Here is a 576,716-nt window from a genome sequence, read left to right on the forward strand (position 1 = left end):
AGAGTATTTAAGCATCTGTTCTGGATTAAAACAAAAAATTAAAAGTTTGCTCGAAGTTGTTTTTCAACCAATCAGTACATAATACAAGTACACTGTTTTTTTCTGCTTCAGATTAACTTATGCATAAACTTCCTATGATTATTTAATAATAATTAACATGGATATGTTTGTTAGGTCTGTATGGAAAGTGAACATCATTTTTTACTTCGATTTTTTTCTTTTTTTAATTTTTAATTCTATATTTTTAAACACAATTTTAAACATTTACATAATTATGCAAACTTTGACTTTTTAGGTTCTGAAGTTTTCAAATTAATTTTTTTTTTTGTCTTCAGTCATTTGACTGGTTTGATTCAGCTTGGACAGCTCTCCAAGATTCCCTATCTAGTGCTAGTCGTTTCATTTCAGTATACCCTCTACATCCTACAACCCTAACAATTTGTTTTACATATTCCAAACGTGGCCTGCCTACACATTTTTTCCCTTCTACCTGTCCTTCCAATATTAAAGTGACTATTCCAGGATGCCTTAGTATGTGGCCTATAAGTCTGTCTCTTCTTTTAACTATATTTTTCCAAATGCTTCTTTCTTCATCTATTTGCCGCAATACCTCTTCATTTGTCACTTTATCCACCCATCTGATTTTTAACATTCTCCTATAGCACCACATTTCAATAGCTTCTAATCTTTTCTTCTCAGATACTCCGATTGTCCAAGTTTCACTTCCATATAAAGCGACACTCCAAACATACACTTTCAAAAATCTTTTTCCTGACATTTAAATTAATTTTTGATGTAAACAAATTATATTTCTTACTGAAGGCTCGTTTAGCTTTGTGCTATTCGGCATTTTATATCGCTCCTGCTTCGTCCATCTTTAGTAATTCTACCTCCCAAATAACAAAATTCTTCTACCTCCATAATCTTTTCTCCTCCTATTTTCACATTCAGTGGTTCATCTTTGTTATTTCTACTACATTTCATTACTTTTGTTTTGTTCTTCTTTATTTTCATGCGATAGTTCTTGCGTAGGACTTCATTCATTGTTTCTTCTAAATCCTTTTTACTCTCGGCTAGAATTACTATATCAGCAAATCGTAGCATCTTTATCTTTTCACCTTGTACTGTTACTCCGAATCTAAATTGTTCTTTAACATCATTAACTGCTAGTTCCATGTAAAGATTAAAGAGTAACAGAGATAGTATCCTTGTCAGACTCCCTTTCTTATGTTCTTCAATTGTTACTGTTGCTGTTTGGTTCCTGTACATGTTAGCAATTGTTCTTCTATCTCTGTATTTGAGCCCTAATTTTTTTAAAATGCTGAACATTTTATTCCAGTCTACGTTATCGAATGCCTTTTCTAGGTCTATAAATGCCAAGTATGTTGGTTTGTTTTTCTTTAATCTTCCTTCTACTATTAATCTGAGGCCTAAAATTGCTTCCCATGTCCTTATACTTTTCCTGAAACCAAATTGGTTTTCTCCTAACACTTCCTCCACTCTCCTCTCAATTCTTCTGTATAGAATTCTAGTTAAGATTTTTGATGCATGACTAGTTAAACTAATTGTTCTGTATTCTTCACATTTATCTGCCCCTGCTTTCTTTGGTATCATTACTATAACACTTTTTTTGAAGTCTGACAGAAATTCCCCTTTTTCATAAATATTACACACCAGTTTGTGTAATCTATCAATCGCTTCCTTACCTGCACTGCGCAGTAATTCTACAGGTATTCCGTCTACTCCAGGAGCCTTTCTGCCATTTAAATCTTTTAATGCTCTCTTAAATTCAGATCTCAGTATTGTTTCTCCCATTTCATCCCCCTCAACTTCCTCTTCTTCCTCTATAACACCATTTTCTAATTCATTTCCTCCATATAACTCTTCAATATATTCCACCCATCTATCGACTTTACCTTTTGTATTATATATTGGTGTACCATCTTTGTTTAACATATTATTAGATTTTAATTTATGTACCCCAAAATTTTCCTTAACTTTCCTGTATGCTCCGTCTATTTTACCAATGTTCATTTCTCTTTCCACTTCTGAACACTTTTCTTTAATCCACTCTTCTTTCGCCAGTTTGCACTTCCTGTTTATAGCATTTCTTAATTGCCGATAGTTCCTTTTACTTTCTTTATCACTAGCATTCTTATATTTTCTAAGTTCATCCATCAGCTTTTTCCAAGTGTATATTCTTCTATTATGATTTTTAAATTGGGTGTTGGCAATTACTAAATTATACTTTGTGCAAAACTCTGTAAGTCGATCCCCTCTTTCATTCCTTTTGCCCAGCCCGTATTCACCCACTATATTTTCTTCCTTGCCTTTTCCAATGCTTGCATTCCAATCTCCAACTATTATTAAATTTTCATCTCCTTTTACGTGTTTAATTGCTTCATCAATCTCTTCGTACATCTCTTTCTACTCACTCTACCTCATCATCATCATGGGCGCTTGTAGGTATATAGACGTTAACAATCGTTGTCGGTTTAGGTTTTGATTTTATCCTTATTACAATGATTCTATCGCTATGCGTCTTGAAATACTCCACTCTCCTCCCTATCTTCTTGTTCATTGCCTGCCCATTATTTGACGCTGAGTTAATTACTCTAAAATTACCCGACCAAAAGTCGCCTTCCTCTTCCCACCGAACCTCACTAATTCCTACTATATCCACCTTCATCCTACCCATTTCCCTTTTTAAATTTTCTAGTCTACCAACCTTTTTCAAGCTTCTAACATTCCACGCTCCGACTCGTAGAATGTTATTTTTTAGTTTTCTGGTGACCCCTTCCTTAGTAGTCCCCACCCGGAGATCCGAACGGGGGACTATTTTACCTCCGGGATATTTTACCAAGGAAGGCGTCTTCATTATTGTTGTGTGAAAATGCAGAGAGCCACATTTTCTTGGAAAAAAAACAGCTGTAGTTTTCCATTGCTTTCAGCTGCGCAGTACTCAGAGGACTGAGTGATGTTGATATGGCCGTTTAAGTCATTGTGACTCACGCCCCTAACAACTACTGAAAGAGCTCCTGCCCTCTTTCAGGAATCATTCCTTAGTCTGGCTCTCAACAGATACCTCTCCGATATGGTTGCACCTTCGGTCCAGCTACTCTGTATCCCTGAGCACTCAAGCCCCCTCACCAACGGCAAGGTCTCATGATTCATAGAGGGGGTTTCAAATTAAAGGATGTATAAAATGTAGGTTACACAATGTTGTAAGACCTCTCACACATTTTAACAATCAACAAGGCATATAAAAATATTTTTTATTAAACACTAATCTATTGAATAAATTGCACATTAAACTTTTTAATAAATAAATTATACCATATGATTACATAAACAAGTTTTTTTCAGGAGTTTGATAGAACACTTTACAATTCAAATGGATACTTCCCTATGTAACACATTTCCTGAAATTGGTGAAATTATTCCATTAGAGACTCTCCACCTGTTCTTAGGTGGTTTTAATTTCTGAAGGAAAACTAGTCTTTGCATTAAACCACTGGATGTCCCATAAATGGGTAAATATATTATTGCGTGTTCATGGCTCAATCAGGATATTAAGAGACTGACAATAGAAAATGTTTATATAATTACAATTTATTAGTTAAAGAACATAAGTAAAACAAGACAAATCAATAATAATGACAATAGTAATAATAATAATAAGCGACAATAATAAATAAATAATGATTATAGTAATCACAACCACAACAATAATAATAGTAATAATAAATGTCAATAATAATAGACAGTGATTACATACAAAACAGAATTTAAGATAATCGTCAGGATTTATTCACAGGTATATAATAATGAACACCAGAATTCAGTTCCATTGACAAAAGACGTTCCATTGGCACGACTGCTAGTCTTAACACTTTTAACCACCAGTCTTGTATTAACAACAGAACAATAGATAAGACAAGTATAAAGTGTTTTCATTGCAAATGCCTTTGCTGTTCACAAATAAAATTACCCCAAGCAGTTTATGAATGAAATTTAGTACATTTTCTCTATCACTTATAGTCTTTCAGTAACTCGCTGAACCATTTTTTATTTTTGTGTACTGGAATTACTTGTAACGTCATTTTAATCACGTTAAATTCACATGATAACTCCTCTATCATAGCACTCTCATCTCGCAGACTGACATCATAATGTCTCACAGAACTCGCATCATGACGTCTCACTTAGACTCATTTGAAAAACTGATTTCAACTGCTCTTCCCTGGAGTATTTATACTCCTATCCTCTTTACATGCTGTATTGGACCAACCTCGAAGTGTGAGGGTGATCAACCGCCTTCACATTTTCTTATGAAATTCCAAACCTTGGTTCAGTAACTCTTCTCCCAGAAGAACATTTATTTAGGTGTGTCAGCGAGCAGTATTACATAAGATGACAGTTATACGGACCTGTTAACTATACCAAAAGGGTTTCTTTTAGCCCCTTTCTGGATTCTCCCATTATTATATTTTCTACTACTTTCTTCTTAATTGGTGGGAATCTGTTACTCAGGTCCATTATACCAGTCTTATTACAATACTGTGATTTACTGGAATACTGTGAATACTGGAAAAGAACTGTGGATATTTGTGGTTCTTTACGGATATCACATTCTCCATTCCATCTTAACCTCCCCTTTTCTATCTTCTTGATTTCTTCTTTATATCGGTTCTTAAAAATGAATTTCAGATCCTGGAAGGTCCATGTTACGGATCTGGCAGGGGACTGCAACTAAATTCAGTGACTATTTAATTATTATTGGACTCTGTTTTTTGTCCAGTAATATGCAAGTAAGCCTAAAGGCTTAAGTCCTATTGGGGAAGTTGAGCCTACCTGGTTTCATATTTAATATATTTGTATATAAAATATATGTACTTAAAACAAAAAGTACTAGAAATACAAGAAAGAAACACACAAACAAACAAAATAATAGAATGATTGTGAATAATAATCAAGTAAGTTAAACAGAATTTTTTAATATATATTCTTATGTTATTTGAAATTTTAATTTATCTTGAGCACTATTATGTAAGTTATTTCATATTACCCACATAACTGAAGTTCAAACAATTAATCTGGGCTAACGGGGTACACATATGCAATTAAATGAGTTCACTTAAGCATAAAACAGAAAATATTTTATAACCAAGTTAACTCAATTTGTGTATTGTAAATAAAATGCTTTTGATAAGTACCTCCATCATCAGTTTCCTTATTAAAAAAAAATAATTTTTATAAACTTTGTATGTATCAAGAAAACAAAAAAATAAAATTGATAATTAACAAAGCTTTATCAAAATTGTAAATTTTGTAAAAAGTTTTCAATCTAACTGAATGTATTATTATCAGAATTTTGTAATATAAAACAATATATAAGTTTCATCCCCACCTTCCTTAATTTGTATAAAATCTCCTCACTTAGTCTACCTGTGATTTAATTTCTATCCATTTTTAATTTTTCTAATTGCTATATTTCATTAATACAAAAAGGAAATTCTTGAAGAAAAAAAGATAAAATTGAACAGCACCAACATCATAATTAACTCTTAAAGGTTATCTGGAAGAACAACTTTCACATCATCAGAATGTTAGTCAATAATTTTATTTTTAAATATTATTAAACTGTCTCATCTTGTTCAATATTATTTAAATCTTTTTTTTAATATTTCATTTTTTACAATTTTCATTAACTTGGGGACTTGTAAATGTATTGAAAATATTAAATATCACTTTGTTTTACTATATATATGGAAAATTTCTAATAATTTTATTAAGTGTTACTTCAGGTCACTTGTTACATTCATTTTTAATATTTAATTATTCCGTTTTTTTATTATTATAGATATTATTTACTTTATTTTAAAAACTGTATCTGTAGTTTAAATATTGAATTAAATTATTGATAATGTTTATTTTTATATTGCAATTTCAGTTCTGATGTGAGACAGTTGTACCTGTTAGTACTCAGCTCATACAAAAGCCAAAGTCACTTTGATTTGCATTATTAGATTTTCAGAAACTGTGATATCAGACTTTATTACTAATATAAGAGATATTGTTTAATAAGTACAATCCTGTTCATTTAGATTAGATGAGACCAGTTAGATCTGGATGATGTCCAGACAATCCAGAATGTCATATGGCCTACTGAGATCACAGTAAATGTTAAGTGCAAAACACAGAAATTTACTTGATATCATTATTAGTGAACATATTTACAATAACTTTAAACTTTACTTACAATATCATTTTTGACACACTACAAAACTTGATTCTCAATAATAATTTAACACAGTCACAATAATGTCAAAAACAACAAAGTTTATTAACAATGTTTATAATCAACATATAACAATAACTTTATGACAATAATGAGTAAATAGTATTCATATTAATTTTGAAGCATACACTTAATGTTGCCAACTTAATTTTTCAAAGGACAAAATTTATTGCACTAAAAACAGTTGTTTTAATTTTTACAAATTCGTAACATATTTTTTATTACTACATTAACTTTAATATGAAAAACAAAACTTATCAGTTTTCTTTTTAATAATACAGTTGATTTTTTTGTTTTTCATAGACTTTATTACATTAATTTTTTTAGAATTAAATTTTCTACAAGTCTTGGTAACAAAATTACACATTTATCCATCATTTAACAAAGTTATTGTACTTCAAACCTAAAAAAATGTGTTTTACATCACTAAATTTTTCTATTTTACATAGCATATCATAAAAATTGCACAAGATACGGTTCTGGGATCTACTTTATTTGATTTTTCAGGTCACAAAACATAAGAAATCAAGTTGACCTCATTTCGACAAGAGAACTAAAATCTGGGTGAAAGTTTTCTTTATCCATAACTCAATAACAAAGCTTTTTTGGACATATGTTTGTATGAACTTTTTCCTTATTTCAAGCTCTAGAATCAGTTCCCAAATTGTTTCCCTTTCCTCCTGAATCACTTTGTGTATAAACAGAGATATATAAACATTGTTAGATGTGTGTCTAACTGTAAATTTAATTTAGATTATAGACTTCAATTTACTGATGAGTAAGCATAAAAAGTCAGAACTTTCTACTTAGAATAGTATTAATATTGCATTCAGTCCAAGTGTATTTCATAATACTTGAAATTTATATTTACCAAAGTTATAAAAAAAAAATGGGGTTCTGAGATCCTGTAAAAAATAACTGTATGCTTTTTAAAAAAACTGTTCAGAGAATCAGTCCAAACAATCTGATGAACAGGACCTTCATGAATTAAACTTAATTCATGAATTAAACTTGATTCATGTCACTAAATGAATTAACCTTAAATAATACAAAATTTTGTATTTTTCTGTATAAAATGGTTGAACAGGTGCTTTACTGAAACAAGAAAACTTATGTAGACAAGGATTTTATAATAATGTTATATCAAGACCAGTTGAATGTTCTCCTGATCTGTAATGATTATAACAAAAAGAATATGTCAGACAGAGGAATAGATAGGAATACCTTTTGATCATTACCTACTTCCAAAAGTATTAATTCTATCTTTACATAACAAATGCACTTTCATCATTTTATTTTGATTTCAAAATGCTACAGCCAATTTCATGTAGTTCGAATAATTTCAGATCCATGAATAAAAAACCAATTAAATTCTAAATGAATTCCTTTACAGAAAAAACATAGGTATTGAAAAGTCATTCATTATTTGGTAGTTAAAAAAAATTTTTAAGAAAGATTAGATAATGTATATTCTGTTTTATATTTTCACAACAATCAGGAGACTTTAAGTACTAGTGTTCACTGTTTAAGATCTTCAACAAAGAACTGAAGAAAGCTTTTGACATATCAGAGTTACTCCAGTGATTTTTCAAAGAGCAAGAGACAGTGGTTAAATCATTAATTACTACACTGTACTGCCACCAATAAAAGTCACTTCAAAATTTGCTCTAGGGAAATTGAAGGGCAAACTGGTATGTAATTTATGTCTATTTACTGTTTACATAACTGCATTGAATTTATTAAATCTTATTATTGTTTTCCTATGAGGTCTGTAAATAAAGTGATGAGCATATTTTTTTTTGGCAGCCAAAGTGGCAACACTATAAAGGTACTAGCAAACATGATTATATATGAACAGCTGATTTATATTAGGTATTAATATTTTTAGTCTAGTGTTGCCACGTGAGACGTAAACAAATTTTTCATGAAACAAGTTTTTGTTGTGCATTACAAATATGAGTGACACTAATTATACTGATTAACATAATTTTTGTTTCCTAACATGCAAAACATAATTTTAATCTGTTTTTTGATGCTGAAAATAAATATGAACTTAGAATCTTTCTATCGCCCACTATTTTTGAAAAATTTTTAAATTTTAATTAAAGGATTTTTTAATTTTTCAATGTATAGTTAGCAATTTAAGCTCCTATATTGTACATTGTTAGCTCACTTTTTATTATTTAATTTTGTTAACATGATTTATAAGTTATAAATAAACAATACTAGACAAAGAATTACATCATATCACAGTCCCATATTATGATATCATATCTAATACTGAAGAATGACCCTTCATGGACAAGATTAAACATGTCTGTGCAGGTCAAAACATGTAGCTGAAAACACAGCCGTGTTCTTTGTATTAAGCACTGGATTTAGGAATGAATTAATTTTGTTTAGTTATTGTTTTCTTAAATTTATTAACAATGCAGTGTCATAATGCCTCGAAACTGTGTAAATTATATGGATGCCATTTGTTATGTATGTGGTGAGTTACCGTAAAATATAAAATAAAATACACTACACCTTTAATTAAAAAAGCACATTATTTGTACTTTCAGTGTAAAAGTAGTGATCAGGCTAAGAGGTGGGTTTCTCGTATAGTATACACCAATTGTTCTGTATATTTAAGAGGATGGCTGAAAGGTACACGGAAGGCTTTGCCATTTGGTGTACCTATGGTTTGGCAAGAATCAAAGGGTCGTGTAACCGATTGTTACTTTTGTCTGGAATTTCTAAAAAATCTAAACATACTGTAAAATATACTTCATTGCAATCTGTAATCAGGCCTGTACCTCACAGTGAAATTATTCCAGTTCCTAAGCCATCTGTGAATGTATGTTTCGAAAGCAGCGATGAAGAATCAGCCTTTTCAGATTTGTCCAAGTATAATTTAAAGTGGTTCTACTACACAATGGTAACAAATATCCTTCGACACCAATTGCTTATGGTATTAATTTGAAAGAGACATACGATGTGATGAAAGACTTTCTTGAAAAAATAAATTATAAAAAACATAGCTGGAACATATGTGGTGATTTGAAAGTTTTAGCTATTTTGTTAGGCATGCAATTAGGCTATAGTAAGTACATGTGTTTTCTTTGCGAATGGGACAACCGAGCTAGGGATAAACATTATGTTACCAAAGAGTGGAAGAAACGAGACAAGTTAACTCCAAATGGGAAAAATATTATTCATGAGCCCTTAGTTGAACCCAAAAATATATTTTTATCCCTTCTCCATATCAACCTACGACTAATGAAAAATTTTGTAAAACCAATGAAGGATAGTCCCAGATTTTTGTACATCAGGCATCAATTTCCAAATGCAAGTGAAGGAAAAATTAAAGAAGGAATTTATCTTATTTGTTGGTCCTCAAATAAGAGAGCTGGTCAAAGATGATGTATTTAACTCGATGTTAAATAATGTAAAAAGTGCAGCTTGGGCTTCATTTAAAGATATTTACAAACATTTTTCGGCAAACAAAAATTCAATAATTACCACAATATTGTTAATCAACTTCTTACTTCATACAGAGCTATGGGATGTAATATGTCTTTGAATACATTTCCTCTGGATTTTTTCCTGGACAACCCTGGAGATAAAGTGACGAACACAGTGAACGTTTTCACCAAGATATTTTGGTAATGGAAAGCTGCTATAAAGGGAAATGGAATACTAACATGCTAGCTGATTATTGTTGGACATTAATTCGGAATGTGCCTGAGGCTATTTATAAAAAAAGCATCAGCGAAATCATTCGAACACAGGTATGGCCATGTAAATTTATAAATTTTACAGATAACTATATTTACCCTTAATCTTTTTTGAAGTGTAATTTATCTAAAACTAAGGGTGATAGAAAAATTGTATTTACAGATCTGCACTGTACATAAAAAAGTAATCTACGAAATGGTATCACACCTAGAGAAACATAAAAAAATTTTTTTTGTCTATCAGTCTTATGAGCAACCTTATGCAACCAAGTTTTGTGTTAAACTCGGTGAGAATGCTACTGAAAGTTTTTCAAAATTGAAAAGGGTGTATAGAGATGACACTCTGTCATGAGCCGAAATTTTAGGAGGTTTAAAACATTTTCAGATGGCTGGGAATCAGTTGCGGATGATCCACGCTATGGAAGGCCATTAATGTCAAAAAGTGACGACAATTTTGGCGAATCAGAGACTTGATATGGTACGACCGATGATTAACTGTCAGAATGACTGCAGAACAATTGAATTTGAACCTTACCACAGTCCATCAAATTTTGACAAATGAATTGGAGATGAAAAAAGATTGTGCGAAATTGATCCCAAAAAAGTTGTTGAACATAAAAACAACAGGGTGGAAGTGTGCCACAATATTCTAGGGAAAATTGAAACTGATCCTGATTTTTAAAAAAATGTTATTACTGGTGATGAATCTTGGATATTTGAGTATGACCTAGAAACAAAACGCTGGAGCAAGAAGTGGCACACTTCAAACTCACCACATCCCAAAAAAGCAAAAATGAGCAAATCAAAAATCAAAATTACGCTAATTTGTTTCTTTGATAGAAATTGCAGTATCTATAAGGAATTTTTGCCTACAGGACAGACTGTAAATAAATATGCTTACCGAGAAATTCTTCAAAGACTGATGAAAATAGTTGCGCGTGTGAAACCAGCCATCAAAGACAACTGGTGCTGCATCATGACAATCCACCTTGTCACACTGCACTCTCAATTAATGAGTTTTTGGAAAAGAAAAACATTCCTGTAGTTCTCAACCACCTTATTCAACAGACTTGAGTCCCTGCAACTTTTTCCTGTTCCCGACTAAAAAAAACACCTCAAAGGATACCATTTTGGAATAATAGAAAAAAAAGAAAGTGTAACCGACCATCTGAAGGATATTCCGGTTTCTGAGTTCCAACACTGCTATGAAGAGTGGGAAAACGGTTTGAAGTGCTGCATGGCTTCCCAAGGAAACTATTTCAAAGGTGATAGAGTCTATGTATAACTGGATTGTAAATAAAAGGTTTTTCTGAACCAGTCTCATTACTTTATTTACAGACCTCGTATAATGATACATAATTTTGAATCTCATTCTTAAGAGAAGATCATGTGAAATAGTAAAAAACAGAGCAATTAATCTTTTAATTTACTTAATTATTTTTAAATGTTTAAACAGGCCATCATTTGGCAATGTAAAGAATGTTTCACAAGTTAATTTACTTACACTAAGTTTAATTAGCCTTTACCTTTATTTAGCAACTGTATGAAAAAAATTCAACATTATATAAATTAATTCATTTAACCGAGGTTGAGACGAAATCTGGCTGAAAATTATATCATCAATTTTTTGCACTGTCAACTGTATATCAACGAGTTTTCAAAAAATGTATATATAATTTTGGTTACGTTGAAAGGCTACAAATTTATCCATTAGCTTATTTTACAGAACTAACAATTACAGATCCACTGGGTCGGTGTAGTGGTAATCTCGTCGTAAATCAGCTGATTTTGAAATCAAAGTTCTCAGGTTCAAATCCTAATAAAGGTAGTTACTTTTATTCTGATTTAAATACTAGATCGTGGATACTGGTGTTCTTTGGTGGTTGGGTTTCAATTAACCACATGTCTCAGGAGTAGTGAACTTGAGTTTGTTTCAAGACTACAAATTTACCGATATAGTTACATTACATTGACAAGTCGCCAATGACTTTAATTGTTGATGCAACTAAAAAAAAAAAAAGAATTACAGATATATAAAAGTCTAATTTTGGGTGGCTGCCATTTTGAAATTTATAAAATTAAAACAACATTTTTTACTTAAAAGTTGGTGCAAACATGTGTAAAAAAAAATATTGTTATGATTTTTCAATCTAATTTTGAGAGATTTTCCAGAGACAAATGGTGCACAGAAAGAAAACAAAGAGAAATCACCATTTTTTTTAAAGAATATTTTTTGTTCATTATAATAGGCAGAATGAGAAAATGAACAGCCAGGTTAACTTTTTTTTTTTTGTAATTCTTTATAGTTGAATGCTACCTAGATGATAATTAGGATCATTCCTGGGAAATAAAGAATAAACATCAGCTTTTCTTAGCTTTCAAATAAGGATTTTCTATGCAGCCATAATTTAAGTTCAGGTTTAAGGAAGAGAATTATTAAATAGGACGTCTTCACTGTGTTACTGTTTGGGTTGGATCATGGACTTTTTCAAAAGCATCGTTGAAATGGATGAGACTTTTGAGGTATGGGTCTTATTGATGATTATTAAAGACTGGTTGGAGAGATAATTCACAATAAAAGTGTATTTAAAAGGCTGCGTAATAGTATAGGAGGAGAAAAGATTATTAAGTACAATACTTTGCATATGCAGCGGAATATGAGAAACATACCATCTTCTATTCCTCATACTTCAAGGAAAAAATCATGGAAAACAAAGTCCTGGTCGGCAGAGAATTTTGTGGTTGAAGAATTTTTTGGTCAAACTGTTCATTTCAGTCAACTGTAGATATGTTATAATTGCCTAAATGGTGTCAAATTTTCAAGAAACGTGATATATAAAGAAGAACAATCTTTTATAAATTCAAGACATGTCTCATGATTTTTCAAGGTAAAAAATCTACTTTAATATACTTTACTACATATTTAATACATCATTTTAAGAAAGACATTAACGTTAAAAATATCAGTAAAAAAGAGCACAAAAACAGCGTTTCTCTCCACTTGGCTAAAAATCTTTTTCTACTGGTTTTCAAGGACCTTCTATTGATTATGCAAAGTGACGTACTGTTTTAAGTGAACCTTTAAGCATTTTGTTGGTTTATAATTCAATTACGGCTAAACAAGTTTCTCAATTTTTCTTACATCTTGAAGTAAAGTTACTTATTGAAAGAGCTGGAATCATTTTTTGTAAACTTATCTGTATCAAAATGGCAGCCAGTACACCTGATAAAGAACACTGCTGATTTTGGTCATCACTCATTTAGTCATAACATGGGAAGTGCTCATTGTACTGTCCATACTACTTTAAAAATGTTTAACAGTTGAATATTTATTACACATTCTACAAAAAACTGCCAAAAATTTAGACTGTTTTTTTATTTCACAACTTTTTCTAATTTTCACTTGATTTGACATTTCATTGTAGGCTCAATACATAAATTTAAAAAAAAGCAAGTAAACAAAGAACTGCTAGTATAGAACTGATAATGAGTCCAATCAGTTTAAGCAAGGAAGACTTTTACTCAAATGTGGACTTGCATCTAGTATACCTGACATACTTGTAAGAACACTTGACATGCTTGTAATTATAGGGGACTATAGTGCAAAGAAAAGCATAGAATAATTTCTGAAAGGCATAGTGAGTAGACACACACTCCATAACATTAGTAACAACAACTTTCTACCTAGTCAATTTGCAATGTTGAATGATATGGTAATAATGAGCATAAAATCTAACCACAAAAGAATCCACCTAGACCCTTGGAGAATCAAATTGACTGTGTTATAGTAAAATCACAATTCTTCCTCTTTTATGGATGTTAGAAACTGTAGAGATGCAGACTGTGACTCAGACCACTATCTGATATGAAGGTGTAATAAAAAAAAACACATATCAAAGGTTTCCAATATGATGAAAAGTATTAGGGATAAAAATTGAATATTGAAAAAACAAAGACTACAGTCACAAGAGCAAACTATAAGAAAGAACTATGAGTTAAATCTCAGCATCTGGAAGCAACTCGATTAAAGATTGTTGCATAGTACTCTTAAAGCCATGAAAGAATCCGTTGTAGCACTGTAAACAGAAGAATATGCAAGAACTAGAATGGTCTGATGAGCAGTGCAGATTGACTGCAAAAGAAAAATGCAGTTAGCAGTGCAGATTGACTGCAAAAGAAAAATGCAGTTAGGCAAAAGTTTATGCAGAGAGAAAGTAGATATGATAATTATAGGAGAACAAAAGCAAACAAAATGCAAAATGTATAGGAGAAAGAAAAGAGAAATGTTGAAGAGCAGAATGAGAAAGGAGGAGGATCCTTTTGATTAGGGGAAGGTTTAACATTTTCTTGAGTTTACACCTAAAATCGATACTTGTAAGGATAAAAACTGAAAGTTTTGACATACCAAGTAGAAGAACTCAACAAATGCACTGACATCTGTAGGAAGTTGAAAGTGAAGTTGGCACCGGCCAAGTGCCGGCCTCCATGACGTGAGTGATAGCGTCTTGGCCTTTCATCTGGAGGTCCCGAGTTCAAATTCCAGTCAGGCATGGCATTTTCACACATGCTATAAATCATTTCATCTCATCCTCTGAAGCAATGCCTAACTGGTGGACCCAGGGGTTAAACACAAAAAAAAATGCTGGATTATGAGGAGGATGGATGTCCATCAGTGAGTGAAGTGGAAAGAGTTATTAAAGGATTGAGGATTAGGATGACATCTGGTGAAGATGATATAGGAAGAGAACTGATTAATGTAGGGGGGTCCAGAAATTTTAGATGAAATCTATCGGTTATTCTATAAGAAATGATGAAGAAGAAAAGATGCTAGATTGGTGGATTGTACATTTCATATGTCCAATCTTAAGGGCCACAAAATGAGCTGTGAAAATTACAGAGGTCTATCTCACTGGATTTTAAGTAAGGTAACAATTTTATCTTGAGAATATAATGGGAAAGTAGCAGTTTACTTTCAGCCAACAGACATAATTTTATTTTAAGATAAATAACAGAAAAATTTTATATGTAAAATATTGATCTTCTTTCTGCATTTGTTGATTTTAAACAGATATTCGACAGCATTAATAGAAAGAAACGTGGAATGATCAGAGTTGGCAAGCAATATTTAAAAAACTGATGAGGTTGAATATCAAAAATAAATATAGAATTAGGAGGAAATGTAGGTAGATCTTTTAATATGACAATCTGTGTTAAAACAGGGTGAGAGCTTATTAACAATATTTATATGGTACTACATAATGTAAAAAAAAAATGGGATTACATGGTATTTGGTAAAAAATGAGTCAATTCATTATTCTTGCAAGGTACATATTGATAGAGGCGTTTAAGAGCTGAGAAACAAGCTAAAAGAATGAGGGTGCTGGCAAATGTAATTAAGACCAAGTACATGGAAACATTGGCTGCTGAATTAAGAAGGGTTTCCAGGACCAAAAGATTGATTCAAAGTGTTTTAACAGTACTAAAAATTTCAGCTACCTAAGTGTGAGATCAACTGTGAAAATGGGATGTCAGACATTATAAGAAAAGGATATAAGCTTGGAAATGTGCCTTTTTTTGCAATATTAAACTTCTTGAGTACAGTTTGAGGAAAATTATTATAAAGGTCTTATATGACCAGTAGTTACATGTGGATTGTAACTGAAGGCAATAACCAAAACAAATGAATGATTTCAAAGATCTTTGAAAAAGATTTATTAAGAAAGGTATTTGGACAGATTAAGACAGAGGTAAATGAAGAATAATTCAAAATGATGAGTTCAAAAATCTAATCTAGCTTTTCATAGTTATTATAACAATACTTCTTTCTTATATGTGACTTTTTATTTTACTGAAATTAATCTTTTTAAATTCACATTATTCCTTTGTACTGTTAAACTATATTTAAATTCTATTAAATACACCTAGTACAGAAAATTGAGATAAGAAATATCTTACGTTAATTTTTTATGAAAGCACTTTTGTGGAATCCCACATCCTGTCAAGATTGAAATAATTCTGGTTATTGCACAATTAAAACTTAAAAAATAAAAATAATTAAGATTGCATATTATTTTACACAAGTTCTGTTACCTGCGGCAGTTTTTATAAGACCATCTACCTCAAACACTGCCTGATAATTTATCAAATTAATTAATGACCCAACTAACAAATTTCTAAAAGTAACAAAAAGTTTAATAAAAAGATTCAGCTCAATTTTTAATTAAAATAATAACTTAAAATACCATTCTAGATTATATCCTTTGAACTGAATGCCCCTAAATTAAATGGATTGCAAAGATTCATAAAATAAACTTCCCAATACGACATTTAATCAGTTTTAGATTTGTTCCTGTTATATTATATCCAAAATAATAGATAGAATTCTTAGGAATAAAATTAATTTACCTAGTACATTTAATATAAAAAATGGTTACAAATTAGAAAATAAATTAAATAGCTTAAACATAGACACTAGAATGGTTAGTTATCTAACACGTACCCTAGAATATCAATAGAACATACCAAAAAAATAAATTAAAAAGTAACCAAGAAGATCCAAAATTTATTAAAGGTATCATCACTATTTTAAGAGATATATGTCAACAACAAAACTATTTTGAATTTAATAACAAATATTATTACAAAAAAATACCTTACCTATGGGATTTCCACTATCAGCAATTATATCATAAATATATTTACAGGATTTTTGAGACTAAATTAGTTTATGGTATCACTCATACGTATAAAGTTTTAATATGTACACAGTATGTTGATGATATTCTCATTATATATAACCCAAAAATAGATAATGATCATCTAATAATATTAAACAAATAAAACTCATAATGAAAATTTTAAATTTGCATTTGAAAAGATAAGAATAAAATGTTAAATTATTTATATGTCAATACTGAAAGAAACAAGGACAACCAAATTGAAACATCGGTGTATAGAAAACCTACATCTAATAATATAACAAAATTAAATAATAATATAAAAAATCAAATCACTCTTGGTCTCATAAAATTAACACTTATACAATATGATTAATTAAAAGAGCGAATAAAGACACATACTTATAAGGAAAAGTTAAATAATGAAATAAACATCATAAAACACATAATGGTTGAAAGTGAATATGATACCACTTTAATAATATTTATAAAAAAAGAACTATCAAAACACAATAACAAAACAACTACATTATTACCAATACTTATAAGACACAAAAAATGGAAACCTATACATAAAGTATTTATACACAAATAATATCACTAAAAACATTACTAAAACTTACAATAAAAAGATATTTAAACAAGTATACAAACCTAATAACCACACAATAAAACATTTAAAAAACAAAATAGTAAAATTAACAAAAAATCTGTGTGGAATTTATAAAATTAATGATTGTGATAGTATTTATATAGGAAAAACAAATACATCCTTAAAACTAGATTTCTTGAATGTTGTAGAAAAATAATAAGTTAGGTTTATATAATATGACAGGCCATCTAACAAATAACAAAAATGCTATTTCTGGTATTAACACAAGTTTAGAAATATTAGAAATTAATTAAGATAACATAAAATTAAATATATTAAAAAATATTGCATACATAAATACAAACAAAATTTAAATTTGATGAGCTATCAGACAGTGTTTACCATCAGTGAGGGAGACGTTCTTATAAAAACTGCAACAGATAGCAGTACTTGTGTAAATTAATACACATTTTAATTATTTTAGTATTTATTTAAAAATCTTTATTATGCAATAATGGAATTACTTCAATCATGACTGAGGATCCAAGGTCCCGCTACGGCGCTTTCATTTAAAATTAAGCTAGGTCTTTTACTCAATATTCTGCACTGGATGGTTTATTTAATAGAATTTAAATATAATGTGACTTTTTATCTATCTATGTGTGACTTTTATTTAATAAACTTATTTCGCTTAATTAGAAAACTTTTTTTGGACAATATATGCTTAAATTTAAAATAAATTGTTAAATTAACAATATATAGTTTTAATACACACAGTTTTTTTACACTTTTGTGTACTGTATTAACGTTAGTACTTCCTGTTCAATTACGAATGGATGGCCAAATTTCCTGCATGAGTCTACAGTATAAAAAAGGCATTGGTGCCATTAAACTTTAGATTTAACTGCACTTTAGATTTAATTATGATGCTGCATTTATAAAAAAGGAAGTAATAATTAAAATTGTAGTTATTAAGTAAAGAATTTTTTTTTAAATGTTAACTTTTTTTATTAATTAACTTCTGCTTGTGGACTTACATTCTGTGTAATATTTCATTTATATCTTTTTAATAAATATTCATTGGAACTTTTTATATTACTTTAAAAAAGTAAAAATCATTCAATCAATTATACACTCTCAGAATGGTTTATAACAGCTTAAACTACACTGGATTTTTTTGATTAGCATTAGTCTATTTTAATGTATAAATGATGAGGAATCTACAACTAACAGTATTTAAATTATAATAACGTATTAACTATTAGCTAATATGGAAAATGGATCTCTGCTTCTTTGCAGATCAGAAATATGAAAAGAAAAGACTAAAAAAAAGATATGAAGAATGATTTAAAGGTTTAATGAAAGAAAATATGATATTCATATACTTTATTAAAATTCAACAAAATTAGAACAAAAATACATCACCATACCAAAAATTTATTTTTGTAGTACAAGTGTATCTCTTTTTTCAATAGTCCTCAACTGTTTCTTTTTCATTCTTTTTATCTTTTGTGGATTCTTGATCTAAAAATAAAAATAAACAGATTAAAATAATGCATCAGTAATGATTAATAACAATTTTTTAATATAACAACAGTCCAGTTTGCATTTTTACGATCTTATTTAATGAATGAAAATTGTGAAGAATTGGAAATTAGAAGTAATAAAATATTCAAACTGTGTAATGTGGAAAGACATTAGTATATTTTTATTGAAATATTTAAGAGAAAACTAGAATTCAATAGAAATGCCAAAAATGAACATACATTTTGTGAAACTAACTATTACTGGTAACTACATCTCAGAGTTGCCAGATGGTTATTCTTTGGTACAGAATGGGCAGTTGAAAAAATAATTCTGCAACGAAAATATGGCTCAATTTTGTAGGACTTCATTGCTTTGACTCTTCAAGGACTTGATCAAGGTTACTGAAGGAATTCACAATATCTTAATGTTTTGTAATAATAAAAATAAAACTAAAACCCCATCTGATATTTTATATATTTGGTTTCCATGTATCTAAAGTAAGTTATTAAAGTCTAACTAATTTGATTCAGCTTAGTTAAGTAAAAAAATTTTTAGTTTGATTTTTGTTTTTTTGGTGTTAAATGTCTAGAGATGAAATGTGTTCATTCACATGTGTATTTTTCTGACCATATTCTTCAGCACCAATAAGATGTCACTTAAGCTATTTCCTTCAAATTATTTTACTCTGTGTGATGGATCCATGGACACTCAGGGGTTTAGGGTATGAAAGGACTTAATCTCTGGTCAAAAGCCCATTTATTTGTCCTGAACCAGTCTGACGAATTAATATGACACTAGCGGCAGTCAAAAAATGGGCTTTAAAGAAGAATAAAAAAAAAATAAACATTGAAGAAAATTATTTTTACAAAACTTACCAGATTTCTCATTGAAAAAGTCAGAAGAAATTATGCTAAATTTCAGCATTACCAATTTACTATCTAATTTACTTCTTACTATGAATGTAAAGAAACATAACTGATTAGTTTCCTAATTGAAGATCATATGTTCTGAAGTCATTTAAAAGTATGGGCTGTTTTTGAGAAGACCCAAAATAAATATTATGTCAACAATCCAATAATTTTGGATGTAGTAATCAAAGGGACTAAATAACGAAATTATAATTTTAAATATTGCATTTTATTTTGTTATTTTTAAGTATCTGAAATGTACTGCATATCAGTAAGCAAGTTTACTCTATATGTTAATATTGCTGTAAATATTTGTTAATTTAGTTTTTTCTAACAAATTTAAATTTCAAATCAACATAATATAAAGCCACTTGTTTCACTGACTCACTCACTCACTTACACAAATTCTAACCTTTAAGGTCTTGGAATGAAAAAATGATAAGGATCTTTCCTGTTCCCTATTACCGAAAACTAACAGGAAAATTAAATTTAGGGTTTAACTTCCTCAGGGGCCATAATCTCCACAGACTTACATTGCCAAGAAAAATGAAACCTAGAACCAAAAATTGTTATGCACCCTTTTATCAGACTTTTCCCCTCATGTTTAGAACATTTTAATAATCAGGCTGCACCCTACCCTTAGAAGCTTAGCCCCAAAAACCTTTTATCTATCAACAAATTATACAACTCAAGAATGTACCTAAAAAATAAAATTGTGCTGGCAGGTGAAAACAATTTCATGATCGAGAGAAAAATAATGATAAAATAAAGACAATGGTCACACTAATGGAGGAAGTTCACCTTTTTCATAATGTTTAGGTAATCAGGACTCAGTTTGCAAAGCTGAAGAGAATTTTTTTGTTATATATGTAGGAAAATAAAAAATTAAAAACACTCAGGATTTATTTCCTTTATATGTTACAGTTCCAAAAACCAGTATTTTATTGTGATGGGATATTATAGAAACAAATATTGTAATGTGTAATAGGACTTGCTGGATAATTCACCTCAGAGATGCAGGACCATTATTTTAAATCACAAGACTAACTCACAAAATTAAACATGGTGCTAACTCTTACAAAGAGAAATTCACATACATATTAACTATTTTAAAAAGTATAAAAATCTGAAATAAAATGCAGTGATGATATTGCCCCGAAGAAGGTTAAGCAAGACAAAGCAAGGTAGGACAATTCATTGTGAAGAAAAAGAGAATGACATCATTTGTAATCAAAATAAAACAATTAATAATTATTACAGAGAAATAACTACACAATTTATTAAAGGGGAAATAAAGCTATTAACAAATAAAATAAATGCTACAGTTGTACCGAATCAAAATTAAAACTCATTTCACAGAGAATATGCCCAAACTATATCGATAGAGTTCAACATACAATATTTTTATAATTAAGAAATCTGTTTTGTGCAAAACAGATGAGTTTATAATATTATAAATTATAAATACATCATAACTAATTAATTGAATAAGTTATAAGAATTACAGAAAGTAAGTAATCATTTAAGCATTAAATCTTAAATCACTGATCATCTTTGGTTTTGATTTAAATTCTTTTTTTATACATGCAAATTGTTTATTTACTCTTAACTACAGGCCAATTACTAAATTACAATTGCTTCTTTTATGATAAAGAAGACAAATAAATCTTATTAACATATGAAAAATTCCTAAGCCTGACTGGGATTCAAATCCAGAAACTTCTAGACAAAAGACAAAGACATCACCACAACTCCTACTTGGTGATTAGCAAGTACTAATAATATAAATATAACAATGTAAATATAATAATAATATAAGTAACAATAATATTGCAAAATTAAAAAAAAATTATAAAATATATATAATTATTATTATTATTATTGCAGTGGAATTCCAGGATAAGCTAAGCTTTTGGGAAGATGAGGCAGCCTTCGTTAAAAATTTGAGAGGGTTACGTGGCGATGGATCATTGTCCTTGGTGTGATGCTCACTTTCATGATTTTAAAATTATTGTTGTTTTTTTTTAAGGATTATTGCTTATAACTTGTTTTATTTGGAATGTATTAGTAATGTTGTCTTTTTGTTTTTGGATGTTTTCATCTATGTGTTTTATTAACACTCCGTAGCTACCGTTTTTAAAGTTCTAATTATTTTTTGTATTTGACTGCATAATTGTTATTATTATTATTATTGTGTTTTGAATATTATATTTTTAATTTATATGTGGGTGTTCTTTTGTGACTTTATGTGATATTGTGTGGCATACAAAGGTTTTGTAACTGTTCTGTTGCACAATAAAAAAAAAAAAAAAAAAAAAAAAAAAATTATATATATATATAAAACAGTACAGTACTGTATGTGTGGCTGGCTAGTCATATAATAAAAATTTTTTAATTTTTCAACTTTATACCTTTAATATTTTGACTACATACTTTTATATGTTCTAATTTTAATATTTGAATTTAATGTGTGATTTGAGAAAAAAAAGTTTAACTAATGATGAGGGAAAACCTTCAAAACGCTATTAAAAAATAAAAAGCATAAGGTAAGAAGCATTATTAAATTCTGTACTCTTAATGGTAAACAGTTTTTAAGATATTACTAGAGAGGGGAATATGGACAAATACAATAACAAAACAATTGTTTTTCTAAGTTAATTTTACACACGTGAATGCACACACACACACACACACACACACACACACACACACACACACACACACACACACACACACACACACACACACACACACACACACACACACACACACACACACACACACACACACACACACACACACACACACACACACACACACACACACACACACACACACACACACACACACACACACACACACACACACACACACACACACACACACACACACACACACACACACACACACACACACACACACACACACACACACACACACACACACACACACACACACACACACACACACACACACACACACACACACACACACAATATTAGAATAATTAAAATATATATACACAATAAAACTATAAATGTTTAAATTTAAATTCAAACTTCAGTTTTTGCGGAATTAGTGAAATTACAAACTGTTATGTAGCCCACTTTTATTTTACTTCCTCACACCTAGATTAGAAAACAAAAAAATTTCACAATGCCAAGTTGTGATCAGATGCAAAACATGTTTTACTTAATTTATTTTTTAGATTAACTATTTATTACATTGAAAATAATAGCAAAAAAAATCAACTAGAACTTTTTTAAATATTTTAATGTGTTAAAATTAAGGCCCAAACTGAAGTTTGTGTAGGCGAAAAAGTTGGCAAACATATAGATTTATGTTGTTACTACATTTACAAGGTTCATTTGTAAATTCTGATATTGATAATAAAAGAAGTGAGTATTATGTATGAATTTTTTTTGGATGATTGATTTCATTACATAATCTTGAAAAAGCTTGTGGATGTGGGAATATTATGTGATATGGATATTTGTACCATAAGAAAAATGTCAAATCTACTAATATTCTGACTTGGGACCTTCTGAACAAAATTCCATTCAGCAGGATTAAAAAATCCATATTTGTAGGTAGCAAATTAATCATATCTTGAGTGTTAATTTTAAAAATTCTCTAACAAATTTTTTATAAACATTACTTTAAAAATTAATAACAGCTACAAATGAAGTTTATAATAAAATCATCTAAAAAATATAGAACACCATTTAAATATGTAATTCTACATTTAAATAATAAAAATATGCCTGATGAAGTATAAAATAATTTCCCTGTTCATCCACTAAAATCTTTATTCCATACAATAATATAAACTATATTTTTCAGTTGCATGGAAGCAAGCAGAAGCCTATTCAAACCAAACATTTATAGATTAGAGCAAATAGAAATTATAAACTGGTTTAGTATTACTAGAGTTATATGGGAAATATTATCAATAGCAAAAACAAACAATATAATGCAAATTGACAGAAATAAAGTAATCAAATTATGGCAGACAATTGAGTGAAAATAATAATTTAGATACTAATTTAAACAAATGAAAATTATAATTTTTTATAAATGTTTTGATTATTCTACAACTGACTTTTTATCTAAATAGTAAAACACTGTTATACTTAGAATAATGCACATATAATATGAAAATTAGATATAAATCTAATCTAAAATCTAATCTAATTTAAATGGATCTGTATGTACTTGTTTAATATCTACTTAATTCTACTATGTTTAATATCTACTTAATTCTACTATGTTTAATATCTACTAAAATTCAAAAAAACTAACATTATTTACTTACTACTTGCACAACTTCAGATTTCTTTTGATTTTCTTCTCTCCTCTTAAGATTTTCTATTCTTCTCAGCCTGCGATTTTCTTTTTCCTTGTTTTTATTTTCTATAATCTGGCGAGAAAGTGACTTAATATATGATAAATCTTTTTTTAATTTAAGTTTTTTCTCTACAGAAAATTTAAGGCCTCGTGTTTTCACTATAGATCTAGCCCTGAAATCAAAGAAATATTAATTTTATTTATTAAATCAGTTGCTAAACTAAAATACTCAACTAATACATTAAACCTTATTATATTTACTGAAAAAAGCTTAAAATTAAAATAAATCTGTTATTAACAGAATGAAATGTGACGACTTTTTAATATATTTAAACTATTTAAATTGTTGTTAAGAGAATAATTACTATTATCTTTTCTGCGAGATCACTATAGTTTCTATGTTTACTACTGCCTACCTTTCTTAGCTTTGTTTTTTAATCACTTGTTGACACATTTCGGAACCACTCCATTGTCAAAACTTATTATATTACTTATTACTAGTATAGTGCTTATTACCACTAGTAAAGTACTATAGTACTTATTGCCAATACTCTTATAATACAATAAGTTTTGACAATAGAGTGGTTCTGAGATGTGTCAACAGGTGATAAAAAAATGAAACTAGGTAGGCAGTACTAAACTATTATGTTGAAATTTCTTAAATTAAATAATTATTTATCAATTTAATTCCATAGTTATATTAAATAAAATATATACTGAACTTGACAAAATTACTGCTTGGATTTAACAACTTTATAATTAGTCAGGTTTCTCTATTCAGTTAAATGGAGTATAAAACAAACTGAATAATTTTTAGTGGAAGACTGAGAAAAACTAATTAAATGCAGAGAGGAAATCTTAATATTTTCAATTTTTGACAAATTTTCCCATAATTTAGCATTGTAAAACTGAATTATTCTACATTTAAATAGGTTTTTGAATTTTAGCTCTAGTTAAATTAACAACTTTAACAAAGTTTCAAAATTATTTAGCTCCATTTGAAAATACGTATTTTAAAAACATTCTTATATAATTACTGTTACTTAATTTTCTAATCAAATATTTTACTGATGGCACAAAATTTGGACTACTTAAGGATGTACGAAATAAGATTTGGTAATCAATGTTTAAATCATATCTGTTAATTATTATGTAAATTATAAACACATTTTAGACGATTTCATACAATACAATTGATAAAAACAAAATAAAAGAATTAATACATAATTTATAAAAATAAGCATTTACATGACAACTCAATCTCTTATTATCCATTATGCTAGTAATTGTAGTACCCTGTTTTAAACTACAAGAATAATCAGCTATAACATTACAGTAGATCTAACTGTAACCTGAAATTTGGTGTTATGGTACATACAGAAACAAAGAAATATATTTCAAAGAAAATAAACTAAAAAAAATAATCTATTTGATATATATAAAAAAATAATAAAATATTGATAATATTCATTACTTTTATAAACGGATATTCACATTCAAGTCACAAAAAAATTTCCTCTGCAATAATTTAGTTGTTAATTCTTGAAGTACAGTTTAATTAGAACATTTATTTCTGAAAGAAAAATGAGGGAGACATTTCACATTTAGTAAACTGGTAACTGGATAATGCTACCATTTAGCAGCTATAGTGTATGTAAAATCTAAAGATGGGTCCACCCTCCAAACTGCCTGTACTTGTCTCATCTACCCCACTCCTATAACCCAGCATACGGAACACTTGCCACTGGTTGCTATATGTAATGCTTACATGATATTTAAAAATAATTTTCATAAATAACTAACCCATGTGAAAGAAAATCGTTAACATTTTAGCCTATAATAAATAAACAATTCTTTCATATACTTTTGTATTGCATCATTATAATGTTGTATTACGTCTGATTTATAATGTTCCTATTTATTTATAGCAAAACCTTAGTTTAATGTATTTGAAAAAACAAACATAAGCTTTCAAAAAATAAATAAATAAATAACTTCACATACAACTTAAACAAAATATTAGACATAAATAATTTTATTTGTTAATAAATGACCAGAACATATTTCTTTACTATAATAGTAACATCATAATTGGATACAGTACAAGTCACTTCAAATTAATGGATATGATTTTTGGAATATACTACTTCAGCTGCTGGAATGAGGAGAAGTCGCTGGGTGATGTAAATAGCAGCAGAGGGGATGCCACAGTGCACTACTGACCCGCCTTCAGATATTACACACACTAGAATGGCCATAACAGTAGATGCTACTTGAATGGAAGGAAATGTAACCATAAAAAAATTTGCTTCTTCATAAACAAAATTTTTTGAATACATAAACTACATTAAGATAATTATTATTACTAAAAATAAATAGTAATTGTGAAAATACATTTTATTGGTTCTAAAACACACCGTTTTTGTCAATGGTAGTGTCTCGTGAAAATACCTTTTATTGGTTCTAAAATCTAGAGTATCAGTACCGTTTTTGTCTATGGTACTGGGTTAATCTTCCCCTTTAACCCACTTTCCAAGTTACCATACTCTTCCTAGTTTTAATCTCTCATATGAATATAACGATCACATACCAGCAACAGAAGAAAAATTACAAAGTAGAAAACTTACAATACAGAAAGGATTTATTATTTTTTTTGGGCAAACCCAAGTTGAAATCTAATAGAGATTTTTATGTTTTATGATCTTCAAGTACAGAATATATTTATAGAAAAATAGAATACTCCTATAAATTAATCTGAATATATGTTAATTATGTTATTACATCCACTTCACACTTCTTGCCTTCATATTATCTTGAATCATTTTCTGTACAAAAAAGATTCTGTTTACAATTTAAACAAATTTAGTTATTCACTTTACTATTTCACTTTGTGAATACGCTTTAATAAATTTTAAGTGATATCAGCTGCTACAACCTTTTTACATAACCATCTGCTAAACTCTCTCTTTCTGCTAAACCTTTCTATATAAACTGTCTGACTTTAAAATCTGTAATAAATTCAATATTAATGTCATGGTATGTGGCTAGTTTAATGTTAATTTTCTAAATAAATCTGATATTGTTAATTATTGAAGTTAACTCAATTTGTTGTTCACTATTTATTATAATATGTATTTTATAGAGCATAAGGAATTTAAATTTGTTACTATTGATTTTTAATATTTACAAGTATTCTATATTTAAAAGTGTGTGTTTATTTTGCCAAGTGAGATAAGTGTATTATATTTGTATTTTTTTTTTTAATTTCTATATGTCATTCCTACATAGAAATTTTTACAATTTTTCTTTGTTTATCCTATTTTAAACTACTACTTATTACACAAAATAGAATTAAATTTATTGATTACTTTATATAATTTTTTATTCATACATTTTAAAGATATTTTTAAAATCGGATAATCTTTTTGAAAAATTTATAATTGTTAGTAATATAATTTACAGTGATATAAAAATTATTTTTTGTCTTTTTTAATGTGTTTTATATTACAATAATTTTTAGTAGCTAATACTTTATTAAATTGAATTCTTCATTTAACTCAACACTATTTTCCCTGTAGTTTAGGACTATTAATCGCACCACAGTATGTCATTGATTTTTGTTGTTATTGATTTATTATTAAATGTTGTTACTGGAAACACCCAATCTTTAATTTATTTTTATGCTAATGCCTAAAACGTGAAATGAATTATTTATTTCTAAGTTGTTTAATATTTTAATGAAAACCGAAATTTTAATTAAACCATTAGGTTTTTAAAGATGTACTTAAGAAATACTGTAGACACTTCTAACTAAGAAGAAAGCTGTCTATACAGAGCGTTCTGTATTATACAAGTATTTAAATTATCTTGTAACAATATTTTTGTTATATTTTTAGTATCGCAAGAAATAAAAATGTTATTGTTATTTATTTTTATTTGTACTAATCTTTTGACTAATTCAATACTAATTTCTAATATTAAATGTATTTTTACGCATTAAATTATCTTTTTAAAAGATTATATAGAAATTGTATTATACAAGCTGTATTCATAATTCAGAGAAGTTGAGAGGTTAAGTTGCTTCATGAATTTTTTATTAAAAGTCCTGAGAATAGTGGAAGCTGATATATATGTTTTATACATAGTATTACATCTTATTAGTGTTTTACAGTAATACTCCAGTAAGTAGTTCAACGCTCCAGTCAAGCATGGCATTTCTCATACTCTATAAAATTCCATTTCCATATTCCCATGTACAAGTTTCACAGCATCAGTAGTGAATTAATTCATCGAGCATAAAAAACACACATTAGTATGATCAGTTTATAATTTTTTATAAATTTCATTACTTAAAAAATTATTTTTTTATTTAATTACTTTTTTGTATAATAACTATAAAATTTACTTCATTTATTTTTACTGAGTGAAAAAATTAATTTTATTAATAATTATAAAGATCAACAAAAAAAAATTGTAACCGAGATAAAAGTGAGTGAATATATTTTTTATGCTGAATCTTAAAATGGAATCAGTTTTTCTTCAAAATCCTTCATTTTAGTGGTACTTACGTATTAAGGCCACCGCAGCTACAGCTTTTTTTGAAAACAATGTAGTCAATCGGATTTCGGTGGATTAACATTAATTGGATTTCGGTGCTATAACATTAAGGTTATATTATTAATAAGTTGTATATATTATCCATATTTAATGTTAATTATAAGAGGTTAGCGAGCGAAGCAAGCATATGTTATATTTAGTTAGGTTATTTTGATAAACGTACGATTTGTCAGTACACAAGTCAACACAACTTAAAGCTGTAGCTGCAGTGGCGTTAATACGTAAGTACCATTTTAGTTATGATCCTTTAAAATATTGAGAAACTTCTTAAATAATAGAATACAAAAATAATAATTACAATTAAAATTCCTACCTTTATTTTGCAGACACTTATATTTATTTTAATTTATTTTTTCTTATTTTCCTTTTGTGTTCAGTGAAGTCTTCACTTTTTATCATCCAGCAGTAGTCATTCATCATAGATTCATCCCATCTGCCTTGAAAAGGTTGTTCCATCTGCAATTTAGCTTGGTGGAACCTTTTTCCTTCCTTCGCTGATGTCACCCGAGTTTAAAGGGAAAAAGTCCAAATGAAAATGTAAAAAATGAATTTTCAATAACATTCTTCAGGCTAAATTTTTGTAGTTCACTAACAGTTCATTTATAATCTGATTATAGTTTTCAGCTTTTTTGTTTCCAGGAAAACCAGTGACAACATCTTTAAATGACTTATATGCTGCTAGTTCTTTAGGATTTAGTTTGCTGTCAAATATATATTCTTATTTTTGGGCCAATGAATATTCCCTCTTTTAATTTGGCTTCACTTAAATGTGAAGAAACCTCAGCTAAATATTTATAGCTGTCTCCATCTTATCTAAAGCTTTTACAAAATTCAGGCTTACTTTTATATGTAGAGGTGGTAAAATAATACGATCTGCTTCAATAAGAGAAATATTGACAACGTTGTGCTTTCCTGAGGTAAACTGATTTCTTTTTGGCCAGTCTTTAATTGTTAATGTTAAGCTGTAGCTCGACTATTCCACAAATACAAGAAACAATTATATTTTGTAAAGCCACTCTGGAGACCGAGAAGAAGCCCTATCATTTTCAGGTGAGCAATAATTTTCCATGAGTATTCATCATAATTGTAGCTTTAAAAATGTTTGATGTACGTTCATATATTTCTTTCATTCCTACAGCATGTGCTACCAGTATAGAAGAAAAGTTATTTGAGCTATGCAACAACACTGCCTTTAAATTTCTTTTTGATGAGTCTACAAATAAACACCAATCATGAATAATATATTCAATGTCCAATTCAGACATTAGCCCCCCTAACATCATGCCAGGAACAAATTAAACATCTCTCCTAAAGTATTTCAATAAATTTTCATTACAATTTCTATATACTGAAATTTCAGTATCCTTGTTCAATAAATTCCATTCTTTAAAATGTGAACCTAGGAGTTATGCGTGTTGTTTCGACAAATACAAGTCACGAATTACGGTCACGTAGTCCTACTTATGTGATGAGGTGAGGTTTAGTATTTGATTATTCTGGAATGTAATTAATATCTACTGAAGTTGAGGATTGATCGGTTGAGCCATCTGGAGAATCAGAAATTTCTTTCCACGATGTTGGTAAATCAACACCATGAAGTACTGCTTTCATAGCTGAATGAATATTTGGCTACACAATACTGCTTTTATTGAAATGAAACCAGTAACATTAGTTAAGCAAAGATAGCAGTCATCATAATTGTTAGTCGGCTCTCGCCAAATCATAGGTATGCCAGAGGCAAATGATCTTTTTTCCTTTTAACCACTGGGTTAGTTTAACATAGCACTTGGTGCATGCTACATTTGGAGCCCAGAATTTATCTTGGTCTCCCAAGGGACAGTCAGAATAATGTTTTTATGCAGTTTTCAGCAGATTATATACTGGTTTTTGTTGACTTTTCGTAATGAATTCTCCATAAACGTAACAAACAATATTTGGAGAAATTTTACAAGCCTGATTTTTATTCATTGTAGAATTCAAAATGTTTTAATAAATGAAAGTAAACTTAAATATTACAAAAATATTTACTTAATTATAAAAATAATTAAGTTTTAATTTGTAAATAGTTAATTACTTAAATTACTTCATAAAATTGTTTCATGGAGTGTAATAAAACAGTGCAAAACACACAAATACACATTAACAAATCTTTGGAATACATATTCAGATTCAACACCTACTCCCTTTCCAGTTCCAAATTTTATGTTGACCAGTGTCATGTTCTGCTGCTAGGATATAATTTACTAAACTACTTTTAAAACTTTAATTGCTATTTTCCTCATTAAGAAAAATTTTGCCCTACATTTGTGAAACTGTAAACCAGTTTTCTTGTTATCAATATTTTATTAAGTACTTGAGAAAATGGTAAATAGACTTGTAAAATTTCTTGAAAATCATGCTGAGAAATGTTTAGCACACCATATGGTATGGCATTTTTCATACACTACAGAATTCAAAATTTCCATAATTCCATATACAAGCTTTCAAAGCTTCTGTGGTAAATTAATTCATCATGCAAAAAAAAAAAATATATTTAAAAATGTAATATATATATATATATATATATATATATAATTAATATAATACATATATTTACATAAGTATGCATTAATATTTTTTCTTCAAGTAAATAGAATACACAGAAGAAGTTTTTCAATATTTGTATCCTAACCTTTACGTTATCACATAAATTAATCACATTACTGGTCTCACGAAAGTTTATTCCAATTATAGTAATAGGAATTGTCAAAAAGTAATTAAATTGTCACAACCATTTAAATTGGAAAAAGAAAATCAAGATAGATAACAGCTGAAAAGATTCACTAATCAACAAGGTACAAAGTAATTCAATTTTTGAAGAAAAATGAAACGATCAATCAGTATTTAAATGCATGGATATATGCTTACAAAAGGTGTTTTCTTCTACAACTATGATGCTACTTTGTCGGCTGTGGTAGCTGAAGTTTATCCAAGTAGTTTTTACAAAACTCCTTTAATTGATAATTAAATTATGTAATTGGTGTATTTTGTGTATGTGCAGCTCCCCTAATAAAGTTTATTAACTACTTAAAATTTATCTACTTCCAACATACTGACTACAAAATACTGCCTAACAACTCTCAAAACGTGAAGTTATTTTGTTTTACATTGTAAAACAACATAAAACTTCTAGGTGTTTCTTGTTTTTTTCCAATGAAATACATAGTTTTTAAACAACCATAAAATATCTAAACTTACCTTGACTTTTCAGTCTTCCAAAATCGTCCAGATTTTGGTGCACCTTTAGGAATCTTGGTAGCAGAATCTTCCGAACAGTCTTCGCTTAAATCGCTTGATGATAGCCTTTCTTCATCATTCATTGAAAAGTCAATTCTTTCACTATTTTTTGATTCCGTCATTTTTCTTCCAATCCAGCACTAAAGTCTTGACTGACGATAAAACTTTCTAAACACGTTGCTCTATTGTACCACAGCCACAGAAAGTGAAGATCTTCAAAACAGACAGACGTTTATATAACCAACAAATTCACGTGCCGAATTTCCCATGCTCTTGCCTCTGTCATCTAATCGAGCTATCGATGTAAATCCGTTAGAGTAACTTGTAAATCTATCGGGTAGCATGATAAAATAATTAACATCGATGTATGATAAATGTCATAACTCATGTGAGCGGCAAACAGCTGTGAACCAAAAAACAACTTTTACGAGATAAGAGATTTCGATATTATGAGTCTTGAAAAACAAATCTAATTAAAAAGATTAACCAACTCCGTAGCCAGCTTATAAGTTTTAATAGAGTTAATGATAAGTTTAAAAATAAATAAACCCCATCGATTACTAAAGGAATTTCTAAATCTAGCTCTACGATAAACTTCGTGAATTGTTTAAATATAATTTGACTAACAATTTTTTAAATTATTTGAAAACTTTTCAACGAATTGATAGTTGTAAAGGATTGTATTATAATTCAGTATCTAATTCGAATAATAAATCCAAAACTATATGAGTACTTATAAAAAGTAAAGCGAATCTAGAAATTAAACAGGTCAGATAAATTCAACAAAAATATAAAAGGATAAAACTTCCGTTTTCTCACTCTCAAAAGTAGCACAAAATGTAATAAATCTTTTCCAGTATTTCAAGTAACAATAATATTGAACTATTCTTTCAGTTTCAATGACTTTATTTATGATCAGTGATTTTGTTTATGAATAATTTGTTTGTTTCTCATTGATACCCAGTAAGTTAAAACAGTACGTTAAATATAGAGTACACACATTCAGCAGGTATTGATGGAAATCCTTCCATATCTCCGGGACCACCGTTAGGTAATGCTTCAGAGGATTAGATAAATGGCAAGTAGCATGTGAAAATGCTATGCCTGACCTGGGGATTATGCCGAACCCAGGACCTCCGGATGAAAGGCAGAGACGCTAACACTCGCGCCACGGAGGCTGGTTGATGGAACAAATATTTTTAAAAAATCTAATGTGGACACTACACGACTTCCTTTTACGCCTATTAAATTACTTATACACATTTTTAAAAGTATATAAAATTTTATTTCACTAATAACTTGATTTTTTTCAATTTGTTTTTTATTGAATTATTATTTATGTAAAAAATTTTTTTACAATCACAGGTTAATAATTATTAATAAATCAATATATTTAAATTAAAAATAAAGTTGAAAAAAAGGAAAATGATGTAGAATTTGAATCGATGTGCCTTTCCCTTGTAAGATCCAAATATTTCATTAATTAACATTTTATTTGGCTATAACTCAGGAAAAAATGAAAATAAGTACCACTTATAATGTATCATTGAAAAACTCTCAGTGAGGGCTTATTACTGCAGTTAAGAAAAAGTTTAAAATACAAATTTTTGTTGATTTTGGGCTTTTTTTGGATATTTTTGGTCAAGTCGATTGCAGTCAAAAGGGGAGGTCACAACTAGATGTTACAACAGTCCTAAATCCAAAATTTCAACATCCTACGGCTAATCGTTTTTGGGTTATGCGAGATACATACATATGTACAGACATCACACCAAAACTAGTCAAAATGGATTCAGGGATGGTTAAATTGGATATTTCTGTTGAAATCTGAAATTTTTCATGATCACAACAATACTTCCTTTACTTTGTACAAGGAAGTAAAAATATCAGATTCTATTATTGTCCTTCTTACAGGTTTAACTGACAAATCTTTCAACAGAATATTTTCTAAATGCTTTAAACTTTTGTTTTCATTTATCTCCTTAAGAAAGGTTAGAAACTTAGTTTATAAGATCATAGGCCAATTTCATTATTTTTATTGTATTTCCTAAAGTATATGAAAAAAATTGACTTTTAACATTTCTTGAAAAGTATATATTGACTAACTTTCAGTAGGGATTTAGGAAACAATTGTCTACCAACACAGCCATTACCCGATTTTGAAAAAAAATATTTTAAATTGCAAAGATATTCAATTCAATTCTATGCGATCTCAGTAAAGCACATTTTTTTATTGATGTAAAAATTTATTAGCTAAAACATTAAAGGAGCTGCTTGCGATTGGTTAAAGTAATATGTTACCTACTATAAATAGGCAATTGAAATTTCATCTTTTGAAAAGAATAACATGTAAATCATAAATTCTCACTTCAGATTGAAGAACATTGAGCATCATTAGGAAATGTCCTCATCTCTTGCTCTTCTTAGTTTACTAATGACTCAAAATCTTGAGCCATTCATTATTACTCTAATCGCAAATGGCAACTGTTTCTATATATGAAGATAATTATTTAAAAGTGCTATGAATGGAATTTCCATTAATGATGAAGATAGTACTTCTGTTGCCCATAAAGTAAAATTTCTGGTTTTCTTATTAGATGACAAATTCTAGTGATGATCAAATTGATTTCATTTACAACAAAAGCAAATCAGAATGTTATGCTTTGAAGCACCTAGTAAAGTGCTGACCTTGTCAACAACATTAAAAATGAATTATGCTTACATATATTCCGATCTGGAGTACAATATCACTTCTTGGGGCTCTCTCAAAAAGTCAACACAAGTTTTTAAGTTACAAAAAGGGGTGTCAGATATGTTGTTTGCTGCCCATAGGTATGAATCGTGTAGACTGATATTTAGAAAATTAAAAAATTTCATTAATTCATGTGTTTATATTTAAGAATTTTCCATCTTTGTTAAAAAGAATAGTCACTTATTCTTAAAAAGAAATAACAATATTCACCTCTTTTAAATCGCACAACAAAACTGTTTTCACTTAACTCAACTCAATACTTCACTTATGTGAAGAGGTGCCTTCTTAATAGATTAATCCTTTCTTAATGCTTTCTTAATAGATTATAAAACCATTTAAAAATTTTTCCTACAAATTTATTTAAAATACAATTAAAGGATCTTTTAATAATATTAGTCTGTCAATTAATTTTGAAGTAATACTAATTAATATATAAAAACAAATCCTGAATTTTCTGCATCTCCATTTAACATGTACATAAAATGATTAATAATTTTCATTAACACCTTATAAATTGTAATTTATTTTATAGTTATTTTTTATGTTCTTATATTTACCTTAATATTATTTTATATTTTTAATAATTAATGTGGACTTTAATCATATCTGTTTTTTTATTTTATAATCTTACTCTAAGGATTTACCAGGTGTTCCATTGATCCATTAAGGCAAATATTGAAGCAGTTACTTTTTTGTATATATGGAGTATCATATCCATCCAGTTCTGATATAATTTATTAATGTATTATTATTTTACGTAACAGAATAAAAGATTTATTTACATATTTATAAGAAGGTAAGAGACTGCAATACTAAACTTACGTCAGTAAAAGAAATTATCATTTTTTGCTCGATGAGTTAACTTGATCATTTTTTAACTAATACTTCTAAGCAAATTACTCAGTCCCTTTTTATCCATTACTTTTTACTTAAGAAAGCAGTCCCAACTTATAAATCATAGAAAGATATAAAAATCAATTTTTTTCCTTTTAAATTTACCCTTTTAATTTTTTTCTAAATTTTACGATACAAGGAATTATTTATAAAAATGATGTACATGAATAATGTGCAGAAAGTATTTGGAATAAAACTAATTGTTCTCTGTAATAGACATTTATGGAAAAAAAAAACTATTACTATCATTATTCCATCATAAAGTATTACGGTATTTATTCGAGTACCCCCACCCCCGCACTTTTTTTCGTGGAATTGGAGAGAAAAAATAAGGGTGCGGGGCTTACTTGAAACATAGTCTTTAAGCAGGATAATTTATGTAAAGTAAACGTTTTCTTATAAGTACCTTAATTCAATCACATGAATATAGGCTTTCGTTTATCAATACCGGATGCCGCTTATACAGAATACATCCTTAATTATTAACATCCTGTTCATATTATCGATAGGAACAAGTTACGGTATTTTTATAAAACTGATTCATTCTGTATAGGCTGCATTCGGTTCTAATGACATTAACAGTTACAGTATCAATTACCCATCGTCGTCTTGTCTATTCGCCATAGTCATTGTACTGTTTGTATATGTGGACCGTTACGTGCATTTTATCTGTTTAGTTTATCTTGTAAACTTTAATACGGTGATTTATTTTAATTACGGCATTAAAATGAGTACAAAAGGACAGCGTCTACAATCTTTTCAGTAAATGAAAAATTGCGCGTTATAGAAGAGGCTGAACAAATTGGAAATCGGGCGGCAGGAAGAAAATCTGACGTAGACGAAAGCTGCGTTCGAGACTGGCGTAAGAAGAAACAACTTCTGGTGAAAGGCACTGGTAATAAAAGAGCTTTTCATGGCTTAAAACCAAAATACACAGACAGAAAAAAAATTGTATGACTTTGTTATTGAAAAAAGGAAATGCGGTTATGCTGTCACGACAGAAATGTGTCAATCATATGCTCGTGAAATCGCTAAATCATTGAATAAAGTTGATTTTAAAGCAAGCCGTGGGTGGATAACACGATTTTTTGCACGAAATGATTTTTCAATAAGACGAAAGACGACCATTTCTCAACGACTTCCAGACGCTTATTAACAAAAAATATTACATTTTCACAAATACATAATAAATCTTAGAAAAGATAAAGGCTATTACCCTTCTCAAATAGGAAATGCTGATCAAACCCCCGTATATTTTGAAATGCCATTTGACAAAATCGTAAACAAAAAAGGTGAAAAAAGTGTTACGATTCGCACTGGTGGTAATGAAAAACAAAGGCGTAGTGTTATGCTTTGCATTATTTCTGATGGATCAAAATTACCTCCGTACATTGTTTTTAAAAGAAAAACTCTTCCTACCGTACAGGTAAATAGAGTTATTAACAGAGCACAGGAATCAGGTAGGATGGACGAAACCTTAATTTTAGATCGGATCAGGTGTGTATGGCATACGCGATCAGAAGATTTACTTAATAAAATAAATACCGGTATGCTAGTAATGGATAGTTATCGGGGGCATAAGACTGATAAAGTGAAAGACTTTTTAAAAAAATGGTATGACAGACCAAGTAATACTTCCAGGCGGATTGACACCTCTATTGCAACCACTAGATGTCTGCATTAATAAACCGTTCAAATCTGCATTAAAACAACTGTACAGTAAATGGATGGCTGATGAAAATTTCTTTCTCACGCCTACAGGAAGAATCAAACGCCCAGATCTGTGTTTGGATAAAAGATGCTTTCCACGGAATTAGTAAGGAAAAGTTTTAAAAAATGTGGAATATCTAATGAACTTGATGGTAGTGAATACAATCACCTTTGGCAGAGCGACGTGGAGACTACCGGTAATTCTTCTACAGACATTGACAGTGACAATGATTAATTAAAAATAAAATCCCATATTAAAAAGTGTATTGAAGTGATGCAAAATGCAAATGCCTCAGCAGACATTTTCATCTGTCTATTTACACAACCAACTATAACCTTTCTATGGCCTCTTCCAACCACGACTACCTACCATAACTTACAACCCTCAACCCGGTTAATTGATAGAACATGTACTATCAAATTAACTGATTTGCTGAAGCACAACCCTGGCGCCTCCCTCTAACACCAAAGGTTTCCATAAAAACTCTTCCTATATATAACTTCAATTAAACTATGCATTCAGATCATTACTGGATTGAGTCTTTAAACACCAAAAATACTATTCTCATACCAACAAAACAAGAGTTATACAACAACAAAACAACAATGATAATTATGTCCTAAATTCAGTTTGCTCAAAGTTCTCTTGATTTACTTTAAAAATCAGGAAACAGATTCACAAATTAAATAAGTCTCTAATGAAAATATGCCCTATCTCTCTCTCTCTCTGGTCCACTTTTGGGAGCAAGGTCAATGCCTACATCATAGCTTCATCACAGAGTTATCTACACATCCATTCTCATCTTAACAGCAAATATCTCAGCTAACTGGGGCTTGATCCCAAAACACCTACCTTGGTGAAGTAAGCATCCAGGTGGACCCCTAGCCACCCAGGTTGCGATCTATCTATCTGGTTTTGCAGATAAAAACCAGAATTGATTCTCGTGAGCTCTCTAGATACTTTGGTATGTTCAGCTTCATACCTGGGGCAGACATGTAAGACATAGTGCACATCATCACACAAGAGGAACTAAGGAACTACATAATAGAAGCTGCAGAAACTATTAAGAATAAGAAACCATAAGAAACAACTAAATTTGCCCTTTAATTTACCTTCCCAGAACACTTTCAGGAAGTCTTTATTTCCCCAGGGAACCAAAATCCTGGTGAAACCTTTCACTAGGCGTAACTTGCTAACAAAGCATTTTCAAATCTATATTTATATGAACTTCTATATATTTCCTATAGATCGCTCCAAGAGATTGCATATAGTTTTAAATCACTCTGTACCCATACACACTCAAAACAGTGAGAATCCCTTTTCCAGTCTATTTAATGACAAAAATATTAGTTAAGCAAAACATACTCTAATCTAAACTATAATTCTTGAACAAAATAATCTGCTAATTATAAATGTGACAAACTAATCCAAATGGGATAATCATGAATTGTTGTAACATGAAAATGAGGAAAAGACTTGTGAGTGAGCATTCCGTTGTTACTAAGGATTCCATGTAGGCAATCCTCTCAAAATTAATGACAAATCTCATTTTTTTCCTGACTTTTACTTAAATTTTTGTTAAAAGATTTTTTTAGTAATACTAAATCTTTTGGTAGAATAGTGACATCAACTGCAAAAGTGCTTATTTAAATTGATTTATGAAGTATACTATCTTTCAGGTCAACATTTTTTTATTAAATAATACAGTTGAAAATATTGTCATTTTTTTCAATATTAAAATAGAATATTCTGCTAGTTTTATAGCCAGTCACTACTCCATTTGTATTGCATCTTCAGTCTGTATTGTCAGCCTTCCAGATATTTTAAACCTTTTTAATAATTGATAGACATACTTTTACTAATATTGTCAGATGCTTTCCGTAAGTCATTAAATAAAATAAGAAAGTTGATATAAAGTCCATAATACTTTTCTTCAATTTTTCTTACAATAAATTTTTTATGGTTTGTGCCTTTACCCTTTACTTCCTTGAAATCTATATTGGTAATATTCAAATAACCTTCCTATAAAAACATTTAGTTGTGTAAATAATACTTGAAAAATCATAAAACAAACGGTTAATAAAATAATACCTCTGTAGCTGTCATACATTGGCTTGTTTCCAGTCTTAAAAATTGTTCATATTTCTATGTTATTCCATGAATTTGACATCTTTTCATTCCATATGTTATTAATTCTATTTATTCCATAACCTGTATTCTATTAACTAATTCTTTATCAAATCTTTCAACCTTTCTGCCAGTGTTTAACCCCAACCAGGTGATTTATAGCTTTTTAATCTTTGAATCACTAATATGAACTGAAAAATAGTATATACTAGTGTTCAACTTGTACATACTTTTATTAAACTTGTCTTGCAATTAATAATTATTAACAGAAATCACATATGACTACATAAGCAGTCTTAGTATAAACTTACCAATTTGAGTTGATCATGACAGCAATTAATTTTTATATGTAATGATTATAATGAATAATTTGATACAGTGACTTGAAATGCTTTCTAAATAAACTGGTAAGCTTGTTAGTTTTTAGTGTGTTCTATATATATATATATATATATATAGGTATCCTTGACATTACATTTGTTTTACAGATGAAACATGGTTTCATCTGGTAGGTTATATTAATTCACAAAATACACAACTGTGGTCGATGGCTAACCCCCTTGAATTACATGAACAATCTTTACATGGAGTGAAAATTGGAGTCTGGATCAGTGTAAGTAGAACTCACATTGTGGATCCAATCTTTTTTAAAAATATAGTTAATAGTGATTGTTATTGTACTGTTTTAACAAACTTCATTAGTCAGTTAACAGAAGTGGAAATCAATCACAGTTGGTTCCAACAAGATGGCGCCACAATGCACACAGCTAACAGGTCAATGACATTTTTATGAAATGTCTTTGATGAATGAATCATTTCGAGGGATTTGTGGCCTGCACAATTGCCCAACCTGACTCCTCCAGATTACTTTTTATAGCAGGGAACATGAAACAAGCTGTGTATTGCAACAGACCAAGCATGACTGACGAACTGAAAACAGCAATAACGACATACATACAAGATATTCCAGTGCATCAGCTGGTTAAAGTGTTTGAAAACAAATTGATACATGTGCAGTGTTGTGTTGATATTGGAGGAAGTCATTTTCAATACCTTTTTTAGTCATTCTAATAACTGTTCTTATAAAATAATGAAATAAAAATGCAAAGTAATAATTAAGAAAGTTTTAGCTACACTTCCATAATTTCAGTGCTACTTACGTATGTATATATATATATATATATATATATATATATATATATATATACACACACACACAGAGCATTCACACATTATTGCTTTGTAAGGGAAAAGTTTTAGTTCTTTTCTTACAGCTTTATGCGTGGAAGCAAGCTCGATATCTTGCTGCTATGCTAACTATGCATTGACTTTGATGAAGTTTCAGCCATAGCATCCAAAATATCAAGAAGTTTCTGTTCATTTAGTTTGGCTGGTCTTCTACTTTGATCAGCATCTTCAACAGAGCCTGTTGTCTGAAATTTTTAGATAAGTTTGAACTGCATTGCGGTGAGTAACAGGCATATTTGGAAACTTTTCATATAACTTGTGCTTCATGAAATCAGTATACTTGTCACCTTCAAAAAAAACTTATTCAACGAGAAAAATATGTTCCTCTACTGAAAAAACCATTGCATTTCTCAACTATTGATTCCGATAAACGAAACGAAGCAATCACAACTCAACAACTGATGTCTTGGTTAACACTGAGTAATGTCCAACGAATCCATAGGGAACCAACCTAATGGTTGAAGAACAGAATTCACCACATAATTCAAAAGCATACTGCACAGTTACTTTCCGATTGCTCTGTATATATACAAAGTGTATCAAGACATTCTCCTGGAATTTTCATAACCTATTCTACTTAGGAACATAATGGAAAAAGTCTTTATAAACATGACCTAAAATGCTTCGTTCGCGAGTTATGGCTAGTGAAAAAAATTTCACTCGGATTTCAGATATCCCGGTGAAATGAGGTTGTACAGAAATTTTTAGGATGTTAATTTAGGAGCAGAATTAGTAATTTATTATGGTTTTTAATCTGAAAAATCAAATAAAATAGGTCCCAGTACTGTATATGCAGTAGTTATTGAGAAATCAGGGGCAAAAACCAATAAAGAGGTTAAAAATCCAGTTTTTTATGTTTGACATACAATAACTTTGTTAAATGACTAATAATAAACATATAAGACCTTTAAACAAAACTTGAAGAGAATTTAATTCTGAACCAGATGGTGAAAGATAAGTTTAATAAAACAAAGAATAGTTAGAGAAAAATTCAAATTTTATTTAGAAACAGTACACTAGATCAAATTGCATATGTAGCAGTTTATAACAGATGTTCAAAAATGAATCCTTCATTTTCAGTACATTTCTTGGAACACTTCTGTACAACTTTTGTTGTTCTTTTTAGTTCTTCAGGGCTGTCTTCATGTTGCTCAGCCACATCCATAATGCGGACAATTAATTCCTCACAATAATGTATTTTGGTTTTGTTTACAATATTTTTCATCCATCCCCAGACGCAAAAATCTAAACCTGTTAGATCTGACGGGTGGCCAGAAATGTGGACCTCCATGACCAGTCCATTTCTCTGGGAAATGATGATTTACATGAGTGGAAACGGCACAAGACGTGGGGAGTCGCACTATTGTGCTGAAAGTATACTTTGCGTCTCAGCTCTAGAGGAACATCTTTAAGCAGCTGCGGCAATTCTTCTTGAAGAAAGTGCAAATAAACCTCCACATTTAAGCGGCCAGGTAATATGAACGGTCCAAACAGCTGATTGTGAAGAAGGCTGCATCAAATCTTGACGCTAAATCGGTGTTCAAAGTAGCCTTCCACCGTTTCATGAGGATTTACTTCTGTCCATGTGTGCTCATTGCATAAGTTGTTGATGCCATCTTGAGTGAAATTGTCCTAGTCAGTAAACAAAACATACCTGCAAAGTTGTATTCCACCAGTTGCAGAATTCCAAGAGAAGTGGACCATCTCCTGTGTGTAGATGTTGAACTGATGGTTTATAAGGATAAAACTTGTTTTATTTAAGTGTCCTCCAAACCATTGAGTATGAAACTCCGATCTGCTTAGAAAGACATCGTGTACTGACACATTGACACAGCTGAACTACAAAGATAATAATTTCATCAATTTCAGCATCGTGTTGGACAGATCATTTATAGCTGGTATGAATCCTAGGTAGTGAATCTATTTCCTGAAGATTGCGAAAAGTCACGCTAATTGTTTTGGGACCTGGAATCATGTGATTCAGTTAACGTTTTTCATATTCTACTGCTGCAGCTGTAGCATTACCATTACATACACCCATAATGAATACCATACCAGTGTATTCCTCTGTAGTAAATAAGTATGCATTATTTCAATGGCAGACCGATCACATTCAAACTAAAATTCACAGAAAACCTTCGCACAGTACCTGATATAGATCTTTGGTGGTTGTTTCAATCAACCACACTTCATGGGAATGGTCGACCTGAGACTATATAAGACTACACTTCATTTATATATACTATCCTCATTCATCCCTGAGCTAATACGTTACTGTGGTTTCAGAGACTAAAAAGAAAAAGAGAGACTACCTGATATACATGTTACAGAATGATTAATTTAAACACTAATTCAGTATTTTGCATTGTTGATCAGCTGTTGTTATTTTATTACTAGTTTGAAATAATAATTTTTCAAATAATTTATTGTATTTCTGTCATTAATAAAAAATTGTTATCCAAGTAATATTTAATATATTTATTTTTGTATTACAATTTTTGTGTCATTTTCGTTTGTTTTTATTTTTTAACAGTAAATTTTGTTTTTGTTTACATTAAATAAACAAAAAATCAATTAAAGCCATAAATCATTTCTGATGAATGTAGTAATGTACAGTGTCTAAATAAAATTCTTATTTTCCTAAATTTTCTTTGTTTTATCAACTTATTTTACACCATTTTGTTCAGAATTAAATTCTCTACAAATTTTAAATTTTATAAAAGTAACTGCATTTACTAGTTGTTGGACTTTATAACTCTCGACTTCAAAATCAGCTGATTTGCAATGAGTTCACCACTAGACCAACCTGGTGGGTTAAATTGGCTACCTAAACCACGAAACCTTACTCCCTTGGATTACTGTTTATGGGGATTGATGAAATGTGCCATATATAGGCAAAAGGAAGACACATGTGATGAACTGATTGCTTGCATACACAATACTGCTGCCCTCATCAAAGAACATGAAGATATCGTTAGGTTGATGACAGAATAAGTAAAGAAACGAGTTGAAAAGTGCATTGATGTCAGTGATGGAATTTTTAAACATTTATTGTAAGTGATTTGTTATTTATAGCTGTTTTAATATAATAAATTTAGTTCTTTGGAAAAATTAAAATATTTTACTTTACTTTAAAAAAATACTCACTGTGGTCTATACTGTATTAATTTGCAGTGGTCAATAAAGCAATGGTTAATAATTATATCATTAATTTAATTATTAATTGTGTCATTAGCTAGATCATCATTAAATCACTTCGAGATTTAATGTTCAGAAGAGAAAAAAACATTAAAAACACACAATTTTAATAAATAGAAAATTTATAGTTAGTATTCATCAAAAGAAACAATGACTTCATATTTCATAAGAAAATAAATATTTTAGAAAGACAATGTAATATATTTTAAACAAAGGTTTTATAAAAGATTGAATAAATAAAAGAGTGTTCAACAAAATAAATAATAAATATTAATATTAAAACAGTTGCAATATATACCCTATCTTGTAAAGATATTCTTATCTTATAAAGATATTGCGGGGTTATCCTCAAAATTCAAATGCATTATACTGTATTAATTTTAATGTTATAAATATGCTGAAGCTTTTTTATGTATAGTTTTTATTGTTTACTTAATACAAAGTTTATATAAAAACATGTAAAACTAATTTTTTTCCCTTTCATGTTTGTAGTTTTATTTTAACTCAATACACATTTGGTCTATTTATCATATCAACAGCATCTATTAATCAATATCAGTGAACAGACAAAAAAAAAATAGTGGACAAAAATACCTTTAAATCATCTGACAAAATAAAATATACCGTAAAATAAGCTACCTTTTTTTCAAGCTTTAAATTATTACTAAGCAGTCTGCTCTTTTAACACTTGTCAACAGTAATTATTTTTACATATCCTCAGAATTATGGGGCAATCTCCAGTTGTAACTGCCACACTTTTTTTTGGATGAGAGATATGTCATACAAAGCAAAAAAGATACGCGTTCAGAAAGATATGAAAAACTAAAATATTATATTTAGTAAGTTTTAGCTTCAGGAACAGGCAGAAGTCACATGGGGCCAGATCTGGTGAATACAATGGTTGATCGATGGTATTTATTGTGTTTTTGGTCTTAAATTCGGTCACAATTATCGCTCTATGCAATGGCACATTATCGTCTTGCAAAATACACAAATTTTTCTTTCATAAATCTGGTTGTTTCTGAAGGATTTTCTCATGCAAACGCTTCAATACGATCAAATAGTATTCTTTATTGTCCGTCTGTCCCCCTGGATTGAATTCGTAATGCACCAAACCACGAAATCGAAGAAAACAATGAGCATCACCTTGATATTTGAACGATTTTGACGTGGTTTTTTTCAGTTTCGGCTCATCTTTTGTTCACCATTCTGCTGACTGTTTACTTGTTTAAATATCAAACTCGTAGACCCATGTCTTGTCACCAGTTACGATGCGTTCCATAAATGTGGAATCAGAATTGGCGCGATCCAGCATGTCTAAAGAAACCTGCTCAAGGTACTGTTTTTGAAGAAAAGTGAGCTCTTTTGGAACAAGTTGTCCGGTGACGTGTCTCATGCCCAAAATCGAACCAACAGACTCGTGAGAGATGTTAAGGTCATGAGCTTTCTCTCTCTTAAGCTGGAATGGTGATTATTAAGCACAATTTCCTTCACTTTTTCAAAGTTTTCATTGGTTGAAGAGGTCAAAGGTCGTCCAGAACGAGGCATGTCTTCGATGCTCTCTCAGCTCTCCTTGAACACTTTGTACCACTTGTAAACATGTTTTTGATAAAACTAATTTACCACAAGCCCTTTTTAGTGAGTTGGCACATAAAATTCTGTTCGTAACATAAAATTTAAGGCAAACTTTTTGTTCATTGTAAAAATTGTGATGCACTACAGGAGTGGACTGATTCAATCTTGTAAACAAACTGGCTCGTGATTGTTTTGGGCATAGTAATCAAGTACAATGCTACAATCTTATGGAAAAAGATTTAAAAAAATCATTAGCGCGGCCCTTTTAAAATACAAATTCCGGTACTTTTTTGACAGAATATATATAATTTAAATTCTATTAATATAACCCATCTAGTACAGGATTTTGAGATAATACATATCTTGCCTTAACTTTATCATGAAAGTACTTTAGTGGAATTCTGTATCTTCAGTCATGATGAATTATTTAATTAAATTGCATATTAAAAAAACATAAAATAAATCATGCACGTGGTAAAATATTTGTTACATTATAGAGAAATAAAATGACTCTTAAAAAAGATTAAGTTCAATAATGTATTATATATACATATATATATATATATAAAATTCCATAACTAGCAAGCCTTATTTAGGCTAGCCAATTATGCAGTTCCAAACCAACGTGGAAGTATTGACAGAATATGATGGGGTATTCTGTTCATATATAATTTTTTTCTTTTGAAAAGGGTAACATGTTGTGATTTTATAATGTGATATTTTGTTCACTGTCAATACTATTTTAATATTTTCTAAACAAAATTTAAAAAGAGAAGTTTTTGGCTAAAGAGAAAGCCATTGGATACAAAGTATAAGGAAATAACAAAACTTGTAAGTACAGTATTTTACAAATCTACAATTAAGGACTATCCTCATCATTTATTTACGAACCTAAAATCAATTATTGGTAGACACAATTAAAAAAAATGTTGTCTCTTAGTTGTGATACAAGTTGTGGAAGAATATGGATGGAAATCCATAAAACTGCATTATGTAAATGTAAACAGTCTTACATGGAGCCAAAGTTTACATTTAAATTATCATATGACATTAATTTTTTTTTAAAATTATATAAAGGGTAAAGCAGTTTCTTTTATGAAATATTTTTATTTCCTTGACGAATTCCTATCACTACATAATAGTAAATAATGTAGGTAATTGTAGTTTTATTTTTACATTTAAGTAAAACTACTGGTATTCACTCAATACTGAATCACTGGAGAATGGTATTAGAAAATTATTCATTCATAGATTTAGTTAATGATGGAAAGTGGTAAAATGTAAAAATCCATAGGGGATACAAAACTTATTCAAATTTTACATGAACTAAATAATTTAAGTTAAGACAGAAAATATAGTGAAATTAAAATTTTATAAAAATCAACTACAATAGCGGCATTTTTTTATTTTAATGAAGATTGTAAAAACGTTACTTTTGTTGTTAAGACATATGTTTATGTGAAAGCTAGCTCAGACGAAGGTAAAGCTTTTATAAGTTCACTTTTAAATAAACTGTACTGCAGTTGATTTTTATAAACTATAATCTTTTTAAATATGTTCTATCACGTATATCACCAGTCTACTACTAAAATGCTGGCTTAGGTTAGCAAGGAATAGAAGAGAATCAAAACAATTACGCGGTTTGGGATAAAATATTATTATTCTAATGATAAAATATATAACTTTTTCAAAAATAACTGTTCATAATCTGCACAAATTTCGTTTCCTATCTAACTTTTAACCTCCGGGACCACTGTTAGGTATTGCTTCAGAGGATGAAATGAACGACAATTTTTGTAGCGTGAGAAAATACCATGCCTAAACGAGATTCGAACCCGGGATCTCCGGGTAAAATGCCGATACGCTACCACTCGCGCCACGGAACTAGCAAATTTTAATATTTTCTTAACTTATTTGATTCATTGCGTCACTTTCCCCTCCACGAATTTTTGTGTTGTACCTATTCGACCAAGTTTATACGATATATTTCTATGTATATCGAAGAAATGTAACTGAAGACATCGATTATCGTTTGCAGTGTAAAACTATGGCGGTGGATGGTGATTTGTTTTCTCAATCTGACTGGAGAAAAAGCATAATTCTTCAGTTACAGAAGAGGAATAGAGAACAAAGTGATTGTTTCCATGATTTAATTACTTCTCGTAAGTACACATTTAATCTTTTTAAGCTTGTCGATGTGCTTAAACAATAGTACCATTAAAAATCTTCAAGGACAGGCGTTGCAGCTAACATAACCTATCTTATTTGTCAACATTATCTCAAATGATGAAATACATTCTTTCTCTCGTGGGCCTTTAGTTTGAATTCTCGACCTTTATTCATAAGATATCGATTACTTATATATTGTTTAAGCGTATAATTAAATAAAATATATATATTATATTTTTGTTTAATGCTCTGGGTGTAAATTGATTGTACTATTAAAATTAAATTTTATTTAAGCTCTTACAACTTTATTTACCTTCTCTTCTGTTACATCCTGTTAATATTATGTTGAACAATAAGTTCAACATCATACTCATTTAGTGCATTCAAAGACATTAACTGCAAAATAATCCCTTGGAAGTTAGTTGCTGGTCTTAATATTTTATTTTTATTTGTAGTTTTTCTGTGCCAAAAGATGTAGTTTTAAAATGTTTTAATATACCACTGATTTTATTATTGTTATTTTTTCTTGGACATGGTTTACTTGGTATATTTCATCGAGGACAATGAGATTGAAGAAGTTATAAACGAGCAAGAAGGTAACTTTCCAAGTCATTTCAAAGTTCAGTGAATGTTGTGATACCATTTTTAAGAGTTATTACAAAGGTGCAATGTCATATTTTCTGTTAAAATTTAATGTGAAGAAATATGAATGTTTTGATACCAGTAGGAGATTGCTGTCTAGATTCCATTGAAATTACATGTGGCCGGCATTAGTATTTACTTTTTATATTATACTACAGTCCAAGCAAGTATTTTTTATTGCACTATTTTAATACAGATTTAATTAAACAGAGTTGTTTATATTTTGATGATTATTCAGTCATGTAGTTTTCCCATCATGGCATGAATCCCTAAATACAGTTAATGATCCACCAATTTCTCTTGTTCTTTTTAAAAGATTTACCTCAAATTTTTTTTTTCAATTTAACCTTTTATACAATTTTATTTGGTAAGTCTTAACAATGACCTGATTTAATTAAATCTTTTCATACTTCAATATATCATAGTAGATATGCTTAGGATCAGAAAAATACAAGATCTAAATGTTGGACAGCAGGTGACCCATGCAAGAACCAAGTGCGCACAATGTTATCAGTACTGTAGTTAAATTAGCAATCAGTTTTGTGAGTGATGGCAACTTCGTTACTGCACAAATGTGTTAATGTGATAAAATTTGGTTTAAAATTTTACAAAAAAAAAAAAAGTTAAATTACTTACTTTCTAAATAATGTACATTAAAATATGCTTTAAGAAAAATAATTAAAAAATGTAGTTCCTTTGTATCTTTGCAATACAATTAATTGTAACTGATTACTCTACAATATGTACATGTTTAAACAAGTGATTCCAAATTGATCAGCAATCTCTGGGAGATGATTCTATAGCCAAAAATAAGAAAAAAAGTTTATATAAACATAGGTCAGTAAATGGTTTGTTAGCGAGTTTCAGTTTATAAAACATGTAGCCCTGCTTTATGCTCCCTTTGTAAGATGAAACCTTACTAAAATTTGTGGGATACAAATTAAGGAGTAAATTTGGTGCTTCCATATAGTTTTTATCTAAGAAATTGAATAAAGTGGTCCCAGAACTCTATTTCACTTAGGTTTTAAGAAAAATGGGTTAAAACAAAAAAAAAATGTTGTCGGAAAAAACACTTTTTAGGTTTGAAATAAAATAACTTAGTTAATCTGCTAATAAACAAATAAATATTTCTAGTAATTTTTGTAGAGAATTTAATTCTGAAAAAATTGATGTAAATAATGTCTGTTAAAGTTAAACCCAAATTTAAAAACTTCAACTTAGAAGTTGAATAATTCAATATGAGAAATTGAACTGTTCAACATCTGAGAAGTTCATCATTAGAAACAAAACACACAAACTGGATCTGAAAATTGATACGATTTTAAACAGAACAATTTTCATCAATGTTTGATCATAATGCAATTGAAAACAAGTAGAACACTTATCAATAACAAAAAAATTGAATTAAAAGTAGATTTAAAAAATTGAAATTATCTACTTTTAGTTTTTAGCCAAATGTGTTTTTGATGAAATTTTGTAATAAGGTGCCTTGCTATTAAGAAGAATGATGCATGTGTAAATATTTTTTGTATAATTTTCTGTTTCAAAACGGCTGCTATTTTCCTTTGAATGAAGGTGATGGAAAGTTGTGTGGAGGGGAATTTAACTACCAACTAAATATGTGGTCTCTTCTCTACTCCTAATGTAACCTTCTCCTAATGTCACTCATACTTTTTAGTATCTCTTAGCTGTTACTTATTATATACTTCACTTTTTGTGTTTTACTTCATTTTTAAGTCCAGTTTTTGTTTCAGAGACCATTCTATTGACTGATAGACAATAGAATTTCTCAGAACTTTATTTATCCCAAAAAGAAAATTAAAACTAAATGTGTTTTTGATTTTCATAAAAGTAATTTAAAAAATAATAGCTATTATGTTCTCTCTGAAAATGCATCATCTGACATCGGAATATTTAACAATCTGTGACTATAACTATTAGAAACCACTATCTTATGTTCAAATGAGTTCAAGTAATCATTTTAGGAGTATAGCAGATGCACCTCCTTTTCAGTCATCAGTCATTGATATTTGTTGTCGCAGGAAACATTGAGCATATGGTATGACTAATAACCCAGTCAAGCTAGACAAATCAAATGAAATAAATTCCAGAATTTTTCCTTGGTACCTACGTTTGAAGAAAATAAAAAGTCCTGGTGGCTGGGTGTTGAGCTGGAAGGAGGGGCCTTTAAAGGTGAATTTTTTCGTTTATATCTCAGAAACTACCACTTGTAGCGAAATATTGTATACATAAAAATTGAAGCTTCAAATATGGTCCCATGCATTTTTTATGTGGGACCAATAGTTTCGGAGTTATAGTGCCAAGAAAGTAACAATATTTCCAAAAAATCTTGATTTATTCACATTTCTTTGTTATGTTAATAACATGTTAATATTCATGCTTAATGAATATTTAATATTAACTTTAGTAGTGAAAATTATGCATTATTAAGAAACGATCATGCTGCCAGGTTCGTATTAATGAATCATTTCGTCAGGGTCGTCGATCTCTTCTTCGTCCAGGCATTCGTCGTGCATTGGAGGGCTACTGGTGCACGCTCCCTCGCAGTTCCCACACACTGTTGTGCAGTGGATTTCTGCCTTGTGACACTCACAACGCGTCCCACAGCCTGATGTAAAATTACAAAAAATTGCCCTGAGGACGGATGGAGGAACAACAGCAGATTCTATGGTCGTAAGGGGTCGAAGATTTCCATCGACACCCTTCGGCCCAATCCGTAATTGGTAGCTGGTTGCCAACCCAGTTTTGCACTTGCAGATACTCTCTGTGAGAGTGCTGCACTAGCCAGAGCCTTTTGTGGGTGGCTGTGCCCAGTGATTGACTTGAGGAAAGCCAAGTATCGGTGACTGTTGAGATCGTGTTCGCGGGCATGGTACAACGCGAGGAACATGCGCTCACCGGCTTTAGTGACCTTGTGGTGTTGAAGCGGACTCGTAGAACAACTTGGATATGGATTTGAGGCTGCTGTCCCTGCTGAACAAATTAACGATCACTGACTTGCCTCTCCTGAAGATGGATGAGGTAGTGTCACACCCACTAAACCCATGAATGAATAGGACGGTTTCGGCGAAGTCAAGTTTTTCCACCTCCAAGGAGGAATGCGTTCTGCTTTCCAGTTTCGCTCTTCCTGGTTTGACGGACAGAATTTTGGTTTCGGGTGGAACCAATGCTGTCAGCCAGACCAGCAAATGTACGTCTTCGTTTATGACAACTACATTTTCGTTGGATGCTGATTTTTCTACTCCACACCGCACAATCATTGTATCAGTATCAGCCTGTCTCACTTCAGTTCCCTCGGTGATCATTTTCTGAGACGGCATACTGTTTCCTTGTTCTTCTCATTATCAAGGATGTGATCTTGCTGAACCGTCACTGCCATTCCTTCGGTGAAATCAATGTCAACTGACGTCTTTGTGGTGCTTTGACGTTGTTCAGCAAGTTTTGTGTTATTGAAGGTGTCTGTGTAGCCATCAGACACATCAGTGCAGCGTTCACCGTAGTGTCTCATTATGTAAGTCACATGCAGGTTGAAGACAACGGAGAAAATTGAGCCTGTACTCCACTCAACGCGATGTAACAGAAAGTCGCCATCGATCACATTTACGTCGAGCTTGAGATCTGAAGTGTTCTCGTGACTGGGAAAACTTCATGTAAAGCCCACTTCTTTGTCTTTCTCATTCCACTGTCATCAAAAAGAGCTAAGGGGATAGACGCCAACTCGTAACGCAGAAGGTCCTGTAGATCGTTGTCACTCCTCTTGGAAATTGAAACTCTTTTAAATATGAGAAGTGTATCCACAACCTCCATTGGGAGAACGCCTGGCTAACAACCCCCTCCCCTGGCAGTCGTTCATCTCCATCGCTGTGAAACTGCTAATTTTGATGCTATGGACTATAATTTCATTTTATATGCGTATTATGTACAAATGCATGTGTTTAAAACCATTTACAACGAAGGAAAATGCAATAAACCTTAGTCCTGAGTAAATATGAAAACTTCTGAAGCTCATAACTCCGAAAACATTGGTCTTACGTAAAAAATGCTTACAATCATTTTTGCAGGAAATTTTATTAGCTTCAAGATTTATGTATAGAATTTTTCGCTACGAGAGATAGTTTCGGAGATATGAGCGAAAAACTAAAAAAAGGTCACTTTTAAAGGCACCCTCTCGAGCTTATTTATTTTCTTCAAACTTAGGTAACAAGGAACAACTATGCCAATTTTTAAAACACCAGGATTTATTTTTCTCGATTGGTTTGTTTGTGTCTAATTTGACTGGGATATAAGACAGTAAGATTTTTTGCACTGACAAAACCTTCTATAATCAACAATTGTCCTTATACTTCATTATAATTTTTTTCATTAATTCAGTTTTTTTGTGTGGAATTTTGTTTTTTTAGTATTTATGATTTTTATGGCTTTGTTTTGTTGTGATGCATTCAGTTCCAGAACGTACGTTATTTTTGATTAAAGAGGATTGCTATTTATTATTGTTATTATAGTGATCTGGGAAATATTCTATGTAATAGTTTCATTATTTTGGTAAATAAGTGTAAAATTGATGAAATAATCTTGTTTTATTTTAATTTATAAAATTGAAACAAATTATTGGTGATGAAAAGTAACTTGTCAATTTCATTAAATTATACCATACCGTTCAATTTCATTTTACTATAGAATTAGTAATTCCTCTAAGTTATTTTTATTTTCAGATAATATAAAAGAACAGTGTTATTAGTGAATAACAATTTTATTTTTTTCCATGGATTTTTACTCTACTCTTTAATTTGTCTTTCGTGAATTTAATTTAAACTTTTACACACAAGTTGAAAAACGAGTTATACTACATTTTTGTCTCGCTCCTTAGATGAATTGAGCTTTCCTGTTGTCTTGTGTCAAAGCTGTTAAGACTGCCTAGTGATCGCTGTACTCAGTCGGCCTTTAATTTATTACTTTTACTCTAAGATCCTTCTTATCTCTTTTTTGTACGGCTTAGTCACAAGCTTTTTTACCATTTAGAAACAAGAGTCATAATTTTTCTTAACATGTGAAAACTATTAATTAATTTTAGCCTTCCTTTGTTCAGTCACATGGAATGACTAATGAGTTACTGAGCAGTAAATTCTAACCGTGTCTGGTAATTTTCTATGTAATTCATCATTATGTTACGGTGCAGCGTTCAGATTTTAGTGTCGTTTTCGTATTTAATATTTGCAAGTTTATATTTTTTCAGTTTCAAATATATTTTTATTTAGCATTTTCTACTTTTTAATTTTTTTTTACGTAATTTATTACGAGTTTTATTACTATACTCACAGTTTTTTATGGTTATTGTAATATATATAACAAATATATTAATAATTTACGCGCGTATTATATATATATATGTTTGTGTATTTTAATAAAATATATGAGACTGTAAATAATGCTAAAATTTACTTATATATTAACTGTTTTATTACTATATTTGTAAGATTATGTGCTTATTACGCATTCATTCATTGTTTTAAGTTTTGTCTATTAATTTTTAAAACATAATTTTTATCATTGTTTTTTTTTTAAATTACCAAAAATGTAGTAAAAATTGTAAACAAAAAACTACTAAGCGTTACTGTACTGATAATGTTACCTGTGCCTTTGTTACCTAGTGAGTAGAGAATTCATAGAGAATTCACCGGGCAGTAATGGCGCAGGTTAGTGCGGGTAGATTTAAGTTATGTTTAATAATATTAATCGTAAATCAGTTTATTCATTTTATAAGATATCAAATCGTTGATCGCGATCATTATACAATTGATATCACATAACGTCAGTCATAGATCAACGTCAGTCATAGATCTCTTTGCTTTTCTTTAAACTGTGTTCAAAATTAATATTTTGTTTAAACTGCTTCTCGTGTACTGATTTTTTTCCGAAACAACCGATCTTCGATTAACCTCTCATATCTTCCATTTGTCATTAGTTGCATTTGTGTGCTTAGATTTCTTTTTTCATACGATAATATTTTTGTTGAATTATTAGGTTTCAGTCTTATTTTTCCTTTTTGCTAATTTATGTAGCCTGTACAGTTCGCTGCTTTACCCAAACAGAACAATAACTCATCAGTATATCATCAGTAGTTGTGAACTTATTTTTGTAAATCTTCCGAATAAAATTCCGATTTAAATAATTTAAATTTTGAACAGTTACCGATTTCATTTTCCTTCGATTATTTTTTATTCGTCTGTAAAGGCCTAACATGTTTTCTTTCTAATTTTGCTTTTCCTTTCCTTTCAAAAAAAATCTTGCCTCTACACATGTTTGAAGCAATATAATTTGACTTAATTTATCCAAAATCACTTACTATATTTTTGTCTATTAAAGGTAAACATTGTTAACCAATCGAGTACTGTCTGAATATTCATTATATTTTTGCTAACCGTTTCGTTTAAACAAACTAGAAGTTTTAATTTAATCTTCAGTATTAATTATTCCAGCTTATTCATCTTTATTATCTTGAAGCTCCAAAGATGTTGAAATACTTTCTCAGAATTTGCGTGGGTCCTAAAAATTCAACGGATTCGCAGTTGATAATGTTAAAAATTATTATTCCTCTTATAATTTTAGAAGAATTTTTTTAATATGTTGAAATAATTTTTTTATGATCGTCTTAGGTGATATATCATCGTCATCATCGTTTTGTGTTACAGCATAACGATATATAGATTGATGCCATTCTGACATTCAAAATATTTTCCGCAAACGTTCAAAAAATTAGATAGAAGGATTAAAATAAATAAGTGATAATTTGAATTTTAGAAGGGACTTTCATATACTAAACTTTTTTTTATAGGAATAAAAGGGGCTTAAAAAACTACACTAAAAATTTAAAAAATCAATTCTTTAAATTCGTATTTTTTTTAGTCGGCGCCAAATTACGAGTTAGAAGTTTTTTGGTAGTTTTTAATTTATCGTCTACTTCTAAAAAAGCAATCTTTTGTGTGGATTTTTTGAAGATATTAATGTAAAAAAATGAGGAAAAAAAGGTTTATCTTATTCATTCATTTACTTATTCTCTTATCGGAATTAAATATCCTATGAGTTGTTAAACCAGTAAAAATTCCAATAAAAATAAACGTTAATTCAATCCTGAGATAAAGTATTTTATCGGGAAGTATAATAGGTAAAAATCGTTAATTGTTAAATAATAAATGAACATTCATATTTGAACAAAATATTAATAATTGTTCTCCACTTCTGTGAAAAAGTTAACGTTTATATTTTCTTACTGATAACGCTTTGTTAACGCAATTTAATATTGCGCTTTATAAGCGATTACGTATTTTCAAGTCGATGAAGCAGTAAGAAGTTATAATAAATTACAAGAATAAAATATTTACAGGCGAGATTTGCTTTTATGGGAAAAAAGCTTACGGTTAAAAAAATAAATCTGTGATATTTCCGATTATATATAAAATTTCTTTCTTAATAAAGTACCATAACTGTCGGGTAAAATATTCACTAAGTTCAACCCCCTTTTAAATGTACCCCATCATTCAATATTTTAAATAATTTCATAGACTGAAATATAATACGTATTCACCAACATTTTGTGATTGTAACTTGACCTGCTCCTGATATATTTGTGTATAGTGAAAGAATAAGTAAATTATATTACGGTTTTCGTTGTCGTGGTCATTCAACTCATTGGTCATTCTTTGTCAACTACAAAGTTCAGTCTTGCCTTGGTTTAGGCGATGATGGCTTATCCGTTGTGGAAATGTGTCTGTACACCTGTCTGCGTACGATTTCAGAAACGAGCTTAACCTACTCTACGTTTACTGTGATAGATTTGGATAGGGAGATCCTATTAAATTTAAAAAATCGGGAAATAAATTGATTTTTTTTCAAGAGGGAGATATATTTCGAAAGAATTTCATGAAATTTTATTCACGAGTTTTATCTTGTCAAAATAGTCATGGGAAATAATAATTGCATTATAAATAATTCTGATGATCTGATTTAATCTTAATTTCGTAAAAATATAAATTATACGAGTATCAATTACTTTCGTTTTCAGTCTTATATGCTTAAATCTTTTATGACTTTTTTTAAAAAATCAGTATTTCTCAACCACGGTCCGTAGTTTCCAATGCCGATCTGCGAGATGATCCTAACGTCCCTGAACAAATTGGCCCACAAAAAAAAATTAAACTTTAAAAATGTGATAAACGAATGAACATAATAAAAAATTCATATAACGGTAATAAAATTTATGTATTATAATTATTTAATAATATTCTGTACATACACGTTGGCGAATAGCGGTACATATTTAATTTATTTAATACATTGTATTCTTTGCACAATCGGCAACAATAAATTATCCTGCGACGCATGAAGTGTATTAGCGGAAGATATCAAAACGCCACACTAAAAAGTGCGGCTTTGGCGGTATCTTTGTGTTACGACTTAGCCACGCGCATGTTCAATTTATTGAAAACAATACATTTACAATTACATTCTTTACTTTACGCGTCGATTACTAGTATTATGGTGAAGTTGTTTTGCATTTAATTATAGCAAAATCACACATTTTTATTCCTCTTAAAATGAGTAAAGAAAGACAAGGAAATTAAATAATTTTTCCGCACTGAAAGGAAAATTTCCTATTCCAGGAAATGCAATTAAAAATAATCGAATTAAACAGAAAATGAATGCCCACCAAACAAGAAAAATAAATCTGCTTTCTCAAGACGCTACAAAAATGAGTACTTGAAATACGGTTTTATACTTTGGCCGTATTCAACGGAAGACGATATACGTACAATGTGCATAATATGTTAGGAAGTTAAGAATAAAGATACCGTGAAACCATCCAAAATGTTCTGACATTTAAAATCAAGACATCCCGAACTAGAACAGAAACCATTGGAATATTTTAAACGACAAAAACAAGAATTTAATTTTTCAAAGAAAAAATTTAAAAAACCTTTATTCAAAATAAATCGCTATTGAAATATTCATATTTAGTTGCACTACTTATAGCCAAAACAAAAGAATCGTTCACAACCGGAAAAAATTAAATTAAACCGGTGTTAATTGATGTTTACAACAAATTGTTTGAACCCTCAGCTACAGATCAGATTAATTCCTCTTTCAAATGATACGATTAGTCGTCGAATCAAAATTCTATCTGAAAGTATTGAATACCGGTTAATAAAAAGATTAAAGAATCACCACGTTTGCCATCTAGATCGACGAATCATGTGATATTTCTAAAAAAAGCTCTTTTGTTTCTTACGTGCTGTACAATAACTTTTTCCGAAGAAATTAAAGAAGAATTATTATTTTGCAAAAATTTAGATTCCCACATGACAATTTCTGAAATTTTTGATTCATTGAATTCGTATGTTAATAACCAATCCTTAACCTGGAAAAATTGTATCGGTGTATGTACCAACGGAGCAGCAAATCAGTATGACTGGGAAACATTGCGGAGTAACAGAAAGGATCCAATAAATCGCTTCTCCTGACATATTACTATTGCATTACATAATACATCGCCAGCACTTACCAACCAGAAATATGTCACCTGAAGTAAACGATGTTCTCCCGTAATTGACAAAAATTGTTAATGTAAAGAAAAGCGATCTTAACCTCGATTATTCGCCATGAGGTAGGAGCAGAACATCAACATCTGTTATTTCATACAGAAATAGACTTTTCATCGCGAGAAGTGCTTGGTAAGCACTTTTCCTTAATTCCTAAAGTCTAGTAGATTTTACGAATTAAGGACGGAAGTGGAGATATTTTTGGTAGAAAAACAATCTCCATTATCAAAATGTTTTTCCAATATGTATTGAATTGTGAACTGACATATTTTCTTACATAAACGACTTAAAATTAAGTATCCAGGGAAGTATAACGATTGTATTTTATTTAAAAAATTGATGCATTTAAAAAAAAAAATTAATTTTGGTTAAAAAAATCGATGAAAATAATCCTGATGTATGTAATTCTTATTACGATTTTATTACTACACAAATTGAATTAATAATTGATAATTTGAATGTACATTTTATCAACATTTACAGTCATTATATGACTGATTTGAAAAATATTTCCTGACAAACATAAACCTGCAGGAGATGGATTTATAGATAACTAATCATTTTACTGAGAGTAATTGCAATAATAAAAAATTTAAGTAACGAAGACCAAGAACGTCTTTTGGAACTGTGTTCAGACATAACAATAAAAAACAAATTTTGAACGATGAATTTAATTAAATTTTGAATCGCAATAAAAGATAAATATCCAAATTTACATAAAGACATGAAAATGCTTCTTCTCTTTGCAACCACATATTTGTGTGAAGCTGGATTCTTAGCCATAAAACAAAACAAGAAATCGTTTATCAGTAAATTCATCTCTTTGATTAGATTTAAGTAATTTACGACCTGATATTGAAACAATTATGCAAAATAAGTAACAACAAATTTTTCACAAACTTTCATCATTTATAATTTGTAATATGATTTATTTGTAGTTACTATTTTTAAATAAAACAACCTACTTTATTTTTTGTTGTTTATTTTCTGATTCTCATATATTGACTATTATTTATATTATATTTATTTATAATATTATATTATACTATTATATTATCATTATATATTATATTATTATATTTATTATGTATTATCTGATTTTTATATATTGTTTTGTTGTATAGATAGAAATTATATTAATTAAAATTATGTATATGTAAATTTAATTACTAATAAAATAAAAACATGGTAAGTAATTTTTTTTGCTTGTCAAACAATCTAAGCTGAGGGTCTGCCGGTCCCTGCACATTTTTCTATAATTTTACCGGTTCGCCATGAAGAAAAGGTTGAGAAACACCGTTCTAAATGATTCGTTAAAAAAGTTGTAACAGTTTTCAAAGATTATCTGAATGTTTGAATGTCTGAATTAATCTCCACCCCTTACGTAGTTATTTTTTATAACTTTTTACTGTCTCGATCTATGGACTTCGTCTTTTTTAATTATCATATTTTACTAAATTTGACACAACTTTTATCAAAAAGATTAATTTATTTTTAATTTCAAGAAGACGAATTTATTTGTTCATATATTCTGCTTTGTTGTCGTTTTTAACTTTGTTTTTTTAAGTTTTTTTAATTTCGTTTTATAATACTTTATCAGAAAGGTACCGTAGCAAAGGACTTTTTTATTGCTAATGTAACAGGTTACACGTGATCATTAAATATTTTCTCATTAATTTTTTATTTATGATAAGAAAATTATGAAAAAAGAAGAGACAAAGTATAACATTGATTCTCAAACTTTTTCGCCCACCGCTCACATTGAGAATCATAACATTTCTAGCGCTCCCCAAACTGTTTAAACTTACCATCTGTTAAAAATAATAATTGCAGTTGCTGTTTTTAAGATGCGCTCTTAAAAACAATTGCAATTATTGTTTTTAAACGTGACATATCCTATTTCTGAGTTGAAACTTGCACTTTAAATGAGAACGATTAGCAATTACAACGCATATTTAATCATATTTGAAAGTATTTTTATTAAAATTGCTTTCAAAAAATTGCAATTGAGTCTATATAGTTATTTAACAACAATAATGATAGCATATTCAGTATAACAAACAATACAATAATTAAAACAAAGCTTTCAATTGAAAAATTACACTTACATTAATGTGAAGGATGAATCTGATGTGCTTTAACGAGTTTGTTAAAATCAGGCTCGAATTTACTTACAGCCGTAAGTCGCCGTTTTCGGTGATATGCAGTCGATTTCCCTTTTTTGTTAGCAACGTTGCTATAACACTAAATCCACGTTCAGACAAATAAATATGGAAATTAAAAGGTCTTGATCTAGCTTTAATGACAAATTGTGAGTTCTTCAATGTAGCGTTGCAGTTTTCGGATTTTGTTCATTTTGTGCCGAGATATTGAAATCTTTAATTATTGAGACTGTAACAAGATCTTGGGTTAAGCTGAGAGCAGGTGAAAATTTAAGCTTATGTAAATCTTAGAAAAGTGAGCAATATTTTTGCCAGCTTTTTATACCTTTATTTTGATAATCTATATTGGTGGTTGGTGGTTACGTTGACATCTGAATCGGTTTTTGTGCATTTTCTCATAGTTAGAAATTGCATGGATTGGGCTACATTGTAAGCCTTAACCGTTCTTTTGATTTTATCATGTTATCATTACTTCCTAATTTTCAGTCTGCTTTATTTTCAAACACAGGCGAACATTTTTTATATTTTCTTTTAAATATGTTTTTAATTAATTTTGTTTGCTTTTTATTTTATATATATATATAGTGTGGCTGAAAGGTAGCTTGCATCCTCCTCTAACTTTTTTTATAATTCAGATAACTGGATGCGGTTTGCGACATTCCCCCTTCTACTGAGGGGCTACTTCAATGAACGTATATTTCACTCTTTTTTGATTTTTTTGGGGTCGGGGGCAACTCAAAAATTTTAAATAGGACCAAAAATAGGACGTTTGATATACCATTTTAAAGAGCTCCATGAGACGAGAAAAATGATACAATTAAAATTAAATTCTGATGGCTCGATCCAAAATGGCGGTCAAAAATGTGTTTGCAGAATTATTGTTGTCCTAAATTTTTTTGAAAATTTAGGACTCGTAGTTTTCATGATATCCAAGTAAGACAGAAAAAATGATTGACGAAAAACGCATCTTTTTATGTTTGAAATACAATAAATGTGTAAATTTTATTATAAAATCTCATAGAGAATGTAGTTGTGAAAAAAATTAATGTAATAACGTCTTTGAAAAACAAAAAAAAATCAACTTTATTATTAAAAACAAAACAGAACAAAACTTAACAGAAAAATGTTATAAATTTGTAAAAATTAAAAACAGCTGTTTTAGTACAATAAAGTTAGACTTTTGAATAATTAAAATCCTTCTAATTTAGTTCAAAAAAATATTCACTTCGGTTTATAATAAATAAGTTTACAATAAATGTTCGAACATTTTACCATTGACATCAATGGACTTTTCAACTCTTAATGATAACTGATGATAACTTTTCGTTCTTTGATGACTGCAGTAGCATTGAGAGTGCGAATATCAGTTCATCACATGTATCTCATTTTTGCTTCTACATCTCGCATTTCATCCATCCCCATAAACAGTAATCTGAGGGAGTAAGGTCCGGTGATCTAGTTGGTCAATTTATCTAGGTACAATTTACTTACCAGTAAATTTTTCATCTAACAATTGTCTACTGCATTCGTAAAATGTGTTGGTGCTCCATCAAGTTGATTGTGCATTAGGTAGCCTCCCCTGGCCCGTGGTAAACGAGGCGTTGAGAAAGAAGAACTTTAGTGATTACCTCAGAAATATCATAAACTCCTACTTGCATCATAGGAGAATGCATGTTATTACAGAAGAGGGAGATATTCCAGTGGAAATATTTGGGGGAGTTCCACAGGGGTCGGTCATTGGGCGCTCTTGTGGAACTTAGTATTTGACGTATCCTGAAGATAGAGTTCGAAGGTGACGGGGAACTCGTAGCTTATGCAGACGACTTAGCTCTATTAGTTGCTTGAAGGACAGAGCAAGAAGTGGAAGATCACGCCGCTGATGCGATAGTTAAAATACAGAGATGGCTCTCGGAGAAAGGACTAACATTGGCGCCAACGAAGTTCTCAGCTATCGCTCTTACTGATAAAAGGAGAATCAGAGACATAATGATCAGAATAGACGATACTGCCTTCCCGCGTCTAGATCTGTTAAATATTTAAGCGAGTGGTTGCAGACGAGCAGATTACATACTGAACACTTGAATAAAGTTACCGAACGAGCTGAAACAGTGATTAGCAAACTAGGTAGGCTAATGAATAACCGTCAGGGTCCACAATCGTCAATGAGGAGGTTAATATTAACGGTTGCGATGTCGATAATATATTACGCGATCCCGACTTGGGCCGAGGCTTTCGAAAAAAAGAGGAATCTTAAACGAGTAGCAGCACTGTAGCGGCGAGTGAACATACGTATTGTGTCCGAATAGTGTCTAAAAACGCTGTTGAAGTGATAGCGGGGGTGCCTCCTGTGAGCCTCCCTGTCCTCATGTTAAGGAGAGTACATGGCTGTGTATCAAGAAGTGAAGCCCTCAGACAGATGTTGGAAGAGTGGCAAACGCAGTTAGCCACGTCAAGAACAGGTAGCTGGACTAAAAGACTTATTTCCCAGGTCGGTATGTGGGTTAACAGGCGTCACGGGGAGGTAGGTTTCCATCTCTCGCAGCTGTTAACTGGTCGTGGAGAGTTTGGAGCCTACTTCCACCAGTTCGGCAGAAGAACAACATCTGAATGTCGCTATTGTAATGGCATTGATACTGCTGAACATTCTATATACTTGTGCTATAGATGGGATGAACTAAGGCAAGCTGTTGGAGTGTGCAGATTGACCCCGGAGAATATGATTGAGTTCATATTACAGGGGTAAACGTGAATGGGACACTGTTGATACCACGATCACGATTATAAAGACCAAAGAATGTGATGCCAGAGAATGGGGCGGGGTTTAGTTAACTCACAGGGGAGCCCTGCTCATGAGAGGGCGGTTCGCTGAGGTGGGCCGCCCTTGATGACTGACCAGGGACCCGCTGAGTTCGTGGGAAAATAAAAGACCGAGACCCGGCTGGATCCCTCCCCTGAGGAGGGGTTACAGTTAGAGGCAATGACAACGTAAAAGACCGAGTACTGGCTTACCGGGTGAGCGACTTTCGTAGGGTACGGAATAGCCGTAGTCCCGGAAGGTTAGAGGCGTTGCAACCACTGAGGATGCGTAATGCTGGTCCATCCTCACTGGCAAGGAGAAAAAAAAAGACCCCTTGATGGACCTCGGATTGAAGAATTGGGACAATTCGAAATTAACTGGTAAAACACCTTGTAAGAAGGACGCTTTAGAGGAATTGGACCGTATGAGAAATATAATGTGAATTATAAATTAAAATATAAATAAATCTATAAATTTAAATATAATTTTATTAAACTAAAATAATTTAGTTTAATCTATATATATAAAAATGTTAAGTTCGTTTGTGTACGGCTTCAAAAACTCAAAATGTTCTGCACCGATCGAGCTCAAATTTTAGCACGATATAACCCGCATCAAAGATTGTTTTCATCTATTTTTAATAAATCTATCTATCTATTTTTAATTTGTACATTTTTAATTTGGAAATGTAAACAAAGGAAAACCAATCAGATCAATGCAAGATGGCCGCTGTCAAACACAACGACCAAATTTCTTTGAATTATATTTAACAGCTAAAACATCTGTATTTTATTTTTAAAAAAAACACGATAAAAAAAAATTTAGCACGATATATAATCCGCATCAAAGATTGTTTTCATCTATTTTTAATAAATCTATATATTTTTAATTTGTACCGTTTTTTAATAAATAAGAGGCTAATAAATCAGATGGAAATGTAAACAAAGGAAAACCAATCGGATCAATGCAAGATGGCCACTGTCAAACACAACGACCAATCACAAAGAGCCCGTATGGCCGTTGCCAATGTAAACAAAATTACAACTGATTAAGTAACAAATTTTTTTGAATTATATTTAACAGCTAAAACATCTGTATTTTATTAAAAACAAAAACCAAAACAAAAAGAAAAGCCACCAAGAAGGATGACTTACAGTAAATAAATTAAAACACCCAACTTTCTTATAGCCCAGATAGACTTAAGACTATGCAAACAAAAAAAGTCGAAATAACCAAATACACAGAAAATAATATCCCTACATAATGACCAAAAAATCCTTTGTTAGGTTATTTTTTTACATATATTTGACCAAACAATCGTTTTTTGGTCATTTAGCGTTCTTTGCTATGTAAAAGCAAAGAAAAATTCACAAATAGTAACACTGAAACCACACAACTAAATATTCGTTTTTTTTTTGTTTTTTCTAACCTCTGAAACCACCGTTATACATTGCTTCAGATGATATGAATGATTTATAGCGTATGAAAATGTCATGCCTGACCGGGATTCCAACTCGGAACCACCGGATTAAAGTCCGAGACGTTACCACTCGCGCCACGGAGGCCGGCAAACATATTCGTTAGGAGCCGAATAAAAACACGACTTACCAATATGGCGTTGTGTGTCAAACCAATTTTATACGGACTATGATTACTTTTAATACGCAAAAACCTTTGAAATGATTGAACATTAACTTAAACCTCTTCAAAAATTATTCCTTTTGAACTAAGCCATATTTTGATATCATTGTTTTTCTATAACAGGGCTGGAATTCTTTTCGTTTAATGATAAGAAGCGTTGTCGAAGACAATAACCGAATTCTCTTCCAAAGGACATAATACACCGCTAAACTATTTTTAAATAATTCAAATTCGTGTAATTTTTTTACGAATCGCGTTTTTATCAAAATCTCACCTTTTTCTCAATTGACCTGCGGAGTTTTGATTTCTTTGGAGACCGTAATTCATTAGTAGATTCATACTCGAGAATCACATTGTACACTGAAGCAGTACAACTTCTACTTACGTTAGCAGTTTATTAACATCTGAAATCAATGCCGTTTGATTATTCTGTAATTTGTAAGCATTACTCTGCTTTTGTAAGCATTACTCTGCTTTTGTAAGCATTTAAAATGATGTGTTTTTCGCACGACTTAAGGGCTTGTTTCGCAGCCCACAAATCTTTATATATAAAAATGTTAAGTTCGTTTGTGTACGCTTCAAAAACTCAAAATGTTCTGCCGATTGAGCTCAAATTTTAGCAAGATATATAACCCGCATCAAAGATTGCTTTTATGTATTTTTTGCATCAGTCACATACCCGCGACCGCGAGAAAACAGTTTTTTTAACGGTCAACTGTGTACCAGTGACCGCGCCATCTGCCGGAAGCGAGGGGAACACTCGCCATACTAGCTAACGACAACCGCATCACATGTGAAACAATACATACCTGTTCCCAATTACATTGTTTATTAACAAAAAAAAAAAACGTATCCACTTGCATCTGATTCAGATTATTATACAATCTGAATTAAATATTCACTTTAATCGAGATAATTTTGTGTGATCGTGTCGTGATTGAGCTGCGCCTTTCACCAAGCTCTGAATTTATTAGAAAACGACCAACAGTGGGATATATGTATTAATGACGCGTGCAACACTGTACATCCAAACCAAATTCGCGCATTATTCGTAATTATATTGACCGTTTGCTTCCCTTCATCTCCCACAGAGTTATGGGAAAGATATCGATCGCATATGGCTGAGGATATTTTGCATAGAGTACGCCTAGAAAATGCCAATATGACCATGGAATTTACAGAAGGCATTTACAACGAAGCATTGATAAATATTGAAGATATTTATCAAGTGCTTAGCTATTGCAAATAAAGTTCTTAGTCAACTGGGAATGCCAGCACCCACCCGAGCTGCGATTGCTTCATTTGATGTGGATTTACGCCGTGAACAGAGTTACAACATTGGTGATCTTCAGTCATACGTCCAATCAAACATTCCCAAATTAACGCGTGAACAGAAAGGCATTTATGATCGCATAGTGCAAATGATAAATGACGGAGTTGGGGGGGGGGGGTCTTCTTGGATGCGCCAGGAGGAACTGGGAAAACATTCCTCATTAGATTGATTCTAGCAACGGTTCGATCGAAAAATGACAATTATCCTGTTGCGGAATATTAATCAGCCAAAACTCTACAACGGCACGCGACTTGCAGTTAAGAAATTGATGAATAACGTAGTGGAAGCAACGATTTTAACGGGGCCTTTCAAAGGTGAAGATGTCCTCATTCCTCGAATACCCATATTCCCGACCGATACACCATTTTAATTTAAAAGATTGCAATTCCCAATTCGATTGGCATTTGCAATCAGAATCAATAAAGCTCAAGGTCAATCTTTAGAATTGTGTGGTTTAGATTTAGATGCGGATTGCTTCTCACATGGACAACTGTATGTGCGTGTTCCCGAGTCGGCAAACGAGATAGCCTTTATGTCTACGCAGACAGTGGAAAAACAAAAAATATTGTTTATCTACAAGTATTGCAAAATTAAACTTCTATGAAACGTATGCTTTGTTTTGTTTCTCATTTCTCATCTATGCAACCACAATGTGCTATAGCGAAGCGTGGCGGGTAGAGCTAGTTAGTAAATAAAATGTGATTAATTAGTTGGTATTTAAGTATGTAATAGAGTTTGATTTTGCAAAATTTTATATTTGTTTGATTTTTATTTTAAAATCCTAAAAAAATGAAATTATACTAAAAACATTGTAATTATATAATACGTAAAATTTATATAAAATTTACCTTCCAGTGTTGTTTCATAAAAATTTAATTTACTGTGACTAAAAAATATATATAAAAAAAATTTAAAACATGCTTTTCTATAAAAACTGAAATCTAAAAAAAATAATATTTAAACGTCGTACTAAAAGTAAAAAAAAAAATAATATTTAAAAAGTAAAGGACTAATTGAAAAAATAAGATTAGTGTACGAAATAATTCAATGCAGTTCGAGGAAAAAATAATTCTAACAATGGATGACCCTGTAAACATAAATAAAAGATAATTCTGTTTTCAACAAAATATGTGTAAAGTTGTCTATTTTCGTAAGACCATAATAAAAAGGATGGGGTGCGCTTTCATATTCAATATCTTCATAAATTCTTGAACTATGACAAAGGTTGATGCAAAATGGAAATGATAGCTTCAATGTACAACACCTAATAAATCTCTTCGGATGAACTAAAGTTAAGGTGAAAATTAGAACTGAGGTCGCGCCCCATGGTTTTCATTGTGGTCTTGTGAATATATAGATCTTTATACAAATTGTTTTGTTGAAAACAAAATTATCTTTTATTTATGTTTACTGGGTCATCCATTGTTTGAATCATTTTTTTTACTCGAATTGTATTGAATTTTTTCGTATACTAAACTTAATTTTTCAGTAGTCCTTTACTTTTTAAATATTATTTTTTTTTACTTTTAGTACGTCGTTTAAATATTAATTTTTTTAGATTTCAGTTTTTATAGAAAAGCATGCTTTAAACTTTTTTTAAAAGTATTTTCGTTCACCACTAAATATTATTACGACCAGATAAAAATTCAGAAATTTAGAAACTAAACAGAAACAAAACATACCTTTGTACTGTACCACTGAGTAAACATTTTGTAGATTACATTTTTATTGTATCGATAAATTTATAGACTGCTTATCTTAGTACAGGACTTTAAAACAGTTGGCGGTTGAAGGTCACGCTCTATCCTCTCCATCCATTCTCATATTTATTATTATTACTCGTACTCCGAAATTTCTAGTTAATTCTGTTCTAAAACTGTCTTGTTATCTGATAAAAGTACTAAAATTCTCAAAAAATCCTCATCATTCCGCTTTATCACACTGCTTTTTACTACGTCTAAACTAAATATGTCGATTTTACTTTTTATATTGTCTAACCTGCCGCTCTGATATTCCGTGCTTCGAATCCAAGAATATCATGATTTGTTTTTTAGTGATGACTTCCTGTCGAATAGTCTCCACCCAGTGATCGACCCGGGGGACTATCTTCCCTGTAAGATGTTTTACCCGAGGGGATACGATCGTACTTTTTCGCGAAGTAAGAGGAATCATCCATTACAGTAGCATTTACGGTACGATTCTCTGCTTTTCGGAGATGCGCAGCTCCCTCGTCAGCGAAAAGGTCTCAAGATTAGTTGAGGGAGATACCTGGTACAGGAGTTGGCATATTCCTGAAAAATAATTTCCCATTCACCAGTAAAGTAAAATAATGAAAATATGCTATAGAAAATTTTTCTCTTGAAACTTAATTACTATTTATAAATAGATTCAGGTTTGAACTTCTTGATCCTTGTAATTATTTGTTTGAAAGTATCCGAGTGAACGACAAATCTTTTAGCCGGACTACCTCTGTTAGTGGAAGGTTTACACATCATTATCTATTATAGAGCTGTGAAACGACTATTAATACGATCGTGAGTTCTGACGGGGAAGTTATATTTATTACTGTTTAATTGTTCAGATGAAGAACATTTAATATATAATAATGAGAATTTATAAATTCGTCACAAAAGAAAAAAACTTAGTTACGCATAAGTTGTTTAATTGATTTGCGCATTTAGGTCACAGAAATTCTATATTAGAAAATAGAAATACAGTAGTGAACAAATTAATCCGAACACAGTATTTTTAACAGAAAATTTTATTTTTAAAAGAAAAGATGTTTAATAGTCAGACTTACTCAAATTTAATGGTTCATGTGTCTTCCTTTGCTTTTGATTATCTCATTAATCCTGTTTGGCATTGATTCCACTAAGGTAGAACAATGATTTTTGAGTTCTTCATTTCAAAACCATATCTGTATCGCCGAACTAATAAGGTCACTTTTTGTGGTACAATTCATTCTCTCAAGTCTTCTCTTTAGTATGGCCCGTACATTTTCAATGGGATTCAGGTCGGGAGAGTTCCCTGGCCACGATAGCATTTGAATTTTGGTTTTTGAAGAACTCTTTTCCTTATTTTGATGTGTGACATGGTGCAATGTCCTGTTGGTAAATGACTTCTGGGGTTTTCTGCATAAGGGACTATTTTTCTTTGACATATATTAATATATTTATCCGATTTCATCATTCCATCCACAGGCCCCCTAGCCCTTCATGTGTAACTCAAAACATCTTTTTGGCTGGGTGTTTGAAAGCTTGATGCAGGTGATCTGACGTAGTAGTCTTCTTACCTGCTGACTTACGAATGTAGACTACTCTCTTCCCTTGGACAAAGAAATGAGTCTCCTCTGAAAAAAAAACTTTTTCCCCATTTTAATAGTCCACTCTTTATGTTTCTTTGCCCATTGAAGTCTTTTTGTCTTCATAACTTGTGTCAGTAATTGCTTATTTTTAGGTCTCCGAGCAATCCTTCCCTCTGCCAACAAGTCCCTATGAAGGTCATCAGCTGACAATGGCGGATTAATATTGATTTTTCTTATTAGTAATCGTTTCTGTGTAGGCGTGGTTTTCTTTTTCCATCCACATTTTCCTTTTCTCTTTGGAGAAATGGAATCTGTTTCTCTAAACCTTTTCACGATTTCATTTACAGTACCTAACCCCACACTACACTCACTGGCAATGTGACTTTGAGTCATTTGTGTGTGTTGGGACACAGCAACAATATTTGACTGCTTTCGTGGGGTTATATCCATTGTATTAACTAGAAATGAATAATAAACTTATAACGGAAACCCACAAGGTCACCAAAAACTGATTGAGAATGAATTATAAAAGCACAAAACCACTAATTATGTTTGTATATGAACCAACAACATAATCTGAAACACCAGATAGCAAGCAGTCTGCCACAGAATGAAAATTCCCTACAACAGAACAAAAATTCCCTGTGTTCGCTTTTTTCAGATTTTTAAAAAATAATGTATTTTATTGACTTTCTTTAGCTACTGTTATTTTATGATTTTCAGGGTCGTAATTCAGATATCCATTTACTATTTTTGATGGGTTGTTAAATTTTATGTATTTTATTAGTTACACAAAAATGTGTATTTTACTTTGGCAATTGTAAGAAAAATGGCAAAAATGCCGCCAGATACAAATTAAGAATTATTTCCATCTGTTTTCTTTAAAGAATAAAAAAAGCTTAATTCCCGATTGATACTTGTGTAGTAATGGAAAATAATCATCATTAGCGGATTAAATTATTAAAAAAAGCGAAAATATGATTAAATATTAATGTCATAGTAACATTCGATTGCAGTGATTGTAATTATTTGGGTTATGTTTTTGTTACCATTCTTTCTTTTCACAGCTGTTATTAAAATTTTTTTTTTCCAAATACCATTTCATCCCAATCATAGTAGTGGTAATTTTTAACCACTGTACACACTTTATTTATGTTATAGAAACTTACACAACCTTTTTGTTTTTAACCTTTAACTACCTCTGACTGTAATTGTTATTTCTTGAAAAAGTATCGGTAATCGAAAGACTTAATCTAAAAAACCCAATTGAGAAAAATGTAGAAATATTAGGTTTAATATAAGATATTTTTTTATTCCTTGACTACGTTCTTCACAAGGGCTTGAGGTCAAGTTATGTTTAAATTAGTTAAAAAGGATAACGTGATTATCTAGAATAGAGGTTTCTTGAAAACAGATTTTAGCGTTGAAATGAAGTTGCGTAGTTGATAGAAAAGTTTGGGAATTAAAATAAGAATTTTTTATTCTCATTATGAAGGGAGTTATTAAGAATAGTATACTGAATAGTATAAACAAGATGGATTTTCTAGGTTTGTCACTGACTGGGGAGTAGTGAGCTGTAAAAACCTTACGACTCAAATTTAAAAATTCTGTGTTGTATTGATAATATAAAATTTCTTACAAGAGAATTGTCGAAGCCTCTCTCGCTTTAACTCCAGCATTGAATCTGCGAGAATTTCCCCTGTTAAGGCGAGTAACCTGTGGAGCATTGGGTAGTCTCAGAGAGATACTTGGTCGGTGAACAGATTTGTATTGGGGGCCGGGGAAATTTGGCCTCCGATTTGTTACCATCTTAATGGCCTCGGAAACATTTGGGCGTTTTAGGAAGTAATTGTTCAAAGAAAAGGAGTAGTGAACATTTTTTCAGGCGTAGTTGTACAATTCTACCCCCTGCCATCTTATATTAATGAAACCGATCGTGATTCAATATAAAGTGTGAATATGAAGGTGGGTCCTGATACAAGAAATTCGGCCTGAGGTAAACTTTTTTCCGTTCAGATCTGCGGAGGAATGAATGTAATTATAAATAGAGACATGGGGACAAATTATGATGGAGGCCAAAGCCTACTAAGGATTAAAGCGGCAAGAAAGAAAAAGAATCGTTAATTTGCTACAGTGTAAATATCATCAAAACTGTAGACACATAGTTTCGCAGTAGTTCTACGAAGGTTTTTGAAGTAGTTTAGCAGTACTAACAAAACGTGAAGGGTTATTGTACTGCTACTGGACGCTCTAATTAACAAGAAACCGGACTTTATTAAGAAATATTGCATACAATTTTCATATACGGTATAAAACATTGTTATCATTAAAGAAAGATGTTATTAACTTTTAAAAAACAGAACACGCAGATGTGAAAATAAATTGCGCACGAAACTTACGAAAACTTCTGAGGAGCTTAGGTTATAGAAAAACTAAAACCATGGAATTTTAGACTGAAATAATAGAAAAAGTTTGGTAGAAAAACACGATTATTAATAATTTACGGGGGTTTTTTCAAGGTCCGATCGGTCACGAAATTAAAACCACAGTGAAAATAAAAAAATTTTATTTGTAACAAGTACTTACATAGTTACGCTATTTCTCTACATAGTCGCCACTCCGATTTAGACATTTGTCGTAGCCTTGTACCAACTTTCCAATACCCTCGTCATAGAACGGAGCCGCCTGTGTTTTCAGCCATGTTTCTACGCTGGTCTGCAGCTCGATATCTGCGCCAAAATGTTGTTCTCCTAGCCAGCGTTTCATGTGAGCAAAGAGGTGAACATCGGATGGAGCCAAGTCCGGGCTGTATGGTGGGTGATCAAACACTTCCCAAAGAAAACGCTGCAGGAGCTTCCTTGTTACAGCTGCAGTGTGCGGCCAAGCATTGTCACGGAGAAATACAAGCCTGATGAAAACATTCTTCTCCGCTTATTCTGAATTGCCCTTCGTAGATGTTGAAGAGTCACGCAGTATGAGGCTGCAGTGGTGGTCGTGCCATGTTCGATGAATTCCACCAACAGAACTCCATTCCGGTTCAGAACACAGTAGTCATACACTTTCTGTTGGAGAAGGTTCGCTTGAACTTCTTTGGTCTACTGGGAGGATGAGAATGCATCCACTGTTTGGATTGTTCTTTTGTTTCTTCAGTTTCGAAATGGACCCATGTATCTATCATCCCCTGTGACAATTTTGTTCAAAAAATCTTCTCCTTCATTGTGGTAGCGCTGGAGAAACGTTAGGTAGGCGTCCATTCTCATTGTTTTGTGATGGTCGGACAGCATCTTGGGAACCCATCTCGCACACAGTTTGCGGTACTGAAGTCTCTCACTTACAATGGTGTAGAGAGCTGACCTTGAAATTTCAGGAAACGAATCACTCAATACAGAAATTGTGAACCGACGATTTTCTCGAATTGCCTCATCCACTCGCTCAACGAGATCATCAGTTGACACTCGCTTCCTCCCCTGACCGCTTGCATCATGAACATCTGTACGTCCTGCTTTAAAGTTCCTGCACCATTGTCGCACTTTGCTGTCACTCATTGAAGTTTCATCGTACACATTACTTATTCGTCGATGAATCTCAGCTGCATTACACCCCTCAGCCTGAAGAAATCGAATTACCGCACGCACTTCACACTTGGCGGGAGATGCTATTGTTGTAGACATGTTTACGTGCTAGCTGCGTGTTTAGAACTAAACGAAGTGACGCGGCGTGATTTTTTATTTCGTGACCGATCAGACCTTGAAAAAAAATAACCCTCGTATTTAAAACAGATGAAAATTTATAGACGAGTAGTGTACGTAATTATTTTTTCAGACGAGTCATACTCAACTCATTTAAAAGTTGTGGTTGCGGTTACAAAAAAACCCGTACCTAAAGTATCGAAACTGATATCGGTGCATGCCGGAAGTTCTGCAGGAGAATGCACTTTTGATTTTTAAATCGGACTAGATGCTAAGGAAACTACCGGAAGAACATGAATACTGAGAACAAGAAAAGTGGCAGGAAATAAAATTATACTAAAAGTTCAGTTTTATATCTGAAGGAGGTTTATACCTCTTTCAGTTTTGATAATAGACAGCTTTACTATCGTAACGTAAAATTATTTAAGGCGTATAGTTCAAATTGTCGAAAACAAAAACTGTTAGAATAACTACAAAGCAGAAATGTTCTATGTTTTGTAACATATTTGTTCTTAACAAATAAGTTGAAAACTGAATTGTTCAAATTAGTACGATTAAATAACACGCTGTGAAAAGTACTACTTCGGCAAAATACGGGAACATTTCGGTCACAACGTTTTAAGATCGGCATTGTACCATCCAGAACTAAACCCGATTGAGCTTATTTGAGCGAAAAATAAAGTAAGTTAGCTGAAGAAAATGTATCAAGTCGGTAAAATATAATAAAAGAGACGGCTGAGAAAAAAATTTAAACTGCCGGGTGATTTTGGAATCAGTGCCTTAAAAATTGAACAAAATTATGAGCCGGAGTTCCCAACATTCAAACCGATAAGGTTTACAATAGTGTCAATGTTAGCGAAACCAGAGACGATAATGGCGGTGAATCTGCCGTCAGACAGTGACGATGTAGATGCCATGGATGGGATGGAGCCGCCTATATAAAAACCTTGCCCATCTTTATTTAACCTTTCCTTGTAGTTAAAATAAAGAAATGAACGTATTACAACTTTCGAAAATGTAATAGATAAAATGAAGAAAAAAAATTGGTTATCAAATATAAGTACAAATAAAAATTTGTTTAAAGCGGATAATAAAGAGAAATAGTCACGTTAAGTCACGTATTTGTACCTTGCATGCGTGCGTAGTCATATTCATATTCTTTACTCCCCTCCACGGATCAGTAATCCATCCACCCTACGCGTCAACTGAACTTGGATTCAGTTGATGCATAGGGTGTATTTTATTAATAGTGCTTTCTACGTATATCAAGATTTCAGATCATGATTTACTAACTACTTACTGTAGAGTACAGTGATTAATACAGAAAATAATGAAACTGTTTACAAGTTTCGTATAAAGTAAATGTACTTATTAGCCAGTTAAATATATCATAGTGTGTATACATCGTATATGAGCGCGTGCTTACATACACATTTACGCATACGTTAATTGACAGCCTATAAGGAAAATATACTCAGGACTACACTATGCTATACTAGTTCTATTCTTGCTGATAAATTTGAATTAAATAATTCGTTACATTATATGGATAAGAAGTAGTCGGTAATTTTATTTTATTAATCAATAACTATTCTGCTGACTAACACAATTTAATTTAATTTCTGGAATTGATAAGAAAAATATTCTTTGAAACTATTTTTTAATTGTATTCTACATAACTCCCATATGAAATAAAAAAAAAAATTATATTAAACCCTATTATGGTCTGGCATACAAAATAAGACACCTGATTTATATATGTATACATAAGGTATTTTATCCAGCTGAAAAACTGACATTTTGACCTGTTTAATAAGTTCATTAAGAAAATGTGTAGTTATTAAACTTATAATTAATATGATAAGAGACAAATGACATTATTGAAAAAACTTTTTAACTAGCATTTAAAAAGAAGATTTTTTTGTTTTCTTAATGTCTTTGTACATAATTAACTAAAAAAAATGGCAAAAAAACAAATTAATTTCCCACTTTTAAAATCAAAAACAAATTTTTTTAATAAAAATAAACAGACATTTCCAAAAATCAGTAGGATTAATTTGCTATTAGTAGGCACTATGTTTTTTGGTTGTTTATTGGTAAAACAGTGTAGATTATTAAAACTATTGAAATTAAAGTATTTATTTCAAAACAAGAAGGTTTAAAATACTGACAAATATAATTTTTGTTTCCTAACACGCAATACATGATTTTAATCTGGTTTTTGATGCTGAAAACAAATATGAACTCAGAATCTTTCTATCAACCACCATTTTTGAAAATTTTTTTAATTTTAATTAAAGGATTTTTTTTTTTTAATTTTTCAGCATTTAGTTAGCACTTTAAGCTCCTATATTGTATTTTGTTAGCTCATTTTTTATTGTTTAACGTTGTTAACATAATTTGTAAGCTATAAATAAACAATACTAGATAAAGAATTAAATCATATCATAGTCACATGTGATATCATATCTAATACTGAAGAGTGAGCCTTCATGGACAAGATTAAACATGTCTGTGCTTGTCAAAACATGTAGCTGAAAACACAGCTGTGTTGTCTGTATTGATCACTGGATTTAGGTATAAATGAATTTATTCAGTCTTATTGTTGTCTTAAGTTTGTTAACAGTGCAGTGTCATAATGCAACGAAATTGTGTAAGTGATGTAGATGCCTTTTGTTGTGTATGTGGTGAGTTTACTGTAAAATCAGATAGAAAAAAATTACACCTTTAATTAAAAAAGCATATCATCTGTACTTTCAGTGTAAAATTGATCAGGATAAGATGTGGGCCCCTCATATATTATGCACTAATTGTTTTGTATATTTAAGAGGATGGCTGAAAGGTACATGGAAGGCATTGCCATTTGGTGTACCTATGGTTTGGTGTGAAATATAGGATCATGTAACCGATAATTACTTTTGTTTAACAAGTGTGTCTGGAATTTCTAAAAAAACTAAACATACTGCAAAATATCCTTCATTACAATTTATAATTAGGCCTGTACCTCACAGTGAAATTATTCCAGTTCTTGAGTCACCTGTGAATATATCTTTTGAAAATAGTGATGAAGAATCAGGCAGTACTGAAAAAGACAACAATGATTTTGATTTTGAATTATCTTCCAATAAGCCACATCTTATATCACAAGGTGAATTAGGTGTCTTGGTTAGGGATTTAAATTTATCAAAAAATCAAACTGAACTGTTAGGATCAAGACTGCAAGGTTGGAATTTACTTCAAAAAAGTACAAACATTTCAGGCTTTCGAAGCCGACAAAAAGAACTTTCTCAGTACTTTATTGTTGAAAATAATTTGGTTTATTGCACAAATATTGATGAGCTTATGTTGCACTTAAGACAAGTTCATAAACCTGAGGACTGGTGCCTTTTCTTAGATTCGTCCAAGTATAGTTTAAAAGTGGTTCTACTACACAACGCTAATAAATATCCTTCAATACCAATCGCTTATCGCATTAATTTGAAAGAGATATACGATATGATGAAAGACGTTCTTGAAAAAATAAATTATAAAAAACATAGCTGGAACATATGTGGTGATTTGAAAGTTATAGCTATTTTGTTAGGCATGCAGTTAGGCTGTAATAAGTACATGTGTTTTCTTTGCAAATGGGACAACCAAGCTAGGGATAAACATTATGTTACCAAAGAGTGGAAGAAACGAGAAAACTGAACACCAAGTGGGAAAAATATTATTCATGAGCCCTTAGTTGAACCCAAAAAAATAATCCCCTCTCCATATCATGCTAGGACTAATGAAAATTTTTGTAAAAGCAATGAAGAAGGATAGTCCTGGATTTTTGTACATCAGGCAGAAATTTCCGAATGTAAGTGAAGGAAAAATTAAAGAACGAATTTATATTATTTGTTGGTCCTCAATTAAGAGAGTTGTTCGAAGATGATGTATTTAATTTAATGTGAAATATTGTAGAAAGTGCAGCTTGGGCTTCATTTAAATACATTTGCAAAACGTTTCTTGGCAAACAAAAATATGACAATTACCATGATATTGTAATCAACTTTTTACTTCATACAGAGCTATGGGATATAATATGTCTTTGAAAATACATTTCCTCCACTCACATCTGAATTTTTTGCTGGACAATCTCGAGATTGGAGATGTAAGTGACAAATACTGTGAACGTTCCCACAAAGACATTTCAGTGATTGAAAGCCTTTATAAAGGGAACTGGAATACTAACATGTTAGCTGATTACTGTTGGACATTAATTCAAGATGTTCCTGAGGATGTTCCTATTTATAAAAGTAAAACATCAGTGAAATCACTCTAACACAGCTATGCAAAATTATAAATTTTACAGATTTTAACTGTATTTCCCCTTAGTTTTTTTGAAGTGTAATTTATTTAAAACTAAGGGTGATAGAAAAATTGTATTTGCAGTTCTGTAATGTGCACAAAAAAGCAATTCCAGAAATGCTATCACACTTAGATAAACATTAAAAAAATTTTTTTTGTCTATCAGCGTAATTATAAATGATTTTTTTGATAGTTATTAGGCCAAGATTGAACATAAATGTTTATCAGATTCGTGTTTCATGTAGCGTTAATTAACCACTGTCATTTTAATATTTTTTTTTATTTACCTCTTGCTATGAAAATAATTTGTAATGCTCCAGAGAGTTAGATAATTGCATTTATACATTTTAACTGACTTGTTCATTACCAGTTGGTCCCAGCTTAGTTTGTTAAAAGGTCTACTGAATATCTCATTATCCTGAATGCCTAATACTCTATTAGATGTGTTTTTGTTTCCTTAAACTTGTATTATCCATGACATCCGAGGGCATTTCATCATGCATTGTAAAAGGTGATTGGCCTGAATTGTTGCTTTTATGCCAAGGAATAATTTATATTGTCCTTGCATAGGATTTAGGATTTAAAATGAGACATTTGTAAATATATTTCACTTTCCTATCTGTGAATGTGAGCATTTAGTTTTTGGACATGAAAACAAATTTGGAGTTTGCTGTTACTTTATTTTGTAATCAGTTAGTAGTTTTTGAGATTTTCTTTGTTTTACAAGCACCTCTGCTAACCAATTTTTCACTTTCGATTTGTTATCAGAGTTATGATTCAAGTAAGCCCTACATTAATAACTTTTGTACCTGTTCTAGTAGAAAAATGCAAGATACATGAGAAAATAAAGGTTTTTTAAATTTGATTTTATGAAAAAATCATATAGAATGATATTCATTCTTATATTTTTTGTTTTTAGATAATAGATTGTTTGACAACTGGACAGCTTTACGTCATGAAAATCTCCAGCTTAGCATTCAAAATGAAAAGCTTAGGTTAGAAGGTGGTGGAAGTACAAGTAGTAACAGTGGTTTAGGAGTAAATGAGGCAAAGATTGCTGCTCTAGAACAAAAGCTTCTCAGCCAACAGGAGGAATTGACTGACTTACACAAGCGACGTGGTGAGAATGCACAACTTCTGATAGATCTCAATCACAGCTTGAAGGAGAAAGAAAACCAGATTAGTGTTTTAGAAGATAGGTAATTGTTTAAAAAAAAATAACTTATGCATGATTAGAAAATTATAACACTAGTCAACAAAACAAAAGTTTTTTCATGTATCTGGAATTGTACATGGTGATTTTAACTAATTTTGGGGTGCTGAATTCAAAACTTATCAGAATTTGTGTAATACATAATGTTTTTTGTTGATATATATATATATATATATATGATTTAGACACATAATTTATTTAATCACTGAGAAATTATATTTTAAAAAAATTACTGTTTACGTGTATTCATTTAAAATTTGTTTAAGTTGACTAAAGATTTATTTTTTCAGACACAGATAAATTGAAATACGTTAATAGAATTTTAAAATAATGGTTTTTAAAAGTGTAAATCATTGGAATTATCTTACCTTCAATTTTTTTAAATGTTGACAAACTTTTTCGCTTTTACAATGAATGTTTCTCTAAACAAAAACCAACAATAGTTACTCATCATTCCAAGATCCTATCTTCCGTGGTATCAATGCTCCAATGTCAGAATATCCTGATGGAAACACTCTCCTTGCTTATTGCTGACAAAACCCAAATTTTCAGGAAAAAGGTCTGGTTGGAAGTATAGGAAATGAATCTTTAAATGACATCCTACATCCTTAACATTTTTAGTTTTCAAACCGTTTATTAACAAAAAAAAACATAGTTTTCATTTTTTCTGTTGCCTAAAAAACCACCACCACCACCACCAACGTCTTTGAAGGACTTCCATGCTAGTTCACATTCGCTAAGTTTATTGTCAAAAGTTGAGTCCTTAAGCAGTTTCTTGATTTTAGGACAGATAAATGTCTCTCCTTCAGCTTACCATCAGTCAGTTTAGGAAAATTCATTTTTAAATGATTAAATCCTGGTCCATCTTTGTCTAGTGCCTTTACAACATTTTTCATGAGTTTTATGTGAAGTGGCGGCAGTATGATTTTACCATTCTTAATTAATGATAAGTGCTTTACGTTTTTTCATCAGCCACAAAGTTCTGCTGCTATGGCCAGTTCTTCACTTGGTAATAACATTTTGTATCACAACTATCCCAAAGACAAATAAAACAATACTTCATAAACCCACCTTGAAAACCAAGAAGTAACACAACAACTTTCAGATCACTGCAAACTTGCCATATATGCTCTTTGTATTTTATTGCTTCTGATATTGATGTCAGAATTTCAAATGTTTCTTTCATGTCAACTGCATGAGCTAATGGAATGGATGTCTGTTTGTTACTACTATGCAATAAAATTGCTTTCATGCAAACTTTGGAAGAGTCCGTAAAAAGATGCCATTCTTCAGGAATATGATGAATTCCAAGCTCTTTCATCAGGCTATCAACATCAGTGCAAATGCACAATGAATTTTTCATAGTAAAATAAGTTGAAAGAGTTTTATTCAGTGTTCTAAACGTAGTAATTTTTGTTTTTTATGCTTAAAGTTTCGATTGTTAGAGTCTAGACCCCAGAAGTTCAGCTTGCTGCTTTGAAAACTTTAAATCATGAACTAAATCATTAAGTTTATTGTTGAATTAAGTGGAGACTTCTCATCAGATACAGGAAGAAATCTTCAACATCCTGTACATCATCTGTTTCATTTATAGATTGTTCTTCCAGCAGTGTCGGATTAGATGGTGGTAAATGTAACTCACTCGTATCCATATGGTACCAGCCTTAGAGCTGAGGATACATCTGCATATTTTATTAACTTTCCATATTTGAATGAAAATCCAAATATATTTGTCATATTAAAGTAGCAGTCAGTGAAGTGCTCCTTAGATGCCAAACCATCGGTACAGCAAATGGTATGACTCGTTTCCCTTTTAACCATTCAATTAGAATTACTGAGTTTGATATGCAAATAACATGAGGTATCCACATTTTCATCTCTGAGTACACAATCAAAATAAAATTTATAAGCTGTTTTTATCAATTCAGAAATAATCTTTTTTTGAGATTTAGGTGTAAATTTTCCACAGACATAAGAAAAATTGTTTAGATGATTTGAACATCCACAAACTTTTCCAGAAGCCGTGTTGTAGCAAATAAAAATGGGGAAAATCACTTTTGTATTTTAATGAATTGATGGAAATATAGCAAAACACTACTAATAACTCTATGATACACAATTCATCGTTTAAACAAGTGAAGCTAGAATAAGAGTTTTAGCTCTGCAGTAGGCAACAACAGCTGTCTGTATGATGTCATCATGACATGCTTTATGTGTCTACTTCACATACAGTATATATATATATATATATATATATATATTTATTTATTTAGTTTGTTTATTAAATATGTATACATGTTGTTTAATAACACAGAAACTATTCTTAATTGTAACCAGTAGTTCATCAAAATGAGTTTATTATAAAAATTTTTTACAAATTTACGATTTGTGTAAAACCTTTACCACAATTTCAATAACGTATTTGAAATCAGCACCCAAATTACAGTTAGAAAAGTACATGTTAGGTACAAATTTTGTGTTGACTAGTGTGATTTTTAAAAATATCACTTCTACAGTGGACTCTGCCTTGCAATATATTTGATTATGCTAAAGTTCACTAGCTAATCTGTTCAAACCTTTACATCCAAATCAATTTTGTGTTTGCTATAAAAATACCACTGCTCATCAAATACTTTAAACTTCTAATACTTTTCTTCTGTGTGCATTCATTTCATAATTTTTTTCTTAATTTTGAAGTTTCCAAAATTAGTGGAATTTTGTGGCTAGAAATCCCATCATTAATGTGTTGTACTCAATATAATCTTTCAGTGGTAATTATCTCATACCAAAAGTCAAATTTTTGATAGTTATTTTTTGATATATCTCAACAGTAGTTCTAGTATGACTGTATGATTTTAAAAATAAGATTCCTGACTGCTTTTTCTGTATTTCTTCCCTTACAAAATTTTTACATTTGTCAGTTATCTTGATGTGTAAAAAAGCCCCTGAACCAAAGTCATCGATGAAGATTTTGCAAGTTGTAGAAAATTCAAAGTTGGGCATTGTGATATATATCACATGCAAATTCCTAGTTTCGATGTTGTGTTGGTGTTAATTGAATATATAATACTATGCAAAAATTGACTCTCTAAAGCTTTGAAGCCAGTTTTCATTGATATTTTTAAGGACTCCTTTGTCAAGGATTGATTTGGAACTTCTTTAAAAAAAATTCTATTTCATTGTTTACAATTTTTTAATTTGTTTACAAAGATAGTCGTAACATTGTGCAAAATTAATTTTACAATTCCTTAAATGTGGAATCATGTGTTGGAGATTACTGAAAATTAATTACGATTATTATAAATCAATATGATATTACAGAGTATAATTATTTACTTTCTTTGCTTCCTTTTACTGCCGTCTTGAGGGCGTAGTTGTTGAAATAATAAGAGGATCAAAACTTTACTCCTTAAGACCTCATTCTGGCAGTATTAATGAATTGGTGGTAGAAATGTCAAACATGTTATCTATCAGTGGTCCAAACTGTGTGGAATTGTTAATTCCACAAATCCATAAATTGTTAAAAAATAAGAAAAAGATAAAGAAAAATTTCTAAATGAGATTTAGGTTTTTGTCATCAGTCTCTTCACTGGTTTGTATCTTTTCAGTCCCTTTATATTTTATCCTGATGAAACATGAAGCTGTAGTGTAAAGTCCATGGTATGGTTAATTATTTTTTGAGTAAAAAACAGTGTCACTGATGTGCATGATGAGTGAGGCACTACGTGAAGTGCCAGCATGGTGCATAGTGAAACCAGGGCAATAATAGATGCAGTTTGAAAAACACACCTATTTGAGGTAAAAGGTATGAAGGTTGAAGAAAAGGGAAGGAACTGATTACTTCCTAGAGAGTATGCCTATGATCAGAGTGGTTTAACAGTCTTATCTAAAACCAAACTCATATCCTTAACAGTTGAATATTTTTCTCCATTTTTTCTTTGGTACTCTATTTAAGGTCAATTATTTCATCATTTTCTGTTAAAGAGGAACACATACAGTGTTGTGGTTGGTTTGTTAAAAAAATAATTCTCTTGTGGTGGTAGTATTAAATGACTGCTTTTAGTGCTTTCTGATCTTTTACTTATTATTATTCCAACACTTGTACACCCACTAACTGATAGCATATTGATTATTCTATAATATGCTTACTAAAAGTCTTGCGGACATTGTCATCTTATGTCACTAATTCTTACTACATTGAAACTTAACCTATGCATTTCCCTTTTTACATTGCCTAAGAGAGTATTTATAGTTTTTGAAATATTCGTAAAATCTATAAAATTTGTCAATTTAAATATATCTTGTAACTTCATTCTCATGTCATCTAATGACTTGTTTTGCCAATAAATTCCAACTTTCAGGTGTAAATGTATCGGGATTATTGCATTAGCATGTCAATGAATATAAAATCGCTAACAGATATTGCATATAATATATATAATTCTATGTGTAAATGGAGGCAGAGTTATTATGGTGCATACTGTTTCGTGATTGCATATTAATAGAATATTCAGTTTTATATGACAACTATATTTAGGTTGTTTTCACACATTTAGTTTATGTGCCTTCACCGATCAGTGGATATTATTATTTCTCTGCTGTGGTCAACTAGTGCAGATGTTTAATATATACTGTGTTTTTAGTGTTTAATGATTTTAAAATTTCTCTTGATATAATTAAATGTTTATTTCTGACATGTTGAAATATACAAAACATCTCTGAAGTGATTATATATGTGTGTCTACTTATTTAAATTGATTTCATATTTTGTTGTTTTAGATTATCACAAAGTGTAGCAGAATGTATCAGTTTGAGAGCAGAAATAGAATTGTACAAAAGCAATGCTCAGAATCTAGAAGAGTTGAACCTCCATTTGAAAGATGAACATCAAGCATTACATCTTGAATTTGTACATATAGAAGATAAGCTTAGAAAGACTCAGGTAAACAATAAAAATAATTATTACTCTTATAATAAAGACACGTTGAAAAAATGCAAAATTCATTTCGTGTGTAATGGGAGATCCATTATTATTCAGGTTGGGTGAATGCACCTCATTATTAATCTACTACTGTTTTCAGTGATGCTACTGGATCCAAGTTCAAAATTCATGTTTACTTTAATCTCTGTAGTATTTGGGGTTTAAATAATTCATTGATGCAATATTTATCAGACTGAAACTGATCACAAACAACTAATGTTAGTAAATAGATTTGTTTCAAATTAGTTTTTGGAAATTGTTACAATAATAAATGTTTTAAGGGTATTCAAAGTTGATAAAATCTTTTATTTATTTATTTTTGTAATAGTCAAAACATTACTATCCTGTTAAATGTGTGGGGGTAGTTCATGTACATTTTGGTTCTTGGGTAGTAAATAACTTGGTCTGAACTGAAGTTAAAATATCCACTTCCTTTCCTCTTTGATTGTCTTGCAAAAAGCAAGACTGTTATAAAAATTAGACTTTATACTATTGAAAGACATTAGTTAATCATTCATTAAACCATTTTATAAAGATAGTGTATAAATATTCCTGTTGTAAAATTGTAAGCTGTATTCTATATGATATACAAAAAAGAATATCGAGGTTTTAAAGCTATTTAATATCTGTTAACTCTTGACTTATAGTTATGAATCATGAATGAAATGAGTAAAAATGAATAAAATCATGTAAGAGTGACTCATAGTTTTCCCTACAAATGGTCAATGTAAGCACCTTTCATACAACTTATAGGACTGTCCTACACTTTAACCTGCTCATCTGTAATAATGGAAGCGACAGCTGCTTCAATCCTGTGCCTCAAATTAGGAGGTGGATGAGTAGATTGTTTATATATAACTCACATGAGTTATATATAATTATTTGCAATATACCAAATCACTCAAAAGTTATTTGGAAAGAATTTATTTGTAGAAGGGTTCAAGACACTGTTGTGGTTAAAAAGTAATAAATGTTTGTATAAAAACATCAGATTGCCAGAAAACTGGGACAACATGTTGGAAAATTTAAAACCCGTCGAATTTATGTCAATTCATAAACCGATAGTGATTAACCAGTAGATGAAATAAAAATCAGAATAATGATGAGGAAGATGATGTTTGTAAACAGGAAAGTGATGGGTAAAGAGAACAAAATGATATATTAAATTATAACATGTAGAATTAAAAAAAAGTGACAATGTCAAAGCTACCTTATTGAAACTTTCATGTTACATTTTCTATCCAATAAAATAGTATTGATGTCAATACTTTTGAAGTATTTTTATCTCCGTTCTTTTGCAGCAAACTATACTATTATTATAAAATAAATTACCACCAAGAGTATATGTATAAAAGAGATTCATTCACCAAAGCATCCTGGTGAAAATCAACTGATATTAATACTTTTTAATCATACTGGGATGAACAAAACCCCAATACAAAGACACAAGTCAAATGCTTTATTCTAAACGACAGAAGAAAAACGTTGTGACAACAAACGGTTACAAATTAATGGAGCCCATCTTTAAACTACAAAGGTATTAAAAAAAAATATTATTAAAAATATTATTGAAAAATAATCACATGGGAATTGAATTTTTTTTTACGGATACTCTTGCTAGTGATCTATTTTCTAACAATTGTATAGTTTTTAAGAAAGAAGTGAGATATCAGTGGTTTTTGTTGAATCAGATATTAAACCAAGGGAGATTATTATACTTTACATCTGACTTTTTTTGGGAGCTTTTGAGGGAATTAGTGTTAGTTTGAGATGAATCAGTATTTTTTATTGATTACAAATAAAATCATACTCAAAATATTATAAGAAAGCAGTACAATTCTGTTTCATATGACTGCATTGCTGATTAATCTTTTGGTAATTATTTTCAATTCCTTATCAAATTAATAAAAATTTGATTTAAATTATGTAACAAATTTTATTTCATATAAATAAAAAGAAAGTAGAACTATCTAACTTAGTATTTCTTTTATTAGATAAAACAGAGTTTAATCACTATGCTTAAATGATCTGTAACTCTTCAGGAGAAATTTATTTTTTGTGACTCATATATCGGATATGTAAAAAGAATGTGGCTACCTTAGGTTGTAAAATCTGTGTTATTTATTATCATTACAGGAAAAATATAGAAGATGTGAAGGGCTAATGAAAGAGAAGTCTATTTGTGTGTTTAGAACGAATTGAATGTGTAGAACAGATCTGTGTATCCATACATCTCTATTTTTTCAAGTTTATTTTTTACCTCTTTCTTCATCACATCTTCCTCATTAATATTTTTGCCGTTTTAGATATGACCCAGTTAGATTTTCTGAGCTAGCTGAGGATGCCAGGACCTTCCTGTCTGTCATGGGGAGCCAGGATGCCCTGGCTCTGTCATGAAGGATAATGTTTCCTCTGCATGTTTTATTCATAATTTTAAAACAGAAACAAGAGGGAGTAAGATTCAGGTAGATAGGAGATCACCAGGACTAGTATGTAGACAACCACCACACACAATGAGAAGTATACCTACAGTACCAGTTTGTTCTAGTCAGCTCCTTGTTCTATCCCATTAAATTGTGTACATAAGCAAAACAATGAAATGAAAATGTTTTATTTTCATGCTTTACTAAATTTAAATTTAGTTCATAGTTTAATTTAATACAGAAATAAAAGAAAATAAATATGTATTTGATTTTCATAAAATTATTTAAAAAATCCCAACAGCTGTTTTAGTATACACTACCTTCCTTAGGTGATACAAACATAATAATAAATCTAAAAGTAAGTAGAGTTGAACCTCTATATAACAAATCTCGATTTTACAAATTTGTTTACTGCACAGTATTGAAGAATAATATGAATCTTATAAACATTAATTTCAGTAATATGTGTATCTGAACAATGAAGAAGTAATATCTTTATTATGAACTGCTCTACAATGAATGTTAATTTGGTGTATTTGACTTTATGCAGATAAACTAAACCATGGGTATAAGCTACTTATAAAAATTAGAATGATTTTTTTTTTTTGTGAGCTTTCCTATCAGTGGTGGGGGCATTAAGACATTTTAGTGACTATTGTTTAACAAAATACATTTTGAGCATTAAACTTTTGAAATTGCAAAAAAAATCATTTTGGGGGCTTCCATACTCAAGGGGAAGTATTCGAGTAAAAGTAAAGTTAATTTTTAAGAAAATAATTCCTAAGTGGTGATAATAGGTTTAAAAAACTTTTTAAAGTTGTTTAAAAAATACAAACATTCAGTCAATTTGTTTATAATTATAAAAAAGTTTTTATTTTATAGAAAGGCTAATTTTATTTTTCAAGAAGTACTGAAGAGTAAGGCCTATCAAGAAATTGAGAATTTTACAAATTCAACTTTCAACTTCAACAAAAAACTTCAACTTTTGTAAGAAAAGTTTTTTACTGAAGTGCCCCAGTAAAGATTTGAAATTCTATTTTGGCCAAAACTTCTCCACTTCTTCCAATTATTGCAAAAATTTTATAAACTTTTTCTTCAAAAGTATTACCTTTCTGCCAAATTTGAAGAAAATTGGTCAATGGTGTCCAGAGTTAAAAGACCAAATACAAGCTCACTTCATACATTTCCAAAAATGTCTATCTGACAAAAATAAGTTTTGTAGGTTTGTAGCATTGGAATAATTTTTTTTTCAGATTATTTACAATTTTTTTTTGTAAATGTCTCTGTTTTGTAAATGGCACAAAACATAAAAAAAATACCAATTTTTTTAGATTATTTTTTAATGATTTATATTTCCTGTTATAGCTATAGTTGGAAAAGTCAAAGTAAAAAGTAAAATGATGCCTTACATACAAGTACCTTTACATACCTCTACAAAAAAAATTATAACTTATAATACCTAACATTAAGAAGCTGTCGTTTTTCTGTATTTAGTTGCAATTTGTTACCTAATGTGACATTGGACTTTTTTTAGTGGACACTATGTTATTGCGTCTTTTCCATTTTATTAGGATAAAGGCCAATATAAATTTACAAAAAACGTCTAAGAGTATAATTGTTGTTATACAAATTAAAATCAGTTCAAGAAATAATGATATGAAACTAATAATATTTTTTTGTGATCACAATCTGTGGTTTAGTTTTTAACGTGAAACAATTTTTCAGTCAGATGATGGCTATCCCTTCTTGGGAAGAAAATAAAATTTATGCACTGTTATGTGTAGTATTTAATATCAGTTTAGCAGAGTTAGCTTTGTAAAAAATTGCCATAAGTCTGTTTCCATGGCATAATGTATAATGGCTACTCATCAGGTGATTGTAAAGATTAATCAGCTGCCTTCATTTGCTTAAAAAAATGCTAGGTTTGTTAGAATTTTATATTTGTGAATATTCATATTATTTATCAACATTATTCAGTATTATTTTATGAATATTAAATTGAGCAAAGACTTGTTGCTTGGGAGCATGAATGTACAAATGTCAATGAAAACTATAAAAACATAAGATACAGATTCATGTAGCATTTTGGAAAGTAACCTCCATCAGTAGTAACACTGAAAATGGGGAAAAAGGTATTTTTCATTGGGTCATCCTCATTTCAAAATCTTCTGGATGTCCTTCCAGTTAATAAATAGCTCTGATGTTGTTAAGGAATCCTGTTTACAATTTCTTAAGTCAGCCAGAAAAACGTCTTCAGAGCTAAATATTACCTCTTCAACACTTCAGAAAATAATTTTAAAAAATGAAAAAGGGTACGTTTAAGCCTGTTCATGTTAATTAAATTTCTGACCGGAATATGGCTTTAAGAGAAACTTGTTGCAAAGCTCTTCTAAGGTGTTTTCCCAATGTTCAATCATGGAAACCAGTCTTTTTTCTCTGCTGTGCCATTTACCTGAGTAATAGATCTCTGAACTTGTTTTTTTGATGTAAAGAAAATCCCCACTTTTATGAGAAAATCACAGACCATCCCCCATATATAATGGTGTGTCAGTATCAGTATCTGTAATACATCTGTTAGGACTGTACTTTTTTCATTGAGGTGTTATATCATACCTTAATATGTTTAAAAATTATTTTGTTCTGTAGCTTTAATTTGTTGGTGTGGAATTATATACTATTTTCTAGCAAGATGAAGCTCTACCTTATTATAATTAGTCAATAAGGGTGTCTTTAAATGAACATTTTGAAGGACTGAATTGGTAAGTGCTCTGAAATTCAGTCGCCACCTAAAAGTTCAGACTTAAAACCTGTGAAACTCCAATTTTTGGTATAATCAAAGAAAATATCTCCTATTTATATCTAAAAATGTTGATGAGCTGTTTAGAGAAATGGAATTTGCTGTTTAGAGACTGTTTTTACAACTTTGATCCTTAAACATGGAAGAGAATTTCTATATGGAGCTTGGTGATAAAACTACATGCAGAATATGTAGAGCACAAGTATAATTTAAAGTAAATATTTGTTTAATATTTTTACGTGTAAAAATATTAAACAAAGTAATGACAAACAATTAATGTTTATTTCTTTATATGGGAAGGGATTTTGTGGCTACTCTGCTAAGAGCCTTTTTTTTGTTAATGTTATCAACTTTGTTGTTTTAGGATGAAAATTCTCGACTTCTGGAGAGACTTATGAAGTACAAGTCAAAAGATGCAGAAAAATTGAATGAAGAGAATGAAAATTTTCTCAGGTACAAATTTTTGCATTTTATTTAGAGAAATCAAGTTAAGACATTTTTTTTTTCATAAATTTAGTAATTTACTAAAGTATAAGTGGATTTAGTAAATTTACTTAATGTGTGTCTCTTATCATATCTTTCAGTAATACTTTCATTACTAATGTTAGTTGTGAATAATAGATAGTTGTGATAATAGACTTATTTACTTGTAACATTACTTGATGCACAGTAAAAGTGTTAGGAACTGGATTTTTGTCAGAATTTATATAATGTGTTATGTCATACTAAAACTATGAACTTGATATAATTGTATAATATATATGAATATATATATATATATATGAACTTAATTTATACAGAATATAAGTCAGCTTAAAATACAGTACTGGTAGTCAGTTCAGTTCAGTTTAATATTGTAATATTGAGTAAACTTTTTTTTATTAGTTTAAGTTTCAGTTATTACATGTTAAAAAAAAATTGAATTGACTTTAATTACATGATATTATAAATTTATCATTTTGTTATATTGACAATTGCTTTAACTACTTTGCTACAATTGTAGGCTACACTTTGCTTTACTAGGCTACAATTGTCTAATGCATTGGCAGCTCATAGCTAAAATTTGTAGAGGTGCTGCTCCAGAAAATCTTTTTCTGGGCCTTTTCAAGGCCATGGTTAAAGTTTTTGTAAAGTAAGAGAATCAAACAAAAAAAATGAATCAAATGTAATAGCTGGAAGCAGGATAATAATCTAATTCTACACTTTATTACATTCAAGAATATGGTACATGGTTTTTAAGTACATTGTGCTTAAAACCCAATTCAGTTTTACCAAATAAATAATAAAATGCCAATACAGATGATATTTTTTAGTGTTATTTGATAATAACCTAATAAAATGTCCGCTTAAAAACACTATAGTCCAATGGTGCTTAATTAAAATTTTTATGTACGTAGAAACAAATACATGATTAGGTTTTACTAATTACCTTCTCTTTCGCCCTTCCAGCATGTTTTTGGACAGATTCCATAATTTATTCCATGAATAGTGAAATAAAAATTTAAGAATGCGTATCAGCTTATATGTTAATGTTTATTAAAAAGCAAAATAGTGATTATTTAAATCATATTTCAAAATGTACAACTCTGGGTTCCAAGTTATGGATATTTTGAATAGCTTACTCTGTTAACTGAGATTATTAGGACAGTACATCAAGCAGATAATTTCTATTGCAGTTTTTAAAATAATGTATTTTTATTTACCTTGGACTACATATCCTCCTTGTGAGACAAAAATAAATGTATTGTCAGCCTTAACTATAGTTAAGCTCTTGAGCAAATTGAAGACTGGGAAATATATATTTGTGGTTATATATTTTGTAGTTTAATGCTACAGGATGAACTTCTAAATCGTAACATCAACTATCAACTAAATGACTATTTTTTTAAGCAAAAAAGTAAAAAAAAATGCGTGTCACCTGATGCCTTTTCCTGATTGTAAATAGCTATATGATGTCAGAGTTAACCCATTTGATACCAGCGGCACTTAATGGTGAAAGAGCCTGTAAACCATGAAATGATGCTAAGAGAGAAAGGATAATATCAGTCAACTTGAGATATAATCAACTCAAAAAATTATTTATTTAATAATCATTTTTAGTAACACCTATAAATCAGCATAGTAGATTCAGTGTCTCCATAACTGTGAGAGAATTAAATATAAAAAAACCATACAATATCTTGTATAACCATATTGATACATCTCCCTCTTTATTTTATAATCAGTATACACTTTCATCATTCCTTATTCATAGTCAATCTTCTGCTTCTTAACTGATCAACATGTTCCTCTCGATTGCTTCAGTTCATAAACTACTCTGCTGTCCAAGAATGTGTTCCACTTCCCAAAGTTTTACCTTGGTTATGATTTCAGAGGTGTAGGGATGGTCTTCAAAGCATAGAATTCTACAAAAAATTGTTAGAATGTTTTGAATTTCAATGATTTTTGCATAAACAGAATATTTTTCATTTATATATGTATATAATTATAATATTGAAATCATCAGATATATTCAATTAAAAGTAAGAAACACTTGCCTACTGTAATGCTTTTGAAGTATTTATTTCATCATCAGCAGTCTAAAATTACACATCTATTATATTATCTATTACATCTAGAAAAATCATGATTTGTCATTTAAAAGTAAAATCTCCTTTGTATACCTTGGTATGACAGAGACTTGTTTTAATTTTAAATGACAAAGCATGGCATTCTGACATAATAGATGTGTAATTTGTCATTTTAAACTGCTGATGATGAAGTGTATACTTCGAAAGTGTCTCTTACTTTTAATTGACTGAATCTATGGTTTCAGTATTATAATTAAATTTTATTATTCAATACAGTGGTTGATAAAATGTTTGAAAAAAAAAATATATACTTTATAAAAACCACCCTATACCACATTAAAACGTAAGATATTGCTGAAAACATTTTAAGACCATTCAAAAGAAGATAACATAAAAAAGGTGTGTAAAAAACAAGGTATGTTTTACTGTGACATTAATTAGGTTTCTCTTAACAGAAATTGTGTGCAGAAGACTTTTGGGTAAATCACCAACCCATATATAATAGATAAGATAAAAAACCAGCTGCACAGTGAAATGGAAACAAGATTGTGAAAAAAATAACACAATTACATATGACAATAAGAGGTTAAAAATAGGAAGTTTAAGAAAGAATAGAAATGAGAAAAGAGTAGCTGAGTGATTAAAAAAGGGAAAAGAAAAAAGTTGGGAAGCAGGATAGATTAATTCTAAGGAAAGTAGAATATTATTATGAAGTTGGTGGTGTTTCAAGAGAAAACATGCTTATCAATTAAAGCAACAGAAATAGGGCTGTGGATGAAGTGCTTTGCTTATGATCTACATTGTGTGGAGTATAAAAGAAAACAGGGAACTGTTGAATGTAGTCTATGTGTGTTTAGTTGGTTTAAATATTTATTAACATACGATAACATAATAACTATGATGTCTCCAGAACAATCACAAAACAGAAAAAATAAATGATTCGTTGTTATTATTTTGTTTTAAAGTCATATTTTATAGAGGGGATTTGAAAATTTATCAGTCTCCTAAATGAAATATTTTTCAGTATGTTATGTAAATTGTTATTTAAAAAATAACCTAGTTTTGTGAAAGTTTTTTTTAAATATTATATGCAATGTTTCCTGCTTCAGCAACTGTAGTTGAAATACTGATAAGTAGTAATTTTTCACAGATTTCATTACTTGTGTATTTCTTAACTTTTCAGGTTAATTTCTAAGCAATAATCTTTATAAGTATTTATGTAGCCATTACCAAAGCATTCTAAACAACGTGAGATGAGACACCAGTCATTCGGAAAGTTTCGTATCTATTATTACAAATAACTTGTATTCCTTGATAGAATCACAAGGGAAAAATGATTTTCAGTTGACTTTTTCCCTGAGCCAAATATATTGTTGCATATCAGCTTATCAAACCTGATGAAATTTCTACTAAGTATGAAATCAGATCCCTTATTATCTCTTGCTGCAAACAATCTGTGAATTCATGCTTCTTTTTAATTATTTTGTGGCATTGACTGTTTTTAGTGATACTGTAATAATTAACTTATATTATCCCAGATTAATGATTTACTATTAATCCATTTATTTGCTAATCTACTAATGTTACAGCACTTCATATCTTTCTTGTCTGTTTTTCTTTTACCCGTAATAAAGATAACTTGTAACATCTCTGATTTATTTCTCTTAAACAGACGAAAATAAGTGGAGTTTTTATAGATAGTTTTAATTATTCTGAACAAAAGTTATTGTATTACAAAATTAATTTTATAATTTAACCTATGTAAATGTCATTTGAATATTTCAGTGCGACTGTGTTTTATATTGCATAATTTTTATGAATAGTAAATGCATTATTTTTATTGTTGTTGTTATTGCATGTATTTTTTCAGTTATCTTTTAAATTAGTTAAAACTCTTACCAAAGTAAATCTTTTCCTTAATTCTTTTGTGTTTTAAAATCTATTCCCTTCCATTTTTATAAAAACAGCATTATTTAAATATTTCAATTTCTTTAGATTTTCAAGCACCTTTTCTTCTTCTTTTGCTGCATTAACATTTTATAACTTTGCTTAATGCATTTTTACTCCTAAATATCTTTTGTTCTACTGAAAGGTTATATAGTCTTCCCCTCTTGTTTCATCTAATAATTCTTTATGAATACATATCTTATTCTTAATTGTATTCTAATGTTAAGAATTTCTGTTATTTTATTTCTTAAATTAACATTTTTGCAGGCATAGAAATGCAAAAATGCAGAAGGAACTGGAAGATGCTGCAAAGGATACAAGAGGATTGTCTCCAGAGCAGCTTCAGTTTGATTATGTTGGCCCCTCTTTGGTGCCTGCTGTCCCTACTAAGGCTGCCATAAAATTTGTGAGTCTCACCAATTTTGTAAATTTTGTTTTTGTTCACTATTGAGGTTTATTATTGGGGCCACTTATTCTAATGATTTTGCATGCTGATACATCTGTAATAAAGTAGAGATTTATTTTTATTATATGTGGGCTTGATTGTGTTCTGTAAAAGTGTATTTTGATTTTCATTTATTTATATGAAAAATAATAGCTGTAAAGTGGTATTGTCAATAATTTAATTAAATAAATGAATAATTTCGTTTTGTTTGTTTAATCTAATTCTGTGTATTGTGCTAATGGTGATTTTTTAGAAAATTTTAGTTAGTATTCCTTGTAATTTTAATATTTTTTAAGTTATACCTTTAAACCATTCAGCTACACCAGCTTTATAAGGAAGTTATATGACTAGGTCCACTACTTTGTCATCTATTTCCTAAAAGTATATAATGTGTTATGATTTTTTATGAATGGGTTTATTTGGTATACCTTTCTTTAATAAATTACTTAATTAGACTGAATATCTTTTACAATTTTTGACGGTTGCTAGAAGTAAAATTAACCTTACAGTTCAAGTGTAATTTCCATTTATTTTAGAGATAAATCTATTATTTTTTTTCTTTTTAGTCAACTGTTGATAAAGGTTGGTGATATTCCTTGTAGTTTTCTCTAAATCTCAGTGATTTTCTTTAAAATCTCTATGTATTTATTATAGCTAAATATTTGTGTTCACAGTTTTTTATTTTCAATTAAGGTTTTTTCATACCTTACTGCCTATATACATATATATATATATATATATATATATATATATATAAATGCCAACTTACTTATATTATTGTTTATAATAAGTAAGTTCTTAGCTAAAATAAAAATTAACTCAAACCATTTATATTTATCATTACCATCTGGATTGAGTTGGTTTATTTATTAATGGTTGTATTCTAATAGTAATATTTGTATTGTGATAACCAATGAATGTCTCGATATTGTCAATGATGTGCAAGTGTTGATTTAAGTGAATTAACAGATTAACAGATAAATAATTTCTGTCTTCCAACATTTTGTGAAAGCTGTTAGAGAAAATAGGTAGCTGCTGTCTGATTCTCTTTGGAATAATTTTCTTATGTCCTAGACTAATAAATTTGAATATAATCTGTGACATGATTTGTAAATTTATTTTAAAATGGGAAATGAAATCAGTAAAATAATCCCAGGCTCTTTCTGGGAATTGAATCTAAGATTGAATATTTTGGAGGCCGGTTTTCTGATCACTATTCTAACTGAAGATTCTATTGAGGCATTTTATCTGTCATATAATCACTCTTATATCAGTTATATCGAATGAGTTAGTTTTGCACTGATAATTGTTGCAATTTGGAGTTGTATGTGTTTTATGGCTTGATGAATAGAGGTATTTGTATATTTTAAAGGAACAGGATGTTGAAGGTTGTATGCTGGATTCTATTGAGGGATTTATCAGTAATCAGGATTTATGTGGACACATAATTGACCATAGTATCCAGATAATTATGTTAAAAAATGGTGTACCAAAGGCAATTTTTTTAGCGTAACATTAATAGCTTTGGAAATAAATAATATTGTAAAATATTACTATTATTATTATTATATTCATCTCAAAGTACTGCTCTCTCAGTAGAAATTTGGACAAAAAATATTTGATTCAATTGAAATAACAAGATATAAGAATTTCATTATCTTAAATGCTCAAGTTTCATTTAATTAGCATTTAACATAAGTAATGGGAATAATGAAAAGTAATCATGATATATTTACTAAAGTGAATAGTGATGTACAGGATTTGAATACAGACACGATTGATTACTATATTTTTATTTTGGACTAAAGTATGTTTAACTATACATCACTTTCAGTTTTCAGTGTTCTGTGTGTGTTCTTCTTGATAAATATAATTTTTTCTTCTTGATAAATATAATTGTCTGATATGGTATACTAACCTTTTGTGTTAGTTTCTTCAATGGCAATTTCTGTCTTTGAATTTTCATCTGAAAATGACCTACTTCAAGAAAACAAGCACATTAATCACCTGGTATTTTAGTGCAGGTTTTCTTTTCAGGATGATTTATTATATGTTGATAATGATCTAATCAAGATTGAAATACAGTTTTGCATTTTTGATCAATAAGTTTAGTTACATATTGATTTGATTAAAAAAACTGGTTTATCCATTTCAAATTTTTCGCCATACTAATGCGCATCTTGTTATAAATAGTTAGTTACTGCCATATTCACATGTATTATGATTAATTTAGTGTACTACAAGCTCTGTCTGACATGTTTTCTACTCATCCAAAAGTTTTGGACACAACATATCTACCTCAGCTCTTGAATATAACAGTACTACATGTCAGTTTTGCTGGATTTAGGAATTCTATTTTTTTTATCTTTTTCTTTTCTGAGCACACAAAAGATAGATTCAGCTGCGTTGTGCTCAGCCAAATTTAAAAAAATACCAATTATGTGTTGGTTCCAATATGAGTTCTTTGGGAAATGTTGGTTTCCCAAAGAACTCATATCGGAACCATCTCTCACATCTCTCAGACAAAGCAGTATATCAAATAGATGGCCATTTTTAAAAAAAGAGCTACAAAAATTAAAGACAATTACTGCTGTGAAAATCATTGGTGAAAGGAAAGAGGTCATCCATTACCATTTGGTACTTCAATTAACTATATGAATCTTACATTTAATGCTTATAATATGATAAATCTTAGATGTAATGCTTATTATCATACATGCTAATGAATCTTACATGTAATGCTTATAATTGTCTTTTAGGTAGGTGACATGTAAAACAATTTTTCACATCCTAATTGCTATGCATTATGCAACAGTTTAGTGAAATTTAAACTGTTAAATGATACCGTTACACACAATTATTTAATGTGCATTATGCCTTGTGTGATTAGAAATAGATAAACATTTTTAGTTTTTAAAGTGTTAAGACTAAAATCTATAGTTGGTTATTATGGTACTAATTGTTAACCGTAATTCAGATGGGACCGTACACTAAAACATCTCTGTTTTATTTTGTATATTGTACATGTAAAATATATGTTTACATGCATATATATATATATATATATATATATATATTTTTTTTTTTTCTTTTCCTTTTTTTTGTTAATTTTAAACATAGTTCTATTCTGATTTTAATCATTGTTTAATAATAAGTTTATTTTGTCAATTTAATGTTTAATTTTTTTTAGATTGTGAAATACAGAATCTTATTCTATATTTTATTGTTAATTTTTTTTTCTAGCAGCTAAAATAAACAGTAATTTTTAATAAACTTACTAATGTTGGTGAGTATCATATTTTAAAGTTTTCTGTTCTTAGGAATTCACCAATTAGTTTTGTATTTTGTTTTGAAATTACAATTAGTACCATCTGCTAATAATATTGAGTGGTATTTCTCAATTTAAGTAAAGATTTATTTAGTTGACTGAAACTTTCAACAGAAAAAAGTCAAAACTAGATAAGTTGCTTGTTGATTTTTGACATGATTGTAAATTTGAAAGTAAACCAGTTTAAGATCTTTAAAAATAATATTATAATTAATCTAACTAAAAATGTGATTAAAACTAATGATTCAAAGTGACTGATTACCAATGCCAACTAGTAACATTATAATAATGTACATAACAGAATACCTGTCTGGTCCATAGGCTGAACCTCTCATTCATCCAGTCTGTCTATATTGCAGTTTTTAAACTGATAACTCATATTTGCCTTTTATAATCTTTGATATCTTTTTAAATAAATAAATAAATAAATGAATAAATATATATATATATATATATATATATATATATATATAAAATACTTAATAATAATACACTGTAACATTGCTCCAAAATGAGCATTTTCTGTAAATAAAAAATTTAATTAATTAATCTATAATTTTAATTGGTCACATATTTTAAAGATTTGTTTGTTGGATCTGAATATATGTGGTAATGTTGCTGATGTAACATTTTTAAATAAGTGATTTTAGCCTATAAATAATTCTTTGCCTGAAAGATAAAGTCAATCAAAGGAAGATGAAGAGAGAATTATGAAGAAATAAATAAAAAGGGATCTGTAAATACAAGAGGATATAAAACAAAAAATTCTCAAAGTAACATCATATGTGTAAGGTGTTTGAATATGGATTAAGAAAATTGAATTTTGAATTATTATGTATAAATTTAAAGAAAAATTGTGAGAAAATTACAAGAATTTTTTAGTTTTTATTTTCATATGTTTACTTCAGTTTATTAAACACATTTTTTTTAATGGTTGTTACAAAATACAATTGCCTTTGATTAGTTTAATTCACTTTAATAGTTGGTGTTTCAAATGATTTTGATAAGATTCTGAATGGGATTTTATTGTTTGAAATTAAGGTTTTTTTTCTAGAGTTTTTCTCCTTCATTTATTTCAATAGATGACCCTTTAGTCGTAGGGTCTTTGTGTTACTGCTTAAAATTTATAAAAAAGAGTAGACCAAGAAAATTAGTTAGTTGTCTATGGAATCAGATAAATGGAATAATGCCATATGTGAAATATGACATTTTCTTGCTCTGCCACATAAAATATAAAGAACCCTTCAAAGTGCAATAAAATCCATAATGATAATCCCAAAATGATAATCCCAAAGTTTGGGATTAAAATGATAATCCCAAAGTTGACCAATATCCGTGTATCTACCTTTATAAAAGTTTTTCACTCTTTGTGTTGCTCAGTGAGTGAAAAAATGCATATCTGAGTGACTGCCAAAAAAAATATTTATTTAATGTCCTGGACTATCTTCATTAATAAAGCTTACAATTTCTCTCATTGTTTGTTAATCCAATTTTTAAAAATGTGGAATCCTGTCAGTAAAGATTCATTTTCATTATTGACAATGTTTTTAATAGTTGTTAGTGTTGTGTTTTATAATGTAATTATTTGTTTGCTGTTTAATTTCATTGAATTCTTCTGTAAATTTTTTCTTATGAGCAATCTGTCACTGCATTAATACATCTTATATTCTATGTTATTGGTAAAAAATGTACTTGTGGTTAACAGTTTTTGAAATATTTTAATATCTTTTTGTCCAGACAGTCAATGAAACTTATTTAAAATTGTAAAATTTTGAAATAACAAACATCCAAATATTTAAGTTCAATGATTTTAGTAGTTTTTTCTTTTTTTTTTACTGATGAATTAATTCACAGAAATTTACAAAGAAGCTTGTGCAAGCAAATATGAAAATGGTTATTTGTAGGATATGAAAAATGTCATGCCTGACCGGGACCTCCTGATGAAAGGCCAAGACAAGCTACCACTATGTTACAGCGATTGGCAATTTGAAAAGTTTGTACGTATAAAATTTTGTTCTGTTTGTTTTTCAAAAATTTTATGGTTTTAAATAGTATACTGTATATTTTTTTAAGTATAATAAATCTTTAAATCTTTACATCATCAATCTTTACATGTATAGTTTTTATCATATTTTGACATACTATCCTGGTTTCTTAATTTTTGGAACTCATCTATTGCAGCAAATAAATTATAGAAAGTGGTGTGTGAAATTTAGGATTTTTTCAAAATATTTGAAGGTAATTTTCCTGTATAATAAATGTTTTGTTATAATTTCTGTTAAAATAAACTTTTCATGTGTTATTGATGAATTAATAAAAGCAAAAGTTTATTTCCATAAAAAATTATGACTTACCTATGATTATTTATTTAGTTCAAGAAATTTCACTTAATTCTTTCTTATTATTATTTTAAGTAAAAACCAACTTATTCAATAAAAGTAAATTAATGTATAAAGCTTTTTTATTATATGATTTATAAACAAAGGAGAAATTAAACATGAAATTAAAAAAAATAATTTATTTATTTTTAAAATTATTTCTGATAAAAACATAAAGCAAAATATTTAATGTGTTTACAACAAAAATTTCGTTGAAGGTTTTTTTAGTAGGGAAACAGAAACTACATTGGTATCTATAGGTACAGGTAAATTTTTTATCACTGAAAAACTATTCTCAGAAAATTGAAATAAAGGTATAAAGTTAGATTAAAATATTAATGATCAAAACTAAACTTAATTAAATGGTCCCAATAGATCAGTACAGTTAACATTATCAGGTGCAGTTTATAATATTTATAAATATATGAAAAGAAATATGATGTTGTTCAAATAAAAAATACACAATCATCAAATGTGGAATAAAACTTAAGTGCAATGCTTATAGTATGTCTTAGATTTTAGCTCTTTATTATTTTTCTCTATACTTCATTTACTTTTTTGTTTACTGATTTTGGCCAATTTTAAAGATTTATTGAAAAAGATAAACAAAATATGCTATTTTAAAACCACTCTAAAACTGATCTGTATGTGTGTAAGCTTGCAGATGTTCTTGCTCAGGAGATGTGAAACTTGTTTTATTTACTCAGATGCAGCATTCTCACTTTCAGATTCATAGTTCCTGATTGATCTAAACAATAAGTATATGTAGAATTATACTTATTTTTCTGTGGTCTAGAGGTGAAATACAGTACAGCCCCGCTATAACATGGCTTGATATACTGCGGATATGGATATAATGCAGATTATAACCTGTCCCCCAAAAAATATCTTAATATCCAAAAAAATAAACAAATAGGATGAAGAAATGATAATCACCCTATCACTGTATTTGATATCAGTGTAAAATCTATCATAAATCCTTTGAAATTGTCAACAATATGCTTCTAGTATAATAACTGTTTAGTCTAGTATAATATCTGTCAATTAGTCATGACCAATTTTAAAGCCTTGGAATTCCCAAAAACTTGATTCAATAAAACTAAACTATGATTCTAATACAGTAATAGAAGAAATTGTTATGATATACTGCACATGACTCATTTCCTGTAACAGTGACCATCAATGTGACCCAACCATCAATGTGCTGCTTGTATAATGCACAGTATATGGTTCGTATTGTCTGAATGTTATTACGTATTGTGATTTATTCAGGGCTGTTTTTACTGTGTTTGTCAATATCGTTAAGTTTTATTACATTGGATAATTTATTAGATTTTGTAGTGTTTGTTTACTTTTGTATTTGCCTAACATGTTTTTTAAATGAAAAACGTATTCTGTTAAGGAATAATTAGTTATTACTGAAAAGGTTAAGGCAATTCATTCAAAAGCCAGTTTATTCTGGGAATTCAGTGATCCTGAAGTTGCTATACGTGGTTGGGTGAAACAAGATAAATTGCATTCTTTTATTGATTCAGTAGATGAAACAGTCGGACTTGATCGCAAAAAGGTTAGACTCGGTGATGTTAATGTTGTAGATGAGTGTATGTACCTTTGGTTTTTGTAAAAACTGAGTGAAGGAAGTGCACATTATAATGTATTGGCTTTTTCTATTAAACCATTATTACTTGATTTTTTGCCTATTTTTTTAATTGATCCCCTTTGTAATTTAAAATTTACTTCTCGAAATAACACAGTTCGCCTATAATGCGGGTGTCACATAAGTCCCCTGATAACTGCATTATAGTGGGATTACACTGTAATTAGTTTACATTGCTCACAGCAGCCTCTTCTGAATGGTTTGTTTTGTAATTCTATTATCTTTGACAACTACTTTGTCCCTGCGTAAAAAAACTATGAAACTTTGGCAACTTTAATTTTATTAAGGAATTATGTTTTTCTATAAAGAAAATTTTTTGTCAATTTATGGCCTTGGAGATTTATTTGTTTAAATTGTAATTTGTTATAATAAACAGAGCAAACATTTTAGAAGAGCATTACAAGATAAATGAAAGCAAGAATGATTTGATTTGCAAAAGAGTGTATACTACTTTACCAGTATTTTAAGAAGACAGTATAAATAACCTTGGAAAGTTAATGAAATATTCTTTCTCTGGAAACGTCTTGATGACAACTTGCTTAATGGTGTGTTTGTGTGTGTGTGTGTGTGCATGCGAGTGCACATGCGTGTGTGTACATACGAGGGTGGGGTCAGAACTTCCTGGACTCATGTAGAGATGGCATTAGTACACTTAACTTCTTGACAGTATCGCATGATTTCATTCTTCATTATTTTACTATAAAATTTGCTGCATCACTTAATATTTAAATATTTAAATATTAGTATTTATAGTCCATCAAAGTGGAGAATTAGGGCTTTTTTTAGAAAATGGAAAAACTGGAAATTCATACAGTTATTAAATACTTATTTCTGAAGGGCTTAAGTACAAAGAAAATTAAAGTAGAACTTGTTATGACATTGGGAGACTCTTCTCCATCACATACAATGATTAAACACTGGGTTACTGAATTTAAATGGTTCAAACACGCACTAGCAGTGAACCAGAGGATGTCTTTCTGAAGTGACTGTTGCCAGAAATGGTAGGAAAAGTGCATAAAATTGTCTTGGCAGATCGACAAGTGGCGGTGAACGAGTTAGTCATCTGTCGGCATGTCATCAGAATGCATGCGCAGTATTTTTCACAAACCTTTTTGGGCATGAACAAGCTGTGTGCTAGATGGGTGCTGCATTTGCTCATGTCTGACAAAAAACAGTACTGAAAAAACATTTCAAGCAATTGTCTCGAACTCTTTCGGTGCAATCCAGTGGAATTTTACTTCAATTTGTGATGGTTGATAATTATTTGGTTCATTACTACACTCCTGAGAAAACAGCAGTCAAAACAATGGGTTGAAAAGAGTCAACCTGCTCCAAAAAAAGCAAAAATGACATAATTCTTTAACAAAGTTATAGCAATAGTTTTTGGATGCATTTAAGCAGCCAGGCATTATGCATGATCCATGCAGCTGATTGTGAAGAAGGTCGCACCATACGTTGATGTAAAATTGGTGTTGAAAATTCCCTTCCACTGTTACATGAGGATTTACTTCTTTCCATGTATGCTCATTGTGTAAGTTATTGACACCATCTCAAGTAAAATTTTCCTCGTAAACAAAACATACTTGTAGAGTTGTCAGTTTGTATTCCATTGGTGGAATACAAACTGACAACTCTACAAGTATGTTCGCTTGCAGAACTCCAAGCAAAGCACTCCGTCTCCTGCATGTAGATGATGAACTGGCTGTTTATGATAAGGGTAAAACATGTTTTGTTAAAGTGTCCTACAAACCATCAAATGAGAAATTCGATCCACTTAGAATGTGTACTGACATCTGGACTGCATCGATAATAATTTCAACAATAACAGCGTCATGTTGGACAGATGGTTTGTAGCTGGTACGAATGCCAGGTAGTGAATCTGTTTCCCAAAGGTTGTGAACTGTCTCATTATTTTTTTACATCTGGAATCCTGATGCAAAAACCTTAAGAAATCACTAATTCTGCCCCTTAATTAATGTCCAAAAAATTTCAGTATGACCTCATTTCACCGGGGTATCTGAAATCTGAGTGAAATTTTTCACTAGCAGTAACTCGCAAATGAAGCAGTCATATGGTTTTTTTTTATATAAACATATGTTTATATCAACTTTTCACGAGTAGAATGTGGGAGAACTTCATGATACACCTACACATATATATATATATATATATATATATATATATACATATTGTATGAGTATACACATGCACAAAACAAAAATATCATAACTTTGTTTATGGGGAAAATGGAATTATATAGCAAAAATTATTGCAAACCTTTGTTTTAGTAATGATAAATTAACCACATTCTGCTTACAAAAATTGAAGGCATTGGTAAAAGTATTTATATATTTGTGTTAATTCTGATTTCTGCTGATTCATTAGTACTATATATAACTCAAGTAAATATAGCATTGGAATGATATTAATAATACAAAAATGAGTATTTATAAAATGTATCAGTGATACCAGACATATACTTTTTGTAGCATAATAATTTTTACATAACCTTAATTATACAATCATTTTGTATGTAGGACATTAATGTGATATTTGGTTTAGTGTTTACATGAAAATAAGTTCTGTATTCAACCAAAGATTCTTATGTAAATGGACCATTTCATCTAGGCTTGTTGCACATTTTCTTTTAGGTGGAGTCTTTAATTGGAAGTTATAATATTTCTAAATATGTAAACAGAATTTCTGCATTTATTGATATATTGTGGTTATGAAACATTTTCTTTTCGTGGTCCACAGTGCATGCAGGTGAAAAAGGACCAACGTTTCTGATATATCCACAGTTATAGACATGGTAAAAATATTTGTTGGCATTAGTATGGATAATGTTGATAAAATGTTTTACCTGATATTGTTGATAATTACAAACTATATAATTATAAATTTGTAGAGATTAAAGATGTATGAGGCCATCTTGAACAGTAACATTCTTCACAAGAACTTGTATCATGTAGAATTAATGACTAGAAGAAACATTCATTGAGTGGTTGTATGATTATAAGAGTTTATGTACACACTTAACCTGTTATGTTGGTTATTCACTGTAGTAAACCTCTGATTTGATGAAGTTGATTGCATTAGAAAGTTATTAAACTTCTAGAATGTATCACCAGGATAACTTTATATGATGATTTTTTTTTTTTTGGAGAAGGCCTCACTTTCTGGCAACAGTATTGAAGATCACAGTTCTTGGGTGACCATGTTTCTTCCTGTTACTTTTGGTATACTGTAGAGGGCACGTCTATAAAGAATGTATAAGTTGATACAAAAAGAAAAAGATCAGTAGATAGTACAAGCTTATTATAATACCTGAAAAAGAATCAAATCTCAGAATTATTTGTATACAACTCTATGAGAGTAATAAAAGTTTTGGGAAAAATTTGAATAATTTAACAAGAATAAAGAAAAAATTTTAAGAGAACTTTTTTCTTAAATATATTAAGTTCATACAAAACCTGATAAATATTATAAATACAAATGCACAAAAGATTTTTAGCTAAACAGAAAAGTTTATCAAAAATTTGACTCTCTAGGCCTTTTGAGAAAAAGGCTGTAACTTTAAATTATAAGGGGATTATTAACACTTAGTTTATTTGGAAAACATTTGTTGGTAGTAGACAGTGTGTTGTCATATTCTTCTGATATATGAAGCTCTAAATTTATCCTTTAGATAAGTCAACATGTAGAAGTAGCTAATAAATCACAACATCCCTTTCAGAAGTGCTTAATATTTAACAATAACATTATAAATAATGTTTTATTGCATACTAAAAGTGGTACATTCATTACATCATTGACGAAATCCTAGCAGCGCAAAAGGATAGCATTCTCTGACTTCCTCCAAATCACCTGAAATAGAAAATTTGGTTTTACTTATTAACTTACCCCAAATTTCATGTAATTATGTGAGAAATTTGATGTGGGAATAACAATGAAATTATAACTGCCCAAAGTAGATCAGTGTCTTGTATGAATAGTACAAAACTTTATTGATGACTTAAAAATTTGGATTGATAATGATTCACGAAAGTTTTCTGATTCTACAGAAAGCTGTGATATGAAGATTATGATTAAGATACGAAGATCTGCACATTTGAAGAAATCGAAGAACATAATTAAATATAATAAAATTATTATTTACTTTGCCTATGAAATATTGTATGTAATATTTTAATGGTTATGAAAATTATTTTATATTTTCTTAATGTATTTATACATATGTATTAATGTATATTTTCTTAATATTTTCTTCCAAAAATGTAAAATCTACTATGGTAGATGAGTAATTCAGTGATGTAGAACTTGTAAATTACTAATAAATTTATTTAATAATGTACTTTTATAATAAGTCCATTAATTTCTCTATTTAAAAAAAAAAATTAATATATGTTTTGCATTAATTTACAAAGTTGTATAAACTGTAGGGATAATGGCAATAAAACTTAAAAAATATATAAATGTGCATATTCTTAGAGGAGGAAGCAAATCACATGTACATAGCCTATTTAGATTAAATAGTAAAGTAAGAGTTGGTTTTTAGAAATTGAATGAATTTACCTTTTCATTTGTGCGATTATAATTTGTATATCTACAAATAAAAATTGATTAATCTAAATTTAGAATTTCCATTGTTATACTTTTTGATGACATAGGAGTCATTCAAATATTACTAGTATATAAGCATGTAAGATTGTTAGCACTCTACTTATTTTTTCTGACAAAGAGCAGCTGCTATTCCAGTGCCTAGGTAAGATAGGAGAAACGTCCTGGATGAAATAAGGGTATCCTCATTAAATGTTATACTTATCTTCTAATAACGCATTGTAAATTAGAAAATAACATTACACTCAAAGACTGTTCTTAAAAATTTAATTTAATTTAATTCTAGTTCTGGTTTTTAAACAATCATCATCATATGACTGAAAAAAGTATATATAGAAAATATGTAATAAATAAATCAAGAAAGAAGAAATGTTTAATAATAAATGTTTGCTCATAGATAAACATTAATACTAAATAACAAATTACTTTTGGTAATACTAAACAACAAATATAGTTATTAGAATAAAAGAGAATAACTGATTGTAGACAGTCATTATAACATTAATACATAACATCTATAACTTATAATTTTAACCATTTAAAACTTCAATTCAAACTGTCTACTACAACTTAATGTGCATTTCTGTTTTAGGTTGGTTAGATAAAACTCAAGAAAGATAAAAGTAGCATAAAGAACCTTAAAACAGTCATATAGATAACTTGACTATGAACAAACATTTATAGGAAAGGTTAGCTGTATAAAGTTCTTATAATTGAAAACTCTCAAAAGGATTTCTAACAGATTAAAAATTCAAAATGACTATTGTATATTGGTCCCTTATTGTTGTTTAACAATGAAGTTTTTGCACCATTATTGATAAAGTTATATTCCCAAGATTTTCTGAAACTTAAATTTCTGTTTATTACATATATTTTTTTAAAACCATTATTTCTGATGAACTGATTTTGTCACTAGTTTCTAGGCAATGCTGGATTTTCAGCATCGTCCTCGTCTTTTATATTTATTACAATTCAAATACTCTTCTTTAGTTTCTATGTATCCTAATATGTAGGGAAAAGGTGGATATTTAGTAGTTCAATCTATCTCTATAACTGTTTATTATAGCTCTTTATTTGCATTTACAGATTGTTTTCTGTAACATTCCAGATATGTTTCACTGACATTTGTTTGGTAGATGTTCTAGGAAAGGTTTCAGATTGTTCATTATTAATAATCTTATTTTTAATGTTAAGCACATGAGTTTATAATAATAATGGATTAATAAAAAATATAATAAATAGTACTAAAGAAAATTTTTTAAATAATATTTAAAATCAGAGAATCTTATGTGTACAAGATTTTTAATGTAGATTAGCTTGTGTTACCTTATTAACCATACTGAAAAAAAAAGCATGTGTATATTTATATATATATATATATACAAGGTGTGTGAGAAAAGTAATGAGATTGGTAACACTGCGAGCGATATGGCAATGCTATGTCTACCGGTCTCTGCTAGACTGGTTTGTTCAACCCTTCCACATGCTCAGTACGAGTTTCAACTTCATTCAGCCAACACATTATTTTTGACAGCGTCATCGGTGAAGTTGTGTTTTTGTTGTGTGTTATGAAAATGGAGCATTGGAATTTAGAGCTATGTTGTGCAATCAAGTTATGTGTTAAACTTGGGGAATTCGCGAGTGTTACCTTTGAAAAGTTGAAACAGGCCTATGGGGAACATTGCTTATCAAGAGCACAAGTTTTCCACTGGCACAAATCATTTTTGGAAGGCTGAGAACATGTTGAAGGTCAACCTTGCTCAGGGAGACCTTCAATTTCGAAATTTGACAAAAACGTTGAGAGTGTGAGGGTTCTTGTGAGATCAGACCATCGTTTAGGAATAAGGATGATGAGTGAACAGTTAAATTTAAACACTTTCTCCGTACATCAAATTTTGACAGACGATTTGGAAATGTGAAAGGTTTGTGCGAAATTGGTGCTGAAAAACCTTAACAGAACAGAACAGAACAGACCAGAACAGAAGGACAATTGAAGAAACATGTGCGTTGATCTTCTTGAGAGGACTGACAGTGACCAAGAATTCTTCAATTGTGTGATCACAGGTGATGAATCTTGGATATTTGAGTACGAACCTGAAACAAAGTGGCAAAGCGAAGAGTGGCACACTCCACCATCTCCTCGACTGAAAAAATGTCGAATGAGCAAATCAGAGATCAAAACCATGCTGATTTGCTTTTTTGACATGAGGGATATTGTGCATAAAGAATTTTTTCCTCCAGGACAAACTGTCAATGAAGTGTTGTACAGAGGTGTCCTTGAAAGGCTTAGGAAAAGAGTGATTTGCGTGAGACCAGACACTGCAGACAAGTGGATGCTTCATCATGACAATGCCCTGTGTCACACGGCCATTTTCTTCAGGGAATTTTTGATCTCAAAACGCATTCCTACGGTTCCTCAACCACCCTATTCACTTGATTTGAGTCCTTGTGACTTTTTCCTTTTCCCAAAATGGAAACATGCCTTAAAAGGATGTCATTTTGGAACTCTGGAGAAGATTCAAAAGACTGTGACAGACTAGTTAAAAGCCCTACCAGTTGAAGCCTTCCAGTGCTGCCAGGAGTGGGAATGACTTCGCCGGTGTATAGCTGCCCAAGGGAACTACTTTGAAGGGGATAATATTATTGTTTGAAAAAAATAAAAACTTTGGTTAGTAAAAAGTCAGTCTCATTACTTTTCTCACACACCTCTTATGTATATATATTTATTTTATATATATATATATATATATATATATATATTTTTTTTTTTTTTTAAAGCAATTCTTTTAATAACCATACTCCTCTGAACCAATACAAATTAATTTATATTTAATAGATCAACCCTAATTACAGAACAATTGAAATAAGATGACACCTTATTTAATTACATAACAGAAGCACTTTCACAAATTTGATTTGCATCATCAGCTACATGCATTATATATATATATTTCTTTTTTCCTACATAATTATCTCCGAAGTTCAAGCATTTGGCACTAGTTTTTGTATGTTGTCAAAGAAATCTGTCCTCTAGTTAATTAACTAGTGACAGACATTTACTAAGCTGACTTAGTGTCGTTGTCACTTTCATAGCAGTTCCAGCCAAAAAACTCAATCAATTTTGTTAACAGGTGGAAATTGTGTGGAGCAAGCACTGAACAGCTCTTGTAACTGTTCAGTAATGAGAGTAGGCTATCCTACTATCCTACTATGAGTGTTGCTCATCATGAACAGATGTTCTCTCTGCCTTAAATAAACTACACCATATCCTTACATTTCCTTCATTCATTACATTGTTACCATGTATGCCAGTAATTTAACGATGAATTACCACTGGACAAACACCTTGCACATTCAAAAAATGTGTGACTGATTGTAACTCACAGTCGGCGGGATTTAAAATTTTTTGTTCATTATAAATACGATATATGCAAAATCATTCCAGATTTATGTGTAATCTGGAGAATCAGACTATCTATGATTCTCGTTATACAGCTATGAAATTTCATACAGTGCTAGCAGAACAATAACTGAGACCAGCTATCCTTGATCCTTTGTGAGTGAAGCTACGCACATGCGATGCACAGATGGTTCTTACTTTCTGGATGATTTGCATATTACAATCTATAAATAAAAGTTTTGATCTTTGTAACTTTTCATTTGTTAATATGTTTACCATTAATTCTGTTAATACTTTTGAATTTATTTTTGATTGACTAATAAACATTTTAAATTAAATATTATGGTTCAGTATGTGCTTATAGTGAAATATCCAATAATTAGTGTAAAAGTAGATTTTGTGATTTGGTGGTATGATTTAGTCGATTGGGTTGCTATATTAAAAAAATATCTTAATCTGTATTTTTAAGTGTGATTTAAGGAAGTGCTTATTGTTTAGTAAGAAGAGTCAAAATTGTTATAAAAATGATTAATAACGAAATTTACAGTTAATAGAATTATTTTATTCACATTAATTAAAGTGTAAGTTTCATTCTTTAAGTAACTGCTTTGTAGAAGAAAAGAATGTAATAATTATAACATATAGCAAACAGAGTTATGTTTGCTACCAGAAAAGTGATGTTCTCAGTCACTCAAATCTGTTTAGTGTAGTTTTGAGTGCTAAACCAAAGTGTGTATTGTTTTAACTAATAATAAGTTAACAGCATGAGTTGTGTAATTGACAAAATAGAAACTAAGAATTAAAACAGCATCAAACAAAAAATTTATGATTGCCAGTGAGCCGATTTGATGACAGTGAAAAGGTTAAATTGAGAAATTTTTAATAATTTTTGTGAAAATCTTGATTTATGGTTTCATTAAAATTTTGGGGTTGTGATAACTTTTATTTAATATTTGATTAATTTAAAATGAAATTAATGTTTAAAAAATTATATTTTCTAATATTAATTTAAAAATCACACCTTTAGATTGATTTTTTATTATAAAAGGTAATAAAATAAAGTAACCTGTCATTTTATTCTTATGATGATGAGAATAGCTTGTTTATCATATAATACTCATGTGGTATTAAGATACAGTAAATTTTTTATTTGTAAAACAAAACTTAACAAAATTGCCCTATTTAGAGGACCACAACAGGATCAGCTAGCTACTGTTTAACTAGCTGCCATTTTTGTCGGCATTACCATACTACACATGCGTTCTTTTAAATATGTCTTGAAGTTTATAGTTTATATTCAATTATATTACTATCTTCCAGTTGTCAAACAACATATAAAAATTATTTGAACTAAGGAAATTAAGTGATTTTTGCATTGTATTATTCAAAATTTTATGAAGTCCTATAATCAAATGTAAAATACAAGATAGATCTGTATATAGTTTAAGGAAATCCCAGTTCTTGAAGGAAAATATTGAAATTAAGATAAGCGGCATGATTATTAAAACCTAGTTCGGTGTTTAAATACTAAACTCCTGTTTCTTAAATTAAAGTTTCAGTGGCTAAATATATCAGCTTTAATTTAAAAAAGAGTTGCTTTGATGGAACAATATTTTTAAAACATGTTAAAGTTAAGTATAGTTGAGTTTGTATTAATTTATTTTTTTCAGTTTTTCTGGAATAATATTCTAAATACTATCTCGTGATATTATGATTCATAAATTAATTAAAGTTGGCATTTCGGGTTGGCAGATTATATGTATGAGAGTAGGTATTCAATTTATCTTTGGTTTGAATTAAGCAAATAGATGAGGATGAATTAATAAAAAATGTTTTACTTTGATTGAAAATTAGTTACTGTTTTTTATCATTAGTAGAAAATTGTTTAATGGAATTTTAATTTTTGTTCTTCAAATTTAATGTTTATAACCCACTCCTAATTAGGTTTTATTTTCAAGAAATGAAGTTTTATTTGATTTATAATTTGGAAAAAATTTTTAAAAAAAATAAGTAAAATTGTTTTTTGTAATTCCCTAAAAAAAAAAAGATAGTGTAAATTGTCTAAATATTGATAAATTCTTCGGTTTTGATATCTATCCCTTGTTTTGGATCTGAAAATTGTTTACTTATTATTTTTTTGTTTATTTATTGATTTACTTGTTTGTAAATTTTATTTACTGATAATATTCCATACATTTGTTAAGTTTTATCAATAATAAATTGGTTGATTTACATATGTTTGTATGAGAAAATTCTGTAATTTACTTTTGATATAGTTAAAAAATGAGTTCAGTGGTTAAAAAAAGATTTTTATTGTATAAACATTTTACTTCTTTATCTACATTACTTCTCCATATAGTCGCCATCTACTATTGGACATTTATACCCCGGTATCAGCTTTTGTAAATCGTTGCATAGGAACAGCAATGGGTAGGTTCGCCATCTGGTGATTAATCTCAACTAACAGCTTCTCATTAGTTTCAAAGTACTGGATATCCGCTAGAAATCTAGGTGAAGGATGTTTTTTACACTTGATGTCACATGCAGGCTGTCAGGGGTTGGTTGAAAATCTCTCCTCAACTTCTTAAGTAAAGCCTTAAATAACCTTTACAGTCTGTTGTGTAGTTATACAGAATAGCTCTAGAATTCATGAATATCCTCCCCTGTTTATTTTGGATTGACTTTTAAAACAGCTTCAGTGTTTAAAATGTTTCTGACATTAATTCATCCTAATCCCATGCATCCATATAAAATTCCAAATTCCTTGTGATTCCAAAACACTACAGCTACAGTTTCTTGGTCCAGTCAGACCTGTTTGAATTGTTTTGTATTCCCCCTCTGAATTTGAGGTACCAATCGCTCACATTACTGTCATTCAATAACAACATTTAGTAATTATTTATGATCATGTTGGCAGTGTACTTCCACTAATAAAACAAATTACACATTAAAGATCATAATCGGTGGGATCATCAATGACAGTTCATTGTTTTGTTGTTGCTTTATGGCTTATAAGGAGAATTGATGGCATGTATTGAGATTGATGAATATGATATGAAATTTTAGATATATATACACTTCTGTGTGTATAAATGTACATTTTAGTGGGCAAAGCCCAAATTTATTATTTTAATTCATGATTTGCCAAGACTAATTGGCTAGCCACACACTTTTAATAGGACAGTCAGTCACTTTTAGAGTTTCTCAAAAGACAATCTGCAGCTTGGACAATCCTAGGATGGCTCATGTACTTAATTTTTTTCATAACATGTTCACCTGTTATTATTTTTTTCTTTCAACCAGTCAAGTCTAGTCTGTGCACACATGTGATGTGCACATGCATCTGTCTGTATATTCTCATTTTAATGGTTGTGAAAATCTTTAGAGCAGCTAATAATAAACAATGTTAATCATTAAAATGGATTTCATGCAGTAAAGTAAAATACAAACTTTAAATTGTAGGGAAAATTATGAAAACAATTGGAATATCTTTGCCTTGGTGGAAGATGACAGAACTTACAGATACTCATTGTTATTCCCAAAATTTGCTGATATTTTCTTTCATGAACATTTGAATACTGTGTTAACTTCTTGATGTTTCTGAATAATGCTTTTATTGTTGTCATTCATTTGTTTTGGAAGCTGTGCTTTCTCTCATGTTGTAACCTTTTTCTGACTTGCTGTGCACTGTTTACTAACTTAAGTCTTAATCATGTTTTTTTGTTTACCTTTTGTCTATTTTTGCATTGTTTTTAATAGTTTTTATCTTGTAGACTGTTTTCAATTTATATTTTCCTTACTCTATGAATCCATAAACTTATTTTTTTTTGGTAAAATAATGTGTAATGCGTAAAAAATTTTTATTTCTTGGGATTTACATTCTATCATAGGCATAACCACAGTGGGTGCTTGCCCCCCCTGGCTCATTTAGTCAAATAAAAAATAATAGGTCAATATCAGTAGGTTATAGTAATATTGCATGGCAAGAAAGCAAGTTTGAATCATGGTGGGAGCGCTTCTGGTGAACGAGTGAGAAATGGCAGTTCAAGGTCTGGTTGGTCTGTGGTAAAACTCCAAGATTAAAGAATGTTCGAGGTTGGATTTAGTGGGAAAGTTCTAGTATCTTCTCTTCCCTATTTAAGCACTGCAATCTATGTGAGTGAGTGAGTTGACGGATTTGAGCTAGTTCAGACTACTATCCCATAACAGTAGCAATCTAAAATATATATTAGAAACTTTTTTAGCGTGAAAAGTATGTCTATATTTCCATTTGAGTCGATGAGTTGCTAAACCATCTAATTAAAGCAACCTAAAATGTTCAGGAAATGCAAAGGATGATTTATTATTTGTAATAATAGTGATTTTGATGTTGTCTTTGTTACTGAAATGTTAAGAAAAATCATACAATACTAAATAAGGAAGTAATAACAAGTACACCACACTCCAATAATTTTAAATAACAACTGAAAATTCTAATTAACTACTTTTGCAGCAGTTTTGCTTAAGATAGTTTTTAATTGTGAAATGGTTGAATCTGCAAGTAGCTGCTTCTGCTAGACAGAAGAGGAAGCAACCAGATAAAATTAGTAGTAAAAGTGGCAGAGAAGAGAAATCGAAGCAGAATTTTGGTGAAGAATCAAGTGGATCTTCACCACCATCTGGTTCTGGTGTATAGGATCAAATGTATTTTGATAATGATGTGGGTCACTGGCTTGGACGCTTAGTGAGACCTCATTTCAAAAAAGGAGTTTTAAAAACTGTTGGTCACCAACTCCAAGTTATGACTTTGCTAAGGATGCTGTGCAATTAAAAACAAAATTCAAATACAGCTGGTTGGCGGATTATGCTCCTTTTGGCTGGCATATTCCAAGAAATTAAAGGGCACATTGTGCATTTACTGTGTATTGTTTCCACCAACTAATGTGCATGGTGTTTTGGGTTCTTTCATTGTGAGGTCCTTTACTCACAATAAAGACATGTATAAATTTCCAAAATCTCAATATCATTTCTTTGGCACAAATCGTCGGTGGCCACAGTAGCAAAACATTTTGTTGAATAATATACAGCTGATTGAATGTACAGCTGATTTCTGTCCACCTACAAGGAATAGAAGCCTACAAGAAAATTTTTGGATCAATAATTTTTATTGTGATGTTTTGTGGTAAACATGACCTACCTTTGAGGGGCAAAGAAAATCATGAAGGTGTTTCTGAATTCTTGATCATACTCATAATTGATGCCAGTGAACACATTTTAAAAGAGCATTTTAAAATGAAATAATCAGCCTATGTGGTGACTCCATTAGAGATGACATCACTACTGGCGTAAAGAAGCATGTGCTTACAGTATCCTGGCAGACGAGAGTAGTGACACATCAGGGAAAAAGTAATTTTCCATTGGAGTTAGATTTTTTGACAAGAAAAGATGGTTTGTGAAGAATTTCTAGGTTTTGTAGAATTGATTGACATGAATGCAAAATCTGTAGCATCTGCAATTAACAACTTTGTAAAAAAGGTAGGCCTTGATCCAGAAAAGTGCATCGGACAAGGATATGATGGGTGTTCCAGTATGCAGGAAAGGATGGTGGTGACCAGAAAATTTTTGAGAAAATTGTACAAGTAAAAATGATAAAATTACACTTTCACTCTGCTAGTCACAAACTGAACTTAGTTGTAAAAAACTTAAACAAAATAGCAGTGATAAGAAATATGGTCTCCATAATAAAAGAAATAATAAGATTTTTCTGAGAATCGGCCCTTCGTTGAATATGCATACCTAAATACACCATTGCTCTGTGAAACATGTTCGTCTCAAAAATATAAAAGTATCGCCACATTCAAGAAACATGTGCAGATCGTTATGGCGCCTGAAAAACTATCAACAGACAGTAACAATGCAACAAGAAAAGCTGCTTTTCAAATGTGTTGCGCTGCTACAAAATCAGAATTCATTGTTAGTGTTTGTCTCATAGCAAAATATTCGGCACTCCTGCAACTGGTGGTAAATGCTCTTCAGTCAACGAGTGTAGACTTACTTCAGAGTGTAAATCACTTTAAAAAATCACAGACATCACGAAAAAACACCATGGAAATGCAGTTGTTGAAAGTGAAAATGTTATGGGAGAGGTTGAAACAATTGCTAAGCATCTTGGAATAGATTTCAATATGCCACAAGCCATAAATCAGTAGAAACATCGTGCGAATTCACCAGCGCAGACTCCTGATAAGTTTTGGAGACGATCACTTATTATTCTGTACATAGATTCATTAATAATGTCTCTGGAACAGTGTTTTTCTGAGGAGAACTTGGCCACATCTCATTGCTTACATTGCACCCTCACATAATGCTTAATATGACGTATGAGGATTTTTTAAAAAAGTAAAAGTTTTTGTAGTACTACAATTTGAATGATTTTCTTAGCGAAGCTGAACTTTGGCACAACCAATGGAAAGGAAAAAATGTGCCAAATGCTGAACTGAAGAAGATAGAACTAGCTATACTGGTTAAAGAAACCCAGTTGTTCTATTCATCTATCAAATGGGCGCTACTTATCTCACTTGCACAGCTCTGCACAACGTGCACTAATAAAACATCCTTCAGCACCTTATGCAGAGTAAAAACTTGGTTATGGTAAAAAATGACAGAAAATCGCTTTGTTGGTCTTTGTATGATGACTGTGCAAAAAAAGAGTGTTCTGGAAGCTAAAAATAAGTTTGAGAAAGAAATTCTGTCAAAATTTAGTCAGAACTCTTGTAGGCTAGTGCTGAAATAAGATTTAGATAGGTTCAAATATCATTGCAACTAATTATTCTTAGCATTTTCAAATGTTCAAATAAAAACATTTTTTTTTTAACAAAAAACATTAACTTATTTTTGCCCCCCTCCTGGAGAAAATTCTGGCTATGCCTATGCGTTTTATGTTTTGAAAACCATAAAATGTAAATATAAATACAATTTATTATAAAAATATTACACATTATTAAAATGATATAATTTGAGAAAGAAATTCTGTCAAAATTTAGTCAGAACTCTTGTAGGCTAGTGCTGAAATAAGATTTAGATAGGTTCAAATATCATTGCAACTAATTATTCTTAGCATTTTCAAATGTTCAAATAAAAACATTTTTTTTTTAACAAAAAACATTAACTTATTTTTGCCCCCCTCCTGGAGAAAATTCTGGCTATGCCTATGCGTTTTATGTTTTGAAAACCATAAAATGTAAATATAAATACAATTTATTATAAAAATATTACACATTATTAAAATGATATAATATAAAATAAATATGATGTAAACTTAATTTAATATAATGTAATTTTATTTTTTTTTGTTATTGAATTTTATGTTATACTGTATTTTTTACCTGTAATTTTACCTGTAATTCATCGTTTTTTATTCAATGAGTTACTTTTTTCTTTCTTTATAAAGCCTTGGTTGATTATTATTATTCTGCAGATTATATTTACTTGTGATTTTCTCCCCCAATTACCCAAACAATTATGAATTAGTATTTTTTGGTGGTGATAATTAACATTGGTTAACAAATGAAGATCTTCGTTGGGAAGGATCTATTTTACTGCCAAATAATAAAACAATGGTGGGGGTTGTAGCTGTTGTTAATTGTGATAATTTCAAATCTGTTATAGAGATTCTTTTTAACAATTAATTATTCTGGTGGTTGACTGGTGTAACACATATTTACAATTTTAGATGAATAAATAATCTTTGTCTATCCTTTTTGTGAACCTTTGTTTGCTTGTTATGTATGGAAATAAACTATGGCTGTAATTAATCCAGTTTGTTAGAAGTAATAGTGTATGTTTATTATTCTATTTGTTAAAAACCATTTGATATTATTTAAAAACCAACTTATAGAAATTAAACATTATAACATTATCAAATAGTTTTAATTGGTTGAAAGAAAAATTATTGGTGAATTAAATTTTTTTCAATTTAAAAAATATGATGTAAATAATTTAATATTAGATTAAATGTAAAAAGTAAGTTTTTTTTATTAAAATTCTGCACTGAATAAGTACTGCTTTCTCTGTGATGAAGATTTTTAAAATTTTTTATTGTAATTAATGTATCTTTTTAAGTACATTTAACTAAATTAAATATAGCAACTTAAGGTGGAATTAGATTATCTGTAAAAAGCAGTTTCTTTGTGAGGTTTTAATTTAAATTGTGTCTATTGAATTAATTTTTTTGAAATGACATACATACGTAAGAAAAATTTAAAAAAACTTCAGTAATGAATTAAAAGAAAGGAAGATAATTATGAGTTAAGAACTAAGGTAAGAGATCATGGTATATCAGAAATCAAAGAATTTAGTTATTTAGATGTTAAAAAACATTACAAGGTGGATGGTTAATGTTTGATGCATGAATTAAGAATTACAAAAAATTTTATAAAATTATGTGTTCAGAAGTGTATTGCTTTTTAGTAGCAAAATATTGACAATAGGAAATGCAGAAAGCCATACAGGTTAAAAAATGTTACAGAAGAATATTAAGAATTTTGTTGGTTGATAATGTTTGAAGTGAAGAGGTTCTGATATGAATTGTATAAAAGAATCCTGTTGCAAACTCTCAAGAACAGAACAATTGGTAGATAATACGTTAAACCATGACAGTTAATTCCATAATGAAAGAAAATGCTGGTTGGGGACAAAATTCAAATAAAAATAACATAGAGGAAATAAGATGTAGTGTGTAAAAGATATGATAAAATTAAAAAATTAACATGAATAAAAAATACAAAGTCAAAAAGAAAGTCATTTAATAAAACAAATCAGCTCTTTTAAAAGCTGATTTATCTGTTCATATCTATGATTTGTTTACAACACATTAAAAGCTCTTAAAGTATTTGCAGTTAGTAATTCTCTCCATCTTTAAAAATTAATTTATTCATGTTGTATGAATACAACTAATCTTTATTTTATTATTCATAAAATTGTTGAAAAATAGTTTAATATAAAGATTAAACTGTTTTTAGTACTGAAGTAATCAAGTAATTTAGCATTTTTTTATAGAAATTATAAAATATATGTTAAAAAAACCAACTGCTTTAATTTTTGAGCTATACAGAGATCTGGTTTTTTTTTCTTGTAATAAAAAAATATGTTATGAAAAGAGATTGTTTTGGTCATTTTCAAAAGTTGTTTGGTTTTTTCAGGCAGACTTTTTTTCTCCTTCCATTGTTAGTGGATTTATGGAAACCACTATAAGTAAACCAAGGAGCGAAGGCCTACAATTCAGATGTACATTTTATCCTGCACAACATGTAATTTTTGATACATTTCTTTAATACATGCTTTATTTGTAAATATTTTTCTCATTCTTAACTGGATTTACTCCAGAATTTGTTTTAGCTACTCAGAAGCAATCTAGAAATTATTAAGAATAACATAAACAATTTTTGACTTTAATTATATAATGATATTGTCACGTGTTCAAGCTTGATCAGGATATTGAGAGATTGACAATTTAGATTGCTTATATAATTACAGTTTATTGGTTTAAAATGTTCATAATTACAACAAGACAAATTAATATTTAATGACAGTGGGGATAATAAGTGACAATAATAAAACAATTAATGAAAAATAGTAAATAAACAAATATTAATCACAGTAATTACAACCACAATAATAATTAGGATAATAGTAATAATAATAGTAGTAAACACTAATAATATTACATGTCAGTAACTACCAAATCAAACAGATAATACATAACATAATACATTACATAAAAACATAATATAATCAAATCAGTCATCATACTATACATCAAACAGTTGTAAATGTCAATAGTAATAATAAACAGAAATTACACACAAGACAGAGTTTAAAATAATTGTCAGGATTTATTCCAGTTAGATGAATAGAAAACCAGAATTCCAACCCATTAACAAAAAAAACCACTAGTCTTAACTCTTTTAATTACTAGTCTTGTATTAACAAACAATAGTACAGTAGATAAGACAAGCATAAAGTTCACTACAAATACCTTTGCTGTCCACAAATAAAAGTAATCTATCAGTTTATGAATGAAGTTTAGTACATTGTTTCTTTCACTTACAGTCTTTCAGTAACTCGCTGAACCATTTTTTATTTTTTTGTACTGGAATTACTTGTGGTGTCACCTTAATCGTATTGAACTTAATTCACACTGGAAATTTGCTCCTTTACTGACCTCCCTGTAGTATGCTCTTGCTGACTGACATCTCGCACTCTCTTCTCGCAGACTTGCACTGCAGACTCTTCTTCCTGGACTGACATAACATCTTGTTAGACTGGTTCACAGAACTCTGCCAAACTCACACAACAACCATCTCACAGCCTCTACTTGTGGAGCTGATGTAACGTCTCGCTGGACTTCGCACAACTCTTTCCTTAGCTGGTCTTCCCAGGGGTATTTATATTTCTATCTCTTTACCCACCAGACCAGACCCAACCCGAAGCACGAGAATGATCAACCGAGGTTTTAGTTTCCATGAATTCCATAACCAGTTTCAGTAGCTTTTCTCATGGTACAAATATTTGTTCATTGTGTTTCAGTAGCAGTGTTACAAAAGACGATTGTTAAGCAGACCTGTTACCTTTACTAAAAAGGGTTCCTTTTAGTCCCTTCTGGATTCCTCCAGTTGTCTACTATCTTCATAATAATTTTTAGGAATCCGTTACTCATGCCTGCTACACCGGTCTTGTTACAATATTATAATCCAGAATAATTTTTGCCATTCTATAATTTGACACTTGGCCTATTCTGATTTATTTCAAAATTTTAACATTGTTTTAGATAAAACTTCATATTTTGGCATAGGAAATGTAAGAGTAGTTTTGATTAATAAAAAGGTGTTACTGATCCAACACCTTATTTTTTCTGTTTGTAAACCATTTAGTCAGAAACAGTGCAAGATAAAAATTCATTAGGAAGTCACCACATGTTGTATGTACTATTTTACAATTATTCTCCCTTCATTATTCCTCTGAATACTTATGGACTAAAGTGTAACTTTGTTAATCGGTATCTGATTTCTAAATATGTGATTAGGATTCATCAAATCTGCTCATATTTTAGTTAAGTAATTTCATTTTATTTCAGGTATGTAAGTTAATCATTTCAAATCGATTGGTCTTCATCCTTATTAAATGGTTAATTATGTTAAGGAAACCAAGCTTTTTTCTGTTTCATTTTAGAAAATTAATGAAAATAAGTACAGCAATGTACCATTGTGTGCATTGTTTATGATTTCTACATGATTAGTGAGGCTCAGATATTTTGACTTAATATCATTCTATGTTCTTGATGTACTTTGAATATATTTTTATAGGCTAACCAATTTTACCAAAAGATAATAATTTACTTAACATTTAACATAATAGAACATATATATTAATGGTGTGTAATATTGGTAATAGAGCTGTATGTAATTGTTGGAACTGAGCTTATTTTATAAAAAATGGATATAGTATTGTTTCTAAATATTTAGTTCTCACATGTTGTATAACATTTATTATTTTCTTTAGTCATTTATAATTTTATATTCTTCATCATCATAAAAACTGAACTAAGAGAATATATATTTCGTACCTGCACCAAAAAATTATATCCTATCTTTCAGTTCTCTGCAGAATATGATCCTAACTAATCCCAACTTCCAGTACTCAGAGTACCATTCATCCAATTTATTCAGTTTACTCAAAGGAATACTTTTAAGGTATGTGGTAATCTTATCGACACATGTAATAATTATATACTGAACAGACTTGCAAAATTTTGTACATGTTACATAGTCTAATACATGTAATGTCAGCTGATGACTTTAATAAGGAACAATAAAATAAAATCTCTAGCATTTGTTAATTGCTATTCACCCACACTTATAGACAACATTGCGCAAAACAAGGAAAAAATCAAGAACTTGCCTGGCCACAGAAGCTAGAAGTTCAGTTTGTCGTATCAATGTAGTATATTTACTGCAAAATTGTATTCGATTAGGATGGTCCTTGTTGTCAAATCGAACGTGGACTCCATCTTATTATGATGTGTTATTCATTAGGTCTTCTCCAAGAATTCTCAGACATATTCATTAACCAATAGTTGCTGACATTCATATTTCTCTTTCTTCTCCGTAACCACATTATATGTGCCATTTTTTGTTGGGTTCCTAGTTATGCAGGAATCACAGGCAATAATCAAGCTGCTGCACTCACTAAGGAACCTTGTCCTTAGCCAGTTACAAGAATACTGTTATTATTGTTATTATGTATGCCTTTGTCAATCATTGGCTGAAAGAATTGGACCACTTCAAGTATCTTGAGAATATTATAATTGAAGAAAGCACACTCTACAAAGAAGTTGCCAAGAGATTCCGAAGGAGCTCAATTTTACCAACATGTACAAAATTTCTTAAAGGAACTAGATATCATAAAAAACTACCCAAAGGTAATACAAAGTTACTTTGTCTGCAATAACTTATATCCCAGAAACATGCACCTTGTTGAGAAAGGGGTTGATGTAGAGAAAATTATATAATAGAATCAGGAGTGGTAGGATAATACGTAACAAGACAAAAAGAACCACTAAGTGAAAGAATTTTTATGTTCTTACTTAACAAATGTTGTGATCATGTAAAATGGTTAAACTTAACATAGGAGGAAGTATGTGGCTAAAGAAAGAACTGGAGGGACTAGATCCAGAAGATTGCTGAGAAAATTGATGTCTCAAGTGAGGGACAATGCCAAGGATGTAGAAACAGAATGGAAGCAAGTAGAAGAAGTGTGCAATAACTAATTACAATGTGTAGGCCTGTTAACCACACTCAATCATCTGGATGTGGTCACTGATAACAATGAGTAAAAATACAAAGCATTATTATAAAAAATAATTTTTAATACTTGCAAATTTTTTTGTGATAATCAGTTATCAACATACTGTGTCAACGTTCTATTCATATTGAAGTAACAAACTGCCTAACTTCACTATTTGTAGTTGTGCCAACAGAACCAATAGGTTCTGTGGGTATAGAACGTGTGGGGTAGATGGTGAGAAAGGACAATTAATTAATTCTTCTTTTGTTTACCATACTGCCCAGGACTACTGGGTTGTTTAAACATTGTGTTTTTATTTGTTCTTGGAGGGTAGTTTTAATGATTTTGTGTCATTCAGTATCTGCTTTGAGTGCCAGATATTTTAAAAATATTTGCTCATTTAGTTTCATGTAATAATAAATACATAGAATGTATGACAAACAGAACGTTCCCATACATTCTATGTATGGGAACATACCCAATAAATCTGAAAATGTTTTATTTGTGGTATATATTCTTTAATTAAAATTTTAGAACCTATATATTATGTAAACAGGTAAACTCTTTATTTTTATCATTATATACTGTCTGTTACATTAAGATTTGGAACAAGTCATGCTGTGAATCATTTTTCTTGTTAGGTCTGCAATATTTGAAATAGTACCCAGCAATCCTTTTACTGTACTAGATAATCCACTTTATAATTTTTAATATTAAAAAATATTTTTTTTTAAATTTTAATTAACTGCCTGCTTGCTGATGGCAAGTCAATAGTTATTTTACATTAACATAAAATAAATTTGTAAGCTAAGTTTAACTTAATAATTTATTTCAGTTTAAGATGTCTCCATATTAATCAATTCATGAAAGTGGTAATAGTAAAAACATTTTCAAATAAATTCATTCTGATTTAGTAAATTTATTACAGTAAAATTTAAACAATAAGGAAGCCAGAATGAAAAGGATTGAACTGTTTGAAGAAAGCTACTTTTATGCAGTTTTGAAAATTGCATGGAGATGCCAATAAATAAAATTATTAGATTCTAAAACCGAATTATGAGAGGAAATTGTGGGTAAATTTTATAATACAAAGAGCCTTATTTATTCTAAACTTTTTAACTTTGATTAATTAGTAACAAGAAGGTCATAAACATCCAAGAAAAGATAAAGGTTAAGGTATGTTACCGTTAAGATATTTTTTAAGATTTAAAAAGTCAATGAAAATATAAAAGAATGGATCTTCCTAAATTCATTCAAGTTGCTGCCAAAATTTTCTTTTCTTAACACAAGTTGCCAGCATGTTCAAACCTAAACATTAAGTTACTAGTGTAACTTTTCGACTATTAATAGGTTTTTGTTTATTTACTTTAGAGTACTACTGTAAATACTTATTTTTAATATTATATATATATATAAACAGGGTGTCCATGAGGAAACCAACATACTTGCAAGTGTACTCTCATCAAAATGATGAAAAACTTTCACATAAACATAAGTCTGGAAACACTTCGTTAACAAATTAGCCTAGTGAAAGATTTTGCTCGGAATTCAGCTCCCCTGGTGAAATGAGGTCATACTGAAATTTTTAGGACGTTAATTGAGGGACAAAATTAATGATTTCCTGTAGCTTTTTGACCTTAAAAATAGAATAAAATAGGTTGCAGAACTCTATTTCCAGTAATTCTCATGATATCTGAAGTAAAACTGAAAAATTTGTTGTATGAAAACCGTTTTTTAGGCTTCTGATATAATGCAAACAATAAATAAATTTATACAAAACTTGTAGAGAATTTAATTTTAAAAATGGTGATATAAATAAGACCAATATAAATTAAATAAACGTTGTAAAAAAACATACTTTAGTGAAGAAGAAACAACAAAAGATAGACAAAATGATTTATTCTGGAAATTTTTGCAATCCATTCATTTGTTTAAAAAAGAAGACGGTTAATAATAAACAAATACAGTCTAATATCTAATTAATTAAATACTTACAAAGCAGTTTTAAAATAATCTACAAAAACAAGATTTCAAGAATACTGTTTTAATGAAAGTTCTTTAAGTTATTGAAAACTGAAAGTTGACAACATTGTTCTTTTCAGAAACAAAATTTGAATCAAAGTTATTTTACAGCTGTTCAAAAATTAACTTATTATTAATCATAACTAATCTCTTATCTGCGATTTGTGTAGTATAAGTGCGCTTTTTATGATTTATATTGTCACGTATTGAGAGGTTGACAATTGAAAATGTTTATATAATTACGATATATTGATTTAAAAACATAAGTAAAATAACGCAAATCAATAGTAATGATGACAATAGTAATAATAATAATAATAATAATAATATTTCAGTTATTTATTTTCAAATAAATAATTGAAATATACAGATCTTGCTTTTAAAATTAAAGAAATGTTGAATCAAAAAGAACTCTATATAATCCCAATAATTATATCTGCGGAGGGAATAATTCCATCTACTTTGCACAACAGTCTTGAAAAACTGAAGATCCAGTTGAAGTTCCACGCGCTAATGCAAAGGAGCATGATAATTGACACCTGCCATGTTGCCTGGAAGGCGCTTAGTCAACAATAGCAAACCTAATCTTGTTGGTATGAATTACTCCAAGTTTAAGGAATGTCCGGCAAAAGTAAAAGCTGTGAAAGTGTGCGATAATAGTAATAATAATAATAAGCGACAATATTAAACAACTCACAATAATAAGTAGATTAATGGCAATAATAAATGATGGCAACAAATAATGATCATAGTAAACACAACCATAACAACAACAACAATAATAATAATAATAATAATAATAATAATAATAATAATAATAATAACAGTAATAGTGATTACATACAAAACAGAATTTAAAGTAATCATCAGGATTTATTCACAGGTAGATAAATAATGAAAACCAGAATTCAGCTCCATTGACAGAAGACGTTATCGTGACCGCTAGTCTTAACACTTTTAACCACCAGTCTTGTATTAACAACAATAGTACAGTAGTTAAGACAAGTATAAAGTTCTTTCACTGCAAATGCCTTTGCTGATCACAAATAAAACTACCTAACTGTTTATGAATGAAATTTAGTACATTATCTCTTTTTTCATTTATAGTATTGCAGTAACTCACCGAACCATTTTTTGTTTTCGACTACTGTCCACAGTGGAATTACTTGTGTCACTTTAATTGTGTCGAATTCACACAATAACTGCTCTATTGTAGCACTCTCACAGACATCATAATGTCTAGCTTAGATTGATTTCACAGAACTCATGTCAACTGGTCTTCCCTGGAGTATCTTTACCTGCCGGACCGGATCCAACTCGAACTGTGAGAATGATCGATCGAGCCCTTTTGTTCCCATGAAATTCCTACCCTGATCTGGTAACTCTTCTCACGAACAACATTTGTGTTTAGGTGTATCAGGGGCAGTATTGCAAAAGACGATTATTAAATGGACCTGTTACCTTTACCAAAAGGGTTCCTTTTTACCGCTTTCTGGATTCTTCAATTATTATATTTTCTACTACTTCTTAATTGGTAGGAATCCGTTACTCAGGTCCGCTCTACTGGTTTTGTTACAGTATGTATGTATAAAGTATTTGTGTTTTATTAAAAATATGAGGTGCCATTCAGATTTTCAAATTAGGAATATACAAATATTGTTTTCATTTATGTTTTATTAATGGAAATAGCTAGGCTGCAAAATGTGAATTTGATCAAAGATTTCCAAATAGAAGAATACCTATTAACGTAAAATTTTCCTTAGTTTTCAATAACTTATGAACTAATGGGTCTTTTCCAATAGTTGCTTGTTCCATTAAATATTCCTGTAGAACAACTGATATTTAAACAAGAAGACATCATTTAAATGATACAGTACTGTATCATTTAAACTCAGCACTCATCTAATTTCAAATCGAACAGGTATATCTCGTAGTACAGTGTCAAGAACACTAAAGAAAGAGCATTTTTATCCTTATAGTTTGCAAATCGTTCATAATTTTCAACCAGGTGATAGTGAAGTAAGATTAAATTTTTGTCAATAGGTACAAGAAAATTGAAATATTGCTCATTACATTTTATTCTGTGATGTATCTGTTTTTACAAGAAATGGAATACAAAATTTGAAGATTAGTTGCAGGTGGTCAACTGAAAAAAAGAATGCAATTAAAGAGTCAGATTTTCAAATCCGATTTTCGATAATGCATGGTGTGGTATAATTGGCTACCAGTTCATTGAACCATTTATTTTTCAAAATCGCATTTGGGCTATTGTGTACAAAGATTTTTTACAAAATCAGTTGCCAGTTCTGCTAGAAGATGTACCTCTTGAAAAAAGGCAGCAAATATTATTCCAACATGACAGTGCACCAACTCATTATTCACAATACATTAAACAGCATTTAAACTTAAGTTTTCTGGGCAGATGAATTGGTTGAGATGGGCAAATTAACTGGCCTCCCAGGTTCCCATGATTTAAATTCCTTCGACTATTTCTTTTGGGGTCATTTAAAGAAACTTGTTTACATAGAAGTCAATTCCAAAGAAGAATTATGAACCGATTTTAAATGCTTTTGAATATCTTAAGTATGATCATGATACTATTTGTAAAGCTTCCTTTGACGTTATCCATTGCACTAGATTTTGCATAAACTATCAAGGAGATCACCTGAACAGTATCTATAAGGTATGAAAATTAAATTAAAAAAATAAAACAAAATTAAATACAGTAATTTTTTTGTGTAAGTCATTTCATTTATTTTTTGTTCTTTTTCTTCTTCAGTAAAATATGATTTTTATTGGACTTATTTATAACCACTATTTTGAGAATTAAATTCTCTACAAGTTTTGTTAATAAATTTTATAAATTTATTAGCCATTTAACAAAGTTATTATATTCCAAACCTGAAAAAAGGTTTTCAGACAATAAATTTTTCAGTTTTACTTCAGATATCATGAAGACTGCTGGAGATACAGTTCTGGAACCTACTTTATTCAATTTTTCAGGTCAAAAACCATAGCGAACCCTTTTGCCCCTTAATTAACATCCTAAAAATTTCAGTATGATCTCATTTCACTGGGGGAGCTGAATCCTGGGCGAAATCTTTCGCTAACTGTAACTCGCTAATGAAGTGTTTTCAGACCTATGTTTAATGAAATCTTTTCATTATTTTGGTGAATGGAGTACACAGGAGTACAGGAATATACTTGTGAAGTATATCATTTAACTCATGTGACACTTTGTATGTGTATATGTGAAAGTGAAGAAAAAACTGAAACAGATTGCCACATGTGTCTGTTGTTTATTTTACGACTCTGTTGGTACTGAAATGAATTTGTTTTGTGTTGTGTGTATATTTATTTCCTCCTTCAATAAGCATGTATGTCTTCTTATGGTGAAGGCTATGAGAGTTGACAATCAAGTGTCATTGTCACTTGATTGACAAAATAATTTATGTTTTAAGATCATGGATGCAAATTTGTGAAGTTGACCCTAGAACTTCAGGAGATCAAAGGTGAGTGAGTTGATATTTACCCATTTTAGAATGTAAAGTTTATTGTTAAAATATTGTTACTATCACAACTGCCTTGAACATACTTGAGGTTAATCAGAGTGGAAGTTTAGGATGCAATGATGTTATATGCTTATTCACTGCTCTTGAAGGTCTGTAAACCTAGTGTACAATTAGTATGCCTTGACTAGAATAAGAGTAAAGATTTTTAATCTGTCTGTTAAAAAATAGTTGCATAATTATGGTTTACAATAGGATTATTATTATTATTATATTTTATATTTAATATATATTTATTGTAGTTATGTGGTTGTTATGTACATAATAACCGATTGGCTGTAATGTTTATCTGTATCGCTTAACTGACCTGTTGTAGAAGTAGTAATTATTATTATACAAGTTGTTCTGACCAATTTAAAGCATAGTTTTAAATAACTTTAATTATGAACAGTAGACGGAATCTGATTATTATTATTTTTTTTTTAATGAGTGTGAAAGCATGCGTTTTATTTAGTTCAGCTTTAATATTAATTTGCTAATAGTGCAGGGTGATTTTTAAATTGTTGACTGTTAGGAAATTAAGTCTGGCACTTTAATGCAGAAGAGACTAAATGAAAAACATTTCTTTAGATGTTTATAAATGTTTTTAACAGGCACACTTAGTAATTTTTGTGTTAACTTTTTTTATGACATATATATGTATATATATTTATATTCAAAGATGATTTGTACTATATTTTTTTTCTTTAACTTCTTTATCTTGGAATGATAGTGTATTTTGTATGTGCCTAATATTTTATCATTTGTGATAGTGCTGAGCATTGTTTCTGAGGATTAAATTAACTATGATTGGTGAGAGACACCTGCACTTGGAAACTGTAGCTCTGCATAGGAAAAGATACACAAAGTTTAGTAACAGCAAATATTTTTTACAGTCATATTTATTGGGTGATATAGATTAAAAATTCAAATGTGTTATGTTCTGGAATAAATTAGAGGTAGGCTAAATATATTGATTTATATCAATTTCAAATTAATGATTGTGTTAATGTATCATAAGTTATTTAATAAACAAAAAACAGGATCTCTGAAAGGATAAATTAAAAAATATTAAAAACAAGGAAAGAAATTGTTTTACATAATGATCTTTTGTTATAAAATGATGTGACAAAAGGTTGTTCTAATTTTGGTTATCTGCATGCATTTACATACACAGAAAAAGTGTGTTTTGAAGTAGTTCATTTGCACTGATTTTAAAAGCTATTGATAATTAATAATTAGTAAGTGATTTGTTCTGTAGTAAAAGAGAAATGCTGTATAAATTTATAGATCAGGAATATGCCAACTTTCATTTCATCTATGGTTTTTTGTAATGGCCATGCGACACAAGCTGTAGAAGATCATAGGAGATTTTCCAATTGAAATATTCCTAACTGGCAAGTATTTGCAGATACTCACTGGCACCTAAGGGAAATTGGAACATTTAATGTAAATCTGAATGGAAAACAAATGTGAATGAGCAGATTATTACATATGATTAAGTGAAGTCAAACTATTAGTACTTATAGATTACCTGCACATTTGATATGGCAGACATTACACAATGAAGGTTTCTGTCTTTATAATCCTCAATCAGTTTAATGTCTTGAAGAAGGTGATAACAATCTGCGGTTGAATTATTGTCAGTGGTTATTACAAAACAACGTGCTTCCATTGCTGATATATTATTTGCAGATGAAGCAACATTTACAAGAGATGGAATAAACAATACACGAAACAAACAATCCTTATGAAACCATTGAAACTAATTTCCAGCACTGTTTTTCATTAAATGTCTGGTGTGGGATAGTAGGTAATGTTCTTATTGGATCTCACATTTTTAATGGTAGACTCACAGATAATGGTTACCTGAACTTGCTTCAAAATGAGTTGTCAATATTTTTAGAGGATGTTCCACTTAGTACAAGAACTGATATGTATTTCCAACACAATGGTACACCAGCCCATTTTTGTGGTACTGTTATTCATTATCTGAAAGAAACATTTCCTTACTGCTGTATTGGTTGAAACGGACCTCAACTACGGCCAGCTAGATCACCTGATACCAATCTCTTGGATTTCTTTTTGTAGAGATATATGAAAGGTTTAGTGAATACACAAAAAAATCATAAAATGCAAATAAACCTTTTCAAAGATTCACCTGTGTCATTGAAGAAATCAAAAACAACCCAAGAATGCTAGAAAATGCTATCTTATCTGTAACTCGCCATGCTGAAATGTATGTTTTAGGTTGGTGGCAGAAATTTTGATCGCTGATGTAATATAAGAATAACTTATGGTATTTTATTTGGTTTTAGAAGTTAATTTGTTTTTACTATTTTTTCCAATAATAGAAGGCTGTTGGTTGTAATCTAAAATTGTAATTCAGGAGTTTTCATATTGGTACATATTGTTCTTCGTTAAAGAATACATTATTTTGTTGACTATGTTTATTTTTTATTGACTTTATTTACATCAATTTTCTCAGAATTGTATTCTCTAATTTAACCAATAAGTTGTATCTGTTTATTGGTAATTCAACAAAGTTATTTTATGTCAAAGCTAAAAAACTGGTTTTTAGCTCAATTTTTTGTTTATTACACCCTATTTCATAGAAAGTAATGGTGACATAGTTCTAGGACTCATATTTAAAACTTTTTCAGATTAAAAACCATAAGAAACAACTAAATTTGCCCTTTAATTTACCTTCCCAGAATTTCAGTAGGGCTTCATTCCAGTGGCGGAGCAAAAATCAGGAAGAAATATTGTAGTAATTGTAACTTGCTAACAAGGCGTTTTTGAACCCATGTTTGTAAGAACTTTTTTTATTATTTTAATAAAAGAAATACGCCTATGAAGTTTGCTGAATTCTCGCAGGACACCTGTATATACACCACATTGTATCACCACATTTAAAATGTATCTTTACATAACTGACTTGCTGAATTTCATATTACTGCTATGAAAGTAATTTTTTTTATAATGCTTTCATAGTGTGCACTATTTTTATTTTGTCAGAAGCAGTAGAAATGTGATCTTTATTTTATAAAATATTAAATATTATATGGTTAAAATACAGAAAAAGCAATAATGGCCCTTTCAGTCAGGTTCAACTGAACTTTTTATATTCTATAAAAGATTGTGAATTATCTTTGTTTCTGAAGAAGTAGTGCACACCATAAAAATGATTTTACAAGAAATGTTAAAAAACTCATCATTATAAAAATATTTTTTTAAATTTGTTTATCTGTTATATGTTATACAAAACAGAAAAAAATATTCATTGGCAACTATATATGATTATTAATTAATTTAATATTTTGCAGATTTAGTTTAATGAAGGTTATTAATAATGATAAAATTACGCAGTTTGTATCAGAAAATGCATATGTATAAAACCATTATTTTGTATTTATTATTTCCAATCCTGTATTCTAAAAGTTACTTTGAGATAAAACTGATGGTAATTAATTACACTAGTCAACAAAAAAAAATTTTTTGTGTACCTGGAATCGAACGTGGTGATTTTAACTAATCTTCAGGTGCTGAATTCAAAAGTGTTATCAGAATTTGTGTCTATTATTATTTATTTATCACAATTTAGACATACAACTTATTTTCCAGAAATGCATAATCATTGTGAAATTGATATTTAAAAATATATATATATATATATATATATATATATATATATATTAATTTATTATTTTTTATGTGTATTTATTTAAAATTTGTTTAAATCAAGTAAATTTTTATTTATTCAAACACAGATATTTTGAAATACATTAATACAATTTTAAAATAATAGTCTCTAAAATTTTAAATAATTGGAAATCTCTTCAAAATAACAGTTTTTAAAAACTGTTAAATATCTTTGGAATTGACTTACCTTTAATTTCTAAAATATGTTGCTAAGCTTTTTCCCTTGTATGGTGTTTGACCAGTTTCTCTAAACAAACACAAACAATAGTCACCTATCATTCCAGGATCTTATTTTCCTTGATACAGATGCTCATGGTCAGAATTATCTTATGGAAACTGTTTCCTTGCTCATCACTGACATAACCCAAATTTTCATAAGTCTAGTCTCTTATTAATGACATCCTACATCCTCCATTTGTAGTTCCTCCATCCATTTGTAGTTTTCTAACAGCTTATTAACCAAAATTCATAATCTTCATCTTTCCTGTTGCCTAAAAAAAAACCACCGTCTTTGAAGGACTTACGTGCAGCTAGTTCACATTCTGTAAGTTTATCGTCAAAAGTGGAGTCCTTAAGCTGATTATTGTTTTTCGAACTGATAAATATAACCTCCTTCAGCTTACCATCACTCAATTTAGGAAAACTTATTTTTAAATGGTTAAATAAATCCTGGTCCATCTTGACTAGTGCCTTTATAAAGTTTTTCAAGAGTCGGAGTTTATATGAAGTGGCCGCAGTATGATTTTATCGCTCACGATTAATGATAAATGGTTTAAATTTTTTTCACCAGCCATAAATTTCTGCTGCAATGGCCAGTTCTTGACTTGGTAATGATGTTTTGTAACACAACTACCCCAAAGACAAACAAAACAACAATATTTTGTAAACCCACCTTGTAAACCAACAAGTAACACAACTTTCAACTTTCACTGTATGAGCTAATGGAATTGATGTTTGTTACCATTATGGAATAAAACTGATTTTATACTAACTTCAGAAGAGTCAATAAAAAGATGGCATTCTTTAAAGCCGTTTCCAAGACGGCTTGGAATATGCTGAATTCCAAGCTCTTTCATCAGGCCATCAACATCAGTACATACATACAATGAATTTTTCATAGGAAATAAGTTGAAAGACTTTTATTTCATCTTCTAAACATAGTAACTTTTGTTTTTTCCACTAAAATATTTAACTGTTGTAGCCCAGACCCCCAGAAGTTCAGCTTGCTGCTTTGATAACTTTAAATTGGAACTAAATCATCAAGTTTATATTGTTGAATTAAAAGTAGAGATTTCTCATGAGATATAGGAAGAAATTCTTCATCATCATCTACAGTATCTGCTTCATTTCCAGATTGTTCTTCTAGCAATGTCGGATTAGATGGTGGTACAGGTACAGGTAACTTCTCTCTGTGTGGTACCGGCTTTAGAGATGAGTATATATCTGCATTTTTATGAACTTTCTATTTTTGAATGGAAATTCAGAGATATTTGCATACTAAAGTAGCAGTCAGTGAAGTCGTCCTTTGGTCATGCCAAACCATCGGTACAGCAAATGGCATGGCTAATCGTTTGCCCTTCAACCATTCAGTTAGGGTTACAAGTAAGGGTTGCAAATAATATGAGGCACCCAGATTGTATGTTGATCCTCGAGTGGCACAACCAAAATTAAATTTATAAGCTGTTTTTATCAATTCAGAAATAGTCTTTCTTTGAGATTTAGGTGTAAATTTACCAGACATAAGGAAAATTATCTTGGTGTTTTGGACATGCACAAACTTTTACAGAAGTCATGTTGTAGCAAATAAAAACAAAAAAAAAGTCACTTTTATATTATAATGAGTTGATGAAAATATAGCAAAACACTACTAATAATTCTGTGATACACAATGGTATCATGGTATAGACAAATGAAGCTAGATTGAATAAGATTTTAAGCTCTGCAGTAGGCAACAACATGTCTCTATGATGTCATCATTCAGACATGTTTTTACCTGTCTACTTCTCATAATATGATGTATATATTTCTTTTTTCTTTTTTAAGCATGTATGCATATTGTTTAAAAGTAAAAATACAGAAACTGCTTAATTGTAACCAGTAGTTGATCAAAATGAGTTTATTATAAAAAACTTTACAAATTTACAATTTACATCAAACGTTTACATTGTAGCACAATTTCAATAGCATATTTGAAATCAGCACCCGAATTACAGTGAGAAAAATTGTGTAACATGTTATATACAAATTTTGTGTTTACTTGTATTATAATATTTTATAAATGAAAAATTATAAAATTTTTTGTATACTGTGCAATTTTCTTTTTTTCTTTTCTCTGAACAATTGAAGGAAGAATTATTTTTCGTTTTAGGTAGATTTCATAAGAAAGCTACCTATTGTAATGGGTACCATGATTCGACTTCTGGAAAATTTTGGCATATCTTTGCGTTTCGCATCCCACAGACCCCAAAACCACCATCAGTTCAAAATTTTATATGTATAAATTATATATATATATATGTCGTATATATTTCACTTTCTTGTAAACACGATAACTGCTGTAATTTTGTGACTATCACTTTCAAATTGATACATAAAATATAATGACCCAAAATCTTGGTCAAGTTCGTTAATGGGCAAAATTGGACCATGGGGGTGAAAATGGGAGGGTCTTTTTCGAAAAAACAAAATATCACTATAACTTTCTTATTATGTAAAATATCAAATTCATTTAAAGTCCTTACTATTCTTTGGATAAGGGCCTAAAACTTATCTAAGTAAAGTTTTTTTATATCACCAACCATTGGCCCAGGGGGTGGAAAAAATGAGATTTTGAAGACAAAAAAAAATCATACCTCCCTTAATAGGCACATTATCAAATTGGTTTAAAGAGGTTGTTAGTCCTCTAAACATTACCTAAAACATTTGTTTGTAGCATATTTTAATATGACCATCCCTTACGGCAAGAAATGACCAAAATGTTGTTGGAATTGTAAGAAGATGGGGCATGTTGTATACTAAACACATGAAACTTTTTTCACATGCAACCATTGTCGTATTGAGTAAATTTGAAGTTTTTCTTAACTTTACAGTGGAAATCTTTTTTATCTGCTACTTAGCACCTGTGAAATCTACCTCCACCTTTCGATGTACCGAAAGGGATTTTTTTCGTATTAATTCTGAAAGTGTTGTGTTCATAATTAATGATTGAGTTACAGTAATAAAAAGCTTCAAATGTTAGAAACTTGAAAAAATGTTGTTTGCATATATAGTAGTAATCTTACTAGATGAATAATCAAATTTTCTCTGAGTTGCACCATTAGTAAAAACAATCAGTTATTGATATTTTCTATTACTAACTTTAGCTAATTTCACCTCCAGATAAAGGTAGATTGTAAGATTAATCAAATTATTATTAGAATTTGTGAAGAAATGTTTAAAACTCATGGAATGTTTTAATCTTAAACTGCAACTACCTGTTAAAAATAGCACCTGGAAATTTATTTTATTTTTAACAGGAATTTTTTATCCAAATATTTTCTTGTGAACCTTATATCTTAAATTATTATATATCTCATTTTTGTAGGATTTATATATTTTTTATTCAAGTCAGTGTTAAAGCTACTCAGAACTAAAAACAAGTATTTATGAGTGCACCCTAACTTTTTACAAACTTTGGCCTTGTGCCTAATTTATAGTCATTCTCAATTCAGGTTTTGAGAAAACGTTTCCTTTTAAAAATGTACAGTAAAATAGAATTAGAGGGAGTTAGGTTTTATTAATAGTTAATATCATTTACACTTATTCATAATTATCCATCTGTTTCAGGATGCTCATGATGGAGAAGTAAATGCAGTTAGGTGGAGTCCTATAGATAGAATTGTTGCAACAGGTGGTGCTGATCGTAAACTCAAGTTGTGGGATGTTTCTAAAGGTATGTATGCATGTTGTTTTGGGGAAAATAATTTTGTTTTCTTTGAGTGAAAGTTTGTTTATATGATAAATTTTTATAAAAATTTACTGGATCATAATTTTATTTTTTTCTTAAATGTTATTGTTTTTCTTAAAATAAAAATTGTATTTAATTACTTTTATGTTGCATTTTCTTTATTTTTCTTTGGCTTACATTTTTAATTTCTCAGCAAACAACCAAAGGAAAGTATCCATCAGTCAAAATATTAATTTTCTCCTGGATTATATTTTCTATACTTTTAAGTTATCTAAATTTGGATTTACTAAAATGTTGGTTACATCATTTTGTGTTTGCACGTATATTTTTTTTGGCATCTATTTGTCTGTGTTTCAAGTTTTAGGTTGAGTTTAATATACAGTAATTATATTTATTCGTATCTTGTGTTTTAGGGGATTAATTTCATTAAAAAAGAAGGTGAGGTGTATTTTATTGAGGTAGCCCATATTTTGAATTACATTTAATGAAAAGTGTAATCAAAGATGTTTATCATTAACTTTGCAAAAAACAATTAAAAATTATAAAATTGAAAAATGTTTGAAAATTTAAAAAAAAACAAGTTGAAACAAGCATGCTTCCTCTAAAAACCGAGAGCTTTTACTGTTTCAACCTAAGACTTGAAATTTGTTTTTCTGAAAATGAACCATTTTATATAAGGTGTTGCAGCAGCTCATCGACCCTACTTGGAGAATGTTTTGATGAAATAGCGTAAAAAAAATATTTTTTTTTTTAACAATCATTCTCTGCCCTAAAAACTGAGAGTTTTTACTGTTTCAACTTTAGATTTGAGATTTGTTTTTCTGTAAATGAACCATTTTATATAAGATGTTACAGCACCTCATCTGACCCTGTATGGAATATCTTGATCAAATTGCTTAAAAAATATTTTTTTAGGTTAAAATTTTATCAAATTTCACCATGAGTCAAATTCCACTTTTCCATTTTTTTTTTTTTTGTATATTGTAATGCTAAAAATAAAATTTAACTCATTTCAGAAGTGGGTTTACATTTTAGCAGTGTCAAATTTGGCAGTGTTGTTTTGTGACCTGTTTTCAAGCATATTGGATCTTATCTAGTATTAGACCTTTGCCTCAGATTTTTAAATATTCTTCTATCAAAAAAATAATTTAAAATATAATATATACAACTGAGAAATAATTATTTTTTACACATTCATCAGCATACTGTGTTAGATAAGTTTATAAAAGCCAAATCTTTTCTCAAACTGTAGTATTACACTTTGTATGTTTTCATGGTTTACTTTCAAAAACCTATGAAATCATGTGTTTATTTAAACACATGATTTCATAGGTTTTGATAATTTTTTGGCATAGCATTTGTGTCATGGTGACATTCTATTTATTACCACCAACAAGCTAATATGGCAAAAATACTGGTAATAAGCTTGATTCCTAGATGTATAAACACATAAGCTATTATTTGTGATCACAGCTTTATTTTGTAGGTATGAAAGAATAATGATTATCACTTTTGCTCTTTTATAACTAATGTTAACTGCTGCGAATAAAATTTTCTAGTCATTAAAAAACAGCAAAGGAAGACAAAAATTAGAATACATGAAACAAAAAATTTAGGTTGCCTAAACTTCTAGTATGAAACACTTTACATATCTCTTATGTTTAGAGATTGGCTCAAAATAGAAATGAGTCCAGAAATGTCCAAATGACTGAAGACCAATAGCAACTAAAATAGTCATTTTTCTATCTGAATGAAAGCATTGATACAAAGGCAGTGATTCATGACAGAAAGCCGAATATTATTCTGTTGCTTTGTGTGGTTGTTTGCAATCTTCTTATCACGGTGACAATCTTTCTTATGTTTTAGGAGTTTTGAATTTAAATTACAAGACGTAGTCACTACAGACCAAGAGGTAAAAAAGGTTTTAGACATAATAATGTAAAAAAGGCAGACTCTCTGCCTTTTCTCTGAGTGTAATCAAGTTCACTAATTATCAGTTTCAGAAGTGTGTAATGTAAATCTTTTGTGTAGATTTGGGATGATGATGTGCATTTGATACAATGATGATTCCTTAACAGTCAGTACAATTAAGAAAATAGTTGAAACTGCTTCACTTATCTATCTACCAAGAATACCTGTTACAGGATGCTTGTTGTTCTTGAAAATGGCTTTGTAATTTTCAGAAGTAGCTCATATCTAATGCCTGGTCGTTAATAACTGTTGCAGTAATGCCACGTAATAGATCAATTATTGTCAGAGAATACCTTTATTCACTGGTAGTTGTTGACATGTGTAAATTGAAGAGTCTGATTGTAATGGAAATATTTTTGCTTATGAAAATGAAATGTATGTAAATCAGGAAAAGTTAGATTATGATTTTTTTATTGACTTATAACACAGTACAGATTAATTTTTTCTAAGAATAATGTTTTCTCATTATACTACAGTGTACATTAATCTGTACCCAGCTGCTAGTATTCAGCTTTTACTAATCAGACTGCTTTACTTTCCTTTCTGTTAGTCATCTGTGTTATTAAACTTTCGTTTAATTTTTTTTATACAACTTTTTAAAGTATATTAGAAACAAATAATTATTTTTTTAAATTAAACTTTTAAAACTTAATTAACTGTTTTTAGATTTTATTAACTAGAAATTTTATTGTTAATAGAAATAATTAAAGTACCATTAAATTAAATTCATTCTAGAATAAATTTAAAAAGCTCAATTATATGTTAAATGTTGGGTTTTGAAATGTATTCAATCGGTTATTTGAATAATTACTCAGTCATTTTTATTGTAACACGCAATTTAAGTTTTAATATTAATTCATTACTTGTATTTATTTATTACTGAGTTTCTTGAGCCCAAAATTCATTTACAGAGCTGACATACAGTTCAGTGGAGTACAGATAATTATGTGTTGAGGATTGTCTGAAAAGTTTTGACTCAACATAAAGATGCCAGCATTCATCAACGAAAGTTAGGGAATATATTCCCGCATACGTTGAAAGTTATACTCACTAAAATTTCAGCCATTTTGGATGCTGAGTTGTTTGAAAATTGTTTGAGTAAGTTATTGTGAGTGTGTTTGTGAAAATGGAAAAAATTGAATATCGTGCTGTGATTAAGTACTTGCATTTAAAAGGCAATATGCCTATACAAATTAAAACAGAGTTGGATGCTGTTTACAGGGCCTCTGTCATATAATTTGCTACCATGAAAAGATGAACAGCTGAATTTAAACATGGTCATACCAGCTTGGTTGATGATGAGCGTTTGGGCCAAAAACTGCAACCACCACCATTATCATCGAAAAAGTTCACCAAATAATACTGGACAACTGACGAATTAAGATTAGAGGGATAGCAGAGGCTATGGGCATATCGAAAGAATGTGTTTGTCATACACTAACTGAAGAATTGGATATGCATAAGCTATCCGCACATTGGGTGCTGTGTGTGCTCACATTGGAATAAAAATGCATTTGAATGAACATTTCCAAGGCCCTGCTGGACCAGTTTAAGGAAAACGAGTCAGATTTTTTACGTCATTTCATAACCGTAGATGAAATGTGGGTCCACCACTACACTTCTGAGATGAAACAACAGTCAAAACAGTGAACAGCAAAGGGTGAGCCTACTCTGAAAAAGGTGAAGATGGTTCCATCGGCCGGGAAGGTAATGGCGACTGTTTTTTGGGATAATGGAATTTTTTTTATCGATTATCTTCATCGGACGAGGAGGTTATTGCATACGTAAACACCTATTTTGCGAAGAAAGACGTCGGCTAGTATTTGGAAGAGTTAAAGAGGTTAGAGTATCGCTGGAAAAAGTTTATCAACTTGAAAGGAGACTTTGTTGAAAATAAAATTATATTTCATAGAAAAAATATGTCTTTCTATGTTAGGCTCAAAACTTTTCAGACAACCCTCGTACAGTCACAGCCAGTTTCATAAAAAAAAAATAAAATAAATAAAAAATAAAACAGAAATCAACTATGTCATCAATCACATATCCTTTTTATAAATATGCTTCTTCTAAGATTTTTAACAACTTTTCAGATCTGATTTGAGAAAATATTTTTTCTGGTAATTTACTTTCGTCCTCAGTCTTGGAGGGTTATATGGTATTTATTTATTTATATTTATATTAATTTGCAATATAACTTGCACATATAATTTTTCCACAAGGAAAAATGTTTCAAACTATGTATATAAGAGTAGCCTGTATTTTTTTATTTATTTCACAGTATAATTGTTTTGATTGTACACATCATGTCACGATTGATCTGCTCTACAGACTAAAATTTATACATAATGCACCTTATATAATATCTTGTAACTGATAAAAGAATGTATGGATTTGTAAAACAATTTTATCAGTTGTTCAGGTTGTTTTGGTGCTGTTAAGGGTGATTTTTATCAATAATTACTAATTACCATGTGTTGTATGATATGTTAAATAAATAAAAAGTGTGTTTTTTTTTAATTCTGGGTTCTTCAGTTCCTGTTCTTGAGAACTCAAAAGTTTTGCTGGAAATATAAGAGATTGGAGATGAATGTGGTGCAAGGGACGATAATTTTCTGTTATTGTCCTTAGTTTATTTTTTATTAGCCTGTTCATTTGTTGGAAAATTGATTGTTTAATGATCTGTAGTATTGTTTGTGACATAATAGTACATGTTACTTAGGAAGATCTGGTTTAGTAAATTTAAATTAATGCTTTGATAGGTAAATGTCCTCATGCTGGTGATAGCAGAATTCTGTCAGCCATACTAGAGGAAATGTGGTATTTAGAAGAAGAAGCATGGGAACATTTTATAATCAACACAGGAGTTTTTAAAAGTTATTTAACTATATAACTTTTATATTAGAATTTTAATTGAAAATTATTAATTTGATGAAATATATCTTAAATTATTACTTTTATTGTTATTTTTAAATCATCAAAACATGTTGATCTCATACATCAAAGCTAAACCATTTCAAGGAGATTTGTTTGATTTTCATTATTACTGACAATGTCGGTATGAACCAGTAAGCAAAGTAGAAAGAAAGTGTGTACCTACTAATCATAAAACATGAAAAAAAACTACAGACATCAGCATCTCATACTATATCACCATTTAGAATAACGTCCATGTTTAAAATAAAATACATATTCATTATTAATAATTTTAACTTATTATGCAAGATGATTACTATAGATTTCTGGAAGTACATTCATCCAATCGCATTAGAGTCTATATTATAACAGGCTCGGTTTTATATTTATTTTTTATGTGTTAATAATAAACAGAAAATATAAAAATTATTTCCATCCATTTCTAGTTTATTTAAATTGAATTTATTAATACTGTTGAATCGTGATTTCTTATCTATTTTGGGGATAATTATGGTTAGATGTGTAATAACCATTATTTTCCTTGTAAAGACAGTTTTTAACTGTAAATAGTAGCTACTCATTTAATGAATTTTTAAAAATATCATACTGAGCCCTTTATGTGCTTTCAGTGGTTATAGTGTAGCCTACCTAATTATAACAAAACATACAGTAGTTATCAAAACTAAACAAGGTCCGTTTTTTTACAGATCCTGATGTTAATCCAGATCCTGAGTCATCTTCATCTTTTATCTCGGTAATTGATTCGGTTGTTCATGAACATTCAGACATGATCTACTCTGATGATGAAGTTATTATTACTGTTAATGACAGTGAGGAAAATATTCATTGGAAAGATATATCCAGAATATATTTAAAAATTTATAATTTTTCTTCTGATAGTATGAGAAAATATTCAGAAATTTTCAAAAAATGATTACTTTAAAGGACTATTTGATCTTTCTGAAATTTCTTTTACTGTTGAATTTAATAATGTAATTTATCAAACCAACTAACTGGTGTGCTATCTTCCAAAAAAAATGAAACTATTTATCTCAAGTCTTTTTAAATATACAAAATAAAACAAATGAAGACAAATATATTTTGTTTTTGATATATTGTTGTGTTAAGGATTCTGTAATTTTTTAAATTGCTGTTTGCTGATCAAAACATCCTTATTATTAAAATTATATTAGAAATAAATTGCATTATTAACATTATATTAGAAATCAGTTTGATTATTCTGTGAAAACATTATTATGTTTATAAACTAGACACCTCAGTAATGATGAAGACTTCAATATTAAAATATTGATAATAAACATAGTTTACAAAAGAAAATACCATTTTTGATCATTTTTATGGATACCTGTGTGCTATGGATTCTTGTAGATAATGTTTTTATCCTTGTAGAGAGTGATTCTTCTTTCAACTGTAAAGTAGGAAAAGCTGTAGGAATTAAAAATAAGATTTCATAAATATTGCTTGAAAAGAGATTATCTATACAACTTGACGTTCAATGTGCAAAACACTAACAGATTAAGATGTCTCGTCCCAACAAAAGTTTTTTTAAAAATTAATGTGAAATTGGTTAAATAAATGAAAAACTTTATCCAGATAATTTTTATAAGATTATAATCATGGGAAATACAGTGAGAAAAAAATCTTGTTGGTTCATTGAGATCAAACAATAGGAAGGAAGTAAGTAAAAATTTTGAAAAAGAGATTGTAAAAAAACGTGATTCAGAAAAAGTTTTAAGTACCTGCAAGAGAAAAGAAAAAGCAACTAATTTACCTGATCTTACACTACTACAAAATATAAGTACTTAAATGTTTCACTGCAGTCCTAAAAAGAATAGTGCAAAAATTGGGACAAAAGAAGCAGAATAAAAAACGCTGTTGCCCAACACTTAATTATGTTCAACATCGTTAAACGTGTAAATTTATTTTAAAATTATAACAGTTTTGTAAAATAATGAAATAGAGCCATAAAAATGACAATTTATAGTTTGAAAACTTAGATAATTTTAGCCCTATTTTTTTTTTAATCTGTGTAATTTTTCTGAATTTCTATTGGTTTATTTTATACTAAATTCGACATAATCATGTCGAATTTATGCATTTTGTCATATTTATCCCAATTTTTATGTTTTATATTGATATATATAAGTACTTTTTTCTACTTGTGAAAACAGATTTATTACAATTTTTGTTTATTTTTTGTTAATTTATATAAAAATGCTTTTATGAATGTACTTCCAGCTTAGTTTTTTGTAAAGATTTTTTTATTTGTTGAATTTATGGAATGTCTATTACGTGTTTTGAGATTTAGGTTCATTTTTCTATTTCATATTGACAAATTTATGTGTTTTCTTTTTCACTTATTACTTTTTTGTAGTGTGCATCTGTGTCAGTATTTACAGTTTTTCAATATTTTATTAAGATTTATTATCCCTACTAGAGTCAATTATGTTATGATTAATTTACGTAAGATTGATCTATTGCAACAATTTCAACTGATTTACATAACAATTACGTACCATTAAAAGAGAAAATGAATAAAGATATTAAATTATTTAAAAAATCATTAAGAACTACTGATGAAATAAAATTTTAAAGAAATCTTTATATTTTAGGTTGCTGGTCGATGTTCAGGTATATTTAAAATTTAATATCTAAAAATAACTGCAACATCAGGCAATTGCAAAACTGTTGATTGCCTGTTGTACACATCCCTGGACCACCCATACAAACTTCTACTCCAGTGCTGCCTAGTATAAAGTGTAGCAATGAATATCTTAAGTATGATTTTGTACTGTAGCAACTGTAAAAAAAATGTTAATGTTCGTTTATTTAATTATTTTTTTTAATCAATGTACTCACAGGTGTTTTGGAGAGCAAAGGAATGCTAGTAGGCAGCAATGCTGGAATTATGAGTGTTGACTTTGATTCAACAGGGACTCTTATATTAGGTGCATCTAATGACTTTGCTACTAGAGTGTGGACAGTTGTGGATCAGCGTTTAAGGGTGAGTTGGTTGCTGAACTTTATATTTTGTACTATATTTATTTTGCATTGCTTTTTCGCCTTCAGTTGTGTATAGTTCTTCCAGGTTACCTTTTGATTAGCCTCTTCTATTAGTCTTTCACTCTCATCTATATTTTTGCTGTTGATGCAAATTTATATTTAAACCCACTGATCTGTATTTCTTCCTTAATTTGGCCAATCCATCTAGTCCAGCTCTTCTCATTTACCCTCTTCTTACCATGCAAGTGTCTGTTGAATGTTAAATTATAACTTCATTATTCCCTTAACATTACCAAAACACTTCTAAAGGGTTTTTACTTACCACCTTAATTTCCAAGATACTCTGTCTCTCTTACAACCCCATTTTTTATGTGATCTTTCTTTGTTTTAACCATTATAATATAAATACTGCAACTTCACTACCTGCAATCCACTTGGATCCTTCTTTGTCAAAGTCCAGCACTCATTCCCATTTGTTAAAATTGGTTGGTACATAAGTTTTTAAAACTATCACTCTTGCCTTTTATCTTATTATTCTATTTTCTACTTTTACAGTGATGAAATTTATTTCATTTTTTTTTTTCAATTATTTCATCTCTAATTTTTTTTGTATGTGTTTATCAGTTTTATTGAACTGTTTAAATTATTATTGGTTGTTGGGTTAATTATGAAAGTTTATTCATAAAATAAATTAATTATTACTGTGTATTTTCCCACTATTTGTTGTTAATGCAGCAAATGCACGCTATACCTACTTTAATTTAAGAATGTCATTTTGATGAAAGTAAGATGTTAATATCAAAAAATTAACTGAAAGTATATAGTTAATATTAAATATTTTTTTGTTAAGCAAATTATTTTAATGGAATTCCATTATATAATAATTTATGTTATTACTTACTGGAGATGTAAGGATTAAGTTTTTCTTTTATTAAATATAGTTTTTAGATCAGATATTATAGTGTTGTGAATATAATTTACAACATCAATTTAATGTATTTAAATTATTGCTGTAATTATTATAAACAATTAAAAAACTGTATATAAAATTGGTGAAACATTAAGAAAAATCTAGCATGTTTGCTAAAAAGGAGAAAATCAGCTCTGTTACAGACTAAACACAGTTGTGACATGTAATATTTTATGAATGAAATAGAAAAATGAAAATGTAAATTCAATTAAATTCTTTGTTTACAGTAGCAAAAGTTTACATATTCACCATAGTTTTACAAAAGATGTTCCAATTTAGCCCTCTTGTGCAGCAATGCATTTTTGTGCTTGAGTGATCATATTAACTCATCTAATGCAAAATGTTGTTATCAATGTCGTCAATTTCTTGTTGAATGCTTGCCTTCAATTCATTGATATTGTGGGGATTTGATTCATCAATTCTATCCTTCAAATAGTCCTGAAGGAAAAAACCCTGACTAGTCAAATCTGGGGAATGCAGAGGCCACAATTCTCTGCTGACAGTTTGTTCTTCTGTAAAAACTGCATGAATGTGTGCTAGTGAATCATTGATGTGTGACACTTTGCTCCATTTTGTTGGAAGAAATCGTACTCTTTTTCATGATATGTTAACTGAGCATAAAATTCTTCTAAAATTGTAAGGTATACTTCTTATTTTTGAACCGTCCAGTTCTGGTGCACTCCAAAAATATTGGTCCGACTATACAGTTACCAGAAACAGTACACCATACACCAATTTTCTGGTGTGAAGTTAACACACACATCTGGTGATGATTTTCACTCTTCCAATACCTGGTGTTATGCTAATTTATATGCCCAGATAAATAATTCTGTGACATATCTGACATGAAATATAGCATAGTGTCTGTCTGTCCATTGAAAATATTTTTGAGAAACTGAAAATTAAGATGTTTGTCTGTTGTCTTAAGCTGTTGCACAATTGTGATTTGAAATTTAAATTATGAAGAATATTTTTGCAAGATATGTATTTTATACCACTTTATTGTGATAACTTAAGTATAATTTTTTTCAAACTAACTGATTCTTCTTTGAATATCGGCTGTAGCCGTTGGAGTCCTAAAGGACAGTCACCTATTTTGTTTTGCATTTGAACTGATGTTGTTGTACATTTTAAAAATAAATCGTGTATGATGCTATTTGATGGGATACTGGTATTTGGAAATTTTTCAGCAAATATTTGACATTTTTTTTAAAGAATCCAAAATGTACATAAGCTTCCACTTTAAAAGCCCTTTCTTCAATTGAATAAGGCATTTTAGAAAACCTCAACTGCAAAGAATAAAATTGTATTACACTGAATCATGAACAGTTTACAGCTGATAACAATAGATAAGAGCAGGAACATACACAACCAAAAGTGATGCTGCTAATAGCAGCATTAAAAGTAACATTCAAATAACTGCCGTTTGAGTCAATTTAATTCAGTTTTAAGTTGCTCCTCCGGTATTGATACTGATTTCCAAAAAAGAGAATTCTTTAATTAGGTGATAGAAGGATCATTTAATTTTGGGTTTCTGTGAATTGCTGTAAAACCATATATACATACTGGTGAATGGCATATTATAATTTATAAAAATGGAAGTGCATGTACCTACAAAAATTTTGTAGGTAGTAACAGGCAGCCATTGTAATTATAAATTAAGTTAATGTCATTAAGGAATATTGTTAAGGAGAATAAAACAGATTAAGAGCTAGAGAAAGTGTTGAGGTTACCTGGTTTTCTTGCCCTAAATGGAGAGTGGATAAGTGATACTAGCAGTATTTGATGGTAATTTATGAAGAGAATCGTGGTGTTAGAAAAGGATAGAATACCCTCAGGAATGGATGAGGGATGTGGAGAGTGGGTGTTAGAACATTTCATTAGACTACAGACCATATTAATTTTGCAGTTTCATAATTGTGTGAAAGAAGAAACACCCAAAATTCAGTCATTTTTCAAGTTTGATCAAATTGCTTTAAATGGATTTTTTTATGTAGTTTTTTATGATAATTAAAAGCTATTTTAGATTGAATTCACATTGAGTATTCACACTTGCATGAGTATTTGGTTGCACAAGCATGTGGAACTTTGCACAAAAAAATTTCAGGGAGTATATATAAGCAAGAGGTGATGTGCTGGAGGTTGCTCATACTCAGGTACAAGTCATATGTGTATACCTGCTGCTGTTTACAATATAAATTTTTCAGACACTCAGATTTGTTTTTATGTGTATGGTTATTATAAGTTATTTTTTATTTTACAAGTTATTTTTTATAATCTTTTTTAAAAGTATATTTATAAATTTTTAAACTTTTTTCTTTTTGTTTTTTCTTTTTATTGTTCAAGGCTCGCACAAGCAACCTAATACTTGTGCTAGCTTGTAACCAATGCAAATCCAGCCTTAGACAGACTTTTCATTAAAAGAGTAGGTGTATTATACCATAAGCAACATCTGACTTTATTTTTATAGATTAATTTTCTTTACGTGACAGAATCACAAGCATAAATGAAGTAAATAAACTGTTTTTGAAAATGCTGTTTCCCAGTCCATTAGAATGTTCTGGTGTTTTTGTCACAGGTCATTTTTTTACTGTTTGCCAAAACTAGAAGTGTTCTGAATGATCTTTATCCATACCTTTAGGGAAAAGTAACTACTCTGTTAAGGTGTAGTGAAAGTTAAAATTAAAATTGTAGGTATTGATAAGTTGCAGCTTTTATTCATATTTAGAATTAAATAATAGTAACAGTTATCATTCACTTTCCATTCCAGATTTCCCCTAATGATAGTAATCAAGCATATTTTAATACATATCACAATCTGGTACTTACATGTATTCTCTCACAGTGCCCGTTTTTCATTTGCTCCACCCCTCATCCTTTTTGTGTTTTTTAATCTACGTACAAGGTTGCATCTTGTGACTAAGTGTCTCCACCCTCATCAATGAACAGATCATTTCAACCTAGCTGTATTTTTATGCCTATCAGGAAATTGTATGTTGCTTGTTTAGGTTGTCTGTTTCATTTTATTTTGTAATGCTCTGATTAATTTCATGTTGTATCTAAAGAGGTTTTTTTATGAGACATTAACTGTCAAAAGTTCCTTTTTGAAAATCTGCTGTTTTTTAACGTCCCATACAGGAAGGAATACTGCAAACTATATTATTAAAAATAAAACTTAACTTTTAGACCTTGACTCTGGGTTTCTTTGAAAATAGGTTTAAGTTGTTTTATCAAAACTTAAATTTTATCATTTTTGTTAGACACAACATATTAAGCATATTATGATTTTTTTTTAATTTTAGGCAAGAAAATATTCAGTTTTCAGAGAGAGGTATTCCATGAGTGATTTAAATGAAAAATTTTCATCTTGTTGATAGTTTCTATTAACTCAAAATTTTACTATATCATTATTCATTGTCATATTGCAAAAATAAATAGGAGTAAATCATATTAGTTTGTAAATAATACAATTCATTAAAATATTAATTCAGTAAAACATTGCCTAAAGACGGATAGGATTAGCCTGGATTACTATTTTTTTTATATAAAAATAATAATAGTATAATAAAATAAGAGAATATACTTTTTTAAGGATTTAACATTATGAAAAGAAATTATACATTGTGTGTTTAGTCATTTAACCTTATGGTTGTACTTAATCTTATCTTGTCTGGAAAGTGAGAAGTGAACATGTCTCTTGTTACCTTTCTTTGAATTGAAATTTTATTGCTTATCGCTGTTCTATGTCCATCAAACTGCAGGTTATATTCAGTTCTATAATGGAATCATAAGGAGAGCCATGAGATCCTCTGTCCACCACAGGGACTGGCTGTAGATTAAACATCATTACTCTAAAAGAAAGTACGTCTGATCAGTGCATCCTAGCATCTTTGGTGCTTTATATGTTTCATAATCTAAATAAATACTTGGTCAGATAGTGAACAGTTATTACATAATTACATTAAATTGAATTATTGTCACTTTTTACAGTCTATAAATTTTAATACAGTGGTGCATTTGAATTTTATATGGATTTGATTTTAAAAACCGTTTAAATCACATCTATTTAGTGCGTGATACATTTTTGTTAAAGTCAGAGGTAGAAATAAATTACAATCAGCAACATGGTGGCAGTAACCCTCTCACTATTATCTCATAAATTTAAGTAAAACTAGCACAATTTGAAATAATGTATTTCACAGAAAACTCATTTATATTTTAACCTCACAGCTCTGTTATAAAATATTTTTCTTGCTGTGCATACCAAGTAGAATTTAAATTAATGTAGCCTGGATTAATATACATGATATTTATGTTGAATAGTTTTGTTTATTATTATTTTATTTTTATGACAAAAAGAATTTATAATCGATATCTATGATTATTAATAATATTGGTAATATAGCTTTGATTTGTTAGGTTGTGCATTCATAAGGTGCATATACTTTAAACATAATCACAGAAATAATAACAGTTTGTTTTCAGTATTTTCACTTATAAATTCTAGTTATTCTATAGAACAGAAATCTGTGCTCTAGGTAATTATTCAAGTTCATTCTTCTGTTTTAATAGAAAAAAAATTGGAGAAATATCTGCATATTAAATCAGTTGGTTGATTATACTATCTACCACTCAGTTTTAAAATGTATGATATTTTCAAATTCTTATTTCAATATATTGTGAATCTGTGATTGATAGTATTCAGATTTATTTTATATTGCAAGTATTGATCTGTTTCATGAATATTTGTTTTTCTAACATTAATAGTTGTGGAGGTCTATGTACTTTAAATATGAATAGATATATTGTAATGACTGTAATTTTATATGATCATAAATATGTAACATACTATGAGAAATATAATCATACAGTCCATCAATTTTTTACTATACAAACCATCAGTTAATCATGATAAATAAAAGATTGTTAAATTTCTTTTGTTCACAATAGTTAAGTGCAGCATTTCTCAGAAGTGTTTGCTCTGTAATTTTTTTTTAATATTCAATTTGTTTAAAAATGAAGAAATAATAGTTGTATGTCCATATACTTTAAAGTTTGCAGTGTTTTTCAGATTAATCATTGTTCTGAGTAAAGTTTTAATCTATGCATTTTATTGTTAATTTGCTATTGCTGATTAATTAGCAAAATTATTTATTTTACTTGTAATTTTGTCTTTCTTTTTTTTATAATTATGTGTGAGAAGTTCATTCTTATTTATTTTGTTATCAGAACATTATTGCTTAAGGAGCTTCTGCATTCCTTTCTATCTGTTTATCTATCTTTCTTTCATTTCATTCTTTTTCCTTTCTTTCTGCAGTTCTTTCTTTTTTTTTATCTTTGTTCTGTGTTCTTTATTTTGGACACTTTTTTATTAAACTGAGCCATAAAATTTTTTCTCATCCATTTTCTTTAAAACATGTTTATTTTTACTTCTTAAACCCATTTAACTTTAGATAATTCTCTGTAACATTCCATTTCAGAAGTCTTTGTTTTTTTCTTCTATTTCCCCACTGACCATTTTGACTGCCATTAAGCATTACACTTCAAAATAAATATTTTTTAATATTCTAATGGCAGAATCTGTGTATAATATTAGTAGATTCCATTTCTTTAGTAAACTATATTAGCTCATGATGATATACTTTTAGACAGTATTTTTTTAGTTTTTTTTTAGTATTTAAACAGTATTTTTTTAGTATTGGAATTAAAAAAAATTTTAACAAGAGTGCTTGACTCGCTTGAATAATATGGTTTTTTGTATGTATATTTATGTTGTTATTACAAAAGTTTTTTTTTTAGTTTTCTTGTTTACCTCTGAAGAGTCAGACATTTTTATAATTTTTTTTAATTTGATGTAATAAAAATTTTTGTCATATTTTTAAAGGAATTATACGTGTAGTCTTCAGTCATTTTTTAAATGTGTGAGAATATTTTGTTTCTAAGCCACAAGACTTAATGAAAAAAGTCATCTACGTTACATTTCTTTGTCATTTGAGAAAAACTGACATTCATTGAAAATAAAACAAAAGAAAACAGATTTTTTTTTTATTAATATTTTGAATACTTTAAATTAGCCGAGAAGTAAGTATGAGAGAGGTACTTTTGAACATATTCTAAAATCATGTTGTCTTGCATGTTAATATCTTTTCTCTTTGTGTATAATGTACCAGAAAATCGTTAGGAGTTAGTGTATTGTACCACACTTGCAGGTATTAGAATCTTGATTTTTAAGTGAGTTTGGAATGGAGTTTGAAATTATTCTCCTTGGTTGCTTGGTTTGGTATGAAGAAACCAAGCAAAAGACTGGTATATGGAAAAAATTATCAGTTTTGATGAGCTTCTAAATTCATCTCAGTTTAAGGCTGTCTTCTGTATTATTTAAGGTAAAATTGGTACAATTGGAGGTTGAAAATTATACTGAGCAAGCAACAGGACATTCCAAATAAACAAATGATTCTGACAAGGAGCAGCTGACAACACAATAAATAGCATAAGAAAGAAGTTAAGTTATTTCTTTAGACAAAAGTGTTCAATCATTAACCTTAATTCATATCTAAGGCATGACTGAAAAATTATATTTATGAAAATTATCAGATATGACTTTTCATAGTATGGTGTCACCAGAAAATGGAATTTCTTTTATGAAAATAGTTTTATAAATTAGTTTTATGAAAATAGTAGCCCTTTTTATAAAGGAAGAGTATTTTCAAGAGGAGATGCAACTATTTAATGAAATTAATTACAAAAGCAAGAAGCAAAAGTGATGCATACTTATTTATACATCTGTTATCAAGTAAAGGTTGGTCTAAGTGTTAAGAAAGCATGGGAGGACAAGACAGTATGATTGAATAAAAATTTAATTGAAAGCTACATATTTTTATCAATAATTTGCATAAAGAAATAAGTGGGATTAAAGGAATAATTTAAGTTGCGAGATGTTAATATTATTTTGATATTAGAATGTAATAGAATAATTCAGCAACTTATTTTTAAAAGGCTCTTCTAGTTTCCCGTATATTTTTACTACAATATTCGAATTTGATTGGTAAATCTTTAATTTCTTTGTGTTTTAATGGTTACCTAAGGCATAATATTATAGTAATTATTATTGAGTTTACAGCTAATATCCAAAAGATGAAAGTATCCTAAATAACTGCAGGAATTTTAATAATTGTTAGAAAATAAAAAGAATTTTCATTGCGTCAGATTCACCAATAATGATATAAAATTAAAATTTTTATGTTTAATAATGATTTGTATGACTTTGGTTTCATATAGACTAGGGAGTGCCCCAGCACCATGTTCCATTAAAGTTGACTAGGAAAAGTTACATATGTATGAATAAGATGACTCTTATAATCTAATATGTTATTATATCTAACATGATAATATGTTCTCTTATTATCTAATATGTCTTCTCTCAGTTAAAAAATACCTCATTTAAAAGTACAAATATGTTGTCAAGTAAGCATTACGTAAAGCTATGTAAAATTATTTTTGTATGCACATAATGCCAGTATGCATTAAGCTGATGTGGAGCTTCATGGAGTGAATATGAGGAAGCCTCAAAATCCCCTACTTGTGATATGCCACGCTGAAATAAAATGTTATTACCTCATTTTTTAAACTGTAATTTACTCTTTTCCAAAGGGAATACTTAGAGTTAATACTCACTAGGATTATTTAGGCGTACGGTAATATTTTTCCAGTGGCCCAAAAGGACATCCCATGATTGAAAAGATGGTATATACAAAATTTGTTTTGTTTGAAGACCAATGCCTGCTTAAAACAGCAAATGACTAAAAATCTTCAAACTTGCAAGTTGAGAATAATTTAATAGTTACTAATTACTGTAATGTGGACATAAAATTTCATTTATTTTTGAGATTGAAAATAAGTTGTTCACAACTAAAATATTTTGTGTAAAAACAAGAACTTGAAAAAAGCTTCCCTAAAAATTGAAAAAAGCTCGAAAAATGTTTTTATTTATTTGCATATTTTTTAGCAGAATTTTTTTTTCATGTCTTCCTAGGAATAGTAGTAGTGCAAGTGACCAAAAAAAGTATATTTTGGGGTATAATTGGAGGTGGGGGAACTGATGAAAGTTTAAAAATGTTGAGTTTTGAATTTTTTAAAGCTTCTTTTTTATTTACCTAAACTTTTAATATTATGTTAAAGTAATATTACTTTATTTCATCATAATTCACCCCAAATAAAAAAAAAATCTTTGGTAACTTTTTATTGATTATAAATTTTTCAGTAAAACTTTTTTTAGTTTTTTCCATTTAATGTAGTAAATCAGAAAAAAAAAAAATCAAAAACGTTTCTTGAAAGATGTTTTCGCTGATGCCTTCACTTTTAGTTCCATTATGTGCAGCCAGTCGGTCAGTTTGTTTTATTCGTTAATAAAGCTCATAGTCTATGCACAAATATAAAGAAATAATTTTACTTAGACATAAATTTATCAGACATACTCTTCAGAAATAGGTGGTAATTAACTGTTCACATTAGCATCAAAGATTTGTGGAATATTGGATTACTGCTGGTTAGAATACTGAATCATATTCTCATTTAGTTTACTGATTATGTGTTATAGTAGGGTATTATAAATTATTACTGGGCTACAACTTAAACTTATTATTAGGATTTAATTTCTAATGTAATTTAGCTTAATGTGATGATTTAATTTTCTTGGAAGAACACTGATTGTTACAACAATCAATAGCAAATTTTTTTTTTTAAATTCAGGTAAATTTTACCCCAATGTTTTTAATTAGGTTATTTAATCAGTCTTCAATTATTGCGCTTACATATATTGATTATAGTATATAGATGTGCTATTTATTATTTGTTTTTTCTTTCTTAATTTAATGGCTTATGGATTAATAAAAAAATTTGTCAGTTTTTCTAATGATTTTGCTAAACTTTATCCAAGGTACTTGTTTCTTATTGTTGATAAAAAGACCATTTTGTTATCTAATTTCTAACAAAATCTGGTAGACTTGTAAGTTAGATATCAGTTGAATATAATTATTTTCTATTTTAATTGTCTGTTTTACTCAACTAATAACTATTATTTGTTGATTTTACTACAGTAATTTTGTTATTGAATAGAGAAAGTTTCTTTTTTACGAATTTTCTCTAGGTTGTTTTCTTTTTCTAAACTGTTTAGAATATTATGATTTGGTGTTGTGATATTCATGCCCTTATAAATGTAGAAAAATGTCTAATTGTAATGAAATGACATATATTTTTACATGAAATCTGTTTTTAATATGAGCAAACAGAAATCTGTCAACGGAATCATTTAAAGATTTCTATCTTGAGATTTCCCTCAGAAATGTGGGTAGAAGGGTTGTGGCCGACTCCTAAAACTAATTACCCACTTTGGGACATCAACTACCTATATCTGGGAGTACTCATTTACTGTAAAAACCATTAAATTATTCAGTTTTAAATATAAATAGCCATTATTTTTCTTTATTTAACATATGATTATCAGGTATTATGGCTAGTAGCTTTTCTGCCTGCCTGTAAAATTTAGTTTGTATATATTAAAAATATTGTAGTAAAATTTGTTTTTATGTACAACAAATTTTTTTTAATTTGAAAGCAGTTTGCTATATTATTGTCGGTTCATCAAAATAATTTTTAAAATGTTATCATTTAAAACATTAACTTTTCATCTTTTCCTAGCTTGTTCACCAGAAGGAATTATATGCTATACAGCATTATAAAAATATTCCAGTTACTTAAATGTTTATTGTATGTGCAGTATTCTTGGTTATTTTTCATTTTGTTAAAACGTTGCTGTAATTTTTTTCTAACAACAAGCTTATGTTCTAAACTTTCTCGGTAAAGGTTGATATCTTATATTGCATTTTTAAGTACAAGGAAGAATTGTAATCACGAAAAATTTCGATTTTCAGATTTCAACAGAAATATCCATTTTTACCATCCGGGAACCCATTTTGATTAGATGTCTGTATGTACATACGTACAGACATCATGCATACGTACAGATATTCATCAAATGATATGTACAGATATCATATATATATATATATATATATATATGATATATATATATATATATATATATATATATATATATATGTGTATCTCGCATAACTCAAAAACTATTAGCCATAGGATGTTGAAATTTTAGATTTAGGACTGTTGTAACATCTAGTGGTGCACCTCCCCTTTTGATTGCAGTCGACCTAACCAAAAGAGTCCAAAAAAAGCCCAAAATCCAAACAATTTGGATTTTGGACTTTTTCTTAACTGTAGTAATAAGCCCTCATTAAAAGCATTTCAACAATATATGAAAACAAGTGGTACTTATTTTCATTGGTTCCAGAGCTGTAGCCCAATAAAATTTTAATTAATGAAATTTTTGGATCTTACAAGGGGAAGTCATGTCGGTAATGCCGACTTCATTCCCTTTTTTATTAACTTTTTTTTAAATTTAAATATATTGATTTAATTATTATTAACCTTTGATTGTAAAAAAAATTCACAATAAAATTTATTGTAAAAATATATATATTTTTTTTAATAATTATATTGATATTTAATAATAATTTAGTAATAAAAAAAAATATAAATATATAAAAGGTAATTTAATAGGCGTACAAGGTAGTCATGATTCACATCAGATTTTTTTATTTTGCATTGTATGAGTAAAGAATTTTTAAATTTGAAAACAAAAATAATCCTTTAAATTTTTGCATTTTCTAAAAAAAAAAATATGCACAATTTCAATGAAATCACATCAGATTTTACTGTTCAGATATAATAAGGAAAAGAAATAGAATAAAACTATATAATATCGTAGCTGCACTTATTAGCCTTTTGTACTTAACTTTTATCGATTCTGATTACACATATTTATTTCTGAAGACGAAAAAACAATCTTTTTCACCTCTTTTATATTTCGTCTGCAGAAAGAGGTTGTTCTGAAGAGTTTTGCGATCAAGAAGTGGGTGGAATAACGTATGGTTCGCTTGATTTTATTTGTAGATCCGCATAACATAAGTGTAAACTTATAGAATAACTGTGCCCTTTTGATTCGTTCAATAATTTCAAAAGTATATTTTGTGAAATAATATGGGTATATTAAAGAATCTGTCGACTTAGACGAAATTACATGGACAGATTGTAAGGATGGGTTTAGAAGATTAAAATCGAGATATACCTAACGACACAGATGGCTTTGTGCAGGAATAAGTGAAAATGAAAAAAGCTAAATTATTTTATCATAATTACCATAAAACGGTTAATAAAAGCCACTAGAGTCATATCAAGAAGAGTTGTTCGCAATTATAATTTGTACAGCTGTGAACAAACATCGATTTAAAAGATTTGTTTTTTAACGTCATTTTGAGGTTTCGTATTAAGATTTTCGTTTTTTGATTCAAAGATAGTTCAAAATTCTTATAATAATATTTTTACTCCTAAAAAATTGGATAATAAAAATAGGTTTTGTCGTCTATTTTTAAATGTATTTATTATAATATAAAGCATCATTAAGTTAAAAATTGTAGAAGAATGAGTGACGTTCAAACAAATGAACATTTGTGTAAAATCGTTTAGAATGATTACTATTTACTTTCGTCTGGACGTTCGTCGTTAAAGATTATTAACTCTTGTGTAGTTTGCGTGTTGGATAATTTACTTGGATTATCCTTATATAAAAAAGTGTTTGTATATACGAGTATATTGAATTCAACACATACGAAAACATAGAAGTATGCGATAAATTATAAGATTTAGAGTTAAAGAAAAGAAGTCTACATTTTAATAAAGATATCGCAAGGTACAGAATTATCCTCCTGACATTATTAAAATTAGATTATTAATTCAATTCTTCGGAGACTACTGGGAAACGAGTACTGATTGCCATCGCATGATTAACAATATTTATCGCACGTTACGTTAAAAAAACATAGAATGTTATTAAAATTCGTTATTAATTGTGTTTAATCTAAATTCGTTTACATTCTGCTTTAGCCATCTTAATGTGAATCTGATGAAACCATGTTGAATACTTCATTAATTGTGAAACGTTACGATCACGCTAACCTCATATTTTAATACCTACAGCACAAGTTCCTTCACCTGTTGTGAAGGACAGGGGAAGAATTAAATTAGAATATATCGATTAAGAATCGAATTGAAATGTTTTAATTAAACGTGTTAACCCCTAAAAAAAGCTGATAGATCCGTGTTTGCATAACTTCCGTCAGACCTGATGCGCAGTCAATGATTTTAATCCTTTTTTACAAAAGGTAAACTGTATTGCAGTTTACTATTACGCTGTGGATCACATACTTTATCGGATAAGATATCTGGATATTTCGCTTATGCGTGTTAGATTAAGATTAACAAAATAATTCGCATATAAAAACCAATTTATCAATATTTAACTTGTACAGAGTGTTGTGTTTTTATATTATTAATTAATTTATTATGTAAGATTGTGGTCTTAATATATTTTCCAGCATTTTTATTTAACATAATAGATATTTTTATCATCTGGGCCGTTATTAAAATCGAAAGGTCAGTTAGAGTCTATCCATTTTGTTTCCTCGAATAAAGACAAAAATCGTAGAGTTGTAGATATATAAATTGATAAAAAACGATGGCTGTCATTTTTTATAGGGAATTATTTTTGAAAAATTTATTAAATCCGACGAATGAAAAAAATTGACCACGGGGATAGGAGAATTGATGATGATTTTGTTACCCGATTCCCGATCGAGGTATATATTTATTGTGCATAGCGCAACTTTTATATTTAACTTCTATATTTTGTAATTTGTTCATCATAGGTTTTGTCGTTGAATAGAGTGGTGATTTTGCTGATGATGTATCTCGCAAAAAGATGAAAAATTAAGTCAGGTAAATTAGTTTTAAATCTTCTGGAGCTATTATTCTCTAATAGGACAAAACCTAAAAGAAAGAATATTGCCTCGTTTAATTTATGTCTCGACATTTTTCTCTTGCGAACTTTGAATCAGGAATCGATGAAGGAGAATCCGATATCGTTTGTTACTGAAAAAAATACCTTGAATTGTAAAAGTATACTTGTAACTATCTAATGTTAGAATTGTTTTGTTCGTTCTTTAATACGCTATTAATCGTTCGGTTTATTTTAGCTATTTTGAAGTTACTTGAACAGTTAAACCGATATTGTTCACTTTTCGACTACGTTTAGCTTGGAATCTGTGTTTCTTGAGCGCGTTACTTCCGGTTCTACTGTTTTGCTCTCTAATTTATTTTCTTAGGCTATCTTCAATCTTTTTTTCTCCAAAATTACCTTCTCATTTCTGACAGAAATCTTCACGTTCTTATAATACTTTTAATGCATTATTTCAAGTTAATATTTTGATTATTTGCTAATTGTATTTTATCTGTAATGAAAGCCTGTGCATTATAATAATTTAAATACTGTATTATTCTGATGCGCATGAATGGGATCAGTTTCATTTAATTTATATATATATATGTATAAGTTACTAATCTGAAGATATGTTTCACTCTTACGATTATCGTCTGTTTTATTTAGAAATCATCGGTAAGATCTTTTAGGGCAGCACGTCTAATTATTTTCTCCCTAATAAATACTTCTGCTAGATTATGAATCGTGGAGTAGCCGGTCAGCATAATCGAATCGTACAGCTTTCGTTTTTATTTTTTAATTACTCTAACACTAAACACTAATTGGATGTGCAAGCATTTGGTCATTTATTACGATAAAATTATATGTTGCACTTAATCCCCTTTCTTCTTTCAGTAAAGAAAATCTTGTGGCTCAATAACGGTATGTTAGAGCTTCTTATTGTTACTTATTTTTAAATTCGTTTCCAGACCGCTCGATGTAATGGGGAGAATTACAGATAGGTTTGAAATAAATAAATTGTAGATTCACTTTATTATTATGTTGGAGAGACTGTTGCATTAAATTGTTGTTGAAAAAGTAATATTTTATGACCGAAAAACATTTTCATGGTTATGAAATTATAGTGTTTTTAAATTTATTTTTGAATTGCGATTTTATTTATTTAAATCGAAATAATTTATAATCAGTATAAAGAAAGAACCTGTTTAAGGGGTATTTTCAAACGATCCAACTTATTTATAGCGGTTATTCTCTAACAAACAGTTGTAAACTCGATCGCAAGTTATCCAGTTTATAATGATATTGTATATTGATATTGAAACAATCTTCTAATCAGTAGAATAATGAAAAATTTTTAAACCACATTAGTTTGGGATCATCGACTCAAGGGCTGAGCAGTTAGAGTTAATTATTTTCAGCGAGCGTCTGTTTACAGACCGTTTACTTCGGAAAAGGTTGGAAACGGAACGATTTTTTAACACAGCTCTAACCCCACTATTTTCCTTTTTTATCCCCAAAACACAAATACAATTTTAGGTAAATCGTTCGTATCAAGAAGTATAAATCGCTCGAACATACGTTCGAACATACGATCGTTCGTGCGCTCCGCGCAGCCGCCCGGCACACCACCATTGGTCCGCTCTGCGCCATTAGCAGGTAAAATAAAAATTTGAGGACATACAACAAACAAATAAACCCACATACCATCCTTTTTTACGGGAAAGATTCACAAATTTTAACTAGAAAAAGAAGCCTCCTTACGAGAGAACACTTATAACAAAAGATGTTTACTAAAAATTTTAGACATCAGACGTATAAATCGGTAATTTTATCCCAAACCTTATGTGGATCTGAATGTTTACAAATCTTCTCTAGTAAAGAAATATTTAGATTAGAAAATAAAATTTCCTCAGGAAATCACAAAAAATGAAATAGAAAATAGAAACAAATTTAGAAAGTTAATTCATAAAATAAGCTTTACAGAAACGGAAAAACAATTTAAACCTAAAAGAAAATGGACCGAAGAATGGAAAGAACAACAAGGAATCAGAATAAGAATATTTTGGGAAAAGAAGATGTCCAAAATTATGCGAACATGGTCCTTAGATGGTTTGAACGTAAAAAAAAAAAATTGTTCATATTATTTGGCTGGATGCAGCGTTTGATTCTTCAATTGGAAAGTCTACTGTCTGAAGTTGATAATTAGATGGATGATACTTAACGTAAACATACGTAATCAATAGATTACGTATGTTTTTTAAAATTTATATTTAATAATAAAACCTACTAGTACTTATTACAGTTTTGCTACACGTACTGAAAATTCCCTTTCGCGTATCTCAACGTTTGTTGTAATTAATCTTTTCTTCGGTCGAGCTCTTTATAACTCTTACTGAAAAGGTAAGAAATGTATTTATGAATGCTTATTTTTAGTTTTTCGAGCGTACGAAAGATTTAATTCATAAAAGTAAAGCTGCTATTAATATTTCATACTATCAGATAAGCTGTTGAATATAAGCATTTTGCCGTTAGGTATTTGCTAATGGAAAATATTTTTCGATGACAGATCGAATATCAATAGATCAACAGATCATGATCAATTGATTAGTAGATCGAGACGCGTCATATTTGTCTGTGTGGAATGCAATGCATGTAGTCTATTACTTTAAACCTACCGGGTTGGTCTAGTGGTGAATGCGTCTTCCCAAATCAGCTGATTTGGAAGTCGAAAGTTCCAGCGTTCAAGTCCTGGTAAAGTTAGTTATTTTTATACTAGATCGTGGATACCGGTGTTCTTTGGTGGTTGGGTTTCAATTAGCCACACATCTCAGGAATGGTCGAACTGAGACTGTGCAAGACTACACTTCATTTACACTCATACATATCATCCTCTGAAGTATTATCTGAACGGTAGTTACCGGAGGCTAAACAGGAAAAAGAAAGAGTTTATTATTTTAACTAATTTCTGTATATTCGGTTGGCTTACACCGTAACGAACTTCATTCGTATCAGGTATGTTTTACGCTCAGTAGATTGCAGGTGCAATTAGCGATAATATGCCGGAAGGAAAGAAGAATGTTTAATAAGTGCCGATTACCGATCGAGTATATGAAAAAGAAGTTTAATAATTAGGAAGTATCGTGTATGTTCGTTAAGGTAGCAGTGTCCAATCAATTTTTTCGTTTGTTGTAGAGATAATTATTAAAATAAATTACATCATCAACGTCATAATCTTAAGTCTGACAGTTTTCTACCAGATATTTTAACTTACTATCTAATTTTTGTTGTTACCGCTCTTGTTCTTTTCTTCGCGAAAGTCTAAAATCCTCAGTCTAGTTAAAATATATAATTTTTAAAGAAGTCCATTTGGCTCTTTATGGACTTGAGTGTTGAGGTAACAAACGATAAACAACGAACCTTTCACTAAAGTGTTATCTTTGTTTACTTTTGATTCTAACCGATGCAGAAGTTTATATCAGTTTAGTAATAATTTGATTATTAATGAATTGGATTTGGTTATTCATAGTTTTAAATGTTTTACCTAAATTCAGCAAAATTTGAATCCTTGAATATTTATTCAGTATTAATTGATTTATAGACGATGATTGCGTCTGGCTTATTTTTGTCGCATAGTGAAATTCGACGTATTAAAAAAAATTTGTTTATTACTTTAAAACTTATGATGCGCTTTTCGTTTATTTAACTGTCAGTACAAATCTTTGAACGTCAACTTTACACCTAAAAACATTTTTATATGTTAATGTTTTAGTGGTGAGGGTGGATCGGGGGTTGTTTGATGTGGATGACTCTGTTGGTATGTCGAATGATCGAGCAGAGGTCACTGTAGTTACGGCATCGTCTCCTCTAATATGGACTGTTGTGGTGATATTTCCACGATACATCAGTTAGGAAAGCCGATTAATCTTAACTAACTTCTACAGCGACTCGTCCCATGACGCTTGTGTTGTTTGTTTCATCTTCTTTCTTGGGAACTTACTAGTTTTCAAAGAATACCATCGTTTACACATGATAGATACTACGTAGAGCGTGCGTATTATGCATTGCAAACTGTTGTCTAATGTATTTGCAGTGCAATTAGTGTGTATGTGTATATATATATATATATATATATATATATATATATATATATATATATATATATACAGGCGATTCCAAATTGCTCAGCAATTTCTCGGGAGATGATTCTATAGCCAAAAATAAGTAAAAAAGTTCATATAAACATAGGTTTGAAAAGCTTTCGTTAGCGAGTTTTGGGCTCACGAAACATCTAGTCCTGCTTTCTGCTCCCTCAGTGAAATTAAACCCTACTAAAATTCTTGGGGTATAAATCAAAGGGTAAATTTGGTGCTTCCTTATCGTTTTTGATCTAAGAAATTGAATAAACGTGGTCCCAGACTTCTATCTCATTTTGGTTTTAAGAAAAACTGGGTAAAACATAAAAAGGTTTTGTCAGAAAAGACACTTTTTTAGGTTTGGAATAAAATAACTTTGTTAATTTACTAATAAACAAATAAAAATTTCTAGTCAACTTTCTAGAGAATTTAATTCTGATAAAATTGATGTAAATAACGTCTATTAAAATTAGACACAAATTAGAGAAGTTCAACTTTAACAAAAAACGAAACATACAAACTGAATCGGAAAGGTGATACGATTTTAAATGGAACATCTTTTCGTTTGAACAACGTTCAACAAACAATGTTTGAACAACATAATGTAAATAAAAACAAATAGAAATAAATGGTACTATTTACCATTTATTTTATCTTGATTTTTTTTTAGAAAAATGCGGTATTTTAAACTGAAATTCGTAGTAAATACTAATATATGAAAAATATGGAAATAAATTAATTTTTTCATACGATTAATTAAAGCTATCGGGTTTTATTTCATTTTAAATTTCATAATTATACTCGTACAAATACTTCTGACTTTCAGTATTAAACAGACGTAATGACCTATTGCTAAGACTTCTCTGGAAATAACTGATTATAGCCGGTTTGAGGTGCACTACGTAACCATAAGTTGAATCGCGATGTGTAGAGTGTTCAAAATGTGACGCAACCTTATGGGAAAATGAGTAAGATGCAATAGTAGTTGAAAAAGGCCTCCATTATACGATTCACATAATTGAATACGACGTTGCATGCTCTTAAACTAAGTTGTAACGTTTGTTGAGGAATAGCAGTTACACGTCGTTCAATTTGCCTCTACAATTTTGTAATGGTGCGAGGATGAGTTTTGTAAGCAGCATCCTTAAGGTAACCCCACAAGAAAAAGTCAGGAGGGATAAATCAGGAGACCGAGGGGGTCACAACCCTTTCGAAATCGCTTGTTAATGGAAACATTGATCCAAGATAGTCATAGTGTTCTTGGTTGTATGAGCCGTAGCATTGTGTACTCTAGCCGGTCTGCAGGTGTAGTGTTTACAAATCGTTGCATCATCTGTATGTAGCGTTCAATATTCATGTGCCATGAAATAATCTCATGAATATTCGCCTACGTGACATTGCGCATCAAACACCTACTTTTTGTCTTTGCAGCTGATTTGGATTTCCGTACACCAAACGCGTCAATTGTGAGCATTCACGTATCCATCAAGGTGGAACCGTGCCTTTTTACACCGAAACTAGACATCGGGTTCTTCCTCATCTGGCGTTACAGATGACATGAACCACTGAAAGAAAGCTACAGGTTTTCCAGTTTTTGCAAGTAACTCGTAAACAACATGAATTTTGTACGGGTGTATCTTTAAATATCTGCTCGATGCCGTGTCGGCACTACCAACGGAGAAATCAGACTGGCTAGATAGAGGCAGATTTCTTGAAACTATGAGTATGCAGCTTGCTCGTCTATAAATTTTTCTGGTGTTAACACTTTCGGCTGCCATTTTTGGCTGCCTCTGCCACATTCCCTGTCTCTTGGAACTTGTCTTCAGCCGTTTGGTGCATTCACACCGTACTTTTCTGTGAAGGTATTCTGGGTCTGGGCATAACTGGCATATCTAATGTATTGATAAACAATGAATATTCTGTGTTACATTGTATTACCCATTTTTCCTCAATTAAGATTGTAACAAAAGAAGGAAAATCTTTCGTAAGGTTGCGTCACTTTTTGAACGCTGTTTAAAAAATCTGATGTGAACACAATATGACTTACTTGTACGCCTATTAAATTACACATACACATTTTTTTTTTTAAATGAAAAGAATAAAAAATTTTATTTCATTAATAACTTATATTTTTTTATTTTTTTTGTTATTGAATTAATATTTATCGTAATTTTTTTTATATTCAGAGGTTAAGAATTATTAATAAATCAATATATTTAAATTAAAAAAAAAAAGTTAAAAAAAGGAGATGAAGTCTGATTTGAACAAATGGCCCTTGTAAGTTCCAAATATTTATTAATTAAAATTTATTTGGCTATAATTCTGGAACCAATGAAAATAAGTACCACTTATGATATATCATTGAAAAGGTCTGAATGAGGGCTTATTACTGCAGTTAAGAAAAAGTCCAAAATTCATATTTGTTTGGATTTTGGGCTTTTTAGAACACTTTTGATTCAATCGATTGCAATGAAAAGGGAAGGTGCAAACTAGATTTTAGAACATTCCTAAATCCAAAATGTCAACATCCTACGGCTAATCGTTTTTTGAGGTATGCGAGATAGATACTTACGTACAGAAGTCACGCCGAAACTATTCAAAATGGATTCAGGGAAGGTCAAAATGGATATTTCCGTTGAAATCTGAGAACCGAAATTTTTCGCGATCACAATACTTCCTTTACTTCGTACAAGGAATTAAAAATGCTAATTAAAAGCGGTTATATTGTTGACATTCAAACTTGCTGTATCGTTGCTTAAAATCCATTATGTATATCATGAATTTCAGATTCAACTGACCTTAGTTTACCGGTCTTAGTTTCGTGTTGGTTATTTTGAAACAGATTTTCATAATACTCTATTTTTGTTATGAACAGAAAAACACGTTATCTTTTTAATATTTTTGAGGGAGTTATTACTCCCTTTCTACTTTTAAACGCTTCTCGTTTTCTGTACTCTTTGTCATCTGTACGGGTTTACGACTCATCGGTTATTTTTTTATGAAAACGAACGAATTATAAACAATTCTGAGATTTTAAAGATTTATTACTTGCTTTTAGCTTTAACCGATGTAATTAAAAAGAAGAAGTTATCTTAAGCTGTATTTTCTGAATGTTTTATTTAAAGGAGAAAGACGAAAATTTCTTTTGCGTTATGTAAACTACAACTAAGTCTTAATTTTTTATTTATTTTTTATTTACGGTAGCTATTACAAATTATTTATTAGGCAACAAAATTAGTTCTCATCGAAGATTTTTTTTTCATAGCCGTAAGTGACATGCGTAAGCTGTACCTAATTTCAGTCTTTATATAAATTTACGCTATTTTTATGTTATGTTTTATGCAACATAAAATAGCGCTATATCAAACTGTGAATTAAATTAGGTATGAGATGTATGTGCTGAGTTATAAAAATTGTACCGGTAAGATGTTTTGTTAATGCGTTTATTTTGTTTTGTTATGTATCGTCATTATACGAATAAAAATGATAAATAAGGTTTTAGAAGATAAAATAAACTTTTTCGTACAAGATACGTCAAGTGTATTTAAAACGTAATGAAATTTAAAATATTTTTTTTGATGAACATTATTGAGAAAACGTTTTCAATCAACTGCTGAAAGATGTTTAAATGAGTGTATATTAGTGTTTTGGAGTATGTTGGGTATTTTTAGCGAATGACGTAACGGTTTGTTTTCGAAATAATTATATATATACTTTTTTTAATAAATATATGTTGCTAGATTAGGTTGTAATTTTAATATGTTCTTTAATTGTTTTTAATTAAAAAAAATTATAATTTTATATTTTATTATTGTTTTTAATTTTTATGCTACTTATTATTTTAGCGAATGGTTTATGAACTTCTACTGCGTCGTGCAGTATACATCAGTGACATAATAGTAGGCTGTTTTGTACAGGTTGCAGTGGATACCGGCCCCGTGACCTATCTACACAACAGGGCGTTCACCCTGGTCACGACACCTGCCAATTCGTATGACTTAATTAAACCGTGACAATATTACTATCCAATCGCTGGTTAACGAACTAACCACCAATAACATACCACCGATTTGTAATTACTTCATAATCCTCGTACCGTAAACCTTTTTTTAGTTTTACCTGATATTTTCTTTAATTAATTACCTGCCTTTTCGTACACCTAATAATTTTTTGTCTGCTAAAATGTTTGTTTCTTTAACGTAACTATTTAATTAACTTATTAATATAACTGTAAATAAAGCTATGCTTTTAAAGTCTAGAGCCCGCTTTAGAACGTTGGGGCCTTAGTATTATTATACGTTAATTAAAAGCTTGATGCGATATTTTTTACGGTTTTCACTTTTAATTCTTACAGTATTTAGTTGTGAGAATTGTTTTATAATTCACAACGTAACGATTTTTTTTAAACAGTGATAGCACTGCTTAAAAAAAACGTTGTGACACTTGTTTTAATATATATTATATTCGGTTTCTTACACAAAACTTTTTATTAATAATTTGCTGAAGCGACTGTAGTAATTTTTTAATGTTCGTACATTACTTTTTTCTCGACTTTTTCAAAAACATTCTTAAACCAAGTTGATTTCTATGGATTTTGAACGAAGTAAAATGAAATTTCATTTTAATTAACTCTGAATCGTTTGAAACGTTATCGAAAACCGTATGATTACGCATTTCCATCGGTTAAAATAATTCGATCATATCCATGTCTGTATCCAAGTGCAGAATGTACGCGGCCAAGAGACGTGGATGTAATTTTCTTCAACGACAGAAATCTTCGTTACGGGATCGTTGAAAATGGGTTTTTTGTGTGTTGTGTACTCTACACGATATCGTGGTCGTGTCGCAGTTGTCCTTGTGACCAAAATAAAGGTTGTAACAATTACCCGTTGCAGGAGTAGGATCGCACGTTTGCGGTTAGCTGCACCTTCCGCAGTCGTCCTCTCTTAGATTTTGAATGGACGTATTCGTTTTGGGTGTGGAAGAAATATTACCTGCACCGAACGTTTCCCTCTTTCTTGTGTGTATTTATGAATATTATTTGGAATTCCCTTTTAAAATCTTGAATCATCAGTTTAGCGGTTAAATATTATTATTAATCTAATCTCATCATAAAAATAACTATACACCACTATATCGTGTTTAGTCCAAACGACTTGATTGTATTTTGCATTTTAATGAAGTAACTTTCATCAAAAGATGCTCCATAATAAACAGCTGTTTTCCAAGAAATGATTTTCTTACGAAATTCGTTATCTTGCCGCTTGTTTGTAAGTCTTGGTACTTGGTAATTAAAAACTTACCGATATAAAAATTAGAATATCTTGGGACTACACTCTTCATTAATTTCTGCTGAAACATTTTTTTTTGCCGGTTCATGAAAACGATTGATTTTATTAATCTTACCTTCTCCACGGCTTTTGCAGCCGTTGAAGAGGGATGCTTGTTACATTAGATCGATAGAATTTTTCCAGTTCTGTGTATATGTTGTGCGTCGGTTATATACGTGATTTTTAGGGGACAGACCAGCGTACGGTCTGTGGTAACTTACACAATCGTAGAAAAAAAACAATGATAGTTGCAGAGCAACAGTTTTCTATTCATGGAAGCCCGATAAATTCACTTATTATTAAAGTGAGTGTTTTCACTTTTTTTAACGCTTTTTTAACTTTTTTTGTACATCGCTTATATATTTTTAAAAAAAATTTGGTTTTACACGGTTGTTTCCATTTTTTTTTTTTTTTTTTTGTATTCTGTACTTATAAAAAGGTAGTTAATGGAATGTTTACAAAAGTTCGTTTTAAAATTTTAGTTTTTCGGATAATGGTAACTTGGCTGGTTGTTGGCCTTTAAAAAGCATTAATAATTCTGAGAGTTTCAGAAACTGAATTTGGATTGAGCCGAACGAAAAAGCGCGGTTTTTGAGTTGAATAATAAGTAAAAATAATTCTTGTCGGTGCTGTTAGCAATTAGAAACTGTAAAATATTGCCGAAGATCATAACTATTTGCATTGTAACAAGCTTATTTTTTCAGAAAAGATGAATTACCTGATTACATGATTCCCACAGGCAGGAAATATAAACTTAGGAAAAGTCAGGAATTCTTAGAAAAAGTCAGGAAAAATTGCAAAACATTTCAAAAAATTGCATTTTTAGAGGTGGCTTTTCCATTAACAGATTTCTTGTGGAGAATTTTCACGAAGAGACAATAATTTATCAACGAAAATTTTTTGATGCGATGGTATATGCTGGGAGCAAGGATAATGTTTTCATTACAAAAAATGCCTACTGCAATGAGATGGTTTAGAAGACGATATGAAGAATATCTTATAGAAAAAAAAATTCTCTCAAGAAGAACAGAATAAAGACCTGTAAGGAAAATGCAGACAGAAATTAAAAGAACTAGACGAAGAAAGGAAAAGGTGGAGTGCTACAACCTTGGCAGAAGAAGAACAGATAGCCGCCAAAATTAAACCTTCAGAAAAGGACAAACCATTAGGAACCTAAAGATATTGAAAAAAGGTTACCTAGTGTTTTATTCGTACATAAATAATAATACGTGTGTTATGAGATCTCATATTTTTATTTTATTTTATTTTTTGAATACGTTAGAATAATAATGATAAAATATTTTACAAGTAAATTTTAATAATTTGTTTTCAGTACAAAATAAGGTGTTCTGTTCTAGTCTTCTTATCATTATTACTTTTAGTCACAGTGATTTTAGTTTTCCTTTAAGTTTTGGTCATCCATATATTCTTTATTAAATTGAAATCTGTGTTTCTTAGCCTTTTTATGAAAACCAAGTTATTAAATAACGTTTTTTGTTTAATTTGAAAAATAATGTAGGCTACTTTTTGTGAAAAAACTTTTAAGCTGTCTTAGATGCTAGCCAATTATTTTTAAAAATTGCTTTAGTTAGTTATTTCTTATCTACGTTTCTTTTAGTTACCATGATGTTCATTTTTATGCAATCAAATTGCTGAATATTGTAGTTCTTAAACTGAATTAATTCATCACAAAAAATAGCCTAATTTTAAATGTTTACTGTAAAAATCTAAAAAAGAAACTAAAAATAAATTCAATAATGAATAATAAAAAAAAAGGCGTGAGTTCGGAAACTATGGAGATGGTAGAGGCTGCAAAAAATAAGATATGTATATATTTTTCAGACTAAACGGCAACAATATAACATTATGAGAGTCGAAAAATCTTTACTAGATTGGTCAGTAAAAGTCAGAAAAAACGAATCTTAAAATTCAGTTGGAACCCTGTAAATATGAAACATATTTGTATGTTTTTAATAGCCCTCAAATTTGAAGTTATTGCGTGGAAATGGGTGTAGTAGCGATCGGTAAGGGAATCGTACAGTACGGTTCGGAGTACTAAGTGAAGGATTTTACTGAAAAGATAACGCGCACGATAATCTTCATCTGGACTCGAGGAACCAGTTTCATTAAATGCAATTCCATAACTCGTATGTTATTGTTACGTTTAAATATATTCGGATTGCGCATTGTACTTTGTTCATCTCAGTTGTAGTTTAATGAGCGAATGGTATATTAATAAGTCGAGATTTCTTTGGTAGTTCCTTGCCCTCCTTACATTCTTTAACCGTACAGCCGTTCCTTTTAACGTCAGTGTCCGTAGCTTATTTCTCATTCACCTCACTTTGCTATTGTAATAAATAAACTTAAAATCATCTTGGAATTCGTCAGGGGATATTTATTCGTGCTTGTTTTTGCAATCGAACGACTTAACGAGCTATTTCACGCGTCCGGTAGTTTGGTGATTTCGAAGTTTACATATTGCTTTTAGGAAGCAATAAAACAAAGTCGTTTATTAAGAAATAATGTAAAAAGTGAAATCATAAAAAATATACGTCTTGATGTTCTTCTTTGCCCACAGATTAATGATCCCGTAACCGCAGCAAGCTAATTAAATCAAGGCTGGTTCTTTGTTAAAAGTTTTCGGCCGTAAAATTTAACATACGACGTTGTTAGTTTTGTTTTATTATCTTTAATAATGTTTATATCGTAGACAGTATCTGCCTAATTTTTAAATAGCTTTGTGTGCGCGTGTTTATACTGATAGACGGTTAAAACTTGATGATTCATACATTTTTTTTTTTTTGTTTATTAATGAGCTTCTTTATATAATTGTGGGAGTAGAATTAATTTACCTACCACCGATTGTTTAAAATCCTTTAATTCTACTTTGTTTAGGTAAAACCTTTTCTTTAAGTAACTGAGTTTAATTTTTGTCATTTCTTATATCTTTCAATTGTTTTTAATGTAAGTGTTGCTTATCTCATGTGGTTTCTACTAATAAAATATTGCGATTATTTAAGTCAGAGGTAGTCAGTTTTAATTAACTGTAAAAAAAAGGTTTACTTAAAAAACCTATTTTTAGGCCGATAAAAATTTAATCAAAAGGGAAAATTCCGTAATTTTTTTAACGATGTTCTGTTTTTTCTTTGCAGTTGTAATTTACTTTTGATCTTAAGTGTAATTATTATTGACTTTATGCTGTCGCTGCCGCTGTTATGATTATTTTATTAACTTGGCATTTGTGCATTGTTTTCATTCTCTTTTTTTATCAGTTATTTATATTGCTATTTTGAACGAGTTAAATATACAGAGGTGTATCATGAAGTTCTCCTGGGAATTCCATAAAAAATTCTACTCGTGAAAATAATGCAAAAAGTTTATATAAACATATGTCCTAAAATGCTTCGTTTGCTAGTTCGGCTAGTGAAAGATTTCGCTTGGATTTCAGCTACCCTGGTGAAATGAGGTTGTTATGAAATTTTCAGGGCGTGAATTAGTGATTTCTTTTGATTTTTGACTGGAAAAAATCGAATAAAATAGGCCCCAGAACCGTATCCGCAATAGTTATTGAGAAATCTGGGGTGAAAACCAATAAATTGTGGTAAAAAACCTTGTTGTTTATGTTTGACTTACTTAACTTTGTTAAAAAGGTAATAAACACATAAGAATTTTAAACCAGACTTGTAAAAAATTTAATTCTGAACAAAATGGTGTAAGGTAAGTTGAATAAAACGAAGAAGAATATTTAGAAAAATTTGAATTTTTTTTAGAAGCAATACACTAGACCGAAGTGCATTGTATGTAACAGTTTATAATAAATGTTTAAAAAAGAGCGTGTCATTTTTAACACATTTCTGGCTTGCTTTTATTGATCTTTTTAGTTCTTCTGTGTTGTCCTTCAGTTGTTCAGCCACATCCATAATGCGGACAATTAATTCCTCACGAGAATGTATTTTTGTTTTGTATACAATATTTTTCATCCACTCCAAGGCGCAAAAATCTGAAGGTGTTAGATCAGGCGATCTTGGTGGCCAGGAACGTGGACCTCCACGATCGATCCATTTCTCAGGGAAATGATGGTTTAATTGAGTGGAAACGGCACAAGAGAATTAAGGAGGCGCGCTATCGTGCTGGAAGTATACTTTGCGTCTCAACGCTAGAACATTTTCAAGCAGGCAGCAATTCTTGAAGAAAGTGCAAGTAGTCCTCAGCATTTAAGCGGCCAGGTAATATAGACGGTCCAAACAGCTGATTATGAAGAAGACCGCACGATACATTAACGCTAAATGAGTGTTGAAAATTGTCTTTCACCGTTTCATGAGGATTTAATTCTACCAATGTCAGTATTCTTCTGTTGTAAGTAAGTACGGGATTACTTCAATGGCAAACCGATCACGTAAAATTAATTAATTTATTAATTAATAAAAACCAAAGTAAAATTCATAGAAAACCTTCGTTAACTACAACACAGTTCACAGTACCCGATATACGTAGTGTACCTTATAAAATTATTTGTACAATACAGTATTGCCCGTTGTTGATCAGCTGTTATTTTATTGCTAACTTTGAAATAATAATTCTTCAAATAATTTACTGTCATTAATAAAAAAATTATCAAAGTAATTTTTATTTTACAATTGTTATGTAATTTCCAGTTTTTAAAATTTTTCACATCACCAAAAAAGAATTTGGGTTTTTACATTAAATAAGTATTTTTTTGATTAATGTAGTAATGTACTGTTTCTAAATAAAATTCGAATTTTTATAATTATTCTTCGTTTCATTCAACTTGGTACCATTTTTCTGAGAATTAAATTCTCTACAAGTTTTGTTGAAAGGTTTTATGTGTTAATTATCGATTTAACAAAGTTATGTACGTCAAACATACAAACAAAACAGGATTTTTTTACCCCAATTTATTGGTTTTCACCCCATATTTCTCAATAATTACTGCGGATACGGTTCTGGGGCCTATTTATTTCGATTTTTTCCGGTCAAAAATCAAAAGAAATCACTAATTCCGCCTCTTAATTATCTCCTAAAAATTTCACTACGACTTCATTTCTCCGAGGTAGCTAAAATCCGAGCGAAAGTTTTCACTTACCCGTAACTCATAAACGAAGCATTTTACGACACATGTTTATATGAACTGTTTTCATTATTTTCACGTGTAGAATAGGTTACGAAAGTCAATGGGGAACTTCGTATACATTCTGTATAACATTTTCTTGCGTTAAGTTTTAGAGAAGTGAGCTTCTCGCATGAATGTATGTTTCAATCTCCTTCGTACGAGACATCTTTCTTCATCCGGGCAGAAGCACATTAATTCCATGATTCCGTTGTGGTAATCTTGATTAGCTTGAAATACTTTATTTATTTGTTAGCCGTGCACAAATTAGCTTTTAGGTTAGTAAAATAATGTTGGTTTAATAACATTTTTCAGAAAATTCTGGTATGTTCTTTATTTAGCCTTTGATTCTTGGATTCTTGAGGACATTATGGACAGTCTTTTTACCGTTTAAATTGAATGAAAATGTGTTTAAGGATTATAAAAAAGACTTCTTTTATACGATGCGTTCAGTTGTCGGCATGAAGAATAAAAGCATGTTCTATATTCGGCATGTTGACGGCATGTTCTATATTCGGTGGCTTGTAATTCAGTGCGTGTGAACATGCACCTGACTGGAAAAAAATCTTGTTTTTATAGCTTTGATTGATTGCGTCTGGGTTGAATGATTCGTTACGTATTCAAGTGTAATAATCTTTGCCGTGAATTTTTGTTTAATTTACTCAAACCTGAAGGATGGTCGGTTTTGAGTATAAAACCGACCATCGTTCTGGTTTGAATAAAAAAACCACTCTATACTTTAACGATACTTTTTCAGACCTGAAAAATGACATAAATCCCGTAACCTGTCAAAAGTGTTAATAACTTCGTTTAACGATAAAATGCTTGTTTAGCTTTGAAAGAATCTAGTTTTTTCTACATTTTTACTGACAGATTAATCGTTTAAATTATTATTTCTTCCAATTGTGTATCAAATTTTTCAATCGATGTGCTTTAGAAATAAACTTTTTTTAACGTTCTGTGTTAAGAATATATTTGTTAATAAGAAAACCATTTGTTTCGTCTTAGATTTGACCGTCTTTTTCAAAACTGCTTCGAATTGATGTAAAATTGAGTGCATTTATAATTAGTTTTCTAAAAGCGAATAATATTACTTGAGATCAAAAAATTACATGAAACATTTTCTGTGGGAAAGGTGAGATTTGACGGCCTCGTAGAGATAGATACATAACATTACGCTTTGTTACGATAAGTTGTACCAGTCGATAGTGAATGTGTACTATCTTTTTGATTAATTATACTATTTTATTACTATTTTTATTACTCGGAGATCGCATGTAGAGACTTAATTATCTGTTTTTTATTTACATTAATATTAATTATATATGAACAGTAGCTTCACTTTAGAAAAGGGTACATTAACTTGATGCTTTACAACTATCTGCTCCAGTCTTTCTTATGACTGTGTCGCGTGTAAATAATCTTAGGTAAAAGAGGCACCATTCACATTTACTTTCTCTGAGAGTTATGATGTTCACTCTACAGTCAGTCAGTGTTGTGAACAGAATGAAGATGTCAGTAGTAGTGCGATTACCTGAAATTCGGTGTGCTTGCCGTACTAGTATACAGCCGAATATTTGGCTCGCTGAAATAGGCAACGGTAAAGCGCTTTACTCCTAACTTTCCCCAATAAGTGGCACAGGCTGTTATTTTTAAGGATGGGTATTTCGTTTTTGGTAGTGATTTGCGACTAGTTCCAGAACGTTACGGTTACTGCACTTAAAATACATCCATACCTAGAAGGTTAGTTTATAAGCTCTTTAGTGCAGATTTTCCTGCGTCAGTTCAGGTAGAACTTAATTAATTTATTATAACATTCAAAATTTTGCGCAAGTATTCTGCAGCGATCGTTATTTTATGAAAATAAGACGATGTAATAAACAAAAACTTAGTAATCTATTAAATGTAATCATTTAAATGCACTTATTGCAAAATTGAATAATCTTCTGTTGTTCTATATTTTCGCTGTTATAAGGAACTTATTTTGACAACGTTTTTAACCGTAATTTTATATCATGCGACAGGCTTTTCATGCGTGGTGCTTGTAACAGATTGTGTTTTGTGGACGATTTGTGGACAATGACGACAGGTCGAATAACGATTACTTTCATGGAAACATTTCATCGCTTTGCATAATTGTGACCAGAATTTAACAAAAGTTTTGAAATAAAATAGTTCTGAAATAAATCCATTGTTCTCGCCATCTATTTTCTGTTTATTTAATGGTCTATCCCGTAATGAGATTTATTAGCATTTTTATAAAGGTCGGTCTGTACTGCACGATCAAAGAGAACGAAGGCGATCTTGAATCGTTCTGATGCGGCTATTAATTGAAACATATACCGATAGAGACAACTGTTTGTTGTTGTCGGTTCATCTAATACGCTCTTAATATAAATGCGTATACGTATCCTACCGTACTTTCATTAACTGAATATTTAAAACCGTATAGTTAAAGTTACGGTGAATGTTTAGAATTACATTTTTTTCGTATTTATAAATATAATCGGTTTACATATTTTGTTGCTGGCGTTTACATGTTTCATTGATTCTTCAGCGGATAGTTTTCGTCTTTAGTCGTTGGAATAAACTTCGTTATATACTATTATAGTCTGTATATAAACACTTCCTGAGTTGAAGTTTTTTTATCGATTGATGAGGTTATTTTTTCCAAACGAACTTAATCGTTGTCTGTTGTTTGTATACGGAGTGTTCCGGGAGTATTCGCCTAACTTGAGTAACTGGTTCAGAACACCAAAATGAGCAAACAAGTTCATATCGATATAGGTTGTATTTTGCTTTGTTTTCCTTCTGGTAACTCGATTCTTGTGTCAACGGAGTTTTAAAAATTAGTTGTCATTTTGTTCAAAATAAAATGCTTAATAATGTTTGTAATACGTAAAAATTTGATCAAAAAATTAATTACAGAGATATTGAAGATTAAAAAATTAAGATGGCCGCCATTTTGAAATTTTTGAAGGTAACGTTTTCAAAATTGTTTATTTTGCAGAACAAGACACTAGTCTTACATTTGCCTAATCTAATTAAGGTAGGTGTACCCGTTCCTGAGAACTAATTTGTTTCTTGAAAATCACAAATTGGTGTCCAGAAGGAAAAACAAAATAGGACTTATGTCGATATGAACTTTTTTGCTCATTTTGGTCTCCTGAATCAATTACTGAAGTTCGGCAATTACGTCCGGGAACATTTTGAATCCTTCCCCAGACATAGGGACTGATGTTACACAATAAACATCACATCATTTTTAGATGTATTTATATATTTTCTTAATACTTCTACTTATTAATATAGATTTAGTGTATTAAAATTCAGTTTATATTATTATTTATAGAATCACCATTGTAATCTTTGTTGTGTGCGATTATTCTGATATTTTTTTATTCGTGTAGAATTATCTGGTCGTAGTTTTTGAGTTGTTTTAATTGAAAGAAAAAAATAATACACTGTGTATCCCTTTATAGGTTTAAATAATTTTTTTTTAACTTTTTTCTTTTTGAATTTCATTATCTAAAAGTTAGGCTTTTTCCCGTAATTTCGCCGGAAGTATTTTGAAATTATTAAGATGAAGTCTGTAATTGGATGTTGACGATGTCGTTCGAAGACGGTAGATCTGTATTTAATTAATGCTGCAAAATGGGATAAGTTAGATTAAGTTAATATCGTTGTCGGAAACGAACCTGGCACGGTTCCAATTACGTATTGCAGTGTTTAGCTGATTCTGTTTATAAGAGCGGGCGCTGGCAGCGAATGTCGCTGTTTAGTGGTCCGGCCTGTCCTGATCCCGACCGAGAGCCGGTACCTGTGACTACGATCGAGCGACTGAACATCTATCGTCAACTGGTTTTCATTCTTGCAGAGTTCACTGATCCGCGTTGACTAATACTAATTGCTGCACCGATCACACGTACCTTCGCCCGTCTTTCTTAGAGAGTTGCGATGAGAAGAGATTTACTACTCTTTTATTGTTAATATTTCATCCCAGTAATAAAACTTAGTAACTTGTTATGTTAGTATTCTAAATGCGTTGTTCGACTCGAATTAGTTACTGTTGCGAAATAAATCCTTAAACAAACTACGGAAAGTATCTTTCAATTTTGACACTTTATTTGCATAATTTATAAAATAATATGCTGTAAACAAAAATTGTATTTAAGGATTTTTTTTTAATCGTGATTATTCCATGACACAAGATGAGGAATCTTTCCTCGTCGTTTGCTGTTTAGCGAATTAACGAAATCACTGTTACGACATCGCTAATCTAAATAAAGTTTCCATTTTGCAATTTGGTAATGTTTTTACAAAGTTATTTACTTCACTTAAGGAAAACGACAAACATCATCCATATTTCATATATTTCTATATCGGGCCAGAAGATATATCTCGGTCGTTAACGTGATGAAAATTTCAAATAATATTACAATATGTAATATTAATATTACATATTAGTTTTATAAACTTCCTTTTTACTTTTTAATCATACTTTAATCAAATTATTGTCATATATTGCATGAGTTTAATTAGTAGGTTAATTTGGATTTCAAAAGATATTTTTCATATATTGAAAAATTTCTCATATATGTATAAAATATCAAAAAGATTTTCAATCAAACATTTACTATACGAAGTAATGAAAAAATAGTGAAGTTTTTGGATAGTGAAGTTTTTATTTCGTTTACTTGATTAACTATCACAATTTTCGACAAACGTTTTTGTGAGTTTTTATAAAAGATTTTTCATTCGATCCATTTCTGATAGTGCATCATTAGTGCAAGGTTTTTTCCTGTTAATTTAGAGTTGTCCAATTCTTCGATCCTAAGTCCATCGAGAGATCTAACTAAGTGATGACGAAATGTTGTCAAATTTGAAACCACAATAACTCCTGTATCAAGTTTTTGTCTTTTTTATGTCAAACGGTTATCGGATTTGTCATCTGCGACCTCAAAAACCCCGTATAGCCGTTTTGCAGATTTTCCAACTTTTACATTCGCACCCTTAATTCGTACGGAGGAATATTTGCAAAAGTAACGGTGGAATATTGTAATGTCACCTGTCCTTAGTAACTGCAAAATTTCATCAGTCGCCAACATCAGGAAGTATGTTAAATTAAGGATGCAAGATTTGAGGACAAACAGAAAAAAAAACATTGTGAGTTAAAGAAAAGCAAGTAAAAAGAATAAACGACGGTCAGTGGGAGTAACGTCATTAAAATGTCCTCGAATTTTAAACTACCGTTTAAAATGTCATCGGTTTTCCTGTACTTAACCTAATACATAACTTACTTAAGTTACCGATAATCTACTTGTAACTTAAGCGATTTAGTTTGATCGCTGTGTTTCGTTACTGTCGAATAGATTTAAAAGAAACCACTGCGTAATAAAATTAATTAAACTCCGTTATGAGTCCTGTTAACGTCGTGCTTTTAACTGGTTATATTGCAAATAAATTGGCGTAACCGATAACTCCGTACACTTGTATACATTTGTTTCATAGTAGCCATTACCCGTTACTTTTTATTGGTATTTGTTGTAAATATTGTACTTTGTAGTAGATTAATTGTACTGTAGTTATTTGAATTATAATGAACAGTGATATAAATAATCAATACTTGTAACTTATTTGAACGATTACCATTAGATTATTCGTGCATTTTTTATTATTTTTTTAATCTTTTATTTACTTGTTTTTTCAAAAAGTATTTTTTTGTTCGTAAATTTTCTTATGAAAGAACTGGGTATATATTTCAGGGACCAGATGAGAGTTTTCATCATTTTTAGAAGAGCATGCCGAGTTCTACTAAGTCGACTCGAAGTTGTCTCTTCCTCAACGCAAGATCATTTTTTCAGCGTGTGTTTTTTGATAGTTGTTGCAGTATTATCGTAGGTTTTATATATAGATAACAATATGCTTGATTATTATTGGAAATTTAATTAAATGGCTCTTTAATTTTTGTTATATAAATTGAAAATTCATTAATATAGTTTTAAAATTTTCTCTATCCTTTTGTTTTTCTCCTACATTTACATTTTATAATTGTGTTTATGATGATACGATTGTGCGTGTAGAATGAAAAAAAAATGTAAATATTTTGTCAGTCTTGCTTCTCGGTTTAAAATCATATTCCTTGTAAAGGAATAAACCCTTGCCGGGGTTTTCTGTTTCGACTGTACGGCGACCAAAATGTACTTTCTTTTTGAGTATAATCCATCTATCTAACCCTCTTTCTATACATCCGAACGACGCAGAGGTGCGCTTGGTTTCCAGCGATGGAGTCGACAGAGGCCAGGCAGAACCGGTTACTTTAAGCTTCTTAATACTTTCTCCCGGATTATTTTCTATTCACTAATAATCGTATCCTGATCCTAGTGTTCCACGGGTTTATCGCTGTACACGCGCTGTACCAACAACGGACACAGTCGTATACTTGCACCGATTCAACAAAGTTGCAAGGGATAACTTTTGAATATTCTACCGTATCGATCAAAGTACTCTTTCTACATTTCATATCTACCTTTACACTATTAAAACTTTGTATTACTTCAGCAGTTTTTAATTTCTAATTTGCATTTCTTACCGATAAATGACGTTTCTTGTGAATGGTGCTAATAGCTTTTATATTTATTTTAGACACTATTTTTTCGTAAAACTGACTCAAAAGAGTTGCTGAAAAACCTGATTTTAGGCGAGATCAGGATATTTACTCCTAAAACTCGGCAACTGAGGATAAATTTTTACGAGTAAAAAATCTTGTTTAAGTATTTCTTTTCATCATTTTATTTTTATGCGTAAAACTTAAGCTACGAGGTTTGTTCAGAAAATAACGGTACATTTTTAATTATGCGCCAACGGAGATATTTAATGACGTGCGTTGGTAGCATTGTGTTCTGCATAATCCATCTCTCTGTTATCGCATGTTCCCAGATTGTTGATACCTCATTTAGTTTTCGTGTTATTGTTATTTAAGTCCAACGTGTTTAAGTGTTTGTTGCGATTTTTGTTATGTGGGATTTTCGGTACCAACGATACAACGTAAAATTTTGTGTGAAACGGAATAACTTTCACAGAAACGTTTCAACTTTTAAATAGAGCTTACGGAGATGATACTCTGGGTCGTACTCAATGTTACGAATGGTTTTCACGATTTAAAAGTGGCCGTCAATCGATTGAAGATGACCTCCGACCAGGAAGGCCTTCGACTTCAACTGATGGCACCCGCGTTCAGAAAATCAACGATCTGGTGCGTGAAAATCACCGATAGATTATCAGAGAACTTGCAGAAGCGGTTAGTATCTCGATTGGATCGTGCCGTAACATTTTGACTGAAAAATTGAACATGTATCGAGTTGCAGCGACGTTTGTTCCTAGTTTGATGACCGAACAGCAGAAAGAATATCGATTGGACGTTTGTCGGCAACTTCTTGAACAAGTCGATGACGATGAACATGCCAAAGATCGTAACAGAAGACGAAACTGGGTTTACAACTACGACATTGTAACAAAATTTCAATCACAAAAAAATCGTACATTACAAAAATCGCTACTAACACTTAAACACATTGGACTCAAATAACAATAACACTATAACTAAATGAAATATCAACAATCCAAGAAAATGTGGTTACAGAGGAGGTTATGCGGAATACAATGCTGCCAACCGCACGTCACTAAATATATCCTTTGGTACGTAATTAAAAATGTTCGGTTGTTTTCTGAATAGACCTCGTATTTATACAAATACATCTAGTAAAGCGTAAAATACTGTTGTGTTCAGTAGTATTTTAACGGACTTAAAATTTCAATACGTAGTAAGTCATAGTCAACCTTAATCTAAAAATTAAGAATCCTTTTTAAAAATTAAATTACGCTATTAATAGTAGCGATGATGATAAGAAAACACAGACTATGGACCTTTTGTTCCTTTAGAGGCGTACATTTAAGGAATGTATGGATTTTTGCATTCGATTTAAACGAAAATTAATCGAGATCGATATACCGTTATTCGCTGTTTGTTCTATCTCTTCTTCTCTTTCTTTTTCTTGTTTAGCTTCCGGTAACTACCATTTAGATAATACTTCAGAGTATGAATGAGGATGATATGTATGAGTGTGAATGAAGTATGTAGTCTTGTACATTCTCAGTTCGACCATACCTGAGATGTGTGGTTAATTGAAACCCAACCACCAAAGAACACCGGTATCCACGATCTAGTATTCAAGTCCGTGTAAAAATAGCTGGCTTTACTAGGACTTGAACGCTGGAACTCTCGACTTCCTAATCAGCTGATTTGGGAAGACGCGTTCACCACTAGACCAACCCGGTAGGTTGTTTGTTCTATCTAAATTGGTAAAATATAACACCTATGAAAATTGACCCGCACCCGAGACGTTGCCGTTAATTGAAAGGCTACAACCAAAGTACACCGGCACCATCTAAATTCAGGTCAAATTTAAGTTTTGTAAAATTCTGTATATTAGTTAATAAGTTTTGTTCAAGAAAGAATACTGAATTAGCATGTCAAAAATAGAGTATAAAAGCTTTGTTTCTTGGCGTATTTAGCTTATTTAATCAAGATTTGCTGTAATATTGTAAAAACGTTATGAGCAGCGGCACTTTAAAAATTAAATCGATACTTTATTTTTATCTTTTGTTTGATAATGAAAATGATCCACAGGAAATCAGAGGAATTACCAGAAAATAAAATCATTTTTGAGCACGGCTTACGGACTACATTTTGTAAACCTTTACGTACTAATTAATAGGGTATTAATAGTTAAATAAGAAATATACAAACTGAAATATACCCCCAAGGAGCTTACATCTTCCCACGATGTTGTACTTTCTTTAACAATCTTTTATGAAGAAAAATATTTAAGTTTTATTTAACAGCTGATCGATATTTTTATTATTTTGATGGTTGTTGCGTGTCATTTTTTAAAGTACTTAATACAATTCCTCTTTCGGTTCTTAGCGCGCCGGCCTCCGTGGCGCGAGTGGTATCGTCTCGGCCTTTCATCCGGAGGTCTCGGTTTTGAATCCCGATCAGGCATGGCATTTTCACACGCTACATTTATCGTTCATCTCATCCTCTGAAGCAATACCTAACAGCGGTCCCGGAGGTTAAAAAAGAAAAACAAAAGAAAAATGTCGATTCTTAGAAAAAATAATAGTAATGGTGTCTGCTGATTTCGATTAAATTGGAAGATTCTATTTATCCTTAAAAAGTCAGAAAGAAAGTCTCAATAGTCTTTCTACCTACTGGTAATGTAAATTTGTATTAACACAGCGATGTTTTTATATTAACAAAGTTAAAAAGTGAACAACTTTTCAATTTAAATTTATGCTTTAAAATTCAAAATTTTTAAAGTTTTAATTCGTATAATTTTTTAATGATATATTTAGAAGGTTTTTTTTAGTTTATTTTGAACGAAAGCTTTATTTATTTATACAAAGTAGCTTCAAACCCTGCTCAAGTTGTTTATTACTCACTTATGTTGCTACGCCTTAAAAGTTGCATGCAATCATGTCCTCCCGGTCGGAGTGTACTCGTACGCGAGGGTTAACATTTCATATGTGAGAGGACATTTTAAGTTTTTCCCTTTTAATACCATCATTTTAATATTGTATTTTTTGGGGGCATCAAACCCAAAAGATTATACAGGTTGTCTTAGACGTAAAATGAATCATATTTTTCGTTAATTTCTTCACTTTTCAGGTACTTTTCTTATAGTTTTTTACTGTACACCATTCTTCCCTTTTTAAAGAATATAAAAAGGCTTAGAATTTTTTCTTTAGGTTATTTATGCATTTTATGATTAGATTACTTTGTCGAATCGTTTTAGTACAGTTATAATATTATTTTATATCGGTGTAAACTTTGAAGCAACAAACTTTCCAAGTAGTCCACCGAATTATAAACGATAATAAAAGAGCTTTTCTATCGCGATCGATGTTTGGTTATATTTTTTTGTAATAAAATTACGAAATCTTAACCAGAAATATCTAATAGCCGGTGTTAAAAAAAGTTTTGTATTAATTACGTTAAGAAAGGTATTTCCGAATTTCGTCTTTCATTAGGAAAGGTATTTCCTCTTTCTTTGTTTCGATTTTGAAATATTTTTCGTTATTCGTTTTTTTTTTTTTTTTTTAATTAAATTTGTGAATTCATTTATTAATTTAACGAAAGATTATTTAACAACTATATTTAATTTTTTATACTTTGAGTTATAGTACCAGGATAATGTAATGTGGAATTAACTTATCGATATTCGTACTTAACTGCAACTCTGCCTACCGTAATACTGAAACTTCTATCTATATAAATAAAATACTGATATAAATTATACGATCATTAAATTTTTATCTAATTAAAATTATTTACGTTATTTTTTCTTATTGTGTAATTTTGTAGTTTCAATTTTTTTCAAGTATGGTATTCCATCATTCTAGGCAATAAAGGTCGATCCGTAAACGTTTTATTGACCCTGGTTTTATCGCTTAACTTGGCTCTTCTTAACAACTGAAACAACCTACTTGGTTTTATTATGTTGGTATTGTACTAACACACACACTATTTGTGTACATCAACTGGTGTATTAGTATGTCCTGTTGTTATGCCCACAAGAACTGGTTTTTGTTTAATCCTAGATTCAGTCATACACGCAGTAAGGAAGTTAAACTGAGGAACAAATAAAGAAAGTTTATATTTAAATATGATTCTTTTTTTTTTAATGACCTTTACACAATATTAAGCACTTATTCTTTTATGTAAATATTGTAGTTCCGGAAAATAGATCGGTGAGATTGGTTTTTTAAAGGGAAAATCTTTATTGGTTTTGTTGCTGTTGCTAAACTGATGATGTTTAGGAGTTTCCGTGCAAAATTTCTTGTTTTCCACCTACTTAATAATACCCTTTAATCTGTTAGTTACTAATAATGCTCGTCCACGACTATAGCTGAGCAGACTGATGAAAAATCGAACGTCCTGGTAAACACCTCATAAAATGTTTATTTTTTGCTGAATAAAACTACTATAGTTGAATTAGTCTGTTTTTTTCTCTTGTAAATATTACATTTATTTGTTCGTGTACGGTTTGTTCTAAACATTAATTTTTTTTGCTTGTTGAAACAGTGTGAATCATATCAAGGGTTTATAAGTGTTTTGAAGCAACGTATTTATTGTTTTTTTTTCAAACTACATGTCCCTCAGTTTGACAGAAACTTTTGGCAAATATGCTTGTTAAGAGAGAAAATGTGGGAAAAACAGTTTAATATGCTAGTGTGTTAAATATTGGCTTTAAAGTGATCTACATTTAAATTAACCTTCATGATTTATTTTCTGTTTTAATTTATTATTTTTTTATACCGGTAATTCAAAGAGCGTGATCCAGGTGGTATCTTCGGACTAACGAGACTACTTTCTGGAAAGTGTAGGAGGAGTTGGTGTTATTAGATCCGTCTTCATATTTAGGGTGGTATGAACTTCATTTACAGTCTATATTTATTTTATAAATAATTAATCGCCGGTTGTATTTCTTATTTATCTAATTTCGGCTCATTAATAGATCTTTGTTCTCGTTCGTAACTGTTTTTTTTACGGTATTAGGTAATTGCCGGGTAGTCATAAAGTAGTTGTCCGGTGATGTGGCGTGGTTTTTATAACGGTTGGATTAAAGAGGTAAAGAAAAAAAGCCATAAATTTACTGGTACATTTAAAAAATTTATTAATCATCTTAGGAAGTATTATAGATGTGAAAAAATACATCGCCTTTTAATAATTTGTTATATTAAGTAATGAGCCTTATATTAAATAAATAAATTACTTAAATACAGTTAAAATAAATATTATATTGACCACATATGCGTACAAACTGAACGATCGAGTATTCACGATAGTTATGTCCACGACGAAAGGCAATAATATTTTGCGCCTATTATTATTATTATTATTTAACTGGTCGTAGACATTGCTATTTCTTGACAGGGACAAGTGTGGAACAGAAATTATATTAAAATCGTTAATTACAATTAAATTATTTTTTTAATATAGACTATTTTATAACTTACGCACACCACATTTACACACACATACATAATCGTATTTTCATTCGTTCAGATCATTTTGCATTTTATCAATGTTATTCACTGTCGTTCCACAATTATCCTTGCCCGAGACGTGAAAAATTATCTCCTACCAGTCTTCACACCAAAAAAAAAGCAAACTGCAGAGAAAAAGTAACTATTAATTACTGAGCGTTTGTTTTAAAAAAGTTATCTCTACACTAAATCTTGTTAAAATAAGCGAGCGATACTTTTTTTAATTTAAATTTTTATTCTCTTATTTTTGTAATATATTTGCTAAAATATAATTTTCTAATTTTTAAGTTTCATAATAAATTTAAGTATTTCTTTTGTACTATCTTATTATGATAATTTAGCCTTCATTCCGTAAAATCATATATATATATATATATATATATGACTTTCTTTGTGTAAGAAAAGGGTACATTAAAAAATGATTATTCAATTTTAAACATACCCGTTATCATTATTGTTACTTCTAATTCAGTATGAAAAGTGGCGGAGAATTTATAAAAAAACTATATCTTATTACACTTGTGGAAATTTTAACACACACTTAAAGCTAAATAAATTAAATATCTAAATTATTTACTATTTATTATATTTATATAGTGTATATACTAATATTTATATATAAGACATAACACGCTAAAAGTAGTCCATATTTTGACACTTATCCATTTATTGTGGGTGGCTAATTTTCTCTCTTACTGTCTTGTATGATAGATAAATCGAATTATTATTTATTAAACGATTCAGTCTTAGACGGTTTTTATTCATATCACTTTTTTAAAAGTCATGGAAGCTCTGATTAATTACTTCACTAAAAAAAAAATATATATAAAAATAATAACAACAATTGTTTTCATCGTAAGTGAATTATATTATTTTCTTTTCGTTTTGTCTGTTTTGGTATTACATGATTTATATTTATGGCTGGTTTTGATTTAATTCAACCATACAATGAGATTAATTACTCATATCGATACTTATTTACGTTTTTAAAAACTGAAAAATGTCCACCCTAATCGATATTCAGTCATTAATTCTTATTCTTTTTTTTTTAAATTACGTTAAAATTAAATAAATTAATATTTTAAATTATTTTTTCACTTATACTTACATACAAAAATTACATTACAAATTTTCTTCATGGCAGCTTATTACTTTTAATTTGGAATATAAAACTCGTCGTTTAAAAAGTTATTCGTTTAAACTGTCGTTTTGAATTACCCTAATTGTATTTTTAATAGTGAATGCGTTTATTTCTACATAATTTATTCGTAGGTATGAAATTATTTTCTGAAGCTAATTTTTTAAAATATTCTAAAGTATACATTACTAACGAGTAAGACATAACGTTAATTAATACATAACGTGTATGGTAATTTCATTATTACATATTCGTAATAACGAATATCATCAAAAATATCATTATTATTTTAATGCCTCGATTCCTATTAAAAGAGAAAAGTCTAAAGCATAGTATTATTTAGTGAAAAAATTTATGAAAAATAAAGGTGAAATGGATGTACGTTAATGTTAAGAAACGAATTCTTCATCGGAAAAGTGAAACATCTGGTCTTTAATATATAGGAATAGAGCTCAAAGAATACGTGAAGTAGTCTTCTCCCTTCACCGTATAAAATCTATTAGGATAAGTCCTTAATAATCTGTCCCAAATATTTCTTAATGCCGATGTAACAAACCGATTACCAGGTTTTATTTTTTATAGCGAGCGATAAATAATTTGTAGGTTGTCTTTAATGGAGTTAATAATTTTCCAAACATTTCAGTATGTCGGCATCGCAAAATAATTAAAGTTTACCGGACTATTTATTAAATTCTATTCACAAAAAAACATAAAAGAAAAAGTTTTCCTCATTTTTCGGAGTAAAAAAATGTTAAATACCTGCGCAGTATTATATTAAATTTTATTTATTCATTCCCAAAGTAAAACGAATGTACGGGTCTGTAGGCCGTTTTATCGTAAGAACATTATCTGGAACGTTTGCCTTAGATTATGCGTAATTAATCTTACTAAATACTTTACATTAATTTATGAAAACTGTGAATCCGACATCGACATTCACTCGGCTCGGTCAATCGTGTGCAACTAATTGTTTTTGTCCCGTAGTCTGTTATTCGACAACGTATTAACCTCTTTTTAATTTATTGCCTGTAGAGTGCTGGGATGGGATTGTTCGTTTAATTTTATTTAATTTACGACGCGGTTACTCGCGTTGACTTTCTGACTCGAACGTATTGATACCACCGGCTTTAAATATATGCATCGTTCGTACACATGTCATTTGATGATAGGTTAATAATAAATGTTATTCTTATTATTTAGTGAAGAGAGTTCAGACACTAGTTTGATATCTTACAGTATTCATTTCAGCTTCAGAGCACGTCTCAAAATAACCCGTGCGATTTGTAAATGTTATGTTTTCAAAAAAAAAGAAAAAAAAAGGGATTTTGAGTCGTGCTATAAAGCATTCATGAACACGCTTCGTATAGATTGAGCATTCACGATGGGATGGCAGAGTTAGAATCTCCTGGCGTAACCGGTGTCGTACAGTTTGCATAAGCTATCGGGTACGCTCATACTTAAGCCGTCGTGTAAATGCCTCTTCCTTTGCCAGACGAGGGTCCACGCGACCACTACTGCCAATTGAACGGCCAAAAATACTACTCCTGAAATCACCACTCCTGCCAAGTTGATACATAAACCGGAATCTGATACGTCTTGATGGTGCAGATAAACGGAAGACGATTCCTCTTCCGCTCTGCTCGATTTATTTCTGTTGAAACCGAATTTATCTGTAATTTGAATCGATTGAACTAACAGTAGGTCGTCTCTCGGTGAACTTGAAGTCGCTCGCCTCCTACGCCTACGGCCCAGGCTGTGCACAGATCTCAGTTCTCCTGATGCATCCTCTTGATCGCACTGTACCGGTTCACATGTCGGCATACACGGAGTCACAAGGGCTCTGAATTGAACGACTTCTGACGACGGAAACTTGAATGCGTCAAAATACGACAACAGCACCTGCAAATAAAAGCGTAAATAGTTACTTTTTATATTTTTATTTTCAGGATTGAAGTTTAGTTTTTAATTTTTTAAAAATTTATTTCTAGGATGTTGTTTGAACCATAACACAAGAAAGTTTTTTTTTCCGATCTCCATGGTGGTGAGTGGTAGCGTCTCGGCCTTTCACCCGAAGGTTCCGGGTTCGAATCCGGGTTAGGGATTGCATTTTTCATACGCTACAAATTTCCATTTGGGCTAATGACCAATGACGATAGAAATTGAGCCCATAATCTCATAAAAATAATTTTATATATATATATAAATATGGGTGTGTGTGTGTGTAACTGTATGTACAGTTTATTTTTGTTATACTCTGCATTAAGAATTATAATTAGAATTTTATAATTATAATTGAGTGTGATGGTTGCGGTTACTATTTTATTTTAGATACCGGTTCTAACATATATTTTACTGAGGAGTCTAATCTTACGCCATTTATAATTTTTTTTTATCGTTTTGCTTACTTGTCTTTTAAATATTCTTTTGGGTTAATATTATCAACTTTCTGCTAGCAGGACACAAATTAAAATGGAGTAATTACTTACCGCTTCACAACGGTTAATTTGCACAAACGTGATGCAGATGACCAGTTCGTGTGTTTTATCCGACTAAAATAATTTCATTCAAAACTTTACGTAGTTAAAATTCTCCATTAAACATTTCTATTCAACTCTTAACAAAAATGAAAATCTATATTATATTCTCACTTTTTAATAGTAAAAGGGTGAATAATTATAGTATATTCAAGCGGATTATTCGTGATTTATCGTGAATGGATGTTGACATACGATTCACTACATTATTAGTTTATACTTTATTCAGAGATTCAGTTTTATTTTACTTGGAATAATCCTGAAAAATGTAATGTTTGTTGCTAGTATAATGCACATAGCTTTGTAATAAAAAAAATTCGATTTATTATTAACTCATTCCTTTTAATCTGTTTTAAATATTAAAATGGATCTAAATTTGGATGTCATCCGTAAAGTTACGTAGCTTTTTATGAGAGGTAAGTTTACTGTTCTATGAAATATTTTGTACCGGCCTAATGATTACGAAATTGTGAACTTCTAGGCTAAAACTCACGAGAAACATTTGCGCAGGAGCGCGTAGACATTTTATTACGGGTTTTAAAATAACAAAGTGAAAATGCTAAGTGTTACCTTTCCGGAATCGGCTGATTTATATAGCGGTCCCATAATGAAGTGGTCTGTCGGACATCCGTCTGAATCTATTAAAACAATCTCGCTGGAATCGACGCCGTCCATCGCGACCAAATCCCGGACGAAAATTTCATAAGGGCTATTCTTGTCGAGTATCTCAAAACGTAGAGCGAGCGGATCTCCGACTTCAGCGGACGAAAGAACATCTTCTCCTAATCTGTCTGTGATCTTCATAGCCACATTCGGCGAATCGACGACGACTTCTTCTGTAATCGCCGGTTTAACGTCTCCGTGAACTCCAAGATCGACTTCGTTCGATACGCTCTTGTTCGTTAGATCGTACTGACATGTAACCGCTAATCCCAAATCAGAATCCGTAACTATGGTATCGTGATGTTGAATTACTACATCGTTAAGATATTTTCCCAGACCTTGATGTTTTACGTTGCACTCCACGTTGTCGTAAGCCATATGCAATTCAAACTCTAAGCTTCCTCGAACGTCCTGTACGCAGGAGTTAGGACTGCCCTTGGCGTAAACCTTTCCGCTGAAGAGTTTACTAGTCTTTATCCGAGCGACCATGTCTCCGGCTCTGCAGTCGATAGTAACGTTGTAACAAGCACTTAATTCTTGAGTCGATGCCTCGGGTACATCAAGATAAGCATCCTGTACAGAAATAAATAATGAATAGTTATGTATACTGTTAAAGTAAGCAAATAATATTTGTTTTGTTACATTACTAATAATAATAATAAATAATTAATATTTACTTTCCTATTGCCGCATCCGTAATATTTTTACTATGATTTTTTATTATAAATCATATTTAATTTATTACTGTATTGGCATGATAACGACTTTTTAATTCTCTCATTTAACTTCAACTGTCTAATTTAAATTATTTAAAAAACATAAGAACCAGGCAATTATTGAATTTTATTTTTCATTGTTCATTAAGAGTTAAAATCTGATACCACTGAATTAATCTTTACTTTTTGTAAAAAAAATACAATACGTGATGGAATCTTTTTTTTATCTATGTGTGTTATTCTTTAAAAATAAATAAATACGATGAAAAACACCTTCTGAACCAGTTAAGGCCGTATATAAGGTTTGTATTAAAAAGAAATCGTAAATAATTTACATTTTTTCATACATTTTATTTACGTATATGGCTCGAATCCCAGCCAGGCATGGCATTTTCATACGGTACAAAAATTCTGTTTCCATATTCCCGCTTACAAGCTTCTCTGGTAGATTTTTAAAATATTTATTTACTTAATTTACAACTGTAACTATAACTTTTATATATCAACAGACATCAGATTTGAAAAACTGTATACGATTCCGAACTTTTGGATCTGATTTAGAAACTTTAATTTAGATCTGAACTTTTAAACCCTGATTTAGTGATAAAGTCCCAGAAGCCAGCTTCGTCTAGTTATGGGACTTATCACTAAATCAGGGTTTTGAAATTTATATACAGATTGTGTTATTTTTTCTGTTTGCGAGAGTCGTGAATTATTTACCATTTGTAAACTAAACTTTGTCTACATCAGTGATTCTCAAACTGTGCGTCGCGGCCTCTTCACACGGGCGCCGCGAAGTATTGTAAAAGCTTCATAATTAATTGAACTAAGACATTTATAATTATTAATTTAATGTTAATAAAGTAAAAAACTAATGAAGGTACACGAGTTTTATTTATTTTTATCTCTTACTTACGAGAAATCATACTTTTACTTAGGGTAGGGCGCCATGGGAAATTATTAATTGAAAAAGGGCGCCGCGACTCGAAAAAGTTTGGGAACCACTGGTCTACATTGCAAAATGTTAACGGTTTGGAACCGAATGAAAGCTTAAAAACATTTACAATTTGGAAAATCCTCGTTTAAGGTCCCCACAAGAGATTTTGAAAAACATTTCGATAATGAAAATCACTACGTCCTAAAAAGAGTTTCGAGTTTCTGAAGTATTTTTAAATTTGTAAAACTTAAATATAGATTATAACATTACTTCTAAATAGTATATTTGTTTACGGGACGTCGAGTTTAGATGGTTTTAACCCTAAAAGTTATTAAACATTCGGTGTATTCCTGATTTAATATTTCTATAGATACCATTAAACGTCCAAAAAAGATAGGTATCAAGAAAGCGTCAGTAGCTAATTACAGGTTAAAAATGACTAACGTACGGATCGTCGGATATTAACCATCGGGTCTCCTTACTCTCGATACGGTACCGTTGACGTAATCGTAGTTGAAACTCATGATCGCAGCCGACTATGTAATGCGTATAAACATGTTTATAATTGATTGAAGAGTAAAAAGGTCATCGTATGACGCTTTCCATCTCGTTCACAACATGCAGAGGCTGTTGTCGCATCGCTAGTTGTGCCAAAAAAGAAACGTTTTGGGTGGAAAAAGAATACTTTTTTAGCATCGGTTAAGGCGTTCCTGTCCGAAAATCATTTTTCTTTCTGGACTCAAGCTAACGATAATTTACATTTGAATAGGGTGGTACTATGATTTTCTACCGTATTAGTCACAATTTAAGTGTTAAAATATAGGTATGTACTGTATAGTCAAGCTCGTCTATCGTGAAAATGATATATTTCGATGACAGGGTAAATATATACGCTTAATAATTCAGAAACTTTACCTGAATATCAGAAAGTGTAGCTCTGGAATGATGGCTTAACCGGCAAACAAGATCTCCTGTGTCTCCGTAGTCGTACGAGTGGCAACGGTAGGGTGAATTGAGGCAAAGTTCCCTACACTCTTCTGCAGAGTCCACTTCTTGGTATACAGAGTCTACGGTCTTGAGAATCCTTCCCGATAATTTTTTGAACTGACAGAGTTTAATCGGTTCTTCGACGCAATTATTTTCTAAGTAGTCGTAACCGGGTGCCGCTTCAAATCCTCCTGAACCCGCCACGGTTAATCGATCCATATCGGACAGTTCACATTCCCCGCTAGCGTTGTTGTAATTGGCAGACCTATGCAAAACAAAAATATTTATCGTTCAGATTTCATACCCTTTTAATGTTAAAATAACTAATATCTATCTATTTTTAAAAAATCTAAACACTTATAAAATAGTTACAGGAAACAATAAATAGACTTATATAATAGGTATTCTAGAGAATATAGAATGAAGTGTGTAGACACAAAATTTAGACTTAATATTTTTCTACAAACAAGTTTGTAGTTCAAAGATAAGTAACACGCGTACTCATCCGCGCGGGAAATCGTTTGAAATTTCTTTCCTTTTTTTAAATAACTTACATATCTCGGTTTTGTTCAGTTGTAGTTGTAATATATAACGGAATCTTATGATCGTTTTATTACTATAATTATCACGATAAATAGTAAGATAATTAGTTTTTTCTCCTGAACTTAGTAATAACATTGAGATAATATAAAATCCTTTGTATTTTAGTGCATGCTTTATTCTAAACGCCAAAATATTGCACTATTAGAAGATCAGACACGATTCATAATATATAAATAATTGATTGCATGAAGACGATATCGATGATTCTTTATCTGTTGTAGATGTACCTCCTTTAGTAGAATGGATGTTGTACTCTAGACCGACTTAACTGTTATTATAGGCCGTCTTAATTCTCTGCTGAACGATACCGAGAAGTATCGGATAGGAAATTTTTTGCCGGTTTTATTGTAAATGTACAGTTAAATTTCATCTGATGCACGTTTGTTTGTAAAGCATTGAAAGTGTAAATATTATTTCTTCGCAAATACTATTTAGTTTTGCTCGAGGAAGTAAATAAAAATCGTTACTGTGTAAGATATACTACTCGCTTAATTATATCCGCATATAATATCATGTTACCTTTTTTCTTTTCTCTCGGATTAAATATTTATTTAATCTTTTGTTTAAAAATTGGACGTTACGATACTTTCTAATTTCACAGTATGCGCAGTTTTAAAATTAATATAGATAGATAGTAATGTTTTAGCATTTTATTAAACGGAATTAATCGATCTTATATTACAAATGTACATTATAAGGCTATACGACTGTACATTTTGAAATGTTAAGTATTGTAACATAAAACTTGTAATTAATTTTAATTATATATATATATAGATAGATACACACACGGACTGATTTTTATATGTAATGAATACTTAGGGTTCAGGCAGTTGTAAAAAGTAAAAAGATACCTCTTTTTCTACGGTGCATCCTTAAAACTCTTGTATTTTATACTCTGTGGAGATAATAAACTATGGTTTTCTATTATCTGTTCTAAATAAATTTTCAAAAATTTTTTCATTATTTTCTACAAGTTTGTTTCTTTCGTTTTAAAATCATTAAACAGTATCCGATAGATATCGTCTGTCTGATACCCGGTTCACAAATCACTTTTGCTTTTCAAATAGATTAAAACGAAATCGAACAAAACTACATAAATATAGGTATTTGTACAATTTTTTATGATTTTTGTTTGAGACCTTACTGATTCACAGCAGGTAGACGTTGAACTATTATTAATCATTTTAGTCTTAGATCGATCTTTAACTTAACAGTTCCGTTAAAAGAAGCCTAACTATCACATTACATTCATGTATTCCGGCAATATTTAGGTCCGATTAATAATAATATAGTTTAATCCGGTTAGAAGTATCTGTAATGTTAGTTTACCTGATCTTTTTTTCGGGACTCTCCTTCATTTTAATAATTTATTTGTTGCAGCATTTCATTTTTATACGGTGTTATATCGTTAATTAGATTTATTGCAGGATAAAGGGGATTTGGAACTGTTAACTCATGTTTACGAAACTTTAATAACTGTATATGTTGTTAATTATTCAGATACTGGTGATAGAATATTAAAAATATAAAAAGTACTTAGGTGAACTTAAAGAATAAAATAGAAGTTAAATCATAAGTTTGATTTATTTATGAACGAACGTTTATTAAAGATTATATTTACGCCGAAATTGATGAAATAAAAAACACTAAACAAATTTTTAAATTAATTTTAATATTTTGCTAACTAACATCGGTTAAATTTGCTTTTGTTTTATGCAGGAGAAGTTAACTTTTATTGAATTCCTAATGAAAGATGACAGTTTTTTAAATCGGTATATGTGATTTATGACGTAGATAATTTCGGTTTGATTCGGTGCGATGATTAATAATCTTGCATATGAATTCTCGCTGATCTCGACCTCGTATCATTTTTAAAACATACTTTAGAATCTCGTTTAAAAACAGAGAAAGTCGGTACTTAAGATGCGTTTAATAAAAAAAAAGATTTTGATGGCCTTAAATAATCCGTTTGGTTACAGTTAAATCTAATTGTTTAACCGTAAACAATTTTGTACGAACAAACGTAAACAGTTTTGTTCAAAGGTTAAACGTATTTAAACGGGCTGTAATGTAGTCTTCATTGATATAAAACTATTAATATAGTAATAAAAAGACCCTTGTGTGTCTGCGCGGTACGCGTGTGCGCGCACATGTGTTTGTAGGAAACATTTGGCCTTTTATAGCCGTTTAATTTCTGAATTACAACTTCTTAAAAATAGAAGGTCGTAGCTGAGCAATAATGTTTTATTTCTTTCGCTTAAATTAAATATTTCACGATTTAATGACTGGACGTTTTATAGTTCTGAAATTCAGCAAAGAAAAATACACTTTCGACTCATTAACAGCGGCGTTTAATGAAGCTTACGTGTTCAGATTTACCGGTGATGGGCGAGCGGTTGGTCATAGGACAGATGCGGAGGGTGAAGGGGGTTAATGCAGTGGAATACATTAGGAGTAATCGATGTAAAGATGGCAACGGACGTCGGACGGGCGATGGACGATGAGTTAGCTGAGGTACGGGTCTACCGGTCCTCCTGTTGTGTATCTTATATCTACATTTACGACTTCCCACAGAAGAAATCCGCTCGTATTAAGAATTATACAGACGGCGTACAGTTTAAAAACAGGTAAAAAAAAAAAAAAATATTTATCTAGCGTATGGTATCTAGACGCAGTGTTATTTTAAAAGTCAATAGTTTTTACGAAACGTCTCGTATATAATAAAAGTAAAATACATTAACGAGAACCGAGGTGGTAAAGTTAGATATTGTTTTATTATTCTGTGACGGCTGTTAACGGTGTACACTGGTCAAAGTTATTTTTATTCGACGTGAAATGAAAACCTGTTTTGCAAATTGTATACCCGAAGGTAGATAGATATTTATACAACCTTATAAAAAAGAATCATGACGAATACTTATTCCTTGCTTTTAATTAATTTTCTACATTATTTGTAACCGAATGGTTGTTCTTATATGAATTAAATTCCCGTTGTTTTTTGCGTAGTTTCCAAACATAACGCTACTTTTTATACATGTTATTTGTAATTTATCTGTTTTCTGAATGAATACCTTGTTTTACTCGTGTTTTAATTTAATTCAATATTCATGATTTTTTATTTATTTCAACTTAAATAGTGATATAATGAGTTTTCTGCTTGATTTTTACGTAACTATCTTATTTATTATCAAAAGAAATATATGCGGCGGTAGAATACTATGTTATTTTCTTTCTGAAACTACGTGTATTTTAAATTATACTACGTTTTTATCACTTTTGGCGTTATTAACATTTATTTATACCCCTGTCGCAAACAACTTTTACACAGAAGAATTTCTTTGTCAATATAAGTCGTTTGTTAGACCTACCGTAATTTTTTTTATTTAAAGTTCTAAATTCTTTTATTTATAAATTCGCTTAAACCTTGTATCTTCTTGAAAATTATTGTGGTAGGTCGATCGATTACAGTATTTTACTCTCTTAATTTTAACTGTATTTTAAGAAAATATCTTGAGTCTACAGTTCTTTTGTTGGTCAGTTGGAAAATGCTCTTGTTTCACTTCCGTTCGTTATTTCGTCCTGTGGGAAAATCTCTGATTACTTTGCGGCTAACAGATGCATGAAAATGCATCTGTTAGCCGTACTGAGTTATTTTATTTGACCCAGAAACTTACCATTTCTTCTGTACATTACTATTCGGTCACATGCAGAATTGTTTCTAAATATTTTAATTTTTGTCCTATAATAAATAAATATAAAATTGTGATTCAAATATATAACATTTATTTATTACGGGTAATGTGAATAAAAACTAGAAGTTGCTAATACTAGGCTATTTTAAGGTAATTAGATTTTGTTTGAATGAAAAACTAGTTGCGACCAAGCTTAGTATTAGCTTCTTTTTTGCAAATTTCTAGTAACTACTTAAAAAACAAGTAAATAAAAACGGCTTACTTTATTTTAATTTAAGTAACAACTAGATTTTTTTAACTATCACAGAAAGCATGCTTGTTTTTTATTAGTAGCAGCCGTGACGATGTTTTTATTATACGTAACAGGAAAGCGTACGGGGAACGAAGAGAAGTAGATAAGGAGTTGTTACGTTTTGAAAATGAGATAGTCGATTTTTTAACAACTGAATTATTGCCAGAAAAAAATGAAACAAGTGGCGGTGATAGTTCACCCAGACAGCAAAAAGGGTTATTTCCACCGGGTGGCCCTTGGTTACAGTCGGCGTTCATCGTACCACTGTCAGCAAGACAGTAAACTTTTGTAATGGATTGAATTGTTGAAAAATGGGAAAAATAAATACATTTCCTTGTGCTGAAGAGAAATTAATGAGACAAAGCTTCTGTAGCGTTCACGATTTAAGCTATCAAGGGTATTACGGGCTGTACATTGCACTAACATAAAGACAATGACCCCGTTAATATTTGGGGATTTCATTAACAGGAGAGGTTATGCATCAAATAATGTACAAGCGAATTGTGATTCTGAAGAAACGTTTACCAATATAAGTGCTGGGATGGCCTGGTAGATATAAATAAAACAAAAAATTGTGTTCATGATAGAAGATATGGAAACGAGGCTCTGTTAGAGATTTACTTTCTCGGCTAGAAGAAGCAGCTTGTTTACTGGGAGATTTAGGGAACTGTATTTCTCCATGGTTAATAATACCATATATATTTCCTGCGGATAGAGCACAACGACATATTGATTTAACTCACCGTTAGGGGCAGGTCATCATAGAAAGAGATTTTTGACAGTAAAAAACCGTTTCCCGATTCTGAGTAATTTTGTAAGAGTTGCGTGCGAATGACAAAAGGAATCATATATTGCGCTGTTTTTCACATTACGAAGCACCTAAATGATAACCTTGAATTAGTAAACCAAGCTCAATTTGTTGATGAAACTCATCACAACAGTTTGAGAATACATTAACAATCGAAGATGAAAAGAAACGCAACAGCTTGATGGAGTTGCTCATTATGTTGTATAAATTAATGAAAACTCAATTTTTTGAGTTAGTACAGTAATTTTTGTATCGGTAATGATTTTCTTTTGTATTGCAACAAAATTATTAATAAAATGAAAATTACTCTTTCAAAAAATTAGTTTTACAATATACAATACTAGGGTACTTATATTGGAAATGTGTGTGCGTGCGCACATGCACACTGACGATCATGGTGTCACGCATACTGACATTGACGCAAGCATCATTCTTGATAATTTTTTATTTTTTTTATTTTATTGAATGGTTAGATAAAAGGTAGGATTACAGATATATTTATTTCAAATTGTGAAATTTTAAATAATTATTTAATTCGTCAATTTCGACATTGTTTGGTTTGCTTGATCACAAACCTTTTTTAAAAATTATTTTAATTTGCAGCTTTTATTTTTCGATTTTCAGTTTATTTAAATCAATTTGCTGCAAGATTAAATTCACTGGGATTTTGGCAAGGATAAATCTTTTCACTTTCTTCTTTTTTTTTGTAACCATAACTGTTTTAATATTAATTTTTTATTTTTTCTAATTGCCCAATTGACGTGCTTGGTTCTGAATCTGTTATTTCTGAGCTATCTTTCCTTCTACCATTTTCGGATTGAGCACTTTGCAGGGAGGAAGTCGTCTGCTATGTCCTGTATTCCGGTTGACAAAGTTCTCGGGACTTTATAGAATATCGGATTTTCATTTCCATTACTTATTAATTCCAGAAGTTAGTTTTCAACGGTTTCCATTTTTTTTTTATTTCCCGTTGCTTTAATGTCGGGTTTCTTCTGTACAGCAGATTTCATATTATTCCTATATAACATTTTTATTAACTGCACGGTTGTAACCGGTTTACTAAATGCATTCCAGTACAAATCCGTGATTCCGTGATTATTTCCTAGACTTGATTTTTCCCCGGCAACTTAGACTTTTAATTTGCAAATACTATTAATTTCGGATTATAGTTTTACAAACAAATCCCTATCCATCCTTCTGTCTATAACCTCTTCGTTTGAAGAAGACGTCATTTTCAAATTATAAAATATCAACTCACGACACTTCTTTACAGAAAGATGACCAGTGCAGATTTGATATGAAATAAAAATTATTTCTTGTCAAGTAGCAAACAAAGAACATATAGAATGTGTCAGTGTGATCATGTTTGTGTGATTCATCGAAAATGTAGTAACAATTAGGTATAAAGCAGACTTAGTAGTTACTAAGTATAATTAAGTTTTTTCGGGTGATTCTAAATTGAACTAGTTTTAATACGTAGTTTTAACATATTTTTATTCACCTCATTTTGACGACTTGCTAAAACTACTTAAGCTTTAGCAAGTCATAACAAACACTAGTTACTAACCTTTTATTCACTTTTTGAAAATCTTATGTTTGTCGATTTTATTTATTTATTTTTTATTTTCTAATTTTACTAAACGAAGTAAAATAGTTTTGTATTCATAGTCTCGTATTCTTAACCATAAAACTTAAAAAAAAATGTTTTCCTATTTACTTTTATGTTAGTGCTGTATTCATTGTAGCTTAAGCACAAGGTAAGGTTTATAGTCGAACGAAAAGTTTTTGTTAATAATATTGTTGTCTTAATTAAAATGTACGCTACTCGATTGTAAAAGTGACAGTGTGAAGGTCACAAATTTGTAGGATCCTTAATCATAATTTTTTTGTTTTTCAAAATATAAATGAAAGCATAAAAATACTTCTTAAAACATTAACATTATATACATGCTGAAAGGTTTCCGTTCGTGACGTCTATTTCGTCGGTGACTTTGGCCGTACTAACATTCACTCGCTTTTTACGTCTGTAATATTTAAACTGGTTTTTTTTTGTAGGTCTAGCAGTTGTATTTACAATTAGTGATATGTAAACTGTCTTTATTATATACAAACACTGTAAATCTGTAAATCGTATTACAAAAATAAGATAACTTATCGAAAAACTGTCGCAAAGTTGTACTGATGAATGAAGTAGAGTTTCTACGAGTGAGAATAAAACTACCGTGAAACATTAACGGAGGATATGTGGACATCTGTTAGCTATTTCTCGCCTAGCAGACACTTGCAAATATTAATTGCCGTTCGTTTCAGATTGTAATAAAATAAGGGTTCGACTAACATCATTAAGTATCTTACGCTTTATTATGTGAATTCAGAGATTCGTTCTAATTTATATGAGACTGTAATAGTTAATGTACAGAAATAAATCGAGTGAAGGAAGTTAGAAATCTCACATTACAGCTAGTAGTTGGTCTTTTGCTTATACCGCTAATTCATTGAGGTCCTGTTACGGGATGTTTTTTATACGTTACGCTTATTGCAGCTTAAATTTTATTTTTTTATTTTATTCAACGGTTAATATTTCCACCATAGAAGAAGATTGAACTTAAAGAAGTCATCGATCCGTTGCAGAATTGATTAAATATGTTAACGAGACAATTTTTTACAGTCGAAAAAATCTCTCGGCCAAGTTTAATAACCTAGTGGAGAAAGTTGTCGCTTTATTATATGTTTTTTCTTAAAAAGTTTTCACTTCTTTCAGTTGTCTGTGTACATAGGATTTAATATATTGTTGCGTGTTCGCGGCTCGATCAGGATATTAAGAATTGACAATTTAAAATGTTTATATAATATCTATGGTTCAAAAACATAAGTAAAACAAGACAAATCAATAATAATGACAATAGTAATAATAATTACTATTATTATTACTATAATAAAGTTGTTTATTATTGCCACTAAGTGACAATAATAAACAACTCTCAACAATAATTAGAATATGACAATAATAAATAAACAAATAATGATCGTAGTAATCACAACGACAGCAACAATAATAATAGTAATAATAATAAATGTCAATAATAATAATAAAAATAAACAGTGATTACGTAACAGAATTTAAAGTAATCGTCAGAATTCAAAGTAGATAAATAATGAAAACCAGGATTCAGTCCCATTGACAAAAGACATTAGAATGACCGCTAGTCTTAACACTTTAACCAGTAGTCTTGTATTAACAACAGTAGTACAATAGGTAAGACAAGTATAAAGTCCTTTCACTGCAAATATCTTTGCTGTTCACAAATTAACTATCCTAACAATTTATGAATGAAATTTAGCACATTATCTCTTTCACGTGGTCCAACAGTAACTCACCGAATCATTTCTCGTTTTCACGTACTATCCACACTGGAATTACTTGTTATGTCACCTTAATGACACCCTAGTGGACGTAATTCACTAAAACTTCGCTTCTTTACTGACCTCCTCGCAATCTGACATCTCGCAGACTGACATCATAAATTCTTGTTTGGACTGATTTCGCAGAACTCTCCCCGCGGATTCACATCTCGCAGACTGGTCTTCTTCGGAGTATTCATACTCCTATCTTCTTTACCTGCCGGACCAAACCCCAATTGAGCGTGAGAACGATCGACCGAGCCGTTTTGTTCCCATGCATTCCTAACCTGGGTCCGGTAACTCTTCTCACGGAAGAATGTCTGTTTAGGTGTGTCATTGAGTAGTATTACAAAAGACGATTGTTACCTTTGCCTTTACTAAAAGGGTTCCTTTTAGCCCCCTTTCTGGATTCTTCCCATTATTATATTTTCTACTAATTTCTTAAGTGGTAGGAATCCGTTACTCAGGTTCGCTATAACGATCTTGTTACAACATTTATGAATACGTGTGTATTTGTTGGCTTTTTGCACTCACTAGTTATTATAATCTGTAATTTAACACGAGATACAAGTCACACTCGGAAGTAAAATATCCGTGTTAAAAATCGGCAAATATCAAACCTAAGACTTAATAAGAAAAACGAGGAGTTAAGTAGTTCCTCTTGTCCTTTTCATCGAGCCGAATATACTGCTGCCCTATAGCATACCTAACTAAATGACATTATGATGAATAAATATTCTTTGCACAAGTATAGGTTTATTTTTATACTTTCATATAAAATTATTACGCAATAATAATGACAACTTTTTTTGCATAAACTTTTGATTTCACGTTATGAATGCGCAAAACCTTTACATTTTGGATATTAATTTTTTTGTGATTCTTATTTTGGCGGGTGTATGTGCGCGCTCTTTCTCTTGTGCTTGCCACTCTTGAAATAATGATAGTTAATTTTTATACATAAAAGTTACTTTTTCAGGAATGAGTCGCATCGATAGGAATCTTACAGTTAATTTTAGATATTTACTCGCTAACGGCATCATTAACTAAACACAAATTATTTATTTGTTGCAACCGTAATTTATTCTTTGTAATCGGTGTAATTTATATTTTTATCGATTAAAATTTATTTACAACGTTATGCATAAATGATACAGTAATTATTTGATTTTAATTTACATTACACGTAAATATGCAAGTATTATGAAGTGAAAAAGAAAGCAGTAATTAATTAAATGTTTTCCTGTTTCAAAAGTGATAAACGAAGCATGTAATTATTGTTGTTTTCCAACGCATAAGCGGAAAATTTTCTGTTGTTCTACTGTGTTATCAGATCCAGTAGACAATGATATTTTCATTATTATTTGACTAGACCGATTCGGATTATACAGAAGCATCTGTTAGTTCTTTCGTCTAAGTGTAACAATTTTTATGTAAATTAGTCAAAAATGACATTATGTCAGAATTATCTTTTTCTGGGTATAATCTCGCTGCGATTTCAAGAAGCTATTTAGCAACGGGTCACTTCTAACTGTGATCAGAAGTAGAATATTTTATATTTGTCTACCAGTAATCGCTAGCATAATATTTACCTCGAATACAAAAACAGCTAACGGCTGGCTGCTGATGAAGTGAGTTGTATTTTTTCAGTTGGATTTCTTGTTTAGTATGAGATGTAACAACGCATCTGTACTCAAAGTTTAAGGTATTAAGAACACGTTGTGAACGTAATTCCAAAGAAATTAGATTTAATATACTTCTTTCTGATAAGTTTGTGTGAAGTAAAGGCGGATGTGAACAATTTTTAATCAGCCGTTTTACTTTTTGAGTTCGAATCGTGTTTGCTGAACACACAGGTCATTTGATGAAACATATTCGAGTCGATAGAAATACACCTTTTTAAGTCTGTTTTATGAGCGTTAATCAAAATATTTATTAAAAATAGCGAGTGAAAATAAATGTCTTTCTTTAAATATATTATAGGTGTATGTAAAAATACTTTTACGATCGCACGTAGTCATTCTTCTTACTTAAAGAAAAATCGTCTGAAGTATACTCACTTTTATTACCGATGAAATATATTTATTTTTATTTTAAAAAAAGGCTAAGTATAATTCAGATATTATACTTCAGAAAGCATTTTTTTTTTTTTAGCTAATATACCGGGTATTAGCGTTAAATTCATTTGTATATTACTAGGTAGGTAGATATGCGAATGTTTCAGAATAAACCTGGAACTTTTTATCCGCTCAGTTATATATACATTTTATACATAGCATGCGCACTGCACAAATATGTATGTAAATTTTATGCTTTCAAAATGAACTGGATTTTTTTACTTATTTATTCAAATGATATGTTTTTTTAAGATGAGAAAAGATTTTTGCTTTTGTATCTTTAGCCTAATTTTTTAGAAAAAATCTTATTTTTTTTAAGTAGATGTGTAATTTTGAACGTTATAATGTGTCCTATGTGCTCCGCTGGTAATTTTAAATTTTAGTCGTGAACATACATGCTTTTATAAATCCGTTTATTTTCATTCTGAAAATAGGTTGACATTTTTTTATATCAAAATTAACGGATTTGTTATAAAACAAAAATAAAATACTGAATAGAGTTCAGCCAATTTTAGATTTACTTTTACAAATTTTTATAATTTGGTGAATTGATTTCAGTTAAATACAGTTCGATAACTTAATTCGTAATTAAACTTTTTATATAAAATTAAGCTTCGTTCCATCAATTAACTCAGTAATATTAACCTATTCGAAAATCACGTGATTGATTTTTTAAGGATTGCGGAAGTTTGTTTCCAAAGATGTTCCCGACATTAAAATATTTTATTTTCTCATTGGTTTGGAAAAATATGAGCGTACAACCTAGAAGAATTAGGCGAAAACAACATGTGTTAAAATAAATTAAGTTGGATGATTTCTTTTCTATCCGTAAAAGCTTGAAAATTAATATTATCACAAAATGATCCTCGAGGTACAAGTGATTTATAAAATTGTGTTTTAAAGTTGAGCAACAAATCATGCTGCGCTAAATTTGTTTATGATCCTTTTTCTCTAACACTCGAGTTTTATTTATGTATATCAGATTACAGAGTAACATCACAGTGACATGAAGTCAACAGTACTCAGCAGAGATGCCAAGGCATCTGTACGCAGTCTGGCGTCTAAATGTACTGGTAAATGTGTAGTCTTCAACAGGCTCAGGCCGACCACTCCTGAGATGTGTGGTTAATTGAAACCCAACCACCAAAGAACACCGGTATCCACGGTATAGGATTCAAATCCATATAAAAGCAACTGCCTTTACAAGGACTTGAACCTTAGAACTCTCGACTTCGAAAATCAGCTGATTTTACGATGACGAGTTTAACTTGATTTTTTTAGTACTCAGTTAGGGATGCGTTTTGTATATGAGGCGATCGTGTTTTTGCCTATTTTAATTCGGGATACTTAAGTCACTAGTACTTGGTTAAATTCGATTTTTGAGTACAAATAATTTTCTTTCCTGATATTTGAATACCAAGATATGTTGTTCACTTTATTTCGGTAATTTTTTGTAGTATCCCGTCTAATATTACTAATATGTTTTTGTTTTAAGCTTATCTTTGCGGGTTTGTATCGCGACGAACTGTGTACACATTATTTCTCTTTTCCGTCCGTAAAACACATCGGCTGCATTTCTTATTGACAATATACATCTTATCACTTTTTATCGATATAATTTTTGTGAAACAATTTACTATACACTTGTAGTATATATTTTACATTAAACGAAGTGTACATTTTATTGTTGAAACAAGTGTGTAGGTCGCGTCAGTTATAAAGTGACTATTCCCATTGTCTTGTCACTTATCTTATATTTTCTTAATGTTTCCGTTTCTAAAGTTTTTTTCTTATTTTAAAAGTAGCTGTTGTTGACCGATTTCCTTATTTCATCGATCTGAAAAATTATTATCTCGATGAAAAAAACTTTTTTTATTTGAGACTCGGTGTAATACATATATATATTTTTTTTATATAAGATAGGTATTTTATTTAAATATAATTTAATGCAGTTTATAATATAAATTTTAGGTTACTGCTGCCACTTAGGAAATGTAGACTAGATTTGTTTATTTTTTTTTTAGTTCATTTAACGATCAGATTCCTTAGAATTTTGACATAACTGCCATCACAGTCCTGTGATGGTAGTTATAGGGTGTTAACCCTATTATGATGTTTGGGAATCGATTAAATTTCGTAAAACGGTTTATTTCGACATATGGCAAATCAAATGTCGGAATAAACGTGTTTATTACGAAATTTGATTTATCATAAATTTATTTTACTACACAATTTATGGATGAATGTATTTTTTTTTTAATGAGCCAGTTTGGAATTTATTTACGACTTGAATTTTTATTATTATATTATTATTAAATAATTATGTATATTTCAGTTTTTTATTGGAATTTATTGTATTGTGTTATTTACCGAAATAATGTTGCTGTTTATTACAACGGCAGCTAAAGTATGCCGTATTTCTTTTAAGTAACATTATTTTAGTTAAATTTTGAAAGTAGAACCTCTTGTGTTCACGGTTAACTCCCGAAGGATAAATCAAATTTACAAGCTTTTGAGTCGCACTAGGTATAGTGTGCAGACTACGATTCAGATATAAATATATTAATTCAAAACTATAATTATTTATCATTTTGACAGCCCTAAAACTATGTTAATAATAATTTCGTAGCTTGTATTGTTTGTGTATTAACTGTAATCTTTTTAAAAATGAGTGATATAAGAACGATTCGCTGTGGATTTTAGTGAGGCTGAAAAATGATTTAATTTTACATCTGGGAATAAAAAATATTGAGTTTACAGCAGCGGACCTACTCGTATATATAATTTGAACTAAATGCAGTAAAAATTTAAATAAACTATGAAATAGAATATTTTAACTTTATTATACCTTCTGTTTATGAAAATAAACCGTAATAAAATTATGACTGATCGGTAGTTAGCGTGCTACCGTCTAAAACGAAAGTTCCTAATTTGATTCCCGTGGTAATTATCTGATTTTATCGTGTAATTTCATTACACACAAATCTTCGGTTTCTATTAGCATCATCTTTAAAAAAAAAATTAAAATAAATAAAGAAGGAATTTTTTGTGATGCAACGACCTATATCTTGTGTCCTGGTGAAAAATTAATGAAAATAGCTTATACTGTAATAATTATACGCGTACCTTTGTAATAACATTTTTCATGGTTTTTCGATATTATTTTTATCTTTATTAATATTATTTCGCCGCAGATAATATTATACTTATAAAATAATTTTTCCTTCCGCCGACTACTGCTCCATCTTCAACATTATAGTAGTTGCTTTTATTACTTTTCATGTTTGGTGATAACGACGTTCCTGTTTTTAAATAATTTTCGGAAAAGCTACCGATTAAAGTCGCACAAGCTTATAAAATATCGATAGTCGAAAAGCAGTTTGTCCAAAAACGTTAAAAACCGGCCGAGGTACATGAGATTGGAACGGCTTATTTGGTATTAATAGAAAATATTTTTACAAGTTTTTGGGCATGCACGCTGGCATAAAATAGAATTTATTTTATGTTGCTTGAAAAATCTGGTCGTATAAGACAAATATCTTTGATCTGAATTTTTAAGTTTTGACTAAAATAAAAATAGATAAATAAAAAAAAATTAATATTAATTATTTTAAATTAATAGCTGCTAATGATTTATAATTGTACATTAATTTCTTTAAACCGGTAAACTTCACCGGTATTTTAATTACTGTCCAGTTATTTCTTCATAATCGTTATAACCTTGAAACGATTTGCTATTATCGATTGCGATTCATATGCGTCAGGTTCCGTTAACAAAAGGTTGTAGGCGATGTGACTCAGTACTTGAGAATTAAAGAATATCAAGTATTTTATGCCAGGCTTACTAAGGAAAGAGTTTCTTGTCGCTTTCTTCACCGACCCGAATATACTGTTACACATGAATACGCGGAGCGCACTGAAATGTACATGATATTTATACGAATGATACCGTCGCATTCTTCACTACAGAGGCTGGAGACACCGCTCTGCGGTGTCCTGTACCTCGATACTTTGCTCGTGTCATCGCCGTAAGAAAGACTAGAATCTAGTGGGTATAAAGAAAAAAATTTAGTTTACGTCTCGAGAACGCTATATATTATACGGCTTGTATCGTCTCTACCCGATAGAGGATGATGATTCATTAAATTTATCATTCATTACCTTTCTGCTTATTTATGAATCAGGAAAGCGCCTTTCAAAAATGTAAAGAACATTAAGCTCTTAACGGTACATTTCGGTTTAATGGTTTTACGACAGATTTTATTTAAAGACTATTTTATTTAAATAAAGATTTTATTTTACGACAAAGTTCTCAATAACTTTGTTTTCTATTTTACATTAGATCGAGATGCAGTCTAAGATAAACGAAAGCTAAAGGTAATAGGAGATAAGTCTCATATCATAAAATAAACCTTTACTTGAATCTGCAGTTCAGATAGTCGTTTATCACGGAATTCGATTGAGAATTATTTAAAATAAACTGCAAATACATAAAAATTTTCTTACATAATTGTAGGCTAAATGTAAATTAGCTGTTACCTCCACGAGCAACTACTATCATATAACCGTAATATTAGAAAATAAATAATCCATTTTAAAATTTGTCATCTCTTAATATTAGTTTGTCGTAAAATAGCTTTAAAACATTTGTACATTTTGGTCTTCTAAATAAGGTAAGTTTTACATTTGCATAATTAAAATTAATTGTATTAAATATTCATTAGCCTTCGTTCTTGGCGTTACAGCCTTCCATGGACTTTGACCTCCATCAAGATTCACCTCAGTTTCTGTATTATTTTACACCGCACTCCGTGATACTTATTTTTCTAAGACCATGGAGTATATCTTCCAGCATTTTTTTGTGGTCTGCTATAAATCTTCTATGCCCTGATTCAATTTTCCCTCTCCTCCAGAGATCGGTGTAGGGGAGTATTTTACCTACGGATGAATTCTTTGTATCAGGACCACCATATTTGTATTTTATGTCGAAACGTGATCGGTTCCCTTACCGATAATACAACAGGATCGAGTCGTAACAACTACGCCCTTTTGAAACGCTACGACGTATTCATTACTTCTTTATTTTTGAATAACTACTTCCTAAGACGCCCTCTGTTTTACTCGACCTTCTACTGGATTCCTTGGATTAACAGGGGTGCGTCTTGCATTTTAGGAGTTGGAGTCAGAGAAGTGTATGAATTTTTACGTTGTATAGTAAAAATTTATTTTATATTTATATTCGTTCGTAAAATAAATAATTTATCGAAAATTTCTGTCACGAATAGATATTTGTTTCGTGACGGATGTAGACATATTTATTAATGAACAGATTTTAAGTTTTAAAATACATGTTCTGTTCTACAATTTTTGAGTTAAATACTTCTAAATAGACATACACTGTAGTTTTTGCTTTTGACTTATATCTGTTTTATAAAAATGTAGAATTTTAAAACATAAAATTGTGTAATCTATTGCGTATGTCAATTACGTATCGTCAGTAAGATGAGGTAGGCGATGCACTCTACTCTTTTGAAGTAATATATGCTTTTAGTTACCTTTTTCTTTATTAATATTACAATTAGGATATTCGAATTTTAATAAAAACTAAAGATATATCTTAATCCGGTAAATATCGTTATCTGGAGACGCGAAAGTCAGTCGATTTATGGTCGTTTACAATGTATCATTGTATAAATAAATTATTATTTAAAATTGACGATACCTTATTATATAAATTTTATACCTATATTAAACCTATACCTTATTATATGAATCTGACTAGTTAATATAAAGAGGATAACCTTTAAACTAGAATCGTTCATTTATTTCTAACAGAACGCAGTAAAACGAAACCATAAGCCACTTCGGTTACCTCCTTATGTAAACCATCGTTTGCTTCGCTTTCTGAAATTATTAGACCATTTGCACGCGCGCGCGTGCGTTTACGCCTATTTAAAACCACTGCACTCTTCTGTTCGTCAGGACTGTTGCATCGTGTCCTTCCCGCACAAAGCATCGGACTGTATTAGGGGGGGTCCTGTCTTTTCCATAAAATGATTTACAATAGTTTATCTTAAGGCGGTGCAGGTTTTAATTTATTTTTGTCGGACATCGAATAGATCACGTAGAATGATGTAGGGTTCCTGGGGTCACGGCATGCTTCCACGCGTATGTACATTTCCAATAGATCTATTATTTGCATGAGCAGAACAATGCACTGTTGATACCGATCTCGTGAGAACCGCCCGGTATGCTGTATCAATCCGAGGTAGGCTTCCATGACATCGCAAAGCCGGCTGTTTTCTGTATCCTGCAATTGTCGGTGTTCAATATTACAAATATTACGTTGAGTGTTATAGACGAAATATTACCGTCCTGTGCGTTTATTTTAATGCTCTTTCATTAATTGTTTAACGAGTCTTTCATTCGTTTTACTTCATACGCATACAAAATATGGTTCTATTGAAATCACGAAGTTATTTTGTGATGAACTGTGAATAGAATTTATATTATTTTCTGTAAAAATAGTACATTTTATTCTGTTCGTAGTATATTATTGTGACTTCTCCTAATTAGGGTTAATTATTTTAAATAGTACTTCAGTTTTTTAAGTTTTATTGTTTTTTTTTTTCATTTCAGCAAACTGTAGAATCTATAGGCATTGTTTAGAACGACATTTTTATAACAATTGTTTACTGTTTTTTTAACTGATAACGTTATAAATAATTTAATATTTTCATGTAAATGATCCTACAAATGTCTGATAATTAAAATCATGTATTAACACACGCGTATGGGCGCACATGCACACTCCTGCGCACGTGTTTTATTAACTATACGGGAAGACGTAAAAATAGCACGATTTTATGGTAAATGTGGTTGAAATAAAAAAAAATTACGGATTAATGATTTGAAGGATTAAATCATAAATTTAAAAAGGCAGGAATACTATCTGTAATATCATCGTTCGTTGAATTTTATATAAAATAAATAACCAGGAACTGTTCACTAGATTTATTTTTTAATAACTCTAAAACAGTTAAGAAAAATTTTCGTTAACAGGTTCTGTGAAATAATTTCTTTTTATAGTTCACATAATAATCCCGGTGTATTTTTCTGTAATTAAACTTAGATCTAACCTAAAAATTAGATTAAAAAGAAATTAATGTAGTCTAATAAACTGTATCATTAATGTACTTCGACGCGACTTCATAATTTACGGGTATATCCACTGTTTTTCTGTTTTTAACTTTTAAATTCACGTTATTATTGTACCTAGTAAAAGGAGAGAGCCGATTTTTCGTTACGTGTTTTATCCAGATGTTAACGTTCCTTCGCATGAAAAAAATGCAAGAAGTATTTCTTAATCTGATGGATACGGTAAAAGAACGACATTGACAACAATAACTTCATGTGTTTCTTACAAAATTGGAATTACAAAAGCAGTATATTTATATTTCTTTCATTGTTATTATAACAGTACTCTATATATATATATATATATATATATATATATATTTATTTATTTATTATTAAACATGTGTGTATATATATATATATATATATATATATATATATATCCATATAACTGTGTATATTTTATTTAATCTATTTATTCAGTCTATAAGTATGTTTATTTTATTTTAAGTTTGCAAGAATTGTTACTAAGTTACAACATATTTTATTAAGAAATATGTACTTTGTAAAAGATGAGAATAAAACTATTATTATTATATTATATTACATCAAAATACAGTCGCAATCCTTTAAATGCAGTGCACACAGTAAATATTTTTAACGAGAACTTTTCCCGAAATACGCACGCGTCATTGAATATGTTTTACATATTTTATTTATTTTTATTTTACAACACTTCCTGTAATATGTGATACCGCTAAATGTTCATTTTAAAATTAACGACCTAAATTTTAAAATATTTACTTATAAAACTAGCAACGAGTACGTATCTAGTGTCAATTATGTTTCGCAAAAAAGGGTTCAAAACGCATCTTTTCCTCGTTAGTACTCTTATAACATTTTTGAAATAGACCGAGAGAATAACGTGATCAAATTTTAATTTATTTACTTGCGATCGAGGTTTCACAGAACTTTATATTCCTCGATAATTATAACAATGGATACTATGAAACATTTTAATATGCGATTGTTATATACATATTTCTTTCAGAATTAAATTGTAATTCTGAGTCGAAAATGTTCTACAGGTATTGTGACCCGTAACAAGTGATGTCGTAAACCTATAGGCTTTTACCGTAGTATGTAATTAGAGAAGAAAGTCGATCATGTGAAACAGAAATGTTTTATTCTTGTAGATCAGGCAATAATTTTAAGAATGGAGCTATGACATTGTCTTCTTTTTTTATCTTTATTATATATTATTTAAGATAGTTTAGTGTTTTAAAGCGTTTGCAGAGTTTTATGATAGTGCTTGTTGGATTGTTAATCGTCGTAATTAAAGGTTATTTCAAATGGACAGGAGTTTTCTTGGACCTCACGCAAAAATGGTGTCATTTATTTATTTAAAAGATTTTCGTAGGTGATAGTTATTTATTTAAATTTTATTACATTAATTCACAGTAGTTCATTTTATGATTGATTTTTTTCTGGTGTAATGTTATTTAAATAATTATAAAATCATCCTCCATCATAATGAAAAAAAAAAAAAATTGGATACAAACGCACACATAGTGAGTGAGGGAGAGAGTAGTGATGGAGATAGTGAGGATTGATTTACAATTGACGTAAGATCCGATGATTCTCTCATTCACATAACCGGTTTATGAAGCAATAAATTTTTCATAAAACGATCTTAAGCAGACAAATCAAAACAAATTTATTGAGAAAACTATAAATAAACTTAACATCGATATTCGTTTCGTTAAGAATGCCCCGATTTTTTCGAATTGAATATTTTATAAAAATATCAATTATACAAATTTTACACAGATATAGTTAGATGAAAAAATGTCAAAAATAGATTAATAAAATATATATATATATGTGTGTGTGTAATTATACTTTTTTATAGTTACCGAAGGGTAATAAAATTAAAAATTTTAATGTGGAGAGCGAACGAGAACAGAAGCTTTATCTGAGCGATTCAGAATAGAAAAGTTAAAAACTGCCGGAACATATCATGAGAGAAGAGGTTTGATTTGAGAGTCCTTGAAAGTAAGTAGAAGAGAGGCCGGAAAAAAATTTTGTGGACGTTCTAAAAGGAATTCTATCAGAAATAGGGGAAATAGAGGAGATTCGAAGCAGGTACAGGGACTCTGCCTTGTATTGTCGTACTGTTCGTATGATGATGAGGTAAAAGTATTATCAGTTAAAAGGTTTTTCAAAAGTCGGGGCGGTATCGGGATCAATCACCTACTCGCTTACATTATCGATGTTTTATCCGTATTTGTTTAACAACCCGTCAACTGTTATTCATGTACGATAATAATTTACGTTAACCACGGTTACTCGTTAAATTTCATTACGACATTTTACTTAAATAATAATAAATAAAAATTTGTAAAATAATGTATTCGCCTTAGGATATTGTTGCCATTATTATTTCTCGTATGTTAACAAAATATATTAACCGCATCACTGAGTTCTTGATTAATGACCATTGCGGAAGGTGGATTACTGCATCTCTACTTTTACTGCATTATTTTGTGATTGTTTTTATAAACACAGTCGGTAATAATCGCCGTGATGGATTTATCATTAATTTCCCTTAGAAAATTGCAATCTATTGCTGCATTTTGTACATCGAAAGTTATTTATAATGTTAAACATAAATTTTTGTGTAATAGGGTCTTCTTAACAAATAATAGATTGTGTATTGAAAATTACTTTACTTGAAAAGGTAATTTTTTCTTTCATTTTGTATTTTGTTTTTCCAGTATTATCTTCAGAAGCATAAATAAAAGTAAATTGTTGTAATGCAGATGGTTCTTCGATAGTTTAAAAGTTTATTTTTCTTGAAATTTCAAGAACTTCAAGACTTTAAGGGAAAAATTACTGTTACTTAAAGGAAAAAATTGAACTTATCGCTAGATTCGTGTAGTCACACACAGTGTAATATAAATTATTCACGTTTCAGTTTTATTGTGAGGAATTATTGACATTTAAAATTTATTTAATTCATACCCCTAATAATGATTCTTAACGCTTTATTGAATGTAAAATTTCCGGGTTTTATAAATTTTCATAAAATTGTTAATTAAGATTAACAATTGCCAAAAATAACTTACTAATGGATTATTTTATAATCCGTTACCTTAAGTTAAAATTTACGTTTTACGTTGGCTTGTGAAATTTTAAAAACTTAACAATAATTTCATCTATATGGATAGATTTTTTTAATAATTTTGTTTATGTTATTTCATTACAATCTCTTATTATTAAAAGTTTTTTTCATGACGATTGTTGACAACTGATTTTGAAATGGGTACGCGTGGAAGGAGGATGAATAAATTAGGATGAGTTCATTTAATATATCCTTAATTAGCCAAAACAATTATCGAAGTATTTTTTTGTTATGCCGTAATTTCGAATCGAGCAAATTCTGTTTGGGTTCTGACGTTTTTACATCGCATAAGTAAGGTAATGGAATTAAATAAAGTTGTTTTTGTGGCGAAATTCGCGTGAAATAGGACCTTACCTTAAAATAAGTGTGACAGAACGTGCTCTTCAGTAATTTATACATCGAAGCCTCTTTAAAATTTTTCTACTGTTATTTTAAGTTAATTTTAGTGGGCGTACTGTATAGGTTTATAATTTTATAAACAAGAGTAATGTATGTTTTTATCATATTTTATTTAGGTATTGTCCAAATATTATTGCAGATTTTTCTTTTTTTTTTCTAGAGATACTCGTTGGAATGGGGTCATATGACGAGTTCCATTTTCCCTCTTCTTTAGATCATCGTTGTTTTACGCGATTTGTCGCAGTAGATTTCATTTATGTCGTGAAACTCGACCGGCTTACCGAGTTGCTGCAACACCAGAACGCTAGCTTTAGTCGAATAGAGAATGCACCTCTCTCTAATATAACCGTTGCAAAAGATAACGATTTAGTTACTCTACTTTTCTCGGTTTACTAAAACGACGTACTATTCGGTCGCAAATTATATCTTCTTTTAACGAAATTAATCGTAGAATAATACAGTTTTTTATTATGAAACAATACTGTGGTCTTGAACGGTATTCGGTGCATCGATCGTTAGAGGTGTTGTCGGTTCTTGAATTTATTTATGATGACTAGTGGTAAGAAATCCGAAAAAAATATGAATTAAACAGGTTATTCTTCGGAAAATTTAAAAAGTAGTTTACAGAATCGAGTTTTTTACATTACGACTGTTCTCTTTTTACATTATTACTTCCTTGTACGAAGTACTGTGATCGCAAATAATTTCGGTTTGTAGATTTCAACGGAAATATCCTTTTGACTATCTCTGAATCCATTTTGACTAGTTTCTACGTGACGTCTGTACGTACGTATGTACTCGCATAATTCAAAAACGATTAGTCGTAGGATGTTGAAATTTTGGATTTAGGACTGCTGTAACATTTATTTGTACACCTCCCCTTTTGATTGCAATCGATTGAACCAAAAGTACCCAAAATCCAAAACAATTTTGATTTTTGATTTTTCTTAACTGTAGTACTAAGCTCTCATTGAGAGCTTTTCAACGATATTATAAGTAGTACTTATATCATTATAGTACATTATCATTGGTTCCAGAGTTATAGTCAAATAAAAATCTAATTAATGAAATATTTGGGCAAGACACATCGTTTCGAATCAGACGTCATGTGCTTTTTTTTATTAATTTAAATGTTGATTTGCTAATAATTATTAACCTCTGATTGTAAAAAGAGTTTTACGATAAATAATAATTCAATAACAATAAAAAAAATATGAAAAATATCAGAAGTTATTAATGAAATAAAAGTTGTACTTTTCATTTTAAAAATGCATTTATGTAATTTAACAGGCGTACAAGGTGTGGTGTCCTCATCCGATTGTTTAGTTTACAAAAAATTAGTCTGATTAAGTTTATAAAATATGTTTTGGATTTTTTTTGATTGATTTTTTAAATCTTAAAAAATTTAATCTTCCGGTACGAGAAGCCTTTTATTTGAATTTAGTGTGAGACGAAAAAAATTGAATTCAACTTAAAAGTGACTAGTTTTATATATATACTTTAATTACATAAATATAAATATATATACAGTTTTTATATGTATTATAAAAACTGATAATATTAATATTGTCTAGTCGATTAATAGGTGTGCGTTACAAAACCTGTTGAGAATTTGCATTATGAATTTTAAATCTAAATAAAATAATGAAGACATTTCATTTTTTTTTATTCGTAGAACTTTGTAATTTGTTTAATAGCGTAAAAATGTTTTGTACTTGAATCAACTGATGCCATCGATACTCTGTGATTATAAGATCTCCATGATTGGAATTTATGTTTCCGTTTTCCGACGCGCTATGATCTTTGACCGTTGATAAACGCTGCTCCTGGAGAAGACAAAATCGAATTTAATAACCATTATTTTTACATTTCAGATTTGTTTGACTACATTCCAAAACAGCTCTTCTCAATGTGTAATCGTTAAATTTGTATTACTTTTTTTTATTGTAATTTTATAAATCTAAAGTTATAAAAGAAATATTAAATAGACGGTTGATTTTTATCAATATTTCTTTAAACTTTTTTCCTTTTTTATTTTATTTTAAAAACATAATAAAATTGTAACATTTTTTTGTATTTATTATTTTTATATCATTTATTTTTAATTTCAGATTTTTATTATTTTTTAAAGATATTTGACGACTTGTTTTCGGGCAGTATTATTAGTTACTGATAATTAAAATGATAAAACAAGATTCGGGAATGCTTAAGAGCAAGTCAGGCAAAACGTAGATTTTTACAAAGATTACAAGGTTATTAAAAAAAAATTACTGTTAAGTGTTAATATTATTTTTTTTATTTTATGAGGTATATTAATATACTTTTTCTTCCCTAAAACATATTAATATATCAGGGATAACTCAGTCAAAAATAATTATTTGTTACTAACAATATTGTAAAACGCTGTAAAATTTCATAAAAGAATTTTTATCAAAATTCGTATATCAAATAATTAATTATATCTCTTTTTCTATTATAATCGTGATGTCAAAAAGCAGTCTCTCCCTAGTAAAAAATAAATATGAAATAAAATAAGCAAAAATTGTTTATATCGAAAAATATTCTAAGACGTTTATGAAAAACCATCCTCTAATAGAAGCGATTTTTTTATGTTTAATTATGGACGCGCAAGAGTTTTCCTTATTTTATTGTATGGACTATTAACGATTACTTGACTAAATCGTATAGCCTACTACACTAGGAAATAACGCCTTCAAATCTGCGTTAATTTACTAAATCTATTTTCTTTCAACCCCGATCTTTGACTTTCCGTTTTGCTAACACTTACTATAATTTTATTAGCAAGCGCGTGAGAACATCGCGCTCTTAGATAAAGATATTGTAGGATCGATATGACATATGCATGTTAAATGCGTTGCTGCGGTTGCAAACCAGATGTAGGCGGAAACAATGGCGTAGTTTTTCCTCCGACTCTTAATAGCGTTAAATTGAGAGTTATACGTGCGTCTCGGCGAGGCCAGGCCGATCGGTCGGTTTATAGTAGCCGCGGACCGTTTTTAATTTTTTCTTCTCTGAAATGCTTTTTTTTGTATAAGCAATGGAATGCCATCTTTCGTGTGCAATCGGCGTACAGTAGTTCATAAATACAGTTATTTTAATAATTTATTTTTTCGCAGGTCGTACGACAACCTATAACAGAATCGCTTTCAGTTACTTCAGTATATTTTTTGGGTGTTAATTTTTTTAGTCGTTGTATTTTTACGGCTTCAGTACTTAACTAACACTTAAAATGGGCTCTACGGCTGAAATTTAATCTGAGGCTAAGTTTAGTATGTTGTGACGTGTAATTATCATCGGGAACGAATACGTAACGCTAGTACTATAGTACGTTACTATAGTACGATGATTTTAGTCGTTCCTTTTTAATAATTGTTGGAATAATAGTCATTAAAAAACAGAAAGGAATCTATTTTCTCGGATATACATCTACGTAAAGCGATCTACACTTGACAGTATTATAGTACTATATTGTTAAAGTATTATAAAATTCCGCTGTAGATTTATTTTTCAGTTTAAAGTTTTAATTATCGAATGCTTGTAAGCCATTATAAAAAAACGATAGTTCTGATCGTTGATTTTAATTCTTTTGATGACAATTCGGACGGAATACATCTGGACACATGTTTTTCAATTAGAAAGTTTTTCATACCGACAATCAGGATTGACATTCAATATAATGTATCGATCTGTGATTATTTCAAATAAAACCTTTTAGAACCTTAAACGATATTTGTACTGTATTATCATTTGCATATTTTATAAAATTGTTCGTCAAGGATTATAAATTTCGTCGTTAAAGATAAATATAATTAAAGGTTTTAATTGTAAATATTTTCTGTTATTCGATATTTACGTTTAATTTTCTTTCTTTTCGTTTCTGAATACGGATTAATGCGACTAATAGCCCGTATACGATTGGTTTTTTCATCTTCAATTTAATAATAAAAAAAAATAAAATATAAAATAAATAATTAAGAAGAAATTATCAGTAATTAAATTTGGTTAATTTATTTTTTAATTTAATTTATGGCCTTTTGTTTTATTGCTTTTCCGGTCGATCGTCTTTCATCGGGCGATTAAATTTCTTTTAACGATTTTATAGTTTTTTTTTTTTTACTTAAAAATTGAATATTTTTCTAGTATCGTTTTACTTTTCTTTTATTGTGAGATTTTAAATAATGACATTTCGTGACTTCTTGAAATCAGATATTCTTTTTAAATTGTTAGACTAATATTTTGAGTTGTTTCCTAGTTACAGGTCGAGTCGATTCGGTCGAAGCCACCGCGGTGAGTTGTAGAATGCATGTCAGTCCGGTTGTACTAACGACGTAATGTCTTTTGTAAATTGATCTGTACAATTGAAGGCCTACGACCGGCTCGAAATAAAATAATCACGCGGTTCGGTGCGGCCGAGGAGGACTGCGTTCAAAATACAAAATACCGAAAGACAATTATAATACCGAACCGTATATTTAACTGCCGCACGCTCGCTTTACTTTCAGCGTATAAGGCCTTAGTAGCATTTATTATCTTCTATCGACTGGATTTAGTGGGCCATCGTTGTGTCTAATCGTCCCCGTCATTATTACCATTATAATCTTAAGTAATAATACTTTTTTTCCTCAGCACACCTTCCCTTCTGTTTTATCGATTACTCAAACAGCGCGGAGAAGTAATAAGTGTAGCCTAATCGGAACACTCCACCGATTTTTTTTCATTCATATCGGTATTAAACTACTCGTATTTTTATATTTTTTATAAAAGAAGCCAAATGTGAACAAAATGAAAATTAATGAATAGCCATTCTCACTTCATTTTACTACAAAAAGATTTACAGAACAATAAATTAACTTAAAGTGAAATTTCGTATTTTAATAATACGGTACTCTTCTGAAAAAGTAATAATAACAAGGGTGTAAAGACAAGGTCCGTAATGTATGAACGATGGACCAATTTCATTTATTTGTTAATTAACTAATACACGTGTACGTACTTCTGTTCATAAACTGAAATTTAAAAATGTCTAGACTATAATTACCGGCAACAATAATTATACGTTCTTATAAATATTTCCAATTAATTTTACCGTAAATAATGGAAAAGATGTTATGAAAGTAGTTTTTCCAAGTATTTTTTTAAAAGGTCTTATTTAAAAAAAATCTTTAATTGTTGTAGTCCTTACCGAACGAGATCGCAACAGAGACAGGTAGTAGTAGGATTTTTATGTTTTTTACATTTAAAAAATATTTAACAAATTTCATTGTTCACTCAGAAAATTTGTTGAAACGGCTGAATATAGGATATTTCGTAACGAAGAGTAAAATGTTGAATTATTTAAATTATAATATTTCCTATTAAGCTCGTAAATTATGAGGCAGATTACTTCTTAACTGTTCATATTTGAAATTCGTAATTCTTTAGCCGACTTATAACGTCATTTTGAACTTAAATTGCACTGTTTGTATCGTATTAATGCCACCATAAATGTTACTTTATTATGCTGATCAAAAATTATATTTTGTCAGATCAGATTTATTTTTTTTTTTGCTATTGCTGCAATCGGTTATATAAGCAGTGTTCCATTCGACATTAGGATTATAAGTATGTTATTTCACAAAAATAGAGTTTTTCCTTTTTTTCCTGTTTAGCCTCCGGTAATTACCGTTCAGATATTACTTCAGAGGATAAATGAGGATGATATGTGTGATTGTAGTCTTGTACAGTCTCAGTTCGACCATTCTTGAGTTGTGTGGTTAATTGAAACCCAACCACCAAAGAATACCGGTATCCACGATCTAGTATTCAAATCGTATAAAAATAACTGATTTACTAGACAAAAAACTGCTTAACGACTGAGTCACTCTATTCTGAAATTAATTTTTTTCTTCTATTGATCTAGTAGTATAGCTAACATTAATAGTTTATCGATTCAAATTTTTTAAACTTCGTTTTGATATTTTATTGTTACGTACTTGTATATATTTTAGTATATTTTGTCATTCATAAACATTACAAAAAAAAAAGTTAACGTATATTTTAAAATATTAGTATTTTAATAGCCTGCTACAAAAGTCCCCTTTTTACTGTACTTAAAACTTATCTTGATGCTTTACTGTATTTAATTTCAGAATCTAATTCTAATTCAAAAATTTGTTTTCTGTAGCAAACGCTTAATGTCGTGCTTGTAACAAGATGTGTAGTTGTTGCTTCTAAGTTTTGTAAGTTCTAAAGTAAATAATTTTTGCTACTGGCCTTCATTTAAAACATATTACCGCTATGTTTGCTGAATATTCATTGCTATCTTGGTTTTTGCTTGCCCAAATATCTTATGGATTCATTTCTTGTTATAGAATGTTTCCCTTTCTGAATACAGAGAACCTTTACGATACCTTCCCGTGGAAACTTGGTTGAACGATTTAAAATCGGGATACAAAATATAAAAAAAATCAGTCTTTTACTTTAAAAAATTAAGAATTAAAATATTATGTGATATTTTTCCTGAGGAAAATTCAATTTATTCTTTTTATAAAGTCTTACCCTCGTTTGTGATCTATTTGTTTCAGATATCGTGTCGAATAAGACCGGTTTTTTCTCATACAGAATCTAATGTTCTCATCGTTATAGTGTACCGTTGTTTTAGAAAGTATAATCCGATTAATTGTAAATTAATTTTGTAATTTTTTAAATAGTCGGAATAGAACTTTGATTTTGTCTTTTCATTTAAGAATTTTCTAAGTCGGTACATAATTTAAAAAGCGATCCGCAAACTTATTTAAATGAAAGGCAGATATAATTATTTTTTTAAATATTAATTTTTATTTAATTTAAATACGTTGAATAATTAGAATAATCGTTACACCATTTTTTTCCTCGACCGATTTGTTTCATACGACTGTTAGATAATTAGTTTATCTTTCGGCGGTGAGCGCTCACATTCTTGGACAAACATTGACATTTTTGTTTTTTAATCAAAGAAATCGTTCTAAAATTAAGTTAATACAGAGAAAAAAATGAAATCATTTTCCAGTTAAAAAAATTATAGACTGGAATGATCGCACTATAGAAATATCTTTCTACATTCTCGATCAGATAAAGTTTTTGTATAACAGTGTTACAGTGGAAATACAACATATTAGTTATTTAGATTTTTTTTTGTATCAGATTAGTAATACGAATAAGGAAAAATGTGTTTATTTTTATTATTCATCATTTGTTGCAGTGTTATTTTTATGCATTCATAAATAATTATTAATTTACAAGTAATTAATGTTACGTATTATTAACTGATATTACGCTGAGACAGGAAGGAAAGAACTTAACCGTATACGGCGGAAGTTAATTTTCACAGGTGGGAAGAAGCAACTGCTAAGTGCCTTATCAGTGTATTTTAGTAATCTTAAAAAGGGCGCCGACCTTTTAATTGCGTCGTATAATCTATACAATGAATGTATACTTATGCCGATAGCCAGCGGTTTTTTTTATTCTACAAGCCGAATTATTAGAATACGATTAAAACTTATTCCTTATAATTTTTAATTTGGTGTATTTATTACCCATTTTTTGCCGTATTAATTAGGAATAATTTATGTTTATATTTTAAATCGTTAAATATTTGAAACTTAAAATTAAAAAAAAAATTAAATTGTCTATGAGTATATTATATTTAATTCGATTCAGATCGATGTTAAGTAAAATCATTTATTTGCAGAAAGAATAAAAATTAAATCTGTTAACGTCATCATACATGCCGGTTCACAACAGAAACGGTATGTTATCGTAAATGTGCATATATTCTCAAAACCTTTACATGACCACTGACTAATTATTCTGTAAAACAATGAGTATATCAAAGTAGCTAATTAAAAGTGTGTTCTGTTAAATCCTTTTTAAATATATGTAACCAATTGTGCACTTTCGGAACTCTTTTACACTTCCAATTCCTCTTATTCGTACGTATATGACATATGTCGATGCAACAATAGGCGTTGTCATAGTATGAGATAAAATATCATGTTATCTATGTCGTAGTATTTAATCCCCATTTTTGGTTCACCAGATGTGAACAATTGAACAAATATTGTGTTTTATTCGTCTGTGTGTGTGTGCACGTTAGCACGAGTTTTTTTATAAAGTAATAAGAAAGAGGTAAATAAGTAAAACACAATATCTTTAACATAATATTTTAGTATTAACAAAATATGCGTTCCAAATAAGCATTTCTAATTTCGGATGCAAAGGGAGATATCAGTTATAACAGATATAATCAGTATCACAACAGTTATATGAACGTATCATACTGAGATGTTGAAATTTTGCTTTAGAATAAGGGTTGAACATTTTTTAAAATTTAATGAAGAAAAGAATGAAAGGTAAACAAGAATATTTTTTCATTTACTTAAGTCATGTTTAGCTGAGGCAGAAAAATGTATTCTCTCTCTCTCTCTCTCTTTAACTTTTTCATCAATATTTCCAGTTGGTTTTACTTAACATTAGATTAAATTTATCAATTTTTTAAGTATGATAAAAAGTATATAGTGAAAAGTAATATTTAATTATAATAATTAGTTGTAACTTAAGTGTTTGTTATGATGAGAATGTTGTTTTTTTTTTGTCATTAGTAGCGCTAACGATAATAGAAACTACCTTTGCAGCTATAATTTCAAAAATGGTTTTGAGTTTTGCTTCATGACCCGTAGTAAAGTAAATATCTACTACGAAATTGTGACTCCAATATCAAATTTGAACATTGCGATTTACTACCGACGTGCTTATGAGCATTTTCTTGTAAGGTATTTACAACTTATTTTGATTATTTTTTTGTTATGAATCGATAATTTAAATGAGGCGGATATTTACTTTACATATACATTATATACGTTTTATACTTCATCGTAATGCATTAAAAATTCTGAAGATTTATTTGGAATCTTTTTTCTGTTTTTATTTTCCTGATGCCTTCTTCGGAATTCAACATGTGGTCAATCCTGAGGGGGGGTCTTAATATTAACACTATAAGCACCTTGTATAAGGGCGTCTGCGAGGTAATTATGCTATATGCGGCGCCTGTATGGGCGGGTAGACTAAAATTTAAAAGCTATCGGGATATTTTGTTACGGGCTCAACGTCTTATATTGCTAATGGTAACGGGTGGTTACCGTACAATTTCACGGGAAGCGATCTTGGTGATCGCAGGCGTGAACCAATAAACTTGATTGCGTCTGACAGGAAACAGCGTTATGTTGCTAAGAAGTCAGATGAATTGACTTCGGCGAAAATGAAGGAGATAGAAAAGTATGGTGTCTCCCTGTGGCAGGCCATATGGGATGAGACAGAGTGTGGACGTTATACGCATCGTCTTTTCTCTTATGTTGTTGATTTGCGGGACTCCTCTTGGGTACACCCGAACAACTATGTGACGCAATTTCTTTCTGGGCATGACTTTTCGGGACAGACTTCCGAAATTCAGCCTGGCGGACTCTGATATGTATCCGCAATGCGGATTGTTGGACGATGCTTTATCAATGCGGATTGATTGTTGTGTACTTAGCTGAATGACTTTCTAAGAACGAAGAAACTGATTTCTACCTACCCAAAACGTAAAAATGAGTTCGACACACAACGAATCATAAAACGCAACACAATAACACTAACAAAACATAACAATAAAAATAAATAATGTAACATAACAGTAACTTAGCACATACTTAGCGTACTTAGCACATTCATATATAAGATATATGAATGTGCTAAGTATGATTTAATACGCACAGGGACCATTTGTCGGCTTGATATTATCGGGTCGACTCTTGATCTCCATGTTAATTGGAAAAGTCGGGCCGAATGGTTGATCGTAGAAAGTTTTATTATATATTTGGCAAAAGATGGGATCACTGAAGGGGTGTGATGTTCTGCTTGGACTATCCTTCTTTATGTTTTTGTTTAGTTTTATTGTTATTTTGTTTTATGGTTTGTTAAACTGTTGCCGTTTTTGTTTCGGTTTGATTATAGATTTGTTTGTTTTTCGTAAGTTATGTTTTACGTTACTGTTATGTTACATTATTTATTTTTATTGTTATGTTTTGTTAGTGTTATTGTGTTGCGTTTTATGATTCGTTGTGTGTCGAACTCATTTTTACGTTTTGGGTAGGTAGAAATCAGTTTCTTCGTTCTTAGAAAGTCATTCAGTTGTTTGAGACTTGGCTAGATGTGTTTTATTTGGAGTTTATGTTAGTAGGACACCGATGGGAATGTCGCTTGTGGCATTCGCATGGTGGCATCCTGGCTGAGACTTGACTGAAAGATGTCATTGCCGAGGTACTCAAGATGACCTCCGGTAAAGCCCATAAGGGCTAGGTTGTGGTTGGGGATGCGGGTGGAGCATCTCTTCCCCTATGGAGTTAGGATGTTTGTATTTTACCCGGTTAACATTAAAATTTGCTTATCCAATAATTAGTTGATCTATTTCTTCAGTCTAATACTATTAAATAATTTAATTTTATCCGTCAGCTTTATGCAGCTTTATTAAATGTCATAATGTATTATGTGCTGAGTAATTTAGTTTCTAATTTAACGTACTCGGAACGATAATAATCGGTTAGTTATTTTATAATTATTTCTTTTTGTATTGAAATGCCGATTTAATTAAAAATTTAGTGATAAAAAATTAATTTTGTGTTGTTTCTACGTTTTAAATTTTCTAATTGAAATTATTTTCTAAAGGTATAGCGATTTAGATACAGATAAATAAACCGGGTTTATTTTGTTACTGCTCGATTTCTTGTTAATTATAAAACATTCCTAATCTAATATCTATATCGGAAACATGTCACATAAAAATCTGTTACGATAAATTATTCTCTTTCTACGAAATACGTTTATTTGAAGATCTCGTCGAAATAAATATTACACTGAGCTCTAGGAAATTGCAATCTATCCGAGGAAAATAAAAATAATATAATTATTATTTTTAAAATTGATGCATCTCCTAAAATAAATTACTCGTACATAACATCAGATTCACTATTAAATAAACATTTTATTTTTTATATGTAATTAAAAATAATACTAAATCTAGCTAAAGTAAATTAATTGTAAACAGCAAATAAAATAGAGGAATAGTAATAAAATTAAATGAAACGTATAGATGCGATTCAGTGAACTGAAGAAGAGTAATTAAAATTACCATATTTGGATTTGTACAGGCTTATTATGTTTGTTCCGGTTCGATTCATTTATAACTTTAGTTTTTAACGTATTTTATTCTTATATACATTTATTTATTTTAATAAAAAATAATCTGTTCGATTATACTTTTCTTTTTTTTGGTATCGTTAAATAGAATTTTTATGTATTGTATCTATTTGCGTTTTTGATTTAATAATTAATTTTTATTGAGTTCTGAAATTTTACTAGGGTTTGCACAGATTATTGGAAAATATTTTGCGAAATTCTGTTAACTTCAGCAAAATAATACCTCGCTAACGGGATTTTCACCTTTAAAAAAAAATTAGTTGTTATTTATTAAGGTCTGTCGATCGGAAGGTTTTGTTATAATTTTTGTAGAAAACTACTAAAAGCGTCATTTATTAACTGACCAGATAACCGTCTTTTAATGTATTGTGAGTTGTGTGTTCTTTTTTTGGAAACGTGTAAAGTGTCGTTTGAAAAGTTTTTCAAATAAAGATCGTAGAAGGAAAAAAAAAGAAATATATTTAAAATTTAGTATTAAGATATAAATAAAATAGATCGATAGCAGATGATCCAGAATTAATTGATTTGTTTCACGTTATCTGTTGATTTATGGAACTTTAAATATAGTGAAAGAAAAATACATCGCTTCAAACACCGCACTGTTTTTTCCTATCGGAAAAGTATTTTTTTACATGTTCTGTACTGGTATCTTATTAATCTTTTCTTACAGAGTTGTATAAATTGTTAAGCGTTTTATTTCGGGTCGTTCATTTAACGGGTAAGAATTTCTGTGTGTTTATATGCGTGTTTGACGTAAGCTAGAATCATTCGCGACGGTGATTATTAACATAGTAGCTTTAATGCATTCAGAAGTATGTAAATACGAATTCTCGTGTGGGCTACTTGCCGGGCAAGATAAGACGGTATAGTATAGCCGATTCCGTTATGTGTTCACATACTTGAGCGGAGTCGGACTGAACTAAAGAACAACGCATCTCGGTATATAGCTATATAACCGATTTACGTGCTGTACGACATATCTATGATACTAAGATGTATGGTCTGATTAATCTGTGTTACTTTGCTAAGAAAATGCGGCGAAACATTCGTTCGCATTTCTAGATCGAAGTCGAGAATTTACCCCTACGTGTGTTTTTATAATTATTTATTTTATTTATAGCATCTGTTCTACTTATCGGCTCGTATGGCCTTGACCGTTTTGACCTCTGCTAATGCTTTTTAATAACCTACGTTACGTATTTTAGCTAACGCGGATTGATTTTCTGATCGTAGCAAAATAAGAAAACGAAAACTTTTACGGATCCCGCAACGTTTCGATAAATTGATTTTTTGTACCGGTTGATTGTTACACTATTTAGTAAACTTACTAATTATTTTATTGCTTATTCTTTAAATACCTTTGTTTGATCGCAGATAATATTACAAATACCACAGTTTTTGCAAAATAACATGAGTTCAGCTACTTATTTTAGTCGATTAACTTTGATAATTAAATTAATACGGTTAAATCGGATTTTTTTCGTTCATTTATCAATTAGTGATGTAAATTTATTTCTTAGATTTAAGTCTGCGTGAAAATTTTTCAAAATTAATCCAAAATATTTTGGTACGATGACAAAAAAAAATGTTCGGTTGCAGTTATACACAGAGATGAAATCCCCTATGTAAATGAAACATTAATCAAATAAATTTCAGCAGTAAACTGAAAATGTATGATTATTAAGAACTTCTTCCACGGCGTTTAAATAAATTTATTTAAACGGTGAAACGAACCTATTCTTAATATAAATGGGGAATTTTATTTTAAGAAGTGAACCACGACAATTACTCTGATCCTTAGTTTAAATATTTATTTATTTATTTAAGCTATTAAATAGTACGATAATTTTTTTTTGAAATATAACGTTTAAACTATTGATTAATGCTTGACGTATTTAAAATTACTTATTCGTGATAATTTAGGAAGCGAAGAAGGCAATATATTTTTAAAGTTGTGTATTTATTGGCTTTTGGTACCGCCTTACGAAATTTTTATTGTATTCCTTGATACGATTATATTTGAAGGAATTAACGTCCGATGGTGATCTAGCTTACGCACACGCCTAAGATGGTATCTATATACAATATACAGTATACGTACAGACACAAATACACACGCATGCACCGGTCAGCAGCACTCGGAAGATCACGTTGTGGATACCGTATTGTGTACCACAACACGACGTGCTCGCTGTTATTCTGCCGGTATTACCGTGTACAGTGTACCTTGTCAACCGACTAACCGATCATCAGACTCAATCACTAACAAATAATAACCGAAAGTCATAAAATAATGTCAGTAATAATCGTGCAGTACTTTTTTTTTGTATTTTGTTATTGACCTAATTTCTGTTATTTTTTTGATTTCGTAATATAATGTGATTATTACCTGCAGTGTATGGCGGAAGTTATAATACAAAAATTATGTTGCGCTTAATTGTTTTTTATAATACCGCACGTAGACTACTTATTTCAAGATCCGATGCTTTCTTACGCGGATTTAATGGCTTTATATGCGATATATTTCAGTTTATTTTGTCTAGTCGGTAGTAAAAAATTCTAATCTGAAAAATAGTACTCATTATTTCGGATACAAATTTTTATTCCCCACGTATAGCCAGCGTTGTCGGTCTCGAACAGCTCGTTACTCAAATGTAAGACTAGTCATATTCACCGCTAATTCTGTCGTCGTCGTCGGGGCGCTTCGAGGCTACACATCCAACACGGATTCCGGTTAATTAAGTCAAATGTGATGTGTGTAGGTGGTACCGCGCCGTTCTTTCCAGATTCGGCTTATCATGTAGAAAGTCTGATCTGTGTTAAATAGCTACAGTTTTCTCTCGTTTACTCATTTTCACATTCATCCACGATTAATTAAATTTTACTCGTTCGACCGACCGGTTCCTCAAAATACTTTGGTGAGGGTAACACCAACCTACTCTTGGGTCTTTTCGGTATGGACCCTTTACAACGAGGGCTTACACGATTTATTTTTCTGTTATACCGATTAATTTATGCTTACGAGCAACTTACTACCGTGATTTATTCATTACCTTGAAACAAAAGCGAACGGATTGTTTGTCAAGCGTACATTGATTTATTTTAAACTTTGTTCGATTCTATGTACATAATACCGTTAAATTACGGCTAAGTAATGTACGGCTCTTGCGATCCTCAGTATTCATCCTTCTGTAAGGTGAACGTCTTCCTCTGTTTGTGCATTAACAACGTTTTCAGTTTTATTACTTAGTCGCTGAGTTTTTCAAAGGAATTAGCTCCCGGAATACTAGCGTCAATGGCTAAACGTAAACTCAAGCTATGATTCGCCTTGTTGTCTGCTTGAAACAATGTCGTGTTTTTGTTAAGAACAATTACACGGATATTAAGCGGTGACTTGCAATCAGTAGCTGCACGTACCATTTTAGTTTTCTGTCTTTTTTCATTAAAGCTTTCATACTTTTTTCCTTGTTTTTTTTTCCGGTTAATAGAACTAGATAGTAGAAAGATTTTAAGTTTAAAGATCTTTTCAGTCAAACTACATATTTTTTTATTTGTTCAATCGTTCTTATTTATGTTATAATGGTTTGTAAATTTTTGAAAGTTAACTACAATGAAGGATACGTCTCTCCTCTTCGTACACATGTGCGCACGCACTCTCTGATAGTGTGTATATATATATTTATATACACTACTAACGTATAAGTTAAATTTCTTTTTAAATAAGTATGTATTTAACTGTTTTGGAAAGAACAATTCACTGCAACGGGTCGGTTCAGAGAAGTAACGGTCAGTAAGAAAGAATGAAATGTAATTATTTGTTTTGATATGTTTCTTGACGTTTACAACACGTAAGAATTTTAAACGTTAGTAAGTAAAAAAAAAAAAAATCAGGCGTTTCCTTTTAGGGAAATTGCAATTACCTGTTATTTTTAAATTCAGTGAGCAGTTTATCCTCAAAATACATCTACCGTTAGAAAATCTGTAAACAACCTGTACATTTACGGGTATATAGTGAAAGGAGTACAGCGGGCCTATAGTACAATGAAAGGAACACGGTTCGATCGTTGTAAATTTTTTCTGTTAACATAAACTCTTTATTAATAACTATTGTGTATTTATCTCTTTTGACGTATAAAAATGTTCCTGTCAAATTCAGAAACGGTTCTTCATTTTCTTTTAAATACAGCGTGTACATTATTAAATTACAGTGCGATCTGATAATGAATGTAACGGGTAGGCTTGGTATTTCTTCTTTTATCGAAACTTAGATTCTCTCTGACCACAGAAAGTTTAGAACGAGATTACCGGGTTAATGAGGTCGTGGAAATTATCTGCTCGATATTTTGACGTTAAATGTATACCTGATCGTTGTATACTTCTATTTATTACAGGTTAATATTAATAACTACTCTCTCGTAAATTTGTTGTATAAATTCAAGCTTACCCTAATGTAGTTTGCCGAGTCGTGATTTTTCCTAACTTATGTTTATTCACTGTTGTGTTTTTAAATGTATTCCCGTTAGGGCAGTTTTCTTACAGTATCTCGCCGGTGTTTAAAAAATTTTTTTTTTTGCTTTTGTTTTAATAACGAAGGCATTATATTAACAAATTGTACGTTTGTGAGCAGCATTTACGAGTCGTTTCATTTTATGTAACCTATATATACTATTGCTGTGTTCAGACAGTTATTTTCTGTTACTTTATTTTTTCAGTGTTTTTACTTGTTTATTTTTTATTTATTCTTTGTTATTTTAAGATGTAATAAATAGGTAGGCTACATCACAACACTTCAAGTAGCGTGTTAAATTTGTTTGAGATTGTTAGTTGCTATCTGTTGGTTCGATGTAAAAGCTTCTTTTATAATACCTTTTTACACGCGGAAGTTTTATTTTAATAAACTTTAATTCCCGTGATCGGAATCAACGTACGGTAATTAAATATTAACTTTAGTTCTCGGCTCCGTTCGCCTTACATAACCTCGTTCTTATAATAACTGGATCGTTTTGTTTTAGCAGCAGTCCGTCTCCTCTTTAAAACTCGATTGTTATGTGTTTTCTTATTATAAAATACCGGTTTTCATAATGATTGTGTGGACGTTGATTTATGTCTTTTATTTTTTGTCAAGCTTATAGCAGTGTAATTTATTAGTCGTTTGAAAAATATTCTTTTGCATAATTATTTTTTATCAACTAATATTAATAAATTTAAAAATAATATTAAATTATAAGTTTTTTTTATAATTTAAATTAATAATATTAATTATTTTATTAACTAATATACTGCAGATAATCAGAAATTCATTTAACGGTTTATTTATTTAAAATTAATTAATTACATCACCATTTTTATTGTGAACCTATAAAACCTTTCGGTCTGTTGATAATTGTAATCGTTTTAATAATTAAATGCATCTTTATTTTATGATTTGCACGCTTTATTTACTGTTGCATCTTTTTCATATTTATACATTCATTGTAAATGAAATGATTGTTTAAAGAAATAATTAGACCGTTGCAGGGATCGAATGCAAGATAAGATTGATCGATTAAGAAGGTGTCACGTCGACTGTTGAATGACATCACGAGTCAAATTTGATTTAGCGTTTGGAAATTTTAAGATTTTCGCTTTTTTATGAATTCAGAGTTCTGTCATCATTTTTGTTTCAAAATATTATAGAACAGTAATTACTGTCGAATCATCCGTATAAAATAGTTCTTGTCAATTAAGTACGTATGTATATTTGGACGACAATTATCGGGTCTTTCAGAAATACCGATCGTAGTGTAAACGTTTACTTAGAATCCGGTAGCACCGGCAGAATATGCTAGGTTATGAAATACATACTTGTGGCTGGTTCCTCTTACTTCTGGAAGAAATGCCACCATAAAGTCAGTAACCGATTCGTTATACCAAAAAGAAATCAAAATTCATCAGAATTAATAAACTTCCTAATCAGCTAGAAGTACGATCCAAAAGAGTAACAATGTTGTTTATGTATTAACTTATTTTATTTATGTAGACGTGTTCTTTGATAACGCAACTTTACTGTTTTATTTTACTACCGAAACTTTATTACTTAGCTATCTCTCTGAAAAATAAAACCAACAAAACAATTTCTATTCCCGAGTTTTGAGTGGCTATTTTTAATATTTCTGAAACCGTTTAAGCCGATTCGGTAAAATATCAGTTTGTAAAATGCATGTGTAAGAAAATATGTGCCCTCACTGACAACCTTTTTTGCGGTCGGTTTTGCATTACATCAGATGTAACTGACACATTTGAAGTCTTAAGAATACTTGTACATATCTTTTACGTAGTATATTCTATTCGGTTCGATGTTTAATACAGTCACACAGTCGCCCAGACAATTTTGCTGACAGAAAGTTTAAGTATCAATTTTTAATTGCTATTAATAAATTTCGTTATTGTATTTAAATAGATTATTATTATTTCACGAGACACGGGTTTCGACTTGAAAATAAATAAAATTACAAGTACAACATACCAGTGTTGTTAGGAGAACTGAGAAGTGAAGTGGTTTCCCGTTAGGTTTTTTATTATTATACTGTTCCGAAATCCACCGGGTTGGTCTAGTGGTGAACGCGTCTTCGCAAATCAACTGAATTCGAAGTCAAGAGTTCTAAGGTTCAAATCCTAGTAAATGCCGTTACTTTTATACGGATTTGAATACTAGATCGTGGATACCGGTGTTCTTTGTTGGTTGGGTTTCAATTAACCACACTTCTCAGGAACGGTCGATCTGTTTCTTTACAAGACTACACTTAATTTACATTCATATATATCATCCTCTGAAGTAATACCTCACAATGGTTCCGGAGGCTAAATAGAAAAAAGATAGAGAGAGTATACTGTTTCGTATTAGCATACATAGCCTATCAAAGTAAAGGTAGCATTCATCCGTACAACCAATACTTTTGGTCTGTTCTCTGCAGTTTCTGATCTTCTCAAGAATGTAATAATAGCTAAAGGGATGCCGGCTGGTAGCTTTTGTAAATCTAGTGTTTTTACTCGGTTTACAGCCGAAAGAAAGACTGGGTTAAGTAATATTAAACAACGCGTAAATACCTCTTTCTGCTATGAAGCAATATATTTTATTTCGGCATACAATTTTTATATTGAGTAAGGGATAGGTAGCGTAATCTATTTTATATGTATAAATTATTTTTTATTTTCAAATAACAATATATGTTTATTTAAAGACGAATACCTATAGAAATATCATTGGTATTTGATAAACGTAATTTCCGAAAATTGTATTAGAAAAATGTTTTATCTTCCTCAAAATAAGTGTTAGATTCTTATTGGTTTTAATAAATAAATATATATATATATATATCGATTGAAAAATTATGCGGACAATGTATCGCTTTGATATCTTCATTAAACTGTTAAGTACAATTTTGTTGTTATATTATGCGGGTATTCCTATAAATAGGCTAAGTAACTGTTCATTTTTAAATACTGTATCTAAGATATTCTGTTCTGACTTACGAAGGCTAGTTTATCGCTCAGTATTTTTTGAAATATTTTAAAACTGAATTTTTTATGTCTTAGAAAACCAACATTATTTTAGTAAGTGAATTAGTATCGATAAAAACCGCTTCCGGTAACATTTTATTTGCAACTTCATTAATTGTCTGTATCCACGTGCAATTCGATACGAGTTTAGTAATACAATATGATGTTTAATATTTTATTTGTGTGTATGATTAAGTCGATTTGGAATGAGGTTTTAACGGTTCAGTGGTTAGAAGATGCAGAACAGGATTGCTCCATATGTTTTTGTTGTAAATCAAATCTGATTTATAAACAAGAGTAAAATGAATTCGTGATTCACTCCTACTCTATGTCTTAATGATTTAACTTCTGGGCTTAACGGGTAAATTAAAATAGATTCCGACTACAAAACAGTTAATAATGTAATTAGATTTGACTACGATATCTTGAGTCTATATATCGTTCGATTATTGACGATTATAGAGTAGTCATAGGTACGAATCATTGTCGACGTAAAATGTTCCTTTATAACAGTGATTTCCAAACTGTGCGCCGCGGCCTCTTCACAGGCGCGCCGCGAATTATTGTAAGAACTTCATAATTAATTGAACCAAGACATTATTAATTTTATGCTAATAAAGTAAAAAAAAAAAAAATAATAATAATAAAGATACCCGAGTTTTATTTATTTTTATCTCTTACTTACGAGTAGTCATACTTTTACTTAGGGTAAGACGCCATGGAAAAATTGATAAGGGCGCCGCGTCTCAGAAAAGTTTGGGAACCACTGCTTTATAACATTACATATTAAGTTTACGATCTACATGATATTTCATTATTTGTTCTGAATAGAATTACTTTAATTTAGGAATCATTAAACCTTAGGTACAGTAGCTAATTTTTATTTTTATTTTCCTTGAGAAATAACTAATCGATTGTAATTAATGTTCGTTTTATCTCTATAAAAAGATAATGCACGGTCTGCCAGATATTTTTTTCTGAAACAGAATGACCTCTAAATCGGTAAAAACTCGAAATCTTCCGAATATAAGTTATAAAATAACATTTATTTTTAAATGTGTCGAAGTATTATAAATTTTAGATATTTTATTGAACGAGAGGAAGATAAAAACACATACCACCGTTAGAGTGATGAGTGATGAATCTTTTAAAAAAAAATATGATTACAGTTTTGAATTATGGATTGCCTGTTAATAAAAGACTTTTGAATAAAGTGAAGGAAATTCGGTATGAGAGATTGATAAAGCATCAAATTATAAATCTCTTTTAATAGTAATAATAATGATTATTATATTATTATTATAATAATCATAATCATTGATTATTATAATATAATAATATAATCATTATTATTATTACTGTTTACGCACATCGCATGCGCTTGCAGATATATTAGTTATTAGACGTAATACAGAGATACCTGAATATCTGCTTAAATATACGGTTACTAATTTTTAGTGATAAAAATGCTAAGTCTAATCTTTAGGATACTAAATTAGTTTTCATTTAAGTCTCAAAAAATACGGTTAAAACTCATGCTGAGATTTTTTTTGGTTCTTGCAATAATTAAAAATGTTTCAGAGAATTATTAAATCTTTGTTATTTCATTTATTGTAATTATATTATTTTGGGGTACAATCTTCTCTTTTTTAGGTATTGTTCTAGTATATTTTTTTTAAGCCGCTTTAATCAAAGTTTTCGTACTTTTTCCTTAATGTTTCCAGTAAAAGATTAGAACGGTTTCTTTTGTTGTCGATTCCTGACTTTAATTACTTTGTACCACTTAATTAGGCACGGATTCGAATAAATTATTTACCGTATTTATTAATATGAATACGGATTAAATCGTTGTAGTTTATCAAATACAAAAATTTACCTATTTCATATATATTACCCGACACTCTTTGTAATTCTTCTATTATAGATATAAGCCCGATTAAAACATTATTTTTGACCCGAGAAAAAAATCGTTTATACTACTACATTTATTTAATTTGATACTGCGTAATTTCATTAAGAAAAAAGTAAATGTGTTGTCTAACATTTTTTTCTTAAGACGCATAGATATTTCATCGGGTTTTTCCAATAAATATTTTAACCGATCGTTATTACTAGTATTCTTTTGAAGATAAGTAATATGTTCCGTTGATTTGCGGTCATCCTCTTCGCCTGGCTGGCTGCAGCTCAACAATAACTGCTTCGGAATCATCCGGTAGCTGGCTGATATAGTACGTGACAACTCGGCAAAAAAAGGAAAAAAATTAAATTTAATCATCGACCGCAGAAGTCACGCAGCAAAATAAACCGAATACTTTATTTCGGAAATAGCTTCTGTAGTAATAAGCAGTAAAATACTAAGACTTAACGCACAAAATATTATAGATTTGGTATATATTAATAATTTCAGTTTTCTTAATTGGTTTTAGAAAGTTTTCGTAGATAACCATAGGTTTACACGCGTACGTTGATGTATCTTAAGTCATTGTTAATACAGTTTAACTCTTTACTATCCGGTCTCGTGAAAATTCTCTTATTTCTTTTACTTTACGCCCGGAAGACCGGCCGCGGTAGGAATAAAAACTTTTGATTGGTTATATTAGTAATATAACAAAAATTCTCAATACTGGATTACGATTACTATTATAAACGATCATTGCGCAATAAATTAAACAAAAGAAGTTGGGGCCATGATGTTCCACCTTTTCATTTATAATGTATGACATTATAAATGAGAATCTCGAATACTTTACAATGTGTATATATATATATATACAATAGTGTTTGGAATTTCATAAACAGTCGGTTTCGGATTCGAGAAAATATGATAATTAAGTAAATATGATATAATTGTAAAAAATATAATCTATTGTACGTATCTGAAATGAAATGGCACTGGTTGCGTCTTGTGGAAAGACAGAGACAAGATGGATGGACCTAAACAACAGTACGGTATTGACCGTGATTGATGAGTAAAGGTGGACGTAAACCGCTAAGGGTCGGTCGGTTAGTCGATAAAAATCAGTTAGCCGACAGAAATCCAATCCGTTAAACAAAAGACAGGAGGGAATGAATCAGATAAGAAGGAATTTCTGGAATTATGTCGAAGTAGGTGAAAACCAGTCGCAGAAAACTGAAGGAAAGTGTAATCGGTTAAGTTATTTAATTTTTGCCGCCCTTCGTAATGCGAGTGGTAGCGTTTTGGGCTTTCATGTGGAGGTCCCGGGTTCGAATCCCGGTCAGGTATGGCATTTTTAGGCGCTACAAAATTGGCATTTCATTTCATCCTCTAAAGCAATATCTAACGGTGGTCCCGGAGGCTAAAAAAAAGTTATTTAATTTGTCGTGGAATTCATTAATATTTATTAGAAAGAAAAACGAGAAAAAGATGAAGTGAAAATAAACTGCCTCAAAGGAGGAATATCTTTTGTTTATTTAGATAAAAGAAGATTTTAATTATCTGTGAAGGAAATTTTAGTTCTTTTGACAGTTAGTTTCATCGAATAGTCTGATTGTTTACTTCATCAGGGATATAAATTATAGCACTTTTATATATGCAGAAATGTATAAAATTAAATATATGCCGTTAATTTCGTGTTTTTAGTGTGAAATTTTCATTCTGTCGCTTAACAAACGTTTTAGTATATTGAAATATAAATCTCGCTTACCTGCAAGGAAAATCTCTCTCTCCGAGACATAATTCTAGGCAGTCTTGACGTGTAGCTGCTGCATTTTGTTTTCTAGAATATCCTGTAAGTTTGTAATTTTGAACTCGATCAAAGCACCAGGCTCTTTCACAAGGCTTTACTCCTAGACATATCTTCTGCGCGTATATCGTAAATACTGGGAATTGTGATTTGGTTAGAGCTCCTGAAAAAAAAGAAGAGGCGATCCATTAATTTGTAAATTAATGTGTAAGGTACTTACATATACTGTCGATTACAATATATAGTAGCCCAAAATGGTATCGCTAGGTCTTAAAATAAAATCTTAAAACAGATGTTTAAAATAAAATCCGTGTTCAGTTTAAACAGGTAATGTAGGTCTAAACAAATTCATAAATATATTTAAGATTGCTTACAGCTCTAAAGCTGTGTAGTATGGTTGTTGGCCGTTGATTTGCTTTAAGGAAATTTATTTTCAGTTTTTGATAACCTTTTCTGGTTCCAGCAAAAGGCAGGAATTAAATACATATTTTAGTTTCTTGGGATTTCATTTCATTTACTCTTGTAAAAAAAGAAATCGAATTCATCGGGAATTTATTTAAATAAAGTAATAGTTTTAGTTACAGTAGAAATATTTTTTTTAAGGAGTGGGTGAGATTTCCCAGTTTATGGACGACGTCCTGTTACTATTGTGAAAGAATAAACAAAATTACTTAAGTTTTCAAAAACTGAATTAAAGTAGCTACTGAATTAAACTGAATTGGAAGTATTTTTTTGTGGTTTTTTTAATTCAATTATTTAAGAATTATAAAGAATAAGATTTCGTAGTCATAAGTAGGAAGCATTCCTAAATCTTAATCTCTAAAAAAATGTTATGTTTTCTTTAAGAGACTGAATTTTAATAATTAATCTCGCATTATTTTTTTGAAACGTAATTTATTTAGGTAGTTAAAAAATATACGTAACTGTTTGATCTGATATTAATAGTGGTTTATTTTTTTAAAAGTCTTACTGAAATCAAATAAATATAAATATTTTTTATGTTTCATTATTTCGTCATTTTTGGATATTTGTATTATTTATTTTTTATATTTATACATAGTTGCATGAAAATATTCCAAAAATAAATTAAATACTTTCGTGCTCGGTTTTACAGCATCCAGTATAAAAAGTAGAGCTCGGAACCGTTACTCGATGAGAGTTGCGTGGGTAAGTGGACGACGGTTGGCGTTCCTTTCCTGTTTCATATGCAATTTGGATGTGTCCATTCTTTCAGTAAAAAATAAATTAAATCCAAATAAAATTTAAGATCGCTTCGAAATAAATCTGCTTGTATTTATTAAAAACATAATTATGGTATTATAGCTAATGTATTTTGAGAATTTATTTTAGAAATGTTGACTATGCCAGCAGGGAGTTATTTTGTTATTACATTTTCATTATTTTATGGAATTTTTCGTTTGGAATATACGAATGAATGGAATCAAATTTTACGAAAGTTTTTTATGAAAATATAGTTTCTTTTGAGTTGAAGAACGTTCAATTTCATGTGGATTCTCTACTTTAGGCTACGTGTCTTTAACTGAAAAACATCGCCCTAAGGATGAGCTAATCGAGTCTATAACACAATTAATTATTTTCGTGAACAGTTCATCTCGGGACGATAACGTTCTAAGTTTAGAAGTTATATTTTTCACCGTTTTATTTTTAATTCTTTGAAATGTAGGTTAAATTTCAGAAGATAAGGATTAGGTTGAACCGTTTAACCTAATTTGTTAAATATTCAGTGACGTAAAAGGATTGAAATCTAAATGTGTTCCCGCACGCTGTATCGGCGAGCAGTTCTTTCTTTACGCGTTACGTTTATATTCAGTCGATTCCTCACCCGAGCTAAAAGTAGGTAAGGTTTCCATATAAAGCTACTACTTATATTATTTTGCCGGTTTACATTTTGACGATCATAAAAAGTGATCGCAAGTGTTACAGTAAAACATATTAATAGAATCTCTAGGCTCGATAATTCTTTAGAGTCGATAATCGTGTTCTAGGTATTAGTAATTTATTTATTTTTATTTAATAATAACTGCGTGACAAGTGAATTAAGTTATTTATGCTCTCTCATGCGGTAAATTAATTAATGTAAGAGTAATTCGCATAAGAATATTTTATTCGATTATTCTCTTTTTAACTTAAACTGCATACTTTATTTAATTTTTTCACCTAATATTAACAGTTTTAAACAGATGTACCGATGAGTTATAGTTAACTATTGTCGAGTTGTGAACTTATAATTGGATGAAAGGTTAACAAATAATCAATGTGATTGTTTTTTACGGTCAGTTTTGCTAGTTACAGGTTGATATAGGTTATAAAATTGTATGTATCTACTGTGTAAAAAAATCAGATTTGCGAGGGTCATCCAGAACAAGAGCCATTTTAAATAAAAGTCTCAGTAAAAAAGGTTTGGCTGCAAAGAATTAAAAAATAACTCTTGCGCACTTTTGTGCAAGTAGACTAACTTTTCATTATTTTATTTTCTTTCCGTTTGTTCTCCTCAAACACATTCTCAGTTATCATGCCCCTCAAAGTAGGTAACGCTATCTGAATACGCCCAAAAATATTGGTAAAAATAGATTCCACAGATAAAGAAACGTCAACGTTCCAGCTTGTAGCAGCATAACGAACACGCTTTAACTTGCACCGCTCAAGTTTTTCGACCTTAAATTGAGCGTAACTCTAGAACGACTCAACCAATCTTCATCAAATTTTCACACGCACAATTTAGATGCACTACTACAGCATATCTAAATTTCAATGAAATTGATCCAGTAGTTTTGGAGACATATATATATATATATATATATATATATATATATATAATATATATATATATATATATATATATATATCACACACACACACAGACAGACAGACAGACATACATACACACACACGAGTATAATATAAATATAAAAAACTACAATTTAAGTGAATGGTATTTTCATATTCCTCATATCACCAAATGCAAAGAAAATTCATTTTCACTCCCCACTCCTATCATGCGACCGAAAGTAATATCGCACTTTTCTTCGAAAAATCGGTAAAAAAAAAAAATATATAAAAAAATATTTATTCTACTACGTGCAAAATAAATATTTTTTTATAATTATTATTTTTTTTAACAGAACTTTATTCTCTTTATAAATATATTCATATATTTTCAGTTTAAACATTTATTATAACATAACTTTTTTTATTACGCGTTCCGCTGTTAAATAGTCTGCTGCTAATTTTGCCAGTCAGTCAGTGATAGCTTTTCGACATCATCATCGCTTTTAAACCTTTTTTATTCCTAATGTGTACGTTGCAATCTGTTCAACTTCTGAACAATAAGCGAATGCTCCCCACGGCCCGGTGAGACGAGGATGATATGTAAATGAGGTGTAGTCTTTTATTGACTAAAAAAGTGAAAAATGAAACTCATAACAGCCAATTCAGGGTTGTACGGAAGTACTCGTTAAAATATTTAAAGAGCGCTTGAGTTTTTTGTATCGTGTGCAGGCGTGTGGTAACAGTGAAACAGAATAATGGCACTCGACATACTACTCATTCGACATTGCGTGACTTATCGATTAAATTTTACACATACTAAATACCTGAATTTTTACTGTTCTGTTTTTTGTGAAATCAACGAGCGACATCTTTCAGAGAACATTCACGACCTCTTTCCCTGTGCTCAAAGTTACTTGATTTTCCGCGTCTTTAAAGAATTTCTAAGTGACGCTACTAGATCGATTTTATTTTCCGTAATTTTATGACAGATTCGGATTATTTTACTGTGCAAAATATCAGGTAATAAAATTGCTGGGTATTGCGAATACTAAACAATGTTTAAAGTGATCTCCTAATTTTATTTCCATCCAGTTACACCCTGCGATATTGACAAAATTGAGAAAACTGTCTAGTATCTTAATCTTTTAAATTTTTAATTTAAAAAAATCTTGTTCGTTTTTCACAGTATCGGCCTACTTTAAGAATTTCCTTTGATTCATTTTATTATTTCCTTGTTCGAAGTAAAGGTAGTATTGTGTTCGTGAACAATGTCGGTTTTCAGATTTCAACGGAAATATCCATTCTGACCATCCCTGAATCCATTTTGACTAGTTTCGGTGTGACGTCTGTACGTACGTATGTATGTATGGACGTACGTATCTCGCGTAACTCAAAACCGATTAGTCGTAGGATGTTGAAATATTGGATTTATGACTGTTTTAACATCTAGTTGTGCACCTTCCCCTTTTGATTCCAATAGACTGAACCAATAGTGTCCAAAATACCTAAATATTTGAATTATTTACTTTTTCTTAATTGGGAGCTTTTCAACGATATATGATAAGTGGTATTTCCATTGGTTCCAGAGTTATAGTCAAATAAAATTTTAATTAATGAAATATTTGATCTTACAAGGGTAAGGCACATCGTTTCGATTCAGACTTCATCACTTTTTTAACTCTTTTTTTAAAATTTAAATATATTGATTTATTAATAATTTATTAACTTCTGATTTAAAAATTTTTTACGATAAATAATAATTCAATAATAACAATAAAAAAATGAAAAAATATCAGAAGTTATTGATGAAATAAAATTTAATGTCCGTTTCATTTTAAAAAAAATGTGTATATGTAATTTAATAGGCGTACAAGGCCCACATCGGATTTTTATTGTTGGTATTTGTTTTAACTATTTGATTACAGTGTCACAACGGTGAAAAATTAAATTTGAAATTGATTTAGATAGCCTGGCGGCGTTTCGAGAATTAACGACCCAAGTGAGCTGTGGTTTAATGCGGTACGGTTAGGTACTTTATGATTAACAGATGAAGGTGGGTTCGATTACATTGGATGTAATAAATCCTGTGGCCGTTTCTCATACTATCCGATATACGGCGACCCGAACGTATAAGCCTACTAAGTAACGGTATTTTAACGAAGAATTTACAGATAACTTATGTTTTAACTGAACCCTATTAGTATTTCTCATTTAAATTAAATTTCAAACATTTCTCCGAGATTATATTAGCTTTTATAAATGTTTGTGTTGCATTTTTACATAATTTGTGTTGTTATTTATTATTATTTTTAGAATTTGATGTTATTTCACTTATTATCATCTGCAGTTCATAGTAGCGATGAGTTTAATCGAGAATATTTGGTAATAAGCATATCGTTTTAAAATTTTACATTATTAATTTTTTTAAAGAAGAACGTTCAGGATATCTGGTACCGAGATATGAGAGTTTTAAATTAAAATTGTGAAAAATAAATTAACGATTTAAAAAAAGAAATCATAAACTTAATTAAAGTATCTACGAGTATGTTACATTTACGCGGTTGAAGAGAGAAAAAAATCACTGTTCAAGCATTAGCTTGTCAAAAGTTTTAACTCGGCGACATTAGACCGTCCGACTAATTTACTATTTAAAAACTGATAAAAACAATGAATTAATTTTTTTTTAATGATTTATTTGTGTTCTTTTGTAAATAAACCAAATTTTGTGTATTATTCTTTTCAATAATACCTAATTTTAAAACTGAATGTTACAGCGTGGGAAAAATGGCAGCTGACCGGTATTGAACCCAGAACATTCTGTGTCTATATACTAATTACGCTCCGCATAATAATTTTAATTTTAACGCGTAACTCTACGAGTTGAATTTTTTTAAATTTGCTTTTATTTTACAGAATTTATGTTGTATTATATTAAAGTTCCCTTTATGCTATCTTGAAACTCGTTTCTATTGGCAGTTATACTCTTGGAAACTATAAATTCCGGTTTGGTCGGACAATTTTACTGCTAGTAAAATTGAAATCATCGTAATAAAATATTGAACTTATTCATGTTTACAAAACTCACTCCGACTTCAAACCTAGGATGTATTTTCAACATATAATGTTTTTTTAATTTTTTAATTTCTTCTTTAATCCAACTGATGATATATTTTTCAATTTGAAAAATCATTTATATTCATGAGCGACTGTTTATCTTTAACCCATAAATTTTTGAAAAATAGATTATTTTATAAATCTTTTGATCATCATGATGAAATGTGAAAGAAATGTTTTTAAGAAATTAAAATTCACTTTCTAAATGTATGGTGTTATGATTTACAGATCTTTTCAGAACTGTTATTCGGCACTTTATGTTTGGTGTTGAATATGGCGTATCGCTGATTGACCCAGCGCCATCTCCATCACCAACGAATGACTGCACAATAATTCCAAAAAGATCTATCAGAAAGACATTTCCACGAATGTTGAAAGTGTATTGTTTTTTAACCCGAATAAGAATAATGAAATGATATAAAATTAATGTATTACATAATCGTATATCAGATTACTGAAGTAGTTCATCTTGCTGTAAATTAAATACTAACTTCAGACCTAATAACACGGGATTTGTAATAAACTTCATAAATTTCACCAGCGCTAATGCCAGTTACTATTATTAACGTCTATTCCACTTCGTTTATAGTTCTTAAATGAAACAAATATCCTAAAATAATACTTTGTAATTAATGAGATTAAATTTTGTTATTTCAGAGACCTATATTCATTAAAAAAAAAAAAAATCACTAATTGCGAGTGAAGCTTTAGTTTTTGTTTTTGTATGAAATTTTTCACCCTCTTATCATTCCGTTTATGGCCGATTCTTTTCGTGGTGTTTTGTGGAAAGAATCTACTTCTATGGAAGGCAAAACTTAGCGTTCGTTGTCACTAAGTAAAATTCGATCTTAGTTATTTCATCGCAACTCTCGCTATATTTGTCTTAGTAACGGAAGGTTCGTGTCTGTATTATTTATAACAACTTGTTTGCATGTTCTTCTAAATAATTGTCTATTAAGAGAATTAGCGCGAATTCTACTGCCGCAATTTTGCTTTGCTAAATGCTGCTGTTAGCTGTTACGGTCAGACTGGATTCACATATTTATATCGTTGACATTTAAATAGTTCATTGCCTAATTTTATATTCTCTTATTATGAACTTATTATATAATTTTATTAATCGAAAACGCGTAATTTTTTCGTCGAATGTTTGAAAAATTATTTTTATGTGTTACCTTTTTTTTAGAATGATGTTCTTTTATAAAATTCCAACTAAATATGTATTGATATTTATATTTGAAATATGTCTTCTGGGGTGAATAAAATTAATTCTAAAATGATCTCACTTATTTGAAGTATTGAATCCTTCGTAAAAATTACACACTAATTTGCAAGTAATTACGCATTATTTTTTTTTTCTTTTGGATGATTAATTCACCATTTAAACTTCGAAGCTGTTGCATGAGAATACGAAAATGAAATTTTTTAGCGTATGAAAAATGCCATGCCTGATTGGGATTCCAACCCGGAATTTTCGAATGAAAGGCCGAGACGCTACCACTCCGATACGGAGATCGGCCTGCAACTGTAAGCTAATTATTAGTGGTTATTTCTAGATCTTACAATATTAGTCGCGTTGAAAAATCAATTAGTGATTATTAATTTTATTAAAGTAACTCTTCTGTTTTCCTGTCTTTAAATTTGATTGTATTGAATGACATTTGATAACAGAAAACTTTTCCGAATTCAAAATTTGTCATATTTCAAACTTGAATTCAGCTTTTGAATTTTAGAAACTCCTTTATTTCTGGGGGCTAATAGCTTTTTTGTAGGGGGGGGGGAATCATACATGAACATGAAAAATGAAAGTTAAATCATCAGAGATTAAATTATTCGGCTCTCAAAATAAAATTTATTTAACGGTTTGATATATAGCTTTATTTTGACCTAAATTCTTATTAGATTACTACGTCGAGAAAAAATAAAGAAGACTTTTCTTCTACCAATATTAGTATTTTTGTTTTTTGTTTTTACTTCCTTGTACGAAGTAAAGGAACTATTGTGATCGCGAAAAATTTTGGTTTGCAAATTTCAACGGAAATATTGATTTTGACCATCCCTGAATTCATTTTCACTAGTTTCGGCGTGACGTTTGTACGTACGTATGCATGTTTGTATGTTCGTATGTATCTCGCATAACTCAAAAACGATTAACAGTAGGATGTTGAAATTTTGGATTTAGGGCTGTTTTAACCTCTCTTTTTGATTGCACTCGACTGAACCAAAAGTGTCCAAAAAATCCCAAAATCCAAAAAGATTTGGATTTTGGACTTTTTCTTTACTGCAATAATAAGCCCTCATTGAGAGCTTTTCAACAATGTGTTACTTATTTACATTGATTCCAGAGTTATAGCCAAATAAAATTTTAATTAATTAAATATTTTTGATCTCACAAGGGGAAGACACATCGGTTCGAATCAGACTTCGTCTCCTTTTTTACCTTTGTTTTTGGTTTTTATTTATTAATAATTATTAATTTCTGATTGCAAAAAAAGTTTTTCGATGAATAATAAATCAATAATAAAAACTGAAAGAATATCAGAAGTTACTAATGAAATAAAATTTTATGTCTTTTCATTTGAAAAAAAAGTATTATATAATTTAATAGGCGTACAAGGAAGTCATGTGGTGCCCACATTAGATTTTTTTTATAAAAACACTTTGAATTTCCTGTGATTTTATCATGCCATCTAAATTTTATCGAAAAATTTGCGGTCGTTTATATCTAAACCCCTGCTTGTGTGTAAAAGCCGATTTGCAGCCGGCGGCTTCGAAGAATTTGAAATTTATAAAATATATGACTAAAATAATTAAAATTTAGTATATTAAGCGATCGATTACATTTTTAATTGAATTCCACTTATGAAAAATTAATATCACTTATGTTTGAAGTACTCATATGTAAACAATGTAGTGTCAATATTCCTTTTCCGTTATTATGATGCACAGATAAAATGTCACGAATTTACTATTTATAAAGTTAAATTCGACAGTTAAAAATTAAATTTTTATTTTATGTGTAATAGAAATTTAACCGCCCGAATCGAGTGAAAAATCTGAAGATATGTTTATTCAGCGATGACCAATCACCTAAAGGAAAAGATATTGTAAATTCCTCGCATGACTCGGATAAAAAATAAGAAAAGAATAAAAGCCTTTTAAACTGTGTCGATATAGTGTCACTTGAATTACGTAGTTAGGCTATATGGAATTTAAATTTTAAGAAAGTAAAGTATTGTTTATTTTTAGGTAGCGGGAAGTTATTTATTTGTTTATTTTGCGTTCTTGAATTAACGTTTGAATATAGTGTTTAAAAAACCGTGTTTTTTTGCTGGAACGACGGGTGGTCAGTAGTAGAGTTCTGTGACCTTTGCGAACATGTGAGCCAAGAAAGAAAACAGTAGCCGAAGGTTGGTGTTCCTGATAACTGGCCTCTTTTTTTTACGACGTTTGTCTTTGCATGAAGATGACCTTCGTTCGTCGCCTAGTAGTACGGAACGGTTTATGAATGTAATAAAGACTAATTCGAATTTAAAAATATTCTTGAAAGCATTTAATGTAAAATTTTATAGTTTCAAAACTTAGCTTGAAACAATTTTCAAAGCGAATTATGTAATTCGTCCTATTAGTCGCTATCGATATTTATAATTTTTTAATTAAATTCATTTGAACAGCTAAGACATTTGATATCGTAAAACAAAATTATCGATAAAGAAAACTTATTTAAAAATTATTAATGTGTTTGCTTTTTTTCTGAATAGAGAATTATTAGGCAGGCATTAAACAACATAAAATCGAGAAATTGAAATTCCAGGATTATTTATCGACACAAATATTGATTCATTAATTCTATCGTATAAATTTTTAAATAATTGAGTTAATTAATTCTTTATTATTGTTTAATAATAGGGTATTTGTATTAAATCGTTAAAGCATTAATATTTCTTAATAATTTATCATTAATCAGCCAGCTAATTAGACCCGGTTTGTTGGTATATTCGCAATATTGGAAATAAAAAATTCCATCTTATTTAAGACGGATCTAAATGAATTCTAAACATCTATGTAGAGAGAACTTGTAATGGATATTTATATAAGGAATGTATTTGTTTTTTTTATGAAATGTGATAAAATGCTGTAACTCAATTCTCTGCGACGAAAAAAATTTCAATAATACTCTAATTTTTCTTAAAAACAGATCGTTTTATTGAAATAGCTAATAAAACAAATATTTGTGTAAACAGTGTTTTTAAGGATGTCACATGTTATATATTTTATCGATATGAATATCAATGCTGAAAACTATTTTCTTTGATTTTAAAAATACTAAATTTAAATATAGTTTATAGTTTAAATATAGTTTATTTTAGTTTACAATAAAAAATGAAAGTGATTTTTGATACAGAAAAGTGGTTGTGCAATAATTGATATTATATATATATTGAATAATTAAATTTTTTAGTTATGTTCCACTTGAAACCGAGATCTTCGTTTCCTAGTAATCCATCATCAGTTTAATTAAGGCTTTAAAAGCAGTGATTTCTTGTACTTTCCCGTCTAGCGCTATAGCAGTAGAAAAGAAAGGAAAATATTGTAATCGGTTCAATTTGGGCATATGCGGTTTTCACTGGATGTTGACTTTTGACACCTAAGGAACCCAAAAATCCATTACCCAGATGAAAATTTTCAGGATGTTAATGTTCGTATGTACGTGTATATGTTCGGTGTGAGCCTCAAAATCACCTTATATGTCCAGAACTACTGGATCGATTTTGACTGAACTTGGTCAGATTACTTCTGTATAAGGGGCATTGGTACCATTAAATTTTCAACTTAAATGGTCAAGGGGATGACGTTAGAGCAAGGTCAGTATCTCGAGATTTTGCCTAATTAAGGTCTTATTTTTCTTAGTCATATTTGTTAGCAATTAAAAAATAATATTTGCAAAAAAAATATTTTTCAAAATCGCCCGACCACAAAAAATAGCTCTAAGCTAGTGGCTGAGTATACTGCGTCAATAGTACCTCCCGTCACTATAAGGAGCGCTAGTGTCAGCGCTTATACAGCACTGACGTACAGCTGTATAAAAAATATTATATTTAAATAAAATTATAAATTAAGTTGTGTGTGTAAGCCGTGCATCAGAAAAACGTCGCATGACGGGAAAGTCCTATAACTGTGTTACTTGATTTGCAGTTGTGTACCAAACCTTTAGCGTTTTGGGCTTATTGATTTAGCGTAATAAAAGTAATAAGTATGTACAGACTCTTTCCCGTTTTTGTCACGGAGAAAGCTACAATCATCGTTTTTCTCGTTAAAATTTACAGTTTGGTAGCAAACTTTTTTTGTACTGCAGCCTGCTGTAACGCAGGATTTTGCTTTAAAGCTGCGTTTAACCCTGAACTCACTTAACGTTTTGCGTTTTAAAAAGATTTTTTTTAGCAACATAATAAATTATTTACATTGTCGATTTGTAAAAATTTTAATTGTTTATCTGTTGTTCGGTATAAGTTATTTTGATTCGCAAAAACGAACAAAAGACTTTTTTTTACTGCTTTCCGAGCAATAAATCAATAATTTATCACTGAAACATCCTTCTGATTATCGATAGTAATTCTTTCTTGTATACGAAGTGAAAAATGATTAAAATTATCCGCTTTTATTTAATACTACTGGATTCATAGAAACATAAATCATCTATTTCATTAGCCGTGTCGATTTTAGAGAGAGCACTGTAGTTAAGAGACATGTCGTTAAATGTAATACAGGGAATGAAAGGTTCCTTGATTTTCATCAGAAAAACATGCGCCTATAAATTCGTTTGACCGCTTTATAGCAGCTACCTGTCCGTTGGTCTTGGCGAGGCTATTGAACTGGACGTCTTCCAAAATTAGCAAGCTGTACGACTCATTCGTATATAAAATACAGATGACTACTTGACCGGCAGTAGAATCCTCAGGTCAAGGGCGGAAATCGGCCTTGTCACATTCAAACCTCTTTCCCTGTTCAACGCTTGTGAACTCGAACTCACGGATGAATATATCATCGGTTATGAATGAATGCAAAAGCGAAATTTACATTATTCATTTTGTTTTTTCTCCTTAAAGTAGTTAAATTACAACCAATTTATTTTAATAATTTGCTACAAGACAATAATTACACAGCTATTTTAGAATGAAATACAAATTTGTTACTGTAATCGATACAAGGTGTATATAACTAGTCCTTTTTACCTGAGAATTGTCTTTAAATTAATTTGTTTGAGTCATGAGGGTTCGAAATTTTATTCAGAAATATCTGCGGCAAAAAAAATTTTGTTATCCTAAATATATATATATGTGAATCTACAGCATTAATAGTCCGCATTTATAAAAATTTTTTACGAAAATGATTTAAGGTTAATTGAAGGCGAAATGCGCTAGATAAAATTAATTCGGTTTCAGAGAGAGTATGAGCACAAAGGAGGGAAATTTAGTTTACAGATTAATCTTCAGGCATGTTATAGAAAAGTAACTCTAGTTACGCGGCGTTTTAGCAAGTTTACGACAATCAAATTCCTTGTTGAGGGATGGTATGGTATGGAATAAAATGAATATTTTGAAATAATAAGAAAAATCGGTTTAAAAATAGAGAACGATGAGTCGCTTTAACAATTTTAAGAATCGGGTAATTGTGATAACACTGAAAACGAATAAATGCATTCTCCGTTACTGAAAGTAATTAATGTATTTGCATGAAATTAGTCCTCACTGCTTTCGACGGTTACGTAGAAAGAACAGAATTTAAAGAAATATTTGAAGGCACGGTACCGATAAAAAAAAAAAAAAAGGTAAAATAAAATTCTAATGGGTAAGATAAAGTTAACACTCGATGATGTGATAGTTCTTTTAACGGTGACTAATTACTTACAGTTACATTACTAGTAATACAGGTACATTATTAGTAATACGAAAGAAACTAATTCTGAAAATAAAAAGAATGAAACATAAGGAATAAGTTGAAACCGCAAGAGTATAAGTTAAACGTTAAAAAATGAAAATAATACGTTAGAAACTGAAGCGTTTTCACGATCGCAAAGGATAGATATTCAAAGCAGAATTGCACGAGGGAGGAACAATTAAAGTAGAAATGAGATCTGCTGGCAACATAATCGACATAAAAAGCTTTTGAAAATTTAACATTTTGAGTCCAGTATAACGCTTTATGGCAGCAAAAGATGCTACAAAAGAAAAATAAAATATCAAAATGATTGACACTTTATAATGTCGTATCAGAAAAAGGCTAAATATCATGAACTTTAAAATGAAGAAATGTTTCATCAACTAAAAAAAAAAAAACGAGGCTCGTTACAGAATAACCGGTCATTGGTAACAAAAAAAATATTATTTTTTGCTTATATAACGATAGTCATATAGTAAATAATTAAATTTATTTTTGGACAATTCTGTTTTTTTCGTTTTTGTCATCCTTGCCGTAAGGGTTGGTCATATCAAAAATTGTTTCAGACAAATGTTTTAGGTAATCTTTAGAGGACTAACGACCACTTTAAACCGATTCGATGCTGTGCCTATTACGGGAGGTATGATTGTGTCTTCAAAATCCCATTTTTCCATCCCTGGGCCAGTGGTGTGTGATATCAAAAGACTTTACTTAGATAGGTTTTAGACCCTTATCCAAAGAATAGTAGGAAGTTTAAACGAGTTGGATATTTTACTTAATAAGAAAGTTATAGCGATATTTTGTTTTTTCGAAAAAGCCCACCATTTCCATCCACATGGTTCGAAATTTTCCGAAAGTCGAATCATGGTTTCTATTACAATAGGTAGCTTTCTTATGAAATCTACCTAATAACGTAGACCATATATAATCTACGAATATTATTAAAATAATTTATGACTTTTTTTATCTAATTTTTTTTTTCAGAGAAACTTTACGTGGGAATATGAAAATAATGGAAATTTGTAGCATATGAAATATGCCATGTCTTACCGGTATTCGAATCCGGAATCTCTGGATATTTTTTCAAACTTTTTATTACGTTTCCATTTTTGTTTTTTATTGTAAAAAGATCGCTGACAATAATCATTTGAATTCAGGTAATTTTGCTGTTGTTTTTTTTAGTTCTATGCCATATTATTTTTATTCTTTCATAAATGCACAAGCATAATTTATTCTCAATCGTAAAATTGCATTTTGTTCGGATGCTACTCGGGAGCGTATTCATATTATTTCTGTTTCTTTTTTGTGTAATGCTGATATGAATTCATGAACTAATTTTTCGCACCTAAAACATCAAATAAACTTAAACCTTGTGGCGTTCCAGCTGAAATAATAAAACATTCAGATCAACTCGTTTAAGTATTTTACGATTCTGTAGATCGGGTATAAAGACAGTTATTGCTCCTGATTCTTGTTTCCTTGTGATTACAACGACTTTCTAACATAAAATTTAAACATCATCGTAATTATCTGTCTGAATTACTCCTGTCACACAGTTATTGCTTTATTCTCTGAACATGTTTACTTGTTTGCTTTCAAAGAATTACCTGAACTTGTTCGGTGTAGTATCATGCGTACAGAACGTACTTTCCGTTTCTACTCGACTTTCATTGGCTGTAAAAATTATGTACTGTCAACTTATTTTTTTGAAATTAATTAACTATTTCGTTTAAGTATATTATTCCTACACGCTGTTTTATAGACGTGTTTTTGGTTTTGTTTTTTTTTCACATTAAAACGGTAGGAACCCTTATTTAGCGATTCGATTCGTTTTGTTTTTGTTAGTTTATAATCGCTGATTATTTACTAGCTCGATAATATCTTTTAGTCACAAATATTAGTACTTTTTGTTACAAAACATGTTTTGCCGCTTTTAACTTTTTACTTGATTAATTCAGCCTACTTATTATTTATGCGTGGAATTGGACTTATTTATGACTCTTAAATATTCTGGTTATCAGTGATGGTTTCGATTTGGAAAACTGGAAAAAATTATTTGTTGATATAACTGCGACATTTAAATATTTCAATTATTAGCTGGAATTATGAATGCATATTATAAATGTATGCTTTTGTTTCGAATAATGCCTTCTTTATCGTCTGGTTGGGCGTCTTATAGGATTTTCAGTAGAGTGTAGGCTACTTCAAGAAACTACAGTAACCGGTGTGATCCGTTAAGCCGTTTCTAACGATTTTAGATAGACTTACTTCGTTAAAAAGTGTAATTTTATGAAAAGTTTAGGTGACAGTGAATTGTGGACGGGAATATTTCATATTTTCTGCGATCTCCGAGATAGATTTGATCTGTCCGATGCTATCTTTAACTGTTACGCAGAGCTTTTTCTTTCTTTTTACTGTTTATCTCCGGTAATTACCGTTCAGATAATATTTCAGATGATGAGTGAGGATGATGTATGTGTATAAATGAAGTGTAGTCTTGTACAGTCTCAGGTTCGACCATTCCTGAGATGTGTGGTTAATTGAAACCCAACCCCCCAAAGAACACCGGTATCCACGATCTGGTATTCAAATCCGTGTAAAAATAACTGACTATACCAGGACTTGAAAGCAGGAACTCTCGACTTCTAAATCAGATGATTCGGGAAGACGCGTTCACCACTAGACCAACCCGATGGGTTGTTTTGCAGAACTTAGGGAACCTTTATTTTAGGCATACTAAGCTGAGCGTTTTGGGATCGGGTTGTTGGTAGTCATTTTGCTGTGAAAAGTGTACGGCATCGATTACTGTACTTGGAGAAAAAGCGTGAACTCTAGCGTATTCTGATTATCTTTCGAGTTCGTGGCCGGATAGATCCCTGTTATTATTTTGGAACGCAAAATTCGTAAGCTAAATTAAAGTGGATTATGTAAAATGATTAAATAACTATTATTTGATAATGTTGTATGTTTGATCGATGCATGAACGAAATTCGGCTCATTTAATTCTGAACCGATAAAAGACTTTTCTTGGCGGCGTCCTTTATATGCACGACTACACTGTATTTATTCCACACCTGTACGATAATGGGATAATGAGACGAACTTGCTAAGTGAGATACAAAAATGACATCAGCATTCAGTCATTTATAGGTGTAAAGTATTATTACATCAATAAATGTTTATTCAAAGATCTTGTAACAGGTTTAATATTTTTGTCCGTTTTAAAGGACAGTGACGGCTCTTATGCTTTAATCTTTTAAAACATATGTTTAATGTTTTTATTTCCAAGCGCGTGCGAATTTGTAATGATTCTTTGTTTATCTAGTCTTCAGCGTGTATATTCATAAATGTTAAGTGCTGCAATTTGACTTCGATGTTACTTAACGTCGTCGTTTGGGCTGCATTTTTAACTGTTTGTTTAAGAATAAGATTTTTTATAATTGTTGTCTGTGAAATTAAATTTAATACTTTAAATGTCGTTTTTTATAACAGATGTTAAGTGGTTTTTGCACTTACTAAAAAAATTTCATAGGATTTTTTACGTGTCTGTGAGTTGTCATTTTCTCAGTGGTTCTTTCAGAAGATTTGGTAGTGTATGGTAATTAATTAATGCCGAGTTTATTTTTATTTACCGCATTCAAAATTAAGTTTATCTGCTTATTCACCACCACATTTAAAATAAAGTAAAAATAAGATTTTTATTGTAAAAACTTTCAGAGCGTTCTGAACTAGGAAGAGAAATAAGGCGAGGGGTTTGCCTGTTTCAGGCCGCGTTTAATATGATTGTTGAAAATATTATCAAAATACTCCAGAAGAGGATGAAGACATCGGTTTAGGAGGTAAGAAAACAGATTGTATCGGGTTTGCAAATAACATGCTTCTTTTAGTAAGAAGCGCGTGATGATTAAAAAATTTGACAAGTACGGAAGTGGCATTTTGACAATTACAGTTTGAAAATGAATGTTAGGAAAAGGTAATATTGAGGAGACGACACGATAAATACAATATCTGCATAAAAGAAGAAGAAGAATTGAACGAGTAAAACACGTATTTCGATATCTTGATACACTTCTGTCACTTCTGTTATTTCGATGTCTTGATACAGAAGTTGAAACGAAGTGAAAACAAGAATAGCAAATTCATAAGGAAGCATTTAATAAAAAATAATAATTATTAGGTAGTATGATTAGACTTGAAGAAACGTCTAGAACTTTTCAAAGAAGGAAAGCTAAGTGACCGGGACATCACGAGAGGGAAATGGTTGACTAAAACGATATTAGAAGGTGCCAGAAGAGAGGCCAAAATGAGCAAAAATTGTAGACGATGTAAAAGGAAACGGAAACTATCAGGAACTCGAAATACTATCCTGGAATAAAAGAGATCGAATACGGATTCGGTGCAAGGGACGTGCCTTAGGGCGGATAACCGTAATATTATTATTATTTTCTCTTACATCGTATTTATAAGTATTGTAAATAACAAGTGAAGTATTAATGTAGAACAAACATACTCTATAACGATGTTGTATTTTCAAAATTGTTTTATGATTTTTCGTAGTAAAAGTGAACCTAAATTTGTTTATCTGTAATGTAGATGTCGGAAGATATGACTGTAATTCGTATACGTCTTGTCCGTCCTCCGGTATTTTATATTGTAATTGCTCGTTTCATCTTTCACTCGTAGAATATTAGATTTATCACATATATTTGGTCTGTTATGTTTATTTTTAAATTACTGATCCGTTTTAAAATGAGTGGGACTTAACTTTACGCGATTTTAAAGTTAACGCTAGCTGTTTAAAATAAGCTGCACCTACTAGAGAACGATTACTTTGATTAGAAAATTTGATTGTAGAAATGTTTTCCTGTCGATTTTTTTTTTTTTGTAACAAAACGACTCGCTTTTTTTCTTATGATAATTGTTCACTTACTTAATTAAATTCTTCAAAAATGTTTTTCACGGCTTAACTTATACAGTAATTTTTTTTTTGCTTGTTATTAAATTGTGTCATCAAATGTAAATTAGACGGTTGCTTTTAGATACCCGCATTCATTACACAGCTTTTTTTATTTGCTTTCGCTGTTATCAGAGGAAACCGTAATGTGTTTCTGTTAGCATAAATATCGCGTCCATGCAAACATACAAAAGGGCTATTCATAAAGAGGTAGTACGTGTGAGTCATGTGACTTCTACTAAGCCTACAAAACACATGTCGTGGTTTCAGCAGAAAAATTATTAACAAAACTTTAGCAAAAAGATTTTATTATTTATGAGATTCGATTTGGAAAGACTATCAAAACGGTATACGGTGTATATAATGTTTTATGTATAAAAATATTTCTAGAGTTTTACCAGAGTATTTTTACTTATTACATATCAAGAAAAGAATTCTTGAAGAAATACTAGAAAGCGACGTCAGATTAAAGACGATTATTACCATATGGATGTAAGATTTTGTTACTTTAATGTCTCTTACCCTTGCTTTTGTTTGACGTATATACTATCCACTGCTAAATTGCCGTTTTTTAAACTAACAAATTTAATCGTGGTTTTATTTAACTCTGTTCGTATATAATATTTCTGATAACTTTGAAATAACTTCGGTTTCTACTTTCCAGTTTTTTTTTCAAAACGAAGGAAAACAATGTAAAAGCGCGTAAATTATTTTTTAATAAATATCATGCGTATACGCTTTGTTATATTTTACTTAACTGATGATCGACAATATTCACTATGAAGTTTTAGTTGGAAACGTAACTGATTTACGTTGAATAATTAGCGTGAGTGATATTCTAATTACTAGGTCGTCCTTTTCGTCGAACAAAATTAATTTTTGATCAAAACATATCTAAGCCGTTGAACTATAACGATTTTTATTTGTTATTTAACTCTTAAGAAGTTCATTCGATTCAAGGTGAAGGATATCGATCGGAAGTGTAATAGTTGTACTTGTACAAGGTTACATATACTCTGTGGAGGGTTTCTTTCCTGCTTCCTTTGTACGGTCTGTCGGTTCGTAGCATCACTCTCTCCGGTTACATACCGCAAACGGTATTCACATTCATTATTCTCGTCGCTGTTACAAACTATTTAACATGGATAATATTATATAATAAAATTTATGCGTCCGTTTATCCTCGTTTAACTTTGCGAATATCAAGTCGATTCTGAAGAAGTTATCGAATTATTTTCCGAATAATCCATAACATATTGAATTCTTATTTGGTTCCAATAAAATGCATACACTCACAAAAGCATTCAGTTTTTAAGAAAATGAAATGAAGATGATGACTTTTTATATGTTGTGAACGATTTGAAATTAGCTAAATAATATTTTAATAGTATTTAAAATTTAAACGGTCTGTTTATACAGGAAAGAAGGTTCGTTAAGCCTTAATTCTATAATTTAATTGTTCTCTTACCTATTTATCTGCTTATTTCTACGAATGAAAACTAATTTTAAGTTAAGAAAACAGATTAATAACTTATTTTCCGTCGTCGTTTAGTAATGCCGTATCCTATATTTTCTTGTCTTTTACAATCCATTTATGAAGAAATGGAATCCGGGTGTTATTATATTAAAGAAAGGATGTTAATTATCACGGTGTGACACATTCTTGTGTAGGGGTCCTATTCTCGCTACTATTGTTTATGTAGGTTTCGAATCGGTTTCACTTTCCGACGTCAGTCGTGCAGTAGGAGAGTGTAATTTGAAAATAGTAGCGGGGAAATCTCATTCTTTGGAAACGGCGGTGGAACATATCGAAAGGAAATGGTAAAACGGAATGAAATGAAAGAAGAAATCGAGGGAACGTACAAACGAACAGAACGGTACTAGATTCTTCTACTGGGTCAGGATAGTTACTGGGAATCAAGGCCAGCACGGTGTGGGAATTATCTTCGACTGCTACCTATCTTTAAGTTCTTCAGCTTTGATATTACTTCGATCGGTTGAAACCCATCAGGAATATTGTTAACGTGACTTATTTCAAACATTAGGTTCACGATATAAATTCTCAGTTAAATAAATTAAAAATAGAGAAATTATTAATTTTTTTACTGCTTTTATTGCGTATACTTCTATTATAAATGATGGTGTTAATGGCTGTACATTTATAATCGTATAATCCGATACGACATACCCTACAATTTAATGTTTATAGTGTTTATTACTCTGTGTACGTAAGCAGTTATTAAAACAGTAAACATATAGAGATTTTATTTGTTGAGTTAGCCCTATACATTTTTTTTTGTGCAACGTCCTGTCAGAAAAAACTCATTCAATTTTTTTTTCATGATATTTGGTTCGATTATTTCTTTAGCTTATTACACTATCATGTTTACTCAGAGAAGATTTTTCGTGCCTATAAATCATTTTTTTTTTTTTGTTGCTAATTATTACATTTAAATTTTACAACCTAAAGGAAATAAAGTAGGTTAGACTTCAATATTCACTAATGTTAAAACTATAATTAAATTAATTTAAATATTTTCTTCCAGTTTGATCTATTCATTATTGCGGAATTCTAAATTATATCTGTAATAGTTATACCGAAAATTCTGCAAATTTGTATTGATTTGTCAGTTAATAGTATGCAAATTTTAATTTGACTATCATGTTATGAATTTAATAATTATTATTAAATTAATAAAATGATGAATTTTCTGTTTCTGCTGTTAAATAATTCCAAATTAAAGATCATGCAAAGAACAGTAATTAAAATAAAAACAAGCAGTTTGCTGTAATTTTTGTATTAAATAAATTATTACTTAAAAATTATTCGGGTACAGTTTGAACATTGTTTAGCACGTTGCCATGTCATACATGCAGTAACCTCAGATTTTAAATTACGATCGGGTCTAGCTTGATTGTAGATTTGTTTAGTCACTGAACTGCTTTAACAGGGTACCAACATTAGAAGTATGGTATAACGAGTAATAAGGATTTCAAATATAATTTTTTTACTCAATTTGTTTTTCTATGTATCTTAGGCGTATGAATTCTTCAGTTTAAATTTTAAATAATCGAAATTTAAATTACTCTTATAAAACCATTTTATTTTTATCCAACTTTAAATAAAAGGAGGTTCACAATTCGATTTTAAAAAAAATTAGTTTCTTATTTATTTTTTAATTATTCAATTTTTATCTTATTATATGTTTGTTTTCCAAATCGCAAGATCCTTTGTCGTAAGTTACTCTACAACGACCTTTTCATACGGGCAACGTTTTTTGTTAATTCAATAAGGATAGACATATCCTTATTTAATTAAAACTAAAAAATGTAAAATAAGTGTTAAAAATTAAACAGATAAAACTTAATTTATAAAAGAAAACGTCGCAAAAATTTGTACTTTTCATCTGGTCTTTAGATATCGACTTTTTTTGAAGTTTAACAAAATTAAAAATTAATGTGAAAGTGTTTTTAATTTGGTGCCGACTTCAAAAGTTGAATTGAAAAAAATTATTTCAGTTATATAAAATTCAATTAATTCTATTTATTACTTATCGAGATCGGTACTAGTCTATTTTAAGGCTTCGGTTTGGTTTTTGTTGTAGAAGAAAGAGTAGAAATTCGGAATTATTTATCTTCTAGCTGTTTCCGTATTTCATCGTAGTTTTTTTCTTTTGGCCGTTGTTTTCTTACCAATTAATGTCTTGTTATTTATTTATTTTTTAGAATGTATGATGCATGTATAGACCGCCGCGGTATTCGGTCTGTTAGGCACCTCTTAATTGCCTGTAACGAGTTCCGGTGAACGAGTGTAAGATGACCGTAAATCACAATCATTTTTACTTAACTGGTTCTACTCACTTCCGTCAGTATCGTCTGGAAGGATAATTTTTAAAGGAAATTAATCGCTTATGTTTCCCTTTTTTTATTTTTAAAAGTTGTTCTTGTAAATTACAATGCGTCCCTTCTTTCATGAAAACATTTGTGAATGAAGGCTTGCATTTATCTCCGTAGGAACTAAGTTTAGTTATGTTCAGGAATTAACCGAATCTGCCTGGAATTAGTAACTGAGGCAGTCCTCATCCCACTTCTCAGACTCGTATCCGAATCTAACTTGTGTGTAATGATATTTCAAATAGGTTTTTTTTCTATATTTAAATCAAGATAAATCCGTCATCATTATCGATTGATTTTTATCATTATTTAAATTAAAATAATTCAAAATACTTTTGTAATTTATTACTAATTATTGTAATTCGTACTTTGATTAATTAAATATTGAATGTTCATTTGTGCACTGTTGTAGACGAAATAATCAGGCGAACGGAAATAGGTAGAGTTAATGATTTTTTTGGTATTGTTAATTAAAACTATTACATAAATATATCTAATTGAATGTTCTACATTTTTTTTCTTTTTTTTTAATTTCACAGATAAAGGGATGTTAGGAAAAAAATTCTAATTTAAGGTCTAATCGGGACGTTTTAATCCCCATATTTCTAGATTATTGTAAGATGGAAGTGAACGTATCAGATGCTTGAATTGGATGAATCATAAAATCAGGATTTTAAGTAAAAATATTTTAAAACCGAATCTCATTTTTCTTACCGTACTATTCAATTTTTTTTTAGCTTTCTATGAATGTAATTTTTTTTTTTTAATAATTAATTGTTGATTAACAGAAAGACAGTGCTTTAAAACATAATTATTTTTAATAATTATGTATAATTGTTTTAATAATTTTGAAATTTTCATTATTTTTATACCAATAAAATTTTCATATCTGTTATCTTGTGATAGGAAATTGTTCTAATTTTTTTACTATTGCTCCGGTTGTACTTCATAAATATGCTAATAAATGACAATGATTAATGAGAACTGAAATTCTTATCTACTCTATTCATATTTTTAAAAGGTTTTGTGTAATTTGTCTTTAAAGCTAGTTTATTACTTTCCTATTTAGTGTAATTTATATATGTATAATTTTATTTTTTTTGTTTCTGTTCCATTTATTTTCTAAGAAATGAGTTATTTTTCGTCCCTCCAGAAAGAATTTTTACCTGTTACTTCTAATCAAAAAGGGAACTAATCAATAGAAGGGAACTTCTGATCAAACGTTTTTAAATATACTTCGTGCGCGGATCGTTTGAAATTTTAGTTAATTTTATTCGTGTCCCCTGAAAATAAAACGATCTTCAACGAATTAATTACAGAAAGTATTCTTTTAATTTTAAGATGTGGGATCAACCCCTTTTTCCACAGTTGAAAATTTTTGATAAAACAAATAAATCGTAAAGAATTGTTTTTTCGAAAGATATACCCGTTCTCCATTCAAAATGCAATAAATTTCCTTAAATTTTTCCTTTTTATCGACTACAATTTATGTTGAATTAAAAAAAAAAAACTCGGAATTAAAAGCCGCAAGTTTTTCCTTATCGTCAAGAGGGAATTTGGTCCTTCAGTAAAGATTTCAAGTGAAGATATAACAAGAGGACTAAGATTAACTGTTATATCTGATTAAAATAAGTTATTCGGATATATTTACGTTTAAAACTTTCTTCCGTAAACAATGATAAAAGTAATTTTTCAGTTCATTCTTTCATTTCCTAAATTTTAAGCGAATGTACAAACAAGCAGATAAATAAACGGAATTATTATTTTTTTATAATAATAGTATTATATAGCATCCAAAACGCTCAGATGTGCGAGTCGTATATTTTTTCAAAAAGAAAAATTATACTAACGTTGGTTATTTGATTTTCATTAAATATTCTATCAGTTTTATTGCATCTTTAATCTTACTTTTCATTATCTCTTGTAAAATCTCCTTATTTTGTTTGTGTAAGTTTACGTAGGTTATTCGATGCGGTTCGGCTTTAATTCTTACAGCGAGTATTTTTCAAGATTTAAGAGCAGGAAACATAACTTTTTAATTTACATAAATACAGGAAACTAAGAAAGAAGGAAGAAATTCGTACTCTTTTATTACCTTAAAGACAGTGGATATGCGCATAGATTGGCGCTCGGTGTTAATTTGCATATATGTGCGTGCTCCGATAACAACGGTTTACCTCGTTTCTTAATAATCACCTTTATACACGAATCGTTAATTATTCTATTTATTGTAGCTTGGAAGGTATTTTTCTACTCTAATGTCAATCGTATCGAGCGGAGGCTACTGTATCGTCGGATGAGAAGTTTTACCTTGCGGCATCCGTTTGCAATTAAATTCGTAACAGAATTGCAGATAACTCGAGGGCGTGAAATCAATAAACGAATCGGACAGTTGTCATCATAATTCTGGTCTCGACCGTTATTGTCGGACACGGCATCGGATCGCATTGTGTTACTGTCAAACGTACACGAATAACTCTTATTCTATTGATTTGCGGCTGACAACGGTCCATCTCTTTGCAGGTGGTTTTTAATTTTTCTCATAACATTCTTTTTACAGTCGTGCGTCTCAAACTAAGACCTCATTCCGTTGAATATTTAATTCGGATATGTCTTTGATTATCTAGCTATTCAACGAATCATGTCGACTCCTTTTTATGTATTCAAAAGAATTTTATTACCATTAGTAAACCAGGTACTGTTATTTTAAACGGTTAGCTTGCGATTTTCTTTATTCCGTAATATTCAACATATTTTACATTTTATGAATTGTGCTCCGATGTAAAAGTGAATATATAGTGTCATTTGTGCTCAATTACAAACGTTAAAATTACGTTTACATAATTAATCATTCATTCATTCATTAATACGTAATTAGGTAATTTTCATTAAATACGTTTAGGTAATTTTTATCACCTGAAATATTATTACAGCATTACATAAACTAATAAAAAAGTAAATTAATTTGTGTTAATATTTCTTTTAATTTAATTTTTTCTTAGTCGCAAGATGTATTAGGATTACAATGTTTAATTTTGTGGAAGGTTATCCACAAACTACTTTTGGTCAATCAAATTTTTATCCCCTGAATAATTGTTTGGAAATTATTTACAGGTGCTAAAAGTAAAGCGAGAAATAAACACAAAAAAATCAAGTTTTTTTTACATAATAAAAATATCGAAATGGTAGGAATTTTTTTTTTGAAATATATTTTGAAAATTTTGCAAAGCAGAGCCGGAGCCTGTTATACAAATGTATTCGTTTTTTTTATTCGTCTTATTTAGTTGAACTTTTTATCTTTTATAATTATTTTTAGAATCGTAATTGATGTTTTGCATTACATGTCGAGTTATGGTTTATAAACTTACTTTTTATAAGAATTTGGTCGTTAACATTAAAAAACAAAAAATAAAACGTTCTGAATAACAGTTTGTTCAGTTGTTCGTCGACGGAACGAAGTGCATCGCGGTTCATTTTTAATTATAGTGTTCAGTTTCCCCTAGCATGACGAGTGAACCGTTCGACCGGCATGTTTACTCAGTTTTCCTGTGTTTTTTTTAAAAATATTTTACTTTTCTGTCAGTCAAATAATTTTTTAAACGATCGTTCACTTTACACTCTTGACATTCGTTAAATAATGGCATAAGTTCATCATACGTGACATTATTAATACATTTTGGTCGTCGTTTTATTTCAACGACAGAAAAGTTTTTCACAGAGAATTTTATACTTTCAAATTTTATAGGATATAATAACTACCTAATTAATGTAAAACTTCCTGTTTTAGTTTCGTCGTAGTAATCCAGTATTGATCGTATTAAGAAGAACCGGGTTCTTATCAAATTTTGTATATTTTTTTACTTTTTTTTACGTAATACACTTTTAAGTTTTAATTACTCATCTGTCTTTTAATCTTGCATAATAATTTACTGAGAGTTTCCTCAAAAATACATTCGCTCATATGATTTAGTAATTTTATTTATCGTGGCAAATTTCAATTTAAAGAAATAAATGAATGCAGTAACAAACCGGTATTTATTTGTTTACATCATTTATGATTATTATTTTTTAATAACAAGAGAAAAAATTAACTGCTACTTTCAGATAGTACTTGAAAGAGAAATTCAAAAAATAGTTTTATTTTAATCTGAAAAATACCGACATTTTAATAATTTATTATTTTTATTATCTTAATGGTATTTTGGTTTGCTTAGCATTTCTCCCGCCACCATCCTATTCGGTCGCCCTAAAGCATAAGACATTTACTTCGTATGTCTGCCCCACAAACAGTTACTGAGCCTCGAAACAGTTTAGCGACCAGTGTCCTAAATAGCTCCTAGAGCTTACCTTTTTTCAGCGTGAGCGGACTAAGCGCGGTGCGATACACAATCATTTTACGTGTCCCAATCGCTCACTTGTCCCATCAACTACTAAATCTTATCTTAGTGCTATAGCGTCTTCACTTGTTGATGGATTATAAATATTTTTTCTCAGACTATAGCATTAGGTGGTTAAAATTTAGTTTGTATTATTATTGGCATCATCATTAATTGATATTTTATAGTGATTTATGTCTTTTAAATTTCCTTACTTCATGTGTAAGGAAATAATTAATTCATGTGTTCTTAGTTAATTCATGTGTGTTTTTATACTGTAAGGTTAGGTCTCGAGTTGTAAAAGTATAAAGTACATTTGTGTAAGTTATAAAGTACATTTACGATTAACGTCGACTAATCTTATTTACAATTATTAGTTATAAAGAAATGAAATAAATATGTTGTACTTATCGGGTCTTATTTTAGATACGTGATATATGTATATTGTGTTCTAATAGCCCTGCTTGATGAAGCGTAATTCGGAAGTTGATTATACCATCTTTACTCGAATAATTTGAGCACAAGTTTTCTCTAACTGACCTTTTAAAAAATTAAACGCGTGTACTGTACGTCAAAAATGTTAAATGGATTCAAATTCGTACTAGTAGAATATGAAATGTAAAAATTATCTTTTAAATCGGTTTTGTTGAAAAGTGAGAAAAATTGTTACCGTATACTTTATTTGGAAGAGTGACTCGATTTAAGGGTGATGTTTTTTTACTGGGATTTTCTGGGTTAATGCCGGTGGATTCAGAATAGGGAAAAGTATGTTCAGGGAACGGAGAAGTGAAACTTTGTAGAGAAATCTGGTCTCGTTAGATGCAGTTTTCGTGTTCATACCGCTTAGTAGGTGAAAATGGAAACCGTTTTTGACTGAAGAGGCGCCACCCCATTAATATTTTTGGCGATATGCATTCTTGTTTATTACAAAACAAAAAAAAGATATAACTAACCGTTTTTCAAAAATCAGATAATTATCTTTGTATTAAAATATAGAAGGAAATTTATAAATATTACCAAATTTAGATTTACAGACGGCCAAGATTGACACAAGTTTTATTAATGTAAATCAAACAACGTTTATATTTTATCCTGAATTTTATTTGTATTTTGTTACGAATAAATTTCAGTTTTCAGTGATAGCCTACTGAAGCCGTGATGAAATAACAATGCAATCTTAATTTATGACAAATTGAAATCTTCCTTTTCCCGATTATATGACTCATGAAATGTAGATTGAATTCGGCTATTAAATTTATTAAGAATTTAGTTCTTATTTGTCGATATAATTACTCTGTGTTTTTTTGGTTCTGAAAGAAATATAAAAAAAAAATTCGGCGTATTTCGTCATCTTAATGACATTTCCATAAAAACTGTTAGTGTCGTTGAAAGAGCTGTTCAAAAAGCGTGAATTAATGATCTCCACCGTATTCACGCTTGAATACATTAACTGCTGCGTTCTTTCTTTAATTGATGTACTTCTTTCAGTAAATTTTATTCGTGCTTAAGAGTCGAATAAAACACTTGTATCAACGAGGTAAAATTACTTTATTTCATCTAACGTATTTGTGTTTATTATTTTAGTATTAATATAATATTATTGTGATTATTTATTTTAGAAAGATAAAATTTAAGAAAATTAAAATTACGAGCACTTTTTTGCATTAGTATCTGAAATAATTCTTCATATATTTTTACTGAACTTTATTGAAGATGATACAGTTGAATTCAGAGTTTATTTACACAGATACGAAAAATATTGTATAATTTTATTAACCGTTAATTAATTCTTAGAGATCATTGCTGTATTCGATAAACTTCATTATTAAATTATTAGTGTCTTAAAAATGAATTAAAACTAATACTGTTTTAATAATTTTTCAAAGTAATATAATGAAAATGATTATCGATTATAGGGCATACCGACTATCGGATAATAGGTGAAGAGACCGGCTGCCCGTGAGCAGCGGGAGGTACTTGTGAATCGTCCAAAGGGATGGAGGGGAGAAATCTGATCGACCTGAACTAACCGGTGACATGCTCCAATAAATCCAGAAAAATTGTCACAAATCTCATAGAACGGCTCATCATAACCTACCACTATTAGAATTTGTGCTACTTCTTGTTTTCGGATTCACATTTTAAGTCGCCGGCAAATAGTTTCAGCGTCTTCACTTTATTTAATAGGCCGCCTAAGAAAATGTGTTCCTATTGATTTTTCTGTTTTAGTACTTATTTGTGTGATTCAGTATTTTACAGGCCAGCTCTTCGGTTTTTATAATAATTCTCCAATTCATTCACTTAAATTTCAGTTACGTTTTTAAGTAGTTAAAAAAAACAAAACAGAACTTAGTGTTAGTTTAACTGTTAAATATTTCAGTTGCTAAAATTATAAAACAGCTTCTCATTCTTGTGAGTGATATATCCCTTTTTATTGTATTATACAACATATTATTAATACCTGTTCGTGATGATGTGTATTATTACTTTCTATTTTAATTTTGAGATATATTTAATTTTCTAGAAACGATTAATATACGGGGCTATTTTAAAAATTGTTCTTAATCTCTTTTAGCCGGTAGCTGTATAATTATAATCTCTTTCCTGTCATTATTGCTCGATCGAAATAATCGTAAATTTAATGAGACTTCAAAGTATATATGATTGTATTAAAGTAAACTTTAAAATAAACTATAATATTTAATTTTTGTTGAATAATTTAATATTGATTTACATAAAAGAATTAATGACTACTCAACAAATCATACAAGAAGTTAATCACGAAGTCTGTATTTCATTACATCTTTGATAGCTTCTGGTTTTCATTCGTAAGCGTATGATAATCGTAATAATAAAGTTTTATAAATAACTTTAAGTATTTTATTGTCGCGTAGTAAGGAAAGTCATTGTGAAAAATTAATGATCGAAGAAGTAAAACTTTAATAATTCATATTACGGTTAGAGAAACAGCATTTTAAACGGGATAATATTTTACTTTTCGACTAGAGATAGTCATTTTAATTCGATGTGAAATACTTTCAGTTCGTTTAAACGTTGTGGTGGTTAGCATACAGAACACAACACGGTCGCTGTTCGTAACAGTTAAAATAGTTATACTTGATAGTGGTTAAAAACATACCGATGAATGACTGTGTATGCCTACGCATATTTAAATAAATTTAACATATCTTCCTTTACAAACAGCACGTACATTGTACTTCTACATTTTAAGGAGAAAGAATATGTATTTCTCTGTCTTATTTATTTATTTCATCTGTTATTTACTTCATGTAAACGCTCCATTTTGCTAATATTTATTTTAGTATTCTGGACATACTGGGCCGGTTCATATATATATATATCCTTGTTTTACTTTATTATTATAATCTAATAAAAAAGTCAATTACGTTCTTAAAATTGAAATTCTTAGTACGTAGAAGCTTATTTTCAGTGATTTTATGTCGCTTTTAAATCATGTATTCTATTTTTAAAGATAGTGTTAACTGAAAAAAAATTAGATTATTTTATCTTTTCGTATTATTACAAAAGAAAAAAAGGATACCAGAATTATAATGATAATAAATAAAGTAGTCGTTCTAAATTCGAATTAGATTAGTTCAAAATATTCATGTCCGAATTTTTTTCCAGTGTATTTACCTCTGAGTTTACACGTGAAAAAAAAGAAAAACGAAACAGTAAGTGGTGTAGTTATTGAATACAGGTTTTTAAAAGCTATAAATTTCAACTTCATTAATTCTTTTTTGTAAAAAAGGAAGGTACAGTTTATTTAAACCTAATTTTCTATTTAAAAAAATAAAATATATATATATATAAGATGTATTATGATATAAGATCATAAGATGATATATAAGATATTAAGATGTATATATATATATATAAGATGTATTTACAGAAGTTGATAACGCGAGGTGCAACTATTTAAAACTATATTAAAATAAAAACTGAAGTGAAATTTTGTTGTATTCAGGTTACATTTGTCGCTGTTAAGTGAAATGTAATTTTAGGTTAATAATTAAAATACAATATTTTTACTTTTTAAGAATTTTTTTTCTGTTAAATCATGTTACGCAGCGTCTTATAATTCTACTTTACATAATATTTCTTCTGTATTATTTTTATTTATTATTAATCTATAAGGAAGTAATTTTATTCTTTTGTGGTTTTTTAATCGGTCACGAAAATTTTTTGCTTACAAATTTATCATGCTTGGCAAGCTACTATCTTTTCCTATGAATTTAAAACACGTTTCATGTAAGTAAAAAATAGAGGGTGGTCTTACTTTTTCAAAAATGATTTTTCTGTTAACCTAAGCGATTTCATTTCACTACTGAATTTTTCATAAAATAAAAAATAACTTTTTGTTGAGTAGTAGTTTACCTAACGGTTTCAAAGCCTTATGAAACGCGCTGAAAAAATTCCAAATATGCTCTTATAATGAAGTTCTTGTTTTGTTTGTGGAATAAATTAATTTATTTACAGAGCCAAAATTTTACTGCTATTATGAAGCGAGCCTTTTTGCTTCAAACTCACTGGCAAAGCTATAGGGCTCGAATTATGGTTTCTCCTCAATAGTGGCTATTGTATTTTTAAACATTATTTTGTGAATTTTTTAAATTCTGAATCTTGAAATTTCTGCGGATTCCTTTAAAGTAATTGGTTTTACGGATATGCAAATTTTATAGGGTTATTATTTTATCTTACCATCCACACGCGTGTTTTTCCGCACAGTTCGAGCTGCGTGCGCATATGTGTTTGAATATATATATATAAAATGATTAACATTAACACTCATTTTCAGAAATCAATTTCTTAGTCCCTAAAATTCAATTTCATTTTTATCCGTCTAAAGTCGTCTCAAAATTAAGTTAAAAGAATAGAATATTTTTAATTAGTTTAGTAGATCTAGAGAAATATATACATGTCATATTTTTTAAGGTTGTTGTTCTTCTTGTCTTTAGTGTAGATTGACCTACGATCCGAACCACTGAATCGATCTTTGAGAGATAATTGAAGATTGTTGTTAGTAGTTTTAAGTTACACCTTCTGTATTTTGATCTCATGGAAATTTAGATAACATGGCAAAGAAAAAAAGGATTAAGAATTAAACCCACTTTTATTATAATAATAATAATAAAATTAATTATATTAATTTAATAAGCGAAAAACCGATCGCACCATTCTAGTTTAAAACAGTATTTTTAATATCAGTTTATTGTATATGTATGTTTAATACATACACACACATTGTTCCTTCTAATCTACTTATTCGTGTAACTTCAATAAAGTCATCACCAACACAATAAAATAAAGTCATATAACATTTTAAGCTGGACACTCGTCGAGCGTTATCAAAAGTTTCATAGCTTTACTGGCGTTATTAAAAAAAATCCAGCTTTATGTAATAAAATGGGCTAATAAAAAATGTTTTTCTCTCATTCTTATAATACTATAATATTTATATGAATTTATTTAATTTTTGTTCAGATTTCACCTGTAGAAAAAACTGTTGATTTATGGGATGAATAAAACAATTTGAAAAGTGACAATACGTTACACGTTTAAAATCGCATTTAAGTTGTAGTAGGCCTAATAGACGATTTATAAAAAAAATTATTTATTTACTATTGTTTTTTGTCCAGAAACTTATGAAATAAATTTTAACTTTTAAGTGCTGCGATTAGTAGGCTGTGTTCAAATCGTTTATGTATTGTGCTCGATCGTGAGCGATTGTCTTATTTGTGTGTTTGTTTACAACATTGTAATTTTTTATTATTTTATTCAAGTGCTGTATATATTAGTCTTCGATCGACACCCAATTTAAGTAACTGTACTGCGTTGTTCATAGATGCCTTTTCAACAAGTATTGTTGCGGAGTTATTGGAATTAACCGGTACATAGAATTTCAGGTTTTTATTTTTTATATTATCGGATCCGTTGATTCTTATTTGCCGAGTATGTAGCTGTAGCTGTGCGATTTACATCTTATTTGCGACGTAAATGGTAAAATGTAAATTTTCAGCCGGAAAGAGGTTATTTAAGTTTTATATTTCAGAGTCGTAAAACGCCATGAACTATTGTCCTAGGGATAAAGTTGAATACGATTCGTCGTATACAAATCGGTGTCATATTAATATTATTATCATCATCGACGCCTATTATTTTCACGATATTCATTGTTTTCATACGTCTGTTTCGTTGTTTACCGTACTTGATTTCCGTAAGCTTGCAGGTTGTTCATCCTCCTTTCACCTGCTTACACACCCGGTAGACCTGTTCGCTGTCGGCCGGTTCAATGACAATGCATTCCTTAGCGATGACAACTCACATAAAAACCTTATACGCTTTTAATATAATCGTCTACGACTTTCTTCCTCGTGACGATTTTTAAAGGTTTTGGCGACATTGATGCTTTCGTATCTTGCAGAAAATTAAAAAAATTGTTTTGCTTTTACTATATCCGTAATTATTTCACTTTTACTGCTCGACACGAATATTTTTCTGAGTGTTCTAAGTGACTTGTGTAATAACAAATTGATATATCTCGGCTAAAAACGACAGTTTATACTTTCAATTAGTTAATATTATTCATCGGGTTATTGATTATTCTTACAAATCGAATTTACGTTGTTAAATTAAACTTAATACGTAAAGAATTTTGTTAAATAATTTTTAAACGTTTTATTTTTTTATTAAAAATTGATTACAAGAAACAGAATTTTCCAAGTACTCTTAATGTTCCTATCCATGCATTGCTGAATAAATTTCTATTTTATTCAACAGTTTTATTTGATGGTAATCAAGCTTACGTATATCGTTCCCAATATTTCATTTTAGAGCCATAATTTTTCTCTTTAATTTCTACATTTACATTATGAAAATGAAACTAAAAAACAAATATATTATAAAAATTTAACCTTCGTATCATAAAAACTTTACTACCATATTTATGTGTGCTGTTTTTCCGCATGAATGAATTTTTATTAATTTGCGCGAAGACAACTAGAAGTGAAAAAGAATCACAGAGTATTGTGGTTATTTTGTATTTCTGTATATTACGACAAAGTTCTCTACCTCTTTGTGTTAACATGGCTTTTCTAGATTTTTTTCCTGTTTATTACTACATAAAATTATACACTTTTCTTAGTTAGAAACGAGTCGATCAGAATCTAAATAAGATTCTGTATCGATATAAATATCATACTAGTAATACTCGTAGACCGGTAAAAATAGTTATTTTATCACGCACTCTTTGAATATGAATTGAACCGAACAGTGGGCCTGCTTACTGACGATGATATGGTAAGTTTCAAACTAACTGATGATGCCAAAGATTACGAGTGAATATAATAATTCGCTGAAACAGACCCTTGACTTATTTAGAAAAAAAGAATGAAATAAGATAAAAGAAACTAAAACCGCTCGAATTAAAAACCACTACCGACTACTTTGTAATTCTTAATGTTGCGTCGTCTTCAAAAGTCGAAATTTAAAGAAAATTGAAAAAACTTTTCAATATTATCCTTTTAAATCGGTTTCATTAAAAACATTTATTATACTGTATTTGAATTGCGGACAGAACTACAAAAAGATGCAAAATCAAGAAAAAGGAAACTTGAGAAACCTGTGTCTTGATGAAAAAAAATTACAGAAATGGCGTAATGAGATCGTGAGGCGGGGCTTTTTGTAAAACGGGAATGTGTTTATTTTTTACCCTCAGATAAAAATAATTGTTTCAAGTTTCTAAACAATTGACTCGCTTTTTCGCGCGAAAACGCTTTGAATATCAGAATGTTATCGCTGTTAATCGTTCGTTAAAACAATCCAGTATTAAGCTACGGAAATGCTTGTAACAAAAACATTTTGTAGTATTTTCAAATCTTATATTACTTAATGTAATTTCTCGTTATATTAAGAAAATCTTACTTCATCATTAGAACTTTCACAAAATAAAAAAACCGTGTTTAATATTAGTTAATCATCATAACTAATTTACGAATAACGTGTGGCAGTATGATGTACATAATACGTACTTTTTACATTAACTATGTAAAAAGAATGGAACGTAGTGGTGACTCTTTCTCTTAATCGGTATCTCCAAGTTCTTCTCCAAACCGAATAAGTTCCTGCAAGAAGAAATTACGTAAAAAACGTATCTATTAATTATTTCACCGAGTTTTAAAATCCCAATTTTATAGTACATTAAATCTAACTGGAGATGAATTTATAAAAGGTAAACGACAGTCAACGCCCGTTCCACTGTACTGCCAAAAAACAAAAAAAAAAAAAAAAAAATGAATAAATTTATTATCACCGCTTTTTAAAATTATACTACCTTAGTATAGAATCGTCTAACAAAACATTAAGCCGTGATATTATCGATGTCGTTAGTGTTTATCGTTATTTTTATAATTTTGTAACTATACATTGATATGAGTCAGTCAAACCGTGGGTGATTCTTCATTGAAATAAGAAAACTATAATTTAGTGAGGTGTGGTGGTCATTGTACCGGGGATCGATAACTGGTCGTGTCTGGATTTCATACGAGAATAACACTCGTTTTACTTCGACCGCAAATGATATGGATTAGCGCTATTTACACGTTTATCGTTACCTATTATTACATTTCATTGAAATCTAACCGTCTGTAATTTTTTTTAGTCTAAACTAAACGAAATATTTCTTATTTTTATCGTAAATGTGTAAAGCAGAAAAAAGTATTGGACCAAAACGGAGTGAGGGAGTAAGAATAATACAAATGTAATACGTTTCTTATTTTATGAAAAATAAAATATAATAACTACTCGGAAACAGAGTAAACCTAATATGTACATAATAAAGTAAGTACCTGTGAAGACGCTAGGAACCTATATGACGGCAGAACACCTTAGATGAAAACGAGTGGCTTCAGACATTCAGATATTTAACACTATCTTTGAAATACTATATAATTACTATTTGAACGATATAAATTTATTAGGCTCATACATTTAGTAAAATATATAATTTTATACCTAACTTCGTGATTAATTATGAAGTTAGTATTTACATTTTATTTATTTATTGCACGAGTACAGGAAAATATTATCTTCTTTACGTTAATCGGACTTGGAAAATTAAAAAATCTATAATAAAAGAGTATTGAAGAACACACTAGTAGTTGGCTTGTTAATTAGATAAAAGGTGGAGTCTTATGAGTTTAAATTAATTTTTTTTATAATATTTTAAACTAAAAAAGTATTAATATAGTTTTTACGCATTCCCTAAACCGGTAAGTCTGTTGATCGTAATTTAATCACTTCCGAGTAGAAAAATATGCAAATAATCCTATTATTTCTTTAAACTTATTCTAACTTCGTGGAAGATAGGTAAATAAAATAATCGCATTTGTAAAATATGGATGTCAGATTTGTTAAAATTTTAAAGTAAATAATTGGTTTTGTTAAATAGTTTTATGATTTACTCTGCATCGGCAATTACGTTCAACGTCCGTCTGTTTAATTTATTCGTTTTGATACATTAAATCCTATTTATTCTCGCTATTTAACGTACCGCCATTAATTAGATAAATAATCTGAACGCTGAAATTCTTTCTTAAACAAAGTTGTGCGATATTATAATATAAAATATATTTCTTAAAGCGCGGTACCGCTTTTGAAACTTAAAACAGAGGAAGACAAGTGCATAGATTTTCAGTTTACAATAAATTACCTGTAATGGATGTAAGGAAGTATAAGAGAATACTGTGCCGCTGTGCTCACAAAAGACTATTGAATAGATATAATATGTATGTATTTGACTGGGAAGACACGATCTGTCCTCATGAACACAGTAGCTGTAATGTAGGCGAACGGGCCTTCCCGGTAGGTGTCCACCTATCTGATCTTACAGTCATTCGGTCCCGAAGAATTATTAACTTTAATATTAGTTTATCGACGATCGCATTATCTTGCTGACTGTTTGACATTCAATCCGAACGTTGTTCGAGTATAAACACAGGCTCTTCTGTGTTTACCGCAATGTCCGTACAATACTGGTATAAGCCTATTTTAAAAACAATACATTATAATTGATAAACAATTTGAAGTAATAAATTTAAATAGTTTATTTTACGTTACAGTCCACGAGTTTAACGTGTAGAAAGTAAAACAAATTTTACTACGAGTTTGAAAAAACAGATTATCCTTTTTAAAATATTTAGCCGGATTACTTTAGTTTCATAGAGACCGTTATCGTTTTGTTTATTACTCATATTCGATCTAGTTAAAACAAATTTACTTAATTTTTTTCTGTAGTCTGTACGTACAAATTCTGATTGGTGAAAAACGAGTCGCAACATTTATAAGAATTTTGATAAACAATGAATTGCAGTAATTGTTATTTATTTTCTGAGAAAATATAACTGTTGCACAAACACGTTTTTACGCTAATATGGACGAACGTATTTTTATCGACATATTTCAAAGCTGAAGTTCGTCAACTGTATTAACTAATACAATTAGCCCGATCATAATAGCCCTGAATAGATTTTCTTTAAGTTAATCGTTTTTTAAATGAATAAATAAATAAATCACTGACTGAATTTGAAACCAACTTTGATTAATAAACGACCACCTGATGTCTAAAGCAACGTATGCACAGATACGTCCTTGCAGATCTTATCTTTGCGTTTACGTGTTTCAAGTCTAAAATGTTTTCCCTTCTAATGTTAAAATAAAAATTATACGTAATCTATAGTTTACTTTTCTACAAACAGCTTATTGCCAATTTGTGCTTATTTTTTACGTCTAAATTAATTGTTTAAAAGTATAATTAATTTATTTATATCGAGCGGTTGCAAAAAATATATGCAATTGATGAATTACCTGGGTAATTGTCGGCATTTGATGCAAAGAGGACGCACAGTCCTGTCTCATAGTTGACGGAATGGCAAGAGTCGTTATTTTGGCACGCTTCCAAACAGTCTGTTAACATTAAAGTGCCCGGCATAGACCTCAAAAGGTCGTCAGGAGCAGAAAATACGTAGCCGGTGACAAGCTCGAACCCTAACATGTCCGGCTCGCATTCGGCCAAGCTGACTCCTGCCGATGTAAGATCGGCTTTCGCCCACGGTGACCACGCTCCAAGAAGTAATAACGATATTATCCGGTACGCTCCATCCATCCTGGAACAAAGAAAAATAATTTGTTTTTATTGATTTTGAAATATTTTTTCATTATGTATTATTTATGTGTTATTTATTCATTATATATATTTTTTTAAACACACTTACACACACACACAAACACACATTTTTTACTGTAAAGTTGATTATGTGGAATAAGAAATAATAATATGTGCGTGCTACCTTATGGTAAAAGTTTTAGCAGAATTTTTCCCTGCGTTGTTAATGGGAAAGATAATATTGATGAATAAACAGGTACTATTATTGATTAGCGTTACTGTTATGTTCTTAGATCATCTGCCGTTGTGTTCTATACTAGTAATACTTGCTGACCGCATGCTTCATTAAATAATGTTCGTCCTACTTCCAGTAGTGATATATTACTTGTTTTCATATTTCTCTTATCGGTATGTAGGATTATTAATTATAAAACTGTTCTCGTTTAGTCGAATACTGTTATAAGTATTATTTAACGTATTTGTTAACATTCATTTAATACTTTTACAAATTCTAACTACCCTTAATTTATACCACATTATTGCTACAGAAGTCGTACTAATATTTAGAAGAATAAAAAGATCGTTGTTTTTTTTTATATGCCATTAAATTTGATAATTATTAATTATTTTTGTTGCACTTAAAAAAAGGCAAATGATTTTTGTTTAATTTTATCAATGGTGATTGAGAGCTGAAGTTCGTATGAGTTGAGACAGCAGTTTAAAAAAGAAGAAAAAAATCCGCTATGTGCCCAGAATAATTTATTTAGAGGAACCGATTATTGTTTCTGCGTACGCTCGTCCCTTAAATTCGAACTAACTTTATTCTATGTAAATTCCCTTCATTTAACCAACAATTAATCTTTTTTAGGGTGACAGTTTCTTAGTGTTACCGATCGTGTAGATGGACATACCACTATCGTACTTTGCTAGTTTCTAACTAAAAAATTATAAATTTTGTAAGCGTTCCAGGATAATTTCTACTCTTTCACAGGGTATTCTATTCAATTTCTGTCGCATAATTTAATATTTTTTAATTTTATTTTGCTTTTGAAAACCTACCTCTTCCATTTTAGAACCCGATTTTTATTTACTAATTTAAAAAATTCGTTTTAAATATTTCCTCTAAACAATAGTATCCATTACTGACCTTTTTCTACTTAGTAGTTTTACGTCGATTTTTTAGTTATGTGATATCCTTAAAACTTCCACTTTCGGGTTAGCGTTTCGGTTTAATAATTCGTCGTGATAATGTAGGGTTTTATTAATATTACTACATTAAACAGATGTATTCAGCAGGTACGATGTCCGGAATCCCGTTTTTCGAACGGCAAGGTCGGCGAGGTTAGGTGTGTGATTTGTACAAAATACCTGAGTTACTTCTCTTTGTCGTATTACATATTACGCTCGAGATTAACTTTGTATCTTATCCGACTTATAATGTTAGTTATTACCGCCCTTCTCTATTCGGGTCGATGTTAATTGCTTCGTCGATTACAGTTTTCTATTACTAATAACTTATTACCTACCGAACGATTACATACAACGATTTCGTGGGGTTAATTCTTTCATAAACCTTTCTTAAGTTTGATATCGCGACCGTTACGTTAATATAATTATAAACATATAACTTTTTTAAGAGAAGTTGTAATTAACGATTCGCATTCGTGAACTGCATTATATTGCGGTTTGAAGCGCTATTGTACACTTTATTCGGTTTGCATAGAAATTATTATTCATGTCGATATATAGCATCCACGCATACTCGTTTGATTGAGACTACATGTTGCTTAATGTAGGAAGTAATATAAATGAACATCCGATAAGCATTTTACCCGTCGATTCAACGATCAGAACCGGTTACAGAATATAGTTAAATTCGGGGTTTACTAACGCGAAAGACTTTCGGGAGGTTATTATGCGATACAGAAGTACGTGAAGGGATTGTTGTAGAAGGCATCTTTCGGTATTATTTCTTTGTTATAAGTTAGGCGTTTCTTTGCGCTTTTCCTAGCCATTGTTGTACTTAGCTGCTAGTGTTTTAGTAATTAATTTTTATTTCGGTAATCAGTACTTTTCTGATAAACTATTCTAAGACTCTTTGTCCGATTTGTGTTATAAACATTTCAAAAGAAAAATTAGATTTTTAATGGAAATTTACTGGTAAGTGCAGGAAAATATTTTATGTTATTTCATTTTATTAAAAATTGTTATTTTTGAGATTCTGCTTCATATAACTCGAAATTAATTTTATTCGTTTATGAATTTGGAATTCATATGAAATTACATATGTTTAAGGTTTGTATGTATGTTTTATTTTCAGTGATTTAATGCCATTAGCTTTCACGGTTTAGAAAATTTGTTCGTTTTGCATTTTTATGTTCATAAGTATACGTTTATTAATTTGTGTTTTGAAATGTGTATGCGGTTTTATTTTATTCTTGCTGATCTTTAGGTTTTTTGTCCTTTTTCTAATCATTGACTTTTCTCAGATTTTTCTGTGCTTAGAAGGGAGGAAGTTACATGTTATTAGTTTATAAACTGATACCGCGTAAAATTATGATTGCACGACTAAATTACCTTCACAGCTAGAAAGAATTTGATTTGTTTTGTGAGCTTCATTTATTTGTTTTTGTAAGCTCTGTGATACATATAATCGGTAAGTTGTATGTAAACTATATAAAAGTGTAATTTTTCATAAGTAAAAAGTTGTTTGTTATAAACCTTTAAAAGTGTTATACCGGTTATTTATTCTGTGTGGTTCACCTGTAATCGATGTTATCACCGCGTCGTCCCGTAGACGATGCTCCTGTTGTTGAGATCGGCAGAACATACACTGAACTGCGACAAGTGCTACTTGATAACAGCCGAACCTCTTCGGTATCTTCGCTGCCACTCCTATAGTTTTGTGTATGTGTGTGTTCGCAGAGGGAGGGAATGGGGCCAAGAACAATGCCGGCCAGAAACAGTTACAGTTATTGCAATCGAGTCTGTTTCCTCTGCGGACTAGGTCGACACATGTGTCACGTCTTCTATTGTAGGATGGACGCAAACATTCGTCATACAACTACTTTCCTATCCATCAGGAAAATTATTGAAATATATATACATACACACATACGCGCATACATTCATTTGGTCTGGGTTTTTTCTTTAATATAGTTCAATTAGCGATATCAATATTGCCTGTTTTTATTCAGCATAATCATAATTCTCGTATTATATACGCAAGCGTTTGTTTGTGTAATTCACTTAATCAATCTGTATATGAGAATATCGAGTCAGTTTATTTGTATCTTTTGTACAATATACTACAACGAATTTTGAAAAACTGGCTGTTTGAACCCGTACCTCATTAATTAGTACAGTTTGTAAAAATTTGATAAGGGATAATTTTTAAAACTTACTGTTTGAATTTTTTTTTAAATTTAATTTCCGTATAAATAACTTTTTTATAAAAAATAGTTAATGTATTTTATAACTTACTAAATAAAAAGTACCCGATTTTAGTTTATCTTTGGTATAAATCATCTGTAAAACCGTGTAAACCATTCTTTTTCTAGGTGAAAAGTTGCCCTTCATGAGAATTACTCTACCATATTTTATAACATGCTCCTTAAATTTTTAACCTTTAGTTATAAGAGTTTCAACAGCAATAAAGCAAATGCTTGTTTCTGTTCTGGAGTCGCAAAACAAAATCACTTCAGAATTATCTTTGTTCATCGTAGAAGTTTGACTACGTAGAAATAAATCAGAGAAAATTAATTAAGAGAATGCGACTTCGACCGGTGGTTTTTTGATCTCGGATACTTTACACGCGTCATAGGTTCGGATATGTAGTAGTACAAAGCAACAGTAGGATCGCTTTTTTTACGAGAGATGAGTATTTGCACTCGCTTCCGTTCATTAGATCATTAATAGCTGCAGGAATCTTCAACTCTTGAACCAGTTGGATGTTGATTCAGTTAACGAATCGTCTACTAAAGAAAAAAATTAGGAGCGGATAAAAATGTGCATAAGCGATATCGATTTTATTGAATCGCTGCCATTTTTATAATTCTCAGTTCTATTAAAATATTTTACTGAACGATTATTTTTCACGTAGAAATATTTGGTAGGTTTCCCTACTCTATAACCGTCATTGTTACGTATGATATTTTATTGTAACCGTGAGCAACAGTATTCTGAGTGATGTTATTATGAAATTCTTATTACAATACACGCTAAATTATTTTTTGAATAAAATACCATCGCCTTTCTACTTTCTTGTACGAAGTAAAGGAAAAACTGTAATCGCCAAAAATTTCGGATTTCAACGGAAATATTAATTTTGACCATCCCTGAATCCAGTTTGACTATTTTTGGCGTGACAAAACGTACGGCGTGTATGGACGTACATGTATCTCGCGTAACGCAAAAACGATTAGCCGTAGAATGCTGAAATTTTGGATTTAGGATTGTTGTAACATCTAGTTGTGCACTTTCCCTTTGGATTGCAATCGATTTGACCAAAAATGCCCAAAAAATTTGGATTTTGGACTTTTTCTTAACTGGACTAATAAGCCCTCGTTGAGAGTTTTTCAACGAAATATCAGAAGTGGTACTTATTTTCATTCATTTCGGAGTTATAGCCAAATAAAATTTTATTTAATAAAATACTTGGATCTTACAAGGAGAAAAAGAGACACATCGGTTTAGACACATCGGTTCGAATCCGACTGCATTTCCTTTTTTTTAACTTTTTATTTTTAATTTAAATATATTGATTGATTTATTAATAATTATTTACTTCTGATTGTAAAAAATAATTATAGTTAATAATTCAATAACAATAAAAAAAAAATGTAAAAATCAGAATTTAATAATGAAATAAAATATTTTTCGTACTTTTCATTAAAAAAAAAAGTGTATATGTAATTTAATGGGCGTACAAGGAAGTCATATGGTGTCTACATCAGATTTTTTAATTAGGTGAAAACTTTTTTTTTTTTAATACGATTTAAAGTATCGATACGTGTATTTAACAAATGCGTTGGACGTGTATTTCACAAATATTCATCTCGTATTTGACATGTGTTTCGTTTTAATTTTTTGAAGTTGTACGTTGAATGTGTATATCTTGATGAAAAAAAAATTATTTTCGATATAATTTTCAGGAATAAGATGTTCTATGTTGCCTTCAGCTAATAACTATTAAACTTAACGCGATGACTTGAGTAATTTACTAAAAATAATATTTATTGTTATTTCATTAGCGAAGAATAAATATTTTTAATGCCTTAATTCATTCCGGTTCGTATAACACGTTATAGAATATACTATTTTGTTTTTATTGTAGAAGTATTTTGAATAGACACGAGTCGGTCCACGTTTTCGTATCAGCTCTTGATATGATAATGTGACTGCGCGGCAGGGTTTCTTTAACGGCGTGTCTAATCTGGTTTCCTGATGCCCCAGTGGAATCTGGTGTCTCCAAGCCGCCGTGAGATTTCTATGACCCTCGACAACCCTAACAGTCGGCTTCTAAATGACTACCCATCATCGATAGGTCTCCAGGCCGACTGCACAACAGTACCATTATTAATGTCTTAACGCCTGCCAGTAAACAATGCAGTGTAACCTAGCAATCTTAGAAACTTTGTGAATATAACGGTTTGCGTTAGGTCATATTATTCAAATTTTTTCGCTGTTAGTGGGTCTTTCATTCTCTTATTATTATTTATATTATAGAAGTGTGTACTTTTTGGGATATATATATTTTTTTTTTATGTATAGGCGGTGAGTATAAGAAGTATTAATAGCAGTATCCGAAAATATTTTTCGGTAAATTTGAAATAATAACATAATTGTAACTACAATTATTACATACGTATTATAGAAGGATAAATTTATATCCAGCGTGGGAAAGTTAAAGATTTTTTTTTCGGTATTATTAAAATTTTGTTCATTAATCGAATAGCTTAATCTGTCCAAACGTCGTTAATAAATTGATTACGATTTTGAAACGTTCTGATAAATACAATTATAACACGACAGGCGATTTTAACTTTCTGTGTGCTCTATATTTTTTTTCAGCACAGAGAAAGCATAATATTAGAAAGCTAATATTATTTTGGCAAATGGTTTTTTCGATAGCGAAATTGTAGTATTTTTCATATAGCTCAACATACATAACGTGATCGTAACGTTTTATGTCTAAATCTTTACTATACTACCCTCTCACGAACAATAAAACAGACTAACGTCTTATTTTTTCTCGCGTTGTCCTATCATGTAAATACATTACCATATTGAGATTAATTAAAAATTATCTTGTAAAGTTTTTTAATGTGTTGGCGACGTTTAATCGTGTATTTTAAAATAATTATGCTAATAATCATTGTAATCGTTTCTTATTTATTTTACAAATATTTAAAATGCTGCAAAAGTGTAAATACTGTTTAGCTTTTAAGTTAAATAAACTTAAAAAAACCGGTTTATAAATTTTAACCAAAAGTAAAATAGGAGCTTGAATGAAAAAGGTTATTTTTCTTTCCTTGTATTTTTTTTATTATTACCTGTGATTGATTGCTGTATTACGTTTTATATATACACACACACACACACACACACACACACACACACACACACACACACGTTAAGAAAAGAATTTATGAGTAAAGTTTAATTAGTTTTATAGTAGTATGTTGTAAAATTTCAAATTCTTGTGTGTTTTCGTGAGCGTAATATTTTATTGATATTTTTCACTATGTTGTATTTTTTCCTTTTTTTCTTACTTTTTGTAGAACTTTTTTAAAGATTCGCAGTGGTAATTACTTGATGTATGTGAATTAAGCTTCGGTTATGTAAAATTACAGAATATTTATGACATTTTATTTATGTGTTTAGCTCGAACGATCTTAATACAAAACCTCAAACGATCAAATACAAAACCTGTATTTGGAATTCTTTATTTCATTTTATGGATTCATCGGTAAATTTTGTCTTATTTATTTTTTCCATAAAAAGAATGTTTAGGGAGTGAAATGCTGATGTTCGGTTTGTATTTTACACGTATTGCAACGGAATTACAATATACGTAAGGTAGTTGGATATAATACCTACTTTAATACATTTTTACATTTTACTTCAACAAAAATAAATTTCTTTATAATTTAAATTATGGAATTTTTACGTTTTTCTACCATTAACTGATAAGTTATTTCCTTAAATTCGTAGCTATATCGTACTACTTATGAGTCGTTTTAAAATATTTAAAACTTTCCTCTTTTATGTGCTTTGTATTAGTTTCCTATTTATTTTTCAATATCGTGTGCTGACCGTGCTGTACTTATTTTTTCAAGCAGTTCTCTCTGAATTTCTTCTTTTTTGAGAATGATTTACGTACTTGTTATTCTTCTTCTTTATTTTATTACGGGTAATTTTTAATAATAAAAAACAAAATAAAATTAAAGTAGAGAAGGACAGAAAGAACTACAGGTAGGCCACTTCAATTGTTATTAGTACGATTTCCTTAGTAAAGAAGGCATTTCTTCTAGTCAAGCTCGAGAATTACGTATGATTTATTTAGTCAAGCTAAGATATACGTATTATTTATTTCATTCGCGTTTTATCTTTCCCGATGAGTTTGACGTATAATAACTTCGCAATAAAAGTAAAAGTCAAAGACCGTCTTACTCTACTAAACGATCTCTTTTCTGTTAATCGATACAATTTCATTTCATTTGTGAAATTTTCTTCAACACATTGAAGGAAAATAAAAGTTACGTATCCTTTTAATTGACTGATTTTTAACTGACTCGGCGCTTGAGTCCGTCTGAAGCGCGAAAAAATATTTTATAGGTATGTCCTCTTAATTGCGTTAAGATGACAACTAACCTTATTTCGTTGTCTTGGTCCGATTTTAAAAACTGGTTAATTTGGTTCAATAGTTTGAATAAGAAAATAGTATTGTAATTAAAAATAGCCGCTATTATATTGCGTTTAATAAAAATAATTATAATATGTTTAATGCATAAGATATACAGTAAATTTTGCTAGGACACGATTAGGCAGACTCGGTCCTTCGTTTTACGACCCTTGTTTTACCTTATGTTTTTCCGTGGTTGTTAACAGTAGTTTCCTCTCTGCAGCGGTAACATAGTAATTATATTGAATGTTTTCTTTCAAAAAACATCAAATACCATTTTGTAATAATGATTCTTTTTTTCTCCATTTTACTTAAACGAACGTAACATTTTTTATTTAATTTTTAAAAATACATTTTTAGAAATGCCATTCACTTATTAATTGAAAAATTACCGTCTATCCCTCCAGGATAATAAGAAAAGATTAGTGATTAATTGTCTAAATTTTTTTTTTTCTTTTCAAACCGGCGTAAAGCCGATGTACATTTAAAATTAATCGAATAGGTACTTTTCTTTGGTTTTACTTCATTTTTTATAGGCAAATGTGGGTAATGAAATGAAATCAGGTAAGTCGGCAGAAAAGTGATCGGGGAGTAAAATAACACCACCTACGACTTTTTACCGTATTAATGAAGCGAATTATTATGCCAAACTCATCGGCGAAGATAAGCGCCTGTGGTTTAATCAAGCGTTATCATTAATTTCTCTTTTTAAACTTTCAGTATATCATGTTCTGATTACTATAGTGAGTACAATTTATTATTAGTAAATAAAATTAATACTATAATCATATCGATAAACCGATATGCTGAGCGTATTAACATAGAGCACTAATCAACAAATATAAGTAGCGGACAGCATTGCTTAGCATGCTTTATTTGCGATATCATAGCTAAGGTATCCTGTAATATAAAAGTGTTTAACCTTCAATAAAGTAAACTCGATCGATCCGATAAGAAAAATTATTAATCGAACCGATTTTGTGTATCGATTATTTCCGTTGTTCTTTAAAGCCTTAACTTCAGAAAATGTTTGTATCGATTTACAATCGTTACATCGATTTACAAACAGATCCGTTGATTTCAAATATATAATATTTCGATGTATTTTCTTGGATTTTGGGTTTGTTTAAAACACGTTTTAAAAACAATAATGCAGTGATGAACTCTACATCTGCACTACAACTACTGTGACATCGGTTAACCGAGGTTGACGCCCTCAAACATATCTTTATAAGGAAGCCTACTCATTTGACTCGTTACTCGGTCCGATCGTATAAACTGAAAAGTAGATTCCAGTTTTTGTACTTCTGCGTAACCGGCTCATTAATATAAGCTGGACACTTTTCTTTTTAATTTAGTAAAAATTTTATGTTATCCAGAAGCGTAAACGCGAGTCGTAACTGTAAACTGCATCGTATTATTTCTTTTTATACTCTTAATACGTTTTAAATTATAGTTTACACGTCGCTGTTATAAGTGTAAGTAATAAGAGTCTTGTTAATAAGTCTTTCTTTTACGTATGATTAAAAAAAAATACAGCAGAAAATATTCAGATATATGGAAATTAACAGATTAAAAAATTACGATCGACTTTCTTGGATGAAAGGGATAAAATATATAAACTCATAAAAAATTAAAGAACTGTTAAAAAATTCACTTAAAAAAAATTAATTTTTATCAGACTCGTTTACCTAGAAACGACACAAAGTATGGAGTAATTTATTGCAGAGGTGGATAAATTACAATATTTGTTTCATGCTGAGCTCATTTACTGGACGCAGATAGCATCTACAAGTTAAACGCAGTAATAAAAGAGATTAGGTAGTACAAAGGTGATCGGAAAGAGGCAAGAGTAGTTAACTTTTCTTCACTCTTCAATCGTACAATTAGTGTAAAGCTCACAAAATATTTGAGCAAACATTTTACTTTACTACTATTTAAATTCTATTATTCCAGTAAGTTTTACATCATTGGTAAAGTACCAGTACCGCCTTTACCTCACTCCGTAAGAATATTTCGTTAGTTAAATATTCCTGCTCGTAATAATAGCTTCGGTTAATTAGTTTGCCTGAATGTAACATTATTTTATATGTTGCCGAGGTCATTATATAATTTCTTATCTTTTTATATAAGCATCTTCATTTTATTTTTTGTTACATCTTATCCCCTATTATAAAACCGTGACTTACAATCTTTTGATGGGAAAACATTAAAATTTTGTTAGTATTGATACGCATACAAAAAATGGTCGATAATTATAACATCAGTAACACTCAATTTAAAATATTTATGTATAATGAAATGATACACCGGACAAAAAGATTAAAAAACACAAATCGTGTCATACATCTGCTTTTTCGCTGAAATGGAAGGAATTAGGAGATTATCACCTGATCTGTGTAGTCATTAATAATAGACTAACCCGCTTGCTGAATTTAGAATTGATTCCTCAGTTCTGTCTTCTCTAGTCAGAAAAAATGTTCCGGTAAAAAATAACGCTTAAAATACGTTTCTTTTAAAGATACCTTGAGTCGGATTCTGTTTAATGATAATATTTACTGCGTTTTGAGATCTCAATGTATCAAACAGACACAGATTGTTAATTTAACATTTTAATTACAGAATTACTGTAGCAAAAAACTGATATTTTATTTGTTTAAAATGTAATAATAAATATAATTAACAAAGCAGTTTTGAAATTATTTGATTAAATATGGTGTAGTCGAGAAGCCACCCTCGATCGTCACGGCTTAATAATATAAATAATTAATTGGTAGTTGTAAAGGGGTTGGTAAAGCGATTACTTGAATATCCTTGAAATTGACATCAGGAGTAAATAAACTGCTTTAAAGGTAGAAAAACGTTTTTGGTGCGTATGACTAGTATGAAGAATTAAAATTTTAAAAATAACTAAACTAATATATCCTGGTATAGGCCTATTATTTATTAATTTTTAATTATAGTTCAACAAAAAAAAACTACTGATATTAGAGGTTTAGCTTGTAAAAAATTGATTTTTTGAATGAAATAATGTTTTGGTATTTGGTAAGTTGTTACATACATTAAGTACATCAAAGTAAAACTATATCTGTAATTTTCAGATCGAGGCGGTTTAAATTTTTAAATTATTAGAAAATGACTATACACATTATTATCATTTAAGCTGGATTTAATTTGAATTAATATCATTGACGAATTTGAAGTTGTGGGGAACCGAATTTGCAATGTTCGTAAGCGCTAAGTTTGACATAATCGGTAAACTGAAAATAGATGTTATATTTTACGTTTTATACAAGTTTTAAGTTTTTTTATAGTTTTCATACGTAAAATAAGGAAGTTCTTTCCTACGGAAGTACAGTTTTTGGGTTAATGGCATCGTAATCTTGGTCTTTTTATTTTAAAAAGAGCTTTAAATCTGCTTTTAATTCGGTGAACTTCCAGTTTATTTATCGGCAGGAGTAGTCTTGTAACTGTGCTACTTCTAAACTTGTTATTGTTGTTTATTTATTATTATCTAAGAATTTCATTGTTGTTTTACTACAGCGCACATTAACAGGTGGTTATTTTGAGAAACTATAATGAATTCTAGTGATTTAATTTTAAGCTGTCTGTTTTTTACTTTATTTTTTTATAGAGTATTTAATTTATCGATCAACACCCAAATTTAGTTCCACCGGTAGTTAACCTGAGTTTTAATTGCCGGTCTGAAGAGTACTCGTGAATCAGATTAGAAGCTCACATCGCGCTCTTGAATATTTAATGTAGTGTAGTGTGTACGTTCCATTATTATATTTTACTCTTACTTCCTCATCATTTTAATTACTGCGCATTGTTTTTAGTCGTATATATAGTACTTATATGTTTATTAAATCTTTATTAATTAATTTTAAAAAATAACCGTACGCTAAAATAAAATTACTGCGTAACTCATTCGAAAATAATTAATATCTTTGAATCTAGGAGGGTTTTGTCTTACAGTTTTTTAAATGAGAATGGCATCGAAATAGGTCATTTTTTTAGTTGTTCTCGCATTGCTTCTCTTTGTGACAGGAATGATTTGATGTTTCAATGACAGCTTATACAATCAATATACCGTTTGAAAATATCTCTCACTACCTTTGTAATACGTAGGTATTAATAAATGTCTGCACGGACCGATACAAGAAATAATTTCTATTAACTTATTAAAAGAACAATTTATTAAACGGTGCCTCGCGTTCACCGGTCGCCTTTCATTTATGAATACTATCCCTTTGTAGAAAACTAAATCCTATGTTATTATCTGTTATCGTCGTTATACTTATATACATTTGGCGACTGATGCTGTCATCGTAAAAATATTGTAGATAATAAAATCGAATAACATTCTTTGTAGGTGATTTTTCTGATCGACGTTCGAGACTGTTGATCCGTTAATTCATAGTTTTTAAATTTTTATTTGAGGTACTCGAGTATATTTCATATCGTTATGTATTAATGAATACGATTGGATGTGACTTCCATTTTTATTTTATTCACCGGTTATCGGGTGAAAAAGTTTTGGTCGTGATTTTTAAGTCGTATAAACGCAATCTATACATGTAGATTTTACTTTTTCTTCGTAATTATTTTAATCTAAACGAAAAAATTGACAGTTATTCTTGAGTCTGCCCGTCTACAGCTATAAAGAAATACTTATTATTTTACCGGTATATTTCATCGTAATTACTATTAATTACGATCGTAATTACTATTAATTACGATCACCGTAAGTGTAATGTAAATTTTTAAATCGTATAATTTTTCTTTGATGAGCTTCTAATTTCATTCGGCCAGTTAATCACGGGCTAAAAAATACCCTTAGAATTGTTTCAATAAAGCGTTCGTGTTGAAAATTTTACAGCTACTTTTAATTTAATCGCCTATATTTTTTCTTTGGTATAGTAATTCTCTTGACGTGAATTTTATGATTTCATAAACCATTTTCATTAATAAAATAATAAATAAGTAAATACAAATAAAGACACGAATCAGAAGGGAAACCAAAAGATTAAAATTATTTGAAGTTTTCTACAAATTATCAAAAAAAATGTTGATAATTTGTTACAAATTAGAAAAAATTTACAGGTGTGAGATAAACGTTCATAAAGAAAATAGTTAAAAGCCATAAGTTATATCGTTACAATTTACTAGTAACTCGCACTTTTTGCTCCATAGCTCCTTAGTTTTATACTTTAAATCGTAAAATTAGCCGTATAACTTTCATATAGAATCTTCGGTCATCAACCTTCGGTCAATATTGTAAAATAAAGATTTTTTTTTTATAAACCAAAGATTTACGTTACGTCTATTTATGACACTTAGTAACTGTCGGTGTTTCTTCACTCTAATTTATTTAATTGTAATTTTAATGAAATTTAAAGCTTAGATTAGATTGAATTTTGGATCCGTTTTTTTTTTTTTGCTTGATGAATTATTTCGCTATATTCTATGTAAGAATATAGAAATGAAATTTTGTAACGTATGAAAAGTGGTTGATCGGGATTCCAACCCGGGGTCCCCGGGTGATAGACCGAAATGCTAAATTTATCTGAATAGTAACCATTATTACTTATTTATAAATCGATGAATTTTTTTTTTTTTTTTTTTTTACTTTGTCACTATGAAAAAATAAAAGTTACGTTAATTCAATTGTTACTTATCATTGTAAGTCTTTTATAGTTTTATTAATTTATTAGATCGTGTTATTAATGATAATATATTCTCGTATCCTGTTTGGCGTACAGGATAACATAAAACGTAGGCATTATATTAAAATTAAATAAATCAATAAAATGCCTGCTAATTGCAAGTATATTAGGTCTTTTTCACAGTATGGCAGTGTATGGTATCATCGGATAGGGTGGTCTTTATGGTTTTTCGTTTGATCCTTTGAACAGGCTACAAAAAAGGATTTTTAAAGTAATTGGAATCTGTGAACAGGATCCAGACAGACCGTTGGACATCAGGCGTGTTGTTATGAATACTATTGTGTACCTATATAATGAACTAAAAAATTAGTTTATTCAGAATCCAATTAACACTCGTCTTAAAAGTATTAAGTTACCAAAACACCTGTTAACGATTGGACAAAGAAGTTATGTCCACTATTCTAAAAAATATTTTAATGAATTGCCAAATAAATTTAAAAATCTCGATGTTAGTAAAAAACCGTTAAGACGAAAATTGAAAGGTCAAATCAAAAAGATTGATATTGTATAGAGGACTTATGATATGAAATGGATTTTATATTTTTCTTGTAGAAATGAATTCTATACGTTTTTGTTTGTTATTATCTTTTTATTTAGTAAAACATTATTTAAAAAAATTTTAGGATAGTTTATTTATGTTCTGTTTTAATTGAGTGAGGTATACTTTACAATTTATGTAAAATATATAATTTTTTTTAATTATAGGACCAACCTATCTACGGGTATTTATGCCCCCTGTAGGTCCTTTTTGTACATGTAAATGCGTAAAGGAATTTGATAAATAAATAATTTAAAGTTAATTTACTGTTCATTTATCAGTGCCTTAGATTTATTTGTAGTGCGTTATAAATTTTCTAACATAATTATAAACAATATCTTACAAGAGTCTTCATGAAAAACTTGTCATGAAAATATGTTAAATCTTAGAATGAAGAATGACCGCGCTATTAGTTCGTGATCATCTTATGAGGACTGAATTTTCAAAAGATTTCTTTAGAAGGTTCCTAGGTCGAACTATGTAAATTTTCAACTGCCTAGCACCACTATTGGTAGGGTATATATAACATTTTGCATGTTCTCACCAAGGACTTCTGATTTCTAAGTTTCAAGCATTATTACTGAAGGTATATGCACAGTTATAACTCCTGTTCTCGGTGAAATGGTTTAATTTTCTGTGGAATATTTTCTGTATTTCAAAACTTGCGCATTATTCAAAATTTTCGATACCTGTTAATTTTTTTGCGTAACTTTATAGAATTATTTCACGAAAAAAGACCATTCGTCGGGTTACTTTCAAGATATCTACAAAATTTGTACGACGTTTATGAAAATCAAATCGCGAACATCTAGTTTAATTAGACTCGATAAATTCATAAATATTTCTGTGAATGTTAAACGTTTTTGCAAATTAATTTTAGGGGAGAAATAAAAAATTATTTTCATTGTAAAACAGAAATAATAATTAATTTTTTTTTTTCAAGAACGTACGGGTGTAATTGTTCGAAAGAGGTTCTAAATTCAAAATATGTATTTCGCTGTACTTTTAAATTTTAAATAAGTGGAAAAACACCGTTAATTAAGTGGATAAGATTTTCGATAATTGAAAATTAAACTAATTCTGAATTTTCATATAATATACTGTTTCTTTATTCCTGTAGAAGAAAAATAAATTTTAAGTTTTTAGTGTTACCTATAAAATTGATATAATGATAAATTTATTATGAATATATATATATATATATATATATATATATATTTCGGCATTTTAACTAAATATTGTAATTCAATATTAATAAAATAATTACTGATTATATAATGTACTTAAGTTATAATTACCAGTAAAATACTCGGTTAATATAAACTAATTATTAAACCATAATGTGGAGTAATTCTCTATTAAATTTGGGTTTTTATCTTTTTATTTTTAAACTGTAATATGATTTCCAAGTAAAATTATGTTATGTGACGTCCATTGAAATAGATTATTCTTTCAGAAAATACATTTTTATTGCGGTAAAGTAAAAAAGAAGATGCTAAAATGATTCGAAAGGATATATTTATAACTGAAAAAAAGCTGCTTTATTAAAGTACTGTTGTGTTTGTATCTTTGATGAAAAGCTATAAACAGAACGTTCTTAGCAGAAACTCGCTTGAAAAATAAGTTACATAAGGTTCTAAAAATTGAATCTCTATATGAAATAGTTTAAGGGTAAACTGTAATCCATTTTTTATAAAAAAAAAAAATAAAAATATTTTTTAATCGACATTCGTATACGATTTACGTAAAAAAATAATCTTCATGCAACGATTACTGTTATTATTTAGAGTTTGCAGATTGTTATTCAAAGTGACGCCTTTTATTATAGAAATTGTACTGTTTTTTTATTACTTATTCCTAATTTTAATTTTTTTACGCATCATTCAAGTTTTTAAAATATCATAACGTTTTACTGTAACAATCTTAATTCAAAGCAAAAACACACAGAATTAAGTGACGAATTTGTTAAGAAAATATTAATTAAAAATGATCTTTTATCAAACATTTCATCTGTGTATTTTTTCATCTCAGATTTTCATGATTTTTTTTACACTAAAGCTATTTGTTTTATGAGTATTTCAAATTTCCCTTTAATTCAGTTATTTATTTAGGCAAAGAAGTGAGAATTGCTTTAAAGTAGAAGTGATGGGTGTTAATAAAATACTTATTTTCAGTATTTTGTTTAATATCGTATAATTACTGATTTAACATCATTACACTTCTTTGTGCCAGAAAAAAATCATAATCTTTTTTGTGCATTTTATGTGCGTTGTCAATTTACACGGGTTGTTGGGAACAGTTTGTTTTTTTGATTAACAAAATTAAGATCGCGCTGGCGCGTAAATACTTTTACTAGTGTTACAGAAAAAAAACTTACGTTGTATGCAGTTGTAATGGTTAAAACGGACAGAGTAGTCTAGTGCTGTAAATTCAAGTTTATTTTTTATTGTTCTGACTGTATGGAATGTCTGAGCGCAGCAAGTGGGTCGACCACACATTTCGGTGTAGAAACTTGAATTCTTCAACGCCTGTTGTAGCTATATAAGATTTACTATAATAATCTTACTAGTGATAGTCACTACGTTCTCTTGTAACTATAAAATAAAAAATAGTTAACTCTTAACTCGACTAAGAATACGTGTAATTATTTTCGGTTAAAACAATTATTTTAATTTTGGAATGTATTATCACGTAATGTTTATTGGCAGAAGCCAAATGAGGCGATATCCTCTTTTTACAACTGTTTAAATGAACGAATTAATCTTCTTATAAAATAATAATATTAACTTTGTATACAAAAAAACTTGTCAAGTGAGGTCTCATAAAAAAATCAGGTTTATTAAATTATATTCCTATGTATCAGAATTTATGAGCGCAGATGACATGCCTGAAATCTACTTTCTATTGACGAGTTTTCCTTCCTACCTAGTGTAGAAAACGTATGCAATTGTATCACGAAGTACTCCCGGGACTTTCATAACTTATTCTACACGTGAAAATAATGGAAAAAATTCTTATAAATGTATGTCTTAAAGTGCTTCGTTTGGGGTTACGGCTAGTAAAAGATTTTGCTCGGATTTCAGCTACTACGATGAAATAAGGTTGTACTGAAATTTTTAGAACGTTAATCAAGAAGCAAAATTAGTGATTTCTTGTAGTTTTTGACCTGAAAAATCGAATAAAATAGGTCCTAGAACTTTGTTAAATGAGTGGTAATAAACACATAAAACTTTTATTCAAAACTTGCAAAGAATTTAATTCTGAACAAAAGTAATTGATGTAATTTAACTCAAATAATAATTTGAGTTAATTTCTCAAATACTACTCCACATTCCGTTCTGGGACCAATTTTATTTATTTTTCAGGTCAAAAACTATGGGAAATCACTGATTCTGTCCCTTAATTAACGTCCTGAAAATTTCAGTACGACTTCATTTCACCAGGGTAACTGAAATCTTTCACTGGCCATAACTCGCAAACGAAGCATTTTAGGACATATGTTTATATGAACGGTTTTCCTTTATTTCCACTAATAGAATAGGTTTTGAAAGTCCCAGGAGAACTTCGTGAAATATTCTGTATATGTTATATATAACAGAAAAGATTACTTCGTCGATTTACGGTATCTTTTCGGTCTTTCTTATGAAACACGTGAAATGTCTAAGATATGTCAGAATAGCTTTCCCTGACAGTATTGATCTTTACTATATAAACAAAATCTCTAGTTTACCGACTAAATGTGTCGCTTCTATAGCTGAATATCGTTTGCATTTCGGTGGTCTAATCACGATGATATGCAACTTTTTTTTCTGTTTAGCCTCCGGGAATTACCGTTCAGGTATTACTTCAGAGGATGAATGAGGATGTTATGTACGAGTGTAAATGAAGTGTAGTCTTGTACTGTCTCAGTTCGACCGTTCCTGAGATATGTGGTTAATTGAAACCCAACCACCAAAGAACACCGGTATCCACGATCTATTATTCAAAACCGTATAAAAGTAACTGCCTTTACTAGGACTTGAACGCTGGAACTCTCGATTCCCAAATCAGCTGATTTGGGAAGACGCTTTCACCACTAGACCAACTCGGTGGGTTACGATGATACCCATCAGTCCAGGTTATTCGGCTCGGTAAGGAAATCGATGGGAAACCGCTTTATTTTCAATTTTCACAGTCATGAAATTCATGTTTTACTTCAGGACGGCTGTACATTTATTAAGGATTGATAGGCGTTTCATGTTTGTTCGCCTACGTAAGTGCTTATGGAACCTAACATACGTATACACGGACTTTTAGCCGGCTGAGAATTACATACAGCTGTATTTAGTTTAGTTATCGTTCATCTCTTTATTGTAGTAATGTTAAATATAAAATTTTTATTCGGCTTTTTTTAATTTATATTTTATTCTGACTAATTAAAGGAATTTATTATGACGCTACAGGGCATTCAGATTTTATTACAACATTTCTTCGTAATAAAATTACGAAGACTTTTTTTTTAATTCTTGTAATTAAAATGTTATAACTATTTTCTTCATTTTATATTTATTTTACTTTTTTTTACGTTTTAGTTGCACTTGCATACTGTGTAACCGTGTATGTGCGCGCACGCCACACTTGAGAGTGACAGAAAGGATTGTTCGGTTGATTTTTTTTTTTTACCTCCGTTGAGATCTTATTGTTCTCAGTTACTGACAATGCAGGAGGTATTGAAAATTCTGCTATCTGATCTTAGCTCGGCGCCTGTGAAGGCTAATGTTTCTAAACATCCCGCTGAAGGAGAGCACGCACTCTAGGTTAATGGGTTTATTTTGTTGTTGAATTAACCGTGCTCATATTTTTAATAAAGCATGCATTACTTACAGTTATAACACGATGTAGGGTTGCTAAACTCTACCGTCTCCTGTACTGACTTCCTGTAGTAAAACATTACGTAATTTTTCACAAGTCGTTTTATTATCTGTTCTCTATAAGGTCATTTTAAATAACGCTGCAAAGATTACTGTTATGTATAATGAAAGCATTTAACAAACAAAGTAATTGTAAGTTTCTGTTTAAATAGTTTATTTTACATGATGAGTTTACTTATATCCGTTATTAAGTAGGATACATCTTCCTTATTAAGCGAGTAAATTTTTGCGATGAGGGCTGAAAAAACAACAAAGCGATTATTATCAAGAACTTTCAATTTTTAAACCCATTTAACGTTACGATTCTCCCTCTTACAGTCTGCTTCTACTGTAGTACTTTTACGTTACAATAAACTAAATTACGTGAGAAAGAAAGATCTTACGGCGGCCGGTATATAAAATACTATCCTGTACTTAAATTGTAAAGTTTTGTCAAGTTGTCAAGTTGCAGGCTAGACTTTTTTTATTACGAAAATATAAGTTTCATAAGAATCGAAACTCTTATGCCGTAGAATTGAATTATGATAAAAATATTTGGAACCAAAAATTTAGGGCTTTAAAAATTGTCGGGTCTTATTTTACGTTCTTTTAACAAAGTAGTTGAGTAATTTTACTTCGAGGTAGCGACTTTACGACTAAAACTGTCAAAAAGTTATTGTAAAATTTCTATGTGTTTTCCTGTCTCTCTGGACTGATGGTAAATATTAAAATATCTTAACGTAAGAGTTCCTTCTCGTATCAAAGATTTCTTCTCCAAGGCTGTAAAACTAGAATCGGGCTTCCTTGAGCGCCGCGACGGGCTCGGAGTAAAATATATTTGTTGTATATAATTATTCTGCGTCATAAACCTTTTTTGTTTTTTTAATTGTGTAACGAAATTACTGCGAACGCTTTTACAGAACAACGTTTTCGAAATTTATTTTGACTCGCTGAGGTCAAATAAGTGGCGCATTGTTCTCTGTTAGCGCAATGCAGTTTATTACAGAACTGCAGAGCGGTTAACGGTGGTCGTGTAAATAAAGATTCCGATAATCGCTGCCCGAGGTACGGAATGCGATGTGTCCTTACTTCGAGAGCCGATGTGCCGACGGGGACGAGACGTGGGTCACGACACGAGGTCGTAGGTTATTAGCGCCACGGCGCCGTGGTGATTATCTATTTCAAATAAACGGCGTTTTACTTATTCAAATAAGCTCGTTTCTATTCCGTGTGTATCTTGAAAAATTTTTATCTGTAATTTATATCTCGGATTGTTTTTGTAAAAATGTATAGTAAGTAATATATTTCTTGCTTCTCGACCGTATTGTTATTTTTATTACTTCGCTTATTAAAATTACCGTTCTTTAAAATTAGTATTTTTTTCCGTTCGCCTACTATTTTGCTTGATTCATAAAGCTATATGGAAATTATATTTCATTTTGCTTGTTTCTTGGGATGAAAAAATCTTTAAAAATTATTTTTTAGAATAAACTTTTAACGTCTCAGAATGCGATATCTTTATTTATTGTTTCACAAGCTGCACGGACTCAGTCGGTGTACTCAATTTGATAATCTGAAAATTTTCAGTAATACTAGTATTTTCCCATCTCCATCATTTATAGGAAAGCACTTTCTTCAATTAATAACGATTGTTGTTTTAATATAAGTTTCTCTACATTTTTTCTTTTGTTATCGGAAATTCTAGGTTATAAGGAGGAATTAGAAACGCTCGGTATGTCTATAATAGACTTGAGAGTACACTGTGATTCGCGTTGTATTGTGGATTTATTGGTGGGCTGAAATAACCTGTTTATAATAATGAGGAGAAATAATAGTGATCCATCGCACCATTGCCGCATTGGTTTTCACATATAAAGTGTGCGCACTTGCTTGTATATGTATCTGGGATTAATGGAAGTGATATTTGGTGGGATAACATCTATGATGTTTAACATTTTCTCCTCTTATTAGTTGCGAAAAAAAATTATTGCAGTACGGTTATATTATCGAGTGTAGCAGCTGGGACCAATTGAATTAAATAAAAAAAATATATAGGCAGATTATATAAACCGCTTTACAGTTACCTGATTTTAAAATTTTATTAAAAGCCGTCTTGTAATTAGCTTTCCGTTTTAGGATAAAATACGGTGATACAAAAAATTCTCAAAAATTTTAACGTTTTGTATTATCTAATTTTCTAAAAATATTAATTTTTATCTGGAAAGCCACGATGATTAAAGGCTTCATTGTGTTACGTTATAGTTTTATGTAATAAAATACATTCGCTTTCTCAGCAGGCATTGTGCATTACAGAGTAATTATTGTTTTCAATCAAAATATATATATTCCCTTCCTCAGTTTTAAATTTTTGGGGTCCGTAACATAAAAATGTTAAAATATAAGTAATATTGATTTTTGTGAGCGTGTGCGCGTTGTGGTTTTATCAAAAGGTAATATTGGGGAATACATCATTGGAAAATATTAAAATTGTGAATTTTAAGCATGTAAGTTTCTTAAAATCTCTTTCCTTTCCTAAAAGTTAGAATTATTATCCAATTTTTTTTTTTTAATTTTTAACCGATTCACTTATCTCTTGAACCCTTTTCCATTTTTATAAACGAGATGTAAAAAGGAAGAAAATATTTTTCAATTTTTTCCTTTGAAATAAAAAAATTAATTTTATCGTAGAAAATAGCCCCAAATACTGTAGATCGCATAGGCATCGAGGTTTTTTTTAAAATAAACCTCTGATTACTTTCGCGCAAGATTGAATTTGTACTAATTTCCAGAACATTTTTCTTATTTAGCAGTTTATTGTGAATAATTTTGTTATTATTTTTCCTTAGATAGAGAATAAGTAAATAAATAAAGTTGTAGGGGATAATTTTAAGTTGTACAAAAATTCTAGTAAATTCTGCTATATCTTTACCAGCTTTCTTCTTTCTCTTTTAACCCTTTAGACTTTTTTCATCACATTATTTTCGTTAACATCAAGACATATTTCATTTTCATTTTTTTTTCTTAATTTCTACTAAACTGAATCATATTATTTAAATAATATTAGATATCATGTACAATTTCAATTCCTGAACAAATGTTAAATTAATCAAAGCATTTGCGTCAATTATTATTACTAGTTTTAATTAATTAATCATTAACCGAATTGAAATAATAAATATATATTTGCAATTAAGGTATTTTATGTTAACATTTTTTTTCTTTTTTGTAATAAGTATTTGTATCATCCTGATTATCAAGTTGATTGCAAAGAATTGGATACAAAGTCCTTTGCTTAAATTTGATTTGGAATTAAAAAGGTCAATTTTGTGTTTAACTTCATTAAAAGACTTACGTCAAGTGTACATATCTATGACGAAGAGGGTTTTTGTTTTTCGGGATAAACAAAAAACTACTCGATCAATCGCTACCAAATTTTTACCAATGTATCTTGGCATAACTGAGAAGGTTTTTAGATATAAAGGTTTTCATCTCGAAGAACCAACCGATCGATTGCTTTCAAATTTTCAGGATACATTCGTATTATACCATGGAAGGTTTTAAGCCACAGACCGAGGTCCTAGCTCCCTTGAAGATTAAAATATTAAAAAAATTCATTATTTCTTCAACCTCAAAGGAGGTGAAGTTTATAAATTAAACATACTCATTAAGGAAAAAAAAGGATTAATCCTTTTACTTCATTATTATATTTCTGTCTCCATGGCAAACAAAGAAGTTATGAATTTTTCGTCGTCAAAGATTTGTACACTTGGTTACCATAGCTACTATTATTCTGTCTTTTGTTATTTAGTTCGTTTTCAGGTTTCTATAAAGCCTGAATACTTTAATTGTTATTTATCAGTATTACAATCATGAGAATAATGAACAGTGCGGGGGTCTAGGGAACGGAGCCATCGAAGTAGACGGGAATGGTAACCGAAGCGAGCTCTGCGGTTATCCAAGGCGCCGTCCCCCTGCAAAAAGGGAATGGCAAGCGAAGCGAGCTCTGCAGCCCCGGGAGGACCCGAGGATCCCCTGAGTTGATTCGGGGGTTCACTTGGGCCGACCTGGATCCTGAAGGTCCAGGTTCTGGCGTGACGGGCCGGCTAGTATTTTTATATAAGAGTACATACGTATTTGCTTTGTTTATATTATATACGCGTGTAATTGTAATATAATGCATCATTGAGAAATATTTTTTCTTTCGCATGGTAGAGAAAATTTATAAAGATACAATGTAATATCTCACATTTTTATTTATTCAAATATATTTTGTTCTTTGTTTCGGTTCAGTTTATTATAGAAAAGCTGTTTCTACGTGATCTTTCAGTCTCCAATATGTATTTCTCCCAAGTAGTCTTCGTCAGTCGTAATATCCGGTTTGTTTGCTGTTTAGAAATACATTTTGTTCTTCGCATCTTACCTTGCCCATATTTTCCTTAAGTTGAGTTTATAAACAAACAATTGTAAATAGAATTTTAATTACGGGTATGTGTATGTATTATTCTAATACGAATACGTATTATTGTTATTATCACCCGTTTTGATTGTTGTATTAAGCTATGTTCTGCGAATCATTGTTATGTTTTTATTATTTTTCTTTTTTCTTTTATACTTAAATGTAAAGCGAGCAGATAAAGCCGTGTTTTATCATAATATTGGGACAGGTTAGTTGTGCGTGTATAGTCTACCTATTACTTCGTTGTTCATTTTATAAACACTGTACAAAGAACAATCATTGTTCTTCTAAAGTCGTGTCGTATACCTCCTTTCTTCTTACTGCTTTGTTTATAAAAAAAATTGCGGTCTAAGTTGCGGTTACGAAGGAGAATGTTGCTGATGAGAAGATATTGTATAACGTTTTATTTATAACCTGTTTTTGTCGCTCCAAAAAAAAACAATGGTCGTTTGAAAGAATAAAAAATTATTTATGTTATGATTCTAATATTTTCATTCGTTTAGGGATGTGTGGCGTAAATATTATTGGGTTAAAGGGTTTACTTGGTGTTCGGCGAGTGCTATTCTTAAATCGAACAAAAAGAGTACGATAGTTGTCAACTGGTTTATAGATGCGTATGGAGAAAAATGGGTTAGCGTACGTATAGATGTGTCAAGTATGATAGTATTTTAATGTTTTCGACTATTTGTATCCGTTACGGATGTAGATTTGATTAAGTTGGTCTTACAGATATGAATAAATTACGTAGTAGGAGTACGTGTAAGACTTAAAAATATTCATTGTTCTCCTAAGACGCAGGTCACTACATTTTATCAGGAAATATCACAACAAATTTTTAAAACAGAAAGAACTTCTGTTTTAAAAAAGTTCTTTCTTTAATTCAAAAAAATTATTTGTTCTTATTACTTATTAATTTTTTTTTTTATTATTTGTTAAGTTTGTTAATATTTGAGTTAAAGTTTTAACGGATTAAATACTGTTATTCTGACATATGTGCACAAATTACGGCTGCTTTTAGAGGCTGTGTCGAGTCAGTAAATGAAAAGGTATAGCGTATAATCGAGCTTCGTGTACTAATAAAAGAGATGGTTTACGTATTCAGTACTAATGACAACATTGTGTGAACTGTGCTGACCAAAATTAGTGCATTTCACGTGAATGTTATATAAAACCGAGTTTTACCGTAGTATTTTCTTTAAATTATACAGTGAAAGAGAATTTTTAGTTTATATTTTCAAATGAAGCACGTGTGTGTAAGTTATTGTAATGCTTTCCAGAATCGGAATGCTCGTATCGGTAGAAATATCGTCAATACTTTTAGTCGTGTGGAATAATACAACCGCACTTGCAATCGTTCACGGCTTTGAAGCTCGATCTCATGAAATTAATTTTTTTATCTTCAAAGTACAATAGTTTACTATTTTACTTCATTATGTGTGTTTTAAAATTAAACAGAATATTGAGGGGAAACTTATACTTTGTCGTTCCATGTGCATTGTGAAAGTATTGTGTGTTACCTTCATACTTGGAATATTTTAAGGTTGTTTATACAATTTCAATCAATTAGTTAATCAGTTTGCAAATTATTATATTAATTTGCAATTTCGTCCATCGTTGGATTAATCGACAAATTTTTTTTATAGTAAATGATCATCAACTCAGAACTAAAGTGATTTTTATTCTTATTGTATTGTCATGCTGGGACATTCGTTAGCGATATTTTAAAACCTGCTTCTTATATCTACGGAAAGTGCGTTGTTCAGCTGTTAAGTTATCATTGACGTCATTGTTTCTAGCAGATCGTTATGAAATGTTATGTAGTTCATAATTTTGAATTTACTGTAGATTGTGTACATATGTCGGATTTTTTTCATATTCAAATTTAGTAAAATTTCCTATAGACGTTAATTTTCTTGCATTCGTCATGAATTCTTATAGCAATAGTTCATTAACGTACCGTATTAATCGTAATTTTTATCGCTTATAAACTGAAGATTTTTATCCTTTTTAATTGCGGTTATTTCGAAATTATTTTATTGAAATTTTGTTACAAAGGAATTTGTACTTTTTTTCATTAATTACAGCTTGTGTTTTAATGTACCTTCTAAGAATTATTATTTTTACCATTGTTTGCCTTAAAGTCGCCGTATTTTATGGTTATAGCGTACCTTCATCATAGATCACAACACATTTTCTGCGGCATACTTCCTTCTGATTGATGACCCGCTGCACCCGACAAACGAATTCGTGATATGAAAAACTAACGTGATTAATTTTGGCGTCGTCATTCAAGTACGCGATGTCTTGCTTTTCACGCGTCATTCTCCTCTTCCTTACTCGCCCCTCTTCATTCGTACACCTCGCTCGCTTCTCTCTTATTACCACTGTTCAGAGACGATTCCGATGTATGTACGTACGGTCCGACTACACTTTGCATCATCACGGGTATTGTAGGCTATTGTACCGAGTCGTTTCTCTCGATCTTTATAGTTCTTTCTCCCTCTCTTCATATCCACCATCGCTGTACACGATGTGCTGCCTCTTTCGTTGTTAATTGTATGGCCTTGAACATGAGGCCTGTTCTTTACTTTTCTTGAAGTATTAATGCTTACTACAAAAGATGGTGTATAAAATATTACCATTTTGTCATTAGGGCAGTCATTTGGTTTAACATCTTTACATGAGAGATGAAACAAAATGAAGGTTATAAAGCGCTTCGATGCAACCAGTTGCACAACAGATAGACTTTAGCTCTGAACTGTCAGATTTAAACGTATCTGATGGATTATATTACTTAACTGTATTCAGTGAATTCTCGACTCATAAATTAGTTTTTTTTTTATTATTAAATAATTGTATTTTATTTTTCAAAATTTATTTTTACTCCTTCAACGTATTTTTATAATTTATTATTTTGAATCGTTATTACAACAATGTTGTGTTACGTATACTTTTCTAGTAAATATAGTTTTAATAAATTTTCGTGAATCCATTAATATACGGAAATCTGTGCGCATTAGAAAACACGTACGCACAGTCAAGTGTACAATTCATATGTACGTTTACGTTTTAGGCAGGCCAGAAGTAGTTGGTGCTGTAGTTCATTACAATGTTAATTTCTTTAAGAAAAATTCCGGTTAAGATTTCAGTGTTTAAAGTTAATTACGGAACTTTTATATTTTTCATTTCAGAAATATATTTACCGATAGAATGAATTAACGTATCCACTTTTCTGCTGACTAAACTGTACTGGACTCTGCTGAGCAATTATTAAACTTTAAAAGATCATAAAATTGAAAAAAAAAAAAATAGTAATATTATTAAAAAATAAAAATGAAAGTAACTGTGTAGACAGTTTCAAATTTGGAAACGTAAAGGTTAAGAAATTGCTTAAGTGATTTTTGTTATACTGGATTAAACTTGTGATATAGATAATTTACTTGAGTATAAAGTATAAATGAGCCCAGGATATGAGGTATGCAGTCGAAGGACGGCCATAGTTATTAGTTAAAACGCGAAAGTTACACCCTTTTCTTTAAACTTGGAGTTAAATTCAAAATATGCATCTCAAATGACATGTATTTAGTCACTGATATTCAGTAACGTTCGGTACACCTGTTGTTTTTTAAGTAATAATGGTTACTAGTTTGTTTCGTGGAGGTTAATTTTTAAATATATTTTGTCTAAGAGTCTGCATTACAATTCTGCATAAGTGAAGAGGTTTTTATACGAGTCTGTTCATTATTACTTCAGTGAAAATCGTTTAACGATTTTTTGTCTTCTTTTTCACTTGTAAAATCAAATATTTGATTCGGTTTTTCACTTCTGTCGATGTATTTTCAATTTCGTCAACATACGTGTCTGATGTCGGTGTAAGATCTGTTTGTATGTTTATAATAGCCCACACTGTACATGTGTGCAAGCCGGTGAATGCGTGCGTGTTGGGATGCCAAACAGGTTGGAGGTCGCACAACAGTACCCTGAAGCCTACCGACCGCTGCTCCTGCTCCTTCCGTCTTTGTAACGGAGATATAAGCTTCTCTTAATTCCACTTCAGGAAATTGAATAAGTCTTACCGGTATTATCGCTTCTAATATTATCTTTAAGAACATCGTGGTCATTATCGACATCATCGTGATACAATGAACTCTTGTGAACATCTATTCTTAGTCATTGTTATGCAATACTAATTCTTGCTTATTACTTCACTGCTTTGTGTGATACTGCACTAGTGATACTTTTGTTATACCTATTTCTGAGTGAAACTGCGATTCTCTTCACCTGCAATTCATGTAGATTATAAATGTATAATTTAATTTCAATTACGTTATTAAACGACTTCTTTTTTTTGTAGTCATCTATTAATCGTCCGGCTATTTATTTATCCGATATTCGATAATTATTATGTTACCTACGTAAGTTACTAATTTTATAACTGTCGTTATTAAGTTACATCTTAATTGTAATAAAAATGATCATTAATTCTATTTATTGCCGTATTAAAGGCGCAAGCATATACGGATGGTTTTTTATGATCGATTCACCGCGTAAGCTCGAAACTTACATCGTTGTTAGATGGAGTGGAACGGTCGTAGCTTATGAAAAATGTAATGTTCCATGCTCGACCGGGATTCGAAAACGAGACTGCCGTATGAAGGGCTGAGACGCTACCACTCTGCTACAGGTCGGAATATTCTATCGTAATAGTTAAATTATTAACTAACGTACACAAAGCATCTAGCAAAAGGGAATAATTAATTTTTTCGTATTCTCGAAATGCCATAAAATTAATTGATTTTCTAATTATTTAAAATTAATTTGTCTAGAAATGACGAATTTAATGTACCTTTGTATTTCATCTGTTATTCTAAAAATTTTATAAAAGTTTTACTGGACTGAATGTACGGTGCGTATGATAAATTATAAGTGAAACCATATAAGTAAAAACATTAGATATCAAAAATTTTCAAAGATGTAAAATTGATTCCTTTGGAACGAAGTAACTTCTTACCGAAAATAATTATTGTTTTAACCCTTAATATATTCGGGACAGACAGATTTACGAATATAATATTTGTTCTCCAATGTAATCGGTGACTATTTGAGTAGATTTCTTAATTTTGTACATCTACAGGCAAAAAAAAAATTACCCAAACACTTTTGTAAATTAACCTGAATGGTGCAGTATACAGGAAGTGTGTAGTGTAAGTGGACAGACAAAAGTAAGTTACATGTGACATGATCGGTTTATTACCGATTACTTAAATTGTTTATTACGAAAGTACATGGTTAACATCTTTGTGCACTGTACCGTATCATACTAACATTTATAAACATAATAGCAGCTTGTCCGTTAATTCCTAAAAATTTATTAACATATTTTTAATGAAAAAAATATGTTTGACATTTTTTTCGTGTTTTGAACGTTAAAATTAGGTCATAATTGAATAACTGGAAAAATAATTTTCGAAATTAGTTCTTCTAGGCTTGGTTGGTATTTTGTTTGAAAATTAATTATTATTTTTAGTATTTCACTTCTTTAGTATTCAAATTAGTTTCGTTGATTTGTGTTTTTTTTTTGGGGGGGGGTTTCGTTTCAGCCACTGTGGACCACGCTAAGTATCATTCTTTTGTTTTCTTTTTCTTCTCAACCCAGAACTTATTTCATGTTCAGGAAAAACTCTTTTCCTCTCCTATGATCTTGTGTTTTTGGTCTTTCCTTTTTCGATTTATTGGAATCCGTGATCTGGGATTGGTTTTTTGTAGGTTTTTCTGTCTAGTGTTCCTTCTTGGTGTTATGTTCGTTTAGGTCCTTCTGTATTTTTTCTTTTTTTCACCGAACTGTGTTTTTCTGTTTTCGATAAGATTCAAAATTTTCTTTGCTATTCTCTTTTCATTCGTTCTTCTGATATGACCAAAAAATTTTATCTTTTCAAAGTTTGCAATGATTTCCTCAATATTTTTTAAAAGTTCCGCGTTTGATCTTAGTTTATAGTTTCCGTCAGTCTTGATTAGTCCTAGAATCTTTCTTAAATTTTTTTGTTTCTTTATGACGTCCAGTTTATTTTTGACGTCCAGTTTAATTCCATTTTCCCGTTTCTGTCTTTTAATGATTCCTTCGGAAGTCCTGTTGGGATTATTATTTTTCCAAGATATTTAATCTTTTTGGTCATGTTTATTATACCGCATTTAGTTTCTAATGTTTCCGCCGTTTAATATTTTTTCTAATGATTTTTCTTTTTATATAATTAATATAAAAAAAAAATGGAAGCGTCACATGTAACATTTATTAGATTTAGTTGTTTTAATAGGGACTTAATCTTAACTCTCAGTTCTGTTTTTAATTCATCCTTTCTTTGATTTGTAATGAAAAGAAGATCTATGACGGTTTTATTTTAAAATTGTCGGCTGTGGTTGCGGTAACATTATTGTGAAATCGTGAAATAGAAATTCTTCGTTTCACTAATTGTTAAGATTCATATTTTTAACGAATGTGAAGTTAATATAATATTTATAGCCTACCCCGTTCACTTTGTGTGTGTGTGTGTGTGTGTGTGTGTGTGTGTGTGTGTGTGTTCGTAGAAACTCATTAACGTGGTGTAGTAATTTTATTTAAAATGAGATTTAGATTGTACTAGTCATCATTAGTCCGCTCTTTCGTCAGGTTAATTAAAGGATATATTCCGTTACAGTGTTGTTTTTATTAGATTTTAGTTAAAATTCGTACGTCTGCCTTCAACAGAATAAAACGATTTAGTACTTCTGCACGGTTTTACCGTTTCAGCATTTGTGTTATTGTTACAGTCTCATTTATAGGCCTACTAATCCGTTAGTTCTTCTGGTAGTGAGATCGTCTGATATCCTTTTTCTTCCTATTTGTACATCCTTCTTTATTTATTCAATCCACCTTTCCCTGATCTTAATCATATTGTTTTATCTAAAAAAAAAAAATATGCCGCTAAATTTATTTCAATTATCATTTTCTTTGGTTTTCATTTCAACTATTGTTTATAATTTCTAAAATTCTTATGTAACATTAAATTTATTTATCATATCACTCGTTGAAATAGACTGATGCATTCTAAAAAAATTAAATAACTGATATTTAAATTTCTTTCAGTTATTAAAAAAACAACAAAAGACTGAAGATCGCTCTTGCATTTTATTGTAAGAAAAACACCATCAGAAAACAATAATGGTTTTCAATTCCTCCTTAAATTTGCGTAAGATTTATTTATTTAATTTTTGGTATTAATTTTGTTATGCAATTCGAATCTGTTAACGCTAGATCTTGTGTTATTACAAACATTCCTCGGTTAGCGACGCACCACTTAAAGAAGGTATCAACGTGACTGTTAAAAGCATCTGGGAAACTTGTCGCTTAATATTCTATAATTTGTAATAGGAAACTATCGTAATCGTTATTACGTGCAGTAGAACATTATTGTAGCCGCATTAAATGTACACCGTACAGAAATAAAAGTATGAAAATAATATAATGTAAATTCTACGTATCTGATTGAACCGAGGCCATCTGATGAACCATTTTTAGAGAGTTTCTTAGTAGTCGAATATAATGTTCGTCAGTAGATTTCTGCAAGAAGCGCCAGAAAGATAAACCGGACGATAAGAAAATTCGTTTTTAAATATTCGTAAGATCATGTACCGAAGATTTTCGATAATCGTATCGCGATCAGGTAAGGGTGATTTTTTATTCGACTCCGGAAGTACAGTGACGTGTTTTGTGCGTGTAACAAATTAAAAATAAATCGAAATAATTATGACTGAATTTATTCAGAGGTTGTGATAGAAATTAATTTAAATGAATTCTCATAAAAAAATATAAAATAGAGTTAAACGATGTGACTCTGTATTTTATGAATAATTTTGAATTCTTAAATTTCTTTGTATTTATTTGTTTAAAAGTAGTCATTTAGTGAAAAACGGTGATTTGTGGAGTAATGCGTTATACAGGTATTAACTAGTAGTCGATAGCTAAATTTAGACTACGATTATAGCTCAGAATTCCTTCATTTGGCTGATTAAAATATCTAACGCCCGTTCGAATTTAGTCCCCAATAATAGGTGTATGTAGAGGTAGAATGAGAGAGAGAGAACAAAACAGATATCTTGTGGTTGTTACGAACATGATTATTATTCGCGTTAGCATTGTTTCTGTTACTTTAGGAAATAAAATCTACCTAATTTATATTTTATATATTTGCAGTTGTTGGTATTGTATTATATCTTATACGTTCTAGGATTTTGAAGTAAATTACTGTGCATAAGCCGATATGTAATTTATTTGTCCAATAATCTTACCCGTATTAATTAATTGTACTCCGTAATTAATAATTGAGTTAATTTTTCTGACTATACTTTACTGAGACTGTACAAGACTACATTTCGTTTACACTTATACATTTCATCCTTTAAAGTATTATCCGAACGGTAATTACCGGAGGTTAAAAAGGAAAAAGATTTTCTGACTGTGAACAAAAGTTTTAATTTGTATTGTTCGACTGGCATTTTTATCGGAAAATATGTAGTCTATATTCTAGTAGGAAACGCGTACATGTAAAATTTCATTTACGCTAATCTTATTTACGTTAAATTCAAATTGTTTAAAATACTTTTATTTATAATCGCATCAACAATTCAAGTCATTAGCGTGTAAGTGTACCGGTAAATGTGTAATCTTGAAAAAACTAAGGCCGACCATTCCTGAGAATGATCAATTGAAACCCAACCACCAATGGACGGTATCCACGATCTACTATTCAAATCCGAATAAAAGCCTTTATTAGGAGCTATTAGATTAATACTTGTGTTAGGATTTGAACCTGAGGATTTCGACTTCGAAATCAGCTGATTTATGATGACGAGTTTACCGCTAGACCAACCCGGTGGGTTACATTTACACTATTTTTTGTATGATATAATCTTACAGGAATAATATTTTATAAGGATTATCAAATTATATTGCAAAAAAATAAGAATGGCTACAATTGTTCGTTAGTTAGATCAAACAGGTCTAAAAACTCCTGTAAAATAGTTAAAAATTATCAATATATGATGACGAAACTTTTTATAAAACCAATTATTTTTTTTAGGAGTATCTAAATGAGACATTTTACTGTTTTTTGGGCTTCAAGAGAAAGCGCTACTCTTCAGTTCATTGCATTTGTAAATTGTGCGTAGCTTAAGTATCAGTCACAAGCCCGATCTGTCCGGTACTAAAAAAAAGCTGATTTACATAGCACAAATAGGATCGGTGAGGCGTACCAAGTAAACAGTTTTAAACTAAAACGACTAATTTCTTACATTTCTGATGCAGACCGACCGGTCACTGTATATTGAATCGTCTTGAAAGAATATTTAAAAAGATGTAAGAAATGCGTCTTTTCATGGGTACGATATCGTGCGTGCGGAAAGTAAGTTTATTCCAAAATTTGGACGGACCGTTAATTCAGTTTTTTTACTTGAAACCCGTAATCTATTTCTAGAATTCTCGTAGCAAACTAGCGTTGGAAGTTGAATTTACAGTTTTTTTTTTAGATTAGACATTAAAGGTATTTAATAGATATTACACTAAATTTTCCGTAAAACGTAAGTCGATGGATATAATTAATTACTGTTGCAAAATTTAAAAACGATTCCGTTGCGCAATGAAGGGTTTTTAAGATCTTGGGAAAATTTCTTTAATATATTGACCTTTATATATTTGCTGTGTTTATGACTACGTAGTTAATATGGTATTATTTAATTACACGATTGCTTAATTAAACATTTTATTAAGATTTTTTATTATTATTTTTTTATCAAACTCGTTGTAGGTGGTTATAATTAAAGCTTTATTTATTAGATTTTTGCTTCCTTTTTTAAGTTTTATCTGTTTAGTTTATTAGTCTCGTTTGGTGTAAAGAATAAACAAGTTAGTCGAACACGCCGATCGTTAATGAGAACGAATCTCGCAGCAAATCAAAACTATTAAGGCAAGATGTGTTGTGAATTCGAATCAGGAAGCGAACGTATTAGACTGCACAATAAGCTATGTTGTCCCTCGATCGATCTCCAAATAGAACCAGCGGATGTCCAAGTTACAATCGGTTCAATAAATAAATAGCTATAATCGGTCGAAAAATATTTCTTCAGATGACTTTAACTTCGGTTATCCGGTTCATAATTATTTATGTTGCTTCAGAATTGAATCGGCGCGGGTCCGATTCAGAGGTGATTGGCGCTTTTATAAACAAAACTAATAGAAATTTTTATCGACGTTAAAGAGGTATTCTTTAATTAAAATAGTGTTACGTTTATAGAATCAAGGTCTAATTGTGTTTGATGATATTTTTATTTTTTTATGTGCATTATAAGTCACAATGAGAGAATACCTTGAGTAAAAGAAAACCCGATTGAATTGCTTTTAATTAATTAATTGAGTTTAATCGATTAAAGATATTATTGGAGTAAATTTTATCGTTAATTTTATTGTTACTACACCTAACCTGTTACAGTCTGCAAATAAAACATAACTTCTTTTAAATATTTAAGTATTAATTGTACTTCTTTCGTTCAATGCAATATATTAACATTTTCTGTATCCTGGAAGTGTGTGTGTGTGTGTGTGTGTGTGTGTGTGTGTGTGTGTGTGTTTGTATGTGTATGTGTATGTGGGTGGGTGCGCGCGTGCGTGCACGATTATATTCTACGTCTTTGGATACTTCTATTTGAATGAAACTATTAAAACAGTAAACAAGTAAAGCTTTGCTTTGGCTGTTATAATTTTAGTTTAGTTAAGGCTTAGGTTAAATTTAGTTTTAATTTTGTTAAAAAGGCTAGTTATAGTTATAATTCACCTCCATCTTACGGTTTTCTAGTACGAATGAATACATAAATAAATTTGCGTCTATTTATATTTTAATTATCTAAAGGATAAAATTCGCTAATAAATCCTGATTATTAAAATTAAAATTCAAGTAAGGCTTGAACATAAATAAGTTGAAATCTTTCTTATTTACTTATGAGTTTAACAAATGTTTAAAATTAGGTTGCAATTCATCTGTTACTTATACACAAAAATTTATTAATTAAAATATCTGATTTTATATTTCTATTTTTCCGTTCAAGTACAAAGCGAACGTTAATGCTTTTGTTTGAAATTCTTTGAAAGAGAATATTTGTTTTGTTAGTTATTTATTAACAATAACTTTGTAATTATTTAATAGTATTTTTATTGGGAATTTTATAAATATTAGGATGTTTTTTTAATAAATTTAAAGTAAAAATTAATTTTTTTATCATTTTTCAACATTTATTTCTTTGTATTTTAAAACGAGAAAATGGTTTAATAATTTTAAACTAATGATATGATTTATTAGTGATTTCTTGCCTGGCTTATTTGTATATAAAAACCAATCCTTTAGTAATTAAAAAGATATCTGTAACGAATAATCTGTGTTGAATAGAAACAATCCCCTTGAATATTCAGTTCGGATATAATGATAACCTACTGGTGTATTTTCTTATTGATATATTAGTTAAGTATTTGTTATTTAATTATGTTTAGATATTCAAAAACAACGTTTGAAAAACTGTTGATTGCGAACACGATTACGAAGAGTTAATTAATTTTATACACCCGGTGGAGTTCCATACGATCATACTTTTATATATTGTATTTGAGAAGGTTTAGTATGCGTGTGTAAGACCTGAACATCGATCTAAAATCAAATGTTTTCCAAGTTTCATGTTGACTGTCGCAATAAAAGGTGTAATTTGGATAAAAAGTGCGTGCACTCAAGTCAGGTGTCGGCCAGGTTGTGCGTGAGACTATGTTACAATGTCGGTACGCACAACATTGTAGCTACTCGCTATAGCTGTGTGGGAACACAACAGCGTGGTGTCTTGTCCGTAGTTATTCTACACTTCCTTCGTTGCTGTGAACGCAAATGAATTGCTTTGCTGTATTGTGCCTTATTAAATTATACGTACGTTAGACATTATTCAGCGATGTATTTTTAGATAAATCTTCATTCTTTGCTCGTACTGTTTGGTTTTAAGTTTTTTGCGTGTGCCGTAATCGACTCCGGATCGGTTTAAAGTTAGAATTTCATTTATCGTCGATTCGTGAAATGAACTCTGGGAAAAATATCGTACATATAATCTGCGATATTAATTTGACCACGTTTTTAATAATTATTCTACAGAACGAAACATTATTTTTGTCCAAAATTTATCGATACCTTTATACGTATTGTCATCCCGTATGTTTTCGTAATAGAGTATCGCATCTGTCCGGTGCCTTAACGGAAACGCGGTACTAGATTCGAATCGTTTCGGTTTTGTGTGTCGAATAAAGCGGTTTACGTTTAAATCTAATTCAGTTGATAGGATGTTCTCAGGATTCAGGAAACCGTTTTCGTTTAGATTTCTTCGCCGAGTCGCTTACGGTTTTGCAAATCCGTAAGCCAACTCCACAAAAATTTAAGTGATATTCGGCTTTATAAATGACTAATGAGCAACAAAAAGTCTATACCACAAGGTCTGTCGAAGTGAACACTATTATCAGAGAATAAACACTTCCTCAGAGTATCTCAGGTCGGTGCAGATAGTTTAGCGCAACTAATTATTCTAGTTAGTACATTTTGCTGTAACAGCTTATTGGATACACTACATTCGGTAACAAAATTGTCCGCAACATCGTGCGAATAAATTTCACTGTGTTTAATTTACTTTTTATCTGCATTATATTTTTTATACGGCGTATTCTACAACTTTAACTGAATTTATTGTTATATTCTGGGATTTAAATCCACATATCTTAACGTTTAATAACTTGAAACTTATTTTAGTTCTAAACTCTATCGTTTGATTTTTGCTGGAAGAAATTAGTCAACTTTTCACATACTACTGTAATATATTTTTTGCGGCAAAGCATTTCTTTCTGTCGGTGTATATACACAATACGAATCATTAATAAGGCTGAAATTCTAAAATAAAGTTTAAAATCTTTTAGTAAAAATCGTTGTTAATCGAAGAGGCATAATGTTTTTCTATTAATATTATTAGCGTGTGATTTCAAAATAAAAGTATTTGTATTATCTTAACCGGGTCTGTTTACTTCCCTGCATTTTTTAATCTGGTGTATTCACTAATATGGAAAACATTTAAACGGTTATTTAAAAAAAACATGCATCCTTGATAAATCAAGCATCATTTTCAGTTTTGTGTGAAGAGATTATGATTTGTTGAGCGTAAATAGTTGCAAGACCGTAATCGTTTCGTCTACATGAAATATTTTAGAAAAATATTTTTATGCGTGGATATATATATATCGACCGAGTTTATTCGCCTTTATAATAACATTCTTGATAAGAAGAAGGGAAAATAGTTTAACAGTACTCTGGTCATTATGTTGCGCGATAGGCCTAGGCTATAGCGTGCTTCCTTACTATGTAACACACTGTTTTCTACAGTCGATGGTTATTTCTCAGCCGTTATCCGATAAATGCCTGTAATTTAAAACCAGATAACATTATTTATTCGAGCCTACCGACCGTTCGTATATTACAATTGTGATCGTCACCACGACCGTATACGCTTGTCTTTACAATTTAACTGTCGGTTGTCCGACATATTAAAATAATACGCATGCTTACAATTATTGACATACTCTCCTCATTTTTAGTCGTTAATTTTGAATATTTTTTAATACATTTATTTTTTTTTTATGTTTTTTAACATAAAAATTAGGTAATCGTATGAAAAAATCTTAGCGTATGAAAAAAACTTACATCAACCGTTTACCTTTTGATTATAATTGTTATTAAAGTAAGTAAGCAATAACGATAAACCGAAGTTCTCTAATTAATCGGTAATGAACTTCAGATTCATTTTTTACCGACTTTTTGAAGAAAATTATGGTATTACTTCAAATACGAAAAGGGGGTTGAAAATAAATTTCTTTCCGTTTTGAGATAAGAGAGTACGAAAATGCCATTCATATAAACTGGAATTTCCTTATGTTTTTATAAGCCTATATGTAAACTTTAGTGGCCCGAAAATCTCGAAAACTACTTGAAAAATTTCATTGAAATTTAGATATGATCTCGTAGTGTATCTGAACTTGTGGTTGTGAAAATTTTATGAAGATTGGTCGAGTCGTTCTTGAGTTACATTCAATTTAAGGTAGAAAAAATTTGAGCGGGGCAAGTTAGAAGCGTGGTTCGTTATGAAGCTGCATGTTGGAACGTTGATGTTTATTTATCTGCGGTATCTACCGTTAGCAACATTAAATCATATTAAAATCAAATTAAATTAACTGAAAGTCGGTCTTGCGCAGAACTGCTGAAGATTTTTTTTTGTTTTAATACTTCACAATTTTCATATTAGAATTAAATCAAACTAAGTTTTTTCAATAAATTTCTACAAAAGAATAACTCACGGCCATCAACCTAAAATAATTACTAATAAAATTAAATACAATTTTTATCTAGACACTGCCAAACATATATAACGATTGAATCGACACAATTTTAGAACTGTAATCTTAATTATTGTTGCCTTCTTTTATATATTTTGAAATGTGATATCTGATACGACTTTCTGGCACACACGGAGCTAATTTTAGGGCTCACACGAACTTTAAGTTCGACTATTATTTCTTATTAATCGGCTATTTATTTATTCAATAAAGTCTGTTGTATTCTGACATCCTGGTTTCATGGTAGACATTATACCAATACACATTAGGTTAAAATTAACGGGTTTCCCTTAAATGAATCGAATAACATTCACAGGAATGCTTGTAAAGACGTTAATAAGTGTTACCATATTTTAAGTAAAATTATAATTGTTTGTTACCTACTACTGCATAAAATAATTAGAAATAAATATTACATTCTACACAGGTCAACGAACTGCGTTCTTTCAGGCGGCTTCTAAAGTCTTAAAGGCTGTAGTAGGAGCCCGATTTCCTGACTTTTAACACTATCGTGTTAAAATGCCGGTTTAAAAAAATCTTTTAAAGAACAAATCCTTTTCATTAACTTTCGATCTACGAAGAAATGGGATTAAGGAATAACCGTAACGTACATAATTGTATGTTATTTTATTCTGGTAATTCTACAAAGTGAACTCTGAAGATGTAAATGTTATCGCTTATTTGTAAGGTGTAGCCTACATCATAAACTAGTATCTGGAAGTACACAGATTATTATTAGTTGGATTACATAATTTATATATCGAACGTTTTGATGTAGGTGCTACGACTCATTTATAACAACCTTATTTAGCGAGTAGTGTTATATAATTCTTTTTCTGATTAATTTTCCATCGATTCATTATTAACAGAACACTCGATTAATTTTCAAATGAACCGTTAGGAATGCCTGCACCGAGAAAAATTGTATGTTGAAAATAATTTCATTTAATGTTGTTCTACAAAATACTGAAGTGTTTTTGCTTGTTTGTGTTTAAATGTATCTTTTAAATTGTCGACCCGAAAGCTGGTTTATCCTCACGTACCCTACTTTCTTACTATTGGTGCCGTTAATAAAGTCTAGGGAGCATCGATGAGCGTAAGTCAAGAGTTACGGGGTAGGTAGTTAATTCCATTCTACCTTTGTATCGTTCACGGCCGGATAATGTTAGTTACTCTTACGATATCACGGGCGAACTGTACAAAATATATATATACATATACATATACACATACTCGTACGCATCTACCGTTATTACCTACTGTTATCGACTAGATGTTGACATGATGTAGGAACGATATTACGTATAAAATTTTGTATTAAGAAAATCTTTCTGTCGAATCATCTTCTCGAATCGCTGCTGTATTTCATACAACCTATAACATCTTTTTTTATTATTTATATTATTACAGTTTTTCGATAAAACCTTTTGTGCTTCACCGTCTATGTAAGTTATGAAATGTCGTTTTCCTGTTTTACTCTCGAATGGATTGTAACTTCTGTAAACCAAATTTAGCTTTTAGCAGACCTTGGTCGTGGCTGATCCGGTTTCCCGTAAAAATACGATTGTGTGTATTCGTAATGAACAAATTCAGTCCAACATTTATCGAGACGGACTATTAACCGAATCGTAATGGAAAAACTGGATTATTACAAAATCGATGAGAAAACTAATTGTTGTCCAGTGAATTTCAATCCAGTTCGACTTGAAGCTTTCGGTCTGCTAATAAAAATCGGTTCAGAAGACCGGTTCTAACGGATAATAACAGTAATAACTTTATAATAATGATTGTAATAAACTAGACTAGATTTGGTTAATAAATTTTCTCATTGTTTTAGACAAAGTAATGACATTATTAATATACAAAGCGAGTAGTTAAGCTAATGATTCCGAGCAGTATTTTTTAAAGTATAAGTAAGAGTTAGTAGAACTAATTTTCATTACTGGAGTTAAAGAAATCTTTATAATAAAATTTTCTGTTATTGAATCGAGTAGCTAAAATATTTCCGAATCGATATGTGAATACGGAGGAAGCGTTAACGATAATTCTGTTATGTAAAAGGTTTATACGTTTATTTTAGGATTTATATTGTAATAGAATTTTACATTTTCAAGGAACGTTTGTTAGTTATTTTTATTTATGTTTCTCGATTTATTTTTCGTTTTCGTGTCCATTAATTACCCATACTCTTATGTAAAAATTCATTATTGGAAAGATTATAAGTAATTTTGGTTAAAAAGGAAAACATGGTACGGTTTTTTCTTCGCACTCAATGTTATAAAATCGTTTTTAAAATTTGCCGAGCGTTCAACGTTTGTTATTAATTTTAAAAAAACCAAATCGGATAGATTAGTTTCTTGGTCTACTTTTTAATAACTTAATCCTTAAAGTTCATATTACCGAAGCAAATAAACTTCAGTTCAGGGTTTCGTAATTAAGTTTTTAAATTAGTCCTGTTTTCTATAAGTTTAACTACAATACTTTTGAAATGTTTCCTGGCACTACGCACCGCATCATATATGTAGTTTGTAAATGATGAACACTGCCAGTCAGGTAAACTGTTGACCGTTTATGATGAAGGTTAAGAATCAATTGGAGATATTTAATAATGTTTTTAGTTAATAATCACATTACTTCAAGGTAGTATTGCAATCTCCAAATATCGCGTGACTAATGTTTTATTCTGTTGAAAACTTTTATAAGACATTAGTAATAAATGTTTCATAAGCTAATTTATTTTGCTATAGTCTCAGATCGACCGGTCTGTGAGGTTTGTTGAGTTCCAACCTTTAACGCTAACTTGGATATTGAATCAGATCAAGCAAGATTAGCTAAATCTTTCACAGGTTTTGAAGCACGGTCTGGATCGTCAAAAAGAAAAAATGTGCAGGGTTATAAAAAGTTTAATGTGAAATGTGAATTTTTGTATAATTTTTCCGCATGCTTTATGAATGCATGATTTTTGAACTTTCAGGAAGGAATTTTATTACCAGTCGTTTAGAGTGGGTCACTTCGATTATTATTCTTTGTTTTAGGAATATTCGTTTATTAGATATTCAAAAAATTTCACATATTTCTTATATTTTTTTCTTATTACCATTGTCGTTTTCTATTTTTTCCCGATTTTTTTTCTGTTGTTACTCATCTCATTATTATAGATAATCACCATATCCTTTGTATGGTGCTCGTGCTGTATTTATCAGATTACTTGTAAAGTGATATCCGGTTTCAAGATTACGATGAGAGGTTTGGCCTATTGCAGACAATGAAATAAAATTTTACTTTTATTCGACGTAATTTTGCTTTGCTATATTATTACTTATTAATATTATTGCTGTTATAATTTATGTGGCAAATTAATTGTGCTCTATCTTATTGTATATGCTGTAATTACCGATGCATTACGTAATCCTAAAAATGGCTTGTATTCTGTTTTGTTGCGGTAAAGAATTTAAATAAACCATTCTGTATTTCCTTGTAGGTTATTATTTTTATATGATTTTTGTTTCATCTCCGACCGTTTCAGTCACTGTTCGATCGATAAAGTGTAATCATGGAAAATTATTATTTTAAGTATGAAATAGTGCTTACTTTATGGATTATGAAATGTTATTTTTATAGTACTAAACAATAAAATGTTACTATTTTTTACTGGCTGTCTGTAATCGGTCATAAAAATATTTAGTATTATCGATAAGTTTCCTTTTTTCTTTTTTTGCTTTTCTGTAGTCGAGACTGCACAGTTAGTACTTATAACTTATTTATTTTTATTTTTATTTTTGTTACGTAACTTGCATTACACTTTCCGAGTCATGTCAATTTATTATCCGTTCTGGAAACCTCCATTCAAAATTCCTGTTAAGAAGGTAAAATTCGTGTTATTAGCTTAAATACAAGAAATTAAACCGTTCAAGCGATTAAAAATAATTCGTCTGCATTTAGTTATTCTGCTCGTAGCTATGTAATTATATTTAATAGGCTACAACCTTGTGTGAATAAGCTTTATGAAAAAATTTTTTTTATTTAGTGGGGAGGCTATTACTGCATTTCATTTTTGTGAATATTGAAGTTCCTCTGTTCTTGTTATAGATAATTTTATTAAAAATATATTTACGGAAACTACCGATAAAGTTAAATGAAAATTTCCGATAAAGTATTATGAAAATTTGTTTTAAAGATCTACCCAGTGCTGTTAATCATTCACTGATAAGCGTGATTTTGTAAAACAAAATTTCTACTGATTGTATATGAAATTATAAGTAATGATTTATTATAATTAGTTTTATATTATAGTCAGTGTCGGCTGCTTATTGAATTTTAATCAGTGGAATTTTTATTTTAGTTGCGAGATGACTATCCAAAGAGATAAATGCATAGAAATAAAGGAAGAGAAACACACGTTCTCTTTCTCGTTTTCTTACAACATATACGCTGTCGGCTGTAGTTTTCGTTGATAAAATAGTTCAGGTGTGCGAACGCATCACCCGACACTTTTTACGTTTGTCTTGTTGTAGAGATACTGCAAAGTGATAATGGTTGTAGATATTCTAATATGTTTTGCGATATGAAATACTGGATATTCCGGTAACAGTAGTGACATTATGGAATTACGCCGAGTTTAGCTCCCGTTATCCTGGATTTGCATCCCGTGGGCGGCCCAGCCTCACCGCGTCTGATTTCACGCTTTTCATCTACTGTTCTCGGTTATCACATTAACAACGCCGCGTGTTAACAAAGCTGTTGTCCGATCTATTCGACTTTCCATCACCAGATAGAAGAAGCCCATAGTTATTTTCTATACAGATCTCTCGCATCCTTTTGTCAGATTTATTTTCGTAATATTACGAAGAGCTAAATCGTTGGACGCTACCGTAATTGAAATAATTTTATTTATTAATTTCTTTCATCGATAATTATTTCTTAAATCGATGATTTTGTCTGTACTAAGCTTTAACGCGTCAAATTATTTTTTCTAAAGACATCTTAAGTAGAAGATATTTCTATTTAATCTTAGGTTGAAAACTATTTTGTGCATTACTTACCGGCTTCTTTTATGATCAAATATATGTTTAAAGTCTCTTTGTAAATCAACTCGTTTAAAAAGATTATTGTGTCTTCTTTTATTCCAGGAACTGTAAGTAACTACTGCTCGAGGAAATAATTGTATATATAAAACTGTAAGGTATCATCATATTCTTGCGATGAATCAGTCGGGTTCTAGTGTTATGTCCTTCGGGTTGTATAACCCGGGGTCAGTAAACCGTTATTTACTTGCTGCTAATTGTTGCTTCATTTGCACATTCTCGTCACTACGCACTCGGTACGCTCTGTACTGCAGTCGCTTGTTAGTTGAAATTCAGTGAATACTGGACATTACATAGCTTTAATTGCACCGCATCTCTTTCGTTCTCTGTGTATTTCTTTCTAGTACCCTCTCCCTCTAACTCATTGTTATCCTTCCTCATTGTTACAGTTAGTTTTCTATATAAGGTCATGATGAGCTGGAATAAAAAAACTAAGGAAGTACAGCTCATCCGCACTGCCATTGGAATATATAATCGAACCGTAGACGTAAATTGTTTAGTGATTTGTCACTAAAATCCTACGTAGTTATACGTTGCCACTGTAAAAAATCGCATTCAGATGTAATGTCTGTTTAATATATATTGTATTATTTATTGGCGAAATACTTCAACAATCTACGATTGAAATTAAAAGGAATGGAAAAAGTGCAGACTCATATTTCTTGGTGATCTTTTTGTGGAACTACTTAAATGTAATTTTTGCATCCATGCAATTTAATTAATTTATTTAAAGAAGATAAGTATACGTTCTACTGAATTAACCTTATTCAGTTATTTCAAATACTAAATTTTTGTGCAAGTTAAATTGCAAAATTACGTGAAAAGTTGACCTCTGCTTTAATTTAACGCAATTATTTGTTATAAAATAATTATTATTTTATATTTATTAAATTTGTTATTAAAATCGTAAACAGTATCTTTATTGTTTATATTACTTTTTGTTTATTAAATTTACATTTATTTCTTTTTATAATGAAAATTAAATTGCTTTTTATAGAATCTATTATTAACAAAATAATTTTATTTCTTGTCATCTTTTTCATCATATGTCCTACGTTAGTTCACCGGGCTGATCTAGTGGTTAACTCGTCGTCGCAAATAAGTTGTTTAACAACTGATTTTCGAAGTCGATTGATCTGAGGTTCAAATCCTAATAAAAGTTAGTCGCCTTTATACGGATTTGAATAATAGGCAGTGGAGGATACCGGCTTTCTTTGGTGGTTGGGGTTCAATTAACCACATGTCTCATGAATGGTCGTCAATCTGTATAAGACTACACGTCATTTACATGTCATATATATCATCCTCATCTCATTGGACCGTAGTAGGGGGGGGGGGGTTGCTTATTGTTCACTAGTTGAACAGATGTAGCGTACACATTAGCGGGAAAAAATAAATATGTCCTTCATGTTTTTTTCTCTGATAGAAGATTTGTTGAAATAAGTGTTAAAATAGTCACTTTTATTGAATAATAATACTTTTTTTGTAAGAAAAATTAACGTAATTCATAATAATGAAAAATTATTGGGAGAGCAATCTATCCTGTTTATTGAATTCTTTATTATAACTGAAACAGGTTAAAATATTTTGAAATAGTTATTACCTTCGGAAAAACAAGTTACATTTACTGGAATGCCGCACGCCTAGGAAGAAAATAATTCAGCAGTCGTACATGTGTATGAAAATTCAATTTTGTAGCCGTCTACTGCATTTAGAGCTGTCTAATATGATTCTAGAATCTTTGAGATCGACTAGGGTACTTTAGTTTTAGCTATCGACCACTAAAGTCGGTTTCTTAGGGTATAGTGGTTTATTTGATTTCTTCTCCCTGTAGCCTTGATGTGAACTATATGTAACATTAATTAATAACCTTCCACCACTCATTAAATATGTCTCACAATAATTATTTTTATGAACCGTAATATGAACTTTTTTCAAGTTCTTAATTTTTTTTTAATTTAAATTTTCTAGTAAGAATTAATTCGGTAAAGTTTCACTTCATTAAAATTCATTCATTTCTCAATTAAAAAAAAAATATATTTTCTGACTTTTATAAGTCGTTTGTAAGATTATTATAACTTTTCTTTAACCTTTTTATTTTATTATATGTTTTAAAAGTATGTTTTTTTACACAAAGTAGGTGCATGCGATATTAAATTATATACATAACGGTATTTAACAGAGGATAGTTCATCTAAAAAAATATTTCAGTTAAATGTATCCTAATAAGATGAGGCGGTTATATATGCAAAGTTCTAGTAGATTTTATTTATTTATTTTTAATGTAAAATAGACGGATTGCCCGAGGAGGTATTCATGAAGACAAATAAACAAATTAGTAAACGCTTCCGTGATTCGCGTGGTCATAATATCCTACTACTCTTACACGTGGTACGAATTACTTGTGCTATCTAAAGAACGCTTAACAGCTGATAGTAGGTTTGTCGAGGATAACACTGGCTTCTGGAACTATAGATTCGACATTATTTTACTTTTAGCATTGGCTAATTGTATTATGTATCGGGCTGAGGATAAGATGATCGTGTATTTTTTGCAGAACCGTAAATAGTTTGATACCGATTGGTAACGCATTATTAGGATAAAAGTGTACAACAAAATTATATGTCTCCACGCCATACACTAACGATTAATAATATGTAAGGAAAGGTTTCAGGAATCTATACGAATAAATAATATCAAAAGAAGCTAATACAATACAAATTCAGAGCTGCGTAGATTGACTACGTAAATGGACTCTTTTGTTCTACAAAAGCGTGTCGGTGTAATTAATTAATTAATTTATTTATTTTTGAATTTATTAAAATATTATTTTCTTTCGTTATTCTGTTTTCGGTTATCGTTTAAATCTCAGGTTAAATTATTCTATAAAATAATCTCATTTATTTACGTTTATTAATTTATGTTAAAATAAATTTACGTGGTAAACCTTTTTATAAATTAGTTTTTTACATTATTTTGTACGTCCTTTTATCAATCACAGGAGATTTCTTTTTGTCGTAGCCTCGTTAGTAGTACCCTGGTGTATATTCATGTCAAAAATATAATTATATAAATCGATTGTTGGATTTAAAATGTACATTTTATTTCTCACCCAGGATAATCCTCCTGATCAATAAATCGTAAGAAATTAAACTTTGTTATTATCGCAAAAAATGTTTTATTATTACTATCAGTTTTATAATAATAAGCTTGTTTTCTGTATGTAAAATACAAACTTAAAGAATGCGTTAACTGTTCTTAATTTAGAAAGATAAGTAATGAGAAAAAATGTTTGAAATAACGGTGCATGCTGTTAAAAATCTTACAATCGTACCAAATTAAATCGTGGTAGCTTGTTCAATTGTCTTCTTGCTATAATAATTACACGTGCGCTCGCTCGCTCATTTACATTGTTTGTTTATTTCTATATTTTCAAAAAGAAATGAATCATTAACATACTCGTATTCTCACAGGTTGAAGATGATCCAGTTCACAACTTAATAAACTTATTAAAAAAAAAAAAAAAAAAAAAAAAAAAAAAACTGTAGTGTATATTTTAATTAAGAAAAGAGATAGAAGAAGCGCGACTGTGGGGGAGAGAGAGAGAGAGAGAGAGAGATCCGAATTTATTATTGTTAGTTCTAGAGTTTTTATCATTAAAAAACAAGAAACGTGAATTTTTATTACGAAAAAAGAGTTTCCGGATTTTTGTCGTGATGGAAGTGTCCCTTATAAATTGTTTATTGCAATTATACTTTTATTCTGTCTTATTTTTTTTCCATCGTCTGACTAAAATTTGTTTACGTGAAAGTTCATTCATATGAAAATAGTTCTGTAGTTTTTAAGTGACGCTGCTATATTGTTATTTTGCGATTATGTGATGAATTTTTTTTATGTTCTAGGTAAGTCCGCTTATTCATTGACTACATTTCCTGGTAAGTCTCTAATTTTATTTTATCTTAAAATTCCTTATTTCATGTCCTTCTGCAATTAAAAGGTAACAGTCTCGTCCCTCTTAATTTTCTGTTTGAGTTTCTAAATTAAGTTCTTGAATTTCAAGTTTACATTTAAAGTCTCATTTGTCAGAGTTGTTCATAATCCAGTTTATTTTTCACAAATACCTGCACGAAAATGATTTTTTAAACTTATTATTATTGTATTTTGCGACCCTGTCTTTATAAAAGTAATCCGAAATCCAACAGAATTACTTTCTAAGCAAAGCTAACGTATCGGTTGGCGTCTTATTCAGTAACGCGTTTGAAAAGTAAATAATTTTAAATAAAAAAGTTTTTTTACGATTTCTTTAATCAGGTTGAATTACTGTATTCGTCTGTTTATTTTAGAAATTGAAATTCATCCCTTTGATAAAATTGGGTCATCGTTTTTATCAGGCTTTTTCCAATCTATATTATTTTGAAATTAAATTTCATGTCAGCCTTAAAAATGAATAGTAAAGAATTTCGATGAACCGGTATAGAATCTGAAAAACCTTTTGAATAGATATAATCAGTTGTTCTGGGTATCAGAGAATAAATAGGTATCTACGGCTTTATTAAATAATAAGCTTTATTAAGAATCTATTTATCGAATAAATTGTCAGCAGTGTTTATAAAATAGCAGAATATTTAGCTTTAATTGTATCATTAATTTTTATTTTTATTAATTTTTTATTTACGCTCTTGTACGAGTTCTGCTAATGACATGCGCCTCTGTACGTTTCGTTTCTGTTTATATTGTACAGTTTTAATTCGGTTAAGCGATGACCCACAAATTTATTGTCGATGTTTTCATTTAGCAGAAATCAATAGAAGTTAAAAGACCGGTCCGATCCCCGTTCGTGAGGGACGGATTAAGAACGAAACCTAGACAGTCGGCTCGCATGATGCGAGACTTCTTTAATCTCGTTGGTCAACGGATGAGATGCGCACGAGTTGATGGGACAGTGTCTGATAGCGTCGCACGTGTGCAATACGTGTTTCTGTGTTTGTAGAACGTGGCGCACGTTATAGTACGTGACTCTGTCGCTATGATAGTAATGATATGTCCGAGGTCGCCCTGATATTTTTTAAATATTTTCTAGCAGTTTTTTTTTTCAAAATTAATTTGCCGATGCGATATTTTTAACGAATTCAAATGAATTTTAGCGAGGTGATTTTTTTTTTACCCTGCTTTTTACTATTGTTTTATTACCCTGCTTTTTTACCCTGCTTTTTACTATTGTTTTATTCGGTGAAGATTTTTCTTGTAGTAATTTTTAACTATTCTGACCTGACAGGAGAGCGGAATTTTCAGATGAAACTATGTTATGGGAATACATTTGATAAATTAAGCTCTGAAGAAGATATAGACCGGTTTGAAGTCACTTACTGGTTCTTTGTCATAGACCGAATACAAAGCTAAGACAATGGATTTTACTTCTGCAGTCGAGAAATTTCAGTTAATTGTGATGGAGCTTATGTCGTGAACATTGGATTGATTCAGATCGGTGTGTATATCACTTGTTCGACAGAATTTTGTGATAAAAACATTACGTTAAAACAACTTAAAAATTATTTCAGTTTATTTAAATAAATAATAATAATGATAAATAAGTGGGTGGAACATATGTCAGTTTTACTGATTTGTTATTTTCTGATTTGCTATCTGGTCCTGTTCACTGTTGAAGAAATATATTATCGATTAGCATCAGGTTATTATAAGTTTTTTTTTTTTTGAATTTAAACTCTTAGGAACATTCTAGTTAATCAAATAAGTGCTTGTAGATGTATAATTCCTTTATTTTTATTTCCTACGTTATTGAAAATAATTTTATTTTTTTATATCCGGTAATAGGTTATATTACATTTACTATTTATCGAAATGATCTTTATAGCTTTATTAGTAAAAATTAAAATTTCCAGTTTATATGGAAGTTTTTTCACTTCTAGGTATTCTGGCACCTTTAAATTATATTCAATGTATAGCGACTTGAAAATATTCTATAGATTGGTTATTGCCGGTAAGTGTGTTACAAAGAGTCGGCATACTGTACGCTGTCAGCCTATAAAGTATAGCTCTGATCCGACGTGACAGGTCTTCGACATTACGTATTGAATTTCACTTAATTTTCCGTTGACACACCTCACCTTCGCTTATTCACAGAGTAAAAGGAGAATTCAAACGGTACCTAAAATGAGGCCACTCCATTGAACTAGGTATTCCCTTCAGTCGGTTTACTGCAGTTGTTCTGTTGCATAATATATATGCAAGCAGCTTGCTACTTGTCTCCGTTTACTACTGTCATTTTTGACCTTTTTTCATTTTTTTTCTTTATTGACCAGTTTATAAATGTTTATGTATCATTTTTACGTTGATTAATTATTTTTACGGCCGAATAATTAAATAATTCTTAAATTATAGTTTTAGTAAGATTTATTTAGGTTATCGTATAAATTTTACAAATTTATTAATTGGAGCAACCAAATTTATTTACAGTTACGTGCTATAAATGAATTACATATGTGTTATGTCGCTAATTCATAGTTTCATAATCTGCTTTGAATATTTTTTGGTTAATAGTTTAGACAAGTTTTTCTGCACATTCAGGATGAAAATACTTATTTTTTATTACATATTTTAACTGTGAGTAATATTCTGCATTTTAGATAATTACGTAAATACTTTTTAATTTATTTTTTTATTTTCCTTCGGGGAATAGAATATATTTAATGATTTACAATTTGGACTAAAGGTTACTTCTAAAATCGTACTTGATATAGCTCCTTTTTTCTGAATGGATGAATCACGCATATAAAATATTTCTAATATAAATTTTTTTCTAGGTACACTACGGATTTATAAAATGAACATTCGGCTCGTTAAAAATAAAGTTTGATGTAAAATATTTATAATATTCGTAGTCAGTAACGCATAACTCTGATAAATTATTAATAACGATATTGCATAAATTTAAATAAATTAAGCGTGCAACACGTATCGTCAAGAATAAGATCCTGGCATGTCTGTCATGTTTGGAAAAGGTGAATGGTGTAATAATATTAGTTCAGTCGGTATACGTCGGAGGCAAGCGGGATTGACAGTCTGGCCACTCATCAACCGACATTGAGGTCACGGTGTGTTGTTTGGTTTTTATCGCCTTGACCTTAGGTCGTTGTCGGTAGGAGTGGCTGTCGCGCGCACTAAGGTATAACGTGTGTCTTCGAATGACCTTCTAGTCTTGCCCGTTCGTTTACTTTACGCTTATATTTGCTCCAAAATTCAAAGTTTGATATCTTAACTGCTGGAATACCTGCTAATAGACCTCAATTTTAATCCGCTGTTCTACAGCATATATAGTTACTCCTTTCCATTCTTAATACTCTATCGGGTGAATCAGTACCTTCTTCGCTATCCAAACCTAGTTAAAACATTTGTTTACATTAACATGTGGTGGATACTGTTATTCTTATTGAACATCTTTATCGAACTATCGCGCTACTCTGTGGAATATTTTATTCTTACGGAGAATGATACCGATCACAGCCCGTTTTTATCAGCGTAGACCACCACCCTAAAAATAACATTTTTGTTCAATGATCGTATTAATAACGATCTTTAGATACTACCAGAACAATTCGCTTGCTCACGTAACTGTACTATATTATTCGTTTGAAAGTGAGGAAAAGATAAAAAAGTTTTGTTTATTTTGACTAAAATTTAACAAAAAAGTGGCAGTAGCTATAATTTTTGCTATATCCGGTTTATATAATACTAGTCTCATCTAGTGTATATCCCGTTTTCCTCAATTTTTTTCTAAACTTTTTTTACACACTTAAATTTAAATATACAAAAGATTTGTTATTTTATTATGAATTAAGGAAATGAACTCTGACTCTGTACCGTTTAAATATATGTCTTTTAAAATAATAACGTGATTATTTTCTCTCAGGAATTGAATTTTCAGTTTAATACCGAAATAGATCTAATATCCGAGTTAGACTTTGCAAAAAATTGCTGATGATTTTACTGTAACTTTTATCTCTTATAATCGTATCTTATTGTTACTATTTCACTTAACAAGGTCGGTATTAACAGATTTAGTTGTGAGCATTTATATTTATTCTACATTATTTATTTAAAGGAGGATCTTCTTTTGTCACCATTTAAGTCGTGCTGGTAAGGGGAGATTAAAGGATGGCATCGCATTATTGATAACCGTTCATCGACTTAACCTTTTAATTACATTTTAATCAACATCTTAGCGGTGTTTCGTTGTGATGATCCTCCTCCCTATTTTATTGAAGTAAATAAAAAATATCTAGCAGAAAAAGCTAAATTTAAAATGTTTAAATTGATGCGATATTACTATTATTTGAACGGGTAAAAGTGTATTTATCTAAAAAATTTTAACTTTAATAAATAGTCTATACTGCACTGCGATATGCTATAAACATTCGTTTATACCGAAAACGAGTATGTTAATCGATGATGAAAATCATTCAGTGTAATCCTTTAAATTACGTACCTGTGAATTCAACTAATATTGTAATTTACTTTGTTTTCTTTACTTCCCTAAGATATTGGCCTAATTTTTTTTACAGACCGATTTCATTATTTTTTTTTTTTTTATAAAGACATATCATGTACATTATGGTGAATACGGAAATTACACGTTACTAATGCTTCACGTTGAACTCCTCACCCCTACGCAATAATTTTTTACGCACCGATTATCGTTCATTATATATTAAATAAAAATATCTGTTAACAGGAAATAATATATTTCAAATTATTACGTGAAGAATAAAATAAAATTTCGTGAATTTATTGAATAGATCGTTTATTTTACGTGTATTTAAATTCGGTGAATTAATTAGTTATGTATAAGTTATACTATAGTTATATACTAGTATAGTATTAAGTTAGTATACTAGTATAGTTATAAGTTAGTGTATAGTTATGTATTAGTTATGTTTTAAAAAAATGTTCGTTTAATGATTTCTGATAATTGTTTTATGTATTCTTTTTATCTAATGTTTTATTGATACATTATTTGTTTAAATTATGAAAAAACCTGTGAGAAGAAAAAAAACTGATTTTTTAATGCGTACACATTATCGCGGGGGATGAAACTTGACAGAAGTCTTTCTTTTGTTGAGAAGACTGCATAAAACCACCGTTAGCTGCTACATCGTTATCTATTGACAAATGAGATATGATACAAGCTGTTTTAGAATTCTTACTGCATTCCATAAATTATTTGTTGTTGTATTTCTGTATTTTAATGTGAAAATAGAATGTATATAGCTGTTAACATGAGTCTTTTATGAAGAAAAAAATTTTGTTTTTTAATATTATCACATAAAATACAATCAATTTATATATAAATTTGTGTGTGTGTATTTTTAACTTCCAGTTCGATTTTTGTTTTGTTTTGTCTTTCTTTCCATATATCTTTTTTAACGGGTTTTTCAGGCTTAAGGGGTAATGTAAATTTGACATGATTAGTTCTCAGTTTCTGTAATATTACATTTGCATACGCTAACCTTTTAAAAATTTTTATCGGTAAAATTGTTTTTTTTAATGTTTTTTTCTGTATGATTCTCACGACTTCTATAACAAAGTACTTCGTGAAAAAGTTTTTAACTAATAAATATAAGCTTATTTTTTTAAATAGATATTTCTTTAAAAATATATATATTAATGCATTACGTCAATTCAACAAAAAAAGGTACAAAGGAAAAATGAACGGACATTTTTAATTGTGTTGAAGGAATTTTGATAAATTTTGTGGTTTATAATTTATTATACCGTTTTATTAACATTAGTTGGAACCAATTGATGGATTGGTAGTGGAAATCTTAACCGTCATTTCAAAGTTTGGCCTGTAGGTTTCAATACAGTTTTTTGTAAACAATGTATAATGACATTTTTTAGTATGTGTAATTATTTTTTCTGGAGGGGGAACTATGTGTTGTAAGAATTATAGTCACTGCTATATTAAGGCTACCTGTTATAAATGGTACATTAACGGGTACTTTTCAGTATACGGGTGTACCCGTATGCTGTTTTATTTCAGTATACTGAAATGAGTTATTAGAAATAATTTTATAAATAAATAATAATTTTTATAAATAAACAAATAATTAAGAAAATTATACATAATAAAATTTTATAAAATAATTTTATAAATAAATAATATTTCAGTATACGGGTGGGTGTTCCTGATATTTAATGGTGGTGCGGGTGTAATGTCAATCTGTCGTTTATACGAGTAATACGACGTAATATTTCTTCACTCATTTTATTAGGTAAAATTTTTAGGCCCCATTTAATCTATTTAACTGAAATTATACTTTTAACGCGCAGAGTTTAGTTGTTCCGTTTTAACTTGGAAGTTCATGTCTTCAGATTGTTGCTCTGTAGTTATTTAAAATTAATTTAAGAGAATAGTAATGTTATTCAATAACTAAGTATTTTATTCGCCTAAGGGCTTATTATAGTGGTATATTTTGGCCGTACAGAAATAAAAAAAACTGTTACAACACACTGATATTAAACTGGTTATTTGCTGGTAAACTGTATACATAAATAGCTCAGTCGATACTTCCACAGGACAATGGGTAATAAGTTGAATCGGTCTGCCTACCTCGGGCTATAAAATTTTACTCTTACGCTTACTATAATCTTTAATTATATACAAAACATATTGTATGAACGTTAATAATAAGATAACCTATCCAAAATAAATTTTTGAATCCCCAGTATTTATTAGAGCGATTAATTGTTGGTTAATAGGTGAATTCATTTAAATTAAATTTTTTATTTTTTTAAATTATTTTATTTGCATTGTGACTTTACTAAGATATGAAAAACTTATAATGATATAATTTTACCGTTTTTATTTTCTGGCTTGAAATTCTGTTCGTTCAAATTCAGAATCATATCTGAGAAATTGAAACGTTTTCATATTTTTAGGATGAGAACACAATTCGTTTGAGTTTCTCTCCTCAAAACCGTAGAAATTGTAAACAACTGCAAAATAAGTTGAATATTACTAACCTGCAGACTAATATAATTTATTTCACAGTACACCGTACAATTTTCAAAAAGAAATGGTTTTTTTCTTTTTTAAATTACAGATTACAGTATACTTTTTGATGACACAAAAATTTTAAATCGTACTGTTTTTCTTGTGTGTAAGCATCAAATAGTCAGTCGTACTTCATTTTAAATTTTAAAAACCTATTCGAGCGGTTCGGTTAAAATTTCTAATGAAAAAACGTAATAAGTATCGTCTCAATGTTCCGATGTAATTCTTAAAATGACATTTTTAAATACTGTTTTGTAGAACTTTATAAAATTACTTATTTGATTTTTTACTAAACTAATAAAATCGTGCAATAAAAATAAAACAATTCTTATAAATAGTTTTATTTGGATCGTTTATTTTTATTATATTTTATCTATATTTACAATATTTTTACGTTATTTTGACCGTTAAAAAAACATTAAAAGTAAAAGGTCGGAAGAAACCTAGCCACGCATCGTATTCCGCCCGGGGTTTCTTATCGTAAGGAAAGCCATCCGTAGACTCTCAGGTTTTTGTGAAGTCGTATCTAGATCTGTCTAGATTTATCTGCGGTAAAATTTATGACTGTTTGTTCCTGTTATAAAATATCTTCGCATGATGTTTTATTCGTCGTATCAGTATTTAGCAATTTTTTTTTTTTTTGTTAAAGAGCGTATCATAAATTTAACTTTTCTATTTCCGGATTTACCTTCGGTACCTTAAGTAATATTCTTAAGAGATAGAATAGTATCTTGCATTCTTAAAAACCTTGTTGCTAGGAATAATACTGTTTTATTACGTTACTCGAACGCGTACGAGGATTACGGTACGGTAATTCTATTTTATCGATTTATTTTGTTAGTCTTTATTCCTTTCCGCCCTATTTTAATTTTATCCTCATCATGTTTATTTTAAGCTACATCGAATAATATTGAAGTAGAACAAGCAATAGTGTGAGCGATATTGTATTAAGCGTTTATCAAATACCCCGTGATAATTATGTGCAAAATGAAAAACGACGCCATAAAAATCATCCGCAGTATCGGATAATAATTTTTAATTCGATTGAATATCAGTATTTGTATACGGTAACAATATTTATTACTTCAAATATGCTTCCGCGCCCTTAGTGCCGATGCATATTTCTGTAGCTTGGAATGAGATCAATCGGTACAGACGGCGTACGAAAATAACGGCACAAGACAGCCGTCTTGTATAAAATATTTCAAAGTTATGAATTTTAAATATTCATTTTACGGTATAAATTACCGCGGTTTTTGAAATAAAACACTCGCATTATAATAAGTAAACTTTTATGATGAAAGTTGTGTAAATTAATTACATTTTTACTTTGTTTTTATATGCCTGTGTACATTTTCAGATGAATCGTCTTGCAGATTTAAATCTGAATTTAAAAATTTTTCCATTCGGTTATTTGTAAGTTTACCGGTTAATAAATATAATTTTACTTTATAAAGATAGTTTTTGAGTCTCTTACTTTAAAATGTGAATTCCGCCTTGGAAATATATTCTTCGAATCGTTACCTGTAACAAAGTAAGAACAGAATGTTATTAATATTAATATTACGATTATTATTTTTATTATCAATAACTGTTAATTATAGTAATACAACTACTATTATCACATGTTGTATCGTTATGTAATTAAATATTACGATCCGCCTTCGTATTCACTTAAAGTCGTGATTATCCTGAGGCGATTTTACTGTATAATAGTGTCTGATTTTTCATTCATCATAAGGAAAGTTTTGTTAGGGGTAAACATTATACGTGACGATTTATCTTTTGTTGCCCAATAAATATTCCTAAATCCTAAAGTGATATGTATACATACACATACATATACAGGTGTATCACGAAGTTCTACCGGAACTTTCATAACTTATTCTACTCGTAAAAATAATTGAAAAATTCATACAAACGTGTCCTTAAATACTTCGTTTCCAAGTTACGGATAGCGAACAAGGACGTACTGAACAACATGGTGTAAAATAAGTTAAATAAAACGAAGAAAAGTTTGAAAAATTCGAATTTTATTTAGAAACAGTACATCATTTTATTTGTCAGAAAAGTAATTAGTAAACAAAAACCAAATTAGTTTTTGGTAATGTGAAAAATTTGTAAAAACAAAATTTACTGTTAAAAAGTTAAAAAAAACTGGAAATTACAAAACAATTGTAAAATAAAAGCTCATGCATGAGCAAATACACATGAAACGGTGGAAGGCGAGTTTCATCGCGGATTTAGCGTCAATGAATCGTGCGGGCTTCTTCACAATCAGATGTTTGGACCGTTCATTTAATTACCTGGCTACTTAAACGTTGAGGTCTGCTTGCACTTTCTTCATGAAAAATTGCCGCAGCTGCTTAAAAGTGTTCCTTTAACGCTGAAACGCAAAGAATACTTCCAGCAAGATGTCGCGCCTTCCCGCTTCTCTTGTGCCGTTTCCGCTCGCTTAAATCATTATTTCCTTGAGAACTGTATCGGTCGAGGAGGTCCACATTCCTGCCCACCTAGATTGCCTGATCTAACACGTTTAGATTTTTATGTTTGGGGATGGATGAAAACTGTTGTATACAAAACAAAAATACATTCCCGTGAGGAATTAATTGTCCGTATTATGAATGCTGCTAAGCAACTTAAGGACAGCCCTGAAGAACTAAAAAGAGCAACAAAAGCAGTACAGAAGCGTGCCAAGAAATTTGTTGAAAATGGCGTACTCATTTTTGAATATTTATTGCAAACTGGTACGGATAATGCACTTTGGTCTAGTGTACTGTTTCTAAATAAAATTTGAATTTTTATAACTTTCCTTTGTTCAGAATTAAGTTCTCTACAATTTGTTTTTTTTTTTTTAATTTTTGTATGCTTATTACCATTTAACAAAGTTATTGTATATCAGACAGAAAAAACTTGGTTTTTTACTCTAATTTATCGGGTTTTACCCCATATTTCTCAAAAACTACTGCAGATACGGTTCTGCGACCTATTTTATTCGATTTTTCTGGTAAAAATCATAAGAAATCACTAATTCCGCCTCTTAATTAACGTCCTAAAAATTTCAGTACGATCTCATTCCACCGTGGTAGTTGAAATCAACGGGAAATGAGATCGTATTCAATAAATTTTCAAAAATGAGCCCGCCATTTTCAACACATTTTTTAGGGAGAACTTTTAGGGGAAGGCCTCGGTTGGAGTTCATAAAACAGAATATTGACGATAAGTACTGTGATTCTTACTGGGAGCTAAAGAGAAAGGCTGACAAGTGAAAAGAGTGGTGAGGTGCTGCCAACCACCTAAGAGCCAAAGAACCAGCAATTAACCAAAAGAACAAACCGAAGTTCTTAACCAAAGAACAAGCAGAAATCTGAGCAAAATCTTTCACCAGGCGTTACTCTCAAACGAAGTATGTAGGACATTTGTTTGTATGAACTTTTTCCATTATTTTCACGAGCAGTTTAGTTATGAAAGCCTCGGGGGAACTTCGTGATACACTTTCTATGAATGTATGTATGTGTATATATATATATATATATATATATATATATATATATATATATATATATATATATATATATATATATATATATATACATACATACATACATTTATCTTTACTTAATATTGATATAAATGGATCGGTAGATAATTTGAAAAATAATTTACAAAAAATGCGTAGTCCATGCTATCGATAAAAACATAAGATGTGAATGTTGCAGGAAGATTGTTTGCTACTGCCAGGAAATATCCCGTATAAATTTTTAAAAGTTTTTCTTAATATTACGTTTAAAAAATATCGAGCGGTTGAATGAAGCCGGTACAATGACCGGCAATCCAGATCGGTCAGCGGCGCGGCAGCAGAAGCAACAACGATGCGGTAGTGTTATTGCTGTCCCATCGGTGGTGCGGCGTTTGACGGATGATTGCTCTTTGTAATTACGCCTTCTTTTGCCGGTGTTTACACTTGTAATCATTTTAAACGCCTATCATTATTTATCAAGTACTTTGTTATTATCAATTTAATTTATTACTGCAATAAGCACTTAATCACTTAATTTTTGTAGTTTTTATTATTTTTTTATTACGATGCACTAATGGGATTTTACGGAGTTATGTAATTATTATTGCATCGGGCTTATCATATCTGATAACAAGAGCGGGGAGTAAACTTGAATAAATGAAAAAAAGTAACGATATGATTTCCCAAAAAATGGATAATTAATTTTTTTGTTTAGTCTGTCTGTCTGTGTTTTTTAAAGGTGCGATTGTAGAGTAGCTGAGATAAGAGTGGCTAGAAAACTATTTATTTTCGAGAGTAAATTTAGTGTAATCGCTTAATTTAAATTCTACAAGTTAGTGTATTTTGTTCACTTATAATTAAATTTTTGTTTTTCTATTTTTTACAACAGAACGAAAATGAAAGATTTTATTTTGATATAGACTGCTTTTGGGGAAGCTTTTCCGAATTATATTTGTTATCTCTGATAAATTGTATCAAGAATATTAAAAACAAATCCGTTGTATTTTTTAAAATAGTAATTTATTCTAGTCTACAGTGATTTTTTAATTTTATTCTAAATCTCATGAAATTTTTTATTTTCACGCCGAATGAATACGTTTATTAAGGTCGGACGGCGCCTCACCTCAGTCTCTTCATACTTCTGTTTACGGTATTCATGTAGATGCGGATAATAACCGTCTATTGTTGCATGCAGTTTTTTAAATACATAATTCAAAAGTGACTGCTATTTATTAAGGTATAATACTTAAGTAATTTGCGTATTGCGCTTTTTTTTTTATGGACACGGTTACAATGAAGGTGATGTGGATGTAAATATTAGTGTCTGTGCGGGCGGCTGACTATTTATTTAAATATTTTCTAAGTGCGTTTATTTTTCTATTATACGTATCCGCTTTGTCTTTCGATGGTGCGATGTTGTCTAGTGAAATGTAGAATATATCGGAATTTTGTACGTTACTTTTTATTTTATTTACAAAATGTTTCATAATCTGCATAAATGTTTTCTTTGCAATTTGCAATGCAGTTTTTTATCGGGAAAAGGGCGTACTGGAACTAGTATATAGTAGCAATAGCAGTAGTTATGCTTATTAGCGTTTCTATTTGCATGCATTCACCGGTACAGAATGTCTACTATTCTCTGGAATATTTTATTATTCGGTGTATTTTTTTTATTTTTTTAAAACAAAAAAAGTAAGTAAATAAATTCTATAATAACGGCGGAGCGTTTTACTTTTTTTCATTTCTTCCTCTTCGTTTGAGAGTTCGTTTGTTCACTCGAACGAAAACAAAGGAGAACATATTTCAAAAAAATGTTTCTTTCCAAAAAAATTGTTTCATTTGAGGTTTAGTTAACCCTACCCGACTCCTAAGTATCGCTTCCGATTAATTTTACTGTTTTGATTTCGGCTAATCGTATCGCTCCGTTAAAAGCAGATCACACAGTTCGGAGGAATGTGTATTTTGTGAATGATCCTGCGTCAGTTTTTAACGTTATTTTCAAATATCATTTAGTAAGTTCATGTTTCAAGAAAGCTATAGTCCGAAAAATTAGTTCCCATTATTACATTTCAAAAAATGAATTCGTATTATCATCTCAGGACAGGATCTGTCATGTGGTTTTTGTTCCGATATAAAAGCTTACTGAATCGTTGAAAGTAACACAGGCGTATTATATTGTAATCGAATGCGGTAAAAATTTGTTCGTTTCAATAAAAAGAGAAACCTTTCTTCATTTCCCCAAAATTCTTATTTAATTACTTTCACACAAAAATGTTATTTGATTTTTTACGTCTTTAAATTCTTAGACCTCTTTTATTCCAATTGCGATAACAGCACTTACGTACTCTATGTGAAATCTTAATCTTACGAAGTTTTAATTTTAAGGTTCTACTGTTACGATACTCTTTTTTATTAACCGTGTATTAAGCGTACATCGAGTTCAACATTCGACAAGAAACAATGTACCGATCTACTCTGTTTAGTGTGCATGCTATACAATTAAAATACATAGAATCGATACTCGTTATTCGTATCGAAAGTATGGCGAGCAAAGGTGATCGCAATTCAGTTTGTAACTTTCAGAATTCGATATTCGTGAAGTATTCTTTATAGTCATTTGTTGAGGAGAGTCCTTCGTGACTTAATTAGGTCGCATCAGATTTAACATATTAATTTATATTTTCTATTGCCGAATCATCTCATTTCTTCGGTCTCAAAAAATATGATTTCCTCACATATTCTATAAATATTTATCGATCTTATTTGTGTTAATCTTAATCGCGTAATCAGAAAATGTATGTATATTAATACGATATAAATAAGTGACATTGATAATATTAATTCTTACGGTTAGAGTCGGGGTAATACGAAGAACTCGTTTTACCGGTCGGACATAGTAATTTTAGCTTGAAAATGATACAGATTACTTTAATATAAAAATATTAAGCTACTTTAAGTTTCACTTTTTATTTCGATCCATAATTAGCTCTTACTTTAATATTCGCTACGTTGTCATAAATTGTATATTAAGAAAGTTTGTTACGTTCGTTTGAATTTTTTTCGTTTCGATTTAAGTTAGATTGGAAACGGTTTGTTTGATAATATCGAGTACTATATGTGCGATACGTCAGTAGAAAAGTGACCATCTTGAAAATATAGTAAAAGAAACCGAATGAAACGTGATAAAAAAGAATTTACCGGCTCAATAAAGGTTAACTTCAAATATTATTTGAAAGTTTCAGAAAGGGAAAGAAGTTAGTCAGGCAAGAACGAGGAGTGCTTTTCTTCTGTAAAACACGTTCTTAGATGTCGTTTATATTCTTACAAAAAAAAAAAAAAAAAATTACCCTTTGAAACCTGATGTTCAGGCGTGTACCGATGCGGAATGTCAGTGAGTTGTGGAGAGGAGAAAAGTCAAATATGTAATGAAGCGTTCGGATTGAAGAATCCGAAGAAAATGGAATTAAACGGAGTAAGTAAATAGAAGGTGCGTATTCTTAAAGTTTAATGGTTATTTAAATGGTTAAAATTAAGTGTAAAAAACGTAGAAGTTGAAGGTTAGAATAGATAAATTATTAGGTCGAGTCAAATTGTAGATTACGATATGTATTTTGAGATTTAAAGGTAAGCGCAAACCAGGAAGAAAAGGATGGTCGTTTCGAACCGGTCAAGTAGTCGATATAAAAAAGTTTCAAGTCCGCCTATCGCTTTAATCGTAGCGGCATCATTATATATTTCTTTCATACTAATCAGATCCGCTTTTCGAGCACGCAACTGGTAGCGTGCACTTATTTTTCATATTTACTCGCTCATTAACGGTAAACATTAAAGCGTTAAAAAATAGCACTTATACGGTTCCGGCGTACAAACTACCGCGTGATATTGTTTAATTCTTAATGTACGTGTACAATTCATTTTCAAAATATGATTGTCTGAATGGGAAGCTACTAAGCGTTGAATTTCTACATTTTTTAAGCTAAAGTACGTTGCATCTATGTCATTAGTCTCCACAATTTTGATTTAAAAAATTCGTACTGTAGGCTTAAAGAACCGTTCTTTTCGTTAGCTTTATTTTGTTTAGTCTTGAAAACAGGCTTCCTACTGAAGCGGTTGAGATCGTCATCTAAATACTTCTCTGTAGAAACTTTAGTTGTGCAAAGATGTTTAATGATAAACATAGATATTATATGGAGAACAACACCTTTTGATAAAATATTTTACCGTATGCGATTTTGAAAAATTATACGTTTTGAAGAAAACTTTTCTAACAATTTTAACTAAACGTACTGAAACTTCAGTATATTTTTAAAGCCGATTTCAAAGGATTAAATGTCGTTTTCATGAGGGAATATCTCACAGCTATTAAAACTGTGAAACTTTTAAAACTTTTTAAGCTTTTGTGATTAGCTTTTAAAACTGTAAATGCGATAACTGTGTACTGCGGCTTAAAATCGTGTCGGAATTATACATTTTTATTTTTCCATCGTTCGATGATAGATTCCTTTTTAAAAACTGAACTCGTTAATATTCTTTCCAAAAATATTTTTTAATAATCTTTTCAAAATGAATGTAAACAAGCGTTTGAAGTAAAAAAAGTTTGTTTAGGTATCTGTTACACGAACAAAAAATTGATAAGATATAACAAGGAATAATAGTATAATTTTTCAGCGGTAAATTACACGATACATACAGTCACATTGTTTTTATTCCATATTAAAAACATAAAGCGTGTTAAACTTGAAAAAATTAAATTTAAACGGATATCAATACAGAATATTCTACCTAGTTTATAATGCTTCTTATTTTTCGTCTAGTAGTAACATTGAATCTTCAATTGCAGGTTACGACTTTATCCTAAAGAAATGATCTTTTTTCAAATTTTACAGCTAAATAGTTTACCTTTAAACTTTTTTGAAACGTTCTTAATTAATTATCTTAAACTTTATCTGTATGTTTTCGGGATGAAGAAAGTTTTTTTGCGATTTTTGAGTAATGGTTAATTTAATAGTTCGGAAACATAAGTTTGTATAAGTTGATATATAACCGTGTTACAGTATCTTTTATATAATTTGTATTTATATTCCTGTAATTCATAGTTATTTTTATTTGAATCTACTCCGCTTATTCGCTTTTATTGTAATTACATTTTATAACTCTTTCCAACAAACACTCGTACATCAATCGCGTCACATTAATTGCATTTCGAACAGAATTTACCTCTGGCTTGTAAGGACACTTGCTCTCATACATATAACCATTTAACCTTGGCACTCGCTCGTGATTGACTGCTACTGATGTTAATGAAAGAAGTCATTCCTGTCGTGTCAGTTTCTTTATAGTCACGAAATAATGGTAATAATTACTTATAAATGAATGAAAGTGAGTTTAATCGATCGATCTGAAACGAGTATCTTGTTATTTGGGTAAGTCTGCTGCAGGTCGTCGAACTGTGTCAGGTTTGCTGTAGATACCTTTTCAGGGACTCGTTTATCGGAGTGAACGAACCGCTTTTCTCCTGGAATACAGAGACAGGTCTTTTTTCAGCAGTTATTCATTTCAGCGGGAATGTGTTTAATATTCTGATAATATGCATTCTCTTTCTTTTATAACAATTTTACACGAAAATATATTTTAACGAGCTGTGTATATTATAATGAAGATTAACTTGAACTTTATTAAATAATGCGTGATGTGTTCCATTGTGCGTGTAGGTGTTCACGTAGATATTTACGACCTCTTCCTTTCTCTTTATTTCTCATTCCTGATTTTATGTTTAATTTAATACCTATAATTAAAAATTATGTTAATTAATACGACAAATTTGTACTGTTCTTCTAAGGCTTTCGCAATTTATCTAGCGATAACTTTCAAGCGATAGCGTTATCGGTATAGACGAGAGTTATTGTGCCGTAATTTTGTTTATATGTTAATATATTGAGCCAGATAAAATATTTTGTTATTAACGAAAGTTCTACAGTTTTATAAAATCATAAAGACGGTGTAATCTACCAGAATGAGAATCCGAATTATAAGTGAAAGGCCTTTTAACTTTTGATCTGATATTACTTTTTCACCCTGACGAAGATTTATATGACGAAACAGTAGACTGAGTATTTGGATTTTTGTTATAGTGTACGCTGTTGTTTTTGCTTTTTCGCATCGGTTAAAAGTAGTAAAGCAAATAAATTTAGGAGTTTTTTTATTTCCCCCCAAAAAATGTTTTTTCTATAAATGATGTGAGCGATATATCTCAATGGCCGTAAACTATCGTTATCTGTTCTCTATTTTTTTTTTTTAATTTTACTAGTATAGATCACTTTTAAAAACAGAGAAATACTTTCTCTAGTTTTTTGTTGTTGTTTTATTTGCTCTTAAATAACACTCTTTTAGGAGATTATTAATCTGTTTATGACTAATTTTCGTCCTGTTAGTTATAAAAACAATCGGATGATTATAACTTATAGCTCAACACCATCATCGCTTGTATGCAATATTAACGTATAAGATATACAAGTGAGCTATTTTTTCCCGTTATTAATGTCATCGTCATTGTAACTATTTTCAACGAATGAATTGTTCTTTATTGAATTCAATATGCATATCCGTGTGTGTGAATCCTTTTTTTCTCGGATTTTGATTTCGATTCGGATTCAGATTAAGCACATCGTTAAAGGATTACAAAAATACACGAATGGCGCCGATCGGCCTTCGGGTTCACCTCAAAATTGCCTCCAAATTAAATTTTGTAATCATTACGCAACGGTGTAAGCTATTAAGTTGGTTCAAACACACCAATATACTGTAATTTTTACTGAAATGCATAAAATATATAAATATCCATTCTATAATAGAAAAATGTGTATTTTTTAATCGTAACAGATACCGAAAAGCAATTGTCATATAAAACTATAAATTATGATTAACGTCATAAGTGAGTAACTTATTACGTTGAATAACTGATTTGATAGGACACCAAATAACGGTCAAGTGACCTAAGGTAACTTAAAAACATAAAAATAATCCCTTAAAAATTTATGTAAACTTAAATACAATAATTAAATTATTCAGCTAATTAGATTTTAATGACTTGTATTAAATCATATAATTATGTATTTTAACGACTTATATTAAATATTATAATTATATACATATATATGAGTTTGTCATTGTTAGAGAGCGTCGGTTGAAAACCGCTTTAAACCGCATAAACGGAACTGTTTATTGCATTATCACGGTAAGCGATTTAAATTAAATAGAAAAAAGGAAGCCGACTAGTTCAGCTTGTTTATCGTCGATTGAATATTTTTCAATTACTGTGTCATTTAACCCGTGCAGTCATTATTAGTAGCTTATTTTTTCGTTAGAAGGCTTGAACGATTACGAATAACGAAGCAAAATTTAACGATAGAGCTGTGGCATATAGTCGGTGATAACAGTTTTTCCAAAATAAGAAGTTAATATATGTGTGAGCTACCAACAGTTTCCGACCGGTTCCGTACGGTGTATTTGATGTATTTTAGCGATCCTAACTAGCAGTAAGTATGACTAATGCTAAAGGTGCAGTTTTATCGGACCGGAGGATAGATGATGATAGAAGTTTCCCGTTACAAATATCATAATGATCGTGATCCTACCTGGCGTCCCTTCAGAACTTCTTAAATCATTAGTAGCCAGTATGTAAATTGCCCCGGAACGCATCATATATGCACGTACGCGCTGTATATACTCGGGCGTGAATCACTTGAGGATATTGAATACGTTTTGCTGTACACACGTAACTATGGGATACACAATAGCACTCGGTGCCTAACCTGCACGGAGTACAACAACGGGAATGTGTTATTGTGTCACTCTATTATACGAATTAACAGCCACTTATAGGCCTACATTCTTCTTTAATGTGACATTTAAAAAAAAAAAAATTGTAAAATATGGCTTACACGAGTTTATTATACTTTATTATAAAAATAATGCATTTTTCATACATCTAATTACTTAGTGTTGCTCGATTAAAATTTGCGTAAGTGAAATTTTGCTACTTCGCTTGATAAAAAATAAACCTTGTTGTAATCGCATACTCGTACATCGAATTTATTCCGATCACATATTTGGATCGATCCATAGAAAAATATAACGGGGAAAGTCTAAACCATTTACGAGCAACCTGCTCAGTTTCTTTAACGTTTTTCTATACCAACGGTAATGAAACTCTCTTAAATAAGTGTATCAGAAGCGAAATAAATCAAAATGAATTAGCTTCGTGTTTCTAATTACGGTCTAGAAAATTTTCATTAGCTTCGCCGGTAATAATTTGTCTTAGTATCTTATCTAAGTTACAACCTTTCCGTAAACTATTTCCTCTGTTTTATTTGTTATGCAATTGATTGCTTATTGTTTAACATAACGATGAAAATTATAAATTTTTAACACTAACATTATCGTTACGTATTCAGAATTTTACTTCCAAAAGCGCGCGTGTGTGTTTACCTCTTTATTTTTATACTGATTTTTGCGTGCATTTTTTAAGTGTTGATTATATTTTTCTTTTTCTTTACCTGCTCATGTTTTATGAAAGATGTAAGTGTAGCGCTGTCTTTAGTGACTTTTTTCGTTTTTTGTAGGGCAGTAATATTTTTACTTAAAATAAAAAATTAATTAAAAAAAATTCCTGAAGCGGACTATATGATTATAATAAATATGATATATGATTACTATATGATAAATGATTATTTCTTAAACGCCACTCTCTTTCCATTTTGAAATCATTTTAATCCGTACATTATGTACTCTTCTCTTTTTCTGCTTAGCTCTTTAATTGTGAAACCCAACCACCACCAAAGAACGCCGGTTTCTACGATTTGGTATTCAAATCCATATAAAAATCACGATTTGAACCTAGAACTCTCGACTTCGAAATCAGCTGATTTGCGATAATGTGTTCACCAGTATACCAGTTCGATGGGGCACATTATGTATGTACTTACTTCAGATAAAATAACGATTATCATAGTTAAAGTAAGGATACACATATACATGTACTTAGTATTCTTATGTGAAATCATTAATTACAGTATTTTTATTGTACGTTTGTATTTTTAATAAAGATGAGAGGTAATGAAATTATTTCCAAAATTATAAGGTCGTTATTCTTAAAATGTATTGTATAAATATATATTATTTGCTATACAAAAAAGAATTGCAGATGCCTGAAATCACTGTAGAATACTTTGCGTAAATATATTAATTTTCATTTTTTTTTCTATACTAAAGATTCTTGTACTCAAAAATAACTTTCGTTCGGTAACCCAACTGTAAGGAAGATCTCTTCTGTTTATACTTATACAGTATATATTTTACATAAAATTTATGTAGCCGCGTAATTCTGAAAGATGTCTCTGGAGATGTCTCGTTTTATATATGTACATTTGTTACATATTGTGTGCGGTTTATAAAATTAAATTTCCTGTTTTGTTTGTCTCCACACGGTCATACGAATAGACCGAGAAAACGAGAATTTCTCGTTGCTGAAAACCGTTAATAACTTGTCCTGTGATAGGTATTCTTGTTTTAAACTAATTTTTTTTTTGCTGCGCGCTGTAAGTCAGTATTTTATTTTATGTTGAGTAACATTTAGCATCTAGTTTAAACATTTATCGTTTTCATTTCGTTTTAATCTATCAGTTGAATAATTAATAAATTCCTAAAATCGTATGAAATAAAAAAAAAACGTTTTGACTAATTGCTGATACTGATTGTAGGTTTTTCGTATTTTGGAAGTAGAAGTCGGTCTAACTTTTTCATTCCCTGAAGATTAAGGACTAAATAGAGATATGTTTTAAATCGAACAAACCTTTTAACAAATTTAATTTTGAATACCATTAATAACTACAATTTTTGATTACGATTAATGTTTAAAATAACGAAATTGTACGGGTTCTGATAATTAACGTAAAATTTTCGTTAAAGTTAATTTTTAATTTAATTGTGAAAACGGTTATTAAAGACTCTCATTTATCTTTTCTTGTCGCTGATAAGCTAGTTAAGATAACCTACCGCGTAGATTAAGAAAGAGTAAAAATATTTCAAACTTAAAAATTATTAAAATTTTTGTATTTAGAGTTTTAAAAAAAATTCATAAAGAAATATGGAGCATAAGTTTTTAAATGTTAATCGGTCAGTCGGGTAATTTCCATGCTTCTTGATCGGTAGTCTCGGGTTCGATTACCGGCTGGAGTCTTGCATTTTTAAACTATCATCCTCATCTCATCCGTCCGGTTAAAATACATGTTAAGTATTCCAGAGGTCATAATACTAAAATAAAAATACTAGAAATAATACAAAATCGATATTATTTATAAAAGAGGTTAAGGTGTCGGTGAGTGTTTGAAAGAAATGTTGATTAGACTAAAATTAAAAAAGATGCTTTATACTACAAACGTATTGCATTTGTCGTTAGTGTAATAATATTGTATATAACATAATGATTTAATATTATCTTATTTACGACAGAAAAGCTGTCGTTTAAAAATAAATTTTCGTTTTATGAAACCATTACCGGCCGTAAATTAAATAAAATTGTAATCTAAAATAAGTTATTTTGTAGTGTAACTTTATTCGAAGTGCTGTAAAAATTTTATTTTCTTGTAGAAACCTTTCTTCAATTATTTTCTTTCACGAGTTAGATGATTATTCTAAAAGCGTCTGAAATAATTTTATAAAAAGGTGACCTGATGTAATATAATAAGATTTCTGTCCATCCATCCAGTATTTTATCGTGAAACGGTTTCATTGTATAGTTGACTTTATTCGAGAATATTCACTTGTTATTGGCTTCATAATAAGTTATCGTCAGAGAACTAGGAGTAAAATTTATAAGTTAAGTAACTTATACTTGGGCAAATCAAAGCTGCTTTGACTCGTTATCCGGCTATTTAATATTTATATGTATATATTTAAAATAAATTACAAGTATTAAATTCTGTCAGTTTTTCTTTTCTAAATTTTGGAAGTTTTAATGCTACTTTTTTATGTTGTTCAGAGTTGTTATACCTGAACAGCATATGTCGATAGAAAGAAATTTTGACTAATGAATATGAATCCTGCAATTTTATCCGAGTTTATGTGCAGCGTATAGAATAATATACGGACAATAACACCCTTTACGGTTGGAGTATATGAAATGTACCTCTGTAAGAGTAATTTACGATATGTATTCGCAATACAACTGTAGTTAATGAAGTTCAATCTTTAAGTATCTTAAGTATGTTAAACCCGTATTAAAAATAATCGGCCCTTCCGCCTGCTTACAATATGATTGCAAAGTACCGTTTGTTGGCATAAGAAAATACTGCGGTATAAAGAATATACTTCCATTTTACAAGTATGGAAATGCAGGAACTAACGCACGTTAATTTTATAGCTACAAAATATGTTTTACTTGTCCTTAATGCATACAACGCGTGTAAAATTACCTAAGGTTATTAATTTTATTGCGCTAAGTATTATTTTTAGTCTTGCTATTTGTAATGAAACTTACAACTATTATTAAAAACACTTCACAGTTAATGCAACTTCTTATTCATTATTTGCTTACGGTTATTTAATTAAATTAATACGAGTATTAATAATAATAATTCACTATACGTTTTATTGTTTTGATTAATTAAAAAAATGAAAAGTTTTGTAATAAACTTGGTATGATACGTACAGAAAATTGAAAGAGTTGTTTAATAAAAAAATATATATATATTTTTTCACACACACAGCAATTAGGTATGAAAATTATGAGTATAATAAGCGTGAAATTAACTGTTGTACAGGTAAAGTTTACAATTTCAAACTTGTTTTTTTAGTGTCGGGATTTGTATTCAAATCTGCTATATTATTGAATTAAATATTCTGCAGTAGGAGTAACGAATGTTTTGTACTCCAGTAAGATAGTATCTTTGCAATTAGTCTAAATAGCATGTGAAATGCAATTATTTGAAAAGAACAGTAGGTACTATTTTAGTCATTAAAGTGTTGAACAAAACAACACTTACACTAAACAAGATAATACAAAACCGTCATGTTTTTAATAAGCGTCGCTATTAAAAATGTGTAAATTATTCTACGTAGTTATTTTTAGGATTAATTGTTGTGAAAGAAAACATTGGTCGGTCTGACATTTAGACGTAAATGAAATAATATCCTTTAATTCAAGTAGTTAGTTTACCGATTAAAATATCAAATAGATAATTTTTTGGAAAAAATTATTTCAAAGTTTGTTGGGAATGTTCATACTTAATTTTTATTTTACGATTAAAAATTTTTAGACCTCGCTTAATTAATTTCATCTGCTTGAAAATATATAAATTAAATTAATGAATATATATATATAATTAAATTAAATTAAAAAAAATTTAACAAATTTTGAATATAATTTATTAATATTATTAAATTAATAAAATAGTTTTTAAATAGCAAACAAATCAAAGTGGAGCCTGCATAATGAATCTGTATCAAAAAATTAACTCTTCTACGGCTTAAAATCTTCGACAATAGTAAAACAACAAAAAAGCTGAAACGACTACACCTTATGGACTTATTTTTAACGGTTAAACAGCCATAAATCATCGAAAAATAAGCAGTAAAAGGATACCGGCGGATATTTTCGAAATCAAAACGTGTTCACCGTTACCTACATTTATTTATTGTGTTATGAACAGATGTAGATATAAAAAAAACTATGTAAAAAAAAGGAATTTAAGTTACAATTCTGAACAGTTCGTCTGAAATCGTTTGGTGCTTCAGAACGATTATTATTAGAACCTGAAATGCCGACAGGCCCAGTTAACACAGGAACTCAAATTACTGAATAAATTATTAAGTTAACGAACAGTTTTAACGTTCATATTCTTATAAACGATCGATTTGTAGTTTATTCTGCAGTTCTGGAGATATTTTACTTTGTTTTCTTGATTTGAAGTCCATAGGCAGCTGCGTTCGTTCGGTAATGAATGTACCTGTAGCGTGTAACATCTGTGGATCGCTAGAAATCCTTGCCCTTTAATTAGATATGTATAAAGAAAATTAGGTTTCGATAATTAATGATAATAAATGACGAAAAATATAGACTGTGCTTTTAATATAAAGAACCTTTGCAGGGAACCGGTTATGGTTATCTAATTTGATTCGGATTCGTTATTTTTTAGCGATTCATACTATCCACAGATCCAAAAATATACGTAACAAACATTAATAACAAATAATTTACTGTCAGAAAATAATTTTGTAAACTAACACCCTCTTTAATGATGATAATTCAACGTTACTTTATTACATTGAATTATTCATGCGGTGTTGAAAAAAGAAAATATTAATCCGAGCAGAGTAATCTTCCTCGAACTGTTTATTAATAGTGAAAAATATTAATTTTTGCATTGTAGATTACCCCGCTTGAGTATCGGTAGATCTGCTGGTATTCAAAAATAAAATCTTCATGTACAAATCTTTGGAAATTAAATCGAACGGGTAATTATTTTCTAAAAGTATGATAATTCTAGACTATTTTGTGTCATTTTTATTTATAAAAGTAAATAAAAGTGGCAATCTCCGTGGCTGAGTAGGTAGCGCTTCGGCAATTCGTGCGAAGATTCCGGGTTCGAATCCCGGTCAGGCATGACGAGACGATTACGCTGCTAAATTCAACCGGGCTAATGACCATAGCTGTTGATGCCCGCTATTTCATTAAAAAAATAAAAAAGTATATACTTTGAATTAAAAATATCTGATTTGGACATCACACGATTTCCTTGTACGCCAATTAAACTACAATTACACATTTTTTTAAAATGAAAAGTACATCAAATTTTATTTCATTAATAAATTCTGATATTTTTCTAATTTTTTGTTGTTGTTATTATTGAATTATTATTTATTGTAATTTTTTTTATACTCGGAGGTTAATAATTATTAAATCAATATATTTAAATTAAAAACGTTACAAAAAAAGGAGATGAAATCGGATTGGAACCGCGATGTGTCTTTCCTTTGTAAGATCCAGATATTTCATTAATTAAAATTTACAATACTTCCTATACTTCGTACATGGAAGTAAAAAAAAAAAAAAAAAAAAAAAACCGTGTTAAACCTGAAAAAAGTATATAAAATTTTAATGTACGTGGAATAAATCTATTTTTATTATTGTTTTATTATAAATCCAATATTAAAATATGTTATTGGCGTTTTATACGTTCTAACTATGCTTTTTATAATATTCATAATTTTTACTTTTAAAATATAACATAAGCAAAATAATTTTTTTTTTATTTTGCGATGTAGTAAATATAACATTTGGTCTTTAATTATGCCAAATAATTGTTTCATGTTAGTACGCATTTGATGATTTATTTATTTTTAAATATTCTAAACTATTAAATTTTTTAGTTTTTATGAAAAGTAAACTACTAGGTAAGATATAATGATCGTAAATCAATTATCGTGTAAACATAAATATTGGAAACATCATATATATTGTCGTTTAATGACGGGAAAGTGGTCAGTGTAATGCACTAGACGTCAACTAATAGGGACACTAAATGAGCGTGAACATTAATCGAAGAAGGAGGATAAGAAAGGTGAAACAGTATCGCAAGATGAGCACAATGGTAATTCACTTTTTCGGCGTAGTATGCGGTTAGAAAGAAACGTAATTTATTAATTTAAATTTCAAAATCCCATTTCGAAGCGTTATGTTGATTTGATCTTCGACCGGTATAGCGTTAACATCTTCAAAGTTAAGAAATCAGGTTAAATTTCAGGAAATAATATTTTTTTGGAAATTTCGTTCTCAGAAAATTGAAATTTTTATAATTTATTTGAAGACTACATCGGTTAATTTATTTTTTTAATTGCCCTTTACAGGATTATTTTAATTCTGTATTAGTTTAATTAAAAATTTTCGAGTATATAAAAATTTAAAATAACGCACTCGTTATTTTAAATCTGGTGAACGTTGGAGTAGGGAAATAAATAATATTAAGCATTGAACCCTCAGTTTCGAAAGTCGAATGATTTAATTTTTACTGAAGGTTTAAATTTGCATACATACTAGTAAAAAAAAACCGAGTGAAAAAAATATCTATTTACTTTTACTAAGTACAATTAACCATCCGGGTATTTTTAATTTGAACCCACGGAAAAGATTTCATTTTGTAATATTATTTATGAAAACAAAGAATTTTCTTCTGTTAGAAAAAAGCGGTTTCTGTTACTAGAAAGTTCACTGTTTTAAGATGTAGTTTTTCTAGATTTGTAGATTATCATTTTTTATTGAATATTATTTATTTATTTTATATATATTATATTAATAATATTGATATTATTTGTGTATTATTTATATTTTTATTGTAGATTATGTAATTTATCATACGTTTCTCGGTTAAACTCGGGTACTTACAGTGAAAATACTCTGTTAAGAATTTGATACTATGAACTAGATTTGCGCATAAATGTAAATGCGTTACATTGTGATTTTTAAGCAGAGAATCTGTCGTCGCTTAAGGTTTTCTACGCGCCCCGTGTATGTGCTGTAAATATGATGCAAAATGAGTTCTGTATTCACGTCTTGAGTAAGTTAAGTCTTGAGTTCAGTATTCTACCTTTCGTTAGGTAAGTGAACTTCAACCTCTTTTTTTTATCTTCTTTCCTTTACTTCTAATGTTTTAATTCCTTCCCAGTCTGTTATTCTATTACTTCCTTCTGCATGTTATTCTGAGGTAGGCATTATTGTGGGAACTTCATCCGTTTATAATTGTTAAGTTATTTAATAATTAATTAGTCGGACTGTAGTTGAACTTGGTAACGATTATTATAAGTCACGAACTGTTAAGGTCAATTACTTAATATAAATTACAGTTATTTTATGAATTATACCATTATAACTTATAATAAACATCACAGGGCTCTATAAATAGAAACGTAATCTAAGTAAGTAGAATTTTTATAGGATTTCTTTCATATCGGTAAATACTATATGCTACTATAAAAAAATGCCGACGTTTTAAGAAAAATTTTATTTTCTGCGTCGAATTATTTTTTCATTACTTTTTATTACGGACCGTATTTATTGCGTCGTGCTCTCATACCTTTAATGCATCTTTCCTTGAATGCTATTCGGTTCTTTACAAGATTTACGTTGAGTGACCTAGTAGTTGTTTACAGTTTTATTTTTTACTGAGAATATTTTGTTAATTCTGGCAAAATTATTTATTATCTATAAATTAATAGGCGACTTAGAAAATGTAATGATTGACAAATTCTAGATCCTTTTATTAATCTTTTTTACCGTAAGGAGCAACTGGTACAGAACTTTGTCGTTATAAACAACCGATTTTGTATCAATGGATTTTATCCTAAAGAGTTAATTTGTTGAATGAACTGTAAAAATCTCACGACTGTTCTCGACTTTTCATCTAGCTGACGGTTCATCGGATTAAAAATTTCCATTTATGGAAACAATGTTGTTACTTGAAGGATGAGATTTAAAAAATACTAATTAGATAAAAATTAAATTTTCTGCTTACTCGTTCAACGTGCTCTTAATTATTTACTCGTACCTTTTAACGTCTTCACAATTGTTATTTCAGTGTGTGCTTATTTCTCTATTTATTGACTACATATCACTTTAATATATTGTCTGTTAACGTCGGTTATACTGTTTCTTTTTCCAATCATAAATTTTGTATTTAATAATGATGCTCTAATCAAGGTTTTTCTACAGTTTCTCTTTATCGTTCAGAAAAACGATAGAGAATTTCTCTTTAGTTATCCGGAATAGCATACCTACCATTGCTAGGTTATATTATTATAACTTAAAATTATTATGTTGCACATTATATAATTAAGCTATACGTCTATAAAATCAATAATTACGGTACTGATCTAGTTAAAGTATTTGTTATTCTTTACCGCGTTTCCGTGAATTCATTCCCAGTGTGTTAACGTATGTGTTTAAGTAAATTTTTTAATTAAAAAAAAAATTCTGACCTAATGTTTTGAGCTTTAATCGTTAATACTGCTGATTTTGTAATTTCTGAATGTATAATAACGTATGTTTAAATATGTGTTATCGTTTTGCTTAGATTCTCTATTTTACGGCGGTATAATTACATCCGAATAGCCTTTCATACTTCCTATAGGTTACGGTCATATGTAAGTGTTTATGAGTTGCAGACTTTAGTGATGAGATCGAAAAAGTACTCGGCGCTGTCTCTTAATTCATTCTGTTCATTTCATCAACGGACTAGATAAAATGGATGTAGAAATTTTGATTACGAGATCCTGTATGGAGAACTGTGTGCCTAGTGAAAATAGTCTGGTTTGGTATATAAATTACTTTGCTGACTATCGAATTTCGGTGTTGCGGAAAACGGGATGTCTAAATGAATAGTAGAGTTTATCTTACAGAACGAAAGGGATTCACTGAAAGTAAATATTATGTTAAGTATCAGAATTGTTATCGACATTTTGAAAAAGTATTCAAGTTATTTAAGTGCATTAAGTTCGTCTAATTGTTCGACGATAAGTAAACGGTAAGTTAGAAACAATGAACGATGTGAAAACCAAGAACAAGTTTTAAAAACGAAATCGTTTTGTAGAACGGAAACCGATGATCGTCTTTTTTTGCCTAATCTAAAATAATTTTGTCGTCTAATCAGTAGGATTAGACGTGTGTTAAATTATTACTTTTTCTCAACTCTAATTAAGACTCGCTGATCGAGTTCTCCTACCGGGAAACAAGAAAGGGTGTATTAATTTGTCGTTAATGTTTAAGTGTTCCGGTCAGTCTCGTATCATATGTAAACTTAAAGTGAATCGGTATCGGTAAGAGTCGCTTTCTGTAAGAGTAATGATGTTACCGTACAGCAAGTAATGATGTCATAATACAGCTGCCGTCCCTTTGATGAACCGATTGACTATACCGCTTTTAGGGCCGAATATCACTTGCATTTCGATGAATTTGACGCATTGATGTTCAACAGCTGACACTCTGGTTGGTAAAGAAACGTACGGTAAACCGCTTATTAAACCGATTATCATTCGTTTTCCTGAGCGAACCTGTAATAGTATGTTTATTGATTTTAGAATGACTTTTCATGAAAATTTTTGATTGTGAGGATGCCTATGCGGTCGCCTTCAACCGTTTGGCTATGCTACCTAACAATAATACGATTTAAACAAATCTGTATTTATCTTATATATTTTTGGTATATATCTGTATAAAAAATATATTTATTTTATCGGTGCAGTATTTCAGTGAATGTAACGTTCTTTAGTGTATTAAAAATTTACGTCCTTATTTTTATATTAGTTTAATGCGGATTGCAAATAATTTGGTTCTTATATTGAGCGAACAAGAATATATATTTCTTATTGTACGCCACGCCGGTCGTTTTATTAATGTTTCGTTCCATTTATTGTGGAGATTGCGTCGTCTGAGATTTAAAGTAAACAGTTTTGTAAAAAAAATGAATACATTTGTTGTGATTGCTCACTCGCCCACGAGCCTAATGACTTGATTGCTGAGGGAACGGGATTTCTGTAGTTTTAGTTATTCCAGTTTGTTTTGTTTTTTTTCTTTTTTAACTAGTGGAACATTGTTGACCATCGCATAGCACGGACTTCCGTTGCCTGTCGACCGTTACAGTTACACTACAACTACTGGGCGTCTTACTGCACCGCGCCATAGCGCGCAACATTTCTTGGTTCACTGACCGACCTTCTTATTCTACGTCTATTTCTTTTTAGCGAAAAAAATATTATATTTATACATATATATATATATATATATATATATGTGTGTGTGTGTGTGTATGTGTGTGTGTGTGTGTGTGTGTGTCAATATATATTTATTAGATGAGCGTGATAAACAGGTGGATTCGAGTTCGAATATGTTATTGAATATTCAATGTAATCTCATTGTGTGTAGGTTTTCAGAACCTAATGTGTATGTTATTCAGTACTGTGTTATTAAATGTATAAGAGTATAGCCAAGATATAATGAGAAATCAATTCTTAATGTAAATTTTAATGATATGTTAAAACTCGGATTACACTCAAAAACAAGCATACGAGCATGCGCGTACATTTAAAGTTTACATTGTTAGTGTTACGTTATTCTGTGGTTCATTTTTAATCCTACATGATAATTTCCGTTAGTTTTAACCATGTTTAAGTTATTAGGTATTTTTAATAAATATGATTATAGTTACTGTGTGTTAAAGTTCAATAAAACAAATTGAATAAAAATTAATATTTATGTTCTACTTTACCTTGTAGACATTATTTGGAGGAGATTTACGGTTCTTAAAAAAAGGAACTCTTGAGTATGAAATACATGTAATACGCGTAACTATATTTTCTCATTAAAATGAAACATTCTTCTGGCCCTCTTAAAATTGTGTAAATGTTTTATTTAAAAGAAGTCTGTATTTAACAGTTGATTTTTTAATTGTCTATATATATATATTTTTTTTAATATAATCTTCATTTAAATTTTGTTATTAATCTTTAGAATAATTTAGAAGATCTTAACATCTTCTGTTTCATGAATATAGATGTATTAATTTTTTCAGATTATAAAATAATAATTACAGTTTTACATTCCTGTATTACACAATATTTTTGTATTTTTAAAAACTACCTGGTAAATTCTTTTACATAACTACATCGAGGCTATTATGAAAGCAGGAATAGATTCATATTAAAAGCTGAACTCTTACCAAGACTCGAACCTGACACTGATTAGTATAAAAATGGCATGCCGTTCGTTAAATTTTTTTCAAGTCGTTGGAAGTGGTTCGTGTGTTTGTTTTCGCCGAGTAAGAATTGTAAAAGTTGTCAGCATGAACGACAAACAATGAAGCCAGTCTTATTGAAAACTGGTTTGTCTTGGTGACTTCATCAGTACGTTTTAATAGGTTTTAATTTTTTTTTTATTTTATCAGTTCTGTTGCATTTAAATAGAATTTTCTAATTGCGTATAATGAATAATTTTATGTGCCGAGTGTTATTTCTACTTTAATAAAACATTTCATTACCCCTTTGCCACCAGTCGGTAAAAACTTTATATATCCTTTAAATATACTTTAAATATCCTGATATTTTAAGTTTCATGAAAATTAATTTAGGGTATCGTAATTATTATTCTTTCTTGAAAATGATATTATGTTTTTAAAATTATGGATTAATTATGGTTCTTGATTACCCCTCGATAATAGAATATAATAGGCGTAAATAATGATCGCAAGAATTACCGCCATAGAACTACACCGGTTTGCAACGATGATAACCTAGGATTCTTGTCCTGTAATTTTCACACCTGTGCCGCGAAGAAAGGAAATGAAAAAAATGAAGGTCCCTTCGTTCCTTCGACCAATTTTTGCTAGTGTAATAATCGGGTGCTTCCAATCGCCACGAAAAAGTCAAAAGATAATTATACGTTGTGGTGATTCTGATTTATAACGAATTTTGTTGTGTTTCTTTGAATACTAATGTGTGTGTGTGTGTGTGTGTGTGTGTGTGTGTGTGTGTGTGTGTGTGTGTGTGTGCTAGAGTTTTTCAGGGTATTTTTATTCTATTGGCGGCCGTGTGACAAAGGTTGTAGTGGTATCGTGCCAGTGCGAAACAGTCGTCTACCGTACTCGTACGTGTTCAATAAACATACTGTTATGTATCCTTTGCGGTAGCGGTGATTATTATTTCCCCTACCAAACGTAAAAAAAAAAAAAAATATAATAATAATTTCTTCATATCGTTTTTAGTTACAGATAAATGTTTTTGACATCGAGTGTTTCATATTTTCAATATTTTAGCGTTACGCGCGCCGTATCTAGGAAAAGTACTTTCTTTTTGCAAGAGAAAACGTGATATCCGAATTCGAATTGAAACCGTAACATACTTCTATTTAAACTTGTACCGTATTAGAAACGTTAAATTATATGTTTGTAGATCTTAATAGGTCTTTCTTTTTATTTCTTGTGGCACTTTCTGCCAGAAACTTCAATAAAATGCGATTAGTAATGAACGTAATCATTTTGAATTGTAACTAATGATAGCGGATATTTTTTTCTTTATTCTCATTAACGCAGTTATGATAAAAAATTTCCTAGATATATCTTAACTATATAACTAGACGGAATCTGCAACTTTTCAGCAAATCATTGTAAACGCTCTAATGAGATTAAGTCTACTTCGTTCAGATTTTAATACCTGTAACTAAGCGGTATCGTGGTGAGGCTTAACAACAGTCTTCTGTTTACCATGCGACTTCATACTTCTTAATAAAAATTGTATATTTGTAGTATTGTAAGAATAACGTGTTCATTTGTATTTTAAGAGATAGATAATATCACGATTTATGTAATCTAGACTACGATGTGTTTATGGCTGCATAGAAGTATTTGTTGATGATTATTAATTTTTTGACACTTTTCTCTTACTTAAACGATGCATGTTATTTGAAAATTATCAGCGCCTAATAATATACACTTTACATCCATATAGGTTTCCTGTGTGGAATTTATTTTACTTTACTTTTGCTCCTTGTAAACTGTTAATGATGTAAGTTAATTAAAAATCGATTTTATTTTTAGTCAATTATTTAATCATTAAAATTAGCTATTTATTTATTTATCGTATGGTACATGAAAATGCTGTGTAAAAAATATCAAATGTAAACATTCAAACAACTATAGAAGAAAATCATGTATAATATTTATATAGGTATAATTAAAAATGTCAGCATAGCTGCAAATTGATATCTAGTTTTTTCAGCCATTCGACTCCAGTTGGAGTAGCACGATAAATATCCTGTGGATCTACCTTGTATGTTGGCTGTGGACAGTACTTAATTAAAAGTACAACAGTTCGGAGCTGCTTACTAAACTCACAACCAGCCGTAGGTGACATACATCGTTTGTTCATAAAGTAATTACACCTACCGTGTCCAGTTGTTAAACGATTTAAGTCTGCACCACAGCTGTCTCGGTAGACTAAAGCCCGACGCTTGCGCATGGACCACCACTATCCATTAGTAGACGTAGATTTCATCCCACGAGATCTGCCATTATTTGACAATGGCAGATATATAATTGTATTAGAATCTATTAGTTATTATAATTTATCTAAGTGTGTGTACGTTTTCGTCACAATTCTGTATTACCGGGCTAATATTAATTAAGGGCTGTATCTTTACGTTTTCACACTTTTCTGTCTTGTGAGTTTTAAATTATGCTGTACTAATACAATACTGTTGCGGCTGTATACCAGGGGTTTTTGTTATTTTCGTTGTAGTGCGCCGCGTTGTCGTATTTCGCTTGTTACCTTATTATATTACCTTCCTATTCTCCGGCTTTTTGATTTCATACTTCATATTATATGCCATCTAGGATCGGTTAAGAATGCCGACTAATAATTTTTATGAGATTTAACCTAATAATTGTTTATTTAAAAAAATAATTAGTAATTGATTTCCTGAGGTATCTACGTGTCGATGTAGAGTACTTAATCTCATTTTAGTAGCCTACAAATTTGTATCTTTAATAAATTAAAAATACTTTAAAGTACATTTTTTACGCGTTTAAATTCAGATGTTGTATTATAAATTTTAATTTATGAAATATTGAAGATATCAATAACGGTCTTCGAAGAGGAATGCATGGGAACAAGTAGTCGCGCCCACGATCAGTATTCCTTCTGGGCCTCTTCCAATTATAGGGTGGGTCAGACACCGCGTAGGAGCGTGGCACAGTTTGAAATGTTCTTCCGCCCATCATTTTACTTTATATCTAATTACCATGCAAATTTTGTTTAATCGTTTTCGAATTATGTCGTATGACATTTTTGTTTATCGGAGAGAAATTCGGTTTCGCCTTTACAAGTCATTAATAAACAGCATGTACATTACGGGTACTTCAAGTGTTTGATTAGTAATTAACAGTAGGTCGTAAAATTATGACTTCGTATTTTCTGATTTTTCGTTATGAAGTATGCTCCTATCGCCCAAGGGCAATGTTACCGACATGACCGATTCTCGGTTTGTTTTATGAGATTAAAATGACGTAAAACTTACTAAGACGATAAAATAAACATATACATTCTTAAAAAGGTTTTAAGATTATTATTGAGATGTAATTTTTATTTTACCGTCGTCAATTTTTTACCATTATGTTATTAAACTTGTATTCATTTTATAATTTATGTTATTAAAATTTTATTGCTTTAATAGGGGATAAAGTATAAAAATAAATTTAACTGTGCTTTGTACAAGTTTAGATATTTTTATATCTTTTTAATTTTTAAGTACTTTACGTAAATTTAGTAGTTTTTAATTTTTCTTTAAAATAAATTATTCTAGTATTTCTAAAGAAGTAAAATAATCTAAACATTTTATTTAAAAAAACTCTATACTTGCTCTCTCTCTCTTTTATATGTATGTATGTATGTATATGTAACTTATAAATTCGAAAGAATTACATATGGTAACTTTCAACTTCCACTCTATCACCTGTAAAGCGCAAATGTTTGTTTTCTGTTTCCTATTCCTTCATACAGCCATCAGAATCTGTTGTAGATTGGCGTTTCTCGGTTTATAAACCTTTATAGGATGTATCGTTCGGTTATATAATTCATTGTAAGATTTTTAATGTATTGTTTGTTAGATTTTATTATTCTAATAAGTTTTTTAAAGGTGCTCAATAATTAGACATTTTTTTTCTTTTTTTAATTAAGTATTATTAACTTTTCCTTCAAATACTGTTTTTACTGTAACGATTATTACTAATTTTTATTGATCTTTTTTTTTGTTTTATGGTGTTTCTTCATTTTAGATTGTTGGTTACCAGTAAGTGTTTGTAGTCTTGATGAATTATTATGTAAAAACATATCTCCTTCCTTTCACCTCTCGCACTCACTCTCTCTCTCTCTCTCTCTCTCTCTCTCTCTCTCTCTCTCTCTCTCTCTCTCTATCTGCATCTCCCATTCTCTTTTTAAGGATTAAATGTCTCCAAACATTTAGCTTCGACCTTATGTGATGAATTAATGATTAAAAAAAATAATTTTTATTTCTTTGAGGCATCGCTTTACGAAATATCTCTGGTCTCACGTACTTGTAGCGTACGTTTGCAAATATACTAAATGCTAAGAAAGTAGAGGAAGAATCTTTAATGTTTTTTTCATATTTCTCAAGACATTCTTAAATATTGTAAAGAGAGAACTACGTTAAACAGTTATTGAAAAATTTCGTAAGTTGAAAATGCTTTAAAACACTTAAAAATAAAATTAATATTTAAACCTGGATGACCATTGTTTCCATTGTTAAAATTCATTATTAGTAGACAGTGAGTAATTAGTGTGTATATATATATATATATATATATATATATATATATATATATATATATATATATATGTGTGTGTGATCATTTATACACCAAATACTTAGATATAAAGAAAAATTACATTCGTTACATAAAAATGTAATTAATAACTAAATAAACGATGTTTATAAAATACTACAAAAATAAATATTTTTTCCTGGGTTTATAAAAGAAAAAAACTATTGGCTAAAAACTGCGGTATCGTCTAGGTAAGCGCAGGTGAAAGCAAAAAGTTACCTTAAAAACCGTTCGAACGACTTAACTCCCGATTCAGATTGCCAGTAAGGTTGAACTGTAGGTTAATCAGTCGTAAAAATTTAAGGTAGCATACGTCATGTAAAGTCCGTTGGTCTCTTAAAAAAGAAACCGAGCAGTTGATATCCACTGTTACGGTTGTCGGTCACGGCATTTCTTTATATTTACTTATGCCATGTGAATAACCTGTATATCTGTTCAAATAATACTGCATTTGTATAGCCTGCAATACGATTAAGTGTATAGTATTTATTATATTTCTGCATTTCTTTTCTTAGTAGCTTTCTATTTTAAATACAAACATTTGGAGTTTATAGATAGACTTGTTTGCGTTCAGCTTTTTTCTTTATTTACATTAACCAGATCAATTTATTGTCTAACACGGCTACAAATTCTTATTTTACTATAAACTATGATCTTTTATCATCTTCTGTTCTACGTTTTCGCCTTCATCTAAGAAATAAATAATATCACAGACATAAAGGTGATCAGTTAAAAGATATTAGAAAAATTTAGGTACAAGTAGTCGGATAAATATTATTTGCTTTTAATTTAAAATCTTATTCGTTTAAATTAAGCTTTGGGTATTATTATGCCTAACTGTGATTCGAACCCGGGATCTCCGGATGAGAGGGCGATGAAACATTACTATTTCCGCCGAGGCCGGCTTTCCATGCCACTTGCTATTGCAGTATTGCGTATTGCCTAAAGATTTTTATTTATTTTTTATTATATTTTTTTTATTATAAATTATATATATATATATATATAAAACTATCAGTTGTTAAGAGTACGTAGCACACAATCGGTAAACGTCTTACAATATTGAATATGTAGAAATTTATTTTATAAGACGGATGTATACGGAATTTTAAAATGAACTACTGTATATAAAAATTATCTCGCTTAGTTCATTTAAAAAACAGAAAAAAAGATAGACCGCAGAAAGAGAAAGATAAAGATAGAGGGAGAGAGACGGATAGAGTGATGAACAACCACACGGTTATCATGAACCCGTTATTTGTTCCAACACCACAGTTTCATCCTCTGTGGAGTGTTTCATTTTCAATTGTTGACTTGTATTAAATATTTTATCATTAAATTAGTCATATCGTAACAAAGTTCTTTTTTAAATGTTCAAAAATAATTATGTTATTTTGACATATTTTGAGTTAAGTTCCTTTAATTTATATTTACATTTTTTTGTGCAAAGTAATTGAGAAAGCTGAAACTTCATTTTTGTTATTTTTTATATAAAGTATATTAACTTTATTTAGTTAGCGGGAATGAAATACTGTAATATGTTATTTATTATTAAAACGATCGTCATAAATAAAAAATAATACTTAAGAATCATTTAAATTAATTAACTATTTATCTTAATTAACTATTTGACGAAACCATTATATATCGATTTTTAGTCTTTAGTTGAAATTTACGTGCAATATACTCATTTTCATTCGCAGAAAAAATGTAAAATGTAAAATAGAGAAGTATAGACTCGTGGTGAAAATAAAATATTCATTTTTCATGTTTTTATTATACCGTGTTTTCATTTTAGATATTTTGTTTTATTAAAAGCGATAATTTTTATTTTATATCACTGGATGATGCTTATTTTTGAAAAATAAATAGATTTGAAACACATTCGTTAGTCATTTTTACTTTTTTAGCAATACAGCTTTAGAGCTATGTTGCAAGAAGGAAAGTACGTAAGCAGTCTCAAAAAATGGGCTATGTATTCTTTAGCAATTCTTGACGTTTCATGACCCCAGGTACACGAAAAAAGAAGGTGGGAGGTAATGTACGTGCGTTGACGTGTTGAAGCTTAACTTTTGACTGGATAAATCGATTTTGATTGATTTTTTGTTTAGAGACTGGTTTATGTGAAGCAATTTGTTGGTACGATTTTGGAGTAAATATCTCCAGGAGGTGGGGAACTTTTGTGGTCAATTTTCTCAAAATTTTACAAACATAACCCCACATTATATTAAGCTCAGTATATGAGTGCATGGTTATCCTACCATTTAAAAAAAAAAAAATTGCAACCTAATCGAAAAAACTATCTTTTCATTGATACTTACTTTCGTTGTTTATAGAGTTATAGCCAAACAGAATTTTAATTAAATGTTTGGATCCTACAAGGGGAAGGCACATCGGTTCGAATCCGACTTCATTTCCATTTTTTTTAACTTTTTTTAAAAATTTAAATATATTTATTTATTAATAATAATTTAATACAACCAATACAGTATTCAAATTAATAACTATGCAATATTCAAGTTAACCTCCGATTGAAAAAAATCAGAAGTTAGTAATGAAATAAAATTTGATGTACTTTTCATTTTTATTCAAAAATTTCTACAGAGATTAATAATTATTAATAAATCAATATATTTAAATTTAAAAAAAAGTTAAAAAAAAATTATATATATGAAGTGGGATTCGAACCGATGTGTCCGTGGTTACTGATCCGACACGTTCTCACTTATATCACATTACTACTTGAACGACGCGAAACAAAATTTATATATAAAATAATACAAAATGCTGATATGGACACCATAAAAAAATATGATGCAATGTGGTGTCTACCACAATGTAGTTGTGTAACTGTTACTTTATTAACTTCCTTTTTCCTGTTAAGCCTCCGGGAGTTACCGTCAGGTATTACTTCAGAGGATGAATGAGGATGATATGTATGAGTGTAGGTGAAGTGTAGTCTTGTACAGTCTCAAATTGACCATTTATGAGATGGATGGTTAATTAAAACCCAACCACCAACGAACACCAGTATCCACGATCTAGTATTCAAATCCGTATAAAAGTAATTGCCTTTACTAGGACTTGAACGCTAGAACTCTCGACTTCAAAATCAGCTGATTTGCGAAGACGCGTTCACCACTAGAGCAACCCATTGGGTTAAATTAAATCGTATCTCACTTTCAAATTAAATAAAATTTTATGTACTTTTCAATTTAAATTAAAAAAAAATGTGTATATGTAATTTAGTAGGCGTAGAAGGAAATCATGTAGTGTCCACATCAGATTTTTTATCATAGATATTGTTATACGCGTATTTAGCGTAGGTTATATTTATCAATTTTACTGTAACTGGAATTAGATTTTACAGTAGTGATCACCGTATGAATAGGTGAGTGATCAAACCTACACACCGTAAGTGTGTGGATCAAATGATAAATATTTAATTATAGTGTTCCGTCATTTTTAATTCGCCGGAGACCATGGTTATTAGTAAAATTCTATGATAACTTATATTTAGCAGTTAGATAAAAAGAAAAAATTAATTCTTGTAAATACAGGAAATTAATTTAATCGTATATTAAAAATGTTTGTTTATTAAATTGTAACCGATATTTATGAATGGAATAGAAAAAATTAAAATGAGACCGCTAAATAAAACTATGCCCGGTCTTATTACTATCGATAATTGAACAGTATGCTGTAAGGAATTCAGTGTTGATTACCGGCTACCGCAGACCGGAAGGACATTGAAGGCCACTGTGAGGTCCCTCACCTCGAAGGACGGCGTATAACGTAATAAATTAATAATAGTATTAATTTTTATTGCCGTACATATTAACAAAGGCGTAATTTCTGTATTTGGACTTCCATCTAAGTGTATACTTGAATAATAGCTTATTTCATGAAAAAATAATAAATAAGTTTTTCTCTATATTAGCCTGCGTTTTTAACCTGCTATCCACTTAGAACGTAATTTAAATAAATATTCCATTTGAAACGTTGTTACCTTTTTCAACTTACTCGCATATTTACAAACATTTATGTCTTTTTTTAAGTGTAAAATACGCGCAATAAAAATTGAACTTTTTCTTTAAATATTTATTCAGGAATATTTTTTGCTTCATATGTTTTTTGATTCATTTTTGACACTTGGAAACGTTTGACAGTTTCACCTTTAATAGTTATTATTAATTTATATTAATAATTAATCGAGAACCGAGGTCGTTCTTATCTTATATATCACGGAAATTTCCAAAGCCGATAAAGGCAGAAGAAAAATGCATCGATTTATAGGAAGTGGAATAAACAGGTGAAAAGTAGCAAAGGATGATTTGTAGGAGTACGTACTGCATGACGTTTGCTTTAATTCTGAAAAATTATACTTATATTAATTATTGAGAGATATGTTTTGGATAAACAGATTTGTTTGTAATCGGCCGAAGTAAAATTTTGAGAAAACCAAAATCGGTTTCTGGTGTACAGAAACGCAGTACATTGCGTGAGTGACGGGCGATATGTACATAATCAAGAGCAGAATTAAAACAAAAATGTTTAAAAATTACTATTAAATCCAAAATTCAAATTTAATAAAAATAAAAAATTAATCAAAATATTAAAAAATAAAAATGCTATAGGATGTTGAGATTTGCAATTCGCGTCGGTTAATATAAAATCGGTTATAGTTTATAATTAATGAATAGATAAATTTTTAAATGATTGATTTTTTAAAATAAATAGCAGTAAAAAAGATGCTGCTGAATTATTAATGTTCTTGAAATTATTTTTGCGAATCGTATTTTTCCGGTTGATATTTTAATGTAGTTTATAGCCCTCTACACCCGGGATGTGTATTGTTTATTACATATCTGCGTGTACGATTACGGTTTTGGTGCGTTCGCATGCGAACTTTTGTATCACGCGATGCGGTATACTTGTTATTATTCATTTATTCGATGATGCGAAATAACCTGCATTCTCATTTAGCGGAATCTGCGTGTCACTACCTCCAAGGCTGACTCGGCCTAGGCCTAGACCTAGCTCACGGTTCCGCAATAAAGTGTTTTATTATTCTTTCTTCTCCTAATGTATTCGTTCACCCCTTTTGTTGTCTCTTGTTTAATTACCGTTACCTATATTTTCTTTCATTATCGTTTGATACAGTTGAAGTTATAGTCTTTTGTTGTTATGGGAGTACGCGTTTGTGTGTGAAATGTTTGTACGATGTCACGTAATTCGATTTTGTGATTTCCTTCGATTCTACTGATTGTCGAAAACAGTGGTGTTTCTGTGTTGCTCAGATCTGTGTGCGCACACAAACATGTGGGTGTAACTTTCTGATGCCCTTACGGAATATCAATTATTGTAGAACTGATATTCGTAATCGGTGGCATTCATCTTCTAGGGATATTAATTAAGAACTGACAATTTTAAAAATATTTTAATTTGCTTATTTATTTTATTAAAAGTTAATAGATTTCAAACTTATAGACGGAGTTGAATTATCGCAAAAACTACATTTCAGAATAATACTTTGAAGTACTTACTGCCAGTTTATAATTTTATGAGAAATCTTATATATAAACACTGCGAGTTGTCTGTCGGTATTATTTTAGAGTATGTAGTTAGTATTATTTCCTTCCATAGTAATAATATACTGATTAATAGTAAGTTTAATTAATTTTGATTATTATGAATTTGATTTCATTGCGTGATAGTTTTAAAACAGTATCACAGCGTACAGTTTTTAAAACTACGTTAATCTACGTTTTGCTTCGCGAGTCGCATATTATAGTTTTCATTTTTAGTAAGTGTAGTGTAGTAATTTTTTTTTTAATATGTTATTAATGTACGGTTGTAAAACTATTAATAATAATAATATTAGTAGTACTAATATAAAGTTTTAACGATGTGATGTGTTTGTGATGTGGATTGTAATATAGGGATTTACTCTACCGGTAGTAGTGTCACGCGAAACACACATTCCGATCTTCCTTGGCGCTTTTCTCTCTGCGTGCATAATTTAGCCGTTCTCATCATTAAATCTTTTCCCAAGTGTACCTGAAATAGGTGATACCAGGTTCTAGATTTTATTCTATGAATTTATTAAATTTTTCAGCGAAATTATTTCAATAAATATTTCTACCTTGAGTTAAAAGTTGTGTGCAAATTAAAGTTTTACGATTTGTTTGTATAGATTTATTAAAAAATTAAATTTAAATATTAATTAGCAGCATTCATGGACTTAAAATGGATAATTAAGAAAAAAATCTAAGTATTGTTGATGTACAGCACTCGAGTGGTCTTCCGTTTTTACCATTCGCTCTTTTTAAAAACAGTAACCTACATATGAGACAGGCAGTAAGTATCTGAGGCGTTATCGGCACTCATTATCATATAAAATGTTATATTTTTAGTTTTAATAAATTTATTGCAACGGTTCTTTTTTTTCTAATTGCATCACACAATTCTGTATTTATCAGTGTTTGTCATCGAATATGTTCTAACTTACCCTCCTAAAGTCCTAGAATTAAACGTTATATAGTTAAAAAAAAAGATTTTTTTACTTGCGATAAATATTCTTTGTAAAAGATTAAAATGTGAGGTTACAAAGTGTACGATCGGAAGAAAAAGCCCATCATATCTTAAAACTTCTAATTTAGAGCTTAAACGTAATACAAGAAATTAACTTTGTAATTTTATTGCCGATGAAAAAATACATAAAGTTCTTTATCAGGTAACTTTTGTTTTAGTAAATATTGATTTTATTATTCTTTAATAGTTAAATATTAATTACATCGGAAATGGTCTCTTCTTTGAGGCACCTGTTCAATTACTCGTTTAACTCTTTAATTTTTTATCCTAATGATTAAAAGAAAAGATTGATAATGCAGATTACAAGAAAAATGAATTCAAAAGTATTTAAGACGGTCATTTTAAATATAAGTTGAAATAATTTTGGTTGTAATATTTTACCTCTGTATGTAAGATTAGTAATATTAGTGTTTGTTCAGGTAGTTTATAGAATCGATCGAACATTACCCGTTCGAATGATATATAGAGAATTTCACTGTAATATAATGGTTTACAATATCTTTCCGGTTTTCTTGTAGACGATTCATTAAAAGTACCCGTAATGCAAGAGGTACTACATCCTCTTCCTATATATTAAAGTTATTATTTTCCATCGTACAACCAATCCCTGTAATGGACAGAGTGACAGTCACTCGTTTGCCTGAACTCATAAGTTTCGCGGCGTGCTTGGTATTCGATGTGCAACAGTACGTTTTCATTCGGTGAAGGCGATAGGAAACTATTTCGTACTAATTTTCTCTATTCGCACGGGATACTTGTTAACCTCGAGAATGGTTAGGTAGATTTTAGGAGCGAGATAGATGTGCCTTGTGTCAAGTCATCTACTCGCGTTCTGGCTGTAGTCTCTAAGATAATATAAGAATAGATTTTATTTCGTTTAATAAAAAGATCGCTATTCTGATTTTTAAGATTTGACTGGAGCTTCTGATTATACAGAATGTTTTATTTATTGGTCGATTTAAAATCTACGAATAAAAAATTATTTAAGTGGTTTAGTTAATATTAAATAAAAATAAAGCAGAATACAAAAACAAGAAGTAGTATTGGAATGAAGTTTTTAGAGGAGTTCGACAACATTCAACTTTTTTTTTATGTTGTTCTTTTCTCTCTGTGTATAAACAAATTGTTAAAATTTTCTAACTCGGTGATGTTAGCTAACGGTTTGCGAAAGCACGTATACTGTATTTTACTGAAATGAGTGAAGCTACATTTAACGAATCAGGATTTACTTACATTCATTTAAAAAATTCGTTATCCGTTCTATAAAACTCAATCGTTATACGAGTGATCATTCGGTTGACAGAATCAAAATATTGACGTCGATTCTCCCAGTAAACGAAATAATGTGTTTATCATTCGTGAAGAAAAAAATAACAATTTTAGTTATACATGGACAGCTTTCGTGGAAATTATTAGTAACGCTAGCCGATCACGAATTTTTGTAAAAGTTAAACGATTTTAATTATGAGATGGACTTAACATGTAGCGAGTAACGTTAGAAAGAATTCCTGTGTGTTGTAGAGCAGTGATAGATTTGCTATTTTACATGATGCTTTATACAACGTATCGGCCATATTGTATAACTACCTATAGCTTAAAATTTTGAGTACATTGAATTTGTAATATTTAGAAATTACACAAAAACTATTTAATAAAGTTTAAATAGTTAAAAATGAAGAAAAAATCACATGTATTTATTATTGTTTCTTGGCTCTTCAGTAGTAATAATTATATTAAAAACAACTAAATTATTCATTCGAGCCGGTCTTAAAAGTGCAAAATCTAATCCAATTTATCATCGCCATTTTTTCATTAAAAAAGAACATAATTAATACTTCAGTTCCGTTTTTAATATTAAATTGTTTTGCTTAGTTATTCAGTTGGAATATAAATATGAATTTCACATTGTACTCGAAATTAGTCGATTGCGACAGCCTGACGAGTCAACATGTACATTAAAATTTCAAAAAAGGAACGGGCCTAGTTACCGGTCTCAAGTAAAAAACCTGCACCAGCCTTGAATATCTCGGACTATCGCTCGTTTGCCAAATTTAAAAGCCGAAAAAAGAAAAATTATTGAGATATTAATGTCCTGCATTGTCTGCATTTGATAATATTTTGAGTGCATTATATATTTTAACGATATCATGTGTTACTACCAAATGACACGTTACATTTATTTAAGAAATAAATCTTAAATAAATTTTCTAAATAATGACTAAATAACCTAAAGATGGTGATTTATTTAATAAAATATTTTGTTTTAGTAATGAGATTTCTTATTTAATTGTTAGTGTTCGTTTTTTCTTATAATTTGTTTAGTCCAGAGCTGTATTTATTATAATTTTTAGAAGATTTTAGTGAAGTATTTTAAAACTATTACTTATTTTTATATTTATGTTGTTGGAAGTAAAATTTCACGAATTTAATATAGTATTAAAATATATTTGTTATTTTTAAGTTTAACAAATTTAAAAAAAAGTTTTACCTCAACTAAATGTAATTAAGATTTTTGACTAAATATAAACGAGTAAGAATTTTGTTTACCTTAATGTAAAAAAGTTAGTTAATCATTATGTGTGTGTGTGAGAGAGTGAGAGTGCGCGCGCGCCAGGCCGTTCATTGTTACAAAGTAGAGACGGGAGCTGGTAATTGTATGACTGCGCATAAATGTGTTTCATGAAGTAACAGGATAGGAAATAATTAATGTTTTCTTCGCATTTTGTATCTGCAGTGTAAATTAATACTTAAACTAAAATTAAAGTAACAAATCAGACAAGGGATCGGATTAGATGTTTTGGTGAAATAAGGTATAAGATTTAGAAATTAAAAAACTTGGAAAAATAGCGATCTACGCGACTGTTAAAACAGTTTAGTAAACTGTTTTCATAATCTTTGTCGGTAACTATGCAATATTTATCGCATTGTTAAAGCATCAAGGCTACAACTTCGTAAGGTGTAATAAATGCGATCACACAACGCTACATCACAACATTAAACAGTTTTAACACTGTTTTATTCATGCGCTTATGAACACAAGTACTCGCGTTTGTTTATATTCAGCAATATTCTCTTCAATGTTAAACTTAAGATTGCGGGATCAATTTCCATTTATAGCTTGCTTAACCAGTCTTAGTGGTAATCTACCTAAATTCCCGTGGGAGCAGCCCTTGTCTGAATCTGGACGATCCAAAAAGTGTGGAGTATATCAATTTGTAACTTCCCATGATCATTTCTAGTTAATATTTTTTTTTTTTTAATAATTGAAGAAAACTAATATTTTTAGTCGGATAAATGTGGAGATTATTGTGGAGTACATTTTCATTTAAAAGTGATTATCTGAAGTTTTACCATGTTGAAGATTTATGATTTTCAATTAAAACAGTCAAAAAAAAAACATCCTCCATCATTAATTTTTATTTGGTATTTGGATTTAGAAGTTCAAGATGGACAATTATATATTTTTTTTCCTGCAAAAAGTAAGATATTTTATTAAACTCAATAATTTTTATCTTTCTTTTAGTATATTTTGTTAACTTTATTGGTCGTGTGTTTATTCATATGGAAATTGACTAGTACATTAAATGATCTTTTTGTCGACTGGTGTTTACTTTTAGAAAAATTCTTTTTTTATTCCGAAAAACTATTTTTTTTTTATAAACGCTGATACATGTAATATTATGTAGGCTATACTAGCAATGGGAATAAAGTATCGGTACTTATTCTATTAAAGGAACTGACCGTCCGTAAAATATTATAAAATATTGTGCCGTGACCTCATAAGACTTTTATTTTATTTTTTTGATAATTTAGTTCTGAATACATGGAAAGTATCGATCTGTTTTAACGTGTGGAGCCATTACACGTAAGCAAATACGTTTCGTTCTCCACTATTTTTTGAATAGACCACATGGAAGAAATATTGCCATTCATTTAATTGTTCACAATGTATCACATTTAGTCCGATGTAGACAGTTACAATATGTACAAATAAAGAACTGAAAGCGGTCATATATACACTGAAACTGTATTTTCGCTGAATGTAGTGATTGTTTTTGATTGAGCATTTGAAATACAATACTATCAGAATAGAGTCCAATATTTGGTGATATAGTCGTTAAACAGTTTGCTGAAAACTCTTTTTTGAATACGTTGCGGACGGTCAGTTCCTTTAATGGAATGTGAGTGTGTATGTGTATGTGTGTATACACACACACACACCTTTATAAAATACCTTTATTTTATACCTTTATAAAATAGTCTACTTCATTATGATAATTTTTCATACATGAACTGTACTCGGTGATTATACGAGTAACTATGAGGTTGTAATCTTTACTACTTAAAGGAACAAAACAGAAAAAGAAGCGGTGTATTCTTTCTAAGATTATCATTTTGAAGTGGTTTTTTTTTCTATTTATTAAAAGTTCTATTAATCATAATATGAATGGGAGAATTTTAAGTGGACTGCATGTCTACCGAAAGGGAAAGTACGTAGATTAGGCTGACACACGTCATGCTAGCATGACTTGCTTATGGCACTTAAAACGATGTTGTTCGCTATCTTTATTCCAGCTCTTTACTGAAGAGGAAACGTTTCCGCTGTGAATTGAAATGAATTCAGGTGTTTAATGATTCGTAAAGTAAACAGTAAAAATGAACAAATATGAAGTAGACGTCCTTGATACACTTTGTATGATTTAGCCTATATTAAAGTTATATAAAAAATGTCATCTTATATTGCTTTTTTAACGATGTCATAATAATAATTGAAATGAAGATAACGAATCTCCAGGTGACTGTTATTGTAAACGAATTATCAGCGTTTACACTAATGTATTATAATTCCTTATTTATTTACTTATAAATTAATGTACTATTTGCTTTCTTAGTTTTTATAAAATTTTTAGCGTTTTCAGTTTTATATACCTGCCGAGCAGACAATCCGTATCAGATATCTATATACTTTATCTTAATGCCATATCTTAATAAAGCCATTTTAAAAGAAATAAGATCTAAAAGATTTTAAAGTTCTATTTAGGAATAAAATCTTTCAATTATTTTTTTAATAATATAATACTGTTAATTTATATTGTAAACATATTTGATTCTTTATCCAATAGAAAATGTAGCTTAAAATAAAAATATGCATGTAGATTTACGTATATGTTAATTAAACAAAGCTATTAAACAGATATTTTGTAATTCTTAGAATTTAAATTCTTCACTTAGTAGACATTTTTTTGGAGTGAACAGTTTATTTAAATTTGTAATAAATGTATTATACACTCATGTGCTTGTCGATATTTTAAATTTTAGTAATACTTAAGTAATGAAAATTCTCTCTGAAATACTTTCATTTATCTCCGATGTTATTAAAAAATAACTCAATTTAAATGTTGCACAAATTATTACGTGTACGCGAATTTATTATTGTCAGTTATTTATTTTATTTAAAATTTTTTGTATATCTATTCTACTACGTTCATTTAATGTTGGTATAATTTACTATAAATGTTGTATTTTAAATAATATCACCATTGTTTTAATACTCCCTTATATAATTACTTTACGAAACTTAAAGATAGAAGTGTTCTGTCGATCGTTTCGTATTAAATAACGCAGTAACGGTATTTTTAAATAGAAATTTTCAGAATGTAAAGAAAATTCATTTATTAAGAAAAATTCCTTTATATTAATTGAGGTAACTATTTTATAAAGGAAGTTATTATTGTTTTACATATTATCCCGGTTAATTTTGTTTTCTAGAGATAACCTGAATCTTTTCTCGATTGAAAATGAGCGGTAGTATTGATTTCTACATTGGTCTAATTTTATTTATGCTCTAAAATGTGGTGGTACAGTATCTTTTTTTATTGACTTTTAACTTAAATAAAAATAAATAATTTAGTATTTGATTCATCCGTTATATATGTAAATATATATATATATATATACGTTGTAGTTGGTTATAAAATTTGTATAATTTTTAATTATGTAGTCCTATTAAATCATTTAATAAAAAAATTACACACGCTAGAAGAAGTAACTTCTGTTGATGTTGTAACAAGAGGGTATTGACTTTATAATGTTAGTAGTTTTTTCGTCAGATAAGAAGCTTTGTTACATTCTCGGTCAATTATTTATTGTTAATATGCTGCTGTATCAGATGCTGTTACATTTAATTTCTTGGGCACCCCCTCTTTTACAGATTTTTTAAATTTAATATTATTCAGAAAAATAATTATTCTTAGACGTTTACAAAGTTCGTCTTTTATTCTGTAAAATTAATTATTTCAGGTACAGTTAACCCGTCGTTACAATAAGCCGAATTGAAAAAAAAAAACACGTAATCTACTTTACTCACTTTAGTCCTGACTAACTTTGTCGGCCTACTTTAATTCTTTTTATTAAAATTTTATTTTTTTCCTCTGTCATATGCTGATGATAGGTCTTTTGTACGAATAATTAGGGGATCAGTAAGCATCATAAATTATTTCCTTGGTGAAATTTTTACCGTGTAGAATATACAAAATTTTTTCTAGAAAAAAGTTTCAGAAATAATTGTTACTCATCGTAATTCTAGTTTATTAATAGTTTAGATGTTTTGAAAAACAAAAGAATTTGTCGTTTTAGAATCTATACTAATTACGCAATACGAGTAAATAAATGTATTTTAGGTAAAAACCTGTTACGTTCGACTTAAATTAATCTGTCGGTTCCTATCGTTAACGTAACTGTACGTAACGTAAGTTTTACTTACTTTTCCTCCATTCTTTTTTTTTTTTAATTAATATTGTTTATTTAGTATTTTGTATAAGGTCATTAATATTTTAACGTTTTAACTTCCTTTCTCCTGTAGTTTGGTATTCTTGTTTAATTTTATTAAAACAAATACGAATATTTTTTTCTTCTGAGAAAGGAATCCGTTACATTCGGTTCGATAATAAACTGAATGTATTTATTTGTTAAAATTATTCTTTAAATAATGGTAGTTTCTAACTGTCTCTATAAAATGTACACATTTTTCTTGATAATAAAATGAACGTCCTGTACGTTACTTTTGTGTATTTACAGGCGTGACGATACGGGCCGATGTAGTATTGTTGTCCAGAATTGCTTTTCAACATCGATATTTCATAATTTTCATGCGTATTAGATATGTTATCGATCGCAAACGGCCGTTTGATTTAACCCCTAAAACCTACACCCCAGTTTACAGCTTATCAATTTGAACTCTTACTGCTTAGTTATAGCTGTTTAGCGGCTTTAAGATATTTTTTAAAAATACAGCTTTGTTTTTATTAGACATTCATTAAAGTTTAGTAAAAATTTATATAAAACACCTTCCCTTTTAGAATAATTTTAATCGTACGATCGTTTATATATATATATATATATATATATATATATATATAATAAAATTTCGTTTTCAGATGTTGTACGGGATTTAAAAAAACAGAGGAGTCTGTTTTTAAATTGATGGTCAGCAGCTCTACTGTTTAGGCTGTGATGTAAACAACAGGTGCTCGAAATTCGATTCGTGTAATGAATCTGCTTTTGCAAATGTAACATCTTACACGTGGAACAGTTAAAAGCGTTTGTTCTTATTTAGTTTTTGGATATATATTCACGACGTTAAAATTTTATTGATAGGTCCTTGTTCGTGTTTAAGTTTTTACAATGAAGATGTAAAGATTAGTATTAAAATTGAAATATTTTTAAGCCGTTAAGCGGCTTATTTCACGTTAAAAATTTTAAAATATTGTTTTTGCGAAGTATTCTTGGGAATAGTGTTCGAAAATTTTAATATCACATTTTTCGTTATCCTCTACTGACACTAATTCATTATTCTCTCGTCTTTCAACGATTTGTTTTCTAAATTTATATCTGGAGTGCGTAATTAAGTTACTTACGATGTGTTACCGTAAATAAATGTAAAAAAAACCGTCGCTGCAGTTTTATGCATTTATGCTTTAAACGGCCTATTCCTAACGTTAGTAACATTTACAGTAAGTTGTTCACATATTCAATGTAATTAAAATTGGAGCACTTTTATTAATTCAAGTTAAAAGTAATTACGTTTTCAATTATAATTAATCTTTTAGTACCTTTCTACTGTTTGAACTAAAAATAATCATTTGTTTATTTCCTATAGTGAATCTTTATCAAGAGATTCGGAATTGTTTCCTAAGCAGAGAAACACTTAATATACTTAATCTTTAATTAAATCAATAAGCTATCCTTCTTTTTTTCTTTTTTTTTAAATTAAATAAAAAATTGTTTCATTAAATCCATTGTATGGAACATTTTTTTAAATTTAAATAAATATCACTGTTTCATTAATCTTTCATTGATAAAAAATATTTTCTTGAAAATAATGCAAAAAGTTTTTGTCGTGTATCTTAGTTTTATGATCGTAAGCGCACCTATATTTAGCGTGTGTAAATTAAACGAGTTATTCATATAATTACAAAATAAATTTAATTTTCTTATTTAATTATTATTATTATTATTTTACTTTATAGGTTTGTCGTGTATGCCGTTCCTAAATTATATTACGTGGTTTTTATTTGTTTATTTTTTTAATATCACAAATATTGATGTCGCACTGTTTTAATTTTTACACCTTTTTGTAAACGTTATCACGATATAAATTCGCTTAAAATGAAACAGCGGTTTGTAATATAACTGTTTAGAAAAAAATATTTTAAACGAACGATTACGGTAACCGAGTATCGAGTCTGTCGTGTAGTATAGCCGTGAGAGTGTTTGTGGTCACAAGTGCAGTTATTGAAGAAGAGTAGTAGTTTCAAGGATTTACCTGTAAGATTCCAAGTGAATCGGCCTAGGAGTGCAGCAGTAAGGAAACGTGAGCGAGCGGTAACCTTGGCCTTCCCAGCTAACACTGTAAGGACTAATGCGGCATCGAACCCCACCGCAGCCAGTTTTCCTAACGTCCCCACCATGTTGTCCTGCGACCATCATAACCTCTCTCCCTCACTCCCACCACAAGATAGGTCGAAGGTATTACTCTTGCTTAAGCCATTCACTGATGTAACATTAATTAATTTAAATATACTTGCGCACGTATGCGTTCTCGTGTACGGTATGCGCTCTCATATATCTAATTTACGTAAAGCATGTGACTGATTTACATGAAAATTTCGTTCTGATGACGTATTATAACCGTTCGTAACACATTTATCCGGAATTTACTGGGCGGTTTATTGTACAATTTATTGACTATTAAAAGCAGTTATCGACGAATTAAAGTGACACGTGAATAAAATTAAAAAAAAAAGAAGAAAAACTTAAGATGTACTTATGGTTGAAGCGGTCTGTCTATTGAAGTATATTTGTAGAAAGTTACAATATTTTATGTAGCCTATAATTAAATTGTACATCGTTGAGAGCGACTGAAAAGTATCTGATTCCTGAACTTCTGTTTAAAAGTAAAAAATATGTTAAGTCGATTGTTGCTAACGGCGTCGAAGTAAAAATATTTAGCTATTATTTGTAGTAACGTTACAACGTTACTACAAATAATAACGTTGGAAAATGTTAGATTATGCCTCTATTGTTTGTCGGTTAATTCTTATTAGTACGTTTGTATTTTTGTATTATATTAATATTTAAATACGTTTGTTTATTGTTTTAAGTTCATGAAACCTTACTTCAGTGGAAAAGTAGTCCTATTTGTACGTGTGTACTATCTTATTCTATTTTTTCCAGGTGACTTTAACGGTGGGAATGACACGAACACAAATTGTGTAATGTATTTCTGTTTATTTTACGCTGCTGTTATTTTTATAGCTTACCTTTAATACGTTTGTGCTTATTCGAACAACGTGATATGTAATTAGTGTTACCTCTTCTAAATGAACCTACCATTTGTAAGTAGCGGGCGATCATACATACATGCAAGCTTGTTAACAAGTATAAGCCAGGTGATGAGGGCCTTTTATATATATATATGCAAAACTAAAATAATTTCCGAAACATGTTTATAAAAAAACAAAAAAAAAAAAGCAATTGAATATACCGATTAAAGATAACAGATGGATAACATAGCCAAATAAAATGATATTTCAAATTCCAGGATTTTTAACTATTGTTTGTTTTGTTCGTGAGGAATTACATGTATTGAAAGTATCATTTTGATTTTGACTATTTTAATGTTTTCATGTATAATTTAGTGTAATCTGATTGTAAAATACAAAGATGTCTTTTTGGAGGCGTAGCATACAACTACTTCAATCTTTCAGTTTTCAGTATACTTTAGTAGTAGTAATCCAAGTTCATGTTATATTTTGTATTAAATTACTTCCGTTGCTTACATACAATACCGATATTAAAAAATCTAATGTACAATCTAATAAGTTCTAAAGTAAAATCTAATATGGTTCTAAACGGATTAGTGTTATAACTACATTTTGCTGCGGTAATGAAATTTCGAACGTTTTTGCTTTTAAAGTTTGTGGATTTGAAAATACGTACGCCACGTCTGTGTTTCGAGAGAGAAGATGTATGTGTGTGTGAGCGCGCATGAATTATACGAATGTGTAATATATCAGTCCGAATGGTTGGTTTGATTATACTCCATTATATGTCAATAAAAGTACACACTTAATTATTTTCGTTTCAGCAGTAAAATGTTTGCGTAACGATTGATGATCACCTAGATTTATATTGTTGTTAACCTTACAAAGGGGTAACCTGTGGAAAAATAAACGTATTAATTCGATAACAATTATGCTCCGAGAACTAAGCTGTCGGCTATTATATATTTAAAAGAAGGACCTTTGTAAATTTAATGAGTTTTCTTTGTCTTCGGATTTTGTATAGAAGAAAAGGTTTAAATGAATGTAAACTTAAAAAAAAGTGTTACCGTCTGTTTTCTGCTGAGTGGTAAGAGTAATTTTCACTAGAGAATCCTACACATAGATTTTTTTATTTCTCTCTAAACGTTATCATCTTTCCTTTTAGATTTAGCTTGAAATTTATCTATGTCTACGTGCCTGCGCGCGCTTTCATATCCGTTTGTACGGTGAAGAGTAAAAATGAAATTGTTAAACACCTACAGATTTCGCTTTTAGTGCGTTGAACGAGTAATTGATTGGGCTATAAGTTTATAATACTTTAGCATTAAGTCGAGTAAGTAATAAAATTACTTCGTGTCTTTCATGTAGGTCACGGTATCTAATCGATCTACTACGAATTCCGTAATTTTTTGGAGACTTTAACGTTGGGTTTGTCATAAACGCCTATTTTAATGTTTCACATTTTAAACCGTTAATTAACTATTTTGGTTGTCGGCTCTTCGTCTGAGAATAAATAAAAATAATTATTTAGCTTTGAAAATCAAATGTAAATTCCACCTTAACTAATATGGTTCTTGCACAAAACAATTAAAAAAACTAAAAACCGTGATAATTATTGCTAAATATAAAAATGATTTTTATTATTAAAAAGAATTTGATAAATGGAGACATTCGGTGTAAAGTTTCTTCTTTTACTGCCCCGAATATTGTAATAAGGAAGATAATTGATTAAATAATAATTTATTCTGAATATTGGAATAAGGGAGATATTTTATTAAAACAGAATCTTCAGGAAAGTAAGACTAAATTTCTTACAAAACAAGAGTAGAAGAGAAGCAATTACTTTTGTTCATACCGGTTGCTATAACCATTCTATCTGAAGATGACCGCAAGTTAAAGATTTTAACTGATTAAAACAAAAGATAAGTATAAGCGAAGTCAAATATGAATAACAAAATTTATTATTTAATTTTAAATTTTATATTGATTTTTTTTCGAGATCGAAAATGAATTATTTTTCTAATTTTTTATTGCTGGTAGAATTTCTTCTATAATTACACATCTGCAGAAATAGCATGAACGCTTCAAAAATAAACGCGTTAATGTTTTCTTGTTAACTGTTATTACTTGCTCAAGGATTAGATAACTTTGATAAGAATGGAAGTGAGACAAGATGTAGTTTTCCGCTGTTTATGTAAAAAGCAATAAAGTAATCGAAGAAAAATCTTGAGTGTAGTAAAAATTCGAGAGGAGAATATAAAAATATTTTGACCGTCTGTGTTCTTGTTCTTCTGCCTACAACCAGACATTAATCAGTGAAACAAATAACATAAATTCATTGTTCGAAAAGAAGGTAATTTTTTCTTGGTTAAAAAATAGGTTTACAATTTAGATGAGTATTGAAATTTCAATGGATCGGAATAATTGATATAAAAATATTTTAAGCGAAACTGGGAAAAAAATTTATAGTAGAATTTTCAAAAAAAAAGTTTGGTTTGTCGCGGTCTTGTTTTAAGTTCAAAGTTGAATAATTTGGTTGAAGGAAACGTGGAGTAAAAACTTGTGGGAAAGAAAAAATATTAGAATATATAAAATTAACTCTGGATATAAATTGTAGTAAAATACATCCTACAGGATTATTAAACGGAAGCCTCAAAACGGTCTATTATCAATGAGGAAAAGAAAATGAAATTAATAATTATAATAATGACAACTGAGTATTTTTATTTTACCGTTAAGAAGTTTGTTGTGAGTAAAACTTTGATTTGTAGTTACATTTAAACGATTTTCTCGAAACTTAGTCCAAGTTATTATTATCGTTTCCTTTGCTGTTATGATGGTATTATTATAAAATTGGATGTTGAATCGATGTATCAAGTGTATTATGTATCCAGTGTCGCATCAAAGCTATTATTAATTTACTCGTATAATAGATGCGCAACAGGCCTACACGTTGTTTATGAATTAGTTGAAAAATTACAAAATGAGGAGGTGTAGTATTAAATCGTGTCGCGTAAAGATATTTTTGATATCTTAAACGTGTGTGGTCCGACGATGAACTTAAGATAAGTCGTCCTGTTACTCTATTTAACTGCCGGCAGTATAATGTCGATTTTAAAATTGTTTTCTTAAAAATCTTTGCCGTTTAATGGATAACGTTTATAAAACGTTATTGTGACGTAACATATTTTTATATGAAACTAGCTGATCCATTTCGCTATTGCTAGATTTGAGTACGTATGTAGATTAAATAACACAATTTAAAGTTTGATAAAACATTAAAAAACTGAACATTAACGGGACTTCACAAAATTTAACCTTTCACTTTTACTGTATTTCTGTGTTTCCTATTTCTTTCCCTATTTCACTTTTTCATTTGCCCATTTCTCCCCGTTTCCTTTTTCCAGTTTTTTATTTCCCTTTCCGTGCCCCTTTTACCATTTCTCCTCCCTTTTCTCTTTCCTCTTTTCCCCTTTCTCCCTTTCCCCCTGTCTCCCTTTCCCCCTTTCCCCCTTTCTCCCTTTCCCCCTTTATCTTTTTCCCATTTTCCCGCGCGTAAATCGGTCCAGTACTTTTTTAGTCTACAGCGGACACACATACGAACATATATATATGTATATATATAGAAGAAGAATGTCTGCATGTATATTTGTTTGCTTGTTTCATAAATATCTCGACCCCCAGCGCCATCTAGCGAGTTCAAACTAATTCAGATTCAGAACCTTCGCGGGCGTGCCCACAGCAACTGAAAGTTTCATCGTAATCGTAGATGAATGGCATAGGAACGCATGCGGGATAAAAAAAAACAAACATTCATTTAAATATATGCTCAATACTTTTTTCTTATAAGTTTATGAACTCCTTTGTGACACTTATTATAGCGATTATTGCGCCATAATTATTAACATGTATAGACGACTCCGCGTGTTTAGGCCAATCTGTTAAACCAAATAAACCTGGGAAAATAATAAATACGTGTTTGAACTTTGAAAAATTGCATATTTTTTATTTCTTTGTTGTTGGTTTTACTTATACTAACTGATCAGCCCCAAGTTCAAAGCAAATGGTGTTAATGTAGCACCATCTATCCTGAAGATTTTGGACTCGAATGAGTTCAGACCGTTTCCGCATTGTCTCGCAGAAGCGTCCAGCGTATGCGCGGAACTAAATGATTAAAAAAAGAATTGTTTTCTACTCCGTAATTTGAAATTGTTAGATGTAGTCATTCTAACAACCTATATACTTCATTTTTAAGAACCATTTTTGTCTTTTTCAGTTTTTATAAACTCGGTTTATAGTTCTTTATTTAACTATGGTTGGAATCTAATCCCCCCAACCGCCGCTGTAAGCATATATGATCTGGACTTTGGTTTTTTAACAAACGTTAATTAAGATCGAACGCTTCATGTATGACAAACAATTTTTTTTTTGTATTCGCGGTTAGATTTTTCCCCAAACTTTCAGGAATTGCGTTTTTTTATTATGGAAACAAATATTATCTCTTAAGACAATCTCAAAAATAGGTCTGCCATTTCTTTTAGCATTAAGTTACATTTTATGTTCTGATATTTTTGAAATACGAGTAGGATTTAAACTGCATTCTAGTAATAGTAGTATTATTTTATCTTGTGATGTTATACTGCATCCTTAATTCATTTTGTAAAATTCAGTCCTACTTTTCGCTCGGTGTTATTCTTCTACTGCGCTGTATCTATAAACCTAAACTTTAGTAGTTACATGAAAAATCTATTTCTTGGTTTTCTAGAATTGATTATTCAAAAAAATTAAAATATTAAAGTTCAATCAAAAATTTGATCACAGTTTACTTCTTTAGTAACCGAATAGTTGTTTAAGAACTATTTTATTGTTTTCTTGATGCTATTTCCAAATTAACGTGTGTGGTGTTTTATGTTTGCTTTAATAGATAGTTGCTTTCTTGAAGATAAAGTGTTTATTATTAGGGTACGAATAGGAGTTTGCTATAAAGCATTTCCTTATATAACATCATTTCATTATTAAAAACTGTTTTACCGTATGATACTATTATGAAACCTTTAGTGAGTAATAACCGGAGGTAGTAAAGTTAATTTAAGAAATGACTGTTTATTTTTTTTAATTACATTAATGCAAACATATATATATATACTCGTAGTCGGCTAACTATATTTTAATTACTTTTTAGAGATCATAGACATGCCAATTTACAATACTAGTTCGATAATAAAGAATAAAACAAAAGTTTATTTATAAAGCGCATAATAATGGATCATTTTAACATGTATGCATATATATAAAAATTAATGTTTGTTTGTTTGTCCCGTATGCGTTCCTATGCCATTCATCCGATTGCGATGAGACTTTGGTGAGTTGTGGGCACGCCCGCGAAGGTTTCTGAATTAGTTTGAACCCGTTAGGTGGCGCTGGGGTGGAGATATTTCGAAAATTGTATTTATGGTCTGATTTGGCTTATATTTACAATATATATTAATTACGTGTAAAAAAATATTTTACAAAAAATGGACCCGCTAGGTAGCGCTGGGGTCGAGATATTTCGAAAAATTGTATTTATGGTCTGATTTGGATCATATTAATTACCTGAAAAGAATATTTTTTGCAAAAACTATATCCGCAAGGTGTTGCTGGTGGGTGTCGACATATTTTCGAAACAAACAAAAAAATATACAAATAGACTTTCCTCTTCTACATATATATATATATATATATATATATATATATATATATATATATATAAAAGACAATGTTCGTATGTGTGTCCACTATAGACTAAAAAATTACTGGACCTATTTACGCGCAGGAAAATGGGAAAAGTGGAAAGGAGGAAAAGGGGAAATGTAGAAATGGAGAAAGGGAAATAGGGTTAAAGGGATGAAATGATAGATTAAATTTTGTGAAGTTCCGTAATTTTCAGTTTTTTAAAGTTTTATCAAACTTTCAGTTGTATTCATTTAATCTGTGTATATACATATATAAACCTCTGACTTTTGAAGAATATTTTGAAATTCTTAAATTGGACCTTAATTTTCAGTTTCCATGTCTTTTAAAGAGTTTAAGAATTTCTGCTTGAGTATCGGAACAATCTGTCATTCTGTGTTTGTTTCACATTTTTTTCTCTTAATGGGTTACTATTTTTAAAATATCCTTTTGAAATTTAAAAAAAAAATCATTAAATATTTTATTCACCCTAGATTATGTATCGCATTTTATCTGCTTCTTTCTTTTTTAAGACGTTATTGAATTAATTAAACGTTATTGAATTACCTTGAAATATTTATTTAATAATGTTAACTGTACGGTACAATTTTTTTTTTCACCGGTAAAACGTTAACTTTATATTCTTGTAATAAAGTAAATAGAGGATTAAATTTGCTACCGTTGTGGAAGATCTTGTATAGCCCATAGTATGTCACCGTACTTCAAATCAATTACTTTCCACACCTTTTTTTACTGTTATGTAATTGCTAATACTTAGGTAATATTCCATAAATTTATTTTAAATAAATGTTTCCTTCAACCCTTTTCTTAACCCGTCTCTTTTCCTACTTGATCTGTCAGTCGTGTTTTTTTCTTAAAATTCAGCAGATTTACTGTTAATGTTTATTTTTTTTTTAAGTATTCTTTTTAAATAGAAGGTTACTATTTAAAACGAAAGAGAAGAAAATAAATTGCAGGGGCTTAGTTGGAGCAATCGGATCAAAATCGGGGTTTAAAATTGATTTGGTAAGCGATTTTTTTTTCAGGCTCAGTTGTGAGTGTAAGACCTACGACCTACCTCACAGAACTTTCTGGAAGAAATACTAATAGAAAAGAATTGTCTGCGTGGTGAGTGCTTTCTCTTATAGAAAACGATTGGGCATCCGAATAATCTGCTAATAATAAATATTAGTGACCTCTTGCTGCTCCGCAGCGTTATTATTAGAAAGTAATGTTTTATATTCAGAAAAATCGGCTAAAAACCTATTAACCACCCACCCCCTTGTTATTTTCTTTCCTTTCCTACCGCATGTAAAATACGTGCTCAAAACCTATTTCCAGTCCGTTTAGACGTTCTAGTGGACAGATCGGGCTGATTTTTTTATTCTGTTCGGAATGGATTGTAGATAAGTCATCTAGCATCGACAAACTTTCCGAGTATCAACCTCGAAAGCCTCTTAATTAATATTAAATGACGATTTTTTGAGGAATTCTCAGAGGATACTAAAGTTTTACATCCGAAGACGCTTGATAACATATCTGTGGACCATTCCGAGCAAAATAAAAAAAAAAATCGGCCCTATCCATACAGTGGAACGACCACACGGATTGGAAATAGGTTTTCAGCTCAATTTTTTTAATACATAAGAAGATGCCTTAGGCTCATTTTTCGGTCGCTCCTATACATGAAGTTGATTACCTCTATGTACGTTTTCTTTCTACGTCGATATTAAAGGTCACCGAAAAAGGTTGCAGCAGTTTTAAAAAATCGCAGAAATTACTAGAGATAAACAAGTATTATTTTTTTTAAATTCGCCGACTCAAAAAGGTTTTTATATACCATAGAACGTTTCAATATATGCTCCATTGGTCGCTCTGCAAAAATCCAGCCGATAATCGACTTCTGCCCAGGTCCGCTGGACATTGCAGACGTAACTGAAGCAATAGCAGCGGTGATCCGTTGTCTTAAATGTTGTACATTCCTGGTTTTTTCACTGTAAGCAATATTTTTAACGTATCCCCGTAGAAAAAAGTCTAGGGTATCAAATATAGCCTTCTCGGAGGCCAAAGCACAAGACCAGCCTTACTAACCCAACGATTAGGGAATCTTTCATTGAGAGTACGTCGAACGTCTAGGCTAAAGTGTGGGGGCGCACCATCTCTTGAAACATTATAGCAACCTTACTTTCTTGTCCAATTTTATTTTTCAAGGCTTCTTAAAAAACTTTGCCGTATACGCTTAACTGCTTCGTCATTCGTTTTGGGCCGTCCGGGGGACTTTTTCACTTTTACCTTGTCAGATTCCTTAAACTGTTCGTACCACCCTCTAATGCTGTTTGCATGAGAGAGATCATTGCCATATACACGCCGGAAAGTCCATTCAACAATTTAATTGATTTATTGTGTTTTCTGCTGAACTGTCGCCATTGCACTGAATGACAATGGCGCAGAGGCGTTGTGCGCATCGGCTCAAGGTCACGGCCGGTCACGTCAAAAAAACTTGATGATATCTCGACTATTTTGCAGTTCCAATTAATACTTTTTCTCAATTATGTAGGTAGATATGATTATTATTATTACTGCAACCTTTTTCGATGACCTGTATTTTTGTAGCGAGTTATCTCCAATAATAACCTAACTGGCTGCGCCATGGATCAGGTCGTGTATGTTAGTAGTTTCATCATGCATTTAGTTAATTTTTTTTCCGAGAGCTGCTCTCAAATTAAAAGTTCTGTTTAAAATTACGATAAAATAGCATCTTTATACAGTGTCATCCGATTATTGTACAGGAATTTTGAAGTGAATAATTTTTTCGGTTCTATATTTAATATATGTAAAATATGGAGAGACCAATATGATTGTTTTATTAATAATTTTTTTTTTGAAAATGCTATACTCCATATTTTTAATAATGCCGGCCGTACATTATTATCTCATTAAACTCTATGTAATTTACTTTATTTAATAATATGAAAATTCTTTGTATAAAATGTTCAGAGTTGTTATACATTTGTACTTGAGTGGTGTAATGCCTTTAGAATTTGTAGGAATACGTAGTTGAAGGTCATTACATGGATACATTATGAACCATAAACGGGTTAGCCGGACCGTAAATTATTATTTTTTATTCATTAGTTGACGTTGAAGTCGAGTGTAATGCAGTGTAAGCGGTGTGTCATCATTACGTTTTGTTTTGCACTCTGTTGTAGTAGTAGTATGCACTTTTTACAACAACGCTTGACAAAATCGTTGATTCATTGTAACGAGTAATGATAAAATTGAAATCGGTTCCTCTCTACCACTACGCTTTGAAAACTTAAAAATTTTCGTAGTAAAGTTAAAACTTCTTTCTATTCTTTTATTTTATTTGATATTTTCTATGTTAGTTGCCCAAGTGTTTTACAACTGATAATCAACGATCCTTCTTATAAGATTAATTGTTTCTTCTTTGTCGAAGAAGAAATTTTCTTTTTCCTTTCACGGGATTTTTTTATCGGTACGAAGTATTTAGAATAACATATATTTAAAACTTATGAGCGATTTAATTAAAGGTAATGTGTATATAAGAATAAATATTCCACGCCTTTCTTTCTTTTTTCTGTTTAGCCTCCGGTAATTACCTTTCAGATAGTACTTCAGAGGATAAATGAGAATGATATGTATGAGTGTAAGTGAAATGTAATCTTGTACAGTCTCAGGTCGACCATTTCTGAGATGGTTGGTTAATTGAAACCCAATCACCAACGAACACCAGTATCCACGATCTAGTATTCAAATCCGTATAAAAGTAACAGCCTTTACTAGGACTTGAACGCTAGAAATCTCAGCTTCCAAATCAGCTGATTTGGGAAGACGCGTTCACTAGATCAACCCGGTGAGTTGAATATTCCAGGCGTGTTGTTTTATAAAACTTTTCTTCTTTTTCCTTAATCGGGTTTGATGCAGTTCACTCTTTCTGTTCCGTGTTAATTCTTTAATCACAAAGTATTAACTACTTTTTAGATTGTCTGCTTTTTGTATTTCGTTTTCGCTTGCAATTTTATTCTTTATATACTTATTTTTAAATCTAAATTAAATAACTTACCGAACGACTCGGGTGCTGTAAAATATGAATCGCTTAATACTTGTTCAATTCATACTCTAATACCCTATTTTCTATTCTATCTGTTACTAACGTATTTAAAATATCTCAGTTACATTTTTTCCTAAATTATCGTTGTTTGTTCTGAAGCGCTAAATTTCAGGTAAATACAAGTAAGAATGTCTATTTGATTCTGTGTTTCTTCTAATAAATTCCTTTCTGCAGAAAATTTCGGCTTATATTAGTCCACTTTTGCTATCGAAACCGTGATCGATATTACGCTGTTAATTTTTTCTATTATTACTTAGCTGGCTCGTGGTTAGAAATACAAAGCTTGCTGCAATGCCATCCAAATAGGTGTGTTTTTCTTCCAGTTATCTTCAAAGATTAATGTAGCTACTGAAATTGCTCCGTTACTCCAAATTTCATTACATCGAAAATAATCTAAATTCCAGTACAAATGTATTGTTTTAGTTAAGTTCGTCTACATAAGAAATTGACTTATTTTGCTGAAACATATCTGCAGTATTAACGACGGCTTGGCATTTAATTTAGCCAGCTGGATGGTCTGTTTGGGCTGACCGAACTATATGTTCAGTTTATTGTTTGTAACTACGTATTATTTGCCTTATAATTTTCTAGTCAGAAATCCTGCCTAGCTGTGCTATCTCACTAATTTTACTGATTCCTTATCAAGATTTAATCTGTCCATTTCTTTTTTAAGTTTGCTAAATTTATACTCTTTTTTCAAATTATAATTTTTCACGTTCTTTTTTTCAACATTTTAACGTCTTTTCGGAGTATTTTACCCAAGAGAATGCCATTGTAATTTACTTGAAGAGAAGAGAAAAAAGGATATTTTTTCAAAGAATATGACTAGTTTTCTATTGGTTTGTGACATGTTATGAAGTCATAACTGCATCTTCTGCTGTTTTGATCTCAGCATTCTTAAATGTGTTATTGTTAAGTATAATCATTTATTAGGAGGTGACTCTCTCAATAATTGTTGCAACGACAGTGCTACCTGGTTTTAGAAATCATTCCTAAGTCTGATTTCTCCCAAATATCAACCAATAAGGCGATATTTATTAAGGCCGAATGATCCGGCCGTCTGCCTTGTCGAAGGCCCTTTATCAACATAAAGGGCCTTCGACTCCTACAGAGAATAATTATGTAATTTTTATTTCATCATCAATCTGATTCTGAAACATAGTATATTTTGTTTGGCAGCCATTTATTGTCATAAACTAAATTAGGTTTTTTTTTTATAAAAAAATAATTTATTAAAGAGTTCCCTCATACGGTGAAATACTAGTGTTGATATCGCTGATAAATATAAGTTTTGTTTTCTAACTGCGATACATGATTTTAATCTGTTTTTTGATGCTGCAAACGAATATGAACTCAAAATATTTCTACTGCCCACCATTTTTGAAAATTTTAAAATTTTAATTAAAGGATTTTTTCATTTTTCGACGTATAGTTAGCATTTTAAGATCCTATATTGTATTTTGTTAGCTCATTTTTTATTGTTTAACTTTGTTAACATAATTTGTAAGCTATAAATAAACAATACTAGACAAAGAATTACATCATATGATAGGTACATATTATGACATCATATCTAATACTGAAGAGTGAGCTGAGCCTTCATGGACAACATTAATCATGTCTGTGCAAGTTAAAACATGTAGCTGAAAACACAGCTTTGTTGTTTGTATTAGGCATTGGATTTAAGAATGAATTAATTTAGTTCAGTCTTATTCCTGTCTTAAGTTTGTTATTAGTGTAGTGTCATAATGCCTCAAAATTGTGTAAATTATCTGGATGCCTTTTGTTATGTATATGGTGAGTTTACCGTAAAATCAAATAGAAAAATATTACACCTTTAATTAAAAAGCACATCATTTGTACTTTCAATATAAAATTGGTGATCAGAATAAAATGTGGAATCCCCATATAGTATGCCCTAATTGTTCTATGTATTTAAGAGGATGGCTGAAAGGTACACGGAAGGCTTTGTCATTTGGTGTATCTATGGTCTGGCGTGAACCAAAGGATCATGTAACCGATTGTTACTTTTGTTTAACAAGTGTGTCTGGAGTTTCTAAAAGATCTAAACGTACTGTAAAATATCCTTCATTGCAATCTGTAATCAGGCCTGTACCTCACAGTGAAATTATTCCAGTTCCTGACCCACCTGTGAATGCATGTTTCGAAAGCAGCGATGAAGAATCAGGTACTGAAGAAGACAACAATGATTTTGATTTTGAATTATCTTTCAATTAGCCACATCTTATATCACAAGGTGAATTAAATGACTTGGTTAGGGATTTAAATTTATCACAAAATCAACCAGAACTGTTAGAATCAAGACTGCAAGGTTGGAATTTACTTCAAAAAATACAAAAATTTCGGGCTTTCGAAGCCGACATAAAGAGCTTTCTCAGTAGTACTTTATTGATGAAAATAATTTGATTTATTGCGCAAGTATTTATGAGCTTATGTTGCACTTAGGACAAGTTCATAAACCTGAGGACTGGCGTCTTTTCCCAGATTCATCCAAGTACTGTTTAAAAGTGCTTCTACTACAGAACTGTAAAAAATATCCTTCGATATCAATCGCTTATGGTATTAATTTGAAAGAGACATACGATGTGATAAAAGACGTTGTTGAAAAAATAAATTATGAAAAACGTAGCTGGAACATATGTCGTGATTTGAAAGTTATAGCTATTTTGTTAGGTATGCAGTTAGGCTACACTAAGATAATGTGTTTTCATTGCGAATGGACAGCCAAGCTAGGGATAAACATTATGTTACCAATGAGTTAAAAAAAACGAGACAACTTAATTCCAAAAATATTATTCATGGGCCCTTAGTTAAACCCAAAAAATATTTTTACCCCCTTTCTACATCAAGTTAGGAGTAATGAAGACTTTGAAAAAGCAATGAAGAAGGATAGTCCTGGATTTTTGTACATCAGCCAGGAATTTCCGAATGTAAGTGAAGGAAAAATTACATAAGGAAATTTGTTGGTCCTCAAATAAAAGAGTTGGTTAAAGATGATGCTTATAAGTCAATGTTAAATAATGTGGAATGTGAAGCTTGGGCTTCATTTAAAGACGTTTGCAAACATTTTCTCGGCAAACAAAAATCTAGCAATTACAACGATATTGTTAACTTCTTACTTCGTGTTGTGGGATGTAATGTGATTTTAAACTTGGGATATAATTCAGAACTTAATTGGAATAAATACTTTATTTATGTTTTTTATTTATTTTAACAATCATTTGAAATCATATGAATTAGAAGTAGAGTTTTGTCTTGTTTTCTGATTAAAGGAGTTGTTTGGGTGCTCGTTCAAGAAACGTTCATGGCAGCTGTACGCTGTTGGTATGGCATGTTGATTTTTCTAAACACCTGGATTTCTTGCTTCTTAGAAAATTTTTTGAATATCTCTTAAACTTTGTCTTTTATTTTTAAGTTCTAAGCTTTCATTACGATGATTATATTTGAGATTAATTTTTTTCTGTTGGATTCCTTTAAAAACAAACTTAATATTTTCTTTTATTTTTCAAAACTTTCAATAATACTGCAAACTTTCACTATAGGCAAGCCGTTAAAATATTTGATGAAATTATTTCAGTGTATTGGATTGAATTACGATACGAGAAAGAAGTAAATTACATAAAGTATTATTATTATTTAAAATTAACAAAACTGTCCTAAAACAGTTAGGACACTTTGGAATTGCGATAGAAGTGGAATAATTTATAAGTTTGTAAGCGGAGTAATTTTGAGTAAATTTAAGAAAAGCTTTCAATATTCATTTCAGCATTTTAGATTCACCACAGGTTATTTTTCGTGAACATTTCTTTCTTCCTGGAGAAAAAGTTTCTACTTTCAATTTAGTGGAGAAAAGCTGGCTGAAAAAAATCCTGAAGGAAAATTGATGGGCTCCTGGTTGTTAACAATTAAAGGGATGTACACTTTTCCCTGTATTTTTGTTTACACCGGTATTATTGTCATTATTTGACTTTACTTGAATAAGTTGCTTTTTTTATTTTGTGCACATGAAGGTGTAATGATCATCTAATTTCTCTAAGTCTGTTTTTACTGCGTGCCATCTTATGCAATAAAGATTAATAATATTCTGGAGAGTAAGTTTGTATTCGTTGAAACGTTTTTTTTATTCTTATTAAACTTGAGAAAAATTAACAACTGTCGTTTAAACAGAAATAATGTTTTTCTTTTGTAAGGTAAAACATTTTGTTTATTTCAAACGGTAAGAAACGCTATAGATAGTCCCTGCAACTCTTTTATTTATTATTTTATGACTATTTGACTAATATGATTAATCTTGATATGAATGTGACAAAAAGCTAAATATTTTTCTTTTCGTATCGTTGTTTTGTTTTTTATTAATTTTCTGGGCCTTTTATTTCTCATTCACGTTTCTTTTATTATTTTAGATTTTATCTTTTGATTAGTTTTTATATATTTATTATTGCTTATTTATATTTGTATTTTAGTCTTGTGTAACATAAATTATTGTATTCGGGCAACAAGTATTAACATTTGTTTCTCCCCCCCCCCAAAAAAAAAAAAAAAACAAAACTAAATATTGTTTTAGGCCTATCTTAAATCAATATTTCATGGTAAACTGGTATGTAAAAGGAAAACTAATGATGTAAATCAGTGGATATATATATATATGGTACGTTAAATTAGTTTTTCTAAAATTGATTTACTCTGGCTCAAGGATCCGTAAAACCATCAGCATAATTTGTTTGAAAATATTTAGTAAGGTGGTATTATGAAATATATAATAATCTTACATATATTTATAACAATAAATGAATTTTAGTTCTAGGCGATTAAAAATTGCTAATTCTCAAGATATTATTTTGTGTTATATTTGGGTTTAAATTTACTTAAAACAAATTCTTTCGATTTAAACGATTCTTTTTTTCATTTACTTACTAAATGAAACATGAAGCAAAAATGTATTCAACATTTGAAAATGTTCAGGCTAAAAATACATCAACAAATAATATTTGATTTATTTTTGTTCGCATCTGTATAAAAAAGAGAGTTAAATAAACGTACGGTAGTAGTAAGCATTTAACCCACCGGGTTGGTCTAGTGGTGAACGCGTCTTCCCAAATCAGCAAATTTGGAAGTTGAGAGCTCCAGCGTTTAAGTCTTAGTAAAGTCAGTTATTTTTACACGGATTTGAATACAGATCGTGGATACCGTTGTTCTTTGGTGGTTGGTTTTAAATTAACCAACACATCTCAGGAATGGTCGAACTGAGACTGTACAAGACTACACTTCATTTACATTCATACATATCATCCTCTGAAGTATTATCTGAACGGTAATTACCGGAGGTTAAACAGAAAAAAGAAAGTACTATAAGCAGTTAGATAAAGATGAAAATATGTTTACATTAGAGTATAATTGAGGTATTTATGTATATTGTGTATCCCGTAATAATTGTATATACTTTGTTTATTTTATTGAGATATATGTATTTAGTTTGCTGTAAATATTTTGATATACTAGGCAGTATATTATTCTTGAACGTTTTTGTATTTTGCATTTGTAAACTTTTTTTTTTTTTAATAAATTTTTATTATTACTATTTTTTTTAAGCTTAATAAAGCCACTGTATCCTTTATTAACAATCGCTTGCTAATAATATTAAATGTTTTAATAAAATTAAAAAAAAATTAATTTATAGTACGTTACCGGTAGATACTTTTCTGTCATTATCTTTTTTTGTTTTTACTGGAACAAGTTGTAATCATTTATAACATTTACTGAAACAAGTTATCTGTAAATACGCCGTCCAATCGTTTGTGAATCCGTTGTTATTTTCTGTTGTACTTCGCTGTAATATTTTCATGTGGATGTATGTGTTAATTTACTTTTCAACATCGGGTCTCCGCTTCCGGAACGAAATTGTATCTACTTAGTTTAACGTTTACGATCCCCTTTTACTTGTTGTTTCTATGCCGTAACATTAAATTTGTCTTACAATTTCTTGGAAACCCGCTAATAAACGATATTTACTACTTCTACTAATTAGTCTATCTTTTAAACAAAAAATATCGAAGGAAGTAATTATAATGTTAAGTAGAAAAACTACTACAGCTCGTATTTTTGGTGATACAACTTTTTGTAATAAATTTTCTATATTAGAATACGGGGAAAAAACTTTAAGAACTTTTTTTCTAAGATGAGTAAAATTTTCTATTCGGTTTAAAGTGTTAAAAAATTTATAAACCGGTATAGCATGTAATGTGGAATAAATACATAGTGCAGATGTCATGTTTTTTTTTTAATTTTTCAGTTTTTATTGAATGTGTGACGTAATCGAACAGTAATGAAAAAGTAAAAAAAAAAAAAAAAAAAAAAAAATAGCTATAGCGATGTACATAAAAGGTACATATGTATGTAGGTTATTTGACTTTTTGTTGTGATCATGTTTGACCGATAAGTTTAGCAGTTTATATAGCGTTATTATGAAGAAAGAGTTTACGAGATCCGTTTTTAAATTGTCGGTAAGATACCATAAAACATCGTCTTGTAATGAGCTTTTTTTCGATTTATTATCGGTTCCGTTGTAAAATGTCCAAATATTGATTTTATCTTATTCTTCTCCCTGACGAGTTGATGTAGTGGCATAATGCATCTTCTCACATCAAGAAGGGATTCATTAATTTGTTGCTTTACAGTGTCTTTTCCAATTCTTTTTACCAACTATGACGCTTGTTAAGCACGGGTGATAAAACGTTTAAGGATTTCACGTAAGCGAAATCAAAATAGTGTACCTACACCAATCGAGCGGTTAAATACAGCAGCCTGCTGTTCATTATTCTTTTTTCTAAGTAACGTTATATTTTTTGGCGTTTCTCATGGATTTGATCAAGTCCATTTTAACAAAAGAAATTTATAGAAAGAATTTGTATGACGATAGTTTTATTTCTTTGAATATTTCGTTGAATCCGTCCACCTAATCAGCTTTGAAATGTACGATACATGTTTTGTTTTTCAATACTAATCAATTAGGATGATATTTAATATTTTCTATTTTTAAAGTGTACATTACAATCTTGTTAAACTTATGAACAATAAACAACCTCGTCCCGATGAGATGAGAATTATATGTATGACATGTAATTGAGGAGTAGTCTTTTGCTGATTCAGGCCGACCGTTCCTGAAATGTGTAGTTAATTGAACCCCGACCACCGAAGTACGCCGATATCACTGTCTAATATTCAAATCCGTACAAGTAACATACCTTTACTAGGATTTGAACCTCAGAACAGTTGATTTCCGATGACTATTTTACCACAAGACCAACCCGATAGGTTTTATTTATTTTTCCTTAATATTTAAGAATTAGAGTGCCCGTTGTAATTATGTATTTTGAAATAAGTAGTCGGATTGATTTTCTCGGGTTATTTATTTTATTAAATCACGCTATCGGCGCTACTTTATCGTCTAAGTTACATCTTAGTCCGTTTTTTTAAATTCGATTTATTTCAGTTCATTCATAAACCATTATGTAGGTCTGTTTAAGATCGTGAGTCGCCGGGAGATTTAAATTGCACATTTATAATAGCAGTTAATGCAAATTATAAATTTATTTTATTGTGAGAATTTTAACCGATAGAAACTCATTAACGGTTCTTGTGAATCTATGATTTTAATAATAATATGTATTAAGGTAGAATATCGTTCGCTAGGTGGAGTCAGAAAATAACAATCGCATTATGTACCTATTAAGGTACTTCGAGTGTAATTTTTAATACTTAATGATCACGTTATTCTGTTGTTCTGTTTAACAAGTCATCGGCTGACTGACCGTATTTGAGTGCCGTGAATTCATTGTACGAACTTTGAACTGCGAGAAGCCGTGTTATATTCTTGCACATTAGCATAGATAAGAGCCTCTTCACACCGATTGTTGTTTGAGAACATGCTTGTAACGTCAGAAGTAGAAGAACACTGTCCCATCATCGTTTTTCTTATTGCCTGTAGAAGTATTCACTCTACATTGGTGTGTACTGCGCTTAGTCGTTGCTTCACGAGTACTGTACCCGTAGCGGCTCTAGCGCTATCTCGTGGTCGTTTTGTACATCGATCGTTCTTTCCACCGGCCATCTATACGATCATTGTTGTTAATAAAAGCTTCTTGGTGAAATTATAAGTGATATGGTATCGTATTTCTATTTTACAGTTAGTATGTAGAAAACCATTGTTTTTCTATCACTCCATCCTTTCATTTTTATTATTTAAAACTTTATGGAGCTCATTATACAAAATCCCTGCACCCCGCTTAGCAATAAAATAAAAAGTACTCTTAACGAAACAAAATATACTAGTTAATAAAGTGAAGACTGTTCGATCTGATAGTTACAGATCTTGTTTTTTTATTACAACATATATATTTTTTATTTGAGAATCTTGTGTGCTCATACGGTGTTACTCTTTTATTTGTTACATCTTTCATTACCATATTTCTTAATTTTATTAATTATTCTACCGTGACGTCTATAGTTATATATTTTATTTTATATTATCACTATATTAGTTAACACTGCCGATATTAAAACAATATATTTATATTAAGTAATGTAGTAATCTCTTGTTTTTAATTAAATAATCTAAACATCATTCAGATATTTGAAGGAAATATGGTTTAAATATTGTTGAACGGTTCTATAAAAATGTAAACAACTGGTGAGATGTTATCAGAAGCAAGTTCAAATCACGGCATTAATATAGAAATGAATTTATATTGTGGCTGGTTACACTTTTCCGTTGTTATTAAATAATAAAAGCGGATGGATTACAAATTACCCGTAGTTTAAGTACAGTTAAATAAACTGTTCATAAAATTTGTAACAAGACGGTTATGTTTTAATTACCAGCATATATGTAAAATAATTTTTCAATACGTTTTACTTACTTGTTCGAAGTTGTGGAAGTATTCTGATCGCGAAAAATCTCGGTTTTCAGATTTCAATGAAATTTCCATTTTGACTACTTTCGGCGTGAGGTCTGTGAGTACGTGTGTCTCGCATAACTAAAAAACGGTTAGCCGTATGATGTTGAAATTTTGGATTTAGGACTGTTGGTTGTAACATCTAGTTGTGCACGTCCCCTTATGATTGCAATCTACTGGACCAAGAGTGCCCAAAAAAGACCAAAATCAAAAATATTTGGATTTTGAACTTTCTTAACTGCAGTAATAAGCCCTCATTGAGAACTTTTCAACGATATATTTTTTCATTTGTTCCAGAGTTATAGCCAAATAATTTTTAATTAATAAAATTTTTGGATCTTACAAGGGGAAGACACATCGGTTCGAATCCGACTTCATCTCCTTTTTTTAACTTTTTTTTTTAAATTTAAATATATTGATTTATTAATAATTATTAACCTCTGATTGTAAAAAAAATACGATAAATAATAATTCAAGAAATAACAATAAAAAATGAAAAAATGTAGAAGTTATTAATGAAATAAAATTTTATGTACTTCTCATTTTTTAAAAAAAAAAGTGTATGTGTAGTTTAGTAGGCGTACAAGGAAGTCATGTGGTGTCCATATCAATTTTTATTTTTAACAAGAAAGTATGCGGAGATTATAAGTGTTTGTGCCCTGCACTGAATTGTAATTTGTGCGGTATACTTGATATTTATTCAGCGAGATCTGTCCAAAAATCTGAAATCTAGTCGAGTCAAGATTGTCTTCAATACATTTATTTATTAAATATATTTTTGTTAAATTTATTTCATTTAGTATGAACTAAAAATATTTCGAAGAAAATTGTCAGTTTTTACGATTTTTACAAAGTTAGTACAGTTTTCCGATTGAAAAACTCCGATTGCAAAGTAATTATCTGATTTGTTACGTGTCATGACGATTCCTAAGTAAGAACATAAAGGAAACGTTAAAAAATATCTTTTCGAGTTTCTTGATAAATATACTTTTAATTTCATAAACAACCATAGTTTTTAATTCCTGTTACGACAGCGTTTACTGTTTCAAAAAATTATTTCTGTACGATCTTTAAAGTTAGAAATAATCTTTTGTTTTAGGCTCCTATCGTGAAGATAGTTGCCGAAACGATCTCAAATTTGACAGGAATTCATATTTTATCATACGTTAACAAAATATTGTACAAAATTGTTTTGTATCCGGGTCAGGCATGGCATTTTCACACACGCTACAGATCATTCATCCCTAACGGTAGCACTCGGAGCATGCCTAACGGTAGACCCGGAGGTTAAAAAAAAAACTTGTTTTGTTGAAATTAAAAAGTTAGAAAATTGCATGTGCCAAAAAGGACGAAATAAATGTTTTCCTGCGTTTTCTATAATTGTAAATGATACGTTTCTTGCGTCTAAACGAGTTTATAGTAAAATAATACAAAAAACTGGCCGTAAGTGGACATACGTTATGTTTTTTGAACTCTTAGTTACAAAATTATTACAAGTAAAATTCATGTGGCTTCTTTCGTTAGGCGAACTGTAATAGTCCTAGCTGGAGTTACTTAATAGGATTCCAGAACATTTACAGGGTTTATTTTTAAAGCATTCTATTTTCTTTATTTTTTTATACAATTTATATTTACACAATTATATTATATATATAAATAGTCTTTATTACAGTGTGTGTCCTTTTCTGCATATTTGAATTATAGTCGAGGTCAAACCTCTCTCACATTGTTTACGCTCAAATCTGATGTGTGCGGAATTGTCACATATTCTTTATTTGAAAGTTTCACGTCCAAAATGTAGAGAATATTCATGAAAACGTTAAGTTCTTTAAAATTGTATTCAGAAATACAAACAGCTTTCAGTAAGCTTTTCCCGCTTCTGTGGATTGCAATCAATGATAAACGAAGCGCAGATCTGATAATAACAGCACAGATAGAGTTGGGATTGTTGCAAGTTATTCAGTTAAATTTTGTTGGAGAATTACCGAAGTATATTTGTGGTTGTGTTGAAGTATACCGCTCATAAAATATTTTTGCAACAGGAATTTCAGATCTCAAAATATATTTTTAAACGTCAAATACGTGAGACCTTGATTTATCGCCTACATTATTAGAATTATTAACCGTCGAATCGGAAGAAAAAAACCCAATCAATTATCAAGGTCTGTTCTAGGTTTTGCTTTTTTTGGTTTTAGGTTTATAAATTATTGTAAAGAGGGTCTTGACAAGACAAAAGCTACGGTATTCGCACATTATAAAAAAAGCAAAGATTAATCATCGGGAATAAAAAGTAGAACCACTAGGTGATATTTCAATACCTGCTGTTAAAGAATCACCTTTTGGAAAATAACCCTAGAGAGTTATAGTCGGTATACAAACGAATTCTCAGTTTAGAAGGAGGGAGAATTTTTTCCACATAACCGTTGATTTAATTAAAGCGGAATAAATTATTCGTTCAGTTATCTTAGTTTTGTGAAAACGATGGTATTTAACTATTTTTCTATTAATGAAAATTCATAAATGAATAATTTTATAAATTTAGATCGATCTATATAGCTTATCTTTAAAATATTATAACATCAGTTGTTATTCAGCGTACGTTAAGTACTCGTAATAATTAAACATATGCCGACTTCATTACATCATTTATTAAAATTAATAAAAGTATTGATAAGAGTAGAATGTTCTTAAGCGGGTAGGCCTACAAGATGAAATTTGGTTTTACATCAGATTTGTATGACATAGCTACAACATACGACTTCAATGAAACTAGTAGGTTAATTCGTATCGCTTTTGAAATAGTAATGGAATTTCTCTGTTGGTGTCCGATTGGTCGGCAAAGAGAGAGAAATGTTTCTCCAGACGTTAGAATTATCAAGACAACGAAAGAAAGTAGAACAGTGAAATGAAAATTGTGTGCTAAATCAGTAATAACATCGCTGCAATTATCAAAACACTGCTGCATTCTTTTTTGTAGTATCTTACTGATATAAAAGTATTTCATTTCTGATTACAACAATTAGTATTCTGTATTGTGAGTTCAATATAGACTACTGTCCGATACTAGACTGTATGAAATTACATTAATTAGTGTGCTTTGCTGTTTTATTATTCTGTTTGTAAGCTTGATATTTCCTACAACATTTTAATTGGATTTAAATTTTAATAACCATTTTCATACGGGGTTTAATGACTGTTAAATTTATGTACTGTTTAGTTACACTAAAAATTATTAGAAAGAAACACGTTCATTAGTACTAAAGCAATAATAGTTTTAAAACAAACAGAAAAAGTTTGAAAATTGATAAATAATATCTTTCTTCATAACTTTGAGACTTAATTTCGAGCCAAAAAGAATTTAATAGGATTGGGTTAATTGGTTTCATTTCAATAGATTAAATTATCTTTTGTATAAAAAATAATTCATCAGTGAGAAGGATTATTAATTAACTGTACTTATAGTAATAAAATTCAGTAATATTCAATTTGTAAACTGCTTGAAATAACATGAGCGTATAGAAAATCTCACTGCCTGAAACAACACGTTTATAGGTCTTAACGCGTGATGTTGAAGTGGTTTCTGTTAAAACTTGGAGCTTATTTATTTGATATATGTGATTATTATTATTATTATTATTTGTTTTATGTGATATGTATATCTTCGTTATGTATGTCGTTGATTTAATTGTTTGATCGTATCAAACAATTAATTATAGTAGTTACCTTTGCCGATGAATATAAAGATTAATATCCCAGTTCATAATACCAGTCAAAATGAAGACTATTATCATTTAATTAGATTACCACTTTTCCATTAGTCTGTGAAATTAATTCGACTATTGCAGTCTTTCTTCATAAAACTGAGGACCATTAAAGGAAATTAATTTTTTATTAGGTTTAAACTCGTTCACCTTTGAAAAAGACGTGTAAAAAAAAAAATAAATATGATCTATCGCCTACTTCTCATCCTTGAAAGATTCGCACATTTTTGCACCGATTTTTGGCGGTTGACGGCCGATTCCGAATTGGTAAATTAAAATCGATGTCGTCTGTTTTCATGAGACGAATCAGAAAAAAATTTACACAGTAATTAAGAATACTAGTAAGGGAGAGGAATTTAAAAATAAAAATGTAATAAATTATTTTTGTAGTACTAGCGATGTACATGTAGCATTATATGACCGGTTTTCCTCTGAGCGGCATTCCAGAATAACTGCCTATTTGCTTTTACTTACGTGGTATTAAAAAGTAAACAGTAAAAAATAAATAATATATTTATATTATCCGGTACGGGTTCGCTTCGCTCCCCCTACCCTTCTAGTCAGAGGGCTCTGTTCCCTCAACCCCTCTGTGTTCATTAATCCATGCTTGTGAGAATAATAATGATAATTAAAAATTAAAGCCTGTTCAATTTATAAAAACTATTCCATGTATTATTATTTTATGTTTTTTAGACAAGTAACCAGAGACAGGTGCAACCAGTCGCGTCGCACATACAGTATCAGTGGCAGTGGCTGTGTTGGTTGAGCCGCCGTATTGTATACTGTCGCACCACTTAAAAAATCGAAATCCCAAAAACCTCGAAAATGATTTTTAGATATTTATCTGAAGAATATTTGCAAGCCCAAATCGAATGAATATCTGGTTTAGTATAATCGGAATTTGCAATCATTATTCGAAGTTTTTTTAATCTTTTTCGTCCTTTTCAAGGTCGAATTTCGAAAAATCTAGAATTGGCTTTTAGATAATCACATGAAGATTGCAAACATTAAAAATCAAGTTGTTATCTTCATTTATTACCGTTAAATTTTTAAAAATAGTCAGATTTAATGTTACGCCATTTTAACCCTTTAAACTCGGAATTTTAAAACAATCGTTTCATAGTGTGCACTTACACCGTAAGAACATGGATACTTCTCTTCATCGATTCATCGACAGTAGTTTTTGCTGGGCGTTGATTACGAGTCGGTGAAGGCATCTTGTTTTATAGTTACAGATAAATATTTAATGCATGTTTTTTTTTTACATATAATTTTTAATACGATATTATCATAACGCTTGTAGTTTTCATCTCTTATTATGTTAGAGAAAACCCCGTAATGTATTTATTATACAATTTTACGAAGTATTTCGCAATTGTGAGTTTTTCTGACCGTTGTACTTTAGTCCATTTGATTATTTGCACGTTCCGTTCGATGTTCCAAAGCGATAAATATGTAAGTTAATAAATGTTTCTTCAGTGTCGTTCAGGTTGATAAATTAGTGAATACAAATTATACTTTCTAAATGTACCTGTAAAATATGGGATGAAAGTATTGTTATATCTTATTGTCTCTACTCGTAGGTGTTTATATTTTATTTAAATCCTTCATCTTAAGATATCCGACATGGGAAATGAAGATGTGTTGTATTTCACGTGGCTTCAACGCAAGCTTATAATCCACTCCGTTCTGGTCTGTATATAAGTGGGTTAATAAACTCAAAATCGATCTGCTTAACTTTGATGGAGATCGTTTTTTGATGATTATAAGCTAATAATAATTACGCACATTTATGTTTGGTTTTAAAATACGCTAAGGTTGATGGGAAATAATGAATGATTACCAGCTTTCGAATGATCGGGCTAAAACATTAAAAACCTGTTTAGAGGTAAAGAGAAGTCTTTAGAAACGAATTGTTTGGAATAAAGTATAATAATTTAACCATAGATATATCCTATGAAACTCCCGGTAACATATGGATTCCAACGTGGGATCGTACATCTAAATCGGTTCAGCCGTTGAGCTGCTACAGTGGAACATGCGTACACCCTAAATGCATTACATTGCTTTTTAGACAGTTATTCAATAAGTTGATATACTAAAATAAAACCTCAGCGATTATTATTGATCAATTAACTTTTTGTAGAATCATTACCGATTGTAGCGTAAGCGCTAACTTAGTCTTTTATTAACTTGCGGTAAAATAGTAAGACAAAATTACCCGTGAAACAAGTAGAAAAATAAGTTTATTCAACTGTATAATATTTGCATATTACAGTATGTAATATTATATATATATATATATATATATATATATATATATATATATATAAAACTGTATAATGACCTTTGAAGTTGTTTGACCGGAATTTGTTAAATTTCATTAAAATTTTCTGGAATGGACCTAATCATTCAGCATCATATATTTTCCATAAAGAATACTGCTAAATTTGTTACGATGTTTCATTTGTGAATTATGTCAAACTACGCTTGAATTACGGTTAAAAAAAAAAGGAAGATATTATGTATTATTAATTAGAGTAGTCCCAGCGAATACATAACTTATTGAAATAGAAAGGTGATTTCATAGTAGTGTTAATAAAACAATAGCTGTTTAATCTTGAACGAGAATTTACTTCAGTTATTTATCTACATTTTGTTCCTGACTATCTATTTCATAATTAAAAAGATTTGATAATTTTACTTTTAATGGTTTTAATTATTCTACTAGTTGGAGGACTTTGAGTTAATTAATTTTTTATATTATTCTATTATAATTATGAACACGAAATATTAAGATTGGTACTTCACGTTACCACGTATGTTTCCATTTATGAATGAATAAAATTCACGTGATAGGTGTTTAGAATTGAGTGTATTTACAGATGTAGAAACTTCAAATTATTACCGATCTGAAATTTTATCAGAAAAATAACACATATAGTGTACAATTAATAAATAATAATAGTAATAATAATAATAAGCAATAATTTTACTTACCGTTACTCTTGAAACATTAATTATACTACAACTTCAGTTATGCACATATTCGCTGTTATTCATGCATAAAGATATTTAATTGGAATTGGGCTAATTAGTTACATTAAGGATGCTTATATTTTTAGCCTTAAAAATTTAACGACATTAAACGGTACCTAATTGAGCTCATAAAAAGCCATTTTATGTAAATATTAATTAATTATTTTATTTTGTAGCTTTCTGTTGTTAATCTACCTATTCTTTTAAGACTTTGTAAGCTTTTAGATGTCGTGTGAAGTAGCTCTTTGTATTCCTACCTTTGTATAAATGTATACGACCGTAACTAAATTCAACAAAAACGAACATAAAGTAAAAGAAAGACAATAAATATTTTTAAATTATTGCAGCTATGATAATCTCGAGAAATGAAAAATAATATTGCAGTAATTTTTTAAGTATTTTAAAATACTTTGAATATTTTTTTAAAAAAAGTAACTTAAGTTTTTTAGTCGATTGTTTTGCTTTATTCTTTGGATAGAGGTTCTAATGTTTATATATATATATATATATATATATACACATACATATTTTCACCAACCTTTTTTTATTTGAACTTGGTTTATATAAATCTTTTAATTTCAACGAGATTTATGCTGTTTTAATTATCTGCTCACAGATTCTTTGTTTTGTAATCTTTGTTTTTCTATACTTACTGCGTCCTTTTACTTCTAAATTAAACAAATTCTAGATACTTTAAGATATGATTCACCAGTAGCTTCACTTTAGTATTTTTTCTTCTCTGATTGGTCCTGGAATATGATTTTTTATCACGATTTAATTTTTCATTTACCCACTTATATGAAATTAGGAGTTTCAACGAAAAACATGGAAGTAAACCATTTAATTCATAATTATAAGCGAATTAAATATTGAAATAAAAGATAATAATAATATATAGATATATAAACTCTTATATAGAAAAAATAAATCTTTATGAATGTTTAGTTATTTTGGTGATTGTATAATGTAATAGGTATTAGCTAATTTATTAAGACTTTGCAATGATTGTGTGTCTTAGTTAATTGGGATTTTTGGGGAATTTATAATAATTCTGCATAACATTTAGAAAAAAGTAAAACAAATTTTGTTTATATATTATTTGTTTTGTTTATAACATTATATTACAGATGTATCAGGCAGCCGGTTTACGCATTTCTACATAAATTTCATCTATAACTTTTTTTCCCGGTAACTTGTGATAGGTGGACAGACGACCGATTGAAATGTGTTACTTGTTTGTTTATTATTAGTAAGTGGCGATGATTATGGTCTATTGCTGTTTCTCCTAATTGGCTTGTTCTCACACGCAAGAATACACAGCATGTTCTTTATGATAGTTTCTTAATCATACCGGTCTGTCTACCGTGAGAGATGGAAGATACAACCAGATCTGTTGTCATCTAGACTGAACCTTTTTACCCTTTATAAAAGAAGTTGCTGTCAGCCTCTAGATATTTATATAGGAGTATAGTTGGTTTACGCTCGTGAAAAAATTTAATTTTGTAATAGCATTTTGAGACAAAAAGCTTATTTTTTTAATTTATGAGATTTAGTGACAAAATCGTGTTATTATAAGACAACACTTGTTTTTTTTAGAATACACTTTCGAATCGTTTGATTTTTTAAAGTGTTATTCTGTTTCCTTGTTAATTTTTAAATTAATTTTTGTCTTTTTAGATGTTCAGTTGCCGACTGAAATAACTACATTTTCTGAACTATAAATGTTAATTTGTTCGCACAACTTTTTCCATTAACCCTGTAATAACTGCAACTCCTTGATCTCCTGAGAAAAAACAATCGGGTAAAGGAAGGGACGAGTTTGCGTTATTTAATTTTTTCATTCGCTTTAAAAAATACTGTCACTCGTTAAAAGGACTTCGATTATAGACAGTTTCCTGCTTTTGTATGGTAAAATCTCTTATGATATTTACTTAAATTTGCACCTTCTACGATGTGTTTATAGTAATAATTCTTTATTGCTTAATTACATTGATGTTTGGATCATCTGATTTGAAGCGATGAGTAATTCGGCTGGAAGTTTAGATGTATTAAGCAAAGAGGATTCATAATATCAATTTATATTCTTAACTTATACTAACTTATTACTTACTTATAATTAGATGGTATTTGCCCTTTTTAAAACCCTTTGCAGTCCTTTGTCGTAATATACTTTCTTTCTTTTTCCTGTTTAGCCTCCGGTAACTACCGTTTAGATAATACTTCAGAGGATGAATGAGGATGGTATTTATGAGTGTCAATGAAGTGTATTGTAGGTTCTCAGTTCAACCATACCTGAGATGTGGTTAATTGAAACCCAACCACCAAAGAACACAGGTATCCACGATCTAGTATTCAGGTCCGTGTAAAAATAGCTGGCTTTACTAGGACTTGAACGCTGGAACTCTCGACTTCCAAATCAGCTGATTTGGGAAGACGCGTTCACCATTAGACCAACCCGGTGGGTCTGTCGTAATATACTAGATATTTTGAAATTCACGTCAGGTCCAGTGGCGTAAACCACTTGATATTATATAATTTACGTAGCAGTTCAATAGACGTCAGTAATTTTGAAGCGAGCATCACTCGACATTTAGACAGTTCTCGCTCGACGTCGTATTCTATTTAGTTTAGCATCAGATTTTTAATCTGAATCTGTTTATCAGTAAATGAACGCTCGTACGATAACATATATAGTAGGCTGTGTTCCGACACAGCCTACTAGATACAGTTACTACTATTGATCCTACAATTACTTCTAGATTAGCCTACTAAGTTAAGGTATGAAAGATGGCTGGAAGTTCTTGTTGTAATCGAATTCGTGATTTTGAATTTGAAAATAATATGAATGAGTTTTCTAATGACGATTCGGGAAGTCTGTTTAGTGATGATGGTAACTGCGATCCAACAGTTAATGAAAATACTCCTGATTCGCCTTCAGGATCAGAAAGAGATGGTAAATTTAAGGTTAGTGTTCTCCCGGTTTGTGACAATATTGAAGATATTTCCGTGAGCAATACCGATAATTATGATAATAATATTGACTTAGCTTCGGGAAATGGGCCATTCGGTGATACTTGTAATGCGTTATGGGAAAAATACGATTAGTTGATGGTGATTTGCATAATTTTATGATTTTTTTCAATTTTATTATACTATTTTTAAAATTTTACCTTCTAACAATTAAAATAAAATAATTTTATAAATATGAAAATAAATCTATTAACTTAAAAAGAAACTTTCAAGTGTCCTAATGTAATAAAATAAATGTTGGGAATTGCAGAGAAATTAAATTTCAGGCAAAACAAAAATATCAGATTTCCCTTGCTGTAAAGATTGGACCTGGCTGGGATATCAGTGAAAAAAAAAAAAATGACTCTGTTAGTTGATCATTTACTATAAAAGGACTGCAAAGGACTAAAGAAAGAAACTTTATTATAATTCTATTTATATCTAAAACATATACTATAGTACACAATATTTATGTCAAAGTATATCAGATTTACATATTTTTCAATTATTTTTGTGAAATATTTATTATATCTCAAATACTTTAATTACATTAAAAAAAAAATATTTGCATGGATATACCTCCGTACACTATAAAAATCAGTGCACACAAATATTAATAACTTATAATATTTCTTTTGCGTTAATAATTATATCTACACATTGTTATTCCTAAAAAAATGTAATTTCAACCTTTTTTTTAATTTTACTAAGTCTATTAAACCCTTTGCAATAAAAACTTATAATTTATTACGATTAGTATCAGCCAGTAATTGTTAATTAATAACAGCCAGTAATTGTTTGTTTACAATATTTTCTGATTTTGTATCGCAAATATTGACTTGAAACAATGCTACTTAAGTTTGACAATTTTTTTTACTGGAAGGTAGGAATGAAAACAACAGTTTTATTTTTCCTTTCGTTTTGACGAACCATTCTTTTTATCTAGTTAGTGTACGCTAAGCCGGCCTCCGTGGCGCCAGTGGTAGTGTCTCGGGCTTTCATCCGGAGGTTCCGGGTTCAAATCCCAGTCAGGTATGGCATTTTCACACACGCTACAAATCATTCATCTCATCCTCTGAAGCTATATCTAACGGTGGTGCCGGAGGTTAAAAAAAAAATTAGTGTACGCTAACATCCAATTCTGTATGCTTTATAGTTTTTTGTTTTATTTTTGTTTTTTTAATTATAAATTCTTGTTAGGTAACGGATGTAAACATAATTTTAAGATTAATTGTAAGATTATTTTTTTAGCGTACTGATTACGGATTCCCTTTCGTTAAGGAAAAATTAGTCAATCTGCGAACCATTCATTCCTTCACATCACTCTCTCTTACTCTTACTCTCTCTCTCTCTCTCTCTCACTCTCTCTCTCTCTCACTCTCTCTCTCTCTCACTCTCTCTCTCTCTCTCTCTTTCCTTCTCTTGTTCGCAAGCACGCGCTGGCACAATCAAATTGGCAACATGGAAATTATTACACGCTACATGCAGTTTACTAACCCGGGATAACTGGCCGTATGATGTCATTATTCATATTTTATTCTGGTTGTAAAATCCAGACACTACCAATTAACTGTTTGAATGTTAGCGCAACTGACTCGAGTGAATTAGCATAAACAGCTCGCTGTTGATCATTTATCACGCGTCACCTGTTGTGTTGTCTACTATAGACTAAACTCTAATCCTATTTATTTCTTCTTTGTTATTTTTGTCCGGTTTCGGTTCTCTATTGTAGTCGACTTCACCAAGAAACTGTGTTTTTCAATGAAAATTTGCGAAAACCTTTAGCAGTAAATAAATAGAATTGTAAATTAACTATTAATTTCGCGTTTAATATTAGAAAAAAAAAAAACTTCATTAAACTTAAGAGGAATTGTTGGCTAATAAATGTTACGGCCAGCAATTGTTTTAGAAAAAGTTAGTGAACGGTAAGTAATTAAACCTTCAACACAATTATTGTAAAGTTTCATTTGTTGGTAAAAGTAATTTCATATTGGAACAATATGCACCTACTACCGCAATCTCAAAAAAATCGTTTTACTAGATTGTAAGTTGTAGTACTTAAAAAATTATTATGTACAGGAAATTAAAATTTCTCTATGTTTTGGCTATTTAGATTGTGATTTTGAACGTGCCAGTTTATATTTTAGGTTTTAGGAAATTTGTTATGAGATCAAATATTTCCTAAAAAATCTAATATGGGCATATGACTTCCTTGTACGCCTATTAAATTACTTATACACATTTTTTTTTAAATGAAAAGTTTATAAAATTTTATTTCATTAATAACTTCTGATATTTTTTATTGCTATTATTGAATTATTATTTATCGTGAATTTTTTTTACAATCAGAGGTTAATAATTATTAAAAAATCAGTATATTTAACTTTGAAAAAAATTTTAAAAAAAGAGATGAAGTCTGATTCGAACCGATGTGTCTTCCCCTTGTAAGATCCAAATATTTCATTAATTAAAGTTTTATTTGGCTGTAATTCTGGAACCAATGAAAATAAATACCAGTACATATAACGTTGGGGATTGGACCAGGCGACTAATCCCCAACATAAATACGTGGACTAGTAATAGACTAGGTAATGTAAATTTTTATAAGACACAACTGTTGACGGGGCATGGCTCGTTCGGCCATTATCTGTTTAGAATTGAAAAAAGACCAATGTGTGTACTGCCCAGAGACTGATGATGCGGAACAAACTGTGTTTGTATGACCAAGATGGGCTCCAAATAGAAGAGAAATTTCGGACAACGGACTTACACCAGAAAACCTCTTAAATTGGATGGTCTATAGTGACGATAACTGGGATTGGTTCCGTAGATTTGCCGGGGAAATCTTACGCACCAAAGAAGAAGAGGACAGAAGAAGGGGTGTGTGAAATTAGGGTAGGGAGGACAGTCCCTCCGTGGAGGGCCCGTACGCCGTGGTGTGCGGGTTCCTGAGAAGGGGGGGAACTCCTGGGGAGTGTGGGACAAATAAAAGACGGAGTCCCGGTTGGCGGTGCCGCTCCTGCGGGTGCCTCGGCGCTTAGTGGGGTCGGTGCCGCTGATTAGAGGCAAAGGCATAATGACCGAGACCCGGTTCCCTGCTGAGGGGATGGGAGGTGGCGTAGCCATACCCCGTCTCCGAGGCGGGGGATTAGAGGCAGGCGAATAAAATAAAATTAAAGATCCGAGACCGGGGGAGCTAACCTGCCGTGCCGGGTGTACAACCGGTGGGCGGGGGACGCTCCCTTAGAGTAAAAGCACACTCTCCCCGACTGAGTATACTTAAATGGATATCCGGTCGGAGAGGGTAGGGGAAAAAACATATATCGTTAAAAAGCTCTCAATGAGGACTTATTACTGCAGTTAAGAAAAAGTCCAAAATCAAAATTTTTTGGATTTTGGGCTTTTTTTTGACACTTTTGGTCCAGTCGATTGCAATAAAAAGGGGAGGAGAACAAATAGATATTACAACAGTCCTAAATCTAAAACTTCAACATCCTACAGCTAATTGTTTTTGAGTTATGCGAGATACAAACGTATGTATGTACAGGCGTCACGTCAAAACTAGTCAAAATCGGTTCAGAGATCGTCAAAACGGAAATTTCCATTGAAACCTGAAAACTGAAATTTTTCGCGATCACAATTCTTCCTTTACTACGTTCAAGAAATTAAAATAGCTGGTCATCATAAAGAACAACAAATATCCCGCGGCTGGTATACGTTGGGAAGTGCATAAGAAAGTTTGCCGGTTCCTTCTTCATCGGTCGAATGTGCCGATGCGCATTTAAGGTGAGCGGACCGGGAACCTAACAGTTTTGCAAATCTGCATCCATAATGGAGTGGAAAATCGACTTTAGAATAAAAGCTTTAGTTTGTTTACTTAAGGAACCGTCTGTATTTTGAAGATTAAAATTGTAGTCGCTGCAACGTCATCGATTCTATTGCGCTGTCTTGCTGAAATTAACTCTGACCGGTACCTCTTGTACTAAAGATAATGTAATAAAGGAATAAATTAATTTACTGTTATCGTAATGCATTTCGTGTTTTTCTACTCTGTAAGGGAGTATTCTTTAACTTTGAATCCAAAAATCAGGAAGAGATGTATTTTTCAAAGTGTAAGCTGTTTGTCGGGAAATTTAATAAATCTGCCGGAATGAGTATAATTAGAAATGGTTCGTCTGAAGAAGTGGAAGTCAATCTGTAACTGGAGGCCAAGGTATTGTGTGTCTTAAACGAAATGCATTTGTTGAGATAAGAGGGGATTTAATACCTACAGTGAATCCGATGATAAATTATTATTAGAGTTGTATTTTGTTATGGATCATTGGGAAAGAGTAATTTATGTAGCCCGAGACAAGATAGCTTGATCAAGCTGCACCTGGTACAGATTACTTGATCTGTTGCACAAGTGAAATAAGGAATTTTAATTGAATTAGCTGTTAGGACATGAAAGCAAAAAAGAAACAAGTTTTTTTCGTTTAATTTTTAGTTTTTATCGTCAGATTTAGTTGTCAGTTTGTACACAGTTTAGTTATTAAATATAAAATAAAACAAAAATCTCTAATTATATTTTACGACTTCAATAGACTATAAAAAGTACGGTTCTGACCTATTATAGTCGATACGGTATCGTTTTATTATTCTGTTATCGATTGACGTCTTAGTAGATAAAAGTACCCCAGTTAATTTTTACAGTTCAAGTTGTGCGTGTGTGTATTTATTCGATAATTTTAAGTTTAATTATATAGGTGTTTTAGATTGTATTTGGATTACGAAATGTGTATATGACCATTACGATTTGTTGGGTGTGTGCTTCTGCATAGATACGTACGTGTTCATTATCGTAACTCTTTTTCAATGTTAGTCCGAGCACGCGGGCACATCACTTTCATTTATTATTTTGTGTGTTTGTATGCGTGTGTGCCTCATGCGCGTGTGTGTAATCAAATCCACGTAGTACTGAAGATAAAACACGAAGCAACTTTGATACATTAAATTGTACTTCAATATTATTTTACCCAAGTAACAGAATACAATATCTGTATTCCGAATCAATTTTAAACCATAATCTATGGTTTTATTTTTTTCTTCAAATTTGTTTTTGTGTTATTAATTTACTGTAATATTTAAATTGTATTACCTGTTGTTTATTTTTATTGCTTAATTACAGGTAAAAATAATCTGTTATTTCATACATAATAATTTGTTATTCCCAAAAACAACCAATTCAGGGTTGTTTTCACATTTCACTGTATATGTTTCTCTCTTTCGTTGTCTATTTTGTAGAGAGGAGAGGTGACGTAATAATACGAAGACAATACGTTTTTAAGCAGAATTTCATTTTTTCCTCGCCCGCCTAGTTATTGGGAGAAAGTGCATTAGGTGTAAATTATTCGTTACTTTTGGACTAAGGCCTATTTGAAACTCAGCTTAAAAAAAAAAAAATATTATAATTAAATTATGTTATTTGAAAACTAAATACTAAAATCACAATATTTTCCATTTACTTGGGGTGAATGTGTCCTACTTGCATGTTAAAACTCCTAATAAAAGTTTCGGTCCTAATACAGGTGCGTTTCGGTGCGTTTCTTTCGATCAGAAACGCACATGGTGACGTTATTTTAACTTTAATGTTTCTCTATAAAGTAGAGATTAATAATTTCGTCATGTGTAGGATTTTATTCCTTATAATGTTTTATACATACGTATATAGTTTTATTTTCGCTTATTGTAGTTCTCTGAAAAAAAAATTAACTGAATGAACATTCAAAATAAATTCAGTGCGATTTTTAGTGAATCCTTTTAAGATGAATATGAATGTTGCACTGTTTATAATTATGGTATATAGTGTATTTCGTTTCTGACATAAGAAAAAAAGAATATTTGTGCGAGTTTAAAGATGAACCGAGATTTTATGGCTATGTTTTCACATCAAAAATAATTCTTTATTGATAACCGAAATACGGAAGTTTTATATGAATTATAGCTAAATCGCTGATTTAATGTAATTTTCGATGATTGCTAAAATTGTGTACGGTGAAATTTTGAAAATAGAGATTCTTCTATTTTACTTTAAAACTGTTTGGGTAGCTAAAATGTAATAAGTCTGGGAAACCTTTACAACAAAAGTTTTTTGCTGAAATTGTAGTTATAAAAAATTTGGTAAGAATATGAGGGAATGTTAAGTGTAATCACGACAACGTATTTATTTATTCACAGACGTTCTTTTCTTAAAATCATTCTTAAAAAGGCCAAAAATATTTTAGTAACGTGCTAGTTTCCAGTTTTAATTAGCTATAAAGTTTTAATTACCTTAACGTCTGTTTATGTGGCTGTAGAATACGTAGTTCTATTACGGTAAAAAATCGTTTTTTATTGTCTGCCGTATAATTTAAGTTGTTTTGTTTTTAAAGTAGTTTGATAAAGTATATTTAAAAAATAATATTACTTGAAGAGGTATCAAAGGCAAGATGAAATTTTTAAATATTCTGTTTGTTCGGAATTCACTAACTTGTTTCTGAGTGTACCCAAGGTATTAGTATTTACGCAAGTGCGTGTTACACGTTCTCAAACTTGTTTAAACGGGATCGTTTCCTCATTAACAATTTAAGTGTATATTTATATTTTGAAGCGGTAAATAACACATCCGTACTACATTCACTCTGCTTCCGAATAGATAATATTTCACGCTTTATTATTTGTACTGTATTTTCCGGAAAAATTAAATAAACCTTTTAGTAGATCTACTGTTCTTTGGATAACTAGTAAGCAACTTTACAAGACAGGGATACTGAAAAACACAGTATATTTATTAGGGCCTCAAATTTAAACCGTTGCACAAAGTTATTAGGAAATACTTAAGAATGTTTTATTTCTCATAATTGTAATTTCACATCTTTTTATCCGATTTATTCGGTGAAATATTTTTTTAATCTCCAGGACCACCGTTAGGGATTCCTTCAGAGGATGAGATGATTGACAAGTAACGTGTGAAAATGCCATGTCTAACCGGATTCGAACCCGGAACCCGGAAAATACATAATTTTAAGTTGGTTAGAATAAAGCGGAAGTCGGAACAATTTTTTTTTACTTACGCTGTAAGAATGGATGTAGCGAGGCACCGAAACCAGGTTAACACAAGGGAACTTGCATGAAGAAAACAAATTTTCTTGATTAATCATAAATTTAGAAATGATAAAAACTTCGTAAAATATTTTTAAGGAGTTAGCGGATTATGGCAGTAAGCATGGTCAACCTTGGAGGTGTTAAGGCAAAGATACAGATTTTTGACGTGTGATAGTATTAAGTAAAATGGTGAAAATATTGAAGTACTTAATGAAAACAAGAACTGTCCGGAAAAGTCATTAAAAGAAAAATGTAATTCTTATATTTTTTTATATTAAAGCATCCAGTATTAATTTAGTGTAGTAATGAAACGAGGCGTAAACAATGGAAGTTGTAAGGGACAAAAATATTACGGTGCATAAAAGACATAATTATGTATAATTCAGAAAATACGTTGAAGTTGAAAGATCTGCTTAGGAAAATAGAATACAGAGAATTCCACCAAATTTCTCCTAAGCTGAATTTGGTAGAATTCAGTTCAGTATCCCTACATTCAAAATATACAGATTTGAATATAATGGATTTTGTGAAAGAAAAATTTTATTAAAAGATGTGAAGGAAGGAAGATGATGACGGTGTCTCACGATCAACGTCAACTGTGCTAGTCGTAATCGTAATCGAATACTTTGCTAGTCATTTATTTGTTAAGTCATGTTATCGATGATTTTAATTTTTTACTTTGTGTTTTCTTAATGTTATTTAATACTTTTTGTTTTAATCTTGCATTCCGAGTCGTGACGGACTAGTTAATATGCGTAATCTGTATTGTACAAAAGTAGAAACGGTGTCTATAGGAAGTAATTTGAACTATAATTTTAGTGATTTTTGTTGAATTTTATATTTCACCTTCTGCTCTTATTTCACTAAATGCAGTATGTTGATTCAAATTATTTTATCTCTTATAAAACCTATTATAAAATATAAATTATATATGTGGTTTCTACTTTATATTATAAAATTCAAAAACTATTTAATGTGTGATATTCTGTACGAGTATCTTATACTTGTAGTTTTGTCTTCCTGCTGCAGCTATTCCAGTAATATGATGCTTTACATCGGTTGAAGGTCGTAAAACAAAAGTTTAATGAATTTAAAAGACTATTCTAATTTAGGTGTGATTTTGAGATGTTTCAGGGGAATTTTTGGTCTAAGTTGTTACCGTAGCGAACAGATTAATCAAAACAAAGGGAATTAGTGTTCTGTTGTAGGGAATTTTCATCCTGTGGCAGACTGCTTGCTATTTGATGTTTCAGGTTATGTTGTTAGTTCATATACAAACAGAATTACTGGTTTTTGTGCTTTTATAATTCAAAATGTTGCTTTCTCGCAACACACACAAATGACTCGACAAATTGCCAGTGAGTATAATGTGGGGTTAGGTACTGTAAACGAAATGGTGAAAACGTTTAGGGAAACAGATTCCGTCTTTCCAAAGAGAAAATGAAAATATGGACGGAAAAAGAAAACCACGCCTACACAGGATTTATTACTAATAAGAAAAACCAAAATTAATCCACGATTGTCAGCTGTTGGCCTTAATAAGGACTTGAGAGCAGTGGAACTAATGTTTCTGATATGACTGAACATTGTTGGCAGTGGGAAGGATTGCTCGGAGACCTAAAAAGAAGAGTTGACACAGGTTATGAAGACGAAAAGACTTCAGTGGGCAGAGGAACATAAAGAATGGGTTATTGAGATGTAGAAAAAAGTTATTTTTTCAGACGAGACTCATTTATTTGTCCAAGGGGAGAGAGTAGCCTACATTCGCAAGTCAGCAGATGAGAGGACTACTACGCCTGCAAACCTGCAACAAGCTTCCAAATACTCAGTCAAAAAATATGTTTTGGGAATGTTTTATACATAAAGGGCCAGAAGCACTTACGCCTGTGGTTGATGTGATCGGACTAATAGTTTAACATATGCCAATGAAAAATAGTCCTACTTATGCAGAAGAACGCTGAACTCATTTTCCAACAGGACCTTGCACCATGTCACAACTCAACGAAAGCAGAAGAATTCTTCAAAAACCCAAAAAATTCGATTGCTGTCATGGCAAGGGAACTCTCCCGACTTGAGTCATTGAAAATTGATGGCTCATACTAAAAAAAAAGACTTGGAAAATTAATTGTAGCACAAAAATTGACCTTATTAGTTCAGCGATACATGTTTGGTTTCTAGATGAAGGAATAAAAAATCATTGTTCTATCTTAGTGGGATCAATGCCAAATGATATAATGCATAATGAGGTAAAGGATTAATAAGATAATCAAAAACTAAGGAGGAAACATAAACTATTAAATTTGACTATTAAACATTTTTTCTTTTAAAAATAAAATTTTCTGTTAAAAATACTGTGTTCGGGCTAATTTGTTCGCAACTTCACTATTAAGCGGATAGTTGATCGTCTTGATATTTTAGAAATGTGGAAAATTTCAAAATATACAAACAGGCTTTCACTGAAATATCGAACATATCCTTTCTTTTGTCTTTCAAAAGATGCGAATTAATCTTATTTTATTTTTTACTAACTGTTTGTCTGTAAATGTTTTGTTTCTCATTCACTTTATTTAGATTATTTTAGGGATTAAAACCACTATTCTGTTCTTTCTTATTACCATTGCTCATCGTTTACGGTTGCGCTTACTTTTGTACAAATCAATTACATTTTTTCTATCCTTTGTATTGAAAATAATCACCGCATCGTTTAACAGGTTGCTGGAATCGATCGGTTTAATAGTCTTCCGTACAGTAATTTTCGTTAATTATTATTTTATTATGCAACTGTTATTACCATATTCTCTGTAATCTGGTTATGATTGCTTCGTGAACAGTTGACAAGCGATTTAGTTTTCGGTAAATAACAGAATAAAAATATAGTATATATATTTTATATTCCTATACGTTTCCCACAAATTTACAGAAGTAATTTATTTATTATTAAGAAAAAAGTTCAAAACAGAACAAAAAATAACGAATATTTATATTGTAAATATATACGAGTATAGTGTGTTGCTGGAATACCACAGAGATATAGAGTGGTTGTGTTGGATGTATGATTGGTTCTAAGGGGAGCCGAATAATCACGATTTGATCAGTTGTATAAATGTTACCGCGTATAATAATTTTATGTAATGGTGGTGAAGTGCTGTTTGAGGATACGATCACAGCCGCAGGCTGTTTCAAGTCGCTTCGCCGACTGGATTCAGCGTTACGATGGTTGTTGACGCTGTCTCGCGGTCAACGTCGGTTATATTGTATCGTATATTCTGCTATTTATTTATTTATTTAATCGTTTAGTTATGTTATCGATGATGGTTTTATTTTGTACTTTATCGTTTCTATTGTGTAACGTTCGCCGGAAATTTAACGGTTAAGACGCTGAATGTTTTTGATAGAATAAAGTACGGCAGTGAAAAAAATTAGTGCGATTTCAGTTTAAGAATTTTGGAAAGATGAAAAATAATATTCAGCTACGGCTTTAAATTATGGTGAAAGAATTGTAAAAGGAATTCACCTCTGTCTTCGATAAAATTTAGTAGTATCGGCTGCTTAAAAGATGCACGGAACGGTTGGCATCAGTACGTACTCAAATTGAAAATTCTAATTTCCGTGTCTTAACTTTTGCTTGTTATTTTCCTCAGGTCGTGTAGATGCTACGGTTTCTATATCCATATTTCATCCATATTAAACGCACCCGTAAAATAGAGTTTTAAAAAATAGTTTAAATCAATTAAAATTTTTGATGTACTCGTCACAAATAATTAATCTCCTCTACGTTTATCATTTTCCAATTCTAGATGAAATTTAATGAAATTTTTTATTATTAAAAGGATCTCAGTTACTGTTTATTGAGATTCATTACAGTAAACTCTCGGTGGAATTTCTCGATGGCTTTTTTCAGTGTCCTTTCTTACCTGGAATATCTTCTTCAACTTTTTGATGATCGCATATTAAACTGCAAAAACAATGCTTTCGCGATTTCAGTCGAGTCTAAATTCGGTCCCTGTTGTTATTCAAGCGTTATTGATCTATTATAGAATAATCTATATACCGCAAACGGCCGAAGTTACGATTTCAATAGCTTTCCGTTCTTACCATCATATTCATTCGAAAAAGTTTTTCCCGTTTATAAAGCGGGATGGGGTGGTGATATTTCTTACCTCACTTATTATTTTATGGGTAATTAAACTTTTTTTCTATATTAGGTTAATCATCTCTATACCAGCCTTGCAATTCTTGGGAATATTGTAAAATTCGTCTACTGAATCATCTTATGAACATTTCTGGCATTATCTTGACACATTATGTATTTATAGACAAAGTATTATAGCCGATCCAATTTTTAGAATTTTTTTTAAATAACACTGGTCAACATCGTTTTTGTCTCACGAGTACCAATAGGTGTACTTAATGCAGTTTTTTTATCCTGTTTTAAATTATGTTTTCGGAATTTCACCCACAGTTTTATTTGTTATTTTAATCTTTTTAAATATTTTCAAACGTTTTTTCGTCCATTTGTCTGTTGTCAAGTAAAAGCTTCTAGAGCATTGTAAATATGATGGAACCAGATGAGCTAACTTAGAGGGTAGGGTTGCTACTGTTGTGCAGGTTCAGACGTGTGTAGACATGTACAAAGGTGATTTAGTGTGACACACATTTATCACAACGATGCCAGTTGTGAGATAGTAGTGAACCAGTAAACACGTCATTGTGAGAGCTTTGCGTTTCTGAATTTTTGTGTACTACATATTTACAATTTTATCTCTTTTAATTAGTCGTTAGTTACAAAATGCCTAGAGTTTATTTAAATCATCCTAATATTTTTTGTTATGTATGTGGTGAAATGACGCTCAAGTCCCAAAGGCGAAACCTTACTCCATTAAAAGAGTGTTATGAGTTTTAATTTGGGTGTAAAGTCGGGGACCAAGCAAGGGCCTGGGCTCCACATATCTGTTGTTTATCGTGTTCTAGGCTTCTCACTACATGGAAAAATGACACATGCCATTTGCTATCCCTATGATTTAGAGGGAACCTAAAGATCACTCTTCTGACTGTTATTTCTGCTTGACAAACATTAAAGGGATTACGTCAAAATCAAAACATACAGGGGTGTACCCTAACTTGCAATCTGCAATGAGACCAGTTACACACCGCAAAGAATTGCCGATACCAAAGCCTCCAGAACATGTGGCATTAGATGAAGAGAGCTCAGAGTTTGATGAAAGTAAGGAAGAAAAAGAAACAGATTCTGGAGATACAACTTTTGAACAAAGCAGTCCATCTGCGCCTCATTTACTTACTCAAAAAAATATTAACGGTCTCATACGAGATTTAAAGTTATACAAAAGATAGTCTGAAATGCTTGCTTCCCGGCTAAAAGGATGGAATCTTCTTCAGAGTACAAAGATATGTACTTATCGTAATCATCATTCTGAATCTAAAGCTATTTTTCTGAAGAAGATTTGTTAGTGTTTTGTAACGACATTTCTTCTCTTATGGAGACACTTGCAATAACCCATCAGAATGACACTTGTTCATTTATTCCTCTAAAGTTAATTTAAAAGCTGTGCTTCTGCATAATGCCAATAAATTCCCATCAGTACTTGTGGCTCACTCTGTTAGTATGAAAGAAACTTATGAAAACTTTAAATTCATGTTGGAAAAGGTTCAATGTGCAGTGTATGAATGGAATATTTGTGGTGATTTGAAGGTAACTGCACTTATTCGTGGTCTCCAGCTTGGTTACACAAAGTACTATTGGTTTTTTTTTGTGTGAATGGGATAGTAGGGACAGAAAGAACTATTTCAGTAGAAAAGAATGACGGAAACCTGAATCACTCATTCCTGAACAGAAAAATGTGAAACGTGACCCATTGTGTAATCCTAAAAATTTGTATCTACCTTCGCTACATATCAAACTAGGATTAATGAAGAATTTCGTCAAGGCTATGGACACTCCTGGTTTTATGTATTTAAAACCGATATAATATTTGAATTTAGGAGAAAAAAATACTATCAGAATTATATATTTTTCTTCCTGAGACAAAAACAAAATTCTTTTTTGTTTCCCAGTGTAATTAATTAATTAATACTAGTGATGATAACCTTGTCGATCAAAAGATGCCGACTAGTAGCAACACATAATTAAACTTAAATTGCAAACAAACCTGAGTCTATCATTACGATTTCAGTTAGCGATAACAATTTTTTTCTTCAATTAATGTAATTAGCGCTTGTTGTAAGAAAATTCCTTTCCTATTTAACTCATTTAACTGCTAACTCTACCACATTTGTTGCTATTTTTGTTACGTCGTCGTTTCAAGATAAGTTTTAGGTTACACTTTGTAAGTAATATTGTTAAAAGGTCCGTGAATTTACTCTTGCTATTTTTTTTTTTATTTTTATTATAAAGATTATGTTCTTTTTATTTTAAATGTTTTAGATAAATTTACTTGAATCTTGTCGATTATCGTTAGCGACATAATAACTGTTGTCGCATAAATAATGTCGTAGGAAAGTAAATTATGCGTCCAGGACCTATTTGTACCTGCTAAACTTACATGAACCTTCTTAAATGTGATTCAGTTCAAACTGAAGTGAAGCGCTTGTAATGCGGTTTAAATTAAAAAAAAACAACCTAACACATGATACGCAATATAGCTACCGAGGAGATAAATAGAACACTGATCGTTCTGTTTCTATCCATGAGATATTTTTGATTGTGCCTAATGATACATGGAAGTAGTGATTTATTCACCGTCTGTTTGTTTCCTTTCATATTGAGTTTATCATTCATGAGGTTGTTAAGCAATCAATCATGTTTTTGAGGAAGATACACTTACACTACTTGTGGCTGCCTGTTGTCTGTTTTCCGTGCACTCTTTTGCTTTTGCTGGCTATTAATCACGCGCCACTGCGGTATTGTTTGAAGTACGGGGGAACCTGTTTGTTCACCTGGTAGAACCGATGGGGATGCCAAGGCCATTGCGCTGCCTTGAGGGAGCAACAACCGGAGGAGGTTGCTGTCATTACTGCAATTAGCAAGAGAAGGCCGAGTCGTACATTCGCGTGTGTCCAGATGCGTATCTATTAACACGTACACGTATGTATGTAGTTTACCATTACGAAAAGTACTAACAAAATATCCGAGCCGCCTCTGTTGTGAACGAATATGCGATTTTAAGTTATTATTATTACTATTGTTTTTTTATTTTTATTTCAAAAGTATTTAAAATAGAACAACCGAATTAGTACGTTTAAGTGCTTGGTCTGATGATATGGTTTCATTTTACTCGTACTTTTCAAAGAAGTAATAAATTATATCACGGTACAAATAATAAAAATTATGTAGTTTTGGTATTTTTATGTATTATATCTTGCAGTGAATTTATCTTTTATTGTAAACGATTAATACGTTTTTATAATAAAAGTTTTTACAGTTTCGTATACATCAGTTTTTTAAATTTTCGGTTTGTTAGGATTCAACTTATAACGTAATGTATTACAGATTAATCAAGTTACATATAGATGGGGTTCCATTTATTTTATTTACGTCGATTCTATTCTAGTTTTAGTCTATTAAGTCTAGCGATTCTATTTCAATGTAAATAAATACTTTATCTTCTTTCTGTATGTGTTTAATAAATTTACCTGCCGTTCTCCGGGTCCGCAGTCTGCAGTCAAGCAATTCTTTCCGCAGAGGATGAGATGAGTGTCTTGACTGCAGTGATAAATGCCATGCCTGACCGGGATTCGAACCCAGGATCTCCGGCTGAAAGACCGAGACGCTACCACTCGCGCCACGGAGGCCGACTTAATAAATTTACCTGCTAGAGTTTAAGTGGCGTATATAATGTACTGCATTCCAACAGAAAGGATTATATTAATCCATCGCTTTGTGCGAAACTTTCTTATTACTGTGGCGCTTGTAAAGCACATGAGATACAAGAATCACTGTTCGGAATTGCTTTCTCTGACGGTAGTAGTATTCACATTGTAGCAAATCATTGCGATGAATGCAGCGAAGATGTTACTAGTAATGATAAATATCACCTGTATTTCGGCGGGTTAAGGGTGATGCTATGTAACCGTCGTATTTTGTCTCTGTAAAGAAAGCAATAGGAAACCGCTTCGCTTCGGTGATGTAGAGGCATCTACAATAATTCCAGTTATCTTGTTTTTTTTTTTTTTTTTTTTTGTCTTCAGTCATTTGACTGGTTTGATGCAGCTCTCCAAGATTCCCTATCTAGTGCTAGTCGTTTCATTTCAGTATACCCTCTACATCCTACATCCCCAACAATTTGTTTTACATACTCCAAACGTGGCCTGCCTACACAATTTTTCCCTTCTACCTGTCCTTCCAATATTAAAGCGACTATTCCAGGATGCCTTAGTATGTGGCCTATAAGTCTGTCTCTTCTTTTAACTATATTCTTCCAAATGCTTCTTTCTTCATCTATTTGCCGCAATACCTCTTCATTTGTCACTTTATCCACCCATCTGATTTTTAACATTCTCCTATAGCACCACATTTCAAAAGCTTCTAATCTTTTCTTCTCAGATACTCCGATTGTCCAAGTTTCACTTCCATATAAAGCGACACTCCAAACATACACTTTCAAAAATCTTTTCCTGACATTTAAATTCATTTTTGATGTAAACAAATTATATTTCTTACTGAAGGCTCGTTTAGCTTGTGCTATTCGGCATTTTATATCGCTCCTGCTTCGTCCATCTTTAGTAATTTTACTTCCCAAATAACAAAATTCTTCTACCTCCATAATCTTTTCTCCTCCTATTTTCACATTCAGGGGTCCATCTTTGTTATTTTTATCTTGTTTAACATACTCATATATTTAATAAATATATATCTAAATTTAAAGTAATTATTATAAGCTTTTGAACTAAATTTTTTCATATTTGAACTATAAAACGAATTCAGACTATTGTCATATAGTAATGAAAAGCTTTAGTCTACTTGTTAAAGAAAAATTATATTTAGCTTCCCTTTTGCCACAACGTAAGCCTGGATCATTAGTTAATGGTAAAAAAAAAAAAAAAAAAAAAATATGGTCGCGAAGAATTTCGACTAAGGCTTAGAATAAAACAAAGCTGCTGTAAAAAACTGAAGCGGAAAAGAATATAGCGCAGTTGAAATTATAAAATGCATTGTAAGGAATGAAACAAAACAGTATGAACGTAGAAAAAAAAAAGTATAAAGCATTTCGCCCGCATTGACTTGTGAAAATCTAACATGTACACTAACTGGTTGTGTAGGAGTACCAGTCAAAACAGTGAGAATAAAATAAGTTGTAACCTGTCAGCATCTGTAATTCGTACAAAAGTTAATTTTGTAAACAATCGAAAGATTATTTAAAGAAAAGTGAAATAATATATTCGAGTGAAATGCAGTATACCACTCTCGTTCACTCAGTTATGGCATTTTTATTTATTTCACGCATCATTTACACAGTAGAATATTTAATTATGATCTTCACAGTAAACTCCTTTGCTTTTTTGTAATTTTTAAGTCGTTTTTAAAATTCAGCCTGGTAATTTGTAAGAAGGTGCGTAGAAATAAAATACAAAGCCACACACACCTTCGGTAACAGTTCCTTAATATTTAAAAAAGGGTTAGCTATAAATATTTATGCGTATAATCTCGAAATTCCTCTCTCTCACCTTATCATCGCAAATCTCTAGAAAATTGAAATTCTACCGGGAGGTTTACAGGCTTAGGGGCTATGACCCGCTGAGAAATCAGTTTTAGAAATCGAGCACCGTTAAGATGAAATTATAAAATTAATCGATTGACTAATAATTCTAATTTTCTTATCTTTTAAATAGCTGCAAAATAGAAATTGCGCGTTTTGATTTATTCTACTTATTTTTCAGTTCGACTTATTCTTAATTATGACTTGAAGGATTTTAAACGCTTGGCGTAAACTTTCACATTTAACAAGTTTTTTCGATAATAATGAAATTTCGGTATAATCGTTAGTCAGAGAGAATACTTAAAAATTGGAAGAACAGTGAACTGGATATTTAGAAAACTAGCTTCTAGTAACCTACCTTTGCTTACTAGTGAAGCGACTTTATTCACATAAACCTACCGAGTAACAAAGTGTCAAGCATTATCAAACACTTGCGATTCACTACTAGTTTTCACCAACTGCTTTCAGGACCTGATTTTTTTCTACCATTATACAGGGAACTAGTTTTAATTTAATCGGTTAGATATCGGATCTCGATCGTTTTCTTAAAGTTTTTGATTTTAATTGACTGTTCGCGGAATTCCTTTTGTTTTATGGTAATTATTGTTCTTACTCTATCATCATATTCGTATCACTTTTCAACTGGATTCTTACAAATATAAAAACGCCATGAAAATTGTGAATAAATTCCTGTATATCCGAGGAAATATTTTAACCGCTCTGCTTTTTTTTCGTGCTATTTTTACGGCAGATTACGTGTACTCTTTTATTACCTTCAGTAAATTTGATTTTTACGAGTTTAATTTTTGTTTAAATTATCTCTTTGAATAAAGCATTCTTACAGCTGTAATTTTACTGCTACAAATAAAGTCGTAAAAGTATCGGATAAGTTTTGTAAAATACATCGACCGACAATTTCTATTTTATTTTACCAGTTTGTTAACCTATTGTAATTTGACAGTTTTATTAAAAATTCTTTTCAATCGTTTTATCTTTTTGTAGGTGCTATTATTAATAACAATAAAGTGTTGGAGAAGATCTGTTAGTTCATCAGATGGTTTCGTTACGTGTAAAGGATTGAACGAATGAAAACAAAACAAGACTGGAATAAAGCAAGATTGCAAACTTTCTCCGTTGTTATTTAACAAAAAGTAACAATATTCAAAGGTTGTGAGATATTAAAACGTTTAGGTTATTAGGTTTGTGAGATATTTAAAATGTAGCCTTACAGAATACAACAGGAAATATTAAAGTAAATGAAATTCAGTTAATATATATCATAATCCCGAGTATGTTGCAGAAATTACGAAAGATTGTAAAGATCGAAAGAATTTCGAATACAAAGAATTTGTGATTATTTCAAAAGTCAATAATTTACAATTCAAACAGTCCGTTCGAAATGAACGTATAGGATTGGAGAGTATATGTAATATGGAACTCTGTCGCTGATAAGAATAATTATAATATTGAAGTCAGAATAAAGACCAAAAATCGAGAAGTATATTTGTGAAAATATGGACTGTATTCTATAATCTTAATTCGGTTACCAGTTTTAAAGTATGCATAGTGACATCTTCTCGATATAGATTTAACAGGACTCTTAATTAATATATGGTGACAAAAGTAAGGATTTCTGAAAGATCGGTTTACTAAAGGAAACTTAATATATCACGACCTACGGTAAATCCTAGAGAGGTAATTATAGAAACGTAAAAGAAAAAAGAGATCGCGTGTACATCGATCAGAAAATTGTAATATCTGGGAATATGATGCGGGTAAACGTATGAATTATTATAGCGAATAATTCGAGGCGAAATTTAAAGAACGAGATATGCGGGATACAGTGCGGCGGCACAGTTCTCAGTTTTGCCACAGCATTAGTCAAAATTGTATTTCGCCTTGACGGTTACCGACGGTAATAGGAGGTGGCAATAAAACAAGAAGATTAGTTTTCTAATCCGTGATTGTTGAGATTTTTCGGTTTTATTTGTTTTTAATATTAATTTATTTAATGTAAGCTATACCTTAGTAGAAAAAATCGATAAATGTTTCTAGTGTACCAACGTTACGAGTTTTCATCGTAGTTTTTCACTACTTGTTCCCAACGGTATTGTAGTTTTTACTGAGCGTAATTAACCTGTAATTAGATACATCTGTGTTGGATAAGGAGGCAAATTTTTCAGTTCACTCAGAATTACTGGTTGTTATCGTTTTAAGCTAGATTAGTATATTTTAATGTTTTCAAAATGCGAGATTTAAATAAATCCACGTGTCGGTGTGCGAATGTGAATGAACTTTGCAGAAGTAGAACGTTTCCTCAATGTTGTTAACGAAATTTGTACCTAAAAGTAGTTATAAATTATTCTCGCAAATTGAACTTACGCAAAACGAGATGTGGATCTACTTTCTGAATTGCACATTTTTATACTAGTATAATAATCTATTCTTTGAACTTGTTAAAATTTTGATTTGGTAGTTACCTCTCAACTCATTTTCTCCGCAAAAATTGGGATAAATTATTTAGTTATTGACGCTTCAGTAATTGGATTTTTGGAAAATAATTAAATGTTAGTGTAACAATAAGTTATATTTATTTTTAACTTCTGTTTTAAAACGATGAGCTTTGTTAAATTCTAAGATAACTGGTAAGTAGTCTGTTCTGTAAAAGATTTTCTTATCGGTTAAAAAAAAATAGATTTAAAAATTCAGTAATTGTCACAATATGAAATAATCAATTATCTATCAGTGTTACTCGGTTTGAAGTAGTTTGTAAACTAAAGTTTAATTTAATATGTTACTGTTTGTCTGTGTTTTTTTTTTTTTGTGAACTGCATTAAAATTTATACTATTGATGTAAATTAGCTACTGCATCTGAAGTGAATGTTAGAGTTTGATTTATTTATAGATTAAGTTATGTTTTTTTTGTTTCTTAACGTAACAGGCACTTAGATTAATTTTTTCTACGTCGTTTGTTAATGTTATACAGAAGATGGGTATTTAGTTTACATTTATGTTTTGAATCACGGAGATGTTAATTCTTGTTCTTAACATTTCGGTTTCCATGTTTTGCCGAATAATCTCCTTACATAGCGTATTTAAAATCTTAACGGTTCTAGGAATTAATCCTTTTTAATAAGAGTAGTGTCACCTACGTTGACGCTTTCTAATTTTTTTTTTCTTTCGTGCTTATTAATTGTACGATAACCCCTACATAAGCATTTTAATTCCTAAATACAAAATAAAATATAGTAATTTTAGACGTACAGATTACAGTTAAGTGATGGGGTTATCTTTTAATGCGGGCCCTTCACTGTGTCATAGGTTCTACTTATTTTGTTATGAGTATTATTTTAGTGCCTGTTTGCTTTTGTGTGTCACAAACCGATATTCTATTTTTTTCCTTTTGTTGTATTCGTAAAGATTTACTCCTAAAATAAAATCTCACCGTTTCCTTCAATCTATGCGCATTTCTGATTTCTCCCTTTCTTAACTCTTACATTCCATTTTTTGGAATTGTCAAAATCAACACGAACTGTTCTAAACTTCTATAATATGAGCTCGTTTATTGAAGTATTTTTGGTTAACTGAGCGCCCTTTCATCGGTAAGACTGAATATATTATATAATAACATGAATATATATAATATTATCTCCCAAAAACTATTAAAAAAGTAAAAATAAAAGCGGAAAAAAGTAATTTTGTCGTAAACAAATCCGATAATAAAGACCGCTGAAATTATCACAGAGCCAGTCCTGTAATAAAATACGGTCAGTTCGCTAATTAATAACATTTTTATGACTGCGCTGAGGTGTAAGACATCTTTTTCTGTGAGGTGTACTACAGTAAAATTGCATTTTATTGAATTATTATGCGAATGAATACAAAAAAAAAAGTACTTCGTTGATCATTTTATTTTCATATATTAAGTTTAGTGTCTGATAGTTGATGCTAGTATTTTTTGCATTTATGTGGAGTGGTCGTTGATGGTTATGGTTCAGCATTAATTAGATTTGAGATTTTTTCATTCCATTTTCTCTTTAATACAGTACCATTGAATTTTTTAATATTGTTAGTTATAGTAAGTCGCTGTACGAATTGGTCTTATAAAAAAAATAATACATAATAAATAAACAAAAGTAAATCATATTAAAAAGCTAGATAGATAAATCGAAAAAAAATTTCAATTTTATTTTCTGCTAGTTAGTCTATACCTGTAAATAGAAAAAAAATAATAGGTTTTACCTTTTGGAAAGAAAGGTTCCAGAAAACACTTTATAAAAAAAGTAACTGAATTTTTGTTATTCTTTTTTAACGTAATTACACTTTGCACTTTTTAAAGTTAACGAATTTTAAAAATCCTAACCAGTCCATTCTAAATCCTACTCAGTACCAGTCTCTTAAAAAATCTGTCTCCCTTATCAATTCACATAGCTTGCACGACCGAACAGCCATTTTAATGTCTTAAAAAATTACAGTAAAATAAAAATATTGTACTTGTTAATTACTTCAATTGTTCATTCGTTTTAAGCTTCTTGTTTAAATCCCTTTAAGCTGCCAATCGAGTTACATCTTAATTTAGCAAAGCAATAAAAGGCTTCTTTGCGTGTATACCCGTACAATTTTGAATCGGGTAAATATTACGGATGGTCGATTGCTCTATTTTTTTGTATACTTCATAAGTACTTTGTTCTCCCGAATTAATGATTTTTCGATACAGTTAGGATTCTTAAAAACATAAGGAAAAAATCGCATCAGCTTGTGCCAGTCCGTAAAATGTGTTTCATAAATATTTAAAAGATTGTTCGTAGTCAGTTTTCTCGACACAACCGATGTTTAACAAATCTGGTTTTCCGATAAACAAATGATAATCTTTGCTCCAGTTTAACTGCTTTTTCCTGTAAATAGAAAACAGGGATGCCTACCTTTTCGCCCAAAAAATTGTTTTATTAAAGGTATAATTAAATTAAAAAATTGTAAAATTTAATGAGTACCCTATTAAGGTTTGTGTAATGCATTGGGATGTTAAGATTATTTTATTAGCGTCTCAATGGGAGTATAATGTTTATATTTGATATTTTTGGTAATTTGGAATTAATTGTCGCCATAATTATTATCAGATTTTTGAACTTACTTCTGATCAATAATTCCAGTTATTATTGATATAGTTGAATCCTGTTATTACGATGCGAATAAGAATTGAGATTCAGTTAATTAAACTATAATTCAGTGTATTAACATTGTGCAAGTGTACACATTCCTGTTTCACCTAAGTTTAGGTTTTGGTTGTAGCGAAGTTAATGTATTGCATTACTACAGCGTAATCTTCCTCAATATTCACTACGCTCTTACCATAGTTTTACTGATTGCCCACCGTAAGAAATTATTTGCCCGATCTTGTCCGTTTATTTTACGTAACATAACACTGCTTGGAATTGTTTAGAAATTCTTAGGATCTTCTATTACATTTTGTATTTTTTCTTGATTAAGGTAATGATATTATTTATTTATTTTTTTTTTTAACTCAACTGTTTTTTGTTTATTTATTTACCTTTTTTTTTACAGGTAAGCGAGTGCAGAACGGTTACATCTTGTAAGTCCTAAAACAACTTGTATTTACAACTATTTTATCTGTGTGCAATGTTCCTGCTATTCTAAATGGAGAAATATTCATTCGGTAAATGGTAATAATTAAAATTTTCGAGTCACGGTCCAACATTATTTTTACAACTTTCTTGTATTTTAAGGGAATAATTTTAAAAAAAGCCATAATTATTATTATATATTTTATCGGCAGATCCAGTAAGAAGATGGTTTTGTTGTACATTATAGTCAATTTTTTTTTTACCAAAATTAAAAAGATTCTTTGTGGAGTGTGTTAAGAAGAGTTTCATTAAATAAAAAAGTTGCAGCTATATTGCAAATAAAATTTTACACTATCAGGTTGTCTACGATGGAAGATTGTTAGTTAATGCCGGCATAATCATTACTTTTTCTAATTTTATTTTTTAATTAATTTACTTACAATTAAAAAACTTGTTCAAGAACTTAACAAAAGTTTAACGAAATAACTGTTCAAGTTTTTGAACAGTTATTCCCTCAATAATTGTTCAACAACTTTTCATGAAACAGGAACCGACAGACTGGAATTTATCTCTGGTAAATGTCTGTCCTCTTCTATCTTTTAAGGTAAACACGGCCAAGCGGCTAATATTGATAAGAGCCTCATAAATTTAACGTATTCCATCAAAAGTACAGAAAACTTGATAAATAAATTGTGATTTTCTTCTATAACAACGCATTTTAATTAAAAGCCTCAATTCTTTCGGTATTCAATTTTTCTGCCTCGTTAAGTAGAATTATCTTCAAAAGAGTTTTCCTAATTCCTAGACTTGATTTTTATTCTGTTAAAAATATTCATTTTCATCACATTTTTCGTATCTATTTCTGTTCTAATTATTTTTCTTGAAACATTCTACCTTAAGAGGATAACTTTTCATTTACGTCATTATGATGTATCATTATTTTTAAGTTATTTTGGCCGATTTAAATAGTTATACCTTTCACCAAAAGTAAAAAGTGAACGAAACGTTTTAAGAGAGTAGTCGTTTTATATGTCCAAAGAGTTCTTTTTAATTTCGTGTTCTCTTTTATTTCCTTTAATTTATTTATTTTTATAATTTTATTTTTGCAATTATATTTGTTTAAACTTATTTTGTCTGCTCTTTAATATGGTTTAAATTTAATTATTTTCTCGAGTTAACGATTTAAAATACTACACTATGTATTGCTTTGGTTTCATTTTCTTCCAAAAAGTAACATTTCTAACTAAACAATCAAGACTCTTATTACTATGGAATAAATTTCATTATATATATATCGTTTGTAACTGTTACAGGATATTGAAAGTAACCAGATCACCTGGAAAATATTATGTAGTCTGTTTTAGCCTTTTTTTGATTAAAAGTTTATTTATTTAAAGCTTTATTAAATTCAAAAGTTTGGATTTTCCTTTACATTTGATAAATTTTAACTTCTTTTAAAATTATATTTGTTAACTTTGATTTTTTCTCGTTCGTTCTTCAACGACTAAAAAAATTTCTTAAAATAAGCCGTTCTGTTTTTTTATTTATTACTGATAACTTATTCGATGTTCTTCTAGTTGATATTTTCTTTCGCTAAGAAATGTGAAATTCAAAAAAAAATTCTATTAAAATTATTTAAGTTTGTTAACCTTACGTTTTCTCCCTTGATATTATTTTTACAATATATTTCCTGACAGAATAAAACCATTTCTTAAGGACTGGAGATCTCGTTAAAAATTGTTTTGCGAAACACAATTTCAAAATATATAAGTATGTACTTGATTTACGTTTATGTTTTAAAGTATTTTTTTAATTCAAGTATGCCCGCAGTCCCTGTATGGTAACTTTGTTTTAAACGTAAAACGAGATGTAGAAAATAAATTAGAACGTTGAACTCGTCGAAAGTAGAACCGTCTGGACGAGTTGAATTTATGACTGATGAAATTAATTTGTTCAGTCGTAATTGGTTTTAGATTTTCTCGATGGATTGTAAACGTTTAACATGTAAACAATCCAATAATTATGTTGTGTTTGTCGTATTAATTTTGTCGCGATTAACATTTTATGAGAGATTATCCTTGATTTTGAAATTGATTCTTAATTTGTATAAAATGATATCCCTACGCGTTTGGTTTCGGTTTCATCGATTGTGTTTTAGAGTTTTTTCTTATTTCTTTTAGTTGATAGTAGCGTTGAATGAGGCTTCTTCCATTCGGCTGTGCGAGAATGTGTGTGGAGGCATGTATTGTTCACCTCTGTATCAGGCTCCGTTTCCCCGCCGGCATTACTATGAATTGCGATCTAATGGAATAAATTTTGCAATTATACGGGACGGTGCGGCGCGGCGGTCTAGGAAAACAGTGCCGACCCAGAAGTTATGCTTTGAGCGCTGATGGAAGGCATAGTTCGACCGGTAAAGTACTCTATTTCTTATGATTTCATATCGATTACGTTTAATTACCCGGTCGTAATTTAATAACGGCAGTAATTTGATTCGCCCTTGCTTTTCTCCCTGGTTCTTTGGATTAAACGGCTCATTGTTTGGTGGGACCGTTTTTCTGTTCGAAACACTGCTACGAAAGCTTTTACGGTGCCGCACGCTGTCATTCTCTTTACCCGAGGCGTAAACTTGTTTTCACTTTCTGTCTGTTTCTGTTACAATTGACCATTTTCAACGTAAATTAAAAATTATTCATTTTTTTTTTACTGACTTATTTAAATGAATAAACTCATAGGAAATACTCGTATTTATGAATGTTTATTATATTATTTCGCCTGTGAACAGATAGGTTATTTAAATGTCAGAAAAAGGATAAACGATTACATTTGTAAAATTGACGAGTGGTGTACATGTTTAAGTACTTTTCCTATTAACACTATAAAAAAATATCAAGTGTTCGGGTTAATAAAATTAAGTCTAAACTACAATGTAATGCTTGTAAAAGAGAATGAATGACGTTTCTTTATTTAGTTCGTGTTTCAACGAATTGATTTCAATAAAGTGCTTATGCAAATTTTTTCTAGAGAGTATAAATTTCTTTATTACTTCCGGGATTACTCGTGTCGATTTTACCGTAATAATTAATATTTTGATGTATATATAAAAGACAAGGAAATTACTTCATGTAGATTTAGTATACTTTATAAGTTGTTAGTAATTTTCATTTAAATCTGATAATATTCATTCATTATTCATTGAATGTGCATGATACACATTCAGACTTCTACAAACACTTACGTTAAAAAAATAAATATATTTTGGCGAGTTTAATTATTTTTCTTTTTTTTGTTTACAGCTACAGGTTTTTAAATTACTATAGAGGGAGAGTCGGCAAAAACTATAATCAGCAAGGGGGTAGGTTTTTTTTACTGTGGTCGGGACTGTTATAAGTTTTTTTTATCTTACTATCTTTCCTTTTTATTTCTCCCTGAATCTAATTTTTTTGGGTAATAATAAATCTTATACTACACTTTTTTGTTACAAAACATTGCTTTTGGAAACGATTCCGCATTTCCACAAGATGTTGTATCTTTTATATAATGCCGTTGTATCTTTGCCGATAAATATGAAGCTTAATAACTTGCTGTAGGACAATTGTAAAGAGTTACGGTTGTTCTCTACAAAAAAACTGAAAAAAAAATATATAAAATATATTCTTTTGTATTAATTTTATCTACCATGTTTAATAGTCTTTGTGAAATGCGCGATTTTCTTTTTAAAATACGTCCTACTAAATAAATAACAATGAACCTTTTCTTGATTTCCTCGCCCAATTTGTTTTTTTTTACATTAAATTTTCCATTTGTCTGTCATTTCAAAGTAGTGGGAGTTGTTATCAGAATGACTATTTTGAATAATAATGTGTTAGTTCTGATTAGCTGATTTAAATGTATTATGTGGTGTTTGAGATTTAACGATTGTTATAAAAGTGCTACAACTTCATCGGGGAGTAAAAAATACTGCAAGTTACTCACTCGATAACAGACTGCTATTGTTGAATGCTGTTCATTAGATTGTGAGCACTCATTTTCTTTCGAGAGCTACTGTACATCGTCTGCACTGCTGCGGAAATTATTTAATAATAAATTTCTATAATAAGTAATTATAATAATATAATAAACAATTATTATAAATAATAATAATGCTAATAATTATTTATAAATTTATTTAATAGATTATTTAAAAGTATGAATTGATCCGTGTCGTAATAAAGTTTTTTGTTTTTAATTTATTATTACTCTATTTATCATTACTTACTTACTTACTTACTCTATTTAACATAACGTACATACCGTTATTTTAATCTTTAACAAAAATGGTTTTTGTCTGAAATAACTTATTGTTGTAATGGGAGACTAAAGATTGTGTTTGAGACACAATCTGATCTGTTAAAGTTAAAAGTTCATATCAGTAGGAATTTTTTGTGCGTTTTTCTCCAGCATAAGGTTGCTTTAGATTGATAAAAGTATTTTCCTTTAGGTTTTTCCCGTTTTTGAAAACAAACTGTAGTAACGTAGGGAAACATAAATACAGATAAACTCACATTTATTTTGCTGTTTTTATTGGATATATTGCAATTTTCATTAACGAATTGCTTATCAAAGAAAAACCGTACATAATGTGTCACTGAATGTTTTATTTTAAATCAGTGATTTACTTGTTAATCATTAAAAAAAAAATAGTAGTATATTTATTTTATATTACAGTAATTTAAAAAAGATATTTTTGTAAATCTGTATGGATTTGCACCAACTAGTTCAGTTTTTATACATTTTTCTTATTTAAGTACTCTTCGACTGTAATTTTCAAGGTCCTTTTAATATTTTTCTTTCTGGGTCTATTTCTGTGGTGTTGCATAATAATTAGCAATTTAGAATATCATGAAAGGTTTAATTTTTTGTTTGTTAACGCGAATAGACAAATATTGAAAAAAAAATTGGGTAAGTTGTGTTTTAGTTATTACTTATTAGCTCGTGGAGCATCTGAATTACAATGCTAGAATCAGTTATTTTTAAAATTTTGTAGTCTGCATGCTCGACTGTCTGCGTAACGGTCGAGCTTTTACATGTATTGGATAAAATGGAAGCGTTCAATGTTTTAAGTACGAAGAGGAGTGACGATAGTATAAAAAAGAATAGATACGTATAAGTATCTACTAAGTACAGAGAGTGTAGACATTCCCAATCGAATTTGAAGGTCACACTACTTCCGTCTTATTTGTTCTTATTTCTTAGAGGCTTTTGCCGTTTTTTTTTTCTTTTTCTTATAAAACTTATAAAGTCGATTTTTCTTATCAAAGTCGTTCAAAGTTTTATTCAAGTTTTTTCTTATAAAGTCGATTAACGAAGCGGGTTACTTAGTCGATTCCTTTTTTTTCGATAGGGATCCCATTTTAATACGAGATGTATTATTGTTTCCTATAACGCATTCTACAGGATGAATTTAAGATACGAAACACTGTTAAGAATACTATATAAAAATAAATCGTGATACATTTTATTCATCATATTTCTTTTGTTGATATCTAATATACAAAGGGTCCGCAAAAACATTAGCTCAACATAAATATGTTTAGGCGTAGAGCTGTATGTTAACAATAATGTCTTGTATTGAAATATAAAAGAAACTTCATGTAGTAGGAAAAACGAAGAACAAAAATTTGACAGAATGTGTTTTGATTCCATTTTTTGCATTTGCAAGATAAAGTTGTCCATAGAGATTCACGTAGATAAAGTCATTATACTTGCTCCTAAATAATCTTTTTTGCAAAAAATGAATGATCATTTTTTATGTTTCTTTTACACTCTCAATTACCCGATAGTCCGGTTATCCGGACATTATCTTATTCCGAAATTCAGTTATTTCTACGAGATGGTATAACCAATTTTAAAAATTCAAACGGCTTATTTTTTACCATGTTGAGTGCTAACGTTTGCATAAAAAAGATGTACGCTGGATCATTCGGTTATGCGTTATTTTTTCGAAATTTACTTATATATGTGGAACGGTACGACCAATTTAAAAAATTCAAACAGCGTATTTGACAGCAGTACAAGGGCTAACGTTAAAATTATGAAATAGAAATAAGAAATCGAAATGAATAATTAAAGTACTGGAAAAACAAATAGTAAAAATCTTTTAATTACAGTAATTTTTCCTAATAGGCACGCAAAAATGAATCGTGTCTTGAAAAAATGTTCAATACTATAAAAAAAAACGTACATTTGGTTGTACCTTATGAGTTGTGTGGAAAACAGTTACTTTGTAAAATTTTAGTGAATTTTATAACTAAAGCTAAAGTTATTTGTTTTTACACGATTAGATAAATAAATCAGTTTTCGTAAACTGAATCTCCTTTTACGCCTCAAAGAGCAGAGCAAAGATGCCGGGCTGAGCAGCTAATATGTATATATATATATTATTACAAATGTACCATTTGTTGTTTTTTTATCTAACTAGAATTAAGAGAGTACGAGTGTGAGTTGAACACTAAATGGTAGCTTTAAAATAAAAACCGTTATGCACTCTCTTAATTTCCTTTCACATTTCTTTTCATTTCCTGTTAGTAATATTCCACCTTATGCAAAGAATACGTTACTATTCACTGTCATGTACTGCTTAAGTTACTGCATAGTTTGTCGGATAAATTCTGCTTATCTTTTGTTATTACATCTTACTGTAATCTGTGACAATAATTATTGTGTATGACATTTTATTAACATTCTTGAGTTTAACCAAACGTTTTCTGAATTACGTTTCTTTTAAATTCTCTACGGTTTTAAGGGTTGTAAAAATACTCTTTAGTCATTATTTACTAGAAAATAGCACTTGCAATCTGCTTTTATTTTAAAAATAGTTTAGTTGACTCTGATAATAGAAAAATCGCATTACATACATACAGTACGACAGTGATGTATCAGTTTAAATTTACGATTTTGCGCCTGTCATAATTTTTAGTATATTTTAATGATCAGGTAGAATTTTGTAAGTATTTTTGTAATTTAAAAGAACTAACATTTTTAAATTTTACTTAGCATAAAAAAAAGGTTTACTTTATAATATCCTTGCAAAATTTTAAATAAGTAGGTTGTTTGCGGTCTTAAAACGAGTAAAGCTGCTGGTAGAAAAAAATTGTTTTCTGAGGCTTGTCGGAAAAGTTGGTATGACAAGAAATTATCTTGTAAACTGTTTTTTTTATCTAGATTTTATTTGTATGTATATATGATACTTTTTTAAGGTCTTCACTCTACACACACACACACACACACACACACACACACACACACACACACACACACACACACACACACACACACACACACACACACACACACACACACGCACGCACGCACACAGACACACACACACACACACACACACACACACACACACAGAGAGAGAGAGAGAGAGAGAGAGAGAGAGAGAGAGAGAGAGAGAGAGAGAGAGAGCGAGAGAGACACACACTTTTAACTTTCTTCCTTGCTCTCTAGCTTTATAATACCGAATGGACCTTTCAAATGCTATTCCTCCTAAAGGCACATTTATTAAGTTAATTTTTCTTTCTGCGACCATCATTACCCAATACTTGCTTTTCTCTGTGTTTATTTCAAGCCCGACCTTTTTTGCGTTTTCTCTTAACACTACGTTTTCTTAGCATTAATTGATCGAATTGGATTTATATATATATATATATATTTCTTGCATTATAAAGCACTTCATTTGTATATATATATATATATATATATATATATATATATATATATATATATATATTATAATGTATTTGGTGAGATATATTTGTTATATTACTATTTTCGTTTAAAATTTCATTCACTGTTCTCATCGAAAATATGGTAGCTGATAGAGAGGCTTCTTCTTTAACTCCAGATAAATAATCGTCTTAAGTAAGAAAAGAAATAAATTTTGTTAAATTGGGTTTGTTTCATCCCTATCCTAACTTACGTCGGTGTTTAGTAACGTCATTTTAACAAGTTAACCTATTTTCCAACAATAACTCATTGCCGGCACTGATTATAAAATTCTCCTATCAATGCAACTAAAGGTTTGTCTCAACTCTAGGAATTTTTGATAAAGGAAGATCTGTATACTCATCCTTTTACGAATACATATACAAATTTCATATATATATATATATATATATATATATATATAAGGCGACGGTGATTCAACTGCGCTAAGTGGTTATTAGCATTTCGCGCCGCGATCTATTTTCTTTATTTTTAGCAAAGTAACCGGTGCGGCGGTAGGGGCAGCTACTCGCGTCGTACATACAGTAACGGTGGCAGTGGCTACGTTGGTTGAGCGGTTGTGTCGTACACCGTCGCGCACCTTAAAAATCAAAATTTAAAAAACCGAAAATAGTTTTTAGATATTTATCTGAAGAGTATTTGCGAGCCTAAATCTACTGAATATTTCTTTTAGTATAGTCGGAAACGGGGAAAATTTACAATCATTGTTCAACATTTTTTTAGCTTTCTTCACACCTTTCGAGATCGAATTTCGAAAATGTTGAAATTTGTTTTTAGATATTCATATGAAGATTACACACAAAAATTAAATTGATATCTTCATTTGTTACCGATAAAAAAAAATAGTGGGTTTCAAAAAGAATTAAAAAATCCATTTTATCCCTTTAGATTCGGAATTTCAAAAAATCTAGAAATTAGTTTTTAGATATTAACTTGAAGACTACACACACACACACCAAAAATCAAGTTTAGATTATCTTCATTTGTTACCGAGTAATTAAAAAATAGCCGTTTTTCAACAAAAAAATATTAAAAAATCCTTTTAACTCTTTAAACTCGGAATTTCAAAAACTCTTTTCTATGTGCACTTTCATTCAGAAGAACGTGAATACAAATTTTCACTATCTTCAATAGTTTTTGCTGGGCGTTGATTATGAATCCCTCACGACTTGTTGTTTTATATATATATATATATATATATATATATAGTTCTTTTATACACGTTCTTCTTACGCTAAAAGTGAGAATTAAGAAAGGATTTTTTTAAATTTTGAGTTTATAGGTTTAAAATGGACTAACAATGAAATTTATTATTTTATGAATTTCTTGGTAGCTAATGAAGATATCAACTTGATTTTTGGTGTGTGTAATCTTCATGTGAATATTTTTTCTTTTTCTGTTTATCTTCCGGAGCCACCGAAAGGTATTACTTCAGAGAATGAATGAAAAACCGATTTCGAGATTTTTTAAAATTCGACCTAGAAATGGGTGAAGAAAGGTAAAAAATGTTTGAACAATAATTGCAAATTTTCCCCGTTTCCGACTATACTAAACGAGATATTTACTAGATTTAGGTTTCAACAACTCTTCAGATAAACATCTAAAAACACTCGGATGTTTTTTAAATTTAGATTTTTTAACAGGTCCGACGGTGTACAGAAAGGCGACTCAACCAATACATCCACTGCCACTGTTTACTGTATGTATGACAACACTGGTTGCACCTCTCTCAGGTTGCTTGACTAAAAAATAAATAAAAAAAAATTGACTACCAAATAATCATGATACAAACGGGTGACAAAACAAAGAATATGATTTACCCAAAAGTTTTACAGTCCCGTATTTTATCATGTTTTATCAAATTTCATTTTACTGAGGGTTGTTATTCATCCAAATTAATCTATTTTATCCAGTAATTTGAGAATATCGATAATTCTGAGAACAACAGTCCATACATAATGAAACACAAGAAACCAGTAGCGCGGGCGAAGCCGCGACGGGGTTGGTATTATTATATTAAAGTCCCTGACAATAACTAAACTACTGTTGAATTATCATTTAAATGTGACTAGGTCATTTAAATTAATATAATTATAATCTGATCTATCAAAAAAAATACAAAAAGCTCATTTATTAAAATGTGATTTATTGAAATATGCCTACAATTTCTGTATTTATATATTATATATTGCTTCTGAAACCTCCCAAACTATTTCTTGTTATCTATAAAAGATCAATTTGTAATATTCGTATTATTATAATATTCGTTATTATATTCGAAATATTCTTAAAAACACATTCGTTGATTATAAAATTAAAGGGAATGACCACTATTTACATATTTAACTAAGTTTTTGGTGGTTCGAGAAGTATCGAATTTCAATATCAATATTAACTTCTTCAGAAAGTTGAGGTATGTTTAACTAAAATATGAGGTTGATTTCCATCTCATTCACAGAAATTAAAAGTTGGTTCTCAGATTATGTTATGTAACGTTCAACCTCGTAATCTTTGTATCGGTTCCAGACTACAGATCAAAGCTACACGTTATATCATTGAAACTATAATTTTTATTGGGCCAGCGAAAGCAAAAATTGCATTTATTTTTGGAATTCCTATGGTTCTTACAGAAGTAACGTTTCATTTTAAACGTCTAAAATTCTCCATCGGTTTCTTTTCCTTTACTATTAACAAGTCGCAAGGCCAAAGCTATCATGCTGGAGTGCATCTCCGTTCCGAGTATTTCGTCCATCAGTTATTATTCATCTACCAAAGCCAATTATATGTAGGATTTTCGAGAACTGGAAAGACGTGATGAGGGGCTTTCCAGTACCTAGTATAAATAAATATATGTAGTTATCTGGCATAAATTCATCTTATGTTTGTTATTCCAGTTGAAAAATGATTACTGTTTTAAGTGTTTGGATAAATGATGTTGTTTTATATTTTTTTGTGAAATCATGAAAACTAGACATCAAGGCTCGAAATCGGGACATTATTTGAAAAAAACTCACAACGTTTTCAGCATTGTAAAGAGATATTATGATAACATCGATTTAGTTAGTCTACAGTGAGCAATTTAATTGCTTCCCATCGTGAGATATCATATTATTGTAGGTTTTCCATTTTTTGTTCCAAAATTAATTTCGATACTTAAATTAGTAGAATTTTTTAATAAGTTTTAAAGTGTTATTTTTGTTTAAATTTTTTGGTTTTAATTTTGGTGGTTATTTGTAGAATAGTGCTTGAATAACGTCACTGGTTATATATATTACATCTATTTTATAAAACTGAATTAAATAAAGTATAATAAAATATAGTATATTACAATGCGTTACGGAAAATGACGTAATAGTATGTTTAAAGTACGTACTGTTTGCAGCATCAGTGCGAAATATCGAAAAGGTGTCTTCGATTGTTTAAAATACTAAGTACTACCGTAAAATGTATTCAGATAAATAAGGAATAATTGTATTAAAATATTTTTTCTTTCAAACTCAGTTGAAGTCAATTTTATTTTATCCTTATACATCAAATACCTATCGTCAGGATTTTTTGTAGCGTGCAAGTAAAAATTGTGCAATAGGATCTTATTCCCGTAAATCTGAGTTTTACGTTTGTAAAACTCAGTAGGCATATCACTGTTATGACTATTTTTATCCGTTGTTAAATAAATGTTTGCTAGTGTGTGAATATAAAACTGTAGAGTAACTCTTGTTACTCGGTAAACATTTATTCAATTTAAAACAGCTAATTAAAAAAAAAGTAATAATTACATAATACGTCTGTGATTACCTATCTTTAAGTTTTCACGTAAGAGATTTTAATTTTAACCAATATTTCGATCGTTTATTTATATTTTATATTTAGTATATATACCAGTATATTGATCGATCATTCAATTCGAAAACTTCCGTTGCGTTTCTTGAAGAAAATGCTTCTTCTGTAATATGAGTATTTAGTTTTTAATACGAAAAGGTATTACAGTTTAGACCCCTAAGCCTAATATAAGCAGACTAAAAAACCGTCAATCGCAGAGTGGACAGATATGTTTTTATTGTAATTAGGCATTTCCTTATCGTATTATTAAATATATCGATGTTTGTTTTCGGTTTAACAAGAGGTGTTGATGGTAACGTATTAAATTTCATTTAGTCATATTGTAACGTCATTTATCACAATATTTGCGAATATCATCCGACGGTGAGAATTATAATTTTAAATAACCTAGATGCACAAGTAATCAGGCTGAGCCTGTCGGCTGTAACATCGGAATGCAAGATAGGAAGGTGTCAACGTCGAACTCAGGGGGTGGTCGAATGCTACCGTTAAGAAGCGGAGAGCTCTAGTCGCTTCAACCGCTTCTGCCTCTTCCTTCGCTTTGCTTTTGATCTGTCCTCACGTACGTTAAAAACAGTTAGCCCAGTCAAGCGTCACATTCGCTCGAGTCTACTCTGCCTATACGATATGGAAATATCATACCACTTCATTTCTCATGTTTTCAGTCCGTCATAATACAATTTAACCGTAAGCTGGAGTTCAGGGACATCACGTATGAGTTGAGATTATTTATGCTTTGTTTTCTATTAATGATTATTTTCAATATTTCTCTGAATAATGTTTATATAAAAATAAGTCGTCGTAGAGACTTTTTAAACCGTGCTGGAAATGAAATACGATTACTAGAGAATTAATTTATCGATAGCTAAACATTTTTTAGAATCGCGTAAACATTTGTTTATAACCTACTTAAGGGGTTACGGCTGATTTATACCGAATAAAGTTTTATTAGAGATATTTAGTATCGGAAGACAAAACCTTCATATTAAAGGACATCTGTATCGAGCTAAACGTTTTTATATAATAATTTTTTATTTTGTGATAATTAAATGAAAAATTCCAATTTAGAGTTCTTTTGTGCTAAAACTAGCCTAAAACGTTTAGTGAGCTGCGTTTTAGCCTCCTGAACTATGAAAATTGACATAGTTTTGGTCCGAGATCGAGAAATAAAATATTCATGAAAAGGGCGTTTTAGTTTCTTTTAAAACTTACTCTGTGATGATTCGAACCGTACAAGTTTTTTATTACTTAAAAAGTCGAGAAATTATTTTTTTTGTAAAAAAAGGTTTATATTGTTTGTGTAATTTTATTATACTTTTAACAACTTATTTCAGTGGATGAATGAGGATGTTATGTATGAATCTAAATGACGTTTAGTCTTGTACAGTCTCGGTCGATCGTTTCTGAGATGTGTGGTTAATTGAAATCCAACCACTAATTAACATTAGTATCCACGATCTAGTATTCAAATCCGAATAAAAGTAACTGTCTTTACTATGATTTGAACTTTAGAACCCGACTTTAGAATTGTACTTTTAATAATAAATTATAATGTTATTTGTATAAAATTAATTATAAAATTCATTTTCCCGTAAAATGGTTTCCTACTCTTTTTTTAAGACTGTCGTAGCCGATATGGTGTATTTCCAATAAATCGTAAAATAATGTCATTGTAATTATAAAAAAATGCCATTATATATCAGTAGTATAATTTTCCAAAGGTTCATCTTATAGACCCAACCATTTCAATATCTGTCTTGAGGGCTTTTTTAATCTAGATAAAGGTTTAGTTAATTTTAAAGGAATCCGATTGGAAGTTACCGGTGTAGAAATTTCATTTACATTTTTTTTGTTATAATCTTTAACAGGTTGTTTAGATTGAACATGACCTTATTTTGATGACGTCATGCTTCATCAAATGCGAGGTGTATAGATTATAAACGTAAAACCACAGTAGATTATAAACCAAAATCTTATATCGCATTGCAGTCAACTACTCGCCGCATCAACGATGTGACACGACCAGCGCTGACTGAACTGCAAATTCATGTGAATTTAATTAACAGTATATACTAGTAGCACTGTTCTGTGGATCCCCGACTTCCATTCAATTTTCGATGCTTAATTAATGACACATCCAGGCTTGGCGGTCTGTGATTAAATTAATTAAGGTACACATTTTACGAAAAAAGCATGCTCCGGATGCCTTCTTCGTAATAGATCTGTAAATTTCAACTGTCAAGGAGCTGAAGGAGCTGAATTTGTGAGTCTGTTAACTGGACTAGTGATTTTTAGAATACGATTCGTCCCTAAATATACAGTCGTGAATTATGGGGCGGTCTGCTACCGCTTTAGAAGTGTCGATAATCCTTTAGTGATTAGGGAGTAATGTTATAAACCGCAGCATATGATTAAAATTAGAATGGCATTGACAGTTGGAAGTTAAGAAATCGTTTATCGTCCCATCTCGCTAGGAACCTAGGTGTAAACAGTGCACATGTTAAGCTCGGTGTTGTCGAGAAGTTATCTTTACGAAATACAAGCGTTGGATCTGTCACCAAAGATTTGATTAATTGCTTAGAATATATCATGTAAAATGTTACAGATACTATTGTAATGGTTTATCTTATTAACTTGTTTAAAAATTAAAGTGATTTAAATGAAACTTCATTCAATTTCATTTAAATGAAATGATTTAAATTAAAAGAGACGGATAAGGTAAATAAAAATAAAATATTGTGATAAACAAATTAGAAGAAAAAGTGGAAAAACGTTAGAAAACGTTCTTTTAGCCAATCCGCTGTTTTTTGCTTTATTATGAAGCGACTTACGAAGTTTCAATCTTTTCCGAAAAATGCAGCTAGCAAGCACGCTGAGTAAAATAGTTGACATCGTATAAATTAATAGATAAACGATTAATTAAAAAGTTGTCATAAATTGAAACGAATAATATTTAATTATTTACAAATCTGTTTACTTTGTTTTTCGCATATCGATCGAAGGAAAGACAATTTGTACAGAAGTCTCTCGGCCGCGATAAGAATAACATTTTTCTAACCGGAAGTTGCGACGGTACGGTTTATTTACATCAATTTCAAAAGCAAGTGACACATGGATTACAATTGTTTAATTTTAGATGCTTTTAGTCGAATGGAATAAGCAAAATAAAAAAATTGATTAAAAAATGTTTTGTAACATTTTTTTTCTTCAGCGTATTATCAAATATTGTTTGATATTAATAGTTAACAAAACAATACATACTCTGTTGATATTAATTCCGAATGACATCGCACGTAAATAGTTTAATCAGAAGCACAGTTTCTTTGGGGTTTTGCTTTCGCTGACATGTATTAAAATTCTTTTTATTTGAAGAAGTTGTAATGACGAAATTAGAGTGTCGGTAGAATCACAGAATAAGTGTCTTACAAGTCGGAGCTGGTTTTTAGGAATTTATAGGTCATTAATAAAGAACTAAATAAATAAATAGATTTTTCCTTTCACTTGTACTACCCTTTCACAACGCTATATGATGTCTACCGATGTGTCTCGTAATGCAGGTTCTATTACTCGTAAAACGTTAATGTTGACCTATATAAAATAAACAGTGTCAAATTTTGAATCGACTACATATTGTACTGTACGATTAATATTTATCGAGTAACGGGTTAAATAGTATTTTACGTTTGTAATTATTATTTAATACATTCTCTTATAGTTTTATAATAGCCTTAAATTTGTATGAATTGTACGGTACGTTATATATGTACGTTTAGTTTTAATAATGATTATTGTTAGAACGGTTATTTAATTACATTGATACTTGACTATTAATGGTTCATCGGGAACAACGCTTCGATACCGTGTCAGAATTCTGAATCGGTTAATTTACTATTATTTCTGTTTAATTATAATGAAATATTTTTGTCAGAAACGAATTTAACGTTTCATATACAAGAGCAGTAAAAACACTTCATTGAAAATGTGTTGTAATTATTTCTTTTTTTGACCAGGATTCCTGGAAAGGAAGTGCAATCTGTAGAATTTTCTGATTTTTGCTACAAATGTAACAATAACCCTAGATAAACTGTCAGAAACGTTTTATAATGTAAATATAATATTAAAACAGCTTATTAAGATTTTAATTAATATCTGTCACGATACTTCGTAGACTAGTAGTATTTATGACAAGCAGTAAAATGGTAAAAAAGTACCATTTTATTTTCATTTATGAATTAAAAGAATTTACAGCTTCGTTTTCCCTAATTTGGTTCTAATATTTCTTTACCTACTCTTCGTTAGGGCATATTAATACCCGTATCTTAACAATAGGTACGGTGACGGTTGTACACAGCGACTATTCCTCTTATCTGATTGTATTGTAAGCGTAACCGTGTCCTTTAGCAGCCTTACAGAGTACGTACAGCATTTATTACTTTATTTTCTCCTAAAGGTTTTTTCACTCGAAATTAACGTTTTTTTACACGGTTTATATTTGAATATTATATTTTTAAAAAACAGATTACTTCATGTATTTAAAAGATGCAGAGACATCAAACCATTCCGACATCTATGTATACTAGAACCAGATGTTGCAGAATTATCACAAATATCGAACAGTATGGAATTATTTTTGTGCGCAATCGTCTCGTATCATTTATTTATTTACATCGTATCGTTAAATACCGTTATTACACTATTTGGTTCATATATAACTCATAAATCGTGTTATCTTTTCTTACGTACAAATAATATAATATACTACTTATTCGCATTCGAAAACATCTCTATTTTATCCTGATCGACAAGCAATAGTAAAAATTTGATGACGTAATACGTATTAAACGGAATAATCATTGCTCTCGGTTTCATCGAATAAAACGCCCTTCCGATAATTTTTATGTTGCAGATAAAATAAATTATTTTAAACAGGTGCTAATAAATGTGATATCAAGAACTTGAAATTTTATTTATAAAAAAATGAAGTCTATAAAAACCTATATTAAACATCGAAAACAGACGAAGACGTCTAAATGTTGGTCGGTCGTTTTACTTTACGACATGTTAGTCGTTAAGTAACGAATAATGTAATGAGTAATTATTTATAATGATACTTATAATACTAGAATAATGAATATTTTGTGTGACTGGTAAAAGTTTATTGATTTTTATGACAAATATATATGCTGTGCTACGTGAAGTATACCCGCTTTAAGATCATTTTCGATGAGGGCGATAAAGGCGGCAGACTGCACAAATGCGGATCTCCTTCGCACTGTAAAGGACTCCGTGTCGCTGGGCGAAGTAGGTATACTCTTGGCGCGTCGAAGCCAGGGAGAGGACCTTTACATTTGAGTTACGGACACTTGAGACGCTGCTGAACAGATATGCCGGCAAATTTCGGACAAGGTGGAGGACATGACAGTTACGGCCAGTAGGGGACTTCGACGAGTTCACTTGCTCGTAAAGGACGTAGACGTTCTTATCTCTGAGGTGGATTTAGTGCGTGATATCCGCAAGACGGCTGGAGGTTCAGTGACGATAGATGTCCTCTCCCTGCGGTCCTCATTTCGGGATACAAAAGTGGCAACGGTGGCGGTTTCGCCTCTACTAGCAGATAAATTGCTGAAGGACGGCCGCATCCGCATTGGGTGGGTGTCTTGCCGGGTTTCAAGGAGGTAATCTGAAGAACGCTGCTATAGATGTTGGGGGATTGGGCACCGGGCTGGGTCCTGCGGCGATCCCGATAGGTGAGGACATTGTTTCAACTGTGGGATTGCGGGGCATCTACCCTAAGTATTGCCCAACGGAGCCCAAATGTTCCCTTTGTAATTTTCGGGGGCATTCTCTCAGGGAACGCGGCTGCATGGCCAAATAATGAGCTGCTTTTCCTGTGTTTTAGGGAAGACCTGGGTTGGGACAGCCATCTCCAGGAGGAGTAAACCGCTTACGTGTCCCGCTGTCAGTGATTGGACAGGGACTGCCTTCGTTTTCCGATCGGATTTTGATGAGGGGGGTAAAGTAAGACCGTTGTCCCGGTGGGGATTCCTGTGGAGTCCCTCATTTGAGGCTTGTCATCAAGACCGGAGTCCCGGTGGGGGATCTCTACGAGTTACTCTCATTAAAGGCATGGTGACTAATTAAAGACCGAGTCCCGGCTGTCTGGGGGGAACGTCAGTTCTCGACCAGGCAGTTTGAGGCGATGACATCCCCTGGAACTGTGGTTATGCTTGTTTCGGGTCCGGCTCCAGGGGTAGAGGGATAAAAACTGATGGAACTCAAAAAAAAAAAAAAATCACTTTCGAACGATATATTATATGTGGAGATATTTATCTCGACATATAAAAAGTAAATTTTTCAGAGTTTTTAAGTAATTAGGCTATATAGGTAAATAAACTTTAACTATGGTAATCAGTCGCATCGGTTATGAAAGCTGTAAATTCACTTAAAAATGGCATTAGTACCGTTTTCATATCGCTAATTCTGTTAGTGTGTAGTTAACATGTACACTGTTCATAAATTCTTTACTGCTAGAAACCACTGGGTGATTCCTTATGCGGTTTTAATAAATTTTTTTCCAAACCACGGATAGTAAAACTGGTTTGTGAAGCGTCTTATTACAAAATGATAAATTCCATTGTACTGTAAAAAGCGGTACCGTTTACTTGCCCTTGCACTTGCGTTAAACTAGATCGTTTTAATTGAAATTATACTCCTTAATTATACTATACTGAAATTATACTAATTGTAGTTAATCATATTGGCAAAATAATTTTTAATATAGTCAATTATGATTAACCTCATAAAAAGTATCATATATTTATAAAACATAGTTCAGTTTCTTCTTAAGTTTTACCGGCTGAAAGCGAAATTAAGTTTAGTAATAAAAGATAATCAGCAATTTCCATTTTTTATATCTAGCAATTTCGCTCATAATTGGAAAAAATTTAAGTTAAATGAAGTTTTTGGTGTAATTATTGTTTTGCCTTTTAATGCATTTACAAAAAAAAAAAAAATGCTCTGTCTTTTTTAGAACGAGCAATATCTATTTTTCCATATCTAGAAAGCACATTTACAGGCAGGTGATTTCCCAAAATATTTAACCAGTAAAGTATAAATTCACATCCATATGAGAGAGGTATTGCATCAGTGGAAATGCTCAGTTCAAGCAAATACCGTTTTGTTAATTCCATTGCGGAAGACAGTTATAGAAGTTAAATAAAAGCTTTGCATTTGTTATATTAGTATAAAAGATAAACTATTAAGACACATCAATTAAAAAAAAAAAAAAAAAAAAAAAAAAAAGCAAACAAGTTTTGTTAATTTATTAACATAAGTGTGAAAAATATAATCTCTTTTTATATTACTCTTTTTATATCAACACTACCTTCACAGGTCTGAAAAGAAAAGTTAAAGAAGTTTGAAATTCATCAACTGGATTTTGATTTAAGTGTGCTTCTATGTGTGCGTGTGTTTCATTTGTAAAAGGTGTGTTCTAGTCCGGACTTAGTAAGTTATATGAACTTTCGTTTTGTTTTTATGTATTAAAATACGTTCAAATCATAAAAAATAAAAGATTTATAAACAATGGGATCAATTAAACCACATGCGTGGTGCACAACAGACTGGTTTATGCAGATCGAGGTAGGTGGTTGTAGTAGGCGTTCTCCCGTAGGGAAGGATTAATCCTTTCATCCTTATCTTTAACCACCAACGTGATCATTCTCTGTATTATCTGGTAAAATGGTTGTTTTGCACCTCTTTAAAACTTTAAAACGTAAAAACATTCTTACTAATTTTGCGGGCTTTCTTCAAGGATACACCTTCAATGAAAAAATGTAAAAAAACTTGTTTTATCTCGGGAAGACTGGAGTCCCTAGAAATAATGACAGTAACAGATATAATTTAACGTTAAACGTTGTTTATTTGAAAATATTCGAAAGTTTCTGACTAGCCGTTTCTAAACTTAATTTTAATAGGTTTAAAATTAAAAAAAAAAATTGATTGCGATCACTTCTGTATGACAAAATATTCGGTACGGATCCAAAAGGTGTCAGGACTGTCGCCTCCTTAATTACGAGGAAGAAGATTCATATGGATTATATGAATAATAATATTTATAGTGTAGTTCTATGAATTTTAGCGTAGAATAGGCGTTACGGTTAAGCGGTAAGGTAAGGCCGTTCTGCTCGATTGATATCCGAGATTATCCTTCCTTTCTGGTCGTAGGTGGTTAGATGTGTTTCACTTAAAATTTAGAATTTGATGATCTGAATTCGATTTTAGTTAATGTAATTGGGTAATCTGTAACGGTAGAGTTTTTAGTTATTATTTGTTCATAGTATTTATGATGATGATTATAGAATATAGTAATTAAGATCAATAATTACAGATGATTTATGTGTACGTGTTTCTGTTATGATGATAGAATGAAAATAAAAAATTCAAGAACCTTGTTGGGAATCGAACTCAGGATTAGTTGAAGAGAAGCTACCGGCATTTAGGAGAGAACAAAATGACATCATATATCCATCCACCTGTAGAAGTATAAATTTGAAACAAAATGAAAACATTTGTTCGATTTTAAACAAATGCTACGTCTTTTCATTTAGTTTTGTAGAATTTTACATTTTATTTTGCATTGTGATTTAAAACATTCAGTCGCTTTTTAAACATGTCTGTTAACAAATTTTCATGTTGTTTTTTTTTAATTTTTCTTAAAATTTTTTGATAATCTTCGTTTTTTCTGTGATGCAGTACCGTAAAATTCAGTGAAAATCCAATTTTCTAAAAATGTGATCTCTAATTTAATAATCATTTGCAAATCAGTAAAGCTTTACAAATTACTACAGTAACTTTATCTTGATATAAATTAAATTTATCTAGTATAATCTCATTTCAGTATTAGTAGTTCGCTCTGTACGGGATGTCTGTACTGATTGACGTTAATTGATTTTGTTAACTATTTATAATGTTGCTTAAATTGCTACTTCCATAGGCTTCGTGGAATTTTCGTGCCGGCGGTGGTGATTTAATCACGTGTGTTATTTTGTTATATTAAAGAAAGGTTTCTTAGAAGCGGGGGAAAAGATCGATTTAGATTTCTTGGAATAATCCCTGTTGTAATACGTATGAACATTCACTTTAATACTATGTTAGTGGTACGCCTTTATTATGCGTTAAAATGGACGCGAAAATAATTCACGTTTTCTTACGTTGAGTTTTGCATGTTGATCAGCACCTGACAAATTTTCAAACAGAGCTTGAATTTCGATAATAGTGAGAATTTTATCGGATGCAAGATCTAAATAAGATAATATGTTTTCGTTTCCACTTTCATTTCTTTAATAGTGGAACTAAAAGCAAACCGAAGCTCAAAAATCTGTTTTCTGTTGTGGCTAATTTTATTCACGTATCATTGAGAGTGAAAATGTAAAGAATTCAATACATATTAAAGTGTCAATTCAAATTATTTATTTGTTGTGTTAATATATGTATGACTCCAACATATTTCATCGTATTAACTTAATTTCAGTTACTTTTGTTCGTTGACATGTATTATTTTTTTGTACTTTTGTAGTAGAACATCATTAAACAAGAATATTATAAATATGGAGATTCGATGGTGTCTTGCTTCGTTGAACTTGTTTGTTTAATATTTGATCGCTCGATGCGGTTATGTAAAATTTTTTTAGAATAATCACTTTTTCATCTCGCTTAAAATAGTCTTTACGACTATAAAGTTTTCTTCGCAAAATACGCGTGTATATTTTTTGGTTTTATTTTATCATTATAAAGAAAGAAAAATTCATTTTTCTACTACCTTTAAAAGGAATGAAAGTTAATTTTGACTACTCCTGCTATTATCACTTTCCTTCAGCATTATACGAGAAAAAAAATTACAAGATAAAAACACCAATGACGAGGACGTGTCGGCGACTTCGTCTACATAGTCATCATCATATCATCAGAATAATTGTCACTGATGCATAAAAACGCCTGCCAGCTAGAAAATATGCAGCTGACTACTGAACGTGCTGGGGCAGTCGTGTCATGCTGTCGCGCACACCCGCATGCACTGTTAACCGACTGCTAAACCCGGCGAACAACTACTATATTTTGTCACTACTTGCATCAAACGATAAAATGCAAGTATTATTCGTTTCATATTTATTAACAGTACGGTAGTTTGTGGTGTCTGCGGTAATAGAATAATAACATACAGCTTTATATTACGATTATTTTAATTCGCTCTATGCAGGTGTATGTTTTTCTTACATCGTTTAACAATGCCTGTTAGCCTATTCACGTTCAAAAAGAAAAAAAAATGTTAAAGGTGTATTTTTATTATCAATATTGGTGTCGGGCAAAGTAAGTAAATTTATAACTTCAATGAGAATTTGACTGTAAATCTCGTCGTCTCTTTTACTATTATGTAGAGTATCATGATTTTCGAGCATTATCTTATTATATTCAACGGATTTGATTAATAAAGTACTTAAATAGAATTTTAGAAATTAGTTTCAAAAATTTACATTCTTCTTAATCATCTTATTAAGACTTGCGCTATGTTGTAGGTAAGTATTTCTTAATATTTATAGGACTATTTATCAGTACGCATATATGAATTATTTTTCGACATATTTTTTCTGTAATCAGATATTAAATACAAACATTTTCTTCTGGATAATCTTTTTTCATATAACAGTATGTACGCGTTAAAATGCATCCGTTACAAGTTTTCCCCGATATGTTTTCCCCAGATAGGCCTTTTGTACAATCCCTGCATCGGAATCTGTGGACGGATTAGTTGGCAAAGCCGCTGGGTTGGTTTAGTGGTGAACTCGTCATCACAAATCAGTTGATTTCGAAATCGACAGTTCTAGAATTCAAACCCTAGTAAAGGCAGTCACTTTTGTACAGATTTGAATACTAGATCGTGGATACCTGCTTTCTTTGGTGGTTGGGTGTCAATTAACCACACATCTCAGGAACGGTCGACCTGAGACTGTACAAGGCTACACTCATTTACGATCATATATATCATCCTCATTCATCATCTGAAGTGATAACTTACGGTGGTTCCGTAGACTAAACAGAAAAAGGAAGGCGAAGCCGCTTCTATCAAAGCACACGCATACTAAGAATACAGTGACTGTTATTGGTATCTTTAGCACGGATCCAGGGAGCGTCCGGCGTACAACCACAGAACTCGTACGTGGAGGAAAGAATCAAGGATAACGAAGAGATTGGGTAGTCAGAAAGGACCGTGTATTTACAAGCAAATCACAAAAAAACGACACCCTGCCCAAAGTGCTTTATGCCCACCTCGAGGTTGTAACAACTTATATCCTCACAATCATTCGAGAGATTGGATTATCTTGGGGTCGGACCAGCACACTGCTGTGCGATAATTTTTCGTCAGTCGATTCAAACGCAAACTGCAACAAATTGCTTTTGTTCCAGACACTATGAATATCATCTGTGATTAGGCTTAGACTTTTTTCACTCGGCACGTGAAATCTGACTCGATGTTTAGTTTTGTTTGCTAAAACATTCTTTTCCTTTGGAAATATTGAAACAGACGACGAATATCTATTCATGAGTAAAGTATTGAGATTTTTTTAATGCGTAGAATATTAAGAGATCTAGCCTCTTAATACGTGATAATAAATCAATTGAATTCATAGGAAAATTCCGATCGATAGTTGAAAGGAAAATTGTGCCTGAATGTGTTATAAAGGAGGTTACGGTAGATATTCTGCTGAGAAGGATTCATGAATGCGCTCCTGACATACGAGTACACCATTCTTTGTTAAATGGATTTGTGATCTGTAACGACTGAGATCGAATCGCTTTAAACTGTTTTATAATTATTTTAAGTCATAGTGAATTATTTTGTTTTCGCCCTCAAATAAAAACTCGAGCTATTTTATTGACTGTAGATAATGTTAACGTATATCCAAATTGTTATTTTATATTCAAATTTACACTTCCAGTTTCCATTAATTCGTGATTATAGCTTTGAATGTACTTTTATAAAAGTGTTTAAATCTATTGGTTGTCATAAACAGGATTTCTACAGGTTGCAACCGACTATTCAATTACTTTTAACTCATGTAAAAAGTAAAAATATTGTTTGACATATTCTGCGATAATACTGTTAAGTTTTTCTGCAAAATACGTTTACCAAAAGAAAAATAAAACTTTTTAGTTTATCGCATAAATAATGTATAATATTTTTACTAGTTACGTTGGTAGTAACAAGTCTCTTTATTTTCTAATTAAGTTATCTTTTTAATCTGCACTTCTATAATAATATCTGAAGTATAATATGAATCGTATTAAACCAGTCTTTAATTATTAGTCTTATATTTTTATAGGGTTCAGACAGCTTATTTTAACTTGTTTTCTTCGATTAAGTTATTGTTGTCTACAAATTTTGCAACTTCCGACTCTAATTTATCGAGGATAAGCGGTTAAATAAATTAACCCTTTTGCGTTAAATTTTTCTCGATTATTTATATCACTGTCCGTAAAATTATCCTAACGAACTTAATTTACTGTTTTTTTATTTGGTTATTGACCTTTTTTACTGCTTTCCTTAGTCTGGATCATTTAGGTCGATACCAAGTATAAATCTGTGCTTATTATTTAGCGTTTTGTATTAACGTAAAACGTATAAAAAATAATGATTGTATTTTCCCTTGAAGTAATTAAAAATCCATTACTGAAATATAACATTTCTCTTTATATCATTGCTTTTTATATTATTCGATTAATTGATTGATTTGTAAAAAATATATTTTTATTAAATTTATTATTATTCATCACTTCATAACTTAGTTTTTGTAATTTATATTAATCGTAATTAATTATATTGCATATTTTCATAATTATGCTACAAAATTCTCACTGATAAATTATTTATAGAATATGCATTATTTTTATTCAAAAATGTGCATAGTGATATTTCTTTAACATTGTGTGAATATGTATTTAGTATTGTTTGCGCTTTAGCTTTGGTATGTTTTTCCAAAACACTCTTCGTGCCAGTAGAAATTGTACATTTCTAATTTTGTAATATTTGAGAGCAAATGAAAAGAATGCCAAGAAGTATATTTCGGTATGCGATATAGTAAAACTGATTAATCGGAAAGCCTGCTGCGTCGAGTGTCATAATAGTAGAAAATTAAACCTGTTAGGTTAATGAAAAAAATTAAAAGTGCTGAATTAAACTGTTACAATATTAATCGATCGTATATTATACTAAAATGTTATATTTGCTTGGAATATTTTTTCTAAACTTGTAAGCTTCCTCTTTTTAAAAATTTAATATTAAGAAATGTCAAACCAGGTTGAAAGAATGATTTAATCAGAGTACGTTTAATTATTGTTACGCACCTTCTACCTAATTACTGGTACAGTACTACTAATCAAAGTTTTTCGGTTCATAAAGAATTGCGGATAGGGGTTCTACACTTTTTATCACTTTTATAATATAATACACGTTTTGTAAAACAAGCATATAATGTGTAATATCAGCTCCCGTTGTGATATTTTGTAACATCGTGCTGACGTCAGCTCGGACTGTACTTTCGGTAACGATTTCCTCCAGTCCCATCTAGCATACCGAAGACAACCAAGATACCGCGATAGGCTTATCGAGGGCGGGAGTTCCTCTCATCGAACGGGTTCTGGGAAAGGGCTTGTGTGGCCGAATATAGGTCAAATGACCATATTCTCCTGCTGCTACTTCCCGAACTCGGGAATGGAGGAGTATCTGAACTTCTTAGATAATTTATTCTTTGAGTTGACCAGACACCGAAACAGCAACGTAGTAGTGGCTGGGAATTTTAACGCCAAATCACCCGAATTTGCTGACAGAACGAAGTGTAAGAGGACAACATCTGCGAGACAAAGTAGCCACCATGTGGTTACTTTGTATAAATAACAACACAGCGATGACGTGGACAAGAGGATCCTCTATCTCTGCACTGGACCTAACCTTCGTACGCGCAGACAGAGTGAACGAGTTCACAGATTGGCGCGTACTGGAGGAAGAATCTCTCTTGGATTACCTATTTGTAGAGTTCCAAACAACTACATCGGAGGTGCATCACAAGGAACGCAAACTCGTTTCTAATAAAGGGTGCACCCGCTTCGGCGAGCGTATACCGGCACGACTGGTAGGCGCACTGACACCTAGGGAGATCACGGCAATAGTACAGGACGAGTGTGAATCATGAAGAGTATACAACAAATTCCAACCGTCCTGTCACGCATATTGGTTGACCCCTGAAATAGAACAGCTGAGGAAAATGGCCTGGGCCGCCAGGCGAAGCTATCAGAGGGCAGCTATTCCACAGCTGCATCTAACAGCTGCACGTATTAGATTCAAAGTAGCTAGGGAGGCTTACAAAGCGGCCATAAAGATCGCAAAGAACGTTTGCAGAAAGGAACTCTGCGAAGAAGTGGACCGAGACCAATGGGGGAAAGGTTACCACATTGTGTTCAGGACGTTCGAGAGGAGAGCCCCGGTACTAACGACGCAGCAAGTTCAGGAGTCAGTTGAGACACTATTTCCGCTGCGAAACGACTTCGTCAGGGAAGAGATTGTAATAAGGGAAACAGAATTGTTCATCATGGAAGAACTTAAGACGGCAGGGAGAAATCTGAAACCTAAAACGAGTCCCGGTCCGGTTGGGATACCAGTGGAAGTAGTGCGAGTTTTAATTGAGAAAACACCGGCGGAACTCCTTAACATATTTAACACCACGCTAACGGAAGATTATATACCATCAGAGTGGAAGGAGTCGCGACTTTTACTGCTTCCGAAACCAGGAGCTGCAGCTAATGCTTACCGCCCAATATGTCTAAAAAAACACATTGTGCAAGCTGCTGGAAAAGATGATAGCCGTCAGGCTGAAGAAGGACCCTGTTTCATTATAATAATGCTGTACATAGTACTGCTGCAGAGGTATCTGATTGCCAAACGAGCATGGAATTGAAGAATAATCTATGGCCGAGCCGGTGGCTGTACCGCCATACCAATTGGTAACCTCATCGCACGGATTGTGCAGATGTAGGTCTGTGGGTACCATAGGATTGTCGGAAGCGTATGTATACTTACAGTTTACGCCCTGATACTTGTTGCAAAGCCCGTATGCGGCGCCGACTAACATAAATTGTTCGCTGTTAGCGTTGCTTAACTGCGCACTGTTTGTAATGAACGGTAGACGAAAGCCTACCGGTTTAACACTGCACTGCACACGTTTCACTTCGGACGTTATAGGCAGGTTGTTGAATTCGGCCGGAGACAGATACCACGGTATGATGTCCACAGGAATGTAGGCGAGCGGCGTGGTCACGTACCCGACGCTCTTGTAGGTAGGCGCTACGGCGGGCTGTTTAGCGGCCGCCGCCCGGCCCTCCGTCCATTGCGTCTTGCCGGAGAGATGTTTAAACTGGTAGCCGCACGTCCACATGAAGCGGTGATGATTGAACCGCAGACGGCCGGTCTTGAAGTTGGAGACCGGCATGTGGATGAAGTCTGTACCTCCGGTCGCAGAGTTGCGGACCGTGGCGGCAGCGCCATCCATTTTAGCTACCTTTGCAGGAGGTTCGTCAGCCATAGCTGTATCCGCTGTACGACTGCCTGACATTCGTGGATATAATACGCCGGTAACGGATTCCACTCCGTATTTGATTGAAAGACCAGCGGCGCCCACAAGACTGTGCCAATTCCCAGTCCTAGCGAAATCGCCAGCAAAATCCCCGATCGCAGATCTATCAGCTGCACGTATATGATGATGTTCTGTGGCCGATTCGTATCTACGGTCGTGTTCAAGCGCGATCTGATCATCGATGTCCACCGGGGGCCCGTTATCGATTGGGTTGCCAGGGCCGAGGTAATTGTGACCGGGGAAATTCATACAACAGACTGGTCGACGGTCGAGAAGTGCGGTCTTATATACCGCACACAGCTCACCACCCCACTACCGCATGATCGCGTACTGGATACTTGTCCGGATCTGGGAACCAGATCCCGCCTCACACCTCGCAGACGAACAGCATGTCTGAATGTATCGGAGGTTCCGGAGCATAGAGAACAGTAAAGGCTTCTCAAACAGCCAATACGGCTTTAGGAAAAGGAGATCTGCCCCAGACGCTGTGAACAAAGTCTTCAGTATGACATCAGAGGCAGCAGCTGGAACCAGGCGCACGAGGAGAATTCCAGTGGCCATACTATTGGATGGCCAATAGTATTTTGAAGAATGCATTCAACTCGCTGCGCTGGGAGGCCGTATTCCAGTACCTTAAGGATAGGGGGATTGATAATGGCATTAGACGGTTCATACAAAGATACCTGGAGGATTGGTATCTGTTGTATGACACCGTTGACCAGAGGCTCTCCATTCCCATCACATGCGGGGTGCTACAAGGCTCAGTCTTAGGCCCCATCCTCTGGAATGCCGTCTTCGACGATGTCCTCCGCCTTCAACTACCTGAGAGAGTGGCTCCAGTAGCTTCCGCAGATGACCCCGCTCTTGTGGTCTCGGAAAGAACAGTTGAAGAAGTGACCACGACGGCTAACGAGGCCATAAGGCGAGTACAGATGCGGTTGTTGGACAAGGATCTAGCTCTATCTGGGGCCAAAACGACCTTCGTCTACTTGGATGGAAGACAGCCGCTACCGGCCATACCGATAAGATTTGATGACGCCTTAATTACCCAGGTCGAAACAGCTAAGTACCTGGGTATATGGCTGGACCACAGAAGGTCGTTCTCGTCACATGTGAAACAAGTGTCAGGCAAAGCTGGAGAGTCAGTGCGAGCTCTCAGCAGACTACTAGGAAACGTCACAGGCCCCAGAACGAGCAAAATGAAGCTCTACGGCCACGTCGTTAACTCCATACTACTCTAAGGGGTGTCAATATGGGGGAAGGCCTTAGAGATAGGTAAGCACAGGCGTGTACTAGAAGGAGTGCAGCGACGGTTCGCTCTACGAGTAATCTCCGCGTACTCCTCGGTTTCGACTGAGGCTACACTAGTTTTGGCTAGAATGCCTCCTCTTCAACAGATGACATGAGGAAGAATGTGGAAGAAGAAATGGACAAGACTGAGGCACGGAGACGAATGTTGCAGGAGTGGCAAAGGCGAAGTGACCAATCTTCAACAGGGCGATGGACTCATCGCCTTATAACGCAGATTGACCTGTGGGTCAACCGTAAGTTTGGAGAACTGAACTATTGGCTGACCCAACTACTGGCAGGACATGGTGTCCTATACGGAATAAGAAGGGCAGAAAATGACCTCTGCCGTTACTGTGGAGAAACAGACATCCCTGAAATATGTCATGTTCGACTGTCAACAGTGGGAAGACAAGCGTCGTCGGTACACTCAAATAACCGGACCTTTCACAGCTGATAATTTAATTGAAACCATGCTGAACAACGATGAGAATTTTAAAGCCATTGCAGGGCTTACTACACAAATCCTGCAGTAGAAGGTTATGAGGACGAAATGGGGAGGGGGAGGGATAGCCCTACAGGCAATAACACACGCTGTAGAAGAAGGGCAATTCCAAACCCCTTGCAGGAAAGAAAAGACCCAGACCGGCCACAGCGCTCTCTAGGGAGCGTACATGATAGAGGCATGAGACCTCACCCCAAAGACCGAGACCCGGCCTTTGGGGTGAGGCCCAGGAACGACATAGTCGGGCTTGGCCACCTCATTTCAAAGGTTAGAAGCAGACAAAAATAAAAGATACAAACCGGCGAGCTGACATGTCGTGCCGGACATACTGCCGGCGGACGGTAAGGCCCGTGTGAGTTAAAAAGACAACCTCCGGAACTGTGCTAAGCTTAATCCTGCAGTATTCAGGTCGGGAGGTAGGAGAAAAAAAAATTGGAAATTCGTTACAGGAAAGTTTATTATATTCTTTAAAAAAACTTTTCACTGCTTTAACTTAAAGTAATGTAAATTAATATATATATATATATATGTAAAAGCGCTTCTTAAAAATGCTACTTTTCTATTAAAGACTGCAACACTCACGAGTAATGTTCGTAACACTGAATAGCATATGTTAACTTTGTTAAATTATGCGAGAATACCGCGGATAACGTACTGTTCATACAGAAGTTAGATAAATTTGTATAAATTAAATTCATGTTACAGTCTCTCAAGCAATTAATTAAAAATAACATATTAATTTAAAACAGAAAATTTATTCTTACTTTTCCGAAGGAGAGTGAAAATATAATAATAATAAATAATATCAGTTCATTCATTCTAAAAAAAAGTTGACAACGTAGTTGTAGGACTTTCCCGTCACGCGGTTTTTTTCTGATGCACGGGTTACACACACACATACACAATTTAAAATATATATAATTTTATTTAAATATAATATTTTTTGTTTATTTAATTTAATGATTCTAACTAAACCGTGTGCTCGCATACCGTATTACATGCGCACGGGTGTGGCGTTATTAGCGGCCGCTTTTAAATACATTTTTACCCTTTAAATATTATTCATTTATTTAATTCTACCGCTTACCTGTGACGTCACAACATAGCAGGCGACTGCAGCAGATGTACTTTAGTGCTATACTAGCGCTGCTTGTGCTAGCAGGGGTTACTATTGACGCAGTATACCCACTTAGCCACTAGTTTAGTTAGAACATTTTTTGGGGTGGGGGTGCGATTTTGCAAAATATATTTTTTCGAAATATTACCTTTTATTTGTTAATTAATGCACCTAAGAAAAATAAGACCTTAATTAGGCGAAATCTCGAGATAGTAAGGGTAACCTTGCTCTACAGCCTCACCCCGTTTACCTTTAAGTTGAAAATTTAATGGCATCAACGCTCCATGTATAGAAGTATCAAATCGGGTACAGAAAGATCAAAATCGGTCCAGTAGTTCTGGAGATATAAGGTGATTTAGAGGGCGACACCGAACATACACACATACTTAGAACATCCAGAAAATTTTCATCAGATTATTGGGTTCCTTAGGTGTCAAAACGTAAAGATCGAAAACCACATGTGCTGAAATTGGACCGACTACAATAATTTCCCTTCTAAAACTATAGATCTGCTATAGCGTTAAACGGGGAAGTAATATTGTTTAATCGAATAGAGTAAAAAATATGCCCGATAAATTAACAGTTTCCCGTTCACTTTATACGGTTTTTTTTCTGTAAGATCTATATATATAAAACTAGTAAAAGATTTGATTTCGAAATAGTATCCCGTGTATAACTTTTGTTATGATCCGTACGTTGTTTATAATTACAGCTACGAAATAATTGGCACGTATTAATAACAACTGAATATAAGCTTATTACAGTTTTATTCGCGGTTGCATGAAAAAAATAAAAAATAAATATATATGAAAATTTTAGGTATAATAATATACCATAATAACAGTATATTCCCTCTGCATTCTTAGTTATTATACATAAAACACTTCTTTATCGTTATGCTCTGTGAAGTTCGGGCATGGACTGTACCTAAGTTATACGGAAATATATCGTAGAAGAACTAGATTTCTTAAATATGAATTTATCCGCATATGATAGTTGATAATAGTGGCAACGACTAATAATATAGTCTGATAAAACTTCTGATCATGTTGATTTGGAGTTAAGTTTGAAACTTTGATATAAGTTAAGATAGATGATCTACTCGTTTGTGCGGACGGTGGACAGGTCTCCAGTCTGACGACTAACGTCATCGTGTATATACCGATAAATATACCCTGTTTGGTGACACTTTTTTTAATGTATAAAAAAAAGTATGATGGTGTTGATCGATGCAAAATTAACATTAAAGCGCGAATAAAGTTTTATCTAATAGTTTAACAAAAAATGTATTTATTTTAAATACGATAGTTTTTACCTTATTGAGTGAAGAAATGATACGATTTGTTAAAATAAACGAGCAAAATAAACATAATTGTAGTATTACAATATACACGATATATTGCTTCCATAATTCATCGGTCAGAAAGTTACAGTCAAACTATTATTTGTAAACAAATTTTCATATTGACTAATTTGAAATTAATATTTTAAAATTGCTGTATTACAATCAGTATTTTCTGCAAAAAAAAACCTGAAAACTATTTTATCCTCTGAAGGAATGAACTTCTGTAGACTTCTAAATATTCATCATTCATTCTTACTTGTCTCAGGTTCAATCTCTTTTTATATTAAATTAAATTTTTGTCTTTTTTGGCACCAACTTTCTTGTATTTTGAGACTGAATCTATCATTGATGAAAATAATCATGATTTTATTTTTATTTCAACATTCTTAAAAATTAAAGCTAAAGCGGTCAGTACGACCGCTTTAGCTTTAATTTTTAACAGTTTTTAATTTAACAATTAATTTTAATTTTTAACTTTATATTTTTAACATACTAACACTACTAACAGGGGCAGTACGCCCCTGTTAGTAGTGTTAGTATTCAGACACTACCATATTCTTTATGAAACGCTATTTATGTACGGGAGATAAAATAAAAATGTATAAAATAGAAATTACATGTTTTATTTGAATAATAATTTATATTAATATTTCTTAATGTGCGTGTTTTCTTATCCCCTCTTACGTGGGGATAATGCATTGCGTAATCTTGCACACATCTTTCAAGCGCAACGGCTCCTTAATGATTCGTAATCCGTATTGTTCTGGATATCAAAATAAAACAGAACAGGTTTTGCGAAAATCTGTTAACATTGTTGAACCGACCTATTACCGATAGCTGGCAAAAATCATAAGGAAGAATAAAATCTCATTCGCATCGCATGCAATGTCAGTTACATGGCGATAAAAACTATGTAATGTAGAGACTCTGTAGCTTATATTATACACATCTGTAATGTATTGATATGAAGTAATAAAGTTTACATTATACTTTTTTTTTTTTTTTTTTTGTCTTCAGTCATTTGACTGGTTTGATGCAGCTCTCCAAGATTCCCTATCTAGTGCTAGTCGTTTCATTTCAGTATACCCTCTACATCCTACATCCCTAACAATTTGTTTTACATATTCCAAACGTGGCCTGCCTACACAATTTTTCCCTTCTACCTGTCCTTCCAAAATTAAAGCGACTATTCCAGGATGCCTTAGTATGTGGCCTATAAGTCTGTCTCTTCTTTTAACTATATTTTTCCAAATGCTTCTTTCTTCATCTATTTGCCGCAATACCTCCTCATTTGTCACTTTATCCACCCATCTGATTTTTAACATTCTCCTATAGCACCACATTTCAAAAGCTTCTAACCTTTTCTTCTCAGATACTCCGATTGTCCAAGTTTCACTTCCATATAAAGCGACACTCCAAACATACACTTTCAAAAATCTTTTCCTGACATTTAAATTAATTTTTGATGTAAACAACTTATATTTCTTACTGAAGGCTCGTTTAGCTTGTGCTATTCGGCATTTTATATCGCTCCTGCTTCGTCCATCTTTAGTAATTCTACTTCCCAAATAACAAAATTCTTCTACCTCCATAATCTTTTCTCCTCCTATTTTCACATTCAGTGGTCCATCTTTGTTATTTCTACTACATTTCATTACTTTTGTTTTGTTCTTGTTTATTTTCATGCGATAGTTCTTGCGTAGGACTTCATCTATGCCGTTCATTGTTTCTTCTAAATCCTTTTTATTCTCGGCTAGAATTACTATATCATCAGCAAATCGTAGCATCTTTATCTTTTCACCTTGTACTGTTACTCCGAATCTAAATTGTTCTTTAACATCATTAACTGCTAGTTCCATGTAAAGATTAAAAAGTAACGGAGATAGAGAACATCCTTGTCGGACTCCCTTTCTTATTATGGCTTCTTTCTTATGTTCTTCAATTGCTACTGTTGCTGTTTGGTTCCTGTACATGTTAGCAATTGTTCTTCTATCTCTGTATTTGAACCCTAATTTTTTTAAAATGCTGAACATTTTATTCCAGTCTACGTTATCGAATGCCTTTTCTAGGTCTATAAACGCCAAGTATGTTGGTTTGTTTTTCTTTAATCTTCCTTCTACTATTAATCTGAGGCCTAAAATTGCTTCCCTTGTCCCTATACTTTTCCTGAAACCAAATTGGTCTTCTCCTAACACTTCCTCCACTCTCCTCTCAATTCTTCTGTATAGAATTCTAGTTAAGATTTTTGATGCATGACTAGTTAAACTAATTGTTCTGTATTCTTCACATTTATCTGCCCCTGATTTCTTTGGTATCATTACTATAACACTTTTTTTGAAGTCTGACGGAAATTCCCCTTTTTCATAAATATTACACACCAGTTTGTATAATCTATCAATCGCCTCCTCCCCTGCACTGCGCAGTAATTCTACAGGTATTCCGTCTATTCCAGGAGCCTTTCTGCCATTTAAATCTTTTAATGCTCTCTTAAATTCAGATCTCAGTATTGTTTCTCCCATTTCATCCTCCTCAACTTCCTCTTCTTCCTCTATAAAACCATTTTCTAATTCATTTCCTCCGTATAACTCTTCAATATATTCCACCCATCTATCGACTTTACCTTTCGTATTATATATAGGTGTACCATCTTTGTTTAACACATTATTAGATTTTAATTTATGTACCCCAAAATTTTCCTTAACTTTCCTGTATGCTCCGTCTATTTTACCAATGTTCATTTCTCTTTCCACTTCTGAACACTTTTCTTTAATCCACTCTTCTTTCGCCAGTTTGCACTTCCTGTTTATAGCATTTCTTAATTGCCGATAGTTCCTTTTACTTTCTTCATCACTAGCATTCTTATATTTTCTACGTTCATCCATCAGCTGCAATATATCGTCTGAAACCCAAGGTTTTCTACCAGTTCTCTTTATTCCGCCTAAGTTCGCTTCTGCTGATTTAAGAATTTCCTTTTTAACATTCTCCCATTCTTCTTCTACATTTTCTATCTTATCTTTTTTACTCAGACCTCTAGCGATGTCCTCCTCAAAAATCTTCTTTACCTCCTCTTCCTCAAGCTTCTCTAAATTCCACCGATTCATCTGACACCTTTTCTTCAGGTTTTTAAACCCCAATCTACATTTCATTATCACCAAATTATGGTCGCTATCAATGTCTGCTCCAGGGTAAGTTTTGCAGTCCACGAGTTGATTTCTAAATCTTTGCTTAACCATGATATAATCTATCTGATACCTTGCAGTATCGCCTGGCTTTTTCCAAGTGTATATTCTTCTATTATGATTTTTAAATTGGGTGTTGGCAATTACTAAATTATACTTCGTGCAAAACTCTATAAGTCGGTCCCCTCTTTCATTCCTTTTGCCCAGCCCGTATTCACCCACTATATTTCCTTCCTTGCCTTTTCCAATGCTTGCATTCCAATCTCCAACTATTATTAAATTTTCATCTCCTTTTACGTGTTTAATTGCTTCATCAATCTCTTCGTATACACATTCTACCTCATCATCATCATGGGCGCTTGTAGGCATATAGACGTTAACAATCGTTGTCGGTTTAGGTTTTGAATTTATCCTTATTACAATGACTCTATCGCTATGCGTCTTGAAATACTCCACTCTCCTCCCTATTTTCTTGTTCATCACGAAACCTACTCCTGCCTGCCCATTATTTGACGCTGAGTTAATTACTCTAAAGTCACCCGACCAAAAGTCGCCTTCCTCTTCCCACCGAACCTCACTAATTCCTACTATATCCACGTTTACCCTATCCATTTCCCTTTTTAAATTCTCTAGCCTACCAACCTTTTTTAAGCTTCTAACATTCCACGCTCCGACTCGTAGAATGTTATTTTTTACTTTTCTGGTGACCCCTTCCTTAGTAGTCCCCACCCGGAGATCCGAACGGGGGACTATTTTACCTCCGGAATATTTTACCAAGGAAGGCGCCTCCATTATTGTTATGTGAAAATGCAGAGAGCCACATTTTCTTGGAAAAAAAAGCAGCTGTAGTTTTCCATTGCTTTCAGCTGCGCAGTACTCAAGAGGACTGAGTGATGTTGATACGGCCGTTTAAGTCGTCCTGACTCACGCCCCTAACAACTACTGAAAGAGCTGCTGCCCTCTTTCAGGAATCATTCCTTAGTCTGGCTCTCAACAGATACCTCTCCGATATGGTTGCACCTTCGGTCCAGCTACTCTGTATCCCTGAGCACTCAAGCCCCCTCACCAACGGCAAGGTCTCATGATTCATAGAGGAGGTTTGTATACATTATACAAAAAAAAATAATAATAATAATTTTTGTGTTTAAAAAAGAAAGATTCTCTACAAATCAAATTCTTGAAACTAAACGCTGGAAAATTTTATCGGTATCTATTAAATGAAGATTTTGTTCCGATTGTAAATCATTTGACATTAGCGTTCATTGAGCAATTCGCTTGAATTCGTTTCTTAATAGTTTTACGGTTCGTCGAATTCAATCTTATTCTTTATTCACTTCATTAATATTCGCATTGACGTTTATTTGTCTTTAATATCAGTTTGATTTCAGTTCCTTTTTTAAGTTTAAATTGAATATTTATTGACGATTGTGTATGAGTAGTTTAGATTTTTTTTTCTGTTAATTGTAGAAGTTTTTCTGTTGCCAAAACTAAAATAAACTGAAACCAGGATAAAAGTTTTAGCGGTTAGAAGACTTAAAATAATGATAACAAATAGGAAATTAATATATCAAATCGACATTTTATATGTAATTTAAATTTTATTCTTTACTTAACTTTATTTTTAGTGGAAAAATGCTACCTTAATCTTCTAATTCAGGATTTTCAAATCGTTATTTATAGTTATTACTTACAAAATTACAGTGAACAAACTTACCGAATGAACACACACCATTCCCATGGAAGAGCGAGGTAAACATCTGAATATTAGTAAATGAAAATTTTATTTTAGTATAGTAATCATGTTGAGATTGCAGTTCAAAAGAGCTGATGTAACATAATCTAATAATGCAATATTAATTAACTGTGCGCTATAATCAGACATTTTACAATTTTGAAATTACGTTTAGTCCTAAGTAAAGACGACTTCTAAGGTGTTCAGCATTTGAATCGTTAATATTATTTCTTAAATTTGGTTACGTAATATGTTGATTCCAGAGCAATAAATTGGCTATTATTTCTTTTTATAACTGAAAGTTTATGACATAAAAAGTAAATTACAATGTAACTTATAGCTCTAATATCGAAGTAAGAATTATAGAAGTATAAGAAGAAGTGAAGTATAAGAAGTGTAGAAGTAGTAGTATTTAGTTGGATGTTATAGCTGTAATAGACACTCAAATATTAATTTTTAAATAAAAAAATATATTGCGCCTAGGATACGCTTAGAAAGAAATTTAGGTAAAAGTATTTTAAAGCGTTATTTACAAAAATTTAAGAAATTTGTTTCTTGTGAGCGGGTTTTTTAAATGTTATGTAGGCCTAAATTACATAAATTTTTCTATATTTTACTAATTTTTTACTTTGTGTATGAAGTAAGGAAGTATTGTGATCGCAAAAAACTTCGATTTTCAGATTTCATCGGAAATATCAATTTTGACTATCCTTGAATCCATTTTGAGTAGTTTCGGCGTGATGTCTACACGTACCTGTACGTTGCGTAACTAAAAAACGAGCCGTACGATGTTGCAAGTTTGGATTTAGGACTGTTGTAATATCTAGTTTTGCACCTCCCCGTTTGATTGCAATTGACTGAACCAAAAGTGTCCAAAAAACCCCATAATCCCAAAAACTTAAATTACTTTATAAGTAATTTAAATTGTAGTCGTGCAGTTATATTAACAATTGTAATTTGTGTTTAATTTGAATAACCTACCTTTATAGTATTATTTGAATTCCCATTGATTAGGCTGTCTACCGAAATCAGCTTTCTGTGAGCTTTTGAAGTGTCCTTTTTGTTCTTTATTTGATAAAATTATTTCGAAACTGGCAACTACATGGGACTATATACTGTGATTATTTTTAACTCCTGTAAACATTTTTCTTTAAAATATAAAAATGAACATCTATTTTAACAAAATAAACATGAAATAAGTTATAACCGTTATTTTCAGTCGTACGATTAGTTTTAAGTCGATTGTAGATTCTTTCATGTTATTTTTTCCTGGCTGAGACCGTTTCGTAATCATCTATGTTATCAGAGGTAATTGGTAAGCGTATGAACGAGTCAATAATATTCTCGTTTTACCTATCAGTTGTTTATTTTAGTTCATCGTATATAATTTTAGATACGGCTGGAAAGTTTTCTAGCATCCAGTTTAGTGTAGTAGCCTCTGTTTTTTTTCCAAATATTGAATTATCGATTCCGTTATATTTGTCTGTAATCTGAATTTTAATTCGTACTTTGTGCTTCCAACTAACGTTTTCTTGTAATATTTATTTCTAGTAATTATTAATTGCATATTTTAAATTATTTTATGTTTATTTTAAAATTATCTTATACTTTTAATGTTTATAATCAGTCTCTATTTTAGGTAACAACGTAAATTACTATTTTCCTTTTTGATGAAGATAATGTACTTTTAGATCCATCAGTTTGTTGTTCGGTTCTGTTTTTTACGTATTAAATTTTTTATTTAGTTCTCTAAATCGGTTTTTATTCTTTCATGTCTATGCTTTTCTGTTTAAATTGGTCATTTGTTCATTTCTTTATAATTTTAGGAATATTCATGGATTGTCTGCTTATTATTATTATTGTAATACAAGACAAAAAAGACAAGGTTTAGTATTTCTTATGTTACCGTTGTTATAAACATAATAGACTGGTTTTTAGGCACCTGTAAAAAAATTACTTCTAGTCAATTGTTTATTTTTAATGGATTTCATTTCTCTTGATGTTTTTCGTTCAAAACAAGTTGTTAGTAAATTATAAAAGCAAAAAGGTAGGCACGGGGAGTAAATCAGAAAAATCGTAAATTCTTCGTTAAGTCTCATAAATCCTTCTACATTCTCTGCAGCTTCTTAAATAATATTTTTTTTTAGTTGCTATTTCAAGCTCGTTTTATGCTAGGGCTTTCTTTAAGACGTCAAAATAGAATAATTCTCAGGAAATCTGTCAGCGTGAAAAGATTCTTTTAATATCATTAAATAAATAGCCGGCCTGATAAGTTATGTTTGTGTTAGCTCACTTTAACATAATTAAATATTGTTTACGATATTCTAAACGGATAAGATTTACAAAAAATTAAGATAATAAAGTGAGCTTAATTGAATTATTATAAACATTTGTTCATCGTTCAATCTATTACATTTTTACATTTTTCATCTAACTTCTTTCTGTTGAAATTGTTCTGTTTTATTTTCTTTATAATTTCAAGAATATTTATAGTTTCTCTTATTATTGGTTAGCGGCCTCAAGCTATAAAAAATTACTGAAAATTAATTTTCGATCTTGTTTTCAAATTTAAAAAAAAAATGATTTATAATTATAAGGTATTTGACCGTGATAATGACTGACCAGTAATAATTTTATGTAACAGAAAGGATAAGGCGATGAAAGTCCTCCGACTTACACGACCATCTTTACATTCTTTCTACATTAACAACGGCGTTTCAACTTTAACGTGTTGAATCGACATGTAACCAATGAATGGAAAGAAATCATAAAAATTAATGAAGTCTCCTCTACATTGCTTTAACACTTGTAAGAACCTAAGATTACTGGTGTTTTTTTAAACTGTGCAAGGATTCGGTTTCGAATCTTACGGCTATAGAATCTATCTACGGCTGAAATGCTCATCAAGTAAGGCCTGAAAAATCCTACTAGGCGTCAAATAGTTGACTATAATTATCTTCTAATCTAGTTCTTAAAAATAAATATATTGATATTCTTAATTATAAAAAATATAGTTTTATTTTAAATAGAATTTACTCGGTAAAGACCACGACAGGAAAACTATTCGTCCGATTAAAATAGAGCGATGACTACGAAAAGAAACTATTTATCATTTTCATTCGCGTTTTTTCTTTATTCTTCAATAAAGTTTTTGGCGTCGATTTTTAGCCATGAAATGAAATCGGACTTGTAAGAAGAAAATTGAATCGAGAATTAAAAAATAACTCTCTTGATTTTTTACTAAAAGCGGAAAGCGAGTACAAACTCATACGCGAAAGAATACTGCCGAGTACAGTAAAAATAGGTGGACCGGTGCTTCTTCATATGAGTCGTACGTTGGTAAAAAATGTTTAGTGACGTATGTTTCATCGCAGATTTTCGGATTAATTTTGTAAAGTAAAATTTCATGAATGTATCTTTGTAAATTAAACCTGCCATCAGGTTTAGTTACTAGAGTGGCAGCATGTCGACAATGTGTCCGGCATCCTGCAACTAAAATCAGTGTGATGCATTCGCCTTTTACATATACATTTAATTTGTTAAGCGACTGAAATAATTACGGCAGGTGGTGGAAAAGAGCGACTGCTCGTTGAACTTGCTATTTTTCTGGTAAATCCCAATATAATTTAATTACTGATGGAACGTTAGTGTTGTTGTCGATTACCATTAAAATCAGTAATAATTAATTTAAGTATAATTTTGCGTGTGGAACTCTAGTAGGATAAATTCGTTAAATGTTTTCTGTTTTAGTTTTACATACGAGTATAACATTACGTTTGTACATTTTTAAACTATTTCGAGTCAACGGCCCGTTATTATTTTCTAATCGTCGTAACTTTTTTTATCTCATTGCAATTCTTTCTTCTTATGAAGAAAGAAAGAATGTAGGTAGCTATTTGAAGATTAGTCTAATAGAATTTAATAATAAGTCTTAATTAAGCTCAGTCGATCGTCGTTCAACTTGCATATCGTAGACGATTAGTGTGGATATTTACACAGTAATAGGCTAGTAGTTCGGTCTGAGAAGCCGCACATGCCAAACGTAGTGCGGATACTTTGTTTTAATTATTTAATTGGGCCTGCAGAAAATTACTTTTACTTATGTACTTCGATGAGGTAACTTAGGTCGTATACACGATCGCTGTGCACCTTTGATAATGCGTAAACAAATAAGTGCTGTATATGATCTCGGTAAGTAACATAACTTGCGTGTTGGGAGTTTCTATTTACTCGTTTCGAAATATAAATTTGTTTGGAAAAATTAGTTTTTCCTTACATCACCTCAACTGATTTCATCATGCATGTAGAAGAACTAGCCGTTCTAATTTTCTTTGTATTTAGTTAAGCGTGTTTTATAAGTTTTACGACAAGGCAATAGATCTGAAGAAAAACATTGTGCGTACCCCGTTGTTCGTATTTATTAGAATTCCAACATTTTTTTTTATTTACTTGTCGAATCAATTCATTAATTCACAGCAGAAGCTTTAAAAGCTCTTACGTGGTAATATGGAAATGGAATTTTGTAACGTATAAAAAAATGTCATGCCTGACCGGAATTCGAACCCGGGATCCTCAAATGAAAGACCAAAACGCTAGAGATTGGCGCAGTTGTAGTCTTATATTTTTCGTTTTCTGTATCAACGTATGTATTCTTTATCGAAGTGAATTTAATTAATTGAACGAGCCGAATTTAACGTTGAATGCATAAAAAATCAAGCGATTATTATCAAAATTATTTAATGAATAATACTTTAATATTTCAGAAGTGTCTTTAACTGAATTTTCAACCAAAAAAATACGAAGCGGTTAACTAGTAGTATTTTACAGTCGGTGAGCTCCGATATAAATTTAATCGGAAATGAGTATCCGCTTACGTTTACGCACATATTGGCTACATAATTCCTGACTCATGATAATATTTTTTCATACCGTCAATTGTATTTTATTACGTAAATTTATATTTTCATATTGTTGGTGTACTTCCCATCATATTATCGTAAATGTAAGACGATCGTATCGATTCGAATTTACAGAAACCTGTATGTAGTTCATGTTGTTGCACGTCTATGGACAAATTATAAAGTATGAATAATGAAAGTTCTAAATATTTATGTCACCTTATAACAACTCGTTATTTTTGCCCGCGGATATAGAGTATTATCCGTGAAATTATTTTCTATTATTGATGAACTGTAAAGATGCTCGGATGAATTGATACCGGTGACACGCTTCACAGATTACTTGGTACGTTCTTTTTAATAAAAAAAATGGCGGACACATCTTAATGAAGAAGTTTACTTAATGTCACGCAATCATGCTCAGCTAAAATAAGTACGCACAAACACATATATATGCGCTCACGCCGCTATTCATTCTTTCCCCTTACACATTTGGGCGCATGTGCATGTACGCACTCACGATGTTAATAATAATTACGGTAATAATATCTATTTATTTGTCGTTATGCCCGCATACATGCAATAAGCATCGTACAGTATAATAATTTTCTTATAAATAATTTATCACGTAGTAGTAACGTCTCTACCATTGAGTGGTGCTTTTCATCCGGAAAGATCTAAATTTCAGTATAGGCAAAAGAAAAGATCCAACTTTGATTAAGAAATTGTTTTTTTATGGAGGAAATAAATAAATCTTAATGTATATTATTCATTAATCCCGAAATCAACATTTCAAAATTTTCCGTAATTGTTTTTAGTGCAACATAAAAAGTGTAGCCATTAGAATCTCTACTTATATCCAAGTGAGATAGGTACTCAAAAAAAAAAGGTTACAAAACACGAAACTTCAATAATAACTGCCTAATAGTCGGCAAATAAATACCAAAACCGTTCGGTAACTGCATTACCTTTAGTTTTGATTTCGTTACCGCTTATATTTTGTGGGTGATATTATTCAAACGGACTGAAATCTACTCCCAAAATGCATATGTATAAATATGCGCTGTACACGTAAGAGCAAAGGACATTCCAAGAAGAGGCGCCCTTGAAATATGATGATAAATAGAAACGATCAACGACGCAGGCGACAGTCACTACTGTAATTCTCTTAGCGAAGGAGCTAAAATTGTCCTCGTAAGGAAAGGCCGGAGGGACGAATATATATATGTATTAATTTATGGTTAATCCTTTTTAGAACAGAGGTTATGGAAATAGATATCTCTGTTTCTAACAGTCTTTTAATCCTATCGGCAATTTTTGTGGAGGTACTCAAATTTTGATAAAACCATTTTTACTTCGTATCGTATCTTAAGATACGAAATAAAAATAAATAAAATAGATACTTTCGTATCTATTTTAATTTAATTTTCTTAAGAAAATTAAATTAAAAAAATTAAGAATAAAGTTTTTGAGATAGCTCAAAGTATCTAAAACTAAAAACGCCCAAAAAATGTAAACGTTAACTACAATTAATTCTGTCCGAGAAAAAATGTGATATATTTTATTAATTATTACGTTAATAAAATATATCACATTTTTTGTAATAAAATGAACTTGTAACTAATTACTGATTTAAAATTAAATTATCTAATTTCAATATTTTCCCTTAAAATTATTTACCTAATTTTTATCTTTATGATCTAATTTATCTTTATGATGTAAGTACATGGCTATATGATAACAAATTATAAAATATCCGTCAAAAAATACATTTATATGCGTTATACTATTAGTATATATTAGTATTGGCGTTATACTTTTCTATATCTCTCATTAATTTCAATCGTTATCTATAACGTAACTCCGAAAACATATCTTAAAAATAGCTTAAGCTAATTAATTATGTTAATATACTGTATATAGCTTGTTAAATTACGTTTGTTGAAATCAGAAATTCCCATTTCTGGGTTACGTTATATTTCTGGTTCTGATTCGACGCTGTGATGATTCGTTGGTACGCCCTACCCGGTATGCTTCATCTGATTAATACTCCGTCTGAAACCAAACTCTTAATCGACCCAGATTGAGTCGACTCCGGTTAGTTCTCATCGATAAATTTGAGTATGTTTTCGAATACGTATTCGAAAATTCTAATTTTTTTAATATGTGTTGAAATACGTATATAAACTTTTTATTATGAGTCTATAGTTTTGAAATTTAATGTTGTAAAAGTTCGTTATTTATTATTACACTGTGCTTCATATTCTTCATATTTATAAATCATTAGCGTTTTTGGAAATTTTGATGATTTTTTTCTTCACATTACTTTTATTCTAATTGGTATTAGTGATTTTTTTAACTTTGTTAATGTCATATGTTTTACATAGCATGAATAATAACGCCTGTGAGCTGGAATAGTTTTATAAGTTTCTTTATTACATTTACTTTTTATTTATTCGTCGAACGGGGAATTATGGTCGCGTATCAGTTGTCACGGGCAGCTTTAACCGCTACATCACGTTTATAATATTATTTCCAATTGAATAATCCAACTTTCATGGAAGGCTAGCTGTTCACACTATTTATGTGTGCATGTTAAATTCTACTGTTATTTAATAGCAATAAGTATATAATAATAATTATTCTGCTCACCGGAAATATGTCCCCGAATTTACTTTTCAGTTTCGATGTCAGCTTTTCTTAGATTTGAATAAAAAGCTATTTATTTATACAAATAAATTATTTTAAATACTTTTGTTTAGGTAACCTTTTAAAATTTGCAAAATAATTTTATTTTACATGTATTATGTTATTTTGGGACTCGGAAAATGGTATTTATCAAATTATCTTTTAAGCTTATTGATGTGATGCTGCACTTGATAAATAAAAACAGTTTTATTTTTAGTGGAAGAATGTGGTCTTAATCTTCTAATTCAGGATTTTCAAATCGTTATTTATAGTGATTACTTACAAAATTACAGTGAACAAACTTACCGAATGAACACACACCATTCCCATGGAAGAGCGAGGTAAACATCTGAATATTAGTAAATGAAAATTTTATTTTAGTATAGTAATCATGTTGAGATTGCAGTTCAAAAGACCTGATGTAACATAACCTAATAATGCAATATTAATTAACTGTGCGCTATAATCAGACATTTTACAATTTTGAAATTACGTTTAGTCCTAAGTAAAGATGACTTCTAAGGTGTTCAGCATTTAAATCGTTAATATTATTTCTTAAATTTGGTTACGTAATATGTTGATTCCAGAGCAATAAATTGACTATTATTTCTTTTTATAACTGAAAGTTTATGACATAAAAAGTAAATTACAATGTAACTTATAGCTCTAATATCGAAGTATGAATTATAGAAGTATAAGAAGAAGTGAAGTATAAGAAGTGTAGAAGTAGAAGTATTTAGTTGGATGTTATAGCTGTAATAGACACTCAAATATTAATTTTTAAATAAAAAAATATATTGCGCCTAGGATACGCTTAGAAAGAAATTTAGGTAAAAGTATTTTAAAGCGTTATTTACAAAAATTTAAGAAATTTGTTTCTTGTGAGCGGGTTTTTTAAATGTTATGTAGGCCTAAATTACATAAGTTTTTCTATATTTTACTAATTTTTTACTTTCTTGTATGAAGTAAAGGAAGTATTATGATCGCGAAAAATTTCAGTTTTCAGATTAAGAAAGAAATATATAGAATATGCATTTTGACCATCCCTGAATCCATTTTGACTAGTTTCGGCGTGACGTCTATACGTACCGTACGTACCTGTACGTCGTGTCACTTAAAAACGAGCCGTATGATGTTGCTAGTTTGGATTTAGGACTGTTGTAATATCTAGTTTTGCACCTCCCCGTTTGATTGCAATTGACTGAACCAAAAGTGTCCAAAAAACCCCATAATCCCAAAAACTTGAATTTTGACTTATTACTGCAGGGCTTATTACTGCAAATGTGCAGTAGTAAGCCCTCATTGAGAGCTTTTCATCGATATACCATAAGTAGTACACATTTTCATTGGTTCCAGAGTTATAACCAAGTAGAATTTTAATTAATGCAATATTTGGATCTTACAAGAGAAAGAACATCGGTTCGAACGAGACTTCCTTTTTCTATTTTTTTATTTAACTTTTCTTTTAATATAAATGTATTGATTTGTTAATAATTATTAAGTCCTGATTGTAAAAAAAAGTTTTACAATAAATAATTCAGTAATAACAATAATAGAAAAAAATCAGAAGTTATTAGTGAAATAAAATTTTATGTACTTTTAAAAATGTGTATATATGCAATTTAATAGGCATTATTATATATATAACAGATTTGGTGAAACATCTGATTATTTAATATTAATTGAAACTATATGTTGGAATCGTATTATTTTTGGATTTTCTAGTTTAATTTCTGTTTAATTTTATTTAATTATTCTAGAATTTCTGTTTAGTTTTATCTACATTAAAGTTAACTACAGAGTGACTGAAAAATAGACCCTCACAAGAAAAACATATACAGTGAGACATACATGCCTGATCTTTAATAAATTGCAAAAAAATTCTTGTCTTTTAGTTCATTACTCCTGCGATATTGTCGGACAATATTTTCCCTAAGTCGGAGTTGAACATCATTTCATTTATTTTTTTTTTGTTGCCAATCATTTAATCGCTCTTTGGTTTGATATAATTCTTCTGATCTTAATTTGTGTATACGTTCTCTAGTTTTTATATTTTCTCTCTTTATATTCATCAACCTCTCTTAATCTTTTTCTTCTTCCCTTGTTCTTAACATTTTCTTCCTCTTCATATTCATCTTCTTGTCGTTTTTTTGAGATATATTTTTTCATGTTATCTTTCTTTTTCCTATATGATTGTTTCTTTTTCATTTTTTAACATTCACCAAATAATTCAATAATAAAAACCGAATATTTTACACTGTAAGATCGAAATTAACATTTGTAACCAGTATACAGTGTTCACTAAACGGAATAGTTTAATTATTATTAACTTTTATTTATACGACACACCAGAAACCTGAAACTTTTGTTAATCAGCAACTCACGAAGATAGGAATAATACTGAGTAATAAGAGTAATAAAGGGACTTTTACTCTATTCTAATATTTCATGCAAGATTGTTGAATTAATAACTGTATAAATATTTGATGTTAATAAAAACTAATATTTTAGCAATTGTGTAACTGTCCACTTTATTAAAGAATTGGAGAATCGTAACTCACTTTCAAATGAAATAAGTTTAAATAAAGTGCAGCAAAAAATATGTATATGTAATTTAATAGGCATACAAGGAAATCATGTAGTGTCCACATCAGGTTTTATCTTTTTAATGAAATTTAATTTTTGTATTATAAAAAATTGCCGAATTTTTAAACGGTTCTACGTTTACTGAGGAACACGCATTTTATCGTACGTTACTTTTGAATCTAGTGTGTGGTTTCATTCATTACTACACTGGTGACTTCCGCGGCATGTGATCGATTTCCCTCTCACAGAATGCAGTGACAGGCGTATTACTGTTGATTTATATCTTTCTCGATATTGATTTTAACACAAATAAGTTTCATGTATCCTTCTTTTTTAAAAAAAATATTGAAAATTTCTAATTATAATTGCAGAAGTGGAATGTAATAGAGCAGGCGATACGATTAGTGGGCGATTTCGCGTCGATCGATTTTGATAGAAACTTTGTTGCAAAGGGCGATTGAAGAGAGAAGATTGAAAATCAACTGGATGAAGTTGTAATAGATTTCGGTTGGCGGAAGGATCGGGACGGAGAAGTGAAACTTTAGAAAAGAAATAATAGAGAGAAAAGTTTTTAAATACATCCCATATTAATGTCTTACACTGGAAGATGATTTACAGAATACAATAAGCGTAGAAACACTGAAAGACCATCTCAGGTGTAATACGAAAAAAGATGAAGTTAAGTACCCAAAGAAAAGCATATAATCTATTGCAGTTAAACCGACTATGTTGTACGGGTTTTAATACGACTTTCAAAGAAAACCCGGGAGAAATAAAGTAGAAGTCGTAGAGAAGAAAAGTGACAGGAATAGTTGAATTAGGAACGAGAAAATAAGGTAAACGTTACTTTATTTGCTGGAAACTCAAAGAAGGTAGACCGAATTGGATTCGTAGTCTATTTAGTGCAGAATTGTCTCTACAAGAAAGCACAAAAAAAATACGTCAGAAAGTGAATTTTTGATTAAAACTCAGAAATTAACATTTGAATGTTTTATAAATCAATTTCTACTTTCATCGCTATTAAATAGAACACTAATATTGCTGAGAATACTGCTGTTGTAGCATTTCAGTGTATATTAATTCAAATTATTTAATAATTGCGCATGCAGTACAGGCTCAAACGAGACCATGTATTTTACTGGATCGTGTTTTTCGTAGTTTTATTATGAATTTCTAACTAAGCCATGTCCTGCAGGTGTAATATTATTCTGAGTAGATAAATTTAAAATCGAAATAGTTTTTGATGTTTGATTTTGTGTTTTAGAACTGATAGCAATTTAACAGAAAATTTGAACGTTCAAATTTTCTTTTAAATTATTTTTTTTGACGATCGAAGCAAATTTTAGCAGCGATCTAGAGGTAATTTAAAATAAAATTGTTAAATCTTTTGTAGATTTATTTTTAAACGTACAAATGCTATTCACTTTTTATTATACATATTTTCTTCCGATTCATACTTTACCGTTACAGAGTTTAATAAGAAAATAAAATATCATATTTTGTCTAATAAAAAAAAAAACGTTAAAGTTGGAAAATTGTTACTAAATTAATAAGAATAATGATTTTTAAAAAATAGAAAAAACCAGTTTAGTTTAGCGCCGTCATTAATGTACGAAAAAAGTTTTATTCCCATACAGAGATTCTTTATTTGGTAATCAGTCATTTAACCGGTTTTTATTCTGTTTATTTGAGCTTACCATTTATACAATATTTGCTAAACCTACATTTCTACTTTACGTATTGTATTTTTTTATTCCAATAATTTTAATAAATGCACTTCCTTTGTTTTTGTTGCCAGAGGTCGTAAAAGGTTCACTAAAATAGCAGCTACCACCTTTCAAATATCATACCTCAGTTCCGTCTTTCAAACAGATGCTGAGAAGTTGTGTGTGTGAATGTGTGGAAAGTGTAATAGAAAAAGTATCGATTAAAATATAAAATATATATATATAAATTGGTAAATAATAATTACAGAACTTTATTTTTAAATAATAAAAAACGAAAATTGTAAAGATATTGATTATGAGTAATGACTTTTTGGGGAGTTTTTTGCATTACAGCGTTTGGATGAACTTGTCGGTTTTGTAAATAATATGTGCGAGTGAACGAAATGACTGAAATTTAAATCCGTTTTTCCTATTGAAAGAATGTACGAAGCCGATTGTTTACGATATTTTTTGTTTCTGAGCTAATGTATGATGAACTATTTTGTGTAGTAATCGATTTTTTCCGATGTTATTTAATATGTAAAATTCTATTTTATTACGTTTCGAGTTGATAAAACGTTTAATTTTAATCACTTTATATTACCGTATAAAAGACTTGTTGGTAAGTTACCGAAATTGTGGTTTATTATTTGTTATAAAATAGTATATTATTTAGTAACAATAATTACATGAAAGGAATTCTTGCGTGTAACATTTCATCTTTCATATGAATTATAGTCATTTTTGGTTTTTATTAGTCGGTATGAATAACGAAATTTACTTATAATTATATCCTTTTTTTAGTTAAATATAAAACTCTACTCGCTATATTCGGTAGTTGTAAAAATTTTTATATCTTTTTTCTTGGGACTTAAGATGACGTTGTCTTTTAAAGAAAGGGTTATCCACCTTTAATCGTAATTGTAAAAGAAGTAATATTTTATATTTACTTCCTTCTATGTGTCGTACTTTATGGTACAGATTGTTATTAGTTTGTCTCAGCTTTATACCGTCTTGCATTTTATTAAGGTAATAATATTAATTTTTTTAAAAATTAAAATGTTCCCGTGCTTCTTTTTCTGGGGAATTTGTCGTGGCCGTTTAAGAGTTTTAAAAAAGCGTCCGGTTTCGTCAAAATTTTTTCTTCCTCTGTTGTTAAGAGGAATCTTTCTCTTGATCGTGTAATTTTTTCAACTTTTGTTTTAAACTGCTAAGAAACACGGTTCTGTTTTTCCAACGTTTTTTTATTTTATGATTTCCAATTACTATCTTCGAATTAAAGCTACGACAAGCAACTTCTATACCAATTGGATAAAAATATATCTCCTAACTCCTACTGATAACATTTTAATTTTATAAAAAAATGCATTAGCGTGTTTTTATTGCAATTTTTTTTCATATTAGAAGAAGAAATTCAGGTGTTTTTTTAGAAGGTGTTATTGTTTGGATTACGATTCGTAATCTATGCGGTAGTCGAACGCATACACATTCGTTTTTCAATCAATCGCTTTGCTGAGACGAATAGCAGAAACTATGACGTAAGGACAGAAATTGATTAAACAAGATAAAAGAAAAGTATTTACTTAAGGTAAGTATGTATAGAGTTTCCCAAACGTAATACAGGGTTTAAATTTACAAAATGAACCTTTACAGATGAACTGGCAGTGTTGTGACACTTTGAAACAGTAAACGCCTCGATTAAATATGGAAAATAATATCCGCCAAATATACTCCACGTCTCATATGACACTTTCGCAATCTTTTGACAAAATTTTCAGTCATATTTTCTCAGACTTTGGCTCGATTGTTGCGATAACAAGTCTGGTTTCTTCTTTAAGTTTAGGAGTAGTTGATATGTGTTTGGTGTAAACCTTGGACTTTACAAATCCCCAGAGATAAAAGTCACATGGTGTAAGATAGCGTGACCTTGGTTGCCAATTATGATCGCTGTTGCGCCAAATCAGCCTCCAATAAAATTTCTACTGCAACAACTAAATATTTCCACGCGCCGCATGACACGTAGCGCCATTTTACTAGAACATCTTATCAACATCAAAGCCAAAGTCAATGGTTTCCAACTGAGGCCACAAGAATTTTGTTATCATCTCGCGATATCGTACAATATTGAAAGTTACTACACTTCCGGGCTCACTGGGGCAATGTTTTCGGCTAAGCGTCTGATACGAAGACGGCCCGGCCCCTTTTTTATATGACTGTTACAGATTCTGTTTGTTGAAAATTTTCAACCACTTTTTACAGTCGTTTTGTTTGGCGCGTTTTTCCGCCCAAACATACTACGGAATTTGTGCACACCTTCAGCACAACACTCTCCTTATTTGTAATATGATTTCACGATAGTTACGCGCTCCTGCATCGTGTATTTCTCCATCACGGCTAACTCACTACAAACCGGAAAGTGATTACTGTATGCGCTTCTGATAGCGTTGCCAAGCCAGCAGAAAAAAAATGGCGCCCAATTTAAATTCTGCGTTAATTTTGAGACACTTATAGTTAAAATTGCAGAGCCGATGTCTTTTTAAAACTGCACATCTTGTTGATCTCCGAGTAACTTAATGCAAAACACCATAGCAGGTTTAAAAAAAAAGTATTATAAAGCGTCTTTTAATCATATATTATTTTTCAAACGGTATCAGTTATGTTTCTTTAGGTACGTGTTAATGAGTATCCATGGTAATCTTAATCTTATACAATGACGTTATTTTGTACAGCTACATGGGACGGATATCTCTGTTTTTTTTCTGTGAGCATGCGTTATCCGCTGATTCGTTCAAGGACGTTTTTTGTATTGCTAACTTAGAAAGCTTTGTTTTTTCTATAAACACGAACACGAGTACGTTTTCCGAAAATAAATTGAGCATTAAATTAAAGAAAAGAAACAGAACTATGTATTATTGCTTTATTGGATTTTACTGAAGTTTCACTTTTATTGAGGTATAAATAAATATTTTTGAATTTCTATATCTGTCGCTTCGATGTAATTCTTTATCTATTAATATCGTATATAATTCGTTATTATTATGGTGGTCGTTTGTGCGGTGAAACATGCAGCGGTCCGTCGCGGATCTTTTCACGCTCGACGATTCGAGCAGGTTAGGGAGTATACTGGATGGGACTAGGACTGCAGTTGTTGCCGCTTGCTCCGCACGCTTCGCAGCCCGTGAACCCGCAAAAACTCTCATTACAAGCTCTGTGTACCTAGTAAGCATTCGTTTTCAAATGCGTCGACTAACAATAGTGTCCCGATGCTTCCGGTTTCTTATATAAGTACAGTGACTTGTTTTAATAAAAAGAAAAAAATGTTTATATTCAAATCAGTTTAAATATTGATGAACATTTTCTTTATAAAATGGTTGTTTACAATTTATTAAAAGTTTTTATTTTTTATAATAAAAAATGTAGCTCATCTCTAGATAATTACTTAATGCAGGTTATTTATCATGAACATTTGTCTTTGAAAATACGGATCTGTTTTCCCTTTATAGAAATTAATCATAACCGGTTTGTCTTTAATAAGTTAAAGAGTAAAACGATGTGTAAATTTTAAGTTTTATTGAAAATATTCTCCTTCAATTTGAAACAATGGTTTTCCTAAAATTTTGCAGAATTGTGACGTTTAAATACTGAACGCATAATTGATATCTTGTTAGATATATTTTAACGAACCGGTTCCCTGATTCTGCAGACAGTACTATGTTAAGCAACTTAGGATTGTTTACTATGCGAGTCTTGTTTCTAGTTTTCTGTTGTCTATTTTAGCTTTTAACGATTGCTTAAAGTCACTTGAATATTTTATAAAATTTTGCAGTATATTTTTAATTATTTAAACCTTACTTATAAAGAAGCCTTATTAATATGTATCCGTGAAACCGTGCGACTCTGCGTACGGTTGGACTTCTCAAATTACATTACTGTAACTTGTAATTTGTATAAATACAAATTAAGAAAGAAAACGTTTTTTAATAAGCTAACGCGAGGAACCATCTTCGAGGTTTACACTTCTGTCCAACCTGTACGTTCTGGACCTTGTAGAAATAGAAGATTCTGTAATTAAGTGTGCGTTTATGGTCATTGGTATAAAAAAATTGTAGGCAAAAAGTAGAATAGTCGCATAAGATGTTTAAATAGTTAACTTGTATTTATATCGTGTCGGGAATACTTACGGTAAGATGTAACGGAAGGGAAATCTTTGACCAAAATGATTTTCTTTGATTCAGGAATTATATTTTCAGAAGTGTGTGATTTCTTAGCGATTTGTTACTGAAATTGACAGATGATCTCGCTTAACTCTTTTATGTTTTACGAAACTCACTGGTTGTGAAATTGCAAACAAGAGGTTCACCCACGCCAGGTGACAGAATTTGTTATAAATTACTAATATATTGAAACTACCATGCATTAGGAGAATTACCCAATGGTTTTGCAAGACTATCTCCGATGATTATACTAATGACATTAATACTGACTAATAAAGCTGAACACTATACAAATTTTGACTATGAACTTTCAGCCTGATAGAATAAATGTTCGTTTTTTAAGAATGTGAAATGGTATCTAAAGTCTTGATTGAGCTAAATGTACATTTTCAGAACTAAAAAGCGGATATAGGTGGTAGCTCAATCAACTTAATTTAGTTTAGCCTATTCTTTCCTTTGCTTAGGGCGTTCGTGAATACAATCGCTGGATTATTAGAGAAAAAGAGTAATTAAGAATCACTTTACAAAGGATATTTTTCTTGCAAAAAGTTAAAGCGATTTTGAGGTGACCGATAGGAGAAAGAGAGGTCACGTATAATCATCCTGCCTTTCGACTGCTCCCATCGCTAATCATTTGAATTATATTAATAATTATTGATACTGATGTCAAAGAAAATTTTCCTCTTTGAAGTTTTTTTTTTTAATGATTAGTAGTACTTGGTGGATTTAAGTTCAGCTATCCTTTTTTGCTTAATTACTCTTCCATCAGTAAAGCCAAATGAAAATACAATTATATCATATTATTATATGATATACAGGACGCAGTCTGCAGGTGACAGCTTACTTAGCCCAGGAGCCTGACATCAAACCCGACGACCCTGACGATGGAGCCTTTCCGGTGAGTGACAGTAGGACTGTAGTGGTTAAAGCTGTGGGCTGATCTATGCGGACCTGCTTAGAAGTTCTGAGGGTAGAGGACCGAACAGAGAGGACCCCTTGTTTCGGGTCAGGGAGTAGGTGGTGCCTTACAAGCTTTCCCAGCAACAGGTGGAAACAGTGGTCTTGATTGTGGCAGCAATGGTTAGAGACGGGCTCCGATTATCGCCGGAGGTTCTTCAGGACGAGATACGTCGTGAGATGTTTGCCTTCCCGGTTCACCATGACTGTCACCCGCCTATTGGCGGAAGCCGCATTTCGCGCGGCTTCCTGAATTACAGCGACTGAGAAGAATCAAGCAGAGGCTCCGACATGGCAGCCGGCCGGGTTATGAGATGGCCGCTCAACAATATATCAACTGCAGGAGGACTCTCAAATTCGAGATTTAACAAGCGAAGCGGCAGAGGTGGCTTGAGCTGTGTGTGGACCTGGACAGGAATCCCTGGGGGCAGACGTATCGCATCGTCGCCAAGCGGGTTTGGGAGACGCCTACCTGTCCTGACGGGCGAGATAGCCAGAGACTTTTTCCCTGTGGTGAACAGGAGACGATCGGTCCTTGTGAGTTTGAGAGAAGTCGCCTTACGCTCGGGGAGGTCTCGTTGGCGGTTACTAAGCTGCGGGACAACTAGAGTCCAGATCCTGGTGGTATGCCGGCCTGGGTCCTCAATTATGATGCAACAGATTCCCTGGGACATTGTGGAAGTGGTGAATGACAGAATAGAGAGCTAGTCTTTCGCAATCTGTTTGAAAGAGCTCCGGCTGGTGTTTTTTCCGAAAAGTCGCAGGGATAACTAGGCTGAAGATTTCCGGCCAATAAGCCTGATAAATAATATAGGGAAGATGATTGGGCGAGTACTGGCGGATCGGATTGTTGCCGAGTTGGATGTTGGAGTAGGTATTCACCTTAATCAGTACGGCATCAGGAAAGGCCGGTCGACCGTACAGACGGTGCAACAAGTAATAGATTGAGCTACAACTGTCACACAGGGGACGTGGCGGATTCGGCGGATGCCGATGTTGATTCTAGTGGGTGTTCGGAATGCATTCGGATCCGTCCCCTGGAATACAGTCATGACGGCTTTGACTGAGGAAGGTATCAGTAGGTAAACACAAAGCGGGTGTCTGCGGTTTCAGATGTATGAGGGGTCCCGCAGGGATCAGTCCTGGGACCCCTCCTTTGGGACATCTTTTACGATGGAGTCCTTCGTCTTCCTCTACTAGAGGATACGAATATTATAACTTACACGGACTATCTGGCTGTGCTGGTCAGCGGGAAAACAGAGTTAGAGCTGTAGGAAAAAGGCAATGAGGCGCTGGCGGTGATTGACACTTGGATGAAGAGACGTGGCTTCGCCATTGTACCGGAGAGGAGTGAATTTAACATCCTGGCGGGTAGAAGGAGGGTTGGCCATATTGTCTTAAAGATAGGCGAGTACTGTTTGCAATCTCGGACTACAATCAAATACCTACGTGTTATCATCGATAAAGCGAGTCGGTTTAGCAAGCATGTTCTAGATAGTTGTGATAAGACGGAGAAGACCCTATTATCTTTGATAAGGCTAATGACGTTGCAAGTTTCTCCAAAGGCGTCTAAGCGCAAGATGATTATGGTGGCCATATGTCCGCCCTGTTATACGAGGCACCGGTATGGGGAGTGGCGGTGGAACGACGGAGTAATCTTCAGCGACAGCAAAGCATTCACCGTAAGTCTTTGTTGGGTGTGGTCGCGGCCTACAGGACCGTTTCCTATGAGGCGGTATGTGTGCTGACATTCGTCCCCCCGGTGGATCTGTTGATACGAGAGCGGATCGAAAGATATGGTGGTACTGACAGAGCAGAGGTGTCGGCGAATACGCTACGCATTTGGTGTGACAGTTGGAGGACTGGAGGAAAGGCAGCGTGGACGGGGAGGGTAATCCCGAACCTAGAGACGTGGTGCAGTAGGCAGTACGGCGAGGTTACATTTAAACTGCGCAAGTGCTGTCCGGACACGGCTGCTCTGAGGCCTACTTTCATCGTTTTGGCCGTCGGGAATCACCAGTGTGCATGTATTGTTATGCAGAGGACTCAGTTAAGCATACGGTGTTACATTGTCCGAAGTGGATCAGCTACTGAGCCAGAGCGGGTATCGTTGGACTAGCACCGGAAGACCTTGTGGCCCACCTGTTGAGCTGTGTTGATAACTGGAGTGCGGTGGAGGTGTTTGTCCGTGAGTTTCTTCGGGCATAGTACACGGAGGGCAGAAATCCGGGTTTTTAAAGTAGGGGAAGGACGGACAGCACCAGTTGTGAGGGCCGGCCTGCCGAGGTGTGCCGGCTCAGATGAACGGCTGGGGACTCCTGGAGAGTTAGAGTGGGAGTAAATTAAAAGACCGAGTTCCGGCCGCTTTGTGGGAGCCTGCGGATGACACAGTCGGGCCCGGTTCCCCCTCCCCGGCGGTTAGAGGCAGGCGCTAAGAGTATAGACCGAGGCCCGGTTCCTTGGGGGGCCTGGGAATGACGTAGTCGGGTCTGGTTTACTCTTCTCGGGGATTAGAGGCTGGCGGTAAAAGATCCAATCGGCGGGCCGACCTGTCGTGCCGGACGTAATGCCGGTGGTCGGGAAGGTCCCTGGGCTTAGGTTTATTTAATTGTATATCCAGCCAAGGGGAGTAGTGGAAAGGAAAAAGTAAGCTCTTTACAATCACACTTCTGGTGTAAAATTTTTATTTTCGTGTTTTCTATCTTATTATTTTGCCTTAACTCTACGTTACGTTGGTTACATTATAAAATTGGGTAATTTTTATTTAGTTCGGTTAATTTTGTTTTTGTTCGTTCATCATTACTTTGTACTATGTTGATGTTATGAGAATTAACATACAGGGAAAATGTTTATCCTCCTATCAGCTGATTCTAGTATATCCCTTCAAATACGTAATAATGCTTCGTGCAAAGGTACATAAGTGTGCGCGCGCGTGCATGTTTACAGGCGGAATTCATCTTTGCATAGCGTATGTACAAGTGCATGTATGTTTGCGAGGGAGGACGTGAGCCGCAGTCATCGATTCAAGTCCCGTTGTCCGGTTGCGGTTCGCACTCCGGACATTCCTCAGCGGCTCTGATTGACATGTCTCCCATATGGAGATATTCTCTCACACTGCTCCAGTTCCACGACTCGTGACTACCTCGACGACTTTGATTTATAATGTCTATTCGACACAGGAATGTATACATAAATGACGAAGAACATCTGTTAACATCCGAGTTACGCCTTCTCAGTATAAATTAATGGAATGAATATTAAAAAATGATTTGCGACTTTACTATTGCTAATTCTTCACTAACAACCTTTTAATTAACATTTGATTAATTTAAAACGATTTAATAAAGCTTTCTTTTTTTAAATTAGGTCAAGAATTTTGTTGTCTGTTTACGTCAAAAGAAAACATTGTTACACAGTTGTTTGATAAGGATAAATGAAGTGAATAAACAAAAATATTTTAATCGATAAAAAATAAAAACTCAAATAAATTCAGAAATAATTTATTTTTCAATAAATAAATATTTTGGAGCACAATCGTATATCAAGTTTCGATTTTAGCTTTGCTAATACGCGATAGGGTTACGGAAAAAATATTCATTAACCTGGTTTCTGACTGGCGGGTGTAATTTAACTCGTTAAAATTGCTAGAGTCCTACAGAATTGGAGGGCTTTTAGAGAATTTAGTTAGAGATGGTAAAGAAAGTATAATGAATAAGTTTTATTGCTAATTTCTCAAAAACTTTTGGTTATGGAAATTCTCTTTTTAGTTATAAAACATTTTTTACAGTGCACATTATTACCTGCAGTTGAATCCTTTTTTTCTAGTAAAAAAAAGTTTTAAATTTTCCGTTTTATGCTCATTTCGTGCAATTAAAGTGTAAACTGGATCTAGTTTTTAAAAAAAAAGTAAATCGAAGACAACCTTTTAGAAAATAATTTTCCTTTAATTTCTTTCTTCACGTAGAGCGTTTTTTATGTTTCTTTACTTTCAAAATTAATCGAGTTACGGTCAAAGAAATTAAAAAATTAACCATTTCTTAAAAATATTTCTTTAAATGAAAAATTTACATAATACGTTTATATTTTGTTAACTTAAGGAATAAAGGTGAATCAGTATTTTTTTGCTAAGATTTTTATTTTATATCGTGTATATAAATATATATATGTATCGCGAATATATGTATATCAAGGAAATTACACAACAACGCCAATATGAAATAACCGCTTTTTTGAAATTCAAATGCACGGTAATTATTATTTTTTTCTACAATAAACTTATTTTTTTACTTTCCCTGCTATTATAGGATATAGTACAGGAAAAAGGAAAGATTACTATAGTATCAAAAGTGACCTATCGAAGTGTATACTTGACGTTATCTCACTCAAGAGTTCATGAAATGTCGAGATCCCGTAAAATACTGATTGCAAAAATGTATGTTTGTTGTTTTCTATTTTGCTTAATATATCAGGAACGAATTGTTGTAGAAATTTGAAATTTGGTAGGATGACTTCATTATGTGGGGATTCTGTTAATTTTTTGTGAAAATCCGTTGAGATGACAGTAAGCACATTCTGTGTTAATATTTTTATATTAGCAATATCTAAAAAAAAATATTTTTTTATCAATCAACCATTCCCTAAAATATTTCAAAGATACGAATTTCAATCGATGCTGATATTTACTAATTCTGTTTTACTTTAATAGTTAATTATTCGTGACATGTATGAGTTATGGGTGCTGTATCTAAATTTGATAAATATTTTCAAATAAGTAGAAAGGCTAACCAATTTAAGTTATCGCTAAAAAGGAAGAAATTTGATAACGTGACTTGTACATATGAGACAACTATCAATATTTTTTTTTTTAATTTAGAATAATTTTGTTATGGAGGGGAGAACAACTCCATAATGTGAGTAAATTTTATGAATATATATATATATATATATACTCGCTGATTTTAATATAATTTTTATAGAAATCTAGATTTTTAAACATTTGATGTTCGATTCGGAGTAGTTACTATGGTGCAGCAATGTGACGTGCAATATGAATCAAACGTAAACAAAAAAAAAAAAAAAAATAATCGCATATAATAAATTAGTAATTTTTAATTTAAAAAATTTAACATCGATTAAAAAAATATACAAATTTTGAAGAAATACTTTTTTTATGTTATTATGATATTACATGATAGATAAGTAATTTCTAAAAAATTACTTGTCTATCATTTTCTGATGATTAAAATTTACAAAAATCCGGTTATAGATTATTTTGTTAAACTTATTTATAATTTTTCTATTTTTATGAAATGCTTGATTTCTTTTATAATTTATACATAACTCGGTCAATATTTGAAGTTAAAGAAAGATTAGTTAAAGTAATCGTACTATAATAATAAAGAACATAAAAGTCATAATTCGATTATCTATTTCGTTTAACAGTTAACAAATAAAAATTGCTAGGAATACAGTAGAGTTTAAAAAAATAATTTTATGACATTCTTTTAAAACCAAAACATTCTTGTTTTGAAATATTTGAGAAACAAAAATTTATGTATCATTTATCCTCCTCCCTCCTCTTGTAGGATTCAAAATCTGAGTAAATTTATTCATTTTAAATAAAAAAAGAAGATGATCCTTTGTTATTACTCAGCCTGTTTTGTTATGGTTTTACTGAACTGAGAACGGTTTAAATTCTCTTTTACGTCTTACCTTTTCCCCTCTCTTCTTTCTCCTTTCCTTTCAATTTTTGGAATTGTACGATAATAAAAAAGCAAAAAATGCACCGGTAAGTTAAAAAAATAAAGTTCTGTTTCTTATATAAGAATCCATAAATCTTATTTTAGGTTATTAAAGTGATGCAATTGCATAATATTTGTTTTAGTAGACATATTAAATGAAATGTTATAAGTTACAGAAAAAATCGTAAGTTATAGGCCTAATTAAAAGGGATCAATTTGGGTGCAGTGTGTTATCTAGCTATTCGATCGGGAGGCCACAGAGTTCATTAAGTTTCAGACCTGTCAGATTTGTAACCGGTCGAGTGAAATCCTGCCTCACGTTTTATTTATCTTATCACTGATGGGGATGTTAAAGGCAGTCTGGTGTAATTCAGTACCGTTTATACCGAATTCTGAGAATGTAGGTCTGCGTAACTCATCTCTATAGAATTTATTTCTTAACTAAATGTATGAGCAATCTTTTTTTTTTTTACATATTTTATATAAAAATGCTCGAAAATGATTGTTTTTCGACTTGGGTGTAAAGACGATAAAATATTAAAAATAATATATTTAATTATTATAGTTTTTTTTTTGTTTTAATATTAATTTACTGCAGGAAGTCTGTCGATTTATTATGTGAAAATTTTGTTTTTAACTTTTTTCGTTTAAAACTTATTTCTTTATTGGTTTAATAGAAAGGTATTTGTTTAAAAATTAACTTTTTTAGTAGAAACTTAACTGACCGTTGTTATTTGAATGATTTTAAGCCAACATTTATTTTTTGACGTTAGTACACAAATGCACATAGTAAACGTTAGTACATAAAATTCCTTCGGTCTTATTGTTTCTTATAAACATAAATAAGTTGTCGGGTGCATTTGTAACCGTATTATACTAAATTTTAAGATAAAAAGTAGTCTGTATGCTTCATTAAAACATGAAGTTTTGGTATGTTATAGGCGTTTCTTTACGAGTCAGTGCGATATCAGTTATTAATGGAGTTGTTTGTTTGTTCTTTTATAGAACAGAAACACCTGAAGCAATATCGAAAAAAATTGCAGATTACGTCTGTAGTGACGTAAGTTGAGTGTTCTTCGTATATTTGATCTTAATAATTTCTGTTATCCCCATTCTCTCTAAGCAAAAGTTTTTTTTTCATTTTTTCTCATTAATTAATTTAAGGGCTCTTATTAAAATATGTGCCGCTTCTCCCTAAAAGTCAGAAGATTCCTTTTTATTTAAATTTTACCGGTTACTCTTTGTTCCTTTGTCAATGGATAACCGTTTTACACAGGAGCTAACAGAATTTTAAGGTTTAGCTGGAAATAGAAGAGAATGGTTACTGTACGGTGCAAAGAACCGGACTTAGGATTTGGCTATAAGAAATATATTGCAGATAATTTTATGACGATGATATTTAACAATAAATCTAACACTGATGATCGGGCTCGAAGTAATCTGTCGTTAACTGTAATATAGCGGTTAAAACTACACAGAAAGGAAAAATTACAGGTCTGTGAGGACACAAATTTTATCGGATTGTTTTATTTACTGTATTTAATTACGTATTTTTTATTATTGTTATTTTTTATTTTAATGATACTAAGGTTAGAAGTTACTTTTATGACAAAAATTGTATTTTTCCATATTTTTCTGAAAATATAAACAATTTGTTTCTTTTTGTTTAAAATGTTTGTTAATAAATTATTAAATAACTTCGTTATGAATTATTTATTGTCATATTTTACAACAATCTCTTACGAAAATTAGCTGATCAAATTCAATTATCTTCTTTCCGTAAGCCATATCAATTGTTGGAGATTTTATTAATGAAATCCGTAAAGGTGGTATGCAATGCTTTTTTTTCAGAAATCAGTATTCATCTGAAACATAAACTTGCATTGATTTAATACGTAATTATTTCATCTAGTACATTTCTTGCCAGTATCTATTTAATTTTTTTTGTCGTTAGTCATATCTCTAGAAAGGCTTTTAAATGGAAAACAGTACTTAATGTTATTGGTTATTGCTTAAGAACACGCATTTTAGTTCGCGTGTCTGAATAGAGCTACTTTCACTAATGATAAATGCATTTGTGTACACGTACACACACACGCGCACACACACACACACACACACACACACACACACACACACACACACACACACACACACACACACACACACACAGACAGACACATACACACATTTATATATATATATATAATATATAACCAAAATATATAGTTATATATATATATATATATATATATATATAACTATATATTTTGGTTTTAACAATTTGCTGCGTATGACAAGATATAAGTTTACATGCTTTTAAATTTTAATGCTCCTGGTTTCGTATCTCTTTACTGTTTGTACGCTTTGCCACGTATATATTAAAAGTAATTACTAGACTACGAAGAATCCAGTCGAATATGTTTTGGACAGTTAGGTAAAAAGCGAATTAAATTTTTTATTTCGAAATATTTATTTTTTCTCCGTTATTAAAACAATACAAGTATTTGAAAATATTTGTTTTTTATCTATCTTTAACTAAAATTGTAACTACTTTCTTAAACGGATGCCAATAGGATATAAAAAAAAATTCTTCGTTTTATCAGATTACCACTTTAAATAGACACTGCCTCTCTTATAAATTGGAATGAAAAAAAGTCATTAAGTTTTACCAATTTGATAATTGAAATCTACCATTAAATTAAGTATGGAAAGGATCTATTGTGAAGGAAAATTGAAATAAATTGAAAAAAAGAACGGCTAAAAACTGTTTACAGAAAAATTCTTTAAATCTAAAACTAGATGGCTATTTCGATTGTTTAATTTATCCTCATCATTAGATACTAAGGAAATAGTACTTAATGATGCTTACAAAGTAAAAAAAATTAAAAGTATAATGAAAAAGTAGTTATAAATATTAATTGTCAGATTAACAATACCTACGAAACTATATAACTAATATTTCTTATATTTCACATAAATTGATTTGTTAAGGTAGTAATTGTAATTTAAGATGCATAGGGCAAGCAAAAAGAACGATTGAAATTAGAATAAAGGAGCGTTTGGCTCATTATAAATGTAGATCAGAGATGCCGGCTACAGCAGAACGTTGCTTGGAAATTGCTTACAAAATTAATTTAGAAACGGGTTTTAAAAACTGTGCCTAATAAAAATGATGAGACTGGTAGAGAGATTTATTTGATCAGTAATCATGCAGAAACTTTATTGTTAAACTTAATAACACTTTTCTTTCTTTTTCTTGTTTAGCCTCCGGTAACTACCGTTTAGATAATTCGTTTACCGTTTAGAGGATGAATGAGGATGATATGTATGAGTCTAAATGAAGTGTAGTCTTGTACATTCTCAGTTCGACCATTCCTGAGATGTGTGGTTAATTGAAACCCAACCACCAAAGAACACCGGTATCCACGATCTAGTATTCAAATCCGTGTAAAAATAACGGGCTTTACTAGGATTTGAACGCTGGAACTCTCGACTTCCAAATCAGCTGATCTGGGAAGACGCGTTAACCACTAGACCAACCCAGTGGGTTAAACTTAATAACACTGGAGGATCAATATTTAACAGCCTTTTAGCAATTTTAAATTGTAAAATCTTTGTTTGAAGGATTCTTGAAATAAAGTTTTACATGTAGGGACATGCATTAGATCACGGTGGGCAATCTAAGTTGAGATTTCAATAGTTAGATTGTCTTTAAGCTAATTTTACCTATTTCATTGGCATTGATAACATTTATTAGAATGTTTTACTATTATTTTAAATACAGTTTTAGAAATACTTCCTTTATAAATGGTTCATGTTATTTTTTTGTTAATTAAAAATCTTTTTTGTTGTTTTTTTCTTCACATAATTATGTAACTAATTTATTTATTTTTATATCCTCAATAATGCCTACTGATGATTATTGTTTTATTATTAACAAACAACCTGGTCATATAGTTGTAGTAAAATGTTTTGCAAATTAGCGTTTTCTTGTATTCAAATTTCTTAAAATTAAAGTAGAGTGCTCGACAAATTGTAATGACCTATGATCAACACAAATTTCAATAAATCCCTCAACAATAATTTAACTATCATCCTATGTATATAATATCACGTCGAGTTTAAAGAGTTTAATTGCAGCAATCTGTAAAATAAATCAGCATTATAGCAGTTGTATATACGTTTTCATATCTATCTTTGACAGCAACAATTTTTTCTCTTCTATTTATGCGAAATCTTTTATTTTAATTGTACGCACTACACAGTATGCATTATAATTATTTCACTTGATTATGAACAACAGATAACACTAACAGAACTACTCGAAACGCTAACGGCTGAATATAATACGAATATCACTATTAAGAACGAAGCAAGGTATTGTTTTCACTGGATCTTTTGCTTCTTTCTTCTGTGTGTTTGTTGAGGCAGCTTTGCCCGAACATATTTTACGATTTTTATGAAATTTAGCAATTAAGTTCCTTGCTAATGATTTAATACGCGTTTCCCGTCAGTGTTTGACATCACAGACCGTTTTCAATCCGTCTCAGTGGCTACGCGTAAGTTACATTTTTTCATAGTCTCTCCGTATTTAAACCTGACAGTTATTTCACCGATAACAAATGGCTTATAACGGCGCCTAACAGCGCCGTTCTGCCGCTACAAAACGTCATCAACGCCACCGGGTTGGTCTACTGGCGAACTCGTCATCGCAAATCAGCTGATTTCGAAGTCGAGAGTTCTAAGGTTCAAATCCTAGTAAAGACAGTTACTTTTATACGGATTTGAATACCAGATCGTGGATACCGGTGTTCTTTGGGGGTTAGGTTTTAATCAAACACATCTCAGAAACGGTCGACCTGAGAGTGTACAAGACTATACTTCATTCATACATATCATCCTAATTCATCCTCTGAAGTAAAACCTTACGATGGTTCCGGACGCTAAACAGAAAAAAGAGAGATTACACGTCATCATGCTTTCTCAATATTAAATACTTAATATTACGATGGTTTTCGATAAAATTACTTTTTATCGGTTACCACTTTATTTACAAAAAATTAAAATGCATATAAAAAAAATACAAAGACAAATAAAAACCCAAGTGTTTAATGAAAATATATTTTCACTAATCTCTCATGTGTTTTAGTGAGAGGTTTATATATCTGATGTTCATGAAAATAGCACTTACGATATTGCATTACAAAAACATTTTTTATTGCATTTTCTAAATCTTATATAATCAATACATCGACATCGTTCCAATTTCCACTTTATTAATCCTGTTTTATTGAGTTTAATTTTTTAAATTCGATACAAAGTAAGCGAGTTCTACTTTTCACAGGATTACTAGTTTAACGACTATCAAATGTAACATAATTTACGGTGGATTGGTTACCTGTTTCCAAAGATTTCCACTGTACTTCTTTTCAAGACAGCATTTGTACATTTGTAATGCCAGATTAAATGCCGGAAATAGCATATGTTTTGTTTATTTATGAATACTTTAGTATTTCTTAGTACGAATCAGATAAAAAAACATAATTTGCTGCTATCAAATTCTGCGGAGCATATCTGTAATAAGTTTTTTATTAAAATAATCTTGATTTTCCATTTACTATAGTAAAAAATTTTAAAATCTTTTAAAGGCGTTTTTCTGCTTTATTGTATGTCTTAGAAAGATTTTATCCCGTATATAGGCTGTGTATGCGCTGGTGGAAAGTCGTTACATATAAAATTAATATTTTTTACATACACAAGTAAGGTAATCATTGAAGTTTTTGAGTCTTGTACGGAATTCTGCACAAGATATTTTGTAACATTTATTATTCTTTTTCTCGATAGTTATTTTTTAATAGCTTTACCGATTGGTTGAATGGTTAACATAACTTCTGTAAAAACCAAAAATATATTCTGAAATTTTATATAACCCGTTTAAATGAACTTTTTATTTTTAATTTAACATGTTTTTGAAAGAAGATGTACGCCTTTCCAGTATTTAAATTAAATTTAAGTCGTCTTTAATTTTTCAGATTTTTTGTTATTGTAACGTTTTGAACAGGTTATAAAAAATGTGAATAAATTTATTAATGAAATACTTTTTAAAAATTAGACCTTTTGAACAACTGTAAGTGAAAATTAGAAAATAATTTTATTTCATCTGTTGATCGTCATATTTGCAATACGAGCAGTTATATTTACTGTTATATTAATAATATAAGGAGATACAAACGTTAAAAAAGGTTGAAACTTCTATCACCCTTTTGGTTTCTTTTGATTTATTATTAAGTGTTAACTTGGTGATTGTCACCTTTATTTTGAGACCATAATTACGATCTACAGTATTGCCATTAAAGTTTCCAAAACTTCTTTCTCATTTAAGAAATAGTGCTCAGATATAAAATTTTGGTAGATTTGTGGAATAACTTTGAGCAGGTTAGCACAGTATAAGCCACTATTATGAGTTTTGTATCTGATGATTTTGTTGTAGAGTGAACAAGTCAGAAATATATTGTGTTTTTTTTTTGTTAATTTCATCAATTATTATTTAATCGAAGGTATAGGCATTTAGTTTATTGGTAAATGACTTTGTGAATACGAGTAAGTGATTTTGTGGAAAACCCAAACCTTAGGTTTACTAATAAAAATAAGCATAAATATGCAAGTATATGAGTGAATGTAGAATAATAATTTAATTTTTCGGTGACAAGAAATGAAAGAAGTTTAGCTTATTGACTCTAGGTCGCTTAATTTTAATTTCTTTACTCTTACGGAAATAATAGATATAATAGAATTTATCTCCATAAAACATGGTGTTTAAGCAGAAGTAAATATTTTACAGAACATTAAACATTATTAGGCTATTATTATTACTATTGTTATTATTATTATTTTATTTATTAGATTATTATTGTTATTAACATGACTACTGTAGGTACTCTAAAGAAATAATTTAAGTAAATTAAAATATTTTATTTTATTGTCACGTTTGATGGAAAAAACACAAGTATAAGTCTTTTTTCTACATATTTTTATTTAATTTTCGTTTTAGTCAGTCTAGAAATTTTATTTACAACAAACAGTAATTTTTTTAAATGTTTAGTTGTGTGAATGCGCGCGCGCCTGTGCATTATTATTATGTTACTTGAAAAAAAACAGTCCTTTAATTGTATCTCAGTTAAATAAAGTATTAAGTTTAGTTTTAAGAACTGTATAACAGTAAAGTAATTAACCCAGAATAATTGACTAATTTAGATAGGTGGTGGGTGATTTAAAATCTTGGTTAAAAAAATTAAGATAACTTAAAAGAGATAAACTCTGTTAAAAAGTAAAAAAAAGAACCGTTAGCGAATAAACTTAAAAGGACTATATAAGGCAGAAAATTATCCCGTGGGTATTGAACGAATAGAGAAGAAGAAGAAAAATATGATTTCAAAGAAATCCAGTATTAGGAATCAGAATCTTATAAAGTGCTGATAAATTTAAGTAACAGTAAAGTAATAGAATATTAATTATATGTTGTCAGAAATCGCTCTACTATTTAGTCAAGATTAAATGAAATTTTATGTGGAATCTAGAAAGTCCGAAAAAAGTAAGCCTGAAAAATATTGGGACCAAATAAATTCAACGAAAACCGCATCATTAGACTGACATGATTCGTAAATATTAGGATGAATGCTTTTATAATTTTCAGACGAATAGAACGTGAGGTAGAAAACGTAGTACCGGTTTCGGTTCAGAGATTGTGTGTCTATATGAAAGGCGTTTTTAATTTCAAATTAATGTTTGAAGTCGAGCTTTAAACGATATACAAACAAAATTACCAACTTACAGTTTGTAAATCTAGGTATTTGATGATATAGAATGGAATAGTACCGGTGCATTTTTTATTTTTTGCTTTGGAATTTTAAGAAAAATAAGGTTGAAATATGTTAAAAGAAGAATTATTTATTTTTTATATAAAAGAATACGGTAGCTTTGATAAAAATTGATGAAATTGCTTTGACTCAAATGCAGAATGAAATGAGAAGAATCTATTCTAAACTAGTTACTTTATTTGTAGATACATGTACCGATTATTGAACTGAAGATAATATTTCAGGGTAGAGGCGCATTAAAAAAGGGGAAAAAAAGATGTGATAAAATTCAATTATGCTATTTATTTAGTTAAAAATGTGTCGGCAAAATACTGAACCGTTCGGATTCATGGTCGGAGAAATTTTCCGTACGAAATAAAGAGTAAAAAAAGGTGATGGAACGTGAGAAAAGTGAAGTTAAGTTTAGTTGACGAAAAGTTAATAAAAACTTTGCTTGTAAGTTCGAAATAAAACTTTTTAAGAGGATTCGGAAAGAAAATAACCCGTGTAAAACTCCTACTGGAAGAAACACTAAGTTTGTGGATCATGAAGGGATTCCAGGATCAGTAAATTTAGTCGAAAGAAAGTGTAAAAATAAAATTTTCAAGCGGGGAAACAAAAGTTAGAATATTTTTTGGGTGTAGCTGATGTATTTATTCTTAAATCAAATAACTGACTAAGAATAAGAAATGCTCTTACCGGCTGACATAAAAAAAAAGTTATATAGGCTTAAAAATTTATTAGAAAATGACTTAAAATAATACCCATTACGTCATATAACTTAATTTTAATATCTAGTCAAAAAGCATTCAACATTTTGCATACGTAATTTTTTGAAAGCATTAATTAAATGTATAGGGAGAGCGAATTCTACTCGTTTAAATGGTAGCGCGCTAATTCCAGTATTAGTATTTAAATCAGTTCACCGAATAAATTTACGGAAAAAATAATCGAGAAAAAATAAAATTTTGTACGCATTAATGCAGTACAGTGGATCATGAAGGGATTCCAGGATCAGTAAATTTAGTCGAAAGAAAGTGTAAAAATAAAATTTTCAAGCGGGGAAACAAAAGTTAGAATATTTTTTGGGTGTAGCTGATGTATTTATTCTTAAATCAAATAACTGACTAAGAATAAGAAATGCTCTTACCGGCTGACATAAAAAAAAAGTTATATAGGCTTAAAAATTTATTAGAAAATGACTTAAAATAATACCCATTACGTCATATAACTTAATTTTAATATCTAGTCAAAAAGCATTCAACATTTTGCATACGTAATTTTTTGAAAGCATTAATTAAATGTATAGGGAGAGCGAATTCTACTCGTTTAAATGGTAGCGCGCTAATTCCAGTATTAGTATTTAAATCAGTTCACCGAATAAATTTACGGAAAAAATAATCGAGAAAAAATAAAATTTTGTACGCATTAATGCAGTAATAGATTTTTATTCTGTTCATCGGTTCCGGGGAATTTATCGGTAGGCTAATAAATTTTGATCCGAAGTCGTCTTACTTAACAATTTTCAAGGCTGGTCGTTCTTACGCTTTTATTCATTGTTACTTTTTTGTCCTTAGGTAACTTGTTTTCACGATACTGATGACTGTAGATGCAATTATGCATTTCTTAGTCTTCCAACCGATAGACAGATGTACTAACGTTTCTTAGACTGAAGACGGAGGCGGATAGGGTGAACGATTGTTCACTATAATTGTTTACTGAACATAGCTCGAGCGAAACCGATGTTTTTATGCGTTAATTTTACTGTAATAAGCCATTGTAAAATTTATTTTTAACTGCAAAATGTTATTACGAAGTTTATTTCAGTCGAGAAAATGTGTTATCCAGTATTGACTAATGAAAATTATTTGTGGAAGTGTTAGGTTTTTTTCCACTCTGTTACTTCACGCTGTACAGTATTTTTTATTTATTTTTATCTTTTAAACAACTAATCAATTCGCTTGATTTTCAGCTGTGGCTCGTAGCCTGCTGTTATTTACTATAGAATATATATTTCAACTATTTGCTGAACTGTACGGTGGGTTAATAAACAGTCAAACTTGGTTTTGTGTAGTAATAACATTATTTGTCTTTACAGATTTTAATAATACCAGCGCCTAAATTAACTTCTCTTCAAATAATGTAGATTGTTCTGGTGATCTAGATCATCCCGTTTAACAGTTTTAAATTCTCTTTACTCGAAGCGTATTATCAGAGATATGTTTAGATCCGACGTTTAGATTAATTCAATTAACTGAAGCGTATCATATTTGTATATGTGTGTGTGCGTACAGGAGACCGCGCGTTTCGCATTCGTCGTAATATCCAACCTTCATGAAGCCGTGTTGTCTTTATTAAGAGCAAAGCTTTTTTATTTTACTGGATTTTTGTTATTTTATCAATTCGGATTTACTATCTGTAATCGATTGTCAGTTACAGCCAGATATTATTTGTACAGTAAGTATTTAATTTTTACAGTTATACAGTCGTAAATTTAAGATGAGCGAGAAATTGACGATCTTTGTTGAAATTCTGAAAGGATGTCTGTGTGTTTAGCCAAATATAAAGCCAAATATTTTTCTGCTTTATATTACCCAAATATAAAGCAGAAAAAAAAAACAGGAAAAAAGCAGAAATGCTAACCACGTAGAAAATGAATTACGCATGTAGATATTTTTTTGTTTTGAAAAAGTAAATAGGATTTTTCATTGTTACTTTTAATTTCGAACAAACACAATGAACACTGCGTATCTGTAGCGTAAACAAGTTTAGCGACTGCTTATCGTCATAAGCGATTAACGATTGATAATCGATAAGCATTCGGAAAATTACCATCTTTTCGTTATGCTTTACGGAAAAATATTTGCATCGTTGTTACACATTACCAGTATATCTATTTATTTTCATGGCTTGGTTTTTTATACGACAAGTTCTCGGGGGCGATCAAATTGATTGATTTCGTTTATAATAAAATCAAGCCATACTGTTTTCCTCTAAAGCGCCTTAATAAATGCTAAGATTGTTATCATTATTAAATATTTATTACCTAAATATATTCTCGTATAAATTATAGTGTCATCGCTTGGGGCTTTTTCAAAAAGTCAAATCGACATTCAATAATTGGCTGTCAGATCATTATCTGGCGCCTATAAATATGAATCATTTAGATCTGTGTGAGCATTCTTTGCAAAAAGAATGGTTACATACTCTTAAAAGATAACAATATCCCCCTTTACCAAATCAAACAACGGAACTGTTTTCATATAAATCAACACAATAATTCGGCTTACGAAAAAAGGCATTTTTACGCTACCGTTGCCATTTTTAATAAATTGCCGAACCATTTGAAAAATGTTCCCTGCAGTTTGTTTAAAATACAATTAAAAGATTTTAGATTTTGTTTTTCGGAAGCAGTGTTATTCTGTTGATGAATTTTTAAATAATAGTAATTAAAAATATATATATATGGATCCCCTTCAACAAGTACTTAAATATGTGCTGAAAGTGATGTTCAATAGCTGCATCTGAATTGTGGATTATTTTGTAGTACTTTTTTTATATTCGATGTATTTACCCAACATTATTTCATGTGCTTATATGTATATAATTAATATGGACTTTCAACACATCTATTCTCTATCTTATAATTTGTTTTTATATTTATAATTTATCATATACTGACGTGATCTATATGATGTATTTTATGTACCCATCAAAATAAAAATTTTTTTATAATTAATATTTTGCCACACTGGAGGATTCTGTGGTACGTTTTTTTTAAACCTCTGAATTGTTCGTTAAAGGTGGTATTAAAAGATCTGTTTCTTTTATTTGTGTCTATATTATTGCGGTGGTCGCATTTAGTTTTATTACTCGTAAAGTTTCATCTTTTGAACTTTTATTCTTTTTAAATTAAGTATAATTAAAGAATAATTTTAGAATAAATATAATTAAATGAGTTAGTCGAACATCATAAATTCACAATTTGTATATCTGTAAGTTCGAATTATAAAAATTTAATATGTTTTCTCATTTGCATTTGTGTGTATGTGTGTGTGCGCGCGCACACACAAATGTTAAATATTAGTTACGTTATAAAAAATCTGATGTGACAACTACATGACTTCCTTGTACACCTATTAGATTAGATATACATCTATTTTTACAATCGAGATGTTAATTATTAATAGATCAATATATTTACATTAAAAAAAAAAGTTAAAAAAGAGGAAACCAAGTTGGATTCGAATCGATGGTATCTTCCCCTTGTACGACCAAATATTTCATTAATTAAAATTTCCTTTGGCTATAACTTTGGAACCAATGAAAATAAGTACCACTTATGATATATCGTCGAAAAGTTCTCAATGAGGGCTTATTACTGCAGTTAAGAAATAGTCTAAAATCCAAATTTTTGGTTTTTGGTCTTTTTTGATCCAGTAGATTCCAATCAAAAGAGTACGTGTACAACTAGATGTTACAACAGTCCTAAATCAACAATTTCAACATTCTACGGCTAATCGTTTTTGAGTTATGCGAGATACATACGTACGTACAGACGTCACGCCGAAACTGGTCAAAATGGGTATTTCCGTTGAAATCTAAAAACCGAAATTTTTCGCGATCACAATACTTCCTTTACTTCGTACAAGGAAGTAAAAAGAAATGCTATAACAATTTTTATTCACATTTTGCTTTTTTGTTACAAATATACACTACAGGGACTTGCTGTTTAGTGAACATCATTATTCTCAGAGATAGCAACCTTGACTAGTTTCTCCAGGATCTCAGATACTTCACATGAGTTACAGCTATAAGAAAGACAGAAGTAGATAATGTAAATCAACATATTAATCTAACCTTCAATCGAGACATTATGTAAATTGCCAGTACGCAGTAGAAGCTTGAAAAATATCCGACCCCTATATTACAACTGCTGTATTGTAACGTATAGCATTTGAGTAGAATTATTTGAGAAGAAATACGCGTAGCATTTCTACTCTAAAAAGTTTACTTACTATTCGGTAAGAAACTTGATTTAATCGAGTTATTTAGTTTTTTAAGTTTAATCGAGTTTGTCGGCGATGTAATTTTTTTTTAGGTTTGAATTAGTAAAATTTTTGGTAACGGGCGACATAATTTGTTTGATAAATAGTGTCGATTACGTACAAGATAAATAAAAATTCATGTATTGATTAAAAGTACCAATAGAAACGCCCATTTATTGACCTCTTATCTGTCAAAGTTTTGTAAACAGTGTTCTATTGAACAGCATCTGTTGTGTTTCTTTGCTGCTTATAAAATGGTTATTGTCATTATGGTTTTTTATTTTAAATAATCTGATTCCATTCACGGTTCAACTCATAAACATCCATTTAAAATATCTTACAATTCTTAAATTCTTAATCCGTTGATACATTTTGATTGTGTTAATCTCTAACTCAGATCGTTCATTAGCTTTATGATCAACGTACTCGTAGCTGTCATTGCTTAATAGGATTGACAAGTACGTTTAACTAAACAGCTTATAAGTTTTTACGACATAATTTCCTTTGATCAATTGCTGTCAGGAAGGTTACTGGGCTCATTGAAGAGTTGAACTTATAATGCTTGGCACCTGCTATATTACAAGCATCATTTGTCTGATGCGGTTCAAACAGATTTTTGTTTTTAACTAGATAGATAGACATTAGTATGATTTATCATATTATTATCTGTGTTGTATCTACCGATAAGTTATCAGCCCGAAGCGCGGTTTGACCCAAACACTACTGTTACGATCACATGTTATGGGATCTCTAGACGGTGCGACATAGCGGCCAAGATATCTAGTTAATAAGTTTATTTCTTTCTTGACATACCGTCCCGGTTACTGATTGACGTATCGGCCGTGAAGGACATGAAATAAATTCCTGCAAGTGGTGACCATTGTTAAAGCGGGGTTGCGGATCACTTTGGATCCGCAAGGACCAAGGAAAGATTATAGTCATCTTTTTTATACATATGACGTACCACAACTATAAAAGTTACTGATAACAAGCATCACAAACTACTCCTGATGACAAAAATTAGTTCTCAAGAATAAGATGAATTCTATGACAGGCTTACTAGGGAAAAGGAAGGTCGATAATTCAGTTCTTCAATTGACAGAGTATCAGTTGCTTACTCCTGTATAGATCCCAGGAACTGCTGTAAAATGAACATCATTACTATCAGAGAAACCAATGCTGATTGGTACTAAGTTACTTTGTGTGTCACAGCCGTAAGAAGGACTGGGATAGATAACATGAAGAAACTAATTAATATTCGTTTCTGTTTTGGAAGTTAGCCTCCGAAATCACGGTAAGATATTATTTCAAAGGATGAATATGTATGAATGTAAATGAGGTGTTAATCTCTATCTTAGGTTGACCATTCCTGACGTGTATAGTTAATCATCTTAACCCGATGTGTTTTTTCCACCCTACCACTGGGTCGGATCCACAACAAATCAAAGCATAGCCCAGGGGGTTGTTTACTCAGTCGGGCGTCCCCGTCCGCCGTTCATAAGTCTAGTCCGACAGGTCAGTCCGCCGGTTAGATCTTTCATTGCCTGCCTCTAACCCCCATGGCGGGGTATCGAAGTCGGACTACGTCGTTCCTGGACCTCACCCCAGAAGCCGGGACTCGGTCTTGACGCCAATGCCTCTAGTGATAGCGCTCTGTATAGGGCACTCACACCGGGTCTCGGTCTTTTTCGCGAAGAGCAGAGGGGGTCCCAGTGCCTCATCACTGCCGCCCATCCGTGCAAGCACAGACGAACGGCAGCTCCGCAGGGTTCTGTCCCTCAATCCCTCGCTCCCCCGTCGTCTCTGGCTTTGTGCTGGAGTATCTGTATCACAATGTTAAGTAAGGGCATTTTTCTTATACGGATTTGAATGCTAGATCGTGAATACTGGCGTTCTTTGATAATTTTGTTTCAATTAACCACAGATTTTAGGAACGGTCGACCTGAGACTGTACAAGACTACACTTCATTTACATTCATACATATCATCCTCTGAAGTGATTCTTTCGGTGGTTTCAGAGGCTAAACAGAAAAAGAGAGAAAAAGAGTGATGTGTGGATAATCGAAACCTAACCAGCAAAGTATGCTGGTATCCACGGTCTAGTATTCAAATCCGTACAAAAGTAACTGCCTTTACTAGAACCTTAGAACTCTCGACTTCGAAATAAGCTTATTTGCGATGATCAGTTCAACACTAGGCCAACCCGGTGGGTTGGTGTTATATGAACTGTACACTTTCTGGGTGCACCACACACATATATATATGCACTGGTTCAGCTCTAACCTCTAAAAAATTAGAGGTTATTGTTTTATGAATAAAATTACTTTTTAAACAGCTGTTCTTTAATTTGAATGCATTTTAAATCTGCGGATGTTACCGATTGTAGATTATATTAAATTATTGTTATTATTAATGGCATAAGGCAACTAAAAAACAAAATATAGACAATTGTATTACACGTATTATTTTCTTTATGTTTTAAAAATTATTTCACAAATAATAAAGAGCAAACGGTTAGTATAATAATTCCAGGCAAAAAATTAAATTATGGCAATTAACTATCGGTCAGTGTTGACTAGATAGTTTCATAACTTTTGTACCGGTTCCTTTTTAATAAAAACTGACTAACATTTTTATCCGTGGTGTATTTGCATCAGTTTTCTCAAAATTAAATTCTCTACAGCTTATTTACTCCAACCGTGAAAAGAGGTAGGTTTTTTTATAGTCATCAGTTACTGACATATCACCTGCATACGCGATCGCACTGAGTTAAAGTTTACGATTAAGAAAAGAATTAGTTAACTTGTGGTAAAGTATATTCAAACATCTTGAAACTATAAATTTCTGTGAAAATGCTTCCAGTTTACAGGATTTAACTTTTAGCAAGTTCATTTGTTCTCTTTTGTGTTGTGTTTTTTCAGTTAGGTTTTTATTAGCTAGGTGATGATTAAAACAGATTTAAAATGGAAATAGTGTCAAAAATCTGTTTTTATTTGCAATATTTGAACCTTTCCTGTATGTGTTTTGTTGTCGTTTTACGTAATTTTTTTCATATTAGCACCCACACACACTCACTATCTCTCTCTCTCTCTCTCTCTCTCTCTCTCTCTCTCTCTCTCTCTCTCTCTCTCTCTCTCTGCCATTCTATCACTCTCTCGCTCTCTCTCACCCTCTCTCTTTCTTTCTGTCGTGACCTATCTGAATGGTGTGGGTTTTCTATTGAACTCTGCAGTTCCAGCCCACACGCTATATTCACTTATATCGTTCTGAAGCAGATAAACTACTAATGGCCATCTTAATCGAACAAGCTGCTCGTGTTACAACGTACCATCAATCTTCTTATTGATTCTGTGACATGATTCAGTGAAACCGATCTGATGCAAAGTAATGATGTCGGTGCACCTATTGCCTTAGATTTACATTATTTTACCTTTAATCGGTGTTTACTTACAATTCGTATCAACGACTACGCCACTCAAGTTTATCGCTTTTATTGTCCCGATAATTTATTACTATGTTAGCAATTATAAATGTTATGCTCAAGAGCTTTAAGTTTAAAAGTCATTTTGCCTTCTTCTTCTTCTCTGCTTAATAAGAACAAAACTCAAAATATTTTTTATTTCAGTTTTATAGTAATTTTGGCAAAATTAAAAATTCTGATTTGTTTTGTTTTTTCCATACTTTTTTAATTTAGTTTATTTTTTTTTGTTTATAAATTAAAATATTTGTAATAGTGCGTATTTTCACTTATTAGCAGTAAAAAGAAATCTTAGTTTATGGATAATAATTCTAATTTTTTTTATAAGTGTTGTTTTATATGTGTGAACTCTAATTTTTTTGTGACAGATTTTTTCGTAGAATATTATTTGTAATACTATAAGATTCATTTTTACTTCCTTGTACGAAGTAAAGGAAGTATTGCGATTGCGAAAAGTTCCGGTTTTCAGATTTCAACGGAAATATCCATTTTGACTAGTTTCGGCGTGACGTCTCTATGTACGTACGTACGTATGTATCTCGCATAATTCAAAAACGATTAGCCGTAGAATGTTGAAATTTTGAATTTAGGGTTGTAACATCTAGTTGTGCACTTCCTCTTGGATATTGGGCTTTTTGTTAACTGCAGTAGTAAGCCCACATTGAGAGCTTTTCAAAGATAAAATGTGTGTATATAATTTAATAGGCTTACAAGGAAGTCATGTGATGTCCAAATCAATTTTTAAAAAAATTAGATTGTATTAGAGTTGAACAATTTCGTGCAGATTTTGGGTTTTTATTTTACGTTTAAAGTGGTACTTATATTTATTGGTTCTAGAGTTACAGCTAAATACGAAACGAAACCTAAATAAGAAATTTCCCGGTGGAGAGGGGTGTCCCTCAGGGTTCGGTGTTGGGTCCGGCCTTGTGGACTATTGCTTTCGATAATGTTCTAAGGCAGCGCTATCCGGCGGGAGTCACTCCGGTGGCGTTTGCTGATGATTTGGCACTTGTAATTGTGCGCAAAACGGAAGAAGAACTGATGGTGGCTGGTGAAGAAGCGGCTGATGTGGTTAAGAGGTGGCTAATAGCTCATGGTCTACGGCTTGCTGAAGACAAAGTGAAAGTGGTTGTTATGGCCGGAAGGCGCAGACTGCATCCATTGCGTTTTAGAGTGGGACACACGATAGTCCATCCTAGTCCAGCCGCGAAGTATTTAGGCGTGTGGCTGGACAAGAACCGATCCTTTACTATACACATTGAGGAGGCGGCGAGAAAGGGCGAAAATGTGGTGAAGGCGCTGAGCAACATGATGAGAAATAAGGGCGGTCCTCAGACGGGTAAGAGGAAACTGTTGGCCAGTGTGTACTCTTCTGTGGTGTTATATGGAGTTCCTGTATGGCTGGGAGCGTTGTCGAGGGCAAGGAACGTGAGGCGTTTGGTTATGCAACAACGTAGGCTGAACATACGTGTCATCGCAGGGTATCGAACGATCACCGCCGAGGCGGCTTCGGTTATAGCTGGAGTACCGCCCATAGACTTACAAGCGCAAATGAGAGCTGCAATAGTGAATGGAGGGGACAGAAAGGAGGCAATTGACGGTCTCTACATGGCTTGGCGTGACAGATGGCAAAAGTCAGAAGGCAAAAGGAAGGTGGACCTATGGGCTCATACGAGACGTCAGGAACTGGGTGGAGCGAAAGCATAGTAATACAGGCTACGAATTCACCCAGTTTCTGTCTGGACATGGATGTTTTCGAGACTATCTGTACAGGATGGGCAGATGCCATACAAGTCGCTGTCACGATTGCGGCGGATTGGATACAGCAGAGCATGTAGTATTTTTTTGCCCTAGATGGCGCAACTTCCGCGTAGTACTCAAAAGTCAGGGTGTGGAGGGGGCAAACAATATAATCGAGGTAATGCTCAGCAATGGCAACAAGTGGGAATGTATCTCGACTTCGATCGCATCAGTGATACGAGAGAAGGCCAATGAAGAGAGGCGACGGCAAGCTCAGTTGATGCGAATCTATGGAGGCTAGGAGTTCGATGACGGGTGATCAAGGGAGGCCAGCTTTTGGTGGTGGGCGGCGGGGGCTCCTCGGAGTCGTCGCTCGTCGATCGCCTCCTGGGGACGCCTTCCGGTCACACGGATTCGGATAGTGGAGTGTCTGGGTGAACATGCAGGGGCTGTACATACCATATGGCTTAGATCCGGCCCCTGCATGGTAGAAGGGGAGGTTTTTTAGCGGGTGAAAGCCCCGCACTGCCGTCAGTACGGGCCTGACGGCGGCTGGCAGAGCTTTTTCCTCCGCTACGGAAAGAAAAAAAATAAAAAAATAAAATGGTAATTAATGAAATATTTTGATCTTACAAGGTGAAGGCACATCGGTTCGAATTCGACTTAATTTCCTTTTTTAACTTTTTTTTTTTAATTTAAATATATTGATCTATTAATAATTATTAACGTGTGATTTGAAAAAATAAAATACAATAAATAATAATTCAATAATAACAATAAAAAATATATATATCGAGCCTAAAAATCAGAAGTTATTTGTGAAGTAAAATTCTGTGTACTTTTAAAAATGTGTATATGTAATTTAATAGGCGTACAAGGAAGACATGTGGTGTCCACATCAGATTTTTGTTTTTAAATTACATTATATTAAATTTCAACAATCGCTTGCAGATTTTGGGTTTACATTTTATCCTTTGTGCGCAGTAAATTTTTTTTGTTCATACAATTGTAATGTTTAGATTCTATTCTTAGTTCATATTCAGAGTTTTGTACGTAATTCGGTTGTATCGACAGAAAATAAGGGATTTAATGTTACTAGTATTTGAGATTGAGGATATACAAATAGAAAAATTGTTGTTTCTATGATATGTATTTAAGTTACATATGTATTATAACAGAAATCGACAGTATTTTTATATATAGCATATGTATTTTAAGTTACTGTTCACTAAGTTATTATATGTTCGTAATTCTTTTTTCTGTTGAATAAAGTAGCTCGTACTGTTTAAAAAATATCTCTCTTCTGCCGTAGATTGATTAGAGTTCTTCTGCGCTGTTCTGTGAGTTAACCGTAGTCTACTAAATCAGTGATCGATATTTAGATGGTTTTTAAAAATTAAGTTTATTAATTTACTCATTACTCAATAATTATAGTTACTAACCAGTCGGGTGATTAGTTTCATCGTTGATCAGTTGTTATTACAATTGGTCTGTGATTCTGTATGAAATTTGTAAAAATCCAGTTAAAGTTATGTACTTTAAAAAGGTTTTAATACTCTTTTTAACAGTGTTCTTTGTAGCTGTTCAATTAACTGTACTGTCTCTGAAAGGTTTGAAACAGAAACTCTGCTATTGGTTTTAACTGAACACTATTCACTGTAGATAAATTTTAATTCTTGGGACAATTCAACCATAATTTCCTTACATAACATGTGTTAGTCGCGTAATTCTTCAAAAATAAAAGTTTATAAATTGGCAACTGCTTTCATAATAACATTTTAGTTTATTTTAAAAAATAAATTTAATTTTAATTTTTTATCGATTTTGCTGTCTTGGAATAATACATTTTACAACCGTACTGTTATAATTCTTTGAAAATTTATAAAGCTAAAATTTGGATACTGGTTTGTGTCGTTGGCAGGATACGTATGTGGCCAGATGGTCGGTACGTGACTGAGGCCTAGTAAAGAAATGCGCGTGTGCGTGAGTGTGTATGTATGTTGTCGGCAGTTTCCGTCTGTTATTAACAGTGCGTGCTGAAACATTACGTAGGATTTTATTAATATTGCTGTAGCCTATAGGTCTAGTACGGGGCGCTGTGCCGAAGACAGCTTGGTTCATTGTATTTCATAGTATCTGATCGGTAATTCTGCATTCATTGTGTTCAGGCACCTTCCTACTTTTTACATACATGCAGTATTGGTCTTGGTACTTCCACTCAGCTTAGTTTAACTCCGCAGCCATTTATTGCCAGCAGGAGTAACAGTATTATAACTACTGTATACAACCATCATATTTCTTGAATTCTTTATTGTTAGGATGTTGTAACTGGAATAACATGATATTTATTTGTATTTATTTATTATTTTATTAAACTTGTGTAATTATAAATCTATGTTGTTTATACTTAACTGACAAGTTAATAACGACTGATTTTTATTTCGCCGGATTTTTATTTTTATTAATCGATTGTAATTTTAAATAAACAGATTTTCACCTTTGAAATACTCGTAACTGTTGTCAGACATAGTTTTGAAAGCTATTATGAATGCGGTGTGGAAATCGAATAGGGCTGACAAATAAGTTAAATATGAATTTTAAATAGCGATACCTTCTTCAGAAATAAAATTATCGAGATTAGTGATGTCTTAATAGTACATTTCCGAAAGTAATTTTTGAATCAAGGGAATTTGTACAGAGTGCTGGATGCTAGGTCGAATTATTAGATAACTTGGTCGGTTCCTTTACTTCGCATAGCGATAAACTAATCTTGGTTAACGACTGATGAATTAAATCGTATGAAATAATGTAATATATGCAGTAAAATTAATTTTGTACTTCATAGTGTACCGACAAAAAATTATTGATCAGCAGGAAATTATCAGCGGCAATTATTCGTGAGTAATTTAGACAAGAGATAAATCTAACTGTAACTAACATAATATCCCTTACTACATATGGTTAGTGATCTGCGAGTTCTTTCTCGCACTACATAGATTTCTTTATCGGACGAAGTTTTTTTCATTTTTAATTAATAAAAGAAAAATCTACTTAGCTTAAGTTTTTTACGATCTTAGCTGCCTGAATAATGAATGTTTTATGATCATTTATTTTCTTACTACCCTTATAAGGTGATACACACCTATATAATTTTCACCCTAGTTCCTAGATTGAACTGATGTTGTTTAGTTAATAGTTTTAGGGGATATATATATACACTTTCAACCGTTACATAATTGCCATTACTAAACGAAGCGAAACAAGTTCTAATTTGTGAGATCGCATTTGAGTTCCAAAATATAGTGTGTTTAACTAAATCTGAAAAATAATCTTTTTCTATTGTTAAATTGTCTCTTTTTCTATTTAAAATCATTTACAGGCGGTTGTACAATGAACGAGTATTTTATCCCTTTTACTCGGAGTTAGAAACGTTAAATTTGTCATTAATTTTGTTTTGGCCATTGTATCTAAATTAAACGCACGGTGTTGATAAATTCGGCCTAGATATATGTTATTTCAATAAATAATGTGAGAGCATTTAGAATTGTTTTATTTTTTATTAATCTGTATTTATTTAACCGCCCTGTGATATTTGTCGTTTATTTTATTTATCATAAATAACCAAATGTATGTTAAATAAACAAAGATTATAACTGGAAAATCTTTATATGAAAATAAAAAATGGAATCTGTGAAATCAGAATATTTAACTCTTTACATTAATAAGGGAATTCAGTATGATTGTTGTAGATTTTTTTAAACGCAGAGTGTACGAGGTAAAGGTTTTCAAAAGTAATGAATGGCCTATATTTGGAAAACAAGTCGTCGTAATCTCTTTAACGTAGGCTCAATCGACAGAAAATATTTCCAAGATTTGTTCTGTATACTTCCAAGGTCAATGGAATACGCATGCGCAGGTAAACCGACTCACAATTCAGTTGTAATCACTTTCATTTTCAATTATTAAATAGGGGTTTTCAGTACCCCGAATTTGACAGTTGTGTCTGTTAATTTTCCCGTACGTATGAAAGGTTGCCTTATCACTTAAATAACAACGTATCTAGTTAATTAGGATTGTTTTCGACACGGTGTATTACCTGTGCAACAAACTGATATCGTAAAAGGTGATCAGTTGGTTTAATATAATGAAGGAGTTGTACCTAGACGTTCGCAAACGGAGCCGCGTACAAACAATGTCGTAATTTTTTTTGTCACTTTTGAAATTTTTGGATGATTTCCGGTTTGTGAAAACAAGCTTCAAGTCTCTCTTAAAGTTGGATCCCACTGACAAATAGACTTGGATGTAGGAGGATCGAATTCAATTCCGTTCTTACACGACGTATAATACGCGTAACTGATTGAAACTCCAATAACCAAAGCACACACTGAATATTCTGTTGTGGGGTTCGCATTACGACTGACTACTATTGCATTGTGAGTCGGCTTTGCAGCGCGTACTTATTGTGCTGAACGTGTGAGTATACAGAAAAAATGTTGGAGATATTTCCTATCGATTGAGCCTACGTTTAAGAGATTATGACTACTGGTTTTCTTAAATATAGGCCATTACGTTTGGATATCTTTAACCTGGACACTCTGTACAGCTTTTTCATCCATCTCTTTTTCCTCTGTATTAGTAAATTGATCGTTGGCTTATTCTTTCTTAGTTCTAAATAAACAAATAAAAGGTAAAGAAAAAAAAATAAAGAAATTAAAGAAAAACTCTAAAGATATTTGTGATAAGTTGTAATATTTACATATCGATTAGTGCTACATATTCAGCTTTCTCTTTTTTTTTACGAAAATAAGTGTTTTTCGATCTCTATTCTCGTAGGTTTTTGAGTATGTGGTTGTCACGAGCCGATACACCTGCTTATAGTAAAGAGCGCATCACGAGATTGTCTTCACGTATCGAGTTTATTAGATCCTTGCCGGTATATAATACCTTAATCTGGATACATACTGTCAGAATTTTGTGTCGTTCATATAATTAAATAATGTTATGTGTAATACCAATTTACAGATTACAACGCTGATCATTTCAATTTTTTTGTGGTGTCATATGTGATTTTTTTAACAGTTACTAACTTTATTTTGTACTATAAAGAAGGAGAATTTCCGTTATAAAGATCACTTTATCCAATTTAGACAAATAAAGGTTGAGAATATCTGCGATTGTGTCACTACCTGATATATTTTAATCATATTTTCATACGCATAAAGAAATAAATTCGTAACTGAAACTTTGTACCCCATATTTTATTTTAAATTACTTTGAATATAGTGCATGTTTAAGAAGGGTGATTTTGAAAGGCGTTTACTAAAGTATTTCTTGATTGTTTTATTTTAATACGTTATTATTGGGCCTGTTCTCATTTCATTTTTTTTCTTTTTTAATAAAATAATTGGGAGGCTTTACCTGTATTATTATTGTTGTTATTATTCTTTTTTTTTTAATATTTGATATCAGTTTTTTCTTATATGAAAAAAGAGTATGAATTTTCTGTATTCTGAAATCGTTTGCTGAAGGATTTGAGCGAATGATTTACGACCGCAATGTAAAAAAGTTTAACATTGTTATAGAAAGTAGAAAAAATGTCAGCCCTGATGATTAAACTCGAAATTATTATTTTTTTCATAATCTCTTTGAATTCATCGAACTTTTTTATTTGATTGTTTTATTAACTACAGTCGAGTTGAAATCGACAGATAAACGTTATTATTAGTAAATTATCATTTTAGTAAAGATTTTTGTTTGCTTCGGTTTCCATCCCGTAGTAAATAGTTAGTAGTTAAATAGTAGTAAATAGTTAGTAGTTTCCATCCCGAAATAATAAAGAAATAGATATATTTTTACCACAATAAATGGATTTAATTTATCTTTAGCTAACTGGTTTAAAGTTTGTATACTTGATAATGGATTTTTATTTTTTTAAGAAAGGTTAAACGATTTGGCAACGTTCAATTACTACAAAGGCATTACTAAGAGATCATCGATATCCCGTTTAAACGATGTTTATTGGATAAAACAGTTGATCGTGATATGTTCACGTAAAACCCTTAGCAAAACATAAATACTGTACGGTTTCATGAGCAGTATTGAGTTTTCTTCATGTAATCGTTTATACTCACGCAGACAATGATATCGTGCTATTTTTTTCTATTTATTGTATCGTAGGATCTCCGATTGTATATTCGTTTGTCATGAAAATGTATTTTTCTTCTCGCTAATGGGATTTATTAATTTGATAATCCATAAAACGTTCCATGGAAATAATTATAATGAAATATTTTATTTAATTCTACTCTATCGCATATTACCTCGTAATAATAAAACTGCTAACAATTTATTGTAAATTTTATGGCTAAACTACTATCGTTTCACATCGAAGTAATAATAATCACAGTAATAATTGAAGCGGTATACAGACGGACGTCAATTTCGTTTAGATGATGAACTTTTAATTTCATTTATTGTATCGGTCGTTAATAAAAAAGTGGTCTGTAAAGGGTGTTGTTTTACTTTTTATAAATAAGATTATTAATATCGTCTTTCTTTTCTTGTCTGAACTTCAATCGACAACGAGCATTACATCATACATTCAGTTTATCAAATCCGTCAAAATATTATATCAGAATCTCTGGACTGATGAAATATTGCATGCAAAATGAGTAAAATAAAAATAGTAACATTTTTTTTTATTGTTAACATTAATTCATTATCAACTGCTTTAGGATGTAGCAGTCATGCGAGTGGCAACAAATATCAGTACTTTCCTTATTGCAGTTCACTCCAGTTCGAATCGGATATGTATTTTATCTTGCAATTCGGTAAAAAAATTTGATCTCAAGTTTAACAACTTCAAAATCCGGATGTATTTACCGATCAGAAATTTGTAACAAATTTCACTTTTCGTAGAAATCATTAAAATATTAGAAAATTTCCATTAACCTTATTAATCGTACGTTAACTAATATGAAAAAAAAAACAAAAAAACAAGTAATTGTAATAAATGCGAAAAGTAAATAAACTGATGTAAACAAATATAAAATTTTCAGGAATTAAAATTTATTTTACGATGATAAAATATTTGAGTTCATATACAGGCCTCTTAAGAAGAAACGGAAACAATATCGTAATATATTCTATCGATGAAAATAAAGAAAAAAGTAAATATAAACTTAGCCCCGGAAATGCGATGTTTTTGAATTTCCGAATCGTGAGAAAATTGGTAGTTTAATATTTAAAAAAGTAAAAAATTAAAATGGGTTAGAGAACTGTACCTTCAGCAGTTTCCTAAAAATTTATTGTTAAGTTCAAAACTGGAATCTAAACGTTCATATTTCTTTAGGTGGCGTAAGTTTATCCAATTTTTATAGAATTTAATTCTGAGAAAATAATATGTGGTCAACTGAAAACAAAAGTTTAAGAAATTTATATAAAGTGAAACAGTCTAAAAAATGGTCGAACATTTTTATATTTTTAAACAGTACCAAGTCTTGCAAATATTACGAAAAAAATTATATTATAAAAACAATATTTTTAACTATTTAACAGAAATGAAATATTAAGCGAATGACTTATTTAAGAGCATTATTTAAACTTAAGTTACATATAAAGTTATGAACTTCTTATTCAAATCTGAATTTAAGAATTAAATTATTAGAAATTTTTTTTATGTTAGCATTGACACCAGACCGACCATAATGTAGTAAGTGAATAAACTCAAAAATAAGAAAAAACTTTTACCGTACTCTGGTCTGTTTTGTTTTAAATTTTTTAAATACTTTACAAAATTTAAAAAAAATGTTTTATTTTTCAAATTAAAATATTAATTTTTTTTATTGGAAATTTAACAAAGTTGAATTTACATGAAACCTAAAAAGTTGTATTTTTCGACTCCATTTTTTTTTTGACTTTTACTACAATTTTCTCGGAAAAAGCGGAGACATGAATTTCTCAGCCTTTATGTTTATATAAAATCACCAAATTTTACATCATTTTTGTGTTTAAAAAATTTCAGATTATACTTACTTTTTTACCGTTGAGACAGAAATCAGAGCTATATATTTTGCTAGCCGTAACTCGAAAACAAACGGTTTCCAGTTTTACGTTCAGAAAATTTCATGAAATTATTTCTTTCTTTGTGAAATACCCTGCAATTGTACGTATAAATTTATTTGTGCGCGCGCGCGCGTGCGTGTTATGACGGATGCTACTTTAATTGCATTATGGGAAACCTCTGTGAATCTGTATCTACAGCTGTCCGCTGGTCGATAGATTCTTCATTTATATATCGAATACATTTTTTATAAGCTTCTGTGGAAGTATTTCTAAGCTCTTATATGTTGGCACGCATTCTATTGCAGTCAACGTGTCATGATGCATGTTTGTATGGCTGTAGTTGATGCGGTTCGTGTATACGTGAGAGCCAGTTGCTGTTTCTAACAAAGAGGCGATACAGGAAATCTTGAGCTGCATTTTATATGCCGTTTGGAAACCGTGTCACCTGACGTATCTGATCCTGCGGTCTTTCTGATGCAAGGGAAAGTGTGTTGTGTTGACTGACACTTTTTTTTAGATGATTAATAAGCACTGTGAAATTATATTTCCATTATCAACATAGATATAATAACCTTACGTGGTAGCTTATGACTGAATAGGTCGCGCAGAACGCCGGTGTACATCCTGTCATCCAGGATCTGATTCACGGCATGTTTGATTTCATGTAATTTTTTAGTTTTTTTTTTTTACAAAGCGCTTCATGCACTACGTAGGTATCTGCGTTTAAAATGTACGCACATTTATCAGTAATGTAACTGAACGCATGAAACCTTCTCGTGAAAGATTTATTACGGACTTGCTTTCTGAACGCAGCAGTTAATCACGCTTATTTACACACATTTAATGAAGTTTACATTACGCCACATTAAAATCGGGTATTGTAAACACAAAGCAAGATGTCGTATGCCGTTCTGTTTCTTTTATAATAATATTATTATTTTTGTATGGTGTTAGAATTTATTGTATTTGGTTTATTTATTTAACGAAAACTTTTATCAAGGGACTTTACTTCAGCAACTTATAGTTCGCATTCTTAGTTTCTAAAAGTTGTAGTATGTCAAAAAATTCAAAAAAGGAAGTAAATAATAATCGTTGGCAATTATAATTTTCAATGTTATAATTGTGCAGATTGTTTTCTCTATTTTTAAGGACCATAAACAAGTTTTAATTAATGTATTACGTTAGTCGATTGTATTTTCATAGTTTTTTTCAGCGGTTCAATACAAAGAAGCATTTTAATAAATACTCAGAGAAAAAGGATCGTTTCAAATCAACACAATAATGAATATTTTGTTAATAAAACACAAAATGGAACGTATTTTTAAATCGCATGCTGATTACTTGTAAACAATTTTTGTTATATTTCGCTATGGTTTTAGGCGAGTTGTATTAAATGGTGTGATAATGCCGATTTAGAAACGATTATCCGTGTACCTAATTAGAGGAGAATGTAGATTTTTATTGTAGAACTTTATTGTTCTTCTTGTTTAGTCAAAAAAGTTTTACATAATTATATTTTGATTGTTGATGAAAAGCATTAAAGAATCTGCTAATTATAAGGAATAGATGTAAACACTGGTTTATTGAAAAGAGAATAATAAAGAAATTAATTTAACGGGTTACGGTGGCAATACACTGCAAATGTTGTTATAAAAAGTTATGAATGTACAATAATTTTTTACTTATATTTCCGTTACTTTTTTGTGTTCTTGTTTATATTTCCAAAATATCTCTTATTTAATAATACTCGATGAATATATTAAAAAAAAAGGTGGCAATTCATGTCATAATAAAATAATTTTAATCTTGAAAATGACCGTTGCCACACTAATAACCTTTTTACGAGACCACCATAGAAATGTGGTCTTGTAGCTACTGAACTTCTGCATGGAAGAGCGGTAAAGTTTACTATTGAAAATTTTCGTATCGAAAACTTATACTTAATATAAATTTTGGTATCGTTTGGAATCCGTTTGGATAACTTTTTTTTTTTTTTAATTTTCTTTCTCCGATTTTTAAGAGATGGTTGGAAGTAAATATTAACATTATTTTATAAAAAAAATATTTTATTAAAATAAAATTTTCTTGGCTGCCATTTCACTGGGTGGCGATTGTAAAAGAATTCGTAACCAAAAACAGAGCGGACTATGTGGTAGTTTGCTTACATGTTTGAAATATACCGGTTTTCCAGGAAATATAAAAATTAAAAAATTTCATATCCAAAAGTGAGGTGGAAGCCCGACTACGCGTGGGCGTATATGTGAACAGGTTCGCATGCTTAATAGAAAGTAAAAAAATTAACGTGAAAGGGAGCACAATTTCTTGTTGAGATGCTTCCATCCACAACCATAATAAGGTATTGATTTTTTATGTAGACATTTATCAAGAGTTTCATTTATTTTCATGAGGTAGTTGTAATGTCATATACTTATTTTACAGTGTTATTTGTTGACTAATAATAATTCAACGTCAAATAATTACATTTGTTAAAGGTTTTATTCTTATCGTTTGACAACCTTCCGAAATTAAGAACCAAACAACATAGAGTAAGCTACTGACGTTGGTTGCAAGAAATTATTTCTTAATATCAATCTTTATTTTTAATCCTATTATTTGGTGCGATTATGAAATTTTTTCAATATTGGATCTAATAAAATATTACATTTTTTCGATATATTGATTTTTGACGTCGTTATTAATATTTAGTTTGCCGATCTCCGTGGCGGAGCGGTAGCGTCTCGGCCTTTCATCCGGAGGTCCCGGGTTAGAATCTCGGTTAGGCATGGCATTTTTCATATACTGAAAGAATTCCATTAACATCTCCCACGTAAAAGCTTCAAGATTATATGGCGAGATAATAAGAAAAAAAAGTCAAAGACTTTTTCCTTAACGTTTATAATTTTATTTTTAATCAGTATGCATTTAATTTGCATCGCGAGATTGAAAATATGGTTTCAACATTATTATTGAACAGAAATAGAGAATATTTTATATTTTTTTATCGTAAATAACATAAGATTCACACTGCTTGGCGCTACCGTAGCGAGCTTTAACTTGTTTAGATATTTATTCTGCCTTCCTTAATAACTTCTTGTGAATTAGTTACTAATATTTTAACTACGAACTGTACACGAGGTTTAAGGCAATATTGTTGAAGCTGTTTAGACTTGTATCAATATTTTATATACTCTTTAACGCAAACGCTCTATTACTGCTTTTTTAAGTTATTGTAATATTTTTTGATTACATTTTAAAGTAATTGTTTTGATTTAATCTATTGATTACATTACAAACTTCTTAGTGAATAATATTTATGATTGTAATAATGAAAAATTTTAAAAATGTATTTTTTTTTTATTACGGCATAGGTATTTATGAACCACCAAAGCAAATGTTAATTGTTTACATGACATATATATGTTCCAAAAGTTTTTCAATGTTACCGCCATCTTCAGAAAAACAAAATTAAAACCACTGAGTAGATTACAACACAAAAAAAATCTTGTCGTAAACTTTAATTGTCAAAATTAAAAAGACTGCTCTTCAGTAAAGTCAGGTCAACGGTGAGACGAACGTGGAATTACGTTTTTTAAATCATCTATGCGGTATCGATGACTTCAGCAAACTATCACCATCGTTGTAATTTATTTATTGGTTCATTAATTAAAACTTGTTTTTCTCTTAATATTATAAAAATAAATATAATCATAAAAATAATATTTTTGTAACGTACTGTGTATTATTTTATTAATCTTTATATTATTTTCTACGTTTATGATGGTAATCGTATTAATAGCAACTGTCTATTTTGGACGTTAAAATGTTTTAATTATTTTTATATAAAGTTGTTAAATTATTAAATAAATATCTTTTCTTGTATTTTTGTTTATGTTATCTGTAAATTAAATTTATTACTCATTATGAGTAGCTACTTTTCTTTTGCGCAATTCTTTTGACTAATTTTTTGTTCCGTATTTTTTATTCTGTATTAGGCTTACATTAAATTTACTGTTTTATATAATTCGGTGGTTTAGTAAAAGATTACTTTTCAAGGATAGTGAAAATTAAAATTTTTCCCGTTAATAAATATGAATGCCTAAATTAATACGCTGTGGATTTATGGAAAATAGCTCTACCACAAATAATTTGAATCAGTTGTTTTCATTTGTTGCCCGTGAACTTAAGAACAGAAAACAGGTATACGGAATTTATTTCGAATTTGTAAGGCCTTTGATTTAGATCAGCATAGGATATTGCTCAGAAAACTTGGTGATTTCAGAATTGTTGGTAAAAGGTTAGAATGGATAAGGTCTTATTTGGAAATGAGAAACTTTATATGATAATATATATGTGTTTATATGTATATAATATTTATATGTATATATTATTTGTATGTAATATATATGTCTTTATATCTGATAACTCTGGAGTTCCGCAGGATTCAATTTGGGACCGTTGTTTTTTATTTTCTTTATCAATGACATAAACGTGAGTATTAAGAACAATGAACTTTGTTTGCTGATTAAATTAAGCTTTACAGTAGCGTGAATAATATTGCAGACAAGAAAATATTACAGGAAGATATATATGGAGTGCATAAATGGTAGATTGAAAACCTGATGTTCTTAAACCCCGATAAAACAGTCGTAATGACATACTGTAGGAAGATGCTGACTATTAATCGCATTACTAGTGAAAATATTTGAAGAGTGACCGACGTACACGATGTAGGTGTGTTTTTTGATACCAAATTGTTATTCAATGGTCATATTGGTAATATTTTTCTAAGGCCAGAAGAAATTTAGGACTGCTTCTTTGGGTGGCAACACAATTTCGCACGGCAGATAATCAATTGAGATTATATAAAACCATTGTCAAACTCATGATGAAGTATTGCTTCACAGTGTGATATTACAATCGTGACGGCACTTCAAATAAGATAGAAGCAGTTTAGAGACGATTGCTACGCAGTCGTCTAGTAGGGAACTAGACACTCGTCTAGAGTCTAGTGGGGAACTCGTCATCGCAAATCAGCTGATTTCGAAGTCGAGAGTACTAAACTTCAAATTCTAGTAAAGGCAGTTACTTTTATACGGATTTGAATACTAGATCGGATACGGGTGTTCTTTGGCGATTCGGTTTCAATTAATACACGTCTCAGCAATGGTTGATCTGAGACTGTACAATACTGCACTTCATTTACATTCATACATATCATCCTCATTCATCCTGTGAAGCAATACCTTACGATGGTACCGGAGGATAAACAGAAAAAAGAAAGAGACGATTGCTATCGGCAATGCACTATCGTGGTTTGTATGAAAGCAGTCCATCGTATGAAGAAGATCTCAAACGTTGGGCATCTTTACTTTACATGAGAAGGTTGCGTATAACATAATCTTTATATATAAAATGTTTAACGATTATGTCGATGTTGATATTTCGAAGATTGGAATTAAAGTCCTAAACATAAGTGTAAAAAAAAGGGACTTCTTCGTCTATGAGGATAATGGAGGGCAGAGTCTACTTGAAAAATGTGTCCAAGATTCTAGTAACATATATAAACAGTGACGTGGATATATTTAATTCAGTGAGTTCAAGAGGAGACTATTTGAAATTTTATAAAGAAATTGCACGGAATAATAATAATATTTTTCGTTATTTTCTATGTCTTTTAGGTTAGTGATTCTATTTTAAAATAATTTTTTCTAAAGTAGTTTTGTTGCAAATATCCCTTTCCCAGTAGGTCAAGTCTAGTATTTTGAGGTTTTCAACCGTCCTAATGCACTTGTTTCTACATTAGTTAGATCACCCCACTTCGCTGTTTAGAATAGGTAATTTTTCGTGGTGGTCGGGGTATGTATAATGAGTGATAGGAGGCCATCCAAAAAAGAAAAGAAAAATTATTATTAATTACGCGGTAATTAATATTTTTAAACAAACTTTCAATTCTTATGTTTTTAAAACATAATGCAATATTTAAAACATAAATACATAAAACGTATGATTTGATATTTTATGCTTTTTCATTTTACTGATGGTCAGACTAGTGCGATTTCTTTTTTCTTATGATAGTGTTCCATTAATTTTTAGAAATAAGTATCACAAATTTAGACATTATTGTGTTGCTCAAGAGAAACGAGTTCGTTTCATCAAGACCTTTTGATATTTCACCTGTTTCCTTGTGTGTTTGTGATGTGGTTATGGCAGAACGCATATTCGACCTTTATGAAAATTTCCACCGAAATTTCTTACTATTTCATTAAACAACGTATTTGTAACGATTTCCCATAAAAAAATAAAATTTTCGGTTTCAAAATAGCGGCTCCTATTTTTCATTGATGATGGAGAGGTAGAATAGATAGAGGGGAACATTTTATTGCCGACCTAACTGATCATGGTCTCCCTGCAAAGCATGACCTCACTCCCGAACCACATTGGAGTAAATTAGCGTTTGCGTCTTTGTAAAAGTTTCTTAATTGTCTCATATTCTCTTAATCTGATGAATTAAGAAATCTATCTGGGGTGATTGTAGGACACAATTGTCGTTGTGACGATCAACAATTGTTTAAGATTTATGAGGATAGAATCTTACATGTTTATAGCAGACTCAAATGAATTTATAAATTTAATAGTACAGTCTACTTGGAAATTTATTTGATAAATAATTATTTTATGTTCTTCGGTGTTAGAGTGAGGCGCGGGGATCGCGTTTCCGCAAACGGTTAATTAGTTGAGATGGCTACAAATTAAAGTAGATATAAGCGAAATCTTTTTTATATTTTTTTTTTAAAGAAGCAAACTGTGAAGGCGATAGAAAAATTGAGTTAAAACACCGATGGAGATATCTACCGAGGCATTTGCATCCGTACCATCCTGACGGGGCCAAACTGATGACTGTGATGTGTAATCAGATTCAGAGGATCTGCAAGATGACCTCCGGTTAAGCCCATCATGAACGGAAGGTGTGGTGTGGTAACCGGAATCATCACAAGGCGATTGTCTTTCTCTACGGGGGTCACGACGTACCCTTGATGCGACACGTTAACCTACTCTTCACGTTAGCTATCATTGTCTTTAGTGGCTACGCGTTAGAGCCTCACGACAATGAATTATGTTTGATGTCTGAAAACTCCTTCCGATGTTATAATACAATAAGATTATTTTTTGTGCTACATCTGCTATAATCAGTTATGATCGATGATTATTATTTCTGCTTTATTCTAATTTTCACTTTATTCACTACCGTTGTTGATCTCGGTTTGTTAAATTCAATACAAAACAAACGGGATGTTCTGTTCAGAGAAGCGCTAGTCAATGTTTGAATAGAAAAAAAATCTTAATTTTTAGCTTATGATATTATTTTTAACGTGTCAAATTGAAGCGTTTTTACCGGTTACATTCTCTAAGAAAAAAAAAGAATTGTAACGAATTTGGTTAAAGATATGCCGGATAGTGTATTTAAAATACTCATATTTTATTTGAACCTACAGTAAATAGGATTAAGTCAATTAAATTCCACCGCGCGCGATTATCTGTTTTAATTTAAATAAATAATTTCTCTTAATGTCTAAATGTGCATGTAATAAAAAAATTAGTTGTGGCTCAACTAATATTTCTTATATTATTTCGTGATCCACTACAAAAGTATAGGTGAAACATATTATGTATTATCAGCGAATTGAAATAACGACGGGCGTATAACATTATAATCACCGCTTATTTAAATTAATTTATCAAACATTTGGTTTAAAATTTAAACCGGTATTTCAAAGTACTTGAGATTGATATCCTCTTAAAATAAAGTAATCTTTTCTCGTTAATATTTATTAAGTAGGAGTTTTTTTCATTTTTAGATGAAAAATTCGTAAAGCTTCACAAAAAAGGCGTATTTTTTCCTGACTAAATAACAATTTTGGTGAGTGGTCGTATTTTAATATTCGTGGGTTTTTGTAAAATTTTGCAATAGGTGCTTGAAATTTGGAATTTACTGTTGCTTTTGTTTGTGTGCGCGCGGTTACACTTACAGAAAAGAGGCTTCTAGAATTAAATTTCAATTTACAACTTGGTAATTACATAATTTTGCTAATCCGCCTTTAAATTTCATTCCGCTAAGTGGCTTTTAAATTTTTCGTTACTTCCCTTTGACTTTTTCTTGTTAATATTTATAATACGTAGTGGTTTAAGGAAATGAATAATTTGTACAATGTTACTTTTGTACGAGTACTTCAGGGTAGTTGTGTTCCTTCAGCCGTCGCTGCATGATGATAAATGGTAGGTTATTGCATAACTCTGTAATATATTTACGAGCAAAATCTCTTCACGAAGTACATATGACTTAACATTACATCCGTAGTCGATCTTGGGGTTTAGTGTTATTTTATCATATGTTGTCATCTCGTTCTTATTTTTTCCAATAACGCTCTCGTTTATTATTTCTTGCCATATTCTCTGCATACTTTATTCTTTTATATTTTATGAAACGTCGAAGAAAGAGTTTACGTACTGTTTTTACATTTAGTTATTATTTACTATGCGATATCTTTATACAGTTTCTGTAATTCATAAGAAAATTTCGTTTATGTTTTCTAAAATTATTTTATCGCACGTAAAACAGGCTAAAAATGGCAGCGTTCAACAAAAGTAAATGAATTAAAAATAGGTAATAATATACTTTTTGTGTTTCTAACTAAAGTGTTTCTACGTCGAAGTTTTATTTTCTCATTTATTTTTATGTATCGGTCTTACTATCGGACTTGCGTTTAGCATTTTTTATTTATTATAATAAATATCCATCTGTGAGCTATAAATTGAAAGCTTTTATATTTCCAATTTATAACTTACGATTTAAACAAAAAGTAGTTCTATCTATTAAATTTCATTTTTATTGACCGATTCGTAAATGGAAATAAATTGAAAAGTAACTACAGCATTTTTATTTATTTATAATTGAGTTTTAAGTTTTTTCTTATATTATCGATTCTTTTTTTCTAATACACCTAACTGTTTAATATGTTATCTACAGTCACCACCAGCTTTTTATTCGTTTATTAGAATAAATTACTTCCAATTTTTTAAGGTGTTACAATGTTTTGCTAATTCTTAATCTTTTAACATTAATTTGAAAATGTAATAAATTTTCGTTAGAACAGTGTATTCTAATTAGACACCTCATTATTTTGTTTTTTATTATTAGTCCCTATAGTGCAGTGATATTGTCTTTATACGTCTAGTTTTGGTATGTTAATATTATAATTGTGCCCCAAGCAATAAATAATGGTGTTTAATCTGAATATAATTGATTAAACCGGTTCAAAATTGTTGTCACCGCAAAAATAAACTGTTTTATTTGAGTCTATAACGGTGTATTATTTATTCCTTTACGTGATAATCAGTTTTAAAATGTTAAATTTTTAAATTTATATGTTAATAGAATGAAAGTATTAATTTGTTTTTATAGGTAGAGAAATTCGTATGAATTGTATTTGTCGATCGTTTCGATTACTTTGATAGAATCCAATAATTTATTTTAAGAGATGCCATTCCAAACATTTACGTATCCGATTAACAACTGAGTTCCATTGGGCTATGAGGTACCTCATATATCTAGAGTATGTTCTCATTATATGGTTCTAAGTACGATAAGAAAACCTTATTACCAGGCTTGCCTCATTTATAGTGTTTATGTAAATTTGAAGGAAGGTCGCCGTCCAAACAATCAGATGCACATACGGTGTACGGAGGTCGGTGTACATTTCTTAATAGGCAACGTGACGTTAGATAAGCGAGTAACGACCTGCCGAGTGTTTAGCTGCAATATATTATTCCCTATGTTCACCTCTTTGCCAGCAATAAATCAATTAAAGTTTTTAATGCTTCTGTATAAATATCAAAAGCCTTTAGGTTTAGCTTTTGGTTTTCGGAAAAAGAAATTACAGGGCTGTTACGTGCTAAGTAATTTGATTTTCGAGCGTTTGTAAAAATAAGGGGTGAATCTGTCGGTTTCAAAATGAAGATGAGGAAGTAGTGTTTGACAATTAAGATACGATAAACCCGTGCCAGAAAATTATCATGATATATTAGTTTTTGGCTCGGTGTCTATTCTTTATCTCTTTCTGCGTGTGAGAAATTTATTTTCTAAAAGCTTTCGGCTTTACGATTTTGAGATCACCTTCACACAAAGTCTTTGTGAGCTCCTAAATCGCTCGTCTTCTGTTAAATAAATTAAGTAAAAGAATCATTTATTTTGATTGTACGAGTACATAATAATGCATTATATAGAAAACATTAGGAACGGGTAGGTAAATTTCTACATGGATAAAAGAAAGAACTTCCCCGGCATTTGCCTGGATGGATCGAGAAAAACCGTGGAAAATCTTTCATCACAGAGCATCACGAAATATATAACTTATTCTAGAATAAAAATCAGATCTGATAAAATCCATACCTATTATTTAAAATAAAAACATATGAAATAATATTAAGGCAAAATACATGAATATATTAAATATAAAAAATAACTACAAAATAGAATACAATTCAGAAGGCCTGAATGAAAATTACTAGAGTTCGTATTTATGCCAGTTACATTGTAACTTTCAGTTTCGTTGTTGAATATGAAGAAAATTTACGGTCTGGTTTTTCCAATGCTGACATGTTACCTTTCTTTAAATACGTCTAAATTTAAAGAAAATCTTGTAATTGGTTTTAAATAAATCTTTTAAAGATTTTCGAAATAGTTGGTAATGGAAGATTAATAAGTATTGATTAATTAATTAATAAGTATTAATTAGTATTGATAATATCGTAGACCCTAAGCCGAAGTATTTTGTCGAGTTACCCAAAATGGTTCTGCTTTCTGGTTTGGTAGAGATGAATATTGTTTTTTTTTGTTTTGGAATAAGTGAGTATTATTTTGTTTCGGCAGTGATTGTACATTTATAAATATACATACAAGGTTAAGTTAACATGTGTAATTTTCTAAATATAGAGCCACACAGTGTTCTACAGGTTATTTTTTTACCTTGAAAAGTGTTTTCTTTTGAGGGAACTTCGTGAAATGATTTTGACGGAAAAATACGTAAATATACTAAATATAACGTTGAGAAGCTTAAGAGTTTTTAGGTGCTTTAAAGCAACTAGTATTTCGGTTTTGTTGTAGACGAAATAAATTTGATCATTCCAAGGGAATTCGTTACCTAATAAAATTCCCAGGTATTTCGGTTTATGAGCAACAGAAACACTACCGTTTACATTAACGAAAATTCTGACCGTGTGATTAGCAATGTTACGTCTATTTGAGAAGCACAATTTTACGGGTTTTATTCTAATTCTTACAATAAAGTCGGTTACAATACAAATCCAATCAAGTATTTTGGTTTTTGTTACGTATTTGTTTCTGTTTTATATGGATTTTCCTGAGCTGGTATAGTAATATGTTTTTAGAGAAAATAATTATTTTTGTTTTTTGAATTCTTCTCTCAAAAAATATTGAAACATTTTAAAAAAAAATCAGTTTTTATTAGAATTTAAAAAAAAGGAAGCGCAATAAAGAAATAATTTATTTTTTTATGTACATATAAACTGTATCGCCTTCTAACAGTTGTGTCTAACTATTAAGAATCATCGTGGTTGTTTTTTCTGAAATCGGATCTTTGAATAAAAATTATTAAATAATACTTATTTAATAAAAATTACTTAAATAATACGTTTTTTACTGGACAGAAAAATTCTTAGTCATTTTTTACAATATTTATGTATCTTATGATTTTAAGATAACTTTCAGAAGAGTAGCTTATATTCGTAATACATTTATTTTAATGATAATAACTCTCTCTTTTTGCGAATGTTGTTTACGCATCGGTCTTTTATTTACTTATTCAATTAGCAAATAAAGTTGAGGTGAACATTTTGGAAACTAATCATTTTGAAGTGAATTCAATAAGCAAATCGTAAGTAGAGTTAACGTTACCTGTGAATGGGAAATGCTAGTGACTTAACTGATTTTTTAAATAAGTGAATTTATGATGCGGTGTTTTGACAAAGATACCATCAGTTACCAAATTATCTCTATATTTAACTAGGTTAATATTCTTTTGTTTACAATGGTATTAAATCGGGTGGCCAATTTTGGTAAAAATAATTCCGTGTTAAGTACAAATTTGACTTTTAACTACTCTTCTCATAATTTTTAATGACACACTGTGAGTAGAATGAGATTATAATATGAAGTGGTAAATTTTAGAAATATATATATTTGTTTAAATTTATTTTGTTCGGAAAATGTGATTTGTATTAAACATAAACATTCTCCTTTTGTTGTAGTTGAATTGTTAAATCAGCCACGGCCTGTGCAGCATCCGAGACGGTTAAAAACTACTACATACATTAATCTCATATAAAAGTACATTTTTTACATAAGAGATAAACAGTCCACCACAAGGCTGGCCTTGTGGTTAATTCGTCGTCGCAAATCAGTTTTTTAACAAATGATTTTCGAAGTCGAAGGTTCTGAGGTTCAATTCGAAGGTTCAAGTCGAAGGTTCTGAGGTTCCTTGTAAAATTTAGCTTCTTTTATACGGATTTGAATACTAGATAGTGGATACCGGTGTATTGTGGTTGGGGTTCAATTAACCTCACGTCTCAGGAACGGTACGCCTCAATCTCTACAAGTTTACACCTCATTTACATGTCATCCTATCTCATTGGGCCGTGCGTGGGGGTTGTGCTAATTGTTCACTAGTTGAACAGATTGCAACATACATATTAGTAAAGAACGAAAGAACTAAACGGCATTTAGAAATTAATCATAATAAATTTTGTAATGTGAGTTTTTTCTGTATAGTCTACATATTAAAACTTAAATATAACCAATAATGCAGGATATGCTTGTCATATTTTTAAGGCGTTGTTTTCTTTGTATTTTATACGTCTTTGTGTTTTTACAATTAATAAATCATTTATGAACATCACAGCAAGTGAAAACAGCTATGTTGTATACGTTCCCAGTAAATCCTTATTTGTTCCATATATCTTTCATGTTAGTACCTGTCGTCGTTTTACGTTCTCTCATTTTCTTCATTTTACTGCAAGCAGTTCGTATTTATAATATGTAGGAATCTACGTACCGAGTTAAGAAGAATAAATATGTGCAATTTGTTATTTATTTATCACGTTTAATTGCGATACTTCATGCGACTACTTCATTTCGTATTCTCGTTTATTCTGTAAGTATTTAGTGCGCTGTTATTAACTTCATTATAGTATCGAGTAGTGAATACGTATACTTCAGTGATTCGATGTATTCTCTTATTCTTTTAATCTTTATTTATGCTCTAAGTTATAAAATCCCAATTTTTAATTTAAATATTTACTTACTGCTTGTTTATCTACAGTAGTGCGTATTATTACAGTATAACTGTAGTTACCAGAGCCTTTCCCACATCATAAGAATTATTCGGTTAATTATGCTTTTATAAGCAACAGTAATAATTTTAGCCGTCGATTGCATTTTTTATTGTCTTTCTTCCTATTATTTTTTATTAACTTCTTTGCCTCTTGTATTGCACGCGATTATATGATCTAATTAAGTGGGATTTTTCATTTTTGTGTTACTTTCTTTACAATTTTTTTCTTATCTCTTTATCTTGCTATGTTTTTCTTATGAACTATAAGAGTATTTTAAGAAATAAACTTTTGGAAGAATAATATTATTTCTAAAATGCAGGAAAATAAGTAATAGGTACGAATTACTTTTAATCAGACGTTATCTTTATAACTCTCATTTTTTTCTCATAAGCTTTCAGTATAACTTTTCCGAGTTATTTTTCAGCTTCTTTGACATTATTAAACGTACGATGTTCGGAGAAGTTGTCATTGTTAGCACAAAGCCCATTTTTTTTTTTAGGAAAGTTATTTATTATACCGATGGCCTCATATTCACAGCAGTTCGCAATATTATTTCTAAGTTGTACAAAAAAAAAAACTCCTGATGACGAAAAATAAATATTATTATTGCTTGTCAATTAGAAAGCTTGGCTAACGGAGGGTGAGAATAGTGGGATCGACGACTAGTTTCTTACTACCTACGAGTGGACGCCCTGTCGCGGTCCACTATCTCTTCCGTTATATTATTAGCAATGCCGAGATTGCTTGAAAGTTCAGGTAGAACTATTGGGCATCCTTGTGTTTACGGTTTCTAAGCTTTGTTGAGTAATAACTTAAACCGATCCACCGTACAAATAATTACCAAGGTTACTTCGTCGCATTCATAACTCGAACGTAATTCAAGATGTCGTAACGAGTAGTGCACTACCCGTATTGATGAACACGAAAATCCAGTATTATGCGAATTGAACTAATTACATTGTCCGGATCATGTATGACATTGAACGGACTGAATATAAATTCAAAAACAAATACTTTCAAGTTTTCCACTAAAATCATTTTTTTCTTATCACCTTAACGAAAGAGGAAATGTATATAATATGTTAACCACAATATAGATATATTAAACATCGTCACGAAATTAACACTCTAGAACAGTGTGAAATATACTCTTTGACTCTTTTATTCTTACATTTATATCATTATAATATAATAGTTTGTCACGAACAAAAAATTATCTTCTCTAATAATTTTTCACATCCGTTATTCTTTGTCTACAATATTATTCTGGGGTTTACATAATAAACATATCAGATGGTGTGAAAAAATAATCCGATTCAAAAAAGAAGTGGCTTTCTCCAGAAAGAATCGTGCAGCTTCTATCTACAGTTTACAATTTATAGTTTTGTAAAAATTAATTATTTACGGATGTCGATTTATGTTAATGAAAACTGGGCACAAAGAAAAGGTAAAATTCATAGAATACAGGAGTTTGATGTTTGTTGTTTTATTTATTTATTTATTTTTTAATTAAATAAAGGATCGGATTTGGTTGCCCGAGTTTATAATGAAGGTATTTTTTGTTTAAAAAAATAGGGAAAAAAGCAATTATGAGAAGACAATACTAAAAAAAAAAGTAGTATTTGCTCTGGTGGCCAAGGGCTGTTGCAGACTGTAGGGTAAGTTTAATCAATATAAAGACTGGGGAGTGAATAATATAATATGTAAAACAAAGCGTAGCTGGAGTCGATGAATAAATACTGAAATACAGGTATCAACTGCCACCAAAAAATTAACAAACACTATAAAACTTTTTTTTATTACTCTTTTGTCAAGTTATACAGTAAATAAATTGAATAATGGTTTTAATTTTTAAGTATGTTAATCTTAATGTTTTAATCTTGATGTTTTATTTAAGTATGGTAATCCAAATTTCTAAATAATTTTTTTAATATTAAATATAAACAAGTGGTGCACCATTTGTGATACATTGACATATTAAAATAAACCCTTAACGATAAAAATATTGTTTAAACAAATTTAAAAATGGAAAACCAAATGAGTGTTTTCATATGGAAAAATGCATATGAGTGTGTTTTATATACATGTATAAACATATACATGTTATTACTCATAAGTCTACGTTGTTGAATGCTTGAGTATAATCCAATAACTAGTAGTCTTGTATTTGTTGATCTGTAAAAGCGTTTGTGCAAATTTCGTTTCCTTTTATTCGAGTTTTGATTGAGAAAATGTTGTCAGGTTTTATAATCGGTTGTGTTTTATAATTGTGTGTGAACTTTGGTATATTGTGAAAAAAATCACTAAAACGGCAGACCCGGGAAATAATAAATAGTATGTATGAGTTTATGAAACAAGAAGGTGATCGATTTCCGAAGCCGAAAAGGGAGCTAAACGCGTGATTCACATTAAAAAATGTGAAGAAAAAATTGCAGCTGCGTGTGGGGTGTTGCAATCCAAGTCCAGAGTGAGAAACGAGAGAAAAAGTGGTTGTTAGAAAAATTTGGCGAAGCTTCTTTCTCTACTTCATTAAAATAAAACCCCGTGAAATGCTTGCAACGTAACTAGATGGCTTTGACAAGTGTCTAGTGAGTCGGACTAAAAACGAATTTCACGAAATTCTCAAACAACTGCGGACGGCGAAAAGATAATGTTACCGCTTAAAGACGCCATTGGTTATTTAGGTAAAAAAGACGACTTAGAGAAAAATAATAAAAGAATTGGACTTTAGGTGGAGAAAAAACGAAAATAACTGGAAGGTACTAACTGGGCGACATGACATAAGGTATAAGCATATATCGAGTATCCGATTACCGTAAAAAAATTTAAGAACCGAAAAAAGGCCGACAGTGTACCTTGACGAATCATATATATTATCTTCTCATTTTAAAAATAAATCGTGCAGTGATTCAGGTGACAAGATGAAAGATCCTATTTTAAAAGGCAACAGACTTATTGTAGTGTACGCTCGAGAATTAATGGGTTTTATATCAAACGCATTACTAATCTGTTAAATAAGTTTAAAAACTGACGATTACAGAGGTCAAATGCAAGCGGAAAATTGCTTAAAATGGACAGAAGAGATAATAATTCCAAACCTTTTCGATAATTCTGTGGTAATTTCTAACAACGTACCCGCACAATACCGTTTTAAAAAAATAACAAATTTCCAATTCAAGAAAAGAAGTTCTAATAAAGTGTTTGCAGAATTCTGTTCCTCATTCTTCCTCGATGCTGAAACCACAGATGTACGGACTAGTAAAATCAAACAAGGAAAGTTCACTGTGTTTGTCTAAATTTCTAAGGTTCAAATCCTAGTAAAGGCAGTTAGTTACTTTTATAGGAATTGAATACTAGATCGTGGATACCGGTGTTCTTTGTTGGCTGGGTTTCAATTAACCACAGATCTCAGGAATTGTCAACCTGAGACTTACAAGACTACACTTTATTTACATTCACATATATCATCCTCATTCATCCTCTGAAGTAATACCTTATGGTGGTTTTGGAGGCTAAACAGAAAAAAGTGTGTATGTCTTTGATGAACTTCTACAAAAAAAAAAGTATGACGTTCTTCGACTACCTCCAAACTGCCCGGATTTAAATCCTATCGAGATGGTTTGGTCAGAAATGAATAGAGCAAGTCATAACGTAACTTTGGAAGGTGTTCAAAGACTACGTGGAAATAAAATGGCCGACATGAATCATAAAAGCTGGAAGGTGTAATGTGATAAAAGTTAAGGAAATAGAAGCTGTTGCGACAAGAACACATGATTGATTATACTATAAAATCATTTATTATTTCTTTACAAGAATATAGTGAAAGTGACAGTGATGATAGTAATCTTCGGAAATTCTAATATTTCTTGCGAAGTGGATGGCGTTTACCCTCTTTAATTAAAACTTTCTTTTAAATGTAACATTTAGAAATAATTAATTTCTACTGTAATTTCCGATTCTATTATTTAGTTTAGTGTGTTTAATTAATATCTTACATTAATTTTTTAATATCTACTTGAAAATAAAATGGAATGCTAGCACTCAATGAAGGTAATTCATTCTGATCTGCATATTAAAAATTGCATAATAACATATATTTTTCGCAAAAAGTGTTCGAATATTAATTTCAGTGAATTTATAAACTTATAAAAATTTTCAGTGAACCAGTTAAATTTGTCATAACGTTTATATATAGTTTGATATTAAATCAAACTAAGTTTAAAATTGTAATATGTTAAAAATATAAGCTTTACATTGAGGTGATTAGAATTAAAAAAATTGTGTTCTGCGATCGAATACTAACACCACACTACTTCTTACGAAGGCCTGTTGGCTGTTAGGTAATGAAGCAAATGTTATGCTAAAAGGATAGAACAGTGGTTCAAACTGCGGCTCTCGCTGCACTAAGCATCAAGATTGGTTGCCCCATCTGTATATATCATTTTCAGCGAGTGAATTCTTCAAAGTGAAAAAATAACAAATTCCAATCAATAAATAAATGAGTAACAAACATTTAGATCAGCGTTTCTTAACTTCGTGGTCGCGGTGGTATGAAAAAAATCATTTATTTTAAACATTTTACTTACATTTATAAGGACACAAGTAAAGAAAATAAATTATTGAGGTGGTTGCATTTGTTTTTCATTTAAAAATTTCTCCATATGTGGATCTATTTAAAAAAAAACAAAATAAAATTGTTTTCAAGTGATAAAAGACGATTAGTATATTTAGTTTTTAGGGTAACCATAGGCAAAAACCCTTTTCACAGGTAAAATGTGGCGAAATAGATTAATATTTTCAATTTATATGCTTATGTGATTAAATTTCCATATTCACTTCGACCAGCAAGACAGAACGTACCTAATCTTCACGTATGAATTGTAGTTGTACCTTATCGCCAGACATCTGATTGAGTTGATCGTGAATCTCAGTTTGTAACTTAGCACCTCCAATAACGTTTTCACTAAATGGATTCAGTACTCATCTCTTCGAGAAATCATTTTTATCTTCCGAGAAATACTCCACCAACTGAATTTTTAGCTCACGAAAATGCATTTTCATGCTATTCAAACTGTGGTGTCTTCTTCAATCAAGTTTTCTCAATGTAATCGTAATTGAGTAGAAACATATAAATTTTGCTTTAAAAGTGAATAATCCAGATATCAAACTTCTTAACGAAAGCGTGAATTTATCTGTCATTAATAAAATTCTTTTATAACGTCCATGTAATTTCACATTCAAGTCGTTTAAATGCGATAATATATCAGTTAAGAAAGCCAGCATCAATATATATTCATTAGTCTGTAATAAAAAATATATAAAAAAATTGAGAATGGCGTTTGTTTATCCTGAAAAAATATTATTAGTTCATCTCGCAATTCCAATAACCAGGTTAACACTTTCCCCCGCGATAACCAACTGACTTCTGTATGGAAAAGAAGAATTTTTTTTTCTTTTCGCCCATTTCATCGCATAATTCAGCAAACAGCATATCTGTAAGAGTCGGCTTTTAATAATATGTACCGTTTTTACAGCTTTCAAAGAATTTGTTAGAGATTTTCTGGCATATTTTCTGTGACAAGAACATGTCTATGAAGGAAGCAGTGCGTCCATTCCGTCCTTGGTATAAGACGATCTTTTAATTTTTTCAGAAACCCACGTTGCTTCCTGTTATCGCCTTTGTACCATCACTACGTACTGCAATATATTTTGTTCAGTCTATACTATAGTTTTTAGTAGCTTCATAAAAAAATCAAAAATACATTGTTCTGACCCATGACCAGGTATTGATTTGCAAAACAACATGTTTTCTTTGATTGATGAGCTCTATCGGGTTCATATCTCAGAAAACATAAGAACTGAGAAATATTTGCCATATCTGTTGATTCATCAAATTAAATACTAAAAAATTCACTTGAAATCGCTTGCTGAATTAACTGATCGTAAACGTCGGCAGCCATGTCATCGATTCACCTTGATACTGTGTCGTTAGAAAGCGAAATCTTTTCCAATTTTTTTTGCTTCTTCTATGTCTATTAAAACACTGACCATATTAATTGCAACAGGCAATTAATATGGTATGGGGTTTTTTTTGCGATTGTACGGGGTTCGGACATCTTAGCTACTGCTACGAGATAAGATACTTCAAGAGTACTTTTATCAGTATGGCTTGATTTACAAATAGAAGCTTGTTGATTTCTCAAAGTATGTAATTTTCTTTCGAAAAATTCCAAGGGTTTGCTTTTGATTTGTATGTTATGTTATATTTAGTTTCCAAGTGTCGAAATAATTTTGAATGCTTCATGCTTTCATCGGAGACGACTTAAAAGCAAACAACGTACTGTGTTTTCCATCCAGTAAGGTAAAACAGTAGTTTAAATAACTGGCTAGGTATGGAGGGGGTGGCGTAGCGACCGATACCGTCACATAGTGGGTATCTTCCCCTCTGGAGTCAGGATGTCATAGTCCAGTCTTGTCTTTTTACCAATCGATTCATGGATATAGATGGCTCACTTCGTTTTTTCACAAATTGTCCATCTTGCCTAAGAATCTAATAGAACAAACAAAAAACAGTTACACCGTTTGACCGCACACTAAAAAACCGAAACCTCAATTATTATTATTTTCAATGAAACTACTACGGCTTTAAAAACTTAAATAAAGGCTCCAGATATACGCTTCGCATTCGAAACTAAACAGACATTCTGCAATCCCTTACTCCTCTTTTATGCTCCTAAGAACACGACGTGTTCATACGTCTCATACGCGTGTTCCAACATGACGCTGTCACAGCAAATATTATGCAAGCTGACCAAATTACAAGGACCACGTACATATCAAGTTGGAACCTGTAAATTGCTCATGTTTGTACACATCATACATGCATGTTCATACCCGTCGCTGTCAACTCAGTTGACATTAGATTTTATTGGGTTGTGGTTGGAGGTCGCGAAAATTCATTATACATGTTTTTTTACTTTTGGGGGGTCGTGGAGTTAAAGAATCACTAATCCTGATTAAGATTTTATTCAGAACAGAAAACGAAAGTACATACCAGAAGATTGTCTCACCTTAGGTTTTAGTGATTCAAAAACTATTGTTACTTTCCCGTGTAGCGCTATAGCTGTAGAAGGGCATTTATTGTAATCGGTTCAATTTGGGCATATGCTGTTTTCACCGAATCTTGATGTTTTGATGTTGAATTTTGATGTTTTGGGGGGACGCCTAAGGAACCCAAAAACCGGATGGAAAAATTCCAGATGTTCGTATATACGTGTGTGTGTGTTCGGTGTCTCACACCTTATATCTCCAGAACTACTGGACCGATTTTGACCAAACTTGGTCAGATTACTTCTGCATATGGGGCATTGATGCCATTAAATTTTCAACTTAAATCTCAAGGGGGTGAGGCTGTAGAACAGGATCACTCTTAGTATCTCAAGATTTCGCCCAATTAAGTTCTGATTTTTCTTAGGCACATTTTTAACAATTGTAAAATAATAATATTTGCAGAAAAAAATGTCAAAACCGCACTCCGAACCAAAAGAATTCTTTAAACTAGTGGCTAAGTGGGTATACTGCATCAATAGTACCTTCTGTCACCACAAGGAGCGCTAGTGCAACACTGACGTACAGGTGTACAAAAAATAATATATTGAAATAAAATTATAAATTAAGTTGTATGTGTAAGCCGTGCATCAGAAAAAGGGCGCGTGACGGGAAGGTCCTACAATTGTGTTGTCAGCATATATTTTTCTAATTTTACGTGAGTGACGGATTATTTCATGGCTTAATGCGGTTGTATTGAGTAAGCAGTGAACGATAAACGCCAGATACAATTTTGCATCCTATTGTGCAACATATAACTTATTTCACATTTTTTAATTCAGAAATCTATTTGTAATTTTTTTTGAGTTCGCATAATCATTTTTTTTAGTAATTTTTTCACTAGTGGGTAAAATACAATTGATTAATAATAAATAAAAACTGTGCAACCTACGTAAACCAAGACTACATATTATGTAATTATGACTAATTTCTTTTTAGGATTTTATTACTACATGTGAACGCTTCTTACAAGGTTCATACTGAGTACGTAAATTAAAATGAAGTTATACTCTCAAAGACATACATTATCAATTAGTGTTGAGCGAAGTGAATTGCATGACCAGAAATAACCTCAATCAGTTTTGCCTGATAATATGATAGTGTATTATTATTCCTGATCTCAAAAACATTTTTATCGGTAAGTTTACTGATTTTAATTCGCTTCTTACTGTTCTCAATAAATCGTTACTTCTCCATAAAATTGCGGAAAATTATTTTTAACAGTTCTGTTGTAACACTTTCAAAATTAACGATGTTTTATTCATAGCAGTCGATAACATTGGAATAGGCATTCTTTAAAGTTATTGCTGAATTCGCATAAAACCTGCATGCTGATTCTTACTGTTTATCACCTTATCATCTTATTTTTAAAGGACAAGAGATTACTTGTAGAAAAATACATAATGATCGTAAAACTGACTTATTGTCGGCCGTTTTCAGATGTGCTGTTTGCGAAGTTTACAGTAATTTTTTTGATCTGAAAACAAAAGAACAATGCACATTCTTAAACACATTTCCGGTATCACCTTTGTAATTTGCAAATCTTAACTTTATTCTCATTTAAGCAGATTATTACTTATATTACATATATATATATATATTTTTACTTGTCAATCGTTTTGTTTGTATAAATTGCCATGGACACAAAATCTTTCACCGTTTCGATGTTATAGTTACATGTATTGTGTTATTGTTAACAGACTGATATCGTTGAACAGTAATATTGTGACTGTTACTCGCAATTCACTATTATTTATTGTTATAAGCAAATTTAAGTCGGCGAACATTGTTGTTTTAACTAAAGATTACCCATACAATATGTCGTGTAATCCTTTCACAGTACGTTGCATCTTTAGCTGACTCGGCATATTTTGTCTTGAGCTCAGCTTTTGATACTCGAAGACCGGTTTGCGAAATTATCTTATCTGAAAATATATCTTATTTTTTAACGTTTTTTCTCCTTTTGTTAATTATTCTTATCATTAGGATATTTTAGTCGTAAATAAATTTTGCTGTTTAATCTCACTGAAATGGAAACGTAGAAAAAATAATGAAAATTCGGCGGAAACGTTGAAAGGAACCTTCAGAATAGTAATGCCGGACGTCTGTGTGTGTGTGTACGCGCGCGCGCGCGCGCGCACACACACACACACACACACACACACACACACACACACACACACACACACACACACACACACACACACACACACATACAGATTATCTTTCTATAAGTGTCGTTTAAAAAATAATTCTAGTTTTTATAATTTTTTTTATATTAAGATAAAATCTTTTTTTAATCTTAAGACATGTTTAGATACAACTTTATCTTAATTTTTTTTTTAATTTCCATTTATCGTTTATAATTTTACGATTTCTGCATTGTTTTATCGTATTTCAAGACGATTAAGTGGCAATTAGTCCTAAGTATTCTAATTTCGCTACTGGTTTAAAAAAAAATACTTTTTTTTCATCTGAAGCATAAGTATATTTCTTATAATGTTTACTTTCGCCGATGTAAATTTAAATTACTGCTGAATAAAAAATGTAGAATCGATGTACCATTTTTCATTCAGAAACTCTTAACGTAAGGGTTTGTAATTAAATGTCACTGCCCCGAAAATATTCTTTATTATGTATATTCTTCTTGAATATCAAAATTATCAGGGCTTTTTTAAAAAATTGTCACCTTATTTTGTTATAGTATTTCGATATAGCCGTTAGTGTCGCATATTACGACGATAGCGTAGAAACATGCTTTAGACAGGAACCTAGCTTCTTGTCTAATCGTCATCCAATAAACATTTCAAAAGAGATTAAAACAGCCTGATTTCGTTCTGTACCAAATAGGTATTAAAACTGCTTATATTTTAAGAGGTCGTAATTCCTACCCTTGGTAATAGAAAGAACGTGTTTAAATACGGTATGATATTTTGTGCATATATTTTCCTTTAATTTATTTGTTAATCATATTAATTGGTAAATTCATTCGTATTTCTTATTTGGAGTTAGATACGTGTAGCTTTATTTCAGTTATTTATTAAATACAGTAGTATTCAATGTAACTTAAATAGTCGACTTTTAAATGGCTATTCAATTGTGATGTAGTTATTATGTTGATAAATTATTCTATAAAATAAAAAAAAGGAAAAAGACAATCACGTCTTTTCTGTTTTTAAAATATGAGCTATACAATTTAAGAGATGCGCATAAAAGCTGTTGGGATAAAGATATTAAGAAGCTCGACCGAGAGATGACTTTTAAAGATCCCGCATTCACGGACTTTTTGATGGTCGGCTGAGATAACCGGCCTCTCATTCATTTGTGCATCAAATGTTATTCAGCATAATGTAATCGTAAAAAACAACGTAAAAACAGTTCTAATAAAAACTGCTGATTAATTCATCTTTTTGTTTGGCGGTACGCTAGATCTAGAAATGTCGTGTAGTTTTTCTTAAAACTTACGATTAACATGTTCAGTCTGTAAAGTGCATACGTTGTACTTGTGCGATACAAACTTTTTTATGTTCGAGTACAAAGTGCAACTTTATGAATGGTCATTCCGTACTCGCCGACTATATTCCGGCTGGAGTAACAGACTCATATAAGTCTTCTCGTCTGACCTAGACAATGGGTCTGACTGCTACTTGATTTTACCCCTTAATCGGAGATCTGACAAAGCTTGCAGATTACATCTGCTTTATTACCGGACAGGTCTTGGATTACGTGACCTACCGTTCGTACGAATATTGCTTAAGATAACTGTAAACGTAATCTATACATATATGGTATATTATGTTTGTTATGTGCGGTATAAGTAATTATTATGTCGGATTATATAGCTTCGGATTTACTGCAGTGAATATTAAGCGTATAATCTTAATCAGAAAATTCACAGGCCATTAAATGCTGTGTATAAATTCGCAACCTTTAGACACAGGCTGTATAAATTTTACGATACTTGATATCCTTCAGTAACTCATTTTTTATTTAATTTCAATAAGTGTTGTTTCATTTTTATTAAAAATAAAAATGAAAAAGGCGTTTTGCGATTTACTTTCATACGATAGTCTTAATTTGTTGCAAGAGGGATTCGTTATTTCCTATTATTATGAAATTTCAATTTTATATATATATAGAGGTTATAAGTTTCCTGATATTTTCCTCCGTACATTTATTTTTATTCTGTTATTATATTTAATTGTTTATATTAAGTATAAAGTTAATTGAAACACAAAATCCTCTAATTGCCGTTCTTTGCTTTTTTCATACAACAGTAACAAAATTCTATCGAACTGCCTCAAGTTCTTGCTATTTAAAATTGTGATAGAAGTATTGATTTAGTGATGTTTATTTATACTAAAGTAGGACCATTTTTTGTGCTTCAGTACTGCTGGAAAAAATAAGAAAGATTGTAGAGTGCCGACGAAGAATTCAGTACTAGATTAACTAATTCTTTACTACTTACCCGTCAACCTTTGTGCCATTTGAATATAAAACATGAAAATATTAGTGGTATTGGGGAATGTTCACGATAAGTTAGGCCTAGAGCCGACTGCACTTAAGAAAAAAACCAACATTTTCTTGCGGAGACATTAGTAGAGATTCAAACATCAACAAGAATGACTTCTGTTCTGCTGGAAATACCTAGAACAAGTTTTTAAAAGATTCCATAGGAATTGAATTACGTGTTATGCCACCTGTTTAACTTTTCTTTTTATGGTTTACCTTCTATAAATATCTCCTTCTGTAACAATTAATATCGGGAATGCAAATGTTACAGCATTCGACAAAATTGACATTTTGAATATAATTTTCATTACATTCAGAGTTGTTATTTTTATGCATTTTCTTTGGCATATTTAGAGGCAAAGTAGTGCCAGGAAATTAAATGCAGATCTTTATAATTTGTTCGATAACTTTCATCTGCAAACAGTTTTAAACTATGTCGGTTCTTTTATAGAATTAATTTTTATAATGCGAATGCAACTTTTAAACCGTTAATCTTGTACGAGCGACTTTTTTGTCTTACTTTCTACGAAGAGTGTAATAATACCTTCGTAAATATAAAATAACGTTATTTTATTTATTTTTTAGGTTAATTTCTTCTGTGTATACCTGAAAATACAATGTTTATCTGATAATAAACAATACCCTTCAAATTTTCCCTCCAAATTTAAATACCCTCCAAATTTTTTAGAATACCTTATCTGTACATCGACTAGAGCCAATTAACAGTGTTCCTGGAGTTTTGGAACTATCAGTTAAAAGGAGACGCAGTTTATTGTAGCGGTCGATGCCTGATTACTCATCTCGATCTCTTGGAAGATCGAGATGAGTAAATCATTTATTTGTTATTGAAGATAAACAAGTTTAATATGTAATCGATGATGAATTAATCCTTTTTTACTGATATTAATGTTTATCTCCAGTTATGTTATTAACCACAGTTGTTCATATTCTCTGGCGATTTGGAATCGGTCTCCTGATAAGTATGCCTTCTAATATTAGGAACTCGACTTCAGTCTTAGAGTCAAATATACCTGTCAAGATATACTACCTAGTAATATTCTCAGGATATACTTTTGTAGTACAGTAGTGCACTGTACAAGGTTACCATCTTCCCTTTGTAGCGTAATATACGAGTATTCCTGAGTCAGACAGAGCTGTTGTTTTATATATTTACATTATATAATCAATGTTTATATTTCCCCTTTTATCACCGTCGAAGAATGGACAGCAATTAAGTCCTATTGTGAGTTTAAATTGGTGGACTTCATGCTGCAACTGAGATGAAGCGCCTCAATGCCGTAAAAATTAGATAATAGGTGTGTTACATTATTTAGGAATAATTACGTTCATTTCAATATATACAATATTTAATATTTACACACATTATACATATATATATGTGCGCGCTTGTGTATAAATTCTAAAATATTCATATATATCTTCGGTTTGGGAATCTGTTGTTTAATTAATTAATTTTTTCATATTATCTTTAAATGATAAAAGAGTATGTTTTACATTATGGTACCTTTCACGGAAGTATGCTCTGTAAACTCAGTACAATAATACTTTGACGTAATTGACTTGAATAATATTTTTTAATGACCCAGCTCAATTCATCGATCGCAGATCAGGAATAATTGTAATATTTGTTACCTTAATCACAAGCAAGACAGGTCACGGAAGATTGAATCGGTTTTACCCGATCTTACTTAATCCATAAATCGCTTAACAGTTTTCACCACTAAAACAAAAAAAGAAAAAAATGATGATAATATCAGGTATTAGTATTTAAAATATTTTCAAAGTTTTTTCAATGGTTTTTTTATTCTGCTATCAAGCAGCCTTATTACTTTCATGATATTAAAATGAAAATTTTAAGATTTCATGAAAATTAAACTGCCGTTAAAGACTTCGCGAACACGCTCACGTACTTACTATATTATCCGTCTTACGCATTCAAGTAAAATTATATATTTATTATAGAAATAATTGTATAAACTTTGCAAAAAGGATTTCTTATTAATTTGTTTTCCTTGTAATCAAATCGATAATAATACCCGATCAGCAGAAACGAATTTAAAGGACCAGGGTTGGTATTGAGTTTTACAGTTTATTTAGCTGAAAACAAATCTTTGAAGTGTACTTAAGTTACATGTTATGAAATAAAAGGGGGTGTGGAACTATTTGTACAAGTCAGGATTAATATTTACTACGATGTTTTGATTTTATGGATAATGAGATACCGTTTCCGAGGTAGCTCTGCTTCCTTATTAGTAAATGAGTCGGCCGATAACTTTTTTGTCGTTATTAAATGTGCAATAATTTATTAGCTTGTTGCTTAATGAATCATATTTTTGTTATTGCTTATTTTTAACTTTTACTTGAAAAGGTAAACGATTAAGTACCTTGTTGAGTTTCATTTTGCAACAATTTTACTTTGTTAGATAAAGTTTAGATTCTTTTTATTACTTAGTATTACTGCAGTTTTTATGACGAATAACATTCACTCTTTAAGTTGTCCTTTGGACGAATTCTTTATACTTTATTGTTTGCTTCGATAAACATTTACGACGACGTATATAGTTGGTTTTAATTCGTAAAGAAAATACACGGTATTGTATATAAGTAATATAAAACTTGAAGGAGGTATTTTTTTGAAATTCTTAAAACGATTATTGCTACCTTTATTTCTTATGACTTATTTATTAAAAATTAAGGTTTAACTAGCTAAACGTTAAGGCTAGAGTTTTGTTTGTAGTATTTAGTATGGAGTCCTACGGTAGACTAGCTACAGGTTTAATTTTTACATTTATATTTATCGACTTTTTTTATACGGTAAATTATTTTTATAGAATACGAGTTTTCTTTCAAAATAATTCACTGCACTTAAAAAAAAAAATATTGCGTATATTTTGAATTGTTATTAGACCGGTCACGAACTATTTTTAATTCGTACGTAACCTTTAAAATCATTATAAAGGACTAATATTCCTTCCGAGTGGAGACAGTGAATATAATTCATTATTTTCACAGAAAGGCTGCACTAATTTATTGCTTTAATCGTTATTATGACTTTCTTTTTCATATTCTTAGCCTCCGTGTAAATGAAGTGTGGTCTTGTACAGTCTCAGTTTGACCATTCCTGAGATGTGTGGTTAATTGAAACCCAACCGCCAAAGAACACCGGTATCCACGATCTAGTATTCAAATCACTATAAAAGTAACCCCCTTTACTAAGACTTGAACGCTGGAACTCTCGACTTTCAGATCAGCTGATTTGGGAAGACGTGTTCACTAGACCAACCCGTTGGGTTTCATCCTTATGACTGTGAGGTATGTAAACCAAATGAGACGACGACATAGTTATTTCTCATACAGTACCGATATTGTAGATGTAACAACGGATTGTGATCGTTCCGATTTTTATGTGCGTTAAATTTAACTCGAAACTCTTCTGTCGGGAAGGGAGATGAATTCTTACGTATCTTGATGCATCCAACCTGTTAACATGTTCACCTGGTATTAGTAATTAAAAAATAGAAATACTAATTCAGTGAAAACTTCGAATTATTTAGTTTTTGGCGAGTGATTTATAGATCCTTCTTAGAAGGACGAGATTTGCAGAAAACAGTGGTTGACGTATGTGTACAATATAGAAAGAAATAAAGAAACATTTATGAAGATTGAAATTTAAAATTTAAATTTAAATCATTGTACAGGATTCTTATACTAAAGTAAAGTATGTAAATTCTTTTACGTTTCAGTTTATCGGAGTGGCATATATTCATTAAATTAATTATATCCGGTTTTTTTTTAATGTAAGAAAAGGAAAATATAGTAATTAAATTAACGATTACTAAATAAGTACAAAGAACATGTATGCATCTGATAATCACTAAATCGCTTGGTTAAGTGGAATTGAAGTAAATTAAAGGGAAATTAGTTCACAGAATAAACATTTAAGATTATATTTGTTATGGAACAACACAACTATACTGTATACACCTACGTACCTTGCGCACCATTTTGTTCGGAATTACGGTTGCAAAAGTAGACTACGCGTCGTACATGGAATTTAAGTTTATCCCTACTGATATATTTAATTCATCGACGATTTTCAGGGCTTTCATCTCACTCATTTCTTTCTTGTTTTTATTTGCTACGATAAATTAGTTATATCTCTTTCGCCACTCACGAATACAGATCTCTGATTTATCAAATTTGAATAATTGTAATAACATATGAACGTTGTTATTCTTATAAAAACATTTTAGTAACATACAATAATATTGATAAATGTTCTGGAAATGTACATCATTAAGTAATTATAATGCAAACTGCTTTGTTTTGACTACGAACTTACATCCTTTGAAATAAAATGATAAAACTGAGTAATTACCGGTATTACAAAATTAAACTATTATGTATACCGAGTTCAGCATTAGAGCTATCCTAACTGTTGTTTGTAGTAGTGAGATTTTACTGCAGCTGTGCGATTGTATTAATGCAGTAATATATCGGGTGATTTAATTTGATGGTCCTCACCAGTATTTATAATCTATCGTATTTATTTCGATCGTTTTTTTGTCAACACAGATATAACTTTAAATACAAGTATTTTTAAATTAGTCGTTATACAAACGTAACCTTTAATAATGAAAAAAGTAAATTACAGAAATCTTTGATACAATACTGAATACAGTATATCTTAAAGTTTAATTTACAAAACTTTAGTATGGCTACTTTTCTAGCACGGCAGATGTCCCATCTGCAATCAGTTTCCTGCCAAATCCTATAAAGCAGCATGTCTTAATCTATGGTGGTAACTGTTTGTGTTATCCGGTGCCACAGCTCGTCAACAATTCCTGGAAGCAGAGGAACAAACACTCTGTTTTTAACGTAACCTAGCACAGAGGATCGTGGTGGCCAGGAAATTTTTCCACCACTTCCAGTCCAAGTCGGCACTTAGCTACTGAGATAAGCGACAGCTGCTCGATGATAATGCGCACCATCTTGCGGGGGAATGAATTATTTGCCTATATTTTGTAATTTTGGCATTAGATAATGTTCAGATACGATTTGCCAGTTACAATTGACTCTGCAAAAAAAAGGACCGTAAATGTTGTGACAGTTTACAGCACAGAAAACATTTTCTGTATGCGTGTCTCGTTCATGTTTGATTGTGTGACGTGGATTCCGCTCTCCCTATATTCGAACATTGAGTTGATTCACTTTACCGCTGGTAAGGAAGATTGATTCGTCAATGAACACAATCTTATTAAGATAAAATTTATTAAGATCTTCAGTCTCAATTTTGTTTAACATGTTTACACACTCAGTTCGTTTTTCTTTATCACTTCAACTCAAACCTTGCATCAGTTGTAATTTATAGGGTATAATAACAGTCGATTAGGCGGTACCCTCCACACTATAACCCTAGGAATATTCGATTCTAAGCTGGCGTTTCCTGTTGATTTACCTGGACTACGAATAAATGTCTACTGAAGTTGTTCGATTGCCGCTTCAGAAACTGAAGGTCTACCCTGACCTGGTGTCCTAGGTGTTATACAATCTGTTTCGATGAAACGATTGTACCATGCAATAACAGACTGTTTTTTAGATGGTTGCTTGCAATATTTAGTCATGAATTGGCTTCGAACGGTAATAGCCGATTGGGATTCATGAAACCATAAACAACACTGAGCACGCTCTGCATTGGTGTACGATTCGATGATGACTGATGTAATTATTCATTCGCGCTTGTCACCTAGTGACACCGACTGAACGTCGGGGACTAACGGTGTTAGGTGAAAATGAATCCTGAAAATATACTGTATTCAGTAATGTATCAAACAATTCTGTAAGTTATTTACTTTTTTCCATTGTTAAATGTTACTTTTGTATTACTAATTTAGAAATACTTGTAAAGTTGTTCTTGTAATTAATTCGAAACTAACTCGATTCAATCAGCGCTAAAAGACAGTATCGAATAATAAGTGAATCATTTTTACATTATTTACTTTTATTAGGCTATTAACCCAAAATACAAGAAAGTGGTTAATGATTATGCTTTATTAATAATTACTAAACTTTTAGTTTCCGTCCTTTCATCGGCGTGTAAACATCTTAGTTTTTCGGCTATTAGCTTTGTGTATCACAAGATTTTAAAACTGAGTAGCTTATATCATTTTTTATTTTCTACGTTCTGATTGCTACTTTCGGGCTGCTGTATACGTAAACTCTTTGTTACTTAACTGTTATATTTGCGGGTACGAATTAATCCCAGTGTACTGCATATGTTATTTTGTTTTGAGTGTGATGTTTTTATTATTTGTATCTGTTTAAGGGGTAATTTTTTTACGTAAAACTTTAAAAATGACTGATAGAGCTTAAAATTTCACTGTAATACATAATAATGGGAAGCCTTTAAAAAGTGGAGAAAAGAATATTATTTTTAATGTGTTTAATCATCTACAGAACGAAAATCCCTCTTTACCCATAAAAGATATTTAGGAAATGATATTCTAACCGACTAACTTGTTATTCACAGCTTAAGGAAGGAGATTAAAGAAACTGGGAAATTGCAGGCACGAAACAAGAAAAGGAAAATAAGCAAATCCGTCTCGTCACAGTGCGACGAATATGTAAAAACTGCTCTTAAATTGAAGGTGCACAGTTTTTTCAGAAATAATGAAACGTAACCCTAAAAACTATTTTATCGCTTGTGAATAAGGATTTGCTTACGTTTAAAAGAACTTCATTTTATAAAATGTTGAAATGAATCGGCTTTGGGTATTTAAAAAGAGGCAACAAAATTATTATTTCGGAGTGGGAAGATAAACTCCATATTTTGGAGAAGGGAGTACTTGAAAAAAATTAAAAATTTTCAGAAAAACGGGATAAAAGTCTTTTACTTAGACGAAACCTGGTAAATGAGGAACACGTAACGTCAAAAATTTGGCTTGATAAAAATATAACATATGCTAGGCAAGTATTTCTGGAAGGGTTTAGTTGCGGTTCAAATTTACGCCTAGTAAAGGAAAACGATTAATAATTCTGCCTAGCGGTAGTGGAAATGATTTGTTGGTTTTTGAATCAAAAAAAGAATGGTAATTATTATCAAGAGATTAATGGAAATGTTTTCATCAATCGCTTCAAAAACGCTTTGCAGCTGTTACTGAGTAACAGTGTAATAGTGTCTTTCCATAGTGTAAAGAGCGAAAATATTCCTATTATGTCGTAGTTGAAGGCCGATATAATTTCATGGTTAAAGAACAAAAATGTGACGAATCTAATATAAAAATTGAATTAATCGAAATAGTCAAACAACACAAATCCCGTTTCAAAAGATTTGTCGTGTATGAAATCGCCCGTGAAAAAGGTCGCGTCGTTTTACGTTTACATCCTTAAAGACATGGAAGAATTGCTAGAATGCAATGGAAGATAGTATAGCGCGAGTATCGCCAAAAATTGGAAGAAGTATGAAAAAGAAGAGAATTATTTTTGGAAAAATGTCGTTATTGAGCGGCGTTGAAATTATGATCATAAATTTTAGTACCAATTCATCAGATTCGTCTTCAAAATCTTCTTACGATCCGATTTAGATAGAATTGCGGAGCTGGATTAAGAACTTAATAATAAATGTTTACTGATTTTATTATTTGTATTGTATTGTTTACTGATTATTTTGTATTGTATTACGGAATACAAAAATTATTCATAATCCTTAAAAACTAAATTACTAAACAATAATTAATTGGTTGGATTATTGTTTTAGTATTGTATTGCAGTTTTAATATTACAGGTTTAACTTAGTTTCGTCATTATTGAAAACGTAGAAAAAATTTAACTGAAACTGATAAGAAATAAAAATAATATATACGAAAAAAGTAAAGAGTAAATTGCAAATAAAATTTGTGTGTGTTGTCTACTTTTCTGAAAAACGTTTTTATTAGTTACTTTACAATTAGTCGGTCGCATATAAGGAGATATTTATAATTTACATTCGTAATTTTTGAGACAATTTATAACAACACCATGGGAGTTGTTTACAACAGCTCTTACGTGAATCGACGTGCCAGTAGCTGTCTTTTGCATTTTTTTCACATTTAAGATTATTCTTATTTTGTACGAAAACATTTTTTTTCGATCATTTTGTAAACATTTTATGAATAATTTTTCATTGTGAACAACGGCCGTTTAGTACGTAAAATTTTGTGTACAGTAGAACAACAGAATGAGTTAAAAATAAATTCTTGCGCAGTTTTGCGCAACAAGACCGATTTTTCGTTATTTTATTTTGTATAATTTTTTGTGTAAGAAATATACAAAACGTAAATTAAACGAGTAAACTAAAAGAATAAAACATATTTTCGTTTTATAAGAAAATTAAATTAATATTACCATAATTTTATGAAAAAAATAACGAGTAAACCCTACACACAAGCATTAAGTTTAAACTCACGCACTACTCACTGCTTAAGCGTGTATGAAAAATACATTAATACTAAGCCAACATAACCCCAAATTGAGGTTATGTTATCTATTTTCGACCTTAAATTGAGCGTAACTGAAAAATCACTGAACCAATCTTCATTAAATTTTCATTTGCACAACTTCACTGCAAAACATTTGCAGGTACACTGCTAAACATATCCAAATTTCGATGAACTTGATCTAATAGTTAGGAGATTTTCAAGCCATGAAATTTTATACATGAATGTTATTTTTGAGATTTTGAGCCAAAAAATTTTATACATGGTTGGTATTTTCGTAATCCTCATACTTCAAAATGTAAAAAAAATTCATCCCCTTCCAAACTCACCGTGCGACAGAAAATATACCTCAAATTGAGGTTATGTTTTCTGTTGTCGATCTTAAATTGAGCATTACTTAGGAATAATTCAACCAATCTTCATCAAATTTTTACATCCATAACTTCAGATACCATTACTACAGCATATCTAAATTTCAATCAAATTCATGTAGAAGTTGAAGTTTTCAGCCATAAATTTTACACATAGGCTTATATATTTATATTATATAAATAAATTATGTTTTAACTGTGGTATTTTCGTACTCATACCTCAAAACGTGAAGAAAATTGTATATCATCCCCCCTACAATCCCACCGTGCGACCGAATGTATTATCGTACCTTTCTTCGAGAATAAGTAAAAATAGACTGTTCATTCACTATTGCAGAAACGTTACCTATTATTGCTTACACAAAGGAGCATGGAAATCGTGCTGTCGGCAGAAACTTTTATGTAACAGAGACCTGCATTCGTGAATAGCGAAAGAAAGATAACGAGCAAATAAAAACAAAAGAGAAATGTATCGGATGAAATCATTGGAAATTGTCGATGAATTAAATACCGATAGGTATGAATTTAAAGCTGTCATAATTGGGTACGCCGATTTCCTTGCCGACAGTTTTTCTATTCGAAGTAGGACGACGACATTAGTACAATAGCTACCAGAAGCAACGAAGGTAAGTGAAAAATTTCAAAAATTTGTTATGAATTTACGAAAATGGAAAAATTATTCTCTAAGTAAATTGTGACGTCGGGTCAGACACCGGTAACTTTCGAAATGCCATTAATAACAACGATTGAAAATGTAGATGAATAGAATGTACCGGTAGAAACTGTCTGTTACGAATTACGGTGATGCTGACAATACTTTCGGACGGGAAAAGTTGTCCCGTATGTAATTTTTAAAAGAAACTATTTCTACGAAAGGTCTTGAATGACTTAAAGACTTAAATGCGTCTGGGAGTGACGTTCAGATGCTTTACTAAAAAAGGTTTACGTATTTGTAACGGACAATTTTAGCGGTCATACGACCGATGATGTAAATCGAAGACTATTGCTGGAAAGTGTGACTTGGTCATTCCTGGTGGAATGACGTCTATTCTTCTACTTCTATACACCTGCGTAAACCGACCATTTAAAACCAAACTCCATAAGCACTACACGAACAGGATGGCCAACCCACATGAGACTACTAATGTAGTCTTTTACGAGGTAATTCTGATAAAATCAAAAAACCTTTTTTTGATACAGAATTTTGAGTAGGTTATTATTACGGCTCGATCAGAAATACTGGATGATTTAATTAAAAAGTCGTTCAAAAAACTTTCTTTTTCGAAGGTCTTGATGGAAATGAAGACGATTATTTGTTCTTAAATGAATACGAAGACAATTGCAATTAGTTGACAAAAACTCGAGCACTGATGACAGTAGTTAAGGGACCGTACTGGTCCGGACCGATAACTGCACCATTACCGTACTGTGCAAGCCTTCTTCATTATAAAAATATCCTGATTGCTGGCTTACCTGTTAGTACTGCTTCCTTCACACAATTTAAAGTAGTTTGCTTTCCACATTTTCCTTGGTGAAGTATAGACTGATTTACTGATATGCAAATAACGCAAACTGCAATACGTTCAATCTTGTTTGGTAATTTTAATAAAATGCCAAAGTAACTGTATATTTTTTTAGTATTTTCAATTTTCCAAACCTGGGTGCGCGTGGTAACCAGGGCGTGCCTAAGGCACGCCTCTGCAGCTTGGCCCTCCGGGCGGGCGGTCTCTCGGAATGGGATTATTAGGTGTCCAAAATTGATTACTTCTTGTATAAAAATATGTTTTTTGAATGATGAAAATTGATATAACGAAAGTTAGATATTTAACTCTAGAAAGTGATACTAACAAATTGGGTTTTTCCTCTAGTGATCGGTACATATCGGTCCCTTTTGGTTATAGTTCATTATTTTATGAAGAAAAACAATCGCATACATAAATAAAAAATATGTAAAGTAGTACAACACCACTCTTCAATTAAACGCACTAAAAGGTAAAAAATAATTTTAGGACGGTATCTTAGAATTGATTTGAGAACAATCTGTGATGGTGATATGTAAGATTATGTGAAAGTCATAGCTTCAAATTAAAAATTTGATGTTTTTACCAATTTCTCTTACGCGTGTTTGTACCCCACTCTTTAGGCCATTTATCACGCATAAGAAAAAATTGGCAAAAACATCAAATTTTTAATTTGAAGCTATGACTTTCACATAATCTTAGTAGTGTAGTGTTTTAAAATTCTTTTTTACATATTTTTTATTTTATACTTTTTAGTCTTCATAAGTTTATACTTTATAGCTGCGCTAGCGCACAGTTCTGATCGTATTTAACGAAAGATCGGATCGGTACATTTTACGGTGGTTGAGTGTAATCAAAACATAGGGCTAAACGATTTAATTTCCGGATAACCAAGATTCGGTCGATTAAGAGTGTATCCGATGCATTAAGTAGCGGTTGACCTGCTGATACATACGCCGTTTGAATTGTGAAAATCGGACGGGCGGTTGTTGAGATATTACGATGGCACCGGTAATATTTCGGGTGCCGAAATTTCCGAACGGGGTCCCGGGGACACTTGAAAATATTACCATACGACGGGTACCACTGTGAGCGGATGGGGCAAGTTTGCGGGGGGTAGAAAAAAATATCAGAGGGTAGGACCGACCGTTTTCGAGATATTTGCGATTTTAGTCAGAAAATTCGGATCCGTTTAAAAAGTACTCGATTTTCCCAAAACTGCGAAATATATCGATATATACGATATATCGATATATAATAATATAAATATACACTTGATCACGAGACATGTATTAACGAATCGGGATTTTCCGATAGTGATCGGATTCCGGTGCTAAGTTAAGGGGACACACACAAGTGCCGTTTAGTAGGGTAGGATTTTCAATTTATTATTGTTTAACTTTAAATGTTACATTTTTGTGTTAGGGGAACTTATATTAAAAAAATTGTGTGCTGTTTCATAAAATAGAGCGCTTTTGAATTAATTGTAAGCCGAAAAAAAGAGAGTCCAATCTTAATATATTAAAGTAAATAATATCTTAAATATTATATTAAATATATAATATCTTAATATATTAAATTTTTTTTTTTTTATACATGTGTTAATTATGTTTATGTCTGATTATTGATTATGACATCGACTACTAAGTTCATTAGCGTATTTGGCTAATGGCCTGTATGTCTTTTTCGGTTTCATTACTTTTAATGTTGTAAACTTTTTATTTGTGGCAAACCTTTTTATTATTGTTATTTACAAAGAAAGAGCTATGATTACGGTTTTTGAAATAAAGTGGAAAATATTAATCGCTCAGAAACCGTTTACAAAATACTGAAGTCCAAAACTATCATGTTACATTGTTAAACAGCCTAAACTCCTAATTTACATTATATTTAATTTTTGTGTGTATTTGAGCGTTTTCTGTTATCGCATTTATTAATATTTTTCTAATACTTATAACTTGTTTTTTAAGTTAATGTTGATAAACTTGAAAACATGTGCTTCAAGACTTTTACAAAATTTGTCGTGCGATATCGACAATAACCGCAGTAACTCTCAATAATCGCAATAACTGCTGAACTCTGAGCTGAAGTAATAATATGTACGCATATATTACTAAATTTTTCCGAGTTAAAATTAGGAAAATGAAAGAATCTACGTAATTTATTACAAAATAGACTCGTTGAGAGATGCGTCGAAAAAATATTTCGACTTGAAAACTAGTTTACCAAAAATTTAATGTTTTTGGTTTTTTTGTTTGTTTATAAAAAATTACTTTAAATCTAAACCCAAATGATTATAAACAGCAAATACTGCGGTAAAGTATATTCGAGTATGACAATACTAGAAAACCAATAAATAAAAGAAAAAAAAAGGAAAAGCATCTAATCAGTTCTTGAGGTTGCCTGTGCTTTCTGGGAGTGAATTGCATCTTATGTCAGTTCCCCTTATTAATTGTGATGAAAGTTTCGTATGATGATAGCAATCGTTTGGAACGGTTAGCTAAATAATAAACGAAAAATTTTATATACTTTTTAAAAGAATGGAATTTTCTGAACTTTATTTAAAAGTGGAATGTAAAAAAAGGAATATTTTTTATATTAACTAGTACACCTTATCTGTGGTACTCCGTTGAAAGACTAATTTGTTAGTTGTAGAAGAGTCGAGTCATCTTGTAAATTTTCGTTCGTAAGTTTTGTACGCATTTTTTTTCTTACTTATTTTATTACAATTTTTTCTTTTGTTACTTATTCCATTTCGTATTTATTTTCATTTGTTTTTTTGTTCATATTTGACTCGTACGTAGGCTGCTTTGGACAGTTTTTGTTGTTTTCATTGTACTTTTTTCCATCTTTGTCGGCATAAAAGTCATCCGTAATTTTTTTTTATTTTTACAGTTCCGTGTAGAAGAAGATTTGATAAAATAATTATTTTACTGCAACGAATATTTGAAGATAGAAATAATAGATTGAGATCATGATGTAGTTGCTGCACATCTTCGAACAATAGCAAATTACTTTTTTATTAACTTAGTAATAAGACGGTAATAATAAATGTTTCTGAAGAAAGTATTAATATGTTTCATGTAAACTCAACTTTTTAGCTTCTATGAACTTCGTTTATTGTTACTTATAAAGATGATAGTTAATTTTATTATCGTTAGCATCTCCTTATGTCATCTCATTATGTCGTGTGCATTTCCTTATTTATGAAATAGTAGTTTTATAATGTTGAATAAAACTTTGCTCATACGAATTCATCTGCGTTCGTATAAATTCTTTTCTGTCGTCCGATTCCAAGTATATACTTTAATTAAAAATTTTGTCGTTTATTTGTCGAAGACAATTTGATATATTGCTAAACTAACCCGCACTCTACCACTAAAATATTCTTGATGCAATTTTAATACTTCCAAGTTACTTTCGATGATTTATTTTAGGTTTAAAAGGTCTGATACATTTTTTTTAATGGTTCTGATGCTTCAAAGACCACCATTTAAATGGTTTTTACATCCATTTTCATTAGAGCGTAAATTAGTCAAATCTTATATATTGTTGTACAAGAATCTTTATAGGTGATTGGCTTTTTAATCAAACCGATGCAATTACGTTAATTCATTCTAATATTCGATAGTATAAAAATTTTATACCGCAATTAGTGTAATACCCATATTTATTACTCAAATAAAATGGTTTTTGTCGTGAAACCAGGTACGTTGTACAAGAGGTTATCTCTAAAGTAAAAGCTGTTTCATTGTAAAAAAATTTGTTCTGAAAACTTTACAAATATTTTTTATTTCTCTTAAACTACATAACTTGTACTAAATCTCTATATAATCGGCACATGAATTAAGACACTTATCGTAGCGATACACATGTTTCAATGTATCCTCGTCGTATTCTTCTGCCGCCACTCCATTTAGCACTGATTAACAGCATTTTTAATTTCTTCGTCACTCGCGAATCGCTGTCCACTCTGATTCTTTTAATTCCCCAAACAAATGGTAATCAGAAGGAGCTAAGTCCAGACTATATGGTGGTGATTGTAAATTTCCCATCCAAATGTTCTCAGTAAATCACGTGTCGGACCCGCAACATGAGGACGTGCATTATTGTGCAGCAGGACGACGCCATCGGTCAGCCGCCCACGTCGCCGATTTTGAATGGCGCGCCGTAACTAACTTAGAGTTTCGCAGTAGGCTGCATGTATAGTCGTTCCATGTGGCATGAACTCAATCAACAATATTCCAAACCGATTCCAAAAGACTGGCCATCAGTTTGCGTCCAAATGGCTGTGGGTTGACCTTTGTCGGTCTGTTTGGTGATTGAGGATGACGCCATTCACTTGACTGCCGTTATCTCTCGGCATGTAATACGAATTCCATGTTTCATCGCCGGTAACAGTTGCATTAAGGAACTAATAGCCTTTTTCTGTGTAGCGTATCAAAAATTCCAAAGCAGATGCCATTCAGATTTTTTTGTGATGTTCCGTTAAGACGTGCGGCACCCAACTTGCACAAACCTTTCTGAAGCCTAAATGGTGATGAACAATGCGACCGATAACAGCTCTTGAAACATCAAAAGTTTAAAGAAGATATGGCTCCACGTATTTCACAGTCGATATCATCAGGCAACATCGATTTTCCTATTCATGTTATAACGTAATAACTCATGTTTTAGTATCAAAGATACTAAAACGCGACCACTTACAGACAACAATGCAGTGTGCACATTACTAGCGTGGTCATGAACGACACAGGTCGCCAGCCTAAAGGAGAGAAATTTCCCAGCGGTTTTTACTTTAGAGAAATTTCTCGCAATACTTACTCTAATATTAAAGAAGAATAAAATAATATAATAAATAATATAATTCATTTAATTAATATTAAAAAAGAATTTTAATATTTAAAAACTACCTCCTCGTTTTAACTTTTTGATTTTCCTACGGCTTAAGTAACTATTACTTTTCCAATTTTTCATGTTTTTTTCCAGTAATACTTATCTCTGCGCTGAGAAGAACTATTTAACAGAAAAAAAGAATGAACGGTTGAAAAAACAAGGAGCAAAGTTTTAGAATGTTGAAAAATGAGAAGTTAGTCATATGAGATGAGAAATGTGGTTAGAAAAAAAATCGATATAATAATATTAAGGTGTGTTAAAAATACATAGGTATCTATGGCGGAGAAGAAAGGACTGAGTGAAAATGTACAAGTTTTATTTCCAATTGGTTACTTATAATATGAAATCTATGTACTCGTTATTATATTTTTTAATTTTTAAATAAAATTTATAAATATCTTTGATAATCTAAATTGCAAGGACGAATAAAATGTAGTTACGAATGATTCAAAGCTTTATCCATGCCAACTAAGAAGCCAGTACTGAAAATATTAAATCATATCTATTAATGCAGAATTAGTTAAAAATAGAGAATTTAAAGTGTATGCTTGTCAAAATAAATCTAATTTTGACGAAATTAAACCAAGAATACGTATTGCGTCCTTTTACGTAATCTTTCTTGAATTACGTCACAGACAAATAGTTCTTATAAAAAAAATTCTCTGAATTAAAGCAGTCATGCTGTCGGCCTAGGTAAGTATTCTGCCTTTTTTTTAGTGTCACTTGTCTAGTCCAATTCTTGGTTATAAACCGATACGCTGCAAAAGAGCGATCCGCTATGCTGATACGTGTGTGTTTTGATGATTACTCAAGTGAATTACACAAGTGCAATATGGTTAGTCAGTAGCATCCATTATGGTTTGAATACTCACTTGTAGTTGGTCTAGAGTACGACGATTTGTGAGCTTTTTCTTTCAAGATGCCTTACACATAAAAGTAGTTGCTGACAATTCTTAGGAACTTGTTGACCACAATTCTTGTGTGATACTACGTTCTTCCATGAAAGTCTCACGGAAAGCCAATGAATCGTGAGACGTATGATATGTGTTCTGTCGTGTTAAGAGAAACAGTCCTTCTGTCTACTAGACGTAGAGTTACAAACTCCTGGACGTAAGTATCAGGTACCCACCGGGTTGGTCTAGTGGTGAACGCGTCTTCCCAAATCAGCTGATTTGGAAGTCGAGGGTTCCAGTGTTCAAATCCTAGTAAAGCCAGTTATTTTTACACGGATTTGAATACTAGATCGCGAATACCGGTGTTCTTTGGTCGTTGGGTTTCAATTAATCACACATCTCAGGAATGGTCGAACTGAGAATGTATAAGACTACATTTCATTTACACTCATACATATCATCCTCATTCATCCTCTGAAGTATTATCTGAACGGTAGTTACCGGAGGTTAAACAGGAAAAAAAGAAGAAAGAAAGTATCAGGTATCTCCTTATCAAATAAAAATCAGAAAATATTATCCCCTCCATAACCTGATATAGCGCACCATTCCCCGATTTTCTCATCGTAAACTGGTTTCTTTTACAACTGGCAATGGTTTTCTGCGGATGTGAATTAACATATCACGGCTCATAATATTATAGCATCGGTTTGATTCATCTTCAACGATTTTTTTGGGAAGTCATTTGTTATCGTATTAATTAAAAAATGTCGCTTATGCATCTCAATTTTTTTGTTATTTTTTAGTTATCTTGTTTCATCTCATATTTAAAGGATCGTACAGAATGATGTTTGTGTCACTCTTTTGTGATAACTTTCGTACAGGTTTTTCGGAATTGCGGGAATCCTCTGCAGAATATTGCTCTTGGCCTTTGGAATTCTGACAGAAGGTAGTCCATCCCGTTTCACATTTTCTATAGATCATGTAATCTACAATTTTTTTAACTTCTTCAGTTGGTTTCCGAAGTGGTCATTCTACTGTCGAACAGACTTACAGGGTTACTAATATCACCACGTGCCAAATGAGGAAGGGATATTGTTCAGCGGCGTTCTTGGACGTACAATAGGCCTTTGACAAGCTGCCTGTCCTGTATAAGTTGAAGTCCTGGCTGCTCCAACCTTACTCTTTGGTCTTACGAAGCTACTTGGATGATCGGTTCTTCTCAAAAATTTAATCAGGAGTTATCTATCTGGCTTTTTCAACACCAATTGGGTATTCCCCAAGATTCAGTTTTGGGGCCGGTCCTCACCTGGTGTTCACATCATACCTTCCCAATCCCGACTAGGTTACCATTGGCGCAAATACTGGCGGTTGACGATAATCCATTCTAGCTTCGGACAAACGTCAGTCGTAGTTGGACATCATCAGTGTCTTGCAGTGGAGATTCTCAGCTCGCTCTGCCCAACAAGATATTACTGGTATTAATATACAGTTTGGACCTACGGGATTCAGTTACGGGGTACTACTAGTAACAGCAACGTCTATGTGATTCAGCGGTTTCAGAGTAAGCTGCTAATGACAATAGCGCAGCCGCCTTGGTTTGTAAGATGCCCGTGAGATTCGCGGGCATCTAAGTATTCCATTTGCCAGTGAAGAGATCTAAGTATTCCATTTGCCATATACCGATTGAATTTACATACTAATCATTTTGCTTTGAATTTACCGGACAGTGGAAAGGATACCAAACGGCTGAAAGGCTCCATGTACTGGAACTATGCAACGGATTTTGATGATTGAAATGACATACTTCTTGGACAGTTTTGGGTTACTGGAGTGTTGTCTTAATACTGGCTTATTAGTTATCTCATTCTCACTTAATATTTTTATTATTCGAACTTATGGTCTTCTGTTTCACTGTGGTTCGCTTCATTTGACTATTGTGTTTAATATCCTTATCTTTTTCACAGAACATGACTAATCGGTCCTATCGATGTTTTCATTCTTTGATGAATGAGCAAAGACGTTGCCTATGAGACAATTGATTGTGGTGACTTATGAATCCTAAGAGTGAGGAAGATGTATTTCGGATTGAGTTTTCTCAATCCAATGATACAGACAAATCATTACCTATTAAGAATTTCGTGATCTATCTACAATTATTAAAAAAAAAACCACCAGATTGTTATTATTCTTTACTGTTTAAATGTATTATTGTAGTGTATGTGTATAATTTGAATATATGTTTAATGTAAATTTCATCCAGAGATTTTCCAAAATATTCGGGTAGTTTACTTTACTTGTATTTTACCAACTGTATTTAATAACTAGTTGTATGATATGCTGATTATAAAGCGTTAGTCTCGGGTTGATTTCTGAAGATGCAGTGCCATTAACTGAACATCAACCATGTACCGTAAATATTTATGTAGTTAAGCTGTATATAAGTATAAAAAAAATACACTTTCACTTGAATATGAACCTTAGTTCTGTAACGTCATGGTGTAACTATAAGCAAAAAACAGCCAATCAAAAGGACTTAAAAACACCCTACCCGGTAATGTCCTTTTATTAGGGAATTTTAAACTGCTTTTACTAAACAATCGAAGGTTTGCTTCCGCTATAAACAATTATTAATAAATATTTTCTGTAGTTTATATGAATGATAATGAACTGTATGGTATGTTAAAATTAAATTTTAAATGTTAATTAAAACAGAGAAATTTTCTACCCGGCTGACTTAACGCTTACGCGTGTTCCGTTTGCAATTGTAATATAGTAACAAAGTAACTGGTCTACGGTAAAGTCCAATTAAATTAAAACTGTTAGTAAAGGTTTGCTTTAATTGGAATTTAATCGACCTTATTTAATTTACCTTATCGACCTAACTTAACAACCGGCTTTGTTATGTTCTAAAATCGGTATCTCATTTTTTTACAACATATAATTTTTTAGAACCTGTGAAATTATCTGTTTAAAATAATCTCTTAAATATCAGTTGTTATTATTATGAAATAATCACACGATACATAATATGGAATGGAGGCGTATTACTAAGTCGTGTTTTTGTTATTATCGTTCAGTTTAAATATGCTTTGTTATAGTATACATTTTTATAATTTACAGCAAAATGGACGTAGTGAAGTGCCTCAATTTTTATTACTTCCTTAGTTGAAAAAAAAGAATAGTAAAGAGATGATCATCTAAGATTGTAAACTACAAGGAGACGAAGTAGAAGGCTTAGTAGGACAGAATAGATGGGGATAGCCACGGCGTAAGGAACCTGCCGCCAGGCAGAATACCGGATGTAGATGATGAATTGGGAAACACAAAAAACAGCGAATACATCCAAATATTTTTTCCTTTCCCCGACGAGTTCAATATTTAATAAATTTGTTATTAATGTACTTATGTGCCGTAAATATGCACTGAACTTAGAATTACACATGCTGAACGTCACATCATTCTCGGTTTAATATTTTATTCTGTACTTTTATGATTCGTTTGTTACATTCTTACATTCGTTATAAATTTGAAACTTTTAAGCTTACCTTTTTATCATATTTAAATTTTATTTACTCTAATCGGTTTTACGTTAATGCAATGTTATACTTGTTTCGGTAATCTGCTACGAAAATTCGAGTAACGTTTCACGTCTCGTAGAAGCGGCTGAGAGATTTTGATAAACAGTTAAAAAAAAAAAAAACAGTAATAGCCATTTCTATCGCTCATTTAAATTAAATTTTTGTAACGTTTTGGTTACTGAGAATATCTCTTCTGTTACGATTACCCATGTCTTGATTAACTGTATAACAGCTTCTATACAAGTAGTGATTGATGTTAGAATGTGTTGAACCTATTTAAGATGTATCTGTCCACGCGTGCTCTCTAACGGAGTTCTTTTATTTGTCTAATCTCGTATCTTGCAGATCCATTCCTTACTCACGTACGTATTGTCTTGGTCATGATTTCAGATTCTTTTTACGGTTGATTTCCGATAATAGAATTAGTTCTTTGGATATCATTACATATTTTATACCGGTAAGTTACGCCGTGTAACTTACTGTTTTAATTATATGTAATAACTTACCGTTTTCCTATGTAGGAAAATATAGTTGTTTATCACAGGAAGAATTCAAAACGAATTCTTCCTGAAATTCAAAACGATGAGTATCAGAGGTACAATACTGTAGTTTTGATATGTTATATCGATTAATTTTAATGCTCACCTGTGAATTATCTGTGATTTATTTGAAATTAATTAAAATAATTAAGTACTGATCGCCAGATATTATCTATAGCGTTCCTATTCGGTTCGTAACCGGTTGTTAGTGTATAATTAGTTATGAAGTTAATTTTTACTTAAAAAGTTGTGAGTATTTCATCGGAACTGAATGTTCTTATGTTTTAGACATTTTCTAATTATTGATTACCAAAAACAACCGACGTGTTTAGCAGAAGGGCGTACAAATTTTATTTTACTGATTCATTTGCGCCTACGAACGTAATAGAATGTCATTTGAAATTATTGTAGAAAACCATATTGCTTACTATACACGTTGATGTGCTAAATCTTTCTCTGGGCAAAGTGTAATTTTAGTGCTGAAAATTATTAGACATACTTAGCTTATTTTTTGCAGCGATTTTACCCTTAATGTTCCTTTTTGTAATTTTATGGTTACAATGACTATAATTAATTAATCTGGACACAAATATTTTATGTAATAAGCCGTTACAAAAAATAAATTTGACGCAGGCAATGATCGGTCACTTACGATATTGTTGAGAACAGACAACGATAAAATAATACGTAAACATCGCAAACTTATTTTTAAAATAAAGGTTCTTTATTAAAATAAATAACCAAACTAAAAACACGCCCATTAAACGCAAGAATAAACAGGAACATTTCAGGCACCTTTGATGTTAGATAATGAAAATCAGAAAGCGAAATTTTAAGTTAATTTTTATAAAATGATTATATTCTACTACTAGAGTCCAAATTATTTAACTATTTATTAACCGTACTCATAGATTTGTATTTATTACAGTATATTCGAAGAATGGTCTCGCCTGTTCACAGTTACTTGCGCGAAGGTGAATTAATATTACATTTAAAATAATGGCATAAAGATTATCACCGTTATTCCAAAACCCTACAATTTTAATTTCTAGAAAAGTGTTATTTACTGTTTAATCTACCGCTGTGTGATGTGTAATACGTTCACCTACAGTTCTTTATGTATAAAATATCGTTTGATGGTCGAAAAATTTATTACTCATTTTATCTACTTAAAATTAATTTTAAAAGGAAGTTAAACTGATTACGTATTAGTATTCCACCCATTTCCTGCTGGTACAGTAATATTTATCGTGCTGAAATATTTATCAAAAATATTTTTGGTTATTATTCGTTATAATTTCATACATGCCCTTACACGTGCATTTTTACAAGGAAAGTTATTTAAATAAACAAAAAGGTAAAAAATTCCAGACTCCTTGATAAGAATTTTTTGGATAAATTTTATAACCGATTTAGAAAGCGGCATTGTTAATCCCTTCACAACCGACTGACCGATAGTAACATATTTAACAAAATTTGTAAGCGCGATTTGTCGTGTCGTAAACAGCAATATTATTTATCCGTTAAGGGTCATTTAATCGTTGACTATTTCCAGTACTGTATAGACGTAACAGAAGAAAAGGTGAAGTCTTGAATATGCAAATGCAGAAATAGGCGGACTGTGGCCGAACAAGAGTTCGCACTCACCGGCTACTGCTAGTACCCGGGATGACCGCCCCCCTGATATCACGACATCGCATTCTAGTACGTTGCCTAACTCGCTTTACACAATCTTAACACTACCTTACCGGTGCGTGTCGAAGAATTGTGTACACAAGCTGTACCTTTTTTACCGAGTGGTGGTCGAGGAACATTCGTCTCATTTAACATGTATGTAAACTTATGCGTGTTTACTCGCGCATGGACTTGTTGGAACCATTAGTTACTTTTGTTATTGCATTACCATTTAGTTATGTTTCTACATTTAAACTATTGAAGTGTAGCTTTGTTCGACACCCACTCTGGAGCATAAGCGTATTTTATAGCAAGATTTTTGTTATTTTGCATCGAATCTGCCGTTATAATCAGGAATATAAAGAAAATGCTGGATTACCTCGTCGTCCGTTGCACTTATGCGATTTTGTATTCGTAACCGCTCGGCCGAATATTTAATTGACGAATTAATTTAAACAGAAAGCGATTAATTATTTGTTTTTTGACCGCATCTCAAATACCACATCTTCCTGTTATTTGCCGACAGGAAATTAATAAAATTATTTTATTATTATTGTTCACAGCTGTGCTGCAGATAAGAGCTGACCTGTTATTACCTCGGTAAGAATCGTTTAACTTCAAAAGCCGTCAGAAAAATAAAATAAACTTTACAGACCCATACACGTAATCACAGTTTTGGTTGACTCCTAACGTGGCATTCATAACGCATCTTTCGACCCGATTGTTAGTTTTAGGGAGGTGTTTACAGACGATTGGATGAAGTATATTCTATTTCGACGATATTAGAGTTGACTTACTACTCTTGCTTCCCTGTGCAAGTGGTTTTACTTATAGAGGTATTTTCTCAGTAGATAAAATGTCCTTATAACTTGAATTATTGTATTTTTCTCTTACAAACGCATGGTAATAAAATTACTCTTTTTTTTTTTACGTAAGTATAGCAATATTCTTATCAAATAGACTTCAGTGTCTTATCAAATTAACTGTCTTTTTTAACTGCGTAAATTTTTGTTTCGGTTTCGTATTTTTTCGTTATCGACCTTTCTACAGTATTGCTGAATTTTAGAAGAGAATTAATAAAACTGAAATTACGAGTAGATACTGCATGGAGTTTATCGACCCAGTCGATAGATTGCTGAATTGTAATATCGTTTATAATTAAAATAAATAAATATCAAATGAATGTTACGTTGAGGATATGAATCGCATTTAGTGTAATTTATTTTACTCTTTCATTGTTACTTAAACTAAGGAGTAATTAGAATATAAGTGAAATTTGATGTAATTACTATTACGAATTTCAAATGGATATAGAATGTAATGAAATGACTTACAAGTTCGAGGGTTTTCACTTACTTCATTGTTTTGAGTAGTATGCATTATTGCGGTCTATGTGATGGTATTTCTCGAGTGTTCATATGTGACATTGTGTTATTTCTTTCTTCATTCTGCTACTGAGATTATCTCTAATATTGAGCAGCCAAGAAATTTCCCATTTTTCTTTCTTTCTTTTTGAGTCTTTTTTTGTAACATTATTTAGATTAAGACTCCTGGTACTGAGAAATTTTAGAATTAATTTTAATGCGCTTTTTAAACTTACAGTTTTTCCTCGGCTTCAACATTATTGTATTGTTATATTTATGATCTTTAAAAGGTCGAAAAAATTCTTTCTTTTGATTTTTATTATGTTATAAAATTACTTTGAATGAAATACGTTTATTATTTCTTAATTTATAAAGTATTCTATAAAATCAAAAATTGAATTGTTAAGCATGAACTTCACGTAGTGTTGTTTGGCTTGTATCTTTACTTTGTGTAGTTTAGCTTGTATCTTTATTAAGTTGATCGTTCTGATTATTCATTGTTGTCGAGATTATTTTACAGAAATGGTAGAAGCAGAAACACGGTAGAATTTTATTCAGAATTGCAAGTTGTTTGGTCATAAACAATGAGCATTGTCGTCAGAAATACACATGCAGTCTTATTAATATTTATATTGAAATCGTAGTGGCAATGACCACAGACGGATTTATGCTGTCAGCCTTAGTCGAAGCTCTCTCTTACCATCATTGAATCTACGTATAAAAGGTAAAAAATGTCTTATTTGTGCGCTCTCATTTTATGTAAGTATGTGAAATGTTTAAGTTGGCAGCGGATCTCTTAAGAAAAAATCGAATTTCGTGGTAGATTCCTTTTTTCTCTCTCGTTTGAATGTTATTTTAATAATAATAACAAAAATAAGAGAAAGAAGTATTTTCATATAAAATCAGATAAATATCTTTTGCTCCGTTTACGGTATCTTCCTTCGGGCAGAAAGGAATGATCAAACACTCACTGCCCTAATGTAACCTGTTATGTTGATTATCTTGACCGCTAATTGAGACTATAATTGTTTGATACCGGCATAAGGTACTAAACCTTAATCGATTTTAAATCGTATCCGATGAACAGAGCATTTTAGTTTAAACATTAGTTTAAGCAATTTTAGTACCTAAAAATATCGAAAAAAAACCGTAGAAACAAAACTTCGTGTTAAATGTTTCGAAGATCAGTAATAAAAGGGTTGAGAGTGTTCAGTTAATTTTGCTAATACGTTTCATCCTTAAAGAATACAGCAGGTTATTTTTGCGTTGTATTCTACATTTACGCTTAGAAATCGTGTACTTTCTGTACTAAGCTGTTCGACTAAGTTTCATCAAAAAAATTTCACAAATACATATCTATCCGTAGGGAACGAAAACGAAGCACGATTCAGGCGTAGCCAGATATATGGCTAATTTATTGATGCTGTTAAAATACGAGCATTTAAAACTGCTTAATTTTTAATCACTAGGTCTTAAAGTTCTTAATTTTAATTTTCTATTTAATTGTTAACAATTCTTAGGTTTAACAATTCTGTACCTATAATTTTATTTGGAGTTTTGATTGTACGAGTAATTAAATTACTCCGTTCAGTTTTGCTACAAAAATCCTTCGTGGCAGTGTCTAAGGAATTTCTAAAAGTTTTTAGATAATGAAATTTTAATGAACACTTGTCATCGAGTTCAGACGTATGCTTATTTCTTATTAAAAAAAAATCTTATTAAATTACTACTCTAAAATCAGTTGACTCTGGTACGTGGTTGTCAGCTGTTCGGTAGTGTTGATGACATACTTATGTATTTATGATGACCGCATCTCCTGAGAGCGCCGTGCTGCTATTCATCTAAATGCAGTATCGCACCCTACTCGTATATTTATATAAATGATAAAGCCTTTAATCATTTATCACTGATTCAAAATTCCTATATCATTTTAGAACATTAATTAGAACGTTAAGCATAATCTATCCCAATTATAATCTTTAAAGGGTTAGCAATGGGTGAAAAGCTGAATAATAGCATTAATTTTGTTATCTTTTTAAAAATATGAAAAAGTCCTAACATTCTCTGACAAAGCGTCAGGAATATATCTGTTCTCTTAAAACTGGCTGCCGTCAAAATTTTACATTTGTCCTTTCAGATATCCTTTCAGTCTATCCTTTCGGATAGACGATACATTTTTGGGCGTAATATTTATATTTATTAAAGCCCAGTAGTTTAATAATTTTTTTTTCATCGTATCAGTAATATGATTAAAATGTGGTATAAAATAAAGTCATAGAAAAGTTTCTAAGAAATTTCGATTTTATTTAATTAAATTTTTATTCTTTTGTAGTCATATGTCGATACAAAAACATCTAAATTAGTTATTATTATTTCTTTGAAGGCTAGAAAATTAACTAGAAAATCTGTGGATATATAGATCTTAAATATAATGATAGTTTCCTTATAACCTTACACGATGAATGTATTACTGCAATTAATATTATTTTTCGTTTAAACGAAGTATGTCTTTGATTACATAATTTTTAAAGGTGTAATTGCCTGAGGGATTTTCCAATTTTTTTTTAGATTACGATAGATATCTATCAATAATGCTAGTTTGGCTTTTTCAAAGGTAAACTTGTATAATATATATATATAATACTATAAAATAGTATATATAAGTAAGTTCTTACTTGCAGCACTGTAAAATTTTAACCGATAAAGATTTTTCCTGAATTTGAATTATTAAAATTTAATTTTAATGTACATTTAGAATCCATACAAAGCACGGCATTTTGATATTATATTATATACTCAGGCCGCGCACTAGCTAAACGAAAATATTATCCTATTGGTTAATGGTGCTCTACGAGTGATAGCTGTTTGAGGGTACTTTTTTAAACCTTACTATAAAAATGTTATTAATGTTTTTTTTTTAAATCTATTACTTAACATTTTTTCTTGATATTCATACAGTCTGTTTTTAGCTTTCTCTTCCTTTTTATTCTTTCATTGTTCACGGTTAAATTTTTAGTTAAGAAATTTTGTATTTTAATTATAGTTAATATAATTATGCTTAACAAAATTATTATAGATTTTCTGTGTCTTTAATTATTAAGGGATAGACTGAGAGTGAGAATTAGTTAAATTAGTTAAAATTTTTAAATTATGTTCATTAGGATTTTCTGGTAAATATTTTTTTTAATATCGTACAGTTTGTTACATACAGGTTAATAAAGAAAGTAGTTCTGAGTTTTTTAATTGTTTCTTTTCTTAAGTTCGGTTTTCTTAGTGCTACTTCGGGTTTGTAATATTAATGTATACTTTTTATTACTCTTATGACCAAAAATGTTACATGCAAATTTAGTAGTGAGTTAGTACTTATCAGTAATGATTCATTTCTTTATTTACTTATGTACTTCCATTTTTTTAAATTGTTAGTAATTTTGAAATTTTTCTAAGTTCAGATTTTATTATAAACTTTGTTTCTTATTTTTAAAAAAAATCTTACAAATATTATTTTTAAAAGAGAATTATCAAAGCTTTATTTATTAAAAAAGCTATTATTTTTAATTATAAATGTAATTGAAGTTAATGTTTTGAAAAGAATATTTGTCTAGGTACGTACTTTTTGAAAACCCACCAAATGAGTAATCATATTAAATTTTAATGATAAATTTCCTTCGGTCAATAAAAGAAAAATTTCCTTATCACCTTGTTAACATAATAAAAATGTTCACCTTATCACCGTTTCTATTACAAAGCTTCAAGTTTGTCAGGGAAGAAATATTATAAAGATAGATTTTTATTGCAAAATAAATAAATAAAGGAAAAGTATTTTACATTTCGTCGGAAAATATCTATGGTCAGTGTTTATTTATTTATTATTTTTTTTGAAGGCGAAAAATGCCTACGCGTTATAATCGCCCGGAGTGTTTATGTAATATTCTATTATAATAGCATTGACGAGTGGAAGAAAAAACCTCATCTGTTTTATTTATAAAAGCATTAAATAAAAAGTCATTATTTGCATACTTTCAATACGCATATCTTAATTTATTAATGTATAATGTCTGCAGATATTTCAGCTATGTTTTTCTTGGTGTTATCCGGACAATGAATCCTCTTAAAGGTCTTTCACTCCACTGTTGTGAAGAACTGTAGGATTTCGTTTCCCATGTCGGGTATTGTATGCAGATCAGAGGCCGATCAGTGAACGTCGCTTTACTTTAGTGACTCATTTTTAATTAAAAAATATTTATGCAGTAATTAAGTTGAGCCGGAGTCGGCGTTATTTTTATTTCACCGATTATTGTTACACGTTGCTTTAAATCTTGATAAAAATTTGAAATTATTTATGTTTGTCAAGTTTTCCTTCGTTTAAATCTTTTACCATTTACATCGATTAAGTTATATCTAATACGATATTGTTGAGCTTATTTTTGATTTTTTTGTTTGTTTTTAGATATAGTTTTACACGACGGTTTTGATTATATTAAACGAGTCATTATTTGCACTGTGTGAGCGTCGCACAGATCACTGTTATTATTTTGTCATTTTCTTATGTTCGCGTGTGGTCTTTTTCGGTAGTTTCGTGTTTATAAATGGATTCTGTTGCACTGTTTTAATATTTTGCTGTTACCAGTAATGCTTTTTTAAAACCTTCCTTTCTTTTATCGGCTTGAATACGTAACAAACTTATTTAGAATATTTTGCTAGTTCAGAGTTGTTTAATTTGTTATACATTTTCCAGTTTTTGTGTGGCTTTCTTGTTAATTATTAATTCTGAAGTAAATTTAATGATATTTTTATCCGTGAAACGAATAAACTTAAATTATAAGTAAGTAAATCACAAAATAACGTATTTAGTTAAGAGATTTCAATCGCTTCTACGTCTACTCGATAATGGAAAGATTATGTATCGAGCGAAAAAGTTATCTTGAAAATTATTCGCTTATTTCGCGTTCTTGCGGTTAAATTTGCTCGTGCAGTTAAATTATGAATTTTTTAATGATTTCAACAAATATTTGGCGGATTACTGCCCCTGAACCTGTGAATAAAGTAAATTTGAGAGAGAGAATGGGCGTAGCTGTTCGGACGTCATATTGGAAAGTGGCAGCGAGTACCGGTTACTCTTTTATCGTTTCTTATACAGGGTTATCATAAAAAAATGGTGCGTTTTCAATAATTCATAGGAAGATTGTAGTGAAATTGCTAGATGTTATACTGGTATCCCTGAAAGCCTCCAACCCAAAAGTTTGTTTATCAGCAGTTATAACCACAACGCCAGTTCTTGTATTGTTGTTGCGGTGAGTTTAGTGAGTTACTATGTTCTCGGATAAAGACAAAGCAAAGTGGGTTTTATTGATGGCTGAATTAAAATCCGTAATTTTAGTTCAACGTGCGTTTCGACGTGAATTCGGAAGAGAAATAACATAACACGTTGGTTCAAACAATTCGAAGAAACTGGATCGGTTAAGAAACAGAAATCAACCGGCAAACCAAGTGTACCAGACGAAACGGTTGAACTAATTAGACAATCGGCAATTAGAAGTCCTGGGAAGTCCATCCCCCGTCGAAACGTCAAATTAGGTATTCCAAAATCAACAGTGTACAAAGTTTTACATAAAAAACTGAAATTACACGCTTATAAAATCCAGATACTTCAGGAATTGAAACCCGATGATGGTGTAAAACGTTACAATTTCGCTGTTGAAATGTTGGACAGAATAAGTGAAAACAAATCATTTTTAGACGATATAATTTTTACAGACGAAGCTACATTCCATGTGAATGGATGTGTTAACAGACACAATTCACGAATATGGGGCTCTGAAAACCCACACGCAATTATTGAGAAACAACGCGATTCGCCTCAAGTTAATGTTTGGTGTGGTGCGATGAAAAATCGTGTAATAGGACCTTTCTTCTTTGCTGAAAAAACAATTAATGGAATTTTGTATCTTGACATGTTAACCGATTATTGCTTTCCTCAGCTGGATGAACTCGAAAACATTCATCAACTTCATTTCCAACGAGATGGTGCTCCCCCGCACTTCAATGCATTGGTCACGGACGCTTTGAACGAAAAATTCGGAGATCTATGGATAGGCCGGCAAGAACCCATACTTTGGCCTCCAAGGAGTCCAGACCTGACACCTTGCGATTTTTTCTTGTAGGGGTACATAAAAAGCGTTGTTTATACACAAAAAAATTCGCGGCCTAAACCACTTAAAAAACAGGATTAATAAAGCAATGACAACCATTAATGAAGAAATGTTAACTAATGTTTGGAGAGAAGTTGAGTATCGTTTGGACATTTTTCGAGAGACTAAGGGCGCACATATTGAAATTTATTAATTATGTAAAAAAATGTTTGAGACGACAAATTTGAAAAATAAAAAAACATAAACTGTAAGTAATTCTGTTTTAATTTAAACCATGTTCAAAACCGCACCATTCTTTTATGATAACCCTACTGTAAAACCGTTATTACCAAAATATTATTTTAATTTAAATCTACATCTGTAAAAAATGTACGTAACCGTTTTTCAAGTGTTACTGATTACTTAAGAGCTGTAGCGATCGAGAGCCAAAGTTCTTCTGTCGTGTTGATTATTTTATAGTGTCTATGCCGTGTCATGCGTATGTAGAAGTGTTATTACAAAATGTTCATGGTTATTGTGAAAATTTAGATAAAGAAAAATATTAAAAGAATTTATTGCAAAATTTCCAATGAAACCTTTAATCCGATACGTATATGGACGTTTTTATGGAATCGCTTTTATGTGAAACGAAAGACGTAGTTGTTTAACACGACTATAAATGGAGAAATACAGAAAGATTTTATTTTAAAGATTGATGGGTCGTTTTACTGCTTCTGTACAGAACATTTTAATAAATTATTACGTTGTCGATTTACATTAGCTTTCTTTAATAAAATACGTTATGCGTCTGCATGTATATAAATGTACAAGTTTGAAATATCACGTTAAAGTTAAAAGTTATGGAAGGGTGTTCGAGTTAACGCATAGCCCAGCCCGTATTTTTAAGCGTATATGGTTTTTTTATTATGTAGTGTTGGGCCGTTTAACTTTTTATTGATGTAAAACTGTTCCATCGTTGTTAAAACAATTTTCATCGTACTATTATTCACCTTTTTTTATTGCTTGACATATTAAATGCTTGTTACGTTAACTACTTACTGCTTGTTATTTCCTGGGGTGTAGAAAACGCTATTTATCCACATCTCATGGTTCAGATGCATTGTATCAGTTACTTTTCTAAACCCGAACTCTCTATCTCATTTTGAGCCTTTCTTATCGTCCAGTTTATTTTTTTCTGCTTCCTATGAGAGTTGTTATATGACGATTAATCTTTTAACTTCCGTGGTCTTTTTTTTATCTTATTTTCACACTTTTTGTGATAAATCCAGAGGTTTTTTGTACGATTGTTTACGAGTCCATTGGTTCTCTTTACTTTGCCGATAACTGATTCTCGATTATTATAATACCCACTATATTCTTTGGTTTTTTTTCAGACGTAACGCTCGTAAACTTTGTTTTCATTTACTAAGAGTATAAGAAAGGTAATATAACGAATAGCATTTTAACTGAAGTGTGTGGTTAGAGATATTTTCTCATAATCTTCCCGTCAGCCACGATAAAAACAAAATTTTCCTATAAAATCAACTACACATGAATTTGAACCATTTGCGTTTGTTTAGATATCTTGAATTTAATTAAATCTCATATTTCGGTCCTTTAAGTGTCGAATTGTAATAACAGCTTGCGCGCACACATCCATACTTATCAGAAGAACGGGAAAATATGCTACCGCTTAATTATTTTGATGAAATGAAATGCACTGGAATTTTCTTACTCTTTCTGCTTTACTCTATCTTTTTAGTTGTATTTACTTTTCTTTTCTAATTATATTTGATGAATATAATTGATTAGTGTGTAATTTAAAGATTTTGACCGATTTCACTACATAAATGACTTGAAGCACTTAAATAAAGCAAAAAGAGTTTTTAGGTATTCTATATTAATAGTGTAAATTAAGGTTGTTAATTTATATGCTTATGTTTTATTTAAACTCCTGATTTTAAGGTATTATATTTGCATTATGAGGTATTATTGTTTATTTATTAGATTTGTAAAAATTTATGTTACTCCTTGATCAGATAATCATAACCTATTTTTCGAAAATCAAATTTCCTAGTTGTTAATTATATATATAAAAAAAGAAAAAAAAAACAACATTAGTGTTGTGCGTAAGAGGAAACCAATTCGAATCTCAAATGTAAAATAAATATTTGTAAATTACATTGAAGTTTACAGTTTGCTGTTATAAGAAGACTAAAAAGGTGATTTTTAATATAAGAACTTGAATTATAAAGTGACAGATTCAGACCGTTTGTTAGACAGTCTTTTCGAATTTACATTTCATTGTGCAATATTTTGTGTCAAAGTATGTATTCGAATTATACATTTATGATTCCAGGCGTTTGCTAATAATTTCTGAATTACAAGCGCAGCCGAATAAGGAAACAAGTTCGTGTAGGTAAGCTGTGTTCGTAAAATAAATAAATATTTATCGGTCATAATAAACGTCATTGGGATATTAAATTTTCTGAGTATAAATGTTACGGAGAGCGACCGAGATTAATAAAGTATATAATGGACAGAATGACCACATTACGTGGATACATAGGAATCTCATAGACCGTTATCGTTCGATGTGATTATATAATCAGTAGTTAGATACGCTTAGTAAAAACTGAACGTATGTTATGATTGTTTTTCGTTAGAGATCATCGAGCACGATGGAGAGGGCGGTGAACGGCATTTCGACTACGCTCAAGGACGCATTCTGGCAACGTGCCTCGGAATGCGGGATACTTAATTGAAGATTATGGCTAAAATTACCGACTGTCGGGAGAAAGCCGTCCTTCAGCTTACATCTCAAGGAAATTGTGAAGGACGGAGCCACATTATAACTTCATATTATTTTATTTCATTTAATATGGCCTATGTAATACGTAAATATGAATGGAAGACATTAAAAATTATAATGAAAAAATAAATGGGGAAGTTAATTAAAAAGCCTATATAATAAAATGCATAAACAGTATACAATAAAATAACCGGTATAAATTTTATATCGATATTTTTTAATAGTAGTTCAGTGAAAAGTATGTTACGGGCACTCCCATGACACATATGTCTAAGTCTGGGGTGTTAGATATTATGAACGAATTCGATAAAACGGTTCTTGAAAACCGCATAATGGTGAAAAGTACGATTCATAGCAAATGTCTCACTTATTACAGTAAAAAACCCCTACTTTCTTTTTAAAATTGCGAGCAATGTTCTAAAAAAGGAATCTTTTTTTTAACTTATTAATGAACTGTTTTTTTCAATCTGAATTTATTAATTGTGAAATTTTACTCGGTTCAGTCCGCCTTCCTACGTATTCGAAAATTACAGTAGACTGAGCCGCCAAGCAGCTCAATTCATTTAATTCAGGAGTACATCGATAGATGGCAGCACATCCACTAGAAGTTTTGGGTGCTTGCTATCATCATATAAAATACAAGTAAATCAATCGGCAGGAAAGTTAATACGAGTAAAAAGATATTAACAGAGTAATCAGTATTATTGTAGTATTTAACTTATTTTCATTTCGTTAGCATTACGGATAAGCTGTTGATATTGAAAATGTCTGTGGATATCGTTGAAAGCAAATTTTCAGTTTCGTATTAAAGCATGCAAAATAGAAATTATGCTATTTACAACTGCGAAATATGGTCTTGAGTAACAAAATTCTCGTTATCTAGAATAGATGTAATCAGAATTCACGTAGATTCTTGGAAAGTCTTTGCGAATGAGAATACGCCCCAGAAAAAATTTCGTCGTTGGAATTGCCACATTTTCAGCAAAAACCGGTTATTTATAAACTTCGGAAGTTGCATCGCCTGGAAATCTTAGGCGGCCATAAATCCAGCACAAACTGATAAGTGCTTCGCCGTTGCCGACAGCATCAAAGAATTTATGACCAAAAGTCTAGTACGAGTAGTAATATGTAGAAATACTGTAATTTAAACAAACCTGACAAAATTTTGGTGGGGATCAAGGCATAAAACTTACTAATAAGTATGAAATTTAGTAAGATAAATCAAATCTTAATGATTGATTATAAATGCACATCTCCCTGAATCGATTTGTTCAATTCCACCATTGTAAATCATCATGACTGGATTCCCGTTAAATATTTCTAAGAACTGATTAATAATATAGAATTAACAAGATTTAACTAAGGAGTTAGATGTGGCAGTTAATAATATTTTTCAGCGACAGTAGAATCAACTTGTTATTGTGTCATCTTGTATATTTTAGAACATTTGTCCTATAGGTAAGTATAACGAGCAGTACTGGGAAGAAATAATGAAAATATATTTTGTTTTGGTCTGTCCTTCCATCTTTCTGAATTTATATGTGCTCTGCTTTTTTTTAAAAAATATTAATACTGTTTTATGTAAGTATGTAAATGTAGCTGTACTGAACCATAAATCTACACCAAAACAGTAATAATGTAATTAATAAATACAACAACATTTTTAATGTGTAAAAATATTTAAGCATTTCTTACAGATATTTGGTCATCTGAAGTTGACCAAAACGATTTGAGAACATTTTAAGTGCTTTAAAAAATGAGTGTATTTTAGCAAGCATAAAAGCAAATATTTCAGAATAATAAACTCTGTGAGTTATAATAAGTTCATTGTAGCACTATTTTTTATTTTACTGATTTCTACTCGAGGCTCATGCATATTTCCAATTAACCACTTAAAATTGAGGCAGACTTCAGTAAAAGACAACTTTTATTGAAATATTTTATCCAGGATTCACTTAAAATTGATCACTTTGAAACAAAATAAAGCGCATTCTCTTCTTCCTTTAAATTTTACAACTAATTTTTTTCTGGATCTGTAAGAACATTTGTTTAATTACTGCACTTAGGTCTTACCTTGACAATTTGCCTTCTTATTTAAAAAAATAATCATTGATGGTGGTTAATTCTTAAAATCAAATTGTTACCATGCTGCTCAATAAACTTATTTTATGGTAAGTAATTATGGTATCTACAGTAATACTTTCCAAAATAACTTTATTTTTTATATGATCAGGTGAAAAGTGTCCTATTTCTACAAAGAACTCATTGCATATATATTTATTACTTCATTAGAGAAAACATTATGGAGGCAAAAGTTCACCAAGAAAGAACAGAAAATTTAGCCAGGATAAAAAGAATGGTTGTAAGGTAATGTTGCTGAATAGGCTCTCTGGCACAAAATAGATCATTTTATAGCATTATTAATTCCTAACATCTAAATAGATGTTAATATATTAATCTTCATTATAATGTTTTAATAAAGTTATTATTTTTTTGCAATTAATTAGGTTGTTTACGCGTTTGTAATTTTTTCTTTCTTATGAAAAATTTGTTATGTTTTCTTATCTCATAGTCTTGTCACATTCTCATAATCTTGTTTTTAAAAACAATTTTATTATAATTTTTACTTGTTTAAGTGTCAATTCACTGGTGTTGAACTTGACACTCACCAGACTGTAGTTCCTCCGTCGTCACTATTTTGTGTGTTAGTAAGGATGGATTGCCAGAAAAAGCTGTTTTTAAAGGTGGCTGCTATTTGACAAATCTCAACAGTTCTTTATACCTATACCTTTTGATTTTATGACAAACTTGCTTTCTACCTCTGACTTTAGATAACATCTGTAGTATAATACTGACTAGGCTTGTCTGTATAGAATTGTAAAATTTTTGAAACGATGTTGTTTCTTAATGAATTCTCATACGTTCTATTTTTGCTGAATTTATATCTTATTTTTGTTGCTTGGCTGTAGGTTGTAGAGACTTTGTTCTAGAATAATGAGACCCTGTTGCATCAGATTGTACATCCAAAGTGGTAAGATTAACTCAAAATGTAGCTGTTCAACATTTTTGTCAAGAGAGCTAGTTTTTTAGTTTTCTGTTTATTCTTAATGACTTCACAATCAAACAAAAGGCGTTATTGTAATGTAAAGTTGTTAAAATAATTAATTATTATTCTATTTTACTAGAAAGACTCATGAAACTTTGAAATATTGCTGAGCCGGCTCAACAACATTTTCCTCCTGTTTCATTGTCATCTGGTGTTCTGCCTTGTGGCAGGTCCCTTAGATCGCTGCTGTCTCCTTTTATTTCTTCTTGTAGTTTCCAATCTCACTTCATCTGTTGATGTTATTCATCTTTTTCCTCACTTCCTTTCTTCTTCAACTGATTCTTTCAATGCAGTTGTCAAGATTCCTCTTTCTCTAACCACTTGACGTAATCAGTTTCCTTTTCTTTTGTGTACTTCCCACATAAATTCTCTCTCTTCTTTAATCCTGTTCATTATTTCTTCATTTCTCACTTATCCAGCCATCTTAGTTTCTCCATATTCACATTTCAAAAGCTTCAATCAAGTCCCTCTCCATCTTGCTCATCTTGTTTGCTTCACTTCCATACAATAGGACAGTCTGTACATAACATTTGACCAACCTATTTTTTAACTCTAAGTTAAACTACAATTTTCCTTTGTTACGGAAGGCTTCCTTTGCTGTTGGTATCCTTCCTTTTATTTCCATTGTGCTTTTCAAGTCCTTTGTCACCATAGTCCCCAAATATCTGTAATTTTCTACTTTCTCTAATCTTCCTTTACCATTAAATTTTTTTATGTTTATTTACATTAGTTTAGTTTTCCCAACACTTATATTTATTACATACTCTTTCATTCCTTTGTCCAGAATTGTTAACAATCTTTTAAGTGTAAGTGAGTGTGCATTCAGCTAGAATTACCATTTTATCAATAAATCTTATGCATCTTATTTTTTGTTCTCTTACACTTATTCTTACCATAACTAGATTGTAAATCTAGTTGAAAATCTAGAGTGTAAATCTGAACAGTGTCAGTGAGGGAGGCAGCATCTTGACATAGATCACCCATTCTTACTTTCCTTGCTCTTATTTTTCTCTTGTATAATTCTTTAATTAATCTTCTGTCTTTCCATTCTACTTTTTGTCTTTAAGAAATTCTATAATTTTCTCCCATTTTACTTTGTCTCTAAAGCCTTTTCATTTATTTTTAAATCTATGAAACACAAACTCATTCCTTTTCGTGTGTCTAAATTTATTTCTCTCCAATCATTCGTATTAGACCAATGGGATCTCACATTCTTTTCCCTTTACTGAAGCTAATCTGTTCCTCCTGCATTCTCTTCCATTATTCTTATTGATGTCCATTTTATGATTCTTAACAGTATTCTAGTTGTATAGGAGTCTAAATTTATTGTTCTGTGTTCTGTACATTTTCTGGTACCAGTTTTCTTCAAAACTAGTATCATTACTGTTTTCATGAAGTCTTCTGGTCATTCTCCCTTACTTTATATCCTGTTACAGAGTTAGTTGAACTATTTCTATCACTCCTTTCTCATTTAAGTGATTAACTCTATGGGTAGTTTATCTACCCAGTTGAATTTTTATTCTTTATTTATTTAATTGCTTTCTTTACTTCATATTTTAATGTCGAAGTTCCTTTGGCTTCTTCAGCTACCTTTTCTATACTTAGTTTCTCAGGTTTCTCTCTTGATATACAAAGGTCCTCATATATTCCTTTTATCTTTCTTTTACTTCTTTCTCCTCGTGTAGCATTTTACCATCTTTTATTCCTCATGATTATTGCCACTCTGTTTTTCCCTTACTTCCAGGATATAATATGGTTATTTCTCCACTGTTCATATCACCCTTCATTTTCTTCCCAACTTCCTTCACTTCATTTTATTTATCTTCATTTTCCTTTTGAGAGCCCCTAACTTTCCACTCTGTAATATAGACTTGGCATTCAAAATTCCTATATGCAAACGATCCTTTTAATTTCTTTGGTTGCTTCTCCTGGAGATTCTAATGAGGAACTGTTTTTACTCTGCAGCATACAATTGTTGCCATCTCTCTAGTGCAGGCAGGTGAATACTAAGATTTTCCCTTCACCGAATTTTGGACCTTAAAGGCATTTTCTAAATTTCCTAATACTTCTAGAGAGAGTTTCCTGTTTATAGATTTGAATTTTTGTAGTTTTTTTTTATAAGAGAGGTTCCATATTGAGAATGAATCAGTTGAATTGATTAGTAGCGGAGTTACTTTGTGGTTATGAATATCACTCTAAAATGAATTATATTACAAAGTGCCTTATACACTTATTTAAATTTTAAATATATTTTTGAGTACATGTAGAATAAAAATTACTTAATGAATACATTTTTTTGATGATTATTTGTTTTTGATATAGTTACCTTTGATATTTTCATTTCTTTTGTTTTAGGTAAGTAGCCGAATCTATGTAATTTATTAATTCAGTCACAAATAAAGAGAAATTTGGCAGTAAGTAAAGCAAATTTTTTACTCATATTATTAATATATCAGCGTATTTTATCTGTTTTATATATTGCTTTAAAAGTTATGTTCCTAAGTTATAAAATTTGACCTATTTATTTAAAATTAGATTAAAATGAATTAATCCGATTTTAGATCGTTTTTAATTTTAATATAAAATATTATTCTCTGTCTTTAACAGAAATAAAGTGCTTCTGAATCTAAAAATATTATAAACAGCAAGCAACTTCTAAAGATATTGTTAAGTTTTTATTTTTACATAAGTGTTACAGAATTTGCTGGTCGAAGATTATAGCACTGTACTGAAATAAAAACAAAAAACACATACGATTTTTTTGATTTGTTTTAGACAAAAATGTGTGGTTTGTCTCGTTCACAGTTCTTTATCTTAACAAATATTCTCATCACATCTATCCAGCCACTCCATGACAGAGCATGTTGATGTGCGCAACATGTATTTAAAAACCAAAGAGACGTGGTATAATTTTAATTTTAAATCTATGCTAAAAATTTCAAAAGAAATTTTTAGTAAGAACTATATATTGTTATCCGTGGTTGTTTAATATATTGTTATGAAATCTAATAGGCCTGAACTTAATGGACAGTGCAAGTTTTAAACATGCAATCTTCTAGTCGTATAGTCGTATTCACTTTACGTAGTAACTGAGGAAAGTATTCCCAAAGGAGAGCGATTTAGTTTAATCTTTCCCTTATCATATTTTATTTAAAATAAGACCTAAAAATATACGTTTAAGATCGATTAATATACGAAAGTATATTATAAAACAATCTATTTTGTGAGAATAACGTGTTTTATAGGCGGGAAAAATTATTTTTAGTATTTATCAAAATAATTTTTTAACACAGTTATTTTATTATCACAGTTATATTTAGAATCATGATGAAAATATTATCTTATTTATGGTGTAGCTTCTAGATTATTGGAGATCCACATAGAATTTTTCAGTGACGGCGTGATATTCTACAATTCAAAAAATAAGGCTAATCGTGTTAAATCAAAAAAGGTTTTAAATTTTTTTATTCTAAATGAATCGAATTTTCCGGCTTAGTTTTTCTCCTATTAGAATAACAATAAAATACGGCTCAGAAATAAAGAGTGAAGGTAAATTGAAATATCGGTTACTTAAATATTGATAATAGGTCTCCCTTCACTTCTGCATTGGGTCGCCTAGCAGGTTAGACCCAAAAATTGTGCTAATAATATCAGTGGTGAACGTTTACATCAAACCGATCCTAAAAAATTATAAATTAAAATTTTGGAGAATTGAACTGACTGATTAGACCCCAGTCAAAAAATTCTCCTTGTACATGAATTTAATTAATTCATCTAAAATTGTATTACGTCAAAATGTAAAGAAACTCGGATACACCCCGAGTTAGACGGCTTAATGGAGTTGCGATTACCCGATGCAACAACTGTCTTCGTTGAAATGTTAATTGTCATTCCTACTTTTATGACACCATCTCAGAAAATAGAGGCTTTCCCAAAGTGAAGTAGCGATTACAGTCGAACGACGCGGCCTTATTGTAGAATAGTCCCACGAAATGACAGAAAGCCTCGCCTTAATAAGTAACCAGTTTTCGTCCGATATGGCGATTCCGTTTCTATTCTCCATTCCATCAACAGCAGGACAGTTGTACAACAAATGGCGGCGTGACAGAGGGTACTTTTTCGCAGTTCCAAGATTCAGTAACTGCTAACAAAACTTTTTTCTTAAGTCAGTAGTTCATAATTGAAGTGAATAAATAATTAATTATTTATCCTTAATAAGCCTTTAGGCATAAGATATTACGTTCGTAAGTATAATTGTGAATACGGAGGCGATATAAGCAGAAATATGAAATATGATCATTATGCAAAAGAATATTTGTACCGAACACTGATACTAAAGTTTTTCACCTCTCAGTTTTTGAGAAAAATTGTAAAAAACTTATTTTCGTCTATCGTTTTCCGCTATAATGGACAGAGATTCTGTTCGACCAGTTGAGGTTTTCGTAGGGTGTTTAAAAGGTTATGGAAAGATATGTTAAAACATCTATGCAAGAATCCAATTTGTTCTGCTGTATATGTCAACATTTTTCTTATCGGACTGTCTCTTGAACGCATAAATTCAAGTAGACTAAAAAAAGACTAACCTTTAACATTTTAACTGCTGCCTGTAATTTTCGTACGAATATATTTTTAATTTGGCATTAAGTGGAGTTCGGTGATTATCTTTCTCTTTCTAACTTTAGAGATTTTCCGGCGGCAACAAACCTTTCTTTAGGCGAGCTGTTCCGATAATGTGCAATTTTACTACTCTTTTTTTGCGTAAAAAAGAGGACTTAAATAGATTATTACACCTCTCATCTGTTTGCTCGGTGTAAAAGTTGTAAATGGATCAGATAACCCCTACATTGAATTCTTAACAAAACTTTGAAGATTATTTTAATGCGCTTTTTCGAATTACACAAAATTTAAGCTACGCGATGAACTTTGAAATACATTAATTTTAAATATTTGGCTATTACTGTAGCGTATAAAGAATGATACTTTTTTTTTTACTTTTACAGCTTAATTAATTGACGACTGACCGTTTCGTTTATCAACATTGAAATTTTATTCGAAGTTTTTTCTGCATTCATTTGTTGCACCTATAAATGAATTTGTAAAGCTATAAATTGTATGAAGCTTACAATTTATTAAAATGTACTGAAGGTAGTATTAGATGATACTTGCATCTCGTAAATTCCTTTTTAAATTTAGTCTTTCTAAAGTCTGTGAGTTTTAGTATTTTGAATTAAATTTTACGATATTTATTACAAAGTACGTTTTAAATTAAGTAATTAAAGCAAGCCTTTTAACAGTATTCATGTATGCTATACGGTCTTTTTACAGTTAATCTTTTAGCTTTATGACGAGTGTTCTTGCCTAAGTTCCTGCCGTCTGACGGAAACGGAAAAAGTTCTGTTATTAAGGAAGGCTGAAGGATTAAAACTATATAAATGCGTATTACTGTTTTGAATTAATGATTTAATTACAGTTAATTGCCGGCGATTAATTACTATTTGTAAAAGATTGACGTGTATAAAGTACCTCATAATACCGGAACACACCGAGTGCTCCGATGTTTTATTATATATATATATAATATTATTTTGAATATGACTAAATTCAAAATGAATTTATACTTGTAGTCGAACCGGTTGCTTTGTAATTGGTTTGTGGAGAAAATGTAAATTAACTTATGAATTTATATAAATAAATTAAATATCTTCAAAAGTTATTTATGTTAATCTTTTACTTGTTATATTTCAGTTTACGTACGTTAATACAGTATGCATATTACTTATAAATTTTCTTGTTTATACCGATATGACTGTCGTAGAGAAAAAAATACTTCTGAAACCAGTTTTAAAGTTGGCCGTATGGATTTGTATACTGCGGTTGTATTATCTCTGAGGCTATTTTGACCGTCGTTTTCGGTATCATTACTTGTACGATGCGGTTAATACATGTCCTCGATCAGACTTTTGCATACCGTGAGTACTTTTCCTCCTCTGAAGTTTTCATTTCCTGATAATGAGTATTAATTAGTTGGAGAATAATATATTATAACAAAAGATTTGCACCTACTTATAGTTATCGTTTAACATTTATTAATTTACTTAAATTAATGTAATAAAAATCCCTTTCGACACGCTGGAAGGCGGAGGTAAATTTCACCAGTGCTAAGTGGGGGACAAAAAAGTTTTTCACCTTAACGTTAAGAAAAACTTTCAATTTACTCAATACGACAATGGTTGCATGTGAAAAAAGTTTCACGTGTTTAGCATACAAGTCCATCTTCTTACATTCTCGCAAAACTTTGGTCTTCCCTTGCCGTAGGATTCGTCATATGAAAATTTGTTCCAGACAAAGGTTTTAGATAATGTTTAGAGGACTGATGACCACTTTAAACCGATTGGACACTGTGTCTATTAAGCGAGGTATGATTTTAACACCTTCAAAACCTCATTTTTTCCACCCCCTGGGTCAGTGGTTGGTGATATTAAAAGACTTTACTTACTTAAGTTTTAGGCCCTTATCCAAAGAATAGTAGAAACCTTAAACGAGTTCGATATTTTAATTAATAAAAAAGTTATAGCGATATTTTGTTTTTTCGAAAAAGCCCCTACCCATTTCCACCCCCGTGGTTCGATTTTGCTCATTAACGAACTCTACCGAGATTTTCGATCGTTATATTTTATGTATCAAATTGAAAGGATTGGCGCAAAATTGCAGCAGTTATTGTGTCCACAAGAAAATGAAATGTATATATATATATATATATATATATATATATATATATATATATATATATATATACAGAGTGCTTGTAAAATCAAGGGCTGGCTATACGTTTTTGAATTCTTCTTGTAAAACTTATCAAAAAATATCCGTAGAAATAATGGCGATTTCTACTTCGTTATCCCCTCTCCATTTGTTATTTTTATACAAAACTTTTGTATCTCAAGTTCGGATAGACTCACATTAATATTTGGTGAGCATGTTGGTAATAAAGTTTTAAAATTAGCAAAAAATCAGGAATTAAATACCTTCGCAAATTACAAAATGGCAGCCATGTTTATTTCTCAATCCGTTATATCTCCGTAAATATTAGTTTTATCTAAATTAATGTTTTATTAAAATATTAAGCCTTTTATTTTGAAGAAAATGACATTTTATTTTTGTGAATGGGTTAACAAATAGCTGAATTATGGCAGAAAATTGATGGTGTAATTTTGTGTTTGTTTTCATTTCCTCCACTTTACGTTCAATTTGATTAGACATTTGTTTTTGTTTATTGTTAATTCTATTATTGTAAATTAGTATCAAATTAAGTAATAATTTTCTTACAATAAGATTTAATATTAAATAATAATAAAATAGTTGTTATTAATTTTTCACTTTTGAATAATTTTACACAGCGATTATTACTGTTCGTGTTAACAATGTAAAAATGAAGCTTCCTTCAACAGGGATGGTGTTCAAAACTATTACAACCAGCGTATCTGAAGCGATAAGAATCCTCCTGATACCTTCTAAAGTAGCCATCAACGAAGATTTTCCCTGAACATACAGGCAGGTATTCCTAATGATTATCTTTTGGGTCCTGTCATTCTACCAAATCGTTTAAATGAAGAAAATTATCTTGCTCATTTAACCGAAAATCTTCCACATTTTTTAGAAGACCTACCTCTACAATTAAGAGGAAATATGTAGTTTCACTACGATGGAGCTCCAGTACATTTCAGTCAGTTGGTATCAGATTCCTGCATGAAACTTTCCATGAGAAATGAATAGGCCGTGGAGGGTCAGTGCCCTGGTCTGCCCGATCACCTGACTTAAATCCTCTTGACTTCTACCTGTGGGGCCATTTGAAACATATTATTGTTTATTCAACTCAACATTGAGGATCTTCAACAAAGGATCAAAAAAGAATTTCAAGAAATTAGGAATACTCCCGGAATTTTTGAACGGTTAAGACAGTCTCTCAGAAAAAGTTTCGAGACTTGTGCAATTTCTAATGGTGTACACTTTGAACATCTCTGATAACTTTTAACCATTGTTAAGTGTTTAATTACACCTAATGTTGTACAATAATTAACGTAAGATTATCACAGGTAGTCGTTTCATTTTTTTAATTATTAGGTCTACTATTGTGAAAAAATTATTACTTAATTTGATACTAATTAACAATAAATAAAAACAATTAATATTTAATCGAATTGAACGTAAAGTGAAGGACATGAAAACAGAGACAAAGTTTCATCAATTTTCTGCCAAACCCGGCTATTTATTTGTAAACCGATTTTAAAAAATAAAATGTCATTTAGTTCAAAATAAAAGGTTTAATATTTTAGCAAATAACATAGATTTTTTTAGAACTAATATTTTCGGAGATATAACGGTTTAAAAAATAAACATGGCCCTCATTTTGCAATTTGCGAAGGTATATAATTCCTGATTTTTGCTAATTTTAAAACTTTATTACCATGACGCTTACCAAATATTAATGTGATTCCTCTGTCCGAACTTGAGATATAAATTTTTATATAGAAATAACAAAATGGCGGACAGGAGGAGAACGAAGTAGAAATCGCCATTTTTCCTACGGATATTTTTTGTTTAGTTTTACAAGTAGAATCCGAAAAAGTATAACCAGCCAACCATTTTAGAAACACTCTGTATATAAATGAATATATAAACGTTTGAGCTGACGGTAGTTTTTGGAGTCTGGGGGATCTGAAACACGAAGATATGTCGAAATTTTCCGGAAGTCGAATCATGATACCCATTACAATAGGTAGCTTTCGTATGAAATCTATCTAATAGTGGCTTAAAGATTGAAACAATAATACACATATTACATTAAGTTTTCGGATCGTCAAGTACTGTTACGAGATTTCAAATGATTTTCAATTAAAACTTGGGATTCAACTAATAAGCTTTTACTTATAATATGACATTTTGTAGTTACTGGTCTTTTATATAATTTAGAAAACCGGGGAGACAAATTGATGTGTAAATTTATTAGGAGACAAAGTGATGTGAAAGATGAACACTACTATTAATTTCGAAAAAGTCGTTACAAAACTTTTACCATAAAAAAAATTACCACAAAACTACTTTTACCACAAAATTACTGTTAACAGTAATATATTTATGGTTTCCTAAAAGGTGTGAGTTACCCCTTAGATTATTGATTCTCAAACTTATTCGCCCACCGCCCGCGATGAGAATGAAACGTTTTCTAGCGCAACATTTTTTAGCGCAAATTTTAACATTTTCTAAGTTTAAATTTTTTAACTTACCTTATGTTAAAAATAATAATTGCAACTGCTGATTTTAAGATGCGCTCTTAAAAACAACAATTGCAGTTATTGTTTTTAAACGTCGCATATGCTATTTGTGAGTTGAAACTTACATTTTACTTTACATTATTTAGTTTGAAATATCAAGAAAACATAATTTTTGCCATTTTTTTTTTAGTCACCCATCGCCTTCCTAGAATGC

General features: G+C 30.6%; 3 protein-coding genes across 6 annotated transcripts; 1 reads left to right on the top strand and 2 right to left on the bottom strand.

Moving 5' to 3' along the window:
• Positions 1-18,660: 18,660 nt before the first annotated feature.
• LOC142318324 (coiled-coil domain-containing protein 86) lies at positions 18,661-32,270 on the bottom strand. The gene is made up of 3 exons (XM_075354899.1): positions 31,926-32,270; positions 24,040-24,244; positions 18,661-18,813 (listed from the first exon to the last, which is right to left on the bottom strand). Exons 1-3 carry the CDS (start codon positions 32,084-32,086, stop codon positions 18,727-18,729), a joined length of 453 nt encoding a protein of 150 aa, XP_075211014.1. The 5' UTR covers positions 32,087-32,270; the 3' UTR covers positions 18,661-18,726.
• Positions 32,271-47,478: 15,208 nt separating this feature from the next.
• On the top strand, positions 47,479-177,314 carry LOC142332628 (autophagy-related protein 16-1-like). Of its 4 annotated transcripts, XM_075379198.1 has the most exons (9): positions 47,485-47,631; positions 78,075-78,354; positions 83,148-83,310; positions 88,934-89,022; positions 93,354-93,492; positions 118,094-118,201; positions 134,834-134,939; positions 142,721-142,863; positions 177,096-177,314. In XM_075379198.1, the coding sequence occupies exons 1-9, from the start codon at positions 47,517-47,519 to the stop codon at positions 177,123-177,125; spliced, it is 1,173 nt and encodes a 390-aa protein (XP_075235313.1). In that variant the 5' UTR covers positions 47,485-47,516; the 3' UTR covers positions 177,126-177,314. The 4 variants fall into 4 exon arrangements, with proteins under 4 accessions (XP_075235302.1, XP_075235324.1, XP_075235313.1 ...); XM_075379187.1 differs by lacking the exons at positions 142,721-142,863; positions 177,096-177,314 and adding an exon at positions 140,546-140,802 and having other exon boundaries at positions 47,479-47,631; XM_075379220.1 differs by lacking the exon at positions 118,094-118,201 and having other exon boundaries at positions 47,487-47,631; positions 177,096-177,313.
• Positions 177,315-185,885: 8,571 nt separating this feature from the next.
• neo (ZP and PAN domain-containing protein neyo) lies at positions 185,886-369,419 on the bottom strand. The gene is made up of 6 exons (XM_075354900.1): positions 369,350-369,419; positions 271,519-271,817; positions 234,529-234,730; positions 190,345-190,681; positions 187,684-188,349; positions 185,886-186,478 (listed from the first exon to the last, which is right to left on the bottom strand). The coding sequence occupies exons 2-6, from the start codon at positions 271,814-271,816 to the stop codon at positions 185,975-185,977; spliced, it is 2,007 nt and encodes a 668-aa protein (XP_075211015.1). The 5' UTR covers position 271,817; positions 369,350-369,419; the 3' UTR covers positions 185,886-185,974.
• Positions 369,420-576,716: the final 207,297 nt, after the last annotated feature.

This window comes from Lycorma delicatula, chromosome 1 (assembly GCF_047948215.1).
Source record: "Lycorma delicatula isolate Av1 chromosome 1, ASM4794821v1, whole genome shotgun sequence".
NCBI lineage: Eukaryota > Metazoa > Arthropoda > Insecta > Hemiptera > Fulgoridae > Lycorma > Lycorma delicatula.

What these genes read in the sequence shown, in the direction of transcription:
- LOC142318324 (XM_075354899.1), bottom strand. Translation starts at nt 32,086, where the DNA reads ATGACGGAATCAAAAAATAGTGAAAGAATTGACTTTTCAATGAATGAT. An exon ending in TGGAAGACTGAAAAGTCAAG is followed by an intron (nt 24,245 to 31,925) that starts GTAAGTTTAGAT and finishes CTTTGATTTCAG; the next exon opens with GGCTAGATCTATAGTGAAAA. An exon ending in AATCTGAAGTTGTGCAAGTA is followed by an intron (nt 18,814 to 24,039) that starts GTAAGTAAATAA and finishes TTTTATTTTTAG; the next exon opens with ATCAAGAATCCACAAAAGAT.
- LOC142332628 (XM_075379187.1), top strand. Translation starts at nt 47,517, where the DNA reads ATGGCGGTGGATGGTGATTTGTTTTCTCAATCTGACTGGAGAAAAAGC. An exon ending in ATAAGCTTAGAAAGACTCAG is followed by an intron (nt 83,311 to 88,933) that starts GTAAACAATAAA and finishes TTGTTGTTTTAG; the next exon opens with GATGAAAATTCTCGACTTCT. An exon ending in CATTTTATCCTGCACAACAT is followed by an intron (nt 118,202 to 134,833) that starts GTAATTTTTGAT and finishes CATCTGTTTCAG; the next exon opens with GATGCTCATGATGGAGAAGT.
- neo (XM_075354900.1), bottom strand. Translation starts at nt 271,816, where the DNA reads ATGGATGGAGCGTACCGGATAATATCGTTATTACTTCTTGGAGCGTGG. An exon ending in AAATGCCGACAATTACCCAG is followed by an intron (nt 234,731 to 271,518) that starts GTAATTCATCAA and finishes CTTTTTTTTCAG; the next exon opens with GAGCTCTAACCAAATCACAA. An exon ending in CTACACTTTCTGATATTCAG is followed by an intron (nt 188,350 to 190,344) that starts GTAAAGTTTCTG and finishes ATTTCTGTACAG; the next exon opens with GATGCTTATCTTGATGTACC.